The following is a 576,716-nucleotide window of genomic DNA, read 5'->3' as shown; positions in this document are numbered from 1 at the left end:
CACCCAACATGTTCTCATCCCAGGGCGCCACACATGCACGCTTGGTCACCCCTTGGCTTCACTTTTTAAAGTCCTTGGGTCAGAGATGGGAACTCGAGACTCGGACTCGAGTGTGACTTAAGTTGCACACACAGTGACTTCAGACTCAACTTCAGACTCGTCCTCAAAAGACTTCAGACGCGACTCGGACTCGAGGTGCAGGACTCGTGAACAATGTTTATTTTTAGGAAACATCTGATGAGCGTGCTGTTATCCCCTCCCTCCATTACCTATAACCTGCCTACGTAACACATAGCATCTGCTGCGCGACCGCACGTGAGAGAGGACAACAAACACCAGCAGCTGCTGTGCCATTCATCATAAACTTTGGCTTTAAAACTTCATAAAACAAGACCCAAACAAAGACGCGCTGAACGCAAATAGGTTTGTAACCTGTGATGAGTAAACATGTTTGGCTCAGCATTGGCCATCTAACGTTAGCTTGCTTCAGCTACAAGCTACGGGAGGTTAACTCTGACTGTCGTTCGTTATGAAAAGATGAACTAGCGTTTGTTTACTTGCCAAACTTGTGGTGGTTGATTAACGTAATCATTGAGGTCCCGCTGGCTGCCATCATGTTAATTATTGCCGTTGGCTGGAAAGAGGTTACAGGTTTATTGTTGATCATGTAACCTTACAGTTTTATTTAGTTATAGCCTAACATTACACTGGTTTGAGAGTGGGGGATGTGTTGGCTTACGGTAGTTTAAGCTGTCATTGATTGCATTGCACATTATAGTTGTGCTCTGTGAAAAACAGGTTACAGTTTATTGTTTTGAGAGTCTGGTGGTGTGTTGACTTACAGTAGTAAATAAGCTGTCATTAACTGCATTGCACATTACATGGTTGTGCTCTGTAAGTTAAAAACTTGTTACAGTTTTATTGTTGACCATGTAACTTTACAGTATTATTCAGTTAACTTTACACTGGGTTTGAGAGTCAACAGGGTTTGTTGCCTTACAGTAGTTTATAAGCTGTCATTAATTGGAGACGCATTGTACATTAGGCTACATGGTTGTGCTCTGTAAGTTAAAAACAGGTTACAGGTTTATTGTTGACCATGTAACTTTACAGTATTATTCAGTTAACTTTACACTGGGTTTGAGAGCCAACAGGGTTTGTTGCCTTACAGTAGTTTATAAGCTGTCATTAATTGTAGACGCATTGTACATTAGGCTACATGGTTGTGCTCTGTAAGTTAAAAACAGACAGCTGTGCAACGTCACAGTTTTATTGACTTACAGTATTTAATAAGCTCAGTCAATAATTGCATTGCACATTACATGGTTGTGCTCTGTAAATGAAAAACAGGTTAATGGTATTCCTTATAGCTATGAAGTTTTATTGGATTGAACGCAGCAGGTGATACGACATTTGTAATAACCACGAGAGACTTGAGACTTGACTTGGACTCTAGCTCAAAGACTTGAGAGCATCTCTGCCTTGGGTACACTTTAGCTTTGTTTTTGCACGTTAGGGCTCCGTGGTCAAGTTAGTAATAATAAATAGGAAACGTCTGGATAGACTTTTGAAATTAAAACTAGTGATTAATGTTTTGAAACGGCGCAATTTGGTTAGGTTAAGGTAACAAAAGTACTTGGGTAGGTTTAGGAAAAGATAATGGTTTGTGTTAAAATAACAATTTTACTTAACTAAAACCAATCAATGTTGACTTTTAGTTTCACACGGGAAACAAACACTGGTCTCTTGGGTTTAAGTCTGGTTTCCCACCTCAGCCACCTCTTCATTCTGACTTTTCTGTTATTTATTTATATATATATAGTGCATTGAACTATGACGCTAAAACACAAAGAGTAGGTATTTGACACCTGCTAATGAGAATGGGCTGGAACAATAATACAGGGAGTTAAGTATGTTGAATTTAAACACTCTCACGCATGAACACATTTACATTAATCGATTCATCACTATATAAGTAAGTAATAACTACATAAGTAATATCAATAATTGAAATAATAACCATAAGTTGCAGTCCTGAAGGAAATGCAGGTAATTAAATCTATAAAGAAATATTTTATTTACTCTTACTATTTTTACCTCCTCACTTTCTCTGCTGCATGTTGAACCCGAAGGGGCTGCAAACACAATCTCTACAAAATCACCGAAGAACAAAAATGAAAGTTTTGTTTTATTTCTTACACACACACACACACACACACACACACACACACACACCAATAAACCAAACAAACCATCAAACACAGCATTGATGACAAGTGAAGGAGGTGTGTGTGCGCTGAAAATGAGGTCAGCAGTGTTTCCAACACACTCCTCTCTGTCTCTCTCTAACCTTTAGAGAATCCTGCCGACGTTCAGATTAACTCTCACTGAGGGTAAATCCTGGACGACAGCTCTCACACACACACACGCAAAGTAATACCTCACACACACACACACACACACTCTCGATTTCTTTCTCAGTTTCTTACAGACACACACACACCCTTGAGAATGCATAAAGTAATACCTCAAACACACACACAAGCTCTCAATCTGTCTTTAACTCTCTTGTGTACACTCAAACACACACACACACACACACACTGCTGATCTTGTACCATCACTTTGCAAATGTGCATGCACAAGCTCTCTCTCTCACACACACACACGTCCTGAACTTTTGGGATCTGTGGGTAAAAAGCTGACTTGATGTGACGGGAGGTGTGCAGACTCGGCAGAACTGCGGTTCTGCAGATGGTTGATGTGAACTTGCAGCAGCTGTCAGATCTCTGTCAGAAAACGTCACCGCGCTTTTTATTCTACAAGCTCTGCCTCATCCGACCCCCCCACCCCACACCATCCATCTGAGCCACTCCAGTACTGTACCAGCTGTTTTTGGTGGCACTAAGTGGAAGAAGGCAGTAACAGCTTGAAATGTGGAGGACTTCCTGCTTTTTCTGATCTAACATAACTGCATACATTTTTAAGCTGCTATTTCTTAAAATTACTCGTGTACAGTTTAGCAAAATACTTTTAGAGTAACTGTGAAGGACCTTTATGAAACTATATGCAGGCGGTTCAACAAGTGACAACTGCAGGGTTCATCGGGTGGAGCAGTGAGTGCAGAAGAAATGATCTTTTTTCGAAAGACTGACATACACATGCCAGCTGGGGTTCGTTTCTATGTGTCCTGTCATGGACTGGCAACCTGTGCAGGGTGTACCCCGCCTCTCACTCAATGTCATCTGTTACTGGTTAACTCGCTTTGCAGCGTCTTTGTGAATTACTGTGGAACACGCATTCTCCTCGATTTAATCAGGTCAGATGGCCAGTGAAAACAAAAACAGACAACAACCAGACAGTTGAATATAGAAATGGACTGTGGTTCAGTTTTACAGGTAAAGTCCTCAGTCCTTTGACTTTGTGTCTAATTGTCAATTTACACTGAACAAAATTATAAACGCACTTTTGTTTTTGCCCCCATTCATCATGAGCTGAACTCAAAGATCTAAGACTCTCTCTATGCTCACAAAACGCCTATTTCTCTCAAATATTGTTCACAAATCTGTCCAAATTATCAGACAGCATGGGTATTGCACAGGTGTGCCTTAGGCTGGGCACAATGAAAGGCCACTCCAAAATGTACAGGCCTTTTGTGTACATAGAGAAAGTCTTAGGTCTTTGAGTTCAGCTCTTGATGAATGGGGGCAAAAAAAAGTGTTTATAATTTTGTTCAGTGGATCTTCAATGCACAATGTTACTGTTCTTACACCACAGTATAATTTACCTGTGGCTGCGCCACTATATTTGCTCATTTGTCACGCTTTTATCCAAAGCAGCTTACATTTGAGGAACAACCTACAAGCATCATCAATTGGATAGATAACTGGTAAGAGATAACAAATAGTGCAATCAATACAAGAGAATTGTAAGGAGGTAGAAGAAGAAGACCACAGAAAGTCCATATTAGAGGTTAGTGGCACGACCGAGAGACAGCAGCAACGTGGTCTAAAAAGAACAGCTAGTCATGAATCATGACACTCAAGTTTCTCACCACCCTGGTTGGAGTGAAGGTTGAGGAGTCAATTTTTAGTTTGATGTTATGATGGAGATAGATTGCGTGGCTGCAATGATCAAGAGTTCAGTTGCCCCATTGCATGGGGGCCTTGGCTCCCAAGCTTCCACGACACCTATGGCCCCAGCAACAATGATTCTGTCCCTCAAACCACCAAAATGTCAAATCAAAGTGGCTGCATGTGCCAGATTTTCCGTCCTAACTCAGCTCTGTAAAGATGTTCAGACACTCTCAGATACTTGGACATAGAGCTGGGGTCGGTAAATAAGTCTGGCATCGAGCCAAAATTTTCAGTCATTTCAAGTCATTAGATTGTTGATTGGACATTGTTGATTGATCATTTACAATCCAACAAAGGTTAAAATGAAGGGCAACTGGACTTGGTTGAAGCTACTGGAAGACGTTTCGTCCCTTGTCCAAAGGAAAAAAAAGGACGGAGGTGACTGGAGGAGCTGAGGTTAGTAAAGCTAATTAGTGATGCAAACTAGTCCTTTTAAGCTAACGAGGAGAGGTTTCTTTTTGGATTTTAATGTGCAAATAAAATGCACCTCAGAAGGGAGGAGGTTTCTCATATTGCACACAAAAGGCAAACATGAACAATCGATCACCTTTGCTATTAAAACTCCATCCTAGGGGAAACATTGTAAATGATGTCTATGAAGATTCTCAGTCATCCAGGTCATAGTTATCCAACGAAGGTTAAAATGAAGGGCAACTGGACTTGGTTGAAGCTACTGGAAGACGTTTCGTCCCTTGTCCAAAGGACTTCTTAAGTTCTGACTGACTGGCAGGGAAACTCAGCTATTTAACCTCAGTGGGGTCGTTATCCCGGGTCATCGATACCGCTGGTTCGTTAGTGTTCCTTGTTGCTGTGACGACAGTCGTTACAGTCGTTAAGACTACCTGTGGCCAAGACTGAACGACCATCGTTGGTATCTTCACCTGAGGCCAATAGGTTACGTTTGTTGAGTTTCCTGGGAAGTGATGAAAGGACAGCATTGTAAGTGGGGGATAAGTGGTGGCGTAGACCCCCTCCCCTGTTCAATGACGGCTTCTCAACCCTGGTGTAGATGGCTTCCTTGACACCTCTTTCAAACCATCCATCTTCTCTGTCTAAAATGTGCACCTGGTGGTCCTCAAACGAGTGTCCTCTGTCCTTCAGATGTAAGTAGACAGCAGAGTCTTGACCTGAGGAGTTGGCCCTTCTGTGTTGAGCCATGCGTTTGTGTAGTGGTTGTTTAGTCTCCCCAATATACAGGTCTGTGCATTCCTCACCGCATTGGACCGCATACACTAGATTGCTTTTCTTGTATTTGGGTGTGCGGTCTTTGGGGTGTACCAGCATCTGTCTTAGTGTGTTCTTGGGTTTAAAAAACACAGGGATGTTATGTTTGTTAAAAATCCTCCTGAGTTTCTCTGATACTCCAGACACGTATGGAATCACAATGTTGTTGCGTTTGACCTTCTTTTCCTCCTCCCCTGTAGTTTTGTTCTTCTTGGATTTTGTGGCTGTCTTCACAAAAGTCCATTTAGGGTATCCACAGGCTGTAAGTGCCCCCTTCAAGTGGTTCTGTTCCTTCTCTCTGGCTTGGGCGCTTGTTGGTATGTTTTCCGCTCTGTGGTGCAGTGTTCTCATGACCCCTAGCTTGTGCTCCAGTGGGTGGTGTGAATCGAAGAGTAGGTATTGGTCTGTGTGTGGGGGTTTTCTGTAAACACCAATCTGCAGGCTCCTGTCCTCTTCAATGTGTACAGCGCAGTCCAGGAAGGCCAAACTGTTGTTGTGAACATCTTCTCGTGTGAACTTGATGTTACTGTCCACAGAGTTGATGTGTTCTGTGAAGGCTTGCACTTCCTGACTTTTGATTTTGACCCAGGTGTCGTCCACATATCTGTACCAGTGGCTCGGTGCTATTCCTCTGAAGGAGTTGAGGGCTTTATTCTCCACTTCTTCCATGTAGATGTTTGTCACAATCGGGGATACCGGTGAGCCCATGGCACAGCCATGCTTCTGTCTGTAGAATCCACCGTTGTACTGGAAATAGGTGGTGTTTAGACAGAGGTCGAGTAATTTGCAGATTTGGTCAGGGCTGAGGCTAGTTCTGTTGTCCAGGGTGTTGTCTTGTGTTAGCCGTTTCCTAACGGTTTCTACTGCCTCTATGGTGGGGATGCAGGTGAACAAAGAAGTCACATCATAGGATAACATGGTTTCATCTGGATCCAGTTTTAGTCCTCGAACTTTGTTTACAAAGTCAATAGAGTTTTGGATGTGGTGAGGCGTGTTTCCCACCAATGGAGCTAAGATGGTGGAAATGTGTTTTTGGCAATGTTGTAGGTGACCGAGTTAATGCTGCTGATTATCGGCCTGAGTGGGGCTCCTTCTTTGTGTACCTTGGGTAGTCCATAAATGCATGGAATGGCTTCTCCAGGATACAAACGGTAATATTGTTCACGGGTGATGGTGTTGTCCTTCTGTAACTGTTGTAGACATTCTATGGCCTTTTTCTTGTATCCGCTGGTTGGGTCTCGTCTCAGTGTCTCATACGTGTTTGTGTCCATTAGTAGTGTGTTGACTTTGTTCTGGTAGTCAGCTGTGTTAAGTACTACCGTGCATCTTCCTTTGTCCGCAGGTAGGATAGTGATGTTTTGATCCTTGCTCAGGGATGTCACAGCCTTCCTTTCTTGGATGGTGAGGTTGGAAGGGGGGGCCTTCGCATTAGAAAGGGCTGCAGATACCTTTAGTCTGAGCTGTTCCGCTTCTGTTTCTGTTAATTTGTTTTTCCTAATGGCCGATTCTGTGGCTGTGATGAGGTCTACTATGTAATGGCAAAGTTTAATCCTTTGGCCAGAACGTCTTTCTCTGGTTGGGTGAGTTCCCTATCTGACAAGTTTTTCACCCATCTGTTGTCTGTTTCAAGCGTTGTGGGGTTATTGTCCTTTCTCCTCCAAGACAATTCTCCTGTTTTGTTAGTGCAGCTCGCTCTGGACTGTAGGTTTTGGAATTTCCGGGTCTGTCTTTCTTTGCTCTTGTTGTGCTGAGATAGCTGTGCTTTCTTGATGAAGTCCATGACCTTTCCCAGTGCTGTACTGGGCAGATATGTTTCTAGTTTGTGGTGTATGTGGTCCAATTCTTTGCTCAGGGCTTCAATTGTGAAGTGTATCTGTCTCACTCTCTCGTTCAGTAGCTGGTGTTGTGCTTTCTCCAGGATTATTCCGGCTCTGTGTCCTTTTACCGTGGAGCCTAAGTGTAGGCTGTTGGGAATAAGTTTGTGTTGTCTGCATCTCAGGTTGAATCGTAGGTGATTACTGTAGTGTGCAATTTTCCTGGCTGTCCTTTCATACTCCCGTACCAATCTGAGGGTGTTCATCCCAAAATGATTAGCAAGATGAAGATTCTCAGTCATCCAGGTCATAGTTATCCAACGAAGGTTAAAATGAAGTGCAACTGGTAGTATTAACGACTGTAACGACTGTCGTCACAGCAACAAGGAACACTAACGAACCAGCGGTATCGATGACCCGGGATAACGACCCCACTGAGGTTAAATAGCTGAGTTTCCCTGCCAGTCAGTCAGAACTTAAGAAGTCCTTTGGACAAGGGACGAAACGTCTTCCAGTAGCTTCAACCAAGTCCAGTTGCCCTTCATTTTAACCTTCGTTGGATAACTATGACCTGGATGACTGAGAATCTTCATAGACATCATTTACAATGTTTCCCCTAGGATGGAGTTTTAATAGCAAAGGTGATCGATTGTTCATGTTTGCCTTTTGTGTGCAATATGAGAAACCTCCTCCCTTCTGAGGTGCATTTTATTTGCACATTAAAATCCAAAAAGAAACCTCTCCTCGTTAGCTTAAAAGGACTAGTTTGCATCACTAATTAGCTTTACTAACCTCAGCTCCTCCAGTCACCTCCGTCCTTTTTTTTTCAGACTGAAACCTGAAAATTGAACCAGTCTGTACAGGACAGAGCTGCAGGCTACAACAGTTTACTCATAGATTGTAACTGATGTTGGACAAGTAGGCAGTAATAAAATACAGCTACCAGTTACTTTCTATTGAGCTAATGTTAAGTTACATAAAACGCCAGCCTACTGCAGAAGCTTTCCTGCTCAGCTGCGCAGTCTGAATGGGAGGGGAGATGTTAGCTAACTTAGCGCTAACAGGCTTCACTTTTCCAGCAGGTGGGAAACAACAGACTTTTCTTGGTCTTGAGAAGCTGACACGCTGCAACAGACAACGTACATTTACTGCCAGAAAATGTGAAAAAAACATTTGTAGCGCATAGTTTAATTTTCGTGGGAAATTTTAGTAGCGTCGGTCATGATTCAGGAGCGGCGGTGCACCACTGCTGAATGCATATAGAGGAAACACTGATTTATATCCCAACACCCATGTATGTGTGTGATTAGCTCAGTTGGTAGTGCTCATTACTCCTGTTCAGAGGGTTGTGTATTCAATCCTCACTTGTTGCTAGTATTGTTTTCTTCCTTTTTTTAACAGATTGATTGTGAAGAGATCGTATTACATATCATAATGAAGCATGTGCAGGAGTGTGTACATCCCGGCGATTGGTCCACATCAATCATGGACTCTTATTTTCATGTCCTCAGTATCTCCAGGCAGAGGAAAATCCTGCTTTTCTCATTCAGGGGAATCCGATCTCACGTTTGTTTTCAGAAGGCTTTTTCAAAGGTGTGCCAAGCAAGCCAGAGACTCTTGAATTTCCTTCAGAACTTATCAAAGTAAACGCTCTCAATTAAACACGACAAAGTACTGCTGCAAAAATGATCTTGCGCTTTTATTTTGTAAGCACAATCACTTAAGAGGAAGTAATTATGTGAGTAACTTTTGCTGTCATGACTGAGATCTGTTTCAGCACCAGCTGCTATTGTATTTTTGTTTTTGCCGCCATCAAAGTAATCTGGCCAGATATTATTGCTGGCGGGCCACCTTTGGGCTGTCTACTGACATAGTTTTAACCCACAACCTTCTTGCTGTGCGGCAACAGTGCTAACCACTGCATCACCACGCCGCCCCATGAAATATTGTTGTTCTACTAAAACAAGTTACCATGAAAGAAAGCTAGAAAACACCATATGAAAAGTATTTAAACTTCTGTGTATAAATCAGACCTTGTAACCAAGTAATACAAGAAGTCCTAATTTTACACACTTTCTCAGTATTGACTGCTAATTGACAAGACAAACTATTACTTTGTTTGTAACAGTCAGACCTCCTTCAGCACTCACTTCACCCCCGCACTCCTCCACCCCTTCCTGATCTGATTATTCCGGTCGGCGGTGTGTCTGCTGCCTCTCGTCATTATAAACCTGGATTTTTGTGTCGGAGCATCAGGATTTTCCAGCTCAGATTCCCACCGAGGAAGATGAGGGACGTGTTTACCAACTGCACACACACACACACACACACACACACACACACACACACACACACACACACACCCACAAACAAACCTTATGAAGTGCCTTCATGACATGTTCATACACAGAGAGGGTTAATGTGATGCTACAGCAGGGGTTTTTCTCCTCAGAATGTGCCCGTAAGAGACGTGCAGACTTCTTGCTAACACACATGCATTCAACACACATGCATTCAACACACATGTATACACACACACACACACACACACACATCATGCACATACAAAAGAGGATTATTGTTATCACACACTCACACATATGCAGAAAGCTTAAAACTGTTTTTTAAATTCACACAGTAAAGTACACATATTATGACACACATAAATACACACACACACACACACACACACACACGTATCCCCTGTGTAGTCTAATCTCAGGGAAAGGGGAGCAGGCTGAGATGCTAAAGCAGCAGCAGCAGCAGATGAGGATTTACAGCATCGTCTTCCTCTTCTTTCTCACTTCACTTCTGACTCCTTCACAACACACACACACACACACACACACAGCTGCACACACACAGCTGCACACAGAGCTTGTTCAGCAGTGGAAAAAAACCCAGAGCTTATTCTGCACATGCACAAAATGTGGTCTCTCGGTCAGGAAGACTCGTACATGTCTCCCAAAAGCAACAGTGTGATTGTTATTCCCCAGAGTCAGATAAGAAGACGGATATCTGTTTCATCTTTGTGTGACCATCCAGGACTGCGACGTTAGCCTAGCTTAACACCAAAACTTAAATCTGGGGGAAACTATTAGCCTAGCTTTATCAAAAGAGGAACACCAATAACTCAGAGTTAGACAGTTCAGGATGGAGCTCATACCTGGCAACCACACGATGACAACAGAACTTTAGAGATGAAGAATTTTAAGCTCTATGATTGGATGTTTCTTACCTACATGCACATTTGGGCTTACTGTTGACTTCTTATGTTTATGTATATATGTCTTATATGTTTATGCTTATGTCACACACACACACACACACACTTTTTCCTCAATGTATTAGCTATTCAGATTCAGACAAATATTATTATTGATCCCATCGTTTGCAGCTTACCCTGTCCATACATACGCAAACTCACAGGCAAGGTAGTTACATTTCAGAGGTACAGATCACGTACCTATATTGTGCAGTACAAGGAATTACAAACAACAATAAATAAAATAAAATAAAAATCTTTATAGTTACATAACTGAGTTTAAAAATATAAAATTAATTATAGCCTATTACCATAGCCTGATGGCAGAAGGAATAAAGCACTGGACAGAGCGGGGTCAGGTTAGCTGATAATTATATTTGTTTTCTGGACCAGCTGTTTCTCCCAGAGGGAAGTCTCTTTGCTGGGCTCTTATCATCTTGTAACAGATTTTCACAATTCAATTTTATTTATACAGCGCCAATTCAAACAGTCATCTCATTGCGCTTTTCATATAGAGCAACTGTAGACCGTACTCTGTGAGATATTACTTACAAAGACCCGACAATTCCCAATTTGGGCGGTTCTTGTCTTTCACAGACAATCCATTAAACCAGCGAAGAAATGAGAATGTTAAAAGACTTTGTATGAATGAATGAATGATAAAAATGACACAGAACAGTAGCAGAGACATGAAAAGAGTTAAGCTTCCACATTAGGTGAATTCTTTGTTGCCCATGCTTCATAACAAACTCTGTGTTGCATTGAAATTAAGTGGAGAGTTTAACACTCCCTAAATATTATTAATATGCCATGTAAGGGCCGTAGCTCTAGTGACGGCAAGGTGGGTGCATCAGCTTTGGCTCAGACATTTTAACAACAAATTCACTGGTTTGTTGAGGAGGAATCCTACTGACTTTGGTGACCCCTTGACTTTTCCTGTAGCGCCACCAGCAGATTGACATTAGTGGTTCAGGATAAAATGTTTGGACAACCTTTGGATGGATGACCAGACAATTTGGTGCAGATGTTCGAGGGTGTAGCGTAGGTTTCAATAGTGAGGTGGACACAAAAAACTCACATGATTCATTAACAACTGTAAATAAATATACCAATAATCCTGAGTAGTCTCTATAGCGTCTGTAGGTATTCCTCCACCACTGAGTTAGGGCTGTCTGTAACCTGAGAGGCAAAAACAGCTGGTAATAACTGAAAGAGACAGATGACTTTATTAACTTTTTTTCTGTGGTGGCTGGACAGACAGGAGACACTGTTGAGAAATATTGCAGTCAAAAAAACAACCTGGAACTATAAACGTGGGGGTGGGCGGAGGCAAAAACAGTAGTTTTTAGACGTTTATGTTTTTAATTTGTGACCCCTGATTTTCGATCTAGCACCATCATCTGGTCAGCGTTGGTTTATCTACCGCACGTTTCACTTTACAATCAGCAACTGTCCGCCACTTAACATTGTCCAACAAATGAAAAAGACGTTGACTTCTGGAATGAGGGCGTCCAGAATAGCTCCTCCCACTTCTTTTCAATTCTATTAAAAAGTCTTCAAACCTCAACCTGGGGGTGAAAAAACAATAGTGCTGCTAAAATCCTGCAGCTTCATTTTTCACATTTATTGTATTTTTATGTGCATCCACTCCTTTGCTGCTGCTGCCACAATGACTCAAGATTAGATGAAACTTTAATGATCCCTGCGGGGGAATTGGGTCCTGTGTCTTTTCTGAAGTTATATAATACAAAGAGCTTTTACTAAAATAACAAGGAGCCACCTCATTCTCGGCGTGCCAGTAAAAAAATAAAGTTTCAGTTATTTTATCTTATTTTAGTTCTGTTAAGATAAATAACAAGCCTCTTTAGCAGGGTTTTCATATTTCCCTGAATCTCCAACGACACATAAGCACTGTAAGTGTATGAACTCTGATAGACAATTTGGCAGCAAGTTGACATTTCTTTCTTCAAATGTACTCAGATTAAACCAGAACTGTTGATGCCTCTTAGACTGGAGACAAAGCATCTGTAAGACTAAATGAGAAGCGGACTTGCTGTTGACATACTACTGTGCATTATTCCGTTGATTTGATATAAAATGAACTGAAAACCAGCTTTTAAAAGTACCCTGTGAATCATCAAGAAGCACTGTGGACTAAAGTTTTTGTGTGGGGGGCCACATTTTGTTCCTGTGGATGCACTCATGCACACGGGTGATGTGACACACATTCCTGGTGGTTTCAGTCTACATTGGTCTTTAATTTATTAATGCTAAGTACCAACTTGTCGATAATCATAACCATTCATGCAGAACAATTACGGTAGCTTGCAGTCTTTACTCGCACACAAATCGTTTTGTGGTTCTTTTGTGTATGTGTTTGTTCGCGAACCATTATACCATAATGCACGAACCATAATTCACGAGCACAGTGTACTAGTAAAGACTACAACCTACCATAACTGTTCTCCATGAATGGTTATACATTATATGCACATTATACAATTCCAAATCAGAGTGACATCTGGGTATTCTTGGCATAGTGCAGATTTTGCTTTTGTCTGCATACATAGTACATTTAGGCCAAATCAGTACACGCTGCTAAAGTAGTAGGCGGTTTCGTATACAGCCCTAGATTCAGTGATATTGCATTTCCAACACTTCAGAAGAAAAACCTTTCCTCATAAAGTATTTCCATAATTTTGCACTTGTCTACTGCTAGCTGGAATAATAAAATATTTTTCCAGGGCAAAACCAATGTTCATTTTCCTCTGACCGCAGATGAAAACAGACCACAGCAACCCATTCTCACTCCCACATCGTCACAAATGGACGCATGTTCAGTTTGTTACACACTGTGGAGCCCCTTACCCTACGCCGCAGCATGATGTGCACCTCCTCAAAATGTAACTACACATCGAGACGACGCGGACTGTAAGCACTGTGATTGGTCGGCTGGGTAGCCTTGCAATGCCTCCAAGCCGACAGAAAGTGCCCCGTGCTTTGAAGTAACTTTTACTAGCGAACTGTTGTAACACGGTGGATCGATATATTTGACCGTACCAACCCGAGCGAAATGACTCGTTTCACTATCAGAATGTGATCCATTCGGGCGCTGAGCGTCATTTTCCGGTCGCTGAGAGTTGAAAAATGTTCAGCTTTGGGAAAAACGCTGCGCTAGTCACTGTCACTTTTTACTCAGCTGTCCAATCACAGTAGAGGAGGGGCGGGACAAATACCACACCATAGCAACAGTTACTATCCTGGAACCGGGCTTCGTCCAAGCTCAGCTCTTGGACCAAACGGTGGTACTCGCCAAGATGTTTCCTTGCCCACAAAATCTCATGAACCCGCATATGGCGAGTCCATCCTCTCTGCTTCAGCCTTTTCTTCATTCAGAGCAAGTACTCTACTCTGTGTTGACATTTTTACATTCAGTAAAGTTAGGTAGAACCCCTTGCAACCACGGATTTTATGTATCATAGCAACCAAAGACGTCAGAAGAGAGCCCCCTGCTGGGCGTTTTCAGAAGAGCAGCTGGTGTTTGGTAAAAAACGCTTTGGTGGACATGGGCCCTAAGATAATAAAAACATAACAGTTCATTATGTGAGGTCTTTACACACCACTGAAAACATAGTTATGGATATTATATTGCATTTCTGTCAATAGATCCAATAGATCTGTCAAATAAGTAACGTGTTTTTTTTTAAACCTAACCAAGTAGTTTCGGTGCCTAAACCTTACCAAACTATGAGTGCTTCACATTAACCGTGGAGCCCTACACATAACCCAGTGAACCCAGTGCATTAAAAAGCGACGCCAGAGAGTCTTGACCACAGTGGCACAGAAAGTGATTAACAAGTAGCAAATGAGACGAACGATAAAATAAATATAACTGTTCAACTTACTGTCACTTCAAAGCAAAGACACTACCTGCCGGGGCCATGTGAATGTCAACCTGCACCACCACCCAGTGCATTCTGGGATGGGTTCTAGTTTCTGGTGACCCTGAACAGGATCTGCAGGACAGACAATACATGTCCAGATGAAGTGAACCGGACTGCATGATCGCAGGAGATGTCAACTGAGATGCAGAGAGATGAGAAACACACACACACTCACTCTGGTATGCATGGCTGGACGCCACAGAGACTCTTACTCAGAGCTTTTTGAAAAATACCTGAGTCAAGAAAGATCAGCTCTACTCTCTTCTGCCATTTATATTAGTCTCCCTGGTCTCTGTAAAGATCTGTGGACTTATTTTAACATGGACAGGTGATCCAGGTGAATGATTTAGATCTGGTCAAAGGTAAAAGCTCTTGCACAGGTATTCACATTAGTACAATTTTGAGGTACTTGAGTATTTCCATTTTACGCTTCTTTATACTTCTTCACCTCAGAGGGAAATCTAATTTTACTTCATTTATTTCACCGCTTTAGTTACTGGTTATTTTTTTCTGCTTCAGATTAATAAAAAAAAAAAAATTCTACAACAATCAACTAATAAATTATGAGGCAAGTTTATTTGTGGAAAACAGGCTGAGGGGTTGAGCAAATAACTGAGTTACAATTATTCTGAAAAGAGAATAAACAGAGAAGTACACTTAATCTACTCTCTCTAGCTAGTCTGTATTCGGGTCCATAGCAATCTTTGGGTCCACTGAAACTCCAGAAACCCTCGGACACTACAGAGAAACCAGGACATGTCTGTCCACAGGCCGCTTTGATCCAGTTATACTCTGGACCCAGGTGGACAGAGGTTCCTGCAAATCACAGGCAGTATATAGTTAAAATTAGCTCCACCTTTACCAGCAACAACATTAGTGATGATTACATATTAACACATGTAATCCAATAATATATTTCTTATTCTGAAAGGAGTCATTTTTCATAAGTCATAATTTTGGTATTTTATTTTGATGCTTATGTTAAGTAAAATTTTATTTACAAGACAAAAACTAAATGACAGTGCACAAAATCTGTAAGGGAACATAGTCAAATAAAAACTAAAGATTGCTACGATCAGATGAAAAAGTTTAAAAAGTGTTTTTAGGAGAGATTTGAAAATGCGAAGTGAGTCACTGTTACGGATCTCTGCTGGACGAGTTCGAGAGGCGAGGGGCAGAGTGGCTGAAGCTCTAAACCCCATGGTGGTCAAATGGCCAGTGGGGGAGGGAGGTGAACAGAAGAAGAAGACGGGTGGGTGTGTTAATATGAAGGAGGTCAGTGCGGTACAGAGGAGCGAGGTTGGGAACAGCCTTGAAGGCAAGGAGCAGAATCTTGAAATCAATTATTTAACTGGGAGCCAATGAAGGTGCCAAATGACAGGAGTGATTAATAGAAGGGGTTCTGGTGATGATACGGGCAGCAGAGTTCTGAACTCGTTGAAGTTTATTTATGAATTTGAGAGGAAGACCAACGAGAAGAGAATTCTAATAATCAATGAGGGATGTAACCAGGGTGTGAACGAGAACGGCTGTACAGGTAGTGAGAGAGACAGACAGAGGCGATTAATGCAGACTGAAATGAAAGGATGACACCCAGACCCTTTACCTGAGGGGAGAGGGAAACTGAAGAGATCAATGGCAAGAGAAGAACTGTCAAGCTGTGTCAAAGTGGATTTGCTGCCAATGGGGAGAAGCTCGGTTTTGTCACTGTTAAGTTAAAAACAATATAGAAAAGGCAGCTAACATTTGCTTATGAATTGGCTATTCTTATTAATTAGCTCCTGGATAAGATAATATGTTCCTTTATTAATCCCTTGTAGGGGAAATTCAAGTTGGCACAGCAGCACAGAGGAATGTAGTGCCAGAGAGTAGCTGAAAGAATAAAATACAATAAAAGGATAATCAAAAACCTGAATCAAATAATATGAAATATACACAATTTATACAATTGAAAATAGAACATGGTATCCATTGTGTATATCTGTACATGTGCAAAGTTTCCGAGGTATTGTGCATGTAAAAAAAGAAGAGTAAGAGTCCATCAGTGGAGATGCTGGGTGCTGCGGCGCTCCAATGTATCTTCCATGCTAACTACATTACAGAGTTTCTTGCTATTAAACACACATCCATGACCCACCAGTGGCAGCAGAGGTACTCAGTACTTTCACTCAAGTGAAAGTAACAATATCACAGTGTAGAAATACAGAAGGATTTGACGTCAGATTTGCTTAATATTTCTCCCAACCAGCGTGATTTTGTAACATTTGGCAGATCAGTTCTGCCTTCTCTTTGTTTACAATTATACATTTATGTCAGACACACGGCTGACCTCTGATCAGTCTGTCCACAGCACCCTCTTCATCAACACACACACTGACCTTCAGCCGCTGTAATCACAAACAGACGGCTGGCGTCAAGCATCCGTGTGTGTGTGGCTCCTTTTAGATTACAGACCCTTGGATTTTACGCCGCCATCAGAGCTTTACTGACATCAGTTTCAGGGACAGAGTGTGTGTGTGGTCGGGTTTATCTTCGTCTCAGGATGCAGGAGGATGAAGGTTAGAGTGGCAGACTGACAGCAGGTGCTGCAGCTCCCCCTACAGACACACAGAGGGAAGTGACGACAGGAGGTTTGATCTTTGATCTTTCTATTTCAACAGAAACGCAGAGATTTAACTTTCCTGATTGTTTTTGTGCAAATAATACATTTGGACAAAAATTAAATTAGTTTAATGTCCTCCTCCTCTCCAGAATATGTTACTGGATGTTTGAGCTTCACTGTGCAGAATGATGTCTGAGCAGAGTTTGACACTAACACAGTTTTCACATTTATCTGCTGAAGCGGGAAACTTTCTCTGTGCTCAGGGGGTCGTTTCTGTATTTTCAAACCTGGGCCCTATTCTCACATATGTTGGTGTTGAAATGACTGGTAGTTACAGAAAGCTTTGAATCTGAAGTTGAATTTCCTACTTGTGAACTCGAAGAAAAAATATGTACCCCGATTTCACCAGTAGCAGCCGAATGATGCCACACAACAAGGGCAGCTCTCATGGAAGCACACATTGTAAATGGTAAACAATCAATTAAAAGGCAACATAAACTATATTTACATGTGTTTAAATTATAATAATTCATATGATCATATCACATGTTCTGCATGTAAACTGATGTAGAGAATGTTGCTAGGTAGCTGGTTACACTAAAGAATCTGTAAGTCATCTTCTCTGCACAAAAGTTATAAGATGCCAAAACATCTGAAAACATCTGGAAGTATAATCTGCAACATTTACTGACTTTTGAGGATTACCATTTCAGTCACTTGTTTTCATTAAAATGGTCATAATGTTAATTAACACCAAGGACAGTGCTGAGGGTGCAACTTACACTTGACAAAGAGTTCGTCACGGTCAGTCATGTTTCTGGTTTACTTTCGGCTCCATGCACCTGAAACACTTTGATGTTGGATATTTCAACTTGGAAATTTCCCAGTTCGTAGCAGTCTGGAACACGGTATTATACCAGGTGTCTGACAACATGACAGACAGGACGCCTACCAGAGACTCCCAGTGACCCCCTTTGTTTTTAACAGAAGTCTCGCCCAAGGATAATTCTCTTTCTGAAATCTCGTGAGAGGTGAGTTATTGCAGGAAGACGACAGTGGAAACGAGATAGGGAGAGACTTTATGTCCTAACGTTACTCTAACATAAACTCAAAACAGAGAAGATATTCCTGACCAACTGGCTTGAGAAGGATTATAGTCTGTTTTTCTGTTCTAGCAGTAGTAGCCTACTTCACTGTAAATAAAAAAAAACTACTAGGTTATTTTAAGAACCAATTTAAGAACTTAAAGAGATGTTATTATGCTCATTTTCAGGTTCAAAATCCTATTTAGGGGTTGTACCAGAACAGATTTACATGGTTTAATTTCAAAAAACACCATATTTTTTGTCATTCTCCACATTACTGCAGCTCCTCTTTTCATCCTGTGTTGAAGGCTTCGTTTTAGCTATGGAGTGATACATCTTGCCTCTAAATGATCTTTGTTGGGAGTTGCACATGCGCAGTTCCTAGTTAAGGACTACTAGCCAATCAGAAGCAGAGAAGGGCGGGTCATGAGAAGCCGGTAAACATCTTCGGTTCAGCTGTACATGTTGCCGACCAGCTTGGCAACATGGACTGGAGCGAGAGTTTCAGAGTGGTGAGCCGCTGGGCAAGCGTTATGACGTGCATTTTACTGTGTCGTCACAGGGATGAAAGGGAAGTAAAAGCTGGAAAAACCAGCTGTTCAGAGCAGTGCTTTCTGTGGGAGATGAGAACTCCCTTTGGGCTGGACTTTGGGCTTTTTCACTTTGCAAACCTGTTACATGCACAAAAAAGAGATATAGCTCAATAAAGGAGAGGGAAAAAGCCAAAAAGCCTAATATGACCTCTTTAAGTTTTTGAAATCTAAAAGAAGGACTCATGCTGTGTGCACCACGTCACTACCAAGTTTTTATGTTAAAACATTGATTAATTAAGATAGTTTACTTGAGAACAAAGTCTTGGACAGACAACGCCAAGCCTAAAAATTTCAGTCAGACAAATAAACTAGATGGATGACACATTTCCAAACAAACCCATTGTGACACACACACACACACACACAAGCTTCAGCAAAAGCCAGATGTTGGAAACAGACAGAAATGATTCTGAGAGCAGAAACGTTGAATCTGTGCGATGAGAAGAGACAGATGGCCAGCGAGCGACACACACTGATGTGACACAACCAAACACACACACCTTTATGCTCAGATTCATTTTCTATATTCCCTTCAAGCGAAAACACACAGACACACACACGCAACTACACGCATGATGGCTTAACCATGTGTGTGTATTCATGTAAGTAAGACAAAGCCCAATGTGACACGTTCAAGCAGACAAAGCTAAATCACAGAGAAATCAGCTGCGAGTCTGATCCTGTGTGTGTGTGTGTTATTTGTAGTATAAGCACGCGTGTGTACAACAGTAATGAACACGTTTGTGTGTATTCATGTCGTTTTGAATTACTTTGAATGTCTGCAGCTCATTATTTTCTGAAACACATTGTACCTTTAAGAGGTGCTGTAATGAAAACATTTACATCCACGTTAGTTACATTCCCACTTTTATTCTACAGATTTGTTTTGGTATCCACATTCCCAGTCTACCTGCATGGTCTACTTTTTATGTTGCTTTCATGTATTCACTGACTTGGAGGAACTTTGGCTCATAAAGTTTTTCTTTTCTCTCCATTTTCTCTTCACTTTCTTGTCACTTGTTGTCTTCACCGCCAGAGGAGTGTGTTTACTGTAAACTGTGCTGAACAGTGGAAGAAGAACAACTTTTAGATGTCTGCTAACGTGCAATTCAAATAAAAATCACTTTAAATTTTTTAAAGTTTGACTCTGTTTTAGTGAGAACGAGAAAAACCTGTAACCAGGGAACCTCAGTCATGTGTCATGTTCAGTTTAAACAGTGTGTGCGTGTGCTGCTTATGCATCTCAGTAATTACCTTTTGTGGGGAAACCTGAGTGTTATTGTTTTCGCTTGAAGGGAAGTTAGGAAATGCATGAATCTGTGTGTGTGTTTTTGTGTGTGTCCCTCTGCTGTCACACCAAGCCCCGTGATTCACCCCCTCATTACCCATCAGCCCTATCACACGGCAGACCCGGCGATGGTTACACAGCCGAGTGAGCGAGCGACTCGGCCTTGTCGAACTCAGCTTTTGAAGATGATGCAACACGATGGACAAGCGAGCTGCTGCTTAAAAAGAAGTGAATCCAATGTTTTTTTTAAAAGCTCACTCCTCACTGTGCAGCGTGAAAAATCCAGTCAGATAGAGGAGGAGGAGGAGGAGGAGGGTGTAGTAGAACATGAAGAAGACAGGACATACAATCACGTCCTATCAGCTGAACACAGCGACGGCACAGGAGTTCATCCTGGTTGTTTAACGCCGGACAGAGGCGGCTCACAATGTGCAGGTGAACACACGGACACACCTCTCCCTCTTCAGATATTAAAGGAACCCTTTTGAGATTTTACTGCAAACAGAAGTGTTGCGCTATACAGTCTAGCTTTGAAACACATCGCTGCTGTCGTTCTATCAATAGCTAACTATAGTTTAAGGTTTAAACCTGCCTGCAACTAAATCCGAAATCTCTGAAACCCCCATCCTCAGATCTGCTCCTGTAGAGATGAACTAAATGCCACTAGAGGTCACTGTATCAGAGGTTTAGCTCACCCTGAGGAGACACTGTGTGATGTTGGGTTAACTCACACCGTGTGTTTTAATTCAGCCTTTCTGTACGATGTCTGCAGTAACTCACAGCCCTTTTTTTTTGTTTTAGTCAAACAAGATCTGGACTTGCATGCACACTGGAAAACCTGGAAAACATTTGATAAATTCTCCAGTCATGGAAAAGAGAAAATATAAAATGTCATGGATTACTTTTTACATTATGTTGCGGCAGTGATGCGAAAATACCCTGGAGTCATGTTGGGATTTGTTAGTAGGCAGTGGTTACAATTTAATTCATTAGAAAAGCACTTGCAAAGCACAAAAGGCTTTCCAAAAGAAACAAAAAAGTACGATGGCAATACTATAAAAAATAAGAATTAAAACAATTTGTCATCATTTCTACACATGTAACAGATGGTTTCATAGACAAGCTGTAGCCACAGACTGCAGTCTTTAAACTCATACTTCCACAGAGAGGAACATTGTGTACCTGATCCCCATCAGTAAAAAGTCTTGGAAAATAGTAGAAAAGAGTGGGAACCCTGGGAATGTCTTCAAGAAGAAGAATGGCAGCGTTACAAAATATTATCATAAGCGGACGTGTATGCCCTGTGAATGCAGCAGTCCACAGAGGACGGAGTCTCTACCTCTGGGTTTGAGAAGGGACCAACACATCAAGACTCCTCCAAGATGGATGATTGTAACTAAATAAATTTACTCAAATACTACACTCATGTACCCATTTGAAGTACTTGTATTTTACTTGAGTGTTTTCTGCCACTTTCTACTTCTACAGCACCACATCTAAGAGGGAAATATTCTACTTTTTACTGTTTTTACTTTTTATTTGACACCTTAAAGTTACTGGTTACTTTACAAATTAAGATTTTTACACACAAAATGTTTTGTTATTGTTTAAACTACTCAACAATTTTACAGCAAAAAGTAAAGCTGACATGATTATTAGATTGACTTTGAAATTAACTGGCAACAACTTTGATCGTTCAAGACATTTTTCATATAAAAGCATTTCATGGTCCCAGCTTCACAAATGTGAATATTTGCTGTTTTTCCTTTTCAACTATTTTCAATTATTTGTATTAAGGTTTTTTTCCCACAAAGCAAGCATTATAAAGGGGTAATTTCAGGCCCTGGGTAATTGTGACAGCATTTCTCACTATTTTCAGAATTTCAGTAAATTGATTCATGGAGAAAATAGTCAACAGATTGATCCATAATAAAAATAATCATTAGCTGCAGTCTGATATAAAATAGTTCAAAATGCTCAACAGCTACAGAAGCAACATCCTGCTTTACATTAATGATGAGGAAGAATAATCTGATCAAATAATATATAATAGTTCTCTTTGGATGACTGAAGGTAAATCATTTTATTAATAAATGCAACTGTAGTTCTGTCTACTTTAAGTTTCTCCAGTCTTTTGAGTACAGGGAGTCTTCAATCTGTACAGTGTCTTAATAAACTTGCTGCACAGCTGGTTTCAGAGGTCAGCATATGTATCAGTGTATTTAAAGCTCTGAATGAAATATTCACAGCAGCACTGTATATTATGGATGCACCATTAAATTTAAATATTCTATATCTCTTGTGCATTTTTTAAAATAAATAATTCACCCTAATTCAGCCTGACATACTTTGGGAAACATTGGGATATGGGACATTAATACATGTGGAGATTCTTTGGGGCCACAGCCCAGCAGCCACAGAGGACCAGCACTCAAGATGGAGCACAAAACCTACACAAATGGTGAGGCAGGTAGTTCAAAAGCAAAAGAAATCCACAGCCCAGAAACCAGAGAAAAGCAGTTTCCAAGCGGGGGAGGCAGGTGAGAGACAAGAGACAAAAAAACACAGTAATACACATCCAGGAACAGAAAGCAGGCCGGGCCACTGAACAACAACTAATGCAAAGATGTACACAGGAGGCTTAGGTGGAAACAACAACAACAACAAGACAATCAGGACCAACATGAAGCAAGACAGGACAAGACTCAAGAGGCAGAAACCTTCAAACTAAAAGAGGAAGCACAGAACAAATGGAAAATGACCAGGAACAGACAGTGTGGAAGTATAATAAAACAGGAAATACAACAATAAAAAAAACATAAGGTACTCCTCACACTAGTAACTGCTTCTGGGTTCTTTGCCCGAAACCTAAACTCTGACTTGATGCAGCATCTTCAGCACACAGTCAGCCAGCAGCCAGAACTTTCAGCTGCTTTATTGTTATTGACAGCGCACTCAAACACATTTCCACATTCATTTGAATTTGAAAGATGCTTGTAAAAAGAAGAGCTGCAGCGCAGCTAATGTACAAGTGACCCTGAAACAAGTTTAAGATCCTGAAGTCAGAACCCCTTAGGACTGAAAGTCTGTTTCAAGGAGGCGGGGATCACGTGTCAGATGATTTCTACTTTTAGAAGGAGTACAGTAAAAACGCTGTTACTTCTCCAATCAGAATAAAAAGACATCACAAAGTGTTTTATAGGCCTATAAAAAACAAGCACTTAAGTGCCAGAACCATAAAATATTTAATGGAAAAGGGCATGAATAGATCTACTGACTTTTTCTTTGTCTCTTTAGAAACAGTAATTATCTCTGCTCATGATAACAATGGGGGCAGCTGTGGCTCAGGAGATAGAGCGGGTTGCCTGTTAATCGAAAGATCGGCGGTTAAATCCGCATCAAAGCGTCCTTGAGCAAGATACTGAACCCCAAACTGCCTCTTGTGGCTGTTCCACCAGTAATGAATGTGTATAATAGTGAATGTGATGTTACAGCGCTTTGAGTGGTCGCAAAGACTAGAAAGGTGCAAACACATTACACAGTGTTATATATCTAAACCACAGTCCAAATCTAATGTACCTAATAAAGTGGTCAGTGCATATGTCTCTCTAGAGTGAGAGAGAGATGGAAAGTCAGATTCCACAGATGTAAGTAAGAATCACACATCCGCACTTTCCAAGAAAAACAACATGAAAAGTGGTGTTTCATGTACACTGTAATACACACACACATAGGCTACACTCACACAAATAATAAAAACAAATAATAGTTCAGTCGTGGATGCAGTGCCACACTGAGCAGCAGATTTGCACTTTATATGTCATAAACACATGCTGCCCTCTGGTGGCAGCAGACGGTACTGCTGAACACCCTTTATGTTATATTCTCATTAGTTCATCAGTAATAAATATTTCTTTTTCAATGTATTATTATTATTATACTGATTATTATTATTACTAGACTCATTGATGCTCTATTACTGTAAGATAGACACTAAAGATGGTTATGATTTTTAAGAATGACAGTAACCTACAATTTCTGGAACTGAAACAATAAACATGTTATATTCTAATGATTTTTTTAATTGTGAAAGGCCAATGGGAAAATATTGATTCTGTACAAACACTACTGCAACTACTGTAGTACTGTTACTACAACCGCCACTGATGTTACAGTAGCAGGTAAAACATTTAAATGAATTATTTAAAAAAAATAAAAACAATTTGATTTAAGCTGTTTGTTTTTGACCATGTAGGGAGATATAGATAATATGTTTGTGTGTGTGTGTGTGTGTGTGTGTGTGTGTGTGTGTGTGTGTGTGTGTGTGTGCTTCAGCTTGACTGAGGCACATGCAGCACACATATTTTGACTGTTAGAGCTACCTAACTGGCCAATAGGGTTGCAGGAAGTGAATGATAAAGGCAGCCAATCACAGCGAAGACTGCATATGATCCTGCTACTGTAAACTGTGTGTGTTTGTATGAGTCCAGAAAACGTGGCAGTGTTTACAACAAGCTTCTTAAAGATGTCTGCGGGTGTGTGTGTGTGTGTGTGTGTGTGTGTGTGTGTGCTGTTGTTATTCTATGTTTGTGAGGACGGTTTAGAATTAAAGTTTTAGAGTGAGGACATTTTGTTTTATGTTATGAAAACTCAGCACTCCTCAGATTTTGTTGTCATTACATGATGGCTGCTTTTATTGGTTTTCTGTTTGACAGGTTTTATTGCTGGGTGGATGTTTTATTGATTTAATGTTTCATGAGTATTATAGGGTGGATCTGTTAGGCTGGTATCTTTGATATGATATCTGAGCACTTGATGTGTGTTTTTATGATTCTGTGTTGTTCCTGATCTTATTTAGTGAGTCAGTGTTACTGCTGATTATCTTGAAAGTCACAGGATGTTCAGACTGTAAGGAGCACTGCATTCAAAAACAAACTAAAGTAAACAGACACACAAGTGGGTGTGTTGATGTGGGTGTTATGCTTCAGGTACAGGTGAGAAGTGAAATGGATCCAGTGCTGCCACTCAGACTTAATGCCAGTTTGTCCCAGCAGCCAAAAACCCTGCGGTCCAAAAAGCATTTCCCCCTTTAGCCCTATTTGGAAAGCACTCAGAAACTGAACTCGTTATTATTGTTCACAATCTGTGAATGACAAGATATGCTCTGTAGCAGACATGGACATTCAGCAGGACAAAGATAAAAGATATGCTTCTGCGTGAGGTGAATTTGAGTCGAATCCTTTTCAGAGTCAGAACTCAGTCAAATCTAAACACAGACATGAAACACAGTTATATATATCATTTAAATGTCAACAAATCCACTTAGAAATCAAAGGAGAAAGGAACATTGCAGAACTTGTCTAAGAATCTTCAAGTTTTCTTCAGTATCATCCAGTGGTAGCTCTCTGTACATCCACAGGTACACTGCTAACCGGAGCTGCTAACAGCTAATTCAGTTTTTAAATGGGGACAATTTGCCAAAATGTAAACAAATAAAGGCTAAAAAACCTACCAGTCAGTCAGAACTGAAGAAGTCCTTTGGATGAGGGATGAAACGTCTTCTAGTATCATCAACCAAGTCCAGTTGCCCTTGACTTTAACCTTCTTCACAGACATCTTTTTCCTTCGGTGTTGACAGAGTTTCTCCCCCATTCTGTTTCCAGACCTGTCAAACTGCTGTGTTTTTATGCTTGTATTTCTTTCTGATGTCTTTATCCAGTTTATTATTACATTTCTTATGAACTTGAAACGGGTGTCTCTTCATTGTACTTAAACATTTTTAGTGGTCAAGAATGTTTTTTTATTATATTACAATCAAATTTGATGTTCATATCTACATTTTGCTCATGGATAGTGACCTTACTAAATAATGATGCCTGTAAAAACATCCAACAACTGGATGACCTTCAGGTCACTGAAACCGAACATTTTTGAAAACCCCGGCCAGGGTGAAGATTTTATGAAACGCTGTATGCTGTGTTGTCATCTGGACAGTAAAACCGGAGTTTTTGTCTTGCGACATCAGAGGCCGTTATCTGCTGTGATGTCAGATTGTGGTCACTGCCTGCTTTGTTTATGATTTTAACAGGCTCTGATTGGCCAACATGGCATTACGGTTAGGGTCACATGGCCACCTGGTGGTTTGACAGCGCTTGATAGTTAGAGTGTTTTTGTGTAGACAGAGATTTTTTTAAAGGAAGAAGGGAAAACTCAGTTTATAAAAATACCCATGTAAGTGTGGCCTTAGTTCCTTGAAAAATTGTTCCTGCAGGGTACTTTTGGTGGAAACTTTGCTCATGTTGGTGTTAGCACACAAGGACAAATACCTCATACCGCAGAAAAAACTTAGACAAGAGCAGCAGTGAGTTCAGAGAAAAGGGAGGCACCTTAAAGCCCAATAGCCCTGAACCCTCAAAGTTGTATTCACCTGGTACGTGCTTAAGTGTGGGAAAATGGTATAATGGGACAGCACTTTGAATATATCATGTTACGTTACCTTAACTACGGCAAAACAACTGTGGGTTTGGGACTTTTTAATATTACATTTTTTACTTTCTTTACGGACGAGGCCCTGAAGGGACCGTCTGCAAAGTCTACAAAGATGTGTACTTTTGGAAAAGGTGCTTAAAAGCCTCAAAAAGTCTTTCCAACAAAGACCTTAGCCATGTGAGTGTGGAGATTGGGATTCAGACGATGAGTGTCAGGTAGGTTTAGGGAGATTAGGGGTTTAGGAACAGGAGTGCAGGAGGGTGTGGGAGTCAGGTGATGGCTGAAGGCGAGGAGGAATAGTCCTGGACAGGAAAAGAAATGGCAGGCAGAGCTTGTGGCTGGAAAACAGAAGGAAAAACAGGTTATAGCCATGACAGTAACATGACGTTTAAAGTTAAGGCAGGTTCCACTTTTTTAACTAATGACCCTTCAGTTTCTTCTTGCAGCGCTGACGTCTGTCGAGTCGTTCCTCTTCCTGCTGTGTGCTGTACAGCAGACTTCCCCGTCTCACACTTACGCCCGGTGTTGGTTTCATTGTTCATCATTAACTACAAAATCCTCCTTCTCACTTACAAATCCCTTCACGCCCTCGCCCCACAGCACCTCCCCGACCTGAAACACTTGGACATGCTTAAAAAAACCCTCAGACTCCACTTGCTCACCACAGCCAACAAACTCCCCTATAGCGCTGCTTCCTCAGTTTTTGTCTCCGATTAGTTTGCTGTCATGTCATGTACAGCCTATTCTGTAACGTGTCCTTTGGTTTCAGGAAAGGCAATTTATAAATTTAAGTTATTATTATTGCTATTATTATTATCATACAATGATTAACATACTCACCTTTTTTGAGAGTAAAATGCTACAGAGGACACCTTGAAACGGCTACGGAGGGAGTTCAACTCAGTCATATGAAGGGCTTTGAGTTCATTCATATCAGCACAAAGATTAGATCAAAAAAAAACATGTGGTGTAGTACAAACTGTAACAGCCTCCAGCTTTAGATATGCACAGCAGACTCAGTGTGTGTGAAAGAGAAAGAGAAACAGAGGGGGATACATGTGATGTATGTATGTGAAGTTCTTCTACAATGTGAGTACAGCATGTACAGCGGAAGAGATCCTTAGAGTCACAGCTTAAAAGGGTCAGTTCCCCCAAAGTAACAGCGAAAACGTACTTTCTCTCTTCCCCCATACACGTTTATTGTCGAATTCAAAGTTTTGGTTTCTTTGTTCAAGTTTTGAGATATCTGTCTCTGAGATTTCTGCTTCTACGCCAACACAATGGAAGTTAAGAAATTCATCAGCAACATATTTCTACAGTGTTCCAGTCAGTCTGTATACTTCACTGACCTCACTGTGAACAGATTTTATTCACATGAATTCAGTAAGAAAGCAGTTGTAGTTGCCATTTCTCATGCTAAACAGAACAAATGCGCTATTCTGCTGTTTATTTGCTAAAAAACTACAGTGAGCAGCTGTTTTAGAAAATTACTGAGCCTTTTTAAAAACTGAAACTTTATATTTGTGAGGTGTTTTTTTTTATTATTACAGAATTACATCTTTGGTAGGAATCACTGGGCTAAAAGCTGAAAGCCAGAACCAGGAAGTCAGAAAGCATTTAGAGATGGACTGTTGCTGGGTTTGTTTTCATTTCCTGGCATTTGTGGACAAGAAAAACCAAGACTGATTTAAGAAAGCCGGACAAAGCGTCTGTATTTGATGCACAAGGTACCCTTCAGCATCTGTATGAAACATATTTTTAATATGTAGTCTTCAGCGTCCATTTGAAACACCTTTATGTTTAGGAAAAGATCTTAACAACTTTTCAACAAAACACATCTCCAACTTCACCCTTTAACTAGCTTTAGCTGGCCTGCTAACTATCAGCCTCTTAAATTCATCCTCAGCACTGCTCCATTGATTATAGTTTATTTCTGTTGACCCTTTTTTATAATTGATTCTGTATTAATTTATATTGTCTGCTATGTAACAGAAGTGTATATATATACTCAACCACTACTGGTTAATGTGAAACAGCATGTGGTTAACATTGCGAAACATGAAACAAACGCTGCAATTTGGTGAGGTTGAGGCACCAAAAGTACTTCCTTGGGTTTAGGGAAATATCCTGGTTTGGGTTAAAATAACATCAGTGCATGACTTACCTTGCGTACGTTAAGTAACATTACTTGTGTAAATTATGCAACTTACATAACCTACGTAACCTATGTAACGTGAATAAAAAAATTTTATGTTGACTTTTTGTTTCACACGGAAAACAACCTTGGTTAAAGTCCAGTGTCTGGCCCACCCATCCACCTCCTTAGACTTTTCATTTCAACATATTTTCATCTCAGAGCATCAACTGACCCTTCGCTAAGCCACGCCCCCCTTAGTTACTGTTGCTAAGTCCAACAAACTGTTGGACTTTTAGCACGGCGCTGCCACTGTTTATAACTGCACTCCCCAGAGAAATATTGTCTAATTTTTGGAAAAAGCGATCTCAGAAAGAAGCAGACAGTTTTGCAGTTGCATTGTGCATTTGAAGGTTGTATTCAGGCTGTCAAACAGACTTAAACTGACTGAAGAAAAATAATGAAGAAGCTAAAGCCGATCGATCACAGGGTAAAAGTGAACTACCGTATTACCTCACTATTGAGAAAGAGGACAATGATATTAAGGATCAATATTGTTCCTGTACAGCTGGGTGGGTCTCTGTTCATAATCATTAAAAAACAATGTTACATTCAGTTGTAAGTTAGCTAGCGTTAGCTAACTATCATTACATTAGGAACAATCCACAACCTACATTTTTCCGGATTTGTTTTAGGTTTTGGAAAGAGAATAAATTGTACTTCGGCATACGGCAAAAAAAAGCTAGAACTCTTTTTGCATTGGAGTCAACAGAGCGCAGCCATGAAAGTGTCGGACCTCAGTTAGAGCAAGGCCTATACTGCGCTGTGATTGGCCAGCCGCATGTTCGGGGCGTGGCTTAGCGAAGGGTCAATTACCGACACTTTGAGACAGCGTGACAAAGTTATTGTACTGTCAAATCTGTAGTACCTTTTGGGTAGTTGTTGTATGCAAAAGGTACCCTTCAGCATCTGTTTGCTAGTGCTTTGCCTCATGGCTGATGTGCTGGTAGGGTTAGCCGGTCGACATGCATACATTCACTGACTTAGGTTTAGGCACAAACCCCTGTGATGGTTAGGGGTTAGGGTAAGGGGGTTGGTCTGTCCTAGCCAAAAGTCTTCTCTAGATCTGGCTTTCATTCGTAAGTCAGACATTCATGAGCCCAAAACACAATTTTAAAAAGAAAGTGGTCGTCTTTTTCATTGGATGTCACACAAAAGCTGTAAAAAAAAAAAAAAAAAAACATTCAAAGGGCATAAATGTGGTGTGTACGTGTGTGTGTATGTTCCCTCAGTGTGACGGCAGCAGGTCAACTGGTTCACAGACATACCAAACATAGTGAATATTTCTGATACAGCTATACAGTAGCATCTGCACACACATAACATTACATAACACGCAGTACAGGCCAGATGAGCAATCACATTTCTTCTAAATATTCCCGTTCTTCAGGAAGGAACAAGGAACCTTTTATATTTTAATGCATGACCTCTCCCCTAGTGCCAGCCTTAAGATTTGTTGCTCCTCTACTGATAAGACTAAAAAAAGATAAACCATCAGAACTGATTAGCCTTCTGACAAGTAATGGTCCTACAGGTTCTTCATGGCAGCTCACACAGACAGAGAATCACATTTTCACCTTTTGTCATTCAAATTTGACCCGTGGGCCGTTTGTGTTAATTTGCCCCAAACCACAGACTGTATATAAGAAGTGGACGTAGTCATCATGGCGTCATGCCGTTTGTGGACTACTGTTTTGAAGCCTCCATGTGGAGCTAGCTAGCTTGCTTGGCTAGGTGCATCTGTAATTCACGTTAACTGTCATTTTAACAGGGCTGATCATTTTGTCTAGCGAATAACAGTCTTAAAACGAAATGTACTCACCACAGAAAGTGAACAACCAACTCCTAACAAGCTTTTTCAACGGCACATGTTAAATTTACACAGTGCAGAGGGTACGAGTCACTCTAGCCTGATTGACAGGTTGCCATGGTAAATACTTGTCAATCACCGATAATCCCGCCCTGAAGCCTCCCCTGCTTTCTGGTCTATGCTCCTCTAAGTGGGACCATAATTTACTAAATGAACATCATGCTGTGTTGAAGAAGACTTGAAACTAGCGACTGAGACCATAAACTCATTAGGAAAGTGTTTACTGAGGGAATAAATCAGCTGAGAAGTAGGGTCATTTTCCCATTATTTCTAATGGAGCTGGACTTCTTTTTGCAACCGGAAGAGTCGCCCCTGCTGGCCGTTCGATAGAATGCAGGTTTAAGGGACTTCCGCATTTGCCGCAGGTCTCTGACTGGAAGCTTCCCGCTTGCCCCAAAAAGACAATATACTAACTGTACGCTAGCTAGCAATGGAAGCACCGAGTGTTTTTGAGGGTTTGTGTTCAGCGCAGCCTCTGACTGTTCTTTGTGTTATTTCCCTGCAGTCGCTCCCCCTTTATTCTTTCTTCTTCACTTCAAAGTTACGTAGCTTGCAGTACTAGACAGTTCGGCAGACTGTACAAAGTTGAGTTCAGATATTCAGCTGTGTTCTTCAGCGGCCTGTTCTGCAAGTGTGGTGTCTGAACGATAATGCTGCGATGATGTGTTGAGAAGAAATCCGCTTGACACTGTTCTTGATTATAAAAGTTTATTACATCAAGGAGTTCAGCATCAATTACAAGCTCTGCAGCAGCTTGGAGAGTGACCCAGCCCGATGGCCACTCTGTCTCTCTGTACATCGAACACAGCTTATATAGGACATGTTTAGGTCTCTGCTAAAAACCATATAAGGGCACAGTCCCTTCATACACACTAACCTCTACTCCCCCTACCACTGGGTCAGAGGTCAAATTTCATAGAAGGGTTCACTCTTTGCACACCCATCAATCACTTCCCCTTAAGGGTTCACTGTGCCTCTGTCCAGCTCTGAGTCAGGGGTCAAGTTCTATAGGAGGGTTCACTGTCCCCATAAGGGTTCACTGTCCCCAGCTACAGAGCATTATGTTAAACTGTAATGGTCAAATGCACATATGTTATACACCACATAAGTAAAGGTTACCTCTCACACACCTTTCTGTCTGGAGTAAAATCTAATTGTGTAACGTTAGAGTTTTGGAAAAGCTTGACTGACAGATAGCGTTGCTTCATTGTTTTGTCGCTATGCTCTGAAACACACACTTATGCAAAGTTACCCAAAATCTCCTGAATAAAGTTAAAACTTGTCATGTCACAGGATCGACTTGCAAAAATAAAGCAGCCCCCCTACAAATGAGTGTGTTGAGAATATTGTCATTTCCCCGTGAGATTAACAGAGGCTATTTTTTATTTATAAGGAGGAGCAACACTCCAGTCCAGAAGGTGGTAATGCAACTAAAAACTTTTTCTGTTTGTATAATACAGTAAGATATCATGGCAGTTAAAACACAGTTTTGTGTGTGTTTGGGCAGTTTATGATTTTGGGCTCAAATCAGAAGTGGAAATTAAGATTTCGGCTCACCTGCCAATGGGACTGGTAGATGAAAAAATCCAACAGCCAAATATTTTTACTGTTCAAAATAATAAAATGCCTTGTTGTGTCACATATAGATTTGTTTGAGTCCTTTCATTTGAGATAATAAGGTATAATGTCAAATACAAACTTAAAGAAGAGGCCCAAGTTAAATTTGAACCAAACGAAAATATACATAAGACATAAAACAGTGAATTGTTTTCTAAACTTACAAGATGCAATTTAATCATTTATCTGAAATCTCCTCATCAGACTGCTCACTTTTTATGTTACAATCTCTCCCTTTGCACGGTCCAGGAAGTCTAGCCTCCTTTTTTATCTGTGTTTTTTCATTTTGTTGGGTTGGTTACTACACCTACTGAATGTCGCCATATTCCAGTGGAAGCTAGCTAGCTAAATGCTAGAAACACTCCAAGCTGCTTTCAGCTCGCTGTGCTAAAGTCTGTGTGAAAAGCCACAGCCGGCATGCTGGTGTTGTATTGACACGTGATGTCTTTTTCTATGTTGCTGGTTGCAGTAAATACAGTTTGTGAAAGCACACAGGGTTGCGGGATTATGCCGCAAACGTTTGTTCAGTATTCAATTCAATTTCAATTCAATTTTATTTATATAGCGCCAAATCACAACAACAGTTATCTCACAGTGCTTTTCATAAAAGAGCAGGTCTAGACCGTACTCTATGATGCTATTTACAGAAGCCCAACAGTTCCCACCAAGAGCAAGCACTAGGCGACAGAGGCAAGGAAAAACTTCCTTTTAAGAGGCAGAAACCTCGAGCAGAACCATGGCTCAGGGTGGGCGGCCATCTGCCTCGACCGGTTGGGGTGAAGGAGAGAGAGGGAGAGAGAGAGAGAGAGAGAGAAAGAGAGAGAGGGAGAGGGCAGGAGAGGAACAGAGAGAAAAAGAGAGGGATGGAAGGAGAGAAAGAGGGGAAGGAGGCAGCCTACACAATATACACACAGAGGTACAGACAGTAAAGGTGATGTTGCTATAGACTAAATGAAAAATGGTACAGATATTTATAGTAGTGTTAATGGTAACAGTCGTAATGTTAATGATTATAATAACAATAATAATAATAGGACTAGTAACAATAGTCGTTGCAGCAGAGGGTGTCGAGCAGGAACACTGGGGCAGCAGGTGACCTGCAACCACAGATCCAGACTCCACAGCTCCAGAGCCAGAAAACCTGCAGGAAGTGATAGGAGGAGAGAGGAGAGGGACGAGAAAGCACAAGACTACCAGAAAGGGGAGAAGTTGTGTTAGTAACATGCAATAATGGGATGAGGTTGCATACAGAGGGCGAGAAAGTAGAAGAGAGAGGAGCTCAGTGCATGATGGGAAATCCCCCGGCAGTCTAGGCCTATAGCAGCATAACTAAGGGATGGTTCAGGACTCACCTGAGCCAGCCCTAACTATAAGCTTTATCAACGAGGAAAGTCTTAAGCCTACTCTTAAATGTGGAGATGGTGTCTGCCAACTGAACCCAAACTGGAACCTGGTTCCACAGGAGAGGAGCTTGATAGCTGAACGCTCTGGCTCCTAGTCTACTTTTGGAGACTCTAGGAACCACAAGTAACCCTGCATTCTGGGAGCGAAGTGCTCTGGTGGGGTAGTAAGGTACTATGAGCTCTTTAAGATAAGATGGTGCCTGACCATTAAGAGCTTTGTAGGTAAGAAGAATGATTTAAAATTCTATTCTGGATTTTACTGGAAGCCAATGCAAAGAAGCTAAGACTGGAGAAATATGATCTCTTTTCCTGGTTCCTGTCAGAACACGTGCTGCAGCATTCTGGATCAGCTGAAGAGTCTTAACGGACTTTTTCGAGCAGCCTGATAATAAAGAATTGCAGTAATCCAGCCTAGAAGTAACAAATGCATGGACTAGCTTTTCTGCATCGTTTTTAGACAGGATGTTCCTGATTTTCGCAATATTACGTAGGTGAAAAAAGGCGGTCCTTAAAATTTGCTTAATGTGAGACTTAAACGACATGTCCTGATCAAAGATAACTCCAAGATTCCTCACAGTGGTGCTGGAGGCCAGGGCGATGCCATCAAGGGAAACTATATCTTTAGATAATGCATCACGGAGGTGCTTAGGCCCCAGAGCAATAACTTCAGTTTTATCTGAGTTTAACATTAGAAAATTACAGGTCATCCAGGTTTTAACATCCTGAAGGCACATTTGAAGTTTAGCTAACTGATTAGTTTCATCTGGTTTGATCAATAGATATAACTGAGTATCATCTGCATAACAATGAAAGCTTATGGAATATTTCCTGATAATACTGCCTAAAGGAAGCATATATAAAGTGAAGAGGATTGGTCCGAGGACAGATCCTTGAGGAACTTCATGACTAAATTTGGCATGCATGAAGGACTCATCGTTAACACGTACAAACTGAAATCGATATGATAAATAGGACTTAAACCAGCTTAGAGCGGTTCCTTTAATGCCAATGAAATGTTCCAGTCTCTGCAATAGGATCTGATGGTCAATGGTATCAAATGCAGCACTAAGATCTAATAAAACCAGTACAGAGACAAGTCCTTTGTCTGATGCAATAAGGAGGTCGTTAGTAATTTTCACCAGTGCTGTCTCTGTGCTATGATGAGCTCTAAATCCTGACTGAAAATCCTCAAATAAACTATTGCTCTGTAGAAAGTCACACAGCTGTTTAGCAACTGCTTTCTCCAGAACCCTAGAGAGAAATGGAAGGTTAGATATAGGTATACAGTAGGTATACAGTATGAAAGAGCAAATGCGACATATTGGTGGATATAATTCCCATGTTGATCGCTGCGATCTCTTTCTTAGCGGCTACACTCTCCCGTCTTTCCCTATGGTCGGACCCCTAACGCCCACCCCCTTACATATCTACACCAATCAAACACAAGTAATATGAAATGAACATAAACAACAACCCATGAAACCCACTAATTCACGTGTTAGGGGAGAGTGGGGTGAGTTGAGCCAGTTTTTACTTGCGGTGTCTTTAAAGTGAGGACATGACAGTAATCTCCAAATAAAATATGAAATAAAAATATATAATTTAGGATGTGGTGCATCCCTGGGAATAATCATTTTGGATCTAAAATAAACTTTTTTCAATCCAGCAGTTCAAGGCTAACGTCATTCTAACAGTATATAACAGGTTGCAGAGAAACAAGGGGTGGCTCAACTTCCCCATAGGCTCAATTCACCCCACTCTCCCCTACATGGTTTTAGGTATAGTGATGACCAATTTCAGTTCGACACACAATAAACAGGAACGTCTAACAATATTTGCCTGGACACATATTTGACAATGTTTTTGCTTCCCTTCATTATTCAAGCTTGCATTGTGTTCATGTGGGGGGTTATTTTGTCCAAACCAATCAGCAATAAATTAGGTAAATGTTCTTTAACATCTTTTTAAGCTGAATCAGAAGCTGTGGGAATGGGTGCTAGAAGCCGTTAATAATAATAAGAAGAAGAAGGAATGTGTCGAAATAGGAGTTGTTATTTCTGTTGAACTTTACATCTGCAAATTTCATTCACACTTGTCGCCATATTTCTGACTCCATCACAGGAAGCTCTGATTGGCTCAGTTATATTTCCCACCTTAAAATCAGCCGTCAATGAGCACAACGCCACACCTGTTTTAATCACTTAAAAAAGTTTGGGCAATGATTCACAGGTCTGGATCCACATAACTAAAAAAACAAGATCATGGACTTTGCACTATCATGTTGGCAATGTGGTCAGCTTCTATATTCAGCGTCCAAACAGTCAGTCAGCAGTGTGAAGTTTCAGAGGTGACGAGCTGCCATCTTCCTAGAAGGAACACAAACAGTTTGAGGGACAGAAATAGCCTCACATCACGTCTGCTGCATGGAAACGAGACGGGTCGATGGCGGCTGTCACTGTTTGCTCTGTGCAGTTTAACCTGAGTCAGATTAAGATCTTTGGTCCAGAGACAGAAGGGAATGTCAGTGGAAGCACAGCTGCAGCAGCTGTTGTACATGAACTCAACATCCAAGGCCACATAGGTATTGTCAGCAGTCCAGGCAGAGAAGTGCTGACCGAGGGTTTATTTGAGGATTTGTAGATTATAACATCAGAACAGGTGAATTTAGAAATAAAAGTTACATCTCAGACGGGTCCGTGACCAATCTAAAAAGTGTTGAGCCACCTCTGCAGACTTCTCTTTCTTAAATTAGCATCACGCTGTCCTACTTTCTTACACGTGTGTGCACTAAAGTAGCCTTTGGCTCCATCACCTGCCATAAATAATGAAATGTTGCTATCCGTCCATTGAGTCTGGGAAATGAAACGCTGTTCGTGGAAACGCAAAGATGGGATTCTGCTGAAGCATCATATTATCTTCAGCAGAATTTTGGAATTCATTTTTCACAGATTGAGGATCATGGATTTTGTCCTGAATCTTGTTAGAAAAGAATCATTTAATGACCAGTATGGACAGGCGGAGTTAGCAGCCTTGACTGCTTTAATGTGAAAAAACTGGACCTCTCTTTTAATATTTGTTGTCAACAATAAACAACCTAAAACTCCATTCGGGAGCTGCACCACAACTTCGGGGTCAGGACGAAAGTATCGGGACCTTTTCTCTGGTAACACGCAAGTTGGAGCACTTGTTATCAGTGCCATGGGGTGCTTCTCAAGTCTCTCATTTGTCGTTTCCTCGCTTCTTGAGCCTCGCTTAAACCGGAAGTTGTTCCGCTCCGCCATCTTGCAGGCTGTCCCAAAGCTCTAATTTGCACTCTGAGGAGCGAGGAGCGAGGATCGAGGCGCGATCTCTGAGGAGCTATGAGCGAAGATACACCAGTCCATCCTTCGTGGAAGTCTTTTAATGACCGACACACCCCCTTAATGGGTAGCCATTATATTGATTGGACGCTGCAGCTGATCGGACTGATCTGATACATCAGGACAGATAACATTAAACGCAAGTCTATCACTGCAAAGAGTTGGTTTGTTTTATGATTCACTTAAAATCTTACTAGTAGGTCTGAACAACAAAAGCCCCACACACAACTTTCTTCATTTAGGCCTATTAGAAAGATTTTCTTTTTCTTTTATTTCTCCCATCAACTTTTATTATGGAGACAGTTAAAGTTAGAGGGAGTCGGAGAGCCTGTCAGCAAGAAACATTTTTTACATCATTTATCTCATTTCTGTTCAGTCATAGGTGAGGCTGCTCATTGCTGTGTTTAGTCAAATAAACAAAAATAGCCTAAATAGTAAACACTTAGCCTAAGGAGTCGGACTTGTAACTAAACTGCACTGAAGTCTTTAATGAAGCAAGCAAAGGAAAATAAAGCCACTCATCCAGCTGATCTCACCCACTGCCTCTGATGGAAGCAGGCGGCGGCTCCGCGAGTATAATCAGCTGATGAAAGTATGAATGAAAGCTGCACTAAAAAAAAAAAAAAACCCTTTTTGGTTTTATATGATGGCGTGCAGTAATCGATCGGCGAGAAGTGATGTAACTTGCAAATAAATGTATTCAGCAGTGTTAAAAGATATCTGAAGAGGAAATAAACGGAAAGCCTAAAACTGAGCGTCGACTTTGAAATTTCCCAGAAACATTTAGCCTAATAAATTCCAAGACACTGTGATCATATTCTGGGTTATTTAATAATGAATTCACAATCAGAATCACTAAATATAAATGAAGATAATATTGCCCATTGTGCCTGTAGAAATTATCCTGTGCCTCTGAGCAGGACACAGGGCCTATAGTTGGCCTAACCTATAATTGTTACCGAGAGAATCATGCTGCTCTGCACTGATAACTGAGACTTTATTAGTATCAGAAAAGTGCATGTATGCAGACACAAACTTCATCCAAAGTGTGTAGGCCTACAGCTGTTAGAGCCGACTAGCAGCTAATCCAGCTGTGATCAGCTGCCGGCGTCATCACAAACGGACGTCTCTTCATATGAAGCTTCGGAGGAAAGGACGTCTCATGTCTCTAAAAATATAGAGTGCGTTACGATCGCCCTGTAGTTCCCTGCTAAGTGGACTGCACAGGGTATTCGACCATTTTAAGTGAGATTCCAAACCACAGGGAGCACAACATGTTCACTTCAAAGGGCACTGTGAACTGTGTAGGGAAGAAGGGAACAACGGTTCATCAGTTCGCAGGAAGTTGACAAGAAAGATTACCCATAAGCCTTTGCGCCTCATAGGAGCTAATGGTGCGTTCCAGTTTCAAAGGTCAAAATTTCAAAGGGAACGCCCCCTTAAGTCGGAATCCCAACTTCCCAAGTCGGGAGACTTTGTGATCCAAGATGGCTGTCGGGGTATCAACAGTTAGTGAAAGCTGTAGTTTATACTGTTTATTAGCACTTCTGTGTACTTGTGACTCATATAAATGTTCGTACACAAAGTGCTGTCCAACAGCTGTCTGTGGACGTGTTGTTACAGTGTTTACCAGGGAGTGCTGTGTATGTACACTGTGGCTCGGAACGCAGCCATATTTCCTCGTTCCTTCTCTCCTGGCTTGGTTTCCTTGCATCTCTCAATGCATCCCCCAGTGGGAGGGACTAAAACGCTAGGAAAAGATGCAAGTGAGGGAAACGTGGATGCAAATAAGAGACTTGAGAAGCACCCATGGATGTGAACCTAATGCCGCATTCCAGACAGGTCGGAATTGGGAAATATCCAAGATGAAACATCCAACCTCAAAGCGTTTCAGGTGTATGGTGGTGCATGACGCTAAATGTAAACAATAAACATGGCTGACCGTGACAAGTTTATGCACAGTTAAACTCTCAGCAGGGCACTCGGTGTTAATTGAAAGGACAGCCATTTTATTAAAAACATTAAAAACAAGTGATAAATATACGTTACTTGTTAACTGTGTATCCTTCTAGCTACATCAGTTGGGATCATCAGTTGAGAAGATGACTTCTAGCTAACGACATTGACAAAATATTTCTACATCAATTTAGATGCAGAACAATTTGTACTATTTGATTTTAGTATTTATTATTTTAATTTAATACTTTACTTTGCCTTTTAGTTTATGGTTTATTTACAATGGCTGTGTTCGAAATCACCCACTATTCACTACATAGTGGACTATATAGTGAGCTCGCCATTTTGTCGTGCTGTCCAAATGTATAGTCATAACTATTATACCCTATATAGTCCACTCAATGTATCCCAGAATGCATTTTGAAAAGTAGTGTACAACAGATGGTCACTAACCAAGCCGTATATACCATCATGCATTGCGCTGATAGAAAAAAACTGATTGTCCTACGGAAATGACGTAATTAACGGCGCCGAAATAATGATCGTGGTAGTGTCCGAAAGTTTTCTTTTAATAATGCGAGTGAGCTCACTATATAGTCCTCAACGCCCTACATAGGGGGTAGGGAGTAATGAATGAGAGGGGATTTCGGACACAGCCACTGTGTGCTTCCATGGGGTCATTCGGCTGCTACACCTGAAGTCGGGGTACATATTTTTTCTCCAAGTTCACAAGTAGAAAATCCCACTTTAAGTTTCTTTTTCTAGTTGGAGATCGGGAATTTCCCAGTTTCGAGTTGCCAGGAACGCAGCATTATCTCATGGATGTATTATAGAACATGAAACTGCTGCTAACTAGCTCAGTTAGCGGCGCTATTAGCGGACTCTGCCCTGACTGGGAGCACCAGGTGCAGTGTTGGTGTTTGTTATCACCACTAGGCTACAGGAGCTTTGGACCGCCAGGAGGAGGAGGTTTTCAGGCCCGAGATGAGGGACCCAGCAGGGGAGCGGGGCCGGAAATGACCACCAACCAGGAAACGGAACCAGGGTCAGCAGCCTCCCAGTGAACATGGACTGGAACCAAACACAACCTCTGAGATCAATGGAAACCAGTTTGACGATAGCAAATACAGAACTGATGTGATTTACACCATCTCCAACCAGCGTTAACATTGTTACTGAAAAAAATCTTTCTCAGACCCGGAACGCAAACCATTTTCTGGCTCCCCAAAAAATATAAATTTAAATAATGAAATGAACATTGTGAACGGGCAACGACTGAAACTAACGAATACTTGTTGACTTGGAAAGATTTTAGTTGTGGACAGCCCTAGTGAACACTCTATATACTTAAACCTGCTTGGAGTGTGTGTTTATTCTTGAACTTGGCCGCAGCTTTAATATGTGACAGAGACTCGCAGCAGTTGAGTAGTGAGGGGGCGAGTCAGGGCCGAAAACCAATTGGCTCATGGAGTGACAGTTTATCAAATATCAGAGGGCAGCGGGTCCAGCTCTGCTTGATTCATTCTTGTTTTGTTGTTTTAACAGAGGTGAAACCCGCATAAATGTTCACTTTTTGACACCACAGTTAAAACACAGAAGTCATGTTTGCAGTCTGTTCGAGTAATGGTTTGTATATTAAGACAATACATATAATTCACAGATATAAAACACAAAGTACACACAGTTATACTTATAACCGTACATGGCTATTGCACAAACCATTGGCCAGCTGCACCGAGTTTAACCCACCTCAGTACAAATGAGTATTTGTAGCACTTTATTCTACATGAGGGACCTTTATATCTTCTGTCAGAGGGTAAACGTTTGAACTCACGGAGGAGCTGGACTGTAGAGCATCATTAGAGATGGGATTTGTGACTGGTATGGTAATGTATAAGCAGTGTAGGTCTGCTGTGTTAGGAATCACCCACTCTCCAGTGATCTATAGCAGTGTTTTTCTCCTCCTCCACCTCGCACTCTGGGCCACGTGCTCTATCTTCCAGACTCAACAACAACAACAACATTAAGCCTTTGGGCATCATTACCAAGAGAGAGAGAGAGAGAGAGAGAGAGAGAGAGAGAGGTGGGGAGGGAGGGAGGAGGAGGTGGAGATTCTCAGAAATAGTAACTGACTGCCACCAGTGCATCGTCAGCCAGCAAGCAAACAGAGACGAAGTCCAGACCTGTAGGTCACAGACACTGAACTGAAGTCAGCTGAATAAACTCTACAAGAGTCAGTCTTCTGCATTGTTTGATTTATTTGTCCACTATATCAATCAGATTAAACTCAATAAGTAGTCACAGTACAGTAAAAAGCTTAGTGCGGAGCCCCTGTTAATGCATAGTATGTTTTATTATTATCATCACTTACATATAACTCAACAAAAAAAGAAAGTCCCTTTTTCAGGACACTGTATTTTAAAGATAATCCTGTAAAAATCCAAATAACTTTACAGGTCTTTATTGTGAAGGGTGTAAACAATGTTTTTCATGCTTGTTCATCAGTGAACCATAAACAATCAGTGAACATGCACCCATGGAACAGCTGTTAAGACACTAACAGCGTAGAGATGGTACCCAATTAAGGCCACAGTTATAAAAACTGAGTCTGAAAAACACAAAAGAAAGCTGCCCAGCATCCCTGCTCACATGCGTGAACGTGTCTTAGGCACGCTGCAAGGAGGCATGAGGACTGCCGATGTTGCCAGGGCAATACATTGCAATGTCTGCACTGTGAGACGCCCAAGAAAGCACTACAGAGAGAGAGGAAGGACAGCTGATCGTCCTCGAAGTGGCAGACTACATGTCACAGGACCACAGGGCCACACCAGATACTGATTGTTACTTTTTACTTTGTTCAGGGACACATTTTTCCCTTTCGTAGTTGTTGAATCTTTTTATGTTCATACAAATAACACATGTTAAGTGTGCTGAAAATAAAAGCAGTTGTAAGTGAGAGGACGTTTCTTGTTTTGTTGAGTATATATATAAATCAAAAACAAACCGCACACTGATCTGACTACTGCATTTATTGTGAGCAATGCGTTTACATATATCTTTGCAGTCTGTAGTTACCAAACACAGTCTAGCTAGCTACTGCTATTTAAAGTTCCCAGGGTTGCTTCCAAGTTAGGAAGTACCTTACAAATCATTCTCCAGTTAGAGGTGCCTGTACCACTTATGGACTTCAAGTCACTGGTTGCAGATGGAGGATCTATGTTTCTAGTAGTACACAGGTGTATACATAGGTGTCTTGGAAGATGTTTTAATGTATTGTATTGTAATGTGTGTATCAATGTACCTTCTAAATGCTGTTTTGCTGCCTTCCTTAGCCAGGTCTCCCTTGAAAAAGAGATTATAACAGGCTTCTTCCTAGTTAAATAAAGGTTACATACAATTTAATTAAATAAAAAATCTCCTGTTGTTTGAGGTACAAAAAAATAAATACAAAAAAACTAATCATCTCATTAACATCAGGTGAAATTGATTTACAAAATTTAATTTAAACATTACAAAAAAGGCGTAGGATTTAATTTTAATTTAAAAAACATAACCCTGCTCTTCATGGATGACTACTGTATGAAGTGGGTTCCAAATTTCCTCACAGTCAGTCATCTGTAAATATCAAAGAAGAAACATTACAAGACGAAAGAGTACCCACAGTACAATGACAGAATATCACAATAAGATATCTAATTTCTGAATAAATGAACAGTTTCATGTCTGTTAACTTCCATTTAAAAAGGTAGACTGAATCGTCTAAGTGTCTGAAACATTTCTTCGAGTCGCCTTCAATAGCATGCTGCTGAACTTTTTCTTTTAAAAAGCCACCTCAAAAGTTCAACTATATTGTCATGTGTATTCAAAATACAACACTTTTGCTATGGCTCTCCCTGCCTAACATTATACACAGTGTTCAGAACACAACAACATTACATATTTACAAAAGGAGAAGTGCATGTGGGTGCGTCAGCTGTTAAGCAACCTGACTGTATGTGGAAAGAAACCAACACTTCCTCGTACCTAAACGACAAAAAATGGCCAATTGTCAAGTCTCCCAAAACAACATGTAACCCAAAACGTTTTTCGTACCAGTCCAGTCACAGCCACACGTAAGTCAAGTGACCTAAGTCACATGACGTTTAACACAACAAAACTAGTTGGCTTGGTTTGGAAAACATGACAGTTTGGGTTAAAGAACGTAAGTTACGTGACATAAGTCATTCACAAAACTTTAATTAACTTAACTGATATGGCATACAAGCATCAACAAAGCATCAATACAAAACGAGCTCTGCAACTGACAATACATACTAGTAAGAGCACTAATAAATACTAGTAAGAGCTAAAAGCATGTATGGCGTCAATGGGGTAAATACCTAGGGAAAGAAGAAAGTGCAATCAATACAAGAGAACTGTAAGGAGATTAAAGAAGAGCACAGGAAGTGCATGGTAGAGGTTAGGGGTTAGAGGTGTTATCAGAGGAAGTGTTCTCTGAAGAGTTTTCGTCCCTGCTCTGATGGCATGTGGTTGCTCATTCCACCATCGTGGTGTCACAGATGAGAGAAAGAAACTTGCTGAGTCAAGTGGTGTGGGATCTGATGCTCTGTTTTTTTGATGGAAGGAGAGAGAACAGAACAAGAGCGGGGTGGTCTTTGCTGTTATGAAGTGTGGTAATTCTGTGCCAGTCATTTTTCCTGCTGTCTTTGCTGTCCTTTGTAGCAGTCTGCAGTCCTATGCAGCCAGAGTGATGCAGCCTTTCAGAACTCTCTCTATGGTACAGCGCTAAAGGTTCACAAGAACCTTGGTACTCACACCAAACCTCCTGAGACGCCTCAGAAAGCATAGTCTCTGCTGTGCCTTCTCGAGGATGCAGTTGACAGAACATACGACAGTGTCTGAAACAACAATCAGCTATTTCGACAGATAACCCATTGGTGGAAATAGGAATTAGATTTCTCAGATCTTCCTGAATTCAACAATGATTCCCTTTGTCTTGCAAAATACAACATCAGCCTGGACTACCAGTACTGAATGCAACACAGAGAACGAAAAACGTGAGTGTTCATGAGCTGAGTGTCACTTTATTACAGAAGGAGATCAATTCTGATACGCAGCTAAAATGCTGGTGCAGATGGAGAACCGAGTAATGTTGATGTAGCCTAAAGTGCAATTTATACTTGGTTACGGCATAGGCTACGGGGCTACGCAGAAGCTACGCCATCGCCTGACAAAATGTAACTACACGTCGAGTTGACGCGGACTGTAAGCTCTGTGATTGGTCAGCTGGGTAGCCTCGCAATGCCTCCGAACCGACTGGAATTACGCCGCGCTTTGAAGTAACATTTACTAGTGTATATTGGACCGTCACAACTCAAGCGAAATGACTCGTTTCACTAGCAGAATGTGATCCATTCGGTCGGTAACATTTGAAAAGGCTACACCAGCCGCACGTTTACAATTTTACCCCCATTTATGTTAGTGGAGCGCTAAACTGGAAATTAGCCTGCTCGGCTGGCAAAAGTCAACACAGTGGACACACAGCGCTACAGCTGACTAGCATTTGGGGGTGTAATTGCAGAATGACGGACACACTGACGTATTATACGAAGTATAAATGCATGGCTACGAGCATAGCTACACACGTAGGGCCTTAAGACAGCAGCCTGAACCGCGTCGGTCCTGAGAGCCAATTTAGACGAGTGTGTTTTACCCAGTCTCACAGTCTGCGCCCTGTCAGGAAGTCAAAAAGCCAATCACATATAAAGTCGCCCAGACTAAAACCTCTGAGTTTTAACATCAGTTTGGAAGGAACAATTGTTATGAAGCAGAGCTTTAATCAATAAACAATATTCTGACATACTTTAGAAATTAGGCAGGCAGGTACATTTATTGTCACAATATAACCAGTTTTATAATGAAATTGAGCTGTGTAACTCCCTTCTGCTACATAGCAGACAATATACATTAATAAAGAATCAATTATGAAAAATGGGGATACAAATGAGCAGTTTTAAGCTGACAAGAACTTGGCATGGCAATTTGGCCTTCTTAAGCTTCCGTAAGAAAATGAAACTATACGTTTCATTAAGTAAAAGGTTTCTGTCAGTGATTTAAGTAGGTTACTGCATTAATACTACAGCAATCAACGTAACATTTTATTTATTATTAGACTGCTTTCATTATGTAAGGCTGAAATGTAAATGCAGGAATATTCTGAACACACGAGGGCCACTAAACGGGACAGTGACAAGATAGTGGACCCTGTAGTATTAACTTATTTCTTGTAGAGTGGCCCTACTCTGGTGTTTAGTCAAATTACCACAGTAGGGGCCTAACAGCAACTCCACTGGAGCCCCCCCTAAGAAGTTAACCTCGCCATAGCCTTCAAATGCAAATCAGAGTTGTAAATCAGTGAATGTTGACCAGCTGCTCCCTCAGGACCAGGAAGATGCCTGGTGTGTAGTTTTCATATCGACACACATACACACACACAATCTTGGAATCACTCACTTGAGCCTTAAAAAACAATAACAAGAGGGAGGAGAAACACACACCCATATTTGTAGCAGCTCCTAACAGATTATGTGTGTGGAACATTCCTCCTCCTCCTCCTCCTCCTCCTCCAATCCCCTACTCCCCTTCATCCCTGGAGTATTTCCCACGATCCTTCGCTCCTGTGCTTTTATTTTGACGCTGTGGAGACTCACTGCAGCTGGGAACAAAGAAAACCAGACTTCTGAGCAGTGATTGAACTCCGTCAGGAAGCATGACATGCTGACTATGTTTTTGTTTTTGTGTTCCTTTAAATGTGATGACCGATTATAAAAATGTTAAATGATTCATGTTTTCCTGCTGAACAGATGTTTGGATGCAGATCCTCTTTCAGACTGCGTTATGTTTACAGTACATCCCACCAGTTATTATTTATCCTTTATCATTTTGTCTGTTGTTATTTAAAATGTGAAGATGAGTATTATAGATATTAAATAGGATATATCTTGTTTTATTTCCATTTGAGAGTTAATTCTAGACCTTGGAACCAGTAGACAAAAACATATAGGATTTAAAGCCCATGTATTAGCTTTTTCTGAGTTTTTAAACCACATCTTGCTGTCTTCTACAGTGGACAGGATGTCTGTATTTTCATGGACATGGCTCAGTTTCCAGAAACCATCTTTAAACAGAGGCAGGGATCACCATCTGCCCCCCCTCCCTCGATATACAAACACTAGTTCACATTCACATGACTGAAGAATGAATCTCCATCCACTGAGGACGACACTCTGGGGAAAAAGCTAGGAAGGGGACCTTGAGTCAGGATTTCAAAATACTTTATCAGTCCCACAAGATGACACAAGATGGTGTAGTACCAAAAAACTCCACATAAAATCAAAAGAAATAATTAATTAACACATAAAAACTGTGTACAGAGAATACTCAGTGTAAAGATAAAATGAAAACAACAACAACAAAAAGACACAAGGCAGCAGTGGCAGATCTATTATTAATAACCAGCTCCTCCAGGGTGGGGCAGGGTGTGGTGCTTTGTAATCAGGATGATCTAATTCAGGTCAACGGAGTAGCATGTCAGGTTTAACACTTTGTTGGCATTCCTGCAGGAAGCATTGCTCTCTCTCTCTCTTAATCTGTTTGCCTTTATTCCTCTCTCTCTAGACACACACACACACACACACACACACACACACACACACACACAGTATATATAAACAAAGACTCACATATCTGATTGGCTATGACAGGAGCTGGTTCCTGCTGGTTGATCTCCAGGCTCTCTGTTATTACATAGCAAGAAGCCACAACCTGCTGTCATCCTGATCCACCATATCACACACACAAACACACATAGCGACCAGTGGATTCTTGAAAAGCAGCATCAACACCCAGAGCTCATTTCTCTTAAATTCATCTGCAGCTTTGGCGGCACAAACACCGACAGTAAGCTGTGAAACTATCTCCACAATATTTTTCAAGGCTGCTGTGATGGTGCTGCTTCCTGTCCTTAGCTTAATTGTACTTAACAGCTACATACATGATAGCATACAAACAGACAGAAGGCTAAAGTTGGCTGGTCCGAGGGAAAAAATGCAGCCTCATCACCGGGTTATGATCCACGGAGAAGGCACCGTTCTTGTATTAGAGAATCAGAATCAGCTTTATTGCCATACAATGAATTTGCTGTGGGGACTAAATGTATAAGAATAGACATAAACTTGAAAATATGAAAATATACAGGTTGTAAATATGTGCGTGTAAATCTACAGGGTAGCTAGTTAGCGCTAGTCCAAACTAGGTTGTCAGACCCTGGACTACTGACTGAATGTCAGTCAGTAGTCAGTACATCATCAGCAGTAATAATAAGAAGTAGTATTTCAAGAAAACACTAGTGTTGATTCTGTGTGAGCTCGACCTCCTGTAGAAAATATAAGGACATGAGAAACACGTACACCAGGGACTGAACACAATACGCTCATTGTGTGTGTGTGTGTGTGTGTGTGTGTGTGTGTGTGTGTGTGTGTGTGTGTGTGTGCGTGCGTGCAGGATTATCTCCCAGGTTACTTGGCAGATTTCTGCTCAGTGTTTTGACAACAGCTCTCAGGGAAAGAAGGATGAAATATCCTGGTCGACAAAATAACAAAAACGTTTGTGTGTGCGCGTGTTCTGTCTGAGTTAGGTTATAGAACAAGAATTTTTCTGAATTGTGCAATATTTTGATTAAAACAACAACTGTTGTCAGTCAAATGATTAACAGCTTTCACTATGAGTTTTGAAAGATTATGTCCTGCCCCCTCATATGCCTCACAGTAGTATGGTCTGCTGAATGCCTTTTTCAGAACCGCAGAGACTTTATTTGTAAAATTCTACCGCTGGGAGATATTTTTATCGTATTGGAAATGTCCACCCTTGCCTCCAACTGTCCACTAACATCGTAAGTGGGGAAAATAATAACTAATTAAAATTCCCTCCACTTTGCATCTCTACTGGAGTTTTAGGCAAGGCAAGTTTATTTGTATAGCACATTCCAACAACAAGGCAATTCAAAGTGCGGCAACGTGACTGCCAGGAGTTTTCCCAATCCACTAATCACGACGGCTGATTTATACCCGGTTCATTCCTCCAGTATTCACCAGATCGTCCGTTCACCTGTGTGGTAAACCCAACTTCAGGCCCTACACTCTGTTAGCATTTTTCTCGTCTTGTATCTAACGCTTGTCTCTGATTTTTGGATTCCGCTGCCCGTCTGCCTGTCTCTCTCACCACGCGCCATTGGACCTCTACCCTCATTTTTGTTAAATAAACAAAACTGTTTTTTGCCCTAATCCCATGTCTGCTTTTTGGATCCCCCCCTTTACTCTGCTTAACAGCAATAGAAAATTAAAAAAAAACACAGGGTAAAACAGGACAGTAAAGGTTTAGCTTTTAATTAGCTGGGAAAGTATTTGAAACATGTCAACAAAGTACAGCAGTTTATGTTATTGTATTTAAAGTCCTACATTTATTATCAATTTCTTGACTCGGGTGTGGTTGTTGCTGTAGTTTAGTGTGTGTTCATCAGCTTCAATCCATCATCTCAGAGGAGCGTGTTCAAACATGGCCGACCACTAAACTGCTGATACCAGAAACTGAAAGAAAAGACATTTAACAGCTCAGCAGAACTCATTGTACCTGCCCTAATCACTTCACTGCAGTGTGTGCATGTAGCTTTTTTTCCCCCACTTACTCACAGGATTTCACTTACTTGTGGGGTCCGACTGCCTTTATGGGGCCAAAATGCTGCTCCCCAGATGTTTAAGGGGCTGTTTGAGGGTTAAGTAAAAACTGCATGGCAGATGTGGGTTTTTTTACTTCAGAATTTGAATTATTAAAAACAAATTGTCAAAAGTCATGCTGAATTCACAGGGATTGGTTGAATGTGTGTTGAAAGTTGCAATCACGTCATCAGGAAATCCTTTAGGGACCGACTTAGACTCTAGTACTGTGCATGTCGCCATATTTGCATTGCGACAACACTAGTGTTGCCACCTTAATGGTATTCTGCTCATTTTCAGGTTCAAAATCCTATTTAGGGGTTGTACCAGAACAGGTTTACATGGTTTAATTTTCAGAAAACACCATATTTTTCATATTTGTCATACTGCACATTGCTGCAGCTCCTCTTTTCACCCTGTGTTGAAGGCTTCGTTTTAGCTATGGAGTGATACATCTTGTCTCTAAATGATCTTTGTTGGGAGTCGCACATGCGCAGTTCCTAGTTAAGGACTACTAGCCAATCAGAAGCAGAGAAGGGCAGGTCAGTAAGAAGCTGGTAAACAGCATTGATTCAGCTGTAGGCTACATGTTGCCGACCAGCTTGGCAACATGGACTGGAGCTTCAGAGTGGTGAGATATTAATCTGTAACAAAACTATCTTTCATCCATAAAGTTTTAACTGAGCTCTGTCTCTACATCACAGGAACAATTTTATGTCCACTGACTGCCTGGAGGGTAGCTAGTGTTTGGAAGGAGAGGAGAGCTGTGCTGCAGCTCACTGTTTTTCCACCGGTGTTTTTGAGGATTTTGAGGACTAGTCGCTCAGCGGGTATGACAGGCAGGGTGCAATTTGCTGAGGGGGATGTGTGGGATTTCCCCTCCTTCTGATTTCTATATCCCTACCTCTGCTGAATAATTTTTATCCCCGGTGGGAACAAAATTTACCCCCCCCGAGTGATCTACTTCAATAGTGATGCAACTTGTCACAAAACGCACGGTTCAGATCGATCCGTAGTTTTGTTAGGGTTAAATTAATTAGAAAATGCGTTACTTTCGCTCTGATCCAGCTGCCTCTCTCTGTCTATGGGTCATCACCAGGCTGGAGTCTTGCTTAATGTCCCGCCCACGGCAGTGTGCCGATATCACTGAAGCTGCAATAAACTTCACAATCTGACGATATGTTTATTATTTTCATGAGGTAAAAAAAACACATAACCCCCTCTGTTTTTTACACAAATTTCTTGAGATGCTGCCGCCATTGTTTCAACTCGACTCCCTGCCAAGAGGTCCGCCTTATCTAACTCCGTTTCGTCCTGAATCTGACGGTTTATCAAACCAACAATGGCAGCAAGTATTACCCAATGAAGGGTAGACTAGGACAAGTCTTCAGAGAATGTGGGTGGGATAATTTGAAAGGGATGTTGCATTGAAGACAACTCGGAAATACGGGACAAACCACGGTGCGTATTGATTCAAAACGGGACACGCCATTTAGTTCTCAAATACGGGACAATTCCGTATTTTAAGGGAGGGGCCGCCACAGTCTTTTTGTACTCCCGTGTTAAGAGTTTCACCTCGTTGTCAGTCTGTGCAAAGAAATCTCTGCTGTGGTTATTTTACCACTGTTGTTCTTTGCCTGTTGCAGTCCTTTCTTCTTTTGCCGAATCTTCTGTCAACTGTGGAGTAGACAATCTGCTTCCCGTTTACACCGTCACGTGCATGCCCCGTATTTGTAAATGGCCACTAGTGTCGTTTTTCCATTACCAGCTCAGCTCACCTCGCCTCTACTCTGCTCGTTCTCCGCTTTCCATTGCAGATAGTACCCCTCAATGTAGCTGGTCATCATAGTGACGCCACACACACAACTGCCGCGACGTAATATTCAATGCGACACCAAGGTTATAATTGTTAACGAAGATGAACGGAATAATGAAAACTAGATGTGAAAAAACATTGTCGTTAACTGAAATAAAAACGAGTCTTTACAAAAAAAAACCCCGATAAACTAAAACTGTGTTGTAGGATTGCAAAACTGTCACCGTTTGTGTGGTGAGGCAGGTTGGTGGACTCAAATGCAGGACACAGAGCAAGCGAGTGCAGTTCAAAGAAGGTTTAATTCCAACAAACAAAAGCGAGCACACTTACAACGGAGTGGCTGAATCCGTAATCCAAAATAACAGGTGATCCAACAGAAATCCAAATCCACAGAAACAGGGTGACACAACGAGCAGGGCTGGCAAAACAATACAACACGAGACAGAGCGTCTACACAGTACAATGACTGGACAAAGACTAAACACCGTGTATATACACACACACAGGGACTAACGAGCAGGGCGGGAACAACACAGGTGACAGGGATCAAGGTTAACGAGGCAGTCAAAGAGACAGCAAAGGGGAAAAAGAGAGACTAGCAGGCAGGCAGATTACTGACGGGGGAAAAGACAAAACACAAGTTACTCAACACTAAACATCAGAGTAATATAAATAAACCAGTACAAGCAGACAGATTACAAATAAACCAACACCAACAAGGAACACAGACAGAAGCAAGGGTTAAACAGAACTCAGCAGAACAAAACAACACAGCAGACATGGGCAAAACAACACAGACCAGGAGTAAACACTTAAGACATGAACTAAAGGTACAGGACTAAGAACTAAGATACAAGACAAGACAGATACTAAGTAACTAGGTAACTAGTAACTAAGATGTGGATGAATATTAATAATGGCTACACATAGACTAGAGCAGAATGAACAAAATCAGATTAATTAATGAAACTGGCAGAGAACATAAATAGACAAGTAGACAGAACTCAAGCATGATGGTACAGAAATTAATACATGAGACTGGAACAGAACTGAAAGAAACACTAACTAAAATGAAAGTAAACGTCCTTAGTTTTCATTTATTTATTTTATAGGACCTAATAAGCCTACATTTTGAGTAGATATGAAGCTGGGGGAATTGACGTTCCGGGGCAGTTGATCTGGCTGGTCAGGTGCTGTGCCGAATTTAAAAAGCATTATTTGGAGGTGCATGCAATTCTCAGCAGGCAGGCAAAACTCGGCATAACACCGGAAGTTCAGCTGTGATTAGCTGATAGGCAGCTGTTGGTGAGCCGCGGGTGTGTTATGATTTTGTCCTCCGCGTTGTCACATCCCAGCTCATTGAATGTGACAATAAAGGGGAGACCAAGCAGGTTAAAGTGCCAAAAAAGAATGTTTTATTAAATAAACTATAAACAACATAACTATTTACAACAGAGAAAACGTGATTATCAGTAGTGAATGGAATGCATGGATGAGTGAAAATGTATGAACAAAGGTTGACGGCAACTCAGGAAACAAACCCAAACCAGGAGATGTGGAGCCTAGGAGAGAGAGACAGACAATGAGACAGGGTGATATCTGTAGCCTAGGCTGAGGCCTACACAGGTGTCAGTCCATTACTGAACGAGACCTCCCAAACTGCCAGCTCCTGCAGGAAGCAACCAATGAAGCTACAGCAGGCAGAAAGGGAGGGGTCGTAACAACCCCCTCTATAAGAATGGGGTTCTTCCAAGAACCACAATTTTTCCAACACAACCTTGACACCACAAAAATGTTTTAATTAGCAACACTACTCCTTAAGGTTACCAATTTGTTTGTACACTATGCTAGATCGATACGTTACCCATAGATGCTTAACATAACTGCTCTCCTTCTAGTTGTATTCCTCCAGGCAACACCTCCACCCCCATCAACCAGCAACCTGGGTACCACAGGAGCAATTTAAGGATTTAAGATGAAAGAAAGAGATAACCCAAGGAAAGCACACAAAAAAGGAGAACATTCATAAAACATTAGGGATCTAGATGCGCGCGAGACAGCGCATCTGCAATGACATTGTCAGTGATGGTTGCAATCTAGTCTACTTCTGGCTCAGGATGACTGGCAGCCTGGCTAGCAGCTCGGGTGACAGCACAGGCTGGAAAAATGCAGTCGGAGTCCTGTGGCCTCCCAGAGGATGCTACCCCTGAGGGAACTGCTGGCAGCTTCACTACATTAGGCACCCCGTCAGCCCACACTTTATACCCAGCCAAATCATTCCCTAGAATCATATGAACACCCTCAATAGGCAATTGAGACCGTACCCCGACTGACACCTCCCCCTGAACAAGACCACAATTAAGAACCAGTTGATGCAATGGGACAGAGAATGGAACCATACCCATACCTAGAGTGATTACACAACCACCAGTATCAGTTTCAGGTTAAAATAGTAACACTGACTCAAGAATAAACAAATCCAGTGCCCCAGTGTCTCTCAAGATCTTTATGGGGACCTGTACACCACTGCCCACCAATGAGACATCCATCTGAGATGAAAGCAGAGAAATCAGCCTGAGAATCCACTAGACCGGCCTGGGCCTGCAGCTGACCAAACCCTGCACTCTCGACTGCTGTAACTGAAACAGCCATGGCAACAGGTTTCACCTGATTGGAAGATCTCCTTCCCCTCAGCAGTCTTTTTTCCAGTGCCCCTTTACCTGACAATACCTGCAAATGTCAGAGCCAACTGGTGCACGCCCACCATGATTGAACTTCAGAGGTGGTGTGTCAATTACTTTTGACCGTCCATGCCTAAAGTAACCATCATTCTTACGGCGAAGGTGTTTTTACTTTATGCTCATTAATAAATGTAGCAACACACTCAGGAACCGAGTTTTTAAACTGCTCTAGGATAACCAGATTATAAAGATCCTCAAAAGTGTCAACCTTAGATGCTGTACTCCAGCGCTGAAACAGATATCAAGTCACGAGCAAATTCGGTGTAAGTCTAGTTGTCACACTTTGTCTTGGAGCGAAAACGCTGACAATATGCCTCTGGAACAAGTTCATAAGCTTTCAATACTGCTACCTGTGCCTTTACAGTTAGAATACATTGTAAAAGCATAGTCCTATCTGTCATGTGTCATCTATCATGTGTCCGGATCTGACTCACTGAATTTGGGAAGCAGACGAAGGTTATTAACCAAGTCCAACTGCATATTCCTGCCCCCAGTATTCTCATGGCTATCAAAAACATGCCCATCAGAAAACTTCCCCTCCTTTACTAACTGTAACTGATACTGCTTTATCTCCAGTCTTGCACACTCAGTTGTGTGTTGTATGGTCTGCAACTCTATTTCTTTATCATATTTCAACCTCTCTAACTCCACTTGCTGCTTAAGTTGCAACTGCAGTAACTCCCTGCGCTAGGAAGCATACTAGCTACAGAGCTAACAACTGGCTGCCTACACAAAACTCCTACCTCAAATAGACTCTCCTTTAAACAAGATTTTACACTCATTTAGCTTCTTGTCTACAATTTCAACTTCATAGTACTCTGCAATCTTAAATAACTGATCCTTTGTGCACTGATCCAACAAAGACGCTGATGGGTCCTGAATGAAACTCTCTACAAGGGAAGCCATTCTCACAAGCCAAACAAATCAATACAAACCTTGACTGGAACACAACTGGGAAAACCAAATCTGGAGTAACTCGTGGCCTTATCCCCAACCCTGACTAACTACAACCACTGGAACTAGCTAACTACCTCACCCCTAGTCTTTGTGCAGTTAATGGTGGGGGCTACTTATGCACACCAAACCAGTGGTGTGAAGAAGGCCACCAGGAAACTTGCAATAATCTCACGGCCACGGAGATGCTCCCGAGCTAATAGCTCAACCCACCGTCGCTGCCACCTAAAGTCAACACCACAAGTACCATAGGGGAACTCGCTGCCAAACATACCAGGGAAAAAGGTACTCCTGCTTACTACACCATAACATCCCAATCAAGTCCAAACAGCTACCCCACAAATCTACACAAAGGAAATGCACCTAGTACTTAAGACAAACTGGCTGGCATTAACAACCTGCTATACCACAACTCCTTTCTCCCCCAAATCAACCAATAGGTGCCATCTACCTCAAAGAATAACGGCACCCTAGCTCAAAAACCAGGCCAATTTACCAAAAAAGATCAGACAAGACCCCATTTGTCATGATTCTGTCTAACGGATGAGCCCCCACTTGTCACATCCCGGCTCATTGAATGTGACAATAAAGGGGAGACCAAGCAGGTTAAAGTGCCAAAAAAGAATGTTTTATTAAATAAACTATAAACAACATAACTATTTACAACAGAGAAAACGTGATTATCAGTGGTGAATGAAATGCATAGATGAGTGAAAATGTATGAACAAAGGTTGATGACAACTCAGGAAACAAACCCAAACCAGGAGATGTGGAGCCTAGGAGAGAGAGACAGACAATGAGACAGGGTGATATCTGTAGCCTAGGCTGAGGCCTACACAGGTGTCAGTCCATTACTGAACAAGCTTTCCGAAACTGCCAGCTCCTCCAGGAAGCAACCAATGAAGCTACAGCAGGCAGAAAGGGAGGGGTCGTAACAGCTTGAAGAGCAGGCCCGCTGCGTGTCCATCAAGAGAGCCCGGGGTCAGGGCGGCGTCTGGCTTAGCATCCTGCGAGTGGGATAGGCTAAACTTACCCATTGATTGTGAGCTCCCCTTGTACTGGGTTAAAGTGTCTGCTGGTCATTATATTTACTGCTAGTGTGTGTTTTATGGGGCTATGGAGCCCACCTGTCTCTTTGTGCTTCACATTGTTTTAATACCTATTTTTCAATTAATAAAGGTTTAGATTTTAATATAACTGTTTTCCAGTCCTGTTGTTTGTGGCTCCAAGGGGGGGGCTACACTATCTTCCAGTTTCTTAGTTGTCCATCAATTGTATTTCTCCTCCATTTATCGTATTTCGCCTATTTAACCAAGTATGTAAGAAAGAATGTAGGATTAGGGTAGATTGCTCTTAGGGTTTTCTGTATGTAGGTTAGAAATTATACTGTAGATTGCATGTGCTTCATTTATTTGTAGTATTTATTTCGACAATGTGTCAGTACTTCATATACTGCATATAGGTGCTGGTCATGTAATTAGAATATCATCAAAAAGTTGATTTATTTCAGTAATTCATTCAAAAAGTGAAACTTGGATATTATATTAATTCATTCATTACACACATACTGATATATTTCTAATGTTTATTTCATTTAATTGTGATGATTAAAACTGACAACTCCCAAATTCAGTATAGCCGAAAATTAGAATATTACTTAAGATCAATACAAAAAAAGGACTTTTAGAAATGTTGGCCAACTGAAAAGTATGAACATGAAAAGTATGAGCATGTACAGCACTCAATACTTAGTTGGGGCTCCTTTTGCCTGAATTACTGCAGCAATGCGGCGTGGCATGGAGTCCATCAGTCTGTGGCACTGCTCAGGTGTTATGAGAGCCCAGGTTGCTCTGATAGTGGCCTTCACCTCTTCTGCATTGTTGGGTCTGGCTTATCGCATCTTCCTCTTCACAATAGCCCATAGATTTTCTATAGGGTTAAGGTCAGGCAAGTTTGGCTGGTCCTTAAACCAGGTACTGGTAGCTTTGGCACTGTGTGCAGGTGCCAAGTCCTGCATCTCCATAAAGTTGGTCAGCAGCAGGAAGCATGAAGTGCTCTAAAACTACCTGGTTAGACGGCTGCGTTGACCTTGGACCTCAGAAAACACAGTTGACCAACACCAGCAGATGACATGGCACCCCAAACCATCACTGACTGTGGAAACTTTACACTGGACTTCAAGCAACGTGGATTCTGTGCCTCTCCTCTCTTCCTCCAGACTCTGGGACCTTGATTTCCAAAGGAAATGCAAAATTTACTTTCATCAGAGAACATAACTTTGGACCACTCAGCAGCAGTCCAGTCCTTTTTGTCTTTAGCCCAGGCGAGACGCTTCTGACGCTGTGTCTTGTTCAAGAGTGGCTTGACACAAGGAATGCTGAAACCCATGTCTTGCATATGTCTGTGCATGGTGGTTCTTGAAGCACTGACTCCAGCTGCAGTCCATTCTTTGAATCTCCCCCACATTTTTGAATGGGTTTTGTTTCACAATCCTCTCCAGGGTGCGGTTATCCCTATTGCTTGTACACTTTTTTCTACCATATCTTTTCCTTCCCTTCGCCTCTCTATTAATGTGCTTGGACACAGAGCTCTGTGAACAGCCAGCCTCTTTAGCAATGACCTTTTGTGTCTTGCCATGATTGTGTAGCCTACAGAACTAGTCTGAGAGACCATTTAAAGGCCTTTGCAGGTGTTTTGAGTTAATTAGCTGATTAGAGTGTGGCACCAGGTGTCTTCAATATTGAACCTTTTCACAATATTCTAATTTTCTGAGATGATTGATTTTTCTGATGACTGATTTTGGGGTTTTCAATTCAATTCAATTCAATTCAATTTTATTTATATAGCGCCAAATCACAACAACAGTTATCTCACAGCGCTTTTCATAAAAGAGCAGGTCTAGACCGTACTCTGTGATGTTATTTACAGAAGCCCAACAGTTCCCACCAAGAGCAAGCACTAGGCGACAGAGGCAAGGAAAAACTTCCTTTTAAGAGGCAGAAACCTCGAGCAGAACCATGGCTCAGGGTGGGCGGCCATCTGCCTCGACCGGTTGGGGTGAGAGAGAGAGAGAGAGAGAGAGAGATGTAAGGAGAGAGAGAGAGATGTAAGGAGAGAGAGAGGGGAGGGAGGCAGCCTACACAATATACACACAGAGGTACACACAGTGAAGGTAATGTTGCTATAGACTAAATGAAAAATGGTACAGATATTTATAATAGTGTTAATGGTAACCATCGTAATGTTAATGATTATAATAACAATAATAACAATAAGACTAGCAAAAATAGTCGTTGCAGCAGAGGGTGTCGAGCAGGAACACGGGGGCAGCAGGTGACCCGCAGCCACAGCTCCAGACTCCACAGCTCCAGAGCCAGAAAACCTGCAGGAAGTGATAGGAGAGAGGAGAGAGACGAGAAAGCACAAGACTACCAGAAAGGGGAGAAGTTGTGTTAGTAACATGCAATAATAGGATAAGGTTGCATACAGAGGGAGAGAAAGTAGAGGAGAGAGGAGCTCAGTGCATCATGGGAAATCCCCCGGCAGTCTAGGCCTATAGCAGCATAACTAAGGGATGGTTCAGGACTACCTGAGCCAGCCCTAACTATAAGCTTTATCAAAGAGGAAAGTCTTAAGCCTACTCTTAAATGTGGAGATGGTGTCTGCCTCCTGAACCCAAACTGGAACCTGGTTCCACAGGAGAGGAGCTTGATAGCTGAACGCTCTGGCTCCTAGTCTACTTTTGGAGACTCTAGGAACCACAAGTAACCCTGCATTCTGGGAGCGAAGTGCTCTGGTGGGGTAGTAAGGTACTATGAGCTCTTTCAGATAAGATGGTGCCTGACCATTAAGAGCTTTGTAGGTAAGAAGAATGATTTTAAATTCTATTCTGGATTTTACTGGAAGCCAATGCAGAGAAGCTAAAACAGGAGAAATGTGATCTCTTTTCCTGGTTCCTGTCAGAACACGTGCTGCAGCATTCTGGATCAGCTGAAGAGTCTTAATGGACTTTTTCGAGCAGCCTGATAATAAGGAATTGCAGTAATCCAGCCTAGAAGTAACAAATGCATGGACTAGTTTTTCTGCATCATTTTTAGACAGGATGTTCCTGATTTTCGCAATATTACGTAGGTGAAAAAAGGCGGTCCTTGAAATTTGCTTAATGTGAGACTTAAACGACATGTCCTGATCAAAGATAACTCCAAGATTCCTCACAGTGGTGCTGGAGGCCAAGGCGATGCCATCCAGGGAAACTATATCTTTAGATAATGCGTCACGGAGGTGCTTAGGCCCCAGAGTAATAACTTCAGTTTTATCTGAGTTTAACATTAGAAAATTACAGGTCATCCAGGTTTTAACATCCTGAAGGCACATTTGAAGTTTAGCTAACTGATGAGTTTCATCTGGCTTGATCGATAGATATAACTGAGTATCATCTGCATAACAATGAAAGCTTATGGAATGTTTCCTGATAATATTGCCTAAAGGAAGCATATATAAAGTGAAGAGGATTGGTCCAAGGACAGATCCTTGAGGAACTCCATGAGTAACTTTGGCGTGCATGGAGGACTCATCGTTAACATGTACAAACTGAAATCGATCTGATAAATAGGACTTAAACCAGCTTAGAGCGGTTCCTTTAATGCCAATGAAATATTCCAGTCTCTGCAATAGGATCTGATGGTCAATGGTATCAAATGCAGCACTAAGATCTAATAAAACCAGTACAGAGACAAGTCCTTTGTCTGATGCAATAAGGAGGTCATTAGTAATTTTCACCAGTGCTGTCTCTGTGCTATGATGAGCTCTAAATCCTGACTGAAAATCCTCAAATAAACTATTGCTCTGTAGAAAGTCACACAGCTGTTTAGCAACTGCTTTCTCCAGAACCTTAGAGAGAAATGGAAGGTTAGATATAGGTCTATAGTTGGCTAAAACATCCGGATCAAGTTTGGGCTTTTTCAGAAGAGGTTTAATTACAGCTACTTTAAAGTACTGTGGTATGGTGTTGATAAAGATAGATTGATCATATCTAGTATAGAGGTGCTGACTAAGGGTAGAACATCTTTAAGCAGCCTAGTCGGAGGCAGGTTGATGGTTTAGATGAAGAAATTATTGAAGTTAGTTGGTAAAGATTGAGGGAAGTTAGTTGGTAAAGATTGAGGGAAGTCAGTTTTCATTCGTTGTCAGTTATAATCATCAAAATTAAAAGGAATCAACACTTGAAATTTATCAGTCTGTGTTGAATGAATGAATGAATATAATATCCAGGTTTCACTTTTTGAATGAATTACTGAAATAAATCAACTTTTTGATGATATTCTAATTATATGATCAGCACCTGTATAAATAAGGATGTCCCATTTCACAAATATTTCTGATTGTACTTGTATTTTAATGTTTTGTGAAAAAACTCAACTGGACTGAACTAAACTGAACTGAGCTTGGCATCGTGTAGCGACAAAGACTAAAACTAACACTAAAACTAAGCATTTTCCAAAAATAGAAACTAAACTAAATGAGCAAACCCACATTAGTCGTGGGTTCAAACCCCGGCCTTTCTGTGTGGAGTTTGCATCTTCTCCCCGTGTCTGCATGGGTTCTCTCCAGGTGCTCTGGCTTCCAATAGACATGCGGTCTAAGTTGATAGGTGACCCTAAATTATCCTTAGGTGTGAGTGTGAGTGGTTGTCTGTCTATGTGTGGCCCTGCGATGGACTGGCGATACCCCACCTTTGCCCGATGTCAGCTGGGATTGGCTCCAGACCCCCGTGACCCTATACGCAGGATAAGCGGTTGACGATGGATGGATGGATGGATAATAACCTTGTGCAACAAGCACCAGCGACCCACAAACAGCTGTCTCTTGATTTAAGTTATAATATTTCAACATTACTATATGATAATATGAAAAAAAGTACCTGGTAGCAGGTACAAGTACAACTTTTGCACAAAGGAAAACCAAAGAAAGGCGAGTCAAGTCGAGGCGAGCTGGTAACATGCAGTGGAAAAGGGGCTTAGATGTGCGCTTTCAGTCGTTGTAATATAGACGGAGAACAACTCTGATACGCAGCTAAAACGCTGGTGTGGACAGAGATCCTGTTAAAGCAAAAAGACAGTAGTGTGGATGTAGCCTCAAAGCACTTTCACACTAATCGCATTCACACACTGAATGGCGGAGTCTAAGGTGCCAACTGCCATCAGAAACAAAAATACATTCATACACATCAATGGAACAGCTATTGGGGTTCAGTATCTTCAGTTACTGGGGGAGCCAGGGATCAAACCACCGACATTCTCATAAGTGGACGGCCACTCTCAACCTCTGCGCCGCAGCCGCCTCTGTTAGGTCTTAGTTTTAGGGTTCAGATTACAATTATGTTAAGGTTAGGGGTAGGGTTAGGCATGTAGTTGTAATGGTTAAGGTGATAGGGAATGCATTATGTCAAAGATAGTAACGGTGCTGATGATCAAGGCGCAGAATACATAACTGCAATACTGTCATAAAATAATGTAATAAAATGTCAGGATGTTATAAAGCTGATAAACAATGAACCCATCCTCATCTGTATGATGTGCAGCTACAGCAGCGTGTGTGTCTTTATAAGTGTGTGTTGTATAAATTATGTCCTGAATATGTTATATAACCATGTCCAACACCGGTGTTTTAAACGTGCTCAGCTCAGTAGAACAGCTGTTCATTTAATCAGTTTTGTCTGAAACAATGGAGTTCACTGACATGATAGACTTTCCCTCGAGTTCATCAAACTCTGCATGTGTACAAACACAGACATGCTGCTGAACTCAAATATTAGCATAGCTTCATAAAGAAGAATGGGATCCAGTGCTACATCATGTTGGCGTCCCCTGCTCACCCCCCGTTTTACCTTCACCTTTATTAAACTGCTATTTATAGAAGTGTTGTGTTCTAATGAACCATTGTACAACTGATGGAAAGTTACAGAGAACTGCAGAACAACAACATTTTACTACAAGTTCAGTTTATTCAATCAGGTTTTCATAACAACTTTTTATGATTGTGATGCAGCAGTGAATCAACTTTTTAACAGCATTACCAGTTAAGTCAGAGTAACCCTAACCTAATGGCTCAAGCTGAAAACACACTTTAAAGCTCTAATAGTAAAAATAGTAAAATATTAACTTTAAATTATTACCAATGGACCTCCTTCTACGGGCTGTAATAAAGCAGTTCACCCCCCCCCCCCCCCCCCCCCCCCCAAACAGGTGATTTAGGCCAAAGTCTGATTTGCAGGTCACATGATGCACGCTGGCACAAAAGCACAGTTTTAAAAGGAAGCCTCAAGTACTGAACAAATAGTGAAGTTTGGAGTTAATAGGGCGCCATCTTTGAACACAGCATCCAGTTCTCTTAAGGACGTTAATGTAGTATATACCAAAGGTTAGGTCCATATGACAGTATATATCAGTATATATTTCAGATGTGTTCACCGGCAATTAGGGTTGGGTATTGTTTAGATTTTATTGATCGATTCTACTTATTGAATCCAGTTCTTATTGAATCTTGGATCTGGTTCCAACCCCTTCACCACAGATCTTGTCAGCACTCGGTGACCTTCATCCTCTTCCTCTTCGCTCATCTTCCCCTTCATGGCTAAAGTGAAAGGAGTCTCTGTCCTAGAGGGGCGTCTCTGGGGACTCGTCTCTAAGAGAAATATCTATTGAATCATTTGTAGCCATCACTGGTTTCCCTTCAGTATAAAAGGTGTTTTGTAGCTGAGACGTTGCTACTGTTAGCGTTAGCTGGATCTGGGGCGTCACTGTAGCTGGGAGAGCGCGGCACGTTGAACACGGTGAAGCGTTCCTTCAGATTCACACCGTGTTGAAGTACCAATCGCGCATACACGCCAAGGATGATGTGTTTTCGTAACACAGCGTTACTTGGATTAGTAACTGTAATATTATTACTGTTTTGGAGATACTGATCCGTAGTTACTAGTTACTAGTCACAACATAAACACGTTTGGAACCAGTTCTTGAAACCCAACTGCCAATATTTTTCCCACCATTAGAAATATCCTCAGTGTCTCTGCTATGTATTCAGGGCAGACTATGTAGAAAATCAAGGATCTCTCAAATGCAGCTGCCTCACAAGCTAACATGATTTGGGCAGCAGAACAGCGTTCCACATTCTCAAGTGGCGTGAGAACGACAATTGGTAGTGGTAATGCACCTCTAAGCCGGTCTGCCAACCGCTGCAGAAGAAGCCCGTGACAAGAACACATGGAGGATCAGAGTGAAAACAGAGCAGGTGGAGTTTCTGTTTGTATGACAGTACAAATAAAAGAAGAAAATAATCAAATGTGATGAAGTACGGTGTGGTATGGTGATTTTAAACCATTTCTTAGTTGAATTTAAAGAATGTAATATATAAAATTATTGTGATGTAAAATTATGCACTGGTAGAAGATTTTGGCCATATTTCCCATCCCTATCAGTTGTATTGCATCGTATTTCATCTCACTGGTATTTCAAAACCTGTTCTACATCTGGTGAAAACGTTGGATCCAGGCCAGCATCCAGCCGCACCTCCGCTCTTCGGTAATCAACAACAACAAAGTCAGATAATTGAGGTTGCATCAGGTGTCACAGAAAGATGTGTGTCATTATGAATATCCTCCTCAGAGGAGGAAGGAGTTCACCGGGTTGTGTCATTGCTATGTGGTGCAACAATCAAATGTGTCCCTAGAGGGACGCCAGTGCTAGGAACCAATGGCTCCCCTGGGAAACAGACACGGCTGACAGGTCTGTTTGTGTTGGTCAGAGCTGGTATAACCTGATAACTGATGAATCAGCAGGACAGATGGTTATGCACATTAAGGGATCCTAATTTTAAATTACCTACTGTAATATAAAGAATGGTAGAAAAACAAAACTGATTCTGATGGAGCATTTTATGATGCCAGGATTGAGAGATGTGAAGAATCTTTTTTAGGTTAGACGTTTTGTGGTTACAGCTTCTGTGCAGAACATGCTTGAAGCTCAATAAAAAAGAGACATCACTAATAGATACATAAATCATAACTGCAGTCTGTTGCATTTTTGCAACAATAAACGGTACTATGGCGCTGACAGGTTATGGTTATTATAGAAACACTGTACTGAAAGGTCTGTTTTCCTTAATTTAAAGGCAAGTCATGTTTTAATCAAATTCACCACTGATACTTGTATACATATGTATAAAGGAGGGTGTCAGCCTTTCAGACAGATAAGAACCATATCGGTTAATTAAAAACAAACCTGACAAAGTGAAAAATACTCTTCACAGAAACTCCATCTTGGATCAAATTACTTGATAAATGACTCAGATTAAGAAAGCTGGTGGATCTGTGCTGGGTGGGAGTGGCACTGGGCACAAAGCTCTCCAGTCAGCACAAACATAAACACACACACACACACACACATATGAACCAGTGTTATGCAACTCCAGTCGGGGTACTGATTCCTCTGTACATTCATGAGAATCAGTAACGTACGGTGAAGCGATCAGTTCGCTGCAGGAGTTTTGCAAGATGTCATCATGTTATCTTTTTGGTAGAGCGAGGCGCGAAGGAGGAAGGAGGGGCCAGAGAAACGACTTTTTAACTCCTCATGTAGGTCTGCAGCTCTACCTACCCAGCTCATGTTCACACACATGGGAAGCACGTGGAGGGTCCAGACATGTAAGATTATGTAATTCCAAGAACATGAAGTGGTGATTGGCTCAGGGTTTGAAGCAGCTCACATGGTCAACAAGTACTTTTACATATTTCTTCTGTATAGGCCTATTTGTCTTCAGTTCAGTTTCACATAATAAAATATGCATATAGCCTAGCAAAATGCATCAGTACTAAAAACTAAAGTAAGCATATTTTAGGAGGACTATGGGGCTGTCTATTGCTTGATGCTTTCTTTATCACCGTGTGAGGTTCCTTGTATAGTAGTAGACTTACCCTTGAATGTTACATAATGACAAAGGGGTGGTCACGTTACACAGTGCATAGAATAAGTTACTTTAAACTGTAAAACAAACATCCCGATCCCCTGTGGATCTGCTCCTGTTCAGACACAAGAGTATCAGTTCGGTGTTCCAGTTCGTCCCAGAGGGGCTTGACGGGGTTGAGGTCAGGACTCTGCTCAGGCCAGTCAAGTTCTTTCATACCAAACTGGGAAAAGCATTTCTTCATGGCTGCTTTGCGCCTGCGGGACCGGACATGTTGAAACAATGAAAGGGAGAAACACAAACTGTCGCCAGTAACTCATGGGCATGTAAGTGTGCAGCATCTTTCAGGCCATGTTTATTTCTAACATCAGATTCTGGGTTTGAGGCCTTCCTGTGTGGAGTCTGCGTCGGTATCCTCTGGCAGCCTGGTATCATCAAAAGGCGTATTGATAATTTCTGATTTCTTAAGTCATTGGGCGTGGTATCCCAACGCATATTTTGCCGTTTAGACTGCATTTAGTTCTATTGGGCAGAAACGGCGTGCCATTTTACGCCTAATGTCACAACTAAAATCAGCGTGTGTGGGATTTAAATAGCTGTGAAAATCTCAACTCTAAGGTGGTGGTGGGGTGGTCGGGTGGATCCAGACCCAGGAGGTGTTTGGTTCCTGAGTAAAACAATAAATAGACATCAGTTTTTTTATTGTATTTACATTACGTTATCTACGTTAACATTCTACATTGTTGCTAACATTTGCTACATAGCATTAGCTGTGTATGTATGTTATGTTAATTTTCCTGTGACCAAGGCAATGGCTAAGAACTGGAATTGGTCCCGGGATGCTGCAAAGTGACTTCCCACTGCCCCTAATACTTAGGATGACTTCACTATAGACGTTGTACTGTCTATTATTGTGTGTCTGACAATAAACTCATATAATAAATGCTGTGTAGGAACTCAGTAATTTGGTTCACATCAGCTGTGTGACCCTCAGTAACATGTTTTCACAACACAAGAATAACGTTTCTATTCAATTTGCTTTTAATAATTAAAGCTGTGATTGTGTTTCTTCATATTTTACAAGCGCACAGGCCTCCAGGCAACAAATAAATCCTTTGATATTACTTCCTGCCATGTGCAACCTCCTCACATTCCTCTAACGAGAGAGAGGGGTGTGTCTGAGAGAGGCGATATAAAAATGGCCTCTCTCTCTCTCTCTCTCTCTCTTTGAATGGAGGAAACGAACTCTGTGAACCCTGAGCTGCTGGCAGTCCTCCAACTGCTGTCAAAGTTGATCCTCTGGCTGAAAGGCCTGTTTTCTTTTCTGCTCGCTCTCCATTCAGCTCAGCCGGCTTCAGTGGCACCACATGTACGCCTGTTGAAGAAAAGTAGGGACGGTCAAAATAATTATTATAAATGGAAAGTTTAAAAGGATTTGCAGCAACCAAGGGGGATTTAAGTATGCATAATAGCTCCCTAAACTTCATGGAGCGGGGAATAAACTTTAGAAATTGAGGTGCTGCAGTCAGGGAGCATGACCTTCACAAGACAGATAAGGCTGCATATATTAAATATTTTTCATCCAAAAAATTTCATGTGCAGAGCCAAACCAACAACATGTTGGTCCAGCTTACAATACTTTAAGACTTCAAGCCCATTGGTTCTTATATGACATGTCTTTAAATACACCTCACAAATATATAGTTTCATGTTTCAAAGTGCTCAGTAATTTCCCAAAACAGCTGCACAATGTAGTTTTTATCAAACAAAAAACCAGGTTAGTAGTAAATGTACATTTGTTGGGGACTATTTCCAGTGGCGGATGAATCCACATGTGTTGCTCTAGTGAGTATTTGGGGCAGCAGGAAGGTCTATGTGGGATTGAGTCAGAATAAACTACAGAGCGTGTGTTCATGGTGATGAAGGAACATGTGACCCAGTGCAGCAGAGAGGCTCACTGATGGGTTTTTAATTGTTTCTGGACAACAATGGAGTAGATGGTGAGACAAGAGTGTTTTTTCACTTCTGTCCGATCCCCATTTCAGATTTTTTTTTTAAATCAGAATATAGCATTTATTTCATATTAGAACTGCCTGTCCCAGTGGCTTTTTTTCCTGTCCCGTCCCAGTCCCATGATGAATAGTGAAATTGACTCCCATCCCACGGGAATCCCACAGGAATCTTGTGACTCACAGGATTCTCTGAAAAAATGTCCACCTCTACGATGGCGCTCTATGGCTGAGAGGAAGAAGAGACATCAGGCTCAATACTTTCATTTGATAAGTTTTCACGATCAGCCCCAACGGCGCTGTTTTTTTCCCCTGACAGTGTTTCGACAATTCCCGCCTCCTGTGCTCTGATTGGCTAGTACATGTCACTTTCATGTGTCCTTGTAATTGGATGCTAGTTATGAGTGCTACAAATCTTTCCTTACTGTGCTGTGATTGGCTTGTAGCCTACGGTAAACGCCAGAGCCATTGAAAGCACTCTGGTTGACATTAGTGATATAGAAGATAATGGACAATACATAAAATGAATATAAATGTTTGGTTTGATTGTTATTCACACATCCATTCCATTTGATGAAAGAACCATCAGTATACACAGTTAACTGACTGTCCCCTTTGTATGGGTTTGTACAAGTAACTATATCCTAACAACTCCTCTGCTAACGGGTTGAGGGGCGCAATATTAGTGTCCATTATTTTGGGTTTCTGCGACACACCTCCACTGTAACACACTGTCCCAGATCTCACTCCTTCTGGGTAGCTTAAGTGAGGCTTTACGTTACTGCTCTTTTTTTTCCGGCCTCCCAGCATTGTGCAACGTCTACTCACCAAGCTTCACCTTTCAGGCGAGAGACAGAGGCGGGCTCTGCAGCAATGCTCATACCCAGCCCTAGACTGTGTAGGCTACCCAGCAAGATTAGCGGCCTGCTGGAGAGCTAGCATCCAATCACAAAGAGCGAGAGCTCTAACAGCTAGCATCCAATCACAAGGACGCAGGCAAGTGATGAGTACTACCCAATCAGAGAACAGGAGGGTGGGACTTCGGAGGAAAAAAAATAACGTGCCTCAACTGGTAGCATGCTAACATGCTAACTAAGATGCTGAACACATTGTGTATACTGTGGCTTGTATTGTACCTCAGCATCTGCCAAATGATTAAAAGTTAATATAAATGTGTAAATTGTGAGCATATTAGCATGTTGATATTAGCATTTAGCTCTAAGTAGTGATGGGCAAAGCAAGGCTTTGAGAAACATTGAAACATTTGAAGAAATTGTGCCGGAATTGTGTAGAGGCTTCAAAACACTTCGACACACACCTGTTTCCACAGTAACTCCTACTTGTCACTTTTGATATCGGCACATCTTGGTAGGGGTTTCATTGAAACAATGACTGACCAGTGTTTACAATTCTAAACGTCTTATCAATACATGACCAACAGGATTTCGGAGAAATCACCATGCAACAAACAAACAAACAAACAAACAAACAAATACTTTCAGATTGTCAGAAACAGCATAAGTAATCACTCATTTAGCTGATGCTTTTCTCAAAAGTGACTCACAATTGCTATGTCAGAGGGCACAGCTTTGGAGCAACTAGGGGTTAAGTGTCTTGTTCAGGAACACATGTATCACAGTGGGAATCAAACCCAGGTCTCTCACACTAAAGGCATATGTCTTAACCACTACCCCAGAATCAGAATACATTATTGATGATATTGATGATGAAAATGGCTATCTACAGTATTAAACAGTAGCTTATTAACAGAGGTGTAATGAAAATTAGCAGGAAAGATATAGGCCCTAGTGTAATAATAATTAATAGTAATGAGTGCTGGCAGCCGTGTAATGGATTAAAAATCATTAACTGAGTAAAGTTGAAGTTTTGAAGAATTATAAAAGAAAAGTGGAACAATGTCTCACATTTGTTATATGTAAAGAATTTTATTCATATTCATCTGTTTTGGGGCTGAGTCTGGGTTTTTTTCATAATTGACCCTTCGCTAAGCCCCACCCCCCTTAGTTACTGTTGCTAAGTCCGACAAACTGTCGGCACTGCCACTTTCTATTACTGCACTACCCGGAGAAATATTGTCAAATTTGTAGGAAAAAGCGATCTCAGAAAGAAACACACACTTTTGCAGTTGCATTATACATTTGAAGGTTGTATTCAAGCTGTCAAACTGACTCAAAGTTGAAAGATAGAACCGATCACACTGTACAAGTGAACCACCGCATCCCCCGACGATTGAGACAAAAGACAGCATTATTAAGGATCAACACTGTTCCTGTAAAGCTGGGTAGGTCTCTATTCATTATTACAATCATTAAAAAGCAGAACAGTAGGGCTTTATAACTTTACGTTCAGTATGAAGTTAGCTAGCGATAACTAACTAACATTACATTAGGAACAACCCACAGCCTACATTTTTCTGGATTTATTTTAGGTTAAGGAAAGAAAATAAATCGTACTTCTCCTTTCAACCTCTCTGGGTAGCGATTGTAATTATTACAAGTGTCCCAGGAACAGTGTTTGACCATATCTTGGAAAAATACAGTGAAAAAAAAGCTAGAAAACGACTCCTTTTGCATTAGAGTGACTGGAGCATAGCCATGAAAGTGTCGGACCTCATTTAGAGCGAGTCCTATACTGCGCTGTGATTGGTCAGCTTTGTATTCGGGGCGTTACTTAGCGAAGGCTCAATTGACATCCTCAGCCTTGGAAAAATTTGGTCACATGGAACATTTGTTGCTGGCAAAGATAAGTTTTTTTTTTTCCATAATAATCCTACAGGTTCGGATAAACGTACTACAACACGTCGCTCCCGCCAATAAATCAAAGGATTGTGTGTCCTTGGAACAAATCTGTCAAATGAGTTAGAGGCTGATGTGTGGTTTGTTCCAAACACTGTGAATCAAGGGTAGAAGCGGCAGGTGTGCCACCTGTCAAAACAGGGGTGAATCACGCTTTGGAGCAGTGTTTTGAAACGTCTGTGCTTCGGGATCTCAACACAGCGTCGACCCGTCAGTATCGAGCGTCCCATCCCTAGCTCTAAGCACCACTGTGTCTAAGTAAAGCCTCACGTGGCTCAAAAGATAACCCTAATCAGTCTCAAACTAGACTTTCCTGGTTTGTATTTCAACACCAACTGGACGACTATTGATGGTCTGAATGTGCCATGAATGTGAGCTCCGCAGTTTACCTCTTTATTTATACCCGGCCTCTAAATACAGAGGACCCTCCACAGCTGTGACTTCACTGACCAACTGCATGACCCCACCCCAGATTCCCTACAGGGACCAACAGAGCCGGCACAGTGTTTTCTATGTATGTTGTTATTTGTAAGGTTTATTAATCTCCCCTTTCGTTCAGCGGTGTCCCTGTTTGTCTCACACACACTGAAGGATTACTGTAGGATGAGGTCACACACTGTGTTCCTGCTGTGGCAGTCGGTTCAGGCAGTGTGTGAGAACAGCAGCGGCTGCAGACAAACAGGAATTGTATTTGCAGCTCTGTTTACCATCGCCGCTGACTCACGTACAGGAAAACATGAAAGACTGAGGAAGTGTGTGACCCAGTTTTCTGCCAGCTCACTTCCTCTTGTTGTGGATTGACTTGTTAGTGTAAAGACAAAGAAAGGAGGAAGGGAGGAGGGCAGTTTAAAACATGACTCAACTGACTCCCAGAAAGTTCTACATCCTTGTTTACATGGACAGTGTGAAGAATTTCTTAATCACACTTTGTCTTGATTAAGTGCAGTTTTTGTGACTCTCACTGTGAGATTTATGTTGAGTTACTGTTCCCTATATCCAGTATTAAAACACAAGCAGACAAAGAGAAGCCTACAGGGTGGGGACACATTAACAGGAACACATCAATACACATTCAGACCAGTACAGCAGCTTACAGCTTGTGTTTTTCCATTTTTAAGACCCCATCTGGGAGGTTTCGATTCAACCCTAAGGTTTCTGGTGTTGATTTGTTTTCCCTCTGCAGTTAGAGAAGAAGTACCACATGTCTCTGTAGTATTTATTTTTGGACAGTGATGGCTACATGCTACAAGTACAGAATTGATATTGTGCAATCATGTAATTTGTCAGAACCTTCCAAAATAAAAATGATTTATCCCGTTCATATTGCCACGTCTATGGTTACGGTTTAGTCAAGGCATAAACACTACTTGCTTAAGATTTCCTCCACTGTTTGCACTACTCCTGCACAACCGACTCTTTTTATCCAAGTTTGTCATTTTAATGCAGTAAAACCTCAATTAAAAGCCTAGCACAAATTGGTGTTGAAAATTGGACACCAGGTTTTTATAGAGTTTTTCTGGATGTTTTAAACCTCTTGAGGCCTCCAGGTCAGTCTTTTGAGCTAGTTCAAGCTCCTTAGATCATGCTAACAAATATAAATGTTCAAACGTTTGTCAATACGAACATGCTACACATCGTTAGATCAGTTAGATTCTCCACATTTCAAATATTTAGTTCATTTTGCGGACACAATGAGCACCAAAGTATTATTCATTCAGATTTACCAGCATGGTATAGAAGGCCTGTCCCAAATAAAGGCAGAGGGGTATTATTTGAATTTTACAGTAATTATTTATTTGTATCTACTTTCTGATTTGGAAAGTTAAGAGAAACACAGGTCCAGAGCAAAAACCACTATGTTTAGAGCTGTCAAAAGTGAACTGAAATTGCCCTTTGTCTCATTTTCACAAATGGAATAAAGGGTTCACACATCTGAAACTGTGTTTTAAAGAAACTTTAAACACAGATTTGACAGCTCTAGGCATAGTGGTTCATGATCCGGACCTGGTTTAATGTGGTCTACATGTAAAAACAAACACTGACATTGCGCTTTTTTGCATTCTCACTAATGGAATAAAGGTCTCACAAATCTGAAACTGTGTTTTAAAGAAACGTTAGACTTTCTAGGGCAATCAGAAGCTGCGAATCGGAACCTAACTTCAGTGTCGCCATTCAAACTAAGTTTGATTTACCTTAGCACTTTTACAACCAGACAAATACAGATAAGAGAATACCAAACACTCTTGCTATGTGAAAAATCCTATTCACATATGAACATTTGAATTTCTCAAATGCAATATAAATGAACCATTGAAATAAGTAGTAAAGTGTATATATAGTAAATATATTTTAGTTGCATGCTATAAAGTGCTTATTATGACTTGGAGGAGGATAATAGTAATATATGTATTGTTGTTCTGTGTTTCAGGAAGTGCTGACAGTTTATCTCGGTTTCACATGTTGGTATCACTCCCAACTGCCACAACCTCACTGGATTCCAGTATGACTGGACTCCTGCTGCTGCTGCCATTGAAACACACAGGAAACCTCAGCCGGGACCCTCCGATTGGCTGACATACCACGTGGTGGCAGTGATAGTGGCTCCTTATTTGGTCATGAGGGCTCTCTCTTTGACTGGAGCATCAGGTTTAGCTCGGCTGCTGTTTCTCAGAAAGAGAAATGTACACTGTGTTCTCGCACAGGAACACACCCTCCATGCACTCTCTCCTATTGTCACTACATACACACTGCTCACGTTTACACATCACACTCACAGCCAACTATTTCACCTGCATCCATGTATTTAGACATCATTTATAGCCTATAACATTATTTTGGTATCCAGCCATAGATATGATTATATTACATTATATATGTTAAGCGCGCAGAGATGCCTCATTTATGTATCTGATTTCAATAGATGTGATTAAAAGTGATTGTATAGACAAAAGAGGCATCATTATTATTATTTGACTTATCAGATGCTGTGACTTTGAGCTACTATAGTCACTACAAACGTGTTATTTTGATAGCTGTTACCAAACAATGTGCATGCATATACTAAACACATTTTAATATCTGTGACTTTGGTATACCATAATCTGTGACCCGATTACTACATGAAAAAGACTAAAATAAAAAGGCTAAACACATATTGAAGTGGGATGTGTAAATACCATGCACTGTATAAAAAATACTGATTCTGCAGTCACCAGTTATCAAAATGTATGTCTTTATCTATGGGGTCAAATCTGTTTTCTTTACAGCTAACAAAACGTGTTCCCCTATCTTAAAACCATGTAGACACCATGTTTGGTATCAGCAGCTATCAAAATAAATGTGCAAATATGTGATATCTGGCTATGGACCGTATATTCTGATTATTTTCAGCACATATTCTGATTTCAACATATGCCTCTTCACAAAAGAGGTGATGTCTGGGCAATTGAGTTAAAAAATGAGAGACTGTTTCACCATTTTGTCTAATACAGAAATCTCTCTTTTGTTTGTTTTGCATGGACAGACAGCAGCAGACAGTTATGGAGTTATGTAACGTGGATTTGAAGGGAGCAGTCCAACTGCTGCGGGGTGCTGGGGAAATCAGATCAGTTTTAAAACCCCGTAGACGCACTTTATACTACATATTACGTTGTAAATTTGTACATATATGTATAAATATATAAAATGTTAGCTTGGTTATCTGTCGTGTTTATCGTGTATGAGTATAATTTATTTTAGTTTCCAAAAACACCCCTCCGCCCTGCTGGGATCATGGTGCAATCCACAACGCGTCACCCATTGTTTACAAATCAAGTCGGGTTGTTGGTGACTGCCGAGCGGCGTGGTGAGAGCGAGGAGCAGTCCGGGCGGCTCTCATTCACACCGACAACAAAAACACTCTGAGGAGAAAACACACCGGACAGATTATCCGCCAGAATGCCGTGTCGGAAGGAGAACTACATCTTCCTGGAGCAGTCCGTTACCGTGGGCTCCAAAGAAGTGGACGCGCTGGTGACTAAAATCGGCGAGGCGCTGCAGCTCCACAACAATAACAGCGGCCACCAGAAGAAGACGGTGTCCGTGGCTGTGTCGTGTCTGCACGGGCTCACCGGCAGCGGCACCGGCGGGGTTAAACCCGCGGGCATCATCAGCGGCTGCGGCGGCGGTGGAAGCACCGGAGCTCCGCAGAAACGCACAGGCTGCTGCATGCGGCTCCGGAACAACCGGGGACACCGGCGGGAGAGCAGCAGGGCAAGCCCGTATAGAATCCCCGGGTCCAACAGCGACCAGGACTGGGACCAATCCATCAAACCGTGGAACAAAAAAAGAATCAACGTGGAGGAGGACGACCCGCACCGGCTCCTCCAGGAGTTAATTTTATCGGGGAACCTGATTAAAGAGGCCGTGAGGAGGCTGCAGTTCTCCGCGACGGACTGTGGAGATTTCCCCAAGGCGGCGGACAATGTGCCGTGCTGATTAACGTTAACGGACGGACCGGGGGACCTGGGGGGGAGGTAGGGAGGTTCCTCTCCCCTCCGGATGGACACATGAACTATTTAGAATAAAAATGTTCACATGACTGGTAGCTATGTTTCTAATTTCATCAAATTTTGGCATTGATTGAACGTTTGTTACGCTACGTTTGGCTAGCAGTTAGCCTAGCTGGCTCGCTAGCCACCCGGCTAATGAGCCGTGTTGTTTATGTTTGAATGTCTCCTTGAGGGTCAGACGTGCGGGGCGGGGGGGGGGGGTTGAGCCACCAAAAACTTGCATATATATATATATATATATATATATATATATATATATATATATATATATATATATATATATATATATATATATATATAAAATCAGCAAGGTAAGGACATGTCTAATCTAACTAAACTGAAGGTTAACCTCCTGAAGGTGTAAAGTACAACATCACATGGGAGTTTATTTTGTGTGTAACGTTAGTTCTGTGAAGATTGAAGATTCCTGTGATTCCTGAACAATGGGTTTTTTTCTTCCTTTCTGGTTGAGTCACACTGAACAGTGGCAGGAAGTCTTTGTTATTATTTCTTATTTGTTCATGTGGTGTTGTTTTTTTGGGGGGGGTAGCCATTCCCTGCTGTGGCAGACCAGTTAAAAAGGTTTTGGGGGTGGGGGGGTGGGGGTTTAGTTGGCTGTTTTGTTTACAATCTAATGCTGGGTGTAAAGAGCTGCTGCACAGAAAAGAGAAAGGAAGTCCCCGTCCCCCTCCTCCTTTTTACTCATTTCAGATGAGGTTGTTCAGTGGGCTGTCCTTAAACTGACCTGGGAGCAGCTCATTTCTCTGGTTTACTCAACCTCAACCAGACAAAACCAGTGAAATGAGCCTCAGTGATGTTTCACCTTCTTGAAAGAAGGTGATATTGTTTCACATTACAGGACGCCATGTTGCACCTCGTCTACGGCAGCTCCACATTTCTCTTATTAACTTTGTTTTTCAAACATGTGGGGGCTCGTGGGTGGGTGGGTGGGGGTTAAGAAGAGAAAACACGCCCTTTTTTTCCCCACAGGGCTTTTGGGTGACGTGTAACTGTTTGTAATGCTTGGGTGAGAAAAGGTCGGCTGTCACGTGACAACACTCTTTTTGTGGTGCTTTCACCTTTTTTAGGAATTCCTGAATTGGGAGTTCTGTTTGTTTTGTATTAGTTTCTTCTCTGCGTAAAAGGAAAAAAAGTCACTACAATTGCTTCGTAACGAAGTATCTGATAATGTTCCTGAGTATTCAGGGTCTTTTGTTTTTGTTGTCTTAATAAACCTTTTGATTTTCCAAACTCCTGTTGAGTTTTTTTTTTCGGTTGATTAAACAGAAAGCTGTGGCTTTCTCTCACTTGTTGTTGTCAGGTTGTAAAATCATGTGTCCCTCCTGCTTCTTCTGGGTCGGTTTGTGTGGACAAGATGGTGTTGAAGGACACATGGTCATTATCAACCTATAAATACCTCCCTCCCCCTCCCCCGGGTGGGTCACAGCAGGCAGGCATGACACCAGCAGTGAAAAACATGTTTTGCTCCGGTGGACTCGCCTTCTCACTCAGGCCAAGCTGGGAGCCAGTCAAGGTCCTACACATTGTTTATGGCGGCTCCCTCTGCTGTTGGTGTTCGCTCAGTCACTGAGAGAGAGTGTGTGTGTGTGTGTGTGTGTGTGTGTGTGTGTGTGTGTCTTCATCTGTCATGGCAGCAGCAGACGGCGCTGACTGGGCCGCTGTGTTTGGGTCTCTGGGTGGATGTTTGGCCTTCAGATGATCACGACAGACAAATCATTTATACTGAGATCCCAGGTCGAGGCTGAACACACTTACCTGCTGCGTGCGCACACACACACACACAGTGGAAGTGCTCACAAACTGCTCCTTAAGAAAGTCTTACTACACTACTACACTCACTACAAGTTAGGATTTCTGTCAGTAATCTGTCTGATTTGGAGTCCTGCAGATAAAAGCAGTCATATTTATATGTAGAAGACTAACAATTGTCAATAAGCAAGGAAAGCTTCATTTATAATTGTGATAGACCGAGTAATCGGGCCGATACCTGATCTCACAAGGCTGATATACAAGTGTCTGCAGACACATCTGCAGCAGCCAAGTGTGAATTTTGGGAAGGTGATAAAAAAGTTAGTAAATGTCCTCTGTCACCGACGTCTTATCTAAACGTGAACACGTTTCTCCTGAATGACAACCGCTCTAATCTAACAGCATTACTGGTGAGAGTTAAATATATCTAGTTCTAGTTCTGTAGAGAAAAATGCAGCTGAATAACATCTGACAAACTGAACCCCGCTCTGCATCTGTTCTTTTATATTCCTTCGTGCTGGCTGCTATGCTGACCTTAATTTCCCCTACGGGGGATTAATAAAGTTATATCTTATCTTATCTTTCTGTTAAACACCAGCCACACTCTGAAATCTACAGCAGAACCCAAAGTATGTTTCTGTTACATTCATAAATAAAGCTTCTATCTGAAACAACATGTTACTGACTGAGATAACATGTCTGTTAGATTATACTCTGCATGGAATAACGGGATTATACTTGACATTTCTTTGTTTTCATATCTCCATTATTTATCGGCATCAGCTATTTAAAAAACCTGTATCGGTTGACCACTAATTTATGCAGCACATTACACAAAGAGGAGAAAGCATAATGTGCTTTAAATGAGAAGTGGAAAGTTCCCAGAGGCCAATGTGGCGTCTTCAGCTGTCTCGTTTTATAGTTTTAATAGTCATAAAAAGGAGAAAAGCAGCAGATTGTGACACTCGTGTGCTCTTTTTTTTAATAATGACTGATGTATATAGCTGCTGCTTATTTATAACTTACCATTTTCCTTATGAATCTGTTGTTCAGTTTATAAGGTGACATCTGCAAATGTCTTGTTTTTTTCTGACCAGCAGATCAAAACCGAAACATATTCACTTTACAATCATGTAAAACACAGAAAAGCAGCAAATCCTCACATTAGAGAAGCAGCAATTAACTAATGGATGATCAGAATATCTATTGACAAACTGTCGGTTGGTTGATGAATTGACCGATCATTTCAGCATCAGTGATCTTAAAAGTAGATTTTCACTCCTGATATCAATTCAAACACCTTAATTCTGCACAAACCAGTGCTCTTTTTTAAATAAAAATTAATTTATTTAGCTGCAGCTCATTATAACTTGTTATTATTTTCATTATCAATCTGTTATTTTTTTGTAGCGATGAAGTGTTTACTTTTTGTCTTGTTTTTTTTCTGACCAACAGGTCAAAACCCAAAATAAATGTAAAACACAGAAAAGCAGCACGGGAGAAGCCGGTTACGTTTTTGAGACTTAAATAATTAAGTGATTATGAAAATAGTGTGACTCATATTCCAGTAAAATCTCACAAAGACCATAAAGATCATTTGTTAAATGATCGGGTCAGTCTGGTTCCTTTTACTTTCTGTACTCATATCAGAAATTATTTTATTGTCTTGTCCTGTTATTTCATCTGTTACTAAACCTAAAATCTTTTCATAAAGTAAGTTATAAAAAATCTGCAAATAAAATGAGATTTATTTACATTTTCCCAAAAGAAATCAACAGACTTAAAATCATATAGCATCAAATTGTCTTTTTCTTTGTAGAAGCATTTAAATACCTTAATTTAATAAACAAAGTCCGCCATGTTAAGGTTTATTTTAAGTGTTCCTCCTCATGTCTGTGCTCATACACTAAGGTGTTTAACCACTTAAGGAATGTTTAAAGGAGCTGTACCCCAAGCTGGCAGTGTAAAGGAAGAGCGGGGCTTGAAATTTTTCACTTTGGGGCATTTCTAGCTTTCTCAGTGATGCTTGTAGTTAATGTATAACATGTCTGAAATAAGGGGAGCTGCACTGTGAAGTACTGGAGTCTTGCCACAGTGGCAGAGTGCTGCAGACTGAGAATGAAAGCCTTTCAGTGTGAATGAGCTTGGTTCTGTGGGCGGCAGCTTTACCCTTCAGGTTGGCCTCCCACGCAGCTCCGCCGCATCCCTGACGCAAACAGGACTCAAATGGAAGATAAAAATAGAACAGCTGCAATTGTATTGATGGCACTCTTTGTACTGGGACACAACTCTTTGTATCATCTTAACGTTTGGTCTCAGGGAGAAGAAACACAGCTGGACGTCACCGTCGTTCAATCTCCATGTGTTTGAATTATGTTTTTTTTACCATTTTGTCTGTTTAAAAAGGAAACTTCTTGACACTAAAAGTAGTTGCTTGATTCCTCTGACTGAGCAACCGACGACAGCCACCACCCAAACCTCAGGGCCCATACATGCAGCCTGCACGGGCCCCCTTCCTCTTTTAATGTAGCCATATGATAACTGTTGGGACGGCCCTCTGGCCTCTTCAGTTCTCTTGCAGGTTTATTTACTTGATAGCATCCAGTTGGTGCTCCCAGTCACACTATATTTACCACACAGCCACTCACTGACTTTACCGCCATCTCCATCCCACATTTGTGTGTTTGGCCTTTCAGTCATAGCGCTGTACATATAACTGAATGAACACGTAAACACATGCATGTGTAGTGGTTATCTGCATATTTCACGAGCAGATATACACTGAGAAAGGATGACTGCATTGAGCGATAAATTACAACAGAATAAGATTTCACTGGAATCATGTTTTGTTTTGCAGAATTTGAATTAGTTTCCAACAAGCGATGCTGTTTGATCAGCAAGCTTACTTCAGCTAGCCATGTCACACACCAATATTCTGAATCAGTGTTGTTGTCAACAGCTGCTTTCCATGTGATTGTTTTCCTTCTCGTCCTGACCTTGTTTTCTGTTTTGGGAATCTGATTTTACTTTGTTTTAAAATGTAAAAAGAGATAGGGTGAGGAGCTCAGACATCCAGAGGGAGTTTGGAGTAGAGCAGCTGCTCCTTTGCATCTAAATGAGCCAGCTTAGTAACAGGCTGGAAAGTTTATAAATCTCATCTGGGTTGGGAACTCCTCTGGATCCCCCAGGAGAAGCTGGAAGACGAGGGGGAAGAGTGAAGTCTGGACCACCTTGTTTGGCGTGCTTATAAGCAGCGGGAAACGGATCGATGATTGTTCACCTTGTTTGGAAAAACACTTTTGTCCACCATACTGCAGGAGTAGACTAAACCATGTTCCCCTTTCAGAGAGAGACAAGGGCCTGAGAGGCTCCAATATTGTTTTTAGATACATTAAATGGTCAAACTATTTATTCAGCCAACAGTGACAGTTTACTTAATTATAATAAAGTAAGATTTCATAAATGTAGATTTAAAAAAAACTTTAATTTCAGACTGTTGAAGGCCCTCCCCAGGTTGGGGCCCTAGATATTTAATTGTTACGGTCCTATTATTCCCCTCTCTACTACTCCCCTGATGATGAGTGATTAAAGTGTCCGTAGGTTGAGAATTTTGAGATTTGAGAATTTTGTATTTTTTAACAAATTTATTTGATTGTTAAGTTATTATACACATGTATGGATGTTATTCTATTCATGTGATTTAACCCGAGGTGTCTAAATGTGCTAGCTGCTGTGCTGAAGAACAAGGTCACTGGTGTTCTGCTGCACTGCAGAGTGCAAACACTAAGCTGCACATGGAGTGAAAAAGAAGCCATGTGAGTCAAAGTGAAACAAAGAAGATATGTATGTGTAAAGCCTGTATGTCTACTTTAGTTATTATGCAGTTTTCTGTCAGCTATAACCCAACCCTGACTCACTTTGAGGAGTTTCTGCTGGTGGGTTTACTCCCTGAACTGGCTGGTTCTGGTCGTGTTCAGATGAAACACTCTGCAGTGTAATGACATGAGGATCCCACCAGAGAGCAGTATGACTCCAGGACACAGAGGCCTTCCAGCTCTTGATTGGCTGTCAAAACTAAAAGATCTGATCCAAATTATAACAAACTGGAATTATCTCCCAGTTAAATAAGCACTGATGGCTGCTGATACATCAGCAATGGCCCAAAGATGGCTGACATTTGGCTTGGAGTGTCCGAGTCCTGAATATATATATATATATATATATATATATATATATATATATATATATATATATTTGTGAGCATTACTTAACCACACTGAAGAATTAGTGCCAAAAAGAGATTTTAAGAATAAAGTCATAATATTAAAAAAAAAAAGTCATAATACTATGAGAATCAAGTCATCATTTTATGAATTTACAAATAAAAATGTGTACAGGATTAATTTTTAAAATTAATAAATATTTATGAAGTAAGCTTGAAAAATGTATTTAATTTGTATATAAATAAATTAAATTTAAGTAATTTTCATAATTCAATTTCATAACAACACTTTTTAAAAATCACAATATTACAACTTTGTTTATATTTTATTTATTTTCTAATATAGCGGCAATTCATAACAGAAGCTTATTTAAAATGACTTAAAAATAAGCAATCTTGTCAAATTAATTTAATTTCTAAAGAAATAAAGAAAGTAAAAAAAGACTTAATTAATAAAAAAGAATATAATTTATTCTTATTCAAATTTTTCTTCTATTCTAATTTAGAGAAAAGTGATGTTTTACAATAAAAATTACTATATGACACTTAAATTCTAATTATAATATATAATAATACATAATTTTATTTAATTTATAGCGCAAATAGACGTTAATTTCAAAATTACTTCAAAAATAAGTGATCTTTTAAAATTCATTTCTATATAAATAAAGTAATTAGTAATAAATAAAGTATTTCTGCATAATTTTGAGAAAGTTAAAAATTAACTATAAAAATTATTGTATGAAATTTAAGTAATAATTTCATGACATTTTTTAAAAATGACATTTTTATGTTTAGTAATAATTTCAAAAATAAGTAATCTTGTAAACTTTAATTATTTAATAACTGATTTCACAAGAACCATAAAAAAAATAAATGACTAACATCACAAGATAAATTTTTAAATAAATAAATAAAATAAATAGAAATGGTCTTTTAATGCAAAATTAGATTGTTTTCTCTTGAAATTACAACTTAATTATTTAGACATTTTACCTTTTTTTTAATCAAAATATTGCACCTTAACTGTCAAATGTCATCATATTACATAAACTTTAAACATTATACTTTGTGAAATAATATTTAAGCAGCTTTTAAGTTTTTCTTCCTCAAACATCAGAAAATGTTTGTACTGTAAACTGACATCAGAATTTAAGCACAAATGAAGCAACTGTTGATTGTTGATTAGTAATCGAATTAAAAGTTAGATTATAAAAGATCACAAACAGGAGAAAAGGGGATTTGTTGAAGCTAAATTAAGACTGAAGATTCGTGCCAAAGAGGAGAGAAAAGGAGAGAGAGAGAGCCAGAGGGATGTTAAGATGTTAGTCTGTGCATTTTACCAAATCATTATGATGTTAATCTGACGACCACATGACTCAGACACATAAACACACGGTTTACTGCTGCAGGAGGTTTAAATTTTTTATTCCTGCTGGTTTTATGTGACATCGACATCAACAGACGTTAATCTGAGAGGATAAATTTACCGCCATGTCTAATGTCATTCAGTCTCAACTGTCACATAACACCATTTACTGCATTTAGCCGATGTGCAACATCGTTAGCTCGCCTGCTGCTTTTCAGTAAGTTACTTTACTATTTGTGGCTCTTTCACTGGAGGCTCAGCAATGTGAGCACAGCTATGGATGATAACGAAGCGGTTAGTGAGCTGGACTGAATATTATAATGAGCTTACAGTTAGACTGCAGTACATTACTGTAGTGAATGGTTCTTCCACTGTGGTGTTGTTCCATTTGGCGGCTAAACGTTGGAAGGCTACCCGCCACATTGGTGGGTAAATGTATTTGTTATGATGTTGCCATATAATATCTATTTGACAGTAACTAACAGCAGTTAGTTTTGTTTGTTGTGTGTCACACTTAAAGTGATCCCCACTGTACCAAGGGATCTAACACACAGATTAGGAGCGTTCATTGGTTGTTGTTTATGTTCTTTTCATGTTACTTGTGTTTGATTGGCATAGATTTGTAAGGTGATGGGCGTTGCGGGATAGGAGTCCGAAGGGAAGGAGGGGCGAGGGTAGTCGCTTTCATACAGAGATCCCGCAATAAACGCAAAAAGATTGTCCACCAATAAGCAGCATTTGCTCATTCATACTGAACAAATGTCTGCGGCATAATTCGTAGTGTGAAAGCGGCTTGTGTTAGCAGATACAAAGGTGTGCGTGGAGTGCTTTTAGCATCTTGCTATCTAGCAGAGTTGGGCAAGTTCTTATTTTACTAGTTACTTATTAGACCTTAAAAAAGTATATTATATTATTACTTATCACTGGGTGATAAAAGTAACTAGTTAGTTAGTTACTATAGGCTATTACTTTCCAGTGTTTCCCACAGAATGACGGGGCTGGGGCTTTCATATTGACAGCCCAGCTACAGAGGATATAAAAAGTCTACACACCCTGTTAAAATGCCAGGTTCTTGTGATGTAAAATAATGAGACAAAGATAAATCATGTCAGAACTTTTTCTACCTTTAATGTGACCTACAATGTGAACAATTAAATTAAAAAATAATAACCTTACAATAACTCAGTTGCATAAGTGTGCACACCCTTAAACTAATACTTTGTTGAAGTACCTTTTCATTTTATTATAGCACACAGTCTTTTTGGGTAGGAGTCTATTACCATGGCACATCTTGAAGTGCCAATATTTGCCCACTCTTCTTTGCAAAAGCGCTCTAAATCTGTCTGATTGCGAGGACATCGCCTGTGCACAGCCCTCTTCAGATCACCCAATAGATGTTCAATTGGATTCAGATCTGGGCTCTGGGTGGGTCATTCCAAAACGATAATCTTATTCTGGTGAAGCCATGCTTTTGTGGACTTGGATGTGTACTGGGCAGTTGTAGTGCTGAAAGGTGAACTTCCTCTTCAACTTCAGCCTGAAGGTTTTGTGCCAAAATTGCCTGGTATTTGGAACTGTTTAGTAATTCCCTCTGCCCTACAAAGGCCCCGGTTCCAGCTGAAGAAACAACAGCCCTAAAGCATGATGCTGCCACCACCATGCATCACTGTGGGTATGGTGTTCTTTGAGTGATGTGCAGTGTTGTTTTTTCGCCAAACATACGTTTTGGAATTATGGCCAAAAAGTTCCACCTTGGTTTCATCAGACCATAACACATTTTCCCATGTGCTTTTGAGGGACTTTTGCAAACTTCAGCCAGGCTTGGATGTTTTTCTTTGTAAGAAAAGGCTTCCATCTTGCCACCTTACCTTACCTGATAGCCCATTCATATGAAGAATATGGGATAGCTGTCACATGTGCCACACAGCCAGTACTTGCCAGAAATTCCTGCAGTTCCTTTAATGTTGCTGTAGGCCTCTTGGAAGCCTCCCTGACCAGTTTTCTTTTCGTCTTTCCATCAATTTTGAAGGGACGTCCAGTTCTTGGTAAAGTCACAGTTGTGCCATATTTTCTCCACTTGATGATGACTGTCTTCGCTGTGTTCCATCCCATCTAATGCTTTGGAAATTCTTTTGTACCCTTCTCCTGACTGATATCTTACAACAATGAGATCCCTCTGATGCTTTGGAAGCTCTCTGCGGACCATGGCTTTTGCTCTGAGATTCAACAAAAACAATGTCAGGAAAATCCTAGTAGAACAGCTGTACTTTATTTGTGATTAATCAGAGTCACTCTAAATGATGAAAGGTGTGTAATGACGTCTAGTTAACATGAGTTTGAATGTGAATGATTAATTCTGAACACTTACAGAGTTATGTAAACTGAGATTCAGGAACAGGACCACACCTCCCTTCTTCCCCCTCACTGATTAACTACCTGTGTTTCATTACACACACCTGTGAATCCAATCACCAACACATACATAAGATTGCCCAAACTCTCCTCTCACAGTCTCAGTTCTCTAACGTTCTCATGCGATGTTAGCGCTTCGACTTCACATCGACCAGCATTCACTGCATACCTCGTTGTGGACGAACTCATCCTCAGCCCCTTGGATGACGAGCTGTTCCTTTTTCGGTCCGTGGTTCCCAAATCTACCCTGTCTGTCTTATGTTGACCTTGGTCTATTTCTGCCAACCACAGGTACTGCCGCCGGGTCGAGGGAGCTCTCTTCGCTGCAAGGTTCCGCTCAGCTTGTCCAACCATTCCTTCTCGCTCTATAGAACTTACAGCCATCGAATTCGCTTTTGCTTTTTCCCCTCTGCGACATAATCTGTTGAGTTTTCCCCCATCACAGGGAGGAGCTGGACGATTATCTTTCAATCGTCTTGGACTTCGCTTTGCGGTTCGGTGGCACCGGGTTCTTTACACATCACGTCCATTTTGCTTCCCAAGCTGGCAGCCGCCTTAACCAGTTTTATCACATGGTCCCTGGCACCTTTTTTCCAGGAAAAACGCCTAAAATAACATACCCAAAATAAATCAGTAATATCTTCTCAAGCATTAGGTCTAGACGCATAATTCTGGTCTCCTTTGAAGGGTCAGAAGCTGAGGAATATAAATCACATTAAATTGAACATTAAATACATTAACATATTTACATTACAGACTAAATGGAGATGCAATACAGAAAAAATGTATTTTCATCCTTGCCTGGTAAAAGAAAGCTATATTTTAATGCAATAAACCAACAAACAAGATAGATTAAATAAAATAGATTATAATGCACCTGAATATCTTCTAATACACATGGAATACGATTGTAACTGTAAATTTGATGAAAAGAAACTGATATACAAAAGTTATTACAGAATCTTTCAAAAATATACCAGGCGAATGTCCATGTTTTGGCTGTATTAACTGTTTATATGTTCTGTTGTGGTGGCAGCCCGGCTGACAGTGAGTGTCCTGGTTTTTTTTCTCCTTTTTATCAGTTATTCTGCTTTTTTCCTTGGTTTTCTGTTTCCCGCCTGCCTCCCTGTGTTTTCTCCCCTGTGTTCTCTCTCTCTCTGCTCCTGAGCCCAGCCAACTACCTGCACCTCGTCAGCCTGCCACACCTGCCAGTAATCACCTCATCCCTGCCTGTATTTCAACCCCGGTTCTCCACACCATCCTCGCTTGATCATCGTTGCTCCATACCCGGTGCCACCTCTGTGTTCAGGCTTTCATGTTTCTTGTTTTTTCACATTTTCCCTGTGCCTTGTCGCTGTCATCCCTAACCCTGTCTCTCTGTCTGTTTCCCTCCCAGGTACACTCACCCACGTCCTCCGTTCAGTCGGCTGGGCTCATCCACCGGCCCTCTCCTCCTCGGACGTCCCTCACGGCGTCCTCCCTGTTCCCTCGCTTCCTCGGCCCCAGTGTTCCCCGGCTCCCTGGCCCCCTGTGTCCTTGGTTCCCCGTGCCTGTGCTTTCCCGACATCCACCTCTTCCTCCAGTCCCTCTACCCCTTTCTCCCTCAATAAACCTCCTTCCCTCCGAACATTGCATTTGGGTCCTCTCTGTCCCCACACCACACAATCCCATAACATGTTCACTTTTAATGGGAGTTATCTTCAAAACATTATTTCTCTCCATAGAACCACATTCCAAATAACAAAGCTTCCAAAACCTTGAAATATTGATTAAAAACAGTCAATATTCCTATGACCAAAAGCACTCCCATGCTTTACAGGCCACAGCTTGAGAACAGAACATCCTACAGGGCTCTTTCTCTTCGTATTGAGACAAATCGATTGATATCCTACATGTCTGTGTAGCTCCTAAAGGTCACCAGCAGAGGCTGATAAAGACCGCCTCCGCCAAAGCAAACTCTTTTTCTCTACTTCAATCTGTCGACAGAAACGAAACTTATCGGCTAAGCCTACCTCACTAACATGGTGGCCCGCCAGACGGTCTCTGTTGACACAAAGGACCGCTGTTTTTGGATGGAAAACAACTAGAATTACACTCACCTAAAGGATTATTAGGAACACCTGTTCAATTTCTCATTAATGCAATTATCTAATCAACCAATCACATGGCAGTTGCTTCAATGCATTTAGGGGTGTGGTCCTGGTCAAGACAATCTCCTGAACTCCAAACTGAATGTCAGAATAGGAAAGAAAGGTGATTTAAGCAATTTTGAGCGTGGCATGGTTGTTGGTGCCAGACGGGCCGGTCTGAGTATTTCACAATCTGCTCAGTTACTGGGATTTTCACACACAACCATTTCTAGGGTTTACAAAGAATGGTGTGAAAAGGGAAAAACATCCAGTATGCGGCAGTCCTGTGGGCGAAAATGGGCCGACTGATTCAAGCTGATACAAGAGCAACTTTGACTGAAATAACCACTAGTTACAACCGAGGTATACAGCAAAGCATTTGTGAAGCCACAACACGCACAACCTTGAGGCGGATGGGCTACAACAGCAGAAGACCCCACCGGGTACCACTCATCTCCACTGCAAATAGGAAAAAGAGGCTACAATTTGCAAGAGCTCACCAAAATTGGACAGTTGAAGACTGGAAAAATGTTGCCTGGTCTGATGAGTCTCGATTTCTGTTGAGACATTCAGATGGTAGAGTCAGAATTTGGCGTAAACAGAATGAGAACATGGATCCATCACGCCTTGTTACCACTGTGCAGGCTGGTGGTGGTGGTGTAATGGTGTGGGGGATGTTTTCTTGGCACACTTTAGGCCCCTTAGTGCCAATTGGGCATCGTTTAAATGCCACGGCCTACCTGAGCATTGTTTCTGACCATGTCCATCCCTTTATGGCCACCATGTACCCATCCTCTGATGGCTACTTCCAGCAGGATAATGCACCATGTCACAAAGCTCCAATCATTTCAAATTGGTTTCTTGAACATGACAATGAGTTCACTGTACTAAAATGGCCCCCACAGTCACCAGATCTCATAGAGAGATAGAGATGGAGCATCTTTGGGATGTGGTGGAACGGGAGCTTCGTGCCCTGGATGTGCATCCCACAAATCTCCATCAACTGCAAGATGCTAACCTATCAATATGGGCCAACATTTCTAAAGAATGCTTTCAGCACCTTGTGATCAATGCCACGTAGAATTAAGGCAGTTCTGAAGGCGAAAGGGGGTCAAACACAGTATTAGTATGGTGTTCCTAATAATCCTTTAGGTGAGTGTACCTGCCAATACCGGGCAGGTAATCAGTTTTCGCTCTATTGCAGGGTATTTGCGGCTCGCTCCTATCTTGTTATTACCCTGTGCGTTGCCCCATCGCTTCCGGCTGCGCCATCGCCGCTCCTTGTCCGCCCGTCTCTCCCACCCCCCGTTCCGAGGTTCAACGCTCCCCCTCCTCCCCTTATACCTAAGCTTTTCGATAACCACCGGACCAGCGGCTTGGATAAATGAGGCAGGTCCGTGCTTTTCCAGGGTGGCCGTATGGTGTGCAATAACTTCAACGACCGGGGTGGTCTCCTTTCAGGTTGCCGTTTTCTCCACACTTGTTCCTTCTGCGGTGGTGCACATGCCCGTCCTGGCTGCCGTCATAACCCCTCTAAGTCCAATTCATGACTGAGGCAGTTCCTGAAGACACCCATTAACATCCCCGCCCTCGATCTTGCAGTGGCGAACCACCCCGACCGACCATTTTGTCGACTTCCTCATCCACGGGTTGGATGCGGTTTCCATCCAGGCGTCAAGGTTTTTCCCGACCATTACTTCTCCTGCCGTAACCTCCAGTCTGCAATGGCCGAACCCGACATTGTGGATGATCTCCTAGCTAAGGAGGTGTCAGGTGGTTTCATGATCGTCCTCCGTTCACCGGATTAGCCTGATCGGTACTGCGACTCGCAAGTACTCTGGCAAGAAGAGACTCATCATCAATTTATCTTCCCCCTCACGGTACCTCCACACCATGCATTAATAGCCTTATACCCAGCCAGGATTTTTCCATTCACTACGCTACTATTGCTCAGGCCATCAACCTTATTCGCCTTGTTGGCCCCAGTGCATGGTTAGCCAAGGCTGACATAACCAGCGCTTTCAAGGTCTTGCCCATACACCCCGATTTCTGGCATTTGTTCGGGGTCTCTTGGAAAGGTTCTTTTTACTTTGCCGTCTGTCTTACTCTCGGGTGTAAAAACAGCCGCAAGATCTTTGACTCACTTTCCGAAACCTTATGTTGGATCTTGCTCAATAACTACAGACTCCAATACGTCATCCATCTCTTGGATGACTTCCTCAAGGTCACGCCCTCCTCTTTTCCTCCAGCGCACAGCCTCTCCGCACTGAAATCAGTCCCCCTTTCCCCGGAGAAAACAGTGGGATATCTCTGTTAATTTCTATCTACCTCCTCGCCACCAGATGCACAAAGCGCCAGCTCCTCTCACTTCTCGGTCACCTCAACTTTGCAAATCGCATCATTCCACAGGGTCGTTCTTTCCTCTCCCACCTGCTTTCGGTATCTGCAGCGGTGCCGTCCCTTCACGGCTTTGTCACCATTGACGACTCTTGCAAAATGGAGCTCAGACAGTGGAGGGATTTTCTGTCATCGTGGAATGGCATCTCATTTTTCACAACATCCACATTACCCACCCCAAGGACATCGACCTCTACACGGACGCTGCTCCGTCCACCGGAGATGTTTTCTCTCTCTCCCTCTTCAGCCCTCTTCGAACTGTACCCGATCCTGGTTGCGGCCATTCTTTGCGGGCAGGAGTGGTCCCAAAAAGTCATCCTGATACACTCTGATAACCACTCCACAGTCAACATAATAAACAAAGGGCTTTCCCAATCTCTCGACATCATGAAGGTCATCCGCAGATTAACCTTGGTATCAGCCCAGCACCAATTCATCATCCGTGCTGCCCACGTCCCAGGCACACAAAACTCCATCGCTGACTCTCTCTCGTTTCTCATTGCAGGAATTCAAATGCTTGGCGTCGAACTCCGACTCACATCCAATGCTGGTCCCTCAGTTTTCAGCCACAATCTTCAACTGAATCCCCAGCTTCTCCACTTCTCTGCTTCGCAACAGTCCATCGTAAACAGTCTCGCCCCCAAAACTCTCATCATACTATTCAGGATGGTGCAGTTTCGAAACTTTCCATACCTTGTGCGGTCTGCAGTTCCCCTCCATAGACATCATATCCCTTACCAGCTACATCTCCCAGGCCCATTTGGTACTCAAGATCAGTACATCCACTATCCTATACCTTAGGATATACCTTAGTGGGATCAACTTCTTCATTAAACCCCTCTCAGGAGCTCACCCCCACATCCACATGCTGATGAAAGGCTTGCGGAAAACAGAACCTCGTAACACCTGTAAACGCCTGCCTTTGACGTCAGACCCTCACCCGCTGAATCTCCCTTAACCGACTCAACCCTCGAGGCTATGTTCCTCCTTCCTTTCTTCGGCTTCTTAAGGTGCTCAGAATTCACTACCACCTCCTCTGCCTACAACCCTTTCCTGCATGCAAGCTTATCCGACATTTCCGTCCACTCAACAGACTCACTCAGATTCAATCTCAAAAGGAGCAAAACAGACCAGTTCGGCCTTTCTCATCCCATATTTCTTTTCCGTTTAAACTCCTACCTAAGCCCCTTCGAACCTATCCTAAACTACTTCAACCACAGACTACAGTTCCACGCCTCTCCTATTCACCACAGAATCAGGCTATACTCTGGTCACCCTTTCCGCATTCCAGCCAAGGCATTCCGGACCACACCATAAAGATCCTCGGCCGATGGTCCCCCTACGCATACCTCAGTTTTGTACATCAGCAACAAAATCCGCGACATCCAATGAGCCCATCACAGCCTAGTGTAATAAACTTTGGGGGGGACGATCTATCAGCTGCTCAACAAGCAAGCCTTACAAAGACGAGTCCCCACCCTGAGTCTCAACCTCCAGGTTTCTCAGTTGCACAACACGACCCTCTCCTATCCACCCTCCCTAGAACCTTCATCCCTTCCCCGTCGACCCCTTCTTTTATTAACTATTCATACATAAACTACTACAAAACCTAACATTGACATGGTCCTTGTTAGTGAACCCCAGTTATAAGAGGTTGTGCACACTTATGCAACCAGGTTATTGTAAGGTTTTTATTTTAAATTTTCCCCCTCGAAGATTTCAGTTAGTTTTTCAATTGAATTGTTCACATTATAGGTCACATTAAAGGCAGAAAAAGTTCTGACATGATTTATCTTTGTCTTATTCTTTTACATAACAAGGACCTGGCATTTTAACAGGGGTGTGTAGACTTTTTATATCCACTGTATATGCGAAGTTTGGAGAGAGAGAGAAAATATACCAGGCATATTTCCATGTTTTGCTGTTTATGTTCACTTCTAGTGGGAGTTTTCTTCAAAACACTATGTCCATACAATCACGTTCCAAATAACATAAACTTCCAAAACATTGAAATATTGATATAAACAGTGAATATTCATCAATATTAATATCTGAGCCGATCAGCTGCTATAATCGTGACAAAACAGTGCACTCAGCTGCTGAAGTCAAATTATTAGGCTGTAATATGAACCAGAGCATTCAGCACTGATCTGCTGTGTTTCATGTTTTAATAATAGTGTCCATGTAGTCTGCACAGGTCATTCCAACAGTAGAGTCCTGTGATGACAGCTGTAATTGGGGCTACATGAGATAAATGTTACTTTGTCATTTTGTAAAGGGACAATGAAAGCTCATCTCATCAAACTGAGGGCTAAACTGATCTCCTGTTTACAGGCAAAAGGCGCACCGCAGAAAAAGTAGTACTGTGTAGCCTAGTGAATGATTAGGATGCTGTAATCTGACAGTTTTCAACAGATGCTATAATGTTTATTGGAACCTGTAGCCTTTAGTGCTGACAGCTGGTCTACTCATCTGACAGAGATCACAGCTCAAACAGTGGACAGATGATGCAGCTGTGGGAGGGACTAAGATGCGCCGCGAGGAGTCGAGGATCGAGGAGTAGAGGAGGCAGAAATTTGGGAAATGAGAAAGGCCCTAAGAGCTCATTGACCTCACCAAGATGGCGGCCCAATGACGATGGTCTCTATTGACACATAATTCAGCTGTTTTTGTACTCTGAAGTCAGCGGTTGTAGCTGTAAATGTATATTGCTGCGTTTGTTGTTATTATTAGTCAGCTAATAACTGCGAGTTTTGTGAGTTGAGTGATAAGCTATACACAGCTTTCTTTAGAGTGGTCGGACGGCGGTGTGGGATGAGAGAAGAGATACAGTATGTGGAAGGCAACTTGAGCAGCCATGTGCAGTGATTACAGAACGATTTATGCTGTGATATAAGTTTATTTAGATGCTTGGTGTTTGATGTGTGTTTGGTGTGCATAAAAATGGTCAGTTTGAGACGCTAGCTGAGCCTCCTGCCTTCACGGAGGTGTGTGGTATGCATAGGGTGACAAATAATCTGATCATCCACGGATTTCCCATTTGCATTTTGAGGCGAAAATCGATCGTCCGTGCTTAAATGGTTTTAATGTGTTGACACACTACTACTGTGGAGTAGTCAGAAGTGCTCAGTAGTCGGAACAAGTAGAGGTAACAACATTTATTTTTTACAAATACTTGCACAATTCAAACAGTATCTCAATTCAAACAGTATCTCAACATTAGCTGTCTCCTTTGACCACCATACATATTTTCTCACAGGAAGGGGAGGGGCTTAGGCTCTCTATGGCTTGAAAGCAAATTCTTTATGTGGCAGGTTGAGAGTTTTTCTCCCTCCTGCCACTATATGGCACTGCGCTGGTGCCTTGACAACCGGATGCCACTGCCGTGGCCTATAAGTACAGGTGGTGATGCACCTGTGTCAGTTTCTTTCTTACCTCGACTGGGCGTTTTGGCTGTTGGTGACGGTGATCCGGCGTTGTGGTGTGCTGATGCGAATGCTGTCACAGCTGTTATGGCCTGCAGCGCAACAGTTTAGCCGGTGGTTAATACCCCTAAACCTGCAGCGTCACCAGGCGGCGTCCTGTATGCACGCGACATTGCTCTCGGTCCGTGTGGTAAGTGTGCTGTCTGCTGGCATGCTGATGGAACGGTCTGCTGTGTGCAGGTAGTGTATCGCGGTTAAACACAATGCTCCCTTGATTGTTTTAGAGCGAATCATTGCTGTGCGGGCTGTCTCGATCTGGCCTGTGGCTGATTACGTGTGTGCGCTGGGGAACCGTGGGGGTATGTATGCATGTCTCGTATTGTATTCCATTTGATTGAATATATACCATGTGAAATATAATATAATCATGCTAAATCTTCCCTTCAGTGATCTGCTGCACTGCTGCCTCGGCGGGGGTTTGAACGGCGGTTCGGTCTGTTTTTTTTCGTGCCTTGGCTTTGGGTGTCGCTCTCTCTCCCCCTGTGGGTTTGCCCTTGGCCTGGTCGGCCCAGTTCCGGCTGTGTCTTAGCTCTAAGCGGGCTGCCGCTTCTTTTTGTTGGTCGGGTCTAGTTATTGTATATTTAGTTTATACAGTTGGTGTGTGTGTGTGTGTGTGTGTGTGTGTGTGTGTGTGTGTGTGTGTGTGTGTGTGTGTGTGTGTGTGTGTGTGTGTGTTTTCAATTTTGGTTGGTTTGAATTAAATGATTTGCACGTTTTGATTCATTTTGGTGTGTTTTGCTTTATCCTTTTAGCCACTGTGTATTTTAAATAGTATATTAACTTAGGCTTAACTTATTATTTTATAATTTTATTCAGTAATGGCATGCCTTCTTAATCAGTATATGTAGTTGGTATGGTTTCTTTTTTTTAAGTTACTTTTGGTTTGGTTGTTTCTAATTAGTACTTAATAAAATTATCTGTTTAAATGTGAAACACTCTGCCCTGGCCTTATTTCATACGAACCTGTGTGACCTATCAATATTTCCTGGGGCGAAATTCCCTAGGTGGCGTTGTTGGCAACTTAAGTTATTATTACGTATTTAAATAGAATCACACCCTCGTCTTGCTACATTCACAAGTGATATTTTTTTCAGTTTGTATTCTCATGTAAAATCTCTGTGCAAGCTCACTTTCCCGAAGAGTAACACTGCAGCGTCCAGAAGCCTGATATCAGAGTTAATGTTGCTGTCACGCTAACTCAGCACTCATTGTAATCTAGACATACAGTAAAGTTTCAGTGTGAATGGGTTTCAGGTTTCGTGTTCCCAGCCTCTGCATCATTGTTCCACCAGAAGACCAACACCATCAAATATTTCCATTTTTTCGTCATCTTATCTTGATCTTATTTTTCCTGTCTATCTCATTAAGTCTCATTCATCCTCTTAGCGTCAGGCGGCTGTATGGCGTCAACAAACTGGCTGATGTTTCCAGGTTGTGAGGCTGCTATCTGATCACACAGTGAGGCTGCTGACAATGGAAGGTATTTACTTATAACAGAAACAGGAACAGAATACATGCTTCTAAAGTTTTGTTTTATTTTCATCTAAATCACAAAGCTAAATTAAACGTCTTGGTCTGCAACAACGCTACAGGTGGACCTAGAGGGAAACTGTGCCCTGACCTCATACTATTCAAAATAGTAATCCACCTCTGTTGTACTGAGGTGGTGAAAGGGGTAGAAGAAGGGGGTAAACAAAAACCTCCACATTGTGAGATCCCACAGCCCTCTTCATCGCCTGAGAAGAAGAGAAAACTACCTGGTTTGCGTTAAAATAAGTGTAATTCCGTAACATAGCTATATAGCACGTATGCGAGGTACCTAGGAACATAAAGTAAAATGACTCAACATTTACTTTTGGTTTCAAGTTAGACATGAACAACATCCTCTTGGTTTATAGTCCTGTTTGTTTATAGCTGAGGTTTTCACATGCACAACACAAGTCCTCTAAAGTAAACGACAACATAGGTTGTTTTAACCAAGCGGGAAACTTCCGGTCAGACACGCAAAGCCAATGCGGAAGTCCCTTAAACCTACATTCTATTGAACGGCCAGAAGGGGGCGACTCTTCTGGCTGCAAGAAAAAGTCCGGTTCCATTAGAAATAATGGTAAAATGAGACTACTTCTCAGCTGATTTATTCCCTCAGTAAACACTTTCCTAATGAGTTTATGGTCTCAGTCGTTAGTTTCAAGTCTTCTTCAACACAGCATGATGTTCATTTAGTAAATTATGGTCCCGTTTAGAGGAACATAGACCAGAAAGCAGGTGAGGCTTTAGAGCCGGGCTATCTATTCACAAGTCGTTACCATGGCTCATCAGGCTACAGTGACTCGTACCCCTTCACTTTCTGAGTACATTTCGTTTTAAGACTGTTGTTCGCTAGACAAAATTCAGCCCTGTTAAAATGACAGTTAACGTGAATTACAGATGCACCTAGCTAAGCAAGCTAGTTAGCTCCACTGTCTCGTCCAAATATGGTCAACATGAAACTCAACATGGTGGCGCCCTAACAGCCAACATGGTTAGCTACCTAACAGTACTTACATTTAAAAAAAAACACAAATCAATCTTGGTCTCCCAGGTGAAAAGCTGCAAACTTGCTATCCATGGACCCAACACCACCGGAGTACAACTTTATTGCTATCTATAATACTAACCGCCTTTGTCATGTGTTTGCCACAATAAATGCAAACATGAGTCATAAAGACAGGCTCTGCTAACAATATCTTGCTGTGCAACTGGGACCACGGACAGCTAAATATAGCTACATAAAATCAACCAGTTACTTGATTGTTGGATATCTAGATATTTGTCCTTTTTAACCAGATGTCTTGTATCCACTCATTTCAGCAGTAGCTCAGTCCGTGGGGGCTTGGATTGGGAACTGGCGGGTTGCTGGTTCGAGAACGCCACAGACCAGTCATTTGCAGTTTGGACTGGTAGCTGGAGAGGTGCCAGTTCATCTACTGGGCTCTGCAGAAAGTGCACTCGAGCAAGGCCGTGAACCCCTAACTGCTGAGGTGGGGTGACTAGGTGGCAGCCCCCTCACTCTGACATCTCTCCATGTGTTAATGCATGTGTAAAATGTGTATTATTATAACAGTTTAAAAACTAGAGGTATTAATAAAGCTGTATTCTTCTTATAGAGCTTGACAATAAAACAATTGTCAGTATATAATTTATTTCAATAACAATATACAATATTCACTTGAATTATACACAAATTAGGACTTAATTTTGTTAAGATGTTTATTTTGTTGAGGAAACAGGACTGAAAAAAGCTTTTACTTAATTGTACTTGTGCGTATTTGTTGACAAAGATTTTATCATAATTGTTTTGAATGTTCTGCCTCAGATTTGTGAAGTGATCCACTGTTTGGCCTTAAGTGATTGTTCTGACCATAAAGAAGAGTTTAAACCACAATTGAATATCAGGGTTCTTCAACTTTTACTCAGGAGAGAAAAAAAATCAGCCTTTAAACTTGAAAGAAATAACGATTTGATACTTATCATGATTATTATCTATATCAAAAGATATGAAACTTCTTATAGTGATAACATTTTTGGCCATATTGTCCGGCCCCATCTTCTTAACATATTATTTAAGAGGAATTTACTGCAGATAAATTACATTGACAATAAACTCCAAATGTATGAAGTAATTCAACACTGAGCTTGTTGAACCATCTGTGAAAAATGTTAAATTTAGCACCCAGCTACACATGTAAGAGGACGTTTGAGAAACTAAATGTAGGATTGTTTTCTGAAACATGGTATAAAATGTGTCTGGGCCAGCTGTTTGTGGTGTCCTGACAGGATGATGAGCGTCTCCTCTGCTCTGTCTGTAGATTGTCTGCTGCTTTTCAGTTTGACACAGTAAACAAAGCATTCAGAGCTCTGGAGAAGCTCTGCTCCATCAGCTCATCGTCACCATCACCTCATGCAGGAGGTGGAACAAACAGCCAGCACATGGTGACTACACTCATTACACACATTTTGTTGAACTCTAACAAAGATTGCACCATGTGGGCTTTGCTCATTTAACACAGTATATTTAATTATTCAGGGATGTGTACAGTATCTGTCCGAGTGAAATGGAGAGAATTTGAGGGCATCTGTATGCTGACGTGTGACCTTTTTTGCCTTTCAACAAGGATGTTTGTGTGTACCCCACTCACACTCGCGCATCAGTGTTACGTAACATGTTGGGCAGTAATAACATTACTTTTCACAGAAAAGAGTAGTATAACGGTTTACTATTGCCAAAACAGTTATATTATTACAGTTACTATTCCAAGTAACGCTGCGTTACTGCGCTACTGAACGCACCATTCCTGATGGGAATGACGTGCTGCAGGTCAGGGCCTAAACTGCTGTCTCAGAAGGTGTCTAACAGGACAGCAAGGCATCAGGTGCTGTTTGAAATGGCTCAAATGATCGTTTCCTGTCACGTAAGACGCCTTCAAACTGCCCCCGCAACGGCCAGTTTTGAAGGCAGCATCGATGGTAATGCCTTGATGCTGCCTATTAACCATAAACCAGCGCGGCTGCCGTAACTTTTGAAAACTGGTCAAGATGGCGACAAACAAGCCAAATTCATACAAAAATATACGTTTTTAAAATAATAATAATCTTTATTTGTAGAGCACTTTTCAAAAACAAGTTACAAGTGTAAATACAATAATAAAACATTGAAAAGACTAAAATACACATTTAAGATAAATATAAAATTAGTAAAATAGAATAAAATAAAAGGGATAAAATCAAATAAGATCGGGAAAGGCTCTCCTATAAAAGTGTGTTTTAAGAAGGGACTTAAGAGTTCACTGACTCAGCTGACCTGATTTCCTCAGGCAGACTGTTCCAGAGCCTCGGGGCCCTGACAGCAAACGCTCTGTCCCCTTTAGTTTTCAGTCGAGACTCTGGAACAGGCAACAGACCTCTGCCCGAGGATCTCAAGGTACGTGCTGGTGTGTATGGGACTAAAAGTTCAGAAATATAACAAGGCGAGAGGCCATGAAGAGCTTTAAAAGTGATCAATAGAATTTTCTATTCAATTCTAAAACATACTGGGAGCCAGTGTAATGAAGCTAAAATAGGGGTGATGTTGATGCTGATGATATTTCTTTGTTCTGGTTAAAAGCCTGGCAGCTGAGTTCTGGACAGTCTGGAGTTGATCAATAGATTTTTGGGTTAAACAAGTGAAAAGGCTGTTGCAATAATCCAGGCGTGATGAGATGAAGGCGTGTAAAATGGTCTCGGTGTCCTTAAAAGTTAACATAGATCGAATTTTTACTATATTTCTAAGTTGATAAAAACATGATTGAACAAGTTTTGTGGTGTGCTGTTCGAAATTTAAATTTCTATCAAACCAAACACCAAGGTTCTTTGCCACAGGCTTAATGTGATTTACTAGGGAACCAGCAGATGGCAGTATTTGTTTTGTCATCTGCTGAGACCCGATGACCAGGATTTCTGTTTTGTCTGAGTTCAGCTGGAGGAAATTATTTGACATCCATTTTTTAACTTCACAAAGGCAGTTGTTAAGTGAACTCAGCATTCCAGGGTCTGTGGATCTGACGGGCAAGTATATTTGTGTGTCATCAGCATAAATATGAAAAGAAATTCCATGTTTATGGATAATATGTCCAAGGGGAAGCAGATACAAGGAAAACAAAATGGGTCCTAAGACCAACCCCTGAGGCACACCATATTTAACTGGACAGAACGAAGAGACATAGTTGTTTACAGACACGCAAAACTTCCTATTTGACAGGTAGGATGAAAACCATTCTAGGGCAGTACCAGAGATCCCCAGCCAGTGCCTCAGTCTGTCTAACATAGTGTTGTGATCAATGGTGTCAAAAGCAGCGCTAAGGTCCAGGAGTACCAGGACTGAGCACATGCCTTCATCAGCCGACATTAAAAGGTCATTGGTGACTTTAAGCAGGGCAGTCTCGGTGCTGTGGTACTTTCTGAAACCAGATTGAAACTTTTTCATTTTGTTACTTTCTAGTACAGTGAGCAGCTGTTTGGACACAATTCTTTCTAGAATCTTTGCAATAAAAGGCAGTTTTGAAATTGGTCTAAAATTATGTGGGAGGGAGGGATCTAAACCAGGTTTCTTTAAAAGTGGGTTCATGCAAGCTGTTCTAAAATAATCAGGGACACAACCAGTAGATAGGGAGCTGTGGAAAACAGAGATCAAATGGGGCCCAACAGAATCCATTACTTTCAGTAAAAACTTTGTAGGTATTACATCAAGTGGGCTGGAGGACTCTCTCATTTGTGATTTGTTTGTTTTTTAAAGCTCAAACAAGTCGATGGGATAAAACTGGTTAAAACTCTTGTTGCTGGTGAGGGACCTCTGAGTAAAAGGCCGTGGGGGTAATAGAGGCTCTGACTGACACCACCTTATTGGTAAAAGATAAAAACAATTCACAGTCATCATTACTTCCAGCTGAGGCACAAGGAGGGGTTGGGTTTACCAGCTGATCCACAGTCTTAAACAGAAACCTGGGATTGTGTTTATGTGTAGTAATGAGTTCAGAAAAATAGTGTGTTCTCGCATCCTTAACTATGTTATTTTAGTTAATCAATAAATCCTTCAGACTGAGGTAATGGACTTGGAGACTGGATTTTTTCCATCTGCTCTCTGCTTTCCTGCATTCCCTTTTGAGGCTGCGAATGCTGTCATTTATCCAGGGTTGCTTACTAGCTTTAGATGTAGGCCTAACCTTTAGAGGAGCAGTAATATTTAGTGACGACAAGCAGATATGATTGAAGTGATCAACCAGATTGTTGGTGTTGGAATCAGACAGGTGTTGGCTTTGGCTCTGAAAGAATGCGCAAAATCTTCTTTTGTTTTCGTGCTTTGATTTTTGAAAAGCTAGCAAAATATTAGCCTGCGACTGTAACCAACAAAGTTTGTCCAGTATGATTTCTGAGGTGTCTGTTAGCCATTTGGCTAGCTTTTCAATAGCTAGTTAGCTGACGCTAAGGCTAGCGTCTCTCTTCTGACAACCAGAAGAGACACAAGACGGCGTGCTGACGTTGCTGTAAATGCTGCCCTAGAAGGATGTTCGAAACTAATGTAAACAGAGCTGCCTTCACTTGAAAGTTATGCCTTCTGAGACAGCTGTCTGTTACGGTAACGAGGCAGCGAGGCAACTGCCTTCTGTTTGGAACACAGCCCACATATTGTTTAAGTCAGCTGATAGCCAAAAAGCTAAATGAAGAATGGAGAACAAGTGAGAGAGGTGTTTTTTTCCACAGCTGTAAATAGCTACTTCCATTATTGTGTCACGGTCTAAGATGCAAAGAACATTGTCTGTTGTAAACTTTGTGCGACCAGCAAAAAGCTTTCAACCGCGAACAGTTCTAGATTGAATATATTGAAGCATCTGCTGGAGCAGCACAGCAAATTAATCATCTAGCCTAAATACATGTGCAAATAAGCGTACTTGCTTTTTTTTAGTGAACGCCAGGCACTGTATGGGTGGTGACCATGGCAACGACTTATGTGTGCTACTGGGCATGATCCCGTGAAACTGTCGGTCACTCTACACTTATTCCTACAGGGCCTTTCTCATTTCCCAAATTTCTGTCTCCTCGACTCCTCAATCCTCGAGTGTGTGACCCGGAAATCGATCTCAGCACGGCATCTTGAAGGACATCTCAATTCTTAAAACGCACATTGAGGAGCGAGAACCGAGGAGGCTTGCTGGAGGAGCTATAAGCGAGGATACATCAGTGTATCCTTTGCAGAAGCGTGACAAGCAGCTGGACCAAGCCGGAGCAGGACGCTGCAGTGTTCCTGTTGTATTCAGAAGTTGTATCAGCTAAGCCTATTAAAAAGAATCAAATGCGCGATCGAACTTTCTGCCCTTTACCATTTGTGTAGCGCCTCACATCGGTCAGGATCTGGTGTTAATTCATGTTCTGTGTTCTTCTTCACATCCCAACGGTCCAGTTTCATACAGTAAAAGTGTTTGGAGTAAAGCAGCCGTCCTCCTGATCAACCCTGAGCTCCATCAGTCTTAACGTGGATTATAGATTCTGAAAGTTTAATTCTGTTTCCTCTCTCTGTGCTGTCAAGTTTATCACTGCAGGTTTTTTCTGTTTTGTCTCATGATATTTGCTGTGACATTACTGCATGGATGGAAACGTTTAAATGACTGACAGCAGCCTCTCTAATCAGCAAAGTAAATCCTTAAAGATAACACTCATAGTAGTTACAACACACAAAGAAAGAAATCACCTGGAAAGCTACAGGGACTGGTGGAGGTGGGGATAAAACGTCCATGCAGAGGTCTCTAAATCTGATAAAATAATTAGTTGGTGGGGGGCAGGTGGATGATTTATGCATGTAGGCATATTGTACAAGCCGATCCGCACGTCAATTCAGCTGCTATAATTGTGACAGAACAGTGATGAACATGATGAAACGCTCACCTCATCAGGCTGAGGGCTGAAATGATCTCCTGTTTACAGACAAAAGGCGCATCGCAAACAAAGTAGTAGTCTACTGTGTAGCCTAGTGAATGATCAGGCTGCTGTAATCTTCTCAACAGATGCTTTAATGTTTATTGGAACCTCCAGATGTTTCTACATGTTATAATGTTAACAGACATGTTTCTGGATTGTGAAGATCTGATCTGTAGCCTTTAGTGCCAAAAGCTGCTCTGCTGCTCTGACAGAGATCACAGCTCTAACAGTGGACAGATGATGCAGCTGTGCAACAGGTCATATTAAATGGACGTCGTTTAAAATGACAGCTCCGAAGAAAGGACATCTCATTTCGTTAAATGCCCATTTCCTCGACTCCTCTCTCCTCGCGTCTCCTCCTTGTATCCTCGAGCTTGCATTTCGGGTGGGAGGGACTAAGATGCGCCGCGAGGAGTCAAGGATCGAGGAGGTGGATTTTAGGAAATGAGAAAGGCCCACAGTTTATCATAGACAGAGACTGATCAGCTGTTTGATCTGAGTTTCCTGAATAATATTAACTGTTTCTTTAACAGTCAGGCCAGTTATTGTCATGGTTGATATTATAATTATTAATTATGAATTATTAATAAATTAATATTTTTATTATAGAGATGCGGCGATGACGCAATGGATTAGACACTTGTCTTTGTTTCCCACTGCAACATAAGTTATTGTCACAGGTCCTGCTTTACCAACCATATGCTATATTGATCGTGGTGTGTGTGTGTGTGGGGGGGGGGGGGGGTCTCAGTAAATTTTCCTGCTTTTTTGTCCTTTGTCAATCACATGCCTGATTATTATAGAATCATATCATGGACATGAAGGTGAGCAGCAGAAGCACGTAGGCTGATTAGATGTCCTCTGTTTTCATACCTTTCTTTGCCATTCACTGTCTAATGTGGGGAAGAATGGACGTTCAAAAAAAGCTGCATATATTTTGTTACAAAAAACACAACAAATCAGCTGACTTAAACTACAAAAAACATTTCTTCGTTCAACAAAACAAGCTAAACTTTTGTTTTTTCAGCTTTCAGTTCTTGGCAGTTTTTGATATTTGGTGCTATGAACACAGTCTATGCGATAATTTTCAATATCTTAGCTTTCTGGCAGAATCCAAAAAGCAGACTGAGACAAGCAGGAGTGGTTAAAGTGGTTTATTTAAATGCGAGGTTGTGATGTGATTTCGGGGGGGGAGGGGGGTCTTGTATTGAGGGTAGCTGTCAGGTGAGTGAGGCAGAATCCTGAGAGAGGGGATCCAGCCTGAGTGTAGGTATGTTTGCTAATTTCTGGAGATACAGGACAGCAGAGGTCACAAAAGGATGGCAACAAAAACACCCACTGAGACCCAAACAGAAATACTGAAATACAATCCACTGGACTGGACAGATTTCTGTGAAATTCAGTTTGAATATTCATGGTCCTCTGAGGATAGATTGTAATGAATTCAGTGACTCCATGTGCTGGATGGCCATGAATTATGTGATTTTTTCTATGCTCATATCGTCCACTAGGATGAAATTAGCATTTTAATGGTACAGTTCACATACTGTAAGTGGAATCTTGAAGCTGATCCACTTTGGACTGTAACCATGAACGTCCTGAGGAGACGAGGAAGGATGTGAGCCAGGCCTCGTTTCCTCTCCTCTCACCTCCCCTTGACAGCTGTGTATACCTACAGCTTTGTCCTCAGAGCGATCTCCATCCACCTCCAACACTGAACAGAACTGGGCTAATGAGGAGCCCCAGACTGGGAATTCTGGGAAAGCAGGAATGAGCCGTACAGACGTATGTTGTTTGTTGTTTGTTCCCTCGGCCCGTCGCTCTCTGGTGTTTTTGTTATTTCTGAGCAGCTGACATATGAAAAAAAAATTTGACTGTATCCAACAGTCTGGAGCAAAGTATTATTTTTATTATTGATTCATCTGTTGTTTATCTTTTATTGATGCTGTAAACAAAAGGTTGCCATGCCGTCACAATAGTTTGTTTTGTCCAACCAAACAGTCCAAAACCCAAAGATATTCAGTTTTGGAATTTTTTGACCCAAACAATTATTTGATTTTCAGAATTGTTGTGGATTCATTTTTAGTAAATTAACAGTTTGTTTCAGTGCTAATCTAAACTTTCATAAGCTTGGAATTAATCGCAAAGGAGGAACATAGCTAAGTATGTTTACTCAAGTAGAAATCTAGGGAAGAACTTTAAGGTACGGTGCAGGTCCTTTGATACTTTTATCTGGACTTTTTACATTGATGAACGTGGAGAATTTTCTTCCTTGTAAAACATAAAACAGAGTCAATAACTATGATCAGTGGTGGACAGTAACTACGTACATTTACTCAGGTACTGCACTTAAGTACATATAATAGGGGCCTGTACTTTACTTGAGTATTGTCTTTTCATGCCACTTGCCACATTGTACTTTTTACTTCACGACAGTTACCTGTCAGCTTCAGTTACTTTATAAAGTCAGATTTTTACGCACAAAAAATTTGCTGCTTTTCCTTTTGATTATTTAAATGTATTTTTTTCTAATTCTGATGTTTAGACTGACAGCACTGTGAAGGTGTCGCTTTGGGCTTTGGGTAATTGCGATGTGACAACATTTCTTACTATTTTCGGAATTATCAAAAAATAATCAGCGGATTAATCCATACTGAAAATAATCATTAATTACAGTCTGAGACAAAACAGTTCAACCTAAACAAACTACAACATTAATGCATGAGAAATAATAATCTAATGAGGTGATATATAACAGTCATTTTCTTTTCTGCTTTGAGTACTTTACACCGGCCACTTACATGTTCTTGATTATACTTACATACTTATACTTAAGTAACATTTTCAATGCAGTACTTTGAACTGTAACAGATTTCTACAGTGAGGTACTAGTACTTTTACTTAAGTAAATGATCTGAATGATCATCCACTGCTGAATATGATGGATGAAATATTAACTGCACCTAAAATGCTTTGGTCCAAATAAATCTCCACAACTTGTGCGCCCTGAAGTCTGCTGTGAATATTCTCTCTCCCCAGATGATGAATCCTGATGATTTACCTTTTATTTCTTTATTTAACCTTTATTTAACAAGGAGTCCCTTTGAGATTAAGAACCTCTTTTGCAAGGGTGAACTGGCCAAGACAGGGAGCAGCATATAACATACAGACAAATAACACAGAAGACTAGCAAGCTAACATAAAGTCCTTTTAATTTTACAATCTAAGAGCATTTACATATTAAGGCATAGCCTTTAAGTTTTTCATTTTTATTTCCAATACATCTGTGAATCCTAATGGCATTATATGTACCTGTGCACGTTGTCATATAAAGCCTTTATTAAAACACAATACTTTGCACAAGACATCCTGCATGTCTCTGGCTCTGCCTCTAACTCTGATTTGAAGCAACAAAAAGGCCTCTGAGACCCAGAGCAAACCTCTCTGCGTGGCCTCGTTGGAGCTAAATTTATTCAGGAAACTTGCTTTAAAAGCAGAGCAGACAGACTGGAGTCCCAGCAGAGAGGACGGAGACAGGACACGCCGGCGGGCAGAAGACGTGTCATCACACAGAAACGATTGAGCTGGGAGGACGCAAGGTGACCGGAGGACGATGATTCAGAGATTCTGAACTTCTAGTTTCAACATGTCTTAAAATTATTACATATTTTACATCAAAACAAATCGTTTTATTTACCTGAGCACATTCCTGCTACCCAGAGGATGAACCATTTGAATGAGCCCATGACCTTCCCTTTTAGCATCACCCTCAGGACAAACTTTAAACTTTTAGCTCCACCAGCAGTATGGTTATTGGAATATTTAAATCATTAGTATGTTGGACGCCAACTGCTGGGCTGAAAAATAAAGCAAATGCTGACATGAAAAAACTACAGTTGTGTGAAGCGTCTAAATGTGAGCTGAGCTTCTGGTTTGAGGTCACTTGAGTTGAAGGATCTGTCTTTTGTTACGGCAGAGTTTCATCAGAGTGGCTTCATTACAGCACAGAGAGAGGAAGCGGAAGCAGCTGAAAGGTAAACTGTTATGACAAGCAGAGACTCTGATCAGCACAAGACCTAAAAAAAAAACTTTGAATGGTCAACAGCCTGTTGAAGAGTCTCTGATCACATCCAAGATTATTTCAATAAGTTTAAAATGTACCATGAAACAAAACAACTCTACTGCCTTGGTGAGTTTAACAGGACAACGTAGGTTTTATTAGATTCTCTTTCAGTCATTTAACCCTTTCATGCATGAATTATGATTTTTTTCCCCTATGTGTCTTTATTGCTCTTTAGGCATGCAAAAATAAAAATAAATTTAAACACACATTTTTACATGTCCTAAGGTGGACAGCGTGTGCGTAAGGTTTTAACTGAAGAAATATTTATTTAACAAACCAATAAAATGATAAAGGCTTCTTACTCCTCAGCCTCTCTCTTTCTCAGCATCCTCAGCTCCACTATCACTGCTGCTAGCATTTGAGGTTTCTCCTATTTCTGGCAGCCATTCATTATCACTGCCACTAGTATTATTCTTACTTGATTCTGATGGAATAAGCTCCACTGTCATGCCTTTCTATTACTTGCTGCAATACACTAAATGTTACTCACATAATGGAACTAATCTGCACAAAATATATATATTGTGCATATTTTAATTTATGTTTTTTAACCATTGTCTGTCAGGCTTTGGTCCAGAATGACTATCAGATGGACTGGCGTTAAAGTTGGCTCAGACATTTATGTTCCTTAAGGATGGATAATACTGAGTTTAGTGATCCTCTGACTTTTCCAAATATCTGCAGAACTAATGACATTCCCCTCAGCCAGTGGTGCCTCCAGAAATTTTCATAGGGAGGGCCAGATGGGGCCACTGGAAATCCTGAGGTGGCAACAATGGGAGCCGACTCCGTCTGAGAGGCGATTGCGTTCGTTTCTCATTAACTATTGTGAAAAATATAGCCTATATTATTTATTTAAATGAATAGTACCTTATGTAAAATATACTTTATACCAGTATATAGCATTTTATGCACATGCGACTCCCACTGGGTGAGCCAGCTGTTTTATGTGGGTGGCCATGATGGCGCCCCTGGACGCTGTAGCCTTTATGTAGCAAGACGAGGATGTGATTCTGTATTAATCTAAATTGCCAACAACGCCATCTAGGGGATTTCATCCCAGGAATTATTAAGAGATAGGTCACACAGGTTCACCTGAAATAAGGCCAGGGCAGAGAGGGAGTTTCACATTTAAAGAAATTATTTTATTAATTAACAGTATACTAATTAAAGGGACTATATGTAAGTTTTTCAATGAAATTTATCAAATTTTCATTGTCTTATTGTCAATGGGCTCAAAACTCACTTAGAAATAAAGCACACGCCTGTTTTCTCCGTTGTTTGCATCAGCCACTATTCTGCTTTTAATGTGGGGTCTCCAGGTCAGATTCAGCCCTGTGCGCGCTCCCGAGCCTCTCTCGTACTACAGCAACAGCACGGCAGCTAACGACATGCAGTCCACTAACACCATCAAACAACCGGCTCACAGCAAAACACAGGCTCCACGTAAGGATACAAAACAACAATAAAGGTTTATGTGCTGAAGCCCATCAGACCAAACAACTTCAGATGATTGAACAATGTCAGCATTAGTAAATCTAGAGAAACACAGAGAAAGTCACGTTAGCTCGCCAGCTAACACCGAGCAGTTGCTAACATTATCTGGTGCAGTTATCTCTGGTACTGCCCTAGAATGGTTTTCATCCTACCTGTCAAATAGGAAGTTTTGCGTGTCTGTAAACAACTATGTCTTCTTTGTTCTGTCCAGTTAAATATGGTGTGCCTCAGGGGTCGGTCTTAGGACCCATTTTGTTTTCCTTGTATCTGCTTCCCCTTAGACATATTATCCATAAACATGGCATTTCTTTTCATATTTATGCTGATGACACACAAATATACTTGCCCGTCAGATCCACAGACCCTGGAATGCTGAGTTCACTTAACAACTGCCTTTGTGAAGTTAAAAAATGGATGTCAAATAATTTCCTCCAGCTGAACTCAGACAAAACAGAAATCCTGGTCATTGGGTCCCAGCTGGTTCCCTAGTAAATCACATTAAGCCTGTAGCAAAGAACCTTGGTGTTTGGTTTGATAGAAATTTAAATTTCGAGCAGCACACCACAAAACTTGTTCAATCATGTTTTTATCAACTTAGAAATATAGCAAAAATTCGATCTATGTTAACTTTTAAGGACACCGAGACCATTTTACACGCCTTCATCTCATCACGCCTGGATTATTGCAACAGCCTTTTCACCTGTTTAACCCAAAAATCTATTGATCGATTCCTGTCCAGAACTCAGCTGCCAGGCTTTTAACCAGAACATGGCCTCTCGCCTTGTTATATTTCTGAACTTTTAGTCCCATACACACCAGCACGTACCTTGAGATCCTCGGGAAGAGGTCTGTTGTCTGTTCCAGAGTCTCGACTGAAAACTAAAGGGTACAGAGCGTTTGCTGTCAGGGCCCTGAGGCTCTGGAACAGCCTGCCCGAGGAAATCAGGTCAGCTGAGTCAGTGAACTCTTTTAAGTCCCTTCTTAAGACATACTTTTAGAGGAGAGCCTTTCCCGATCTTATTTGACTTTATTTTATCCCTTTTATTTTATTCTATTTTACTAATTTTATCCATCCATCCATCCATCTTCATCCGCTTATCCGGGATCGGGTCGCGAGGGGAGCAGCTCCAGCAGGGAACCCCAAACTTCTCTTTCCCGAGCCACATTAACCAGCTCTGAATGGGGGATCGCGAGGCATTCCCAGGCCAGTGTGGAGATATAATCTCTCCACCTAGTCCTGGGTCTACCCCAAGGCCTCCTCCCAGCTGGACGTGCCTGGAACACCTCCCTAGGGACCCTATCTCTAAGGGAGACACCAGCCACCCGCCTGAGGAAACCCATTTTGGCTGCTTGTACCCGCGATCTCGTTCTTTCGGTCATGACCCAGCCTTCATGACTATAGGTGAGGGTAGGAACGAAAATTGACCAGTAGATTGAGAGCTTTGCCTTACAGCTCAGTTCTCTTTTTGTCACAATGGTGCGGTAAAGCGAGTGCAATACCGCCCCCGCTGCTCCAATTCTTCAGGTAAGGACTCATTCCCTACCTGGAGTTGGCACTCCACCAGTTTCCTGCTGAGAACCATGGCCACAGATTTAGAGGTGCTAATCCTCATCCCAACTGTTTTGCACTCGGCTGTGAACCGATCCAGTAAGACCTGATGGTCACGGGCCGATGATGCCATCAGGACCACATCATCTGCAAAAAGCAGTGACGAGATCCCAAGCCCACCGAACTACAGCCCCTCCTTACCACGACTACGCCCCGATATCCTGTCCTTGAATATCACAAACAGGATTGGTGACAAAGCGCAGCCCTGGCTAAGGCCAACCCTCACCTGGAAAGAGTCCGACTTACTGCACAGTACTCGGACACAGCTCTTGCTTTGGATGTACAGGGATTGGATAGCCCTGAGAAGGGCCCCCCTCAGCCCACTCCAGGATCCTTGTGGGAGTAAAGAGCTGGTCAGTTGTTCCACGACCTGGACGAAAACCGCATTGTTCCTCTTCGATCTGAGGTTCGACTATCGGCCGGACCATCCATTACAGCACCTAGGAGTAGACTATACCGGGCAGGCTTTGAAGTGTGATACCCCTGTAACTGGCACACATTCTCTGGTCCCCCTTTTTGAACAGGGGAACCACCACCCCGGTCAATCAATCCTTGGGCACTGTACCCAACTTCCACACAGTGTTAAAGAGACATGTCATCCAAGACAGGCCCTCCACACCCAAAGCTTTTAGCATTTCTGGGCGGATCTCATCAATCCCTGGGGCTTTGCCACTTAGGAGTTGTTTGACTACCTCAGTGACTTCCTCCAGGGAAATTGACAAGAAACCCCCATCAGCCTCCAGCTCTGCCTCTACTAGAGAGGGCGTGTCAGTTGGAGTGTTCCTTCCACCGCCAAATTACCTCCCCAGTTGAGGTCAACAGGGTCCCCTCCTTACTGTACACAGCTTGGACGGTTCCCCACTTCCCCTTCCTAAGACCTTGAGACCACAGCCTTACCCTGTGGCTTCAGCAATAGAGGCTTTGAACGTTGCCCACTTTCAATGGATAAGACACATGCCTTTGGTGTGAGAGACCCTGGTTCAATCCCTCATTGTGACATATACACCATTGTGTCCCTGAGCAAGACACTTTACCCCTAGTTGCTCCAGAGGTGTGTGACCTCTGACTTATATAGCAATTGTAAGTCACTTTGGATAAAAGCGTCAGCTAAATGAATAAATGTAAGTGCACAATTTTTTAGTAAACACATGCCAGTTTTACTGCAGTTTGTTTCTAAAATAGGAGGTTTTATTTACAATTTGACTTTCAGATCTTAAAAGTAAAGACTTTATGTCTGTTCATTGCCTCTTAAAAGTGCTGTTTAAGGGTTCGGACTTGGTTTTAGGTTCAAATTAGCATGAGGGTAAGGGTAAGTGGCTACAGGTGAAGCAATATGTGAACTAGGGTCCTACTGAGTATTAAATCATGTGCATCTGTGTGAGTGTGTTTATGTCTGACACTTGAGTGTACTTAATTAACAACCACATTCATCATCACATTGCTTTTCTTTAAAACTATATTTAACATTAGCCATTAATTAACAGATTCTCTAGGGACTTGTGTGTGTTTTTTCACACCATACACACTCCATTTCAAGATTCACTGTTTGAGTTACACTCACATCAGGTAAGATATGAAGATTTATTGTTCTGTTTGAGGGTGTGTGAAATGATTGTGCTGTGTTGTTGATTCTGTCCTGTGCCTCTTCTGCCCTAAGACTGAAAATAAGAAGAGAACATGGAGATGGAGCGGTGAGTTGAGCTGTAACTTAGTGGGAAAATAAGGTTCTCTGGGGAACCAAAGCAGGCTTGAGGGGATAACAAGTCCGTCCAGACTGAGACAGCGTTAAGTAGGACAGAAGATTTTTTTATATGAAGCTTAAAGCAAAATAAATTGTGATTGGGGGACCTCATGACGGACAATAAATACAGAATCTGTAAAACATAAAGGCAAGGATCCTGGCAAGTTCTCATAAGCCTTTTCTGATCTGCCACCTCTGCAAAGTGTTTGGTTTGTTTTAAATTATAAACCACTTGGTTAAAGTTTGGGGAATCTCATTGTTGTGGTGTTTTGATGTATAACAGAGTCATAAGTCTCTTTATCTCTTGTTATAATAAGACAAAATCTATCTGGTTTCAGTTTAGTTTTGACTGGGAGGACCTCCAAACTACAGAATGTATAAATCTTGAGGTTCAGAGCCCCTCCTCATTTATTTCTTCTTCTGTGCTCACTACTATAAATTCTTTAAGCCCCTCTCCCCTTTTTGCACAAATTACCTGTGGGAGAGGTGGTTGTCACTTCTTTTGGCCCAATCATTTTACCTAATCCATCCCATTATTTTGAGATCAAAAACACAGATGACTGACTGCTGAAGGCCGTCCTGGTCCAAAAAAAGCTTTAATTATAATCTAATCCCTTTTTTTTTATTTCTGCAGGCAGCAGTTTCACCACAGGTACATCAAATGACTTCCTGCCTGAGTGCCTTCACAACTGACCTGAATTCTCTGTTTGATGCCTCTGGCTGCACAGCGAGAAAAAAACTGGAACATCACACATTTGCATTTTGGTAATTTAAGGGCGGGGAAACGAGTTCTTATTAGAGACCTCACAGGGAGAAACTTCAACTCTTAGATCACCAACATCGGCAGACCATCCTCCCTAAAAATACAACTGTTTAGGTCGTTTGTGCAAGCAGCTTATTACAACCCATATTCACATTTATTTTTAGGCAGCGAAGTCAGGTGAAGTGGTATAAAGAGCAACAAAGTTACACCAGACTTTCACCCAGGAGGCTGCTATTCATGTCCTCCAACAGTCGTAAATAAGGATAGCTATACATGTGCATTTATTATGATTACATTAATTATGGAAATGGTAATAGTTAATAAAAAACTAGCAAGTTGACAACTTTGCTAACAGCCAAACATCAAGCAACAACACAAGACACAGCAATATTACTGACTAGTCCAACAGAAAGAAGGCCAGCTGCAGCCTTTCAGTTCTTTTAGCTCACACCAATGAGTAAAAGCCAGTCTGATATTTACTCTTGTCCCATCTCTTGTTTGGCCACTTTCTCTTTTTTTTCATCCTTGCTTCTTTCAACGTCTTTTTCAGTCTCTCAGCAGCCTCTGCCATGGTATCCATACTGACCCATAATACCTTTTCTTATTCCAAAGAGCTCAAATTCTACTTTACTACATTATACATATACTTTCTGCTTCTTCTCATAGCTAGCTTGTTGAAGAGTTTTGTTGATGTTGTAAAGCCTTATGCTGCTTTTATATATATCGTTTTGGGAGTTACAGGCAAAGGACTGATTCTGTCATTTAGGTATGAGGATGTGAGGTAGCCAACAGTCAGGAGGTCAAAGGTCAGAGGTCACAGTACCCTGACAGTATTCCTGATATAGACAGATGATTGATCACTGTTTGGAAGCAAAGCAAGAAAAAAAGAAATCACATAAACAGAGTGTTGAAACAATGGAATAATAATAATAATTCATTCATCACAGTGTGAGCAGGAAGACACGAGAGGAGGATATGATCCACTGTCAAACAGTATTAATGTTACATGTGTACGTTAGATTGTGTGTATTGTGAAGCACTTTGAGAAAAGCACTATTTACTCAACTTTAAATATGTAAGTTATTCTCCTGCAAATTAGCGGAGAATAAGATGATACAGCTGTAGCTCTGTGTCTGTCCTCTCTGCTCCACCTGAAGCGGCTGTGAGCTGCACTTTATCAGAGGCGCTGAAATTAAGTTGTGGGATTTGTGGTGAGGTTGATCACCTGATAGGAATATAGAGCCTATAGGAATGTTTAGGGAGGAAAAAAGAAGTTGCTCGAGGCTCATGCAGCTTTTTCTTTTGTGCTGCTTTTCCTTCTAGCTGAAGGCAGCAGTGATGATGTCTGCAGCAGGGGTGGGTACATCTAATGTAGGCCTACTCTTAATTTTGCTACATTTTCCATTCATACCTTTTATAACTTAACCAGTCTGTAATCTGCATTTTGCTTCATTAACTGAAATGAGCTCATCCAGGCTGTGTGTGCAGTCACACAGTAAAGCTCTGGTTGGGCGCTTGTCACAGAGCTGGGCGGATGCAAACATTTAGAAAATCAGGCAAATATCGCTTTATGTTCTACTAATGCAACTGATATCCAGTGAGCCACACCATGGCACTGGTGACCGTGTTAGAAAGCAGCGTCGCTCTTTAAAAGGCTGGCAAAGTGAAAAACTTTCACTTTCCATTAACATTAAAACCGTCTTGAGTCTCTGCAGAGCAAATGAAGACTACACACTGTAAGATCTATGTCAGATGATCATTGCATTGATTGAGATACTGTAAATTAAAAGTGTCCTGTTGTTGATCAGAGCATCGCTTTGGACATAAGCCTGTTTCTTTTCTTTAATACACATCGGTTACTATTATTACGAATAATCAGATTGTATTGGCAGCCTGTGCTACTGCAAAGCAAGAGGTTTGGTTGGTTACATCTCCATAATAAAAGGCACAGGCAGCAAAAGTGATATTTTAAAGTGATCTTCTAAACACCTTCATGGAGATTTAAAAAGGAAATAATTGTAGAAATAACTAAATTACAGATAATCAGCTTCTTCACTGCATTTGCAGGAATATTTTAATGGGCTACTTAAAAAAATAAACTCATCAAGTTGCCTAGTCTAATGCAATAGACAGTCCATTTTTACTCAGCCTATCTTGACCTTTCCTCATGTGGACACATAGGGGCTGTGATCCTGCACAACAAAACATCCCCACACTACCATGGATAGTAGTGGTGCAACGGGTTGCAGAATCCGCGGTATGGATCCCTTCCACACGGTGCGGCAGAACTATGAACATGAGCAGAAAACCTGCTGAAACACAGGAGCTATTAAAGTCCAGGAGTTTCTAACTGAAATGATTTAATGTATTATTGATGAGGTAAAAAGGTGCCACATGCACATTTAAAGAGGTTACCTCAATCAGTCAGGCCTGCGTGTGTGTTGATTCAGCAGTGATGATATTAAAAGTTGATCTACAGGAGAAACATCTGAAAGCAACCCAGAATGCCTGAGAGCTGCAATTCCACAATAAATTGATGCAGAAAAGGCAGAAATTGGTGCAGAAAAACACCAGACTGCAGGTGTTTAACACTCACAATGTTCTGGGGGAGTACACCCAGACCCCCTGTTCATACTGCCGCAGTTTTGTTGTTATATTATTGTAATTAGACACATGACATTTCAATTTAGCAACATCAAAGTGAGACAGTTAATAGTGTTGTTGTGAGTTTTGTTGTGCCGTATAAGTAGAGGATGTTTACTGTTGCTATACTGCTTTACAGTGGGGTGGGGGGGGAGTCAATTATTATATGAAGAAATGAAGTTTTATGGGCTGGGCTAAGCCCCCAATGTTTCATGATCCTAAAAACGCCCCTGCTGTACAAAAAGCAGCTTTTATGTTGCTGTCAAAGCTGGAAGATACATTCTTTGCAGTAATTATGATAAATTAAGCAGAGAGTCCTCATTTACAAGTAGGACAGCTGGGGGCTAAATACACTAAAACATCACAACAAAAGACATTTTAAATGTGTCTTCTTTATCTTCTGAAAAGACCTACAAGTGAAACCACAAAACATTCATCGGCAAAGTTTTTTTTATATAAAGTACATTTCTTCATTTGGACATAAGACGCAAAAAAAGTAAGGCAAATCTCTATGCAAGTAAGTAATGTTTGGAGGAAGTGATGATTCCTACATTTGTGTTTTATCTATACACAGAGACATGCCAAAAGTTTGGTGAGCCCAGTATTAATGTAAAATGATGTTTGTTTTGTTTTTCTCTAGCCCTTACCTAAAGTACCTTAAGTTGCCTTTCTCACCTATAAAGCAAGGATCAGATCCTCCGAGGCTTGACCCATGAGACTGTGCCTGGGATACCACAGACACAGCGACAGATTTAACAGATATTTAATATTTTAATCTAAAGAACGCACACACCCAACAGTTCGGTCCTGTCACAAATTGTAGTGTGAGTGCGTGGATGAGCAGGTTGGTGGGCCTAAATGCAGGACATGAAGGCTGACTAGTACAGTTCAAAGATTTATTAAACAAAAGGCGAGCTCACTTACAGTCAGAGTGGCTGAGCTGAGCGTTCCTAAAATTATCACACGACATGAGACAGGGACAGAACAACAGCAAGCTACAATGACCGGACAGACACAGAACAGAAACAGCAGACATTTAACACCAGGGACTATTGAGCAGGCGGGAGCAACACAGGTGAGAGGGATCAGGACTAACTAGACAGGCAGGCAGAGGGATTACTAACCCCAGGCAATAACAGAAACCCATGTAAACAGACCAACACTGATCAACTATAAAACAGGGATCACAGGAAAAAGGACACAGAACAGACTGACCAGGAAACTAAAATGGACAGATCAGAACTAAGGAAAATACCAAACCCTACTAAACACAAGAAGACAGATAATGACCAGATAAACAAAACAACAGGTGGAGTAAGCAAACCAAGACAGCAAGCAAACTATAAACTAAGTCTAAATTAAAAAGAACAGCAACAGGGAGTCTAAACGCAAGGCGTAGCAACAAAACAAACAGGGTTTGTTAGGGCCTAACCTGGCCTGGTTAGGGTAAGGGGCTGTGTTATTAGCCCCCGAACTACCCCCGAACACAGAGTGGATAAAGTAGGCAAATAACAGAACACAGACTAACTCCACAACAAGACGCAGTGGTGGTTTCGGGGACTCGGGATCTCACAGAATCTCACGTGATCAAACATGACTTCAGACAGAAACAAACATGGAGGTAGACTTTCGTCGTCAGCTGGTTGCACTTGTGTGTGCTGTGTTTTGCACAGAAAATAGAAAAAGAGAATCAAACTCTAGGCTGAGAAGAGGGAATCAGCAGGTTTATACATTTTATAGCGCGAGCAGACACACAACACGCTGGGGACGCTTTCTGGTCAGCTCGCTCTGTTTGTGAACCCCTCACGCAACAGGATAATTTGGGCAGATAATCTGTTCTGACCAGCCTCGGCTCAGGATCGGGTGGACTGTCGATAGGGCAAATCGGACCCAAAATCAGCCCAGTTATATTCTAATGAGTGGCCAGCATCAGTTTTGCAAGTATTTGGTCATAAGCCAAAGTAATAAAAGGGAACGGTGTGAGATGAAAGATCAGAGTATCATCAAAGTTATTATAGTTCATACTGAGGGGAACATGAATGTCTGGACCACATTTCATCCCAATCCATCCAATAGTGTGACTGACTGGCAATGCCTTCCATGGAGGACAAGCACTTTACCTTCGCAGTGAACTGATCTCCCAACTATCAAAGTGCTGTGTCCTCTCACCTTTTACCTTCTGGTTGCTTTTTACATAGGTGATAAAGGAAGTAAGGGTTAATATGTCTACAAAAGACCGAAGGTACAGAGTGAAAAGCAGAAGTTAAGACAAGTTTATACTTTTCAACACCTCAGATGTGGGTCGTTTTTCGTATATTTGATATACTTGAGAATCGCTCCAGTGCAGCTCGCACTGTGTACAAGTGTAAATGATGCATTCAGTGTAAAGCGGAGAAGAAGGGAACGTGCTGCCCCAGAGCTTCATGAGAGGGCTGAAAAAGCATATAAAAAGGTTGTGTTATATAATTACCAGCGCGCACACACACACAGCTTAGTAGAGTGAAATGCCGCTGGATGGAGGCTGTCACTTTTAATTTTTTGCAACCTTTCTTCGTCAGATGATACCTGAGGATGACGTGAGAGGCTGTGAAACAAATCGATGTTAACGAAGCGTAAAACTGTGTGTGTGTGTGTGTGTGTGTGTGTGTGTGTGTGTGTGTGTGTGTGTGTGTGTGTGTGTGTGTGTTTTGTTCTCTTTTAAATCACATTGTGGGGACAAAATCTGTTGTGAGCTAAACTACAGTTACTCTACATTTAATGAAGCGTCACTTCACTGAAGCAAGTAAAGCAAAGTTTCCTCCTCACTAGAGGAAGAAGTGGTCAGGCTGGACCCTGGTTCTTCTCACAAGAGGTGTTTGTTCACGCGACACAATAGATAGAAAACTCAATCTCACGTGTCTTTATTCCCCTGCAGCAAAGTCACAGGCATCAGCCCAAGGATTGGTGCGTGATGTCACGTTGTTATTTAGGGTTTGGTGGCCAGAGCGACTACTGGAACCCTCAAGAGGGGGTCGAGACTCAGGGTTAGGGCTTGTCTCAAAAAGTGTCTTGTTTATCAACCCCCTGTGGTTCCTGTAGTAGAAAAAGAACAGTTACTTGATGCAGGGGGCGCCGCAAGAGAAGTTTCCGGCGCCGCAAGAGAAGGTTCCGACTCCGCGTGAATCAACTCAGCCCAGCTGAAGCGACACCAGCAATTTTAATCATGTGCACCTCGCACTGTGAGTCCAGACAGTATAACGGAACTGCTAGGCAACAGTTTTGCAATATAAACATCTTAAAACTGCTGTTTTGGACTGTGATCAGCACTTTATCGGAGCTGCTGAAGTTAACATCTCTGTGGACCTGTGGTGAGATTTCTGCCTGATCAGTAATGTTTTTGGTTGGTTTCAGTTTCACATGCAGCATGCTGTCCCAAACTTTGTCAGTCTAACGGTCTTAAGGGGATAGGCTATATTCCAGCGGATCAATAACGTAATGCACAGCAGAGTAGAGGCCAGGTGGAATTAAAAATACTATGAATTCTCATTAAATGATGATGTTAATCTCGTAGTATTGCAATTTTTTTCTGGACATGTCTGAGAACACTGAGAACACGGCAGAGATTCTGAATGTGCAGAAAGTTTTGAACATGAGCAGAAAACCTGCTGAAACACAAGAGCTATTAAAGTCCAAGAGATTCTAACTGAATTAAAATGAAATTAAATGAAATTAAAATTTTACTACAATGCAAGAAAATAGTATCTGGGTTGACATACAGTTTAAGGGGGAAAACAGGTTAGGTTTGGTCTCCCAGTTTAGGATATGATGTGGAGGCAGATCACACTTCTTATTGACCATGATTACTGACTTGGCTGTTTACACTAAAATTGTGAGTTTGGCTGCTGATTTTTTTTTTACAATTCCTGAGGATTGAGAAGTGATGACCCCACTTTATAGGATTGGGCATGCGGAGGGGCACAAACACTGTCAGGGCCGGACCTTACTTGTTGGAATTAATAAAATGTTAGCATGCAAGTCTTTGATGGTGGGAGGAAACAGGAACAGGGGCAGGAGGTAGAATTAGTGACAAAGAGAGGCGTGGTCCTTCTTCCTGAAGTTTAGTTATATAACATCCTATGATTTAGATTTTTAAAATATGTCTAGTAAGGATCCCCGCTGTGTGCCTCCCTAGGGAGATGTTCCAGGTACATTTAAGTGGGAGGACTGAGGACTGCGGTCCCCTGCTGGACCCGACCCCGGATAAGCCTTTGAAGATGGATGGATTTTTAAAATATGTCAAAATCAAATATAATGACGAGTTTTAGGGTCACTGTTAGGAAAACTAACATTACTTTCTTCTCAAAATCTTTAATTCTTCAAAATATAACAACAATTTTCTAATAAAATCATGACTTAATTACAAGAAGAAGAAAAAAATCTTATAAATATCTTTTTTTTTAATATTACAAAACCTTTCCTAGAATTCTGACCCATTAACAACTTTATTCTTGAAATATTATTCCAATTGCCCTGATACTAATTCCTTTAAGCTCTTGAAAATAAAATACAAATATAAATCATATTCAGATGTTCACAAAAAGACTCTGGTGTCTGACAAATCCAGTTGCAAGCAAAGGAGGATGAGCAAATTGTGCATTATGTGGACAAGAAGCTGGTCCCCACAATGGAAGCCATAAAGGTTTAGGGTTAATTGATAAAGGGTTCATGTTTTTTGGTTTGAGTGAGGGTTGGGGTTAGTAAGTCTACAAGGAGTCAATGTAAGATCCATCTAAGTGATAAAAACAAGTCAGCTACTGACTCATGCTCCCGTGCTGGCTGAGCTTTGATAAAGGAACACTTGGGTAAAATAACCTGAAATCGAATCTACACACAGCAGCTTATCTACAAAACAAGACTGTTAGAAGGCAGACAACATCCTGGCAGCAGCTCACAGGTTAATGTTTTTATTCAGGCCTTCGGGTCATCGCTGAGATTTGAAAATACCACTCTGATTCACAGGAGAATGTCCTTTATTGCATGACTGAGTCACAGAGTCATCAGAGAAACTATAGAAGAGAGTGCAAAGCACTGAGGTACTGTGACAGCCAGTAGGGGTTTTATACTGACTTCTATACAACACTTACTAATGTACTCTCTGAGAAGGTGGTGCACAGAGACAATGTCTTTTAGGGAAGAAAACAACAGGAGCACAGAAAGAGCTTTTTTCTGACTGACTCAAGATTTGTTGTGGCATCAAATCCTGTTTTCTGATAACGCACGGCAAACGGTGCATTGTGGGAAACGTCTCCAACCAAATTAGCACAACATTATGTTAATGTAGAGTGCTTTCAGACAGCAGGCTAAAGTGGCCCAAATTTGATTTTGTTTTGCTCATATGTGACTCAGATTTGATGTTTTAACAGTGTGAACAGCCCAAGTCACATGGACTCTTTTCCATTTCGGATTTGGGCCACTTTCACATGTGGTCCAAATCAGATACAGGTCAGATTTTTTTGAAATGCGGAGTCTGGACTGTCAGATTGTCAGATTATTTCAGCCCTATTTCCTTTTCCCTAAGTGGTTACCCCACTTGTCAGGCCGGCATTGTAAATAAGAGCTCGTTCTTAATGACTTGCCTGTAAAAATAAAGAATAAAAAAAAAAAAACAAACAAACAAACAAAAAAGATTGGAGTTCACATGACTCTGATGTCACTCTAGATCAGGGGTCGGCATTCGGAAACCTATGGCACGCGGACCAGCGTCGACACGCAGAGACATTTTAAGTGGCACGTGAGAAAGCAAACTCAATCCTACAATATTGACCTATGCCTCAACCTTGTTTAATATTACATTAGTAAAAAGTTAGTGAAAAAACAGATGATCAACCACCATGACGAATTAATGTTGACATTATTATTACGGTTGTAGAAATAATAGAAATATAGAAAAAATAACGCCTTAAAATTTTAACGCAGTTTAGGTTTCTCCTGGTCTTTTTCAGCAGTGGTGACTTTCTTATTCAAACCGAGGAGGCAGGTGTCATCCTAAAATTTCTTGAAGGTCTTCAGCATATGAACAGTGAAAAAAAGGTTGCATATGAACGTATGGGAAATAAAGATGTTAACTGAATAAGTTTGTTTATTATCATTAATGCACTCATTTCCCAAAATCTATTTGAATTAAAATATTTTAAATGTTTATCATGGCAAATATCAATATATGTGATTCATTTCGATTCTTTCTATTAATACATTACAAAATTACAGACAATAATTAATTTTTTTAAATGCTTGACAGCCCTATTTCTTACATGTCTATTATTATTATTATTAACATGGTCATACTTCAATTGAAATCTGACTAACAGTGCATAAATTAAAAATAAATGAGATGTGCATTAATGCTGCTGGCACACTGGATGTCTTCGTCTTTATATATTGGCACTCATCACAGAAACTGCTGCGTCACGTGCATACTACTTGTCTGGATGGAAACAGTAGAGAGAGAGTTGTGGAGCTTATATGCGCCGTACAGAGCCAGAAACTGTAATGAACGCAATGAAAAGTTATGAACATTTGTCATAAATTTGGAGAATTGTGACCCCGAGAGGAGAGAGCGATAAAATCTGTGGTTCTCCTGTGAAAATCGGGAGGGTTAGAAAGTATGCGAATGACAGCATGCTGCATGTGACGTAGTATTATTCTTCTGCACATGTGGATCTCTTTCAGGCTGTGGCCAATTCACAGTGGAGTCTGATGTGGGCCACATTTAGAAAATAATCTTCAAAAAAATGTACCTGGGAAATAAATCGGCCTGCAGAGTGAACGTAGCCATGGATTCCAGTTACTTTCAGTATTTCTCTGCATCCAATGGAATTACTCGCTTTTTCTTCCTACACACACAAAGAACGCTACAATCAGACTTCCTAAGAGTTTATTATGTTTCTGCCAAGATGCACACAAACGTCCAACTTACACAGAGAATTATAATCACAGAGGAACCAACATGTACACCTGCCAAATCGCAACTACACATTACGTGGACCTGAGCGTCAAGCAAGCCGATTGGTTTATCAGGTCAAGTTGTACATTACATTAAGTGGAAAAGAATCTGCCGAGCAAACATTTCAAATGACCCCAAACTGCACTCAGAAAGTAGAAATTGACAGGTGCGTTTCAAATGTTACTTACTAAATATAATTAATAAGTATAGTTATTACTGTTTATTTTTACTGTTATTCATTTCTATGTTTTGTATAAACAGGTCAACTCATGTTACATCATAACAGAATAATAAATTCACTTGAAATCTTTCATCTGCCAAAGCTCCACACTGAACTGTTGAGATGTGATGAAAATGCAGCCTTTTAAAACACGTTTGTGACACAAAAAGAGCAACAAGATGAATTGTTCAGAATCTTAAAATCTACCTTTTAAACCTACATTTGACCACAGACCAGGACCCCTGTAGCGGGGCCGGTTACTTATTAAAATACCTGGTAGAGCCACAAATTCAACACAGAAAAGTGTGTTTTGCTGCATTTGAGACCTGCTTCTTTTTTCCCTTGTTCAAAGCTCCTTCCATTCTTTTCATTATCGATTAATCTGCATATTATTTTCTTGTTGAATCTATTAGTTGTTCAATCTATAAAGCATCAAAACAGAAGAACACGTTCTCATTTCCAACTCGTCACATATGGACAATTGGTCAAGACCCATTGGTGTCGCTTTTTAACGCCCTGGGTAACCTTTATGGTAGTTTGTGCACGTGTTGGGCTCCACAGTCAAGTTAGCAATTAAAAAACATATGCAACGTCCAGTAGAGCTGAACAATTAATCAAAATTTTACACAATGCGGCCTACTGCAATATTTGTTAACAGTGATATCAGCTGCTCACCAGCTCTTCGAGTGACCTGGTAGCTGAACTGTTACAGTAAGTAAGTAAGTAAGTAAAATTTATTTATATAGCACTTTTCACAGATAAAATCACAAGGTGCTTCTCAATATAACAACAAAATACAGTTCTAGCTAGACACCAGAAACACATTGACAGACAACTTTAAAACCAAGCTTAATGTTTAACAAACGCCTGTTTGAATAACAGAGTCTTCAGCTGCTTTTTAAAAGAAACAACACAGTTGCATAACGAAGTGGGGAGTGCATTCCACAACCTGGGTGCAGCTGCTTGGAAAGACCGGTCTCCTCTGGTCTTAAAGTGGGTACGGGGAACTACCAACAGCCTCTGATATAATGACCTTAGGTTATGGGGGGGGGGTATGTTGCTGTAACAGGTCGAAGATGTAAGAGGTTTGACCATGTAATGCTCTAAAAGTAAGGACCAAGATTTTAAAATGGATTCTAAAATGAACTGGCAGCCAGTGAAGGGATGATAGGACTGGAGTAATGTGCGCTCTTCTGCTTGTATGTGTTAAGAGTCTAGCAGCTGAGTTATGGACAGCTTGGAGGCGAGTGAGTTCTTTATTACTCATGCATGTAAAAAGACTCTTACAATAATCTAAACGGGAGGATATGAAGGCGTGGATGATCATCTCTAATTCTATCTTTGACACCATTGATCTTAGTTTGGATAAGTTCCTTAGTTGGAAGAAACAGTTTTTAATTAGTTGGTTGAAATGATGCGCTAGGGACATCGCTGAATCAAAGACATCACCTAGGTTCCTGAGGCTCGGTTTCACAGACGAGCCCAGGTCACCCAAATACTGCTTGATCAAAGGGGTAATGCTATCAGGTGCAATAATTAATGTCTCTGTCTTATCTGTGTTCAGTTGCAAAGCGTTCTCATTCAGCCACTGCTTGATGTTGCTCAAACAGTTTGCTAGGACGGATAATTTATGGAGATCTGTGGCCTTAAATGAGCAGTACAGCTGAATATCATCTGCATAAAGGAGGTAAGATATATCGCTGAACTGTCTGATAATTTGTCCAAGAGAGAGAATGTACAGGAGAAATAAGATAGGTCCCAGGACGGACCCTTGGGGTACCCCATATCACAACACTGCTTTATCCGACAACTTCTGCCAGACAGATAAGATGAAAACCATTTTAAGACAGATCCAGACATCCCTGCCAGCTCGTGAAGTCTTTTTAGCATGATATTGAGATCAACAGTATCGAAAGCTGAGGAAAGGTCTAATAGGACCAAGACTGTGCATTTTCCAGAATCAGCGGCCATCATAATATCGCTGGAGATTTTAAGTAAAGAGGTTTCAGTAGAGTGTTTTTTGCGGAACCCAGACTGAAATTTGTCAAATAATTCATGGGTCTCAAGGAAGGTAGTCAGTTGGACTGCTACTATTTTTTCAAGAATTTTTGACACAAACGAGAGTTTTGAAATGGGCCTATAGTTCTTAGGGTCTGATGGGTCCAGGTTAGACTTTTTAAGTACTGGTTCAATGATTGCATGGTTAAAGGAGATGGGGACAATGCCAGTTTGAAGTGAGATTTTAAGCATGTTCACAATACTAGGGCCAATTGAATCAAAAGCTTGTATAAAGAGCACAGTAGGGAGGACATCCGTAGAACAGGAGGAAGGTTTCAGTTCCAGCAGGCGTTTGATGTCATGCAGTGATACTGGGTTAAAAGAGGACCAAGAATAAGAGGGGGGTGGGTCACAGAGCAGGATTGGAAGGAGTTTGGGAGACATTTGCCCTGATATCTGCAATCCTATTTACGAAAAAATTCAGAAACTCATTGCTGTCAGTTTTACAAAATACAGCAGCTTCAGGGATAGATGGGGAGACAATAGCGTGAATGGTGTCAAACAATATTTTGGGGGTTTTCTTATTTGTCGCTATTAGGTTGGCTGGGTTCTTGTGTTCTTCAGCAACTCATTTAGTGAAGCGATTTGGTCCTTGAGGTGTAGTCTATGGACCTCAAGTTTCCATTTTTCCACAGACGCTCCACCATGCGACAGCTTCTCTTCATAGATTGTATGGCTTCGTTCATCCAGGGGCACTGCTTTTTGTGAACAGTCTTGGTAGGATTGACAGGTGCCACTTTATCTAAAATTTCTGTGCATTGGTTGTTAAAAGAATAAATAAAAACATCCACATCCTGGCATCCCAACAACATACCGGATTCAAACAGAGCAGTGAACTTCTTGGTGACATCCTTATTTATGATATGTCTTTGGGCCCTGGGTCTCAGGGGCAACGGGGCCAATGGGAAGTTAAGATGAAAGAATACACTGTGGTCACTCACATGTACGTCTTCTACACAGACATTTTCTATCTGGAGGCCAAGTGAGAAAACTAGGTCCAGGGTGTGGCCCTTAATATGTGTGGGCCCTGAGACATGTTGAATAAAGTTAAAAGCATCAGTGATGGATAAAAGATCTGACATTGTCAACATGTAAATTAAAATCTCCAACTACTAGAACCTTCTCTAATTTAATTATAGTAGATAAGAAGTTGGTGAAGTCTATGAGGAATGCACCTGCGGGGCCAGGGGGACGGTAAACTAGCACACAGTAAAACATATCCTTTGAACCTATTTTAATTGTCTGTGACTCAAAAGAGGGGAAACTTTCAGAACAAATTGTTCTGCATAGGAATCTGTCCCGATACAAAGTGGCCAGACCTCCACCACGACGTGCAGGTCACATCACTCTCATCTTTTGACTTTTGACTGAACTTTTGAGTATTCTCAGGAATTCTTTTGATCCACTCGGTGCCTGACTCATGAACCCTTCAACCGCTGACTCTTGTGAGGTTGTAAATTCCCCCTCTGCAGGGCAGTCACTTCAACCATCAGGTCTGGGCCAGTCTGAGTTTCGTCTCCTGGTTCTACCACCACAGTTCTTCCCCTCCGCTGCTCCGGGTGCTCGCCCTCTCTCGCCCATGCAGCTTCAACATCTCCAGGACACTCCGGGCGTAAGCGTCCCTCAGGTTCACGCCTCCTCGCACTCCTCCCACGCCCGCCCCCCCCACCGAGCCACGGGCCAGCCTCTTCAGCATCTCGCCGTGCCGCGCCGCCGCCTCCCTCATCTTCAGGGTGAAGTAGCAGGCGGAGAAGCGCTCGTTGATGATGGCGATGGGGAGCGCCAGGATCAGGATCCCAGACAGGATGCAGAGGAAGGCCAGCACCTTCCCCACAGCTGTGTCGGGCCGGATGTCTCCGTAGCCGACCGTGGTCATGGAGGTGGTCGCCCACCACCAGGCGGCCGGCACGCTGCTGAAGGTGGTGGCAGGAGAGTCGTGCTCCAGAGTGAAGATGACCGTGGCGAAGATGGAGATGCCGACACCGAGGAAGAGGAGCAGGAGGCCAACCTCCTCGTAGCACTGAGCGATGGTCAACCCCAGAGACTTTAGGCCTGGACAGAAATGAGGACAGAGGAATGTTTTAGAAACACATCACGTACACTTTCCATCCTGGCTGAGCATTTTACAGATGATACAGTAGATTGATTTAAAAGTGTGAACTGCTTGAAATAGAGCAGACACTGGGTGGCTTTCAAAATAAGTCTGCTGTAAGATTAAGTCGACGTGGATGCACATTTAAAAATTGTAGTTGGAACGTTTTCACCAGATTCAGTATTTACCTCTTCGTTTCCAGTCTAAATATTGTGTATAATAATTTCATTTTCATTTCAGTAAACTGTATCCAAATGAAAATGTGATTCCTAAATTAAAGTTTTCATTCAAATGTCTCTATTTTCTTTTTGGAAACTACAATTATTTGTTAAGTGAAAGTCGTATGTTGACTCACGTTTTGACTCACAGCAGTAGTCTGTGTCCGCAGTTTGTCTGATTATCTAATTTAGGAAATGATCTCTTATTTCTCTCCATCTTCTGTGAGTGACAGCGTGTGATCATCTCTTCATTGGGTTCTGTTTTTTTTACTCTGAGTGAGTCTGAGGACCTAAGCTGAAAATAAGGAGTGGCAGAAAGAGGAACCAATTTATAAATACACCCACGTGTGAGCCGCTCACAGGGCCGACGTTCACACCCCAGAATGACTTGTCATCTCGCTATTCTCCTCCGAGAGAAAAAGAAATGAGCTTTGGTGTCGAGTTTAAGAAGGATTTCAAATGAGCTCATAAAGTACTGAAGACTAACGAGGATTGTTTTCTGTTGTAGAAAGCTGCTTCTGTACATTTGCAAAGATTTAAGAAAGTTTGCTTTCACTCAATACTCACAGCAGAGTTTAAACCATAAAAGTCACTGTGTTTCATGTATTTAAACAGAATAACAGTATGTCCGTTTCACTGATGGGTTAATCAGAGCTGCCTGAAGTTTGTCCCTATGGGCTCCTGTACATCTGACTAGATATCAGCCTCTTCTCTCTCTTTTATTAAGGGGTAACTTCAGTGTTTTTTTTAAGTAACCTCGACCTTATTTTCCCATGCTTTTGTGATTGGCCTTTTATTGTGGCCAGCCTAAGGCACACCTGTGCAATCCCCATGCTATCTGACCAGCATCTTGATATGCCACACCTGTGAGGTGGATACATCATTTCAGCAAAAGGAGAAGTGCTCACTAACACAGATTTTGACAGATTTGTGAACAATATTTGAGAGAAACAGGCCTTTTGTGAACATAGAGAAAGTCTTAGATCTTTGAGTTCAGCTCACGATGAATGGGGGCAAAAACAAAAGTGTTGCGTTTTTTAACGTAATTTTGTTCAGTGTACTAAATTAGTTTACTTGAATTAATAGTTCAGGTGTTCCAAATGAACACAGAACAGGAATAATCTGTTATTTCTTGAAATATGTTCCAGGGGAGTTAACAGTAACTCTGTGTTTAAAAACCATAGCCTGCAGTATATTGATGTTTTTCAGGCCAAAATGAAAATGAGAGGCTTTGGTTTGAAAAGATTAAAGCAAACTGACCCATTTAGATAATAATGCCCAATTTAAATCTTTGCAAAAGTAAATTGTCAAGGTAAAGGTCAAGCATGACGGATGGTCAAACAGCATCTGTGAATCTTAATCTGACTTATTCAAACTGCAAGAGACTCATATCTTCTGAAATTTAGTTGCACTGAACAAGGACTCTGGAGTTTGTCCCTTGTTGCATTATTATGTTAGGAAGGGATCTCAGAGGATGAATGAACAAACATACGCCATGCTAGCGCTGTATTAAGAAAGACTGGATCCTGGTGTAACCTATTTTTCCCTCTTTCCTCTCACCCTCCCTTCTCTTTTCCTCTTTTCGTCTTTCTCCCTCCCTCCTCCCAATCCCGTTCATGTTCTATTTCATTATTCATGAGTCCAGGGATGATCATCCTTCCCAGAATCACCCAGATCAAAGCACTCACACGTCCCAGTCTGACACATAAAACATAATCACGCTCAAGTCTCTCTGAGGGAATTTGCTAAAATATGAATCAATATTCCTCAGAAAACCTCCCGGCTGTAATCTCACAGCAGCAGCTTCTCACCGAGGAGAATTTCCATTCCCTTTTCTCTCTCTGGCTGTTAGCATTGTGTACTTGAAATCCCCTGACAGGCTGGAAACACATGTGTCGTCTCCTTCAGCTGCTGCTGATCATGTGCCCATGAACAAAGCACTTCACCTGCTCAAACAAAGCTGCGTCTATGAGTGTTTATCTGAATGTTTATTTTTCTGGAATCTATTTTTAAAAGTGATCCATATATCATTCTTATTTATCCTTAAAATCACAGTCTGTAAAGATGGTGGTGTTTGCACCTTCACATGATGTTTTCTTTTCTAAACCTCAATATCCCTTAAAGGGAAGACATAGGTGTTCTGCTAAAAATGCTGTTTCAGAAGCAGTGGCGGCTCCTGCCAAATCTCTCGGGGGGGGGCAGCAGTCTGGAGTAGAAAACAAGTAATGCAGTAATGTAATAATGTCACATATACTGTATATGAAGGTGGATCAAACATAGCTATTTAAATGTTTAATAAAGTACAGAAGAGCATAGTATTTATTTTCATTCTTTACACACATTACAGAAGACTAATAAGGTTAGCAAAGAGTTGTACAACCTCTTAAATGTTCTCCACTTATTATCCTGTAGTTACACAGTAACATTAGGGGTATGGGCTGTATTGAAAGTATCCGTTGTTCTCCCATGCTCTGTAATGACACATTAACAACGAGCTATTTGCTGTTCTCCCATTCTTCCTCTGTATTTACACTTCAACAACAAGGCATCTAAGGGGAAATATAAAAAGGTGTTTATTGTTTTGGTTTATTTTCTGTTACTCTCTTTTTTCTTTTTATCCTCCTCTGGCAGAGATGCCAAGTAATTTAACATAATTGCATGCCATGTAATTTATATGTAGCTTTGGCAATATTGTTATACATTCATGCCAATAAAGCTGATTTGTCATGGGTAGGCTGAGTACAGACTGAGGTGAGTACACAAACGCAGAGCAAAGGAGAGGAGGTAGAAGTTCAAAATAAAGTTTATTTAAGCAAACTAAACACGTGGAATACGTGGAAGCTCAGAGCAAAAATCCAAGCGGAGCAGAATCCAGAACAGAGATAAATCCAACAAAGAGTAACACTCAATACTGACAACAGACCTTAATGACAGATACAGAACTGACAAATAAATAAACTCACAGAGAAACTCAGGACAGGATCGTGACATGATTTGAATTTGAATTTGATGCCTGTGGTTTCTGGCAATAAAAGAAAATAAAACATCAAATAATTGTTACTGGTTAAGTGCAGTAAAGTTAACTTTAAACTGACTACACTACTACACAAAAAAAACATGGCTTGATAACAATCACATTTGACATAGCATAAAATTCTAAAAATAACTATTAAGATTTTCTTTTTATGTTCACAATTATTAGCTTAAGCCTATAACATTTTAAACTGCATAAATTAGCCTAGTGGCTAGCGGACGTTTCCTCTCCTCATAGCTTAACAACTTACGTGTATTATTTTTACTATGTTTTACTCACCGCTGGTAAAGTCGTTGCATTTCCCGACACAACACCACAGATGAATTTTCAGCCTGAACGTATGTTTTGGTGAAACAGCAGCTGATCGTAGTGACAACAACAAGCTGGAGAACTGCCCAGTTGTTTTCAGGTGGCAGAAGCGTAGCTCTGCTGCTGGGTGCATGACGTAAGCGCAAGCCCTCCTGGAAGCCATACAGATTGCATTGCAGCGCCCGCAGTTCGAAAAAACTGTCTTAACATGAAAAAACTGTCTTAACAAAAAGATTTTCAACCAGAAGCAACGTTGATTAGACAACAATATTCAGAAACTGCAAACGGCAAACTGTCTGTCAAAAACAGTCACAGCTACAGTGTGGTAGAAAGAGTGAGAAAAATCGTCTGTCTTGCCTGATGTGGTGGTGTATTGCCCGATTGCCCTAATTAACAAACCACCCCCTGCTCAGAAGGTGTCTAACAGAACAGCGAGGCATCGAGTGGTGTTTTAAACGTTTCAAATGATCTTTTCCTGTCTCCTAAGATACCTTCAAACTGCCCCCGGCCTTTCTGTGTGGAGTTTGCATGTTCTCCCGGTGTCTGCGTGGGTTCTCTCCGGCTGCTCCAGCTTCCTCCCACCATCCAAAGACATGCAGGCTAGGTTGATTGGTGTCCCTAAATTGTCCTTAGGTGTGGATGTGAGCATGAGTGGTTGTTTGTCTATGTGTGGCCCTGCGATGGACTGGCGACCTGTCCAGGGTGTACCCCGCCTTTCGCCCGATGTAAGCTGTGATTGGCTCCAGCCCCCCCGCGACCCTGTACGCAGGATAAGCGGTTGACGATGGATGGATGGGTGGATGATATTGATTTACTTGAGTATTTTCTTTTCACGTCACTTCCTATGTTTAAGTTCACTGTTTAGGTTTGTGTAAGAAAACTAATATTGCCATTAAATAATGTCTGACTATTTCACAAAGCTCTGGTATCCTGCAGTTTGTGTCAAACTGTATTGCAACGGTTACTGAAACTGGATATGGCACAGCCCCACCTAAAACATTTTTCACCAGCCGCCACTGCAACCAAGTTTGTTTAGTATGATTTCTGAGGCTTCTGAGAGCCATAAGACTTTTCAATAGCTAGCTAGCTGACACTAAGTCTAGCAACTGAAAGCCAGAAGAGACACAAGAGTGCTACATTGCTATAAATGCTGCCCTAATAGGCTGTTCGAAACCAGTGTTCTTGGAAAATGCCTTCACTCCAAAGTTATGCCTTCTGACATCTGCATATTATGGCATTGAGGCATCGAGGCAACTGCCTTCTGTTAAGAACAGAGCCATAGAATAACTAAAATGTATTTTTCGACAATACTAAAGTAGCATTTACCTGTCGAGTGTCGTCCCAGTTTCAACATTCGGAGCGACCTCAGGAGTCGGAGGACCTGCACCACGCGGCCCATGTTCTCCAGCTCTGTGCTCCCTCCATGGAGGCTCTCCACCACCAGCGTCACATAGAACGGCAGGATGGCCAGCAGGTCGATCATGTTGGGAATACTCCGACTGAAGCGGCACTTATCCCTCACGCAGAGGAACCGAAGTGCCAGCTCACCCGTGAACCAAACCACGCACACATACTCCAGCGCATCGAACAGCAGCGGTGCACCGACGCCGCTCACACCGAAGTCCTCCCCAACGTCCAGCGAGATGAGCACCATGTTGATAACCGACACCACCACAAAGAAGACAGAGAGGGAGCCAAAGGTGCGAGCAGCGCGTGATGATTCTGGTTTCTCCAGCAGGTCCCACAGGCGGCGACGGAGAGCCGGACAGGCGGCACCCACAAAATCCTCATCATCGTCGTGGGCCTCAAACTCTCGATATACGTCGAAGGTCTCCTTCTGCTCCTTGCGGCGGTAGTAACGTTCGCGGCAGCAGGGGTTGATGCAAAGCTCGTCGATGCCCCAATACTCAATCTCCTGCAGGAAGGACATCTCACATAGCTCCTCCCTCACATGCAGGTGACCCGTCCGGTAGTAGTTCATCACATACCTGTCAGGACAAATACACAAACAGGTATTCTGTCAGGAGGGACATTAAAAGGGGCATTCTGGGGGGTTTTTTCTGTTATTTCTTTCGTTACGGTACAACCCAGGGCGGTTTATTTCAATAAGTCTACAAGAAGCTCTACAGTATCTCTCCATCCTTTTTGGGGGAATGAGGAAAAAGAAAATTGGTCACACCTTCAGTTTCAATATAATCTCATAGGGTGTTGTTTTATTTTGATACTTTAATACCCAATTTGAGTACGATACAATCAGATCAGGCTTAGTAGAAATGTTTGACCTTGTTTATAATTGCATATTTTATCGGCACCACCTACTGGAAGGTCTGCGCGTTCCGATCAAAGAAGAACTCATTCTCCAGGAGGTCGGCATCGTCGCAGAGCTCCAGCGCTGAGTCTCGGCTGCAGCAGGCTAGTTTCCCCAGCCGGGTCTCCGGGTAGGACGCCAGCAGCTCCTGCGACAGCACGTAACGACTTCCCCCAACATTGATGATGAAGAAGTCAAGATGGTCTCTGGAGCAGGACGCCGTCGTCTCACTGAAGAATACACTGGAGTCGAGAGACACCGGGGAGGCACCCTCGCTGTAGAGCTCCGCCCTCGCCACTGAGCAGGAGAGCAGGCTCATGGTGGAGGAGGAGGGAGGCCGGGAGGAGCTAGGAAATGCAGAAGCCAAGTACTCCATCAGTTTTAAACTTTGTGAATACAGCAAACCTTAAAGCTGCAATAAATTATTGTTTTACCTCAAGGGGGCAGAAGAACTCTACTACAAGCCGTAACTCAAAATGTCTGGATGTATTATTACCTTATAACATTGTTGTGGCTGACATGTTAGCTGCCTTCATCCCATAGAGTTGTGTTTATGTCACCCGATGAATAATCACTCACCTCTGACTTTGTGTTGGGTCACCACTAGCTAGCATTTTATTTTGAAAGTCTAACCGGACGTTGCATATGTAATGTGTGGCGTGGCGTATTTGTTGTTGCTAAGCGTTGCTAGCTTGACCGTGAAGACTTCAACGTCAAAAATGTATGCAAAAGGGGTGCCCAGGGCGACAAAGGGCCTTGACCAGGTGCCAATATGTGATGAATCAGGAGTGAGAATGTGTTGGTGTGTCTTAGCTAGGAGGTTCCAACGCCTAAACTGACACCCTGAGCATCACAAGACAAAAATATTGTGCTCTGTTACATCTCTCCCTAAAGAATATTCCATAATCTTGCCTTTCTGTTTTTTTTAACACTTCTTGTCACTTAGATTCCACAGCTACAGTACTTTTATTTTTTTATTGTTTCCTAAATATTTGTCCCTTTAAATTTTTTTCATGTCTTCTTGTAAAGCACATGTAGATTTTAAGATGAGAAAAGTACACTGCAGTATATGAATCAGCAATAGTGTTAGTAGTAGTAGTATTGAAGTACTGCTCTTGCAAGATGTCTTTCACTTAACCTCAGTTAAAACAGCACAGAAAGAATGAATCAAAGAGAATAAAGAAGAACAGACAAAAATAGTAGGACAAGAGATAAAAGACAGATCGACAAAATGAGTGGTAGAACTGAAAGAGACGAAGCCTCTGGTTGTGTCCTACTTATAGCAGATCTCTGGCTGCAGCGATATTTAAATATTTTATTTAAATATTTTATTTAAATATTTTATCTGGCTTACCTAATTAATACAATCTAATCCTGTGATCATTCATTCCCTTTTGCTAGGTGCCTCTGTCTCACTCTGTCATCTCACAAATTCTTAACACTGAATTTTACATGAAGCCATTTCAGCTGTGAGTCTGTGTTGGGATGAGCAGCAAAGGGAAAAAAAAAAGGGTCCCTCTGCAGTGACAGGATGGAAGTGAACTGATGTTGGTATTATACATATTCATTCTCTCATGGTCCCCGAGTGAGCTGCTGTCAGGGGCCCAGAATTTGTAGCTGCTGCGTTGGAAGCCTTTGAGTCAGTTACTCCAAAACATGAAATATGCAGCAGCTGTTCTGATGTTTGAAAAATATATAGTGTGAAACTCAGACTGCAAGCCTTAATGCTCAATTCCGATTTTTTTCCCAAGATCCAATTTTTGTTTGACAGTTCACATCATTGCTTAAATGTGCCACATATCAGACTCCAGTTGGAACTGTCCACGGCCTGAAAGTGACCTGCATGCGTAGAAGAATAACACGAGGTCACACGCAGCAGAATGCTGTTGCAGGCTACAGAAGTAAACACGGCGCAACAGAGGTAAGCTCACGTTAGCTCATGGGAGACTCCCCTATTTCGTTGTCATCTCATGGGTTACATTTCTCCCAAATTATGACAAGTGTTCACAACTTTCTGTTTGTTTCACCACGGTTTCTGGAGATGGACAAAGCATCTGACCCACAATTCACTACCCCTCTCTCTCTCTCTCTCCCCACGTGCCAAAAAGCATGCACATAACTCAGGAAAGAGCTCGCAAGGTGTAAGAAAGGGAATTAGTAAGCAGATGGTAGCAAGTTAAAGGAGGAAGAGACCCCCATGTTTAATTATGGCTTTTGAAGAGCTTTTTCATTCACCGCGGCTCCGTCCACAGCAGAACAGCTGCTCTAGAGTGACTTCAAAGTCGCATCAATTCCGACCTGAGTATCCAGACCAAGCGGAAAGCCTCAGATCTGATATGTGAATCCAATAAAGTCCCTTAAACCTGCATTCTAATAAATGGCCAGCAGGGGGCAACTCTTCTGGTTGCAAAAAGAAGTCCAGCTCCACTTGAAATAATGGTAAAGTGAGGCTACTTCTCAGCTGATTTATTCCCTCAGTAAACACTTTCCTAATGAGTTTATGGTCTCAGTCACTAGTTTCAAGACTTCTTCAACACAGCATGATGTTCATTTAGTAAATTATAGTGGTCCCACTTATAGGAAAATAGACCAGAAAGCATAGTATGCTTCAGGGCGGGACTATCTATGATTGGTCGTTACAATGGTGACCTGTCAATCAGGCTAGAGTGACTCGTACCCACGGCACTCTGTAAATTTAACCAGCACCATTGAAAAAGCTTATTAGGAGTTGGCTGTTCACTTTCTCTGGTGAGTACATTTAGTTTGGACAAAATTGTCAGCCCTTGTAGCTCCACCGTCTCGTCCAAATATGGTCACGTCCGGTGCCGCTGGTTGCAAAAACTCAACATGGCGGCGCCCTATCGGCCAAACTCAAGGCTTCAAAATGGCAGTCCACAAAACAACGGGTGACGTCACGATGACTACGTCCGTTTCTTATATATAGTCTATGGTCTAGACTCAGGTCGCATTTAAAAAGATCCGATCTGTATCGGATTTTGACTACATAAAAGTGGCCCAAATCTGAACTGGAAAAGATCAGATTCCATGTGACTTGGCCTGTTCACACTGTCATAAAAAGATCAGATCTGAGTCCCATATGGGCAAATAAATTGGATTAGGGTCACTTTGTCCTGCAGTCTGAATGCAGCCTTAGAAAACGCTTTGACATGAATGATATCAACAACTAGCAGTAAACCAAACAACAACAACAACAACTACATGAGCACACAGATATCAATAAATGCCAATAAGTGTGCAAGGTGTTGCAATCAATTACTGACTGATATTGCAAATGTGATATCAGAGGGAATAATCATTTTTATATAATTAATTTCATTTTTCAATGATTAAGGTGTGCTTTTTGCAAGGATCTGTACCAAACAAAGATGTTTTCTGAAGTCTGTAGAATATCATTTTAAGGCCAGGACATCTCTGCAGCATGACAATATTTAATTTAAAATAAGATTTTGACACACATTTTGCCTTTAACAAATATTGCACCTCCTGCAATTTCAATAAGATTGTAATAAGATTTCAATTAATTGTTCAGCCCTACAATCAATGTCTACAAAAAAGGGTAACGAATCCCCAAATAAGTTAAGACGCACTTGCTGCATAACAGCTTGCGTCAACAACACTATAAGGACCTGCAGCTTATTTTTACTTTAAGTCAATTTTCCTCTCGTTTAACGCCAGTAACTACCGTGATCTTGTGTTGGGCTCTGAGCACAACCAAAAAGCAGGTGAGATACACTCACTACTGCACCTGAACACATCATGTGTAGAATTAGATAGAGCAAACAACAAAGTTGCGTTCTATATTGTTATTTAGGCACTTTTAGTGCGCTTGGGTAGAAGAAATGGTGCAACGTTAAGTTGCAGAGAAGTTACAGGACTAATTTTAAAATCTTTCTTTTAACTTTCAAATGTCTTAATGGATTGGCGATCCCTGTTGTCTCCCTGAATCAAATGTTATTACTGTACTTTTCTCTCCTTTCTTTTCTTTTCGCTCCTCTGACTCTGTTCGCTTTTTGGTTTTTTTTCTCTCTCTTGGGAAAGTTATTATCCCAGTAGATTTTTATTATCATTATATATCATATATTCTATGATATACTGTATGATTTATTGCTGTACGTTTACCTTGTAAAGCACCTTGGTTGTTTTAAGTGTGCTACATAAATAAAGTTAATATTGATATTGTAACAACCTTTAGTTAGTGTCCTTTAAGCAGGAATAGTAGATCAAGTCTGTGCTGGATAGAGCTGAGATGTGTCTTTAGATAAGAATCAGCTGCCATGATGTTGTAATTCATGTTTCTCCTGCCCCCTGGACTTGTGAGTACATTGTTAGGTTTTCTCAAGAGAGTCAGTGGAACACAAGTAAAAATTAAAATACAGAACAGGCAGATTGATGCCTCATTTTTCACTGCATGGCACGGCTCGACTCTCTTGGGATTGCTCTTTTTTGGTTTTCCATTGGTATACTTTTTTAGGTATCACCTCAGCTGAGGTTCCAAGTGAGCGGAGCTGATACTAAAAGGTGGCCTTAAAACACTTCAGACTTCTGATTGGTCAGAGACGGGACACAAACTCGTCATTTTCAAATAATCAAGCTACAATTGTTTAATTCACTCGGCCCAGATTAAAATAAATAACAGCCTTCAAAACCAAGCTGTGGTCAATGGATGAAATGCAGATGTTGCTCTGTTCGGGTGCAGGAAGAGGCGGTAAAATCAGAGATGTCCACTCAGAAACATTTTACGTGATCTAAATCAGCTTGAATTCCACTGGCAGTAAAATTAGACTTGGGATCATAAAGTCCCTGAAGTGTGTAAACTGATATGTAGCTACTGATGTCAAAACCCTTCAAAGCATCAGTGGAATCTGTGGAAATACAGTACATTTCATACTAAAATGTATTACCAACCAGTTAAGTACATGTTTTAAGATCTGACATGTAAAGAAACACTGAACAAATGACAGGAAGTACATTTTTCCTTCTTTTGCTTAAGGGAAATGACACATCTCTTGAGCTGTTTTTAACCAGTTAATCTTGTCATATTTTAACTTAAAAAAACAAATGTGTTGTGGTGATTGAAAGTGAATTATTAAAAGTGCTGCCAAACCCTTCAAGCAAAACACATGAACATGCAGAGTAGATCATATGTGACATGAATTAATGTTATGCATAAAACATTATGTGTGTATGGTTGGATGAAATGTCATAGCTAGAGGAACTGTCTCTCCAATTGTGTGATGTTTATTTGATGTAATTAAACTCATGGCAACAAACCTTTGTGTCATGAAGCTCTTTTTAATTGGTCTAAATTAACCGATATAAATGAAGTTTTAAAAGGTTAAAAAAGACCCCCCAAAATACCTTTCATATTAAAATTATTATAGAATGAATCTTCTGCTGAGATTTATCCAAAGATGTTTAATGTTTTAAAACAATTTCATTATTTAATTGCTCTGTTTTAAGAAATTATTCCTCTCTCCATCACTTTAACATCCACTGAGACATTTTTTTAGGATCTTTGTAACTGTAAAATGTTAGTTTTTCTTAAATGTGTCCTGCTGCTCAGATGTTTTCACATCCAATTAAATGACTTCTCACTGAACTTATTTCTAATCAAGGCAACAACACTAATGAATATATTTGGTCATAGTCAGTCATTTTGTTTGCATTAAGCTGACTTACATTTTGCAAACATATCTAAAACAAGGTGGATCTTACCTGATCTAACTGAAGAGGTTGTTGAACATCTCTGTTTGATGAGCACTCCAAATCTTCACGAATCCTCCTACAAAGTAAAATCCAACGCAAATATGTTTTCTAGAAATGATCACATGATGACAGAAACGGAGAAAGTTACACGTGTATCCTCAAATGCAGAGAAAAGTCTCAGAGTGACCGCGGGAGGAAGCAGCTCCGGCTCTCTGCGCGCTGATGAACAGAGCGGTGGAATGTATGAGAGGTGATTAATGACACACAGGAGGAGGGAGGGAGGGAGGGAGGGAGGTGCAAGAGGGTTCAAAATGGCATTGCAGTGAATTTCTGAATGGGCGAGTAGAGGCTACTGGCTTTAAATCGAGCATGTTTGCTACTGATCCTCTCTTTTCCACTGTTGTTTGCAAACCAATAAATCACAATCAACAGTCAAATAGCCACACAATGCTCAGGCGACACCGACAGAGTGCTGCAGCTGATCTGCAGCTCTTGTTGGCTGGAAATGTTTTAATAATCTTCCAAACTGTTTTGTGTTGCTTTCTCTGTGCTGGAGTTATTTCAAGAACTTTATGGCTTTATCCAGTTTGTTATTAAATTTGTAAAAATCTTTTTGTTGCTTTCTGCAATTGGTGTTTTCCTCTGCTGTTTCCTGTTGTCCCCACACCCCATCCCTGTTCTCTTGCAGGTGTTGTCCTTTCTCTGTGCTGTCTGTTTGTGCCCCCCATCACCATGTCTGCCCCCCTGTCCGGCCTGGTGACAAATCACTTTGAATAAATAATAAAACAGACAAAGTTATTAATACTCTCTTGTTAAAGTAAAATCTGTCTGGCACAACATAGTATCCAGCTCCTCATACTCTATAACGGGCTGCAATGTTCTTAAAAGTGGCGTGCTATGTACACGCTATTCCATAATATCACATTGGCTTTCGAGGTGACTGCAGCTGACTTGAAATTCAAACCTGAGCTGCCAGGAACTGCAGGTTTGCAGTACAAAAACACTGCTGCTGTCAAGTCGACACGTTCCATTTCCCGCACAGTGCGTGAGCTTAGAACAATGGCTGATCTTGCAGCATTTGCAAAAGCAAATTTGCCAATAAGGCAAAAGGTTGTTCCCACTTGGTGCTGCCAGAGAAAAGCAGCTACGGTCGCCAGACTTAGAAAAATGTAGCTAGTTTTGGTCCCGCGAAGTGTTAATATCATGTGATATGGTGATGTTTTGCAGCGCCAGCAAAAGTCAGACAAAATTTCTAGCCAGCATGTCTTACGTCAAGTCCAGCATGCATCATGTTAATACAGTGCTGCAAAGTGCCGCATGAGGTCAAACACACCTTTAGTCCTGTTGACACCAGGCCTTCACACAGCGCTTGTGCAGACACTTTTCTATCGGACAAGAACTGAACATGTAACAACAAAATGTACAAATATGGTCCACACACATGAGTCTTCCAGCATGAGGAACTTGTTTCTCTATTTTTCTAAAGCAAAGCTTACATCTACTCTCCAAAGGGTAATCCTCCCTCACATCTCTCAAGTTTGTTTTTCACTTCTACCAGATGCCACAGCAGTGAAGTTCTGCCTCCATCTAGTGGCTGAAATAAACACCACTGACACATTTTCTCCTGTTTTCTCTTCTCTTACTCCTCTCTGAGATTTGACTACATTGTCTCAAATGTATGATAAATCAAGAATAAATTCAGATACCAGCTCTCAGTTGAACCCAGGTCCCGGTATCCGTTTTCTCCAACTAAAATGTTACTGGTTTTGTTTTGGACATTGGACAAAATATCATTTATTGAGAATGTTCAGTTGTCTGCAAACTCAAAAGGGAGAGAAAAATATTACAGATCAAACTGGTCAGTAAGAGTCTCAGCCAATGTTGGAAAACTATTTTATTAGAGATTTGTGGTTCTTAAAAAGCCAAGAAGTTCAATACAAACCCTGGTCTGACTGTTGCTTGTGTGCCATACGGCTTCCTGAGTGTGTTTTCAGACAGAATGCAACACACATTTTAGAAGCAATGCAGTTCCATACAAAGGAAATGGAATGTTGCAAACAAAGTCAATGTAAAGGTGCAATTAGATATAAATTCACCCGGGCAAACTGACCAAAAGACAAGTCCACAAGAGTTTAAAAAGCTTAAATTCTTCATCATCTTCTGATTCCACTTTGGTGAGAAAGATACTCCATGTAACCATATCATAATTAAATAGCTTTGTTCTAAAGAACGTGTCTTCTCAAAAAACAAGTATTGGTGTTCTCAAAAGGTTCAACAAAGGTGATCCTTTCCATTGTGGTCTTTGGCCAGGTCACCATCTGTTTCGCAAACTTCCTTCAGGCGGGCTCAAGGTCACCAGGATGAAGACAAACCCCATGAAGAATAGCCATACCATCCTTTTATGGTCTTTGCATTTATATATGCGACTTTAAAGCTGCCAAGTTCAACGGTTTGCTCTAAACTGCATTTCGTTGCATTTTATAGACAATGACAATAAAGTCTCTATCTATCTTAGGAGAAGGATCTGCTTTTATCGAGAACGGGGATCGTAACTCTGCTTGGTTCTTTCTATTCATCTGACTCTGTTTGACTGCCTACACTGGAGTTAAACGGTACTACGATGGTGGATAAGATGTTGGTTAGTTGAATTAACTTAATTGGAGTTGGTGCACGTTAGCATAAAAGGGGCGTGTTCGGCCGTGCGGGCAGAGTTTTTCGCAACATTTTATGTTTTTTTGTTAGAATTACCATGGCGTCTTACCCCATGTTACCCTAATATTGTTGCTATTCAGAACTTCATTCCAACGCAGTATATAAATATATTTTATCAAGTGACAGCGGAGAGTGTGTGTGTATTAATAGTGTAATTCTCATCATTAACACTGAGTACAGATGTGGTGTGTAGTCCACGTGCAGGGTAACCTCTAGTTAACCACGAACAAAACCTGCTCGGAGCAGTTTAGAGATGCAGCGTAAATTGCCATGGCAACAGACCTCAGGTAACACCTATCCACCTTTCGTAGTATGGGTTAATCAGGTTGTTGCACCCGACGTCACAAAGTTACTCCTGAAGTTACCTGGATAAGCCAGTTACCCCGCTTCGTAGTACAGGCCACAGAACTGAGCCAGCTTCAGTTCCCTTTCTTTGCACTGTGCCGATCAAGTATTTGGTTTTTGTTCCGCTGACTGCATTTCATCATCATTTATAACGTGATGCTTGAGCAGTTTATCCAGAAGCAAGACACTCAGACACTCAGTGCTCAGTTGTCTGCCGGGACTCCCTCTTCCTCTGTGGAATTTCCCTTGTTGGACCTGGAAGAAAATCAGGGGACTTTTGTTTAATAACCAAAAATAAATTTTAAACAGAATTACTTTAAATGGCCAGGTATGTTTGCACATACAAGGAGTTTGACTCTGGTCTTGCATTGCTCTCAGTGTACGTACACACACAAAGCTCAACAAAAGCAGACACAGACTACCGCTTACAGTACACAAACACAAACACCATAAACAAAACAACAACATATGTAGACAGCAACAAAATAATGTAGTGAAGCATGGTGCAAAGTAGGGCTGCACCATATTAGAAATTTAAAAATATGTATGAAAAAATACATAAATTTCCACCAGATGACTTCAGTGGCTCTATTTGAAAAGACTTCAGCAGACTTGCGTGACATTGTATTGTTCTTTGATGTGACTATTGCACATGGGCACATTGTGATGACGATGCTGAAATGATTTATTGTGCAGCCATAGTGCAAAGGATGCTGGGATAAATATTTCTGTGCAGGTGTTATGTACATAAGGTAGAAGGATATGATCGTTACAGCTACTGAATGATGAATAAATAACATTAAATAGCATACACTTAGATGTTAGAGGCACAGGGTGACCCTGTGAGTTAATTGTTCAGAGCGATGACCTGTGTCTGTTTGTTTTGGTGTACAGTGGGGCTGGAACAGAGATCTTTTTTTAGAAAGCACATCATTTTCAAGTTCAGCTACAATTAAATGTCATGTTTTTGTCTGCTACAGGATGAATCAGCTCTATAAAACTTAATTATTCCTGGTTTGTTAATGTTGTTTAATTATTTACAGTGATACAGTGAATAGTTAACTCACCATTTGCTCTCTTAAATACAGCCCTTCAAAATCCCTCAACATTCCCAGCAGTGGACTTTTGTTCAAGCAATGGAGCAGTGGTGTTAAGTGGAAGAAATGGTATGGATTGCAAATGACAAACATAAATTTAAAAAAAGAGATGAAATGAAGTAAATGTGACGGTCCCTGAATGTGCGTATAAACTATATATCTATTCTGTCGCTGGTGTCTAAAGTCTTAACAGGTGCAGTGCTGCTACAGGACGGTGAAGCCTTTACCTGTCAGGTACACATCACGTTTCCAGACTTCTTTCCTCTCTTGGTCTTGGACCTTCAAAGTCACTTTCTGTGGGTTCGTAGTCAGGAAAACTTCGAATGTTGGGTGGAAGTTTGGTCCATACTTTGGGTAAAATGGCGCACGCTGAAAACAAGAAGCTACGCGTCATTTTGTGTTTATCTGGTACTTTCCTATTTGTGAATATATTTTGTAGTAGTAGTATATATATTAAGTATTGTATTCAACATTGTACTGATGATAATACTGTTACTGAGTTATTTATTCACTATATACAAATGTGGCAGCAGGAGGTAGTGGCACGGTGTAAAATAAATATGATTGCACAGGAAAAATAAATATTCAGCAGTTTAGTAGAAGTGACTCGCCTCACCTCAGGCTGTATTGTGAAGTCCTCAGGTTCACAGAAGACGCTGTAACTTTTACCAAACCTGAGATGACAGTCAGAGGACATCCTGATTAACTCAGCGCCTGCTTGTTGGATGGTAACCTTCAGAAACAGATATTTTTATAAGAGGGGTCAGATAGTCAAGGCAATTTCATTTAAAGAGCAATTTAAAAACAACAAGTGCTTTAAGAGAGAGTGAATTACAATCAAATAAAAACACACATCTATATATATATGACATACTGTAAGTGAATTATATAAAAATTCCCCCAACACAGAGAACAAAATAATAAAAACAGTGTGAGCAGGTATAAAGGCCACAGAAATGAGAAGATTTATAAAAATCTTGTATTTCATTGATGTTCATCGCCTGCCAGTTTTCTTTTCCCAGAGCAGTTTCAGGCTTATTATTGTCCAGTGGATGATTAGGAAAAGTTTTTGAAATTGTATTTCGAAACTGACTCAATGAAAATGTGACCGGATGAAATGTCACAACTGTAAATTTCTCTGCCAGCGTGTTGCTGGTAACAGGTAGGAATCCCTCAACTGTTGGAAAGTGAGATGACTGATGATGCATTTGCCTTTTTTGAACCCATAATTTAAAACCAAATTTTGTCTTGAACAAATTTTAACTCTTTCAAATTTAATAAAGTGGCTTTCAGTTAGCATCCAGGCGGGAGCAATTCTCATCCTCTGGGAAACCAAATAATAAAAATACATCTACAGCTGGCAGACAGAAATTCATGCTGAGACAGAATCTAAAATTCAGATATCTCTTCTGATTTTTCTTGCAACAGCGTGAAGTCTGATAAAAAAGGTATAACCTGAATAAACATTGGGGAAACTGCTGTGTAAAGCATGAGTTTAGGCTGATGCTGAGCACATGCGACAGATAGCTTTACCTCGCGCACGGGGATGTTGTTCTGCAGCAGACAAACGTCGAGGACTTGATGGCTTGTGTGCGGGGGTCGGTGGAACAGCAGAACTTGGCCATTTACTGGCGGAGAGGTGTTCAGAAACCTTTTCGCGGTGTCCCAGACCAAGCCAAACGCCGAGAGTTGGGGGACCTTCACAACCACATGAGTGTCTGTAATCTCCAGCGGCTCCAAGACGCTCATTCCATCATCAGCGATGTGGACGGCAGACAGCGGGCCGTCAACAAGCAACGCTGGGGGAGCAAAGTGCTGGTTATGGAGCTCATTTTAACAAGGTATGACACATTAACACAAATATTTGACTTAACATTCAAGACAGACATGTCTTTACCATCCTTTGTTTCGCAGTGTGGGAGGTGGAGCTGACACACAGCGTCCTCAGAACACTTGATTTTAAACAGCATCCCTGCGGCCGTCTTGCCAGCTGATTGGAGGAGGCTCTCATCCCATAGGACAGTCCTGTACAGCAGCTCCGCCTCCTGAGCCATACCAAACACCAGCCGGGTCAAAGCGCACTGGAACACACCTGGACCAGGACACCTGAACCTGCGGGACGCAGAGGGGCCGAATTAATAGAGCAAGCATTTACTGGCCAGGAGACCAATACGCTCTCTCTCAGTCGAGGCCTCAGCAAGTCAAAAATGTTGATTGGAAGCCTTGAGTTTGTCATTTTGGCCCTCGCCATCTTGTTTTTTGGAACCAGATGTGACCATATTTGGATGAGAGGGTGGAGCTAGCTAACCTTTGTTATCAAGGTGCATCCATACTTCACATAAACTTTAATAGCAGCTGGGATGCTTGGCTAGTGAATAAACAGGCTTAAAACTAAATGTACGTAAGGCCGACTCATAGCTTTTTTTAGCAGCGCTCGTCAAATTTACACAGAGCAGCGGATACGAGTCGCCTCTATCCCTCACATTGTAGCCCCGCCCTGAAGCCTCCCCTGCTTTCTGGTCTATGTTCCTCTCAATAGGACCATAATTTACTAAATGAACATCATGCTGTGTTGAAGAAGACTTGAAACCAGCGATTGAGACCATAAACTCATCAGGAAAGTGTTTACTGAACCGGGTCAAATACCGTAAAATCATGTTCTGACCTCAAACTTTGAATATTGCATGTTTGCTCGATTAAATTAGGGGATCCCTGATCATACCACTTACTGGCATGTACATTATATCACTCATTTATCCCGGAAAGCTTCAGGCCTCACAGCAGTAAACTGGCTGAACAGTGTGGGTTCACCATATTCACCAGGACCAACGAAAACGTTTTTCGTTTCATTTCAGGAGATGTCCTATTTGTTGGACTGTCTACATTAACAGCTGCTGCAGCCATCGCCTGTCACACTGTTTAAAGGACAATATGTGTATTGATATTTATAAGGGATGTGCATTTACCATTTATGGTTAATTGTGGAAGTGCACTGGATGAAATATGAGACTCTTCAATGAATATTGAAAGGGAAACCTTCGTGCGCACACGTGTTTATCGCTGGGTGTGTTTTTAATACACTGCCTACAGTGTTCAGCTTTGACTAACTCACCACAGACGACAGACTCTTGTTAAGAATCACGTCTTGATGTGTGTTTTATGTGATTACCTGTAGGAAGAATCAGTTGTCAGTTCAGGTAAGAAGGATAATGGTGCCTGGAATTAAAAGAAACAAAGTCAGTTATTTTAATAGAAATGCCAACTTGTCATGGTGTTTTATAAAGTAATGAACTGTTATACCCACACAGTAAATCTCATTGTATGGATCAGAGAAAAAAGGGCATCAAAGGATGTTTAACCTGCACCGGGCAACCACACCAAAGTACATCCATTAAAGTGCTTGTTTTTGCCACAAGATTATGGAAAGGATCCCTACAGAGATAGACCTTTTTTAAAAATCACTACAAGTCACTACATCACTCTTGTCACCAGACTAACTTGACTTAATTTTACCTCTTTGGTGCTGCCTCTGTCGGTTTGTTTGTTTGTGCTATTGTGTGTTTAACAATTTAACATTAAAGTCACACATTAACACAAAGCAACAAAAACAGCAGAGTCCCGCACTGACACAAACACACTAACCAACAGAGGCAGCGGTAGACCAGCAACTCATGTGCTCTGCAAGGTAAAATTACTGTTAATTTTAATTAAGGGCGTCCAGTGGCTTTTACAAGAGCAATTTAGCAATGTTGTTGTTTTACTATCGTAGTTTGTGTGCTTGTTGCTGTGTGTTTGTTATTGTATGGTCTTGGAGTTTTGTTGTGTTTGAGGTATTCATGTTCTGCAGAACAAGAACCTGCTGAAAATCAGTTCTATACTGAGTCAGGCCCAATTGCTCTTAATCTTTTCCTGTTTAAATAAATAAATAAAATAAAATAAATGTTTTCTGGTTAAACAAAAGGAATCTTACTCTTAACAAAAGGTCTATCTGTGTAGGGATCCTTTCCATAATGTTGTCAGACACTCAATCTGAGCTATCAGGCAAAACGTACTTTGATGAAGTGCAATTGCCCGACAGAGTACGTTGCAGCCCTGTCATGTATCATCATTCATCTTACTACATACTGTGCAATTATTATCTATGTTAATTATGTACTGTTAACCAGTGTTAGAAAAGGCTACACACAGGGCCAACATTACTAAGGAAATGGGTCTCAATAAATTTATGAATGTAATCTGCATGTATATAACTCCTGATTTACTAAAGGCAGCAGCTTCCTATGCAGCCAGGGACGAGAGCTTAAGTTTATTTTCTAAGTTTAGAAAATAAATGATAGCAGAGCGTCTTCATCCCAAACTACTGACTTCTTCTGCAGTTTTGTATAATTGAGCACTTATTAGATTGTGTTCATTTATTTGAGTGCTGCAGTCTACTGGTCATGCTGAAATAAAATAGCTGTTCAAAACCTTTTCTTCAGCTGTAATAAGAAACATTAGAGCGCAAACTAACTTCTTCTCTAGCTGCAACTGTTTTGTTTAATTGCTGCTTTGAGTAATTCCATTTTTGATTGATTAAACCATTTTAAAAGAGCTGAAATTGTGCACGACAATAATTTGAATTTACAATATGTTCCTGTTTGCAGTTGTGATACATTACATTTTTTAAAGGGGGGAAACCTCCCATAAATGTCATTCATGGTTTATACGGTTATACGGCTGCTCCTTTCTCACCTTTTTGTCATCCTCAGGCATCTTTGCTTTCAGCTCCAGTTTGACCTCAGAGTCATCTGATAGAGAGAAGAAGTGAAGAATAATGAACACTTGAATGAGGTGAGGTGGTATGTGGCTTTGGGAAATTGATTCATTACTCACATTTTTTGTGTTTCTCAGCTGTGAGCACTTTGTCATTGATCCTGCAGAGAAGAACCCAAGAGTTATGGTTTAATATAATTGTTCATTCTTTGAGTTAACTAGCTTCAGAGTCCTGACACAAGCCGAGCGAACTGAGCGAATGCTTTGCATGGCATCATATCTTCACCACAAAGACTTCAAGGGATCCTCATGTTCTGTGCCTGCATTAGCGGAAATAATTAGTCATTAGTCTAGATCCCATGAAAGGGGGGAAAGGAACACTTTTAAACTGTACTATAAAATCCCATGTCTTCTAAAAAGTAGCAAACTGACACTGTTAACTGTTACTTTACTGCGCCTCTACACTGCAACTCTTCTGTGTTTGGTCACATCCAGTGAAAATTTGGTTGTGTGAATGTGATTGTATTTGTGTTCACAGCAGTTGAATTCTGACAGTCAGATAGATGAAACAACATTATGCGGAGACGATAAACTCTCTTCTGTCTCTTCACATTCTGTTAGCAGCATCTCAAGTTAAGCCGACGCTGACTCACTTTCACAATTTAAAATGAGAGCTGTCACTGATTAATGTTCATTCTGTGAGAAACTTTATAGCACTTGTCTGGTTAAAGCACTGGTTTCTGTACTTGACTAAAGATTGTTTGTGAGGGAAGAAGCTCCACTCTGTAACATCACTGAACAATCAGAGTGGTCCTCATGCATTTCTGTAGTTCCAACAACGCACAAGAGAGTAAGACCCCTTTCTCCAACAGAAACAGTGGTGCTTTGAACACACCATTGTGTCCTGCAAGCGCACCGATTTTTACTGCCTTTTTAACACCGTTGTGTTTACGAACTTGTCGCAGCTGATTGGGTGACACCTGTGACACGCCCACCAAACAGAAGGAAGCATACCTCCAAGCCTGTTGCGAAACATAGCACGCCGTTTCAAGGAAACATGTTCAATCAGAAAACGTTGCAAACCGGTGCAAAATGTTTTTGAACTCGCCCCTGTTCTTCTTAAAGAATCATAACCATCCGCGTAGGAGCCATTATACATGAGGGGGGCATGTCCCCCCCACATTTCAAAATCTGTGTTTTGTCCCCCTCACATTTTTTTGGCGATTTTGGAGTTGGCTCATAGCCAGGAGGTTTGAGTGACTAATTAATCAATCACAGACTCCGCATCAGACATGATTAAACGGTTGAAACGCGGACAAAAATCATGTAGCCTACAGAAAACATGCGACACAACGCAAATGCAGTGCTGAAAAGTTAAGGGGGGGGGTTGCCCGAGGCAGGTGCAGCAAACTGCCTCAATATTGTGTTTATTTTGTGCTGTTCTTTTGCAAAATAAATAAAATAAAAAAGTAATTGGCACCTTTTCACGTTCCTTTTGTAAAACTTACTAAAAGCCTACTTTTACTCTTTACTCCAGTATTTTCTGTGGGCCAGTAATCTATTTTTTAATTCGCTACATTTTCCTTTCATACCTTCATAACTTCACCAGTCTGTAATCTGCAATAGGCTTCATTAACCGAATGAGCTGTCAGCCAGGCTGTGTGCGCGCAGAGACGGCCGCTTATCACAGATATGAATGAGCTGGGCAGATGCAAACATTTAGAAAATCAGGCAAATACCTTTTCAGTTTAAGGCTTTATTGTTCTACTGAAGCAACTGACATCCAGTGAGCCACACCATGGCACTGGCGGCCGTGATGGAAAGCAGCCTGCGCGGCCGGCACCTACTTTCACTTTCCATTAACGGCGCATTATAAGCGTATTTAGTCTCTGCACAGCAAATGTAGACTTCACACTGTAACATCTAAGTCTGATCATTAGATTGATTCTGATATATTAACAGTATCCTGTTGATTCTGATATAATAACAGTAGCCTATCCTGTTGTTGAAAAGAGCATCGCTTTCTTTTGATGCATATTCGCCTGTTTTGTGATGTTTTTTTGTTTGTTATTTCCATAGCCTACTGTTTAACAGCGATGTGTGTCGATAAACAGAATGTCGCCTATGAAACGAATCTTGGCTTTCACTCAGCAGCTACCAGCTGTTATTTATTCAGGAAACAATCATATTGGAGATGCACTGAGAGAGAAAATATGGTGGATAAAACAGTCCTGTTGGGTTTTACGCATGACGCACAGCTTCCTCTGTATGCAGGTTTACCTGCTTCAACAACGAGCAGCTCCGTGTTACTGCCACAATAATTATCTGCGTTGTGAAGATTATTTAGATGCTTCAGGAATAATCAGATTGTTTTGGGTGCCTGTGCTGCTGCAAAGCAAGAGGTTTGAAATAACCATGTTGCAGCTGTTTCCAACCTGATGAATAGCAGATAAAATATATTATAATATTTATACATGAGTAGGGTTGTCATTTTTTTCCTTTTCCTTTTCATGGGAGTAATTGTACTTTTTCTTGAGTAAAGTTTTGAGTACTCTACCTGACACTGGACAGCAGCACCAGTACTAGCGCTGACATGGTGAACATGAGACAGACAGCAGAGAGGAGGGCAAGAGCAGAACAGCCAGCACAGGCCAAAGCAGCAGTTTATGGTCAGATTGATGATGATATGGCTTATTTATTTATCTACTCAAGGGCTCAGCTGAAGTGATTACTTTACTTTAGGAGTGTTAGAGGGATGTTTCTAGTTTTGAAAATGTATTTTAAAGGCGATATATTATATATATTATGATATTCATTTAGTTCTTGTACTCAACTTGCATAAAATTCTCAAGAATGCAGGAATAAAAGTCTCTAAAGACCCAGAGGCCCCAACAAATGCTTTGTCTGTAGAGCGGGCTGACCAGGGACAAACTCCTGGGCCATGTGTTGGCCTCTGTCTGTGACCATGACCATCCTTGACCTTAAAAACATGTGCCATGAGGTGTGCATGTTTCTCTGCTACGTGTCCATAAACAATTGAAAAGTATTCAAAATGTTCACACAGAGACGAGCATCCTGCAGTATTTTAAGAGGAAGAGGTCAGAGGTCACAGGAGGAGAAGTAGAACAAAGTGAGGAGGACGAGCTTCTAAGTTGTATGGATAGCTAGTATTTAAAACTCACATAGTAAAAAGACTTTGTTAGGTTAATAGCATGTCATCAGAGTTTGCATTGAAGACAGTTCTGTGTTCATAAACATTTGTTGCAGGGAGAGTCAGGGCCAAGTGAGACAAAGGAAATATCACAGACAGCTCACAAGTGTATAAACTAATACATTTGTACTGTGGCTACATTAACTAGGAGCTGTTGCATGGTTTTTAAATGGTATATAGTCAGTTTTGTTCTAGTTATATTATACTCACTCTCTCTGACCCTCTTCCTCTCCGAGTTTTCATAATCTCCCCTCTCCAGTCTATTCTCCATATTCTACTACTACAAGACCCACTTTTAGCCACACTAACAAGTACAATTTGTTTTCAAAAGTCATTAGAAATTAGCATTTAAGTACTTTATTTCAAATAAAAATCGGGGGGCCATTTCAGGGACCCCCCCCCCCCCCATGTTCACAGTCGCTCCTACGCTCCAGGAAATTCTGATCATTAAACACTTTTCCTGCATTCTGGTGAAAGTTTCTGCACCAATTTATGGTGGAAATGTTTTTATTTATGTGAAAGGCAACACAAAGTTCAGGTGGCAGGTGAAATTTCAAAAGACATAAATAGAATATAAGTCAGTGCAGTGTTTCATTTATTATTTAACTGCAAGCTATATTTCAGAAAGCTTTGTAGCAAATTATGCTTTCAAAAAGTGGTGGGGACAAAATCAGCCATTTGAAAAAGTGGTGGCGACATGTCCCCAGTGTAAATGACACCTATGCAGATCCACAATTTTAAAAGGATTCTGATCAGGATCCTGGCTTAAAAAATCTGATCGAGACATCCCTAGTGTATGTAATATAACAGAACTGTGTTATAGTGTAGGTTATCAGGTATTATTTAAAACTGAATCATCCTCAGGTCAGTTACTTAGTGTCTGAGGGGCCAGGATCATCACGGAGGACTGGAGGTTTTCGTTTAGGCCGTACTGGAGACTCTGATCTGTCCTCCTCTTCCTTCAAATCACTCATCTTCTCAAATCAGAGACCTGAACAAGTAACACTGGAGACACAAAGAGAAACACAGTAAAATAAAGTCAGTACTCCACCTCTCAAGTTGGTAGCTTCTTATGTATGTTCCGTTAGGTTTATCAAAACCATGTGTTTTTACATAATGATACGTGTTGACTGGTTTAATCCAACGAATAAGTCTTCAGACAGACACTGTATAGTTCTGTAGCTCTCGTCTCTCCCCCATGTTATGTAGCTGTGAGAGAAACCGGGAAGTAACAAGGAAACAACACCTTTTAGTGCTGCGTTTCAGACAATTCAGAAACTTCCAAACACCACTCAAAGTCAGAGTTCCCACTTTTGGGGCAAATCCATCTCCCCGGACTTCATGAAGAGGAGTCACACAACAATCAAATCAACTAAAAGGCAACATAAAGTATATATTACCTGTATTTAAATTAAAACAATACCAACAGTCATATAGTAAAACCTGTTCTGTATGTAAACTGACTAAAACCTACACCATATTGCCAAAAGCATTAGGCCAACTTGCTAGTCAATAGTTACAAACCTCCAAACGTCGTGTAGCCTTTGGATTAGCTCAAGAACAGTGCACAGAGAGCTTCATTGAATGGGTTTCGATGGCCGAGCTGCTGCATCCAAGCCTTACATCATCATGTGCAACTCAAAGCATCGGATGCAGTGGTGTAAAGCACGCCGCCACTGGACACTTGAGCAGCGGAGACGTGTTCTCTGGAGTGACGAATCACGCTTCTCTGTCTGGCAATCCGATGGACGAGTCTGGGTTTGGCGGTTGCCAGGAGAATGGTACTTGCCTGACTGCTTTGTGACAAGTGTAAAGTTTGGTGTGGGGGTGTTTTTCAGGGCTTGGCCTCTTAGTTCCAGTGAAAGGAACTGTTAATGCTTCAGCATAACAAGACATTTTGGACAATTTCATGCTCCCAACTTTGTGGAAACAGTTTGGGGAAGGCCCCTTCCTGTTCCAACATGACTGCACACCAGTACACAAAGCAAGGTCCATAAAGACATGGATGAGCAAGTCTGGTGTGGAGGACTTGACTGGCCTCCACAGAGTCCTGATCCCAACCTGATACTTGGGATGAATTAATGCGAAGCCAGGACTTCTCGTCCAACATCTGTGCCTGATCTCACAAATGTGCTTCTAGAAGAGTGGTCAAAAATTCCCATGAACACAGTGCTAAACCTTGTGGACATCCTTCCCAGAAGAGTTGAAGCTGTTATAGCTGCAGAGGGCGAGCCAACTCCATATTAAACTCTACAGATCAAGAATGGGATGTCATTAACCTTCATGTAAATGTAAAGGCAGGTGTCCCAAAACTTTTGGCAATATAGTGTATGTTACCAAAGTTATCAGGTAGCTGGGTACGGTAAACGATCCAGGTAAACTCTGAAAGTCATCATCTCTGCACCAAAGTTGTTCAGGAAAATGTTAAAGATGCTGTTAAAAGCAGATGTTTTCTCCTGCGTTCTCTCCAGGTGCTAACAGGATGACCTACCTGTGCAGCCTGGCCTTGCTGCTCGTTGGTCAAACAATCATGCCCGCCCCCTCAATCCCTCTCTCTGATTATGCTGTTGCATTCTGTTTGAACACAGGTGTAAAGAAAGGTATGGGAGGTTGCACATTAGCTAAGTTTGGTTTTACATTTTCAAAGCTCACACTAGTTCACTTTCGTCTATAAATACTACATTTATTGGTTGGTGCAGCTTTTGTTGTTCTTTTTTGTTGTTTCTAGTGGTGTAGGCAATTGTTTTTTTACCTCCATTTTATTTGCCACAATCAACCCTGTCCAATCCTCCCTCCCACTTTTTATTTAAACCCTTGTTGTATATTGTATTAACTTCTGAATAAACTACCTTTTAGTTGCCACTAGGGATGTCAAATCATTATTTCTTCCAAGTTAAAAGGCTGACTTTTGGTTTTAGAAGAAACCTGATGGTTAATTGAGGTTTTAAACTCTTCTTTATGATCAGAACATGACAAAAACCTGCCATGAAAAACTACAACTTAAAATATGCCTGAGTAAAAATCTTTTTTTCAGTTCCTTTTCCTCAACAAAATAAATATCTTAATAAAAAAATGAAGTGCTATTTTGTTCATAATTCAAATGAATTAAATCAAACTTTTTTTGCAACTATACAGGCCTATAGAATATTTGTTATATTGTTATTGAGAAAAATTATATTGCAATAATTATCATTATTGATTTATTGCCCAGCCTAGTTGTCACTGCCACTTTAACTGGATTTCTTCGGTTGTCTTATTGTCTTCTCTTTCATTTCTTAAAAAGAGACGTAACAATACCAAAACATTAGAAAATATAGCTACAACAGGAACAACTTGTATTTATCTCATTGGTTTCCATTTAAAATGCTCTTTCTACTTAACACCATCCTTTACAAAGAAGCAGCACTTTCTCACGGTCAGACACGTCTGTTGTTTATGTTTGGCGTCATGCAACTGGAACGCTTTGAAGTCGGAAGATCCCACCTCAAAATGGGACTCGAACGCAGCACAGGTCGGACACTGAGGTTTCGGTTCGGCTGGTAGTTTTCTGACATGCGGTACAACAGACTACACAGAATCAGCACAGTGATCAACAGTGTAATGCAGTAACACTCACCCCGCCTTCTGCTCTGTCGAGTGTAAAATGGAGTCTGAACAGACCTTTTCTCTCTGCTTCTTCCCTGTTTGCTACTCCTCCCTTTCACCCAAAAAAATCGAAATCAGCTTTATTGGCCAGGCAGGAACGGGCCCCTGGAAGTGACATGGACTGGGTCTATTTGTTTTGTAAATCGCATGCTTTTGTTGGTACGAACAATAAAAAAATAAGGACAACGAAGCTGAACAAAGATAAAATAAACATTTTACAAACTAAAGTCTATGTGACTCCTGAGATGGTTGGTAAAAAGCAACACAACAAATGTTTACATATATACAAGGTAAACTGTTTCTGTAAATTATAAAAAGAATTCAGGATATAAGGCACGCATTACATTACACTGAGCAATGATACTGTGTAGGCTATTTATATTATATTATATTGTAATTTGTATAATTTGTGTCTTGCCGAGACAAGATTAGCCTACTAATGAGTTTTAAAACTCTCCAGTTCATGAACTGACGTGAAAAAAGCCCAAACATGTCAATTTATTTTACAAACTGAGACTTTTTCTTCCGTTTAAAGTACTCATAACTTTATACAAGTTTTTATTTGAGCCTCATCAACATTAAATGTAAAAAATCTAAACTAAATGTAAAAAATCTTTCGACCACTCAAAGCACTTTTACACAACATCTGCATCCACACACTGAGCCTAAGTGCTCAAACAGAAACTAACATTCACACACTGAGCCTAAGTGCTCAAACAGAAACTAACATTCACACACTGAGCCCAAGTGCTCAAACAGAAACTAACATTCACACACTGAGCCTAAGTGCTCAAACAGAAACTAACATTCACACACTGAGCCCAAGTGCTCAAACAGAAACTAACATTCACACACTGAGCCTAAGTGCTCAAACAGAAACTAACATTCACACACTGAGCCTAAGTGCTCAAACAGAAACTAACATTCACACACTGGGGCTCTGCGGGGTTCAGTATCTTGCCCAAGACTGATGAATAATGGTAACTAATTACTGTCGCGATATACTTCTCCAAGTTATTTGTGCCATTTCATGGTCCAAGGTAAACTGACGGCTACATTCTCACTGAATGTAATATTTTCACAGCGTCTCTATATTGTATAATGAAGTACATGTGCTCAACAACGGACTCTGTTACTTAGCCTATTCCAATTCACTCCACCTTGCATATAAGACGAAGAAAAAACATCTTATAAGGGATAAAAACCGTAAAATGTAGGTGCTTTAGTGGTTTTGCAGAGGTCCGCAGCTTTGGAATTTATTATTCTATAAAAATGTCTTTGTCTGCGTCAGCTTTAAAAATGAGCTTAAGATAGCAGTTACTACTAAAATATGTTCAAGCTTTAATCCTCTAAACGGCTGGAGAGTTTCTTTCCGCTCTGACATCCATTTAAACTGTCGGCTTATTTCCATCTGCCAAATGATTCTACTTATTATTTAACCAAAACTAGACTGATGTAATGATACGTAATGATATTTGTAGTTAGGATTAGGGAAGTTTAGCTCATCTGTATGTCTGTTAGAGATGATACTGCATGTACTTTATTTATTTGTTGTCTTAATCCAGACAATATATTAGTACTTGTAATATATGTCTACTATTTGGTAAGTGTCTGGTCCCCTATATACGAGCTTCATAAAGCTTACCAGGGTGTCCCTTTTCACATATCTGCATCATTTCTTATGATTTTACTTGTTTTGAAATGTTTTTTGAATAAACTAAATTTATTGATTGATTAAAGGCAACAGTTTCCTGACTGTGGACATGTAAAGGGCAGGTGGCACCAGAGATTTTCTCTACAGCTCTGACTGCTGCTGTCGTCTGTTTGGATCCCACAATCTCCCAGGACCATAATGTTGGGTTTAGGAGAAGGAGATGAGAAGATATTTTAACAGTGTTTTGAAAAATCTTCAGTGTTGGATAAGACTCCCCCAGAAAAGTCTTGAGCATTAAACTTCGGTAAAATTTTCTGCATCAATTTACGGGGAAATGTTTTTATTTTATGTAAAGTGAAATACAAACACACATTTCAAAACAGAATATAATGCAGTAAGACCTCCTGTCATGTTCACAGGGAGAGAACGTTTTTTCTTAACAATTTTAAAAGTTTTTCTTAACAACTCAACAATTATGTAAAAAAAAATATTTAAGCTTTCAGTATCATGTTTTTCTCATATTCCTTATTACATAATATTACATTTACACCCTGGTGTGTTTTACAACTAACCCAGACTATGGGGTAAATTGTAATGTTTTACTCCTTGTGTTTGAGACTACACCATGCATTTTCTGTCCGTGTTGTAGGGATAACAGTAACACCATTTAATAGCAGACACATGTAACTAGTTCTTATCACATTTTGAACATACAGGCTTAAAAGAGCTCGAAGATACAGACAGAAATGTCAAAACGGTCACAACCACCCCAGTCTACCCTACTCCATCAACCACTGCAGTTTATTGTTAGTATTATTATTATTATTATTATTATTATTATTATTATTAGCCTAAGCCAAAGTCTGCTAACCACTTTCTACAAGACTGCTATGTCGCCAGTAGCAACAGGAGAGGGCAGTAATGCAACGTTCACGAGTTAAACCTACCAATGACAACACGAAGAAGAATAACGTCAGCAGTCTCTGGTCCAATCAGTGGGTCGGTCGCAGCGGTAATCCCCGCCCCCCAGATAAACCGCCATCATGAAATCAAAAACAAGAAACTGACAGATGAGACGCAGTTCGCTGGTTCGCAACCAGGTAAAGTTTTATCTTCTCACCTAACGTCAGGTAACTAGCAGGATATTTGGTGACATTCACGTGGAGTTTGTTACATCGCTTCATCAGCTTGTAAATGAGTCATATCGTTATTTCTCTGTAATTACCGTACAAGTGCGAGCGAACGTCACAAACATTACGGCAACGTCAGCTACTGTTAGCAAGCAAGCGGCTATATTAGCTGTCTACTCCTATGCTCCTAGCAAACGTTAACGCCTCGGTTTGGCGTTTTAAACTCTTTATAAACAAACCGAGAAAAAACAGGGGTGGCACAGAGAAGCGAATGTGGAAGTTGTAGTTTATACCTGAGCCTGACAGCAAGCTAAGTTAACGGCGGTAGCAACAGCTAACGTGTTTGAACGGCGAGATGTTAAAGTTACCGCCAATCCGCACGGACGTTTATTGTGAAGGACCGAGCGACACATCAACAGCATCAGCCCGGACAGCATGGAGGACAGGTGATATATGGATAGGAAGCCGAGTGTTTATTAAGAAATGTTGAAAGGGCTGTCTTGCACAGACACGTTGGGAGTGAATTTGAGAGAAAAACCTTTTATTGTAAGTGGATTCACGGGAAAGTCAACCTCAGTGCTAGCTATAGTGCGTCTGTCCAAGCTGCCAGACTCCATTGACAATTCTGTCCTTTTTATGGACGAAGGCTCCTACCTGGTAAAACACAACTTCACACTGCCTAATTTTGAAACTGAATTAATTATTAGAAGCCAAATTACTGTTCGGGACTCGTCTAATACATCAATACTTTATGATGAACTTAACTAAAAGAAGATTAATATCTGCTGATGTTGTTGAAAGATCTGTAAAATGCTAGCAAGTGGATTTCTGAGTTTTGATTTTGTCAGAAAATACTAATCAAAACAAATTTTTTTTACTTGAAGCCCTCAAAGATGCATATTTAACCATAGGTCAAGATAATATAACTCTTTAAATAAAAGCATGCCCTCTTGCTTACTGCAGAATTGTGACAGTTACTACCCAGCCAACTGTGCAGATATATTTTTCCAGTTATTCAGTAATTTAATACACATTGTAAAGAATAAAAGCACTTTATTTCTGTGCATGTCATGGAGATCAGAGTTGTGGTTCTTAATTCATCTCTGAATAAAAGGCTCTATAAACACTTGTGTATGTGTGTATCCTCTTTCTCTTGTTAGGATAAATTAATACTCGGACAGGCGGAGCCAGTGCAGATATGAGTGAAGTGGCTGAGGAAGCAATGGACAGCTCTGCGGTGTCTGAGGAAGAAGTGGAGGACCAGCAGGAGACGTCACAGGAAGACCAGTCGAGTGTTAACAAAAGCTCCTCCAAGATATCCGGTAAAGGTTTACTCCCTCTGTTTATGTATTCTTCCAGCTAAAATAACACTTGTCAGTGAAGAAATCCATCTGTGGTCGTTGTTCAAGTTCAACAACTTTATTTATCCCACAAGGGGCAATTTGTTTAGTTAGGTTGGACCTGTAATGTCACTTTACCACACTTAATAAATTACTCCAGTGTTTGACAGCGCTAATTCCTTAACATTGTCCCAATCACACAGTGTGCGGTCACCTGTTAAATCTTGGTTGTCACAGTTTATAAAATACCTGTTAGGATAAAATTTAACCAGGCTTAGTATTAATATATTCTGCTGTACAGTGTTGTTGACTTCAGTTCATTATAGGTGATCAGTGCAAAGTTCTGGTGGCTCAGGAACAGGATTTTTATTGTTCAGCCACTGCTCAGTCGTCAACTTAAAGAAACCAATAATGCAGATTTATTTTTCATTCATTCTCACTCAGCTGCAGGTGAAATCATTGAGGGTAAGCGGGCGAAGAAGACAGTCGAGAGGCTCGATTTCCAAGCGCCGAAGCAAAAGGAGAAGATCAAGATTGGAGAGGGTAAATATTTACTTTTAAGCAATAGATTGTGCGATATGAATATTTTTGTCCCTTCAGGATTTCGTCGGCCTTTTCTATGATTGTTGCAGTCTAAAATTCCTGATTTTGCTTCAGATTTTCAACACAAAAAAAAGTATGAAATTGTGGGACTAAGTGAAAACTGCAGGTTTTAGATGTGATATTTCTACCTTTACAATTATAGTTGAATCATTAAACAGTCCCTCCAGGATGTGGCGGGCCTAACCCTAACCCTGCATATTTAAACCAGTTTACCGTGATTCTTTCTTGCAGCTGACCGGGATGCAGCACCCTGTGTCTTATCTGTCGTCCTCCATGTGTTTCTTGTGCCATTCTCACCGTATGTTTTGCAGCGGCAAAGTGTTTGTCAATATATGATTTCCTTTATGTTGGACCACAATACTGAATTTTCTGCAGAACAGTTTCCTCGCTTTGGTAAAGAAGATCTCGATCCTGGTCTTCACGGTCCTTTACTGTTATTTTTGTAGGCAAATGTGAGACGTTGGTATGACACATGTTTGCTGCGTCTTCTAAACAATGAAGTTAGTTTGCTGATGTATAACATTATTTTACGGGAAAAGGTGAAGATGGGTCACATATGCGGAAAAACTGCGATGATTGGTCAAAATTACAAATTGCCCTGAAATTGTCGTTGATTTGTTGAATTTGTGTTAATAGTTGCGATTGTGAAATTCCTAGAGGGACTGATATTTGTCATTTAAAGATAAATTATTTGTGCAGGTATGTGTATGAAAACTGTTGACTTGTTTGTTTTTTGCATATTTTCAGGTAGCGGAGATAAATTAGGAGACATTCCACGCACCGGCTACCAGATCACCAAGATGAAGCCCGCTGACCTGAAACCTCTGCACGTCATCCTGTTTGACAGACCAGGAAAGGTACGAACATAGACATGCAGGCAGAGACATGAAGGTTAATGATAGTCTGTATTTTCTTTTTTTATTACATGATTTATCATTGTGATTGGTCAGCATGAGCAGGCAGCATCGGGAGGTTTTACTTTGTGTTGTTTTTATGTGTGTTTAGCATAAAATGACCACAAACATACATTTTGTTTCACAACCTCGTGTTTTAAACTGGCCATTAAATCAACCCTTCAGTGAGAAACTGTTCATTTAAAAACTTGATATAAATGCGCAGTGGAATATTTGTGCTGAAGTCCAACGGCTCTTACTAAGGATGTGACAAGACCCGATACTTCGTTAGCAAGTAGATGCCAAAATTCTGAAAACATGACGGTACTCCCTTTTTTTAGTACCGTAGGTATCGGGGATCCAACAAATATCATCAATAACTTTTTGGTTTTCAACATAGAAATCTCAAACCACTGCCAGTATAGATATGACCCCCCTTAAACATTTCACACCTGAGAGTTTGTAAAAATAAAAGTTAATTAATTAAGCACAGTGCAAGGTTGTAATTTCAACAGCTTGCAATTTATGAATATACTGACATAAAACCACCTCATCTGTCCTGGACATCCTCTCACAGCTTTCACAGCTGTTAGCTGTTCTTTGTAATGTTTAAATGTTTTTATTAAAGCTGTATTTTTTTGAGAACATGGATTTTATTGTTTTGTTTTTTTACTGTGGTATCGAATTTAGTATTGAGAATCGTGGAATTTCACTGGTGTCTGTATGGAATACTACATTTCTGGTATCTTGACATTCCTAGTTGTTACACCAGGCTACTACCACCTCTGCTATAAATAAAACTAATCTATATATTTGCAGTTAACAGCAGTTAACTTTTTGTTTGCCCCTTTTAACAGATGGCCACATTAAAGAAGAACTTGCGTCTGTTTAACGGCTTTCCTTTTGACGCAGACAGCGAACAGTACACCAAAAAACGTGAAAAACTTCTCAAGTAAGTTTTTGGGCAGAGACGGAGAGAAAGAAGTGGAAGTGATTTGGGTTTTCTTTTTCAAAAAGATAAAAAACGATGAATTAATAATTTCTTTTAGAAATGTATGCTGATTCTACTGATCAAATCTCAATTCTAGTTCCAACCCCTTCACCACAGATCTTGTCAGCGCTCAGTGACCTTCATCCTCTTCCTCCTCGCTCATCTCCCCCTTCATGGCTAAAGTGAAAGGAGTCTCTGTCCTAGAGGGGCGTCTCTGGGGACTCGTCTCTAAGAGAAATATCTATTGAATCATTTGTAGCCATCACTGGTTTCCCTTCAGTATAAAAGGTGTTTTGTACCTGAGACGTTGCTACTGTTAGCGTTACCTGGATCTGGGGCGTCACTGTAGCTGGGAGAGCGTGACACGTTGAACACAGTGAAGCGTTCCTTCAGATTCACGCCGTGTTGAAGTAAAAGCTTCGTCATGTTGGAGCTGCTTCCTGCCTCGCACCAAACCTCCTTACTGCAGCTGGTGCATTTTGTTGCATCTCTGTTTTAGTGAAGCTAAGCCAAACTTTGGAGCGTTTGCTGCGGTCCGCCATGGTCCAGGACTGGAAACAGAAGGACTCTCTTCTTCATGCTTTGTTCACATAACAAATGAGTAGGGATGCAACAATTACAGATTCAGATCATAGTCAGAGGAATAATCACGGTTTTACGATTATTATGCATTAATTAATTTCACAAAACTAGTATTGACTTACATTAATTAATTAATTAATAATAATAATATTTCTATATTATCTAAGTATTATTAATATAAGAGGAATATTAACTTAATTTATCCTCCAGGGGAAATTGTTATTAAGGAGGGGAATAAACTGATCTGTTACTGTCATCAACTCTCATTCACACGTATAAGTTTTAGTGAAAATAATGGAAAGAAATTGAGAACATCTCTCATACAGTGTTATTAAAAATGTGAGTCCTGAAAGTCTATAAGCTGCTGATGTTATAAATGTTAGTGTTTTACAGCTGGCAACAGTTTCTCAACACAGACAGAAGGAGGCAGCAGGATGTAGCGTTAAATGTTCAGTGACTGAAGGTCTTGAGAGGACTACGTTCTGTCTTCCATAAAGGCCCTTTCAGAAGCTCGCCGTGCAGTGCATGTTGCTCGACACAGCAACAAACTGCCCTGGCATGGCGCAAACAATTGAAAATAATGAGCCTCATAGCGCAGCGGTGCTGTAGTTGCAGTGGGTCTGAAAGGTTACATGCTGCTTTGTTTGTTTACGTTGCACTGAAAGCTAGACTCTGGACAGTGACACGTTTATATTTAATTCCCTACCAACTTGCCACATTATTTAACTCCGTTATTATGTATTACCTTTACTTGGGTGTGCAAAGCTGGGTGGTGATCCTGCAGGTGCTGCATCAAATTTGATGTAGTTATTTGCTCTTTTAGCAGCAACCTTTTTACGGCAAGTGTTTGACGGTGTTCCGTCATCTTCCCTGGTCAGACTTTGGTGGAAATAAATCTTCACAGTTTGGCCCCTCTGCCAGAGTTTAGCCAGTGTGCAGTAGCCTCTGATAAGCATGACACTTAAGCTGGTGCACTGCTCATGTCACTTTGGTTTCGTTTTGTGCAAGTTGCCACAGTTTCGTTCCGTGCAACAGAAACACACTCTGTGTAGTGGAGCCTTTACGATTAATTAACCGTGACTTTTTAAAGTGCGGTTAACAGTGAAATCCGGTAATCGCTGCATCTCTGCAAATAAGGTGACGTTAGGTCGGCATAGCAGGTCCTGGCTGATCAGAGACACTTTGATGGAGTGTAAAATGCTCACTGCAGTTCAGTCAGGAGCTGAAATATGCAGGTACTGAGAAGCAGAATCCAAACGCACTGGTCGTAATGAATCCACAGTTCTTGGACATTTGGTACCGATTCCAACTTGATACCCAACCCTAATGAGGCTAGTGGATTTACCCCCTGATGTATAAATGTTAATACTTTGTAAATATAAGATATAGTGTGTGAAGTGAAAGGAAGCTTGTTCTCAGAGGTAGAAAGACCATCGTGATGAAGCGCTGTCACAAACTGAAGACTGAGCTTAACTTACAGTAAGTATTGTCTTTTCCTTTTCTTGTCTTCTTTTTAAATGCAGGAATTCACATTTTACCAACACCAAACTGAAAGCTGTCTGTGGTGTTTTGGATCTGGAGAAGAAAGGAACCCACTCAGACCTGGTCGACAGGATCCTGAATTTCCTCATCGCACCAAAAAACAGCGGAAAGGTGGGCTTTAGTTCATCGTTTGATAGCTAGAGAATATTTTTAATAGAGAATAGTTTGTAATCTTGGACACCTTTACTCCTACTAGAACATACTCTTAAATTTAATAGAACTGTAGAGGACTCTTAAGTAGAACGTATATGACTGCAGGACAGGAACCGAGATGAGAACACAACCTCAGAGACCTGTTCTAGAGTGATTGTACAAAATATACAGTTTTTAACAGTTAGTTTTAACCTACTATTTTGATTTTTTTGCATTCATTTGGGATACTAACAAACATCAAGCTTAAAACTGGCACAGATTTTGTTTTAAATTCACTTTCCATGCATCTGCATTGTCTACGCAACGTGGTACCAACCTCGTTTACCTCGTCCACCAACCGTTTAGCTTTCTTTTTATTTCCATTTCAGCCAAAATTTACGATGGCGTAAATGGGCTAAATTGCTGAGCCGGGGCAGGGGAGGATATATTCAGAGATTAAAGTGGTACATTTTACGAGAGGAAAAAAACCCTCTTTCAAATGTGCTTGTGTCACTCACAAACTTGATCCAAATTATTTGTCCACTGGGGAAGTTTCCTCTCCTTCAAAAAGTAGCTGCTCATCCTTTTATGTTGGCAAAACTAAAACCGCTGTTTGTCCTTTGGCAGCGTCTGCCAGTGAAGAAAAAGAGGAAATCAAAGAAGAAACTGTCCGGAGACGACTCGAAGGCCAGCACCAAGAAGAAGAGCAAACCCAAACCGAGGAGCTCGTCGTCCAGTCCCAAGAAGTCCAAATCGGGAAGCAAGTCCAAAGCCATCGTCATGGACTCGAGCAGCGACGAGGACGACGACGAGGAAGATGAGAAGGCGGGGGCTTCGGCCGAGGCTGAGGGATCAGATACAGAGGACAAACCGTCGGACAAAGAAGAGGACCAGTCTGAAAAGTCAGAGGAGTCCGCAGGCGAAGAGGAGGATGAGGATGAAGATGATGAGGTGAGGTTGTCTAGACTGAGCACCAAACTATAAACTAGTTTTTCTGTAAATCCCCAAATAATCTAACTAGAACTGAAACAATAAGTCGATAAATTAAATGGAAAAAATGAATCTGCAACTGCTGAGTGATATAAAATTAGAGGAATTTATCAAGCAAACACACCAAACATTCACTAGTTTGTTTATTTTGTTTGTTCATGTGACAGTAAGCGGAATAACTTTGTGTTTAACACTTCTGAAAGCATCGCCTTGAACTTCCAGAAATTGTGACGAGCATTTTTAGCTTCTTATTTTTGAAACTAAGTGATTAATGCATATGATTTTTATTTGCAGGTCTAATGTTAGATGTAATTATTTAGTCGTCATTTCAGTTTTTAATCCACAAACATTTTGTGTCAGTCTCCCAAATCAAAGTCAGGCAGAGGGAAGTCTGCTCCCAAGAAGTCAGCACCAGTGAAAAGACAGAGGACACCAGCGAAGAAGACTGGTCCTCCTAAAAAGAGAGCGAAGAAGGAAGTTTCAGAGGAGTCTGAATCTGAGGCCGACAGCGAAGCTGATGAAAAGGTAAAACTGAGTCTAATGCAGTGGTTCTTAACCTGGGGGTCCGGACCCCCCCGGGGGCACTGTTTAATCCAGTAGGTGGCGGTAATGCAAACAGCCGCCAAAGAAGAATCTGGCCCCGACCAGACAGAAAGCGCTTTGCAGGTTTGAAAACGCGAGGCAACAGCAAAGCTTTTTTTGGATGAGTTTAGAAAAGAGAAAGCGCTGTGTTTTTTAATGTTGCTAGGCAACCACCGAATCAGCTGTCTTGTCAGTCTGATCAAAGGTTTTAGCGCCAGCGATCTGTAATCTTTGGTTTGCCACTAAGTAATAACGGTCATATTAGCAGAAACCTGAGCACAACTCACAGGTCTGTCTTTAGTTGCTAAAAACATCTGCTTTAAAAAAAACAAACAGAGGGCGCCTGCTCTGGCACTGTTTTGAGTGTGTGAGGTGTACAAACAGCCAGGAGACAGGAGACATCTGAAAGATGGTCGGTTTAAGGCTTATCTTTGGATGAGTCTGGGACAGACGGTTGCAGTCTCTGGACAATCCAAGCAACTGTGAACTTCCATCAGCACAACTGAGGGCCCGTCTCTCCATTCATTAGATTGGACAATGGGGGGGTTACACGAATGACGTCGGGCACAAGTGGAATTTTTTTCAACTTGGTGTGCTCAGAGCGCTCATTCAAAATCACAAGGCGCAGCAGGCAGCCAAAACGCGAGGTGCCCAGGGCGCATAGAACGCTCACTGACAATAGAATATAATTTAAAAAAGGCGCCTCTCACTGCTCTAATGCAATTTAAAAAAAAAACATTTTAGTAATCTTGTCCTTCTCCCTCCTCAACACTTGGTCAAGTTTGGCTCTCGAATGTCTCGTGATGTTGTTGAGCTGACTAACCCTGTCGAATGTTTTACAGCCCAAAAAGAAGAAATCGGCTCCAGTCAAACCTGCCGCCAAAACCAAGAAGGCAGACAGTAGCAGCAACAGCAAAAACAACACAAACACAGGTGAGCTCATGCTAATCATGGCGTCACAGATCAATATTGATAATTGCAGTTTTCTGCTTACCATATTGATAATTGTTTAGTTTCAACTCACTGACAAGCCTGCAGATGTGTCCGCAGACACTTTCTGTTTATTGGCCTCAGGAGTGCAGGTATCAGATCATGAACTCAAAATGCCAGATATCAGTCTGTCGCTACTTTACTGTATGTGTGGAATAACGGGCATTAAAAATATGTGCTTCTACTCATCGTGTGGCTATAAGAACTAGAAGAAAGCTTTTAGTGAGTTGGAAACCTGTGAGAGAGTTTCAAAGAACTTCTTTATTGGATGGACAACAGGAGTTACAGGAGGCGTTTTACTACAGCCACTTCCCCTCATTGTTCTGTTTCTGCCTGCAGCGGAGGACAGTTCAGACGACGACGAGCCGCTCATCAAGATGATAAAGAAAATGCCGAGCGACGAGCAGCTGAAGGAGACTGTGCAGAGTCTGCTGAAGGAGGCCAACCTGGAGGAGATGACCATGAAACAGATCTGCCAGAGGGTGAGAATATCTGTATGACTCATCCATCCGCATGATGCTATCGTAAACCCAGTCAGGTTGCGGGGGCGATGACGATCCGAGGCTGGTCGGAACAGATTATCAGCCCAAATGATCCTGTAGTGTGAGGGCTTTAGAGACAGAATCTTAAGATCTCTGACCGGATCAGAAACCCGCAACAGCCAATAAGCAGCGTGTTGTGTATCTGTTTATAAAATGTATAAACCAGCGTCGAGTTCGTCCAGTTAAATTCTTTATTTTATTTATTCATTCTTTTCTGACCAAAACATGGCGCACACAACTAGCTGACGACAATAGTCTGCCTCCATGTTTGCCTGACTTCACATTTGATCACGAGAGTTTCTGTGAGAAGTTCCTGGAACTGCCACGCTGACATTGTTTAGTATCAACGCAGCGTGCGGTCCTGCGTTTTGACTGAATCGTCCGGTGTGTGCGTTCTTATGATTTAAAATATTAAACATCTGTTAAATCTGCCGTTGTCTGCTTGTCCCCCGTTTTTAGAATCTGTTGATATTTTAGCATGTTACAGCTGGTAGACAATAACTGGTGCACTGCTAAAATGTTCCAGGTGCTGTTTCACACGGGCAAGTAGACGACCTAAATGAACTATTTTGACAATAATTGTTTGGTCACAGGGCGTACAGGGCGGAGTGTCTCGTACTGAAAGGTTCGGGCAACCACACGTACTCTTAGACCCATAGTATATTATATTATTTTACCTAATAATTTAATTTGTCTAATGGAAAATAACTCTTCCTTCCTGTGATTTAGGTGTTTGACACCTACCCAGACCACGACCTGACCAGCAGGAAGGACTACATCAAACAGACCGTCAAATCTGTGAGTGTAAACACACACACACACACTCTCTCTCACTTATTTAGCAGTTCATATGAGCACAGACCTAAAGCAACACTGTGCTGCCTTCATGGGACGCTCGTCATTCTGGTGTTTTTATGTTTTTTACGTCATTGGATCAAGTTATTTACTGATAAAGTTTGCTATTGACCATTTACACATTTTCTTGTGCTTTAAAATGACATCAAAATGAATTCAGGAGGTGTAAAAATGTTTTTAAACTGAAAGGAAATTGGGTCAAATATTTTGTTTGTTTTGTCTGTGTGTAAAAATGTACAGTTCAATTGTGTTTGCTGTATTTACTGTCTCACTTTTACCCTCTTGTCTCAGATTTCCTTGATGCACTAAAAGCTCTTGTATTAAGGTCATTTAATTAGGCATTTAATCAACAGGTTATCAACAACCATTGTGATTGTTGAGGTCTAAACCTTTTGATTCCAGTTTCTCCAGTGTGAGAATTTACTGCTTTTTTCTCTTTTTATATCAAAGTAAACAAAATATCTTATATACTGTTGGTCAGATGAAATGACATTTTCACTGACTTTTGACATTTTATAGAATAAATAATTAGTCACTTGACATTCATAGATGAAGAAAATAAGACTTAGTTGCTGGGAAATTGTGCACCAGGTCCCTTCAGTACAGTGTGCTGAAATATTGGACAATTATGGGACTGAAATCTGCGCTACAGGAAATTAAAATGAAATGAGCAGTTACTGCTGGTCTCCAGCAGAGGTTGATAAAGGATCACGTCATGACAGTCAGAGAAAGAAACACAAAGTGAACAATCAATAGGAAGTGACTGTGGAAGGAAGGAAAGGAGCAGATAAACAACAGAGATGAACTAAGCAGCTGCAACAGACGTGTTCTTCACCTCAGCAATGCATTGAGATTTTATAACTCTGGAAGTTTTTTGTTTTGTTAAACTCTTCTCTGAATTTTCCCAGTAAAAGTTTGTAGCTGTTGAATCCTTCCAGAAGAACACTTTCTGCTGATCAAACAGAATGCATACTAAACACTGTACATTTTCTGGTGGGGGAGGAAAAAATGACAAGAAATTGTGGGTGATGGTGCAACTGCTCCACAAATATCTTTTATTTAACCCATGGTTGACCAGGTAAGACCCGTTAAGATCAGGAATCTCTTTTACAAGGGTGACCTGCCGCACCATTCATCATCAGATTTAAAGTCCGACATAGAGATCAGTTCTGTTCGTTTCGAGTCTTTTTGTAGGGCGTTCCAGGCGAGGGGAGCAGAGCACATAAAGGCTTTTTTTCCCAGTTCAGTCTCTCTGTACACCAGGAACTGAGAACAAGACCCGATCCTGTGATCTTTAAAGGTGTGTGTGTGTGTGTGTGTGTGTGTGTGTGTGTGTGAATACAAAATAAAATAATAATAATATTTTTTTATAAAAATAAAAAAAGTAAAACTGTGTGTGTGAGAGTATGTTTAGAAAATTAAAAAAAATTATTTAAATTTAATATAACTGTGTGTGTGTGTGTGTGTGTTTGAAGAAAAACAATTAAAAATTTATATAAACTGACAATGTATGTTAAAAAATTAAAATAAAATGAATAAATAAAACCGTGTGTGTGTGTGTGTGTGTGTGTGTGTGTGTGTGTATATATATATTAATAAACAATAGCTACAGTCAGATTTGTGTTCAGTAAGGGTGGAAATATAAGATAGTAGTTTACCCAGAATGGCTTTATAAATGAACAAGTACCAATCAGGGCTCACGCTAACTTTTTTCCCAGAAGGGGCACAAAGGAGGAAATTTAAGTATTTTTAAGAGTTTATTATAATCATATTATACTACCTGCCTGTGCTCCTCCTCCTTGTGCACAATCATGATTTGAAACCAGTGGAGGACTATGGAGACCCTGGTACCTGGACACTTGGCATGGGTCCAAAATATTGTCAAAGCTTTTTAAAATATTGACAGCTTTTAAAACACTGATCACTCTCTTGTTTTTGTATGAGTTGCTCAAGTGGTATTTCTCTCGGTGTTGCCGGCCGCCAGTCCGACTATGTTTTAAACGGACAGCTTCAGGGATTCCAGTGTTAACCTTTACCCACACACTGTGCCCGTAAATAATTTTTCCGGGTTGCACTTATCTATTTTTAGAGGCATTTGCATCCAAGTCTCCAAGAGGTCAGGGATGGCCAACCAATGCTGGAGTAAAGTGTACACTGATGGGTTAGAGTGGAAACCTTGCAGTGTGCAGATGCATTCGTGTACAGCAGAACACCATAGTCAATAACCAGTAAAAACATAACAGAAAGGTCTATTTCTGAAACGGGACTTGTTTCTGAAATAAAAGCCAGACTAAAGTCTCAACTTTTTGTATAGAAAGTATTTGGCTGTGTCAATCCAAAGTCATACCGACACCACACGTGATGTCCTGTTAGCATAAAATGTTGGCAGTTTTGTAACCTAACTGCTAAAATAGTAAACTATACTGTATGTAATTAGTATGGAGTTTGGAATTTACAGCCGTGCTAGCAGCTCTGTAAGGCTGTATGTAAGGCACAGCAGCGCTTTAAGCTACATGCTATCAGCACGCTAACAATGCTCACAATGAATATGCTAACATGTTGATGCTAAGCAGGTATAATGTGTCCGGTGTCATGTTCACCATCTTAGTTTAGTGTGTTAGCATGCTAGCATTTGTCAATTAGCGCTAAAAACTGAGAACAGCTGAGGCTGATGGGAAATAGTTGTGCGGTCTGGCGCTAGAGGAATTGATGACAGATGGCTGTAGGGCTCCAGTTTGAAAAATGTTTTGGTTTTCATAGTGAACTGAATATCTTTTTGTTTTGTCCAACCAACAGTCCAAAACCAAGACGTCTGAAGATGTGCCTTTGGGCTCCGGGGACTTGTGATGAGCAGCTTTACTGACCTAAAGATTAGAGAAATAAGAGAATTGTTAGTTGCACCCCTTTTTAGCAATAAAAAAATGCACAATTGACAAACTGTAACTAAAACAATATTACTGTAGTTATCAGTGTTTCCCACAGAATGACAGTGACTAGTGGGTTATTTCTTACTTTTATTCTACTTCATTCTTCACCTTATTTTAGTGGATCAGTGTTTCCTCAGTACTCGAGTCTGCTCACCTTGCTTTTCCCTTCAGTTCATTCACTCACAAACACCTCTGGTCTCTGACTGTAAACACACCTGCTTGCCCCGCCTCTTCCTGTCTCTCTTTCCCTGGATGTCTCTGCACTGCTGATTTTCTCCATCAGCAGGACGTTTTATAAAGTCACAGAAAAGACACAGAACTGGTCTTTTGGATTTAGCCTATCGGAATGATCGAATCCAGCGTGTTAGGGAATGGCATCTGCACTGGTGTGTTCACTGTTTACTGGGGATGTGACAAGATCAAAATGTGACAATTTCTCATCAAGCTTAAAGCTGTCTCACGAGACTCACGCAGTCGACAGTTTTCACAAGCTGTCACGCCACATGAATTTTCTCACCCAGTAAATAAAAAAAATGTATAACTGATAACATTGACTCGTAGAGTGGTTCAACTCCACCCAGCTGATGTGACATCGGTGTATGCTTTGATAGTGATCATGTGAACCTGCTCTCACGCTCGGAGTCCAAATAGTTGTGGCCGAGTGTTAATGTAGCTGGTAGAGTTGCAATATAAACATTGAAAAACAGAAGCGCAGCACAGCTCTGGTGGGGACTGAGCTGTGAGGCTGAAGTTACCATGTGAGGATCTGTGGTGAGATTTCTGCCTGATCACAAGTGTTCCCGTTAGTTTTGGTTTCACATGCAGCATGCAGTCCCAAACTGTGTCTGTCAGATGGTCTGATCAAAAACACAGAGGGAAGACTAAATCATGACTCAGCAGGGATGATATTACAGGAGAAAAGTTGTCACCTGCCGCCTGAATGTTTCCTTTTCCATAAATAAAAATATTCCACCATAAATTGTTGCAGAAATGTTTAATGCTCAACATTTCATATAATTCAGCATTGAAGATTTCTTTAAAATAGTGTTAAAATCTTGTCTCGATCTCATGAACCCAATCTCGTGTATCGTCTTGTCACACCCCTAATGTTCACTGTTGCTATACCTGGTCCGTGCTATATAAATATCCATTGTGCCCACGTCTTGTAACGTAATGCAAAACATCTTTGTTTCTCTGCAAAATGTTAACCCGCACAGGTGAAGTCTATATGTGGGAAACACTAGTTAGGAATATATAGAAAGATTTCATCCATCCTGAGGTCGACGTTATTCAAGTACTTTATTTGTCCACAATTATAAGACTCAGATGTTACTCTACTTTTTATTTGTTGGTGTGACTTCATTCTTCTTTAAATGTTTCCTCACAGCTCATCACATGAAGATCTGAAGAAGAATGAACACAGGAGGGGAAACTTCAGTGGACATGACTCTTTTTCTCATTAGTTTCATATCAGTTTGTTTTCAACAGTTTTGTACACGAGTATGTTTTATTTTTTATTACTGCGTGTCTTGTGTATAGATTTTCAGATTAACTCAGCAGTGTTCTTCATCATCAGCTTGTTTAATGTTCTCTGACTAAGACAAAGTCTGTACGTCGGCTTTTAGTCGTCATGTTTAGGCAGCAAAAGAAAAGAAAGCCAGTGAGTCATCTTAACGCCAAATCCTCTCTTTGCTTTTGACTCTTTCTGGATTCAAATGTGTACATATGTTTCTAATTAGGTGAAGCTATTTTTGATTAAAACACATTAACTCATTCCTTTTTGTTCAACTCTGAACAGTTTGTTTCCTTTTGGTTGTTTTTGCTGTTAGTCCGTTAATTTACTACTTCAATTCGTCAGATTAACTGTGCTTGAGTAATTTAATCACTGATTAAAATTGTACTTTTTTGAACAAAATGAGTTTTGAAATTTGTGTGTATAAACGTCAACTTTTCAAGGATCATCAGATTTGAAACATGTAAGCTGCAATTTGCAACAGGAGATACAGGTGCTTCACAAAAAATGTGAATATCCTGGAAAAGTTGATTTTTCTTCCAGAATTTTATTCAAAACGTTAAATTTTCATATGCCAGATTCATTACACATAAAGTCAAATATTTCAAGTCTTTTGTTTATTTGCAAAACTCAATGTATTATAATTTTAGAATAAAGAATTTATTATACAGAAATGTGACCTGAGAAGAGCGCTAATCAGCTGATTAACTCAAAACACCTGCAAAGGTTTCCTGAACCTTTAATCTTTGTGTTTGTGGTGTATCTATTGTTTCTACAATATTTAATTTTGCACTTGTAATTTTCCTTTAACGTATTTTGGCACAGTTTACTTGAATACAATATTGGTGATCTGCATTAGTGCGAGAGCTGTAAACATTGTATGCAACATTTTTTAGCAATAGCGCTCACAAATCGCTTTTATTAAACAGGACTCTGGTTGAGGAAATCTGAACTCTATCTAGTAATAATTGAAAACAATGTTAATGACTTTTACTTAAAATCAGTTCAGTAAATCTGTTGCCCTTTTTGATTAGCTTTAGTCGTCAGGTATTCAGTTGAGACTAGTGAAGATTATTCTATGTAAATATCCAAGGAAGGTTAAAATTAAAGGCAACCAGACTTTGTTTCACCTGAGAGGCTTCTTCAGTTCTGCCAGACTGGCAGGGAGTCCCAGCTACAGGTGAAACTCGAAAAACTAGCATATCGTGCAAAAGTTCATTTATTTCAGTAATTCAACTTAAAAAGTGAAACTAATATAGACTCATTACATGCAAAGTGAGATATTTCAAGCCTTTATTTGATATAATTTTGATGATTATTGCGTACAGTTTATGAAAACCCCAAATTCAAAATCTCAGAAAATTAGAATATTGTGAAAAGGATCAGTATTGTCGGCTCAAAGTGTCGCACTCTAATCAGCTAATTAATCCAAAACACCTGCAAAGGGTTCCTGAGCCTTTAATTGGTCTCAGTCTGGTTCAGTGGAATTCACAATCATGGGGAAGACTGCTGACCTGACAGCTGTGCAGAAAACCATCATTGACACCCTCCACAAGGAGGGAAAGCCTCAAAAGGTAATTGCAAAAGAAGTTGGATGTTCTCAAAGTGCTGTATCAAGGCACATTAATAGAAAGTTAAGTGGAAGGGGAAAGTGTGGAAGAAAAAGGTGCACAAGCAGCAGGGATGACCGTAGCCTGGAGAGGATTGTCAGGAAAAGGCCATTCAGATGTGTGGGGGAGCTTCACAAGGAGTGGACTGAGGCTGGAGTTACTGCATCAAGAGCCACCACACACAGACGGGTCCTGGACATGGGCTTCAAATGTCGTATTCCTCTTGTCAAGCCGCTCCTGAACAACAACCAGCGTCAGAAGAGTCTTACCTGGGCTAAAGGAAAAAAACATCTGGTCTGTTTCTCAGTGGTCCAAAGTCCTCTTTTCTGATTTTGCATCTTATTTGGAAACCAAGGTCCCAGAGTCTGGAGGAAGGATGGAGAGGCACACAATCCAAGATGCTTGAAGTCCAGTGTAAAGTTTCCACAGTCTGTGTTGGTTTGGGGAGCCATGTCATCTGCTGATGTTGGTCCGCTGTGCTTTATTAAGTCCAGAGTCAGCGCAGCCGTCTACCAGGACATTTTAGAGCACTTTATGCTTCCTTCAGCAGACGAGCTTCATGGAGATGCTGACTTCATTTTCCAGCAGGACTTGGTACCTGCCCACACTGCCAAAAGTACCAAAACCTGGTTCAGTGACCATGGGATTACTGTGCTTGATTGGCCAGCAAACTCGCCTGACCTGAACCCCGTAGAGAATCTAAAGGGCATTGCCAAGAGAAAGATGAAAGACATGAGAGCGAACAACGCAGAAGAGCTGAAGGCCGCTATTGAAGCATCCTGGTCTTCCATAACACCTGAGCAGTGCCACAGACTGATGGACTCCATGCCACGCCGCATTGCTGCAGTAATTCAGCCAAAAGGAGCCCCAACTAAGAATTGAGTGCTGTACATGCTCATACTTTTCATGTTCATACTTTTCAGTTGGCAAACATTTCTAAAAAGCCTTTTTTTTTTCTATTGGTCTTAAGTAATAATCTAATTTTCGTAGATACTGAATTTGGGATTTTCATTAGTTGTCAGTTTTAATCATCACAATTAAATGAAATAAACATTAGAAATATATCAGTCTGTGTGGAATGAATGAATATAATATCCAAGTTTCACTTTTTGAATGGAATTACTGAAATAAATCAACTTTTTGATGATATTCTAATTATATGACCAGCACCTGTAAATATCCAAAAGATTTTAAACTGCAGTCTCTCCACTCCAGGACTGACTGACTGACTGACCAGTGGTCTGTACTAAGCTGGGAATTCAACCTACTCAGAGTTAACTCGGGTTATCAGGCAAACTCAGGGTTGACGGTACCACGACGGTGGATCAGATGTTGGTTAGTTGAGTCCGTGTTAACTGGAGTTGGTGCATGTTCGCATAAAAGGGGCAGGCAGAGTTTTTTCGCAACGGCGCATGCTCCGTATTTCTCCAGAGGAATGCACATAACGGCCCTAGTGTCAGGAAATTATGAATGTAAAGACAAGTTCAAATCTCTAATATGTATTTTATGGGCTCTTTTTATGTGTAATAGGATTAAGATGTAAAGGGACAACTGTACATAAAGTCCACTGTAATAGAAAAAAGGAGCCAGCAGAGAGGGGGAATAATCCCAGAGAAATTTTAATTTCCAAGATTAATCTACAATTAAAAAAACCTGAATATTCTCTGACATTATAGTCACACATTTATGAGGGAAACCTCACTTTGCAAGGCTGCAACATCACACACACACTGCCGTGTAGGCAGCGGTGTAGTCTACGTGATCCGCAGGTATACGCCGTATACCCACTAGGAATGTTCAAAGATTTCCGTATACCCACTTAAAAGGCGAGATGATACGTAACAACATCGTTTTGTGACAGAACTTTCACACGTTCATTCATAAATTCACCCGTTATGCGTTGACGTGGCCTGTGACCGGGAGCTGACGTCAGCTACCAGACAACACGGCTGCGTGGCGGTCACTCGGCGCACGTTTGAAATGAACTAATGTCAATCACTGAAGGGGATGTGAAACGCGAGCAAACTCAAACTACACTCTTTCAGTGTTTCGGTAAGCCTGCAGCTAAAGCTGCTGCCGCTCCAGGTGACACGAACGTTAAAGTTACTGAAACAGAAAACGAGCCAGATGAGGCTGATGCTGGCCTAACGTTACCTGCCGAGAGACCCAGGTCAAAAAGAAGTGCTCTTAAAAGCACTGAAAACATACTAGAAATTCACATAGTATGCTTATAGTACATTCATACCCCTAACATGCTTACTACAAGTATATTAAAGATATATTCTCCTGAGCTTTAACATACTTCTCAAAAGTATACTTTGAATAAATTGGTAATAAACATATACTTAATTAAACTTTTAATAAATATGCTTAAATAAAAGTAGTTTTTAACATTTTAGTCTGTTTATTTAACTCTTAGTAAATACTATTTAGGTGTACTTTTTGGAAGTACATTGTTAAACAATTACACTTTTAGTGGGTTAAAAATATATTGCCAAATATGCTTCATTGTGTAGGCTACTGCAAAATATTGTAATTATTTATGTAATTGCCACATGTTTCAGCTTGATTTCCAGAAGTATTATTTTAGTAGTAACTGTTTTTTATTTTTCAAAAGCACATTATTTTTTCATTTATTTTCTTTCTTTTAATTTTTTTAAAATCAGGTTAATAGCTAGTCGAGATCAGAGACCTCTTTCATAAGGGTAACCTGGCCCAGAAGGAAGCAGCACATGTTGTTAACTTAACAAACAACATGTAGAAATAAGCATACTCAGTGTTGCCAGATCACATTGACAGTTTCCAGCTCAATCACAACTTCAAAGCCGCCCCCTTTAAGAAAATCCAGCCCAAATTGTAACTTTGCCAGAAGCATGTGAAAAACCCTAAAACCTTGTAAAACTAGTAGCCTACATAAATAGAAAACACACCACAAGCATACAAAGCTCCATATCTGCATCATATACTACAGTGTTTCCCACATTGACAGCGTTGTGCAGCGGTGTTCAGCGAGCGAGAGAGCGCTGCATGCAGCTCTGCAGTTTATTTGTGCAGCTGCCACAAATAAACCAATGTGTGGGAAACATTAATATAACCAGAGACAAAATGTTATATAAAGGGGCTATTGATTCACAACCCATAGAAAGTGCAGTCAGACAACCAAATATACAAATTGTGAATTTCACCTCCGGCATCGCAGCTAAACACAATAAAGTTCCATAAATACTGCCATGAAATGTATGCCACAGCAACCCACCAATATGCAACCTATTAAAAACTATAGGATAGATTGAATGCACACAAAATTGTGCAAACGCACACAGCCAAGAAAAAAGGTTTTAAACTGATCAATAAATGACTTTATTAATCGGCTACAATTAAAATTCCCTTACCTTTGCATTGATCAAGGTCCTCTTTTAATTTGAAGAATGTTTATAACTTGAAGAAGAACTTTGTACAGTCGCTGCATGCCAGCTGGAAGTATTTGTTCACAGTTCTGATTTCCTTCAACACGGGCTGGAGAAAGTGCATGTACAGACTATTTGACTTGTCATTGTACATTTCATTCAAACTCCTGGCTGAATAGCCAACTCGTCACATATGGACGCTTGGTCAAGAGCCATAATCGTCAGTTTGTGACGCACTAGGGATCCCTTTGACGTCATAGTTCGACGTATTGAGGGAAGCCCTGTTGTGTCAGTTTTTGATGGTAAAGGCAAGTATGATATTTAAGAGAAAAGACGAAGTAAGGAGGTGATTGGGGTGGATAGAGGGCCAGAACACGGACCTTGAAGAAGGAGAACAGGGTTTGTGTCCCGTGCGAAACAAAACATTAAATGTTTTTATTTAGGCGAGTGAGGTAAATTGACATTAACGTTAGTTAACTTAAGTCTTAATTGACATACATAGCTATTTTAACCCAAACCATGATCTTTTCCTAACCTTAACCAAGTAGTTTTGTTGCCTAAATGAAACTGCAACGTTTCACGACTTTAATTATGCGCGTTTCAACATGGCAATGTATCGAAACGTTACGTTTTATCTTGAAAGTGTAACCGGATATTGCAAATTTATTGTTGTTAAGCGTTGCTAACTTGACTGTGGATCCCTAAACGTCAATAATTGATGCAAAAGGGCTACCCAAGTCTTTAAAAAGCGACGACAAAGGGCCTTGACCATGCGTCAGACATTTGACGAGTAGGGAGTGAGACTGTGTTGGAATAGCAGTGTTCTGTGTCTGATACCAAATTGAAGTGTATCTTGAGTGCATCTTCTTGATCTAAAATTCGTTCAATGCAGTCTGTGATCACTAACCAACGGGTTGAGCTGGGTGATATCAATTTCAGAGGACATCCTCCGTCATTTATAGTCTGGTATATAGACTTATAATCGCTCTGGCGTTTTGCTGAGTGAGCAAACCAGGTATAAGTTTCTCAAATCATAAATTCAAGATTGCTTGGAAGAAGTTGCATAGCTTTGTTAGCAACGATATCCAGTGAGTGGCAAACACAGCGAATAAGCTGTAGACTGGGCTGCTTTTGTTCGAGTAGCGCGAAAACTGAGTGATTTTTTCCGACCATGACACTTGCCCCATCAGTAGCAATCCCCACCATGTTTTTGATGTCAAAGCCACACTCTCTCAGAAATGCAACGATTGCATCGGATATCCCATTAGCATTAGCATCCAGAAGCTCAACAAGCCCAAGATAGGTACTGACAAACCTGCCGTGTTTCTGTGATCGGTACTTTACACAAATACACAAGAGCTTGCTCGCTGAAATGTCAGTGGTTTCATCGAGGTAGAGAGAATAAGGAGACTCAACAATATCTGCCTTTAACTCCTCTCTAAAGTGTGGTGCCAGGACAGACTTTATAACCGCCGTACATTTGGTCCTGTGCATTTTGAACGGTCCCATCTCATCATTTAGTATATCAGACAAGTCTTCCACAGCATTGATGGAAGTGTGGCAGGCAACATACTGTAGGTTGCAATTCTAAGTTCACAACGTTTTTGGTGATCTTTAATTGTGCCTTGACCCGCACCAGATCCCGTTGGTACGGCAGAAGATTTGATGCTAGGCGCACAGCGGGACTTGTGTTTTTTCGTGGCGCCATGTTCTTTCAAATCGTTCAACTGTGCTCTGATGTCTGTGTTACAATACTTGCAACGAGATATCTTCTGGGACAGCAGCGATCCAGGTTTTTAGCTCAGGGTCAGTCTCCCATTCCTTCCTGTACATTTTCTTGTATTTCCCCCACTTTGGCATCATGCTAGGTAACTAGCTTACTCTTAGCTGGACAGCAGAGAAGCAGCTTGTCTACAGACGTAGTTAAACGTAGTGACACTGGTTAGTAACCAGTCAAGTCAGGGTAAATAGGTAGGTCCTCCCTTATCCCTAACAATGATTGAATACAACTTAAATCAATCAAATAATTATTCAGGAAGATTAAAGATTGTTTAGCCTATTTGTGTTTTTAACCCTAAAATGACAGCTTGTTTGGTAATTTTGTTTTCATGGTATTTCCAAAATCCCGCCAAATATTTCCTAAAGGAGCCCAAATTTTATCTACCAGCCCAAGGTTATTTTCCCCGCCCAGTGTAATCAAAAGTAGTAATGCATTGCAACCGCTGTGGAACAAATCAGAATGAAATCTAAACATATTGGGGCGGTTTCTCAGACAGAGATTAAGGCTAGTCCTAGACTGAAAAGGCCTTTTAACGCAGACTAACAGAAATCTGCTTTCTTGGTCATGTTGTAAAATAGTCCTAGACTTGGCCTAGTCCTGGATGAAGTAAGCTGATTTCCTGAAGGAAGATTACATATACTTCAGGACTAAATTGTGGCTTAAATTAAACCACCCAGGAGGCAGGTTTAACTTCAGATTAAAGTTGTTTGTTAAAGAAGACACATGGATTACTTGGAGTATGTCAATGAAGAACAACTAATACCACCAGCTAGGCAAGTTCTTGCTGACAGAAGTGACCCATTGCAATGCTTTGATGAAATTAGTTTTGGAGATCATTTTCGAATGCATAAAGTAAATGCTGTGGAGCTTATTTCACTTTTGGAACCCAGGCTTTCATCTGTTACCCAAAGAGGACGGCCTGCAGCAGTTTGTCTGCAGTTGCTCATCACATTACGATTTTTGGCATGTGGCACCTTTCACAGAGAAACTGGGGACTTATGTAGTGTCAGTGAACCTACAGTATGTAAAGTCATTCACAGAGTATGCATGGCTATTTGTGAATTGAGAAGACATTACATAAATTTCCCTGATGCTGCAACCCAGGCAAACTACGATGGAACCCATATTCCCATAAAATGTCCCTCTTCTCCAGATGCTGAGGAATACAGGAACCGGTATGTCCAAGGTGTATGCACTCCCCAGTTACAGTTTTCAAACATTGTCGCACCTTGGAAAGGTGCAACTCATGATTCCCGGATCTTCCTTAACTCATCTCTGTGTTCTCAGTTTGAAAGAGGAGATCACAAGGGAATATTGCTTGGTGACAGTGGATATACTCAGAAGAATTTTCTGTTTACACCATACTTGCACCCAACAACAACTGAGCAAAGGCGCTACAACCAGGCTTATTAGGCACTAGGGGACTAGTAGAGCGCATGTTTGGGGTTTGGAAGAGTCGCTTTCAGTGCCTTCGAAAAACACTTCGATTCCAACCAAAAAGATGCTGCACTGTTATCATTGCAACAGCCGTTCGTCACAACTACCTGAAACAGCATTGATGTCCAGATTCCCCGATGCAGGAGGATGACCATCTAGATGTACCACCATTTATAAACAGACCACACAGAAGGACTTGCCCACAGAGATGCTTTTGCATTGTGCCATTGTACATGTAATGAGCAAATTACTGTATTTTAAAAGTGTATTTGTCTGGTATATTAAACACCCAAAATGATTTAATAAAACAATTTTTATTTCAGATTCATGCATTGTTGTGATATTTGAGACAGTTGCATCTCCTTCATCTTCATTTCCAGTTCTACTTGGAGGATCTTCATTTTCATTGCTCCTCCTTAAGGTACTTCAACTTCTGTTCAGGAAATTCAATAGCCAGCTTTTCGTGGATTGTGACTCTTGTTTTGGTGACCAGTACTGGCAGACACTGCCACCCTAGCTTCTGAGGATGTGGAGGGTAAATTACCTTGCAGCGCTTCAGTTATGTCCCTTTGACTTTCTCCTTGAAACAAGAACAATTCATATACGTATAATCAAATAAATGCACATTAAATGTGAAATGTTTCACATTAAATGAAAGAATGAAACAAAGAAATAAAAGTTTGAAAGGAGTGTAAGAAATGCCAAAATATACCCATTGTAGTATGTGTGTGATCCCTCATCTGAACTATCTAGATGGTCATCATCTGGTATGTTCTCCAAACGGCAGCATGCTGTGGTCATCACTCACAGGAGGACGAAAGGACAGAAAGAAGACATATATTTGTGGACCGCTTCATTCTGGAGTTCATTGTTGAAAACTTTGATTGCTTGCTTGCTTTGATTATTTGATTACAGAGCTGCACTCAGCGTATTTTCGCTCAGCACCTCCTCTCTCTCCCCCGCAAACACATTCTTAGTGGACCAGTCTGTATTGAATGGTTAGTATCATGAACACCGCTGCACAAATCCGTCCAACACGTGCTCGCTGTCATTTTGTGGGAAACACTGCGGTAAATCAGACAGGACGGTAGAAAAACATTCTTATCTCAAATTTTTGTTCAACGGGTCTGGTAGTGTGACCTTATCACATTTCAGTTTGGTGTTCCTTTTCTTGAACATCGACTTGAAAGAAATACTGGTTAAGGTTATTTACTTGTTATGGATTGTTTGCGGAAGTCTGCCGGAAGTGAAGTTTGGGCCAGAGTAATGCACATGCGCAGTCCCGTTTGTTTATGTTGTTACTGTTGAAAGTGTCTATATCATATTGTACAAAGGATGGAGTAACTGTTTTTTGAAGTTATGCATAAAAATCAATAATAGTTGTGTTTTGAATAAGAACAATATTTCTGCAGGTTAATTTAAATTTTTACACAGTTTACACAAAAATGCATTATAATACAGACATAAGTCTATTCGATTTAATTAGCTGCATGTAGACTTCACAGAAATGTAAACAGGCAGATTTAATTGTATCATAAAATATATTGTCTTGCAAAAACAATATATAATACAATAATATACTTCTAATGAATCTTTCCTAAAATGCTTCAAACATGGGATGTGATTTACTAAATCTACAATATTATTTACCCTTTCTGTTCTGCAGACTGTTAGTAAGTCTGAGTCGAGGGGCTGTTGGAGTGATGGTTGTCTTTATAACATATGTTAGATATTTTATAGATACTTATAATGCTTTTAGTGTGCTAATAAAAAATAAAAAAAACATACCATTGAAAGAGCCCATCCCACGTGGGATTACTAATACAAGTCCTCTCACAATTGACATTCCTATTCAAATGACAGACAAATTATTACTTCGTACCACACACTGCTGAATGAAAAGTAAGGAGAAACATGTTTAACACAATAACAGAACAGAGACATACATTATAAAATCTTCCCCCATACACCTTTTCTTAGTGTCCGTGTGATGTCTTCAGAATTTGACAATCACATCACTATCCTTTTTCACCAATACCAAAATAACAACCAGCTTCTAGTAGTTTTTAGCCTATATAAGTTTACATTTTGGCAAATTAGCAACATTAAAAGAAGCTGAATAACCTATTAGCAGCTCCTGTTTGTAGTGTACCCATTGAAGTACCTACAACGTGATTACTGACACTGAAGAAAACTTAAAAACATGAAAATTCTCAGGCAAGTTCTGCAGCTAGAAGGAGCATCTTTTTTTTTCTAAAATTCCTTAGTGAATTAATGGAGGTTTATTCATGTTATCTGAGATAATGGCATCCTCAAGAAGTTTTACTGACAGTTCCAACTGTTGATCGTGTTGCTGAAATCTACTGCAATGAACACCTGCGTGCACCCGCCTTTGCTGCAGTCCCCTGGGGAGGCGCCTCCCCCCCCCCCCCCCCCCCAAAAAAAACTCATGTGTAAGCTGCACTTTGTTAGGCTTAACCCAGCTGTGCAATGAGCTGGGTGCTTACACTAAAATGCCATCTACATGCATCAGTCATCACACAGACTACAGCTGTAGCCTTTACAAACACTGAGCATCTTTAGCAAGGTAGTATTTGCTGCACGGCTGTTGTTTTGCATTGACTTTCTTTTTTCTGATAAGATCTCTTCTGTTCTGAAGTAAAAAGGAAACCACAGCATTTTTGTTTATACACAACAGTTTTCCCACTTCTCTATTTTTAACCTGCTTTCACAGCTTGCATGTATTCTCAGACCTGTTTTAGGAGAAGTGCACTGCATTTAACATTCTCAGCTGTCTTTCTCAAATGCTGCCTTTTACTCTGCATGGAAAAGGGCCTCCTGTATGTGTTACTACTACTACTGCAGTTTCTGGCCAATCCTGGTCAACACATATAAATTGGAAAATGGTTACATAACCATATCGTATTTGGTAAAGGTGTAAATGTTCAGGTGATTATTTGTTTGCACAATTTGTCATGGTAAAAGTAGATTAAACAAAATGTTTCTGTGCAGGCAAAGAGAGAAGCAAAGCCGAGGGAGCCAGACAAGATGAAACTAAAGAAGGTATATGCATCACTTTCTGTAAAGAAAAGACTTAATGAAAATAACAGAGGTTGAAACAGAAATTGAACTACTTCCACATCCAGCAGACACAGCAACATTATCATCCTATTGATTCTAGCTGATAATATCTATAATAATCTATAATAAACTAATATTCACTCTTTCTCCCTCTAGCACTAGTGTATGCACGGCTTGTGCTCGAAACAGCTGTCTACACAATGGAGGGTTTCTAAGCATATTTCACCTCATGACCTGTTATGAATATGTTACTGATAAAAATGAATTTGAAACCTCGTGCTTTTGTTAGAGATCTTAGTAAAGCTTGATGTAGTCTGCAGTTTTACTGGGTTCTATATCACAGACATACTGACGGCCTGAGGATGAGTGAATTGGAGGAAGGATTAGCGACTTCAACGGTCAGTAAGATGTCTGTGAAGAGTGACCACTCAAGAGAATATCCTCCCTTCTTCAGCAGTGAACCCAGACCTTCACAAACAAGGTAAGGTTATCAGTACCCACATGTCAAACCAGCCTTACTTTCTGGTCTGTTTCTATCCGCTGTTGTCATCATGTGACTCCAGACACCAATAGAAAGCAAATAATTCAACTGAGTGCAATAAAATAACATAATCTGTACAACAGGTCGTATATATCATGTTTTAACAGATGTTGACTCGGTACAGACCCCTCTAAAACTAAATCATTTTTACCAACGCAACTCACCGGTTCTTTGTTGAACTTGACCCAATAACATGCAGTGTGGTATTTCACATCATATTATCATTGCAGTAATATTGTAACTCCAGAATAAAATAATTTACAATATGACAACAGCATTTAACCATGTAATAAAACATTTAATGTTCTTTGTTAGGTGTTTGAATCTAAAGTCATGGCTGTTGTAAAGACATTTGTGAGAAGCCATAAGAAGGTCCTTTCTGCAAAACACAATGGATTGTTTGAGGAAGACGAGCAGGACGATGACGCTGATGAGCAGCTGGTTGAGTTTGACAATGAAACAAGTGAAGTGTTAAAAATCTTCCCTGAAGAGGAAAAATAAGTGCATATTGGAAAAGATTAGCCCTGCGATGGACTGGCGACCTGTCCAGGGTACACCCTGCCTTTCGCCCAATGTCAGCTGGGATAGACTCCAGCCCCCCTGTACGCAGGATAAGCGGTTGACGATGGATGGATGGAAAAGATACTACCCAACAGTGGCCTGTGCCTATAAAAAAGATTTATATGAAGCTCTATCTGATGGAGGGGGACAGTGGTGAGGTAAACCGGGAACATGAAGTGAGACTAATTGAGACGGCGTTCAACAGACGAAAGTCTTCAGAAACTTTGATCAAGTGTGAGGACATATTCAAGCCATTTCCCAACCAACAAGGCAAACCAATCAGAAGGGGATAGCAGGCATCAGCAAAACTGTGTTGGCACAGAAGTTCACCCTGGATTGGTCAGAGGGGAACGCCAATCAAGACATTCATCTCTTGTTCTCGCTTCCTTTTAGGGAGCTGAATTTGCTTGAAAATGAAAGAATAAGTTTAATGAAGCTCCTGTATGACTTCTCTCCAGGCCTGACAGAATCTAGAATCGAAGACCTGACAACGAGCAAACTTCTGTTTATACTGGATGGTCTGGATGAGTGCAGACTCCCTCTGGATTTCAAGGGAAATGAAATGTTGTGATGCTCCACAGCCAGCCTCACTGGATGTGCTGCTGACAAACCTCATTGCAGGTAAACTGCTACCAAGAGCTAATCAGTGGATAACCACCTGTCCTGCTGCAGCATCCCTCCACAGTATGTTGATCACGTGACTGAGATGCGAAGTTCAACAGCCTACAGAAGGAGCAGTAGAAGATTGATGATGAAAACTTAGCCAGAAGAGTAATCGCAAACATAAAGTCGACAAGAAGTCTCTACATCATGTGCCAGGTGCCAGTGTTTTGCTGGATTTCCTCTATTGTCCTGGCAAAAATATGTGCCAAAGCAGGAAGGGGGGAAATGCCAAAGACTTTGACTCAGATCCACTTTCTGGCACATCAGACCGCACAGATTCTAAGTACTTCAAAGAGCGACAACTGGACGCCCAAGGGAATGACAAGGTGATTATGTCACTTGGGAAGTTGGAACCTCCAGCAGCTCAAGAAAGGCAACCTGATCTTCTACGAGGACATTGAATGTCAAAGAAGCATCTGTCTACTCAGGAGTTTGTACTTAAGTCTTTATGGAAGAGTCCTGGATGTAGCTCCAACCTGATGATTGATGACCCTGAACGGAAGGCCCAAACCAAGCCTGTCTCAAAATTGCACAAAACTGCAGTGGACAGAGCCTTACAAAGTGACAACGGCCACCTGGATCTCTTCCTGCGTTTTCTCCTCAGACTCTGTCAGGAGTCCAGTCAGGGTCTGCTCAGAGGACTAAAGATTCAGGTAGAAACCTGCGACTCCCAAAGTCATTAGGAAACCATCAAGTACATCAAGGAAAAGATAAATCTGAGTCTTCATCCAGAGAGGTACGTCAATCTCTTCCACTGTCTGATTGAGTTAAAAGACCACTCTTTGGTGGAAGAGATCCAGAGCCACATGGACTCTGACCGAGACTTGGTGATGGACGAGTGCTCTGCAGCTCAGTGGGCAGCTCTGGTCTTTGTGTTGCTGACGTCACCGGAAAAGCCAGAGGAAATCCACCTCAAGAAATACTCCAGAAGCAAAGACGGCCTTCTGAAGCTCTTACCAGCGTCCAGATCAGTAATGTAAGTAACTTTCATATTGTAATTACTAATTTTTAACAATTATCACTGGATGTCCACCATTGACTTTTGATAACAAATTGACTTTGTCTTTCTGATTATCTGGTGGAATGATTGTAATCTCACTGCAGACAGCTGCCAGGTGCTGTCCTCTACTCTAAGCTCTAGCTCCAATGAGCGAAACCATTTAAACTTGAGTGACAACAGAATACAAGAATACAGGAATCGAGATTCTGCACCGGACTCTAAAGCCCAGACTGCAGACTGAAGGCACTGAGCTGAGTCAGTGCTGAAGGTGACAATGTGACTGACTAATGTCCCCGTTGTTTTGATTTCGCTCTGAACTATAATACAATATTCGGTCTGAACTATGCAAATATCAAAACAGATAAAAGTCCTGTATAATTCCTTATTTCATTCAGCTGCATTCTCTATAATTATAACTACATATAGTAATGCTGTTAGATTAGATCTGATGTAATTTAAGAGAAACTTTAATATTTAGATGAGTCGATGGTGACTGAGGACTTCAGATGTGTCTACAGACGCTTCGTTTGTCGACCCCATGAGTGCAAGTATCAGTCAGTGCCCATTATTTACCAATAAACCACAAGAGAGACTAAAAAGTAAAACAACTTGCAGCCGTATTTTTCTGTACAACAGTATTCCTCTATTAATAGTTAGTAGGGACGCACCGAATCCTGATACCAATACACAGGCTTTGTACCGAGTACAGTGTATAATAAGTAATATTAATAATCTGTATTCATTACAGTGAGGAAGAGACTGTGAATCATTATTTTAAGGCACTTTCAGGCTGACTTTAAACATTACTTCCTAATTTTGTAAAAGAAAATGCTCGCCGGCTCGCTGCTGATGCATAATGTAGTACGCGGGTAATTGCATGGATCATCCCTTTTGTCATCGATACCCTTTCCAGCTGTTTGGTTCAGTTCTGATATACTGATATCATGTATTAGGATCAGATGGATGCATCCCTAAAAGTTACATGTGCAATATAATACATATGGCAAATAAAAATATAAAACAATCCAATCCAACAGCCTGAACATAGGGGCAACCATTGGAAAGTTTAGATTGATATTGTTATATTTGATTTATTTAAATTGCAAAGTGTTTAATCTGTCCATGTTGTTTGTCCCTTCAGGCTGAACCGATGCAGTCTCACTCAGAGATGCTGTGAAAAGCATCTTGGAGAGCTGAACCTGAGTGACAACGAGATCAAAGACTCAGGAGTGCAGCTGCTCTTTATTGGACTGGGAAATGTGTGCTGTGTACTGGAAACCCTCGGGTATAACTTAAAGAAAATCATTTTTGCATGTTAAATAGTTCTGAAGGATATCAACAACCAGTTATGGGAAAATCTGTCTCTCTGTCACAGGTTGTTGTTCTGTGACATCACACAGAAAGGTTGTGGCTTCTTGGCCTCAGCAGTAAAGTCCAACCCATCCCAGCTGAGCAAGCTGGACCGGAGCTACTGAGAACTGAATGGTCACCATGGTGTATATCACTGTAGCAGTCAAACCGGGAGTACTTGTACTACAATGGGTGGTAGTATCTGTGCTAGTGATAATCTTACCACTGCAGTGGTATTAATAGCATTGGGACTGTAGACACCTATTTCCAGGAAAAAACATACCCAAAATGAATGTAAATGTAAAGTAAATGGAGATGCATGTAGAAAAAAATCATTTTTATCCTCGCCTAGTATAAAATCTATATTTTAATAGCAATATCACCATCAAAACAATCATCCTGAAGATTATAATGCAACTGAATATCTTCTAATACACCTGGAATACAACTGTAACTGTACATTTGATGAAAATAAACTAATATACAGTTATTACACAATTTTTCAAAAATATACCAGGCGAATGTCCATGTTTTGACCATATTTACTTTTTATATGTTCCGTTTTATTGGGGATTTTCTTCAAAGCACTATTTCTCTCCATACAACCACATTCCAAATAACATGAAGCTTCCAAAACATTGAAATATTGATAAAAACAGTGAATATTGATCAATATTCCAAAAGCACCCCCGTGTTTTACAGGCCCACAGCTTGAGAACAGAACTATCTCTTCGTCTTGAGCTGATGAATCGTTTGATATTGGATGTAAAACTCCTACAGGTCAGTCACCAGACGACCATAAAGACCGTCTGTTCCACAGCAACACTTTTCCTCTGCTGCAGTTTCTGCCGAAACCAAACTTAAAGAGAGCTCAGAGGTATCGCGCAATACCAAGATGGCATCATGGGAGCGTTTTTGTAAACAACAGGGCTATTTTTGGACAGAAAACAGCATAAGTAAGTCAGCGGTTGTAACTGTTTATGCATAGTGGTGCGTTGAGTTTTAATATTATCCGGCTAATAAGTCTGTGAGTTTGGTGATTTGAGTCACACAGCTGATCAGATCTGGAACTGGGTTTTCTTTAGAGTGTTCGGACGATGGTGTAGGATGAGATATAGATGGCAATAACTGCATGTACAGTGTTAAGCTACAGGTTATCCTGTTGCATTTCCCCTACGTTCTATTGCAGCAAGTAGTCAGGGCTTTAACTCAGTTTATCTTTACTTTTGGGACCCTACATGTAATTCTGATTGGCCAGTGTTCTAACTTGACTTCCCATTTGTTCAAACAGATCCAGCAGCAGTTGGGGGTTAAGTATAACTGTAAAGCAGCCTATCATGCACAGAACCAGGGGACGGTTGAACGATTCCATCAAACGTTGAAGTCTGTGTGCATATGGTATGGAGATGGGGAAGGACTGGGAGGAGGGACTGCCCTGGCTCTTGCTGGCAGCTAAAGAGGTGATCTGGGAGTATACGGGTTTCAACCCTGACGATTTCGAGTTTGGGCATTCAGTGCGGGGTCCCTTATCTGCCCTTTGGGATGGGTTTGACTTTGCTAAGTCCTGAGAGGAATCTGTTAAGATTAATGTGCACCTGGCTTAACCAGGTTTAGCCGGCTAGCATGCTGAAGCTGTTAGACAACAACTGGCGGTGTACCGAGCGTCTTGTACCAAATGGTTCGGCCACACATACACACCCGGTGTATTTTCCCCCCAAAATGTTTTATTTTAACTAGGGCTGGGCACGTTAACGCATTATTAATTAACGCCAACAATTATTTTATCACACATTAAAGTGTTTTTTAAAACATTATTATTAATTTGAAAGTCCTTACTCTGGGACACATTGGTGTCTCACAGTGGATTCAAACCCAGGTCTCTCACACCAAAGGCATGTGTCTTATCCGCTGCACCACTGATCAGCCTACAAAACACCCACCAAGACAGCGCTCGGAGAGTAAAGGGCAGGTGCTCTAATGAGAGTAACCATGGCAACACAGCTGTAACCTATTTAACTTAAGTTAAAATTATAGGCTACATAACTTTACCTGATAGACTGCAAAAAAGGAATTTCAAGAAAGTAAAAAAGTCTTGTATCAAGGAAATACGTCTTGTTTTTTTGTCCAAAAAGAAAATTAATCTTGTCAAGCATGTTTTCCATTGGAAAAAAAATCAAATTTTAGAAAGTACGACTAACTTTTTTAGATTTTCCAGCTAATTTTTAGCTAGAATGAACCAGGGTATAAAAATGTTTTACAATAAAAGCCAGCGGAGCAACAAGATTCTTTGCCTTATTTTAAGAGTAACACCACTTGTACAACTTCTTGATTTAAGAATGCCAAGAAACCAGAACAATTAAAGGTTGTTTATTGTCATTTGTTATGTTCTAAGGCCATCTGAAGCTGCTGCTTCATATCTAACATATTAAGATGACAGCAGGCTGGTCTATACAGCATAATACAAATAACCATGATGGACAAAAACTGCATGGCTCAAACAAAACAAAATGACCTAAATGAAATGACCCTTGACTCAACTGCATTCTCAATCACAATGTAGCAATAAATATGGTTTATGCAGTAGGATCCTACAAGCATCAGCATAACGACTGCTATTAATTAACTGATTGCTGATCTGCTGTTTTTTCATTCAGATTAAAGTTATTTTGATACATGAAAAGAAGAAACAATCATGAAACAAAAAAAACAGTCAAGATGTTTGTCTATGAGAGGCCACCAGATTAAACAGTGAGCCTTTTACAGTTCATCAGATGAGGCTCTGTGTAGCTAAAGCACATCTCCCAGATAATATTTCGTAGGAACGTATGACACATCCTTGTGAGTAATTCTTTCTTTTGTCTAATGGAAAATAACTTTTCCTTCCTGTGTTTTACCCAGACCAAAACCTGACCAGCAGGAAGGACTACATCAAACAGACCGTCAAATCTGTGAGTGTAAACACACACACACACTCTCTCTCACTTATTTAGCAGTTCATATGAGCACAGACCTAAAGTGAAACTGAAAGGAAATTGGGTCAGATATTCTGTTTGTTTTGTCTGTGTGTAAAAATGTACAGTTCCAAATGTGTGTTTGATGTATTTACTGTCTCACTTTTACCCTCTTGTCTCAGATTTCTGATTCCAGTTTCTCCAGCATGATAATTTGCTTCCTTTTCTCTTTTTATATCAAAGTAAACAAAATATCTTTGGGTTTTGGACGGTTGGTCAGATGAAACGTCATTTTGAAGATTCTCTTTGGGAAACTGATGAACATTTTTCACTGACTTTTGATATTTCATTGAATAAATAATTAGTCACTTGACATTCATAGATGAAGAAAATAAGACTTAGTAGCTGGGAAATTGTGCACCAGGTCCCTTCAGCACGCTGTCAAATTGTGTGGCTGTACATATATCTGTAATTTCACAGGAGTGGAATTATGTGATACAAAGACTGAAATCTGGAATCAGTCAGCGCTACTACAGGAATGGACTTGATACACCATGCAGTCCCGCTGCTTTCCAGCAGAGGTTGATAAATAGCAGAGATCACTCACTTAACACTTAACTGTCCCCTTTACAAGTATGTACACATCAGAATACAAATAACAAACAGACCCTGGAACATTCTCTTAAGAACAAGTGCTGCAGCCAATTGGCCAATTAGTGGCAACAATGTAAAATGTGACAGGAAACAGGAAACTGAGCAGTCTGTTGATCACTTTCATGAACCTGCTGATTCACAAATCATAAGCACTGCATCTCTAACAAAGCAGAAGACAAGCACGTTCAAAGTTATTAATAATTAACAGTTTAGTACCTCTTTAGGTCAGTGGCTGTATTTTCCTAAATGCTGGTGTCAGTAGTCACAGTACCAATATTATCCAGTTTCTAAATGTACATATACATTAGATACACACAGCAAATTAACAACCAGGTTTAAAAAAGAATTCAGTTTGAATAAATAGGACAATTTAGGGCAACCAGTCAACCTAGCCTGCATGTCTTTGGATGGAGGGAGGAAGCCGGAGCACCCGGACAGAACCCACGCAGACACGGGGAGAACATGCAAACTCCACACAGAAAGGCCGGGGAAACCGGGGTTTGAACCAGTGCTAACCACTGCACCACCGTGCCGCCTTATATATGCAACTATTTCTATAACAAATATAAATATATCAAAACATTAATAACATTTGTACCCAGTAACCTTCTCAAGTATGACTGCAGTGTTTAAACAGATAAAGCCTTCTTTTTGCAGATCCAGAAGTTTCTGGCACCACAGCTCACTGATTTCCATCCTTCTTTCTGGACAGAAATTACACACTGACTGTTGGTAGCAGGTTGTTGTATCCAGGAGCTGAGGGAAGAACATGATGTTTAGATGCAGGCTGATAGATTTTATGCTTCAAAATGTTTATGAATGTGTCTCTTACTATTCCGGAACATTTCCATTGACCCACTTCCATTTCTCATCTTCAGCTCTCAGGCCAATCCAGTATCCCTTGGTTCCTGAACTGCCCCAACTGTTTTTACTGATGAATGTCTGACAACAGAGAGACAGTTTTTAAACACTATACTTAAATTAACACATGGTGTCCTACAGACTCAGTGTGTTCAGACCCTCAGAAAATACATATTCATTTCTTACAGTCTGTCATAAAAATGTTCACAGTTTACCTTCTCCGTTTCATCAACTATAACAGCCAAATCTGAACTCTTTCCTCTGCAGTTTTCTCGAGCTTCTTCCCAGGTTTTCTGACCAGAAACATCAGGGTTATGAATCACATAGCAGCTGGACTGGGAGTGTAACCAGCCATCCTGACAAGCTTTACATGTTCTGTCTGAAACAACAGAGACAAACCAATAAACAGCATTACTGCATTGTGATATTGTTAATATTATTGTTGGTTATTTTTAATCTTATTAATGGGATCTGAACATACTTTGGTTTTTTGGTTTTGGGCAGAAAGTATCAATGCTCCACTGAGCTCGACTAACGTTGAGCTCATTCTCCATCCTCCTCTGTGTCTCCAGCTGCTGGTTTTGTGATGTCAGGTTCTGGTTTTCTGCAGACAGCTTGGTGTTTTGTGATGTCAGGTTCTGGTTTTCTGCAGTCAGCTTGGCGTTTTGTGATGTCAGGTTCTGGTTTTCTGCAGACAGCTTGGTGTTTTGTGATATCAGGTTCTGGTTTTCTGCAGACAGCTTGGTGTTTTGTGATATCAGGTTCTGGTTTTCTGCAGACAGCTTTGTGATGTTGCTTTTAAAGTCTTGTGTCAGGTTGTGATTGAGAGCCAGTAGAGCTGTTTGGTTTTCTTTCAGCTCCTTCTCACTTTGATTACTTATTGTAGCAACTGCAAATAGGAAAAAAGCTGCTTAAGTGATAGTAATAAGACAATGTTGTCAGTGTCATTTTCCCATTTTTGGAAGCTTTCTTTTACTTCAGGTTTTCTAGACTACTGTAGTTGTACGCTCTTATTATGTTCCTTAAAATTATCAGATCAACAAATCTCCTGAAAAGACTAAAACAAACAATGAATGTTTTCTGACTCAAGCCCTTTGGCTGCTACTGCCTTAAATATCTGACATAGCCAGCTAGGCACTGTCATTTTAAGTAAAAATTAATCCAATACTGAATAGTTTATTTGTTGGGTACATTTTAGCTGCTGATTTGTGGCTAGCAGGACGGTGTGTGTGGAACTGACAATATCAACACAATACACAATATCAACAGTGCCTGTGTTTGTTGTTGTAAAAGAAGTTTTAATAGTTTATAGAAAACTTTGGTGCTCCATGGCACAACAAGGAAATATGAGGCTATGACACACAGATCAACTTGTTTGTAGGATCAATTCAGTGTTGGTTTGGTCTGACAATAAGAAAAATATAGAATATGATCTGACTCATCCTTTAATTCCTTTTATGCATACATATATATTTTCCACTAATGCTGTCACCATCCTTTCTCTGCTGTGTTGTAAATAACTTGTTTAACTGTGAATGATTTGCTAATTACTGTTTGACTTTTAAATTATTGTTTTTGTCTTATATTCATCGTGGTTCATGAGAGAAACAATTTCAATCCTCTGTGAACATGTACATGGTAGAATTGAAAATAAAGTTCACTTTGACTTGTGGCTTCTGTTTTGTATATTGAAGATATGTCTAATTGATTATACCATATAAGGGTATCCTATGTTATTATGACTCTTTAAATTTTGTTTTTCAAAAGTTGTCCTTGATACTGACAAACCCAAGAGCAGACTGCTTTAGTGTTTGGCCTGACGCTTTCTGAGATGCTACACTGTACATTACAATGGGCAAAATAATATCAATGGTTGCACATTGTTGAAAATAAAAATCACATAAACAAGTGCAGTCTTAGTACTTATTTACTGTCTGCATGCATTTCTACATTGATTATTGTGTCCAGAAATTAACTTTGTTCGTAACAGATTTAGAATAGAGGCAGAAATCTAAAGGTAAAACAACCTGCTAATAGATATTCTGGTTATGGTTATATTAATGGTTATGGAGAAAATCTGTGTCATTGTTCTTCAAGGTGTGTCTCATGTCTAAGTCTGAGGTACTGCATAGACTACCTGTTTTGCATACTTACTGCAGACACAGACTGATATGAAGCCCAGCAGCAAAATGACACAAAGAATCCCCAAACAACAAGCCACCTGCTGATAGCAGCGACCTCTGCTGTCTGTGCTCTTGTCTGGCAAAAGTCCTGCTGAGACTGAACAACAGATATAATTATATGGCTTTAATTAAAGGCTCATATTCCATCCATCCATCGTCAACCGCTTATCCTGCGTACAGGTTCGCGGGGGGAAAGGCTCATATTAGCTTCAGATAAACTTGGGAATACATTCCTACACAGAACAAAGACTGTACATTTAGTCTCCCATCACTTACATTCGAAGCACATTACAAAGGACTCTCTAAATGGTCAGTACAAACCGGAGGAATGATTACAGGCAGCAAAACATATTTCAATATTCCCATGGGTACCTTGATTTATGATGGACTTTCTTTAAGAAAAGTGCTATTTGCCAAAAGTACTATGTGCTAAAAGTAGTGGTAGCATTAGAAGCAGTAATTGGTTGTAGTTGTAACAGCAGAATTTCTGTAGTTTTAGTGGTTGTAAAATAAATGTTGCAGGTAAAGCACTCGTTCAGCAGTCGTCTTGGAACAATGCAGATTAGAAAAACTTATAAATTCCCTAATATGGCTTAAACTCAAAAATACTTGATCATACACTTCCGGTAGTTCAAGATGATGGCATCTTTTCACCAGAGTTTCTCTGCCTGAGAAACGGCAACATCTTTTTAACCTCCACACCCCGAGCTTGTAAGGCTTTGTAATAAATTTACAGCCTCCAAGTTAAAACTGAAGGCATCATCAGGTTGTTGATAATGCTTCTACTGTTTTCACAGGCTGACTACTTTTTAATGGTTGTAATAACAATAAAGTAGAGGTAGTATTTGTAGAAGTAATAGTAGTATAACTAGAAATATTCTCAGTTGCAGTAATACTGAATGTTGTGTACATTTTCTTTTACAACTTACCGTTTGTGTCAGCAGTGTCTTCAGTTCTTTTGCTTGGCACCGTCACTTCATGGTACACAGGTTCCTCCTCCTCTTTAGCTGAAAGGTTGAAGAACACAATCCCATGGTTAACTACTGTAAAATGGTTAAAGGCTTTTATAGGTTTATTAGATTTTTTTTTATTATTGTGATTGTCCCAGTATCTTCTTTTAGAATGAAAAATTAGTGCTAGGCTAGGCTAAGCTCCAACGCGGTGAGTTTTAGCTACAAAATGAGTGCCCATGAGCGCAATACAAAAGTGACTGAACAAGCTTCCAAGTGGTTCAGCAATCTAAGATCTGATAAACTTCAAGTTTCTGTATGCTGCAAAATGTGTCGGAGAGTCGTGCCAACTAGCAGCGGGAACACATCAAACCTGTTCCACCATCTGAAGCATTTCCACTCAATAGAATATTCTACAGTCAGAAGATGAAGCACCATAAACGTTTAAGCCAACCTGTCCCTGAAAAATCACCCAAACCCCCAGCTGTGTCAAAAGAGAAACCCATGCAGCAAACACAGGTGGCCGCAGTCATGCCTTATGACAAGCACCCAAAACGCCATGAAGACGTTAACTGAGACCGTTACAAATTTCTTGGCTAAAGACATGGTGGAAAACGTGGGCTTCAGGAAAATGATGAGCTCCCCAACTGGAAATATTTTTCACACACAACCATACCTGCACTTTATGGTGTAGTTAGAGAAAGGGTGGAGAAGAAGTCAGTGTTGAATTCTGAAGCTCAGAAGCATACTTGAGCCTGACAGTTCACTTTATTGACCAAGATTGGAAGCTCGTCAGCTTTTGCCTCCAGACTTTCCTGAGGAGCACACGGGCGAAGCTATTGCAGCCGGACTTACGGCTGCGCTCGCGTCCTGGGGACTCAGCGAAGACCACGAGGTCTGCATCACCACAGATAGCGGGACCAATAGCGTCAAAGCCGCTGAGTTGAACACATGAACAAGACTACAATGCTTCAGGCACCAACTAAACTCCGCTATTGGTAATTTATACACAGTTAAAATACATTTGAGTGTTATGTTAACTTATTTTGTTTATGGTATGAGGATTTATCACTAAAATCATTTCAGTAACAAGTAGGCAATATGCCTCACACAACAGGCCTAACCTAAACGAAGCTTACAGCAGTGCCTGTATGTTTGATATTTTTATTATATTACATTAATTTATCTAACATGTTTAGCCAAAGCGACTATTCTTTGTATTTTTACATTTTTTTTTATATTCACAATTTTATTATGTGCAATTTATGCATTTATGCAGCTGTTAAATGCCATTTAATAAGGATGTAATTAAGCATGTGTTATACTGTGCATTTGATTTGAAGCTGTATTTACAAAAATGTGAGGGGGGTACTCACTTTTGTGAGATATTGTACCATCACTTAGTACTTAGTTGGCCTACAATTTTGATTAGGTCATTTTATAGGCTTTCATTTAGGCCTTCATAATTGCATGGATAATACATACAGCCATTCTCTCTTCTTGTGAAATCAGATGTAATCAATTAAAAATACTTAAGCAGGAGAATTGTGATTTTTCTCTAAGCATAAAATAAATCAATTATTTTTCTTGTTAAAATATAAATACAAATGAGGATTGTATATTGCAATATTTTTTCTCATGTGTTTACAGAGAAAGTTAACCAAGACAAGCGAGTAGACAGAGCAGTTGGGGTCTGTAAAAGGTGCTGGCTGCTTTCTCTTAATCTTGGAAAAAGAAACGGGACCTTGCAGCTGCTCAGGAGGAGTTTCACTTGCCAAAGCATAAGCTCATCAGTGAAACACCAACAAGATGGGGATCCCGACAATAAATGGTGAAGTGGGTTCTAGAGCAGAAAAGGGCCATCACAGAGGTCCTCTCAAAGGACAAGAAGATCAGATCACTGGTTCCTATGTGGCAAGATGTGGACGTTTTAGAGTCTATAGATGCAGCTCTAAGCCCACTCCTCGAATTCACTGATGCCTTGTCCGGTGAGTCCTGTGTCAGTGTGTCAGTGTGTCATTCTTAAAACCATTGAAGCATCTCTTCAACACCTCCATCTTGAAGGAAGCAGAGGATGACACAGAGCGAACCAGGACCAGGACAACAGTGATGGGATACCTCAACGAGAAGCACAAGGATCCCGCCATGGATGATCTACTTGACATGGCATGCCTCGTTGACCCAAGATTCAAGCTTCAGTACACTCAGGAGGAGAATAGAGAGTACATCAGAGAGAGGGCTGTGTTGGAGATGCTGAAGGGAGAGAGAGCTGTTGTGGTAAGAGAAGAAGAGTCCAGAGAAGAAGCCATTGGAGATGCTTCTGCAGCAGGGCCACCAGCCAAGAAAACAAAGAGGTCTCTGGCTAGCTTTTTTTCAAACAGGCCCACCACTTCCAACACAGAAGGCTTGAGTCCACAGCAGGCAGTTGAGAGGGAGCTCGGCAACTACCTTTTGTCTCCAGGTGCTGACAATGACACAAATCCTCTGGATTGGTGGAAAGTCTATCAAAAGAACTTGCCCAGAGTAAGCCAACTGGCAAAACATTACTTGTGCATTCAGGCCACAAGTTTTCATGCGAAAAAGAGCATCTTTGAAGCCAGAAAATGTAGATCAACTTGTATTTCTTGCCAGAAACCTCTAGAGCCTGTCATGGGGTGTCATCAACCCTCAACAATGTCCCTGCCTCAGCAACATTTGTGTTTGTTGTTGCTCACTCTGCTTTTCTGTTTATTGCAGCAATTCTGATCACTTTTGTTGTTGTTTTTTAGCCTGGCTGAAGCACCTTTGTTTAAATTGAAGTTTCTGAGGCTTTTATATTGTCGGACTAATTCTTTAGCAGTTAAAGTATGGAGTGAGTGCGTGTAAAAACAAAAAAAAAACAAAAATAACCATAAAATTCAAAATGGCTGACTTCCTGTTGGGTATACATCATATCATACATGTAGGTCAAACATGCGGCAGGGGCTGCTTCGTTGAAAGTCACTTCCTGTTGCCAGCAGGTGGCGCTATGGCTGTGGGTGAATGTCGGCATGTACATGTGTTCAGGGCGGGATTCTTAATAAACGTGTAAAATTTGGTAGAGATCTGAGCTTGTACAGTAAAGTTACAACAACTTTCTGTGTCATGGCGAAGACTTTGCCGCCACGCGGTTAACTGCAAACTCACAAGATTTACAACATGGCTTCATCAATGTGTTAAGGGTTTTCTGGGACCGTTCTGAAGTTGATATGTCCAACCTGCTAGGAGTAGTACAGTACCTGTTGCTAGCAGGTGGCGCTATGATTTTGAGTGAATATTGGCATATAGATTTGTTCAGGGCGGGACTCTTATTATACATGTAAAATCTGATGCAGATGTGAGCATACTGAAGTAATAATTGATTTTTGGTTTGTACAACTTTTAATGGTCAGTGGGTTTAGACTGCACAGCAAAAATTTGAAGTCGACGGGATTAATTCCCTAGGAGGAACTCGTTAAAGTACAAAGTGTGTAAATCGCCAAAAATTACCATTAAATGTTAGGCAATGGCTCCAAGAGGCTTTTTTGCCACGCCTGAATTTTGTGCAAAGTTTGGTGAGTTTCCGAGTATGTTTAGGCTCCCAAAATTAAGCTTACTCTGCAGAAAAAAGAAAGCAAGAAAAAACAATTCCTAAACAAAAGCAAACTAAAACCCAAATGTTTATATCCAACGTGTATATGACTAATACATGTTTTGCAGCAGCAGATTACAACAACTGAGTTTAGGGACAGTCCAGTGGATTACAGTTATTGAAAGGATTAAAATGTTAAAGCAAATTTCTCAATGCAGATGAGACAATCATTCTAAACAGTTAACATTTATAGAGAACAGTTCACCACAGTCAACCACAGCTGTTGATAAAGCTCCTACGGTTTTCACAGGCTGAGTCCTACTCATGACTCCCCTTTTAGTTCATTTTTAATGGTTGTAACAACAATAAAGTAGAGGTAGTATTTGTAGAAGTAATAGTAGTATAACTAGAAATATTCTCAGTAATACTGAATGTTGTGTACATTTTCTTTTACAACTTACCGTTTGTGTCAGCAGTGTCTTCAGTTCTTTTGCTTGGCACCCTCACTTCATTGTACACAGGTTCCTCCTCCTCTTTAGCTGAAAGGTTGAAGAACACAGTTAACTACTGTAAAATGGTTAAAGGATTTTATAGGTTTATTAGATTTTTTTTAATTATTGTGATTGTCCCAGTATCTTCTTTTAGAATAAAAAGTAATTCTGTGTTTTTCCCTGAAGTGTATCCTCACAGGGCAGCTAAAGGCCAAGATGATCCAGTTCTCTCACAGTTAGCGGATCATGAAAGGGGAAACTACATTTTATGGAAACATTTTCAAATTAAAGCTGCAAGCAGGGTGGGTGGGCCCTCGCACGTGTAGCGCGTCGAGGTGTAAGGCGCTTCGGACTCTGCACAAACATGTTAATCATCACTTCCTGTGTCCCCTTTGTGGCACTTTATTTCACTTCGCACTATACTGAACATGTAGATGTGTTCGGGTGGGACTGTTATCAAGCACGTAAAGTTTGGTGCAGATGTGAGCATGTACACTGATGTTACAACAACTTCCTGTTTCATGGCGAATCATCAATTTTGGACGCCACGCCACAGGTAAACTGGTCGACTGGTAATAACCGTTTGTACAACTTTTAATCGTCAATGTGTTTAGACTGCAAAGCAACAATTTGAAGTCCCATCCATCGTCAACCGCTTATCGCGGGGGGCTGGAGCCAATCCCAGCTGACAGGTCGCCAGTCCATCACAGGGCCACACATAGACAAACAACCACTCACGCCTAAGGACAATTTAGGGTCACCAATTAACCTAGACTGCATGTGGTGGGAGGAAGCCGGAGCACCCGGAGAGAACCCATGCAGACACGGGGAGAACATGCTAAAGGCCGGGGCAACCGGGGTTTGAACCCACAACCTTCTTGCTGTGAGGCGACAGTGCTAACCACCACACACTGTGCCGCCCAATTTGAAGTCGATTGGATTAATACATTAGGAGGAATTTGTAGTACTAAAAGCCATGGGCACCGTAGTACTAATTTGAAGTACAAAGTGTGTCAATCGCCAAAAATTACCATTAAATCCAAAATGGCCGACTTCCTGTTGGGTTTAGGCAATGGCTCCAAGAGGCTTTTTTGTGCGTCTAGAGATGATACATGTACCACAGAAATTTCGTACACGTAGGTGAAACTTAGTCTGGGGGCTGCTCTGTAGGGGGCGCTAGCGAGCCATTTTGCTACGCCCATGCGCGAAACCCATAAATTTTCGCCGTGTCTAAATTTTGTGCAAAATTGAGCTTACTCTGCAAAAAAAGGAAGAAAAAGCAAACTAAAACCCAAATGTTTATATCCAACGTGTATATGACTAATACATGTTTTGGAGCAGCAGATTACAACAACTGAGAACTGCCAGCTGGGCCGTGTGGGGGCCCAGGCAGACTGATGTGTGAATAGGATACAGTATCTGATCCATATCAATGACGTTAGGGGTTTTAAGAAATCTTTTGATTTAAAATATAATAATAATATGTAAATGTACAAAAATGGATAAAAAAAAACTGAACTTACCTTTAGGTGGGGAATGCTTCTTTTTTTTGAATACAACTGAAGCGTAGTTGACCTCTTCCGCCATCGCTACAGTCCTTCTGTTAAGTTCTAATTGACTTGTACACAGAATAACCACCGTCAAACCTCAGAGCATCGTCTGCTTGTTGAGAACTGCGTGTTTCCTCTGTTCAGCTGAGTCTTTCACTCGCTGCCTTAAAATGAGCAACTTCTGCTTTTGGTTGAGAAAGAAATTTGCATCCATTAGTGCCGGATATGAGTGTCAAACCATTTACAGTGTGTTCTTGTGTTAATAAATAAAAGACATTATTACAAAAACAATGAACATGCAGTAAGAGGTTCACTAATAAGCCAGGGCTCTACACTAACCTTTTTCCCAAGGAGCACATGAAATGAAAAAATTTAGGAGCACAGCAAAAAATGTAACAGACTGAACAAACTATTTATTATACACATATTTATACTACGTGTGTGCTCAAATATGGTATGGAACCATTGAAAGACTGGAAGGGAATACCCTTGTATCTGTACACCTCGGCATCTAACAATATTTTGTTAAAGCTTTTTAAAATATTGAAAAAGATGTTTTGAAAATTTGAGACACTTAAAACAGCTTTTAAAATACTGAGGAGTACTTGGAAAAAACTGTAAAATTGGTGTAGTTTTTGAACCAGCGACAGATTCACAATACACCAGCAGCACCCACACAACCCACACCTAATGCAAACAAGACTACTGAACAGTGTTACAGTTCTTACTCTCAGAAGGAGGCAGTGGAAATCTGCATCTTTCACACAACATGGAGGAGAGTGTATTAGTGTAATATTACAACATTAGAGAAAAAGTTCAATTTTAATCTAATAGTATACTGCTATTATGTTAATACAAAATACATGATAGTACAAAATTAATTCCAGTTGGACAAAAACAGCATTTTCATGTCCTACTTCATTTGTTAATGCTGCCATCTCATCAATAGTCAGAACCATTCATGCGGGAGTTCAACATTTGAAAGTTTACTGAAGCACGTCAAACCATTTTTATGTCAGTTGGTCAGTTGGTGAAAAGTGAAATTGTGGAGCACATCATCGATTTTATGAAAAGTTGAACACGTTTCAACAAAAGGCAGCTGATATAGCTGAATATCCAGCTAGCCGAATCCACAACCTCCTTATCTTCTCCCTGCTGTCTTCTGACTCACCGTAAATCATTTTTCCGGTTCGCACGTACCGATTTTTAGAGCCCTGCAAGCTAATACTGAACTCTGGGTGTTTGTGTGGTGCAGTGTCAGAAGACACAATTCATGCTGTCTCCACAATAACCAAATCTGCTCACCCAGTGGTGAGAAGGTGTTTTTTCTCACTTGACTGATGCAACTTCTGTGTGGCAGTGGGTGTCTACAAGATACGCTCACACAGTTGAACTAATGGAAAGTTGTTAGTATAACTTTGCATACAAGAACAAAAGGGCAGAAAACCCACCCTCCATCCTGGTCCAGGGCAAGATATCTCAGCAGCAGCTACTAAAATGGTTATCATGGTCTGCAGGAGATGATTCTTATTGATTGTGTTGACCTCTTATTTTTCATCTAGAGCATCACTTACAGGCCAGCATTTCCCCTTAATGAACGCTTTTCTTTATGATTAAGTTTCTCCCAAATGAAAGGTTGGATTTCCAGATGTAAAGTTACTGGAACACAAGTAATAATTTTAAGGTGACTTCATGAGTAAGGCTGCTTTGAAAGAGGAAGTCAAATATTCAATCCTGAACTCAGCTTTTCTCCTGAAATATTTCTTCAATATGGGTGCTGCTGACAATCTGCACTATGTCCAAGAGTTTTCAGATTGTTCAGGTTAACACTAGAACAGACACTTTGTTGATGAACAGCAGTATTACACAGCTGGTGAATATATATTCACTGCTAGCGTTGCTCTTAACTTTCTTGCCTGGTAAAATAAAAGGTTTAATTTAAAAAATAGAGTAGTTGGGTACAGTACAGCTAATGAATAATTCTGGTTTACATGGTACGTGTTATGGAAAGCTGCTGCCAATATTTTCACTCTCATTCTGCTTATAGGTTTTTATATTCATGCCAAACTGCAGTTACAATATATTTGGGGAAATCCCAAATATATTCTTAGACATGGTTTCAGAACACCGAACTTTTGGGGACAATCAAACTTTGACATACTGAATTTTGATTAAAAAAGGCATTTCGATAAGGAATAAAAGAAGAACTTCATGTCAGCTTTCATATTTCTTGTCCCTTTAATGCCTCTTTATCAGTAGTTTTTAATGTGCTTTGTCATTGAGGCCAGGCTCAGTCATTGAGCAACACTGCTGCAGCAGGGCTTCCTCGAACTTGGTCTCTGTAAATATGGTTTATAAGACTTCGAATCAGTCTGGTTGTAGGATGTTGTTTTAAATCAGTGCATTAATGCACACGTTTGTGTCTGGGCAACAGTAACTGATGCAATTCATGAAAAAAAACAAAAACAAAATACAGAATAAAGAAACTGCCATGTACTGCAAGTTACTTTGATACCTTTGTAGCTTTTATTACACATTTCTGAAGATCCAGTGCTATACCAGAGCAAGATGCAGTAAGCGTCGTCTCCTTCTGGGTAATAACAGGCTGTTGCAGTGTTGACATGCCCACTAGATGGAGATGGAGAGTTAAAGCTGAAACCTTCCCTGGCACCACTGAGTACCCACACAGCGCAAGGCCATAAAATAAAGTGAAACTGAAGTTGTTTAATATTATGATCTGTGTGGGAATTCATTCCCTTCACTCTGCAGATACTGTAGGTTGAGCCCAGTCTGCTGAGGGGTTTGGTGTTGATAAGGTTATGCTATTCTTAGGAGGAGCTCACACTTTTCAGGGATCCAGACTGCAACTATATTTTGAGACCGTACGGGCATTTCATGTGCAAACTATAAAATAATTTAAGATTAAATTAGAACAACTTTATCCCCAGTGGGGAAACTCAATTGCCACTAGCTCTAATCAGGCAGCAAAATATAAACAGAAGACAACCAAAACAAAAATCTACAACCTACCTACAACTGCATTTTCTTTATAGGCTATAGAAACATTAAAATATATTACAAATTAATGAAAAATGAGTGCTGCAGCAGCTGTGATCAGCTGCTGCCGTCATCAGAAACAGACGTTGCTTCATGTGAGGCTTCGGAGGAAAGGACGTCTCATGTCTCCAAAAACATATTTCCTCGTTCCTTCTCTCCTCGCTTGGTTTCCTTGCGTCTCTCCATGCATCGCGGTGGGCGGCACTAAGATGCAAGGAAAAGACGCGAGGGCAACGTGGATGCAACTAACTTGAGAAGCACCCTTTGTGTCTGTAGTAAAGCCAGGAAGACATTTAGAAGCTTTGGTCTGTCTCGCTCCAGAGCCATCTCCACATCGCCTGGAACACAGTCTGTGTTCTTTGCTTTTGTTGGTTTTGCCAGTAAGTCACGTTTCACTTTGTGACGTTGTTCCTTGTGAGTTTCAGTGAGCTTTACTTTCGGTTTTAGTTTGTAGTTTAGTCTGCCCTAGTGACTGTCGTCATGTTGAGACAGTTTGACTTTGGGTTTCTTTCGGGGTGCCAGTCAGGTTTCTCTCCTGACACCTAAGATTTTTATGATTTTTCAGATTATATTTTACCCATCAAGTGACACAAAGGGTACATATGCAATGTTATCCTCACGCTGAGTGAAACCAATAATAATGAAAACCACAACTCAATTATAAAAGTCAACAAAGGCAGTGTATATTAACAAAAGCGTACCACAAATCAATAAAACACAACTCAAGTTTCCCCTCAGGGTTCAGTTCAGTTCAGGTTCAGGTTAAGTCTTCAGAGCAGGAAAAAACGCCCATCAAATAAAGATTGCTCCTCAAAACAAATGTTAATCCAACGTGAGAACAAAAAAACCCCACACTGCTCCAAAAAAGCAAAGACGCTCTCCTGCTTCCCTCAGCTCTTCTCTTTGGTCAACTGCTGCTCGCTCCCAGACACACGCCAAACATTTTAGCACTTCCTGAACTGGGCGGACTGGGCGCTGACGAATAAGAAACCTCCCACAAAGAGCATCACGGCTGCATAAGCGGTGCAACAGAGAGGTGCAGGCCACAGTGTGCTTGTCCCTGATTGTCTCTCCTGTATCTAATTAGTTTCTCCCTCACCTGTGGATTTAAGTGGTTGTCTGTCTTTCACTCGGAGGCAGTTCATGTTGATTTCCTGAGTGGTTCCTCAGTGTTTCCAGTGCTTGTGTGGATTTATCCTTTGATTGGACATTTGGATTACTCACCCTTTGTGTGTTTGGATTTTCATGCCTTGTGTTTTGGACTGCTCACATCACTTTTCACACACAGTTTCCCGTTTTGCAAATAAACCTCACCTTCTCACCACTTCCATCTGCATTTGGGTCCAAAACCTGCAGTCTAATGCTTTCAGCTCTACAGCTGAACATAACAAATCTATTAACTTCCACTGAACTCATTTGAAAATTAATTAAAATGTTTAATATGCAAATGATGTATTTTCTCATTAAACATTTGCTGATTTCCATATCACACAAATCCCTTTTCCGGCACATTTATCAGACTCAGATTATTTTTTTGGTTTTATTGTGATAATATACCAAATGTTCCAGACATTTACAGAAAAGTTTATCAAAATTGTTTTTTTCATGGATTTATTGAATTAAAGAACTAAGAAACTGTGTGTAAAGTTAAAATGATCTAACTTCTTTGAAGGGCAAATGACTGTGTACAGGAAATGTGTAATTTTGAGAAAACGGCTGTTAAAGATTTACCTAACCCAAAAGAGAAACACTTGGCTTAAATGTCATATGAACACATCTCTTATGGATTTATGAACTATCTAACATTGTGCTCTAGAAAACAAGCTTTCAAACGATATATAATTTAATATCGAGGGTTTTAAAAAGACCAATTGAACTTTTACTTGGAAAACGCTAACAAAGATGAAATTTACATGATTTGAAGATGACAAACTTGGTGTAAAATAGACAATTGTATGTATTTCATTCAAGATTGTGGTGTACATGTTATGAAAGTATGGTAATAATAGTTGCAAAATAACTTTGAAATCTAAAAATTGGCAGATTGAAGCAAAATCATAATTTTTAGACTGGTGGCCCGTCATTATCCTGTGTACTTACCAACCTGTAATGTTTAAGGTTATTGACTTGTGCACTGATATTTCTTTTACATTTATTCATTTAGCTGACACTTTTATCCAAAGCAAACAATTGCTATATATGTCAGAGGTCACACGCCTCTGGAGCAACTAGGGGTTAAGTGGATGCATTGGTGGACGTGTCACAATGGGGAATTGAACCCGGGTCTCTCACAACAAAGGCATGCATCTTATCCACTGCTCCATCACTTCCCCACTTTTATATAGATTAGTTTATAATTGCTTTTATTTACACTTTTTGCATGCACAGAATATTAATTGTTTATTGACCCCGTTATAAAACATTATAAATAAAAGTAACATGAATATATCATTGGCTGGGTCTATAGTTCCTCTGAAACGTATTTTTCTTTAGTTTGTAAGCACTCCGTTTCAGTTCTTTGGGGTGTCAGATGAGTTTTTTTACTATTTCTCAAAGGTTTGTCATTTGCAGGTTTTATCAGTGTGATTTTAGGAATTTGTACGATGACCCTGTACGCAGGATAAGCGGTTGACGATGGATGGATGGAACCTATTGAAGCATCTCCTTTCCAACTATGATGCAGGTGTTTGTGCTCCTCACTATAAAGCAGCAGCACTTTCTCTTGTGGTTTGCACTGTGGTGTTTATTGAAGAATAATGCACTCCATGGTTCTGCCTCCATGATTTTTCAAAATTGTGAATTATCCCTGTTATCCGACGGACACCTGCCAGCAATGACAGGAGCTTATTGTTTTAGCTGAGTATCGGTCTGAAATACTGATGCTAAATCAATACCGTACGATTATCTGAAAATAATGCACATCATGGTATTAACTGTATTATCTTCTGCCTCTTAACAGTAACGACATCAGAATTTTATTTTTTTTTATTTTTTTTACAAACAACCCAGAACAACTGGCTCTGCACAGCACTTTATTCAGGCCACTACAGGTCAGTACAAACAAACACCGCAGGTTTGATCCCAAGTTTAAAAACAAAACAACAAATGGCTCACTTTCACTTTTCTGAATCCCCACTTGAACTAACCTTTTAGCCTCATGCAGGAATGCAAAATGTCACCAGAGGGGAAGTGCAACATCGAGGGAAAACAATATAGTTCAAATTTATCTTACAGAAATGATTGACAAAACGAAACAATAAATGACAGCAGGTTATTGATGAGTTGACCTGTGATGACTGGAATCTCTTAGGAGACGCACAATGATGAGCTTTAATGATAATTTCCCAAAAATTAGATGTATATTCTAAAACTTTTAAACTCCACTTGTAATACATGTGTAATGGCACTATATAAAAATATGTGTTCATAAGTTAAACCACGTTAACATTTTTTGAGACTTTTTCAGTTCCTGAATCTGTGTAATTGACGAGAAAATATTCTGTTGTACATCTGAAATCCACTGGCTGTAAAGAGGTCAGGAAAGCGTCCAAGCAGAGAGGAGTGCTGGGACGTCACAGGTTTGATCCTCCCACAGTTTTAACTCCTGGCTGAACTTAAACAAGAAGTAATTTCGCTGTACAGAGAGGTTAAAACAGAACGGAGCTTATGTGACTTTTTCCTAATTGAATTTCAAAAACAAACCATCAGGTAATAAACTTTCATTTAAAAACAGAAAGGAACGTTTTGTATATGTACAGAGAACTTTTATTTTCAAAAGAGCTAATGAGGAGCTGCACCCAAACTTTAAGGTTTTGTTTTGTTTTGTTTAGGTTTTTTTGCAAAGCTAGCCATCATGTGTTTTAATTTAGTGTGTTTACTAACACTACAAATTTTAAATGAGCAACAGCTCACCTGATTTACACTAAGGGCTGTGTCTGAAAATCAATTCTCTCTGCTCCGGTATAACTAAAACCAGATATGAACGTTGGCTGGTGGATAATTATTTTTTTCTATCAATGCAACCCACAATGCATGATTGTGGGTTGGTTATTCACCATCGGATGTACACTTGTTGATACTATATAGGCCAGTGGTTCTCAAAGTGGGATCCAGGGACCCCCAGCAAAAAGGGGAAACTATTATTTTCTCATAATTCTGTCCCACAATGACAAAGGATTTATTACTCTAATAAATAAATCATCTAAAAGCAAAAATCTTAACAGACAGGGATTAAGAACCCTGGGACAAAATATCGGGTATAATAATTATAACTATGCATTCGGACAGCACTACAAAATGGCGATTTTCGGACACAGCCTAAACAACGAGCTCTGTTCAGGACTGTCTCTTCCACTGAAAGCTCAGGAAGCAGCTGGGCAGAACACCCTATAGCTCTAGTTTGTATGTAAATCTAAGTAGTTTAAGTCCAGTGAAAAAGCTTAAATGGGACAAAAGTAAGCAGCAGGTTAGTTAAGCAGCAAAGTTAAAAACAACATTCAGATCTAAAATGAACAATTAAATGGAGTTTTAGTGTGTACGTTTAGATGCCACTAAAACGTACACACTGAAGCTTTCAGTTAGGGGTGAGCAATAAAACGATGATAATTATGGCAATATAAATTTCCTCAACTATATAAATGTTCACTATATTGTCAGTAAATATTTGGTTTAATTCATTTGAATCACAAACAAATTAGCACTTAATTTTTCTATTAAAATTAATTTGAGGAAAAGGGACTGAAAAGATTTACTAATCATATTTGTTAAAAATATATTGTAGTTTTTAATGTTTTACCTCAGATTTGTGAAGTGATCCACTGTTTGGCATCAAGTGTTCTGACCTTACCCATCTGGTTTCTTCAGTTTTCACTCAGGAGCAAAAATCAGCTTTTAAACTTGAAAGAAATAATGATTTGACATATCGTGATAATTATCTATCGAATGGTATGAAATGTTTTAATCGTGATAACATTTTTGGCCATATTGCCCGGCCCTACTTTAGGGTTTTTCACTGAACTTGAACTACTTATATTTACATACAAACAATGGGGGTGTTGTAAAACTTTACATTTGCCAAGTTAGTTTTAATCCTTGAAGTCGGAACCCCCCACTCCCCACCCAGGGGCTAAATCACACCTGATTCTGGGCTGGTTGAAGACACCTTTTACGTGCAGCAGTGAAGAACAACCTGACACAGGGACTTGAAAACAACTCTAAACTAACACAAATGTAGATGTTCTTTGTAAAACTGAAAGTGGCAGCGGTGCAACATTTTAAAGACAGGATCTGGATCACAGAATCTAAAGAGTCTGTTAATATTTTGGTTTGGTTTCATTTACATTATGTTCACCAGCCCTTCATTTGTCCAGTTTGATTCCCGCCTCGGCAGGTTTCTGTGCAGGTATTTCTCCATCAACATCAAGGCCTCCACCCGTCACTCTGTTCCTCCTCCTCTTTGTTTTTCTTTCTCACTCATCCTCGTTCCTCCTTTTTAATTCAGCAGTTTGATCCTTCATGTGTGAGGTGAATGTTCCAGTACTCTCTCTGTGTTGTGAAGTCTGAAACCTTCGAGGCCTTTGTTCAAAATAAAAAAACAGGAGGAGGAGACGACGACCTGAGACGTCTACGGCGACATCTCTTCATATCCCTGAACTTTTCCTCTTCCCGTCTCGTCATTAATTTGCTCCCTTATTTTCTTCTCTACTTCCCTCTTTCCTTTTCTCTTCTGTTCCCTCATTTCCTTCTCATCCCCCCTCCTCCTCTCTCTGTCCACTGTTGACGGCTGTGTTTTGTCATTGGCTGTCACTCTCCCCCAGTAGCCAATAGGTGGTCATCTTCCCTTTGCCCTTGATGTCGATCTCTCCTCTCAGCTCCAGCTGGAAGCAGTTGAACTCCATCAGGACGTCACGAGTCGCAGCCGACACGTGGATCTTCAGCGCTGCACAAAGACACACAAGTTCACATGAGGTAATTTGACTAATGTCCTACAGAGAGCTTAAGCCCCTCCCCTTCCTGTGGACCTTATTTCAGAAGAAATATGTATGGGAGCCACCGGCGAGAGACAACTAATGTTTCTGATCCCATTTGAATTGTGTCCTAAATTTCACACGTTTGCCACTTTAAAAGATTATGATATAAAAAATGTCTTAGTGACTCGGAAAATACATCAAAGAGCTTCCATGTGTAGATGATGTGATGAAAGGACCAGGAGTCATTGGATTAAACCCATCAGGTGAGATGCATCTGTGTGTGGAACATAGCTAAGTTACCTAGCTAGTATTACAGTGGTAATGGTGCATTCCATTTAGTAAGTAAGTAAAGTTTATTTTTATAGCACCTTTCACAGATAAAAATCACAAAGTGCTTCACACTTTGGAAAACAATACAAAATAGTAAAATACAATGTATAAGAAAATGTAAATACAAATGGAAAACATAGAACAAAAACCATAAAACCCCCTTGTCTAACTGAAAGCCTGCTTGAAAAGCAGCGTCTTCAGTTACTTTTTAAAAGAATCAACAGAATTAAGACAACGTAGAAAGGGAGGCAATGCATTCTAGGTGCCACTGCTTGAAATGATTGATCTCTGGTTTTAAAAGCCTCTGACCTGATGACCTCAGACTACGGGTCAGAGTATGAAGCTGTATCAACTCAGCTATGTAGGGAGGAACCTGACCGTGCAGGGTTCTAAAAGTAAGAACCAGGATTTTAAATTGAATTCTATACTGGACTGGTAACCAGTGAAGTGCTGCTAAAACAGGTGTGATGTGCGCTCTTTTGTTAATGTGAGTTAAAAGCCTTGCAGCAGAGTTCTGAACAGCCTGGTAAAGCTCCTTCTTACTCAGTAAAAAGTGTTCGTTTTCTCTGAGTTCAGAAGCAGGAAGTTGCCACATAACCACTGTTTAATACTGGTCAAGCAGTTAATTGAAGAAGACAATTTGTGGAACTCAGTTTCCTTAAACGAGCAGTACAGTTGAATGTCATCCGCATACAGATGGAAAGATATGTCACTGAATTGACTAATTATCTGTCCAAGATGAAATATATATACAAAAGGAACAGGTTGGGTCCCAAGACAGAACCCTGAGGTACCCCACACAACAACCCTGCAGTTTCAGACATGATCTGATTTACATAAACACTGAAACTTCTACCAGAAAGGTAGGATGAGAACCATTTTAAAACTGATCCACACATCCAAACCAGATCATGGAGTCTATTTATCATAATATTGTGATCATCAGTATAAAAAGCAGATGAAAGGTCCAAGGCCTACATTCATTTAACCTACAACCCTTGGAACGGGCTGTTGATGCCATCCCCTATGCCAATATATAGGGATGACATAAGTCTGCCTCATTCATGCTGCTGAACACTCGCTCACTAACTAATAAAGCGCCACTCATACGCGACATCATAACTGGATTTTCTGTGTCTGACTGAAACTTGGCAGAACCAAATGGAGTTTCTTGCGCTTAACCAAGCTACCCCCCAAGGCTATAGTTGTTATTTATTGATTTAGCTGATGCTTTTATCTAAAGCGACTTACAATTGCTATACATGTCAGAGGTCGCACGCCTCTGGCGCAACTAGGGGTTAAGTGTCTTGCTCAGGGTGGATATCTCACAGAGGGAATTGAACCTGGGTCTCCCACACCAAAGGCAAGCATCTTGTCTATGCACCATCACCACCCCCACCATTGGTAGTGGCAAATCCCATCAGCATGTTGCTGGGACAGAAGTGGTTCTCGTCCGAGGGGTAGAGACATCCAGGGGCGTTGCAGCTGGGGAGCATTTCCACCCGCATCCTGGAGGGAAACCTGCGGCAACCACCGGGTTCGTTTTCTGCAATGAGACCAGAGCACCCCTGTCCAGGAAAGTCGCCTCATCTTGACCTGAGCGCCAGCTCTGCAGCCCCTTCTCCTCGGTCTCTTCTTAGGATTACCAGAGCCCCTGGTCGTAAACAGGAGCCGGTACTCAGGTGAGGAGGGAGGACACACGAGCGGGGCCAAGAGGGGTATGGAGAGCGACAGCGATAGCAAAAAACACCAGCACAAACACTGAAAGTTGATACATATGCGACGCAGCAGCGGCCAGGCCAAACACAGGCGCCATCTTGTTTCCATCACCTTTTTGACACGAGAAGTCAAAAATTTCAAAGGGAAGTCAGATGAAACTGAGGTCTGTGACTGTAACATTGCTCTACGACGGGGGTCCAGTTTGTAGTTCAACAGGGACCAACAGAGTTATAATATAAATTTGAATCAGGACCAAACAGTTGGTGCAGGTGCTGTAGCTCTTGTTTTAATGAATAAGAATTGAACTTGAATTGAACCGCAACGTGGGCCTGAATCTATGCAAACATGTTGTGTTCACTGAGTCTTTGTGTGTCTGTAGTTCTGACCTTCTCCGGTGGACTCCATACGAGACGACGTGTTGACCGTGTCCCCGAACAGACAGTAACGAGGCATTTTCAGACCCACCACTCCTGCACACACCGGACCTGAACACAGCCAACACAGTAAGTGTGAGAGCACATCCTGAAGGAAACGAGGACCCGTCTGTGCCGTTCACAGCTTTTTATTCTGACTGCAGAGTTTGGTTCTTTTATTCTTAAACTGAATGCAGTGCCTGCTTTTTTCTTTTCTCCTACTTGCTCTTCCTCTCTTTACCCCTCTCGCTCTCTCTCTCTCCCTCTCTCTCTCTTTCACTTTCACGCTCTCTCCCTTTCACTCTCCCTCTCTTTACCCCTCTCGCTCTCTTTCATCCTCGCTCTCCTCCTCTCTCTCCCTCTCAACCATCTCGCTCTCTCTTCCACTGACCCTCTCTTTCCCCCTCTTGCTCTCTCTCTCTCTCTCTCTCTCCCTCTCGCTCTCCCCTCCTATACTTACATGGTTTTCTTTTTTGGCATCATCTTATTTTGCAGCCTGTTGTTGAATAAAAATACTATAGTAATAGAAATGTCCTGCATGTGTTTCTATCATTAAGAAACTTTACTATTTAGAAATGTTGTTGGATTTGATGATGTCAGACTTTGTGCCAAATGGAGCAAAAGGTTAAAAACTTTTTTCTTTTTTTTTTTATTAATGACAACATTTCACCTGGTGTCTAAATATATAGTATTTATGAATACCCTCCCCTCCTCTCCTCACCGCTGTGTATTCCAATCCTCAGTTTCAGCTGTTGTTCTGGTCGGTGGCGGATCTTGAAGGTTCGGACAGCGTCCAGCAGGGCGAGGGCCATGCGTGTTATCTCTCTGCCGTGCAGCTTTCCGTTCCTCACTGGCAACCCGGACACCACCATGTAGGCGTCGCCGATGGTCTCCACCTGGGGGCGCCACAGCAACACAAACATTTAATCCATCTGCGTTCATGGATTTACCTCAGCTTCACTCAAAATTCACATTTTTAAATATAGTTTAACTCTTTAGATTATAAACATTTAAATGATTTGAGTTATTCTGTTTTTACCAAACACAATATTCATGATACTGGTTCCTTTGCTCCTAAAAAGTTGAGCTTTTGTGTCCCAATACTGCAATTTTTAAGGATTTAAATCCATTACAGCTCTAATTATCAGTACTATTACTATTACCACTCTTTATTTATCACACGTCGGTCACATACTGCAGTATAACTGTACATTATTCCACACATTTCAAATGCCTTGTTACATGAGCATCTGTAACAAAACAAATTTACCCTCATGGATCAATCAAGTATTATAGGCAGTTAATATGCAGTGAACAGCAGCAAATACTTTGCGCCACGTGGATCAACAAATCCTTCTGGGTCTGAAACCTCCTCTGGATGATTTTTTTAAAAGGTGGAAATTCCCAAAATAACAACTATATTAAAAAGGTTTCTGTTGATTTTGTCACCTTGTAAACATCAAAATTGTCGATGATGGCATCGAAACAGGTGTAGAGGTCATTCAGCAGAGTCACCACCTGCAGAAGGACAGGATGAGCAGCTCAGATACAATAAAAAACTTGATATATAAAAGTGCTTTTGGGAGTTTATAGTGTGCTATACACCAATCCTCACACCAACAACACAAAATATCAACTGCTCTACGTATTATAACAAGGTGCAGCATCCTCACACCCAGAGGTTTAGAGTCAGGCTAGTTGTTGTTTCCCTCTGCTTCCAGAATTTGGTCCATCCCGCCTTGTGTGAGTGGTTCAGGCTGCTGGTGCTGTAACCAGCTGAGCTCTGAGTATTTATGTCACCAGTAACCAACATGACAGTGAGTTCTGTGAAGTCCTGCAGAGCTCCTCTGGGATGTGGTGGAACGGGCAGTATGAATGTGCAGCCGATGCTTTCATGTCAACATGAAACAGAATCTCTAAACAATGTTTCTACTTTTCTACCCAGCAATAGAAAGGTTTACCGAATAAATCTGCTCACCTCCATCGGTGTGCTCTCTGCAGAGATGGCCGTGAAACCCACGATGTCACTGAAGTAGATGGTGACGGAGTCGAAGGCCTCGGCCTGAACCGTCTCACCGCGCTTCAACTGCTCTGCCACTGAGCTGAGGGCGAGAGAGGTGCACAGAGAGAGAGTAAATGTGAAGAAAAGTAATGCAATTAAGTTTCAATGAAGCCCTACCTGTCAGGAGAAATAACCAGTGGGTCTTTGAACACACTGAGAAAAAGCTACCTCGATATAAACATGACAGCATCGGAGAGTTTTAAGCTCTAAATGCAATTAAGAGAATGTTTTATTATTATTCTATTTCCAAATTCTAACTAAAGGCTGGCTTAAAATATTTGATAGTCATCCTGCCGGTTGTACTGTAAGGTAGCAAAGAATGGGCTCTGCTCGTTCATCACAGCTTTACCTGGTGGGACAAACATCCAGCAGAATCTTTATATGCAGAATTCTGCAGATAATTTAATAATTGTAGTAATAATTACTTATCTACTTATATATATTTTATAGCAAAATTACAGGCTGGACATGTGAATGAATGTTTCTGTCGCGTTTTCGTCATCCACTATGATGCGTTTTTATAAAGCATCTGTCGTCTTTTCTGTTCAGCAAAAATTCCTTGAGCAAGTTCACTTCAAGTTCATACAGGCTGTATTAATCAGATGTTGGAAGTTGACAATCAAACGCTTAATCAGTAATTAAACATGTAGTCTTAATATCAGCAGACTAATACATCAACAGTCTCTCACGTCGTCATAACAACAGTAGATAACAGCAGACCAAAGCATGCACTTGTCACAGCGTCAGCAGATTTTGTACACCTGCAGCCTCTCCTGCAGTCATAATTTACAGTAGATAACAGTTGAACAAGGCGTGCATAGTTACAGCGTCTGCAGTCAGTACTCCCACTCAAGGATTTAACCACAGTGAGCTTGTTTCTTTGTTTATGACTACAGTTCACCACTTCAAAATAAAGACAAGGCACATGTAGTTAAAAAGATTAAAATAATTAAAATAACAAAATAAAAAAGACTTTGTGGAATAAGCTGGTGTCTTTTGTGCTGTGTGCTGGAGACAGGACATTCTTACTGTGATGGACTATATTGATGAATGAACACAATTTTGACTAATTCTGCTTCTCCATTTTCCTTAGCTGGTGTCTTGGTGCTGAGTTACTGCGCTCCCTCACTCTGCTCCCAAAGCACACATGCTTGCTTACACACACACACACACACACACACACACACACACACATGCTACTGCTGAGCCTGGGCAGTTAGATGCAAAAAGGATCACATACACTCCGAGCTATAGAGTTTTAACTCTGTGATCCTTACTATAAAATAAGACTTTAAATGATGACAATGTAGACCACCATCGCTGTAATAATTAATAATAACAATTTAGGCTATAATGCTCTAAAATTATTCACAACAAGGGAGATACTAAAGTACCAAGGAAATGTGTATAAAATGGTGCAGAAAACTGTAAACTGCAGCACTGACTGGTACTATCTGGTGCAGAAGTAAATGCAGTAATCTAATCCATTAGTTACTTGTGAAAATGTTCATGATTACAGAAATGTAAATGCTCTGTATAACACCTTTCAAGTCTTTGCGACCACTAAAAGCGCTTTTACACTACATTGCATTCACCATAGACACAAATTCACACACTGAACCTTAGTGCTCAAACATAGACTAACATTCACACACTGGTGGAACAGCCACCAGGGGCAGTTCGGGGTTCAGTATCTTGCCCAAGGACAGAAGATGTACATTGGGAGTTACATCTGAATATTTTCTTTAAAAAGCTCCGCTACAATATGTTGAACAAAACTCATTTTGTTGCTTTGCATGTTTCTCATGTGCACAATGTCTTCCTTTGCCGTTTAGTATAGTGGTAGTATCTGGTACAGCAGTATATGCAGTACTCACTGTGGTAGTATCTGTTACAGTGGTATATGCAGTACTCACTGTGGTAGTATCTGGTACAGCGGTATATGCAGTACTCACTGTGGTAGTATCTGGTACAGCGGTATATGCAGTTCTCACTGTGGTAGTATCTGGTACAGCGGTATATGCAGTACTCACTGTGGTAGTATCTGGTACAGCGGTATATGCAGTACTCACTGTGGTAGTATCTGGTACAGCGGTATATGCAGTACTCACTGTGGTAGTATCTGGTGCAGTACTCACTGTGGTAGTATCTGGTACAGCGGTATATGCAGTACTCACTGTGGTAGTATCTGGTACAGCGGTATATGCAGTACTCACTGTGGTAGTATCTGGTACAGCGGTATATGCAGTACTCACTGTGAGTGGTATATGCAGTACTCACTGTGGTAGTATCTGGTACAGCGGTATATGCAGTACTCACTGTGGTAGTATCTGGTGCAGTACTCACTGTGGTAGTATCTGGTACAGCGGTATATGCAGTACTCACTGTGGTAGTATCTGGTGCAGTACTCACTGTGGTAGTATCTGGTGCAGTACTCACTGTGGTAGTATCTGGTACAGCGGTATATGCAGTACTCACTGTGGTAGTATCTGGTACAGCGGTATATGCAGTACTCACTGTGGTAGTATCTGGTACAGCGGTATATGCAGTACTCACTGTGGTAGTATCTGGTACAGTGGTATATGCAGTACTCACTGTGGTAGTATCTGGTATAGCAGAGCTTCGGCCTTGCGTTTCTCCTCATGATAAGCTTGTGTTCGTTCCTCCACCAGCTCCTCCAGGTTGTTGGCGTACTGCTCCATACGGGACAGCAGGTTGTCCAGGATGTTGGTCCTCGACTCCCTACACACACACACACACACACACACAGTGTTAAAGGATAATGTGTGTTTTTACATCCCACTGTGTGATTTATTCTGAGGTCAGCAGCTCGTTCTGTCAGACGTCAGACAGAGCCTCCCTTGGATTTAAAACTCCATCACATTAAAAGGTGTAATCAGCACTATTTCATCAGCTATTTGCACAAAATCACCATCATTTATCAGCAGAAGCGTCACAGCCACTCCACTGTTACATCCTTGGATGGCTCTCACTCTCCCAAGTCCATGAAGTGCCCATTATCCACTCTACAAGATGAGGCTGGCATTATAAGCAGACTCAATCCAGCTGTGAGGATCTCTCCTAACAAATCCTGAGTTTCTCTCAGCCTTCTTTCTGAAACTAAACACCTGTGAGGTGTTTTTAAAGATGTACGTCTTCAGTAGGATCCAATGAGCTTAAAGTCAGACAGTACTGAGAGACACACTAACACGCTGTTTGGGTCTGCACATGGGATTTGTTGAAAACAATTAAGCCTTATCCTTTTAAAGGTTCAGTGTGTCATTTTTAGTGGCATCTAGTGGTGAAGGTTGTAAATTGGAGGGTGAGAGCTAAGCTCTCATCCATGCTGGAGACCTCGTCCCACCCCCTTCATGAGACACTAACCTCACCGAGCAGCTCCACGTTGTGTGAAGGAGAGATTCAGAAGATCTTTTCTTCCTGCAGCCGTGAGACTTTATAATCAGCACTGTTAAGCTTAAGCAGTAACCACAGCTCGGAGACTGAGGGAAAATCTATGCACAATGTCACTTTGCATTGTTTAATATTGGAATTTGTTTTTATGTGTTTTAAAGTCTCCAGGATCGTCTCTTGCATTTTATCTCTTGCGTTTTATTTGTGGTTATCTGTTATATTTGTAAAAATATAGTTTCTTTTTAATTTTAGTATTGTATCATTTATTTTTGTTAGTATTACGTTTAATGTCACTTATCACTTTACTTTATTCCATGCTATCCACTTGCTGTTGTAATGTTGAAATTTCTCACCTGTGAGACAAATAAAGGCTGATCTTATCTTATCTTACTGCTCCCCCCTCCCTTTGCAAGTGTGCAGGAGAAGCTACGGAGGCCGACACGCTCTGAGCTAAATAATACATGTGGTCCTCTTCCTCCCTCTTCTGTAAGAGGACCTGCAGTATATGTAGATAGAAATGTCTCATTCTAAGGAGATAAAAACATAACGGTTCATTATGTAAGGTCTTAACACACCACTGAAAACATAGTTATGGATATTATTTCTGTCAATAGATCGTCCTAAATATTACACACTGGACCTTTAAGAGGCGGTTTGAATAATGACAGCAGAGTTTAAATGTCCGTCCTCACTGCTACAGTTTGTGCCTGTTAGTGTTAATAAATGTTTTGCATTTTGATTTAAATACTTTTATCATCTCCAGGTCATTTCTTATTTTTGCTACTGCCATGATACAACATAATTACACGCAGATTTTTTTTTTGCAAGCACTGTGAAACACCTCCTGATTGAAGACGACTTTGTCATCTTTATGTAGCCTACAGCCCAATATTTAGAGCTTTATGTCTACTTGGTACCTCACATCAAGTTAGTGTGCAACACCAAATACTGAAAAACTTTTTGAAGTTTTGAACACCTGATATAGTGCTACGAAACCACGAAATGTAACCATGTAAACCTGTTCTGGTACAACCCCTGGATAAAATTATTATTTTAAGCAGACACACACACCAGACGGTTCAGTCCAGACGCAGGACCACACACTCAGAATTTATACTAAACACTTTCAGAGTGGCGGTTCCGGGGACTTGGGATCTTGCGTGATAAAACTGTAGATGAACTCAAGGCTGAGAAGAGGGAATCAGTAGGTTTATACATTTTATTGTGCAGATACACAACACGCTGGGGATGCTTCCTGCTCAGCTTGCTCTCATTGGCTGTTGCAGGTTTCTCATCGGAGATTTCATGATTTTAAATCGGGAAGCCTCCGATCCAGTCAGCAACTTTAAGAATCTGTCTGTAATCCCCTCGCACTACAGGCCGATAATCTGCTCCGACCAGCTTTGGATCGGTATACTTTGGAACGCCCTGGTGACTGTCAGGAGGACGAATCAGACCAATTATCTTCCAGCGTTAGCCAGACCTGTAGTGGCTGCCGCCAGATGTTACTAAAGAGCCATATGAAGCCGACATCACCTCCTGGTCTCTGAGCTAAACCTCCTCTTTCTGTCGAAGCACTTACTTGTTCTGTTTGCGCAGCAGCAGGCGGATGTGGTTGAACTCTGGTCTCTCTGTCGGCTCCTCGGCCCAGCAGCGCTGCATCAGCTGACCCAGCTCAGGACTGTGACTCTGCGGGTCGATGGTCGGTCTCAGGCAGGGCCACTCGCCCAGAACCACCCGGTCCACGATCTCTGCAGAGGGAGGGGGGTTTAGGACATTAAGAAATATGAACGCTGCTTGCTCCACAGAAAAGAGAATTTAGTTTAAAACTTGTGTATTCTCTTATTCACCCTCATATACAACAAGATTTTAACAGATTCAGTCGTGTCTTAGCTGCTGCTTCTTCAGTGAACGGAGATGGCTCAGATGTCATGTGATGTAAGTTCCACTCGATAACAAGCGGTCTTACAATATTTGGGAAAGATTGCTGCCAGCCAACATTCGACCATGAATAGAAGGATGGATGGTTGTGTGGTGACAAGCAACCAAACTGCACTGAGGAAGAGAAATGCTGCCAAAAGCAAAAATAAATCTTAATTATAGACCAGTCTGACTGTGGACAGACAGAATGAACTGCTTATCTTGTGAAGTTCCCTCTTGCTTTAATTTCCACAGATGTCTGTGTACAAAAACAGACTTCAATTAACAAGTCCAAGTCAAGTCCACTTCAGGATAAAACAATATTTATTTACAGATATGACAATCAGAAGAAAGGGCACGCAAAACTTCACATACATTCATTTTGACAAGTTTGACCAATTTAAAAGAAACCTTTTGTGTACCATTTGCTTTTAAGTAGCACCTGCTACTGGTCTGTGAAACAGGCTCCGGATGTAGAAACTATGTGTCTGAACAAAAAACCTGCATACGCCATTTACCCATGCATGAACTGGTCTTTATGACAGAAGGAGGTGTGTGCGTCAGATGTGTTTTTCTGATCAGTTTCATCATCCTTTAAGATTTTTGATATCATTTAATCCGCTTATTATTTTCCTCATTAATCGATTCTTGTTTGTTTTTAAATTCCAGGACATCTCAAATACCCGTCGCATGTCTGGAGAACCCAAATTTGCATATTTAAATATTTTGTTTTGTACGACTGACAGTCCAAAACCCTAAGATTTTAAGTTTATTATAATATAAGCACATTTGAAGAGCCGGTTCGGGTGCATTTCTTTTGTGAACCTCACTCAGCACAGGTACATAATGTATGGTGTTAAAACAGGAAATTATGTTAATTAAACTGTTGCCACAAAGTTGGAAGCACATGGTTGTCTAAAATTATTTGAAAGACCTTGAAAAATAGCTTCAGACCAAGTATATAAAGTATATGTGCACGTGTCCATGGACCTTTGACCATATAGTGTATTTACATTTGAGACATAATCTTTTCCTTTATTGTGAGGCACTCTGTAATATCTGCTTCCATAACGCTGCTGTAAACTAAATCCTTGATTATCTTGCTGATATTAAATAATGATGACAGAGATCACCATGCTGTAAATAACCACAGCTGTGGCTCCATCTGTTAAAGTGTGGGGGTTTGTTTTAATTGGTGCAGCTGGCAGAACTATTGGTATTCAAACAGGTGATTATGGGTGTGTCTAAATGTGCCCAATTCCTCAATGATTAGGATTTATAGAACAGAATCATGTGTAGTTGTGGCTTTATTATTCTGACAGAAACACAATTCTTTCTTTGTGAGTTCAATCTTGACTCTACAGAGAGTTTTATGAGATGGGAGAGGCAGTGGGATGCGGCCGGGAGGTGTAGGGTTGGGTATCCTTTCAAATGTATTGTTTCTGATTCTACTTATTGAGTCTCGGTTCTGGTCCCTTCACCACAGATCTTGTCAGCACTCGGTGACCTTCATCCTCTTCCTCCTCGCTCATCTCCCCCTTCATGGCTAAAGTGAAAGGAGTCTCTGTCCTAGAGGGGCGTCTCTGGGGACTCGTCTCTAAGAGAAATATCTATTGAATCATTTGTAGCCATCACTGCTTTCCCTTCAGTATAAAAGGTGTTTTGTACCTGAGACGTTGCTACTGTTAGCGTTAGCTGGATCTGGGGCGTCACTGTAGCTGGGAGAGCGCGACACGTTGAACACGGTGAAGCGTTCCTTCAGATTCACGCCGTGTTGAAGTAAAAGCTTCGTCATGTTGGAGCTGCTTCCTGCCTCGCACCAAACCTCCTTACTGCAGCTGCTGCATTTTGTTGCGTTCTCTGTTTTAGTGAAGCTAAGCCAAACTTTGGAGCGTTTGCTGCGGTCCGCCATGGTCCAGGACTGGAAACAGAAGGACTCTCTTCTTCATGCTTTGTACACACAACAAATGAGGTGACGTTAGGTCGGCATAGCAGCTCCTGGCAGATAAGAGACACTTTGATGGAGTGTAAAATGCTCACTGCAGTTCAGTCAGGAGCTGAAATATGCAGGAAGTTTGGAACAAAGGAGCAGAATCCAAACGCTCGGGTCTTAACGACTCCACAGTTCTAAGAAATTTGGTACTGATTCTAACTTGGAACCGATTCTCTATACCCAAATAAGGAGTTGTGCACATCCAGAACAGGTAGAAACATGCTTTTAAATTACATTTCGAAGATAACGGTGAGATAACTACTAAGGAAAATATTTTATGTCTCTGAGAAAACCTTAGAAAACAGTAGTTGACAAAACAAAGCTGTTCCAGAGCTTTCAATCATGTCCACATAATCTTCTTCAACAGATGGAGTTTGCGGAGTTGTCACACATTTGTTTCTCCGAGCAAGTTGAGATAGAAAGGTATCAGGGCGGACTGGCCATCGGGAATTTTGGGAACAATCCCTAATGGCCGGTCCATTTCAGGCCCAACCGGCCAAGAGTTTTTATTTTTCAGTTTCTTATGTTCAACTTTAAAAGATCTGCGACTGGGGTGACCGGCCCGTCAGCCGCAGTGAACGCTGTCTGTATGTCATCAGAGTGGGCCAAACCAATACTTTCAATATTGAGGGGGGATACGGGCGGCCCCTCCCAACTTGGACCGATCCTTGTTTTTGCTGAACTCAGTGCTGGGTTGTGTGACAAGCACAAGAGAGAAGCTAAATATGTCAAAAAGAAAGAGGAAAAAGAAATGTGTGGTGCTGAAAAAATAAGATTAGAAGACAAAGTCGGCACAAGAGGCACATGCGCCAAATTGACCGACTTCTTTGTTGGTGGAAAGGTGCTGTGGCAGCGCAGTTGGGGCAGGAACCAGCACAGGTACTGATAAGTAATGCATTTATTATAACCTGAGATTATTTATATATGCATTTATGTATAAGCATATAGGCTATATTATATATTTATGAATATTATAAACAACAGATGGAGGAAGAGGAAGAGGAACAGGAGGAGCTGTAGGAGAAGGACAATGGAACCAGAAACAGTGACAGGTACAGGGGCCTGTGCAGGGCTGGGTCAGCAATCATCCATAGATAAAACTAGAAAATGGATTATTGTAAGTCATATTTATTACTGATGTTCTTCTCCTGCATATGTAGCTGCACAATCAGTGCAAGCAGAGGCAGGGTCCAGCACAGGGGAAGCTGAGCCAGGGAGAGGCCTACTCAGAGCTGAAGATGAGGGATTTCATTTGTATGCACATACACAGACTGCTCTATTTTATGAGACTGCATCGTAGTTTTTGAGTATATTTAACTATTTTTGCACTCTGACTGATTGAGGCTTGTCTGACCTGATCTTGTTCAGTACAAATTGAAGAGGTGTGTCACAAAAGTTTCTTGAAGGTCTTTATCATAATGAAATTGACTGTATACAAGTACAACACTATTTATTAAAATAACTGCAAAAATCTTTGGCCCACACGGCGCTCGTATAAAAGGCCTCTCCGTCTCAAAGTCCTGGGCTAAATTTCAGTCCCAGTACACCCCTGAAAGGTATGAATCAGGATTAAAAAAGGCGGGGTACCTCCATCTGCTGAGCAAGGTCATGTGATCTGATCGAAAGCTCCGCATGGTCTGTTCAGTGGCATTATTGCTAACTTTCTGTTTCGTGAACTACAGTTTCCAAAGTTGAGGATTGATTTTAAATCTCGATATTAATGCTGAGCTTAAGTTTTTATTTTTTCAAAATTCCTAGAAAACACTTCCTCGGTGCCTCCGCTCTCCTTCTCTCCGTCCTCTGTGGTTTGGAAACAGAAACCTTTCCATGTCGACTTTAAGATTTCTCTGTGATTTCCAACTGTATACGCAACACTACAACTGAAGTTTGACCACAAGCCTATTTTGAATAAATGAGGCCTTTGAGCGGTTTGACACTTCAGCGTTGGCGGTTTGTCCTGGAAAGGGTTATTGGAAATAAAGCTGGAAAGGAAGAAAGACTGCTGAGCAATCGAAGCGTCGTCCAGCTGGCTGATCATCTCTGCTGGCAACAGGTCGGAGAAAAAGAGAGAATCCATATGTTTCTCTTTTCTTACAGTGGCTCTCTCTTCTCTCTGATTCCTCTCCTCTGTCTGGGTGTAATTGCTGGTTTCACTGGTGTCCTGCTCAGCCTCTAATTCCCCTCATTCAATCGTCGTCACGACTCAGACTAAACGCTCCAAACCTCCGCCTTGTTCTCTGCACTGACGACCGAACGCAGCAGCAGCTTTCCAATCAGGTCAATAACACATTCAGCAAAGGAGCAGACCCACAGAGCAAATATCAAATATCCATGGAGGTAAAAACAGCTAAATGTCACAGCTCTCTGCTGAAGCTGCTTGTCTGATATTCTGATCATTTCTGCTTCTTTGACGTTTTGATTTAAAACACATGTTGTTTAGATCATTTCTTGCTCTCGTGTATTCTTTTTTTCTGCTATTTACATATTTGTCTTCACTATTATCTCAAAACACGTTGATGAAACATCAGACTATTTGCTTAAGAATTTTTGATTTAAAACACTTGACACGATATTTTCTTGAATATTAGACTATTTACTTCGTATTTCCATAAGAATAATTGATTTAATTGTCCCTTGTCTTCATTAACAGGTTATGGAAATGAGACTTCCTGTGTTTTGTACAGAGTGATATGTATTTGTCTCATTTTAAGGATATTCTTCTACAATTTATTGACATGGTAATTAGTTTTCAGGTTTTGCTCTCTTTTGATTGGTTGTTGCCTTTAGCTTTAATATAAAGACCTGTTGTTTCACATTGTGTCAATGACCAAAACATTGTCCAGCAACCTCTACAGGCCCCAGAAACGCCTCTTAATCCTGGGTAAACTTCCAGAAGAAAGGACCCCCCTCCAGCTCCCCATCCGGTCATTCCTTGGGAGACTCCCAGGTAAAGGACCTCAGCTCCAGGAACCTTGCTCTCCAGCAAGAAAATTTAAGGGGAGGCTGGGGGTAGAGCGGTCGGCCACTAATCACATGGTCAGTGGTTTGATCCCCAGGTCTGCATGTCGAAGTGTCTTTGATGCTGAACCCTCATGTTGACATGATTTCATTTTCCGCACTTCGTCTACAAGCTGTCAGTCCTAATGAGAGGATCATGTACGCTCTGTGTAAAAAATCAAGGGTCAGTTTTAGGAAATGAGGAGAATTAGCCCCGGTGCTGGAACACGTTATTGATTTGACTTCTTTTCCAACTCAAACCTTCATTGCCTCAGATTCTAGGGGGAAACTCTGACTTTCTTCTTTCGTTCTTATAAATTCATACTTTGGAAATTTGTACCACAAGTTAATCCCCAAAACAAACTTTCACTCCAACAGACATCAGCCTGACCTAGCTGATCAGAGGCCTTTTTCCTCAGACAAACTAAAAAGAAAAAAGGTCCAACTGCGGTTTTGTTCAACCAATCATTTGAGAGTTTTGTTTGATTTTTCAAATCTCTCGTTTAATCCTGGGGAGAAGGTTTTCAGTGGAACAAATGTGTTGTCAACATGTGGCTTCTAAAGTGCCAACATAAACCCCAAAACATGTGTCGTGCTGGGTTCTGTCTCTGCAGCCCACTCATTTTCTTTGTTTTCTGCAGACTAATTTGTGCTCTGCATAACAGGCAGGTACTTTACTGTAGTCTTATAATTTGTTGATTGCTGTTATTAAATTGCACTCTACTCCACATTTATTCTGAAAATACTTGGTAAATAGGATTCAGCAGGTTTCTGTCGTGACCTCAGTAACAGCAAACAGCGCTGCTCGGGTTGATGCAGCTACTCAGTTCATTTGCAAATCATCTGTGGAGATAAACAACATGACCTGCGGAGGCTAGGATCTTCTTCTCTGAAGATACCTGAATACATTCACTAAATACTAAAACAAAGCAGCTACAGGAGGATGAAAAAACACCAGGGCTCCAGACTGCAACCATTGTTTGTGTGACTAATCACTTGGAGACTATGCTAGGTATATGCGCTGTGCATCTGTATTATTAACTGCTTACAGAACATAACATAGCTGTGCACTTCCTGCTGGGACATACAATTTCTACCCAACCATGGGGAGGGGGACGACGACACATATATGCATTCATATAACAAAGTCAGGCCACTGAGTAGTGGAGAAGGTTGGCATCTTGTTGCTAATTAGCATTAGCTATAACACCAGTCACTGCAGTACAGGCTAGTGCTATTGATAGGCCGCACACGCGTAGCACTGAGCTCATAAAAAATTTGGCAATAGCCTACTTTGTCTGAGTAGATGACGGTCCCAGTGATTTAAAGCATCCAAGAGCTATACAGCATTGCAGTAAACAAGCTTCTCACGCTTTTATTTTGTAGGCAAAACCACTAAAGAGGAAGTGATTATGTGAGTAACTGTTGCTGTCATGACTGAGATCTATTTCAACACCGCTATCAAAGTATTTTTGTTTTTGCTGCTATCAAAGCACCATAATCTGGCAGCGGGCCGGATATTATTGTTGGCAGGCAGTTCTGGCGAGGGTCCATAATCACAGAGAGAATGAACGTGTTTCCCTTGTCCATGTTTGTATAAACTTTATCTAATGTGTGGTTTATAATGGACTGTGGTGCAGAAACAGTAACAGCGTTTCACACTCTTGGTTTATATTTTCCATGTTATCTGTCAGTGGCCAAGTCACAATAACATATGGTTTTACTGAATAATTAAGTAAATATAACTTCTTAATAAATCTACCTAAAGAAACCTAATTTCTTGACTGGTCTCTCTGCTGTCTCAGAAGAGACACCTTTTGTGCTGCGTCAGCCACCGTAGCTGTCCTACTCTCTTTGAAAGGTTAGGGGGCAGTGGTAGACTGGACAGGTGGTTGCAATTCACAACCCTCGACACTAGATGCCACTAAATCTTACACACTGAACCTTTAAGTCAATGTGCTCGTCACTGTGATTGTTCTTCAACCAACCTACAACAACCAAATACACGTCATTCATTTGATCTAGCTCCGACAGATGGCTTATGCGCTTTTATTTTGAAGTAACATCACAACAACAACACGGTGCAGGATGAGAGAAGTTAGCAGACAGAGAGTGATGGTCTTCACATGACAGGATTCACAACTTGGATTTATTTTTATGAAAAGCTGTTTTGATTCTTTTGATCGGTGGACCCTTACAGAGTAAAGGAATATAAATAATCAAGGAGCTGACACATTTGGACTTAATGAGCGCTTCAAAGGTAACGGCAGTCATCACTTTTTTTCCTTTCCTCCCTTGTACCAGGCAGGTTACACTGGTAAATCTATAAGAATTCGACTTTGAGGCTCGTTGTTTCCCTTAAATAAATTAAATAAATAAACCACCGGCTGCGCTGGTTTAACTCACATGTATGTATGGTGTGACTGCGCCTGAACGCTCCGTTACAAAGCTTTCACTAAAGACTTCCTGTTATTTCTCACAATATTAAAGCTGTTTATCAAATGGTCCAATAAAACAAGAAAATACATAGATTTTGGTCATTAGGTAAGTCATTGTCTTTACTGTACACGTGCTGTCAAAGTCACCCCCCAAAGGCCCATTCTGAGCCAGGAAAAATCCTGTATTACACTAACAGTAAATTATTAAATGATCATTGTACTTTTATTTTATGTTGTAAAATTATACAAATTCACTCATTTAAACTAGTTTCTCATCCAGGTTGTGCATTGAGCCTCTCCTGCGCACAAATTTAGCCAGAGCCAGCATGGTGCGTTATGAGGAGGATGATCTGCTGTGTTTATATTATAGGCAACAGTCTTAGCTTGAAACTTAAAAGTTGCAACAACAGTAAGGATCGCAGGGACTGATACATCACCCCACTTATAATCAGTCATCGATTCATCTCTGTAATCTTATGTACCCCAGAAAAAATTTTTTAAAGGTGGTGCGACCAACTGACAAGTGGAAAAGTTAGTCTGGGGCCCTGGACACGCATAGAAATTGAAAAAGTGCTGAAAAAAAAAGTGGATAGTTGAACCATCCATCTCTTCATTTCCTCATATACAGTGCTGGGAAAAAGTGTTTGCCCCTTTCTTGATATCTTAGTTTTTTGCATCTTTGTCATACTGAAATGTTTCAGATCAAACAACTTCATATTAGAGAAACATAACCCGACTAAATACAAAATGCAGTTTTTAAAAGATGATTTTAATTTTAAAAGGAAAAAAGCAATCCAAACCTACCTGGCCCTATATGAAAAAGTAATTGCCCACTAAACCTAATAACTGGTTGAGCCACCCTTGGCGGCAACAACTGTAATCAAGAGTTTGCGATAACTGGCAATGAGTCTTTCACGTCACTGTTGAGGAGTTTTCCAGTCTTCTTTGTAGAATTGTTTTAATTCACCCACACTGGTTGGTTTTCGAGCATGAATGGCCTGTTTAAGGCAGAGATGGGGACTTGAGTTTGATACTCTGACTCGAGTCCGACTTAAGTTGCACACACAGAGACTTCAGACTCGACTCCAGACTCATCCTCAAAGGACTTCAGACTCTACTCGTACTCGAGTTGCGGGACTCATGAACAATGTTTATTTTTAGGAAACGTCTGATGAGCTTGCTCCTCAGGTAGGTGATACAGGTAGTATCAGCCGCACGTGCGAGAGGACAACAAACAGCGGCAGCTGCTGCGCCATTCATCATAAACTTTGGCTTTAAAACTTCATACAACTGGAACCAAACAAAGAAGCGCTGAACACAAAATAGGTTCGTAACCTGTGGTTAATAAACATGTTTAGCTCAGCATTGGCCATCAACGTTAGCTTGCTTCTTGCTTTAGCTACAACCTACGGGAGCTTAACTCCGACTGTTGTTCGTTATGAAAAGATGAATGAGCGTTTGTTTACTTGCCAAAACTTGTGGTTTGGGATTATAATTATTTATGTAATTATTTACGCCCTGCTGGCTGCCATCATGTTAATTATTACCGTTGGCTGCAAACAGGTTACAGGTTCATTCTTAATCATGTAATGTTACAGATTTATTTAGTTAACATTAGGCCTACACTGGTTTGAGAGTCTGGTGGTGTGTTGACAATAAGCTGTCATTAATTGCATTGCACATTAGATGGTCGTGCTCTGTAAGTAAAAAACAGGTTACAGTTACAGAATTCCTGATAGCTATGCAGTTTTATAAGCAGCCTGGATTGAACACAGCTGGTGATACAACATTCATTATAACCACGTGAGACTTGACTTGGACTCTTGCTCAGAGACTTGAGACTTGACTTTGACTTTAGCTCAGAGACTTGACTTGGATTCTTGCTCAAAGACTTGACCTGGACTCTTGCTCAGAGACTTGACTTGGACTCTTGTTCAGAGACTTGAGACTTGACTTTGACTCTTGCTCAGAGACTTGACTTGGACTCTTTCTCAGAGACTTGACTTGGACTCTTTCTCAGAGACTTGAGACTTGACTTGGACTCTTGCTCAGAGACTTGAGACTTGACTTTGACTCTTGCTCAGAGACTTGACTTGGACTCTTTCTCAGAGACTTGACTTGGACTCTTTCTCAGAGACTTGAGACTTGACTTGGACTCTTGCTCAGAGACTTGAGACTTGACTTGGACTCTTGCTCAGAGACTTGACTTGGACTCTTGCTCAGAGACTTGAGACTTGACTTGGACTCTTGCTCAGAGACTTGACTTTGACTCTTGCTCAGAGACTTGACTTGGACTCTAGCTCAGAGACTTGACTTGGACTCTAGCTCAGAGACTTGACTTGGACTCTAGCTCAGAGACTTGAGACTTGACTTGGACTCTTTCTCAGAGACTTGAGACTTGACTTGGACTCTTGCTCAGAGACTTGACTTGGACTCTAGCTCAGAGACTTGACTTGGACTCTAGCTCAGAGACTTGAGACTTGACTTGGACTCTTTCTCAGAGACTTGAGACTTGACTTGGACTCTTTCTCAGAGACTTGAGACTTGACTTGGACTCTTGCTCAGAGACTTGAGACTTGACTTGGACTCTTGCTCAGAGACTTGACTTTGACTCTAGCTCAGAGACTTAGGACTTGACTTGGACTCTTGCTCAGAGACTTGAGACTTTACTTTGACTTTAAGACTTGTGAGCATCTCTGGTTTAAGCTAAGGTTTAGCCTGCTTCACTTTGTCAGACAGGTTATATTTAGGTGATTTCTAGGCAGTAAGCAGGCCTGGGTGTAGTTTGTGAAAATGAACTCAGTTAATCACTGTCAATTCATGATTTAACATGGGGCCATTACTTTTTCACATAGGGCCAGGTACGTTTTGATAGCTTTTTCCCCTATTAAATGAAATCATCTTTTAAAACTGCATCTTGTATTTACTGAGGTTATGTTTGTCTAATATTAATTTTTTTTTGATGATTTCAAGCATTTCAGTGTGACAAATATGAAAAAAACTAAGAAATCAGGAAGGGGGCAAACACTTTTTCACACCACTGTACATCCTGATACTGTACATGATGTAGCTCCAGCACTCTGCTCATTGTTCACAGGAAGGACCTCTGCTGGTGAGGACGGTGTTCACAGGTCCAAAATTTCAATCCAAAGCAGACACATGAAAACCTGAATCTGATTTATATAATTTAATTTTGTGTAAAAACCTGACACCCCACCTGGGAGGGCAGACAGGACAAGGATAATCACATGGTGTGAAAGCCTTCAGATTTATAAGCGCTGTGAGATAACTGTTGTTGTGATTTGGCGCTATATAAATAAAATTTAATTGAAATTGAATTGAATTCAGAGCCTTCTCTGTGGGAACTGTATCCTACCTTTAGGGCTGAGTGGGTCTCCCTCCAGGTAAAAGGCTCCTCTGCGCAGCGCCACCTCCTGGAGGATGATGCCGAAGCTGTAGACATCTCCTTTCTGAGTTCCGTGAGGAGGAGGAGACTCCATCCGGAGCAGCTCTGGAGCCATCCACAACCTCTCTGCAGGGGAACGAGAGGACAGGAGGATTGTGGGAATCACTGGCAAGATGAAGTAAAGTTTTAGGAATGGTTTAGCTCTTTTACAGCTTCTGGCAGACCCGGTGCCGGGATGAAGTGAATGAGAGGGCACTTAAAAATGGCGAGGGGTCAAATCTTTTCATATAGTAAAACAGTAGGTTCTCATCCTGTTGTGCCAAATCTCGCATTTGTTTTCATCGTGCGGATAACAATAATGGCGTTTTGACTAGATGTGAACATTTCCCTACCTTACCTTATATTCTAAACACAATTTAAATGCTGCATAGCCTGCTGTTTAGAAAAACGACTGACTATTGCACTATTATGTAATAATAATGAAGAATAAGGTGTCTTTAGCTTGCTGTTCTGCTCCGCGGACCAGTAAACATACAAAAGTGTAAAAGTCTAAACCAAAGGATTTATTGAAGGGAAATAATTCTAATCAATTCCAAAATTCTAAGTAGACTTTTATCCAACGAAACATGTATAATAATGACATTTTTGCTAAACATTAGCCTACATATAGGTCAAAAAACAGGTCAAAAAACACACAAGGGAGCACCACGCTCTCTTGAAGGGTCAACAAATCACAACACGGAAAGACGACTTTAGACTAAAACTATTCCGGCTACATGTTTATAGGCTAGCCTACATTTGATAATATTATGCATATCGGCTTATGTTTATTATCTATCACAATAACTGCAAGCCGTAACTGTAGGTCTACAGGCAGTTAATACAACTAAGGGTGGAAAGCCCCCTGCTGTCCCTTGTGGCACCGGGCCGGCTTAGGAATATTATATTTATATTATTTATATTATATACATTTATTATTGTTTTTGTGCATTTGTATTTATTTTAACTGGAGTTGAATGATAATTGGATTAGTAATTAATACTTTTTTGGCACAACCAAAATGTCAAATGTTGAATTTTAGTCACATTGAGTCTTTACTGATTTAATTTAGCCTTTTAGAGTTTTAGATTTTATTCAGCCAAAGTTCTTGTACAGCCATTTAGTGTTTGACAACTTCGGCTTCTTTAATTAAATTAAAAAAAGAGTTTTTTAGTAAAACGCACTTAAAGCCAAGTCTACACAGTCATACATGAGGATGATGAGAACGCTGATATTTACTTTAATTTTATGGATGAATGTGCAGAATCTTGACCTAAAATCTACAACTTGTTGAAAGAAACAGGCTAGTCCCAAAGCTACACCTTTCAGAAACTGCATTAAAGCTGTCTGGATGTATAATTCTTAAGAGAAGATGTAGTAAAATAGATAAATGGCTGAAATGGCAAACTCACGGGCATAGTAGGCATGAGCGTCTTTTCCTGAGTCGCTGTAGGACCGAAAGCTGGACAAACCGTAGTCTGTGATCTTCAGGACAAAGCGGTTGTCGACAACACAGTTGGACGACTTGAGTTTACCGTGAGAGACGATGACACTGTTGTGGAGGAACACCATGCCCTGCAGACAGAGAGTTTGGACACCTACAGCTGATTATCAGGTACATACGATATTTGTTAAATATATAAATACTTTTACTACTAATTACATGATTACAGATTTGGAAGATGAAACATGAATAAATAAATGTACCTTAACGATGTCATTGATGAGAGAATATTTAAACATCCAGTCCAGAGTGATGCTGTCGTTCTCCAAGATGTCCTGAAGACACAAAATACAGACAGTTAACAAACGTCAGGCAGAGAAACAGGCAGGCAGGCAGGCAGACAGACAGACAGACGCAGGTAGGTGTACCTGCAGACTTCCTCTGGGACAGTACTCTGTGACGATACAAGTGTTGGGAGGGTCGATGCACGCTCCAATGAACCTGGTCAGATGTTCGTTCTGAACGTCTCGCATCTACACAAATACAAAATATATAAGTATATATTATGTTTTGTTACAATCACTTTACAGCAGGAACGACAGCCTAAAGCCTAATGGTAATTTCAGTGCAAATATTAGAATGACTTGTTAGTTTGATCCTTACTGAATACCAACTTTTTTTCTTAACTAATTATTTTTTTCATAATCCTCTTGAACAAAGTTCTTATGAGGAGACTGTTCAAATGGCAATGAATGAAAACAGTAACTATTACATAATCATCAGAAAATAAAACATGAAATAAATAAATAAATAATAAACGCAAATATTCATAAAAAATGAATCAATACACACTCTTGATTTCAACATGACCTTTTTATGATCAGATCTGACCTCGTTGGTGACTGCTCTTATTTTTTGGTGAATCATTTGAACAATTTCTGTCTGTATGAAGGCTGTTACTGAAGCAGACACACTCACGTGTTTGAGTTCAAACAGGACCATCCTGTCCAGCTCGATGCGTTTCCTGTTGGTGTATTTCATGGCCACGATGTTTCCCTGAAAGAGACACAGAGAGCAAGATCGCTGGGCTGCAACACACTCAACTTAATCAACCTAATCTAAATTTAAACCGTAAACTCAGATCCTAGAGATGTGAGCTGGCAGCAAAAACGTTTTCACGGTCTGAAACTTTTTTTTATTTTTCATCAGAAAGTTTCTGGCCAGCATCTGGACCTCCAGCTGCTCTCCACTCATAAAAGCTGTTATTTCCTTCTGTATTCGACTGTAAAATTGGGTTATTGTGTACAGAGTTAAACTAGCTATACTTTGCGGTGCAGCAACTGTTTCTATGGTAAAACATTTACAGCACTGATGTTTAATTTATTATGCAGGTTAATTATATTATTTGTATTCTGCAGTAAGTGTTGCTGTGTTTTGTGTTGTTTTACGGTTTATTTTAAAAGTTAGCTAACTTGGCGTTAGCAAGGAAAACCTTACTGTGGAAGATGCGAACTCTGGTGATGAACACAACATGCTCGGGAGAAAGAGGTGCTTAGATATTTGGTCCTATTTCAAATACAGTGAGGCAGACAAAAAAACAGAAGGACGGCAAGCAGTGTGGTTATAAGATTTCTGGAAAAAACACTACAAACTTGACAAGATAAGATCAGTTAATGTCCCCTTTGGAATAAAAATGAGACAAAAGCTAACATTCGAATTATATCTCTGTTTTGTTTAGAGCACATTGACCAAAATGCTAATCAAAATTATACTAATGAGTTAGAAAAGACTAACATGATGGTTAATAACTATAACTAGACTAAAATACTTTCTTTTGACTAAAATCAGACTAAAATACCCAGACAAAAAAAAAAAGTGTACGGTAGGGCTGCACGATTTGGAGAAAAAGTCATATTGCGATTAATGTGGAAAATATTGCGATTGCAATTTGATTATATTGAAAAAAATGGTTGAGTCTAAACTATAAGTCTTCTTGCTTGATTATCAAGGAAAATGCTGACATTTTGAAATGTGTTTCTGAACAAAGTTAAACGATGAACAATATTTATAAAATACTAAAACAGAACTAAGGGAGTGTGATGCTCGACGGAGGAGGCGGCTAGAAGGAGCAAATATTGGCACACTGGCATCCTGACTCTGGATGGATGCCAGGATGTCTGGATGGATAAATCTACATCTGTCCACTGCAGAGACTCCATCCACAACCTGGAGGAGGAACTAGTATACATGAGTGTATTAGTATAATATTATGTGGTGCTGGCTCATCCTGCCCGCGGTCAGAAGGACATTAAATAAAGATTATAATGTTCAATTAATAGTATACTGTTAGTATAACAATAATAGCCTATATTAATTAACAGCCTATATTCATCATAATTTCATATAATAGTATAGCCTACTCTTTTACCACTTGAATATTAAATCCATTACAGCTGTTTCATTTCTGTGGGTTTCATTTATTCATTAAATCCTTGAGCAAGCAAAAGGCTCTACATTGGTCTCTAATATGTTAATGCTAAGAAAATTTTGTCAATAATCATATATTTCATCATTTGAATGATTGCTGTAGTAAATCAAACCTTTTTTAACGTCCCGCCAGAGAGCATAGTTGGAGAGTCCAACTATGTTATGAACAATAGCGGCAGGGCAGGGAGGGAGTTACTGTAGGTTGTTGTTGTGGTGTCCGAACAATAATGCTGCGATTGTCTTAAAAGTTACTCGCACACTGCTCATACATAATTTTTATGATTGCACATAGGCCTAGAACTGGCTTGCTCCGACCATAAAGCTGCCGTTGGTGGCTTTCTGTGCAGTGAGGTAAGATCCACAGACATTGTTACTCTGCTATATGGCGATGATACCGCACTGTTGAGTCCCAACATATTACCACAGGGGAAATTACTTCACCGCGACAGCCCTACACGTGAGTCTCCTGTGGCTGTGTGTTTATGATGAAGAATTATTGTATTAACACATATTTTGAAATGTTAAGATATCAATAATGCTATATACACGTAATAAAACACAAATACCAACACGATGACCAGTCATGGCCACTAACATAGTAACACGACCAGCTGATCCCACCGCTGTGCAGGAGAGCTGAGCTAATTATGTAAACAGCGATGGATGTTTGTCAGTCCTTCAGCTGTACGTTAGATTATAAAACTGCTCAGAATATTTGCTATAATGTAGGTACACCGTAATCACAAGCAGCGGATGACAATGAGACACATTCCTGCTTCCTGTGTAGACAAAAGACTGCAGCTCTATCACCAAAGTAATGTTAAAACATGTGATTCTTCCTGTAACTGAAACACCACTTCCTTACATCAGAGGACATATTTCTTTAGTGCATCACTTCCTGGATGACAGGAAAAAGCTTTTAGACAGCGGGAAGGTTTTGAACTAATGACAAATAAAGAGGCTTTGAGAAACTGGATGTTGGTTGATCCCAGCAGTCATATGGGAGAATACAGGAAGTTATTTGGAAGTAAATGCCTGGTCCTTCATGTTCAGTCTGACTTATTATTATTAGGATAAAAAACACACCTTGTAGTATCCAGTCTTTGCAAAAACCTGCAGGTTTCCATCTCCATTCATCAGGGAGCCGTAGTTAGAGCCTCTCTGGAGACAGACACAGGATCAGAGAGACACTTTTTGAGGGTTAAGACTTGGTTTTAGGGTTCAGAGTACTGTTAGGGTTAAGCTTAGACATATAGTAGTGATGGTTAAAGTTAGGATGAGGAGCTAAGGAAAGCACTGTGTCCACGAGACATCCCCACAGGGATAGAGGAACAAACGTGTGTGGTCGTGGTCAAGAGTGCTTTGAACACAAAAGAGTAATCACGCAAAGTGCTTCAACTTACAGACAACAAAAGACACAATTACCAAATGAAAGGAGCATGAAAAGCAACAGAACAAAAACATCAAGAACTCTAGTAAAGTGTGTGGGTTTTCTGTGTGAGTGTGTGCTGACCAGTGACAGCGTGATCCTGCTGCCGCTACGCAGCACTTTGTCCAGGTTGCTCATCTGGATGTCGTCCCAGGAAATCCTCCAGAGCTGAGCCACCAGCTCCTTCTCCAGCTTCATCCTCCTGCAGAGAGGGAGGCGCAGGTTACAGGCCAACTCTGATCAATAATTACTAGGGGTGTGACGAGATTAATTTGTGACGAGATTCGCACCACGAGATCTTGCGAGATTAAATTGTGATGAGATTTCTCGTAAGGTAAAAAGCTGCCTCGCAAGACTCATGCAAGTGATATTTTTCACACGCTGTCAAGCCACACGCTAATTTTCTCACGCAATGAAATATTTTACATTTTAAGTTTTTATTCATTTAGCTGACGCTTTTATCCAAAGCGACTTACAATTGCTATATATGTCAGAGGTCGCACGCCTCTGGAGCAACTTGGGGTTAGGTGTCACAGTGGGAAATTGAACCCGGGTCTCTCACACCAAGTCCACTGCACCATCACAACCCCATACAAATGTATAACTGATAAAACAGACTCAAGGAGCGAATCAACTCCACCCAACTGATTGACACCAGCGTATGCTGTGATAGTAATAAGCTGAACGCGCTTGCACTGTGAGTCCAGACCTTTTTTATACAGTCAAGGGTCCAGACAGCTGTGACAAATGGTAATGTAGCATCTAAAACATGTAAAAACTGAAGTGCAGCCTGCTCTGTTTGGGATTGTGAGCTGCACTCTGAGCTGTTAAAGTTAACATGTGGATCTGTGGTGAGATTTCTGCTGATCACAAGTGTTTGAAGGGGATAACGTTACTACCAGCAGATCAAAAACATAATGCACCACAGAGTAGAGGGCAGGTAGACTTCTCATTAAATGATGACGGGAATATTCTGCCTCTTCTCTGGGCCTGTCAGATCACAGATCTGTGGGAGAGATTCTGAATAAGCAGAGAATCTGATGAAACAAGGAGCTATTAAAGTCCAGGAGTTTCTAACTGAATTAAAATTAAATAGCCATTGATGTGAAAAGGTGCCACAGACTCATTTAAAGAGGTTACTCCAAACAAAGACACAGGAGGGAAGACTGAATCATGACTCAGCAGGGCTGATATTAAATAAATTAGGCTATACAGTTAGAATCGTCACCTGCCGCCTGAATTTTGTGTTTCTCTTTTCACCATAAACTGGTGCAGAAATTCATCAGAATGCAGAAATGAACTGTTCAATGCTCAAAATTTTCATTCAGCATTAAGATTTCTTAAAAATAGTGTTAAAATCTCGTCTTGTCTCGATCTTGTGAACCCAATCTCGAATCTCATCTCGTCTCATCACACCACTAATAATTACCTTCAGTAAGTTTGACAAATTTGTTTAAAAGCATTTTTCTCATTATGTTGATAAAAGAACTACACCAGGCAAATTTGCATTTCCTTCAAAACATATTTGATAATGCAGGTTTGTTGCACATTAACGCGAACAATCAGTGTGTTTGAACAAAAAAATTCATGAGTATCCTGAAGGTTTTCTGCTTCATAAACATACAGCTTTTTATGCACAGTCTATGGCATACAGTGAAGAAAGAGGAGAGAAACTGGAGGGAAATAAAAGTTCTGGATAAGTTCTGAGATCAGTCAGAGGCTGTACTGAACCACAGACACAGATCTTTCAGCTAACGTACAGTCAGTATATATCTGTTTGGTCAAATAAACACAGTCACACAAATAAAAACAGTCCAGCGGTCCATTTCTTGCGTATGACACCAGATTTGCTTCACTATATCCAAAGACACCTTGAGGGAAACACGGTTGTACAAACTCAGCAGACACATCCAAATCACAAAATACCAACATTGGAAAACATCTTTCCATTTTTCCCCCACATTTGGCTACAAATACAAACACAAAACAAATCCACGAATTAAATAAGCAAAACTGCTGTCTGATGAGACATTTACAAACATTTTAAAACATGCAAATAAAACTATAGCATTTTAGATTAATCAGAGCAGACAGCTATAGCTCTCACCTGTAGATGAAGATGGTGACGGTGAGGGTCATCGTGAAGATGAAGACGATCACGATGGAAACCATCTGGTGGATGGTGATCGTCTCTGTCGGAGAGAGAGGAACTATTTAATAACCTCTGCATCCACATTCTGTATGAAGAAGAGTTTAATAACATGACAATATACCACCAACCATTATGAATATTAATGTTTACTGCATCAGATTTTAGATGGGAAGACGTAGGAAAGCTAAACAACACGTTACTCTGGAAAAGTCTTAAACTAAAGTAAACTTGATCTTGTTTGGTCCACTGACTTGCGAGGCAGAGGGGGTTATCATTCTTGAGGCCACAGAATGGAACATCAAGAGGACATACTCCACCCGGCCAGTGTAGGGATGTTCCAGGTATGGCAGTCAGCTGCTCCTCTGAGCTGTTGTACACCAAAACTATCTGCAATAAAACATTGCAAGATGATAGACACAGGTAAGATGTTTGGTTGGTAGACTAGTGTTCCTTCTTTTCACCTGTAAGCCAAGCAGCATGAGCAGGACAGGGATGTGTGCGGTGTCTCTGTGACATTCTTTTATTTGCCTTTATAAATCATTACAGTCACTGTTGGAGCATGTAGAGGTGTAAAGCCAGTTACCTGTCAATATGCAGCGCTGCAAGAATTGTTCTCAAAGAAAGTAAAAGTACCACAGGGTAAAATGACTCCACGACTAAGTGAGTAAAAGTCTCGCAGTACAAAAGAGGTTTACCGTAAAACTTTGATTAATAGCCCGGGCTTTTATTTGCTAAAAATCACTGAATTGACCCTGCCTGTATTTGGGACAGACCTTTAATTCCTCTTGCACAAAACTGAAATAGGCTACTATGAAACAGTTTATTCATTTCAAACAGTATAAAAATGATCAAATAATATCAAATATAAGTCATTCATTTGATCTAGCTCCAACAGACGGCTTAAGCACTTTTATTTTGAAGGCAGCAATGTAACGAGAACAACATGTTGCAGGGTGAGAGAAGTTAGCACACAGAGAGTGATGGACTTCACATGACAGGATTCACAACTTGGATTCATTTTTATGAAAAGCTGTTTTGATTCTTTTGATGGGTGGACCCTTACAGACTAAAGGAATATAAATAATCAAGGAGCTGACACATTCAGACTTAACGAGCGCTTCAAAGGTAACAGGAGTCAGCACTTTCCCCCCCATCTCTTGTACCTACACCGGTTAAACAAGTAAATCTATAAGAATTAGACTTTGGGGCTCATTGTTTCCGTTAAATGATCTGAACGACTGAATTGTGGAGAATCTAACCGATCTAACAATGTGTAGCATGTCCATACTGACATATTGATCATACATTTAAACATTAATATTTGTGTTAGGAGGTTTTATACATCCAGAGAACTTCTATAAGAACCAGACCAGGCGTCTAATGGAGACCTGCGTTTATTTGTCAAAATGTGTTCCCACACCAGGCCAGTAAACAGGGTGGGCGGCTATTTGGGACTCGGCTATTAATTTACGGTAAGCATAAAAATTAAAGATACTCATTGGCCAGGAGAACTCCCGTCAGGTTACAGTTATTGTAGGAGCCATTTATGTTTATTGTTGGCATGATATTTTATTATATAATAGTCAGCATCCAGTCACCATCGATGCTGCCTTCAAAACTGGCCGTTACTGGGGCAGCTTGAAGGCGTCCCAGGAGACAGAAGAGATCGTTCGAGCCGTTTCGAACAGCACTCGATGCCTCGCTGTCCTGTTAAGACATCTTCTGAGACAGCAGTTTTGCCCGTTTCGAACACAGCCACAGTTCTCACCAGACCACAGATCAGAATACACGCAACAACTGGAAACAAAGAATGAGAAACTAACCGGTATGTTCATCCATTTGTACTATTTACAACTGCAATAAGCCACAAACCTCAGTTGCAATAATGACGATGCCATAATGATGGAATGTCTTGTGTGTCTGTGTAAAACTTCCCTCCTGCCCGCGTGTGATGGTAAAGATACAGACATTGGAAATTAAGGCTAGAGGTCAAGGAAAATTTGCCATTACAGTTATGTTTTTGGATAATCATTATGAATGTTGCAGCTGGTCAAAATCAGTCTACATTTTATCCTGTTGGGGAGTTTAATTAAAATGTATCTATAATGAATTATATTTTGAAAACCGAGCAACTAAAGCTGTCAGAATAATGTAGTGCAGTAAAAAACACAATATCTGCCTCTGAGATGTAGGGGAGAAGAAGTAGCATAAAATGGGAATACCCCAGTAAAGTAGAAGTACCTCAATATTATACAAATCTACATTCATTAGAATAGATTTCAAAGCATGGAGCATATCCGGTGTAGATTCAATGCAGATGTCTAAATGGCCTTCAATTTGAAAAGTAACTCTGTTGCTGTCAAATAAAAGTAATGCAGTAAAATGTACAATATTGCTCCTGACATGTGGTAGAGTTAAAGTATAAAGTAAAGTACAACTAACCTAAAAGCTGTATAACAGTATGCTACTAATTACAGTAGTAAATGTACTTTGCTTCATTCCACCACTGGCATCATAACCCTTTACTTTCCCAGGAGGACATTTATTTGGCAGGCAGGAAGTGTTAAAGTGTAAAGATTTCCCACTTCCTGTTGTTAATGCTCTGGTAGTAATTTGCTGCAGCAAAGGAGTTCATGCATTTCACATTTTAGGGTCAAAAGAAAGAACTTGGAACCAGTGTAACAATCTCACACGCAGTGAACCCTTTGAACTCTGCATTAGAAATAGTCCGCCAGTGCCTACATTGGTAGTTTTGCAGAAATCCTTCATATCCCTAAAATCTGTACAAGCTAAGCTTAAAGGTTTTGTAAGTCAATCAACCTGAGTTCCTCTTCCTCGCCATCAAGACAAAAAAAGTGCTCCAAAATACGGCAGTTGCACCTCACATAACACAAGCCTTAGCTTTATGCTGCAAAAAGAATGAATGCTCTAGCTTTCATAGTTTTTATTTTAGATTGATTTCAACAGGATCATGCAAACAACGATTATTCAGGTCAGTTTGCCTGCACGAAGTCCATTTTCTAATGGCGTGTTCACATTCAATGCAAATTAAATTTTCACCTTGTGTTACTTGTGCGAGTTTGACCACTGGAATAGTATCAACTCCACCAAACAGTTACATCCCTTTACAATCAGTAATATCAGTGAGTGCTTCAAATCTGCTATCAGTCTATCATAATTACATTTAGCTGACGCTTTTATCCAAAGCGACTTACAATTTCTATACATGTCAGAGGTCACACGCCTCTGGAGCAACTAGGGGTTAAGTGTCTTGCTCAGGGACCCAGTGGTGGATGTATCACAGTGGGAATCGAACCCAGGTCTCCCAAACCAAAGGTACCACCATAATGTCGTACCGGAAATTATATAATGAGATTGTACATATTTAAATGTGTAGTAATGGCCTATATAATACATTTCAGTATCAGAATTTGATCCATTTAAACTAAGTTAGCAGAGGGCCAAAACCAGAAATCACTTTTATTATTACTAATATTCAAAGCCCCACAGTCTGTCTCCTACCTATCTCACTGACCTCATTTAGACCTACACTCCATCTAAATTGGCCTTTAGATTTTACATACAAAATGGCGCAGTGGATAAGACATGCCTTTGGAGTGAGAGGCCAATGTGTTACCGACCAAGACACTTAACCCCTAGTTGCTCCAGAGGCGTGTGACCTCTGACATGTACAGCAATTGTTCGCTTTAAGAGCCTTAGCTAAATGAAAAAATGTAATATTGGCTAAGAACATTTTTATATATTAAACATTTTAAAAGCAAGCAGCGTCTACTTTGGGATCTAGAATGACGCTAACTATCAGACAAGGCAGGGCACAACCCCTGCGGCGGACTTTTTAGGGTTGGACATGTGGGGCCACCAATTTAAAATCTTGCCTAGGGCTCCAGCATTGTCAGGGCCCTGAGACAAGGAGTTAAAGAGTATGAAGCCTTCATTGTGTGGTTTAAACCAGCACTACACTTCAGATGAGTGGACTTTCATCATGGTGGATGAATCCTGACCGAGTTCCTGGAGGATTTACAGAGAGACGACAGACCCAGCCTACACACTGACACAGAATAACAACCTATGAGGGAAAGTGTGAAGGAGGCTGATGAAGGGTGAGAGAGGTGTGATGGTGAACATGAAAAGGAAAGAGATAAACTAAGTGTGAAAATATACATAAAATACAGGTCGACCTATATCTCAGCTCTCTTACGACCTCCTACCTCTACCCAGCAGGGCTTCTCCTGCTATGACAAGTCACAGTATGTACTGTGAAAAGAGTCTGTTTCACATGGGAACAAGACATACTATTAACAACTATAAATGGACCAATGAGTGTGCTGACAAACGACAGGTTCATATATGCACTCTTCACACTGACCTGCACATGTAACATTAAAAACACTCCACCTCCCAGAGAGACATAAACACTGTCTGAGTAAGGCTTCATTTTAAAAGTCTCAACAACAAAAGCAATGTGCAGATATATTTAATTATTACACATTTTAGAACCTTTGTGCAATTACGCTAAATTATTTTGCATTTCCTGGACAATTAGTGGTGAATGTTTGTTGCAGCAGTAATTAAAGATTTGCTGTAATCTTGAAGCTCTTTAATTTTCCTCACCCTGATTTATTCTGTCTGTTCAGGGAATAAACCAATAAAGTCTGCGGTGTGTGTCATGTTTTTATATCCCTGAGGGGACTTTAACCTGAATGCAGAGACGCTGTTTGGAGGCTTCAGATATGGTATTAAAGGTTTTGGTTACATCAGGTCAGGGTAAGGGCTTCAAGTTAAGGCATGTAATTTTGATGGTCAAGGCGAGACACTGCAGGTGAAAAGGGTCAAACATTTAACTATTAGATATCACCATGAAACGTTCCAAGTTGATTACTTATATTAAGACAATATTTTTTTTTTTTTAAATTCAACCTGTTTTTGGTAATTAAATGTTCTATAATTGAAGCTATTAGCACAAACCCCTTAGTCAGGAATACGACTGGAAAGTGTGGTGTCTGTAAGTGCTACTGAAGTAGAGATTTCAGGCTCAGAGGATGAGGAAAAACTCATTTTGAGAAAACGGCCTGTAAAGATCAATATTGTACTATTCTACACGTTTTCATTGAAAATCAATATTTACAGACCCAATATTGAATCAAACCCTAACAACAATATAGAACATCTATACCACATCAGAACTAATAAATAAGTAGCAGCATGTCTGAACAGGCACAATTACACAGACAAAACAGCAGTGTTCTGTGGAGAGAGCTTTCCAACGGCACCGGGGTGCCGACAGCGGCAGCAGCAGGAGATGTTGCAGTAGAACGCTAAGTTTTAGAAGAAATCCACAGATGCACAGACAAACTGTAGGAAAATAAACTTCTAAATGTATATTTTGGACCCACTTGTCTGAAAGAAGACAGGTTAAGGAAGCAAAGTATCCCAGATTCTGAAATTGACCAGTGTCTCTGTTTAAGATCAGGGTAAGGAGTTAGAGGAAGTGTGTGTCTGTTCACCTGGAAGGCGCTGGAGTTGGTGTCGATCATGTCCCACAGAGCGAAGTCCGTCTCTCTGTCTCCATTCTCGTCCAGGTGGACCAGTCCTGTTACACCTGAGGAACATGAGTGAAGGTACAGAATTTAAATGTCACTGACAGTTTACTCAGTTAAAACATGTCTGAACTAGAAAAATATTAATATTGATACTTTACACACACACTATTGATACTACGTACTCCCTGATGACTGCCACTTAACGCCAAGTGTATGATACATGAGTTTTAGAGACCACTACATCATCAGTGTGATCATTTTTTGCCCCAAAAAAACAAATTCATACGATCAGATACATGCAATGCACGGATAATCCACCTTAGCTCCTTCAATCAAGACAGCCAAAGTGGAGGTTATCATTCGGTGACCTACAGGTGGTTTTGCAAGGAAACCTTTGCCAATTTTGAAGGAGTTAAGATGAGAAAAACATTCAAATAGTTTTTTTACTGGATTGAAGCAATGTAAAATTACTTGATATTTAATAACTTATTTTATAGTAAAATCGTGTTGGAAATGTGTGTATCAAATTAGATACAGCAGGTATATAAGGTCATTTATGTATACATCTGAAAATCATAGTTTTATTGCATATCCTTCATTATACATTTCATTAAGCTACAAACACTCTTAATTATTTAAGTAAACTAATTAAAGGCATAATTAAGTATATTTAGAGCAGGAATATAGAAATTTTGTAGCCTATATTGTATTTTCCTGCTGTATCAAGATGCTAAATGATTACTTTTATTTATTCCAAGAGACTTTCATTTCATAATAACCCTTTTTTTAAATTCAGGATTTATTTCAGAGGCCTATTTATTTATTTATTTAATATTGATTTAAGAGATCTTTATTGTCTTCACAGGCTGGTAAAAGAATAAAATAAAAATAATTAAATGGCATTAGATGCAGAAGTACCCCCTTGGGTACAAGTACCTCTGGTGTAGTAGTGACAACGAAGCTCACGTCAACAGTTACATAGATGGTTCAAGGAGAAAATATGTTTGTTTTGAGACATAGAAGACATCCTATCCTCAGCTGAGCCTTAAAGGCGCTGTGTTGTTTTCATTTTAAATTTTTAAGTTTAATATTTTGGAGGCAAGTTGTTGCTGGAAGTGGCCGGTAGAAACAAAGGAGAGGATTTCGTTGTGTACGCAGAGGAGCTGCTAGCAAGACTTTACAGCTGGCCTCTCACGAGTAGATTTCAGAATGAGAACTGTCCTTGAGGGAGACTTCAGGTTGTCAGACACCTGCTGTAACAGTCCGAGCCTGTCGCTGGCAAAAAGAAGCACTTTTTGTGGACGCCATTTAGATGAAGGAATACGCTGCACGAAGAGAAAGGCAGCTGCTGTGTCCAAAGGTCAGAGGAACCCGGTGGTGGCTCCTCCTGTGCTCCCTAACTGACCCCGGCAGAAGCCCGTACTCATCTGGGCAAAGTTAATAATGACGGTAACAATAATAATAAAGGCTGCGGGCTAAGGTCATCATGTTTTCATGTATTTCTAGTCTTTAACAGTCTCCTCCTACCAAAGACTTGCATTAGGATCCTTTTGTTACACCAAGCCTTTACATTATTTTATCTAATGACATTATCCGGCGTTACGTCGCCTACAGCCTTCTGCTAACGAGTGTTTGGTCATCAAACACGTGGGTAGAATCAGTTAATAACCATGTGGATTAAAGAGTTAGCAAAGACTACCTGGTGGAAAAGTAAAGTTAGGACAGCTTAACAGTTCTCCTAAACTTAGGATGCTTCTGTAATACCAAATTGGGAAAAATTCTATCTTAGACTCTTCCTACCTTAATTTAATACTTAAGATAGGAACTTTCTGTAACAGGGCCCTTGAACTCTTCCTCTACTATTTTAAAAGGACTAGCATCACACAGATTACAGAGGTGAATCTGTGGTATCTGTTTGATTTTGCCAAGACTGTGCATGAAGATGAATCTTCACAGTCACAACAAAAACTAGAAAATTACATTTTATATAATCTGACACAATCTGACATTAGAAGGAACGGGGGAAGGGGGCATGTTGAGGGGGTGGACAGAAACACTTTTTTTTGTGGATGTGAGAAATAAAAATGCCATAAATAAATAGCCATTAGAAGTTATTTACAGCCAATTAGCGGCTAGGCTGTGTGTGTGTGTGTGTGTGTGTGTGTGTGTGTGTGTGTGTGTGTGTGTGTGTGTGTGTGTGTGTGTGTGTGTGTTGGCTTTGGGGTTGGAGTGGCTATTGGGACCAAGACAACCCATCTCCATAGAAACAAGGGAATTAGGGATCAAGAGAGCGTAGGCAGAGATTGGTCAGAGAGGTCAGACCAGTAACAAAATATATAAACGTCACAGGAATTTCTGACAGATTTATTGCTCTGTCACACAATGATACAAACAAACTAACCAATGGAGGCAGCGGTAGATTAGAGAGGTTAAAATTACTGTTTTTGTCAAGGGAGTCTGATAGCTTTGAACACGGCGATAAAGCTCAGAGCGTAAGCTTTCTGTGCGCAAATATTTTTACAGGATGACAGATTTAATTTTTTTTTTTAAATAGGGCTTTAGTTTTTTAAAGGGACTTTGATCACATTAACAGACTTCCCTCCTCACTTTTGAACGTTTCCCGTGTTTCCCTAGTAGTTTTAGCAACTATATTAGGAAAGGAAGGTGATATGCCGACACTGACAGAAGACAAATATCAAATAAAGGTGAGTTTCTCGTTGTGCTTCTGTCCCTCCACTGCAGCTTCTTTTCAAACATCGTCCAAGGTAACACACAGAGGGAATTTTGTACTGAAAGTACTTTAAATTTGAAAGATACTCACTTGATTTGATTAGCTCAGACTGCTGAAGCCTCATATCATCATCAGACAAAAGGAGGCCTGATTTTACCCCCAATCACTTGCATTGAAATTGCTTCAGCAGGGGATCTCTCACTGGCCAGTTTAAACATGAAGAATGATTACAGCAAGCAAAACCTGTTTTATTGTTCATGTGGGCACCTGACGTACAGCCGTACAGAACAAATACATTCTCTAAAAACATGTTCCGCATTTAAAAATCTCCCACTACAGACTGATTCCCACTCTGAGTGTTTCCTGACTCCCGCAGTTAATTGAACAGAACTGAGCCTCCTGTCAAGAGAGACCAGCAGTGGATCTGGGGTTGTACTTTCTCTGAAGTGAAGCAGGACCGGTTCATATAGACGGATCTCAGCGAGCGAGGCGTAATAATCGAGAGCAGCTGCAAGAACATAAGAAGCCGTGATGAAAATTGGCTGCAGGCTGTGCTGGAGGGACAAACCACAGGGGCAGAATCACGGGCTCTCGAATTGCAATTCTTCACAACCGGAATATCTTTCCAAGTGCTGGTGGACTGTGGCGGTGGGTTCAGGTGTAAGGCTCAGTCAGATGCTGACACATTTTGAAGCAGTGGTGTAGTCTAGTTTTTTCTAGTGAGTGTACTGTGATTGTTCCCTCATACTCAGTCGTCTCAGCGTGACGTCCCATAAGCACCACTACACTCACTAATACATGCAGTATGCATGTACATGTAATAGAGAGCATTCTGAAGGACTGCTTAGGCTGTGTGTTATCAACACTGCAAAGACTAACAGCCAATGACAGTTACAGGTGGGACAGGGCGTTGCTTTGTGTTGAAAAGTGGCGTGGTTGTGACAAAACATTTAGCATGTGAGACGTGACAATGCAGAATATTGTGTTCACAAGAACAAGACTAGAAGATAATATTTGAAGAAATATTCATTGATGAAATTATATGATTGGGGGGTCTGTGGGTCCTCCCCCAGAAGATTTTCAGCATTAAACACTTAATTTCCTGTATTCTGGAGACATTTTCTGCACCAATTTATGGTGGAAATGCCTCTATTTATATAAAGGGGAAACAAAATTTAGGTGGCAGGTGACAATTCAGAATATAAAAATATAGTTGAATATAATCAGTAAATTGGGTTTTTTTAAGCTTACACTGTAACAAATTTTGTCGTTAAATTACAGTAAAATACTGGCAGCTACAGTTGCCAGCATGAAACTGTTATTCTACAGTGTAACTACTGTAATAAAATTAAAATAACAGTTTATTACTGTAAAATATATTACAGTAATGTGCTGTATAAAGTATAGGCATTACAGTATGTTACGGCCGCCGCTGGCTGCCTTAGAGTAATAGTTGTGTTCTGGAGTTCTCTGAATGGTATGAAAATCCCAGCTGTGAGTCCCTGTTGAGTGTTGGTTCCTCTGGACCTGGGACCGCCCACTTCCTGGTTGCTGTTTGCTGGCGTCTGTGATTGGTGTGGCCGAAGATCCGACCGAACCTGCCAACCAGTCCTGGTTACCAGCTGGCCTACAAATAGTTTGTGTTGCTGCAGTTCGAGGCGACTGTGAGCCAGTGATCAGTTGGCCTCGTTGTTGGTTGCGTACCCCTGTTAATAGTGAATTTCTTGAGTGTTGGCATTTACCTGTTTCTGTCGGTTGCCTGCCTAAGCGGCTTCCGTCAGTTAGAACCCTTGTAAATCACATAGTGTGAGTGCCACTCTTTTGGTTTGAGCATTGTCTGTTTGGTTACTTTGCATTCTTGTAAAACATGTAGGTGCTGACCTCCTTTTGTTCTTCAGTGTTTTTTGAGTAGAGAGCTGTCTTTGGACAATACCTCCTTTTGTTTCCTTTTTTTTGTCAGTACCTATATAGCCTCCTTTTGTTGTGTTTTCTTGAGACAAATCATTTAATTAAACATTTGACTTTAACCTAAATTCAGTTGTCCTTTACCACCTTCATTTCAATCCCAAATACTCGTTACTGCCTTACCCTAACGAGCTGGGTTGTAACAAGTATAATACTGTGGTTATACTGTTATTTCAGTGTTCTACATAAACAGTTTATTGCTGTACAATGTATTAAAGTACTGCAGAATTCGACACAGAATATAACACTGCAGTGTTATACTGTAAAATCACTAGAAAGAAATTCAGTTGCTAACAAATTTCAAGTAATGTCATTCTTGTAAAATACAATCCATAAGAACAATTAATCATCTCAAGCAGGTTCTCAAAAATCTTTCTACAACTTGCCTACCGTACTTACCCTACCTTCAGTATCCATGAGTTATGATCATGATGTGCGATAGAAAGCGAGTGAAAGAACAAACCTGGAACTAACACTACTCAACTCAGATACAGACCAAAACACAGTGCTGAGACATGTTCCCTTAAAAAATTACCTTTTTTTTTAAGAACAAGTGCTTATTTACAAGTGGGGTAACCACTTAGGGAAAAGGAAATAGGGCTGAAATAAATACAGTACATTAGAAATACATACAGTTTTAGCAATTACATAAAATACAATTAAAAACACAACACAGTAGACAACACAAAAATTATTATGTAGAGAAGCAAGTGCAAGTGTCCGTGAACAAAGATGATATAATAGTTTTAAAAGATGAAATTGAAATTAATGTATCCAGTTAAAGAAAACTTTGCAAAGCGTCCCAGTCGCGAGCCTCATGAACATCGAGTTGCTGTGAGATCGTTCATTTGTTTGAAAGTGAGGTCCTGAGTGGATTATGAGTGAATGATCAGTCTCTTTTGATATCAAATTCAAATTTAAATGACCTTTATTGGCAAACACGGCAGATGTGAGAGCAACCTAATATGCTCTATCTATCTATCTGGTTTATTACTCTATATATCAGCATGCAACTAGTAAATGATTGCCTTTGATGTAATGTAGTGCATGTTTACTTTTCTGAAACTTTGTATATAGACCTATGTTTTGTTTGCATGTATGCTTGCAACATGAGTTAACACAAAGTAGGCTAATGTCAAGCAGTAAGTTTCACTTTGTTATGCTTATGTCTTTTACAATTGATAAAATCAACACACAATATCATAACAGGGTAATGCTGACTTTGATAAGATTGAAATTACCTTCTTAAGTAAGCCACAAGAGCAGGATGGATAATTTTGTGCAGGCTTAGTAGGCGATGAAGAAAGCAGCAGATGGTAATCTGCTTTGTCCACTTCAGTGCTGCCAGGGTCAGAATCCGGGTGAAAATCGTCTTCAGTTCTTCATCTCTTTATTATCCTTCCTTCTATGTTGAATAAAATACTGAATGCCTATTTTAAAGGTTTTTTTAGGTTGACCATGTGCTAAATGAGGTGGTGGGACATGAAGCAACATGGCTGTGCTCAGATGAGTTAAGGGCGGACTCGAGCAACATAACAAAAAACACTGTATTATACCGTGAGATTGTACAGTAGCTTGCTGTTAATATTTTGTTCCTCAAAGGTATCAACATTTACAGTATTCACCTGTATTTATGAATAACGGTACATTACTGTGCAAAATGTCCCATTATTTTACAGTGTTTTTGGGGATTATGCAGATCTGTTTTTTCTATAGCCTATTTACATTGCATTACATGTTTACTTTCTCATAGCATGTAGAACATTTTTAACAAATGCTTTCAAAAAGTGGTGGGGACATGTGCCACCTATGCAGGTGGGGAGAATAGACTGAATTTCTAATGTTTAATGTTACTCACCATCTAACTCAGCCAGTTAGGAGCTACACATAGCCTTAGATGTTACATGAATCTGGTCCCCGAAGCACAGGTTTTATCAGCAATTTTCAGTGCACATTTAAGTGTGTAAGTTGCAACTATTATGAACAATGATGGAAAGCTGAGGCTTTTCAGAAGCAGTAATAACAATGAATACAGTATACAGGCCTATGTGCAGTTCTATCACCAAAACTCATTCATTACAGAATATGTAAACAGCGAGGACACCAAAAGTGGTCCACATCATCTCAAGCTCACTTATCTTCCAAAACCATTGTCAAACTTAGGTTATGTACAAGCTTAAATGCAAGAGCAAGCATCCAGGAACTGCTACTACTGTACACACACACACACACACACACACACACACTCCCGCATTCATTGATCCACCACATTAACGTTAGTTAACTAGTTCTACATGCAATTGAATAGACCGACCATGCTGTTAAGTTCCGTTAATGATAACATAGGTCTATTTGCTACTTTCTCTCAGCAGGTAACGTTAGGACAGCATCAGCCTCATCTGGCTGAGCCAGGGACGTGCACAGGGGGGTTGCTCTGGTTGCCCGGGCAACTGCCCGTTTGCCTTTCCTGACTCAAGTTGCCCTTCCGACTCGCCCTTCCGAGAAAATAAAATAAAATAAAAAAATAATCGCGATCGCAAAGCCTCATTCACTTCCATTCGGGCACCGAAAGTGAAAGTCAGTAGGGGAAGGGCAAACTCTGTTTAAGTGGCTGCACTGCTGCAGCGCTGCCTGCACGTCAGTCGATTCTGTTCCCTACCGGAATTCCTGTTTCCTTCCTTTATGCAATCATACTACAACAAATCATGCGTAGTTTTGCCCAGTTACCATACGTGATACGTACCAACAGAAGTGAATACGAGCTAGAAGCGCAACTGAATGTACGGGAAGCCAAAAGGTTAAAAAAGGATTGTATTTTTTTCCGAAATCTAAGCGTTTTTTTATTTAATATTTTATTAGAAGCGAGTTTTCCCCATCTGTCAATTCAATCTAGATTATTTATTTTCAAATAAAAAAAAAAGGAAAAAAAAAATAATAATAATGATTAAAAAAAACAATAAACAATAATATAAGGAACTCTTTTTCTCATATGTATTTTGGTGACATTTATATTGTTAATACATTTTGGATACTGTGTTTAGTGCCTTTTTTCAGGTCAGAGCAACTGCCCTTCAAAATTCCTGTGCACGTCCCTGTCTGGCTCGTTTTCTGTTTCAGTAACTTTAACGTTCGTGTCACCTGGAGCGGCAGCAGCTTTAGCTGCAGGCTTACCGAAACACTGAGAGTGTAGTTTGAGTTTGCTCGCGTTTCACATCCCCTTCAGTGATTGACATTAGTTCATTTCAAACGTGCGCCGAGTGACCGCCACGCAGCCGTGTTGTTGTCTGGTAGCTGACGTCAGCTCCCGGTCACAGGCCACGTAAACGCATAACGGGTGAATTTATGAATGAACGTGTGAAAGTTCTGTCACAAAACGATGTTGTTACGTATCATCTCGCCTTTTAAGTGGGTATACGGAAATCTTCGAACATTCCTAGTGGGTATACGGCGTATACCTGCGGATCACGTAGACTACACCGCTGGTTTGAAGGCTAATAAAAGGCATAAAAATAAAACATGTTGGAAAGGTTTGTAAATAAATGAGAGGCAACAACAGTCAGTTCACGTTGAGAGGGATTTACTGTACCTGCAGAAAACACTTAAGTCCTTCAAATAAAGCGACGGTGTTTTTCCGTGAACATTTACAGTGTTTTCTGATTCGATTACTGTTAGGACTGTTTCTGCCTGACATGATGTAGAGAACAAACCCGGTTTCTTTACAAAAACACTGCAGAAAACTACAATACAATGCATAATATGCTACTGAGTAATGTGTGCACAGTCTGAGTAGGCTGAAGTCAAATGTATACTGTAGTCCAAAGACAAAAAGAGCCGAATACAGCTGTGTTGAAAACAACTGGAGACCTCTGTGTGGGCTTATTAAACTTGAGTAGACTTGTTCCCAGTAATTGTTTCCTTTCTTACAATCAGTGTTGTTCAAATTAAAGATGTAGCCTATATTTGTCTTTTAAAGGAACAATAAATCGCATATTTACATCACAAATCCAGATAGATAACACATTAAAACAGGATTTTGGAACTCAAAATGTTAACTGTACCGGTATAGCTCCCTGCACATCAGATAATCAGAAGTCTGGCTCAATGGTCATTGGTCGACTATTTCAGTTGGCACTCCGCCCAGTCCGCTATCTGCTTGTTACTTTTTCCCCCGTCGCTACGAGAAACAACAACAACAACAATCTCCAGGCAACCTGATTAACCCGTACTATGAAAGGTGAACAGGTGTTACCTGAGGTCTGTTGCCCTGGCAATTTACGCCGCATCTCTAAACTGCTCCGAGAAGGTTTGGTTCGTGGTTAACTCGAAGTTACCCTGTGGCCTAAATAGGGCTGTGCAATAAAACAATAATGATAAGAATCGCAATATAATTTTACTCAATAACAATATAATAAATATCAATATATATTCAATATATCGTCTATAAATATTTGGTTTAATTCATTTGAATCACAAACAAATTAGCACCAATTTTTTTTATTAAAATATTAATTTTGCTGAAAAGAGTTTTGAATGTTCTACCTCAGATGTGTTAAGTGATCCACTGTTTGTCATCAAGTTTTCACATTCTGACCATAAAGAAAATTTTAACTACATAATTAACCAACTGGTTTCTTCAGTTTTCACTCAGGAGCAAAAATCAGCCTTTAAACTTGAAAGAAATGATGATTTGACTTTTTCGTGATAATTATCGATATCGAATGATATGAAATGTTTGTGTTGTAATAACATTTTTGGCCATATCACCCAGCCCTAAGCCTATAGGTGGGCTACACACCACATCTGTACTGAGACGTAGGATGTTAATACACACCACTTGATAAAATATTTATGTTTATATTTAGATTTCATCCTGACTTGTTTCACTGCGGCTGAAATGAAGTTCACTGAAATTAAAGTCACAAAAAACTAAATCACTCTGGTCTTTTCTTCTAAATACAAACTCTAAGGTGCATGATAATAATATGATTGTGGGCTAAGTCTAATATATCTTTCCCCTGCATGCATAATACAAAGCAGATGTGTGTGTGTGATTATTAGCTTCTCATAAATATACCACATTGATCAATTATTTTTCCCTCTCCCTGGCTCCATTTTTCATTACAATTGACATAGCCTTTTTATCTTAATCATATTACACATAAAAGTGTAAAATACGGCAGAAAGCACAAAATAGAGAATTAGCCCACAATAAGAACACTGAAGATAATTACAAATTTACTCAATGTGATGCCAACAAGCCTCCCTGGCTTTGTCGGCCACTGAAGACGATTGTGATTGGTTTAAGGAAAATGCAAACAAGAAAGAGAGTTTTTTTCACCCTGTACCAGAATTACAAAGCATTCAGCCAGACATCTCCAGCACTGGCACAGTGCTAAAACGAAGTGTGGATAAAGGTCTGGCTATTCAAGACTAGGTGATTATTCACCAAAGTATATTAGTATGTGATTCCTTAACTTTCATATTGAAGTCAGGAAGCCTGAAGTAATTACAGTGGCTGCAGAGAGACCACTTCAGCTTAGGCTGCTTGAGTTTTCTCCTAGAAGTCTATTATGCAGGTGATTACTGAGAATAAAACAACAGAAAGGAGGTTTAAGAGCAGCTTAACACCCCGTAGAAATCTTGTCACTATGTTCACCTGCTGGTCTCGAACTGTGTCTGAGGAGCTTTCTCACTAAGAACAGCTGCCTGCAATAAAGTTGCAGCTGGACAGATAAACAACGAGCTGAAACTATAAAATTCATACCATTCTAGCTGCTTTGTGTTAAAATAAACCTTTACTGATTCATATATGACTTAAAGTTACGATGGAAAATTAATGAACAGCCTTTGTTTCCTGTCTCGTTGTGTTTATAATGTCGTACAATTACCTTTTAAAAATAAAAGTCACCATTTATATATCTTACATTAGAGGAACAGCATACAAGCATCAACAGAGCATCAATACAGCACGAGAACTCCAACTGACAACACATACTAGTAAGAGCTCATTGCACATATCGCATCAATGGGGTAAATACCTGATGCAAGAAGTTAGAGTTAACAAAAAGTGCAATCAATACAAGAGAACTGTAGAGGATAGAAGAAGAAGAGAACAGGAAGTGCATATTAGAGGTTAGAGGTGTTATCAGAGGAAGTGTTCTCTGAAGAGTTTTCAAGAGCTTCTTGAAGTTAGAGGGGGACCAGAGGGGAACCAGACGCGCTGTAGGGGTTTCACCACACAAGCTGGGAGACCCGCTAGGAGGGCATTGCAAGAGGCAAGAGGTAACCATGATCATGTTGTATAGAGCAAAGCGGCATGACCGAGAGACAGCAGCAACATGGTCTGAAAAGGACAGCTGGTCAACAATCATGATACCCAAGTTTCTCACCACCCTGGTTGGAGTGATGGTTGAGGAGTCAACATGTAGTTTGATGTTATGGTGGACAGACTGTTTGGGTGGAATGACCAAGAGTTCAGTCTTAGAGAGGTTTAGTTGAAAGTGGTAAGCCTTCATCCATGCAGATATGTCCGAGAGACAATCCATGATCCGTGCTGAGACGGTCTGGTGGGAAGGATAGGTGGAGTACGTACTCTTCAACACCGCCTTCATGCAGACTTTTGACTCCTGCCATCCGGGAGGAGGCACACTTACCCTCATAGGGCCAAAAGAAAACAGATATCTGAGATAATTTGTTCCGTCAGCTGTAGGGTTTTAAAACAAACTGGAGATGCAGTTGCACATCCGCATTTTAATAAAGGACTGATTGACACTCAGTGACTTTTGTCACAGCCCGGCTATTGGACTGTAACAAAAACGGGAGACACACGGGTAAACTAAATAACAAAATGATTTATTGATCAGAAAATAAGCAAAACCAATGAATGGGAAGAATCTGTAAAGTCAGTAGTGTAGAGAGTGAAAATGTGCTGCACAAACAAAGACAAAGAAACCAAACACAACAAAGCAGGCTGTGAGAAAAGGAGGTCCAAAAAAGACTGACTGCTGCTCTGGCTTATCTGCATTGGGCACACCGGGCCCAGGTGTGCCAGGTGTGAACCCTGCAGAGGGGCCGTCACACTATCAAATCAAAATCTTCTTAATTTTCTGCCCACAACGTCACTTCTAAAGCAATATGTGTATGTAGTTTTTGTTATATTTGTCAGTGTTAATGCATCCAGACCCATAAACAGCATCTTGTCTGGCCACATGTATGGCAGCTCTTATGTTATCTAAAAAGAATCTCAGTACGATCACACCGCTTCCTCCTTTGCTTCTGAAAGACAGCGTTCATAATTCACGTGACCAGCTTGTCAGTGAAATCGAACATTTGTTGTTTTAGGCACATGAACAACATCTTTCCTCTTCGGCATCTGCATCTTTCATGTTTCTCTCGAGGACCGTCTGATTGAAATCAGCGCAGCATCGAAGCTGATGAATACAGCAACAGATCTGCTGTAATAGTCCCAATCCATCAAACACGTGAGAAGTGTCCATTAGTTAATGGAGGGGAAACAGCACAGAGGGCAAGCTGTAATCTGATTCCTATTCATGGTTTTACAGGCAGCCGGCCTCCTTCCTCCAATGTCCTGTTTGTCATGGATATTATCTCTGATGAAATCATATTACACTCCCTCCCTGCCTCCCCATCTTTCTCTCTCATTCACGCCTTTTCCTACCCTTTCACACACACACACACACACACACACTCTCTCCCTCCTTAGATATCATTTTTTCACAGAGCGTAGCCGATCTATATATAAAGTAATGAGTATTATTATTCATGAATGAGGATTAGTTCCTGTGTGAAGGCGGCATTCAGAGGATCAGACGGGGAAGAAGTAGAGAAGTTAACAGAAAGCCAGAATGATCCACCATGGGAAGTGACTAACGTGGAGCAACACCAGGGCTTTGAATAAATTAGATTTGGATGTTTATATTTTCACTATTCAGCCCAGAACAGCAAGAGGACGTCTGTAACTGAAAGTAATAAAGTTTAATAACCACAGAGCAAATACTGTTATAGGTCCAGTATATTAAATAAGAACCATAGCCGGATTAACCTGCAGGAAGATCTTTATTCTGTCTAATCGGCAGGAAAACTAAGTGTGGCGTTCCCATCTAAGACTTACTTGTATAATTTTCTTTTTCCATTTTTCAGTTTTTTAACTAACCTTGGAGGTAGTCAAATTTACAGCTATGCTCAAACCTTTCAAGAAAGGAAAAGGGTAATGAAATCAAATAAGTTAAATTAAATAAATAATACATACATTTATACACACACAAACCCATACACATACATAAATACACAAAGTATATATTTGTACATGCACATACCCATTTACACTCACACATACATGTACTATAGTTAGTAGTAATAATAAAACTAAACCATAATAGCAACAATGGAATATAAATATAGTCTCATATAGATAATAAAGTGATAGGTTCAACTGATTTGATGCCAGATGAAAAAAAATAACAAAAAATGCAATAAACAAGGCAATGACTAAATAGGTTAAATAAATCAATAAATTAAAGGATAAGATATAAAGATTTAATTAAATTTCATCAGATATAATTCTTCCCTTGGGCTGCTCTCCCAATTCTCCTCTCTGTAAAGGAGATGTGACAGAACAAACATAGAAAGTTTTATGTAAAGAACATTGCAAACCTTTCTTTTCGTTTCCATCTGCTCCTTTTATCCAGACTTCTGCAACCCATGTAACCTCCACCTACTGTCACTACACATCACTGACCTGTGCAGGTAGGAGGAGACCATATCGCCCTCATGCTTGTGTGTCAACAGAACACAAAACATGAGCATTATGACAACTCGCTCATTAAAACATTTTTCTACTACCACCACCTTTGGTCAAAACCTCCACGGAGACCCTTTTAATAGATGCATGAACAGATTCAGTTTAGTCTAGTGTGCATAGTTTATCAAACAAACCTATTTACAGATTCAGTGTGTAAGTTTTAGTGCCATCTAGTGGTGAGGTTTTCGAATTGCAACCAATGGCTTACTGTGCATTCACCTGCTCCTCAGATGAAATAAGTACTTTATAATAAATATATTAATTCTAATGGCAATTGTATATTCAGCAGTAAAAAAAACTAACTTCATACTTTTACCCCATGAGATTGTACATGACATCAATTTAATTTCTAAATCCAACAGCAAATAGGCTGAAAACTGTCAACATATGGTCCTCTTAGAAAACAATAACATTTATTGCCAATTGCACAGGTACATTGGAGTTCTTGTGCGTCTCTCAGAGTGATCTTTAAAAAGGTACAACAAATATAGCAAGGCAAGAATATCTTTACATAATATAGACTACCCCTGGCAAAGTTATTCTTATTTGTGTATTCTTACATATTTGTATACTGTTCTGTATACTTCTTTATGTCCCATGTACCCTTTATTCCTCTTTTTGCAATTCATCACCGCAGTCGAGGGCTGGCAGGGACCTGGCATTTTTTAAAGGGAGAAATACTGTAATCTGTATGGATCATAAGTGCCCAACATTTGAAGTTTGTGTCCATATCTTTGCTTTCCCTGAGTTGAGAGGTGGAAATTTAACTGCTTTTGCCGCGTCTCTACGGGGAGTCCGGTGTGAGCCTGCTCTGTTGTTCTGCCCTACAGGTCAAAACACGCTCCATCAGCTCTTAATGTGCTAAATAATACATGTGGTCCGCCATTTGTAAAAATGTCACTTCTTTTCTTACTTCTAATAAACCAGTCGACAATAACTACTACTGCTGCTACTACTACAACTTCTCCTTGTTTTTCGCATGTATGCAACGTAGTGATGAAACACCCTCTGTACAGCAGTTTGTCCGTTCTGGCTACTGTAGAAACATGGTGGCGCAGGACCCGCGGTGTATGGAGATATAAATGTCTCATTCTAAGGTAATAAAAACATAACGGTTCATTATGTAAGGTGTTTATACACCACTGAAAACATAGTTATGGATCTTATATTGCATTTCTGGTGATAGATCCTCAGAAATATTACACACTGAACCTTTAATTACGTCTTTCAGAACCAAATCTGTTCCTCGTCTTCTGACAGTTTGAGATTTATTTCATTCTCTCCCGACATCTGCAGAACCTGTTCATGCCTGCTGGCTCCATTTTATAGAATTAACTTTCAAACAGTAAAGCAGGTACGGGGGGTCTGTTTTTATGAGCCTGTTTTGGTCCTGAAAGCCGAAACCTGTTGCCTAGAAACCAGGATCAACTCAATCCAAGGTGTATATTCTGCCCACTGCTTATAAATCAAAGATTAGAAAAGGCTGACAGATCTCATTATAATGTCAGCACTCACACCGCTGTCAGGTCAGGCTCAGATCAAGAAAACAGGTGCACCGCGCAGCAGCATGAACACATAAACAACAACATGTAGAAGGCTACAGAGCATCAGTGTGTGAGAAGAAGGGGTTAATCTACGGCAGCCAGGAGGAGACATCCAGTACAGTTAATAAATTACAGTCTGTTGGTGTGACTGAAAACTGGCAGTGATCCTGGAAACAGCCAGTGGAGGATAGGAAGAGAAAACATCCACTGCAGCAGATGGTTTACACATTACATGACCAAGATTCACAAATATTAATTAAAAGAACACAACTCAGAAACGCTTGTCTGATAGAGACCTGCACCATTTTCACACCAGCCTCAGATTATTTTTATCAGTCTTTGGAAGAAGCTGAAACAAGTTTGTGTGATCTCTATCCATAATATAAGTAAATGAGTACCTTTACTGATCCTGACAGTAAAATCTGAAGGTAAAACATTTTTTGGTGAGCATCAGCAGCAACATCTAGTGGTTGAAATTACTGCTCTGATGCAAAACTTATTTGTAGACCTCTGCAGTATATTATTACTACTTCTTCTTCGTACGTACGTATTCAACACAGTGATGAGAGTCTGCACTGCCTGAATTCTACCAGAAGTAGAACAATTAGAACGTAGAGATGAAACGTGCTCAGCTACTGTAGAAAAATGACGATGCAACTTGGCGACATCCATGGAAGGGGGTGCCCGCGGTGTATGTAGACAGAAATTTCTCATTCTAAGGTAATAAAAACATAACGGTTCATTATGTAAGGTCTTTATACATCACTGAAAACATAGTTATGGATCTTAAATTGCATTTCTGTTGACAGACCCTCAGAAATATTACTCACTGAACCTTGAAGACCCCACCCATACCCTGCATGCAGTCAGTTGACATAAAGTTGTAACTGTGATGTAGAGACGGTGCTCAGTTAAAATATTACGTGTGAAAGATAAATACACATTAATAACTTATCACTCTGAAACGTCTCGCTCCACATCTAGGTTGTGAAGCTAGTTCTGGGCACATGCGTGGTGGGCCTGTGTGGTAATCCGTCCCTGCAGAGGTGTTTTTTTGCACATAGGGGCAACATGGAGGGCACTTTCCCACATCTCCTCACACAAATAAGGCACACTAGATGGCACTGCATGACCAATTTTCGATTGGAAAGGTGCCCATTTGTTTTCTCAAACGTTGGGGCACCCCAAGAGGGCACTACGTCACATTTGTTCCACTGGAAGGGCACCCAGAAAGCACTACATCACATTTTTTGCACATAGGGGCACCTTGGAGGGCACTTTACAGCGTTTCCTTACACAAAAGGGGCACGCATATTTTCTTGCACACTGGGCCACCAAAGAGGGCACATTGTCTTGTTTTATATATGAAGAAGGCATTTAAGATGGCATTTTAGCTAGTTTTTTTGGGGGGGAACCATGATTGTGTTCCCCCGATGTCCACCACTGGCCTCTGGATGCAATTAAGGTAGACCTACAACAGAGCAGAGTAATGAAACATGTGACGTAGTGATGAGCGACACATGCAAGTTGGGGTGGAACTTCATTTTTCAGGGAAAAAATGGTTAAAACGTTCTACAAATTACATTAAGCCCCTTAGCATGCTCAAATTAGCTAATCAGCACTAAACCCAAAGTACAGCTGAGGCTGACGGGAATGTCATCAGTTCTGCAGGTATGTGGTCACAGACCAAAGTGTTGGACACACCTGATGATGGCTCTAGACGAAGAGTCAGAGGATCACCAAATTTATTACAGTTCATCCTGAGAGGAAGGTGCAGGTCTGAACGAAATTTCATGCCAACGCATCTGATAGTTGAGAAATTTCAGTCTGGACCAAACACTGCCTTCAGCCTTGCTACTAGCTTGACTGAAAATTAGTGCAAAGAAAGAGACTTACAAATTCAACTAGTGACTTAATGCATAGAGGAACTGCAGCATACATTTAACAAAAACAAAAGGTTGACTAGATGAAAGTAAACATGTGTGGAATCTGCATTAATGAACAGATGTTGGACAACTTCCAGCAACTAAAATAACAGGTCTGGACCACGGGGCCTCACAGAGAATAGACTAAATTTTTGTCCTCCTGGCTCACATCCCATCATATATTTGCATCTATTCTGCATCAGTTTAAAATCTTTCCCAATCAAGTACTCTTTAATCAGAGCAGTCAGATAAATACATTTATAAACTTTGATTTTAATTGTAAAAAATGGTAAGTTAAAGGTTTGGGTAACAGCTCCAAAATGTTCATAATTAGCTTGAATTGTGACAAATGAAGCCAGACAACAGCAGTGTGACTCCAGCTGATCTCTGCAGCCTGTTTAGAAAGTAAAAATCTGGAGATGACATGTCATAATAGAGCACACCTGTTGCCAAGGCAGAGAAACAGCTAATGTGAAAGATGGAGGTGTGATATTGAGATCTGAAAATGGCAGAGGAATTGTGAATAATAAAACCTGTGTGTGTGTGTGTGTGTGTGTGTGTGTGTGTGTGTGTGTGTGTGTGTGTGTGTGAGTGTGAGTGTGAGAGAGGAAAAGAAACACGTTTGAGGATACGAGCCAGCCATGATTGCTTTTCAGACACTGCTGAATTATTCATCAGAATATCAAAAAAAATCAAAAACTGTTGTATTAACATATCCAGCTGAATTTGATTTTCGGTGGGTTCATGTAGAAATGTACACGTATTTTTAAACTCAGTGTTTCCTTTATCATTATCTCTGATGAAGTATTGTGAATAAACTTGCATAAATCTTCTTAGAAATCATAGTAAAAGAAGCTCCTTAAAGCTGCAGAACCTGCCTGGGAATCATCATGTTTTTAAGTTTTCTTTCTTCTTTTCAGTATCACAGTAATTCAGTGATAGTTGTCTGCACATCCATGGGTACACTGCTAACAGGAGCTGCTAACAGCTAATTCAGCTACTTTAATGGAGGACAATTGGAAAACAAATATAGGCTAAAAATAAAAACAAAACAGAGCTCAAGTTAGGGCTGAGCAATTAATCTAAATTTGATCAAAATCGCAATACAGCAATTTAGAAATTGCATAGAGGTGCAATATTTGTAAAAAGGTGATATATCACGACGTCCTGACCTATAGACTTTCTATTTTTTCTAAATCCCTTGCTCAAGTTGTAGCCCATGACAAACTGACTGCATGGCAAAATAATGATTACTGTTTACATCTCCCAAAGCATTATTATCCTGCAAATAATATTACATTTTTTCATTGTAAACTATCAATATGTCTTTGACATGACAGTTGAGGGTGGAGAAGTTTTAAACATTTTAAACTGCGGGTCTGGATAAAAAGTAAACCAAACTACAGACGTGAAAGTGATTTTTACATCAGACCAGTCTAAAAATGTGACCATGGGCTCTGGAGAGTTGTGATTGTTTTCTCCATCTACTGACATTTTATAGACTTAACTGTTTATTAACAGAAAATATTATTGAGAGATTGGTTATATAAATAATATAAATTGGTTAGATAAAGAAACAACTTTATTCGTACCCGTAGGTAATTTTGTTTTGCAGTAGGTGAGTCATTCTCACATTTTAAAAACAACACAGACGGTAGATAAACATGATAAAAGTGAAAGTACTCAAGGTTTGGATCATTACTGAATAAATAAAATAAGCGTTGCCTCTATATCATCTGTGCAACTTGTTCTTCTGAGTGATGGCTGCTGGAACAAAGCTATTTTTACACGGCATTGTTCTGCACTCTTGGACTACAAACCTTTGAAGAAAGAAGCTATAACTCACAGTGCAGAGGGCCGGAGTCATCATTTAAAATCCAGCCATTTATCCTTCTGTACCTGTCTGGTGTACAGGGACGCTGGGTTAACCTGTGACTCACCAATCAGCCTACTGGACCAGTTGTTTAAGGGCAGGACTCAAAACAAGGACACCAAAGAAAAAGACAAAATCAATTCAATAAAAGTACAATAAAATAAGTCATTATTTTGTTTTGGTAATGTGGAGATAGGACAGTTTCCTCAAGTAAAATAAACGCTGGTGCTCCTTTATGCAGACAGGTTCACAATTTGTTTTTACCCTCACTCAAAACAATACATAGTTGGAGCCGTATTTGTGTTTTAGAAACCTTTTGAAAAGTCTCTCAGATGGAAACTAATTATCAGCCCAGACCAGAGCCTTATTAATCCGCCTCCCTCGCAGGTGTTATGCAGACATGCTGGGGCTGCAGTGATGCTCACAGTGTAAAGGCTGCACAGTGATGGATGTCCACAGTGGAGAAAAGAGAGACAGGCAGACAGGCAGAGATAGGAGACAGAGAGGAGGAGCAGAGGGCAGCAGGGTGGAGGAGAAACAAGGACGAGTGCTCCGACTGAAATGCAGGAGGAGACAGGAGGCTCTGGTTTCACAAGATTAGATATCCAGGCTATTTTTAGTGAGGGTTCTCCTCTGCTGTCTTTACAGAGGCTCCTGACAATGAGACGAGCAGAGAAGAGAGATCAGGTCTCTTTCAAAAACAAGGGGAGACTGGTAGTGAGGACACAAAAAAAAAGAAAAAGCAAGGAGATGAGGACGTTGGCGTGATTGAATGACAGAAATAAGACAGAGAGAGAGGAGAAGATGTGAAACGATATGACAAGAAATGACAGAAGAGATGGAAAGTGAAGGACAGTAATTGAAATGTTGGCAGAGTGTGTGGACCAGGTCTTGGATAAGATTAAGACTTCACCTTCAACTGCTCACACAGAGGGTTGGCAAAGTAAAAGGAAAACATTCAAGTGAAAATGTGTGTAACTGACAAGTTGAAAGATCACTCACACAGATTTAACCCAATTAAACCAATTATCTCTAATTACACTGACTAACAGATTACATGCATTTGAATTCATGAAAATACCTTAACTGCTTAAATAGTCTCATCAAATCGGAACCCTGTCTCCTACAAATTACATTAAAATAGTGCTAAATTTGTTGATGATGAAGCAACATTTAGTTATTTTACTGGAACCTTGAGTACTTTTATTATATTTTATCAACTGTATGCTGTTAAGTGTCTGTTGTCTGTGTTTGTGTCCGAATGTGAGGATGACTTGTCCACTGAAAAGACACATTTACTTACAGGTACAAATAAAGTGAACCTGAAATTAATTTCCCAGTCAAGGTTTAATAAAAAACATAATCACAGACTTGATTGCCTTGTACAGACATCACGAGAGTACAAAGAAAAGGGGTTAAGACTCCAAAGATCATTAATTGATGTATTAATTCATGTTTGTTCTTGTACATTTTCCTTATATAACGGGGAGGATTAGCAAGCATTTCTGTAGTCTGCATGGTTGTTACCCAGCAGTCTCTGAAGTGGCAACCCTGTCTAGTAGAAATTACATTAATATTGAACTAATTAGCAACTAGTTCCAATTAGCAAACATGCATTTAAGGAAGTGGATTACATTTTCTATTAACATCATGAGCAAAAGTTGTTCAATTACTTTTTCAATTACATCAAAAAAGTGTTGATGCTAAACGTATCTGTAAAATGTTCACTGACGTGTTTCAATAATTGCAATGAAAAGCCTGATGCTGTGTCTCAATTCGCGCCCTTACACGAACTATTGTGAGGGCATAAGTGCGATCACACTGAAAGCAGTGCACAGTGAGTACCCGGATGGTGCACTCTTAACGGTCAAAACGTGTAGTGTGTAGCGCTACATAGCGGAAGGGGAGGGGCCAACAACATTGGAGAAGTGGAAAGCAGCAGAGAAAGAGGCTAACAACAGAACGTTTTATATATTGTAGCTCATCACTAAATCCAATTCTGACAAGTTTTGAGGCGAGAAATCAACAGTGTAGATATCGAATGTTGGCACTTTTAAGAAAACTGATGGCAAATCCAAAATGCGCAATCTTGCAATAATCATTTCGGTTTAGTGCACAACAGCAGTGTTTGATGTGAGACGACACTACCCTGTTGACATTAACGCACCAAGCACGTAAGTACATAGGGTACGCAGTGTACTGCATGTAGGTGTACTAAAGGAAGTACCTGAATTAAGACACTTTAATTTCCTCCCCTTACTGTGGACCACCATCGGAACTTATTTAAAAAAAACATGTACAGTATTTACTAGCGAAAGACAACAAATGTTTTGGTCCCATTTGAATTGTGCCCTGAATTACACAAATGATGTTTGTCAGTTTAAAAGATAATTTAAGTCAAAAAAACAAAGCACTACTAGAAGTCAGAAACTCTATAGGAAATTGCTTGAAAGAAAAGCTTAATGTAAACAAAAACAAACAATTCATTAGTATTTAATATTAAAAACTTTATTCTCCATATGTTAAATTGTACATTTTCAAATATCGTATCTTTGCATGTTCAGCTGATCTGCTGTGCAAGACTCTCTTACCGCCTCCATTTTCCCACCAATTTTCCAGGAAACTTCCTGGAATTTATTTGCAAATTATGGATCCTTAAAATAAAGCTCTAGACTTTGAATACACAGAAAATGTAATAGAACTCCAGACATTCATTTTGAAGACACCTCGTCATGGACTATTATTAACGCTGCCTGAAGCAATTTCTTTAACAAACTTGAGTGTTTCCCTCTCCACCACTCCACAGTGGTTTCTCTAACCCGAGATAAGCAGAGCAACGACTGCAGTGAAACTAATGCAGGATGGACGGATGGATGGAAAAACAAAGAGGTGGAGGGGGATGGTTTGAAGAGGCAGAGAGAAATGAAGAGCAGAACAAATAAGCTGCGTACACACATCTGACCCTGCAGTCACCTCCTGTGTTTTCATGAAGCCTGAAGCTTCAGACAAAAATACTTCATTTTAGAGTCTTACATTCTCAAAACAGAAATTTTTCTTCGTTTCTTATTAAGTTTTTTCTGGTCTTTACTGTGTTTGCACAGACCTCACTGCTAAATTATTCGTGATTATTGGCTTTTTTTCTCTGCACTGCATGTTATTAAAGTAATTTTTTATCACTTTAATAATAATACTGATATTTTCTTATTTATCTTATAAAGCAAAAAAATAAAAGGTATACATATTTGCAGTTGCTTAGTCGATCGATTATAAAAAAAAAAGAAAACATCATGAAAACTGATTTTAAAAAATAAACAGTGAAGATCCGCTGATCAGGAGAAGCGTGAAGAAACTCCGAACATTTGCACAACAGCAGTGGATGGAATTATTATTATTATTATTGGAACCATTATTTTGTTTTGGATGGAAATGTACCAGCCCAATAGTGATGTTGGCCCGGTACACAACAGTCATAGCTGGGCTAACAGCACAACCTGAACATCTAGATAAAGCTACCCTCAGACAGATCAGCCCACAAGCTGCTGTTCCTCTCGTGTGGTTCAGGTAAACGAGTCTGACACGACAGACGACGCAGAAGACTGCAAGTTTGTGTGTGTTTTTACGTGTGTGTGTGTGAGCCTCTCGCGTCAATCAGCCGGACGCTGTGTGGTTTGTGTGTTTTGGCGAGTTTACAGCAGAGGAAGTTGGCGGAGTTTCGTGTCATTCATCAACTGGATCTGCAGGCTGAACTCACCTCTGACGCACTGAAACCTCCCTTCTTACCCACAATTACAGCTGATATCAGCACACTGACAGAAACAAGAGCCATCTCTAAAGAAATCTAGACTGGTGTGTTTTTTCCAACACGTTCTTCCTCCCAACTCTTCATTTATGGTGAAGTTTCTGGAAGTGTAGGGCACGGTCAGCTAGCAACATATAGTTAGACTTTCAAAGTAAAACATGGGGTAAACGTCGGGAAATGGTCAATGTTTGGTATGGTTTAAAATAACAGCTGTATAGGTCGATGATGTAGCAGCTTTTTACGACCCATATTTAAGTTTGTTAGGCAGCAACCTCTAGTGGCAGAGTCAGGTGACGTAGTATAAAGAGCGACAAAGTCCCGTGTGAATCTTTTCCTAAATCTAATCAAACTACTGCCTTTTTTATATTTTTCACGTTAGACGTAATGTGACTTATGTCTTGTAATTTACTTAACATACTTAAGGTTCGGTATGCCTGTCGCTGGTCTAGGGCTGAACGATTAATCGTTTTTAAATCGAAGTTGTGAAAGAACACGATTAGCTAATCGTGAATCACATCTGACCCGTTTTAAACAGTCACGCAGTTACAAATTCATTCCGTTGTCGTCCTTGTGTGACAGACCTGCTCGCCAATCTCAAGCGCCATGTGCCTCCTGTTACGGTCCTACTCACCAATCAGAGCGGGCACAGGGTATGTACATTTTACAACAACACACGAAACTGGAGGAAAACATGGGCAAGTGGTGTCAGGCGAACCGACACAGGCGGCTGGTGCTGCATTTGTCCGGCATCAACTCACACTTAAGTGTTTCAGCAGTGGAGCGTTTAGCTGCCCTACGTTGTTGACGGGCTGTTACTTTGTCATTTTGTGTGCTTCATCTACGTATAACAGCTCTCTGTGAGCCCGTTTTGTGCCACTCTGTGCAGACTACATATCTCACATGGAGCATTTCAGAATAAGAGCGTTTTACCTTCCTGGTTTTTCTGACTTGTTCAGTTGATCTTGATTTTTGTGCTTGTACCATGGTATAGGCTATGTAGTTAAATTTTTTCTTTTGTCTGTTTTAACTGTTATATTTGTTGATATACGACTGGAAGTCTGCACAGGGTGTTTTATTTTGAAAAATGCCCGGATTCTCTATGCCTTTCTGTGTCTGACTTCCTACCCGGTTGATCTGCTTTGTGCAGGCTTCCATCAAAAATAGACTGGCAGTGAATATTGAACTTTAGCTAAACTTTTTTTGTTTTTTTTTTAATCGCAATCAGATTTTTTTCCCCAAATTGTTCAGCCGTACGTTGGACTGCTTCTTGCTTCCAACGCTCGTATATGTTGTTTTGGAAAATGGTCTTATATGTCGACCCATTTTGTCCTTTAGGCATAAGCACATGTTGGAAAAATAGTAGAAAAAAGTACAGTAGTTAGGTGAATTAAGTTAGATAAGTTAAAATGAAAGCACAGGAAACAAACAAGGGAAAGCCTGGTTATTTATATCAAGCCTACATGTAGATTTAAATAATGATGCTAAAGGGCTTCCCAGTGAGTTAAACACTGATGCCAGGGGGTCTTAACTAAGCGTCCACGTGAAATAACTTGGGATTCAGCTCATTAACTGAATATCATGTAGACTTCACATGAATCTTTACAAAGCACTTGTTTATATATTGTTGTCCTCCCTTCAAGGTAGCTATTGGCTTTCAGTCCTGGTTGATTTGCTAACACTTACTGATCGGTAAGTTTTTTGGAGTTGGAAATGATACATGTCAACAACTTGGGACAGCGAACACAGCAAAAAAAGAAGAAGAACTAGTTTTATAGAGCAACATAAACTGGATTCATTGTGAAACATTTCGTTGATGTTCCAGCAGAGTTTCCAACAGCACAGAAACCAACTTCCATGTTTATTTATTGTTTTCCTTCTGTTTTTTGACTTTGACTCACAGTTTAGATTTTTACTGGCTTGTAAGTCTTGTAAGTGTTGGCAGACAAAGGAACAACCTCTTGTGTAAGAGTCTGATGTTTTATTGCAGTATATCTGAGTAGAGCATGTAGTGAGAAGGAATAAACAATATGTAGAACAGCTGATGATTTTTGGCAGCCAACTCTCAAATCTTGGATGTTGAAGTGCTCTTAAATGCATCACCAACTGGACATTATCTATCTGCAGTAGGGCTGAAACAACAACTCTGTAATACTACAGTCCGTCCACCGTAAAATGAAACTAACGTATCCTAATGTAGGAGGAGGAGGCATGAAGGAGGAGGAGGAGAAGGAGGAGGAGGAGGAGGAGGAGGAGGCATGGAAGACACTCAGAGTTACAAAGAGCAGGGTCGAGTCCAGCGCCAACAAAACGTAGCAAAGCGTTTTTTTCAACAGAAACGGCGGTGCCTCGAACATCCTCGCAAGCGCACTGCCTTTTCCTGCCCTTTTAACACCATTGTGTTTACAAACTTGTCGCAGCTGATTGGGTAACACCTGTGAAACGCCCACCAAACGGCAGAAAACATACCTCAAAGCCCGTTGTGGAATGTCGCACAACTTTGCAAGGAAACATGTCGTTCAATCAGAAAACGTTGCAAACCAGTGCAAAACGTTTTGAGATTGAACTCGCCTCAGCTCAAACAGAGCCCCGTGCCTCCCACCTGCATCTCATTATCAGACTCTTGAAGCTAACCCAAACCCACAGCATCAGGATAAAGTGGAAACAATTCCTGTGACATCTCCTCCTGCAGCAAATGGAAGCCAGAAGGGTAGAGAGCTGATCTCAGGTTTTCTGCTGCCCGCAGGAACAAGACGAGGACGCCGAGCGCTGGCATTTTCTTTCCTTCTCTGTTTCCTCTCACCAGAAAACCCTTATGTGCAGACAGAAGCAGAGGAGGAAACATCTGCTCATCTCCAAGAAGCCAAAGAACCAAACCAAACTGATGTGTCTTTTCCAGTCTCAGAGACATGAAGCAGTCGGCTCAGGGTTTTACCACCACCATTCAAAAGCCACATTCACTTTTATTTTCATTCACTTTTTTTAACAGCTTTACCTGGAATCAATTATTGTCTTGGGGGGTCGTGGATATGTGATACATGTGAAGGCATAAACAAACAAAAGGGCTCCGATGCAAGCAGGGCTATTTTGCTAACCTGAGTCTTTCGTTTTATTCAAATTGTTGTTGATGATTGATGAAAATGAAATCCATGTTTGCTGGAGTCGGGGGGGCTTGAATTTTTTTATTCTTCTAAAGCGGGGTGTAACAGAAAAAGTTTGAGAATGATGTCAGGGAACATTTTATTGATACTTTCAGATGCATTAGATAGTTAACGAAAAACATTTCCCCACTTATTACCTTACAGTTCCTTCAAAACAAATAGTATCTCACTAAAGTGAGTACACCCCTCACATTTTAGTAAATATTTCATTCTATCTTTTCATGTGACAACACTGAAGAAATGACACTTTGCTACAGTAGTGAGCGTACAGCTTGTATAACAGTGTAAATTAGCTGTCCCCTCAAAATAACACATCACACAGCCATTAATGTCTAAACTGCTGGCAACAACAGTGAGGACACCCCTAAGTGAAAATGTCCAAATTGGGCACAATCATCCAGTCATTTTCCCTCCCCAGTGTCATATGACTTGTTAGTGTTACAAGGTCTCAAGTGTGAATAGGAAGCAGATGGGTTACATTTGGTGTTATAAATGATAATTAGTTGTATATAAATGTAATTTCTAGGCGGCAATAAAATGCTTTTCTTTAGCTAAAGTGAACTTCACACTTCAGAGACACAATCTAATCTGGCAAAAAATAGACACAGCAAGTAAAGAGAGTGGACTGGAGAAAAACACGTTCAAACATGTGTTTCTAACAGACAAATTATTGAATCACTTTTTTAAACATACATCATAATAAAACGTCATGTAATTCATGCACCCTTGTAAGACTATCTGTAAAGCACTGTAAGAAAGTGCTATAATGTACTATATAAATAACAACAAACATGTGCCAGTCAGGGTCATTTTCAAAATCCTTTAATGGTGCAGGCAGATGCATCATTCCCTGAAGTTTGAGCAACATCTGACCCATGAGAGCAGGAGTATTTATTGCCTGATAGATGGAAGAATGAACAGACAGAAGGACTGCGACAGACTCAGTCGACTTGTTTCCAGCAAAACTGTCCAAAGAAGTGTTTAAATCTTAAATATAGGCATAATGAAAGCCAGACGAGGCCTCAGATTCTATTCTTGCCATGTAAAACACGGATATTTTAATTTTTGCAGTGAGTCGTAGCGGCTCGCTGTGACTCTGCTGGCGCAAAGCGTTCTGTACAAACAGCCTGAGTCTGTTTGTGTTTCACATTTTTACATCTTAATCACTTAGCTGAGAAAACGTTCCAGAGGAACTTCGTGCTAAATCAACAGCCAAGAACATTTCACCAAAAAGATTTTATATTGAATCAGTGGTGAGGAAGTGAGGGGTCAAAAGTCACAGCAAGATGAGATGATGGAAGAGGATGAGAGTAGATCCATTTTAACATAACATGTTGCAAGATACTGCATCACTCCTCCTCCCCTACCTTTCTCATATCATGTATTGCTTTTATTGTGAAAGATGGTGCAATAAAAAGGTCAAACAAACTGAAGTAAATCATTTTTTAAATAGCAATATGGAGTGGATAAGAGCGGAGCAGTGATGTAATATGGCGGCTTTTCAAAGTGCGAAATATTGACTTTACTTCTGGTGTAACTGCTGATTTCATCTGGTTTGTGTTTTATAAATCAAATAGTGACGGATGGCGCTTTAATCCAGCTCAGCTTTCTTCTCTACGACGTCAGTATTTCCCGCTGAAAGCGAAGGGGTTTCGGTGTAGGTCAGAGGGCAGGACTGTAAAGATAAACTGATACTTCTTGAGGTAAAAATGACGCATAAATCTCTGCAAAAGTCTTTACTATAACAAGACACAGACCTCTGAATGGGAAAGAGAGGCACGCTGACAGACTTGCCAAATGATTCTGCAATGACGAAAGATTTTTCCTTACCTCAGTGCTGAAATAGATCTGTAGAACTCAAAAAAGGAAAAGATGGTGAAATATCCTGAGATTCTTGTGACTCTCAGGACTGTAAATCCTCCAATGTCCCATAATATTTTTTGGTTTGTTAGGTCTTAAAAAACTGAATTATGAGTATTTAGATGAAACTTAAGTGAGTGAGTCCTGTTCATTTTCTCTTAACTTGTGCTCTTTTTGGAAAACCAGCCTTGTGTTTTTTTTATACTTTGCCCTGTAAAATCTCATAATACCGTAAAACTTTGATTAATAGCCCGGGCTTTTATTTGCTTAAATCAATGAATTGACCCTGCCTATATTTGGGACAGGCCTTTAATTCCTTTCACACAAAACTGAAATAGGCTACTTTGAAACATTTTTTTTATTTCAGAATATTACTTGTCTAAAAATTATCCAATAATATCAAATATTCGGCATTCATTTGATCTAGCTCCGACAGACGGCTTGTGCGCTTTTATTTTGAAGGCAGCAACGTAACAACAACAACAACAACAACAACAACAGGGTGCAGAATGAGAGTGTGGCAGAAGTTAGCAGACAGAGTGTAATGGACTTCACATGACAGGATTCACAACTTGGATTAATTTTATGAAAAGCTGTTTTGATTCTTTTGATCGGTAGACCCTTACGGAGTAAAGGAATATAAATAATCAGGAGCGGACACATTCAGACTTAATAAACGCTTCAAAGGTAACAGGAGTCGGCACCGATTACTCCTGTAAATCTATAAGAATTAGACTTGCGCTTGTTGTTTCCCTTAAATGAACTGAACTATTGAATTTTGGAGAATCTAACCGATGTAACGATGTGTAGCATGTCCATATTGACATACTGATCATACGTTTAAACATTAATATTTGTATTAACGATCTAAGCAGCTTAAAAGCAGCTAAAGCAGACGACCCCGTGGGGTTTATGAGGTTTTAAACATCCAAGGAACTTCTATAAAAACCAGACCATGGAGACCTGTATGTATTTGTCAAAATGTGTTTCCACACCAGGCCAGTAAACGAGGTAGGCGGCTATATGGGTCTCGGCTATTAATTGAAGTTTTACAGTAAGTTAAATTAAATAAGCTTTTATTTTATAATTACTTCAGTATAATTCTATAAGGTTGTCAGTTTCAAGTTTAAATTATTTAATTATCACTTTCAGAATCATCAGTTCTAATTTGACTAAATGTCCAGTGGATCGTTTACTTACTCGTTTAGTACTTTTTTTCTTCGTCAAATAAGTTGTTTAGAGGCATTATTAGCTAATTAGCTTATTCCCAGTACGCCTTGCATTGCAGTTAAAATTAAAAAGTTACACGATGTCTCTTTACCATGAGTCTCAGGCATTACATGGTCTGTCTCTGATCAAAATTAAAACAATGCTGGCCTTATCATCAGCGCACTTAATGCACCCCTTTAGCAAGTGTGTATCAGACCTCACTCTGCTATGGGCTATTACCCAGAATCCTTGTAGTGTCGTGACGTTTCGAACAGCTAACCAATGGGAGAACAAAACGGCTGCTATGGTGCTGGTCGCCGGGAAAACTCAGAAGAAGAAGGAAGCCGGCAAGAGCATAAACAAATGAAGAAGTGTTAATTGTTTTTGATCAGAATATACCTAATTCTTCTGGTAAGAATGCACCTAGCCAAGCAAGCTAGCTAGCTCCGCACACGGCCGTTAGCTCCACCGTCTCGTCCAAATATGGTCACGTCTGGTGTCGTTGGTTACAAAATCTCAACATGGGGGCGCCCTATTGGCCAAACTTGAGGCTTCAAAACGGCAGTCCTCAAACCAACGCCATGATGACTACGTCAATTTCTTATATACAGTCTATGGTTGGACCGCAGAGTGAAGGCAAGGTAGCCAACAAGTGCTCAGCACCTTAAGACCTTAAGACCTTAAGAGAAAGTTGTCCTCTAGTCTAAAATATAAAAACACATTCTGGTTTGATTAACACTTTTTTGTTTACTACATAATTCCATGTGTGTTGTTTGATATAATAATAATAAAGAAAAACCACTGAATGCAAAGGTGTGTCCAAACTTTGGCTGATGTGTATATTTTAATGTGTTTTAATTTCTTTTTAACCTATGTGAAGTGTCTTTGGGTACCATGAAAAGTGCTATATAAATAAAATGTATTATTATTATTATGTTCAGGACCCCTGTCCAGCTGTGAATCATTCAGGGTCACAAACCTTTAGACTGACAGCTGCAGAGTAATGAGTCTTTATTTCCTGCTGAGCTGATATCAGAGCAGAGCAGACATTATATTCTTGAAAGGTTGCATTGAAAACTGGCGTTAGCTGAGGGTGCAGCGTTACAGATATGAGTTTTAAGAGGGAAACACAACACAATGAGACTACAAGCAGCCAAACAACAAGGGAGAGGCAGGTCTGAGGTTCAAGGTCCAGATTTATCAGAAGTTAAAGTTAGACATGAACTGGAGCTGAAAAATACTGAAGCGTCTGTTAAATACAGACCCAGATCGTTGTTGGAAAATAAAAGTTATATTTAATGAGTATTACTAACATTATTGTTTTGTTTTTTTTTGCTTTCATCCAAATTCAAATGCATTACACAACCCACTGCACCACCCCTCCTAAATCACCTCCACTCTGTGTCTGGATCACCTTGTGAACAGGAGGGCTCACATACACATTGGACTTCTGCTCATACTATTCCACCGCTCTTTATTGACCCTGGAACTTTCCCGGAGTTACTAGTTGGAGGAGTGGCAGCTCTGTTTGGGATCCTTCGGAAACGGCGCAGGGGAAAACGTGCAGGCGCGTTGGCTAAACTGAGACAGCGGGGATGTCGCACTGCGCTCCCTTCAATCCACCTGGCGAATATCCGCTCTCTGGCCAACAAAATGGACGATCTGCTGCTCCTCAACAGAACCAACTCAGACTTCTGCAGATCTGCTGCCCTATGTTTCACTGAATCCTGGCTCAACGAGCGCATCTACCTCACCTACCGAGATTTAATCTCATCCGCGCAGATCGCGAAAGGGAGCTCACGGGAAAAACACAGGGAGGCAGAGTCTGTTTCTATATAAACGAAGGTTGGTGCACAGATGCCACAGTGTTGAAGAAATCATGCAGGCCTCACCTAGAGACATTATTTATAAACTGTAAACCGTTCATTCACTGCGGGAGTTTTCCTCCTTTGTTCTGGTTGTCGTTAACATTCTACGTCAGGCCTGTGTTAGTGAGGCGTTACTACACCTGGCCGACCAGATAACTAACGTGGAGAAAAAACACCCAGACTCCCTGCTCATAGTTCTTGGGGACTTTAACAAGTAAGTAAGCAAACCTCAGTCATGAACTTCCAAAGTACACACAGCATATTAAGTGTCCCACCAGGGACACTAACACACTGGACCACTGCTACACAACATTAAAGGACGCCTATCGCTCTGTTCCCCGTGCAGCCTTGGGACTCTGTGATCACTGTCTGGTTCATCTTCTCCCGACACACAGGCAAAAACTGAAATCTGCTAAACCTGTTGTAAAGACTGTGAAAAGATGGACCAACGAGTCAAAGCTGGATTTACAGGCCTGCTTTGACTGCGCTGACTGGAGTGTTTTTGAGGCTGCAGCCACTGACCTGGACGAACTAACTGACACTGTGACATCTTAGATCAGTTTTTGTGAGGACATGTGTGTGCCGACTAAAACCTTCCGCACATACAACAACCAAAAACCCTGGTTCACAGCGAAACTCAGGCAGCTTCGTCAGACCAAGGAGGAGGCCTTCAGAAGTGGGGACAGAGTCTTCTACAACCAGGCCAGGAACACTCTGGCTAAAGTGGTCAAAGCTGCAAAGAGGAGCTACGCTGAAAAGCTAAATAACAGCTTTGCTGCCAACGACCCTGCGTCGTTGTGGAGAAGCCTACGGAAACTCACAAACTACAAGAGACCATCCCCCAACACTGCTGGTGCTCAACAACTGGCAGACGAGCTGAATGGTTTCTACTGTAGGTTTGAAAAGCCCAGAGTCACACCTCTCCCCAACTCCAACGCCATCTTCAGTCACCTTCCCCCTCTGACCTCTCACCTGCACTCAAGATCTGTGAAGAGGACGTGAGCCACCTCTTCCAAAGGCAGAAGATCAGGAAGGCTCCTGGACCTGACGGTGTCTCACCATCGTGCCTGAAAATCTGTGCGGACCAGCTGGCCCCCATCTTCACTCAGATCTTCAACAAATCACTGGAGCTGTGTGAAGTTCCCTCCTGCTTCAAACGCTCCACAGTCATCCCGGGCCCAAAAAAACCCTCCATCTCTGGACTAAATCACTACAGGCCTGTCGCCCTGACATCTGTAGTCATGGAGTCCTTTGAAAGACTGGTGTTGGCCCACCTGAAGGACATTACAGGCCCCCTGCTGGACCCCCTGCAGTTTGCCTACAGGGCTAACAGGTCAGTGGATGATGCTGTCAACTTGGGTCTGCATCACATCCTGCAACACCTCGACTCTCCAGGGACATATGCAAGGATCCTGTTCGTGGACTTCAGCTTGGCATTCAACACCATCATCCTGGACATCCTCAGCACCAAACTCACCCAGCTCACTGTGCCAGCCTCCGCCTGTCAGTGGATCACAGACTTCCTGACTGACAGGAGTCAGCAGGTGAGGCTGGACTATCAGCACTGGCGCCCCCCAGGGGTGTGTGCTCTCCCCACTGCTCTTCTCCCTCTACACCAACGACTGCACCTCAGGAGACCCATCTGTCAAACTCCTGAAGTTCACTGACGACAGAACGGTCATCGGCCTCATCCGGGACGGTGACGAGTTGGCCTACAGACGGGAGGTTGATCAGTTGGCTCTCTGGTGCGGTCAGAACAACCTGGAGCTCAACACGCTCAAAACTGTGGAGATGACCGTGGACTTCAGGAGGAGCCCCCCCACTCTGCCCCCCCATCACCATACTCAACAGCCCTGTGTCTGCTGTGGAATCCTTCAGGTTTCTGGGTTCCACTATATCCCAGGACCTGAAGTGGGACTGACACTATCATCAAGAAGGCCCAGCAGAGGATGTACTTCCTGCGTCAGCTCAGGAAGCTCAACCTGCCTAAGGAGCTGCTGATCCACTTCTACACAGCCATCATCCAGTCTGTCCTCTGCACCTCAATCACTGTCTGGTTTGGATCTGCCAGCAAAAAGGACAGGAGCAGACTACAACAGACAGTCAGGACTGCAGAAAAAATCATCGGTGCCAACCTGCCCTCCATTCAGGACTTATACATTTCCAGAGTCAGGAAACGGGCAGGAAACATTACTGCAGATCCATCTCACCCCGGACACAACCTGTTCCAGCTCCTCCCCTCTGGTAGGCGCTACAGAGCACTGTACGCCAAAACCAACAGACACAGAAGCAGTTTCTTCCCACAAGCCATCACTCTGATGAACAGCTGATTTCTGACTCACAGTGTCAGGAACAATTCCTGTGCAATAACCCAGTAACTCTGTCTCTAATCAGCACCTGTTTACTGGTTTCCACTTATTATTTATTTATTCACCATTCTCTATTTCAGTGCTGTTCATACGTCATATTGTATATACTGTATACCAATACACCTACCTCAGGTCATAAGGTCATAGGTCTTATTTATTTTTTCCAGCATCCTTTGCACTATGCTCCATCACACTGTGTACATGTACACATGTATGCATGTATGTGTATGTGTACCTGTATATCATATCCACCTTCAACATGTACATAATGAGAATAATAGTTTAATCTTGCATCCTTTGCACTCTGATCCATCATTTCATTCGAGTGGGTGTCACAATTCTCAGAGGGCGGTGATTCATTTTGGAGAGAAGCTCTTCAGAGCAGCTCCTTCACGCTTTCTAATTTTAGATTTCACGTTAAACTGTAAGCGTTATTTAACTCTGAGTGTAACTTAAAGATGGTAGATTGCAACCAGGCGTGTGCTCGTACATGTAATCGAACTCATGAGCGAGCATAATCCGACACACACAGACAGTTTACTCAGGTAAACTCCCACTGCAGCATTACAGTAATATTTTTATCAGCTGGAGGATGAACTAATCCATGCTCGTTACATGATACCGGTACATTTACTGCATTTAGCCAATGTGCTACATTGTTAGCTGCTTTTCAGTAACTAACTTTACTATTTGTGTATTTTTCACCGGGGGCTCAGCAATGTCAGCACAGCTAAATGTATTTGATGATAACAAAACGGTTAGTGAGCTGGACTGAAGATTATAAATGAGATTGTTGTCAAATTTAACAGTTACACCACAGTAAGTAACATTACTGTAGTGAATGGGTTTTCCACTGAGGTGTTGTGCTGGGCACCTATGTTGCATTATTATATATTATGCGCAAGTTATAGTGACTGAGATGGTGCAGAAGCTGTATACCTGAGTATCGGTAAAACGTCAATAAATCTAAATTGAATGTTATGATGCAAACATCACTATAGGCTAGTATAAACAAATCGCTCCACATTTGCTTTTTAACGTTACGTCATTTCTTACAGGCTAAAATCAACAATTTGACATAATTCCTGCAAGCAATACAACTCTAGCTCTAGCCGGCGAGCTAACGTTTTCAAATTTGAGGCAACTAAAGCACAAAATGACAATATATTTCACATGTTTTGCAGTAAGTTAGTTTACCTGTCCAACGGGATGAAAGCCCACTCTGCTGGTTTGGTTTTGTCGGGTTCAAAACAAAGCGGAGGTCTCTCTGTGACTCAAGCCTTTCTGATGTTGACTGTGTTTCGCCCGACACGTTCGTTTGGTCTGAAGGGCTTCAGCACATTAAACTTTGTTGTTGTATTTTAATCCTTACGTGAAATTTATGTTGGAGTCTGTGTTGTGCTGGGAGCCGTTTTTTTTATGGTGTTAGTGGACTGCATTTCATTGGTTGCTGTTTTGTCCATGTAGTCGGAGACAGGCAACCAGACCCGATTCCTTCACATTAAAAGCAGAATAATGCCTTTTCCAAGCAACAGAGAAAACACACGTGAGCTTCATTTCTAAGTGAGGCTACAGCCAGTTGACAAAAAGGCAGTGAAAAAGTGATTTACTGATAAGTAATTTCATTGAAAAACTACATCAGCCACTTTTAAACTAAATTACACCTCTCACTGAATCAATAGCACATGAGTGTGCTCACGTAGAGAGGGCAGCTATAGCAAATTAGAGACCAGCTGTTCAGATTCACACTTCTGTTTCTCTCTGCAACCTCAAAACCAACAAAACCAACGATTTCACAGCAGGTATTTTACAGCTGACGGGAAACACCAGCTGTGACATCACTTACATCCCCATGTCGTACATTTAAAATGCTGCTTTATGTGAGTTAGTGTGAATTTAACGTCTAACAGCACAGAGCTACTGCCTGGTTAACAAGCAGCACAAAACAAAACATGCTAACTATTTACTTTCTGTTTTTTTCGGCAGGATGGAGCCAAAACCTGCAGCTTGAAGATCAGAAATTCAATAATTTACCAGATTAATTTCCCTGTGTCCAACCAAACCAACCTGATAGCTCAGTCACACAAAAATCAATATATATTAAATGGAATTTGAATAGAGAATAAATATTTACAGTGTTTTCCCGTGGAGTCCGACTTTGTGAATTCATGCAAGTGATCGTTTAAAGTTAAAAAGTCTTAACGGTGTCGACCTGTCATCATGTTGCTACTGAATTCCTGGTCGTGTTAATGAAACTTCAAATGATGTTTAGATTTCTTGATAAAGCTCTCATTCTAACCCTGCTTCTAACACACCATGTCTTAGGACTTCAGCTGCTGCCTGATAGATCCCACCCACTAACAGGTGCCATGATAACCAGATAATCAAAGTTATTGTGTTCAACTATTTGTGGTCAGAATGTTATGGCAGATTGGTGTATATTGCCTTGAATTAAATTACTGGTTAGCAACAAAGCTACGTAGCCTACTAACTGGTGGCATGTCTTTCTATTGGCTGAAGTCATCACACAGTATGACTCAGTGTTTGTTTCCCAAGAGGTTAATCATGCTCATTTAAAAAGCAGCAGGCACAGAAACACAGATTTCAACACATGATAATATGACAGCAACATTCAGAGCCATGCGCACCAGAAATCCCTGTTTCATATGAACCCAAGAAAACCACATCTCTCAGACTTCCTCTTAAATTATTCTCCCAAATATATAAACACTTCCCTCACTGTTCTGAATCACTAAACAAAGAAAATGTAAAATAAATTAATGAAAAATGCTACCACAGAAGAAGCAGTTCAAATGAATTTCTCCTTTTTAAAAAGGCACTAACCGTGGAAGGTTCGATTCCACATCCTCTTGGTGACGACTTTGCCCGGAGGCCGACCGCCGGACATCGACATGGTCTCATTCAGAGCGTGAGTGTAGAGCATCAACCCGTCGTAAAATCCTCCTGCTATGATGTTCATCTGGAAGAAGGAAAGCAGAACCAAATCACTTTCATGTTTTCCTTCTGTGTTTGCATGTGCATTTGTTATCTGGCCAGAAGTGATGCCCTTAGATGGCAAATAAAATTTATTAATTAAGCTAAGTGTATTAAATGGCATTTGGATTTATTCAGGATGCGAGATACTTAAGGTTTCTCTCAAACAACATACATTTCAATGTCATCTTCCCCTCCCCCCCAAAGTAATATTGTTCACAGCTTCTTTTAGTCTAATTAGTGACACTGATTGGATCTTTGTCCAGTCCCAGTTTGGGTTCAGGAGGCAGACACCATTGTCACATTTAGGAGCAGGCTTTTAAGACTTTCCTCTTTGATAGAGCCTATAGTTAGGGCTGGCTCAGGTGATGAAACATCCCTTAGTTATGTTGCTATAGGCCTAGACCTGGGATGGAAATTAACACCCGAACAAGAAGATGGATTTTCCATTTGGCGGCCAAATGTTGGAAGGCTACCCGCCACATTGGTGGGTGAATATATTCACAATATGATTTCTATTTGACGGAAATTAGCAGCAGACCGGCGATCTTGTTGGTTTTGCGTCGCACTTAAATTGGTCCCCGATGTACCAAGGGATCTAAAATCATGAAACACAGGGAATAGGGTCGTTCATTGGTTGTTGTTTATGTTACTTGTGTTTGTTTGTCTTAGATTTGTAAGGGGTGGGCGTTTGGGGACAGGAGAGTGAAGCTGCGTTAATGTGGAGATCAGCTGGGAAAGAATATCTGCATTTATGTCGCATTCGCTTATTCATACTGAAAAAAAGTTTGCAGCTTTATCCCGTGTGAAAAGCCCTTTATCTGGCAACCATGCGTGCTTTCACATAGCGGTCCGGCTTTACAGGAACCAGCGGCTGCAGCATGTCAGCTGTGGCTTTTACCCAGAGATCGTTCCATCTTTCTGTCTTGAACCTGTCACCAACTTCCCCTGTACAGAGGCGGAAAAATTGGGCTCCATACCTTTCATAAAGTGCAGTGAGCCGGCAGATTGCCGCAAAACCCCTGTGAAACAAGGCAGCGTGAAAGCTGCTAATGTTTGGAGCTAATTACAAAAGTTGTACTAGGAGTGTTTTTAGCTTTTAGCTGGGTAGTTGGCGGTCCAGTCAATGTCTGACACACTGCCAGATCTTCTAATGGTCCTGCTGTCCTCCCCAGAGATCAAGGAGACTGATCCATAGACTGTATAAAAAATGTTGATCCCACAAAACCTGTGATGCTGTAGGACCAGGACTCTGTCAGAACCAGGAGGCCAGAAGAGGGGGATTGTAGAAAGTGAGCAGTCTGATGAGGGGGTTTAAGTTGAATGATAAAGCATGACAAGAGTGAGCAGTGATGAGATTTAAGTTGAATGATTTTTTAGAAAACCAGTTACTGTTATGTCTAAGTACATTTAGCAATAATATAATTTTGCTTCAAATTTCACTCTGGCCTCTTATTTCAGTTTGTATTTGACATAATACCTTATTATATCAATTAAAAGGAAGGAAACATATGTAGGCCTACTGTATATGTACGCGAAAGGCAGTTTATTATTTTGGCTGGTAAAAAATATGTTCCCGTAGTATTTCTCAGCCCTCTCCTCCTATCACTTTCTGCAGGTGTTTCTGGCTCTGGAGTCTGGATCTGGGGCTGCAAGTCACCTGCTGCCTTCCTGTTCCTGCACAACTTCCGGAAAGTGCAATGATTTAACTTTTGTTATGGAGTTGGGGCTATATAAATAAAATAAAACTGAATTGAGTGTAGCCTACTACAAACAACGGTGAGTGAAAGTGAGCAGATCATGTTGGAGTCGGAGCTGACTTTTACTGAAATTACTAAAACGCAGAAACGAGAGAAGGCGTCAGAGGAGATGGTATGTACGACCCTTGAATCGCCTGAGGCAGAAAAAGAAGCACAAGCCAGAACAACATACAACATAAAAAGAAAAGTCACTTAGTACGTGCACACAGGACAAGAAATAAAACACCCATTAAAAGCCTTGTGATTAGAGCTGACATTAGATGCTACAAATGGGACTAGCTGGAAACCTTAAAGAGGTGGTATAATGCTTTTTAGCTTTTCCCCTCTCCTTTATTGAGTTAAATATCTTTTTAGTGCATGTGATATGTTTGCAGTGAAAAAGCCCAAAGGGAGTTCCCATCTCCCATCTGAGCCGGTCAGCATCTTCAGTCGGCCACTAAAAGAACTATTAAGCATTTTAAAAGACACCGTGGAGTGGGTGGTCTACAAGATCCATGACATTTTATAGATTAGCACTTGTTCTTTTTCTATGATGACCTCCAGTGAATTAGTAAGAGGCTATAAATCCTTGATAAAAAGTAAAACGCAGGTTTCTGCTTACATCAAAGAAAAATAGCCCTGACTGAGTCTTCTTGAAAACAGTGTTTGTGATCTTCTTTTAGTTTAATTCAGATATAGGTATAAACAAAGTCCTTGTAGGCAACTCCCGCCACTCAGCAGCCATCTTGGTAACACCTCCAGGTGGTTATTTTGGACTAACAAGACCAGGCCCCTCTCTGAACGAATAAGCAGCAGAGAGCCATTACTGGACTTTCACTGGTCACCGGGACATAAAACGTGCATATATAGAATCAGAAGTAAAATCTGATAAAAACAATTAAACAGTTTAAGGAGTTTCCCCCAAAAAAAGTTTTAAAAAGTTTTTCCCCACAGGTTATACTTCCACTATGGGTGCGTGGTAGTAATGATGTATGCGCGTTAGATCCACGATTGGCTTAATAAGTTTCACGGCTCTGCTGTTAAAAGCAGACGATTGGCTTTCTAGCGGGAGGGGCGGGATATGTGCATACAACCGCCATCTTTGGCGTTACACTTTCCCTAAAGAATTATATTGGATTATTTAAGTGGCGCATCTCCTCTTAAAATGTCTGTCATAAGATTGACCTTGCAGCCCCAGCAGCGATTTTAACCTAATAATAACTTTAAATCAATATTTAGGAGCCCTAAGCTGTGGGTAAACAGTGTGAAGCCCTGCTTAATGATTAAAAACATAAATAAAAGGCTGGAAATTACACATTTCATGCAGGTTACATTTAATGAGGATGCTCCGGTGTGCAGGCTGAAATGGACTGAAGAAAGAAAAATTACGACGAGATAATGCTTCTTTGTGAAAAAGGAAAAATATTCATGCAGTTTTCCAAAAAGTACAAACTGATAAATGGCGACAGAACATCTGTAAGGGTGAGCAAAAACATCTGATGATCATTCAACATGCCGTGTCATCTGTAGTTTAGAAAATTACAAAACAGACATTACAAGCGTTATCTGTCAGCTGCTGGTTGTATTTTCTGCCATCTGCTAGTTTCCAAACGGTCCATGTTTCCTTTGAAATATCCTGTTTCTCCACAGGGATCACTCATAGTGTCATCTTATTATGTGTGTGTGTGTGTGTGTGTGTGCGCGCGCGTGTGTGTGTGTGGCTCTGTGACTGTTAACTACATTAGCGTCCCCTCAGCTCAGTCTGTCTGAACTGGCAGCTGCTGATTAGCTGCCAGACAACCTGCCTACTTAACACAGACTCGCACACATATGGTGCCTGATAAGGGCCAAACTAGAGGCCCGTATTACATTTTAGCAGATTACAGCATTAAGGAACGTGCAGGGTAACAAATATTCAGCAGCTGATGGCTGATTGTTGTAAAGGAGCAGTCCAAAATAGACAGATCCAGGACATGCCAAGCCAAGCTGAGCACAAAGACTGGAAGCAGGGGGACACAGCTAGCCCGTTTGATTATTGTAATGCTTTACACTGTGTGTAGGTGTTAGCCAGGTCTACCTATCTCTAACACAACTGACTCAAATGTCAAACGATTGGCTCAGAGAAACTGACAGAAACAAATTAGTAGGCGTTATATTATTGGATTTCAGTGCAGCTTTTGATATAATTGATCATAGTTTGTTATTAGAAAAGCTTAAATATTATGGATTTAATCAGACTGCAATATTTGGTTTTCTTTCATGAAGTTTTGCTGAGGAAAATACTATAATATATATTAGAAGCGGAGTTCCTCAAGGAAGCTGTCTAGGTCCATTGTTATTTGTTGTGTTTACAAATGTATAGGGCAAAGCAATTATGCTGATGATACATCAGTATATATGACGGAATCCACAATCGCTGAACTTGCAGGTGTCTTAAATAAGGAATTGCAGTCAGTAGTTGAATGGGTAACAAATAAACTGTTTTTTAATGTCTCAAAAACGGTGTTGTATTTGCATAAAATCATTGTCGTGCACCACCTAGAGGCAGCTCACCGCACTTTGGGAATCGCTGTTCTAAGCTAAGCTAACTAGCTTATCATTGTAGCTTTCAGAATCGAGTGGAAATTCTTGTGTTACAGTTGCTCACTTTGCATCTCAAGGCATTAAAGGAATATACTGTAAATAATAATAGAAAGTTGGTAAATAGAAAATGTCAAGAAAATATACAAATCTTAAAATATAAATAGGAATGTGGAAATATGTACAGTACTTTACAGTATGTGACAGAAGTTTAATTAATAAATAGTGCTAAAAGTAATGCCGTTAGTAGTAGAGTATTGATAGTGTTGAGGTGGAATGGATTAAAATCCTCTCTGTGGTGCATTTAAGAGGGGTGAGTCTGTCACTGAAAGTGCTCCTGTGTTTGACCAGACAATCACGGAGTGGGTGGGAGACATTGTCCAAGATGACATGTAGCTTAGACAGCATCCAGGATAGAACTGGGTACCACAGACTCCAAACATCCGCATAGTGGCATTTATCTACTCATTTAATTTACTGCCAGAAAGTGAATAACCTTATTTCCAAAAGTGTCTATTTGTCCATTAAATGCACTGTGTACACTGCAATAAGAGTCACACAATCAGTGAAAGTAACAACAACCTAAACAGTGTTTTAATATTCGATTATATCCATCAACTTATTTTCATGACACTTTATAAAATCATGCCAGTATCACTTCAGAAAAACAACGTGTACATTGCTCTGCAGTAGGGCAGGACAATAAAACAACAACAATTATCGCAACATGTGTTTTTTCAATATCAATATAATACATTTGCAATAAATATTCAATAAATTTGATTTTATTTACTTGAATCATACACAAATTAGGACTTCAGTTTGAGAAAATATTTTACTTTTTTTACTCATTTTTTAAGGGAGTTTGGAGTGGATTAGCAGCCGCCTCATGCGCAGACAAGAGAACTGTTCTCTCTTCTTTAGAAATTTGAAATTGTCCGGTGTTCTCTAATCTTGCGCACTCAGCAGCAACATGTTCTCCAGCTGGGAACGTCGCCATGAGCGATGCATCGTTTATGATTGTAAAGTCAGGGCACGTCTGGAATGTGAAACCGATTTATCGGCCGGACGATATTATAGTTATTATATTATATTATAGTTCACTACTTCTAAATATTCTCTAAAATTACATAACATTACAGCAGCTAACGTTAACGCTGCCTGTTGCTAAATTAGCCACAAAGCTAATGCTGTGTTTATCAGTGGAGGAGCACTAACGTCGTAATGGACATTAAACTATAGTTTCTGGTGTATTCTAAATTTATCGGTCCGCCTGTCTGCAGTTATAGTCGGCGTGTCTGAAATGATTAAACCAGAGCGGACATGTAAATAAACGTGACGCTGTAGATGTGAAACGCTGTAGTCAGAGCCGTAACAGCTCAGGTTGTAGTTATAACGTTAGTTGTGATGGTGCAGTGGATAAGACACATGCCTTTGGTGTGAGAGACATGATTCGAATCCACTGTAAGACACTATTGTGTCCCTGAAAAAGACACTTAACCCCTAGTTGCTCCAGAGGCGTGCGACATCTGACATATATAACAATTGCAAGTCGCTTTGGATAAAAGCGTCAGCTAAATGAATAAATGTAAATGTAAATGAAATCTCAAAGTTGCAGCCCTTGTTGAAGACAGTCATGTAGTATTTGATGAGAAATGGTTTTACGTAGCTTTGGTTAGAATTAAAGAGTGCTGGTAAAGGGATGTACTAGATGTGAATATGCTACATTGAAATTATGGCAGATTATGTGTAAAGTGAAATACACAGATGGCTAAAAAAGTTGCACCTTCCAGCAGCAAATATGTATTGATTGTAAATGCTCTGTACTTGTATAGCGCCTTTCTAGTCTTTTCGACCACTCAAAGCGCTTTTACACTACATCTGCATTCACCAGTCATACACATTCATACACTGAGCCTAAGTGCTCAAACAGAAACTAACATTCACACTCACTCATACACTGGCGGAACAGCCGCCAGGGGCAAATCGGGGTTCAGTATCTTGCCCAAGGACACTTCGACACGCAAGGGGGAGCCAGGGATTGAACCGCCCACCTTCCCATTAACGGCCAACCCGCTCTATCTCCTGCCACCCCGATAAATTGCAATTGCAAGTGCAATTGTTTACATATTAAGATGAGACTGTAATCTATTTTATTAACATAATCCATTTAGGAAAAAGGTTTTATAGCCCCCATGCAGAACAGCTTTCACTATCGGCTTGTTCTAAGTGTAATTTATACAGGAAAGGGGTCTACTATCCAAATCAATCTCAAAATCGAAATATCGGCTGATAAATAGGCTCTTTTTCTCTTTAATATTGGCATCAGCCCCCAAAAACCCATATTGGTCAGGCTCTAGTTAACCTACCATAGGTCGTAGCAAGAAGCAAGGTAACGTTAGATGGCCAATGCTGAGCTAAATATGTTGATTAACCTCCTTCAAATGGGCCTTGCTGTATGAAGTTTTAAAATCAAAGTTTATGATGAATGGCTCAGCAGCTGCCTCTGTCTGTTGTCCTCTCTCCCGTGTGGCCGTGCACAGCTGATACTATGTGTTGCGTAGGCAGGTTATAGGTAACGCGGGGGGGGGTAAAAGCAAGCTCATCAGACATTGCTAATAAACATTGTTCACGTGTCCCGCACCTTGAGTCCGAGTCAAGTCTGAAGTCTTTTGAGGACGAGTCTCAAGTCACTGTGTGTTTGACTTAAGTCGGACTCGAGTCCGAGTCTCTAACTTTCCATCTTCGCTGAATGATAGGACACTTGGGTCTAATCAGGTGAAGTCCTTATATGGACCCTCTTGGTCACATGTAGAGCTGGATTGATAACTTGATTAGTTGTCAGCTATTAAATTAATCACCAACTATCAATTCATCGCTTAGAGTTCCTTTTTAAAGAAATAAACATCTAAATTCTGTGATTCCAGCTTCTCAAAGTTCAATATTTTCTGGTTTCTTTACTCCTCTGTGACAATAAACTGAATATATTTGGGTTGTGAACAAAAGAGGACATTTGAGGACCTCTCCGTGGGTAATTTTGTAGACCAAACAACTAATCGATTTAACCTTTTCCTTAACAACATTGCAAACATAAATCCAGTGTGTTAAGGTATTCACCACCGTGTCTTTTTGTAACACATTAAAATGTGCAAAGCCTCAACAGGGATCACAACGGAAAACAAGTTGTCTCACCTCCTCTCTGAGGGGCAGTTATTGTTTTACACCATGTCATCTTCGTGCCAGATGATAATATCAGCAGCGGTTAGCACTGTGTTGTGCTGAGCTGATCTGGGATTTAAAGTGTGAGAACTGTCTCTTTTCTTTTCTGTCTTTTTCTCTGTGTGTGATGTTCAGCAGGATGAAGCGACAGGATAAGAATCAGCAGACTAAATATGCTTCTCTAAATTGAAGTGGTTCAGTCATCACAGCTGCTCTGACGATGCTAATTATACATTTACATAATCGTGTTTTTTTTACCTAAACACTGTTCATATTTTCCATTGCTGCGACTGTCACGTTTATTAGATCTAATAACCTAATTTCCTTTATTTTTATTTGATCATATTTGTCTTTGTCCAGCAGCACTGAGGCCTGAGGACGGTGATGTTTGTCCGTCCAACAGTTTTTTTTCCAGAGGATGAACCTGATCTTTCTTCTAGTTGTGTAATCACCTCCACTACTAACAAAACAAGAAAAAAGAATTATTTCCAGATTACTAAATATTCCAACATAGTGACACTTTGATATTATTTTTTGAGTTACAGCAGTTTCCAAAAGCAGGTTCTGTTTTTATGAATTTTGTGGAAGGTATTGCTTTGATTTTAGCAAAATAATGTTTTTTTCATTCCATAGAACCTTAATATGTATTTTATATTCATGCTCACTGTGTCCAAATTAGTGATTTGTCGGTCTTGAATGAGTCGGCTCTTTTTAGTGAACGAGAGTCTGAGAGCCGATTTTGTGCACATTCCTACCCCCACCCATGGAAAAAAAAAAAAAACATGACTTTCACTTCCATTAATTAAAAATATACGGCGTGTGTATATATATAATTTATAAACTATATACTATTTAATATTAATTAGTAGAGTGTTATTTTTATGTTATTATTGACATCTCACACTTAAAATGAATATTTCACTCTATTGCAGATGAAGAATCTTACAGAATAACACAGTAACTCAGGCTGTGACCAACAGTGGCACTAAATAAAGAGCCATTTTCCCATCAACAGTCCATAAACACACAAACACTTCTCACCAGTGAGTCCTCTACGGTGTAGTTGAACATTTCCAAGGCGTCCGTCTTCAGATTGCTGACAAACTCTCTGTACTCGTGGTTCTGAGGCTCTCGGTAGGTCAGGATCTTCACACTCTGAAAAAGGGAAGAGAAGGACTTTAAAGTAACCCTTGCTTTCCTGACGAACACGGACCGATCAGCAGGTAAATGTTTTTCCACATGTTGTAACTATTAGATTTAAAGTACCAGTCAAAAGTTTGGACACACTTAGAGATGTCCCTGTTTTTGAATGATAAACATTTTGTTAGTTTCATTAAAATAACTGATAGTTAATTTTGTAAATGTCTTGTTGCTGCAAATGGCTGATTTGTAATGGAATATCTACAGAGGCCAATTATCAGCAACCATCAGCCCTGCATCAGCCCTGTGTGCCAACGACATGTTGTGTTTATAAATCCAAGTTTATCTTTTTAAAAGGCCAACAGATCATTAGAAAACCATTTTGCAATCATGGCAGCACATCTTAAAATTGATATAAGAAGATATACACTAAACAAAATTATAAACGCAACACTTTTGTTTTTGCCCCCATTCATCATGAGCTGAACTCAAAGATCTAAGTCTTTTTCTGAGTACACAAAAGGCCTATTTCTCTCAAATATTGTTCACAAATCTGTCAAAATCTGTCAAAATCTGTGTTAGTGAGCACTTATCCTTTGCCGTGATAATCCATCCACCTTAGAGGTGTGGCATATCAAGATGTAGATCAGACAGCATGGGGATTGCACAGGTGTGCCTAAGGCTGGTCACAATAAAAGGCCACTCCAAAATGCGAAGTTCCATCACACAGCACAACGCCACAGATGTCTCAGATTTTGAGGGAGCATGCAATTGGCATGCTGACTGCATGAATGTCCACCAGAGCTGTTGCCTATGAATTGAATGTCTCCAAAGGCGTTTCAGAGAATTTGGCAGTACATCCAACCAGCCTCACAACCGCAGACCACATGTAACCACACCAGCTCAGGTCCTTCACATTTTCTAGTGGCCTTTTATTGTGGCCAGCCTAAGGCACACCTGTGCAATCCCCATGCTGTCTGATCAGCATCTTGATATGCCACACCTGTGAGGTGGGTGGATTATCTCCGCAAAGGAGAAGTGCTCACTTACACAGATTTCGACAGATTTATGAACAATATTTGAGAGAAATAGGCCTTTTGTGTACATAGAGGAAGTCTTAGATCTTTGAGTTCAGCTCATGACAAATGGGGGGAAAAACAAAAGTGCTGCATTTATAATTTGGTTCAGTGTATATCCTTCTATAGACTAGTTGAGTGTCTGGAGAATCAGCAGCTGTGGGTTCATTACAGGCCCAAAATGGCCAGAACTAGACAGAACTTTCTTCTGAAACTCGTCAGTCTGTTCTTGTTCTGAGAATTGAAGCTGCCAAGAAACTGAAGATCTTGTACAATACTGTGCGCTACTCCTTTCACAGAACAAACTGGCTCTAACCAGACCAGAAAGAGGAGTGGGAGGCTCCGGTGCACAACTGAGCAAGACGACAAACACATTAGAGGGTCTAGTTTGAGAATCTGATGCCTCACAGGTCATTAAATATTACCTGTAAAACAAACTCTGTGATGCTTCTGGCCTTCAGGGCAGAGAGGCAAAAAGTCATTTCTAAGACCAGCCAATAAAAAGAAAGGATCAGGGCTTCATCTTCTCTTTTAATGGCTTTTTCTTTGAAACTCTACCTAGAAAAAGGTTTTCTCCTGATCAATTTGCCTTTTAAAACGATTGGATTAGCAAACAGGCCATTAGAACACAGGGTTGGTCCTGATAATGGACCTCTATAGATATTCCATTACAAATCAGCAGTTTGCAGCAACAACATTATCAATATCTAAGCTGTATTTCTGATCAATCTATCAATTATTTTAATGCACTTTTCATTAAAAAAAAGGACATTTCAAAGTGTCTTTTTAAATGGTACTGTACATAAGAAAACAGTACACATGTTGAGAAATTAAACAAATAAAGTAAGTTGGATGAGTGAAAATTTATTTTCTGATGAACTTTGATTGCATTTGGAAGAGAAACAGGAAGAGGAGGAGATGTTGCTTTGTGCCGTACAAACAAGTTCAGACGGCTGGCGTGTTTCCATCAGATATCATCATATGACATTACTGACCAGTGGAAAGTGCCCATGTGGTAATGGGACCCATGAAGAAGAGGTCATCTGCAGCGGTCAAGGTGAAACCTGGAGTTTAGTTTTGGTTTCCTACCAAACAGACTTAATATGGTGGATTCAACCTTATAGGCATTATAATTGGAAAAGGTCTTTTTAGATGACCACTGCTTCAGATTAGGCAATCTTAGAGGCTTGCCGTGACTTGTCTGAGAGACATGTCAGCATCGGTCAATCATAGCTTGGCAATTTTCACGACTTGCATGACATTCAGGAGATGAGGTGTCAGGGACGGACTGAGCTGCTCCACCCGACAGCAACGACGACAAAGGATTCTGTGTGTAATGCAGGTTTTCTGAATCAAAGCGAAAGAGACGCTCTGTGTTTATTAGTTCCCAGATCCACGTCATAGAACTGAAAGGTGAGAGAGGGCAAAACAATTCTGACACTATTCTTTTTGTTGGAAAGTCGCGGGGCGTCTCAGATGCCGCATCGGTTGTGCTCAAACATGAAAAACAGGATGACGTGAGCGTCTGTCCTGTCCGACATTTGCTTGATTTGACATCTTTTAAGACTTTATTTATCAGTTTTCCTCACAACAATGCAGTTCACAATATCAACATCACAAACAGCAGTGTGTCAAAAAAAAAGGCATTTTTATATTTATGAAAGTAAAATATAATAAACTGAAAATACAAAAAAAATAAAAGATAAACCCAGACAGACATGCATCGCTGCAAGTACCAGGATGTGGTTAAATAATGAGTCACAATGACATTTTCTATAAATCTTCACTAAACAGAGACCAGATTTGCACACATTTATCGAATGAACCTCTCAAAGTGACACCTCTTGTATTCCTCATTTTGAAGATGGGGGTTTATCTGACTTCCGGTTATAGCTATAGCTATTTCCTGCATATTAGTGATATTAAAGCCAAACAGTACTACCCCAAATACAACCGGCAGGGGGTTCGGGTAATAGTTGTGTTGCATATTCAACATCATTTTAATTCGGGTCAGGACACTGTACTGATATCAGCCACCATCTTTTTTTGATTATTCTTTCAATTAATCTCTTATTCAGGAGTGAAAAAAGCCAGAAAGAATCCAAACTGATGGCAGACATTTAGCAGAGTCCAAAGTGACGACTTTAAACAGTCTGAACAGATTCATTTGATTCATTTTATATTATTTAATCTGCACCAACACATGTATGATTTGGTTCAACTTCAGTGAACTGTTCCTTTTAAAGTAAATCAGAAACTTCTGATAACAAACCCCTCCGTCTTTCAGGTCACAGTCAGTTTTGATTTTAAATATTTACTGGAGGAATTTAAACAAGCAAATTTCTCTCTGGAAATAATCAATCACGCCATCTCCCTTTAGTTTCTAGGTGTCTTTATCTGAACTCAAACTGAGCGAATTCCTTTCCTGTGAGAAACCCGGCAAACATTGCTTCATGCTGTCAACCTGTTGTCTCTCCAAACACACTCATGTTATTTGAGTGCGGCCCCATTGTTGTCTTTCGTCTTGGTGACCAGTGATCCACATCACAGCCAGGCTCGTCCTTCATCTTCTTTAATGTTTATTTACCAAGACAAGCGGTGCTCCCCCCCCCACTGCACATTCATTCACCTCATAAGAACGACCAGCAGCTAACTCTGTTAGCAGCGACGCTAACGAAACTCTGTTGCTGCTAATGTCACACAAATATTAAGTTAGTACAACACTCCCCTAACAGGTACAGTTCATCAAATAAAGTCTCTGCTGGCACCTGGAGCTCAATGGAATTTCTCCTACAGGGTTCCTTTCATTAGTCTTTCTGACAAGCCGAAACATGTTCCCGAGTATTTCTCTCCACAATCAATCAAAAAGCAACAGCAACATTTCCCAACGAGTCTTAACCAGTATGTTAAAGCATCTGGGACAAACCGTTCTCACTACCAAGTTAGTTGTAAGTCCTTTAGCATAATTTTACTAGGCATAATTATTATTATAAATAAAAGTAAGAGTAAGGAGGTGGTTGGGGTGAACAGCTGGGCCAGAAACTGGACTTTCACCCAGGAGTCTGGTGTTTGTTTCAAGTGTGAAACAAAAAGTCAGCATTGATTGTTTTTACTTGTGTTACATAAGTTACGTAGTTATTTGAACCCAAATCACTATCTTTTCCCAAATCTAACCAAATTACACCGTTTCACATCGCTAAATACTAGTTTTATTTTAAAGGTCTAACTTAACATTGATACAGTATTTATTATTGCTAACTTGTCAGCAGAGTCCTACACGTGCAAAAAATGCTAAAGAGGTACCCAGGGTGTTAAAAAGCGAAGCCATCGTGTCTTGACGTATGTGACGAGTTGGGAGTGAGAACGTGTTATCAGGTGTAGTATTTGCTGAATCCGATGATGCACTGAGCTCCTCTCTCCTCTACTTTCTCTCCCTCTGTATGCAACCTCATCCCATTATTGCATGTTACTAACACAACTTCTCCCCTTTCCGGTGGTCTTGTGCTTTCTCTTCCCTCTCCTCTCTCCTCCTATCACTTCCTGCAGGTGTTTCTGGCTCTGGAGCTGTGGAGTCTGGATCTGTGGTTGCGGGTCACCTGCTGCCCCCGTGTTCCTGCTCGACACCTTCTGCTAGAATTATTGTTACTAGTCCTATTGTTGTTATTATCATCATCATCATCATTAACATTACGGTTATTATTATAAACACTACTATAAATATCTATAAAATTATTCATTCAGTCTGTGACAATCTGTTCAGACCACGCCCTTGTGAGGACCGCCGATACCGCCCACTCGCTCTGATTCGCTTCGCACTAAAGTCACAGTGGAATCCGCCTCGTGGATAAAAGAGCAAAAGAGGAAGTGGATCAACCGGGGAAAAAAAGCAGTGAATAGAGCGCGATTGAGGCAAAGACTCTTTTTCTATTTAGTAAATGTGTTTAAAAAACAAGGTAGTATAATCCCTTGACGAATTGTTTATCATCTCCACAAGCGTCTGCCTCGATACTGTTTAGCTCATCCCACATCACTCTACAAAAAATCATCACCTCCGCTGCAGAAACAATTCAACTACTTACCGCCTTCTACAAACGCCCAAAACGCCATAACCAAATGCCCAGACCAGGATCCTTTTGCCAGTAGACCGCCAGGTTGTTTTTTCCCCCCTCTTTGTTGCCCAGCTGGTTTCTTTTTGTGTGTGTCACTCGAACCTTATTTTGTGATTAACTGAGTTATTGATTTTTGCTGGAAGATTGGAATGAATTCACGTTTTTGCTTTTGTGGATTAATGGGAAAGAGTCTATTTTGTGTTTGCTTACCCTGAGAGGACAATTTGTTTTTTGACATTGCATAATTTTGTGTTTTTTGTTTGTGTGCGTATTATTCCAATACAAGCTGTTTTTGTTGTCCTTAAAAAAACTCCTGAGTGTGGTTTTCATTATACTGTTGGGATCATTTAATGTAGGGGAGTCCATATTTTGATATATGGGTCCCTTGTGACATTTGATAAAAAATAAAAAAACCTTAGTATCTTATGTCAGGAGAAAGACCTGACTGGCACCCCAGATATAAATACATTATGAACCAAACTGTCACAAGTCGATAGCAACTACTCTGGGTGTATATTGAATTGTTGTGCATTTTCAAAGAAACCTCCATATGACTTACAGAAGCCCTGAGAACAGAGGCCTGCTAGCAACAAAAGAGGACCACGCTTTCACAGCAGTTGATTTTCTACTAGGTTTTTCTTCCACTTTTTCCCCATTAAAACAGTTCTTTTTTTGTGTGTGTTTCCTTTTCTGAAACAAGAGTCTAAGGACAGAAGGTGTTGCATGCTATAAAGATTGGAAAGCCCCCTGAGGCAGATTTGTGATTTATAAATACAATTGACATTTCTGAGTTACCTCCCACTCTGGATCTCCCCCTCCCCCCAACCTACTTCAAAGTTTGTGCGTTCACACGGAGGGTCCGCCATATTGAGTGCCACTCGAAACCAATAATCGCAGAGTGGTTGTGGGTTATAAAACCCTCCAATACCGAGTGAGCATCGGTGCTGCTTGTTGAAGGTGTGTAGCACCCTTTGTTGCACGATGGAGGGCGCTTCTCTGAAATGTGACGCCTATAAACACTTAGGATTGTTAAATTCAGAAACTACACTAACATTTTTATAACACCATACACGGGTTAACATCTGAGCCTAAAGGTTATATGCTCCTGTCTGACAGACAATAAAAATGTTTATTGAATCTTATTCATCTCATTCAAAAATGAGCCTAAACAAAGGATTATAAAACGGCAGAATAATAAAATATGACACAACTAGATACACAGGGGTATCACATAATAAGCAGCAAAGGTATTAAAGAAAAATATTTAGATCTGTACACATTTTAACTGTTTTAACTGGGACAGATAATGCTTCAGTATGTTCAAAAAAATGCCATATTTGTGGTTTCTTTTTTCCATATAAGATAAAGAGCCTAATCTTTTACAAACAATTTCAATCTTATCATAAAAGATTCATTAATTAATTAATAGCTGAACAAGTCAATCTAACCGAAATAACTTGGTACATTTACAATCATAAAATAAAGGACAAATGGTTTCAGTTTCGTTATTGTAAAACACTTTTCCTTGACATCAATCCTTCTTTCGACTGTTGTGTGTTTGATTCACCAATAAGAGCAGTGATTGATCCTGTTTACACTAGGGAGAGAGAAGTTCATCTGAAAATTGGCTGCTGTATTTAAACCTTAGGCGTTAAGGGAACACGATTTGGCTATGAGGGCGACTCCGACCAGAGTACACTGTGACGGAGTGAAAGTGGTGAAGGTCTACTTTTGGAAAGGCCCTTTGTGGAGCAGCAGAGGGTAAATGAAAACACTTCCAAGCCAGAAGACAAAGAGAAAAAAAGATAATAAGAGAGAGATGAAGAGAGGGAGATGGAGGAGAAGAACATGTCATCGCTCTGTCACCCTTCAGACAAACAGAATAGAAGCAGACAGTAATTACTCCGGGGAACCACTGCTGAGTCTGTTTGTGCATACTTGTACTTCCTGCATAGTGAGGACCGGTGCAGACGAGGGTCAGCAGAGAGTAAAGCCAATTTCGGTTGCACACAAAATGAAGATGGAGGTGAGAGAGGAACCACTTAAGAGTAGCTTGGGAAATCAAGATTCTGCGACCAACAAATGTCAAACGCAAGTTTTTTTAATTTTGGCAGCAAAATACACAAACTGAATAGGATGGAGAACAATGGAGTGATGGATCGTTCCCCCGAGGTTTTTAAATTCAATCACTCCTGTCTGAGACATTGTGTGTGTGTGTGTGTGTGTGAGATGGATGGGTGACTCATTGTGTTCCTCATTTCAATGTGGAGTGGGAGAGAAAATATATTTGCTGCGACAACCCAGATTCTTAAGTAATTAAAAGTCTGTCAGGTTGAGCTAAAGCTCGAACAGAAAGGAGCAGCATCACACACAGGCATTGCTGCTGCAGAGAGTTCACTCTCACTCTTAATATTAATCCGAAATGTACGCATACAAATCCTTAGTAGATTAGATCTACAAATCCTGGTTGTTTATCTTTTTTCACACAACTGATTCATAAAGTGATTTTCTGTCTAGGATCAAAGTTTAGTTATGTTTAGGTAACAGAAACCAAAATGTAGTGTTGGTAGAAGGTCGGGAACAATCCCATTCAGGTTACATCCACACTACTATGTTTTAGTTTTAAAAATAAAACGATCTCCATCAGACGCAGAGTTTTCTCCATCTATGTTAAAACTACTTTATGTAGGGACTGTTCATGTCCACCGGGCATGTGCGTGCTGCTAAACAGGAAGCAGATTTTCTATTTCACTGCTGCAGAAGATTCGGAGAGAGAAGAACGTTCTACTAGAGACAAAAAAAGAACAGCGATGGTGAAGAACCACAGCGACAACAAGGTGGAACTGTTCCTGAAAGTAACACGGGAGTACAAAACAGCAAAGTCGTATAAGGGTTCGGGAGACAACGGGTTAGGGTTAGGGTTAGGGTTAGGGTCTATTGTTGTCAGGGAGACAACAGACTGATTAGTTAGAGACATCAGGTTGGCAGATATCAGTGTTCTCTGGGAATCTAACAAGGTTGAGTCCTTCAAGAATGTTTACAAGAACTCACTCGCTCCGCAGATTAGAGCACAACTCATGGATAGTGAGAGATTCGAATTTGACAAAGCACTGGAGTCTAAATGTCAGATAGATAGTTGTTCTAGAAACATAAAAAGGGACCACAAGATGTTCTCCTTCAGATTTGGTGTTGGCATTTGACGTGTTCACATGTTGTATGCTGGCACTGTGTCTCTTCGGCCGGGCTCAATAAATAATGCTATGTTAAGTCTTCATCAGTCTCGGAGCCTCAGACTGGGTTTACTGTGTGTTTCTAGTGGATGTGGAGTCATTTTTAACATGACTTGCTCTAGTCGGTGATTGTATCCCGTCGTGCGTGTATGTGGGTCATCCCTTTATTTCTTAGCCACAATAGCCATTGTGGCTAGTGGTTTTCCAAAGTTACTAGCCACACAGCATTTTCACTAGCCACATTTTTGTTGTTGGAAAAGTATGTTTGATATGATTAAAGTTAACTATGGTGTAAATGCTCCGTATTTGTATAGCGCCTTTCTAGTCTTTTTGACTGCTTTCATCAGATGCTTTGCTCGCTTCATTAGATACCTTGGTGCAGTTTAGTGACTTGTCCGACTCCTTATGTGTACTTTGTTTTATCGTCATCTGTTTGGACTAAACACAGGGATGACCAACCTCACATGTGACTGAATAGAAATGAGGATAAATTATGTAAAACGTGTTTCTTGCTGACAGGCTCTCCAACTCTCTCTGACTTTAATTGTCTCCATAATAAAGGTTGATGGGAGAAATAAAAGAAAGAAATATCTTTCTAATAAATAAATAAACTTGTGTGTGCACTAACAAGACAGTGAATCATAAAAAGACTCAAATATAAGACTTTGCAGCGATACACTTTTTAGTTTAGTTTAATGTTATCTGTCCTGATGTATCAGATCAGTCCGATCAGCTGCAGCATCCAATCAATATAATAGCTACCCATTAAGGGGGCATGTCGGTCATTAAAAGACTTCCGCAAAGGATGGACTGGTGTATCTTCGCTCATAGCTCCTCCATAGCGTAAATAAAAGCTTTGGGACGGCCTGCAAGATGGCAGAGCGGAACAACTTCCAAATAAGAGACTTGAGAAGAACCCACTGACTGGTTTCCGGGGCAATTGCACCTATAAAAAAATTGTGAATCTCAGGCTGCAGTTGTCCATGTTGTTTTTAAAAGGTTTGCTCAGATATAATCTGTGTTGCGAGTTTGTATAATCCATTTAATGTGTGATATTTGATAAACCCTGACTTGACTTGAAATCTCACGTGTTTCAGAGGAACTGGAGTCAGATTTGTACAGAGTATGAATTAGTGTTTTGGGAATGAACAGTGTACCTGGAAGGCCTCCTTGGCGATGGCGTCGTCCTCGTCCCCGCGGGCCCACGGCTGTCTGTGATTAGATTTCAAACTGTCTCCGAACACGTCGATGTAGAAGAAGACGTACTGCTCGTGAGGAAGATCTGTCTTTCGAAACTGAACCATCAACTTCCTGAAGACGTCGGGTGAGCAACAGACAAACATCACTGTCAAAAAGATAGAAAAGTGCTTTCAGTCTGGGTTCAAGCAGCTTCTGGAACACATTACTGGTTAGAGATGATACGAATGAAGACATATAAATCTTTTAATACAATCACTTATATTATGATGGGACGGACAGACAGCGTCAGGTGAGCTGTAACTTCTCCAACACATGGAGCAGCATAAAACATCAGGTGACTACAGAGGGTGAAACTAAAATTCAAAAGGGCAGAGTTTACTGAAGTGAAAGGTAAAAGTCTGAGTCAATAATAGGGGTGCAACAAATAATCAACAGTCAACAAAAATCTATTTGATGGTAACAAATGTAATCATCAGCATTGAATAGTTCATGACGTCATCGGGCGACGGCAACACAGTCAGCTTACTGGAGTGAACAGTAAAGCAACTTTACTGATGATAATAACATGTTCAAGGATTGGATTCCAAGGATTGGGGGCACTCAGCAAATAATTAATATACACATGTTCCTTGGCAGATGTCCCCTAACTTTACAATCATAAACGATGCATCGCTCATGGCGACGTTTACAGCTGGAGAACGCGTTGCTGCCGAATGCACAAGGTTAGAGAACACCAGACAATTTCACACATTATAAAATACAGTTATCCTGTCTGTGTGTGAAGTGGCGGTCCAGACTGTAAAAAAATCTGGGCTTTGGTAAGTTGTTGAGTTAGAGGACACTTTACAAACTCTGTGAAACGTTGTCAACTACACAAATTGATATTTTTTGTCCCCTCTTGTAAATTCGGCAAATGGAATAAATCAAGTTATTCCTTCCTTTGTATAAAAATATAGTGTTATTTAGTCCCGGTGTGTTGCAGTACCGGCAGTAAGCTACTATGTCTTAACAGCGGATCAACTACACAGATGAGTGCAGCGTACATCGTCACACACAGTTATTTCTTACTGTATAGATCTAGTTTTGTTCATGACAGGACTTGATTACAGTGGAACTTTCTGTTGCTGCAGCAGAAAGGTTCATTATAAGATGAATTTTTGAATGCAGAATTAATTTTTTCGTCTTAATTGTTAATTAGGGTAGGGCAAAAACAACCTCAAGCTCAATTTAAAAGCTAAAGCCAACTAAATGTAGGTAAATGAAAGGCAATGTGTATTTTGCGATTCATAATCCAAATAGTTGATTCAATAATCAACAGACTAATCAGCTAATCATCAAAATAGTCGTTAGTTTGCAGCCCTAGTCAAAAACAACCTTTAAGAGAGAAAGAGAGATCTTTGCTATAAGAAACATGTCAGAGAGCTTCAGATTCTGCTGCTGCATAGTTGAGGTCGGAGGCTGAACTCAGAACTCAGTGGACAAACTCTAAGCTTTAATTTGAGGGTGTATACGTCACCTTCAGATGAACCATATGAGAATCTTTTTATAGATATTCCCCAACTTTAGGGGACCAAAAGTAGTTAACGAGAAGTTAATCGTGGAGATTGTGAAGCAGGACACAGTATCTCTAAAACCTTCAGGTTAGACAAACTTATTGGGGAAAATTATTACACGGTTTAAAACATCCATCAGTGTTCAGACCCACCACCTGCTTCACTTTTAACTGATTACTGTTTGGCTTTATGTTTAATGTTATTGTCCTGCTGCACCATTAAGCAGCATCCCCGCTGGATCTGAACATGCAAAATGTACAAAATATCTAACTTTAATATCACCAATAAAAACCGGATTGAAAGAAACTGCAAGTGAGAAACTTCCACAGGTGCAGCCAGACATGCCCGCGACCACCTCCGCCATGTTTGAGATTCACGTTCAGGTTGTATGACACGGATTACAATCTGTGTTTGTCCTTCATCACACAGGTTTATAATCTAGTGTAAAAACCTTTTGAATGTAAAACAATTAAAAAAAATTAATAAGCTACTGCCCCAAACTTATCAGAGCACCAACATATGTGCACAATATAATTAAAAACAGCTTTACATGTTTCCTCATCATATATTTATCAAAAATAGGCGCCAATAATTAATTAATATTTAACAGTTTGATCTTTGTTTCATCTGTCAACAACAGTTAATTTTTTTCCTGATGGTCATTTTCCTCGCACACTCACACTCACTACATCCTGGGAAAGTGTTCCTAATGTCTTGCACAGTTATTTTTCCTCCGTTACAACATTTCTCTTCTTCCATTATTCTCGTCTTCTGTTCCTCTTCTCTTCTCTACCAGGTGGTTCAAATTAGTGAGCTCAGTGGTGAATTCTTGCTTCTTCACAAGCCAAACAGATTGTTCAGTTTGATTTGACAGGGCAGGCAGAATGGTGGGATTATTTTTTGAAAAACTTGATGAAATTGAAGTTTTATGAAACCTTAAAGGCTCTCAACAACCTGGAGCTTCTAATCAAACAGCCAGCTCCCCATCTGATCTGCTGGTAAAATAAATTGCAAAACAAGAAAAAACCTGCACTTAAATATTGTACATTAGACACACGACACACCTGAGGGTTTGTGTTTGTGTTTTTTTTAAGTTTGAGGGTAATAAATTTTATCAAAATATTTTTAAGAAATGTTTCTTAATCTTAATTTTATGTTATGTGTTTGTCTACAGTATTTCTGTCCATTAGGGCTGGCCCGAATGCCATTATTCGAAGCTTCGGCGGCAGCAGGGACAGGGTGGTGGGTCAAGTGCAAGACTAAGAGAGGCGAGGGGTGAGATGAAAGAGGAATATCTATTGCAGGGTTGAAGGGATGGGATATTGACCCGGGGAAGAGCGAGGCAGGTGGGAAGACTAGATGCTGCAGAACCCTGGTTTGAACACTGCCTTTGTTCTTAGTCAGTTTAAAGTGCTCCCACACATCTGAGCGCTTCATTTTATTTTCCCTTTGATGTGAACGGTTTTGTTGTAGTCGAATGCCTGATATATACAAATATATGTACAAATATTTGAAAATTCGGGTAATTATGGCATATGGCAGTTGAGCATTTATAAATACATATATATTAAATCTATATTTTCAACTTATCTTATTATCATTGTGTTACAGTGCAGGCTTCAGTGTGATTGGCTGCTGGGCTCTATGTGCAGATACAAGCACACGTATGGAGAATACTCTGCAGAGGACTCAGGTGGATTACTCTTTAATTTAACAAGTTTGACAAATCAAATCTCAACCTCTCAAAGTGTGTGGAACAAGATGTGTAATTAGTGTGTACATGACAGTTCTGGATGACCTTTGTGCTACTGAATATACTTATTACTATCTACATCAGAATTTTAGCATTTCCGGGACGTTAACTTCCATCAGATTAATTAAAAATCAAGAAAAAAATCTAGTTTTTGAGCTGATTGATATTATGATACTCAGTGAAACCTCTGTCGGGTTTTGAAGAGCTGTTATATGTAAATGCTCTGTATTTGTATAGCGCCTTAGTAGTCTTTGCGACCACTCAAAGCGCTTTTACACTACACCTGCATTCACCAGTCACTCACTGAGCCTAAGTGCTCAAACAGAAACTAACATTCATACACATTCATACGCCAGAGGCAATTCAGGGTTCAGTATCTTACCCAAGGACACTTCGACCCGCTCTACCCCCTGAGCCACAGCCGCCCCACTATATAACAGTATATTTTAGTTTTAATAATCCAAAATGGAATCAATAAAAATGAAAGGAGACTGTAGATAAAATGGGTCGCTATGAAATAAGTTTTATATAAAAAGATGTTTCCCATTTGAGTGAAAAATAAAATCAGTTTCACAATAGTTTTCCTCTGAGTTCAGTCCTTTCTCAAACCCCTTTGAAAAGCAGAAGGATTGGCACCACACTCTTCACAGCAGGAGTCATTTACAAGCTGCCAGACTCCTGACTCAAAACCCTGACCCAGAACAGCAGGTCATCAAAATGTCATTTCTAAAAAAATCAAGACTTAAAAATAAAAAAAAACGATCCAGTTAGGTAGCGAATGTTTCTGTTGCTGCTTTAATTTCCTCTGCTGTGAAATGAGCCCTCAGTGTGTTTTGGTAAATGGATGATCCAAAGTACGGCGAGACAAGAGAAAACTGTAATCAATAAGGTGGCGTTGAGACTGTGGTGCAGCAGCCAAGGCCACCCGGAGTGACTCAGACAGCTGGAGGCGAGATTATAGCTGCCACCTCCGCCGCTGACTCATCTGTCAGAGGGGACATCAATGGGATTCATCACAGACGAGTGTGTGTTGCTCTGTAAGGCCTCTCTGAGAGCATCAGCTGTTCGGTTCTGTTGTTACACTCAGAAAAATCCATTAAGCCTCTGAGAGAAGAAGCCTCCAGTAGCTGATGTTTTCTATCAGGACTTAGACAACATCAATACAATGTTGATGGAATTTATTGGTAAAAAGACTCCATGAGGCTCTCAGGTTACACACTTTTGTGCTTTGACTCTCACTCAAACATGTTTTCACATTCACAGAACCCCTCTGTAAAACACTATTTGCTGTTTTTATTCTTGTGGTAATGCAGCTTTAAGTGGAGATTTATTTCTGTACTGCCTTATAATGATAACACAGTTGTGACAAAATAATTAAGGGGTGGACAAACTGGTGGCCTGTGGTTTTTAAAAACATTTTATCACAATAATATAGAAAGAGAATAAACAGTGCAACTCCTCCTATTTCGTTAATAAGTCAACGTGAAAAGGACCAGAACTAAAAGACAACAGTAAAATCATTCTCTTCTTTTGGTCCGAAGGAAGAGAGACCTTTGATTATGAACAATATTGGTTCAGAGATGCTGTAGTTCTTGTCCAACATTTGTCTTCTGCTGATGACTCTGTCTATCAAAGTGTTGCATAGTAACTAGGGGGTGTGATGAGATCTCATGCCACAATTAAAACATGATGAGATTTCTCATCAGGTTAAAAGCTGTCTGAAGAGACTCATGCAAGTAACACTTTTTACACGCTCTCACGCCACACATCAATCACAGTCACACAGTAAACAAATGTATTAATTGTATAGTAGCTGCTAGAGAATTGCAATAAACATGTAAAGACTGAAGCGCAGCCTGCTCTGTCTGGGACTGAGAGTTGCACTTTATCAGAGCCGCTGAAGTTAACGTGTATGTGGATTTGTGGTGAGATTTCTGCCTGATCACAAGTGTTTTAGTTAGTTTTGGTTTCCAAACTATCTGAAGGGGAAACTACCAGCAGAGCAGTAACGTAATGCACAGCAGAGTATAAGGCAGGTAGAAAAAAAATATGTACAATTCTCATTAAGTGATGACGTTCGTAATCTCTAGTCTCGTGATATTACTTTTCTCTAAAATGGCTAAAGTGAAAGGAGTCTCTGTCCTAGAGGGGCGTCTCTGGGAACTCGTCTGTGAGAAAAATATCTATTGAATCATTTGTAGACATCATTGGTTTCCCTTCAGTAGAAAAGGTGAACGTCAGCTCAGTTTTGTACCTGAGAGTCAGAGGACACGGATATGTGGGAGAGATTCTGAATGTAGACAGTTCTGAACATGAGCCGAAAACCTTCTGAAACGCAGGAGCTATTAAAATCCAGGAGTTTCTAACTGAATTAATTTATCATTGAGTTGAAAATGTGCCACAATCACATTTAAAGAGGTTACTTCCCCAAACAAAGACATAAAAGAGGAGAGAGGACTAAGGGGGCTTTCACACCTACCTGGGCCGGACTTTTCGCCTTTTAGTTTGATCCGAACCAAAATTACAGGTGTGAAACCTCCCCTGGACCACAGTCTGGACCAAACAGATGAAATTTGGTCAGAAGAAGAGAGGTAGTCTTGGTCCTCATCAAACTGAACCATAGTTCGGTTCATTTCTAGTGTGAAAGCATTTTTTTGGGCGGTCGGGATTTTCAGACCATTTATAGGAAGTTCGCTGAAACAACACATGCAAAAAAGAATTGCATTGATATGGGGACAGGATTATAAATCTCCCCTCATCTTTTGAGACAGACAGACTATATGGAAGCAGACTGCCTCTTTGGTCTCTCCCCAAACGGAGTTGCAGAAGGATTGCTGCTGTCTTCTCCACCTTTTTTGCCGGCGGCGGTGATGGTGCTGCAGGTAGTAATGCCATAATAACAACATGGTGGAAACAAAATGCATATTCCTCATTCATTCATTCTTGTCAAAGCTCCTCACCGAACTGTTTACAAACCAATCAATGTCAAGTAAAGGGAGACGCAGCCCACAGAGATGATGACTACAGGACGCAGGGCTGTCAGAACTAATTGAATGTATTTAAAATGATCAACACATGAACTTTGGTTTTGATCTTGGTGCAGACTTTCAGGTGTGAAAGGGCCCTAAATCCTGCCTGCTTGTGTGCTGACTCAGCAGGGATGATATTACAGGAGAAAAGCTGATCTACAGGAGAAACAGATCTGAAAGCAGCACAGAATGACTGAGAGCTGCACTGACTCCGATTCTGGTAGAGGTTTAGATTTTGAATTGTCACCTACTGCCTGAAATTTGTGTTACCTTTACATAAATAAAAACATATCCACCATAAATTGGTGCGCAAAAAATCACCAGAAAGCAAAAGAAATCCACAGTTTAATCCTCCAAATGTTCATATAATTCAGCATTGAAGATTTCCTTAAAGATCTTGTCTTGATCTCGGGAGCTAAGTGTTTCGTCACACCCCTAATAGTAACAGAGATTGATTTAGTATTAGTGCCAGAACATAACAGACGCTCTGCTCTCTGTTTCTGGGATGCTGAGAGTCCAGAGTTTCTTGGCTTCCTCCCACATCTGATCCTCTGAGTCTCAGGAAGTCTCCAGAGGCGTGATGACATTTCTTCCGGCCTGCCGTTCCTGTCCCACCGCCTCTATTGTTTCAGGCTTTAATAACCTCTGAGCAGGAAGCGAACGGTGAAACCACAGAAACCACGCAGGGCTAAAAGCTTTCTTCTGATTGATACTGAGCTCAAAGAATCCCTCGCTGCCGCCACCGAGGGAAGTTTATAGTCTGCTGAAACTGAATCGCAGCACTTTAAACGCTCCTCTGAGTGTGTTTTTTACAGATCTAAAATTAGTCAGCACTTTCTGACCTTTAAGAAACTCAGACACACACACCAGAGTTCATGAGGTTATAAAAGCCCAGTTAAGAGAAAAACTAGCGCTCTCTCTGAGTGCTGACTCAACTGACCAGAATGAATTATAATGAATGAACATTTTTTTCTACAAATGTAACGTCACACAGACAAAGAAGCCCTAAAAATACAAAAGCTGCACAGGCAGTTTACGTCACCCACACCCACATGGAAATGTGGGTGACCATTTCTGAGAGTAAAGGGTTGGACACAATGTCAAAGCAGTGAGTTTTCCAGTGAGCGGATTCCACTATTTATCGTCTTAGTGTTGTGACACAGGCCTCTGTAGGTTTTGATCTATCCGACCTACTTTGACGCCTCTCTCCTAAAGATTTGTGTGTTTTAGTGAGCAACACTGAATATAAATAGAAACTTTCTTTATGGAAAGAACTTCACAGAGCACCTATGAATATTGAAGAAGTCAAGACACATCTGTCAGATATTCAGAAAATCTGTTTAGATGTTTAATAAAGCTTTGACTATTTTTTAAGGCGTGTCCAGGTATCAGGGTCTTTACTTCCATACTACTCCACTGATTTGACATCATACTTGCACACATGAAGAAGGAGCGCACACACATAGTATAAACATGTACAGTCCCCTCCAACAGTATTGGAACAGTAAGGCAAATTCCTTTGTTTTTGTTGTTCACTGAAGACATTTGGGTTTAAGATAGAAATGAGAGCTGAAATTCTGAACTCTTGTCTCATACTCATCTTTTGATCTTAAACCCAAATGTCTTCAGTGAACAACAAAAACAAAGGAATTTGCCTTACTGTTCCAATACTTTTGGAGGGGAATGTATATAATACATTGTTTGTATTACTTGAAAGTTTCCCCTGTGTTTTATTCTTTTTCCTTGAGAATCAAGCAAGCAGACTCACAGCACTATTTGTTACCATTATATCGCAAATCCACAATAATCACAATTTTTTTTTTCTTCAAATCGTGTAGCCCTAAAAAGTAGTTTGTGCGAGGAAGTTGTTGCAGCTGATAAACTGATCAATATTATCTGACAGGATGAGCCATTAGACTGCTGCTGTGTCAGGTTGACTCAGCAGCAAAGGTCGGTGTGCAGACTCGACCCTGACACCAGGAAGTTCACACTGAGACTGAAGACCCCCCAACCTCTGACCTCTGACCCCTGCTCACTTCCCGACTCAGGCAGATGTGCTGTGATGAAATGAGACCAGCACTTTCCACTCACAGCATGACAGCTCTGAAGATGAAAGGGGTTTGTTTTGCTCTCAACAAGAACCCGAGTTGCACAGGACGGGCCGCCAGAACCACCAGAACCACCAGAACCACCAGAACCACCTGTAGCCTGAACATCACACTCTGACGATGACGATGGGTCACATGGTCACATTAGGGGAAAGTTAAACTTGAGCCCGGCCGATAAATCGGTGTGACAATATTATCAGGCGATAAGAGCTGATTGCAGATAAATGGTATCAGTGGTAACAGCTGCACTTTTGTTTGAAGTGCTATTTATAACAATAAAAAAGTTAGACATGTTATTTTGGTGACATCTCACACCTAAACATTACAAATGTTAGGGATAATCTTTGTTCATGTTATGTGTTCCTGAAAAGGAGTAAAAAAAGAATAATTTTTTAATCTTCAAATATCAAAAAAAACCTCACAATCTTAAAGATTAATGTAACTTTGCATCCACTGTCTCTGACAGCAGTTTCTCTTATTAATCCTGACATCTGACGGAGTCTTTAAATACCGTGTTGTCTAAAAATCTGAGAATTATGCTGTCATGCGGCTGCCATCCTTCAGACGAGGGGTGAAGGAGAAAAAAAGAAAAGGTCATGCAAGAAAGAGGATGTGAGGAAAAGTAATTATCTTCTAAACCTCCTTTTTGTACATTGTTCCTTTTCACTCCTATAGCTGTCTGCAGGTCTTAATGCTGAGCTGAAGCTTGTTTGGTTTCCTCACAGCCTGTCACGATCCTGGTCTGATTCTGCTTTTGTACTGAATTATGTTAGGCCCACTGTGTATTAGTTGTACTGACTCTTGTCTTGTGTTTTGTAACCGTTCTGTGTTCTGTCAGTCACCTTGCCTGCCTGTGTCTGTCTTCTGCCTTCATTTGTATCACCTCGTTACCACCTCGTTAGCCAGTGTATTAATGTTTGTCATTACAGTTCGCTGCTGGAGCCTATTGGTTTTGTTCTGATTCTTCTTTCTTTCTTTTTTTTCTCCAATAAAAGTGTTTGGGCAGCAAAAACTGCTGGATGAAAACTCACCAAAATTGGCACGTAGGTTGCAAATTCCACCCACTACTCAGGCAAAAAAAATGGCATTTCTCATTACTAACTTCAAAAAATCTAAGAAAATCCCCAGTGCGTCCTAGAGAGCTGAAATCTTTTCACCACATCCACTGATATGTGACAAACATTTGCCTCACTGCAACCTATGGTCAATTCCGAAGTCAGTCACTGTATTTTTCAGAATATGCTAATTCAATTAACATCTATATCTCCACAAGTCTTTCTTCAAACGCTACCAAAATCAACACAGACATTCTCTAGATGATATCAAGTGTTGCAAAGGATTTTTAGATCAGTCAAACGGTGAGTCTGCAGTGATATTCAGTATCTTGCCACAACTTGTACAGTATGCACAACACTTTCTTTTTTGCTCAGTGTTGGTGCAACCAAAATAATTGATAACACACCCAAAACCAGCAGAATGATGAATGATTTTTTTTCAGAATTTTCTCACCAACATCTTGACTGTTCAGTTCTGTTCTTGCTGGTCCGTTGTTCGTCAGTCCGCTGCGTGTGTGTGATTTCCTGCCTGTTTGAACTGCCATTTGGATTTATTCTTATTATTCTGCCAGACCTCTTGGATTATTCTGTTTATGGAAATTTTGTGGCCTTGTGGATAACTTTAGTTCCGTGGATTGTATGTGGATCTTTGTTGTGTTTGGACCCTGCTGTACGTTTTTTGTTCACTTTTTTGTTAATAAATACTGAGAGACGGTACATGTTCTGCCTTCGTGTCCTTCATTTTGGTCCTTAACCTGAACCTGCCTGAGCACACTGCATTATTCTTGCCACAGCCAGAATTAGCACAAATGATAATAACTTTATGACCTTTTTCAACACAAACAAGCAAACAGGACAGGAGTGTCAGTAAAAATACCAGAACACCAACATAACAGAAACCGATCACAACTGCAGACATAGAAGCCATCCAGTTTTTCCCGATGATGATAGTAATACATTCGACATTAAGGCTGGGTATCAAGAACAGGTAACAAGTTGGAGCCGTTACCAAATTTCCAAGATTCGTGGATTCATCAAGACCCGTGCGTTTGGATTCTGCTCCTCTGTTCAAAACTTCCTGCATATTTCAGCTCCTGACTGAACTGCAGTGAGCATTTTACACTCCATCAAAGTGTCTCTTATCTGCCAGGAGCTGCTACGCCGACCTAACGTCACCTCATTTGTTATGTGAACAAAGCATGAAGAAGAGAGTCCTTCTATTTCCAGTCCTGGACCATGTCGGACCGCAGCAAACGCTCCGTAACCACAATAAAAAACAGAGCAAAATAAGTTTTGCTTTCTGTTTTCATCAGATGTCTGTTATTTTCTCGTCTTAACTCAGGGTTAAGCCTTATTTGTGTTTGGGAGGATTAACAGAAAGCCTGACCCGTTCGTGCATGTGGACCTGCAAACAAATTAATGAGAAAGCCTGTGTTGTAACTTTGTCTTCCTGTGTTCCCGCCTAATTATGTTCGACAGTTACGCTAAAGGCAACAAAACATTCCGGACCACCACTGATTGCTGGGAGCCACAGCAGAGTGGTGAGTTTGACATGACTGTTGTCGTACTGATGGGATTAGTGCTGCTCTGGAAATGAACATTATGCTTAATTTATCAAGAGAAAGGGCAAACATGGTGCTGATTTTGTATCAGGGACAGAACAGGGACGCTTCTCACTAAAATATGAGCAAATATATTTCAAATAAAGGAATATCTGGGATACAATCCTGCTTCTTTAATAACCCAGCAAAATAAAGACTCTCTGCAGCTCACTTGTTTTTAGGGAATTTACAGTAGTCACCCTAAAATAATACACAAATAAATAAATCAGTATAAAATGCTACAATTACTTAATACTCTCCGACTCCAGAATCATGATTTAACTCCTAAAAAGAAAGAGAGAGAGAGATTGATTTATGTTTTTACAAACAAAGTTTTATGCATGGGAATCATTTTAAATATGCTTTAACCACAGAAATATCTTACACAGAGTGGTTTTGAGGTTTGAAGTCTCCAGACTGCTCCCACTGAATGAGGAAGCACTCACTGCTTCGTCTCGCCAAAGTAAAGGTCATGAGAAACATCACTGCCTCTAACCTTTTACACTCTCCTACTTGTGTGTTGTTATACATGACTAGCCAAGATGCTGTGATCTTTCCTACACACCTCCGCTGCTTTAATGTTGATTTCATTCACTACTCAGTTCGCTATTTGCATTGATTCAAAGGGGGCAAAAATCTAAATCTCAGGATTATTAAAGTCTTCAATGAAATGTCAGATGTCTTAAAATGGTGTTTGTCAGCAGGATCGCACACAAACACTCAACAGCTCCCTCTCAAGTGACAGCCGCCACAGTAAGAAAGTAAAACCTTATTTATATACCACCTTTTTAACCAGGTTACAAAGTGCTGTACATAAATGTAAAAACGCAAAGCACATAAAAGAGAAAACATTTAAAACTTCATACACATTAACCCACATACAGACGCAGCACACATACAGCCACAGAACTGTTGGAGTTATAGAAAAAGCTAACCGAAAGAAGTGGATTTTAAATGTTGTCTGAAACAGTCAACAGACTCAGCTCATCTAATGGGAGGGGGGAGATGGTTCCAGAGTCTGAGCGCTAGGACAGCAAAGAATGATCACCTTTGGTTTTACGTTTCCAGTGTTTTAAAACGAATACGTCCACACCAGCGTTTTAGCTGCATATCTAAAACGACTGAAAACGCAGATCTAGTGGCCGTTCAAGTACACTGGGCATGCGTGTGCCGGTCTAAACACCGTTTTTGCCCGTCTTCACAAAAGCCTATTTCACACTACAAGATTTTTAGCCCGATTTGCCGGTCGGTGAGCTCGGCGACTGGCAGGGGTACATCAGCGGTCGATTGGCGGTCACCAGTCGTTACGTGTGAACTAGAAGAGTCGGCCGACTTGACATCCACATCCAGCCAATGAGAGCAGGCAGCTGGCAGAGCAGGCAGCTACTTTTTCACTGCAAAACACTTTTTACTCACCTGCAGCTCTCTGTAGCTCAGATAATCCCTGCTACCTGCGACCTAATCCATCCTTCACCCAGATTCTGTCTTTATAATTTCTAAAACACAGATGGCAACATAAATAAGGGGTTCAATAATCCAACAAGGTAGCAACTCCACAGAGAACAACCTGAGACACTCGACATATCGATGAGGACACGACAAGGACTGGACAGCACTGAGCACATTAAAGAAGGAGCCAACAGGTGAAACAGGAAACAAAGCTCGACACAAACACCAACAATTACACAATAAAAAGGACGAATGTAACATTATAATACAAAGAACACAGACACAAATGAACCACAGAGAAAGACAAGAACGAGAACACAGAGGCGGGGAGTGAAAAACACACAAGATACGAAATGTCAAAATTTGAAAGAAACAGGAAAATAATAACACTAAAACCTAAAACCATGACAGCAAAGAACCAGTTGCAACACTCATTTCCTTCTGAAAGCTGATGAGTCTGCAGTAGAGCTGCAACGAATAGTTGATCAAAAGAAAATGAATCAACAACTATTTTGATTGACTTTCGTCATTCTTTTTTAGCAAAAATGTGAAACATTGCTGGTTTAATCTTCCTAAATGTGAGGAATTGCTGCTATTCTTTGTCATTTATGATTTGGGTTTTGGACTGTTGGTTGGACAGAAGCAGAAATCTGAAGACGTCTGCAGATTAGTTGATAATTAAAATAATCGTTAGTTGCAGCCCTAGTCTGCAGGTATGACGTGTACAGCTATTTTGTAACACACTATTTGTGGTTGCAAGTTGAAAGATGAGATGTTTTGTGCTCAGACAAAAACGTACAATTTAAAGTACAATTTACTAACCAATCAGTTAGGTTCACTTACAAAAGAAAAGACGGGAAAAGATACTCTACCATGTCCAGGTGCAGAAATAACCTCGCCTAGATATTGATGGTCTAAGGAAAGAGGATGGTTCAGCCTCTTGTGATGTGACTGGGCTACATAAATAAAAAGTACTTGACTTTTGACACCCCAACTGACTCGCTGGCTCATTCAAGGATAACAACGCCCAATTAAAGTGAAGAGCATGACTTTACCTCTGTAGGAGGCACGCGCCTGAATGGTTTGGACCGGCATCAAGTCATTGTGTTCGCGGGGATTTCTAAAGAGCGGACACAGTCGATAATAGGCTGTTTACAAAACAGGAAGTAGAGATGACGCTCCCCTACTGATACAGCTGGATAAAAGCCATTAGTGGTCAGGCTGGAAAACCAGACAGATCAGACATAAATATACAGATTAAAAAAGAGGGCAGTGAACATGCAGCTGCCTTTATACTACACATGTGAGTCTGTATATTCAGAAATTAGATTATTTGTCCTTTACTTATAGAAGAAAAGTACAAGTACCTTGAATTTGTACTTAAATTTGTACTTTGTTAAATTCCACCACTGCCAAAGGGCCACCTCACAGAACTGCTTCATAAAAAGCTTCCAGCTATTGATTAACAGAGACAGAAAGGATCACGTCCACATTTCATCACTTATTGATTGACGGAGGGAACTGGGAACTAGGGCTGCACCTAACAATTATTTTTAAAATCAACTAATATATTGATTATTCTAAAGACCTATAACTCGATTAATATATTAAATAATTTATCATTAACATAAATAAATAAATAAACATCCTGAAAAAGGGACACATTAGAAAAATTATAATAGTGGTGCATTTTAAAATTAGTGTAATTTCCCCATTACTGCTGTGTTAAGATATTAACACTATTTGCACAGATGCCTGATCAGAAAAAACTGGACTTTAAATTCAAAATTATTGCTCTGACTCAGATTAATTCAATCACTTTATGTCAAACTTTCCCTGAACTGGAGAATCTGTATTTATTATTTATATATTTGACTTAAACAGTTATGTGGTGAGGGTTGCGAATAGCAACAAATTACAAAAAACACGGGGCAGTAAAATGTTAAAGTAACCATGAAATCAAAATCAGTGTTTATTTGTTGTTATTGTATATGCCTTGCACTATATATCACCAATACACCAGCATCTGGCCCAGCAATGATAATAAATGTTGCTTTGTAGGTATCCTTGATGGTATTTTAGAGTTTGACAGTTCCTGGAAAACGATTTTAAAATGCTAATGACTCATCCTGAACAATCCTTTTTATATTTTCTGGTTCTCCCTTTTATGTTGTGCTGCCTCAACTATCTGTGATTTATGAAGTTTGCTGATGAACAGATGAACTTTACTTGTTGCTAAAGTAACAGCTAACTGCACAGTCTGAAGAGGACCGAACACAGCCTCAAAGACCAAAAGGGAATACAGGGGATTTAACGTTATAGAGCTTCAGGATGGACAGATAGCTTTAGTTTTTGCAGAACTGTTAAATGCTGCTATCTGTCTGCATCTGTAGCTAGTTAGCTCGGTTAATATTAGCCGGGCTGCTAGCGGTCCTATTAGCTGACTCCAGTCCCGGGGTTCAAAGACCCAAACCTGGAAAGAAAACCACCTCGGTACTGTATTCCCTCTCGTCAAACTGGCCTGGTTGGTCTCGGATGATGTGTTTGCTCCCAGCTACCGCGTTCACTCGGCGGGAGCTGGAACTAGTCCGCACAGAGTCTGTATAATGGAGTGGAGGCGCAACGCACATTCAGCACTATTGGCTACTGCAAACGTCAATCAATATTTGCCACAAGTTCCTCCCTAGCTTTGTGTTTTAACAGGAAACACGTAAATATCCGGGAGCAAATAGCACTCCGGTTTCCGTTTCATGGGAACTTTAAGTTTAGCTGTCTGATTGGAGCTTCTATGATGTAAGCTACGTTACCGTTTTATTGCAAATTAAGCTGATTGTCTCACAATCGTAGGCAGCACACTTATTTCAACGCAAACCCAAAACACACCTTGAAGAATAATGTTAATGAAATTACAATCCAACTAAATATTTGCTGCGTGGGGAAACACGTCACTTCTCACAGTGATTATGGCCAGCTTCCAACGTTAGCTAAAGCTATCAAACAGTTTTCATTTTCATCGCTAAAGGTAGACTAACTTAATTACCTGTTCAACAGAACACAGACAAAGTCAGTGCCACTTTGAAAACATCCATCCCAGCTCCTTCCATCTGGGAAAATCCACAACGATTATATCCTTTATTTCTGTCGTCATCTGTCTGTATCTGTCCCGACTCCTGGCTAACTTTCCTTCTTTGATGACGAAGATCCACACGCTGTTGGCTCGTGCTAAATAATAGGTGTAGTCATCCATTTTTCCAAATGTCAGTTCTGTTCTTACTATAGTTTTACTATACCAGAAGACTACTCCTACCCTTTTCTTCTTCTTTGTACGCATTCAATGTAATGAATCAATTACAAGCATAAGAACAACAACTTAAGTGACGAAACGCGCTCTGTAGCGCTGTTTGTCCGTTTTCGGCTACTGTAGAAACATGACGACGCAACATGGTGACGTCCATGTAAGGGAATTTACGCATTCTAAGGTAATAAAAACATAATGGTTTATTATGTAAGGGTTTATACACCACTGAAAACACAGTTATGGATCTTATATTGCATTTCTGTCGATAAATCCTATATTACAGACTGGACCTTTTACATTTTGACTTATTTAATCTGAGGTGTGATATGCAGTAAATTGACCACTGGCAAATGTTTTTTGGCATCAGCCTGTAACAACAGTCTGTGAGGTCTGTTTTAAGACATTTTCTCACTCTTACATGGGAAAATTAACATGGGAACGATGAAGAAACATTTAGAAAATATATTTAGTAACTAGTAGTTGGAAATAACTAGCCACATATGACATGTCTAGAGGAAAATGGACTTTGAAGCTTTTCTTGCTGGATTTAGCCACTTTAAATCTTTTAGTTGACTCTCCTTTTCTCTGCTACAGTTTGTAAGGAAGTCTTAATCTTCTCAGACCAGAGGAAACAAAACCTTAACAAGGAGTGTTTGTCTTTACGCGTCTTTAATATGGGCCTCCATGCATTTCCTGACACAACTAATTGGGTGTGATTGCTGCCGTCAGTGAAATCTGCAATGCTAATGTCCCTGTGGTATCCTGAGCACACCAACTTCTCTCTCAGCTCTTTAATTGGATACTGTAAGAGACATGAGAAGGCTTCTTCATTAAGTCCCAAACCTTTCAATTTGTCTTCTTCTTGTTCTTGTTCTTCTTCCTTCACTCAGCTTAATCAGAAGAGAGAGAAGTCGACAGTGAAGAGACGGCTCACTGAGCTGGAACGCAACACCGCCTCCATCGTCACCACAACAGATTTGGGTTTTGTCTTTGTTTAGACTGAGAGCTGAAATGTTTCGTCAATTCATTTATTAGCCGACCCATGTCAGTTTCGATTACCAGTATGTCAGTTGTTTTTAGTTTTCACCTGCAGCCTCTTCATTATCACATATTTCTCCAGACAAACAGAAGTACTCAGATGTTGTACTTAAGTACTGTATCCAGAGGTGGAAAGAGAACTAAAATACTGTATTTAAGTCAAAGTACTGTTACATTGATGAATTTTTACTTTAGTACAAGTAAAGTTACTGGTATAAAAATCTACTCGAGCAAAAGTAAAAAGTAGCTCATTTAAAATTCACTCAGAGTAAATGTTACTTAGTAACCTCCTAAAATAACTTCATTCATACTGATTTAATATCTTATTTATAGGCCTACTTATACTTATTAATTAAATCACAGCCTTTTGCGATTTGATAAGGGGACAAATCCAGATTTTACAATTTTTATTAACATAGGCCTAAGCATAATTAAGTAGTTACCAGCAGGTTGCTAGTGCCAATCAACTTTAGCGATGTCATGCACCGATGTCTTTTTGGCTAATTTGAGTGCAATTTACATTTTAGATGTAAGCCTCTTACCAAACTATGAAAACTTCTTTTACCAACTACAAGTGGTACAAACAGGGCGGAGCTCGGCTCCTCTTAACTTTGAAAACGGAACTCCCGCGGACGGCCTCAAACTGGCCGTGGGAAGTCGGCTGTTGGCATGATGGCTAGAGCATTCATTCTTTTCTGCAGCGGAAAGCTGATGTTTTTGTCTTTCGCACCATCACATTGTAAATGTAAATGCTCCATATATGTATAGCGCCTTTCTAGTCCTGGGGCGGGTGGCGGAGTGGTGGGGGAAGGGGATTACAGTAGTAATCTTTACTCATTACCATTGACGGGAACATTGCCCAGCACCATTGCTCTAAAAGTTGTTCCGTGTATCATCAGCTTTAGTGCTCAAACAGAAACTAACATTCACACACAGGTGGAACAACCACCAGGGGCAATTCGGTATCTTCAGTATCTTGTAAGTGTCCAAGGAAACTTTGACATGCAGCCATTGTCCTCTCTCGATGACGTCATCACGTTATGTTGCTTGCGGTGGAAAACGCTTGGTGGCGCTAGAGGTTTTTCCTTTTAAAATCGATCTAAAATAAAAACCGTAATAGCTATAGCATTCTTTTTGCAGCAGCAGCAGCAAAAAGCTAAGTCTTCTGTCATTCGAGTCATCGCGTTGTACGATTGTGGTGACATCATTACGTTCCGTTACGTACGGTGAAAAATCACATGATGGCCAGATGAGTGGCGCTAAAGGAGCAGCTAAGCAGGTCACAGCAGGAATGAGAGAGATTGAGAGAAACACTAAGATTCAGCAGTTTAGCATAGTTAGCATAGTTTAGTATATAGTTTAGTTCATAGAAGGCCTAGGTCTAACATACTTTAGTAGCAGTAGTAGTTGCCATGATGACTACATCAAGTGAACATACAGCACTTAGTTTTGTTTTTTTAATTTATCACACAATTTCAATACTTTCATCAATTATTATGATTAATGACTTACATAACCTTTTAGCTGAGGTTGTACAGGTTTTATGGATATGAAGCATTTGAAGATACTCCAAGAAATGACATCCCGATGTATTGCAGAGTTCAAAGGGTTAAAGGGGCATTATGTAATTTTCAGCCGCCACTAGCGGTGCAGTTCTAAGACTGCACCCAGGTGTGTGCTCGCTTGAACTCATGAGCGACACAACCACTTTCATACAGAAATACCACAATAAACACTGTAACACCAGCAGCAAGTAAATTTACCGTTAACTAGTGTTAGTGGATGGCTCTTCCTCTGTGTTGTATATTATGTGGGTCATGTTAGTTATAGCGTCTGAGAGGTGGAGAAGCTGTGTACCTGAGTATTGGTAAAAGGCATTAAAACTAAACTAAACATTACGTAGCGTTAGCTGGCTGCTCCTGGCTGCATCACTACAGGCTAATGTTAGCAAACAAATCGCTCCACATTTGCTTTTTCACATCCTTTCTTGCAGGCTAAATCAACAGTGGTACACAGAATAGTAACATGGGTGGCGTTAGTTGGTGAAGTAATATGGAAAGCGATATAACTTTGCACCGGATAACGTTAGCAACTGCTTGGCATTAGTCGGTGAGCTAACGTGACTTTCTCTGTGTTTCTCCAGCTTTACTAATGCTCACTTTGTTCTTACTCGACATCATCTGAAGCTGTTTGGTCTGATGGGCTTCAGCACATAAACCTTAATTGTTGTTTTATAGCCTGTGTTTTGCTGTGAGCTGGTTGTTTTATGGTGTTAGTGGACTGCATGTCGTTAGCTGCTGTGTTGTCGCTGTAATCTGAGAGAGGCTCGGGAGCGTGCACAGGACTGAATCCAACCCGGAGACCTCACATCAAAACAGTGTGCTTCATTTCAAGTGAGTTTTGAGCCCATTAATAAGACAATGACTATTTGAGTTATTAAAATCAAAAACTTACATATAGCCCCTTCAATAAGACATGACAGGCAATTTTTGCCATTCGTTTCTAAATCTTTCGTATCATCATGGCTCATGCGTAAAATGAGGAATGTCGGGCTTCATCCAGCCAGAGGGAATGATCACCGACTGGCCACAGCGTGTCGGGCCAGTCCGCGACCTCCTCTCCCTGGCCCTGTCTACTTGCTATTCCGCAGCAAGAGTCATAGTCAGTCATGTCTTTGAGGCATGCGCAAGCATGATTTGTTTTTACTCAGCAACTGTGATTTAAAATGTAGAACAATATTTCAAAGAAAACATACTTAACTAAAAGTAAAATCACAGATTATAAATTGACTTAAAAAACAAGTACACAAACAAACTACTCAATTACAGTAACGCGAGTAATTGTAATTCGTTACTTTCCACCTCTGACTAGATCAAATAAATGTAGTTGAGTGCAATATTTGCCTCTTCGAACCAGTAGTATAAAGTAGTAAAAAAAGGAAATAGTCAAGTACCTCAGAATTGTCCAGTACTTTAGCACATGTACATGTTACTTTCCACCACTGCTCTGAACAGAGCAGGAGGAAATCTTCTGCATGTTATTTTTAGGGCAAAGTCTGTCATAATAGAACTAAAATACAGAAATTGTTAATTAAAAGTTATTTTGTATGAAAATATGAAAAAGAAGAATGTTGTGTCTTGTGGAAATATTGGCTGGATACAAGTACTTTACTGTAGTTTACATGTGGAATGTTTGCAGTGATTACACTCAAAAGAATTTACTTTATTCAAATTAAACAGGTAAAAGAATAAAGAAATAAACTGTTGTGTTCTCCACTGATTCTCCACCTTTTCACAGCTCAAGCAACAGAGCTAGCAGAGCGATTGAAGAGTCATGTGACCCTCACCTTGCAGGTCGTACTGGTCCCTCAACAGTCCGCCCTCTGGCACAGGAGAGTGACGTCACCATTCTTAATTGCATCTACAAAGCTCTGATCCCTCTGGCAAGTTTTAAATGGAAACTCTACCTTCATTATCTGTTTGGTAGAAACAAGTCATTTTGGTCCAACAGCTCTTGGCAGGAGGGTCAGAGAGTTCATTTCGAGCTCTGGCAGCAGGCAGATGAACATGCGGCTGATTTTATAAGCAGCTCGACAGGATGTATCTGAGTGTGAATCTCTGATCTGTAAACTGCTGCACACTTCAAAACCCAGGTGATACTGGTGTTTCAGAGCTAAAGTAACGTATCAACGGATTAAACCTTTGAATACTTTAGTCTTTTTCAAAAGTGTACATTTCTGTGGGGGAGGACAAAAAACAAAAATAAATTCCATCAGGATGAAACTGGTAATGAGAACTGCTGTAAATTGTGATATTATAACTTAAATCACTTTTAGTTTCTTTAGACCTGATATTTTATGATACATAATGTCACGTTTGCATCTTTACTAAAAAGACCGCGGTTCTATCCAACTCAGTCTCATCAACCTGCACACAAATAACACGACTTTCACACATTCAAATTGCATGCAGGTGATATGCCAATCCATCTCGTTAACTCCGGTTTGCTAAACTACATGGCTGCGTTTAGCAAACCGGGAGTAAAACAAGTGATTATTTGCTCAAATTAAAGGCAGTCGGACTCAGCGGTGATCCTGACTGCTTACCAAAGAACCAGTGGTCCAGCTCTTTCCCATTTTAGATGTATTGTTTGTGTTTCAGCTGATTCAAGCTAACGCTGCTGCTCGTCCTTCTGCCACTCAGTGAGCGTAACTGTGTTCTGTGACATCATGCGCATACAAATTCAAATTCAAATTAGCTTTATTGGCATGAATGTATAGCAACAATATTGCCAAAGCTATATATAGAGTACAACCCTCTATAGGGTTGGAATGAGGGTCATCAAGCGATGTCATGATTTGTAGTGAAGGGGTTGGACTCAGAACCAAGATTCCAGAAGTAGAATCAGAATCACATTCATTAAAGTCATGTTCCAATTCAAAAGTCTGCATCTAGCCAAGTACAGTCAAATACCCGGATGTGTTCTCACTCCCCCCGTTTTACCGAGACTGCTTCGGTGGTGACTTGTGTGGACTTCGGATAGGCAAGTATCCCAGAATGCATTTCCCCGCCAAAAAGCTGAAATGTCGGCCGAGAAAATTCACAACTGTAACTTATAATACTGCTGTTCTTGTGTCACATATTGTAGTTTTATTGTAGTCGTAGTTGCCAAGTCCGAGCTTTAAAGTACATAAGTCCGAACTCTGTATTGAGAAACTGTTTTCACATGTCGTCACATTCCAAGGAAATCACTCCCTTGGAGGACAAAAAAGACGTTTTGTCTGCTGCCTGCCAACCAGGAAGCAAGTGACACACTGTTACTTTGAGTGTGTTACTTCTGCGTTGCCAAAATGCTGGATGGTAGTTGTGCTTTCGGATGCACTATTCGAGGAGGAGACCAGCCTGGGCTGTGTTAGGTGAGGGATTCCCTACAAGGTAAACGTAAACATTACCATAGTCGAGCGCTGGTTTTTAACGGCGGAAATACAGCAGCGGGTGCTGTATATGGATCGCAACACTTGCAGTTTTTTTTTTATTTGAGAGGTGATCCAAATAAAAGTTAACTGCTTTTTTGGCTTCTCTATGAGGGAGTCGTTATCTTGGTCTGTTGTTTTGCCCGCCAGGTCACCATGTATGTCATGTTCCCACGGGATTCGAACAGCGGCCTCCTGTGTGAAAGTGCTGTGTATATTTTGACAAATCCATCCACCCCACCACCCCTTTACAGTATGTGGACGTTCTTTATTCTACGTCACCTGATGTTTTTTCACTATAGCATTTGCACACTCCATGGAAACGTTGGCTTTGCACAATAAAAGTACAACCTTGTACTACATATTGTATATATGAGAGCACCATCACCAACTGTGGCCATTTAAAAAAAAAAACACTTTTAAAAGGGATATAGCTGAGTTTTTAAAAGGAATTTAAATATATTTATAACATATTTATTGCCTATATGTCATCAGGTTGTAACGCCACCTAAAAATTGAGGCATTCACCAACTTTCTCTGTTGGCTATAACAGCCTGTATAGGCCTATTGTTTTCTATGTGAAGGGCTGGTCAGATTTCCAGCAAAAAGCAAATGTCTTACATAGGTTATGGCGTTTATGTACGCAACATTACAGCAACTCATGTGAAACACAGTGTAATTTTGTGTTTTAGTTGGTTTAAACTATATAATGTGAGCTTGCCTGCAAAGATATGTGTGATAACTTTAATCGACCACTTGATCAATACAACAAAATTCAAATAGGGCAGGAGGGAACAAAGGTGAAGAGAATAAACTGAGTGATGAGTAACGTTAGTAGTGTAACTTAGTTACACTAGTGTTAACCCCATTATTGCATGTTACTAACACAACTTCTCCCCTTTCCGGTAGTCTTGTGCTTTCTCGTCGCTCTCCTCTCTCCTCCTATCACTTCCTGCAGGTTTTCTGGCTCTGGAGCTGTGGAGTCTGGATCTGTGGTTGCGGGCACCTGCTGCCCCCGTGTTCCTGCTCGACACCCTCTGCTGCAACAACTATTGTTACTAGTCCTATTGTTATTATTGTTATTATAATCATTAACATTACGATTATTATCATTAACACTACTATAAATATCTGTACCATTTTTCATTTAGTCTATAGCAACATCACCTTTACTGTCTGTACCTCTGTGTGTATATTGTGTAGGCTGCCTCCCTCCCCTCTCTCTCCTTCCATCCCTCTCTTTTTCTCTCTGTTCCTCTCCTGCCCTCTCTCTCTCTCCCCCTCTCTCTCTCTCTCTCCCTCTCTCTCCCTCTCTCTCCTTCACCCCAACCGGTCGAGGCAGATGGCCGCCCACTCTGAGCCATGGTTCTGCTCGAGGTTTCTGCCTCGTAAAGGAAGTTTTTCCTTGCCTCTGTCGCCTAGTGCTGCTCTTGGTGGGAATTGTTGGGCTTCTGTAATCACAGAGTATGGTCTAGACCTGCTCTTTTATGAAAAGAGATAACTGTATGCAGAACACTGAGTTCAACATTTATAAAGTTTGTTGCAGCACATCAAACTTTTTTCCATCCAGGCAGTGATTGATCTGTGCACAAAAAGTGACATTAACAAGAGCATCGGCTTTATGAGAAGTTCAACGTGTTTCAATAAAAGGCAGAGATTTAGCTAAATAGCCAAACGTTAGCCAAATCCACACGCTCCTTGAATTTTCCCTGTTGTCTTCTGTCTTACCGATTCCTCTGCTGGCGGCGCATATCGCTATTGTTTTTCAGGAACGGGGCTGTTCAGGTGGCCACACAGTGACCGGCCAACCGGGTTAATCCCGTTACTCCTGATCGCCACTCCGACTATGTTTTGAACAATTACCATTGCGGGTCCAGTGGGGTGGGAGATTACGGTCGGTTGTACTCGTAAATCATTTTCCGGTTCACACGGATCTATTTTTTTGAGCGTTTAAGAGTGAAATAGGCGAATATGTTCAAAATTTAATACCTTGTTAAATGGCGATTAAGACTTTTCAATGGCCTTAATTTTCGCAAAATTGATTTATTACCTTTCAAGACTTTTTAAGACAGGTGAAAAAAAAGTCAGTTATTGCACCTTTAAAGGTGTCGTAGAATGGAAATCTGTATTTCCCTTCGCACAGTTGAATGAAGAGTAGCTCCTGTTATCAGCTGGCTCTGAACCAGCAGTCCAAGGCTTCTGTAATAATGTGAGAGTTGTAAACACCAACGCACGCCTGGAGCACCAAGCTTCCTGTCCGAGCAGAATCAACAATAGGACGGCTAGCTGCACGGCTAACTCAATAGCTAACAGATCCAGTTGTGTTTTTGTACAGTAATCAGTGAGGCCAAGTCTCGTATAGCAGGCCTTGATTCAGCACGGTGCGGCTAAAAATGTGTTTTTTGAATATTATAGCAGGAAACATTTTCTAATAGAAACTCTAAATACAAGTATGAACCTGAAAATGCGCATTCTACGGCACCTTTAATTCGTTAGTCAAGCATAAAGCCTTGGGGTCTTATTTATAAACCAGTGCTGGAAACATGCGTACGCCACTTCCCAAGCAAAGGTTGTGATCTATAAAAAACAAACTTGACGGGAGAATGTGTGTCCTGTAAACTCTGAACCATGCGTAAGCACATAAAGAGGAGAAATGGGAAACGGCGCCTCACATGGCAGAAGGATGAAACAGGCCTACTATTGTGTAAAATAAATCAATATATTACCTCCGAGTATTATAGGCTTAAAGCCTTTCTGAATAAAAAACATTTGACTTTCCCTAAAGTGCGCAAAAAAACACACAATTTAACATAATTTACAGCACACACAAAAAGATCCATATTTAGGATAATAAATACAAACGGAGATTCTGTTTCTGCAAAAGAATGCTTCAAATATGTTGTACAGTTTAATCAGGAATCATATTAATTAATACTTGCATGCAGTGCAATTTATTCTTATAAATAAGGGACAAGGAACAGGAGGACAAATTACATTTAAATTAATGCCGTTTTCAGTGCGTCAGTCGAGCATATAGGTGTGCATAGTTTCATATAGCCTTTTGTTATCACGTTTGTTGCCTCATCGAGCCAACACTGTGCGCCAGCGTGTGGATGTGATGCGCTGCTTGTAAAAACACATTATGGAAATATAACACTACTTTATGTCATTTACAACAAGTCATATTTCTTTTAACTCATCAGCAGCCTCATTAAGTGAGTGGACTGTTTGTGGAGCTTTGGTGCCCCCTTTCCTCCAGTGCACAAGTGTTGCATGAAAGTGCGTTTTTTACCCACCAAACAACTAAATCTTCACCAAAAGGAACATCAGTGTCACACTGAGTTAAATTTCATTTTGTAGCTTCTCTGTCAGAATTTGCCTCCTTTTCTTCCTACAGTCAGGAAGTATTAATATTAATGAGGGGCGTTTCACTGACCATTTATAGGCAACTATGGTCGCTTCAAGGGTCAGACACAGAGCTCCGTCACATGCCCCACATTTCAAGTTCATTGTGATTTATAAAGGGAACTTGCTTACACATGTGTGTGTGCATGGTTTTGTCTGAATATTTTGTGGCATACGCCATTTTTGGCTTTTGGGCGCACCTACACTTTTAGTGAGGTCTCTACGCACTGTTTTATAAATGAGACCCCTGGTCACCACAGTCTGCTGCTGTAGTTGATAAACACCGTGTGTTAAACCACAGAAATATACCTAATATAGACAAAGTTGCTAAGCAGAGATTTTTGTATTTTCAGTTCATTAAAAGTGGTCCCTGGATATTCATTAATGTAAATTCTTGACATTCCTTTTCTTTACTTGGTCATGTTATGAAACATTAATGCAACTGAACTGTTCAATCACATTGAATTATGTCTGAGATTGAAAAGGTTTTTCTTCGGGTTTAAAAACAATTCCACAGTCACAGTATATCAATCATATGGTTATTATAGAAACCTCCTTTCAGAGCTGTGTTCAGGCTGTCGTAAAGGCCCAGAGGGATGAGAAGCAGATATAGAGAGGCAGATGAGGTTTGAAGGACGTGTGACGCAGGTCGGTTAGAAGTGGCAGCATCTCAATACGTCCATCGCATGAGGTGATTGGCTGAGGCTGAAGCTTTGGGAGACAGAAAGTGAAGTCGCACTGCGAGTTCTGATACAGCCGCGTGTTGTCATCTCGCTTTACGCTCCTTTCAGAGTCCCGGAGAGCCCTCCTGCTGTGGAAGATCATGACCCACCAGAACAATAACTCCGTATCTGGCCTCATTTTTACTTTATCTCACACAGAGAGCAAACAAAACTTTTCAATGAAGGATGCATACTATATGGGTACCAGTTCAGTCAGTTAATCATTCAGTTTTTATTCATTTAACTAGAAAGACTGACAACATTCATGTGTGGTTTGGTTTAGGGAAATATGTAGCCTGTTCTCATTCCAAGGCTAAAGGAAAATACAAAAAACAATTCATTTCATATAGTTCATCTAATAAAATAATTGGATTTTTGTATATTGGATATACGATAATATTATCTAATATCTTTAATTACTTATATTACGGCTCAGGATGGAGTTGTAGCAGCGGAGGTGAAGCTAAACTTTTGTCTGAATATAAAACCCCAACACAACATGTCTCAGCATGTCTTAGATGAATGTTTTGGTGGTGGTTGTGGTAGTCACGGTCAGTTACATTTTCCAGTGTCAAATATGTAATTTCACATCATCTTGGGCAATCATATTTACCATATCTCTGAACAAATATTTGGAAAAGCTAGAGCAGATAATAAATAACCAATACCCAAAGATCAGTCGGCTGGGGAGGAACTACAAGCATTAGATTTGTGGAAAGTAATTTGGTTGGTTCTGATGCTCTCCACAGTGCTTAGACATTTATGGCACCTCATGTTTTGGGCATCACCGCCTCAAACCCTGTTAATATGACCTCAGAATCATTATAGATACGATTGTTCATGTTTGCCTTCTGTGTCTTCATTTTACAGCTCTTGACATTTATCTGTTTAGATCTTAATAACATAAAATAGGCCGCATGAGAAACCTCCTCCCTTCTGAGGTGCTTTTTATTTGCACATTAAAATCCAAAAAGAAACGTCTCCTCATTAACTTAAAAGTTTGTTTAACCTCAGCTCCTCCGGTCTCCTCCGTCCTTTCTTTTCCTAACAACCACTTTTTCAGACTAATCAGAAAACTGAAAAATAATTTAGGATGAACCAGTCTGTACAGGACAGAGCTGTAGGCTACACCAGTTTAGTAAGTTTGTACCTGATGTTCTCAACATTGACAAGTAGGCAGTAATAAAATACAGCTTCTAGTTACTTTCTATAAATTGAGCTAATGTATAACTTCCCTGCTCAGTTTCACAGTCTGAAGGGGAGGGGAGATGTTAGCTAGCGCAAACCGGCTTCATTTTTCAGCAGGTGGGGAAACAACAGACAGACGGTGGCCCTGTGGTGAATTGGCGACCTGCCCCGGGTGTACTGCCTTTCGCCCGATGTCAGCTGTGACTGGCTCCAGCCCCCACAACTCTGTACGCAGGATAAGTGGTTGACGATGGATGTTTATGAATCCTTTGAATTTATTTTGTAGAATTTTCTGAAAAAACACAGATTTTTTTTTTTTTGTAATTTATCACACAATTTCAATACTTTCGTCAATTATTGTGGTTTATTGACTTAACCTTTTAGCTGAGGTTGTACAGGTTTTATGGAAATCCAGCATTTGAAGATGCTCCATGAAATTACATCACAATAAGCAAAAAATACCAAAGTAGGCCCTGGCGGACCATTTGTATTGCAGAGTTGTCAAAACTTCAACAAAAACGTGGTGCTCATTTGTTATTTGGCAACTAGGGCAAAATTATTTTGTTTTCCCTGCATGTGTCCCAAGGGTATGATCATTTATGCATCACAACTTTCATTTTCACAAAAAAAAAACTATTAAATCATTAAGTTCTGTAACAACATCTATACAACAAGATTTGTTGTAGCACAACAGTACTTCATTATAATGCTGTTTTGTCCCTTCATCTACTTATTTCCATTAATTGTGCAGCCCTAATATGTACCATATGACCATCTGCAAAATTTAGTTTGGTCGCTGGTGACAAATTCTCACCCTGCTCAGATGTAATGAGCAAGCGCTGTATTTACTCAGGGCTTTAACAAATGTAGCACAGGGCAGCTATCTCTGACCAGATGTTTGTTTTGGATGGGAAACACACAGGCTGGTTCTGCAACACCAAATCCCAAAATAAAAGCACCTGGGTGAACACTGGTACGACTGGTGATAACTGTTTCTGTCTGGAGTCACTTCCAGCAAGTTCCAGCCAGCTGTCATGTTTCAGTTTGATAAAGAAATACTTGTACTGCAGTTAAAGTACTCCTAATACTAAATGATAGCGGCTACTATCTAATAAACCAGGAACCAACACTAGCAGTGTAAGGTAAGTGTAAATCCATCACTGCACTGAGGTGAAGCCGCAGTAGTGAAGCAACCTGACAGTTTATTAGTCACTCAAGGTCCATTTGTGCATATCCAGGCCTCTGCAACAGCTGGGTGGGCTGGTGGTGAGGGGGGTGACTCAAGTTTCTTACTCAATACAACAAATCTAATCCAGCTTCACACTAAAACGCTTCCCTTTCCTTCTACAAAGCAGAAGAGGTTTAGTCTGTTTTTGCTGCACGCTCACATAATGTCATTAGAGACATGTTGGAACGATCGAACAACAAACGCTTCCTGATGTGGAGACAAACACAGGAGTATTGGGCACGTTACTCCCCCTTCAATCGCAAACTGTAGTTTTTACGTTTGTGTTCATGTATGTTTATGCTGCGCGCCTGCAGAGGAAGGCAAGGTCCATCAGCATGGACAAACCTCATCAAGGACATTCTTTGTTTGTCCACCTTCCATCAGGGAAGAGGCACTGCCCCATAAAAACCCAAACAAACAGGCTGAGGGACAAGACAAGAGTGTTAAATATGGTACAATATACTATGAACTCTTAAGCCTACTTAAGAAAACACACGTGAAAAGTGAAATTTCTCGTATGCCTTCCAGCAATGGTCAGACCAACAAACAGACAACTGTGATAACAACACAAACATCACCAGAGTGATGACCATAGATAGAATTCCTTAACCAGTGTTTCCCACAGGATTTTAAGAGACTGCGGTGGGTGGGCCTCGGAACCCCTCGAGGTGAGGTGAAAATTTTGTACATTTCAAAGTTAAATGCATTAATTTGGTGCAAATTAAGAGGCTATCTATGAACTACTTTGCTCTCTTGTGAACAATGATGTGCTCTAATAAACTATTTGATCATAAACCCATTGTATGGCTATAAATGGCGATGAAACAGCAACAAAAGTCAACAAATTTCTGTAATGTTTTTCCAGCAACCCTAAATTAAAGAATAGAAAATAGAATAACATTTAGTAACATTTTATTGTTTTTTTTTTACTTTTAATGGACACATGTAATATGTTTTATACTTTCTGTGAATATAATCCAATTCATCTTATTTCCATCCTGTATATAGACGCCTTATTTTGAAAACCAGGCGTTATCACATATGTGTCCTCCCACTAAATCCATCCAGTCCGACCCAGTTTGATAAATAATGTTGTATGTGGTTCTTATACGGCGTAACATGAAGACTTCACAGCCTCTCTTCAGGTAGGACTCTCATACTGCAACACTTGTCTTTGTAAACTGGATTGTGGCGGGCCGCCAAGGTCTCGTAATTATGGGAAATGGGAAACACTGCCTTAAGAGTTTAGCATCTATTATTGTTCCTAAATATTTGCAGTCATCTACCACTTCAGTACGCTCCCATCAATAGTCATTTGTCAGTGCCTGTTTAGTACATCTATTAAAACATCGGGGGGAGCGTGTGCCAAACTCAAACTGCACTGACACAAAGGAACAAGAATAATCAGGTATGAGGTGTCAGGTTAATGTCAGTAGGTGCACTGAGACATGAGACCATCCAGTCTGAACCCACTGAACTTCTGCGCTGATGTTTTCAGTCCTCTTTGATATCTCTGTTCTCACTGCAGCCCCTTGTCTCTCAGCCTGGATAAAACCACCCATCCTCTCCCACCTCCTTGGCTCTGGGATTCCAGCATATTAATCTTTAACTACTGCCAGATGGGCAGAAGTAGCGGCGAGGAAGAGCAAAAGAGGGCTTAAGCACGACCCTGTGGGTAGATTTGTTCTGAATGATCGGCTGACGACGATGGGAGATGAGGCGGCGACGTCAACCGCTCCGGTGCAGGGCGCCAGGAGCCGCAGGAAGACGATGTCACAGGCAGCGTGACGTCAGCGAATGTTTGAGCTCCAATTAGGTTTCCAAAAACTCTATTTACACTTTGAACTAAAGAGTTTGCAAATGACAGATTCAGGTTCGTAGCCAGGATTTAGATACTACGATCACACGCCCAAAATCAGTATTTCATGTTTAATTTATTCAGCTAACTGAAATTATATTTCCTGTGATTTGATTTAGGTCTAAATGCTGTCCAAATGCCAGTGCTCCGGTCTCTCTGTGACAGAGACAGAGCGATGTGGGCGGCAGCTGAAGCGGTAAGACAGAAGAAATAAGGGAGAAGATAAGGAAGGTTTGGGTGTAGCTGTATCGATGCCTTTTGTTGTTCATCTTTTCACAGAGCCGATGTGCTTGTTAGTCACTTTTCGTCAACCGACCAATCACAGCCTGGATGGGGTGAGACATTAAAAAAAGTCTGTGTGCTGCAGAATATCATTAAATGTTGAACAATATAGTTATTGGTTATTGCATTAACAAATAAGAGACCACTGTAGAGCCTTTTTTTGCACAATGTTTAAATAATAAAAACAGTACCCACAGAAAGGAAAACATCTGTAACTGAATTTAATATTCTACTAGTGGTAAAATAGTTTTAGGCTATACTGGGTGGTCCTCGTTTCAGACTACAACAAGGACCACAATGGAAATAAGTTAGCAACTTTCTTGTGTTATCCTCGACAGTTCTGATAAATGTATATTGTCACTGTGATGGCATCTTTTTTCTAATAAATCAAATCCAAAAATATTACCGGTATATGAAATCATTAGGGCTGTCCCTGACTAAAGATTTACACAGTCTAATCGGAATCGTCAAGTCCTGCCTATAGTCTAATCGTGTGTTTTTGCGCACTGCCGGGGGAGGGGCTCCGCTTTAATCTTGAGAAGCAGAAGTCTCTATTCATGCAACTTACACTGTAAAATTCCTGCTAAACTGAGGCTTTTTGAAGACTCCTTTCTCTCTCTCTCTCTCATGCAGAGTTGCATTCATTCCATGCTGCCGAGAACTGCATGCACGTCGCTGTTCCTCGTGGGTCTATTTCAAGTAGCCGGCTATTTAAAAAGAATTATCTGAAAGTCTCAACTCAGCACAACACCAGTGAAGCTGGGGCTCCGTCTCTTCAGCAAGCGTGCCTACACATGCCCTAGGGCTTCAACGATTACTCGACATAATCGACAACGTCAATTATAAAAATTTGTCATCAAGGAACATCTGGCTCATGATGTGTTATTGCCTAAAACCTATAAGCACTTTTGAAAAATAAACTACAGCAGTAGTTGCTTTATTGCTCTAAACAGACATTACATTGTTAGTGTACAGTTGTGGTTATAGTACTTGGATTTTATTTTATATAGTTCCAAAGCAAAAATCTTTGTTAAACAGCTAAAAGTTTTAAAGTTTGTGTAAATCAGTGAAATATAGGAGGAGCCTACGCTGTCTTGTCTTCTTCCCTGGTTTCCCCCTGGCGTTGATACTGGTGTTCATTCTGAATAGTAAACCTTGTTCACTTAATGGTAACGTTAGCTAGTTAGGCTGTGTGTTGGAGATCAGTAATTCACTTGAAACATATTTAATTAGTTTAAATTAGGGTTAATAATAAATAATCGTGACTAGTCGACTAATCGAATAAATTAATAAATTAATAATTAAGAGATTAGTCGACTGCGAAAATAGTTATTAGTTGCAGTTATTGTTATAAATATTGTTTAATGGTTAACTTCAAGTTGTGAGAAACACATTTCAAAATATTTTTTGTGCATTTTCCTTGATAATCAAGGAAATAGACTCATAGTACCTTTTGTTCTATTATAATGAAATTGCAAATCACAATGTGACTTCTCCAAAATCTCCAAATCACGTAGCCTTAATGACAACATCTGTCGACTTCCGAAAGTTGGTGCTAAAGATTTAATTCTTAGAAATTTATTCATAGTTGCGGCGAGCTCAGTTCCATAGGAAGGACATCAGCGGCCTGCGGAGTCCAAACACACTGACCTCAGTTTTATCTTCTTTCAGCACTCTGTATTGGCCAAGGAATTTGGGGATCAGAATCAGTATAGGGAGGTACCATTACTAAAACCCACAAATTCATAAAAGAAAAACACAGAGGACATAACCTCAGTGTCATCAACGGAGGCTTAGACCCTGGGCGGCTTCACAAAAAAGGTGACACATCTCGTCGTGTACAAATACTCAGTGGCATGAAAGTAAAAAACATCATCATTAAGACTTGTTTGCTGGGTCTTTCTACATCTCATGTTCTGAGAAATGTATTTTTCCATTCGAAATAATAAATAAATCCCTTGTATAGTAAAAAAAGAAAAACATTTCCACTCTTCATCAGTAAAAGGTTGAAGTAATTTTCCTTTCAGGTCTAGATTATGCTGTAATTTACAGACATGCCTGCAGCCAGGATGCTGTGTGACGCTCAGCTCCAGTTTTAGCTTTCCTGGCTTCGACATCCTTTAATGGTTTAATTTCCTCCGACCTCGGTGTGATGTGCTAAGACGAAAAACGTCAATTTATCTTGATAATCACTTTGACACCTCTTTGACAGCACATGAGGTAATCAAGGTGTGTTTTTTTTCTTCCTTGATGGATGAAAGGACACAAAACACACCCTTTAGTGGTTTAATGAATTAGCAATTACAAACATCTGATGATTATTCCCAGAGGCTGTTTGCATTTGGTTCTATCTTTTAACTCCCGCTGTGATTTAACGCCTCCATCAGCGCTCTCGCACACTGTGTCTTCATCAGTGATTACTGAGGAGCTGTATTCTTTATTGGCTGCCGTGATCAGCACAGATTGCAGCTTCTGTAGGGTAAACAGGTTACGATGACAACGGTGGGAGCTTCACTAAAGAACGGGCAGGCCTCTGCAGGAGAATGGATTTTAGATTTAGTACAGTAGACAATGTGATCGTCATAAATACATTGCACAAAAAATGTATACATTCTGATTGATCCGAACACCATTTAGAAAACAAACATTTTAAAAGTTGTTTGCTTCACATCTTGCAGACAGAGGGTTAGTTTGGTTACTTAACAACAATCAAACAATCAATTCCTGTTGAATCTGAGTCAATAATCCACTAATTTTGAAACAACATTCAGTCGCTGTCTCATTGTTACAAATGTGTCTGTATAGATTTGTAAAGGATCTTGGATGCTACCAAGATATTGTCTGAGATAGACAGAGAGCGATACAGAGGCCTGCTAAAGGCAGAATAATATGATAAAGTTTTGATTTGGTTTGATTAGCATTTGCGTGCTTGGGATGAGACACAGTTCACCTTAAATGTTCAGTGTGTAATATTTCTGAGGATCTATCAACAGAAATGCAATTTAAGATCCATAACTATGTTTTCACCTTACATAATGAACCGTTATGTTTTTTTAACTTTAGAATGAGACATTTCTATCTACATACACCGCAGGCACCCCCTTCCATGGACGTCGCCACGTTGCGTCGTCATTTTTCTACAGTAGCTGAAAACGGACAAACAGCACTACAGAACATGTTTCATCTCTACGTTCTTCTTGTTCTACTTCTGGTAGAATTAGGCAGTGCAGACACTCATCACTATGTTGAATACTTATGTTAGAAGAAGTTTTGCACCAGAGCAGTAATTTCAACCACTAGATGGTGTATGAGAATATAAGACGTAATAAAGACTATAGTCAAGTGCAGGACTCACACCTCGAGGGTTGCATATTCGATCCCACCGTGGGACAATTTTTTTTTTCTCTCTTCAACAAACGGATTCTGCAGCGAATGTTTCTCAGATCACGACATGTGCTGCACGTGTTTTGTTTTGGTGTTTGATCCACATCCATCAACCTACGGACGCTTTTTCATTTCCCAGTGTCTCCAGGCAGAGGACATTTAGGGGAATCATGTTTTCTGACAGCTCTTTCAGGGGTGTGTCAGGCAGGCTACAGACTCTTAATGTTGTGCAGAAAAGTAAAAGCACTAAATTCAACTCCAAATGCAGCATGACAGTAAACAAGCTTCTCACGTTTTATTTTGTAGGCAAAACCACTAAAGGAAGTGATTACGTGAGTATCTGCAGGGCTCAACGTTTAACTTTTTGCAGTGGGTTTGAAACTTACTGGCCCGAAAACTATTTTTACTGTCCCTCCTTCCAAAAGTGTTTAATCGTTTATTAAATACATCCTGGATATAAAAAAACTAAACAAAAAATGTAATCACAGTTAAAATTATCTATCTTATCTTATCTTAGATCTATTTCAGCACCGCAACCAAAGCACTTATGTATTTTTGCTGCTATCAAAGCAGTGTAATCTGGCAGCGGTTCAGATATTATCGTTGGCGGGCAGTTTTGGTGAGGGTCCATAATCACAGAGAGAATTAATGTGTTTCCCTTGTCAATGTTTGTATGAACTTTTTATTTTATTTTTTTTAGATGATGCAACACATAACAGGTGACATACATAACAGACACAACAGTACTTGGTGAAAACATACAGAAACAGAAACGAGAAACAAATGTGCACTGACATAACAGCATGTTGGATGTTTAAGGCAATTTGTGTGTGTGTGTGTGTGTGTGTGTGTGTGTGTGTGTGTATGTGTGTGTGTTTGTGTGTTTGTGTGTGTGTTTGTGTGTTTGTGTGTTTGTGTGTGTGTATGTTCATGAGGTAGAAAAATGGAGGTTCTGTGGGGGAAACTGAGTTGGGAAGTATAGAGATTAAATGCTTTGAACTTAAGAAAATATAATAAAATCAAATAACAAAAATTAAAAACAATCATAATAAAAAATAATTATAAAAAAGGAGGGGGAAATTAACTAGAAAAAGAAATTCAAAAACAACAGCAAGAAGGGGGGGAATATATATATATATACTAAAAATAATAATAATAAAAAAATGTAATTGAATAATCTCACGATTCTGTCCCGAGTTCCCTGTGTGCTATATTTTGATTCTTGTTTCTCTGTTTCTGGGTTTTGGTTTTTGATTCTAAGGTTGGTTTGGTATCTGCATTATAGTCCTGTCATCTGTTCTGTTGACTTTAGTTCTCTGAGTTTATTGTTTGGTCAGTTCAGTATCTGTTATTTAGTCTGTGTTTTGGTTTAATGTCTTTAGCCCCTTTTCCACTGCACAGTTCCAGCTCGACTCGCCTTTGTTTGGTTTTCCATTGTAGAAATGTTGCACCTGTACCTGCTTCCAGGTACTTTTTTCGTATCACCTCACCTCCGTCGAGGTTCCAAGCGAGCTGAGGGATACTAAAATGTAACATGAAAACACAGAAGACTGCTGATTGGTCAGAGAGAATATTCACTATTCACTGCATCATCATTGCTGCACCAGACAGAGGCGAGTAACAGAAAGTTTTGTATTTTACAGTTTTCATATGGAATTTCATCACTAAATCCACTTCTGAGAAGTTTTGAGGTGAGAAATCAGCTGTGTAGGGGGGGAAGCCTGCGCCAACCCACAGAGGAGCTTGTGAGGCCGGCCAGCTGCCCGCTCACAGAGCCCTCTGCTCCCGCATCACACAGACCGCTGCAGCAACAACGGCAGAGGAAAACACAGCTGGAAGTTTTTTATACCGCTTATCTGTCTTTTCATTCTGAGGAATGTTGAAACGTTTTAACTTAAAAAAGAGAAAGCTGTGTGGATCGCTGGTGTGTATGTCGCATTGAACATTACGTCGCGGCAGTTGTGTGTAACGTCGCTATGACAACCAGCTACACTGAGGGGTACTATCTCTGGGTATTATCTGCAATGGAAAATGGAGCACGGACAAACCGAGTAGAGTCGAGGCGAGTTGAACTGGTACTGGTAATGGAAAAGTGGCATTAGTTCCTAGTCCTGTGCCTTAGTTCTTGTCTTAGTATTTACTTCTAGTTCTTTGTCTGCATTATTTTAGTTTAGTCTGCTCTGTATTCTGTGTTCTAGTTCAGTGTTCTCATTTAGATTTTGTCTGTTATGGTCGGTGTTGGTCTGTTTACATGGGTTTCTGTTATTGTCTGAAGTTAGATTCTTGTCTGGTATTTTGTAACATGTGTTCTGTCTGTTCCCCAAGTAATCTGCCTGTCTCTGTTTTCCCCTGCTGTCTCTCTGCCTGCCTGCCTGCCTCGTCAGTCCTGATTCCCCTCACCTGTGTTTCTCCCCGGTGTTAAATGTTTGCTGTTTCTGTTCAGTCTCTGTCCGGTCTTTGCAGTCTATTGTAGTGTGTAACCTGCCTGGCTCTGTCTCGTCTTCTTGTTTCCCTGTGTTTTGTGGATTTTGTATTTTTTCTTGTGGATCACTTTATTTTGGATTTTGGACTCAGCCACTCTGAAGTAAGTGTGCTTGCCTGCTGTTGGTCAAATAAACCTTTGTTGAACTTGACCTGCTCAGTGTCCTGCGTTTGGACCTGTGACAAATAAAACGTCTCTTTCTGCCTCCCTTCTCCTTCCTCCTTCGTCCCCCCTGGCCCACATCAGTCACCCCCAGGCCCTAGAGATGGAGCCGGCTGCTGAAGAGCATCACCCGCTGGTCGCCCCGCACCTGGAACAACCAATTTGACCCAGTCGGAGTGGATCTGGTCCTGTGCTGAACGTTTATTTATTAGTCAATCTTATTATTTTTATTTGTAAAATTTTCATTATTATTATTATTATTATTACATATATATATATATAATCAGATCTGAGCCACAAATAAGCAAAAAATCTGACAGGCCATTTAGTGACAGTTTCATTCATCGTCCCCTGTTGTTTGAAGACTGTTGCAGGGCTGAATCTGCATTACATAACGCCACTCACAGGGACACAGGGTGGCTGAAATGAGTCACTGTTGGCATCAAGTCATCTACAGAAGAAAAAGACCTGAGAAATGGCTTGGAAAGGTTCAGCTATGGGCTGTTTACATGTAAGAAACAGGATGTGAAACATTATGCAAGACGTAAAGAAGAAATCAGAAACAGATGGAACGAGCACTGACGACCCTGACGTGAGCCTTACAGAGTTGGCAAAGATCTCTGGTGAACTTTGAGCATGTTACTGTGCTGCGCGTTAGAATAGCCCTGACCGGCTGGTTTGAAACAGGGAGTTCATGTTAAAGCTTTGTTTCTTTGTGTTCAAATGCATCACATGGTCAAATACACCCTCCATCTTAGACTAATATTGTGCCACAGATGTTTATGATATTTGATTCAATTATTCATCCATGGAATTATGATGACTCGTTCAGAGGTGATAAATTATTCATGGTTAAATATTGAAAAAAATCTTAACTTAAAGCAGGAGACAGGAAGCGACATTTAACCAAGACAGCAATCTTTCCCAAAAAGATTGTGCAGGCCTAGATTAAATATATTAACATTAGGCGTAATGTGTTGCAGGTACACTCACTAGGGATGCAACGATCTGACTTTTTCAAGCCTGATGCCAATACCTTCACTTTAGGTATTGGCCTTTCCGAGTACCGACTACAGCTCCTTGGAAGCTTTTCCATCATGTTGGAGCACACATTGCACATGTCATCGTAATGTTTTCTTTCTCTTGTTGGGCTTCTGTAAATAGCATCATAGAGTACGGTCTAGACCTGCTCTTTTATGAAAAGCGCTGTGAGATAACTGTTGTTGTGATTTGGCGCTATATAAATAAAATTGAATTGAATTGAACTGAATTTCTTATCTAAGATATGCACCTAGGCTTGTCACGATAATTATGTTATGGATATATGAACATGGCCTAAATATTGTGTGTTGTGTTTACATGCTTGTTTCTAACTCCAACATTATGGCATCATCGCCAACATAATGCCAGAATAAACAGCAGGATTTATAATACAGTGGTAGGTAGAGAACGTTTTTCAAAATCTCAGAAGTCTTTGGACATTCTTCCAGTATGTTTACTTTACAAGTGGAGCATACCGAACAAGTCCACATGTACGAATACTGATGACTAGCTCTTTAAAATTGCACATTGACAAACTTTTAGAAAAGCTCAAACAAAAAATAGGGTTTCATTTAATAATTGAGGCCTGTTTTTCTTCGACAACCAGGACGAGATTGATCGCTGCCACCCACCTGACCGATGTTTATGTTTGTTGGATACTGTCTACCACAGTTCACTGAGACTTGTGACTGAATGTTATGTGTTGGGGCGGCTGTGGCTCAGGAGGTAGAGCGGGTTGGCGGTTAATCGGGTCGGCGGTTCAATCCCTGGCTCCCCCTGGTTGCGTGTCGAAGTGTCCTTGGGCAAGATACTGAACCCCGAATTGCCCCTGGCGGCTGTTCCGCCAGTGTATGAATGAGTGTGAATGTTACTTTCTGTTTGAGCACTTAGGCTCAGTGTATGAATGTGTGTGACTGGTGAATGCAGATGTAGTGTAAAAGTGCTTTGAGTGGTCAAAAAGACTAGAAAGGCGCTATACAAGTACAGAGTATTTACAATGTAAAGCTTTTACACAACACTGTACCGTGAACAAAATGACAAATTGGCCTTCATTATCAATGAGGAGGCACATACATTGTCTTCCTTTTATTCTATCCTTCTTCTAAGTCTATCCTTGTTATGCTCCCCTCTTATCTTTGCACTTCTGTCACACAACACCCGATCCTTTATTATTTATTATTATTTTGTAAGGTAGTAATGGTATAAAGGGGTAGGAGTACGTAAGTTTTACTTCTTCCTACTTCTTTTTAAGTACTGGAAAGTAATTTATTTTGTTGTTTATTTGTTTTGTTTTTTGCCACTATTTTATTTATTTATTATTTTTATATTTATTTATTTATTTTATTTTATTTTTTACATGTTCGATATAAATCAATCAATCAGTCAATCCTATAATGTATGCTCTGGTACTGTAGGACACAAAGAAGCTTTCATCTGAGCTATAGTTTGTCATCAATAGGTCACTTTAAACCCATTCCCTTCCATGTCACAGGAGGTTTGGCCGGTGCTCAAGAGTAAAAACACATCCTGAAATCTTTCCGCTAACACACACCGATGCCGGGAAATTCACTTAAATGCATTGACTGGCTGAAACTGTCTGGATCTGAACCAGCAGGGTCCTTTAGGACAGAGAGCAGACAGAGAGCAGACCGCCAGCAGTGGGACAGTGATGGATAGATTTCTGCAGCACTGAGGCCAACACATTATACAGCATTTTAGCGGCGGCAGATAAACCTGGAGAGGGTGCCAAGCTGCTGGCTTTGGCTCTATTTCTGTTGGTTTCTGTGTGACAGGAAAGCAGACGTATGGACAAGGGTGGACTGGCATGATGAGAGAACGAACACAGAAAACATGGAACACAGAGTGCGCTGAAGTATTTGTTTTTAGGGTTTTCTAGTTATAAAAAGTGGGTTTGTTTATGTTATTTATGAGACCAGTTGTTAGATGTGTAGACATTAGGGGTGTGCATCTTCACTGGTCTCACGATTCCTCAATGCATCACCTCACAGGTAGGAATTTCTAGGCACCTCATTACGATTATGAGGCTAGATGCGACTGTAAAACTATTAGGGTAAAGCTGTATTTTTTTCACTGTTTGACTACTTGTTACTTTTAAAGCAGTATTAACAATCCAAAGTAGTAGGTAGTAATGAAATGCATGTATTTAATGTTACTTCATATAAATGTAGCTAACATTGCATAGCATTATTCCATTGTTACAGCATTATTACTGACCTCTGCTGCTGCTATTTTCATTGCTGATGCTGCTGTTATTAGTCTAGAGTCAGATGGGGGATGAACTGCTACTACACTTTACAATGCTCCAGCCCAATCACGTTCACTACTGTCATCTGTCAGTGGTCATACTGGATGCACTAGATGTGATAGTGTTTGAGAATTTCTTCATTTACTTTGGTGTGTTGGTCTTGATGAACCAACCCTCTCAAAATGTAAGTGAATGTATTGCAGGAGTATGAGACATCATGTAGCACTTCATTTCTTCATGTGGCTGTCTGTAGTCAGTTGTTTATTAATGAAAAAGTAACAATAATATTCAAAAAAACATTTGGTTTTACATAATTTATATAATTTCTTAATATAACTATAAGAAACCTCATTTCTTGAACGGCAATCTCTTTTATCTCATAGATGACATCTTTCTCCTGTCTCAGGCACCGTAGCTATACTGCTCGCTTGGGTGGGGGTGGGGGGGTACATTTCGCAACCCTCACCACTAGATGTAAATAGAACTTACACAGTGAACCTTTAAGGCTTGGAGCCCCCCCCCCAAAAAAGACGTAACCTAACCTTGACGTTAGTCTGCCTCCTAATGGAGAACCTGTAGGTTAATGTCAACAGTTAGCTATCTAGCTTTTTAATACACTTATATTTCCTACCTTCTGAGTTTTGTAATTAGCATTTCTTTAACTTCAAATGAGCCATTTAATGTTACCTGGCTGATTATCATTTCATTACCACCATTAAATGTCATATTTGTATTTGTTAGCTAACACTGGTGCTTAGGTATGAGCAGTGAAATTGAGGATTAGTTATTGTAGAAATACATTTTGACATCAATATAGAGTTTATTATTTCATTTGAAATCTTTTGTGAGTCTTTTTACAATAAGCATGGAATTTGTTTTCACTGTGGAATTCAGGAGTTTTACCTACCCAGGTAAATGTTAAAATCCAGGTTTGTATTCAGTTTTATTTATGTGGAGCCAATTCATCACAAAAGTTATCTCATTGCATTTTTTATAAAAAGCAGGTCTAAACTGTACTTATTGTTATACAATTCTCAATTCCCCTACAATGTATGACTACAGCTTTATTGAATGCAGATTACGTTACATTGCAGTCACAGTCAACATGAGCAGGAGGAAAGGGGATGCTAAAAAAAAGAGTAAGTCAGAACGGCCACCTTTTTCCAGAAACAACGCCTAAAATAACATTCCCAAAATGAATCAGGAATAACTCCTCAACCATTTGGCCTAGATTTTTAGGTCTCCTTTGAAAGGCCAGAAGCTAAGGAACATAAATCCATTGTATATTAACATATTTATTTTACCATTGCAGACTAATGGGAGATGTAATAAAAAAATAGGATATTTTCATCCTCGCCTGGTAAAAAAAAGCTATATTTTAATGCAATAAACCATCATAAGATTATAATGCTACTGAATATCTTTTAATACACCTGGAATGCAACTGTAACTGTAAATTTGATGACAAGAAACTAAAATACAACAGTTATTATACAATATTTTCAAAATATACCAGTGTGCATATTTTGGCAATATTTACTGTTTACATGTTGACTTTTATTAGGATTTCTCTTTAAAACACTATTTTTGTCCATACAACCACGTTCCAATTAACATAACATTGAAATATTGATACAAAGAGTGAATATTCACCAACATTCCTGTCACCAAAAGCACTCCCATGCTTTACGGGCCTGTAGCTCCCACAGTGATGGGGCAGTCCTTTCATTTGATACCCTGGATGTCTGTGTAGCTCCTACAGGTCGGCCACCAAATGGCGAAAAAGACCATGTTTCAAAGCGGCACTTCTCCTGCTCTGCAGAAAAAGGCGAGAGACAGCAGGCACAGCTCCCAGGTCTTGTGCAACTATCAAGATGATATGAATATGATAAGAATTAAGATTTAGAGATGATAATGCAGACTGTATTTTATGATAGTGTTTTTGGTTCTGGTTCAGCATTATATGGGTCTGTGTTTGAACGCAAATGTGGGTCTGACTTTCTGGCAGTTTTGCTCTGGAATAGTTTGTGGCCTGACTACAAAGGTTGTTGTTTGGTATGGGGCACCCATTAACTGGTGTAATGAATTTGATTCATCACTGCAGACATTAGTTAAATAAGCAAGGATATTATAAGCATTGTAAGATTTTAGTCAGCTGTACTGTGTTGTACCGGGTTTCCTTTATGACCGGGAAAAAAACTTGACCCTCACGATTGTCATTTTATAATTCACACCCTGAACTAGGGGTTAGGTGATTTGAACCCAGGTCTCCCTAGCTGCATTACGTAAGTCACATGAAGTTTAACATGTGGTAAGCGTGAAATAGTGGTAGTCTTTAGGGTTAGGAAAGCCACTTGGTCAGGTTGAGGAAAATATGTTTGTTTAGGTTAAATAGTATGTAAGCATGTGATGCAAGTCATCGACAAAAATTTATTTAACTTAAAACATGTCACCTTCGACTTCCTTCCACACAGGACCCGAACCTCTGTCTCCTGAGAGAAAGTCCTGAGTTTACTTGACTCATCCATCCACCACCTCCTTAAAAAGACATTGTCGATCTTTTTGTTACCTGACTTCTTCTGCCACTAGAGGCTTAACACAAAACTTAGATATGGGCCGTAAAAAGCTTTTCTGTTGAGGACCAGTTGGTAAAATGACATGCTGTCTCTGCACTATGTAAGTCAGTAGTGCATAAATGGCGTGAAAACACATTAGCGTGTTAGTCACACGCCATCTGGTGATACCAGGTCTGGCAGTATAAACTGACAACACTAATAGCCACCACAGATGTGTTTAGTTATTTATACATGCTTTAAAATGGATATATTAAGAGGGCCCGCTGAGACAGGGCCCCGAGGTCCTGTCCATTTATACAAGTATGCACTGAAACCATTTCCTGCCAATTAAAACGGACGGATGAAGGCACTCAAGTCTGGAAACCTAAACTTCAACTTCCTTATTCTTACAGTACAGCATGAGTATTTAAATTCCAACATTTACTGTTTAAAGATAGATAATATTTCAAGAAAATGTGTGAGATGCATATTTAATTTAAAGAAATAGATTTAAATTTAATTAATATAATGTTCCTTGAGTATAGTATTGAGTAAGTATTAAATAACACCAGCGATACAATAATGTCACTGTCTTACAATGTGGGGAAACATTTGTTATTTTATCTTAATAATAATTAGAGCTCAAATATAGCATAAAATCTCATAATTATATTTACAATTTACTTTAATTCTCCAGGAGAATCAGTGTGAATACTGATTTTCAGAGAATCTTGGGTGCATATATTTAAAAAAAAACAAAGCAGATCAAACTAATCCAAAAATTAATCCAAAACTGAATAGTTTACGTTTGCTTTTCTCTGTTTCACATCATTGTCAGAATAATTAATAAAACATTTAAAGTAGTGCTGGGCAACGATTTTTAAATTTTTAATCGCGATTAATCGCATTGTTATATGCAAAATTGAATAATGAATTCTAAAGTAGTGTAGGCCTATTTTTCCCTTTTAATTTAAATGTATTACTATATACACAAAAGTGCAATAACATGTGGTTTGCAAACTCTTTAAAGAGGTGGTATTATGATTTTTGGCTTTTCCCCTCTCCTTTATTGAGTTATATCTCTTTTTTGTGCATGTAACAGGTTTGCAAAATGAAAAAGCCAAAGTCCAGCCCAAAGGGAGTTCCCATCTCCCACAGAAAACTCTGCTCTGAACCGCTTGAAAACAGCTTGTTTGTAGTCCAGCCTTTACTTCCCTTTCTTGTGACGTCACATTGAAAATATGTGTCATAATGCTCGCTGAGCGGCTACTCTGACACGCCCTCAAAAACACCGGTGGAAAAACAGTGAGCTGCAGCACACACACCTCCTCTCCCTTCCAAACACTAGCTACCCTCCAGGCAGTCAGTGGACATAAAGTTGTTCCTGTGATGTAGAGACAGAGCTCAGTTAAAACTTTATGGATGAAAGATACTTTTGTTACAGATTAATAACTCACCACTCTGAAACTCTCGCTCCAGTCCATGTTGCCAAGCTGGTCGGCATCTTCTCACTGACCCGCCCTTCTCTGCTTCTGATTGGCTAGTAGTCCTTAATTAGGGACTGCACATGTGCAACTCCCAACAAAGATCATTTTATTTTCTTTTACCAGCTTGAAAAAACACGGCACTCCCATTGCAATGATTTGAAAAAAGACGCTGGGGTGGACACGGGGCCCTAAAGTGCAGGAGTTTCTAACTGAATTAAAATTATTTAATAGCATTGAGGTGAGTAAAGGTGCCACAGTCAAAGAGGTTACTTCCCCAAACAAAGACAAAGACATGAGAAAATATTTCAATATACATTTAATGTGTATTCAAATATTAAGCAACTACTTTGTGATTTTAAGGACGTTCCTAATCTTCCCCAATACTAACCAGCATGCAGCGTGAAGCTATCCACTTCACTGTGGCGTCTGATCGCTCGTCTTGCTTTTGTTTATCTACTTCTCCCACACGCAGCATCCAGCATAGTCTGCTGAAGCCTCCCTCCGCTGCTTGTTTGGGTGGCTAATTTGCAGGCTGATCAACATCCCGCCCCTCCCGTGACCCAGGGTTTGACTGGATGTGTATTCAGAGCCAGTGAGCAACGAACCTTCAAACTAATAATAATAAAAAAACTGCGTTACGGTGCGATAAAATAATTGCATTAATTACTGCAATAATAACGCTCCCAGCCCTAATTTAAAGCCATAACTTTGAGCTCTGGAAACTCATGACGTCCTTTTGTTTAGTTATTTTTGAAAGAATGTATCTTTGGCAAATGGTGGTATTTGACTTCCAAAACAAGCTGAGAGACATACAGCTCTGACATACTGTCCATTAATATTTTATCAAGTTCAAACAATGACCTAACATTCAATTCACTTAATAACAGTAGTAGTACTATTTTTATTTTTTTCCTTAACGATTTTCCTACGAGAATGCACAGAAAAATATAAATAAATCTATAAGGCATTAAATAAATAAAAATAGACGCTGAAGCCATAACTTATTGTGCCTACCCTTTTACCATAACATCTTGTAATAGGCAGCTCCTACAATAAACATTCATTACTGTCAGTCTCACTGAATGACAAGCACCAGTTAACTGTAAATGCTTCAGTGCTCCCATGGTCTCCAGTGAGCCTTTACACATTCATTCTGCTATCCACTCTCAATTAGCATACGTTAGCTGTGAAAAGTTAACTAAACTGCAACTTGGCTTTGGTTAATGAGGGCAGAGCCAATCAGTTTAAGAAGCAGCGCAGAGGAGAAGCTTGGAGAGATTAACTACTATCAGCTCTGGAGGAACGAGCACACTGGAATCTCTAATTAGCTTCTCTGATTCAGGTTCAAAAAGAACACTTTCAGGCTTGTATCTGTCTTTCCATGAAGCGATCAAGCGCTGAAAAGCCATGATGCCTCACTCGTCCTCTTGTCCTAATTGGTTGGACTGTTTTGACATTAAAAAAGCAGCAGGAGCTAATAGTCCTCAATCAGCTGGAGGGTTGTTCAGTCATAGAAAGAATCCCCAGAAAGTAGGCTCTGATTGTTCCACAAAAAGGCACACTAGGAAAGTTTGACTTTTTGTCTGTGTGTTTATGCACCAAACTGCAGACTGGTGGTCGTCCGATATGGATCTTTCAATGGCCGATGCAGATGTTTAGAGAGAGCTTTTGATATCAAAACAAAGAAAAGTCATGTATAATCCATTATTTCTGCAGAGTACAATCTAATCTACATGTTATCTCAGCAGTAATGTGTTGCGTCAGATAGAAGCTTTATTAATGAAAGAAACAGAAACATACTTTCTGCTGTAGATTTCAGAGCGTGCCTGGTGTTTAAGGGAGAGCGGGGTTCAGTTTGTCAGACATCATTCAGCTACTTTATTCTCTACAGTATATATATTTAAGACTAGCCAGTAATGCTCTTAGATTAGAGCTGCTGTCATTTAGGATGATATATCGGCCTTGTGAGTTTGGGTATCGTCGATGCTAATGATCTCAAAATGCCAGACATCCTTAGGTTTCAAAGCAACAAAGGTGATGCCATCTGGGAAAAATGGAACACCCATATCACAAGAAGAGGTGATAGCCTGCCTTAATGCCTTGTATATTTTGGTTAAAAAATACAGATAACGATTAATCAGCCGACCGCAGAGTGGTTGATTTCACAAACTGTCTCCTCTCACACTGCTGAATCTTATATTATATATATACAGTATATATAAAGAATCCAGTGAATCACAAACATGATTCAGGTTCCAGCATGACTTCTTTCATCCCCAGGGTGTGCCTCTCATTACTCTCACTACATTCAGGAGCTAAGCATCCGTTTTTTCAAAAAAATAAATCCCTGGTGAGCTCTCAAAGCCCTGAGGAGTGTACAGCAACACGTACAAGCTGGAACTACTTCTTGAATAACAATTATGTATGCCCCGGGTCGGGTTTTGGTTTTGGTCTCTGTACTAATGCTGACTACTGTGGAATTTTAGACAGGTACCAGTTTTGACTGAGGATTTAAAAATCTGATGTATCGCCCAGAAACACATACCCTAAGCAAAGATGATCTCTAACATGTGTTACAGCTGATTGCTGTGTTTTGTAATAATAACTCATTTAGCTGATGCTTTTATCCAAAGCGACTTACAGTTGCTATATATGTCAGGCGTCACACACCTCTGGAGCAACTAGGGTTAAGTGTCTTTCTCACTGGTGGATGTGACACAATGGGAATCAAACCCTGTTCTCCCACACCAAAAGAATCTTATCCACGGATCCATTGCCAGCCCATTTTAAGGTGGATTTGTGGTGCTCCAAACACTCGTGTTTCCTGGTGCCACCTGGTGAACAAACCATGCAACGACAAAATTCATTACATGACTAAAGAACCCGTCTCTCCGTCTCTCCGTTTCTTCTCAGTGAGAAGCCTGTAAACAGCTTCAGTTCAGTTAACCATCTGGCCCTTCAATTTTCATTCAAGGGCAAAAATTAGCCTTTAAATTTGAAAGAAATTACAATTTGACATTTACCATGATAATTATTGGTATCGAATGATATGAAATATTTTTATAGTGATAAAATATTTGGCCATATCGCCCAGCCCTAGTTCCAGCATGTAAATTCCCCTAAAAACTACAATCTGTTGTTCCCTGTTTGTGTACAGATGAAACACACCACATACAACATGTCGGTAGGTGATTTTTTGAACTTTGGCCTAGCTGTTCCCACCTGCTTCTAGTCTTTATGCTAAGCTAGGCTAACAACATCCAGACACTAAACACACGGACATGAGATTGAAATCCATCTTATACTCACTCTCAGAGAGATCGCTTGGATCTCCTATTGTTAAAACTATTCCTTTAAAGGAGCAGGGGTCTATGAACACATGAATAAACAATGACTGGATCCCGACCTGCTGACTCACCGTGCATTGGACAAGAGGATAATAATGTCCCTCACAGTGTTTACTTAATCTGATTTCATCCAGCTGGACTCTCTGTGTGGGACCACACGACATCACAAATGTTCATTTGCAAATCTGAAACCGCTTAACAGCACATCATGGAGGAGTTCAATATTAACTGCCCCAATTACTCCCCATATTCATTTGTTTGACACAAACCAGTGTGAATATGGATCAGGCCTCCTGCTGCGTTGGAAAAATACTCTCAGAACTTTTTAAAAGGTCACTGCTGATAATTGGTTGTGTGTACTTTGGCATTCACTGTTTCACCTAAGCTTCACAGTACAACCTGTCTGATTTGTCCATTTGCTTATATATCCATCCACCCAATGCAAGGGTGTCACTTTGTGTTGGAAAGTGGTGGGGACATAAGGGCTTAGATTAGGGGTATGATGAGACACAATATTTGGTTCATGAGAAGATTTTAACAGTTTTTAAGAAATCATAAATAAAAAAATGCATTTTACACTTAAATTTCTGCATTCTGGTGAAATTTCTGCACCAATTTACGGTGGAAATGGTTTTATTTATGTAAACAGATACACAAAATTCAGGTCAGAGTTTGAGGTCAGAGCACATGTCGGGAAAACCACACCTACTATATACAAAGCACCAGTGCAGTAATGACAACAGCATAATAAAGATAAATAAATCAACCTATAGTTTAATTGCATCATGTGTTTTCTTAGTGCAAATAAATATTTCACAAAGCATTTCATTTCTTATTTAACAATTCTTGTTGCAAGAACAGAATGTTTTTAACAAACAATTTAAAAAGTGACAATTTCAGCCATTTCAAAACCTGGTGGGTAAATGTAAATGATACCTATGATCCAATGACACTATGAGAGACTTGAGAGACAATTTAAAAGTTTACGGACAATGGGGAAGGAAAGACTTTCCCTTTTAGAGGAAAGCATTCAAATTCTACATTACAACTGTCGGAGACACCCCAGGACTGGGCCAGATGATGAGTCTGGACCGACAGTTGCTCAGTCTGTAAGGACTTGGCTGGAAATCAGAGGGACATCCAGCTCGGACCACAGAGAAACGGAATGTGGATTGGTAGCTGGAGAGGTGCCAGTTCACCTCCTGGGCACTGCCGAGGTGGCCTTGAGCAAGCCCCTGAATGCCAAACTGCTCGGGACACCGCACAGGAGCAGAAAGAGAGAGAAAAAAACATTGAATTTCCCCTTGCAGGATTAATAAAGAATGTCATCTTCTTCTTCTTCTTCTTCTTCTTTCTAACCAACATTTAACCATCAAAAAACTAGCTATTGGAGGCTCAAAGGCTGCGTTCAGACTGCAGGCCTTAATGCTCAGTTCACATCATTGCTTAAATGTGGCCCATATCAGACTCCAGTGAGAACTGTCCATGGCCTTAAAGTGACCCGCATGCGCAGAAGAATAACACAACGTCACACGCAGCAGCAGTAAACAGAGCCATAGAGGTTAGCTTCTACTTGCTAAGCCTCCAGATTTTCACAGGAGACTCCTGTATTTCATTGCCCTCACCTGCTTTACTCCCGAGGTCACATCTCTCCTGAATTATGACAAATGTTCACAACTTTCTGTCCTTTCCATGACATTCATTACTGTTGCTGGCTCCATACAACGCATATGCCCCACAATTCTCTCTCTCTCTCTCTCTTGCTCTACTGTTTCCACTCAGATAATTAGCATGCACGTTACATAGAGGAGAGCTCGTGACCCGATGGATTGCAGGTGCAAGAAAGATAATTTGTGAGCAGATGATGAGAGCCACATGTCATGTAATGGCCTTAGTTTCGTTCACCGTGGCTCCGTTTGGTGGTGGAACAGCTGCGCTAGAGTGTTGTCAAAGTCGGATCAATTCCGATCTGACCGTCTAGACTGAGGTCGCATTCCAAAACATCCGATCTGTATCAAATTTGGACCAGATATGAAAGTGGTCCAAACTGGAAAGTGACCGGATTAGGGTCACTTTGGCCTGCAGTCTGAACACATCCAAAGAGTTACCGGAGATGATCAGAGTTCAGTGCAATAAGAATTTATTCTTGCACCTGGTCTACACGTCCACGGAGCGGACCTGAAACAAGCTAACGGTAATGTTAGCATTTAATGAAAATCATGATTGCTAGCTGAGATGAAAGCTAACAAAGGTAAGGCACAATTCTTAGTAGGAAATGTATAAACATGCGTTTGTTGTTATTGTTCCTCGACTGGTTAGACAGCTGATCCCAGTACCGGGAGCGCCACGCAAAAGTATTTCTTACAAAAATGACTTGCAACATTAAACCTGTCAGTTATGAAGCAAAATAACGGTGATTCAAAACTGTTTGAAAAACAACTGTATTGCTTCCTACACAGTACAATAATCAATATGGGGAGTAGTGAATGAGTGAGCAGGAGAGTAAAATCAGACACAGCCTTAATTTCTTCCTGGCTTCCATATCTATCAGCGCAGGGCCTCGATAAAACTATTTACGTATTGATTTTTCCAAAACAGAGGCTTTTTCTGTTGTTGCACTCCTAAGCAAGAGAGTCACCACATGATTGATTAAGGAGACGAAAGGCAGAGACACATTAGGTAAAATTAGCCTGAGTGTGTTTGGCAGGAAATACCTACAGATCTGATAGGTTCTGTAGTTTCCATATAAGGCAGCAGGTTCCTGACCTCTGTTAATAAATGCCCTGTCAGGGAGGCTTCATGCCGCTGTGGGAAACTCATTGGGAGCTGATTGAGAGCTGGTGTGTTTGTTTGTGCTATCAACTGGTTTACAGATTGACACACCTCCGCAGAAAGAGGAAGCAGCAGCCTGTGTTATGAAATTTTATTACTAAAATTCCATCCTGCAGCGCTGAAAGCAGGAAGGAGCTGGTTCGCTTTTTCTCAAAATCAAACCGTCCTTGTTTTCCTGTCAACTAGAAAGGATTTGTGAATCCCGCAAATTGTCATCAACATCTTATTTTCCATGTTACTACAGCTTGTTTTATTTGCATGTCAAACCAAATCCTTATACCTAAATGACTAAATAGGTCGATTGTCAAGTGTCCTAAAACGACATACCCTCACTGGCCACTTTATTAGGTACACCTTGCTAGTGGGATGAAAATTTAGAGCATTAAACACTTAATTTCCTGCATTCTGGTGAATTTTATGCACCAAATTCAGCCTTTCCTGCATAAATTTACTGTGGAAATGTTTTTATTTACATAAATGGAAACTCAGGTGGCTGGAGAAAATTAAAAAATCTAACAGAATATAATGCAGTAATGCTCTCATCCTGTGTTGCTTTCAGATCTGTTTCTCCTGTAGATCATCTTTTCTCAAGTAATATCATCCCTGCTGAGAACAGAAAACTTGCCCAAAAAGGAAATTGTGTCAAGAAGTTATTAAAGGTACTGACTAGGGGTGTGACGGGACTGATTCAATTGTTACAATATTTCTCGTCAGGTAAAAAGCTGTCTCGCGAGACTCATGCAAATGACATTTTTCACACGCTGTCAAGCCACACGTTAATTTTCTCACGCATTGAAATCAGAATCAGAAGGAGCTTGACGGTGGTGACTGGAGGTGCAGCTGTTGGTGTACAGGGAGAAGAGCAGAGGGGAAAGAACGCAGCCTTGAGGAGAACCAGTGCTGATGGTCCTGGAGTCAGAGACATGTTTTCCCAGCTTCACGTGCTGCTTCCTGTCCGTCAGGAAGTCTGATCCACCTGCAGGTGGAGTCAGGCACTCTCAGCTGGGAGAGCTTGTCCAGAAGCAGGGCCGGGATGGTGGTGTTGAAAGCAGAGGTGAAATCCACAAACAGGATCCTGGCGTAGGTTCCTGGGGAGTCCAGGTGCTGGAGGATGAAGTGCTCTCTTTCACTTGGAACTCAAACCTCAGCCTCAATTCCCGATGTTATAGGACTCATCCATCCACCTCTTTACGAGGACGCTTTTTATACTACGTCAGCTGGCTTCTACTGCCACTAGGGTGCGGCCTAACTATACCCAAATACATGGGTCATAATAAGCCCAGGAGTGTCTGCCGTTCCTGCTGAAGACGGGCTGCTCAAATATGAAACCAGCGCTGAAATGTGTTTGTCTCTGTTTATTAATCTGTATATTCATTTAGACATCTTTTTAATGCAAAATGATTTCAGCAAATAATGATTATCGATTCATTGTTTAACAGAAAACAGTGTAAGATTCCTGGAGCCCAAGGGCAATGCCATTAAATGTCTTGTTTGTCCAACCAAAAAATATTCAGTTAAGCATCGCATCTGACAAAGCAACACAAACATTTCTCAAAACTGAGATCGACTAATTGATTAACTAACTGTGTCAACATTTATCCCTCGTGACTTAATGTGACAAATCTTCCAGTTAGTCAGTTTTTCATTTAGGTGATCTCTATGCGCATCTGCAGCAGCCAGTTAAAATATTTTTGATAAGATGCTTTTTCCGAGATTAAGAAAAAATCTTCAAACTCAATTTCAGCTGCTAAGATTTGCTCTTTTAATTTCATATGTTTGTGTCATACGTAATATTGTATCCTCTAAAGCTGCATTTAAATACATGATTTGTATTTCCTATTGTCTTGGTAACTTCAAAGTATGTAAGTATGTTTTAATGAGATATTTATGTTGACACCAGGCTGTGTACTGATGGCTTGAATTTGTGTCTGTCTGTTTGGGGGTGATTTGCGTCATTGCTCCTGAGCACCTTCTCCATTCTGGAAACCTGCTGCATCATTCAGCGCTGCAGACTTTCCGCTGTGTCCTCGGGGCACAGCCATTTACAGCGCCGAGCTGTTGTCTGGCCTGTGGACGCATCGATTCAGCTCATATTTCTGGCTGCTGCTGCTGCAGTGATGATGCCCTGAGGCAAGGATTAGGAGCTAATGTCTGGGTTAACAAGACGTGCTGCCCGGCGAACGGGGCACATATCACACAGGAGCGATGGCAGAGTGATAAGCAGCGGCCACGACGAGCAGACAGTCTGTTCACATGAGCTCAGAATATCTGCGGTTCCTTCGGCCTGTGCAGCTGAATCAACAAGAAAACATTCACAACACACTGCTGCGCGTTCTGCTTACAGTGATGACTTGCTTATTTAGTTTGAGTACTTGCGGCGGAGGGATAATGATGTGCAAACACAAGATAAATAGCTGGTAGAGTTAAAACAGTATATGGTTGCAATAAGATAAGATATACAGGCTGACGTGCTGTGTTATTTGGGCTATTTTTACCTCGTATCTCCTAAATGTCAGCTTTTCAGGAACTGAGCAACCTCTTATTTTATTTTTAGCTTGACAGCCATGTGCCTATCCACGTGTTTTATTCAGTGTTATTTCAGAAAGACTGAAGTATTTACATCATGTCGCCACTGTGTTTCAATTGTAGACTCATTCAAGACTAAAAAATACCATGTCAGGTTGTGTTTTGGGAAGAAGATTACAAAATGCTGCACAACACAACCACAATTCTCTCAATTGAAAAAATGGTTAAGCGTTCAAAAACTCAGAAATACAACAGAAGAAGAAAAAGTATTGTTAACTCCTTACAGTGAGGATTAATCGCCTCACTAAAGAAGGTCATCTATGCTTTTAGTTCATCTAGATTAGATTACTGTAATTGATTACATTTAGGGCTGAGCCAGAAAATTACGATGACTTCAGCTGGTACAAAATGCAGCCAAAGACAAGATCACATCATAACTCCGTACTTGTATAGCACCTTTCTAGTCTTCTTGACCACTCAAAGCGCTTTTACACTACATCTGCATTCACCAGTCACACACATTCATACACTGAGCCGAAGTGCTCAAACATTCTTAAAAATCATAACCGTCTTTAGTGTCTATCTTACAGTAATAGAGCATCAATGAAAGTCTAGTCATAATAATAATAATTAGTATAATAATAATACATTGAAAAAGAAATATTTATTACTGATGAACTACACACATTCATACACTGACGGAACAGCCACCAGGGACAATTCGGAGTTTAGTATCTTGCCCAAGGACACTTCAACATGCAACCAGGGGGAGCCGGGGATTGAACCGCCGACCTTCCAATTAACAGCCAACCCGCTCTACCTCCTGAGCCGCAACCGCCCCATCGGTCCCGTTTTAGCCTCTCTCCCTTCGTTACCTGTTAGATTTAGAATTGATCGTTTTGTCTTGCTTCTCCCCTGAGCCAGAGCGCAGCCTCACATCCTAGGGCAGGGTTCTGGTATCTGTTCCAACTAAGTCCAGACTCAGGACTAAAGGTGACCACGCCTTTGCAGTAAGCTGACCAATCAGTTTCATGTAGTTACATTTTAGGGGAGGTGCGTGTCAAGCTAAGCAGTAGATTCAATGCAGAAGTATAAATTATGAAAAAGATTGGTTTGTCAAAAATAACAATTAGTGGCAGCCCTAAAGTCAAAAGATTCCTTCAGATACAAACTGCAGGTTGGAAAAACCATTTCCGAAACAGGTCATACATCAGTTACACTAACAATGCATACATTAGAAGCACTCATGTGTTGCCAGGTTGAGGAATTTAAGGTGAAAATCCAGAGGTTAAGATGCCACTGGGGAATGGAAAGAGGAATCCTTGAATATTTTCACTTAAATGAGATATCAACCACTCTGTTCTTCCTCTTCATCTTCAGACAGTTGCTTATAAAATTGTTGATTTCTGAGGAAGGAATTTGATTTGGACATGCTTAGCACACAGAGGAAGGTTATTAGTGATGTTACAAGCTTTAAAATGAGAGCAGGGAACTTTAGAGATGCCAAGTTGAGAAATTTAAGTGGTTAGTGCTTTAAAACAGAAAGTACACAAGATATACTGAGGAACATATTCATTTATTGAAGTGTACGAGCCCTCTGCCCTTCATATCAGCGTGTTCGCCCGTGATATGCATGACAGCCTGTGATTATCCGGCAGGTAATTCAGGGGAACAGGGTGTTTATTAGACACACGGCCCTGCTGCACTTTGACCGCTCCTCTCCTGCTGTGTTCTCATTCTGTCGCTCTGCAGTTTGTTCAGTGTTGTTGTTTGTCATTTCAGCATTGCAGCCTGGACTCAGCGACTCAGAAGAAATGGTTTTTCCAGCCTGCAGTTTGTATCTGAAGGAATCTTTTTCCTTTCTAGAATTCATTTTTACAACATACAGGCGGTGAATACACACACGTTAATAAAGAGCATTCTTTAATCTGGAACCAATTACAGTGTTTATATCTGGATTATATTGATTAAACTGAATGAATAAAGGTCTAGTAAGGGCAGCTTATGGGGAAAATAGTTTGAATTCATATGTCGTTATTAAAGACGGCTGTAAACTTGACATATATATATATAATGAAGCAATCAAACATCTAATGAACACCACATGAAGATGCCTTTGTGTCAGCTGTATCAGTCAGCTGTCTCTGTATCATTGGCTCACTGCAGCATCATCTGTGCAGCAACCAGCTGACAGTAACATCCATGTGCAAAAGAATAATACGACGCCACACGCAGCACACTGTCGTACAGAAGTATACAAGGAGGTTAGCTCATACTTGCTAACTCTACTGATCCGAAGGGAGACTCTGTTTTTCGTTGACCTCTCCAGGTTTCTTTCCGGGGTCACAATTCTCAGATTTACGACAAATGTTCACAACTTTGTGTTCATTGCCTTCATGTAGCATGCACAAGATTCAGAAGAGAGCTCACAACTAGGTGGATTTCAGGTGGAAGAAAAGGATAGTGAGCAAATGATCAGATTGTATGTGACTTGGGCAGATCTGGGTCACTTTGGCCTGCAGTATTTAAAATGCCCTTTCCAACCCTACAATCCTACTTGGACAACTCGATTGCAACCCATTAGGGCTGCATAATTATGGACAAAATGATAATCACGATTGTTTTGATCTATATTGAGACACAATTATTCATTGATGTTTAGGGACAACATATTATTAATGTACTTTCAAATTTCATATCCACATCCATGATGTGCTGCATTTCTGCTAATGTACAGATCTTTGCATCAAAATAAGTCCTTAAAGTGCATCATCTATTTGCAAAATATAAATAATTTCACCCGGAAAGTCCACTGAGCGTTTTTGTCAAACCAGCTGATGGAAACACAACTATTTCACATACACTTTTCTTTTTCTGTTTTTGAAACATTTTAATTAGATGTGTCAATTAGATGGAAACATGGAGCTTCTTTTGATAATTGATTAATGATTTCATTGCAATAAATTATTTCTTGTAAATCTCAACTTAAACATTAATGTAATCAAATCCAATGTTAAACCAAAGCTGTTTGCCACTGCCAGGGCATTACCTTTTACAGTTTGTTAAAACAAGTTACCATCAGAGTCCAGTTTTCTGAACAGCATAAACACAATGTTCATGTCTATATTAAAACGGTGAGTGTAGAGGTCGTCTTATGTGCATGCGTTCACTCGCACAGACTTCACTGTGTTAAAAACTTGAAATGACATTACAAGTCGCAGTGGATATTTTACAAGCAGGACCAGGTAAAAAATATGGGAAAAAGATGACAGTGTGGTCTGCTGAAGCCTCCCTCCACTGCTTGTTTGGGTGGCTGATTTGTGGGCTGATCAACATCCCGCCCCCCCCAGTGACCCATGGTTTACTGTAGGTGTTTTCAGAGCCAGTGAGCAACGGACTTTCAAAATAATAATAATTTAAAAAACTGCGTTAACGTGCAATAAAATAATTGTTGGCGTTAATTAATTTATGCGTTAACGTGCGATAATAACGTGTTAACGTGGTCAGCACTAATGATAACATAACTAAATATCTTCTGTCTAGGCATTATGAGGGGCTTTGATCAGATTACCCGGACAATGAAAATAATCAGTTGTGGCAGCCACACAAACATCACAGTAGCATCAAAAATGTTTTACCTGGGCTAAATCAAAACCCTACTGGACCTTGGAAGCACCATTTAATTTTTAAAAAAAGGAGACCTGATTTGAGATCTGAGGACATGCAGACAAAAACAGACCCGAGGAGAATTTGACCTTAGTCAAAATGCGGTCCACCCGAACAGACCCAAACAGAAAGAACAGCAGCAGTGGCAGCAACATGATGGGCCACCAACTAACAAGCAGCCGGGGTCTACATGGGAAGTAGCTTGGTGAGCTGTTAAGACACACAGTAACAGCTCTCCATTTAGGCTTACATCTGGGGATCTTTTTTTATTGTCAGCTCCCTCAATCTCACCAAATGTTTCAGATCTACTAAATCAATCAATCAATCCAATACCTAAATGAGAAAAGCCACAATACAGGTAATTATTCCCACAGTTCACACTCCCTCCCTTTCGCCCATGGGACCTTATTTTAAAAAATATGTTTGGTAGTCAATGGCAAGAGACAACTACTCACACAATATATGTCACCAACATGTTAACGCTGTAATGCTAAGCTAACATTCAATACTTGCTTGCTACTAGCTAGGTAGCTTAGCTATGTTCCACGCACAAATAGATCTCACCTGATGTGTTTAATCCAACGACTCATGGTCTTTTTATCAGATCATCTATATATGGAAGCTCACTGACGTTAGCTTCAGTGAGAGAAAAAGTTATGATGGTACAGGTTTGTGGTCTTTGTAATTACCTATTTTCACAGTCCTCTACTTCAACAGTTTAACTACAAACTGTGACTTTCTTGACTTGCAGATTTACATTTTAAATTGACAAACATCATGTGTGTAATTCAGGGCATAACTCAAACAGGAAGAAAACATTAGTTGTCTCTCGCCGTTGACTACATTTTTCCCAAAATAATTTCCTACCGGAAGCGGAGGGACATGGGCTCTGTTTAGGCCTGAGCCCTGCTGCAGTACAGCCTGCCAGACCTAATTAGACTGAATATTGGTTGTCTAGTTTTGAACCAAGCCTAACACCCAGGTCATGTCTCAGGCACTAGGAACCGAGGGGACCTCTGAAAGCATCTAGTTCTCAGTTTGTGAGATGCAGTGGAAAAGTCCCAGTCAAGAAATTGGATATGAACTTAACAAACAAACAAAGAAAATGTGCATTTGAAAATTAACCAACATTTAGCTGCTGAAAGGCAACTCACCGCGACCGTCGTTTTTAATGTCTGTGAGGATTTGAGAGTAGTTGACCGGAGGCTTGTTCTCTTCAAACACTCTGTCGACGAGGGTGATGTTGATGCTCTTCAGCTCCGTGAACAAACCCTCCACAGCAAAGTAACACGGCCGATCATCCACCTTGTTGTCGTTGAACATGAGCATCACATGCTCCCGCCACCCAAAGTGCTCACAGATCCGCAGGGCAAACTTCCCAAGCTTCTTGTGGGTCGGGCCTGTGTTGGTGATGGACGGGTAGACGCCGCCGTAAAAGGCCACGGCCGGGGCCCCAGCCGTGACCATGGGAACATCCCAGTGGGTGGTGAAGAGGCCAACAGGCGAGGAGGTGTAGGAGCAGCCAGGGCCGATGAAAGCCCACGGGTCATGCTCAAGTTTAAGGTCCACAGCCATGAGCGGGGCGATGGACTCGGAGCAGATGCCGTTCTTGTCTTCACTGTTCTTGAAAGCGTAGGTGAGGTGGTGGTCAGGTAGCAGAGTGGGGTCCGCGTTTACGGTCTTGATCGCCCGCTGCAGGGCGGGACCAATGCGAGGCCAAGCCCAAGGGTAATCTGTGTTGTTCTGTGGTAAAATGACGGCCAGCGTGATGTTCTGTTGGGCCCGGTGTTCATGGTGCCCTCGAGTTTGGCGTCTCAAGGTGCGTTGTCGAGATGATCGCCCGGTGATTGGCTGTAGGTCGAGCAAGGCCAGCAGAACCAGCAGGAGAGCAGAGCCCTCCTTCCAAAAGGCCATCCTCTCCCCAGCAGGTAGTCCACTTCCACCACAGCTGAATAATTTATCCCTGTTTATTGTAGAAACACACAAGGGAGACATTTACCAAACATGCAACATAAATGAAGTCTTGTCCTGTTATCTTAGCTCCAACAATTAGGCTATGCATACTTCCTCCTATAAGTAAAACTAATAACACTGAGACCTGTTTTTGTTGGTCACGGTCGAATTCCCTGTAATCATTTAGTCCACGTCAGTCCTGAGTGGCCTTTGTGACTTTGGGACCATGCTGAGTCGTGAGAGAAAAACTCCCTGAAGCTGGAAAATGAATGAATGGCAATTTTCCTGCCTGCCCTGCCCACCTCATCCGAAGCAGAGTTAAATGTGTTATACAGAAAAGTGATGAGTGTTTTCTTAAGTACAAAACGGGGGGAAACACATTGTCATCCTGTAATAAAAACATTTGAAATCCACCTAAGAAATGACAGATTTAATGACACTTTCATGACAGACTGATTGTTGACCGCAAGGTTTTTGTAATGTATGTTTTCAAAATGGTGCATTCAATATGTAATAATTAAAACTGATAAAAATATAATCAACTACTCATTTAGGCATTCCAATCAGAATCAGAAATACTTTACTGATCCCAGAGGGGAAATTCCTTGTTACAATTGCTCACTTTGCATATCAAGGAATTAAGAAATAGAAATAATAGGTATTTCGGTAGTAGTAATATAATGAAATATAGAAATCTAAATAATGGAGTGTGGATATGTACAGTATTTCACAGTAACAGAAATGTAATCATAAATACAAGTAGTGAATTAACTAATAGCTAATAAGGAGTACCGGTAGAGTCAATGTGCAATGGATACAATCCTCCTAAACTACAGTATTGGGACAGAGTATTGATGCAGAGAATACTGCACATTGAGTATTTAGAACAAAAAATATTGCACATTAGTATTAAAACAGATAATATTGCACAATATGTCGGGTATTGCAATCATGTGCAATACTAGACTGTCTTTTTAGTCTAAAGTCAGAGGGGGGAATTCATAAAATCAAAGGTCACCAAGAGAAAATCTGTTATTCAAAGTTAAAGAGTTAAAATGTTTTTAAAAATTGTATTGAGAACTGTATGATACCTGAATGTGTCTGGCTCATATTACATTAAAGCACTATTTTCATGAATTGTAATATAAACTGGTTATGAATTTGAATTTCAAATTTAATTTCATGACCGTGGCAACAACTCTGCTGAAGTACTACATTATATACCACTTTCCATTCAGATTTAAGCCAACATTGCATATTTTACTCTGCTGGCTGTGGTTAATAGCCATAATATGGTTAACTGTGATTCATGATTTATGTACAATGCTTGATTAATTTGCAATATTCTTTCAATATTTCAATATTTTATTCCGTCCCATTACTGCAATTTTTAAGGATTTAAATCCATTCCAGCTCTCAACATTATCAGAAATCATTATTATTTCTACTATTATACACGTCTGTTACATACTGTAGAATCCTGTACATATTTCAACACTATATTTTTTTTATTTTCCCTTGGTGTTTTTATGATTACTTCTTTTTAATGCTTTCTTTAGCAAGGTGAGCAACTGCAACAAAACCAATTTCTCCTCACGGTTTAATGAACAGGCACTGTTCTTTATGATGTCTGGCCTGCTTTTCATTTTAAATCTTCCTGCTAATACTTCCAAGTTGATATAGTATTGACCTATAAGTTAAAAAGCAAGACTCTTATTGTGATGGAGTAGGATTGTTTTACATGACATTATTGCAACAAATTTAATACACACACCGTCACTGCTAATTATAATAACTAGATTAATGAAATATTTCTCTCATTATCATATATTTCTATCTAACGTAGACTAACCATGTCCTGTACACTTTGCGCATTTCACTGCACTCCATTGACCACCACGTTGTTGTTGAGAGCCTGACAAGCATGTTTGTATGCTCATTCCCTGGGGTGATACCTATTGGACGGTTTATTCTTTGATTGATGTCTTTTGAACCAATAGTATTTGAGATATGTGGGGAAAAGTACCTCCTCCGCATGTGTACAGATGTTCATTAGGGTTAACGGTGTTCTGTACAGGCTATCAACGGTGTTCCGTACAGACCGAATAACTTGATTTCAATGGTGAAAATGGACGTTATCCATCCATCAATCCATCCATCGTCAACCACTTATCCTGCGTAGAGGGTCGCGGGGTTGCTGGAGCCAATCCCAGCTGACATCGGGCGCAAGGCGGGGTACACCCTGGACAGGTCGCCAGTCATGGACGTTATTACATGTACCATATGTGAGTTATTAATTTATTTTAACAGAGAGGAAATTATTTAAATTATTAATAAAGGTCAGGACATTTAATTTGTTTAAAACACAAGTTAATTACTGCTTTAATAAGCTAGAAGGCACGTCAAGCATGAACCATGTAAAATGTTAGTGAACAACATTACCATATCTTTCTGAAGAACAAGAATAAGGGCAAACAATGTGCATTTGTTAAAAAATATTTAACCTTATCTTAATCTTTTATAAATATAAACATCATCACTGCACACAGGATGACATGCAAACAGCGTCTGTGTTGACAAACGTGCTGCGTCTTTGCTGCCTGTCTCAGTGTGAGAGTGGCGCCAAGCGGTCATTGCCCTGACGTTTAAAAAATCCTATTTCAAAGAAATGATTCAACAAAATGCAATATATTTAATGATTTGTGATAACATAAAAATCATTTCATAAAGACTGTAGTATTGTGAGAAGCATTAATTCAAACTAAATGTACATTTTTGCTGCTGTAGTAGTCTCCCCACCCAAGCTGCTTTTTGGACTGCAGCTTGCCCACCCTCCATTTTCAAGCGCAGTGGGTGCACCTAGCAAACTTACTGAAATCCCACTGAAACAAGGTGGGGGGTCTCTTTTTTGGTTGGGAATAAAAGAGGGGGAAATTATGATTACACACATAGGCCTATGTAGTTTATGTATAACCTGGAAGTATTTATTCAGCGATCGGCGAGAAAAGGTCATCTGTACGGAATATCGTTGTGTACGGATCATGGTTAGTCTAGTTAGTTAGTTATTTCAAGAAGATTTGTCATTATTACACTATGCCAACAATATATGTTTGTTTTCTTTTTTCTTTTCCACAGAAAGCAATGTGCATCTGTTTTTCCCTACTAAATCATTATTAATTTTGTTACCAACATTTCAAGAATAGAATATAAAAATGTCTGCATCACAGATGGTCTACAACCTCTACTGGCACTAATAAGCCTCCATACTCTAACACTACAATCTCTGCTAGCACTACGTAGCCTCCATACATTAACACCAGTCTTGTATTGCCATCATTGTATTAGATAGACGTGCTGCTTAAAAGCACCAATTCCCACCGGACAGGAGCATGCAACGGTCAAAATGTCAGTTATCCTCTCAAATGTAAATCAATACATCCTCTAAATATGATACCACTTGGTATCATTATCAAAATGGACTTTCTTCTCTGTACCTCAGCGGGTGTCTGGTTTCCTCTTCATGTTGTTTGTAAGTTTGGAGATTGTAAACGGGAGAGGTGGCAGTAGTGAACTAGCTAACCACCCATGCCCGCGAAAACATGCCCGGCGCGTGCCCTCCTCCCTGGCAGCGTGTGAGCCGCGCGCGATGGGTCCTGTCGCTATGACAGCAACCGTTAAATTAAACCGTTAAATCCGATTTTACTCCAACGGATAGAAGCAAATGTCCAAAATGTGTCCCAAGTTCACACGCGTTTTTATCGAAAAATTATTAAAATAGATTATCAGTCTTTCAGGGAAGAGACCTAGGCTGGAAAAGTCGCGTTTTTAAAATTTTAATTTGTTGTTGGAAAAATTATTATTATAATTATTCCAGTATTCACCATCTCACTTTCTGTAGCTTATCAAACTCACATTAAACGTTATCACTTGTCAGACGTGAACGACGGTCCTTCCTTCACCATGTGAAGAAAAAATTGGTTTAAAAACGTTGAAATGTTAATAATCCACATTTTCCACAGTAAGATGTAAGATGTTGCAATCCTTAGAAAAACGCCTGAATTGAATTGTCAATTCGGATTAAATAAAACGCTGGAATCCGGCAAGTAAAGTCCGTTAAAAATAATTTAGAAGACTTTACAGTTGCTTATGGTCCTACAGGTGAATATTCGGCTGCACTTCATTTGGGTTTTTATAAGAATCCATGTGTGATAAACTGTGAGTGTTGTTGGTGGTCCGCTGCTGTCGGACCGAGAGGCCGGACTGACTGCCTGGTCTGTCTGGGCGGAGAGCTGGAAGAGAGGAGGGGGGAGAAGGAGGGGAGGAAGGAAAGAGAGAGAGGAGAGGGAGGGAGACAGGAAAGGTAGCAAAGGGAAGTACAAGAGAGGGAGATGAATAGGGAAGAAAGTAAAGGAGGAAGAAGGGACAAAGAAGGGAAAGGAAATAAGGAAGTAGGACTAGTAGAAAGGATAACAAGGTTCCCTGTTGGTCCCTTGCTGCACTTTTTTTTACTTTATTGTATTAGCTTTTCTAGTACTTTTTGTCTTTTACTTTATTTTATTTTATTTTAGTTCATGTTACTTTTATTCATGTTATTTTACTTTATTTAGTCCAAGAGTATAGCCTAATGACTTAAATATGAAAGATTTTGGTGATGAACCGTCTCTGATGAGTTTAAATGTCCGTTACTTATTACGTTTTAAGACGGGAATACAATATGAGACAAATATTTCACCTCTGAAACCTGTATAATAAACTGCCCAGTAACCTTGGATTTTATTTGTCTGCACAATTAAAACGTACGTAAGACAAACGTAGCCTAATCAAGCACCAATGTGTATGTTAGATCACTTTAGCAGTGTTGATTACAGTTATTGCAGATGGGTAAAAGCTGTTTTTGAGTCTATTTGTTTTTACCCTGATGGATCTGTACCGTCTGCCTGACGATAACAGGCGGTGGCCTGGATGAGAGGTGTCCTCTAGAATGTTCAGGATTTTTTTGAGACAGCGGGAACCGTGTAGTTCTTCCAGTGTGAGGATAGGGCAGCCAACGATCTTCTGTGCGGTGTTGATGACCCTGTGGAGCGCTTTCTTGTGAGCCACTGTGCAGCTGGTGTACCACACGCACATGCAGTATGTCAACATGCTCTCTATGGAGGCTTGGTAGAAGGTCAACAGCAGCCTCTGTGTGATGTTGTTCCTCCTGAGTACTCTCAGGAAATAAAGTCTCTGCTCGGCCTTTTTTAGCAGCTCAGAGGTGTTCTTGCTCCAAGTTAAAACCTCCTCAATGTGGACTCCTAGGAAGCGGAAGTCTGCCACCCGCCCCACACAGTCCCCATTGATGATTAGTGGTTGAATGATTGTTTTCTTTTTCCAGTAGTCTACGATGAGCTCCTTGGTCTTTACGGTGTTCAGGAGCAGGTTGTTATCGCTGCACCACACTGTCAGCTGCTTCACCTCGTCCCTGCAGGCAGACTCGTTACCCCCAGAGATGAGCCTCACCACCGTGGTGTCATCAGCAAATTTGTAAATGTAAATGCTCCGTATTTGTATAGCGCCTTTCTAGTCTTTTCGACCACTCAAAGCGCTTTTACACTACATTTGCATTCATACACTGAGCCTAAGTGCTCAAACAGAAACTAACATTCACACACATTCATACACTGAGCCTAAGTGCTCAAACTGAAACTAACATTCACACACATTCATACACTGAGCCAAAGTGCTCAATCTGAAACTAACATTCACACACATTCATACACTGAGCCAAAGTGCTCAAACAGAAACTAATATTCACACACATTCATACACTGAGCCTAAGTGCTTTAACAGAAACTAACATTCACACACATTCATACACTGAGCCTAAGTGCTTTAACAGAAACTAACATTCACACACATTCATACACTGAGCCTAAGTGCTTTAACAGAAACTAACATTCACACACATTCATACACTGAGCCTAAGTGCTTTAACAGAAACTAACATTCACACACATTCATACACTGAGCCTAAGTGCTTTAACAGAAACTAACATTCACACACATTCATACACTGAGCCTAAGTGCTCAAACAGAAACTAACATTCACACACATTCATACACTGAGACTAAGTGCTCAAACAGAAACTAACATTCACACACATTCATACACTGAGCCTAAGTGCTTTAACAGAAACTAACATTCACACACATTCATACACTGAGCCTAAGTGCTCAAACAGAAACTAACATTCACACACATTCATACGCTGAGCCTAAGTGCTCAAACAGAAACTAACATTCACACACATTCATACGCTGAGCCTAAGTGCTCAAACTGAAACTAACATTCACACACATTCATACGCTGAGCCTAAGTGCTCAAACAGAAACTAACATTCACACACATTCATACACTGAGCCTAAGTGCTCAAACAGAAACTAACATTCACACACATTCATACACTGAGCCTAAGTGCTCAAACAGAAACTAACATTCACACACATTCATACGCTGAGCCTAAGTGCTCAATCAGAAACTAACATTCACACACATTCATACACTGGCAGAACAGCCGCCAGGGGCAATTCGGGGTTCACTATCTGGACACTTTGACATGCAGCCTAGGGGAGCCGGGGATTGAACTGCCGACCTTCCGATTAACAGCCAACCCACTCTACCCAGAGCATTAAATTTTTATTGTGATGTTGTTAGGTGTTTTTTCCATTGAAATTGTGGGAATAACCCTAACCCTGCATATTTAAACCAGCTGATCTTTCTTGCTGCTGACCAGGATGCAGCAGCCTGTGTCTCAGTGTCTCGTCTGACATCCTCCATGTGTTTCTGCTATTCTCTGCGTATGTTTGAGGCAAAGTGTATGTCAGTGTTCGATCAAAATACTGCACGTTAGCAGAATAGTTTCCCTCGCTTTGCTTAAGAAGATCTGGATCCTGTTCTTCACGGTCCCCTTTGCTGGTATCACATGTCTGCTACGTCTTGTAAACAAGGAAGTGAGTTTGCTGATGCGTGACAACGTTTTTGCCTGAAACGGTGATTATAGGTCAAATTTGTGGAAAAGTTGCAGCAATTGTCAAAATTGCAATTCGCTCTGAAGTCATGGGAACTTGCTGAATTTGTGTTAATAGTTTCGATCGCAACAACGTGAAATCCTGGAGGGACTGACTAGAAGTCCCTTAGCGCCATTGTTCAGCGCAAAAGTACTAGCCTACTATAAATAACAGAAAATACTTTTCCCCAGGAGAGCGTTGTTTGTTTCCCGTGAAACAAAAAGCCAGCATTGATTCCTTTTAGTGACTGTTACGTAAGTTACGTAACATAAGTAGTGTTGCCATGAAGCTTACCGAAAACCTTACAGAGTTGTTTCACAATATTAACCACAACTTTTATTTTGAAAGTCTAATTTGACGTTGCATAGTTATTCTTGCCCAGTGTGTACAAAAACGACGCTAAAAGGTACCCAGAGCGGTAAACTGCTACACCAAATGGTCTTGACCAAGCACCCATAAGTGACGCTCTGGGATGGGAACAGGTTGACCACCTCCTTACACAGCCTTTGTTGGTCTTTATGCTACGTCACCTGACTTCTTCTATATAAAACATAAATATAGCTGCTGCTTAATTGCCCCACAAGGCAGGTTTTTTTGAGGACGGGCTTGTTGCATGGTAGATTAACTCACATTTTCGCAGATCTTGGTATATTATTTTCAATCTTTAAATATTTTCTTTTTATGTGAACAATTGCATGTTCTGTACACACACTGTACGCCTCGTTTCTTTTATTTATTGTTTATTCAGTTTTATATGCATGATTCTTAACAACTTTTGCTGTACTACTACTTTACAACACACAATAAATACTTTGTCAGTCTGCATGTACTGTATTTGTCTCTCCAGCATACAGTATACATAACAGCCTGTGTAGCTGTAATATCAGTGTGTTCCAGTTAGTCTGCAGAAGCTTACTCAGTCCCTTTGCCCTCCATTATTTTTTCCTGCCATTACATTTTATAGCTGCGTTATCTTCCATCAGGTGCAGGTTGAGGATTATCATTCCCATCATGGCTGTTTACTTTTTACAAGCATTTCACAGATCAATAAAAGCAACACACAATTACAAAAGGAAGGACAACAGGGAGGACAGTGCTTCCTCTTACAACACAGTGTGTAGTCCACCATTTATTCACACTGCCTTCATAAAGAATTATTATGGTTTGATTCATGACATTTTATAACACAGTCAGTGTAACCCATTTACCTTTTCTGGTTCGACATCATATAAAAACACTGCCAGCCGTAGCTTAAACTTTACAGTACATAGTGGAATCAATCCTTTCATCTAACTCTTTGCAAGAAAGCAAATAAGATGTCTGTGAAGGTTCCCAGTCATCCAGGTAATAGTTATCCAAGGAAGGTTAAAATCAAGAGCAACTGGACTTGGTTGAAGATACTAGAAGATTTTTTCCCATCATCCAAGAGACTTTTTCAGTTCGGGCTAGTCATGTTTCCATCTAATTATCATGCGGACTTTTGAAATGTTGCAATAAAGAGGGAAAAAAAGTATATGCGAAATAGGTGCGTTTCCATTAGCTGATTTGGAGCGGATAAACCAGGCAGGCGTGGTCCATCAACTTTTCTAATGCGATAAATGCGTAAGTAACCTCAGCTATTTAACCTCTGTGGCGTTGTCAAGATGATCAATACCGCTGGTTCGTTGCTCCTGGCTGTTGTAAAAACAGGCCAAGTCTGAACGATCGTTGGCATTCTCACCTGAGGCCTACAGTTTGTTTAGTTTCTTGGGAAGTGATGGAAACCAAATAAGCATATTTCCCAAAATTTGGGACTTTGGGAAATTTGGGAAAATTTTCCTTTAAAACTCCTACAAACTCCTCAGTGACTTCCAGAAGAACCAACTCCAGGACTCCTAGAATCACCTAATGTACCAAAGAACATCCTACTATTTTCAATGGGGGATGAATCCACATGTGGTGCTCTAGTGAGTATTTTATGAAATGTAATGGGGGATGAGTTGATTGTTACAAATTACAGCGGGTTGGGAAGAATACTGTATTACGGCGCATCAAAGGGGCATAGCATAGGCTACTACTAAGTCGACAAAAATACTCAGCATAAAATGCACAACAATGTTGACTGCACAAGAAACATCATCCATCTCACCCACACCTGCAAGACCATCAAAAAGTGGTCTTCAGTGGTCTTGGTCTCATCTTGGACTCGACCGCATTTGTACTCTATCTTGTCTCGGTCTCGGACATTGAGGACATGGAATTTTATTTCAAGACCAGTCAAGACCATAACTTTGTGAATATCAATAAATTGCTTTTGCATTGTCTGATTTATTGTAACATCCTAACTTTGATTGGATGTAAAACGTATTGCTTCAAATGCAACCAATAAACCTAATTAAACGTGTTGTTTCAAATCAGATAAATTTGAGAAGTACCTATGATCTCGTTCCACATTTTATTGTGTGTCATGTAATGTGGGGAACTGGTCTTGGCCTCTACTTGGTCTCAGTCCCTAAAAGTCTTGGTCTTGTCTCAGTCTCGATGAACTCTGGTCTTGACCTTGACTTGGTCTCATTTTGGGCAGTCTTGACTAAAACACTACTGGGAGGGAACAGAAAACTTGGACAAGAACAAACTGTGTCAAGATTTTGTTAAAGTTACTGATCGGTGCATGCAGTTTTTGGGACATTTTATAATCAGTAGATTTTTTTTTAGCTTGTTACTTTTTTTGGACAATGCATGTTTGTTTCTTCTGTATTTAAACTCCATTGCATGTTGATTCGTGCATGAAGTCCACATTGTATGATGAAAAATGCCAGTTAAGGGGGTATTACCTAATTTAATTGTCCTACTTGCGCTAATGCAAATGTGTTTTCACCCATGTGACTCCCTTCAAGTTGGATAATGGAACAAGCCAACGATTTGGTGCGCTAAATTGCATTGCACGTCTTCATTCAATATGACAATAACACAGGCATAGTGCTAAAATCATTTAGGCAGCATCAGCTCTGGAAAAATGAACTCACATGGGTCAACATACATTAGTGCAAGTAGGACAATGAAATTAGGTAATACCCCCTTAACTGGCATTCATCATACAACGTGAACAACTGCAGATGAATTATATTTCACGCATGGACCCATGTTTTCATAATGAGCAAATAAACCTTTCACAAAGCATTTCGTTTGTTAGTTAACATTTCTTAGTGCAAGCGATGTTTTAAAAACATTTTAACAAATAATACTCTCAGTGTCTCTCAGTGCAACAGTGAGGCTCACTGATGTGTTTTAATAGTTTCTGGACAACAATGGATAGAGATAAAGATGTTGGACGCTTATATCACCCTAACGAAAACTCATCTGAGTTAAATTTTAGCTGTGGATGATCCATTTCCACTGTGACAGAGCTGGTTTTGATGGGATTAAATCCAAATCTAACGGAAATGTGGTGGATTCAACAGCTACAGCGGCCCTGCCATACCACTCTGCGTTTGCCTTTTGCCTCTCCCCTTCACCTGCTGTCTGCATTCGGCTGACAGTGACAGCGTTTTGTCAGGAGAAGGGGATCCGGTAGGCGTTGAGATGCCGAGGAGAGCCATTAGCTTAACAAAGAGTGGGAGTCAGCATCTCCCATACATCCTCCACTTAAACCCTTTACTGGCACTGTTCTGTTTCACATCAATACCGGTTTCTGCTTTTCTCTGTTTGATTAATAAACAGACATTTATTATTCAGTAAGGGGCTTTGGAACAGGTTTATAAATATAGAACTATCAGCATTTTTCAATACACCCTCTTGATAAATTCTGTAATTTAACAGTGGACACAAACAGGAGTGATATTGGAGAGATTCCAGTGACGTAAGCATGCAACAATGATAGTAAAATATACACTTTATTTATATATAGATATAAACCACAGTCCATTTTCTGCACTATTGACAGTCCTCAGAGAGGAGACTTGGTGATGAGAGAAAGGCGATGATGTAACATGAAGGGTCAGTCCACATCTGCTGAAGAGCACAGTACCAGGTTTCTTGAACATCACAATGAGTTCACTGCACTCCAACGGCCTCCACAGTCTCCAGATCTCAACCCACTAGAGCACCTTTGGGATGTGGTGGAACGGGAGATTTGCATCATGGATGTGCAGCCGACAAATCTGGGGTTAAGTGTCTTGCTCAGGGACACAATGGTGGATACGAACCCAGGTCTGTCACACCAAAGGCATCTTATCCACTGCTCCATCACCACCCCATTTACTCAAACACTTTATTAATTACAATTTTGATACAGTAAATGGTAATTAACATATGTTTAACACACTTTCTGTTTTCCCTCCTGAAATACTGACTGGACTTGCTGATTACTTTGCAGATTCAGTTTTGCATTCCATATAAGATCTTGTCAGATAAAAGTGATTATGTCTCTTTCCAGCTTATTGTTACAAAAACTTCAAGTCATTTTATAACATGATAAAATGATAAACGTCTGTTACTGCCCAAGGGAGCAAAGCTTCATAATACAATATAGCTTCATATTTGTGTGTGTTTACCCATTTATTCACCTTATTTAACATCAATATCTTTCGGTAATTTTCTTAGAAACAAAAATCCTTAGATGCTACTCAATAACTTTCTTTAAAAAATAATATTTTTCCATGTATCTGTCTTCACCGCTATTTTTCAGGGACATTATTAAAATGAGTGAGTGAAGCTGTCACATTTAATGGTACAAGTGTCTTACTTTATTTAAAGTGGACCTTTAACTGGTTGTGACAACAAGTGACAACAATGAGAAAGCTTTAACCAAAAGCTACGGCTCATGTCTGAGAAAGTAAGGGCGTAGCTGCAATGTAATTACATGAGCAATGTGCATTTTATTGCTCATGACTTCAGCTTCTAAGAGTAGGATTGTGTTATTTTGTAGAGTTGCTTTAAGCTGTTAACAGTGTGTCTGTGATTTGTGGGTTACAAGTTATCTAAGCATTAAACTGGGACTGGGTGATTTGGTTTAATTCAAAATCTGATGATATTAAGAATATTTATCACAAGATGACACATTTATGCAAAGTCACTTATAAAGTCATCAAAATTATGTAGCTGAGAGACTTTGTGTGTGAAACAGAACTGTATTAACAAATCTTATGTCTTGGTGGGTTATGCAGGAAAACAGGGATTGGACCCAAACACAGACAGAGGGGGGCAGTAAATTTCAAGGATTTTATTGTCCATAAATGAGCTTACATGCAGTTAAAGGCAGGCAGGCAAGCAACAAAGAGGGAGCAGGCAGGTAGGCAGGTTTAAGCAAACAGCCAATCCAACAAGTTAACTTGGAACATGGTAAAACCGGAAGGCAGACAGCAAACAGGATGAACAATGAACGACAATGAACAAGACAAGTGAATGGGTATAAATGGCGAGATGAGGGAATTAGATGCCAACACCTTCTGACTCCAAGCTTGACACATATGGACGCTTCGTCAAGACCCCTTGGCATCACTTTTTAGTGTCCTTTGCTTAGGTTTAGGCACAAAAATTACTTGGTTAATGTCATGCTGTAGGCCTCCTTTCCTTGTTTAGTTGGTTCTCAGTCTTATTATTTGTAGTCTTTTAAGTTTCTGTCTTATGGTATGTTGGGTTTTGGGTTCTGTCCTGTCTATTGTCCTGTTGTCCAGTATGTGTTATTTAGTCTGTGTCTCTGTTCATGTCTTAGTGTTTACTTATGGTCTGTGCACTTCTGTGTAATTTTTCCCTTGTCTGCTCTGTGCTCTGTTTAATCGTAGTTCGGTCTGTTTTCCCTGTTAGTTGTAGTATTTGTGATCTGTCTACTTATGTCCTGGATTAGTTATTTATATTATTCTGTTTCTTCTTGGTTATTAGTTTCCCTTGGGCTTTATTGGTGTCTGTCTGTTTCCCCCTGCTTTACTGGCATGACGTTTCAAACATGTTGCATAAGCAGAAAGTCATATTTAAACAATAAAATTTTACTAAACTAATTAATAATAAAATAATATACTGATCGTTGATTGGCCATTAGCCTTTGTTGCGACTTTACATCTAAACAAGTTGAGTTATGCACCAAGTAAGTAGTTAGTAGTAGTTCTTTTTTAACGTCAATTTCTCTGAAATGTTTTGAAATGATGACCAAATTATCACAATAATAATAATTATTATTATTATAATAATAATTCACTGAACGATGCTAAATGATTAAACTGACTCTTCACCAGCCAAAAGAAAATTAAATAATTGTGTTGGAAATAGGCTCAAATTTAAATAGAAAAAACATTCTTCTGTGTAACAACACATCTCACATGGGTACCACAGATAATCGTCACAATAGCAATCATGGCTTTATTATGTTGACATGTGCCATGAGACAGAGAGGGTAACCATGGGAACACATTAGCAGTGTGAGGGTTTGGTCTGTTCAGCTAATTGAAGATGTCAACATGTAAATGTTCTGAGGCAGCCGAGCTGATAATCGTCCTCTGTCATCATATGGATCACTGATTTCTAATACATGGAGGTCAGAGGTCAGAGTTTAAGTTGACTGAAGGGCACTTGGGCAGGTAAATGTGATCTTGACACCACATTCTTAAAAAGTTTCATCAATTTATCAGTTTGTTAAATCACATAAGGTTGGTAAGACAAACCAATTCAAGTTACAATCAAACAATTAAAAGTAAGTATTTTGTGTTAAAATAAAAAAGGAAATAATATGGAAGTGGTAATTTTCTTTTTCCAACCATTTTCCAAAACAAAACCTTAGAGATCTTTTGTTTTCTTGGTTGTTTTGGAGACGAAATATTTTAAAGCTATAAAGTTTTCATGCAACAAAATTGGCTAATTTGACAAACTGTAATTTCAATAATCAATTTGGATCCTTTGAACAAAAAACAAACGCCATCTAACACGTTTCATGTTCATCATATAAAGGCTGTAGTACCTTCATGCTACACACACATAACCTAACAGATAATTAAATGTGCATTAAAACATTTAAAATAAATAAAATAATAAATTTGTGTCACGATGATAAAATGGTTCACATTAAAAAGTCTGTGTTCAAGCACCAAGCATCATCAATGTAAAACACAGTGTCCACTGCCTCTCATCCAACCTGTTCTCACTCCCAGCTCGTCACATATGGACGCATGGTCAAGACCCATCAGTATGTAACACACTCGGGATCCCCATAGCGTCATAGTTTGACACAGTGGGGGAAGCCCTGTAGCGTTACTTTTGGACGATGAAGGTAGGTGTAGGATATTTAACAGAAAAGACATTGTAAGAAGGTGGTTGGGGTGGAATGAGGCCCAGAACCTTTTATCCAAAGCGACTTATAATTGCTATATATGTCAGAGGTCGCACGCCTCTGCAACTAGGGTTTAAGTGTCTTGCTCAGGGACACATTGGTGGACGTGTCACAGTGGGGAGTTGAACTCGGGTCTCTCACACCAAAGGCATAGTCTTATCCACTGCCCCATCACTACCCCTTTACTAAGGTAAGCGTCTTTTTTTCAATTCATTGCAATGGGAATGCCATGTTTTTGCAACCTGGTAAAAACGCCAGCAGCGTGACGAGGCGTTGAGTGTCTTTTCCACGCTGGGTGCTGAGTGGGTTTTTTTTGGTTGCCTAGAGTTGAATGTTGAATGTCACTTTTTTCTCAGCCGTCCAATCACAGTGCAGGAGGGGCGGGACAAACACCACACCAAGCCATCTCAGCTCTTGAACCGCAAAATCTCATGAACCCTCGTACGGCGAGAACGTCCCCTCGCTCTACATGTTTCAGCCTTCATGCAGAGCAAGGGCCAGTGCAAGTAGGCCTACCCTACTTTGCGGTGACATGTTTACATTCAGTAAAATATAGCTTACTTGCAGAACATCACCTCCACAGATATTATGTATTATAGCAACTAAAGTGTCTCAGCTGAAAAAAATGCCACGCCTCCAAAGTGCACCCTAGGCTTTTTCAGAAGAGCAGCTGGCGTTTTCAGCGGGTTAAAAAACCAAACTGCAACTGAACGTTAATCGGACATTGCATATTTATTGTTGCTAACTTGACAACAGAGCCCTAAACGTGAGAATGTGTTGTCTCATCAGGGACCAAGCAGTAAAGGCAGGGACACAAGGTTGAGGTTTAGTAAAGTTTAGGCTTTATTAACCATAAAGTTTCAAAACCATATAACACAAAAGAAGTATCAACAGAACTACTCAAAGTGGGGCTTAACTAAACTGAGGTCAACGTAACAATAATACAACATAAGTCTGAACATAACAAACATGACACAAAAGGAGGGGTATATATACACACAGGCTAGCCTCCCCCAAACACAAAGGGGGGAAAACTAAGTTACTACAATACTACAATTAAAAAGACCCAAAATAAACCCAACCACCAACCATAATACTAACAAAACAACACTACTGAAACCAATCTAACAGAAACAAAATGTCCACATGCTGCTGTGTTGTTAAGGATTTTGTAGTTCAGAGTCCCTCTGCCCACTGACAGGAGTTGGTTCCTTCCACTTCCTGTGGTGGAGTAAAAAAGCAGTTTCAAACTCCAGCTCCCCCTTTGGCAGATGATTCAGCAGCAGCAGCATGCAGAGAAACAAAGGACAGGCATAAATTACTAAACAATTCTACTCTACTCTTTCTGTTACTTGGCCAACATGAGTCCCATTTTGTTCAGACCGAACCTTTAGGAGCAGCCTTAAGTCAAAGCTGGGCCAACATGGCTCCTATCCCGGCTCTCTATCCTCTCCTCTGAGCGATCACCTCACCTGTTGTGGTGCCTTGTCAGGTTGATCTGGCTGGATGGATCGTGGTCTGTGTAGTCTTCATGCATGTTGCATTTGAAACACATAGGAACTTGTGACATTGTGTATTACATGTGTGACAAACAGGCACATGTTTTTGTAGCTGTTTACTCTTGTCTTGCTAAACTGTAGCATAATATATACTAATATCTTAATCGGGAACCAAACATTAAAAGGAGATTGAAAATTTAAGATTTATAAACTGCTGGGTGGCTTTGTGGTGTTGGGACATGATGGTGATGATGAGTGGAAGCAAAACATCAATAATGGATTTCCCTCCAGATGGCTGCAGCTTCTGGAAACATGATGCAGCAGCCAGGACGTCTACACACAGATTTACTGAACACATTCGTCTGGGAGCTGATTTCAAACTGCTTCTGCTGTTTTAACTGGAAACTACTTCCTGTATAACGTAGATTCATCCTGTACAGATTAATGTTGTACTTTATGTTTACTTTGTTTACTTTTATTATCTGCATCGTTTAGTAAAAGCCTTAAAATTACTTCTTACAAACCTCTTAAAAAGTAGAAATCATTTAAATGTCTCAATACTACAGTCCATTAATGATCAATTAATAAAACCTTTGGTGAGAAACCATTAAAGATACCCTTATCCATTACAATACAAAATAATTTAGCTGTTTATTTACTCAAAATCTGGGGTAAACCTATTTACACCCCTGAACAAAAATCTATTATTTGATGGCATCTGAAAATACATAAAAAAACAGCCTTAATAAAACCTTAAAAATATAATTAATGGAGTTGTCCAAAATGTCTTAATTATTTTGTAAATTCCAACACCTCTTTCAGTCTTTCTTAATTTGTTAATTGGAGTATTAAGGTGCTTTAAGGTTTTTCAGTTTTCACCTTTTCAACTAAAAGTTAAATGAATCTCTGGCTACTGAACACCTTGATTTAGATGAAGGTTTGTGGTGAATTAATGGTATTTTAAAGAAGTTATTGTGTCGTAATATTTGCTGAACTACAGTGAGTGTCTTTCTGTAGATAAATAAACATTGAAAACCTGTTGTATCAGCTGAACATGTAGACATTGAAGTCACCACCCTGACTCTAATCAGCGTCACTGCCGATCTGCTCCCATCCGAAGACTTCCACACCTCCACCATTTGACAACGGTAACCACTAGTTTTATTTTGAAAGTCTGACCGGACTTTGCATATTTGTTCTTGCTAGCTTGACCATGGAGCCGTACAGCCCTAACACGTACAGTGTGTAATGTATAAAATGCTTCTTCTAACCTGACTATAACATGACATTCGGTTTTGTACGAGAGTCACAATTTTCTGTGAGTACCAAAAGTTATTACAGGGGAATAATGTTACTGGCTTTAATAAAGCAGTAATAAATCATGAAAGATTCTCTTTGTTTTGTGGACAGTATGTGGTCTGTCTCATCATGCATCATCCATCCATCTTTAATCAGCAGAATAACTGTGTCTTTGTTGTATTTTGCTCCTCTGAGTATCGTTGCCATTTCAACAGGAAGTGGAAGTGGCGCCCTTCGGGTCCTTCTTGTCAATTATTCAACAGGAAAGGATGTAAAAATTCACAAAGCTGAGCAGGTTTGCTCACCATGTGTAGAGGAACACGCCTGCTGGTCTGACTGATTCACTTCATAAGTGAAGGCTCAGCAGGTCTGACACTTTTTCTCCAGAGCATCACTGGGAAAAGAGTTTGTTTGTTTAAACATTGACAGGTTTACAGTTCATCACAGATAGATAGATAGCAGAGCAGCAAAACCTTCTGTCCCCACGACAGACCACCGAGCCCTGCAGCTATCTTTTGCAGACAATCAGGTAAGTTGTATTAGGAACGCAAAGCTTATAAAACTGAAAAGGTTCCTCTCTCAAAAAAAAGCTGAGAGAATCGAAAGACAGGAACTCTAAAACACTACTTTACTTATCCACTGTGTGATGCCAGGCGGTTCTTCTGACACCAACAAGAGAAGGATTATCAGGAGTTTTAATTGATTTGAAGGACCTTTTGGGGGGGGATTATCTATATCAAGAATGCACCAAGAAGGAGTGCATTGTTTCCCCCAAAAGAAATTCCAAAGGGAACCCCGCTCTACAGCCTAACCAGGGAGTAAGCTCCGAAAATAGTTCACTTGTCACTCTGTATTTACCTGTTCATAATCTGATGCCATTCGTGTATCTTGCTTATATTCTCTAAGTAAGAATGTGTAACAACCAATATTATCCAGGAAGCTAGTTAAGTTCCTCTCATCTGATGTGATTCCTAGGAAATGCTAACCTTAAGGTTTAACTACTGACAATTGTTTTCCTTTTATCAAATGCTTAAAACTAAGAACGGTATACCTGTTTTGACAATTGAGGTTTGATTGTGGGAAGATATTTGATACAATATGCGCAAATAGATTTATTAAAAGTTACACGCTACTGATTGATCCTTTATACCAGCAGAGTGAGGAGGAAGCAGTAAGGGGAGGGAGGTGAGCTGCAGACTGGAGAGAGACAAATCAAACAGCTGTAATAATAAAAGACTTGCACCGCTGACTCCATTAACACCCAGAGCTCATTAACAGTAACCACACTGAACTCCCAGCAAGCACATAAACACAACACACGTCAGCTGCTAAATGTCACTTCATGAAAATGAGCTTCAGTTGTAGGTTAATGACTCAACCAAGCATCAGAGGAAAAACAGCCTCGTTAGCCTCTTTGACCCTCCTGCTCCATCACACGTGTGGCCGGGTGAAATTTAAATGACACCGGATACATTAAATATATTCAGAGTGGTCTTTATTTCTCGACCACTCTCAGAATGTGTAATGCTCTTTTTGTTAAGATTTCACCAAATCTTTTCTATACAATCGAATTTACAACTTCAAACAGTCTCCCTCTAAATCTCACTTTAAATTATATCCAAACAATCTGATGCAGTGACTTGTATCTTAGGCTAATGTTAGATAGAGAAAAATGTTTTTTTTTTAGGGCTGGGCACTTCCGCATTAACGCCAATAATTATTTTATCGCACGTTAACGCAGTTTTTATTATTATTAGTTTGAAAGTCCGTTGCTCACTGGCTCTGAATACACATCCAGTCAAATCCTGGGTCACAGGAGGGGTGGGAAATCTGCAAATCAGCCACCCTAATGAGCAGCGGAGGGAGGCTTCAGCAGACTACGCTGGAGAAGTAGATAAACAAAGCTGTGGGAGAAGTAGATAAACAAAAGCAAGACGAGCGATCAGATGCCACAGTGAAGTGGATAGCTTCACACTGCATGCTGGTTAGTATTGGGGAAGATGTCCGTCTTAGGAACGTCCTTAAAATCACAAAGTAGTCGCTTGGCCCCGCGGGGTCGCTCTGTGCTCCTCAGGTGAACAGGAGACAGCGCTCCACAAGTAACCGGCAGGCGCTCTATGGAGTAACCATGGCTGCGGCTTCTGTGCGCTACACAGCTGTAGCCTATTTAACTTAAGTTAAAATTATAGGCTACATAACTGTACCTGATAGGCCTCATCTGGTTTTGCAGTTCTGCTACTGTAGAAACACGGCGGTGAAACATGGCAATCTCCATGTGACAGGGCCTGCGGTGCATGTAGATAGAAATGAAATCATTCTAAGGAAATAAAAACATAACAGTAACGTTACCGATGTCCGAGTGTGTTAGCTAGTAAGTTTGCTAACATCAACAACAGATTAATAGCTAGCGGACACACCTCTGTCTGTGAAACTCTGGTTGATTTAGCTAACAAGAGCAACACAAGACACATCCAGCAGCTAATATGTTATTACTGACTAATCCAGCAGAAAGAACGCCAGCTCAGCAACAGTCTGATATTTCCTCTGTTCTCTTCCTTGCTTCCTTCAACAACTTAGTTTTCTGTGTCTTCGCAGCCTTTGTCATGATATCCGTACCTTATTTCCTGATTATATCAAGCTAGTTTGTCATAAAGCATTACACCGTTGTTGTGAAAGGTTTCTATGTGTGATTCTAATCCTTCATAGTGCAATACCAGGGGCCATTCTCCCTGTTTCAGTCAGTGTACCATCCAAACGTTATTTCAAGATAAAAATACCACATAATCTTGCTTTGATGCACAAGTAATAATAATCTAATGATAGAATAAATAATAGTAGAATCACAGGGGATATTTTACTGCAAAGATTACTTTTGCTTTTAATTCTTTAAATACATTTTCCTTGTTATACTTACACACCTTTACTCAGGTAACATTTTCTTTTACATGTAATGGAGTATTTCTACATTGTGGTATTGCTGCTGATCTGTGTACTTGTTCCATCACTGCACAACCTGGTTGGTCTCTTTTTCCTTTCCAGCGCCACGTTACTCACAAACAGACACCGTTGATCAGGTTTAAAAACCTTAATTTAATTTGTGTAAAGGTTAATTCAGGAGATCAGACCGCCACGACGAAGACGATGCTGCATGAGTCTGATGTTTTTTTAACCACAAGCTAAAACAGATTATTTAATACACCTTTTACATTTTTTACTCAGTCAGTCCTACGAGACTGAAACACGTACATGTATATGCATAGGTGTCATTTCCACTGGGGACGCTGGGGACATGTCCCCACCAATTTTGGAAATGGCCTTTCACCTTTTGAAAGCGTTTGTTAAAATGTTAAGAAAAAAGTTTGCAACAAACAAATGAAAATGCTTTGAGAAAAGTTTATTTGCACAATAAGAAAACATGAAATGCAATTTAAAGATAGAAGAAACAAATCTTCTCTGTGAGATGGTATAGCGTTTAAAGGCTGTTGGATTGTCAACCAGAAATACAACTGCAGGGAAGTGCAAAATATCTTACAGGAAAACATCCTTTGGCCAGACTTCCTATTGAATCAAGGGAGCCAACACCTGGAGCCTATTGAGGTAAATATAGAACAAAATCATCAACTTAAGCTTAAAAAAAATATTTTGAATATTCACCTGCCACCTGAATCTTGTGTTTCCCTTTATATAAATAAAAACATTTCGACCAGAAATTGGTGCAGAAAATGTCTCCAGAATGCAGGAAATTAAGTGTTTAATGCTGGAAATGTTCTTGGGGAAGATCCCCGACCCTCCATCCTTATATTTCAGCATTGAATATTTCTGCCAAATGTGTTAAAATAAATTCTTGTCTTGTTCTCATGATCGTAACATTGTACATCAAGTTCAAGTTTATTTATATAGCACATTTAAAAACAACACTAGTTGACCAAAGGGCTTTCCACAATAGACAACAGATATACATGACAACAGTAGAAAAAGTACAAAATAAAATTAATGTCACTACTCAACTCTGTTTGAAGGCCAATGAATAAAGAGAGGTCTTTAGCAAGGATCTGAAAGTGTCAGGAGTTTGGGCATTTCTTATTTGAACAGGTAAAGTATTCCAAAGATTAGGAGCAGCTACTGAGAAGGCTCGGTCACCTTTAGTTCCATCATTCCATCTCATTCCATCTTGTGAGCTAAGTGTATCGCCTCACCCCTAATCTGAGCCATATTTCCGTTTCTTCTTACCTTTTTTACATCATTATATTGCATTTAATGACATGATCAACACTGTTGCTCTCCTTCTCCTTGTCCGTAGAGGGCGCTCACCAACCTTTCAAGCTCTAAACTCCTGCTGTTACTTCTCTTGCTTGTTGTTGCGGTGGAAGACATACTCAGATCTTTGACTATTTTATACATTTAGGTAGATTTATCCATAAGTATACATAATCATTAAGTGAATAGTTTATATTTTGTATTCATAATCAGAATCTGTAAAATTAACTAGTAACTAAAGATGTTATAAAGTGTCTTTAAATCAATTGCTCTTGAGTAAATGTACTAAAGTTCCACCACTGCTTGTAGGAGGTGCAGATTAATTGAGCTTTCACTCTGTCTTTATTCCTCTAAGTTCTTCAGTTTTTATGTGTTTGACTCAATAATAATAAGATATAAATAATATTCAGTCTCAGGTGGCTGCCAGAATGAACTCATACTAACTAACTAGTGTGGCAGTGTCTCCACCGTGTGGTCAATGTAGGAAGAAAAAAAGAGAATAGATGTAGTTGCGACACAAAATATACAGAAAAATAAACATACAGGGGTGTACAAAATAATGGAAACACCAACCTGTAACTAATATGCTTCATCCATCAATTTTAAACTAGCTTCTGTTCTTTTTGATTATTCTTTATTTTGTTGTGTATTGTTTTCTTTGTTTATCTCTCAATCTTTTTGTGCGTGGTGATAGCCAAGCATGAGTAAATAATAAATAAACCAGACATTGTCCACTGATTGTTCATTTTTAATAAAGTAATAGTGACAAATAAAGCCTGTGAGCGGCAGCATTGACAGTGTCTAAGCTGTCGGGTAAGGAGGTGCTATAAATGAGATATAACTAGGCTTGCATGGTTTTATCATGTTATGCATTGCTGAAACTATTTATCCTTGATCCAGTAAAGGCCAAATGTTGTTTCTCGCTAAACGCAACATTAACAGCCAGCTGAACAGAGAGTTACAAGCTCAAGTCAAGACAAAGCTGCAGTTTCCTTCCTGCAACTAATGATTATTTTCATATTTGATCAATCTGTCATTTATTTTCTCAGTTTATAGATAACACAAGTTTATAAAATGCAAGAAACTGTGGAAAAATGTCAGTGTTTCCCAAAGCCTGTTGTGTCCTCAGACATCTTGTTTTGTCCACAACCCAAAGATATTCAGTTTACTGTCAGAGGAGCAAAGAAACCACAAAATATTCACATTTAAGAAGCTGGAATTAGAGAATTTTTAATTCTTAAAATATGACTCAAAATGATTAATCGATTATTAAAATATTTGCAAATTAATTCAATAGTTGCAGCTCTACTGTAACTCCAGTGGATCTAAATAAATAAATTCAAAACAGCCAGAATTAGACTCAACAAATCCCTTTAACAACATTAAGAAAAAGTCAAAGCAGAATTTCACATAACACAATCCATAACACAAAGTACTTTAACACTCTCTGTACCCTTGAGCAAAGCACCAAACACCCGAGAGTGAACGTGTCACACTGCTGTATATGAATGTAGGTAACAAAACATTACCGTGGTTCTTAGTGGTGAAAAGAGGCTGAGAAGCAGAGAGAAGGTCAGAGGTCAGCAGGTAGTCAGGCATGTTGTGTTATGGCACTGAAAAATACCAATGTTGCACCAAAAGTAGTGAAATGGCCCTTTAAAAACGCACAACAAAATCCCTTTAAAAGTAAAAAATTAACGGATCCACATGAGAATAAAAGCTGCCACCAGCTCTGTTACATCCAACAAAATCTAATCCCACTCATAAACATTAGGTCTCTTTGATAGAAACTGTACAAGCCACGTTTTAACGTTTCGGGCAACTAAATAGAAAACAAACACATCACACACACAAAGCTGCAACTAATAATTCCTTTCTACATTGATTATTTTCCCATTTTATCAGTGAAGTGCCAGTTTTCATTGCAGTTCTTTGGTTAACTTGAGTCAATATGCACACCAACAGCAGTATGAACCCTGCAGAGGGGCCGGCACAGGGTCCATTTCAGGTTGTGGCCTGTACTACGAGGCGGGGTAACTGGCTTATCCAGGTAACTTTAGGAGTAACTTTGTGACGTCGGGTGCAACAACCTGATTAACCCATACTACGAAAGATGGATAGGTGTTACCTGAGGTCTGTTGCCATGGCAATTTACGCTGCATCTCTAAACCGCTCCGAGCAGGTTTTGTTCGTGGTTAACTGGAGGTTACCCTGCACGTGGACTACACACCACATCTGTACTCAGTGTTAATGATGAGAAGCAGGCTATTAATACACACCATTTAATAAAACATGTTTAGATTTCATCCTTATTTGTTCCACTGCGGTTGCAGGTGAAATGAAGTTATTTACGTTCACACAGCGAGCACTGCAGCCTCTTTGATTGTAGAGAGGAGATCCTAATTAATTAACAGACAGTTTCTAACATGTAGCCCATCTGTAGGCTATAATTGAATTCTCCTAAGTGTTTTCACATATTTATATAGATAATTTTACTTGTCCAAAAATAAGGAGCCACGGTGGGGGTTATAAACCGAGACAAAAAATCCTAGATGAAAGTTTCAAATTTACAACAAAAAATCAGGGCAATTCCCTGAAATTAAAGTCACAAAAAAATAAAAAATAAATCACTCTGGTGTTTTCTTCTGAATACGGCCAATCCATGGCAAAGTCTCTAAGGTGCATGATAGTGATTGTGGACTAACCTCAGGAGTATTTCTTCACTACTAAATCTGATTGTGAAGTCTGATATAACTTTCCAGTGCATGCATACTACACGGCAGTGTGTGTGTGATGTTGCAGCCTTGCAAAGTGAAGTTTCCCGCATAAATGTGTGACTATAATGTCAGAGAATATTCAAGTTTTTTACTTGTTATATATATATATATATATATATATATATATAAATAAAAAATCAAGTCTCTGGTTATTACCCCTCCCCTTTTTTCTATTACAGTGCACTATCAACGTGCATTCTTCTATAAATACGGAGCCGTTGCGAAAAAACTGTCTGCACGGCCATACACACCCCTTTTATTCGAACGCGCACCAACTCCATTTAAGTTAACACAGACTCAGCAAACCAACATCTGATCCACCGTCGTAGTACCGTTAAACTCCAGTGTAGGCGATCACAGTTTGTCAACCCTGAGATTGCCTGATAACCCGAGTTAACTCTGAGTAGGTTGAACTCCCTTTGTAGTACGGGCCACTGAACAGCGACCTGGTGGTTCACAGGAATTGTCCAAAACAAACGGTTTCTCAACTATGAATCCACAGATCCTTGATGAGATTAAACTTTGCTTAGTTATTTCATTTATAAAAAGGCTGCACTATCACAAGATTGAAGGTTTAGTTACTGTAACTGCTTCTGTAGAATGTGGAAAAAGTTTGGGACTTTTTGGACCTGTGGATCTACACAACACCAAATTAAAAAAAGACTTTTCTCTTAGAAAATAATTAACATATTCTCTGGTAACCTTGTTACCTCGTTGCATGCTAAAACAGGCCCCCAGAGACCCAAAGACACCTCCTGGGTCACGCCGCTCTTAACGAGGCCACCTGGGGTCCAGGTGGAGGTAGACTCAAGCCTCCTGTGCGATAAAGACACACGAAGACGACGTCTCGAGTCCACTTAGGTGATTGTCTACGTTTTTTGTTGACAAAACGATCTCACACAAGGTCCGTGTGCTAGCGGAGTTTGCCAAGTCGTCATGTTTAAGTATAACCTTGAAAACGTACTGTTTAAAGAACTAGTTCAACATTTTGGGGAAATTCTTCTTTAACCGTATACCTTTCTGGCCAAGAGTTAGATCAGACGACTCTCGCGTCTGTTTGATAAACATGAAGATGCAGCCAGAAGACAGTTAGTGTAGCTTAGCACAAAGCCTGGAAACAGCAGGAAACTGTTTGCATAACAAAGAAATACTCCAGTTCATAACCCCTCGCTATGTTCATATTTACCAATCAGACGTGAGAGTGCTATTTAAGATTTAGAAAATTTCCTAAAATGTAATGCAATTAAAAAGATCCAGTAGGTAAAGGTTATTTTTTATTGTGGTTAAAGTTGCGGTAGGCAATGCTTTTATTGTATTTGTTGAAATTCTCTTCACATCCCGACAGCAATCAACGAATCAAATGCTCTGACACAAAAATACATTTTAAAACGGTATCTGTGGCTGTCACAGTACACTAGCATACATTCCCGTGCACTAGTGGACGCAGCCGCTGTGAACTCACTTGTTGGTTTGTGGACAAACCTTCTAAAGCCTCCAATTTGGCAGTTAATTTCTTTACAACAAGGCACCGGATGTGAACATATTTGGACGAAACGTTGACGCTAGCTAGCTTGGTTAGCAAGGTGTAGCTGTAATTCACGTTAACTGTAATACTAGCTGGGATGCTAATTTTGGCTAGCAACAAACAGGCTTACCAGAAAAATGAGCAGCTGACTCCTAATAAGCTTTTTCAGCGGCGCTGGTTAAATGTACACAGAACATCGGATACAAGTCGCCTCTATCCTGATTGACAGGTCGCCATGATAGTCACAATCATCTTGTAGCCCCGGCCTAAAGCCTCCCCTTCTTTCTGGTCTATGTTCCTCTAAGTGGGACCATAATTTACTAAATGAACATCATGCTGTGTTGAAGAAGACTTGAAACTAACGACTGAGACCATAAACTCATCAGGAAAGTGTTTACTGAGGGAATAAATCAGCTGAGAAGTAGAAACATTTTCTTCTATGCAATCACACTTCTTTCTACAGCCAGTGGAGTCGCCCCCTGCTGGCTGTTAGAGAGAATGCAGGTTTAAGGCTTCAGCACTGGCTTCACTTCTCAGACCTGGAGGTTCCTACTGGTGTGGACATGTGTTGTGAGGGAGTCCAGCTGTCTCTTGCTGGTTTCTCCAGAGTTACCTACCACAGCTTTGAGGTTTGATAGAGAATGTTGGGACTAATGTTTCTGAAGTCCATTAAAAGGACAGGCGACCACGTCTGTCACCTTTTATGATCGTTTTTCACATAAGAAAAAATTTTAAACCACCACCAATTAATCATTTGCATGCAAAAATGGGCTGATACTGTTCGGCAGCGATTATTAAGAGCGTCCATTGTTGATCATAGCATCTACTGCTCATCACAGGGTCGACTTCCTCAACCTCTAACGTGAAAACAGTCTGCCTACATCTCGTCAGCGTGTGCAGGTTTGGCGGGATCATGGCTTCCTCCTTTCCCCGCCGTGGACTTCAGACCCAAAGCCAGTGCCTCAGTCTGCCCGGCAACAGGACCTGAGCTGTTCCCTGACTGGCTCCCCTCTTGGGCCGTCCCATCAAAGCCTGTATTTTCAAAGTTTTCTATTGGCTCTTGGAGGATAGCAGCGCCTTCTGGAGGTCCTGATTGGCCGAGTTCAGAGGGCGGCGATGGTGAGTCGGACTGGACAGCCGGACTGTCGGCATCCTCTGCTGTTGGCTGGGAGGATGAGGGGTCTGTCAGGATGTTTCTGGAAATTACTAAAATGACAGAAAATATTATTTCTCTTATCTCTTGTGTTAAATATAACATCTCAGATGACTACCTGACAATTCACCACTAGCTCAAGGGTTGAATTTGGCATGAACTGGTAGATATGGGTAATTTGTTGGCATGTTGTTATATGTACAGTGGGTACGGAAAGTATTCAGACCCCTTTAAATTTTTCACTCTTTGTTTCATTGCAGCCATTTTCCAAAAATCAAAAAAGTTCATTTTATTTCTCAGTAATGTACACTCAGCACCCCATCTTGACAGAAAAAAACAGAAATGTAGAAATTTTTGCAAATTTATTAAAAAAGAAAAACTGAAATATCACATGGTCAGAAGTATTCAGACCCTTTGCCGTGACACTCATATTTAACTCAGGTGCTGTCTATTTCTTCTGATCATCCTTGAGATGGTTCTACACCTTCATTTGAGTCCAGCTGTGTTTGATTATACTGATTGGACTTGATTAGGAAAGCCACACACTTGTCTATATAAGACCTTACAGCTCACAGTGCATGTCAGAGCAAATGAGAATCATGAGGTCAAAGGAACTGCCTGAAGAGCTCAGAGACAGAATTGTGGCAAGGCACAGATCTGGCCAAGGTTACAAAAAGATTTCTGCTGCACTTAAGGTTCCTAAGAGCACAGTGGCCTCCATAATCCTCAAATGGAAGACGTTTGGGACGACCAGAACCCTTCCTAGAGCTGGCCGTCCGGCCAAACTGAGCTATCGGGGGAGAAGAGCCTTGGTGAGAGAGGTAAAGAAGAACCCAAAGGTCACTGTGGCTGAGCTCCAGAGATGCAGTCGGGAGATGGGAGAAAGTTGTAGTAAGTCAACCATCACTGCAGCAATCCACCAGTCGGGGCTTTATGGCAGAGCGGCCCGACGGAAGCCTCTCCTCAGTGCAAGACACATGAAAGCCTGCATGGAGTTTGCTAAAAAACACCTGAAGGACTCCAAGATGGTGATAAATAAGATCCTCTGGTCTGATGAGACCAAGATAGAACTTTTTGGCCTTAATTCTAAGCGGTATGTGTGCAGAAAACCAGGCACTGCTCATCACCTGTCCAATACAGTCTCAACAGTGAAGCATGGTGGTGGCAGCATCATGCTGTGGGGGGGTTTTTCAGCTGCAGGGACAGGACGACTGGTTGCAATCGAGGGAAAGATGAATGCGGCCAAGTACAGGGATATCCTGGACGAAAACCTTTTCCAGAGTGCTCTGGACCTCAGACTGGGCCGAAGGTTTACCTTCCAACAAGACAATGACCCTAAGCACACCGCTAAAATAACGAAGGAGTGGCTTCACAACAACTGCGTGGCTGTTCTTGAATGGCCCAGCCAGAGCCCTGACTTAAACCCAATTGAGCATCTCTGGAGAGACCTGAAAATGGCTGTCCACCAACGTTTACCATCCAACCTGACAGAACTGGAGAGGATCTGCAAGGAGGAATGGCAGAGGATACCCAAATCCAGATGTGAAAAACTTGTTGCATCTTTCCCAAAACGACTCATGGCTGTATTAGATCAAAAGGGTGCTTCTACTAAATACTGAGCAAAGGGTCTGAATACTTATGACCATGTGATATTTCAGTTTTTCTTTTTTAATAAATTTGCAAAAATTTCTACATTTCTGTTTTTTTCTGTCAAGATGGGGTGCTGAGTGTACATTACTGAGAAATAAAATGAACTTTTTTGATTTTTGGAAAATGGCTGCAATGAAACAAAGAGTGAAAAATTTAAAGGGGTCTGAATACTTTCCGTACCCACTGTATGTATGTGTGTGTGACCGGATCTAAACGTTTTTGGTTTACACTTTGTGCAGCACGAGTGTTTTCTTTTAGCACTTTGTAATCTATGGATTTAATAAATGCTAAATAAATACATTATTATTATTACAGTTTTGATCAACTCAAAATCACCAATGATGACGATGTAGCTCTATGAACTGAATGTCAGTCCATCGCTCCTGTTACTGTAGGAGGAGTTAGGGACCGTTTGAAAAGTGCAATACGATTCATTTCAATCATCAATAACTGTTTTGTTAAGATAATTAATTAATTAATTATGCACATTACAAGGTTGTAATTTCAACATCTTGCTCATTCATGAATATACTGACATCAACCCACCTCTCATCTGTCCTGGACATCCTCTCACTGCTGTTAGTTGTTCTTTGTAATGTATGGTGAAGTACATGATGGGATTTATTGTTTTGCTTTTGTTTTTTTACACTGGTATCGAATTGGTATCGAGAATCTTGGAATTTCACTGGTATTGGTGTCGACTACTAAATTTCTAGTACCATGACATCCCTAATTATTATCACTGCATTGTAAACGCAAGAAAAACCATTTCATTGTCATGTCAATAATCTCTTACCTCCTATAGACAGTTAATTTGAATAAGTTGCACATGTCAGGGGGGAAAAGCTATTCAAAAGAAACATTCGTGCTGTTTTAAAAGCTTTCTAAAATGTCTTGATATTTTCCAACTTCTGCAGATAGTTATTTAAATTCCCAGATTCCCCCGATTAAAGGAAGACTATGATATTTTATAAATGCAGCAACCACCTGTAACTCTGAGTAGTCACAGCTTCGATGGATTAAATACAGTTTTAAACAACAGGAAGTGACGTCGAGAGGGACCGACCTCCTGTGGGTCTGTAGTCGTCATCTGCAGACGAGTTGCGGTTGAATGGGCTGAAGCTCGGCATGATGATCAGACCCAGAGAGACCAGGATGATCTGAGGACACACAAACACTTAACATGTTCATGAAGACACTACAATTGTAAAAGATTTGAATTTATCTAATGAGCATGTATATTTAATTCCTGAAAAACTCTTTATTAGTGGATTTTGAAAGTGCTGCACATCTGTGCACATGGTTTGGTTTGATACCAGATTATAAAACAGCCTTAACATAGCAGACTTTTTCACATGTTGTAACAACGGCACCCAATTCAAACCAACGTAAAACATGGATGTGCAAAAATAAGACAAACCATAAAAAAACTGTTTAAAGAGTTTTGTTTCTCAGAATCCAATTCAAGCAAAAAATAAAACCGACATCATGCACCAAAGCCTGTTCATATTTCGCCTTTTTTTTACTAGTTTAATGAAAAAACAAGACCTGGAACCAGAACGAATTACATCTTAAATGATACCAAACCCTAATGTGAACACACACACACACACACACACACACACACACACACACACACACACACCTACCAGTAAGCAGGTGCTGGTCTGGGCCCCTTTACTGACCGTCCGTTTGATCAGAGACTGAAGCTGTCGCAGCTGAGCTAGCAGAGACCTGAACAGCAGGAACACATCAACAGGTGTTACGTTAACCTTCATTTTCTCATTTAGCAGAAATTTGAGCTCAGAAACCTCAAATAAAACATGAAACATGAAATAGTGTTGTATTTACATCAGAAATTACCCAGAACAAATAAATACCACAAATCTGAACTAAACTCAACTAATGTTGCTGCTCTTACTCTGATGTGATGCTGACATTGGTGCTCTTAGGCTTACTTCAGTTTATTATTATCTTCAAAGACTGTGAGGGGAGATTTAAAATCATGTCAGAAAGACAACTATGAATGTGAATGATCTGGTTGTGAAAAACACAAATGCAGCAACTCTCTTATGTGTTTCTTCTTCCCATTTAGCCTAAACAAAGCCGTTTTGGAAAACGTGCAGTTAATAAATGTGACTTCTTTATCAATCCTTAAAACAGTCAGTGATTAATAATAAACCTGGTCGTACATGTTGCGTTTCTCCAGCTGCTCCACTGTCCTCTGCAGCTCCTTGTTCTGCGCTGAGCAAGCTGCTGCCCTGTTAACACACACAACACAGACGTTATGTTTTGGCGGCCTTTTGGTCAACTGGTCGATCTGTCTTTTTGGTCCACAGCATTAGGAACGGGAGAGTAAGCTGCAATTAATTAATTAATCATTAATTAAGTCCATGAAGACGTATTGAAAGGTCTCGTTTTGTCCAAATAACAATAGAAAACTAGCTAAAACTATAATACATGCAATACAATAAGCCAGAACTGATGGGTTTCTGGCACTTCTGCTTAAAAAAAAACAACAAAAAAATAAAAATAAAAATTGTTTCTGGCGTCAAACAAACCTCACCCAGGGGGTAAACGCTCCAGGGTTCGGTTCAGCCGGACTAAGCAAGGTTGGTGTGAACCTCAGTCTTTGCCTTCTTCCACCTAGTTTGTCTACAACACGCTCGGTGACATAGTACAAAGTTGTTTACAATCCAGAACGTCAGATTTCAGTCAGTACACCCACCTGCTCTCCAGTCCGTCGATGTACTCCTTCCTCCTCCGCCGGCTGTCCTGAGCCGACTGCTTGTTGCGGATTTTTCTCCGAACTCTCTTCAGGATTCTTTCCTCAGCCTGCAAATAAAAAGGTTCATACAAAGTCAGTGATTTTACGAACGGCTCCTCCTTTAAGGACTAATTATCTTGTTATCACTGCATGTTCCTGATTGGCAGGTGAGAAGTTACTCACAACTGACAGGTAATTAGCAGAGGCCTGCTTTAGGGCTCGGTGACTCGCCTGCTGAGGCGAAATTCGTATTTTTTTGTGCTGAATGTGGGCAGCGCTGGACGTGAGGCACACGAAAATTTGTTTGTTGGGTTTGTAGTCTGTTTCAGTGGTTGTGTTTGTGGGTCTCCATCTTGGCTCACCTGAAAGTCCGCACAAAGGTCCAAACCAAAGTTCATGTTTAGACTGAGTTTTACATGACAGACTTCTGTCCTGTGGTCTTCATCTATGACATTGATTGGTTTGTAAACAGTTCTACAGGTAACTTTGACCAAAATGAATGAATGAGGAATAAACAGAAGGCATTATGGCATTACTACCTGCAGCACCTACTTAATTCGAGGCTAGTTCAAATTCACAAAATGAATGTCCTTGTGGTGTGAACATAGGGCCGGACAATATGGCCAAAAATGTTATCACGATAAAAAGTTTCATATTTTTCGATACTGAAAGTGATCACGATAAGTATCAAATTGTTATTTCTTTCGAGTTAAAAGGCCGATTTTTGCTTCTGAGTGAAAGTTGAAGAAACCTGATGGTTAATTGTGGTTTAAACTTTTCGTCATGAGAACAAACACTTAAAGCCAAACAGTGGATCAATTCACAAATCTGAGGCAGAACATTCAAAACAATTATGATACATCCTTTGTCAACAAATATGCACAATAAGTACAATTAAGTAAAAGCTTTTTCATCAACAAATTAAACATCATAATAAAAAATTAAGTCTACTTTGTGAACATTTATTGAACATTTATTATATTATTGAAAAAGAATTATATCGCGATAATTATTGTTATCATTTTATTGTCCAGCCCTATGTGAACATTATATCACCGCCACTGGCAGGAAAGGAGGAGAAGACCGCAACAATCCTTCTGTATCAACATTTGGGGAGAGACTAGGGGTGAGTTGCTTCCATAGTGGATAGATGAGCTGTCTGAAAGTCCAAACTATCCAAAATAATGCTTTCACAGTAGAAACAAACCAAATCATGGTTCAGTTTGGTCCGAGAATACTTCTTTTTGTTTGACCAAATTTTGTCTGTTTGGTCTAGGGGGAGGTTTCACACATGTAATTTGGATCGAACTGAGAAGTCCGGAACAAACAAGGAAGGTGTGACAGCCCTCACAGAAAGTCTACCACTCGCTCTTCTTTGCTATTAGTTGGGGCTGCAACACTGCCGGTCAGAGTTCACCAAAGCTGAACTCAAGAAGAGAAGGTGCAAATTTGCTTTGCTACCGGCGCAAATGTTTTATTCGGCCCCTCGCTCACACAGAGTGGAAGTGAACGGCATGTGTGACTGTGCTTTTATGTGGTAGCCAATTGGTTGGATAGTCCTGAATGCCAAATATGAGTGTGAATGGATTTAGGGGAACTATGACAGGTTTCCCCAGATCATGATAGGCTCAATTGCTCAGTTAAAGTAAGCCAGGGACTCTCCAAATCAGCAGGTCAGACTGTCTCTCCTCTCTGCCTGCTTGGTCGATTGACTGACGCAGCTGCCTTGATAATGATGCACTGTTGTCCATTTGTTAGGGGACCCAAGGTCGAGATTATCTTTGTTTCATTACAGACAGACTGACGGGCTCTCTGTAGAAAGTGTTGCATGTGGCTTCAGTGACACACAACGTGACTTTAGGTAAACATGGGGTCTTGATTTTAACTAATTTCCAAAAGGCTCTTCTCTCACACAGACAAAGAGTTTGGTCACTTAGTGAATCTCTGTAGATGTGGGAAGAATAAATATCCCGAGACAGGAAGCACTCTTCCGGTTGGTGTTGGTGTTGCATGTGTTCACACATTGCATGCTGGCACTGCATCTCCTCGGCCAAGTCTCGTTAAACCTATGCAAGTCCTCATCAGTCTCCGAAACTTTTTCATCACACTTGAAAGAGAGTCTCATTTTAAGACCTCTTCTGTTCCATTTATTGTCAAATGTCAGCTTAAGCCTCTGTGTTGGAATACTTGGCTCATTACTTCGTGTTGCTTTGGAAACACGGAGGACACAGACCTAAAATTGTAGACATGTACAATTTGTTCGGTTTAAGGCCGGCAGCTCCTTCAAACTTCGCTACACGCTTTTTTCTGGCTTTTTTGCCGAAACATGTGTAAACTCTGTCATTAGAAAATGAAGACCGAGTTTTGGATTAAAGAGCAGCGGACCTTGGGACTCGTGTCGGCCAAGCAACGGAATCCAGAGACTGCTGAGCCCACATCTTTACAGTGACCTGCCGAATCAACATCCCGGATCAAGCAGTTCTGAACTGTCAGAGCAAGACTCCGACAAGATGAGAGGAGGCGGACTCTGTTTTACATCGATGATGCTTTATGGACTCAAATGTCAGACTGTTTGTTGTGAAGATGAAACTTTATTATCATCTTGTTGCTGCTGTTTATATTCTCCCCAGATGCAAATTCAAAAAATTCACTGCAGAATGGTCTGGGTGTATACGTGTTTGTATATAAATTACTGATGTTCATGAGGAAAAAAAACATCCTCCCGTTTTTCACACAAATGGCACCCTGATTATACAGTATGTGGAGGTCTGTGTGTGTAGCATGAAGGGACTACAAACTTTCGTTTCATTATACAACCTTTGCTGTATAATGAAAAAATAAACCACCTTGTGCCTTAAAAACCTGCCCACCAGAGGGTCTCCATGGCCATTCCTCTTGCGTTTGTCTCTACTTCCTGTCTGTGTGTCTTCCCGCTCTGTGTTCTTGTTCACTTCCTGTTTCTGGTTTTCCTGCTTGTTTGATTATTTGCTCCTCCCTGATAAGTTTCACCTGTGCCTTTTTATCACCTGCCTGCTTGAGTGTCTTCCCATTGTCTGTTGTTGGGATCATCTTCGTTCGGTGTTTTCCTTCCCTTTATGTTGGGTTACTGTGGATTCTGTGTCTTGGTTCTCGCCAGCCGTCTCTTTTTGGATTGTTTTGGTTGTAAGTTGTTCCCATTTTTGTCAATAAACTTTGAGAACAGAACCTGCTCAGCCTGGATGCCTTGTGTTTGGGTCCATATCACAGTTTTTCACGTGTCTGCATTCGGCAAACATTGCAAAACCGCTTATTAGTTTATCTAACTGGAGCAAAAAGATTTTTAAAAACTATGTGAGCAGCTTTGAGGCCTTCTGACCTTGGTGAGAGGAAGGTTGTTAGGCAGAGAAACTCCTTCCTGGCTCAGCAGCTTCTGTTCCTCCTCGGTCAGCTGGAGATTTGGATTCAGCTGCAACAGTAGAAGAAGAGTTAGTCCTCCAGGTCAAACCTCACCGCTGACCGTCAGGGGGAATATACACAGCGCCGCCTTTTAAAAAATAAAAATAAAGACTCACCAGATCATCGTCAGGACTGGGAGGGTCCATGGCGGTCAAACTGCCATCGAGGCGAGCCGCAGGGAGCACGGGCAGCTCGTTAACGATGCACGAGTCTGAAAACAACACCTGCGAGCTCCAATCGTCTGTACAGGAGAGGAAGTGACATCACAGTTACTGCTAATTAACGAACGAGGATGAATCACACCAGGTCTCCTCCCTCTGACACCAGTTACTGCGTTTGTCACGACAGGTTCTGGTTTACAGAGTAAAAATTAACCCAATCAGCATGTAGAACAGCTCATTTTGTCCGTTGTGCCCAAGACTACGTACTTTGCTATACCTTTTATTAACCCTTTTTTTCACTAAACAACGTTCTGAAGCAGCTGTATAAGAACTTGTCATTCAGCCAGGAACTATCTAGTTAAAGAATAGATGAACAAAATGATGAAGCTTAACAGACATTCAGGCCTCTCCTCTTCCTGTTCACTAAATAAATAATTAAATTTAAAGCTTCTTTATAAAGGCACAGGTACTTTTACTGGCTTTTTACTGTATACATACCAGGTATTTTCATCTATATAATGGCTAGTTTAAAGCTGCTATTTTTTTTGGTGTATTAAATGTCAGAAAATAGTGAAAAATGTCCATCACAAAGTGCCAAGAGTCTAAAGTGACATCTTTGATTTCAGCAGCGGAAAAGTTTCACAAATAAATAGAATCTGAAGTAAAACCTATTAGTACATCAGACTTAGAATTTACTTGGATCAAAGATTAGTCTTTTTTTTTTCTTTAAGTACTGAGGGATTCATGTGTGGTGTATTTTTCTGACTTTATGTGAACAAAAAGACAAATTTGCCTGTCTTTTTGGAATTAGGAACATTTATCAATGTTCTGGTCACAAAAGCAAAGTTTGTGGGTAATAATAGCCATTGTCTATACTTTTTAAGAATAAGAAATTAGGAAATAACACACAAGAACTGTTTTACATAGTGATATCTTTGGATTTTTGCTAAAACAAGACATTTGAGGACATCACTTTGTGAAACAGTAATTGATGTTTTTGGACATTTTATAGACCAAACAACTAATTGATAAAATGACGGAAAGATTAATCGACAGTGAAAATAATCGCTAGCTCAATTTTATTTTATTATTCCCACCATGAGCAAGAACTTGGCACCAGTAGCAAAGAAAACCTGGAAACCTCAAGTAGAACCTACATCCACAGGAGCTGTACAATGGTGGCAGTGGAAGAGATATCAATGGAAATTACTACTACTACTACTACTACTACTACAACAACAACAACAGACAACACGTGCCCTCACCGAGCTCTATGGAGATGACGTTCTCTTGTCCACGTTCAGTCTTCACGCCGCCCAAGCTGCTGATGTCATAAACCAGCTGGTAGACTGTCGCCGGCGCTGGCTGGGTGGTCTCTGCCATTACCATGGTGACAGGACTCTCCACCACAGGGTCCTCAGAGATGCCGCTGTCGCTCTCAGAGGAGGGGTCTGCAGGCGGCCCGCTGAGAAACACCTCATTTGGGTCGACGCCGTGAAGGACGTCCTCCGATTCACTGTCATTCAGCGTCTGTGAAGTCAGAGGGTCAGCTCGGTTTAACTGCATCAGGTGACCTCTCCTGTACTATCAATCGTATTAGGCACACGCTGGGGCGCAGACTCACACAGTCGGGGTCTACCGCCCACTCTTGCAGGGGTTTCTCGGAGCCGCCGAAGACGAGGTCTGAGCAGGAGAAAGGAGCGTCGAGCTGCCAGCTGTCTGGCGCCATGCCGCCGTCCCCGCTGATAAACAGCTCCCCGCTCTCTGCATCCATGACCTGAAAACACATTCACACAATCCAGTCACCACACCGTGTTCACCACACCGACGGATACAGAAGAAAGGAACTCCCAGACGCAGAGACGAAGGCTCGCCTTGACTTGTGGGCGATACGGCCCGAAAATGTTATCACAATAAAAAAAAAAAGTCACATCATTCGATATCTATAATTATCAAGATAAATCTCAAATCCTTATTTCTTTAAAGTTTAAATGCTGATTTTTGCTCCTGACTGAAAGTTAATTGTGGTTTTAAACATTTTTCTTTCTGGTCAGAACAAACATTTGATGCCAAACAGTGGATCACTTCACAAATCTGAGGCAGAACATTCAGAACTATGATGAACAAATGTGCACAAGTAAAATTAAGTACAATCTTTTTTCTCCTTTTCTGTTAACAAAATAAATGTTAAAAGAAAAATTAAGTGCAGATTAATTAATTATTGTTAGTGTTTTATCGCCCCCAGCTCTCTCTTGACCACTGCAATGCACCAAAAAGTCTATAAATAAAAATCTGACCTTTGTGTGTATTGACAGCTGCTAATTAAAGTAAATTTCTAGGTTGACACCTAGGTAAACATGAGTACAGAGATACAAATGTGTTTGTGTAGTAACATACACATGCAGCAACCAGCAACACGTGAAAGTAAGACAAAAGGAAACACAAGACAAACAACAGAACAAAGAGTCTGGAGATCATGACCCAGGTGATGCAACACAGGAAGAGGATATCCTGGTAGGTACACACCCAGAAAAACACACACCTGGCCTCCAACGGCACCACTCTGACTGAATAGAAATCTGATAAGCTGCTAAACATGTTTTCCAGTTTTCCCTCTCCACTATAAAATGTCAAATCAGCAAAAACAAGGACCTTGAAGTTCTTCACTTACGTCAGTGAAACGAGACCTCCAAAAGCTCCAAAGGCCAAACTCTGGGGTCGACACATAACCCTTGTTGTCAGAATCAGAAATGTTTGTCTGTTTGGTCTAGGGGGAGGTTTCACACATGTAATTTTTGGTTCCGCTCAAACTGAAAAGTCCGGAACAAACAAGGAAGGTGTGACAGCCCCCACAGAAAGTCAACCACTCGCTCTTCTTTGCTATTAGTTGGGGCTGCAACACTGCCGGTCAGAGTTCACCAAAGCTGAACTCAAGAAGAGAAGGTGCAAATTTGCTTTGCCACCGGGCGCAAATGTTTTATTCGGCCCCTCGCTCACACAGAGTGGAAGTGAACGGCAGCCGAATATGTTAATTTTGCGCGTGTGACCGACCATCCTCTTACGTGGAAGCCAATTGGTTCGGAATTCAAGTCTGTTCTGGGTGGATAGTCCTGAATGAGTGTGAATGAATTTCGGGTAACTATACTACTATAACACAGATCATGACAATTTTTGCTCAATTGCTGAGTTAAAGGCCCCATCCACACTACTGCGTTTTTGTTTAGACCATATGCTACATTTGCACCTCCAGTCCAGACTAAAACAGCGAAAACGAAAACTGATAACTTTGGAAACGCTGCCAACCCCATTTTTTTGTTTTAAAACTAAAGGGTTTTAGTGAAGAGGGGCAAAAACGAATGATGAGGCAGACGCTCATGTTTGGCTCTCTGACTGGGTCTAATAAGTCATGCAAATCAGAAACACAATGCTGCTGACAGAGTTTTTGATTTGGTATTTTCATTCAAATATTTTGTACCGTGCAAATGATCCATGTTACCTTCAGTAACAGTCCCAGCTCGCTATTGGTCCATGCAAAATAAAACCTGCTGTAAAACCTTTATTCTTTCACCGAATCTTCTGTAACTACGGAATAGACCATCTGTTTCATGTTTACACCAGCATGTGCATGCCCAGTGTACGTGAACGGCCACTAGATGTACATTTGTCGTTTTAGTATAGACAGAGATCAACTCTGATCCACAGCTAAAACGCTGCTGTGGGTAGAGATGGTATTATATATATATATATTATAAACAGAGTAGTGTGGATGGGGCCAAAGTAAGCCAGGGACTCTCCAAATCAGCAGGTCAGACTGTCTCTCCTCTCTGCCTGCTTGGTCGATTGACTGACGCAGCTGCCTTGATAATGATGCACTGTTGTCCATTTGTTAGGGAACCCAAGGTCGAGATTATCTTTGTTTCATTACAGACAGACTGACGGGCTCTCTGTAGAAAGTGTTGCATGTGGCTTCAGTGACACACAACGTGACTTTAGGTAAACATGGGGTCTTGATTTTAAATAGTTTCCAAAAGGCTCTTCACATTTACATTACTGACACTTTTATCCAAAGCGACTTACAACTGCTATACATGTCAGAGGTCGCACGCCTCTGGCGCAACTAGGGGTTAAGTGTCTTGCTCAGGGACACAGTGGTGGATGGGTCACAGTGGGGAATTGAACCCGGGTCTCTCACAACAAAGACCGTAACAGTGATGTCGGTACAGAAATGCAGGAAAATATATCTTTCAGTTCATTTAGAAACAGAGTTTGTCCATCAGAGCTGGCTAGTTTATTTTACACTGTAAAATGTCCTCTTGATCACCACACTGTCTTTAAGAACCCAATCATTAGCAGAAATAATATTTATTAAAATGACTGAAATCAACTTGAATAATTCACTCAAGTTAGTTGACTGTTGCTGCACAATAAAAAAGAAGCTGTGACAAATACAGCGGCTGGCAGAGACGCACCTTGTTGAACAATGAAAAGGTTTGTTTTATTTTCATTATTTAATATTTGCTTACTGAATAGCAATTTTACATTTTACTTCTTTCAGACAAACAGAGAAGGAGCTGGAGATATGAATCAAATCCAAAACCTTTTTTGTTGTTGCTTTTTAATCAAGACGTTTAAAAAAAGTCTTCTGGATTTCTGGAAAAAGCTTCAAAATGGACATTCTGTTCTTTTATAATATCAACACGGATTTAAGTTTGAGATAAAACTGATGCAAGTCTCTGTGCCTTGTATATGAACGTAGTAATCGACTGATACGGGTTTTTCAATGGCTGATATATGATGCCGATATGAAAATAGGGCTGCAACAAATGATTATATTCATTGTCGATGAATCTGTCTATTTTCTTTATTTGTTGGGTCTATAAAATGTCAAAATTGTGAAAAACGATCAGTGTTTTGCAAAAGCTCGAGGTGACGTCCTCAAATGTCTGGTTGTGTCCTCAACTCAAAAGAAATTCAGTTTACTGTCACAGAGGAAGAAAGAAACCAGAAAATGTTCACATTTAAGAAGCTGGAATCAGAGAATGTGTCTTAAAAAATTACTCAAAGCGACTTCTAAATAGTTGTAAATTAATTTAATGGTTGACAACTAATCGACTGATCATTGCACCTCTATATCAAAATTTATAATGTTATGTATAATCCATTATTTCTGCAGAGTACAATCTAATCTACGTGTTATCTCAGCAGTAATGTGTTGCGTCAGATAGAAGCTTTATTAATGAATGAAACAGAAACATACTTTCTGCTGTAGATTTCAGAGCGTGCCTGGTGTTTAAGGGAGAGCGGGGTTCAGTTTGTCAGACGTCATTCAGCTGCTTTACTCTCTACAGTATAACTATATATATTCATCACTGTTAGATCAGAGCTGCTGTCATTCAGGAGGAACGTGTTCACGTTTAGAAATGACGACGGTGACCGAGCAGCTCACTGATGAGGCTGCCTGCAGATGTGTCCGCACACACTTCACTATCAAATTGTCAACCAACGGAAAATTAATCTGCAGGCATTTTAATAATTAACTACACATTAAAGCCAAAATTCTGAATATTTAACTAAAGTCAGCTTGGGTCCTGAGAAGCCTTTTCTGACACCTAATAGACTAATTAACAGATTAATCGCTCTAATGGGAATAATTGGATCTGGGAATTGATTTTTTTTCCTGACATTTTGTCGACTAATCAGTGAATAATAAGTCCTGATATTTACATATTTTGCTGATAATGCTTCTATCCTTTTGAGTAAAGGTATTTTTGTACACTGTGGTGTTGTAACGGATCAGAGTACTTCCTCCACCGCTGTGTTTAACACGCTGATGAATTAAATGCTTTAAAAGCTCCTGTTTATTTCCAGCAGGGGTGGAAGAAGTACTAAAAGAACTTTAATTTAACTCTGTTGCAAACAAAACACCTGCATTCAAAATCTAACTTAAGTAAAAGTAGACAAGTGCTATCAAGAAAATGTGTAAAAGTACTCACAAAGCAGCCAAAAGGCTTGTTGTTACATTTGTATAAATTATAAATATTAAATGTTATTAATAAACGTTATTATTGATGCAGTAGCATGTGAGACTCATTTATTTTTATAGTGTAGCTGTCTGCAGTAGTGCTTTATACTGCTGGGTGGGTCAGTTTCCTGTAGTATAACAATGTGTTTCATGTAAAAGTACTTTCAGGTACCTCATATGTATTTTCCTCTGTGATGTCATGTAATATAAAGTAGCACACAATTAAAACACTTAACTATTCACTTATCTGAATACTTATTACACGGTCTTGTTTCTCTCAATGCCAGGGGACTAAGAGAGAATATTAAGGGTCCTTTTTGTTAAAATCTAGAAAAGCGGATGTAACAAAGATAATTACCAGAATAACTGCTCCCTTCAAGACTATGCCTGAAAATATATCAGAAAATGACAGACAGGATTTAATTTTATAGCAAAATCGCCTGAATGAAATATACAGAGAAAAAGCAGAGGGAGACTTTGTGAGGTCAAGGTGTAAGTGGCTGGAGGAAGGAGAGCAAAACACTGCTTATTTCTTCCAATTCCAACAACACCGCAATAAATCCAACTCTATTCAAAAACTCAGCATTAGTGGTGTTATTTCTGATGATCCCCAAAAGATAGCTAATTACTGTTCCACTTCTTATAAAAACTTATATATAAATCTCAGTATAATATGGTAGCAGCTACCTGCATTGACACCTGCCGACCAATCTGCCTTCTTAATAAAGGATTACAGAATCCTAGCTCTAGTTTTTGCCAAAAGATTAAAAGCTGTTTTGGACCAAATTATTGATGAAAACCAAACTGAGTTTATGAGGCACAGACATATATCCAATAACATCAGACTTGTGCTGGACCTCATTGATTATGCTGATCTTAGTGATGATGATGGCTATATACTGTTTATAGATTTCTGCAAGGCTTTCGACACAGTGGAACACATCTTTCTCTTACGGGCCTTGGATAAATTTGGCTTTGGCACTTACTTTTGTGCAGCCATTAAAACTATGTATAAGTATGCAAATTGTTCAATTAAACTGTATGGAGGCACCTCACCTACATTTGACCTAAAGCGCGGCCTCAGGCAGGGATGTCCTGTCTCACCATACTTGTTTCTGAGATGTATCACAATAGCTGAAAAAGAAATAATAATTAATTAGTCAACTAGCTGATGTACACTTTATTTTTAAAGAATGCCTCTCAGGTTCAGTTGCTATTCTCTAAAGCCTGTGGTCTCTTTTTAAACATTAGTAAGTGTGAGCTGCTCGCCCTCAAAAACTGTAACGTTACAGCTCGCTCTACCATTCCAGTGAAAGAGTCCGTCACCTACGTTGGAATCGCTCTTAACAAAAACAACGACACCAGATGCTCTTCGAATTTCAACCCAGTACAGAAAAAAATGTATTCATGGCTTCAAAGAGACTTATCTCTTAAAGGAAGAATTTTGCTTACCAAAGCTGAGGGCATATCTCGTCTTACATATGCAGCCTTATCTCTAGATGTCAACAAACGGACCTCTACGGTCATCGATAACCTACTATATAACTGTTATGTAAAAATAGAACCCACAAAAATAGAACCCCCAAAATCAGTATTAATGAACTCCTACAGTATGTAAATGGTGACCTAAACTTTCTTGACTTCTCCACCTTCAACAATATCTTTAAGATAAACTGGATAAAACAGTTTTAAAAAAATCCTAACTCAATCTGGAATTTTGTTCCGAACTACCTGTTTTCAAAGCTTGGAGGTCTTGAGTTCCTTTGCAGCTACAATGTTGAAAAAAATCCCCTTAAAGCAATCAAATTTTCAAAATTGCTCCTTTACCGGTCCCCGCACAAATACTACATCTGGAACAACAGAGACATTCTATATAAACACAAATCATTGTTCTTGGAAAACTGGTTTATCCAATTCATCTGGTTATACAGCTCCTCAATTCTAGTGGTGAATTGATGTCATACTCTGAACTTCTAGACAAGTATTGTATTCCTATACCGTCAAAGGAATATGCTTTAGTTTTTGATGCAATCCCTCCTGGTGCTCTAATGCTTCTTAAAGATTATATAGTATCTGTACCAACTTTTTTGCCACTGGATCCGTGTACGATGTCTGTTGGCCAGACCTGTTTCTTCTTGAGAAACAATAACTGAGCTATTCGTACTCCGTTTCAAAAAGAAATAGTTTCTGTTCCAAATGTTGTTCCTTATTGGAATAACTGGTGCTTACCTTACAAATATATAATTTTAAGTAAGGTTAAAGAAGTGTCTTTTAAAACGTTGCATCGTTTTTATCCCTCCAAGGTATTTCTGCGAAGATATAAAAAGGACATTGATGTGAACTGCTCATCTTGTCAAATGGCTCAAGAAGACCTGCATCATTTATTTTGGACTAGTCCCCACTCTACACTTTTTGGCAAGACATTTATCTCCCAATATATTGACTCTGAATTCTCACTTTCCTATGACAATGTATTGTTGCTGTTTTTTACAAGTCCTTCTACCAAGGCAAATCATGTCTATATCATCAATTTGATGTTATTGCAGGCAAAATCACATATTCACAAATCTAAGTTCTCCAACCATAAACCTTCCTTGACTTGACAGTACGTCAAGTCAATCCTATACTCTAAGAACAGGAAAGACCTTGCATCTATTTACCCAGTTTAACATCTTTCAGTGCTGATTTGTGTTCCCCTTTGTTTTGTTTTGTTTTTTGCTCTATTTTTTTTTGTTTATCAGTCAACTATAGGCTCCCCTGGTATTGTCTGCTCCTGGATATTATATGTTCACCATATTGTTTGTGAATAAAAGCTTTTTAAAAAAAAATGTATTAATAAAAAACATTAAAAAATAAAATAAATAAAACAATACTACTCCATGTATACTTTCCACCACTGATTTTGAACAGCTTCCACGGGCCTTGTTTTTATTTTTTTATGAATTCCACAAACTTTCAAAGCTGCTCCAGGCCTACTTGAAGTCATTATCTGTGTGTTATTGAGCTGTTAGAGGCGTGTGTCAGTGTTCAGGCCTGATCCTGGTGCAGCCGGAGCCGGATCAACAGGAGCAAATATTTCATTTTAACACTCACAGAGCAAGCTGCAGACAGATTCCTCTTCTTCTTCTTCCAGGCTCAGGGCCCCCGGTTCTTCATCACACTGCGGCCCCTCCGCTGCTGTAGCAGGACCCAAAACACAAACACGCTGGAAATAAAAAAGTCCAGCTGGTAGATCTGCTCCGCGTCGGCTTCTTCTTCCTCCTCCTCCTCCTCCTCTTCCTTCTTCTTGCTCTTCTTTTTTGAGTTTTATTGGCGGCTGATAAACAACGAGTTGGTGCATTACCGCCTCTAGCTGGTGTGGAAGGGAACAGCTGACTAGTCCTTCCTTAATTTATTCATGGATTGGAGGGATAGCTCAGGGCTTGTCCCAATTTAAAAGAGAACTAAATTACAAATGTTGGACTCTCTGTAGAAGAGACAGTGGTGGATACTTGGGACACTGGAGGGTTTTAAATGAATGATGAGAAATAATACCCTCCTTTATTCCCTCTCTAGTCCTTACGGTTGGTCTGTGGTCTTCCTTTAAACCAAAGGTTCTCAAACTGGGGGGTTGGCCCCTCATAGTGCCACCTCAGGGGGGTTGACCGGACCTAAAGTTGCCTAAATGTGATTTATGAGATGATGCAAAAACAGAAAAGAGCTCTGATGCAAGCAGGGTTATTTTAGTAACCTGATTCTTTAATTATATTTCAATAGCAAAAATGAAATCCACTTTTTCTGGAGTCGGGGGGGGGGGGCTGAATGTTTTTTGGCTTCAAAAGTTTGGGAACCACTGTTAGTGTAGTTTAGTGTATGTAGTTTTTAGTCAATGGTCCTTACACTATTAAAAAAAACTCATATCCTCTCAGTCATATTCTTTACTCTTAGATCCGGAAACAGGACGTGATAACGTCTCTTGAGTTCTTTTGTTGAATATCTGTTAAATCAACTTGTCCTTTTATCTTTCGGAGGTTTTGAATCAGCAGCCTTCTTATTTCCTCATGTTTCTGACAGTGTAATTGAAATGTGTTTGCCTATATTTTGAATAACAGACTGTGTAGTTCAGTGAGTCCAAATCTGAGTCTCGATATGATTGTCTCATCTCCCATGTTCCCTCCTGCACATCTCATTTCTCCCACTTCCATTGCTTTTGCCCCCTTTCCATCAATCTCTGTTTAATAATGCTTTTTATTTCTATTTATGTCTAGCTGAACTGCCGCAACAGTGTAATCTCTTTTTGTGGCCTCCTTTACAACCTTATCTGCCATTTCATTTGACACCCACATGTGCTGGTAATCATAAATAATATGACCAGAAGACCCAGGGGCATCACTTTATAACAAATATTCAACACTGAAAAATCAGGTTGGGGGTCTGGGGCTCCAAACACTGACATTTTTAAGCATTAAACAGTTCATTTTCTGCATTCTAGAGATTTTCTGCACCAATTTATGGCGAAAAAGTCTTTATTTATATATTTGGAAACACAAAGTATTGAAAGTATAAAAACACAATAGAACATAACTCAGTAATCAGTAGTTTGTTTTTTCAGCTTAAGTTACTTTTTTTGGACATTTGTTTCTTCTGTATTTAAATTGCATTACATGTATTATTATTATTATAAACCTTTCTCAAAGCATTTTCATTACCCTTATTTCCCTATTCCCTTTAAGAAGGCTTCCACGTTGCAGTTTACCCTCCCACCAGCCTGATTCTGATTGGACACAGATATTTATAGCCAGTGGAAAATCAGCAGAAGGGTTTGGTTTCAGAGGATGTGGCATTAGTGGTGTTCAGAAATGCTCCAGATGTGTTATCTGCAACACTTATATGCTCATTGATAGATGAAGCTATAGCAATAACACCACTCACCAAAAATATGTCTTGCGAAAACAGCACTTTAGTCAAAAGTTTGTTTTTTGACAATCTTGGAAACTGGGAGAAAGATTTTGACCACACAGGACTTGTTAAATAAAGTCTTGTCCTATCCAAAAAGAAGGCTACCAGGATGATTTACATGTTTTAAAGGAAAAAATCAAAGGTTTTAGTTTGTTTTTTTAAAAACATACACACTGTAAAAATGTTTTACTGTGGCTGACATGCTGTGGATCTTGAACGCAGCTCAGGAAGTTTCAAAACGTCAGCAAGAAAGAAAAGAAACGGTGGCACCTTCTTAAAGCATATAGAGCTGGGATGCGTAGTGTTTTTGAGACTCTGAAAACAAATCACACCAAAATCCCTGCAGCTCACAGTGACTCGGGGGATCTGAAGCGGCAGCTCAGATTGTAAACTCACCGTCAGAACAGCTGGTTTAGTTAGAAACAGATTTTGGATGTCTGCAGGGCGGGAACATTGTGATGTGGTGTACAGCTTGGCGGAAGAGCAGGACTTTGAGCAGGTCACCAACGTTGATTTCTTGTTGAGAAGTTAAATTTAAGTTCTACTGCTTCACAACAGGGAGAGTAAGTGTAAATGGTTAAAGCGACAGTTATCAACAGCTGTTACTTCAAACCTACCTACAAACTTCAGTTTTAGGTAAATTAACACAACTTCAGTCTTTCATGACCCATATAACTAAATTTTAGAGACATCAGTGTTCCCAGATCAGTCTGAAGTTGGCAACAGGCCTATGTAACTTTTAAGTTTGATCAACAACCGTCACTTTTATCCGTTTACAATTATTCTCTCAGGGGCGGAGGCAGATGTTGTAAACATTTGGGGCTCAGCCCAGCGGCATGCTCCCCCAGGGAGATGTTTTTCCCATTTACTACAGCGAAATGCACATATGTGCATCATCTGGGAAAAAACAACCCCTTCTGATCCTACAAGGTACCCTTCAGCGTCAGAATGAAACGCCTTTTTAAGGTGTGGTTAACGTTGTGAAACAGTTCCAGTTTGGTTAGGTTTAGGCACCAAAAAAAAACCTTTAGGAAAAGATAATTGTTTAGGTTGAAATAAGTATGTTTCGTAACATAATTCAATTTTTACTTTACCAGGCAAGTTAATTAAGAACAGATTCTTATTTAACAGCCTGGCAGGAGACAAAGGCCTCCTGGGGGGGAAACAGCAACACATGAAGCAGCTACAGGTGTAAAGAGTTTTATTTGTTTTTTGGCGGTGCGTCCTAGCAATGTGTTTACTGAAGGGATTTGTAACTGGATGTGACTAGAAGAGCGGGTGCTGTTTGAGGAGGAGGGATCAAGTCCCAAATATGGTGGAGTGAGGCCAAGGGCGTCACTGTGTGTTGAAAAGTTCACTTAAACACTTAATTTCCTGCACTCTGGTGAAAGTTTCTGCACCAATTTATGGTGGAAATGTTTTTATTTGTGTCAAATGAAACACAAAATTCAGGTGGCACGTGTCTTTTCAAAATGCATAAATATAAGTGCAGCTCTCAGTCATTCTGTGCTGCTTTCAGATCTGTCTCTTCTGTAGATCAACTTTTCTCATGTAGTATCATCCCTGCTGAGTCAACACACATGCAGGCAGGATTTAGTCTTCCCTCCTCTTGTGTCATGTTCACAAGGAGAGAATGGAAATCTTGGCCCAAAAGAGACTGTCAAGACGTTGTTAAAGTTACTGACTGGTGCTGCACATTTTAGGTCATTTTATAATCAGTAGCTTTTTATGTTTTTTGGACAATGCACATTTGTTTCTTCTATATTTTAATTGCATTGCGGTTTAAATAAACCTTTCTAAAGGCATTTCCACTTGTTATTTAACAGCAGCCTATACTTCAGAAGGTTTTTAAAGAAATTATACTTACTAAACTAAATCATTTCAAAAAGTGGTGGGGACATGACCCCAGCGTCCCCAGTGTTAATGACACCTGTGAGTGAGACCTAAGAGGGTTTTATAAATGAGCATAAACCAGTGAATCTGACTTCAAGTATGAAGTGATGGCCAGCCTATGGAGGGGGACAGATTGTGGTGATGTGTCCTGTAAGGAGTGTTGGTGTCCTTACGTTATCTAAGTTAGTTGAAAGCCTAGGTTGCCTTATACAGATGCAGAGGGGTACCTTTTAAAACAGAAAAAGCTGCTGTGTTGACAGCTGTCAGCTTTTGTTTTCATGATGCAGGTCATGAACATCTGCAGTAGTGAAGACCACAACAGGCTGGACTACATGGCTGTTACCTTCCATCGCTGGCTGCAGGAACCTGGACGTCTCGTCTTCATCGCTAGGATGAAGAACAGAGTGGTAAGGACTGAAGACACTCACCACAAAATAAAAATAAAAGTTCTTAGAATGTACATGTTTAGCCAGGTCTATTTCCTGCATGCAAATTAACAATCATCCAGCTCACATGTGTGTGCCCACCTGTAGGTGGCGCTGGAGTCTGCACTGCTGGTTGACGGTGGTCAGACAGCCGTATTTCAGGGTCTCAGGGTGGCACCTGATTTGAGAGGCCGCGGGCTCGCTGGCACCCTCCAGAGGCACGTGACAGGCTATATCCGCCACCACTACCCAGAAGTCTCCACAGTCAGACTGAGCCGAGGAGACAAGCCTTCACCACAAACACTGGCCAAGTACCGACTCATAGCTAAGGAGGTGTGTCACATCGCATCTCGATTGTAGACAAGTAAACCATTGAAGTTTAGTGTAAAGACTTGCTTTATGATTAAAGTTACACCCCCAATATACTTGCTATTTACCAATGCGTAGGCCTAGACAGGCGTCGGCGATGCAAACAGCAAACAGCTTGCCTGCGTGTACCTGGAGGATTAACCTGAATCCACTAGGGGGCAGACCGGGGCCGGACCATCTCTCGTCGACATCTGATTATCTATCTTGACAACCTCCGAATTTGTAAACAAACTAAACATAGCGACACTCGAGCAGGTTATGATTTTAATGAGACATCATAACGATCTCGGTAAGTGTGGGCTAGCTCCAGGAGTTTTAATGTAAACATCCGGCCATAAATCTCCTTTGTTAAGTCTGCTGCTGATCTTCTTCTTCTTCTGCGTTTAATGGCGGTTAGCAATCCAATTCCATACTGCCTACACCTGGGCTGGTGTGTGGACCAGTAGTTTGATGCTGACCTGCCGGTGAGCTCGACATACTGCCCCCACGTTCATGTGCTGTATTGCATCTCGCGGACGAGTAGCGTTAATTTCTGGAGACGTACACAACCTACGCAGGAACGCAGGATTCGCATGCCAGCCATCTAGCTTACGCAAACGCGTAGTTAAAAGCAAGTATGTCCAGGGCTTTAGGGTTTAGTTAAAGACACACTGACATTAAAAACACAATTTTAGGTATAATTCTGTAATTTTGTATGTTTTCATATTAAAATCACTCTCTTGTCCTGTAAAGCGTAAATTCATTTTGATGACTTCTCTTGAACTCAGGGGTGTTTACAGTCAATCAAATGTGATGCGGGGCAACCAGTTTACCCCACATCACATTTGATTGGATAAACATGTGTAAACACAGCATATAAAACCACACTTGACCGTTAGCTCATGAGTTGCAGTGGCTAGCAGAGTGATATCAGAAGAAAAGTGATGTGATGGATTTGATTTAAATATCTCTTACAATATTAATCTTAGAAATCTCTGTTGCACGTAGGACAAAGACGCTTTAACTTTGGTTTTACTATGACTTTAAGATTAAAATCAGGAAATATCTGATCAAAGAAAAAGTAAACTGGACTAAGTATCTGACCAATCCTTCACTACCTATCCACTATCAGACCTCCTTAACTGTCGCCCTCTGCAGGCCATCTTGTCTTTGTGTTGCGAGGCACCCAATCTTGGCTTCTTTGTTGCCGAGCTTCGTTCCAGACTCCCCTGCCTGCCTGGCTCCTCCCCCCACGCCCCGGTAACCCTGAGCCAGCAGCAGGCGGAGACTCTGGTCCTCACCGACCATGTGGTTTGCAACCTGCTGCCTGGTAAAACCATCATCAATGACTGGGAGCCTCTGAAGCCCATGGAGGCAAACCTAGAGGTGCTGCGCCGTAGGGGGTTGACGTGGATTGTAGATCGTGAGTTTGAGCCCATGACCATCAGCCTGTGCACCACACCGTACGCTGTTCCCTACCGCCACGATGCACTGCACTTCAACATCAACATCTTCGGCCGCAGTTTGTCTTCAGTGTGCGCGGTGTTTCTGTCTCAGCTTGAAGCTTTGCTGCAGAGTGTCGAAGGTTACCTGATCTTCTACACCTACGTGGACCCTGCGGTTTGGCCCGGGCTTCGCCAGTTCTGCCAGAACAACAGCAATGTGTCATTCTACCAGGACTACTGTGAGGAGTACGTACTGGAGAGAGACCTCTGAGTGGCCAGATTCCAGGGGTTGTTGACGGAACCTTCAGGGAGTTCCATGTATTCTTGAATGGTTTACAGATGTATTAGTCTATAGATGTTCTTTCGGTTTTAACCTTATATATAAATAATTGAGAAATATTTTTCAAGGCAGACAACATGAGACAGAGCGTAAACATGCGACAATGACCGGACAGGGAATGAACAGAAACACCAGGTATGAACATATAATGAACATACACCAGGGACTAACGAGCAGGGTGGGAGCAACACAGCTGACAGACATGAGACTACCGAGACACAGGCAGGCAGAGAGACAACAGGGAAAACAGAGAGACTGACATGCAGAGGGATTACTGGGGTAACAGACACAAGCAGACTGATCACAACAAAACTAACACCAAGAGGGAAAACAGACTGAGGATGGGACAAAACAAAACTCATAGCAGACATGGTTAGAACACAGAAGTACACAGACTAACTATATAACAGATACTGGACACAGGGCAATAGGCAGGACAGAACACATGTAACAAAATACCAGACAAGACTCTAACTTCAGACAACAGAAACCCATGTAAACAGACAAAAACTCACCAACTATAAATCAGGGATCATAACAGACAGAACCGAAATGAGAACACAGAACAACACCGAGCACTACAGAGCAGACTAAAACTAAAAGAATGCAGACAAGTAACTAGAAGTAAATACTAAAACTAAACTAAGGCACAGGACTGGGCACAAAGACATGGAACCAAAACAGACTAAATAACAGATACTGAACCGGCAACAATAAACTCAGAGAAACTCAGGACAGGATCGTGACAATGAGGGGTTGTTCAGTGAATCTCAGCGGGGCTGCAGGGGTTCTTGAGAGACTGTCTGGGCTTTTTGAGAGATCTTTAAGGGAATTCTTGGGTTCTAAATGGTGTTTTCAGAGGTTCAGACCTTTCGGGGTCTTTGAGAAAGGTTTTGGGTCAGCTGCAAGGTGTTCCAGGGTCCTTATGGAACAATTTGTGCTTTTTTGTTTTCAGCTTTGTGACGATGGATATTATCCAGCTGATCTGAGAGGGTTTAAAGAGTTTATTTAAGTCAAGGATTGTCTCAGCCCTTAAAGGAACTCTTCATCCTGCGGTTTATCACAAAATACATTCATTATTTTAACTGGACAGGAATAAAAACTTTAGTCTGAAAAGTACAGTATTTGCAGTGTGAGCTAATCTACAGCAACGTGGCAAAAGTAGTTTACTACATCTAAGCTACTTTTAAATTTTTAAATATTTTATTTTTTGCATTGAACCAACTTCATTCCACAGTAGCAATAGAAGAAAGACTAAAAACCTGCTCCAAACAGAGTGTGTGCACAAGAGAGAGCTAAATCAGACACACAGAAACTCTCCTACTTACTGCCATATCATTGCAATAAAATGTATTTCCTCATGCAACGAACTGAGAACCATTGTTTTTTGTATAAAGTAAAATGATCAACTTCAAAATAAAAGTCTCTTCTTAGATGTCTTAGTGTGTTACATAATGTGTTACATTACAAAGTTACTTAATTATCACATTATTATCATTAATATTGTTATTTTAATAATTGTTCCTTTGAAAAATTCTACTGCTTGTCAAAAAGCAAGACATATTTTCAATGTAACATAGGCCTATAATGTGTTTGTTGTTTTTATTCCTCTTTCTTTAGTTTTTATAATGTCATTTCATTTATTAATTATATCTTTTTTATTGTTTATGTGTGAGATTGTGTTCTGGCAATATTGCAACCTAAACAACCTAATTCTAATTCATATTCATGGCAACAGCCCTGAGAGAAAGAGAGAGAGAGAAATCTCTCATCTCATCCCATGGAAACAAATTTCTGCCACTACATCTCAAAGCTTCCTCCTCACTCGAGGGAAGAGCTGTCCAGGCTGGACCCTGATCCTTCTCTGTTTATTGATGTGACCAGTGTTACAATAACTATCACAATAGAAAGTAAACTCAATTGCGCGTGTTTTTATTCTCCAGCAGCAAGTCGCAGACATCATCCCAAGGATCGGTACGTGATGTCACCGGCTGCACATACAGGTCCGTTTGTGGCGTTGGCGTCACTCACTGATCCTTCAGAAATGCTTGGGAAAATGTAGCGTATGTGGACGCTACCGCGCTACTCGGTCAATGAAAGAGCTTCACTACTAAAAAGCTATTCGATTCAGAAAACAGTGATGCTACCACCAAGCTACTGAGAAATGTTGTTAAACTAATAACAGCCATACTTGAAGAAATTAAACTGCCCAACACTGAGTAGGCCTATTTGCCTCTGAGATGTAGATATTATAAAGTAGCATTCAATGAAAACACTCAAGTAAAGTAGTCACTAATGGGCCTACCTACTAATTTTTATAGTACTTGAGAACGCAAGTATGTTGCACCACTTTTTGAAGGTTGTTTTTGTTCATTGTATTTCCATCTCTGGCAAACAGCCAATGAAGTCAAAACATCAAAAGACAGAAAGAAAAGAATTCAGTCCTTCACTGGAGACTGATGTTTTTCATTTTGATCTCTGACTTTTGTGATTAATAGCCTAAGTGATGAAAAGTGACAGGACTGTTCCAGGATCTGTGCTCAGCTGGATGGATCCTCCTCTCAGCTGCAGCTGTGTGAAGTCAGTCAGAGCCAAACACAACAAGACCGGAATCAAAAGATTTTGACATCAAAATAAAAGCATGGGCTCTCGTTCTCATTTAAAGGAAATTAGCAGTGTCCCAACGTCTCAATGCCTCCGCCCCCATCACAGGTTGAGTATCAAATAAAACAAAATGAAAATACAGAAACTAAAAGCACAATTAAAGTTTGTGTTAGCAATCAAAGACAGCTCAAAACCAGCTTTTATTTCGAAAACCGGAAGTATTTCACTGTTCTACTTGACAGCAGCTACATCATGAAGCGGGATCAGCTGATGGGAACTGACTCACCAATTCCCGGACAACATGAAACAACATCGAGCTGAGAAAAAGCACCAAACTGGACTTGTTTAAACTCTTAAGTTCTGTTGAGGGGGGTCAGTCTGAGCTGCCGGATCCGGATTCAGGTATGGATCGAGATTTATTACCGAGCTGAGAAAAAAAATGTGAGAAGTTTCATCAAAGTTCCGCAACGTGAATCACTTGCCGTGTTTCTTTCCTCTGGGTTATGATCTCCTTTAGAGACGTTTTACTGTTTATTTTAGTTTTCGCGTTATTGCAGCCTGAGGAAGAAGTTTTAATTCACACAGTTTGATCCATTCAAAGGTTAAAAATAAAGACATAAAACATTAATTAAATAAACAATTTATCAGCTCCCTCGAAGCTAAAATTAATAAACACAACATGTTTTATTTCCGTATGTAAACACACATAGTGTGTGTGCTGTGCATGTTTATTAACCCCTCACAAGTCCCTTAATCGCGTTTCCACGGAGACAAAATAGGCACATGGGGTCATGAAAGATGATATCTGACATGTATGTCAGCTTCAGTTCAGATTAAACGTTTACAATGAAAACCTTTTAACGAGTTTGAGTCAAAATGATGTTGAGGATTGAACTACCAAATAGCAACGTTTAAGTAGTTAAGGTCAAATTAAATTTCAAATAGCCTAATAGTAATAATAATGTGATAAAATAGGACTAGTGTACATGATATGCTAATGAGTACTTTTACTCTTGATACTTACAATAGGGGAGAATAGTTGGCGTGGAGAGGGCAGAGAACCGTAAGGGCAGCTTGTGAGAAACTCCGGTGCACAATAAAAAGTCCCAGTACGCCAAAGAGTAAAATATAGAAGTGTTGGTATTGCGTACTGGTGAGTACTGGCCAACTTCAAGCACTGACTGTGACTCTGATTAAGAATATACACACATTAACACACACAGACACACACCTCTTTATAGTTAGACCTAAGGATGTACAGAGATGTTCTTTAATTAATTACATTGCTGTAGTATTTATTAAGTAAACTGTTAAGTAAGTTTATTCTATAGGCTAAATAAATGTACATAAACATACATGTGCGTAAGTCATCAGACCAAGTCTGTTACAGTGAGAGAGGAACATTGTTCTTTTATATCACTACCTTTTTTTGTAGCATGTCATTTGGTGTGGCATCTATTTTTGCTTCTTTTGTCTTATTTTTACAACCTACCCCAGTATTGGGAACACAATGCATTTGACCTCAACTCCCGAGGTCTGTGATATTCTTATAGAGGATTGAACTGGTGCCATTTGTAATAAACAAATGTGGGTACTTTGTACAAATGTTTGAGAACTCTACTTTAACCTAAGGAAAATATATAAATATTTCTTCCTTCATTTATGTGGTTTGACATTTAACACATACTTCATGTGTAGAAGTGTAAAATCTTAATAAAGGGATGTTTCTCCATTTATGTCATGACTTGGACTGATGTGTTAAGTGGTGTAGTAGTGAGGTGGTAGACATATTTTTTTATTGATGCATCAATACAAGCAAACGTCTAAACATAATGATCTCCATAAAGATTTAAAGCAGAGCAGCTTGGGTTTTATTTATGTCATGGACGGTTTGCTTATTATGTCCTTAGTTTCTGCATCTTGTTAGATCTTGTAATATGTTGATGTGTAGGCCTCTCTATGTGCAAAGGCTACTATGTGTAAAGGTACTAATCATGAAGGTAAGTTACAAGGATACAAAGATAGCACATTTTCAGTATTTTTACATGCATCATTAGTACATATTACATTTATATCCAGGTTGATTATGCAGCAGCTGATTGCGACCCATATTTAGGTTGTTAGTTAGGCCGTGACCTCTAGTGGCAGAAGAAGTCAGGTGACGTAGTATAAAGAGTGACAAAGTCCGTGTAAGGAGGTGGTGGTGGGTGGATGAGTCAAGTAAACACAGAACTTTCACTCAAGTTTGAGGTTTGAGAACACAAGAGAACAAAAACATGTTGGAGTCGGAGCTGATCGATGTTGAGCAGCAGTTACTTTTAGTGAAATAACTAAAACACAGACATGAGAGAAGGCATTTGAGGAGATGGTATGTACGACCCTGGAACCAGTGTAAGCAGAAGAAGAAGGACATGCTGGAAATGCGTAGGAGGAAATGCGATGCTACCAAGCCGACCGTAACAGTTCCTGCGGTCTGTGTCGCAGCGACTTGTAGCTACATTTTTGGGAAGGAGTGCTTCAGGCTAGGGCGTAGATTTGGCGCAGAAGTATAAATTGGCCTTTAATGTATTTATTTTAACCTAAACCAGGATATTTTCCTAAACCTAACCAAACTACAACCATTTCACAACGTTTACAACATTTCACGTTTACCAATAACGTTAAGTCACAAAGTTTCGGTGTATCTGTCGCTGCACTGGTACTTGGCAGGACGTGTTGCGTAAGTAAGGTTAAGGTCCTGCAAAATGTTACTGAAGAGTGCTAAAGAGCTGGAATTTATGACTTGTAGCTCAAAACTACATTTGTAGCCAGAGGTTGATGAGAGTCTTTAGTTTTAGAGAAACACTGTCATGAACTGAACAACTGGGAAGTTTGACCACTTAGCATTGGGGTTAGTACTGGTAAAAGTAATGGAAAGATCAACAGCAGATCAAAATATCAACAAAGTAACTCTGGGAACCATGAATGTTTGTACCAAAGTCCATGATAATCCATCCAGTTGTTGTTGAGATGTTTCACTTTGGACTAAAGCGGTGGCCCAAGCTTCCATCAAAGAGGTCGAGGTCAGAGGTCACAGTATCCAGAAAGTAGAAGGAACTAAGATCTGTTGCCGTGGAAGACAGAAAGAGTCTGCAGGTCAGAGTGGATTTAACTGCACTGTATTTCTGATCTGTTTGACAGAGTCGTCTCCTGTGTGAATTCATGGCGAGTGTTTGAGAGCTCCTCCTCCTCGCTGCCTGACTCCAAAGTGAGCTGAAGGTAAACCAGACTAAAGATGTTTGTGGGGGCGGTCTCCTCCTCTGCCCTCCTGTCTCCTGGGAGGGAAACGGCAGCGCTGCAGATCAATCCGGCCAACGTTCCCACCCTGGAGATCAAACTGGGAGCGCTGGTGGTCCTGCTATCCATCACGCTGCTGTTTGGATTCGCCCCACTCTGCATCGTCCGAGGGGCGGGGCGCTGCAATGTGGATCCAGGTAAGGAGCAGGGTGTGGTGAGGACGAGATCTGGATGTTCAGCTTTATTTGTGCCTCTGATCCACACTTGTAGATGTTGTCTGCACAGTGAGTCTGAAGTAATGTAGTGGTGGGTTGATGCCAGATTTTGGTCTTGCAGATTTGCGGCGCAGACTGCTGAGTTTGATCAGCTGTTTTGCTGGTGGAGTTTTCTTGGCTACCTGTCTGCTGGACCTGCTGCCAGACTACCTGCAGGGCATCAATGAGGCCTTCAGCAACACAGGAATCATAGTAAGATCAGACTTTTGGCTATTCTTCTTAATACACATACAGCATCATAAACATGTGGGCTCACTCAGTCACATGTCAAACTGACATAAACTGACACAGTACAGAGCTGACGGAAAGAATTACAGTGTCTGCAGGAAAGGAAATAAAACTTAAACTCAAATTTAATAGAAAACTAGGACAAGCGGGCACTTTTCACATTTTATCTACCATAGAGGCGTCCAAGAGGGCACCTTATCATGTTTATCTACCATAGAGGCGTCCAAGAGGACACCTTATCATGTTTATCTACCATTGGGGCGTCCAAGAGGGCACCTTATCATGTTTATCTACCATAGAGGCGTCCAAGAGGGCACCTTATCATGTTTATCTACCATTGGGGCGTCCAAGAGGGCACCTTATCATGTTTATCTACCATTGGGGCGTCCAAGAGGGCACCTTATCATATTTATCTACCATTGGGGCGTCCAAAAGGGCACCTTATCATGTTTATCTACCATAGAGGCGTCCAAGAGGGCACCTTATCATATTTATCTACCATTGGGGCGTCCAAGAGGGCACCTTATCATGTTTATCTACCATAGAGGCGTCCAAGAGGGCACCTTATCATATTTATCTACCATTGGGGCGTCCAAGAGGGCACCTTATCATGTTTATCTACCATAGAGGCGTCCAAGAGGGCACCTTATCATGTTTATCTACCATTGGGGCGTCCAAGAGGGCACCTTATCATGTTTATCTACCATTGGGGCGTCCAAGAGGGCACCTTATCATATTTATCTACCATTGGGGCATCCAAGAGGGCACCTTATCATGTTTATCTACCATTGGGGCGTCCAAGAGGGCACCTTATCATGTTTATCTACCATTGGGGCGTCCAAGAGGGCACCTTATCATGTTTATCTACCATTGGGGCGTCCAAGAGGGCACCTTATCATATTTATCTACCATTGGGGCGTCCAAGAGGGCACCTTATCATGTTTATCTACCATTGGGGCGTCCAAGAGGGCACCTTATCATGTTTATCTACCATTGGGGCATCCAAGAGGACACCATATCATGTTTATCTACCATTGGGGCGTCCAAGAGGGCACCTTATCATATTTATCTACCATTGGGGCGTCCAAGAGGGCACCTTATCATGTTTATCTACCATAGAGGCGTCCAAGAGGGCACCTTATCATGTTTATCTACCATAGAGGCGTCCAAGAGGGCACCTTATCATGTTTATCTACCATTGGGGCGTCCAAGAGAGCACCTTATCATGTTTATCTACCATAGAGGCGTCCAAGAGGGCACCTTATCATATTTATCTACCATTGGGGCGTCCAAGAGAGCACCTTATCATATTTATCTACCATAGAGGCGTCCAAGAGGGCACCTTATCATGTTTATCTACCATTGGGGCGTCCAAGAGGGCACCTTATCATGTTTATCTACCATTGGGGCGTCCAAGAGGGCACCTTATCATGTTTATCTACCATTGGGGCGTCCAAGAGGGCACCTTATCATGTTTATCTACCATTGGGGCGTCCAAGAGAGCACCTTATCATGTTTATCTACCATAGAGGCGTCCAAGAGGACACCTTATCATATTTATCTACCATTGGGGCGTCCAAGAGGGCACCTTATCATATTTATCTACCATAGAGGCGTCCAAGAGGGCACCTTATCATGTTTATCTACCATTGGGGCGTCCAAGAGGGCACCTTATCATGTTTATCTACCATTGGGGCGTCCAAGAGGGCACCTTATCATGTTTATCTACCATTGGGGCGTCCAAGAGGGCACCTTATCATGTTTATCTACCATTGGGGCGTCCAAGAGGGCACCTTATCATGTTTATCTACCATCTACCACCCTATGGTAGATAATCATAGTATCATCTTATCATAGTATAATCTTAATTTCACCTGATGATGGCGCTCTTACTGTAATAAATTTCATGGTGGATTTTGTAATGACAGGGTTAAAGCTGCTTCAAACTGTCTGATTTTAAGGAGGAGGGCGGCTGAAGGTCAATACTAAAACAGACACTGCTGGGAAACCTGGTTTGTGTGTGTGTGGGCAGGAATTACTAACAGGACATAAATCTGTGAACACCTTCACATTGTGGGGACTCACCTTATTTATGGGGACGAAAACGTAAATCATTAACTTCTAGGGTGAAGACTGTGTTTAAGGTAAGGGTGATGTTCAGGCAAGTTGTGGTTTAGGATAAGTTTCCAGGGAATGAATGTGAGTCAATGTGATGTGTGTGTGTGTGTGAAAGGAGGGGGGTGTTTAACAGGAATCACTTTCCTCCCTCACAAAAGCTTAACACTGTAACAAGCAAACATTAAATACTGCGGTAACAGTATGTGACCCTCGCTCCCCTTTTTCTTCCCACACTTCCTGCCTTACACCACATATACTGTTTAATATTTTGTCGTTTTCAATTAATTTTTTGTTTGTTTTCATGAATCACACAGTTTCCCAGCTTGTCTTAAATTTAATATCAGTATATTTTATATTAACACTCAGTGGAGCTTTTTGAGCCTCTTTTAGCTGCTGGTTTTGGTTTTGTGGCACATCTCCTGTCTGGTCCGTTTCCAGCAGCAGCTGTTTTCTGATAAAGCCGCTGTGCACGAGCTGCTCAACAGACAGACACAGCTAGAGACCAGCTGGTGATCATACTGGAACATGAAGATCATAACTGTTTTGAGTGGACCTAAAGTTGCAGGAATATGATTCATGTGGTGACATAAACAGACAAAAGTTTGAGAACCACTGGTACAGACTATGTTTCAGCTGTCGACAGAACGCCTATCTCCCTTGTTCTCCATTCTTCCTTTAGCTTTTTGGCTTGCAGATGACTTGAACAACATTAGGTCCGGCAGTCTAGGACAAAAAACGAATTGACTCTGACTCTGACTCTGTGTTCTTTATGTTTATAGTTATTTATTTGACGGGGACAATGCACAATAAATGTATTGTACCAGACATAGCTAAAAGCTAATTCTCATCTGCAGTCCCAAAGCAGGTGCTGGATATTAAATTAAAAGATAAATAATAAATCCAAACTTTACTCAGACTCAAATATATCACATTCAGTGTCTCAAAGCTCAGACCTTCCTTCACAATATTTTAAAACTGTAAAATAAATAATGTAATAAATAATAACTTTATTTAATTTAATAACAAAAATAATTATATACTGACCTTAAGCAGGTTCTACATATTGTTACCAACTGTCATGCACGCTCTCTTTGCATTTTTCATGACGTTTACTTTGCATTTACAACCTAAAATGATGGAGAGAGCAACAAAAATGCAAAGCTTCCCAGTGAAAGTCCCAAAACAAAGTGGAAGTGACGGCAACAGAAATATTGGCAGTTCACAAAATAAAATGTCGACTACACTTCCTGTGATAGACCAAAGGGAAAATATCCAACTTTAAAACCCATTATAATCACATTTGTGGAAAAAACACAATAAGACGTATCAGCAACACTTGATGAAGAAAGAAAAGAGAAACATCTTTGCAGAAATTCTAGCCCACATATTTCAAAATAAAAGCGTGTGTTTCAGTATATACTGTATAATCCCCAAAATGTAAGCAAAACCGCATCATACTACTACACTAATGTGGTGATACTTTCACCCAACATATTTTTAGTAACACGTCGTTTAACACATCATATTAATTAATTAATTAATTCTGTGTGTGTGAGGTTTTTTATCTCTGATCTGAATCTTCTTTTCTTTCCGCTGGTTTTCGCTCTTCAGCAGTTTTGTCATCCTGTATTGACAGAGATGGTGACAGCAGATCTATATTTTGCAACTTTACTGACACGATAAGTTAGAAATTTATAAACCCGCATTATCTGATATTTCTATAAGAGGGGGAAATAAACTACTTTATTTTACTTTATTTATGTGTTTTCTATTTCATCAAGCACTTTTATAATGAAATTTAAGCAAATATGTTTTGAGTATTTTTTTTAGAAATGAAAACATTTCTGTTTGATTTCACTTCCTGCATCTTAATAACTGATATGCACACGTAGCATTTGTGTGCTGAGCCAGACACGTGTTCCAGTTTATGATTTAATTGGACCAAACTGTCTTCTCCTTCTCCTGCACGCAGCTCCAGTTCCCTCTGCCTGAGTTCATCATGGCCATGGGCTTCTTCCTGGTCCTGGTTCTGGAGCAGATCATCCTGGCCTTCAAAGACCAATCGTCCCCTCACATAGAGGAGCGCCAGGCTCTGCTGGTGGACTCCAGCATCCAGGCAAATGACAAGAACGGTCACCACCGCTCCCAGCGGCGGCGTGGGTCAGAGGACTCCGACAGCGGCCACTTCCATGTGGACTTCGGCTCCCAGTCCGCCCTGCGCGCCTTCATCCTGGTCTTTTCACTGTCTCTGCACTCAGTGTTTGAGGGTTTGGCGGTGGGGCTGCTGGAGGAGGGGAAGAAGGTGCTGGAGATCTGCCTGGCACTGATGATCCACAAGAGCATCATTTCCTTCAGCCTGGCTTTAAAGCTGTCCCAGGGCCGGCTGCGGCGCTCTGTTGTGGCCGGCTGCCTGCTGCTGTTTGCCGCCATGTCCCCGCTGGGCATCGGCGTGGGCATCAGCCTCACCGAGACCAAGGCGTCCCCACAACACCAGTTGGCGCGGTGCACGCTGGAGGGGCTGGCAACGGGAACCTTCATCTACATCACCTTCATGGAGATCCTGCCGCACGAGCTTGGCTCCGCCAGGAACCGCATCCCCAAGGTGGCCATGCTGCTGGTGGGCTTCGCCGTGGTTACCGCCGTGCTCTTCATCAAACTGTAACCACGGAAACACAGACACAAAACCAAAAGTTCTCCCACGTTTGAATCTGCTGCCATGTATCACAGCGGAATCCAAACCTTTGGTCTGTAACTTTTTGGAAAATTCTAAAAATGTATTGTACAAAAGACATATTTCTGTGCTTTTGAACCTTACTGTGCGTTCAGACCAAATGCGAATTTAAGCGCGAGGGAAGAAAAACAAACGTTGCAAATCCAAAAAACTAAAGTAATTTAATAAAAGCAGCTAACTCCGAGCTCCTCCCGAGGTAAACGGCGTTGTTTTCAGAGCATAATCCAGACCGACTACGGGTGTTTATTGGTCCAAAAGCTCCCTGCTCTGTCCTCGACTGCTCCCCCAAGTTTAGTAGCTCTCCATCGGCTAGGGGCATTTTACTGCCCCGCTCTCCCTGGTCCCCGGCCCCCACCCCAAACTTTTTAAACCTACTAGCAAGGTTACAATCATTAACTAAATAACCAAAACTAGGTGTGTAAAACAACATTTTCAGTAACTGAAAAATAATGAGGCTTTACAAAAAACAATAAGTAACGGAAGCCGTATTGTCTTTTTACAAAACAAACTAAACTAAAAATTACAGCGTAAATGTGTTTAGTTTTTGGCAGTCTATTTTACAGGGCCTACATAAGCGTGGTATTTTGGTTGGATATGAAATCCATCTTCCAGATTCTTAGCTGTGCCAGAATTAATCAACGTCCCTGACTAATACACCATGTACAAAATAAGAATAAACTAATAAAACAACTAAACTAATCTAGCAAACATTTTTTAATAACTAATTAAGACTAAACTGAACTTGAAAACAAAACGTCAAAATAAAATAAACACTAATGAAAAATATAAAATTGTAATAATTTTGCTTGACACCAAAATCAATCATTAGTATCTACACTGTCTCTCCCAATACACATGACTACTCCTGCCTGCCAACAAATCATATACAAGTCGTATTTTTACAATCTTCAGTAGTTCACATTTCCAAAAACAGCAAATATCTGCAACTAAAACCATAAAATTCAGTTTGTAGCCGTGGAAATGTGTCCTGATAGAGTTTAAATCAGATGTGACAATATGTGATTTGTCTTTTTCTTCAGGCAGAAACAGAAAACACTTGTGTTCAGCGGGGAAAAACTCCACATATCCCTCCTCCTTTCACTCGAGTTAAAAGAAGTCTCTTATTTAGAAGAAACTCCGCGCTGGACAAACACAATGGGCTGGTTGTCGTTGTTCAGTCAGAGGGAATTTACTACAGAGCCGGACACTGAGAGGGCAGAGCCGGCGGGTGGAAACCTTGTCTCTCTCCTGTTTAAGATCATTTATTTTTGCTTTAACAGGCTTTTATGAGCAGAGATGTTCTGCAGGAATCATGAAAGTGTTGATGTAACGAGAGTGATGCACTTATCGGGCACTTAGAAATTTATTTTTGTAATTATAATACCAAAGTCTTTGATCCAAAGTCATTTTAAAGACTGCAGTATTTTAGTCCTTGTGTTGAATGTGTGAAATATGTGTTATATTATGTATTTGTGACAATACATGAAAAACTGAATTTAACATAAAATAGTGCTTCAGATCATAAAGTGACCGAGAGTCTTCGTTTGTTGGTTTGAAGATTTCAAGATTTTCTAAAACTCACAGGCTTGAACTCAATTGGAAATGGTTACGAGGTGTTTGGTCTACATGTACAATAAAATTACAAACAATTAGTGTAAATAAACTAATAATTATCCTGTCATTTTTTAGGTATAAGGTATAAGAGCTATAAAGGGCCTATAAAGTCAAATCTAAATTATAGCTCTATCATGACTGATGGATAAATATGGATTTTCCCTTCCAAGCAGCGTATCAGAATCTAAACTGGAATATATTTATCCAAGAAGCTTCGAAGGGCATGTTAGCCTTATAATAGCATCAATATTTGCTTACTGAATAATTTACAGAACATGAATTCATGCAGGTGGGTGATGCAGCGGTTTCTGTGTAGAGTTTGCATGTTCTCCCCGTGTCTGCATGGGTTCTCTTCGGGTGCTCCGGCTTCCTCCCACCATCCAAAGTCATGCAGACTAGGTTGATGATGGGTGACCCTAAATTGTCTGAGCGTGAGTGGTTGTTTGTGATGGACTGGCGACCTGTTCTGGGTGTACCCCGCCTTTTGCCCATTGTCAGCTGGGATTGGCTCCAGCCCCCCGCGACCCTGTGCGGTTGGCGATGGATGGATAGAATTCATGCGGCTGGCCATCTGAAGTCTCAGCTCTGATGTTGGAGCTTTCCAGCAGCACTTGAACACACCGCACTCAGTCAGCTCCACTTAAATCAAAGCAACACTTACTGGGTTTTTCTAAAGTTTTTAACCTTAACTCCTGCACTTTATTGGTGGATGGTGTTTGCTCGGTTTACTTGTTCATATATTTGTTAACAAGGGCGTCACTTTGTGTTGAAAAGTGGTGGGGACATAGCGGCTTAGATTAGGGGTGTGAAGAGACACTTAGCTCGTGAGACATCACAACATGACAAAAACATCTTTAAACAGCGTTTTAAAGATATCCTCAATGCTGATATATATGAGTGGGAGGTCTGTGGGGGCCTCCCCCAGGAAATTTTGATCTTTTAACACTTAATTTCCTGAATTCTGGTGAAAGTTTCTGCACCAATTTATGGTGAAAATGTTTTTATTTCTATAAAAAGAAACACAAAATTAAGGTGGCACGTGACATTTCAAAATATATAATAGAATCGGAGTCAGTGCAGCTCTCAGTCATTCTGTGCTGCTTTCAGATCTGTTTCTCCTGTAGATCAACTTTTCTCATGTAATATCATCCCTGCTGAAGCAACACACATGTAGGCATGATTTAGTCTTCCCTCCTCTTTTGTCATGTTCACAGGGAGAAAACCTGGCCAAAAAGAAACTGTATCAAGAAGTTGTTAAAGTTACGGGCTGGTGCTTCACGTTTTTGGGTTATTTTATAGTCAGCAGCTTGTTTTTCTTTTAGCTTCAGTTACTTTTTTGGACAACGCACACTTGCTTCTTCTCTATTTTAATTGCATTGCATGTTTTCTTAATGTGCAAATAAACCGTTCTAAAGGCAATTTCATTTGTTGCAAGCTAAATTTTTTTTAAACAAATAATGCTTTAAAAAAGGAGGAGGTCACATGTCCCCAGCGTCCCCAGCGTTGGATGGATAAATACAATGGTAAGAAACCTCGAACATTAATTAGGGAGACCCTCCCTCAAATTACAAACTTCCACAAATGTTACATATATTTCTGTCTTCTGTTTTCACTCTCTGCCCTCCCCTGCTTTCACATTTTCTCCAGGAAACTGTCACTCACACACTCTGCCAGCACGGTAACAATCTCTGCTTGGCTCGCTTCCTCTCCTCATTCTTCAAAAGACATCTACGTGACAGGTGCTGTTATAACAGCAACGTAACTCCAAATCGGGAGGTGCGTAGCGAGTGTTTGATTGCCCCAGCGGCAGAAAGTGAAGGTGAACGCGAGCGAAGCGCAAAACATGCTGTGCCATAAATGTGAAATCACCGTGGAGAGCATCAGAACCAATTACTTTCCCCAAATCATGTAGTTCCTCCAGTAGGCTGATCTGTAGGCTGATCTGTGGGTGTTGTTTATTTCTTATCTGCTCGATAGCTTTTTTAACTGTTCAGAGATAATGGCCATGACTACCACGACAACCACCAAAACATTCATCTAAAGCCAGCATGGGAAAACACTGAAATGTTAATTATTCTAATGTGCATCGCATGCTCATGGACACACACAGAGCAATGCTGCTGAGACATGCTGTGTTGGGGTTTTACATTCAGACAGACTCTGTAGTGTATTTATTTCATTGGATACACAAAGTGAATGTTCCTTTCATATGTACAATAATTTTAATTTAATAATTTTAACTTCTAATTCTATATTTACTAATTATTAGTGTTTCATTATTTATTTTCATGGTCATGAATGAACGACCCGCGACCCTGTACGCAGGGTAAGCGGTTGACGATGGATGGATGAATGAACAAATGTGTGGATGAATGCATGAATGTTCAGCACCTTACAGGAGCACTCCAAATTTCGTTGTATGGTTTTCTATGAACAATTGAGCCAAATGACTTAATAATACTGTTTGAAATAACACCAAGTACATTAAAAAAAAGTTTTATTTATTAGTTTCTGACTCTGGGAAAACAGTAAAACTCTCTTCTTTAACCACATCACCCACATTTATGCTATTTTATTTCATAAATAATAAGTTGTGTTATGTTTTTTGCGGTCATTCATTTAGCACCCCCTGAAAAAACTTTGAAAAGCCCTGCAGGAAAGAATCGCATTTTAATCAGGACGCTGATTAATTCAGGAAGTTGACTTCTGTGGTTTCAGCGCTTCAGTGGTTGGACTCCGCCGGCAGGGGGCGCTCTGCCACTTTCTCCCAGCAGCCAAAGCTTGTCTGTGCTGTGACAGGAGGACTCACTCTGTGGTGTGAAGCAATGACCAGATCCGCCTGCTGTTTTTGACTGTGGGCGTTCACACCTCCTCCATGACCAAACCACACAGATCTGAAACACGTCTGTTCTCCCTTTAATAATTATGTATCTGACATGTGGACTGTGTGAACACATACAATATACTTATATTGCTGCTACACTGTTCTGGAATAGTCAGCACGAAAATATTTGTCCAACTAAAATTAAAATGATGCAAGTTGTGCTGATTTAAAAATCGCAAGACTTTATTAATAACTTGGGAAAATAATTATTTATATCAAATATTTTTGTGCTGTAGAAGATCTTATTAGTTATTTTAATTAAAGTTAAAATTTTAGTAAATATTTTCAGAAAGTTCTTATGGCACACTTGTGTTAAAATTTTCTGGTTTCTTTCCTCCTCTATGACAGTGGAGTGAATATCTTTGGGTTTTGGACAAAAGAAGACATTTGAGGACGTCATCTTGGGCTTTGGGAAACACTGACACTTTTCACCAGACATTTTATAGACCAAACATATTATCGATTAATCAAGACCAATGCATTAATCGATAATGAAAAAATCGTTAGCTGCAAGTCCAATTTCCGCTTTTCTATTTTTGTTTGTCAAACTCTCTGTCTCAAACCCCCCTAGTTCCTGTCTAAAGCACATATAAACTTAATAAACCAATATTGCTGCTGTTACTATGTTTGGGAAGTTCGTAGGTTGCAAAAGCTTGGAAAAAATATTATTTAGCCTGTTTTTATGAAGCATTTGTTGTTTATTTAATTTGGTTTTATTTATTTATTTTACTATTTTTCTGGTCAAGGTGTAACCTAACATTTCTTTTTAATCACAAAATCATATATAATAGATTTGTTTTATGTGATGACTTTTATAGAAGCTTTTATTTTTTCTTCTGAGTAGGCCTACATACATTCAGAATGTGGTTACAGCTATTTCAAACTTTTTATGTTTTACTCATATTATTATGAACTTCAAGGAAAGTTCCTGACACTTCAGGCCCCCAGAAGAATCTGCGGAGTGAGACCTCTTCACTTTTCTCCGCGTCTCTGGTGAAAATCGTTCCACTACGTCAAGTCGTCCCGTCCGCTCGGTGAAGATGTCTGCGACGGGTACAGGAGGCTGTGGACCCGGACCCGGACCCACGTCGGGCTCCGGGTCCGGGGCTTCCAACCCCCGAAAGTTTAGTGAGAAGATAGCGCTGCATACCCAGCGACAGGCCGAGGAGACAGCCGCCTTCCAGGAGGTTATGATGGACATCACATCGACCAGGGTGAGTCTCAAAAACCGGGGCAGGAGGAGGAGAGCTCCCCGGAGGAAGAGAGGCCTTGCCTGGGCTTGTCAAGCTCCAAGATAACGTTATCTTGTTGCCTCTACATGGCGCTCTGCTTAGAATTCGTGTATTCATAGTGAATAACAACATAACATGACACAGTCTCCAGCTTTTGTGTGATAGAAAGTGTTAGCAGAATATGTTGTTGCCTCTTTTTGTCCATTTCCGATACGTCGTTAGCGTAACTTAGTTAGCACGCATTAGCTACGAGGGCTAATTTGGCTTGTTTACTATGTTACGTGAACGTCGCTGTCACCGTGCTAGCAGCCGACGTCCCGCTGAACCCCGTTCAAAAATCTGGCAATTCAGTCTGGCGTTACTTAATTACACGTATATATTTAGCGAGAAGACCACGAATTAAGATATTTAGCAAATTATATTGTTCTTCTTGTTGGTTCGGTCATTAAGTGACACACATAGCAGCTTATTTAATGATATCATAGTTAACTTTTTAAGCTGTATCATGCCTCTTTTAGTTACGTTAACGTTAGCTAACGTTAACTGATAAACCTTTAATGAACGACTATTAATTTTTGTGGCAAATTAGAGCTATGCCGTTATGAATAACAGAACCAAATGACGCATTTGCGGACTGTAAGTCGTGTTTATCTAATAGTGTACATCCTTAACAAGAATTCTTACTTTATATATTTTTTGTTTTTTTAAATTGGATTTGACGTGATTGTCTTTACATGCAAGTTAGGACGTACTAGCTGGGCTTTTTTTTTGGCCAAGTCTGAACTTTAACTTTAAGTATTCAGCTGTTTACAGGGTGACTTTACATTGTCAGGAATGATAATGTTTATTAGAAAGCTAAAAACAGGATGTGTTGGTTTGAGTCTGTAGTTGCAAAATAATGGACATTTATGCCATGACTTACTCAGTGTTTCCTCTAGGATTTTTTCCAGCAGCGGGGGGAGGACAAACAGCACCGCCCCCCCCTGAAAAAAATAGGCAAACGGAGGTGCAGCAAAATTTTTGTCTGAATATTAAAACCCCAACACAACATGTTTCAGCAACATTGCTCTTTTGTCCGTGAGCATGCGATGCACCTTATAACAGCTTAAAACTGCAGTGTTTTCCCTATTTAATGTGAGCTTTAGATGAATGTTTTGGTGTTGGTCGGGGGGTTTGGGGGTGCCCCCCTCAAGAAAATTTTATGTTTTCCAATGAAAAATATGTAATTTCACATCATATTGGGCCATTATTTCACCATATCTCTGAACAAATAGTTGGAAAAGCTAGAGCAGATAATAAATAACAAACAGCCAAAGATCAGTCTACTGAGGTACTACAACCTTTAGATCTGGAAAAACTAATTTGGTTCGTTGTTTTGCTCCACAGTAATTTTACAGTGATGGCACAGCATGTTTTGGGCATCACCCCTAAGCCTTAACGGCAGGAAAACCCTGTTAATATGACCTCAGAATCATTATAGATACAACTGTTTATGTTTGCCTTCTGTGTCTTCATTTTACAGCTTCTGACATTTATCTGTAGACATTAATATAAAAAATAGGCAACATGAGAAACCTCCTCCCTTCTGAGGTGCATTTTATTTGCACATTAAAATTCAAAAAGAAATGTCCCCTCGTTAGCTTAAAAGGAATAGTTTGCATCACTAATTAGCTTTACTAACCTCAGCTCCTCCAGTCACCTCCGTCCTTTCTTTTCCTAAACCACTTTTTCAGACTGAAACCTGAAAAATAATTGAATCAGTCTGTACAGGACAGAGCTGCAGGCTACGTCAGTTTAGTCTAAGATTGTAACTGATGTTCTCAACATTGGACAAGTAGGCAGTAATAAAATACAGCTTCCAGTTACTTTCTATAAATTGAGCTAATGTTAAGTTACATAGCAGCTCTGTAGCTGCTGTAGAAGCTGCGCAGCCTGAAGGGGAGGGGAGATGTTAGCTAACTTAAGGGCACTTTATACTTCTGCGTCAAATCGACGGGGCTACGCAGAGGCTATGCCGTCGCCTGACGTGCACCTCCTAAAAAAATGTAACTACATGTCAAGTCGACATGGACCGTAAGCGCTGTGATTGGTCGGCTGGGTAGCCTCACAATGCCTCCGAGCCGACCTGAAGTACCCCACGCTTTAATGTAACATTTACTAGCGGTCAAAATGGCGGCTGTGACACAGTGAATCAATATATTTGACGGTCGCAACCCGAGTGAAATGACTTGTTTCGCTATCAGAATGTGATCCATTCGGCCGGTAACATTTGAAAAGGCTACGCCAGCCGCATGTTTACAATTTTACTCCATTTACATTAGCGGAGTGCTAAACCGGAAGTTAGCCTGCTCGGCCGGCAAAAGTCAACACAGTGGACACTGTAGCGCTACTGCCGACTAGCATTTGGGGGTATAATTGCAGAATGAGGGACACACCTACGCCCAAGTATAAATGCATGACCCTACGCAGGAGTATAAATCTGCCTTTAGCGCTAACCGGATTCACTTTTCCAGCAGGTGGGAAACAACAGACTTTTCTTGGTCTTGAGAAGCTGACAAGCTGCAACAGACAACGTACATTTACTGCCAGAATATTTTCCTCTGCCCGTGTTCAACGTCGCTTTCTGCCGCTCGGACAATGCATATAGAGGAAACACTGTTACTTTATCTGAAATGATTTAGGTCATCTGAAGGTAGTATCTAAGAGTAAGTTGAAACTTGACTGTCCAGGTAAAAGGTAAAGTTAGGACCAGCAGCATGGACTAAACCTCACCAGATGGGTCCAGGTCTGATATTCATCCACCAGGACTCTTTGATTAATTTATCAAGTAAAAACAAACATGTTGTTGTCAAACTTTCACCAATACACTGACTTTTGGCTTTGTCCTTTTTTGTTTATTAATATAAATGTTTAGGTTGTTGTGGATGTTTCATTGCTAAATTGGGAAATTAAAAGAGTAATTGAACTAAAGAAAGTTTAGAGTCTGGCGCTAAGTTTAAATTATCATTAAAATCTCTTTGCGATTGTTGATGTTTTGCACAATGAATTTCAAAATGACACACAAACCTGATCAGGCGTGATATTCCCGTTTTTGTCTCGCTCTGCGTGTTGACGGGTGAGCTGTTTGGCCAATTACAGCCCGTGTTTACTTAAGCTCGCTGTGATTATTGGCTTCCCAAACACAGATATGGCCTTAGGTGAGAGTGTGTTCACTACACATTGGATTATATTAATAATGAGTTCAGTGTTATTTATATTCAGCTCAGAAGACATTAGGCGATATGATGCACATGCTGTGAGAAGATTTGTCAGTGGTTTCGCCGTACCTTTTCTGCTGTGGTTTCCCTCCGTTTATACCTCAGGGTTTTCCTGGCTGAACATGAATTTGTGGTGGCATTTGCTGGGCGTGGAGGCCACAGCATATAAAACAGTTTTGCTCACTCTGATTGATGTGTGCTGGTCTGTTTGCAAGTTTACCAGAAAGGCCACCTTATCTGATCAAAGAAAAATAATAATGAAAATGGGTGCGTTGAGTGCCAACTTGGAGAGCTTGACCTGTTTTCAGTACCACAGTCAGTCCTCCAAAGTGCTGAGGTTTCACCCTCAGCAACCGTGATCTGAGTGTTGAGGAAGTGATTATTGTTTTTAGTCATATAATCGTGCCTCTGACACATTTGGACTGAAGCGCGCTTCAGTTTCAGATGACGGAAAGACTGCATGACTCGGGTGTTAATATAGCATTACGGCTTCTCCAGCACTGGTGTCGACTAGGTCTGTAAATACTATTTGATAAATACTTTTTGTTTGACGGTATATTGTGTAAGAAAAAATAGCAATAAATTATATTATTGTCATTTTAAGACCATTTTATGCCACTTATATTATGATAATATAATAACATAATAATGCAAGTACACCCTTTGAAAGAGCAACTTTATTTTTTATTCTTTAGAATATAAGGACAATAGAATTGAAATGTCCAAAAAATGTATCCTAAATAAATTAAAGATAAAAAATAAAACCACACAACCTGCACCTCTGTGCAGCTTTAAATCCTGCTGTAAACGTTTCAGGAGTTGAAAGCCTGCTTGCCTGACTTGGTCAGATTTGTTTATTTGTCCTGAATTTTTGTGATTCTACCATGGTTTAAGTTAGCGATTTACTTATATTGTCTTTGTTTTAATTGTTTAATTTGACCCTTCTCCACAAGTCCATAATGACCCCTGTCCATGAGTCTATAAAGTCTTCAGCCTCTTTCAGACATGATCTATACGAGGGATGGGCGATATGGCTAATGTCAATATCACAATACTATTAAGGAGAATTTGTGACATCAGTACTCTAAATTACCAGTTTATTAATATCACCAAGCTAATGCAGTGTAATCCAACAGCCGTGCACCAAATCCTGCCTTCATCAAGGGCATAAGCTGCTTTTTCAACGCAGGAACTTTACCCAGAAACTAGGAACTTTTGAAGGAACTCACCACGTTTCCACCGCAGGAACTTTACCCAGGAACTAGGAACTTTTGAAGGAACTCACCACGTTTCCACCGCAGGAACTTTACCCAGGAACTAGGAACTTTTGAAGGAACTCCCCACGTTTCCACCGCAGGAACTTTACCCAGGAACTAGGAACTTTTGAAGGAACTCCCCACGTTTCCACCACAGGAACTGTACCCAGGAACTAGGAACTTTTGAAAGGAACTCGACACGTTTCCACCGCAGGAACTGTACCCAGGAACTAGGAACTTTTGAAGGAACTTGCCACGTTTCCACCGCAGGAACTTTACCCAGGAACTAGGAACTTTTGAAGGAACTCCCCACGTTTCCACCGCAGGAAGTCTACCCAGGAACTAGGAACTTTTGAAGGAACTCCCCACGTTTCCACCGCAGGAACTTTACCCAGGAACTAGGAACGTTTGAAGGAACTCGCCACGTTTTCACCGCAGGAACTGTACCCAGGAACTAGAAACTTTTGAAGGAACTCGCCACGTTTCCACCGCAGGAACTTTACCCAGAAACTAGGAACTTTTGGAGGAACTCGCCACGTTTTCACCGCAGGAACTGTACCCAGGAACTAGGAACTTTTGGAGGAACTCGCTGCGTTTTCACCGCAGGAAGTCTACCCAGGGACTAGGAACCTTTTGAAGGAACTCAGCATTTCCACCGCAGGAAGTCTACCCAGGGACTAGGAACCTTTTGAAGGAACTCAGCGTTTCCACCGCAGGAAGTCTACCCAGGGACTAGGAACCTTTTGAAGGAACTCAGCGTTTCCACCGCAGGAAGTCTACCCAGGGACTAGGAAACTTCCTATTTATTTGGTACACTCTTAATACCCAACCCTAAACCTGAAGAGTAAAAACTTCTTCATGAAGGATTAATACAAATCTCTCTGTGTGATCACACAGAGATACCAGCTGTTCAGCAAATAATGACATTTGAGAAGTTTTTCCTTCAAAATGTCTTGATTGACATGATTAATCGATTATCAAACAAGCTCTAATTTAAATAATTGTCGAATGTTTTTAAAAGGCGGAGACATCTAATCTCATTTTATTTATGGATTAGATCCCAACCATTGAATTAACTGACAATAACTGGCAGCTATATTGATAACCCAATAAGTGTCTAAGTAATTTTTTAAGTAAAATAATTGGATGGTTTCATCTGAGTCTCCTAACATCTAACCAGGCTCTTCTTAACTCGTGCTCCTCTAAATGAATTACCATAAAGTGAACGTTCAACGTGATCGATCAATCATTGTTTTCTGCTGAGCTGAATCAGACACATTCTGACGCATCTCGTTTCATGATCAGTTCATTGATTAGCTGCAGGTGGCTTTTAAACACACGGCTTCTGCTTGTTTTTCCTGAAGCTTCTCATTCACAGTTGTTTCAGCAGATTAACTGACCCAAATAATTGATCGATGAATGGTAAAATGAATAAATAGGTTAATCAACAATGGAAGTGATTGTTTGTTGCAGCCCTGTTTCAGAGTCCACGTCTGAAAAGGGCTTTTGACAAGCACACACAACACCTCCTCCTCCTACTCTGTCATTTACTGACAATACCACCCTTTCGGTTCTTTCTCTTCTGGGAATTCCTTTTGCTTGTGTCCTCGGTACACACACACACACAGCAGGAGTGGGTGGTCCAATCAGCTAATAGCATCAGGGTGTGTGTGTCGGTAGCAGCAGTAGCTCCGTGTTGAAGCTGTTCAGGATTGATAGGCCGTTTCTCTCTGAAACATCAGTTTAAGTTTTTTTTCCTGGAAAGAAACAGAAATCGGAGATAGACGCAAAATAGTGCGTTTAAAACACACACACAAGTGCACTGATCTTCTGCTTAAGTGAAAGAATGAAAGTATTGCCATCAAAATATACTTTAAAATACCAAAAGTAAAAGTAAGCATTGCCTATTTCAGAATCCCTAAAAATCATATTATTGATGCATTCATGTGTTCATCACTTTAATGTTGCAGCTGTTAAAGGTGGTACCTTTAATCTATAATAATACATCAAACTCTATTGGTTGATTTTTTTCATTAATTATTAAAGCTGCAATGATTAGTCGATTTAATAAATTAGTTGTTAACTATTAAATTAATCACCTACCAAAATTGTGATAATTTATTAATTGCTTTTTTAAGAAAAAACATCCAGATTCTCTGATTCAAGCTTCACAAATGTTGTTTTACTCCTCTGTGACGGCACTTTGTGCTCGTGGATACAGTGATGGGCATTTTAACACACCAAACCATAAATCGAGAAAATAGCAAGCAGATATTAAATAATTAAAACAATAGTTTGTTGCATATCATATTTCTGTTGGTGGGAAGGTAAAAAGACAATACACAGCAGTAAATGTTTTATTGGTGACTAGGGCTGCAACTAACTTTAAATTAAACTTGAGGTTGGGTTAGGCACATGCTAAGTAACAGACAAGACAATCAAATAAATACTGGAGGAGCCGAGGATAGTAAAGCAAATTAGTGATGCAAGCTAGTCCTTTAAAGCTAATGAGGAGACGTTTCTTTTTTTGGGGGGGGGGGGGGCAAAACATTCTGTGCCATAAATGTAAAATTGTGGAGAGCATCATAACCAACCAAAGTACTTTCCCCAAATCTAATGGTTGAAGTTTCTTCCCAGTAGGCTGATTGTTAAGTGTTTATTTATTATCTGCTCTAGCTTTTCCAGCTATTTGTTCAGCGATATGGTGAAAATAATGGCCCAAAATCATGTGAAATTACATATTTGTCATTTCTTGGGGGAGGACCCCCCTGACCATGACGACCACCACCAAACACTGACATTTTAAATTATTCTAATGTGCATCGCATGCTCATAGACACAAGAGCAATGCTGCTGAGACATGTTGTGTTGGGGTTTTATAATCACTAAGCGTACAAAACTTTTTACGCTTCACCTCTGCTGCTATAACTTCATCCTAGGGGAAACACTGCTTTTATATTTGACTTCCAGTTTGAAGGTAAATATGTTTTTTTAATATTTCAGTGATTTAAAAAAAATCCTTCTCCACACTGTGTTTAGAGAGCTGCTGTCGGGTCACATGTTCTGATATTCTGTACCAAAATATTTCAAATGGAGAGACATCAAAACCTTGAAAATATGGCTTAAAGATGCTCCTTTAGTTGAGGCTAACAACCTCCAATTATGTTTATTTTAAGAAGTTTTTCTTTTGTATTTATAAATGTGTCTGCAGAACAGAGACTCCTGGAGCCTCAGGAAGGAACAGGGACTTTCAGTGGTTTCACTGGTTTCTGTAGTTAATGGACATTTAATGTGGGCTGCTGGCTTTAAATACCCCCATCCTCACTGATAAATAGGAAATTGTTTGCATGTGCATGTAAAAGCTTTATTACTTCAGGAAAAGGTAACCATTTTATTTGTGCCGTAAAGGTAACAAAGTCAAAGTGTAATTTTTAATATCCTCATTACACCAAAAAAACATAATTACATGAGATTGATTGATGATTGATTTGGCACTGGGAAATAGAACAATGTTACTCACAGTATGTTGACACCTGTGCTGGGAACATGGGGGTGGGAACCAAAAAGGGAGGACACACGCTACCTGTCATCATCAAGATGGCGTGGTGCACAACTTGAGTTGTCTCCTGAGTGAGATACATGTCATTGGACTTTTGACTGATAAAGTGCAGTTGTAGGCTCCACACACAGTAAACAGCGCTCCGTAATTTCCAACCACAAAGCAAAAATCACAACCGTGAAGCTCAGGTTACAATAACACAACAGTAAATCTGCCTCTTATCTGAGGTCACTCTTGGTGGCAATTTGGGCGTCAGGTGGGGCTGGACGATATGACTTAAAATCAAAATCATGACTATTGAACATTTTACCTTGATTACGATTAATGAACGATTATTTTGTAATTTCAGACAATCATTAATAACACTGAACGCTTGTCTATAGGGCTGCGACAAAATATATTGTTTGAGCATCGTCATCGCAGGATGTTCAATGCCAAACAAGTCCAATTAACTCAAGCACCTCAACAGAAACCTGCACGGTTCTCATTTTCCACGACTAATCTACAAGAGAAGTCTGATGGAACATCATTTACTCCAATTTAAGGGTTTTTGGATAAGCAGTGTTTGTTGCTAGTGAGTGACAAGCAGGCTTTGCATGCACAGCAAACCACCAATCCCAGTACTGATCTTGATCAGTTTATCAAACACGCCCTGTTAGTTGTCGATTGACAACTTGAAAATAAGTCAGGAACAGGAGAAAACCACTGACACAGTGGTTTTGGCTGCAAAAATAAAAGCTCAGCTCAGCTTCTCAGCTGATTTATTCCCTCAGTAAACACTTTCCTGATGAGTTTATGGTCTCACGTTGTTTTTTTATATACAGGATATATTAATAAATGAGGATTAAGAAGATAATTGAGCGTTAAGAAGAAATATAGCTTTGTTTTGGCCACCGGTCCAACCGTCAGCCTGCTCGTTATCTTCCACGTGGCCTCCTGTGTGCACCTCTCTGAAACACTGATCACTCTTCACAGTGATGAGTGAAAACACTTATTACAGAATGTTTATAACAATAATTTTAATAAAGCAGATGTTAAATAGAACTATTGGGGTGGCGATGGAACAGTGGTTAACACATCTTTGGTGTGGGAGAACTGTGTTCAATTCCCACTATGTTCCTGTGCAAAACACGAGAGGAGTGTGAATACAAAAGCTAATCTACTAAAACTACATCTGTCCACTTCAGACGCACCATCCACAACCTGAGCTAGTATAAATGAGTGTTAGGATAATATTATAACATTACATAAAAAGTATAATGTTAATTTAAACGTATACTGTTGTGTAATATGAATTATATAACATACACAATTCATATATCTTCTCAAATCCTCTTTCTAATTAAAAACCTGTTCTTGATACCCAACCCTAACTACAACCCTGATTTCAAAGGCTGTGTTAGAGCTGCACGATTATGGACAAAATGATAATCACGATTGTTTTGATCTATATTGAGATCACAATTATTCATTGATGTTTAGGGATAACATATTATTAATGTACTTTCAAATTTAAATAAAAAGGCAACTGTTTTCACATCCATGATGTGCTGCATTTCTGCTAATGTACAGATCTTGGCATCAAAATAAGACTGGTCCTTAAATTGCATCATCTAGAGGCAAAATATAAATAATTTCACCCGGAAAGTCCACTGAGCGCTTTTGTCCCGTCCTCTGCACAGTGTTAAGTTCCACTGGAAGTGAGCTGAGCAGGTTTTTGTCTTGTTTCACAAGGTTTATATATTTTCCCCTAAGTCAAAAACTCACAAAACTCCGTGATTTTTTTTTTAAGGGAGTTTGGGGTGGATTACCTGCTGCCTCATGCACAGACTGTTTTCTCTTCTTTAGAATTATGATGAAATTGTCCGGTGCTGTCTAATCTTCAGCACTCTGTAGCAACATGTTCTCCAGCTGGGAACGTCGCCATGAGCGATGCATCGTTTATGACTCTAAAGTCAGGGCACGTCTGGAATGTGAACGCGGCCATTGTGTATCATAATTATGTGCTATTCTCAGCGCCCTTATCAACCAATCAATCAAACTGACTTAGGGAAACTGTATAGAAAACGTTACTGCGCATAAAGTGAAGTAACACGGCTTTAGCGTAAAGCTTGCTCGCTAACAAGACGATTCTTCATCATCCACAGAGCAAAAACGTGTCTCCTCTTCAGATTCTCCGGTTTTGCCAGGAAAGCTCAGCTTTGCAGACGCTGCAATTAAAAACCTTTTTGGCTAAATGAAAAGTGAAATGCTCCCACACTTTGGAGGATTTAGGTCGTGAAGGTGTTGTGTTAGCAACTTTACTGTTCACATCACTTTACTCTTTTAAGCTTACAGTGTTGTGATGGCCCAATGACGTCATGAATGAATCGATTATTAAATTTGTTGGCAACGAATTTAATAATCGATTCGTTCATTAGACGTGTTTGAGAGAAGAGCGAGAATTTCGGTGAGTTTGCCATTTGTGATGGAGACAAATTCAAATGCGTAACAAAGCAGGAGTGAAACTGTCCAGTGGACAACTGTTTGTGTAAGAAATGAAAACCTTCATTGGGCTGTGTGTCACTGCGGGCGTTCTTCAGCTGCAAGCGAGGAGAGAATATTGGCAAAAAGAGAAGTAGCTTTATTTACCTCCAAGAAAGGGACAGTTTTGCAGTGATCGGACCCACCCAACATAGTCTCTCCAAATCCTGTGGGAAGCACTGAGGAAAAATCACATTCTTTAATTTAAGCAATTGGGGAAAAAAAGTGGCAAAATTATGAATGTAATTGTTCGATGTTAGGCAAATTTTTTCATTTTGTTCGGCCTCAGCCAAGAATTTTCATTTCAGTGCATCACTATAGCAATTTTCTTGATTTTTAATAATTTTTTGGGAATAAACGCAAGGGCAAAGGCAATCATTGCCAATAAAAGCCAATGGTGTGCACTCTCAAGTGGTTTTTATTTCAGCTGTCTGCTGCAGAGGCTAAGAAATAAAGGTTTAAGGTTATCAGAAACCCCCTCAGTTTTTAGGAGGTTGTTTTCAAACCTTGGCTCAGGTTTTAGAAAGCTATTGAGGAGGGCGCCACAGGTGTTAATGGGTTAAACTCCATCAGATGTTAAATGTTTATTTTAAGCTGAGAAATTATTTCAGTGATTCATTTTCACAGTGACCATCCTTTAGTGACGTTGATGGACTTCTTCAGTAAATGACTCAGCTCTTTGTGATTCATAATTTTCCTACCTTATGAAAGGTCTGAGTCGGCACTTAATACTCTTGCAGCCACTGATTGATTGATTGAAAACTAAACCTGAACCTCTTAACTCACCCACCAAGTTACTGAGGGAATGATTCTCCTCTCTGAACAGTAATTAGTTCAGTAGAGCTCAGAAACACGGAAGCTGTTATAATAGTTGTTGCATTAACATTGGTGTTGAAAAACAAAGCTGTAAATTTAAGTTTTTAACGCTTCGGTAATGCTTGCCAATGCTTTTAACACAGTTTTTTTTTTTTTTTTTTCAGAAGTGTTTTGCAAAGACCCAAGGACATGAGCAGATAGAGGACAAGGACAGGAGAGATTAAATTAGTTCATCACACATGCCAAGAAACTAGGCCTGTGTGTTCCTGATTGTCCGCATGCTGTACATATATACTTTTATAGGTTTTCTCGTTTTTTATTTTTTTCTGGCCATTTCTCGTTCTTCGAAAGGAAACTGATTCACAGAACGTTTAAAGTAAACACAGACAGTATGCGTTCATTATACCAGACCTCCAGGTCTGAAAAGAGAAGCCAGTGGTGAAGAGCCTTAAACCTGCGATCTCTCTAGCAGCCAGCAGGGGGCGACTCCACTTGCTGCAGAAAGAAGTGTGATTGCATAGAAGTCTATGAGAAAATGTTTCTACTTCTCAGCTGATTTATTCCCTCAGTAAACACTTTCCTGATGAGTTTATGGTCGCAGTCGTTAGTTTCAAGTCTTCTTCAACACAGCGTGATGTTCATTTAGTAAATTATGGTCCCACTTAGAGGAACATAGACCAGAAAGCAGGGGAGGCTTCAGGCCAGGACTACTTTGTGGTAGGGCTGGGCAGTATGGCCAAAAATGTTATCACGATAAAACATTTCATATCATCCGATATCGATAATTATCACGATAAATGTCAACAATCATGATTTTTTTTAAATTAAAAGGAGGATTTTTGCTCCTGATGGTTAATTGTGTTTTAACTTTTCTTTATGTTCAGAACAAACACTTGACGCCAAACAGTGGATCACTTCACAAATCTGAGGCAGAACATTCAAAACTATTATGATAAAATCTTTTATCATCAAATAAGCACAAGTGAAATTAAGTAAATCTTTTTTTCAGTCCCTTTCAGAAAAATTAAGTGCTAATTCGTTAATGATTCAAATGAATTAAATCAAACATTTATTGATATATTGAACATTTGTTATTTGTTGTTTGTCATATTGTTATTAGGAAATATATTGCGATAATTATCATGATTGGTTTTTGTCCAGCCCTACTTTAAATCTGATTCTGTACTGTGAGTAACCCTAGAGAGAGTGGGGGTTTGGAGGAACCGCTGCCTTAGGGAGTGGCAACCTTGTGATTGAGTTACCCACAAAGTCGCTATCACTGCGACTTGTCAGTTGCTCCAATACTTGCTAACCCCGTATTTCATTATAACCCCGTATTTCATTATCTCTCTTTTTCCTCCTGGGGCCACATTTTTTGATTTATTACAAATGTTCAGAGCTTTCTGTCCTTTTCATTATATTGCATGCACGTGACTCAGAAGATGGCTCACGACTCGGTAGAAGAAACGGCATTTGTGAGCAGATGATAGTGAGGACCTGTTGCTCTAGAGTCGCATGAACCCAGATCTAACCGTCCAGATTGAGGTCGCGTTTCTGATTTGAACCACATATGAAAGTGGATAAAATCAGAACTGGAAATGATTGTGTTCTTAATTTAATTCTTCTGACTGCATTTCTTTCTCCCTGTCTCGTGCGTGTCTTCCTCCTGTCAGCTCCAGGCCCAGAAGCTCCGTCTTGCCAGGAGTCAGGGTCCGTACTACAGCGGCTCGCTACCCAACGTCAACCAGATCGGCAGAAACCCTCAAGACTTCCAGGTGACTAACCACTGACGTCATTTCTGCATCTTCTATTTTATTTATCTTATTTTTTTTCTGAAGCTCACATTGCTTTTAACTCTTCTGTTACTGGTCCCACCACTACAACTACTGTTGTTTTTGTATTACTTGTTCTATATCTTTAACTACTACTCGTAGTATTTATACTACTACTTCTGCTACTTCTGCTCTGGGACATTTTGATGGTCTTCTGGGACATTTACGACTACTGCTTTCACAGCTTTTTCTTAGACTCCTAAAATGATTTCTGCTGCTACAACCTTTATTCCGGGAATCCACTGACTCCGCCAAAGGCATGTTATGGCAGCACCACGGTTTTGATGCGTCCTCAGCACCGGCGTCAAAGTCCACTGGAAAACGTTTAAGCAGCGGAGTGTGCAGCCAGCCCCACGTTATTGACTTGTTATTACTTTGTCCTTCTTTTGCTTCTACTACCTTCTTCACGGCTCTATGTGACCCCGTTTCGTTCCGTCAACTTCAGGCTGCATATCCTTCCTGCCTGGTTCGATCTGCTCTGTGCTGCTTCACGTGGCTTGTGGCAAAAATAGACCTGCTACCTATTCTCTGCAGAGTGTAGCAGAGAGCTGCTTCTGGGACGCACTGCGACCGCATCTGGTGGACTTAGGAGCATTGACTATAATGGGCGCGATTAGCTCCGGCAACCGCGGCACAGCCGTTATGTGCCGTAGCCGGAGTCCGTGGATGTTGGGGGTTAGTGGTCTGCTGCTACAAAAAATATTTCTGTTTACCGTCATTACCCACTACTAGCATGCCTGCAACATCCTCTGTTTCTACTACAGCTAGTACTGCAAATACTAGCTTCGCTACTAAAATAAGAGCATCTACAAATAAAGTCAAATACAATTAGAGGACAGAAGCAGTTGTGGTGAGTTGGAACTTGTGGTGTTTTGAGGACACAGTCTGCTGTGTCACCAAAATCCTGCAGCCTTCAGCTCTTCACTTCTGAGTCACCAGTCTTTCTCATCAGCTCTGCAGAGCCAAACTCATTCTGTAATGGATCTTCTCCTTCGCTGATATCACAGCTGAGACTCAGCCTCCCTCCTCTTCCTCCTCTCTCTCTGAGGTCAGACAGTGATCAAAGTAACTTGGCTGCAGGTAGTGGGATGTTTTTAGGCTTCTCAGCTCCACTGAGCTCCACCGTGGGAGTTTGGAGGAATTTTAGGAGGTCGAAGCCTCCGTAATGTGGATCTTGTTTCTTCCATGTTTTGATTGTCCAAGACATTAGTTTGTGAAGCAATGCTCTGGTTGTCTTTTTTTCACCAGCACATTAAACACAACATAATAGTTCTGATGAAAAAGAAAAGATGGGAAATTCCAGATGCTGATCTATGGACTGTCTTTTCACCACATTTTAACCAAATTTTATCAAATTCTGTGATTTTGCTGGCCTTTTTTTTGTGAAGGTTGTAGCATAAAATACCTGATTTTGCTGCAAAATTGTGACGTTCTTGGGTATTATTATCTGTTATTATAGATTATGGTTCAATCATTAAACAGGATCCTGGTCTTCACCTTCCACTTCCTTTGCTGTTATGGATGTAGGCAAATGTGAGACGTTGGTATCACACATGTCTGCTGTGTCGCGAGTTCAAAGAAGTGTTTGTTGAACTTGTGACAGAGTTTTGCAGTAAAAGGCGATGATGGGTCACATTTGCAGAAATATTGCTGACAAACAGTAAAGACAGAAACCTTTTATATAGCTTTATAGTCAATGAAAAGGCTTGAGAATGACAAACATACCTTACATGTCTCGTCAAACAAAATGTATTTGGGCTGTAACACACCTCAGCTTGCTCTATGTGAGCAGCAGTTCTGTTGTATAACTTGTCTGAATACCCTAGAATAAAAATACAAGCTAACCAATCTCTTAACATATCTGAAACACAAACCACATCTTTATTTTTAAAATTCAAACCACAATGTTTGACATGAAATGGATTTACATCCGACTGAAACCAACAGGCCTGGAAATTGATCTCTTGAAAGAGTGGGAGCTCTGGTAAGGGCGCTGTTCTCTGCATTGCTTTTGGACTGTAGAAACAATGAATCAATACACATAATTAATTCTCTCTCGCTCTCTCTCTCTCATGCTCTCTCTCTCAGGGTTCCTTCCCCTCTACTCTGGAGTCCAACAGGTCCACTCGGCATCACGGTCTGGTGGAGCGAGTCCAGAGGGACCGCCGTTTCATCTCCCCGGTCCGACCTTACCGCAACCGACAAGTATCCTTCATTTTACTGCCAGCTCTAAATATACAGGCTGTTAAATGAGCCCAAAAGACCCAAACCAACATGTCAGGCCGTCTCTCAGCAGTGTCTGACTCAGTGTCCGAACACAATGGTTCCTCTTAAAGACGAAAGTCTTTAAGAACTCCTCACAGATATGTAGTTTCATGATGTTTTTACTTAGTACTTTAACTGCTGGTGATGGGATTAGTATATTAAAAGAAAAATATAGAATAGCATTAAACTGATCCTTTATTAAACATAAAAATATTTCTACCTTCTTCAACCATCAACAGTTTTAACAGTTCAGCAGCCTGCGTGTACATTTTGCCGGCCTGTTAATTCCCCTGTCAGGGCCATCTAAATCATCAAACAATGCACTGCTGTGAAACATCACACAGAAATATTATTGTTTCTCCTGTGAGGTTTGCTTTTTGTTGTCTTGTCAATTGGACAGTTATTATCTGTTTTTAGGTCACAGCAGCAACACAACATTCTCTTTGTTCCAGTGACTCTCTGCAGGCCGATCTGCATTCAACTTACTTTCTGTATTTAATGGATTGTAAGTAGGCAGCAGTAGCCTGGGTAGTCACTAAGTGGAAGTGAATTTATGCCTTGAAAGGATAATTTTGGAATCCATGAAGTAGATGCTTCAGCCGGCAGCTGAACCTGCTGCAGTGGCTGCAACATATTCCTTCTGGGCGATTGCGGCCGTCTTAATGGCGTCCACAAAAAAGGGCTTCTTTTTGACAGCGACATGCTCAGACTGTTATACCAAATGATGTACGAGCACAGTATGCGAGTAACTACCGTAACTACAACCTACAATAATCCCCCCACCCTGCTATATAAGGAGGTTGTGGATTCGGCTAGCTGGATATTCAGCTATATCAGCTGCCTTTTGTTGAAACGTGTTCAACTTTTCATAAAATCGATGTGCTCCTCAATTTCACTTTTCATCAGCTGACCAATGGGGTGGGACATAAAAATGGTTTGACGTGCTTCAATAAACTTTCAAATGTTGAACTCCCGCATGAATGGTTCTGATTATTGATGAGATGGCAGCATTAACAAATGAAGTAGGACATGAAACGGCTGTTTTGTCCAACTGGAATTAATTTTGTACGACATTGTGCTTCTTTTGGCCATATTGTCCAACCCTACTTTCAACCTCTCTGGGTAGAGACTGTGACTAGAGCAAGTCCTATACTGTACTGTGATTGGCTTTGCGAAGTGTCAATTGCTCTAAAGGAATACATTGCAGTTGGTTCAGCTGCTGACTTAAGCCACCTACTGCTGGATTCAAAACTTGCTGTACCTACTAGTAATTTTAACACCAACATACGTGAAAACAGAGCCCAGGTTTAAAAATCCTGAAATTATCCACCTAAAAGGGCAGTGTCTGTGTTTAATTTAAGGTTTAATTTCAGTTCATGTGAATGGGATTTCTTTGTCTAAGTTGTTTTTTTGAAACAGAAGATGGTGTCTTAGACCTGTAAACCTGCAGTTGTTCAAAGTTAAGTGGCTAAACTGTTACTGGTTAGAGACACCAAACAAATTCTCACAAGATCTTTAAATTCAGGTTACATGAGGCCCAGTTACAGATTGTTTATTTCTTGCAGTGGAAAAGGTGTTAAAAAGACTGACTGCCAGTGTAATTTAATGGCATCAGTAGTCTTAATACAAACATATAAAAACATGAGAGCCAACAGATAAAGGAAGAGAAAGCATGAAAGTTGAGTAGCTCAAATCACCCTGGACATCTGAGTTAAACACCCGGTCTGTTCGTCAGAAGGTGTGAAAGAGTGGAGCTGGAAACACACCGAGTGTGAAGCTGTGCAGTCAGTGCTGAGAACTGTTTAAATCCTCTCCTTTACAAGTCTGTCATCTGATGGCCAAGCAAAGAAGTAGACTGTTCAGTCTTATTTGTGTCGTCTTATTTATCTGAGAACTGTGATTTTATACTGGATTCTCTGGCCTTTTAACTATACCTTTTTGGGTGGCAGTAACGTGCCTGGGCGTACCGGGGCGGCCGTTAATGTGCCTGGGTGTCCTTTCCAAGTATTACTTTATATTGCTGTTTCTTTAACCAGTCGTTTCCTCAGATGGACAGCTCGCCGTATAACTCCGCCTACCTGTCCCCACCTCCTGACCCCAGCTGGAGAAGGTACAGTCTGTTAACCTCCCCCTTAACCTCCCTCCTGTCTGTTTGTCTCCACAGAAACGTGGCTGTCCGCAGGGATGCCCGTTTGTTATTTGTTTGTTTGAGTCTCCTTTGCTGCCACTGCTCAGACACTTTTCTGAAGCCTTCGTGACACCTCAGTTGGTTTAAAAATAAAAAGCAAAACCACATGGATTCACGGTACATCACATGATGAGACAAAGACAGAAGAAGTGTAAAAAATGTGTTTTTGTTATGATAAGGAATAGATGACTTGTAAATCTGAGTGGGTAAGAGGAAGCACATTCCCTGAGGCTATTCACCTCTTGAATTATAGATATTTGGCACCTTAAGGTACATGTGTTTAGCTTATTGACTCCTCTCTACATTTATTACGTTGTTTTTAGTCACCAAATTATCTTTACTAAAACTCTGGGTCCTCTTACCAGCTTTTTTACACTGACTCCACTCATTTTACATCCAACGCTAATACCTTATTAAATCAAACACCCATAGACTTAGATCACTTGTTAGCTAGTTCCTTTTGCTGATAAAGGCGATAAGATGGAGGTGAAAGCTCAGAAACAGCTAATGGTATTTTAACACACATCAGCTTACACTTTTTAATAATTATAAATAAATGTACAGGTACTATAAAACCTTAAATTGTGTCTTGATGGAACTTGCCAAAGTCCTGTGTTTTTATTTAACCAGGTCCCCTTTTAAACATTGAATATAAAGAAGGCAAAAATAAATAACTAAAGCAAGGAATTTGCAGTTACTGGGCAAATGAATTCAGCTGAAGTTCATCCCCTCCCTCCTGCTGAAGTGTCCTTGAGCAAGCCATTAAGCCCCCCCTCCTCCCACCCTAAGGGCTGCTTCCTCTCGCTCTGAATGAATTAGCACAAGAAAATCAGAATCACATGAGGTGACACTGAGGCTTTATAAAGGTTTTTATGGATCCTACTGAGGCTGCTGCTTCGGTTAATTTGACTCTGCAGCAGTAACACTAACCTCTAGACAACTAACTGGAAACAATGTTGATTATAGCTGGCGTCTATCCAAACTTGAGTTGGTTTTGAAGAGCTCTCAGTTCTTTTTTTCCCCTCTCTCTTCTTTTTTTGGTTGCTCTTTCTCCTTCTGGGAATCTGTATTTTTTTCTTCAGTTTTCTGTCTCTACGTTCCAGTCATTTAATTTCCTCCTGCCTGCCTGCCTGCCTGCTTGCCTGCCTGAGTTCTTTCTGGTTTTCTTCTAACAAGACAACAATTACCCTTCAGAGAGAGACTGGCCTCGGTCCACTGCCCCAGAAGGTCCCACTGCACATAACAACACTCAGTAATACTCTCACACGAGGCTGGCAGATAACCTCCAACCGTTTCCTAAAGTCTGACAAAGGGAAAGACTGTTTAGGTTTTACTCCTCCAGCTGTAATTTTGTCAAGTCACCAACCACCAATTGGAGTCTTTCGAAACAAGTTATCTGCTGAAACAGTCATAGTTGTTGCCAATTTCGAGAGAGACCGATCCTATCTGCACTTTGTCTTCAGTTGCCTGAGAGGAGTTGTCACATTTTTGATTCTGGGTTTGCCGAGGCTGCAACGGCCTCATTTCAAGAAAGAAGCAGAGTTTATACAGTATCTCACAAAAGTGAGTACACCCCTCACATTTTAGTAAATATTTGATTATATCTCTTCATGTGACAACACTGAAGAAAAGGCTTGTATAACAGTGTAAATTAACTGTCCCCTCAAAATAACACATCACACAGCCATTAATGTCTAAACCGCTGGCAACAGAAGTGAGGACACCCCTAAGCGAAAATGTCCAAATTGGGCCCAATTAGCCATTTTCCCTCCATGGTGTCACATGACTCATGTTAGTTTTACAAGGTCTCAGTTGTGAATGAAAGATACTGTAGACAAGTTAAAAGGAGTGTGTTTATTCAGCAGAGATGTGGTAACCGCTCGAGTATCCAGTTCTGAGCGGGATGCAGTTAGTCAGTGCTCTTCTTAAGAAAGAGAATCAACTTTCATTGCCAAGTAGGTTTACAACATGCAAGGAATTTGCTTTGGTGACTTGGTGCATAACAATAAACATAAACCTATATAAATATGAAGTTGGCAAGTTATATAAATATAAAAGACTTCTGGTGTTCCTGCCATATTTTTTGTAACTATAAACAATTGCTGTGAAAAGATCAAACCCAACAGTGTGTTAATCCACTTGTTTTTATGACTTCCCAACATTATCCAAGGCAACCGGTTAACACAGAGGAAGACATTTGATTAACAGCAAATAACACAGCAACATCTCTTACTAAAATATGATAAGATATAATTATAAAACAGAGGTAATTATAAAAATAAAGGTCTGGTACTGTTTGCAGTGGATCTAAACAAAGGCCTTCACTCTTAAGATTTACAGTACAACTAATTAAGGCTTATCTAGGCTTCTGAGACCGTTTTTATAGCATGTTAACTACCCAAATGCGATCTGTGCTGCAGGGCAATAAAACTTTGGCTTTGCTTTAAAAGGATGAAAAGGAGAAGTTTGTTTTTAGCTGCTCTTGCTCCACACAGCACAGTGAGAGTAGTGTTCCCCCAATTAAAGGAAAACCAACTTCATTATGTTCAATGTGTTGTGGAGCAAGGTAGCTTTCTTCTGTCTCTGCTGCTGGCAGACTCAACAGTCCACCATGACTTCTCCAAATGTGGGGATTTACAGCTTTTCTCTGTTTTGAATCTTTGTAAATTAAATATCTTTGAAGTTTTGGACTTTTCAAAACATCAAAATGTGGTTTGTGGAATTAAATGGGACAGATATTTTACACCAAACTAAAATATTGGTGTTGTTTTTATATTTTCGAACAATCGCTGATACACAGACACACAAAGAAACTCAAAATAAAAAAAGACTTTGTGCCGCATCAGGTGAAAAGCCAGCCTCCCTCTGTCCTTCGATCACTGCCTCCATCTTTCTCCTTCCTTTCGCTTGCGTTTGTTTTCTGAGCCAATGCTCTTCTTCTTCTCTCCATTTTTTCTTAGTCCGCACTTTTTTTTTTCCCGATGCTCTTGCTCGGTGGAGAAAAATAACTTTTTGTTCTTGTCGATCATAAAAAAGGAATTGGTCCGGAAACTTCCCTGGGGATAAAAGCCAGTTGTTTCGTCTCCCCACCACTGCACTCAACAGGTGAATCCTCCTCATCCTCTTCTTCCTGTACTTCCTTCTTTTTTTTACTTCCTTCTGCTGGACATCCTCCAGCTACCACCTTGAGAGTGGAAGCATGTCTTGTACAGAATAAATAATATGTGGGTGAAAATGAGAATGTTTTAAATTTTACATTCATACATTTTTATTTCTTCTTCACAATTATCACTTTGTGAATTCTTCCTTACTTGTCTGTCTTATCCTCCTATGGTTCTCCTTTTTGTTCTTTCATCATTCTCAATCTCCCTCCATTAGCCTCTGTTTATTCTACTACTCTTTTATCTGCATTACCTGAGCTCCTGTTACATAAATACATCTGTAAAGACCAGGACACACAGAAAGTCTCACTTAAAGAGACCAAAGAGGTCATTTTCTGTGGCAGGAGCCAAGCAGAAACAGCTGTGTTCTCAGTTGCTGGGTCCTCTGTCGATTGTGTCTGTAATGCTTTAAATAGTTTTCAGTGTGCATTGGCCTCCAATTAAGAGGTTAAATATTTTCAATATCATCTTGATGTTCTGAAAACAATCTCAAGAAGATTAAATGTCCTGCTCTCGTGTGTGAGAGGAAATAAGATATGTCTTTTTACAGTTACAGTTGGTTCAACACATTTAACATTTTTAACACAGCTTTGGTTGGTATTTTCAGTTGTGAAGGGTGTGTTTCACCCTGAAATCACACTGTGATTTTATTCTCTTATGTTCTCTTTTTCCTTCTCTCTGTCTTTGCCTACATCCCTTAACACCGTGTGTCTCTCGCCCCTCAGGACCAACTCTGACTCGGCCCTCCACACCAGTGTAATGAATCCTCCCACAGGAGACCCCTTCACCACGGGAGGACCCACCCTAACCCCCCAGAGCAACAGACGCACTGGTGAGGCCAAACTCCCGATCAAAAACACTCACTCTAAAATACACAACCAAGAGAAACCGTACAGGAAATGTACCTTATGTTGTGTAATTTTTAATAACTAAAAAGACTCTGGCAATCTTGAACAACTTCATCTTCAGGTTATTTGTAGTGCAACACCATCCATGCATACTTAAGAGGTGAAGGGTGCATTCAGACCAGGTTCACTTGCTTTATTTATATTCTGGAGCGGGAAAAAGCAGGAAGCTTTTCATTCACAAACCGAACTATATCACATATAAGCTCTGGCGGAGAGAGCATGCTCTTATGTGTGCCTACCTAGGCATGCTGACAGTATCACTGGTATAAAGTCTGAATTAATAGAGAGAGGCTATGTTCATACAACCAGATGAACAGATTATTGCATCAGAAATTTTTACTGCTAATTTGTGCTGGAGTTCAGAGCCTCTAACCGACGTAACTTCCCCATTTCGGTTATTTTGGTTATTCAATCCGGTTAATATTGTGTGTGTTCATGCTACTTTCCCCTTGAAACACAGTGTGTGGGTGAAAATCATTTGTTCCACATTGATATTAAATAACTGAGTGAAAGTTCAGTAGCAGTGGTCATAATCACGAAGCGCCGAATAAAGGGGAACCATGTCTCTGTGATCTGCAAGTCAACATTACCTTATTAATTAACATTTAGATAGTGTAATGGATTTGTGAAATCTGTGAATAAATAAACCCAGCGTTAATAGTTACAGTATAAACCTTGTCAGTGAAATATGAAGGCAAAAAAACAACAACAAAAAACAACCATCAAAAACAAAATAATCGTTCAATAATCTTAATCGAGGTGAAATGTTCAATTAATCGTGATTTTGATTTTAGGTGAAATGGTCCAGTCCTACTGCTAACATTACTGCATACTCCTCGGTGTAATGCTGTCATTAATGAGTCCTGTTTAGCCATTTCATCAGCCCTAATTACATAATCAAAATCTCACTCTGCCTCTGAACACAGCGCACTTGTCTCCAGATTTGTCTCCCACATGAGGTAGTTATCAGTGTAATTAAAGATTTGCATTGACTACGAAAGCCTGTTAACTCCAAAAAAGGCGCAGTGCTTTCTGCAATTGGGTCAGATTGAAGTCGGGCCACGTTCACACCTTAAAATGAACCGTACCAGAGTTCGTTTGGAACTGTAATGAGACCACCTCTTCATCTAGGTATTGGTATGGTGGTTTGGTCCACACCCGAGTACGATTGCTGTATTCACATCTGCCCAAAAGATCCGCACCGAGTAGGGGAAACAAACTCTTGTGCGATTCAACTGAACCAAAAAAGACACCCTAAAAAAAATCCTGACAGAGCCTGCTGACCAAACCTGCAGAGTTTATTCCAAAGAAGTTTCTACACCCCAAAACACAAGTTTGTTAGATAAGTTAATTCTGGGAACAGCAAAATAACCAGCATGAAGAGAGTGCAAAGGATATAATGTAAGACCCAGGACACAAAATTAGCACCAGTCAATAGCCATATACTGGTAAAATATTCAAGCGACTGGTAGACTTGCTTCACTCACCAACGGTAATGTATTGAGTGCATGGCAAGTTCTGAACATTCCGTAGCCATTTGGATGGGGGGCAAAAACTTAATTTAGCATTTGGATATGAAAGTATTGGTAACCAATGTAAAGACGTCAGGGCAGCTGTAATGTAATCTTTAGGTGCTTTGTTTTGGACTGAGTAAAGACTTCTGTTGTCATAAACAGACCAGAAAAAAATGGTTTTATTACACCAAATTCTCAGTCCAAATTCTGGACTGTGTGGCTCTGGAAAATTGTGCAGCCAGATTAATGGCAACATCCATTGAAACTCATCCAAGTCTGGCTCGATCAACAAGCAACATTTTGCTCTCTGTTGTATTAAAGTATATATAACATTTTTACACGTCCAGTGACATAGCTCTGACTACTTGGTTTTTAAATTTTTGAAGTGACAGCATTTGTGCAAAAGAAAATATGTCAAACATAGAATAAATAAAATGTGTATAAGTAGTGATCCCTGTGCGACGCCTCAGCCAGTTTTAATCTTTCAAGCTCAGTTTTGGAACAAATCAGTGGTTGTTTTTAGGCGTTCAGTGACTCACTGTTCCTCCAAACTCACATGTTAATAACCTTTTAAAAGTAAATGTTCTATATATAAAATCTCTGTAGCTGGACTTCTCAGGTCTCCTGGAGCAAGCCGTCTGGTTATTTCCCGGGTCTCCACGAAAACTGGTGGAACGTCTTTTAAAACCAAACTAAAAACATTACTTTACCGGTCTTAACCAACAATTTATTTAAATTTATTCTTGCATATTTCATTGGTTTTAACTCACATGTCTTATTCATTTATTTAGTCTTATTTTATTCTTAATTTTAAATTAAAAATGGAGCAGTTGGTAGAAAAGCAGTTCAAAACAGTGCCAGAACAAGAGGAAATCTGAGGTTTTGCCATGTTCAACATGAACATCACACATTGTAGATAAGTAATAAAATATGGAAAAGCATAATAGGTCTCCTTTAATAACAATATAAGTATATTATTTTAAGGAAAAGGGACTGAAAATTTTACTTGTGCATATTGCACAGGCTGTTTCACACTACAAGAACTGATTTTGGTGAACAGTTTAGGAGAACATTTCACAGAAAGCAAAGACCTATAACAGCCCAACAGCTGCCTTGTTCATTCATCCAGTTAGGGACTAAAGGTTTAGATTGAAGCTTGACTGGAAGAAAGTCATCTTGTGTTGTCTGCCTCGAGCTGATTCATATGTTGCCTCTTAAAACCACAATGACAGAAGTGAAAATGGTGAGATGTCTGTCACCCAGGTTTTCTTTTTCTTTATTTTGGCTGTGAAGCACTGATGGTGACCTGCTCTTTGTTAAACTGACTCTTCTGGCCCGACTGAGCAGCTCACACATTTCCTCAGGAAAGATCTCAGTCTAAACAGGTTTTTCTCTGGCTGCCAGCAGAATGAGGATGTTCTGAATGTAAACTGAGCCCAATATTTCCACCTGGGTTAAAAAAAAAAACTTTTGTGTGTCTATGTGATCTTGCAGGTCAGAGTGATGGAGAGAGCAGAAGAAGTGAGTTATATACAAACACATTCACACACACACTGCTGTCAGGTTTCAGCTCATTGTCTGATTTTCAAAGATCTGAACTGATGGTCACATTTCTGAAACAGGAGCAGCATCACCTTTTATTTATAGAAAATACACATGACTGTCATTGTGGTAATTAGTAGCACATGTATGGGCTCAAATTTTACATTTTGAGCTACTTAAATTTTTGTTCAGAAAAAATATTAAAAGCCTGTAGTTGTACACCCCCATTTTTAAACCTGTGTCTGCTTGAGAATGTAAATAAATAAAATTAAAGTGGTCTATAAAACATCAGAAAATTGCCCATCTGCTACGCCACACATCTTTCAGATGTCTTTTTTTATTCTAACTCGTAGTCAAAACCCCAGAAATATCCAGTTCACTATAATTTAAGACGAGGGAAAGCAGAAAACCCCTGACTTTTGAGAAGCTTGAACCATCAAATATTTTGCACTTCTGCTTGGAAAAAATACTTTTACAATGAGTCACTTAACAAAATAGTTGCTGATTAATTTTTCCGTAGACCAACTTATCAATTTATAGACAAATGATTCAATGATTCACAGCAGAAAACTGTGAAACTCTCCACACTGTGACCTCATTGCCCTACATTAGGTGTGTGACTCTGAAGTTATACATGCAGTTACAGAGCAAAAACCAAAACCCTACTTGTAACCCAAGCTTGAGCTTGTGAGAGCCCTATAGGATTTTACGGGCAACCATAATATGTGAAACACGTGACTCTGCCAATTTACATGTGCGTGTAAGCTGACCTATCGTATCATTTCACAAGCTCTATATCTTTTTGACCCATATTTAAACTCATGTGTATGTGATGATGAAATGTTTTGTCCCTCAGTGTTTCCATACCCTGTTCCCCCCCATTGAAGAGAATGTGTTGGATGAGGGGAAACTTCTCAAACCCTGGGACACCAAGAAGGTAAAGAAGCAAAACAAGGATTTTCTCTTTTGTGTTTTCCTGTTTTGTTGTTCCTTAGTGTTTTAAATGTCTTTAATGGATATGGTGTTTAAACCTCAAGATTGCTTTTTAGTTTTAGTCCTTAAAATAGCTACGCTTAATAGGGTACACGAAAATCGTAAAAATTTTTATCAATTCCGATTCTACTTATGGAATACGGTTCTTATGTACTCTTGATTCGATTTCCAGCCCCTTCACCACAGATCTTGTCAGCACTCGGTGACCTTCATCCTCTTCCTCCTCGCTCATCTCCCCCCTTCATGGCTAAAGTGAAAGGAGTCTCTGTCCTAGAGGGGCGTCTCTGGGGACTCGTCTCTAAGAGAAATATCTATTGAATCTTTTGTAGCCCTCACTGCTTTCCCTTCAGTATAAAAGGTGTTTTGTACCTGAGACGTTGCTACTGTTAGCGTTAGCTGGATCTGGGGCGTCACTGTAGCTGGGAGAGCGCGGCACGTTGAACACGGTGAAGCGTTCCTTCAGATTCACGCCGTGTTGAAGTAAAAGCTTCGTCATGTTGGAGCTGCTTCCTGCCTCGCACCAAACCTCCTTACTGCAGCTGTTGCATTTTGTTGCATCTCTGTTTTAGTGAAGCTAAGCCAAACTTTGGAGCGTTTGCTGCGGTCCGCCATGGTCCAGAACTGGAAACAGAAGGACTCTCTTCTTCATGCTTTGTTCACATAACAAATGAGGTGACGTTAGGTCGGTGTAATATACTCACCGCAGTTCAATCAGGAGCTGAAATATGCAGAAAGTTTGGATTCTGCTTCTCTGTTCCTAACCAATCCACAGTTCTTGATATATAACCCTAAAACTAAAAGGAAGTTTTGGACAGGTGTGTTAAAACGGTTCAAACCTCAAACTAAAAGACAAAAACCAAATGGAATACTTTTTCCCCCCACAAAAAAACATTGGTTCACAAAATGTTTGCAGTCAATATCGTTTTAATGTTGAGTAACATTAACTACTATTATTTTGGAAACCTGCATATTGCAGTTATACAAAATGTAAATGACAAAAAGACTTGACAGCTGTGTTCTTCACGTTGAGGAAGAATTAAATTTGTTTTTTAATTTTATATTTCTCACTCCAGTTGCCTCTGTTGTCATCCCGACCCAAGTCCTGTGAAGTCCCTGGCATCAAGTAAGTTTGACACCACTACACACACACACATTACATCACACATTATGTCATAACCACTTTTGACATTTCTTTGGTGTGGCCTGAAATTTGATATGTCCGTTGAATAAGAGTCATGTCTAGGATGGGATACTTTTACTTCTGACTCCCTGCAGGCAGTAATCAGTTCCTCTGCTGCTTTTGTTTGCCCCATCTTTAACTCGAAAGTCACAAGAAAAACAAACGGTGTCACATATCAAATATTCTCTTCAGCCTTTAACCAAAGAAAATCTGAGTACTGGGAATACTTTGAGGCACAGAAAGCTAAACACTAAAGACGTTAAAGTGAGGAAGATAGATGTTTTAATTCTGAAGACAACAACATATTTTTGAAAATCTGACTTGCAGTTCATGGAGCTGTCAAGTATATTTGACTGCTCATTTTGATTTTAACAATTCAGATTCCAAATCCACCTCTGCCTTTCGATTCCGATTCTTATCAATTTACGATTCCAATTCTCGGCTAAGGTGCATGGAGTTTCATGCCAAGTCTCCGGTTTAAAAATAGCAGCAGTTAACTTTGTGTTCACCACAATTTCAGCAATTTGGTAAACAACTTGCCTGATTGCAATGAGGTACTAGTTAGCTCAGGGTTGTCCTAGGTGGACTCCTTGTTGATTTGTACCCCATGCGGGCGTAAGGTGTTTACTCATATTTGTAGTGCATCCTCCCGTGCAAGAAAAAAGCGTCTCACAGGTGTTGCACTGTGCTGACCTGGGCTTTTTCATTGTAAAATAAAGCCATACTTTTGAGCGCCACTTACTATGCTCCATGGTTGCATGGCTGCAGAGCCTGGGAGCAGGGTGGCCACTACAGAAACCAAAACTCGCATGTGTTAAATGTGGAACCGATGATTGAATTTGAAGCCAAATTCAACGGAACTTAATTTTTTAAACTGTTGGAACATCATCTTGATGCCCAGTCGGACTGCTCATTATGACATTGATGCTGCTGATTGTTTTCCAGCATGTTTTAATGTCCAGGAAGATCTAAATCTCTGCACCTCCCCTTTCAGTGTCTTTACGTCCCCGGAGCAGCCGTCCACGCCGGTTCACGGTGTCCAGTCGGCCCTCAACACTGGCGGCTCGCTGCCCGACCTGTCCAGTCTCCACTTCCCCTCCCCGCTGCCCACGCCGCTTGACCAGGATGAGCCCGGCTACCCAGGATCCTCCTCTCTGAGCGGGGGCAGCAGCACAGGGAACCTGGCTTCCACCCTCACTCAGCTGGGCATTAACGCCGCCAACGCTCAGGGAGGCAATGGCAACTTCCACCACCACACACAAAGTGCGTACAGGCTGCTGCAGCGTGTGGGTGTTGTTTGATTACTTAAGCCCTGGGCACACATTAAGATGGGTCAGTCTGTTCAGTTGATTCAGGAGCTAAAAGCGTCTTAAATCAATCCTTTTATAATAACTTAGCATCATATGACAGTGTGTCTGTTTCTATCTTAAATTATTGTGGAATTGATCGATACAAGACTTGTTGTACGTGTAAAAGCTTGTGGCAGGTTGCACAAAACTTCCTTATTTCTTCAGCTGAGGAGTTCTTTAAAGTTTATATATTCCCAAAATGTAGGAAATGGACTAAAAGGGTAGTTCTAGTTTAATACAACAAGTGTTTGCAGAGTTTTCCATAATTTCTATCTGGGATAAAAACATTGTACTCATCAAGTTAATATCTGAGAAACTTTTTTGCTATATATATATATATATATATATATATATATATATATATATATATATATATATATATATTATATATATATATAAAAAAACAGATCACCAGATGACTTCAATCCTCTATTTTAGATAAATTAAACATCACAGACTTTTTTGAGTGCAAACCATCCTTTCTTGAGCTTTAATGCAGTAAACATATTTTAAACAGTTAATTTGGCTCGCTTGATATTGCACTGTCCTGCGATGTGACTATTGTGCAAGGGGACATTGCAATGACGATGCTGAAACGATATATTGTGCAGCTCTAGTAGGTGGAGCAGCCACCGTCACGCAATTGTTGATAGGCTATTACACATGTAATGTGTAACCAGTCAGGTAGTGACGTGGGCGGGATGTTGAGCGAGACTACAGACAGAGAGGCGTCTATATCACAGCCAAATTTAAAATTAGTTTAACCCTAACTTTTTTTGTTTTGTTGATCCAAAAATGATCTGAATCATAGGTTTTGTGATCTGTTGCACCGTAAGTTACAACCCGTTCTCAAAAAGGCAATAAAAGAGCTGATTTATTTCATTGAAAAACTACATATAGCAGCTTTAACTTGGTGACTACAGTGTGGGGAAAAAACTATATAAAAAAAAGATTTATAATCTGGAATTATCCTTTGAGATCAAAACACAACGACACAGAAGGGCTTTTTGTGTTTTAATAAAAAAAATTAAATTCTATGACAGAGGAGTTGGGATTAATTCAATGTCAGTTTTGGTCTTTTCATGGAATTTGTTGATTATAAATTTAAATATAATATAAAAAAGGCTGTATTATCCTTTTTAAAATGGTCTCAGTAGACAGGCCTTGTTAAACTTTCTGTTTCTGTTGTGAGTCATATGTGCATGTTCAGACGTGCGCTTGGATTCGATAAAGAGACCTCCATCGAGGAGCTGCCCTGTAACCAAAGAGTCATAGTTCAGCTCCTGCAACAGCAGTTTTAGATCAGCCTGCTCGGTTGTTGTAAATGTGTGTGGATCAAAGCCTCAGCTAAGTGACTAATGTGAAGGTTAGCAGAGGATGTATGTGGGTGAGAGCGAATGAGATGAAACGAAGGGGGATGTACGGTGGGGCAGCGCTCTAAATTTAGTATCAGAGAGCAAAGGGAGGGGTTTTTTTCGTGGGTGGCGCAGTCGGAAAATGTAGCCGTGTTTTATCGTTTGTGAGGTGACTGTACCAACCACAGGCAGGAAGCTGTTCTCATCTCGACCTCGGCTGCAGCTCTCCGGCCCTGAATGTGGATTATCACATTGTCTTTATAAGGTTGTAAACCAGATGGACAGATATTGTCACCTGGAACCCAAAAGGGGAAGAACAAGCCATTATAAACATTTTATATTTTTACTTTTCCCAGTACCAGGGAGTGTGAGAATTTACTATTTAAATGTTAAGTTCCTGTTCTAAAAACTTTTATCATCATGTCATGTGTCACACCACAAGTTAATGCGTTAGTGAGTAAGTTTTGTGACACATAATTTCCATTGGGGCAAAATTTACACATGAAATATCAAATTCTATGACATTTACCCTTAGAACCCTGCCTTCTCCCCCGACTGGACCTCTGTCTATGTACGCCACAATCAACGACTTACACAGGACTTTCTAGATTGCGGATATCTTGTTTCCCCAGAATATGTCAGACTGTATTGATTTTGGTGACACAATTGCATCTTCTTCTGTCTTACCCTAAATTCAGGATACAGAATGTAACAAGCCACGTAAGCTTTCCGTTCAGGCCCCCGTGAATCAGACATTTGTATTGTTGTTTTTGTTTTTTTCATGAAGAAAATATAAAAAGTATGTGTGAGGGTGTGGTGTGAGAATCCTGTAAGTGGTCAGCAATAGGTGGCCCGCAGGCCAGATTGCTTTGATAGCAGAAAAGTAAAAAAGAAATAAATTGATGGCGGTTGATGCTGAAATAGATCTCAGTCATGGCAGCAACAATGACGCACAAAATCACTTCCTCTGAAGTGATTGTGCCTCCAAAATAAAAACGCGAGAATGTTTTTTGCAGCAATGCTTCATGTTGGGTTTAATGAGAGCTTTTCTGAAGGACATTCGAAGGAGACTCTGGCTTGGATGGTTGGTGTGCTTTTGCATTTACTAATCGATGAGGAGATAAACCTGGGCTGTGTGAGGTGAGGATTCCCCAGAATGTAAAAGTAAACATTACCACAGTCAAGCAGCGGCAGGGACCTGGCGGTTTTTAAAGGTAGAAATGCGGCAGCTGATGCTGCAACGTTATATGGATCAGACATGACCAACACTTGCAGTTTGTGTTCATATCTTTCTTTTTCTTAAGTTGAAAGGTGATCCAAATAAAATTTGACTACTTTTGTCTCTACGGGGGAGACGCAGTGTTGATCTGTTGTTTTGCCCTCCAGGTCACCGCGCGTGTCACGTGACTGAAAACTATGAATAGGCTAATCAGTTTGTTTAACAAGGGAGAAAAAAAGAGAGTCCCAAACTCTACCGTCTGAGCTAAATGTGCACATGAGTGTGTAAGGGTTTGAAATAATTTGACTGAAATAATGTTCTGGCCCGCCATTTAACGGCTTAAAGATTTGGCCTGATGTCAGACTTATTTGCCAACCCCTGCTGTAATGGCTCGTATGTTTAACAAAAAAACCCGGAAGACATTCATAGGAAGACATTCATAGGGCACAATAAACATCGAAAATCACCAATACATTTTGAATTTTGGTGTTCAAACATTGCATATTTAAAATCAAATAAGGCGTCCCTTTATCAACGTCTTTATGAACATCAGACATTTACTGGTCCAAATGAGGAGCATAGAGGAAGAAAACTGCATTGTTTTTGGCTCCACTAGTGTCACTCGGTCAGTCCACACTGAAATATCAGATACATTTTCATCCACTTTGTTACAGATATTGGTACACTGAGGGTAAATAATGTTTCCCACAGAATGACAGTGTAACTGTGGCAACGTTTTATAAAGTAACCGAAAGGACAGAGAACACTGGTCTTTTGGATTTTTCACAGCAGCAGGTGTGCTGCATGCGGAGGAGGCTTGTTCGTGCTTGTAAAACATCCACCATGTCTGCCTCTTCTAACCAGATAACATCTCTCTCTGTGCTTCTCTGCAAAATGCTAAAATGGGTCACCAAATATACCTGGGCAGCCCTCCAAGTTAAAGCCTATATTTAGGAAACATTGGTAACTCTTAATGACTTCTAGATATAGTTAATAAATTCAAAGATTTCTTAAGTAAATCAGAATCAGAAAGCGCTTTATTGCCAAGTATTTTTTTTACATGTACGAGGAATTTGCTTTAGTGATGAGGTGCCACATGTAGACAAACAAACAGTTGATATATAAATAAATGTAGAAAATATAAATACAGAATAAACAAAGGCAAGTTATAAAAAAGAATAAAAGAATAGAGAATAATACTACGTGAATAAGACAACATGGCAGATATTTACATTTGCATTTCTCTGGGTTTGTGCTGTGCAGACATATTGCAGTGGGAGAGGATATAGTATTTATATAAATGACAAGATCTAAAAAAGAAAAATTATTAATAAAGTAATTTATCATTAATGTGGACAAGTGTTGCCACTAGGGATGTCACGAGAACCGATACTTTGGTACCAAGTCGATACCAAAATTCTGAAAAGATGTCTGTATTCATGTTGCTAGGTACTGAAGGTACAAGAGATCCAACCTGTGGAAGGTGCAAGTGCAGCTGCAGCGACAGCTCCACCTTGACTCGACCAATAGAAAAGAGTTTGGTGTAGTTAGTTTCTCGGCTGTTTCCTTCAGTAGCTCCGTGTCAAAGCCTGGATTTCTTCCAGTTTTGGGATCTGTTGGAGAGCTACTTACGCAGACGTTTAACAGTTTGATCACTTGAAAATCACCAAAAATGACGATGCAGTTCGCAGCTCTAAGAACTGAACATCAGTCCAACGCTCCTTTTACTGTAGGAGGAGTTAGGGACCGTCTGAAAAGTGCAATATGATCCATTTCAATCATCAATAACTTCAGTTTTTCAGTATAAAAATCTCAGACAACTGCCAGTATAGATAGAGATATAGATATCTTAAACATTTCACATCTGTGAGTTTGTAAAGAAAAGTTAAGTAATTAATTAAAACATTATAATATGCACAGTACAAGGATGTTTGCTCATTTATGAATATATTGACATCAAACAACCTCTCATCTGTCCTGGACATCCTCTCACAGCTGTTAGTTCTTATATCGCAATATATATTGCTCTTTGAGTGTATGTTGAAGAGCATGATGGGATTTATTGATTTGTTTTATTTTTTTTACTGTGGTATCGAATTTGGTATCTAGAATCATGGAATTTTATTGTTATCTGTATAGACTATTACATTTCTGGTATTGTGACATCCCTGACTAACACGTAAAGCTTGTGCAGACTACACGACTTTCAGCGTCGGCCTATCGCCGTGCTGTTCACACTACACAACTTGCCGTCTTGTGACGGGAGTCTTGAAGCTGTTGTGGCGTTCACACTACGTGACTGATCGGTGACAGGGGGTCACACAATACACGAGCTGACAGAAGCCGTGTCACCCGGCGCTGGTCTCCAAACCACGTTTTGTCATGAAAACGCACATGAAACAGCTGTTGTTTGTTATTATAAAGATGGCAATTATAAAGACAAAGAATCTGGGTGAAAGGATGGATTAGCACACGCAGGTAGCAGGGATTGTCTGAGCTACAGAGAGCTGGAGGGGAGTAAAATGTTTTTTGTGGTAAAAAAGTAGCTGCCTGCTCTGCCAGCTGCCTGCTCTCATTGGCTGGATGTGGATGTCGAGTCGGCCGACTCCTCCAGATATTTGGCTTTCTAGATATCTGGCAGACGTCGGCAAAGTGTCAGTGATATGTCGGAGAGCCGTTTTGATGCGCAGTTGAGTAGTTCACACATAACGACTGGCGACCGCTGATTGATCACAGCCTGACTTTTGCCAAGCTCTCCGACCGGCAAACGTAGTGTGAACTAGGCTTTACACAGATCGCAGATAATATCAACATTTTGTGCTATGCGAGAGGGAGTTATCGGTTGTGTGACCTAAACCAGGTCAGAAAGTAGACATGAAATGCAGATTTTGGATGAAGCTGACCTACTGAGTGTTTAGAAAAAGAAGTATAGGAGGGAGGAAAGTGGTAAGGTAAAGCAGCTTGGGAACAGTTGAAGTGAGTGAAGGCAGGAGGGGAGGGAGTGTTTGGGGACAGAGCTGATGTTTTCACCTGCTGAAATCACCTGGGGAGGAGCTGATTCCCCGAGCACATGTTGAACATCAAACCCACAGCCTCTGTCCTATCCTGTAAAGCTTAGTAAAGATTCATATTCATAACAATATATATTTTTTATGATATGGAAACATAATAATGACACAAAGATATATATATTATTATAGTCACACTCTAGGTTTGTACCATTAATTGCGGTGCAGCAGCAATTAAAGGTGACTAATGGATGACTTTTACGGAACATGTTGTTGAGCAGTGTACTGCCACTGTGAGCTGCTTGAGGAAAACAAATATCAGGTGTGTTTTTCACGTAGGAGGAATTGTGGATTTATTTATTAATTCACTCTGCTACACACCTGATCGTTCAGGCGTCTGCTGTGTTGTGATGTTCTGTCTCATAATTCATCGTGTCTCTTCATTCTCCTCCTTTTTGATTAATGAAATAATCTTGCATTCTCTCAAAGGTGTCAGCTTGACTCGATTAGTGCTGAAATAATTGGTGAAGTAATTCATTAATTGATCAGTCAGAACAGCAATTGACGACAGCTTTATTAATCATTTATCTCCACTGAGAGTTGAAAAATGTTTTTATGTGTGTCGGGAGATGATTTGTCAAGTCGTTTGTCAAAAAATAACCCTAACGATGTCATAGTGATGTCATCAGGTTATCTCAGTTTGGGCTTGGAGATGATGTGGCTGTTTCCCATTGCTGGAACAAGCTCAGCTCACCTCTACTCGCTTGTACTCGGCTCGCTTTGGTGCCCCATAATAACAATTTAACAAACAAACTGGATAAAGTTATATAAGTTTGTAAAAGAACTCTAGAGAAAGGAACAAAAAAGAAAAACAAGCATAATGACGGAGCAGTTTTGCAGGTCTGAGGCTGCACCGGTTTAACAGCACTGACCTGTTGATAAATAAAACTTTAAAGTTCTGTGTGTGTTCTACCAGTTTTATACGGAGCCGCTGAAGGGTTATGAAACGAATATATTTGAGGACTACTTTTGCGTTCCCTTGCATTATTTTGCGCTCTCTAGGGATACACCGAATGTTCAGCCACCAAAATTAATCGGGCAAAAATAGCAAATAAAAAAGCACTTTCGGTGTTTGGCTTAATAAGTCAAAAGACCGGCTATATTTTACCGAACAATTACGTTGATATGTTGGCTTTGTGGAAGGATTTTAAAGTGTCTGAGAAAGACACAAAAATGGCCGTTTGTCTCCCAGCACATCCACGCCATCTGTGGCTGACTTCTTAGAAAAGAACCGCTTTGATTGTTTCTGTCACTCTGTTTGTGAGAAGGCGATTAAGTTAGCCGCACCTAAATTTGGAGTGCACATGTATTCAAACCTTTATGGTAAATCCACTGAAACTGCCCAGAGCGAGCTGACAGGCAGGTTAGTGGCTTTATCCTGACCAGTCAGCAGTCTGCAGTGATTTCACGTCACCTTTTGGAAACCAAAAAAGGCGAGTAGAGTCGAGGCGAGTTGAGCTGGTACTATCCGGTGGAAAAGGGGCTCTAGGGTCTAAACCATAACGAGTTGCGTCATGGGAAGTGTAGCATCCAGTTGTTTTTGGGGTTTCACTAATAGGCAAGTGGGAAGCTTCCTGTCTGAGATGTGAATCCAACGCAGAAGTCCCTTAAACCTGCATTCTATTGAACGGCCAGCAGGGGGCGACTCTTCTGGTTGCAAAAAGAAGTCCGGCTCCATTAGAAATAAAATTCTCAGCTGATTTATTCCCTCAGTAAACACTTTCCTAATGAGTTTATGGTCTCAGTCGCTAGTTTCAAGTCTTCTTCAACACAGCATGATGTTCATTTAGTAAATTATGGTCCTATTTAGAGGAAAATAAAGTATAAAGCAGAGTTTGCTGACAAGCCGTTACCATGGCGATCTGACTCGTACCCACGGCATTCTGTAAATTTAACCAGTGCCGTTGAAAAAGCTTATTAGGTGTCGGCTGTTCATTTTCTTTGATGAGTACATTTAGTTTTAAGACTGTTGTTCGCTAGACAAAGTTATCAGCCATGTTAAAATGACAGTTAACGTGAATTAAATATGCACCTAGCTAAACAAGCTAACAAACTCCACACACGGCCGTTAACTCCAGGGGCGTAGGAACGACTTTGAACCTAGGGGGGGCGCTGAAATGCTACGGTGGTTCAGTGGCATGCTCCCCTGTTTTTTATTTATTTAAGTAAAGCACTTAAATGCTAATTTCCAATGACTTTTGAAAACAGAATGTACTTATTAGTGTTACCTCTGACATGAATAGCAATTGTAAGTCGCTTTGGATAAAAGCATCACGTTACACGTTTGAGCTGTCTGTGATATTCCTTGTGTCTCACTTGGCCCTGACTCACCCTGTTCTGTGGTCACAAGTTTTTAAGGTCAAAGATGTTCTCATACAGAGGCAAAAAAGTGGCCCAGGACTTTGTCCCTGATCAGTCCACTCTCCAGACAAAGCATTTATTGGGGCTTCTGGGTCTTTAGAGATCTTTGTTCCTGCATTCTTGAGAATTGAGTACATCACTATAAGAATGCAAATAAGCCATTAAAATACATTATCGAAACTAGAAACCCCTCTCTAACTCTCCTAAAGTAAAGTAATCACCTCAGCTGAGCCCTTGAGTACAATAAATAAATAAATAAATAAGACAATTTTACCATAAACTGGTGCTTAGGGCTGTGCTGGCTTTGTTGTCCTCATCTCTGCTCTCTGTCTCATGTTCACTATGTCAGAGCTAGTATTGGGGCTGCTGGCCAGTGGTAGGTACAGTACTCAAAATCTTTACTCAAGAAAAAGTACAATAATTCCTATATTCAAGTAAAAGGAAAAAAAGAATAATATATTTAATAATATATTTCATCTGCTGTGCATCAAGTTTGAAACAGCCGCTTTCCAACATGGTTATTTCTATGCTTTTTGCTTTGCTGGTTGATTATCTGTAATTTAGCTATTTTTGTTTAATATAATTATTTTCCTTTTAAAATCTACATGAACTTATTGATAAGAACATTTTAAAATATCACACTTACTGCCCAGCCTATGTTTGTTGCCTGTATCTGTTATTATGGACATGTAGCCAACCGAACCACTTGCTTTGCAATAATACAGGCAGCTAATACAATCTGATAATTCCTAAAGCATCTAAATAATCTTTACAACGCAAATCATTATTGTGGCAGCAACACGGGAGTAACTCGTTGTTGAAGCAGGGTAAACCTGCATACAGAGGAAGCTGTGCGTCGTTTGGAAAGCCCAACAGGACTGTTGTATCCACCAATATTTTCCCAAAAATGATTGTTTCCTGAATAAATAACAGCTGGTAGCTGCTGAGTGAAAGCCAAGATTAGTTTCACCAGCGACATTCTTTTATGGACTCACCGTCGGACATCGCTATAAAGTAACCAGTGTGTATTAGCAAAAAGAAACGGGCTAATGTCAATCAGGAGAAAGCGATTTCTCTTTTCAACAACAGGATACTGTTAATATATCAGAATCAATCCAGTGATCATCAGACTTAGATGTTACAGTGTGAAGTGTACATTTGCTCTGTCCAGACAATACTCCGTTTATGGAAAGTGAAAGTATTTCACTAGCCGGCCTTTTAAAGAGCGATCCAGGCTGCTTTCCAACACGGCCACCAGTGCAATGGTGTGGCTCACTGTTGTATTATTACAAGAATATCCTTAAAGCCTGAAAGATTTTCTAAATGTTTACATCTGCCCAGCTCATTCATATCTGTGATATATCGCCGACACCAGGCGCTCTTCTGCGTAACTGCGTGCACACAGCCTGGATGACAGCTAAAAGCAAAATGCAGATTACAATTACAATTTTATTATTTATTTATTTTGCAAATTTGCGTTACTTGTAACAAGTTACAACCCAACTCTGCTACAGGCTTCCTCACTGCCACTGTATTATACCTGAATACAGTAGTATTCAGGTATAATTAACAGCAGCACAAAAGAAAAGTCTGTAATTTTGAGGAACTTTGCTGCACCTGTCTCCAGCAACTTTTCTCCCTCAACTTATTTTAGCTCCACCTTTGCGTTGTATCGCATGTTTTCTATCCATGATTTCTGTCTGCATTTTAACCATTTAATTAGGCCCTTATTTTTGATGTAGAGTGTGTGATTGATTGAGTAGTCACTCATAGTAAACCGCATGCGGGGGGAAAAACGTTTACACCGTGAAAGTGAGGGGGGACAAAACATAGATTTTGAAATGTAGGGGGGGCATGTCTCCAATGGCTCCTACGCGTATGGTTAGATGACATTATGTCCACTTCTTTTTTTACATTCTATGGTCATAGGACAAAAAGTCAGGATATTCTGGCGTCTGCTGCTTTGATGTTGTCTGTTACTGGTCCCCCAACTTTATAGATGTGCAATAATAACCTGCCAGACTTCCCCTTTAAGTAATTTATAATGGTTCTTTGCTTTACATTACCTTGTTTTAATAACTAAAAACTAAATCAGAAAATGTTTTGGGGATCCAATCTCTGACTATTTCCTCGGTTTCTTCACTATTTGATCTTTTGTTGTGTTTTCTCTCCCTGTCTTTGTCTCTGTGGATGTTGAGAGTACGGTTGTGTTTATAGTTTTTTGTTTTGCTTTGCCTCCTCAGGTCTCCTGGCATCTCTACAGAGCACGCTCAGTAACCCGTCCCTGCAGTCATCGCTAAGCAACCCCAACATCCAGTCATCGCTCAGCAGCCACTCCTTTTCCAACTCTTTGAGCTCCGCCTCCCTGCACTCGTCGCTCAGCAACCCCTCGCTGCAGTCGTCCCTCAGCTCCTCCCCCTCCCTGCAGTCCTCCCTCAGCAGCCAGTCACTGCACTCCTCACTCAGTAACTCCTCCCTCCAGTCGGTGTCCAGCAGTAACCCCAGCTACAGCAGCGGCGTGGGCGGATCCAGCTCCTGCTCCTCTTCCTACTCGCCGCTGCTCAGTGGACAGGGTCAGCCATCACTCAGCACGTCGCCGCGGAGGCGAGCACAGCTCTCCCCGCTCATCCTGCCCATGGGAGGGGAGTCACGGAGGCACCACTCCAAACAGTTCTCCCCGACCATCTCCCCCACCCTGTCCTCCATCACACAGGTAACAACTACACATTAATCCCCATCAGTACAAACACTGCAGGCCTGTTAAGCTCACAAAGTCACATGTCTGTTTATAAAGTTGAGAGAGACATTTTTAGCTTATCATAGAGTCAGTGTCAGAGCATCCTGTGTAAATACCACAGCGGGGGCAGGCTAGGTCATGCCAGATGTGTTTTCTCCCTTGAATCTGTCTGGAACTTTATTTAAACCTTTTAGTATATAAAATTCACTCAAGACCAGTGTTGGTCTGTACTGTAATAATATTAGTTTTTCTAGTAACGTGTAGCGTAACGGATTACTGTTTCCAAAGCAGTAATAATATTGCAGTTATTAATCCACGTAACGCTGCATTACTGCGTTACCAGAACACAACTTGTTTTGTTGTCCTTGACGTGTATGTGCGACTGTGTGGCAGGTCAGGGGCAGTGGAAGTCAAGGAGCCAGACCTTATGTTGTTCAGATCAGCTGTTAGCCAAAAAGCTAAAGGAAGAATGGAGACTGAGGGAAAGGGGCTTTCTTTCCACAGCTGGAAGTTTTACCATTACTGTGTCAGAGTCTAAGATGCAAAGAACATTGTCGTCGTTGCTGGTCTCACAAAGTTTACAACCGCGAACAATTCTACATCTAATTTATTGAAATATCTGCTAAAGGAGCACAGCAAGGAGAAACTTTTAGAGTGATACTCCGGCTGTTGCTGCCAGTGATGCTTGGACTCGTCGGGGGAGAGTGGCGTTAATGTAACGTTTTAAGTTCTGTTAAACACTGAATACTGCTCTTATAAAAGCTTGTGCAGAAAAACAAAAGTAGGCATTGACTTGCTTTCTTTTTTTATTTCAGCCAGTGACATTATATTTTTTGTAAAAACATACTTCTTGCTGCCCTTATGAATATACTAATATAATAATAATATACATAATAATATACTTGCAATGTTTTTTATTTTGTTAAATACTGCGTAGCATCATCTGGTCTGAGAGGCTGAAGTGTTTTCAGTTTGGCTGTTTGTTGACTCCTCAGGTTCATTATTGTTCCAGTAAAGTGGATTAATTTTTAAAATGAGCTGTTGAACAGGCTGTCCATCACTTTTTAGGAAGGGGCGGGGCAAAGACTCATGAAAGTAATATAGTAACGTAACTACTTACTGTTAAAAGCCAGGAATAAGTAAGTTTTTAAGGAGTAATAAGTGAAAAGTAACTGCTTAGTAACTTGCCCAACACTGAATATTTTAGTAGAAGAACTCAGTCAATAACACAGTTCTGCCAGGAGGTTCTGATCTTGTTCCTCCCGAATGCATATTTTTCACACATGGTTGCAGTGTGTCTACTTAACATTGTCATTCTGTTTCTGAGTATTGTAATTTTACTGTTATCTCTGAATACAAGATGTCTATCATATGTCTGTCCATTGTGGAAAAAGAATTCCTCTTCTGTTGCTCTCTTTTTGGAGTTTTTGCCAATCCAGACTAGCCTTTGAGGTGCTATATAAATCAATTTGGTGTGTTTCTGCCGATTCCACAGAATCAATTTCAAACTGCAGATAAGATAATTGTTAACCTCCTGTTGGGCGATATAATAAGATGCTGTAAGATGTCAGAGATTTTTCGGCTGCTGAAAATAGTCGTAGTTCTGCTAGCGGGCAGAACAATTTTGGGATTTTACATTGAATTTGTGCTTATGATGTATCTTTTTTTCTTTGTCAGGCATTTAAATGTAGATGCTCCAGAGTTTAAATTGTATTTCCCTAAATATGCAAAGTGTGAAGGCTCCCTAACTAATCCAACACAGACAAAAAGAAATCTAGTATGTAGCAGAAGAGTGGCACTAACATCTAACCCCATCCCTTCCCCCTACAGGGCGTCCCTCTGGACACCAGCAAACTCCCTCTGGACCAGAGGCTTCCTCCCTACCCACTCAGCCAGTCCCACCAACACCAGCCGGGCTCCCACCAGCCTCTTCCCGGTCTGCCCGGCTCCCAGCCCGGCCAACAGCCCGGCCAGCACCACCACCAACAACAGATGCTCCGCCTTCAGCAGCCGCGGCCCAACGCTCAGCAGCAGCAGCAACATCAGCAGCAACATCAGCAGCAGCAGCAGCAGCAACAACAACAGCAGCAGCAACAACAGCAACAACAGCAACAACAGCAGCAACAGCAACAACAGCAGCAGCAGCAGCAGCAGCAGTCGCAGTCCATGCAGCAGCTCCACCTGCAGAATCTACGCAACACACACAACCAGCACATGCAGCAGCACTTTGGAACGGTAGGCCTGCTGGGTCAAATGAAAGGAGATGAGATTGTCCAGATTAGTAGATTACATGGATTAGATAAAGATAGATGCATTTGTTCAACATACAATACATAACGCTCACCTGTGCAGTTCAGCTTACACAGCGATTACTGTGTGTGTGTTTTGTTTTTGTTTTTCAGCAGCAACAAAGGCCGATGGGGCAGCACGGTAACGTGGCGAACACGCAGCTGATAAAGAACGAGAGGGCGATGGATCAGTGCGTCCAGAGCTCCTCGTCCTCTCAGTGTCACGTCAAACCAGAAACGGAGCAGCAGAGAGCCGACGGCCTCCCTCAGCTCCAACAAATCAGCCACAACCTGGCCACCGACTTCTACAATGTAAGTCACCACAAAAACATGCACACTTGTTGACCATCCCAGCTCCACTCAGTAAAAAAACAACAGTCCTGATAGTGCTCCCTAGAGGCTACAGCATTTATTACAGCCGTAACATGAAAGAGTTGGACAGGACAAACAACACACTGATGATTTATCTAATCTAGAGTCTTTTCATGGCAACCTGCCCATTAGATTTTGATTAAAAAGTGAGAATTTTAACCTGATAGTGATTTAATAGGAAAGGTCAACGGGGTCACCAAACAAACTGAAATTCATGCTCTGTTGGGCCAGGAGCATCGACAGCAAATATCGGTGTCCATCAGGTAATTACTGCTCAGGATACCTTGTCGAGAAGCAAAGTGTTGGTCATGAGGAAGTGTGCTGTGATGGTGGAGCTGGAGGAAAGTTCAGGAGGTCACCCAAATCAGTAGGGTTCATCATCTGAGGAGCAGGAAAGTCCTTGTAAAGAAAACGCACGGTTATGTGGCCGGTTTTTATGGTTGTTCAGATTTCTTTATTAGGACTCAAGTGTTCGTCGGAAGGATAGATCATGAGCACTGTACAGCACCACATTAGGGCTGCACGATATTGGAAAAAACTGCCATTGCAATATTTTTCTTTTTCTGCGATATTTATTGCGATATGAAAAAATACAGGAATTTTCACCAGATAGAATTATTGGGGATATAGTAGTTGCTTTTTCGGTCCACTGTTTCGGTGGTTTTCTCGTCCTCTTTGGCTTATTTTCAAGTTGTTGTCAACAACTAACAGGGCCTGCTTCAAGCAACGAAAAAAGTTGAGGTGTTTGAGTTCATTTGATTTTCTTGACATCGCCTGTCCTGTGATGTGACTATTGCGCATGGGTACATTGCGATGACTATGCTGAACCAATATATTGTGCAGCCAGAGCACAAATTAACATAACAATAACACACCATTTTACTCCTCCCATATCAGGACAGGTGAAGGCAGGGCTCTTGGTCTCCTCATTGAGACACCTTGTTCAGGGCTGCTTTGGCTGCAGATACCAACCACTGCCCCTCAGGGACCTGTACCTGTGTCCAGAAGGTAGCAGGAGAGGTTGGGTGTGGGCTGACTTCTTATCTTGGCGGCATTGTTGATTTATCATCTAATAATCTAATAATGTGAGAGAATTCAACTCCCTCATTTTATGTCAGTGAGACCATAACGTTGTAAAAAAACTAGAGGATGACGGTGGGTAAAATAATTGCCGCCATGATAACTGTCCAGAGCATTAAAATGATTTCTTATATTAGAACCAGTGCTTGAAGTGGGCACTTCTCACAAGCTGCCGGTCCTCCTCCCTGCCCTCCATATCAGGGTCTCTGGGCTCTATGTGACGCTCACCTGTTTCTGTTCTCATCTGCCTGCTAATCTCTGTTGGTGGAGACACAGGAGAGAGAAGCTCAGGTGCCTGTCATGCAGCCGTGTGCAGAAAGTAGCTCTCATCAGCCTGGATTTGGCGGAACATTAAAAAAGGTTGACAGCCATCGATGCCATTTATACTGCGGGACATGTAAGAATCAGAATCTCCCCACCACTTTTTAAAGGCATTTAAATGTCCTAAAGAATAGCAACAAGAAATATTAACTAACAGAAGAAAATGCTTTGAGAAAAGGTTTATTTGCACAATAAGAACACATGCAATGCAATTTCAATATAGAAGAAACAAATGCGCATTATCCAAAAAAAGTAACTAATTCTTAATAGTTTTACAATATATGAACCCTTATTTTCTCACCACTTTTCAACACAAGCATATACACACACACCAACATGTGAATGGAATACACGTTTATTATCTTTCTGTTTACAAATGGCTGAAAAAGCTTCTTTTTCTAGCAGAAAATATTTATTGATGTGCAGTTGTTTGCATGTTAAGTTGTTGAGACAGTAATCTATTTTATTAACACAATCCATTTTTTAAGTGTCGTCTATACAGGAAATGGATCTACTATTCAAATAATTTTCAAAATCTAAATATCGGCTCATGAATCAGCTCTTTTTAAATTTAATATCGGCATCGGCCTTCATGAGTTGTATTAATCTAGTGGTTGACCAATAGGGGTTTTTCAATGGCTGATGTTGATATTTGAAGAAAAGGCTGCAGATGGCCGATATAAAATGCCGATATCAAAACCCAGAGAAGTCCTGGATAATCCCATTATTCAATGCAGAGTGTATAATCTGACAGACATGTTATCTCAGCAGTAATGTGTTGTGTCAGATAGAAGCTTTATTAATGAATGAAACAGAAACATACTTTGGGTTCTGCTGTAGATTTCAGAGCGTGCCTGGTGTTTAAGGGAGAGCGGGGTTCAGTTTGTCAGATGTCATTCAACCGCATTATATTTAAACACTAGCCAGTAATGCTGTTAGATTAGAGCTGCTGTCATTCAGGAGAAACATGTCACATTTAGAAAAGACACCAGTGACAGAGGACATTTAGGGCTCCAAACCAACTTTTTTTACCACCTTCCCAAAATTCACAATTGGGAGCACCAACATCGTTCACCAGCAGCTCACTGACAAGGCTGCTGCAGATGTGTCTGCAGAAACCTCCTGTTTATCTGCGTTGTGAGTGCAGGTATCGGCCCGATTAATCGGCCGACTGGTCTATGATTAATTTAATCGATACCCATAGGAACATGCCCACACCATCACTGCCCTCCTTTTTTTATGTAGTGCTGTCACAATACCAGAAATATAGTAGTCGAGACTGATACCAGAAAATTTAATACATTTTCATAAATTTTCTTAACATCTCTCATGTGTGAAATGTTTAATGATGTTTATATTTATACAGGCAGTGGTTTAAGATTTTTATAAATGAATTGAAATGAAATGGATCGTATTGCACTTTTCAGACGGACCCTAACTCCTCCTACAGTACATGAGCGTTCTTAGAGCTGCAAACTGCATCGTCATCTTTGGTGATTTAGAGTTGATCAAAACTATGAAACGTCTGCCTGAATTAGCTCTCCAACAGATTCCAACACTGTGAGAAATCGAGGCTTTTATACGGAGCTGTTGAAGGAAACGGTAGCAAAATTTCCCTTCACCCTGTTTCCACACACGACACTTTTCTATCTGACCAGTTGAGGTGGAGCAGTCTCTGCAGATGCACTTGTCGCTGTCTTCCAGATGTTGGATCTTTGGTACTTTATTAATATCAAACATGCAGTCTCCGTTTGGCCAACTGTGAGGGAACACAGAGGTCAGAAAACACTATCTTAACAAAGGACGCCTCATCACAGGTAAACATCAAGGTGTATGTTCTAGAGCTTCTGGGTGTTTGACTCCAGATTCAACAACAACAACCAACTAAACTTCATAACTTTAATCTGTTTTGGTCTCTTACAAAAACAAGTAATTTGCAGATGACTTTGCACTATCTTTAGTAAGTGGTAATGTCGTGTTGGGTTAGCTGATTGAATCATCTTTATTTGGCCGTGCTCAACAGACCAGTCAGACACATTCATTTCTGATTATCGGTCCTGCATTTATTGTTGATGTGTTTGTCTCAAACGTATTGATGTTGTGGTAGATGGTCATACACATGTATAGACCATTACACAATTATGTGTTTGTGGGTGCCACTTAGTAACATGAGCGCATCCTCCTGCTGGTTTAGCTTAATCTTCTCCTAGAGTTTCACTGCTTCGTATTAAAGGATTCATTTTAAAGACGGGGCGCTAATTTGAAAGTATGCACTTGTCCGATCGATGTCATGTCTCGGGATCAGAGGTGTAGGTGTCACACTGTGTGTGTGATGTAATGTTGAGGTGAAATGAAAGGGTAACAGCACCTGATGCTACATCTGCAGGTCCGCTGAGTGGAAGTTATTGTGTAGTGAGAGACTGAGATATCATCCATTCAGCCAACACTCACCAGGAGGCATCTTGGCTTCTGCAGACATCAGAGATTTACCTGGAATTAAAAAAGCATGTTGCTACACAAGTTGTTTAAACATAGAGATTAGACTGTTCTTCAGACAAAACGTGATTTATACTGCTTAGAAGTCTTCAATCTTTTGTGGGTCAACACACATTGCAGGGTGATTTGATAGAATATATTTCCCACCTCATCTGTGTGAACTCTGGAAAGGTAGTTTATGAAAGACGATATCCCTTTACAAGATGTTTGTTGGTTGACTTGTCATGACATGCATGTATTGGTTCAGGTGCAATCTAACTATCTCGGTTAATCCTCCCAAAACACCAATTAAAGCCTCAATAACTCCGTTGAAAATGAAGCCATAGGGTGAGAGAGAAGGGCTCGGCAGAGTGAAACTGAAATCACTTTACTTGGTCTTACTTACTAAATAAAACAAAATGCAGATAAAACTCAGTTAGTGGCCACACAGAGGATTTCACGTACTGCTGAATCGCCCAGAGTGAAAATATCAATCATGTTTATTGGGTTTTACAAAGGCATACAAGTCATCAGAGCATTATAAAAAGTGAGATTATATACTTGAATTTAATACAAAGAGATAACAGGGTCAGTGTACATAGTGCATAACAACTTATGACAGAGACGACCAAATGAACATAAAAATGCAAGAACAGATAGAAAAAGAAGAGAAGAGACGAGAAGAAGAAGAAACCAAAAACGGACCAGCTGACAGTAAACAGTGTCCATAACAGAAACTAAAAGATGATCAGTGCTGCAGCGAATCATTGACAACCAACCCACCTCAGCCTCTCTCAACCACTAACGCCTCAATCAGGAGTAAGTGGGAAATTTATCCTCTTTAATAAATTGAAAAAACGGACCCCATATTTTTTTAAGAAGCTCTTAATGAAAGTATACGATGGAAGTGCTGCAGATTTCCAGTTGGTCAATAGTAATGTTCTAGCCAGTAATGTGATAAAACGCATCCTTTTTGGGTGTAGAGGTGGAAGGCAACCGTTCCCCCATTTATGTCCGAGGTTTTATACATCAAAAAATATAATTATTCCGACACCATATGAATGCACCATCAGTTACCGCTCACCACTCCCTTTGCAAGTGCGCAGGAGAAGCTACAGTCTTCTTACTTTTTTAAACCAGACGACCACTACTAATACTACTACTACCTTTTTTTTTTTACAATACTACTACTACTTTTTTCTACTAGTACTACTTTTTTTTTTTACAACTACTACTACTACTTTTTCTACAACTACTAAAACTACTACTTCTGCTTTCTCTTCAACCATATTCACTGTAGTGATGAAACTCGCTCTGTAGAGCAGTTTGTCCGTTTGGGCTACTGTAGAAACATGGTGGCGCAACATGGTGGCGCAACATGGTGACGTCCATGTAAGAGGACCTGCGGTATATGTAGATAGAAATGTCTCATTCTAAGGTAATAAAAACAAAATGGTTCATTATGTAATCTTTATACACCACTGAAAACATAGTTTCCATAACTAACTAATGTTATTGCATTTCTGTCAATAGATCCTCAGAAATATTACACACTGGACCTTTAACATTGAGTAAGACCCTGTCTTACTCAATGTTAAAGTCTTCTGAGTAAAGAGTAAGTCATGTGTAAGACCATGCACAGAGGATTTGTGTAAACGTTCAAACCTCCTCTGGTATTACCTCCCCCAGATCTTCCTCCCATAGGGTCTTATAAGAATTTAACAACTCTCTATATAAAATATTTAAGTGCTCAAGTATGTTTCATCTGAAATTTAGTTGGCATTTTTGCTTCATACTAGCTACATGTTAGAGAAAACATCCTGTAAGAGGATAGAGAGACAGCACTGAAAGACCTATAAACAATAAAAGCAAAATTCCAAAAGAGAGAACAGGAGGGAAACACGTCTTATCATGGCTGTAACCAAGACTTCTTTTTGATGTTTTCCAGGACGCCTTGTTGAACTCCCTACTGGACGACCCCTATCTGAATTTCCAGCTCACAAGCAAAACCAGCCAGCAGGTAACAGAGCACCTTCACCCGATGTCATCACAAACTGTAAATAACACTGGCTGCAGGGAGCATGACGTCACCCACTGCTGTCTGAACTGATCATTTGAAACCCAGTAGCTTGTTTTTACAGCTGAGGGAAGAGCCCGGCCACCAATATCAGTTTCATTTTGTCTTTAGTTGCTGTTTTAAAATGAAACGGGGGCATCTCGTGGCCGAGGGGGTCGAGGCGCCGGCCATGAATCCCAGTCTATGCTCACACTGCAGACCCTAATGGTCAAATCCGATTTATTTCCCAGCACGCTGTCATACAAAAGTAAACGTAGTAAAGCTAACCCTCCTGTTTTTCATTGCCCTCTCCCAGTTTCCTGTATTTCTCCCTATTTATGACAGATGTTCACAACTTTTTGTCCATTTTTACAGTGCGTATAAGCCCCACAACTCTCTCTGAAGTGACATGCACGTGACGCAGAATTGTGACGACAGTAGCTGTAGAGTGACTTCAGAGTCACATGAACTCTGATCTGACTGTCCAGACTGAGGTCGCATTTCAAAAAATCCGACCTGTATCTGATTTGGACCACAAACGAAAGTGGCCGAACTAGAAAACATCTATGTGACTTGGGCTGTTTATCACTGTTAGAAACAAATCAGACCTGTTGCATGTCATTCCCATTTGTCTCTGCACCAGCATAGTTTTTTTCACATTCAAGTCACATAAAAGCAAACATTTTTATTAGCCTGGATTTTAAAAAAAAAACATGAGAAAAGATGTGTCAGTTGCCACCTAAAGGCCATTTTATACTTCTGTGTCGAGTCTACACTGTAGCCTACGTGTGTAGCCTACGCCAAGCAATCGTGATCATTTATATTTGTGCGTCGGTGTCTACGTCGCTCTGCAATTACACCGCCAAACACCAGTTGCTGGTGGGGTTTCTATGTTCCCCTGTAATAGCGTTCTGCAGCCTATCCGGCTTACTTTTGTCGTGGTTTAGACTAATAGTGAAACAAGTCATTTCGCAGGGATTTATTTACCGTTTTCTTGCAGCTTCTTCTCACAATGTAATTCAATGGGAAAATGTCTGGTTTGGCCGCTAGTAAAACTGGCTCCAGTTCACAGAGCACTTCCTGTGGGGCTTGCAGGAGATGCAAGGCTACGAAGCCGAACAATCACAGTTCACAGTGGTCTGTGTCGCTGCAACATATGGTTACACTTTGCGGGGGGTGCGCTTCAGACTATGGTGCAGATTTGAAGTATAAATCAAGTATATCAAGTATAAATTGGCCTTTAGGTAGCTTTTTGGAAGAACTCCACTACTGAAAGAAAGGTGTTGGTGAGCCTGCGAGGCGTGGCGGGGTGTTCTGGTGCGTTGCTATCAGACAGCATACTAACTGCTGGTCCCAAACAAATGGCTTTTGGGACTTGCGTGTGTTGTACTGTGATAGGAGAGTGTTTTGCTAGCTGGATGTAGTTGGATTCCCCTCGACACACAGCAGTGAAACTCCTGCATGGAAGCTGGATTTTGTTTTATGCACAGAAAGAACAAGAGCAGCACCTACTCTACTGTTTGAATTGCAGACACAAGGTCACAACAGGTTAAAGTCCTGCCTACTCACTGGTTTTTACGCTGTTTATTTTTACAAATGTTTCATCGGACATGCTGGCTTCATCTGAGCATCAGCTCCTGTGGTCCCAGAAGCAAAATGTACGATGTGGGAGGAGGAAGGGACTTTCAGTTGGAGGAGAGGCGGGGCCTAACAGGAGCTCTCACAGCTTCTTGTGTAGTTTATAGTGGTTCAGTCTGTGTTTACTTTGGTCTTTATTGGTCTTTAATTGGCTCTAGTTTGCCTCAAGTTATTTAGACCCTCTCATACCAGATAATCTATCACGCCTAATACCGGAGCCTTTTTATTCTTGTTCTTCTAAATCTAACATAAGCCCAAGGCCAACTTGGAATATGTACGGAAATTCCAAGATGAAAATCTGATTATTAGCCTCGTGTTAGGGTGATTCTTTACTTTTGTATCGCAGCACGTGTCAGACAGACTGTACGCAAGAGCTTCAGTGAAAATCCACATCATAACCACATTTATTTCCTGCCTTAACGTTGGATCTGCTCTTCTGCTCCAGTTCACAGCAGAGAACCAGGGTGACTGCATGTCTCTGAACCACAGCGGTCTGGGCAGCGGCACCACTGACAAGAACCAGTTCCCCTCCAACACACAGGGGCCCCTGGACATGCAGGACCCCGGGGACCAGCAGCTCCTCAACAACCAGAACCAGAACTACAGCTGCGGGGAGGGACGACACAACGTGCCCAACATCATCCTCACTGGTGGGTAATCAGCTTTTGTTCAGTGTGTCAGAGTTCAGACTGTTAGAAATCTTTCTTTACTAGTACTGATACGATACCTGAGCTTCAGTACCAATACCAAAACAGGACTTTTTTTCAAACCTTATTTTAACAATGATAAACATGTTAAGTTCTTAAATATTAAGCTGCTGTACAAGAAAATAGTCTAAAACTGGCAAATGTTGTCAAAGTCAACAAGATTAAGTGTGACCAGACATTTTGTTTGGTACCATAAAAAGTATGTTGTTCAATGTTCATTTTATTTTTGCAAACTTTTGAAATTAAAGGGGAAACCAAAAAGAAACACAGAGGGGCTTAATCACGGCCTTTAAAGCAATGTAAAACAGTAGGTTGAAGTGAAACCGATAAAAACATGAAAAGATAACAGTTAAAGAGGATGTTTGGGGAAGTGAAAACTAGCCGAAGCGGATCTGCGAATTCCATAGAAAGACCTGACATCATTGTAAGACAGAGTTCCCCTTCTCAACTGTGTTGTTTAATCAAAATTACATACTTAAAAATAAAAACATAATATCATGCAGTTTAAGATGAGGTCCAAAGCTTGAAATAGTTTGTGACTAGGGCTGGACATAACGATTATTTTTCAAGACTAATTTTATGTATTCTAAAGAGAAAAACGTTGCCTATTACTCGATTAACATACCAATTTATCCAAAATAAATATCAAAAACATGTCTAATCAATAAATCAATGTTTTATTCAATCATGGGCTACTTCAAACTTTAAATGTTTGTGACATGGGTTTATTTCAATATTGAGTAATGCAGTATAATAATCAAATACATCAGTGTGGGGCAAAGAAAACAACTGAAACCATTCACAGACTGTGCAGACAGTCACAGATCGTCTTTAATGTTAGATTTAACTGTTTGCTCGCCCGTACGTGGCCATTAAATAAACAGAAAACGTGAAACGGCCGAACGTTAGATGACACACGGTGTAACGTTACGTTACCATGACAGCAGCGGGGCAGAAATGACTTTTAACATGAAGGCGATGAAGAAATCCATTTTAACGGACTACGTGTCCTCGTGCTGATAATGTGCCGTGCTCGTGTGGAGACAGAAAGCGAACAGGATTTGCGGTGCTGCCGTCAGTGCACCGGGATACTTTCGCTTTCGGTTGTGAACACTTATCATTATAATTCGGGAGAAATGTGACCCGTGAGAAGACAATAAAAAAACAGGAGTCTCCCGTGAGCTAACCAAAGCTAACCTCTGTTGCTCTGTGTTTACAGCGTGCTGCTGATTGGGACGTTGTGTTATTCTTCTACGCATGCGGGTCACTTTCAGGCCGCGGACAGTTCACTGGATTCTGATATGGGCCACATTTAAGCAATGATGTGAACTGTCAAACAAAAAAAATTGGATCTCAAAAAAAAAAACTTAATTGAGCATTAAGGCTTGCAGTCTGAACGTAGTCTTTAACAGGAACATCTGACATTGTAATACTATACAAATGCCAGAAAATAGGAAAAAGCATAATAGGTCTCTAGTGAGCCACAGACATAACGTACTGTGTTAGATTGGACGTGCCCTCGAGAGTTTTTCGTATCATTTGGAATTAATCATGTTTGCGTTTTGAAAAGCAACTCTGAGAACGTCAACGCTTGTTAATGTATTCTGACGATAAACAGAAGAACGTAAAAATGAACCTCAGTTTCATCAATAACAACAGATTTCAACCCTGTTTGCATAGCCCTGAGACGTCATGCTGTTTTCCTTGTCTAACTTGTCCGCACTCCTCACCTCCCTGCAGGTGACTCCCCACCGGGTCTGTCTAAAGAGATTGCCAGCGCTCTGTCTCACGTCCCCGGCTTTGAGATGGATCCCTTCTCCCTGGACGACCCGCTCAGGATGGACCCCCTGTCTCTGGACATGCTGGACGGCGACTTGATGCTCGCTGACCCGGCCGTGGAGGACTCCTTCCGATCCGACCGTCTGAAGTGATCCCTGCTCCAGGAGCTCGGTGGGAAACGGCCACCCGGACGGAAGTGGAGAGAACCGGGATCAGCGTCGCTCCCCCAACCAGACGGTCTGCAGAGCGAGGTTTGGAAGTAACTTGGGAACCTCTTTTATGTCAGCAAGGAAGTCTTTGTGAGAAGGACCTGAGATTCCTGTCGGATTAAACTAAACGAGAGGGGGGAGTTTTCCGTCTAAGGCACTTAACTTGAAAACGCTCTTGCAATGCTTGAAGTCAAGAAAAAAACCAAGATGCTTCTTTTTTTCGGCATTAGCTTGTACGAGTCTTACCTGCATGCTAATGAAAAATGCACTTGCGCAAATGCAAACACGCAGGAATAAACCGCCCACCTGAAGTCGGCTTTGTGTAAGAAAACCGTCTGTAAAAACCAGCAACGCTTGGAAAGTCTTGAAAAAGCATTATGCATCCCAAAACATGTGGACCCTCGCTGAGCTTTCTGACTGTTTTCTGATCCATCCGGCGGCCATGTTGGTCCTCGCTCCACAGGAAAAACAACGTGTTTATTGGTTTGGAAATGTCATTAGGTTAGGAAATAACCACCAGTGAGAGGCCAACACTCCTATCATCCACTTTGACAGGAACCTAGCCATGATTTAGAGCTTTTTATATTTTTAAAAAGTGGGCAGTCACAGAGATTCTCCTCAGAAGAACTGGTCCGTACTCAGATGTATAAATCAAAAGAAATTATAGTTATTACATGAAAAGCAGGTTAAAGGTTTGGGATAAAGCCCTCTCAGGAGTGTGAACAGTGCTTAAAACCCCCCTAAATATGCTGCTTCTTTTCAAGACTTGCTTAAAAGTAATCATAATGTCAGCCCATCATTTAAAGTGTCTAATTAAAACCGCTTTAAACTGCTTAAATAATCCTGTGATCACATAGGACGCTTTCTTCAAATCGACTTACTCATTACTTTTTGGAGTCACAATAATATTAGCTAATATGGTTTTGTCTTTGAAAAGCAATTGTTTCTAAAACATTTCTGTGGAGAGACTGTAAAAAAGAAAATCCAAAGCTGCATTTGGTAAATTTTATCTGTAGGTCAGCGGTTTTAAAGGAATTGTAAGATGAAAAACAAAACATCATAGAAGAACAAACATTTTTACTTACACAAAATTGTATTTTCTTTTGACGTCTCTCACATCTTCCCAAACTTGAACCTCTCAGAACTCTCAAACTAACATTTGCAGCATTCAGCAAAATAAGCCTCCTATCTGATCACAGATAATCAGTTAATCATCTTATAGTTTCCACATCGCTGCCAGCTAGACAAGTATCACTGTTAAAACTTTCTCAGAGAGTTTATTTCAATGAGCCGCAGAGTGAAGTCTGAAACACGCTGCCAACGTATGACTGTGTGTGCAGTAAGAGGTATGCTTTTATTTTTAAGTACCTCTGACATTTTTTGGTAAACCCTCCAGGATGTGTTTAGCCTAGTTTCCCAAATCTCTCTGCGTCACAAAAACGCTAAGACAAGCGCTTGTACCTTTGCAGCCTCGTTTCTGATCCGAAACTGTGGTTCAGTGTGTTTCAGCCTTGTGTGCCTGCTGCCGTCACTTTTAGTCTCGTCCACATCCCCTCTATCAGAGAAAAGTTAACGGCCTCGGTAAAAAGACGAACGCGCCGATCGGATGCACTTGCTTGTTGTCAGATGTGGATCAGCTTTATTTTTAAATAGAAAAATTATGCATTTAATGATGAAACTGAATGTGTTGTTGTCGCGAGAGAGTGAGGAACGGATCAGTATCAGATGGGACGCAGGGTTTCTATACACCTCAGGAAACAGAAATCACACAGAGGCTTCTTTCAGTGAGTCGTCTTCAAATCCAGTCTAGATGTTGATTTGTGTAGGAACCCTGAGTTCACGATTCTGCATCTTTCCCCCACTGAAATGTTTGTACGACGGCCACAATCACCCCTCAGGCTTGAGCTTTATCGCCCTTTTCAGGTCAAGTTTTTAAAGGGCAATTCCCCCAAAAAGTCCCAAAGGCTAAATAACTTGTGTGCACAGATGTGCTATCTAGGGCTGCAACTAGTGGTTCTTATCAATTAATCTGCCAGTTATGTTCCAAAGTATTTGATTAATGATTAAAATAGAGAAAAATGTCATGTCTCAGAGTACGAGATGATGTTTTGAAACATCTGGAAGGATTGATCGAATATCAAAATAGTCGCAGAGTCATTTTCAGGTCAGTCGACTTCTTGTTTCCGCTCTAGATCTAAGAATGCTTGCACAAGAGGATTCGTTAATGAACAGAATATGAACTTGCAACTATTCTGATAATTGATTACATTTTTTTTTCTTGCACATTTATTTGTTCTTGCTTCACAAATGTTTTGCTTCTCTAAATCTTCTGATCACATAATCATTCACTTTACAAGTGAATCGTTTCGGGGCCGTAACGAAACATTTCTCACTGTTTTTGGACAATTTATCGACCGAGCATGAAATGGATAAAGTAATTGGCAGATTAATCTGTAATCTGAATAATCCTCAATTGCAGGTCACCTTGGTTGCACCAAGCAGTAACGTCACGGTGTCTTGAGGTACACCTGTGCATCACTGCAGCAAGGTGGTGTTAAGTCACTTCCTGTGTCGCCATCAGACTTTAACTTTAAGTCCTCTTTAATGAAATCTCTACAAAATAAAGAAAAAACTTTTTGTCTGTCAGCGGAATTGCCCTTTAACCCCAGTCACTGTGATTGACAGCCCTTAGCCCTGCTCCCTCTCTACCTGCACTTGCTGCACCTGTGTTTTCAACCCCCTCCCCGGGGGACCGGAGCATAGCAATGTATTTTTATGTAACAAAAAGGTAAAAAAAAATCATATTATTAATATTATTCTGACTATATAAAGAAGTTTTTATTTTTTAATCCAAAGTGGTCTAAATCTGTATGTATATAATTTCTCAGATAACAGAATATCTTTAAAACAAAATAAATAACAATATATTTAAGATGAGAGAAGAAGAAAAAACAGCGTGTAGAAGTTTGAAGCTTGAAGTCGGAGAGTTTTTGAACAAGAGCTTGTGAATAATGAAATTAGCTGCATGTGTCTTGTGTGAGCTTTTACAGTGTGTTGTTTTCAAATGTTGTCTTGTGCCCCCACCCCACCCCTCCTCTAACCCCCACTCCCCCATTTAGAAGTATTGTTGTCAATCAGGGCCACTTATTGATTGTTTTCACAGTTTAAGAGTTAATGAGAGTTTGGGATCTTGTTTTTCTGTCCCTTCAATAACCAACAATAGAAAACTGGAAAACAGAAGTCATTTTTTTATCAATGTCTTTTCTTTTTCTTTTTTTTACTGCCTTTGGACTGTTTGGGGGTAAAAGAATTAAATCATCAGTTTCCGTTTCTCCTGACGCCCACCCAGTACAGCTGGGTTCCCCAACCTGTGGGGCCGGACCCCCATTAAGGGCCTCACGATAATTAACAGGATTGAGAGGGAAAAAAAGAAAATTGTTTATTAAATATTATCATGAAACATTATATATAGAAATATATATTTAAAAATTATTCAAATAAAACAAGAAAAACTAAAAACACTTTTTGTTTTTTGGACACATGCAACCAGTGGCGAGATTATCTTTCCCAACTTTATTTATTAAATTGATTTGTTTATAACAGCAGAAGTCAGAATTGAAGTCAGAATATTTTTATTATATTTATATCAGTCATTTTAAACAGCTGTCTTATTGTCTGAAACATTTAAAATTTGGGGAGAAAATAAAATAAAAAGTCCAAAATTGTAATTTCAGAAAACTGAATTCAGGTTGCCTATTTTCTATTTCTAACAGTTAAGAAGAGAACTTTAATTGATATGTATTTTTAATGGTAAAGTAAACTGATGAATGATCCATGGCTGTTGGCGGTGCCATACGTTTTTAAAAGGCAGTTCCTGGGTTTGGGGGTTATTGCAGGTCTGGGAAGTTATGGAAATCGGTTTTGGGTTTCCAGGTTTAACGTAGCCAAGTGGATTCAGAGAGAGGGTGAAGTCTGTAAAATGAAAACCAGGAGAGGTGAACGTTTATTGGATGAAGAGACAGTAAAGGTCGTATTCTGAGGTGAATTAACAACTGAAATAATTGATGTGCGTGAAGTTTGGAAGCTTTCAGACTGAAATGAGTCGTAGTGAGTGGGAATAAAGGTTTTTTTCCTCTCTCTGAGACCTTTGAACAGAAATGTATTTTCAAAACCATCATCCTAATGCTGAAGTTCAGAAGGATGTGGGTGGAGGTCATGATGAGGGATGTAGGAATGACAGTCACAACACGGATTTAGATCCAGCAGGAAGTACCAAGAACTGCAGTTCCCAGGCATGCAAACTCGTCTCCTTTCGGCAAAATTCGCTGTTTTGAAACCAAAATGGGTCACCTACGGGATTTTTGCAGATCCGATGAGAAAATATTTGATGGAGCTGGGTCGTCGGTTGGTTGGTTATCTACCCACTCCACTCTGGCACGAGCTTTGCAATGTATGGAGACCAGAGGCAGCACAGTGGGCTACATGTAATCTAGGCTGAAGTCAACAGTATAAAAACGTGTCGGCATCGGTGTTGTTTACACTGGGGCTTCATGTCCCCACCACTTTTTAAAATGGCTGATTTTGTCCCCACCACTTTTTGAAAGTATTTATTAAAAATGTTCTCAATAGCTTACAACAAGAAATGTTAAAGGAGACCTATTATATGACATTTCCAGCCCTATATTGATAGTTTTCACGTGATGTCACATTCCAATAAATACGCTCCCTTGGAGGGCAAAAAAGACGTTATATTCCGCTGCCTGCCAACCAGGAAGCAAGTGACATACTGTTACTTTGAGTTTGTTACTTTAGCGTTGCCAAAATGCTGGATGGTAGTTGTGCTTTCAGATGCACTAATCGAGGAGGAGACAATCCTGGGCTGGGTTAGGTGAGAGATTCCCCAGAAGGTAAAAGTAAACATTACCGCAGTCAAGCCGAGCGGCGGCAGGGACCTAGCGGTTTTTAATGGCAGAAATACAGCACCGGGTGCTGTATATGGATCGTAAGTGCCCAAAAGTTGCAGTCTGTGTCCATATCTATCTTTTTCTTCAGTTGAGAGGTGATTCAAATAAACTTTAACTGCTTTTGCAGCGTCTCTACGAGCGAGTCCGGTGTGAGTCGCTATCTTGTCACAATCTCTCGTTGTTTTGTCCTCCTGGTCACCGTGCATGTCACGTCATGTCATGTTTAGTAGTTCTGTAACTCCTGTGTGGCAGCTTTGCATGATTTAAAGTTCAAAAAAATTATTTTCTGTCTTATACTGGCTCTTCATGTATGCCTTCCTTTCAGCCTCTGTCTGAAACAAGCTGTAGCTGCTCCTGTCTCAAATTCAAATTAGCTTTATTGGCATGAATGTATAGCAGCAATATTGCCAAAGCTACATATAAAGTACATAAGGACAATTAATTTCATAAGTCTCTTTAAGGCCCCCCCTCTCAAAGCCCACTGTCTTCTGATTGGCAATTGTCTTATGTATTTACTAGGTTGCCACAGGGATAAATAACAAATGAAAATGCTTTGAGAAAAGTTAATTTGACTTTATTTATTTAACTTAAGCAAAAAAAGTAAAGCTACTAATTATAAAATGACCCCAAAACGTGCACACACCAGTCAGTAACTAACAACTTCTTGTCACAGTTTCTTTTTGGCCAGGTTTTCCATTCTCTTATATTTTTAATTGTTTGCATGCCTGTGATGGGAGAATTTTTCCCTGGAGTTTGTCTCCAGGAGCTGAGATGTCCCTGTATGTCAGTGTTTTTGGTTTCCTGTTTCTGTGCTGCCACGTTAGATTCATCTCATCTAGAAGAAAGTTTAAATGTGAGGATGAAGTTCAAGCAGGACGATAGATTTTATTTAGGGGGAACAATTAGCAGATTGGTGTCTAGTTTCAGTGTCTAGAGATCAGTCCTGTCGGCGCCGGCAGCCGACGAGATTAACATTTTAGGACGAACAGGTTTACTTTTTGGTGAATTAGGAGGTGATAAAAAGAGGGGAGGTCGCTTTGTGCAGCCATGTTGGATGAAAATGTCAGTTACAGTCAAGTCGGAAGTTTTTTGTTCTGTTGTTCAAATGCAGTCAGCTGGTGAAGCACTGAGTGGTCAAACGTCAAATTTAGTAGATCAGGTTGTAGAAGTTTCTCTAGTGGACAAAAAACGTCAGACTAAATAGCTTCATCTTACATGGTTTTTAAAAATAAAATAAAATAACTAAACTCGTACAGATGGCAGACGCCTGTTGGTTTACCTTTATAATATAAATGACGACAGCCAGGATTCAGACTGAGAACTGAGAACAGGAGTTAAAGAAAGTATTGGCTCAAGAGGAACAAATCCGTTTTAGACAGAAAAAATATTTTAATTTCAGTTAAAACTCTTTTAAAATTAACTCATGTTCATTTTAAAAACACCAAAAATGTATTTTATGCTCAGTCATTTTAATTACAACAGGTGTCATTAGAAGGTCAAAAGTTATATGTTTAAATATTTGAAGAAAATATCCCATAATTCACCCATTTGTATGTTTGTAACACTGAGTGTGTGTGTGTGTGTGTGTGTGTGTGTGTGTGTGTGTGTGTGTGTGAGTGTGAGTGTGAGTGATGCAGCTTGCTGTTATGCAATAAACCTGTTGTGAGTTAACATACAGTTCCAGACTCTGCCAGTAGGGGGAGCTGTTGACCAACGAGGTTGTGTGTGTGTGCAGACTAGGGATCAGTTAAAGGCCATATTTCATATTTTTTCACATTTTTTATTGATGTATGATATTAATTGCTCTCATATTATTAATGGTGGTGTTAGTTTTTTAGGCTCCAAGAGAATAAAATAAGCGCTCTGCGTCTTTTCGCTTTGTATTTTGTTCTCTTCAGATTTTTATTTGAACCTTGTAATGAATAACCAGGGAATGTTGTTGAGTGTGTTGTACATATGAATTATGTTTTCGAACCAGAGGTGCTTCTGAAGCTAACAGGAGAGATTTTTAAAAGAAACTGTACCTTTACATTGTTTTCCAGAAAAGAAATAAAACAAATGAAACCTGGAGCTGCTGCAGTCTGAGTTCTTCCTCCACCACCGTCAGTGTGCATGAAGATTAATCCAGTAAAGTTATGTAGATATATTTTAGCTTAATGTGTTTATATATGTGTGTTTTATATAAAAATGATTATATAAATATAATACAATGTAGTAAGTTTAATATAAATAAAGTATAGTTGTTAAAAATGTACAGTGCAGCTTTGTGTTTTAATAAAAATTGTCTTTGTATAAAATACTGCAGTGTGGTTTTATATAAATACACAGTAGTATAGTGTGTTTATGAAAATGTACTTCATTATAGTGATAAGTGGTAGGGATGAAACGATTACTGTTTTAACGGTAAACCATGGTAAAATTCCTGCCGGTTATTATTACCGTACACATTTTACTTACCATGATAACCGGGTCCGGTTAACCGCGCTCTTATAATCTCACGTTAAACGCTGTCCAGCGTCTCCCAGAAGCAGGCACGCATGCGCAGCATGCAGCGTGGGTTTGTTTGGGTCAATGACAACACGCCAAGATTTTTCAGTCACTCTGAAGTCCGGTCGTATTTTAGTTTTGATGACTGAAGAAAATGACCTCACAGTGAACGCGGGGCGAGCTAACTTTTAGCTGTGGTTTGTCTCTGACTTGCTAACAGCGTGGAAACTGAAGCTCTCAGTGTTGCTGCTCTTGTAAAAACGCTACACGTTGTTCTGCTGCTGTGTGCGTCGTGTGTCTGCAGAGTCTATTCGTCCGCTGCACATGAGAACACGTTACGCTGTTCAGTCAACCAACCAGCAGATCTAGAAACGCTACAGACTGCTCTGTATTTATGTCAGTTTTTGGGCTCATTGCACTTACAGTCACTGTCTTCTAAAGACTTTTGTTTTCATGTAATTGTCCACGGGGTCATAATATAAAATATAAAATCTTAATAATTTGATTTTCATATGTTTACAAAAGGTATTCGCTGTTTTAATTTTTTATGCAAAAATATGAAAAATGGCAATTGTATTTGTAGTTTTCAATATAAAACTTGTTGAAATGGTTTCAGTGTGTATCAGTACATTTTAATCTTTTTTGGCACATTTGTACAATACTGTGATAATACTGATAACCGTGATTATTTTGGTCACTATAATCGTGATATGAAATTTTCATATCGTTTAATCCCTAGTAAGTGGTAAGCTTAATGTGTGTTGTTTACTACATACTGTATATAAAATACACTATTGTTGTAAGAATACAATTGTAAAAATACAATAGTATTATTAATCTAAATAAATATAATCCAGCACAGTGGTTATATAAATATACTACAATGTAGTAAATTTAATACTAATCTAGTATAGTAGTTATGAATATATATTGCAGCAGATTGTTTTAAATATGAATACTGTATGCTGCAGTATAGTGGTAATGTGTCTAGATATATACAGTAAATAGCGCAATCTGTGTTTATGTGAATACACTACCATAATATTTACCATATATAAATACACTACATCAATAGTATGCTTACATAAATAAATATTTTATATAAATATAATACAGTATACTGATTAAACTGATAAATATACTACAAAGTCAGTTTAATATAAATCTAGTAGTTATAAATATATATTGCAGCTTAATGAGTTTGTATAAAACACTTCAGTTTAGTCTGTTTGTACTTCATACAAGCATACAATTTACCAAATATGTATACACTGCCACAAGAGTATGCTTACATAAGTATATATTTTACATAAATAAACTACCAAGTAGTCAGTTTAATATAAATCAAGTATAATAGGTATAAATATACAATGCAGCTGAATTCTTTTATATAAGTATACTGCAGTCAGTCAATCAGTAATGTATGTAGATATATACAGTATACAGCTTAATGTCTGTTCATGTGAATATACTAGAATAATATTTACCATATATAAATGCACAGTTCTGCAATAATAGTATGATTACATAAGTATGTATTTTGTATAAATATACTCCAATGTAGTGAATGTACATTTATATAAATCAATAATTACAGTTATAAATATATAGTGCAGCTTTGTCTTTTTATATAACTATACCCCAGTATAGTGGTAATGTGAGGAGTATGTGGCTCTCGCTCTCTCCCTCTCTCTCTCTAAATATAGAGAGCGAGAGATACACTGCTCAAAAAAATAAAGGGAAGACTGAATTGAATTGCACTAAAATAACACATCCTAGATCTGAATGAATGAAATAATCTCATTAAATACTCCTTTCTTTACATAGTTGAATGTGCTGACAACAAAATCACACAAAAATTATCAATGGAAATCAAATGTATCAACCCATGGAGGTCTGGATTTGGAGTCACACTCAAAATCAAAGTGGAAAACCACACTACAGGCCGATCCAACTTTGATGTAATGTCCTCAAAACAAGTCAAAATGAGGCTCAGTAGTGTGTGTGGCCTCCACGTGCCTGTATGACCTCCCTACAACGCCTGGGCATGCTCCTGATGAGGTGGCGGATGGTCTCCTGAGGGATCTCCTCCCAGACCTGGACTAAAGCATCCGCCGACTCCTGGACAGTCTGTGGTGCAACGTGGCGTTGGTGGGTGGAGCGAGACATGATGTCCCAGATGTGCTCAGTTGGATTCAGGTCTGGGGAACGGGCGGGCCGGTCCATAGCATTAATGCCTTCCTCTTGCAGGAACTGCTGACACACTCCAGCCACATGAGGTCTAGCATTGTCTCGCATTAGGAGGAACCCAGGGCCAACCGCACCAGCATATGGTCTCACAAGGGGTCTGAGGATCTCATCTCGGTACCTAATGGCAGTCAGGCTACCTCTGGCGAGCACATGGAGGGCTGTGCGGCCCCCCAAAGAAATGCCAACCCACACCATTACTGACCCACCGCCAAACCGGTCATGCTGGAGGATGTTGCAGGCAGCAGAACGTTCTCCACGGCGTCTCCAGACTCTGTCACGTCTGTCACATGTGCTCAGTGTGAACCTGCTTTCATCTGTGAAGAGCACAGGGCGCCAGTGGCGAATTTGCCAATCTTGGTGTTCTCTGGCAAATGCCAAACGTCCTGCACGGTGTTGGGCTGTAAGCTCAACCCCCACCTGTGGACGTCAGGCCCTCGTACCACCCTCATGGAGTCTGTTTCTGACCGTTTGAGCAGACACATGCACATTTGTGGCCTGCTGGAGGTCATTTTGCAGGGCTCTGGCAGCGCTCCTCCTGCTCCACCTTGCACAAAGGCGGAGGTAGCGGTCCTGCTGCCGGGTTGTTGCCCTCCTACGGCCTCCTCCACGTCTCCTGATGTACTGGCCTGTCTCCTGGTAGCGCCTCCGTGCTCTGGACGCTACGCTGACAGACACAGCAAACCTTTTTGCCACAGCTCGCATTGATGTGCCATCCTGGATGAGCTGCACTACCTGAGCCACTTGTGTGGGTTGTAGACTCCGTCTCATGCTGCCACTAGAGTGAAAGCACCGCCAGCATTCAAAAGTGACCAAAACATCAGCCAGGAAGCATAGGAACTGAGAAGTGGTCTGTGGTCACCACCTGCAGAACCACTCCTTTACTGGGGGTGTCTTGCTAATTGCCTATAATTTCCACCTGTTGTCTATTCCATTTGCACAACAGCATGTGAAACTGATTGTCAATCAGTGTTGCTTCCTAAGTGGACAGTTTGATTTCACAGGAGTGTGATTGACTTGGAGTTACATTGTGTTGTTTAAGTGTTCCCTTTATTTTTTTACCAACTTAACAATATTTAAAAATTCTACAGTTAAAGTAAAGATTTGTACTCGAGTATAGTGGTAGCTATGCTGCAACGTACTGCGTATATATACATATATTGCAGTACATATATTACAGTCTGTGCATTTAAAAAGATGATTGAATGCAGAAGATTTCCTTTTTTTTCTGAAACTAGTTTTCGCTGGAGGCAACAGTACACTGTTAGTACAATGTTAGTACTCAGTATTTACTGCAGCACTTGAACACAGATTCACTGTTAATGTATATTGTTGTGTTAAATTCAGCTTATTGTTGTTATGATGATGATGATGATGAAGATCCTGCAGTCTGTATTTAAACATCCAGAAAGGCAATAATTCATTCAGTCAGTTCAGTTTCTCGCAACAGCTGCAGCTGCGTCACGAGACACACAATAACACCGGAAACATAGGGGCTCTGCCTTCAAAATAAAAGCATAAATTCTGTCCTCTTTCGATTAGTACTGGACAGATTATCATTATCACAGACAGAAGAAGAGAGGCTGATCCGGGGCTGGGCAATAAAACAATTATCATGACATAATTTTCCTTAATAATTATAAAACAAATGTTTAATAAGTTTAATAAATGTAATTATTTATTTAATTCATTTGATTCACGAACAAATTAGCACTTTTAAGATATCTATTTTGTTGAGGACTGAAAGGGGACTAAAAAAAAGATTTTACTTAATTTTACTAATCACATTTGCAGATAAAATATTTTATCATGGTAGTTTTGAATGTTCTCCCTCAGATTTGTGAAGTGATCCACTGTTTGGCATCAAGTATTTGTTCTGACCAGAAAGAAAAAGTTTAAAAGCACAATTAACCATCTGGATTCTTCAACTTTCACTAAGGAGCAAAAACCAGCCTTTAAACTTGAAAGAAATAATGATTTGACTTTTATCCTGATAATTATAGATATCAAATAATATTTTTAATCGTGATAAAATGTTTGACCCTGGGCTGATCCAGTTTTGTTCTGTGTTATAAAGGCCACCAGAAGGAAGAAAGTTGTCATCAGTGATTAATAATAATAATAATATTAGTGTCTCTTTCCTTTCTGCAGAGTTGTGGGCATTGTTGATTAAACCTTCATGAAAGATAACTAACTAATTGGTGGAATGTAACTATGTACATGTACTTAAGTACACAATTGAGGCACTTGTTCTTTTCATGCCACTTTCTACTTAAAATATTTAAAAAATACTGAAATTTTTACTGACCTACATTGATCTGACAGCTTTTGTTGCTATAAAAATTAATTTTTCTGCACACAAAACACACCAACATGTACAATTATAGCTGAAACAGTCTGAACAATTGTCACATTTGATAACATTGATGTTTGGACACACCAAGCGTTGTGAAGGAGTCACTTGGGCTCTGGGTAAATGTGGTGGCAGAATCTTTACAAACCAAATAAATCGATTGATGGAGTAATTAATCAGCAGATTGATCCAGAATGAAAAGAATCTGAGGAGAGGAGATATAATAGTACAACAGTGAAGTGTCCTTACAGTGTGGTATTAGTACTTTTACTGCAGTAAATGATCTGAATACTGTCCCCACCTCTGAACTAATAGCCTACAATAAATCACCTGATTGATCCCTGGTTCAGATTTTACCTTCAGACCAGATCAAAGCCTGCTGGTCACATGACGCCTCTCACACGCTTGAACACAAATTGATCCTGGGAGGCGCTGCTGACAGAGCAGAATGAACCAAAAATATTGATCAGTTTCATCTCACATTCATTAGCTTTTCTCAAGGACACCGAGGTCACTGCACAAATAATTTACAGTACACATAGTGATGGATTTCTTTTAGGATAACTGTGATATTTATGTAGTAGTGAAGTATCTTAAGACGAAGCCATGTTATTTAGGGATCCAAGCAGCAAAGCTGCTGGAGCCCAATTGTTTTTGTTCTCATTATTCTTTCTTTCTTTCTTTCTCTCCGCTAAAAGTGTTACGAAAGTGAGACGAAAACTCACCTAAATTGGCATGTAGGTTGCAAATTCCACCCACTAAGGCAAAGAAATAGCACTCATAGACCTCATGGTAACAATCAACTTCACATTTTTGCAATTATCTCGAAAACGGCTTTGTTTAGAGTTGAACTTCATTCATTATTTTAATCACTGGATTCCTTTGCATCTTTGTTCCAATGCTCTTTTGCTCTAAAAATGTCAAATTATAAGACTTTTTATCACTTTTCTCTTATCACTTATTTTTGTGAACTTGTCCTAGACGGTTTCACTAATCGACCTGAAAATTTGGCAGGATCATCTACATACACATAGTGATGGATTTCTTTTAGGATAACTGTGATATTTATGTAGTAGTAAATTATCTTAAGACGAAGCCAAGTTATTTAGATCAAAAGTTATCAAAATTATTTTGATACGTCAATCCGTTTTTTTTTTTTCATAAATGTTTAATTTTGTGTCTTTACCTACAATTTTACATAACTGCCCATAAATCAAAATTGGCTTAAGCTGTTGTAACCAAACATGACACATCCGTTCAGGTGCTCGGTGCGAGCTTTGCTGAGCAGTCCTGGATATTCTTCCACTAGGGGGCGCTACACTTGCATAAAGTTTATACGTCATAATTCACTGCATGGATTCGGAGTCTGGCACATGTGACGTACTTCAACTTGTGAGAAAGTGTGCCCAGGTGACCGACTCAGACTGTTCAGATCATAGTGAGTCTAAGTTCTCTATTTTATTTGGATCCCCTGAAACTTTCTTCTTATCTTTCTCTCCCTAAAAGTGTTTGTCTTAAACTTTAAATCATGGAAACACAAAATGTTGCAGGTGGGTTGAACATTTCACCTTTTGTATTCTTATGTAAAAACATTTTAATTGCTTTATGTTCTATGAAAGACATACTTTATTAAAACTATTGTTTGTTGTTATTGTGTTAACCAAAGTGATGTTGGTTATATTTGGTTAGGTCAGAGCTATACAATATTAAAAGATAAATCTTGCTGTACATGACATCTCAGCCTTTCTTATCAGGTGTGTAAAAATCACAGGTTATGAACTGAGGAGCAGGCAGTTATCAGCCATCGGTTTGCTGGGGAAAAAATCCATATCATGCATCACTAGCTACAAACCATTTTACTAAAACCCAACAGTGTATAAAGCACTTTAATTTATTTTAAATGCTGCTTATTAATGAATCAGTATTGTGAAAACTCTGAAGGAGAGTTTTTGCACAATTCATACATTTACTTTTAATACTTAATATGATAATAGATCTTCTGTACTTCTGAGACTGAAAGTTAACGAATAATCTCCCCTCAGGGTCATTTTAGCAGCTGTTCTGGAGCGAGTTTATTTAAGCTACGGTGTTGCCTCTAGGCAACATATCCATTTTTGGGTTAGTACACCTCCACCAAACATCCCAAAATATGCTGTATTACTTTAAAACAGCAGTGTTAAAATTTGTCACATGATTCTCTGGCAACCATTATAAATCCTTTTACTGCTGCCTTTGACACATGGTTCAGCTCCATTTTCTTTCTGGACTAAACTGCACTCAAAACATATTCTTATGCCATTTTTTGACCCAGAAAAATTATATTCACAATAATAGGTGAGTAAAGTTTCATTGTTTAATATATTTTATTTGATAATTGTATAATGGAAAATAGTTAAAATGCAAATGCTGCCTTGAAGCAACATCATACCACGATGGAATCCCGGCATGGCGTTTTTTGGTTTTGTGCATTTAGGTTTACATGAAGGAGGAGGATTTTCTCAGCCCATAAAGGAACATCTCTGGTGCATTCACATGTTCTACGATACTGAGTTCTGAAGTCCTTCTTCTAACGTCAGTGTCTTCATGTGCTTTTAAGTCAGAATGTGGAAACAACATAGACGATACTACAAACATCTGTTGGAGTGTCATGGGCATCAAAGTTTGAAGCTTTCTACACTGAACACAATTATAACACTTTTGTTTTTGCCCCCATTCATCATGAGCTGAACTCAAAGATCTAAGACTCTCTCTATGTACACAAAAGGCCTATTTCTCTCAAATATTGTTCATAAATCTGTCAAAATCTGTGTTAGTGAGCACTTCTCCTTTGCCGAGATAACCCATCCACCTCACAGGTGTGGCATATCAAGATGCTGGTCAGACAGCATGGGGATTGCACAGGTGTATGTAAAACCGTAGTCGGGGACACCCCTACACCAAACACATGAAAAGTTAAAAAAATATGATGTTTTGATATAAATTAAACAGTTTAAGTATAGTTGAATTGATTAGTTGATTGACAGACATTTAATTGGCAACTATTTTGAGGATTGTTTAAGTCATTTTGCATGTAAAAACATTTCATGTGAAGAGTAGGAGCCATATGGGTTGTTTTCCTCCAAGCCACAGGGGGTCTGCACAACACAAACCGGAGTAATGCACATGTCTGCCACATAGTTCTTTCTCTGCAATAGCTGTATTATATTTCTCTATTCTTTTATTATTCTTAGAAAACTTGCATCTGGTTATTCCAATTTTTTAGATATTTCTACATTTATTTATGTCCACTGTATGTTTGTCTACGTGTAGCACCTTATCGCCAAAGCAAATTCCTCATATGTATAAAAACTACATGTGATAAACAAGCTCATTCTGGTTCTGAGTAAACTGCAAACTGTTGGAAAAGACAGGACATTGTTTTTCTGATTACACATTAGAAACGATAATCCAAATTAGCAACCAATAGCGGTATAGGACATATTCACTACATGAAGATTTGCTGCTTTTCCTTGTAATGTATTTTTAATCATTTTGAGGTTTAGACTGACAGAAGCATTGTGAAGGAGTCACTTTGGGCTCTGTGTAACTATTTTTAGATTTCTTTTACAATCAATTAATGAGAAAATAATCAGGAGATTAATCAATCATGAAAATAATCATTAGCTGCGGTTTGATAAATAGTTCAACTTCAACAAATACAGAAAAATCCTGCTTTTACATTAATGTATAAATAATAATGATCTAATGACAAGATATAATGATATATTATATTAATGATATATTTCATTCTGCATTGAGTACTTTTACTTTCAACACTTAATGTACATTTCCCTGATTATACTTACGTACTTTTACCTAAGTAACATTTTCAAGGCAGTACTTTTACTTGTAACAGAGTACTTTTACACTGTGGTATTAGTACTTTTCTTAATTAACATTTTAATACAGTATGTTTACTTGTAACAGAGTACTTTTCATTATGGTATTAGTACTTTTACATAAGTAACATCTTTAATACAGTACTTTTACTTGAAACAGTAATTTACATTGTGGTACTTGTACTTTTAGTTTAGTAACATTTTTAATACAGTACTTTTACTTGTTATGGAGTACTTTTTCATTGTGGTAGTAGTACTTTTACTTAAGTAAAGGATTTGAATACTACCTCCACCATGGCTTTCCTTCGTTCATGCGTCATGTAAGCGACCTTTATTTTGAAGGCGGTCACCGGAAACAGCTGTTGTTTCGTTGTTTATAACTTGACTGCGGCTGCGCTGTGCAGACTGCAAACATGGACGTCACATGTGAGAGAATGACCTGAACATGATCCTCGCGGTGATCTGTGGGAAAAACCAGCAGAGACAACAAGGTAGGAGCGCCGTTATCTCTCCTTTACGGGCTCCTCTGGCCTCTTTAACGGACCCGGTGACGGTAACGGGTGAAGCTAGGCTCCCGGGACATTAGCCGACACGGGGAGAGCTAGCGACGGGGACGTCGTTTAACGGTAACATCGGTGCGCCCATTATCGGACACGCCTCTCAAACGGAGCGCTTCTTTCGTTTCTGTGCCTGAAATGTTTTAACTGCAGCGATGAAGACCAGATCCCGGAGTGTTTTAATCCGGTTTTAAATGCGTGTATGAAGATGAGTGACGTTAGCCTAGCTTTACACGCCCGCACATGTTTTTGGAATTTTTACAATAAACGTGTGTTGCGTGCGTTGCGTGATTTTAAAGTGTGCAGGCGTGTGAGGTGGTGGCGTTGGACCGCACCGCATTCGAGTCGCATTATAACCGGAAATGTACACTATTTGGACAAAACGCTAAGAATCAGCAGAACCTGGTCTGCGTCCGATAATGGAACCAGCAGACTGTGTGTGACAACGGTGTGGGTTACTGCGCGGTGCGGCGACCGTCCCTGTCACACGGTGAACTGACGCAGAGCACGTTTAACACAGCAGGCCGCTTTGACTTGTCTTCACGAGAGGTTTTGTTTTTGTTTCCGCGTGCTGTTAAAAGGCTGGACGTCGGTGGTAGGAAATTTAAAGTGAATCGAGCACAGTCGTGTCCGATAAAGGAACCCGGTGAGTTAAAGGGGAGGGGGGTTTAGCAGCTGTTCGGGCCTGTTTGTTGCAGTGCAGCCCTCTCCATCAGACCCGCCTGCAGACTCTGGTGTTCCTGTGGACTGTCTGTCTGTCTCCATCCTGCAGGTGGTCTTCAGCCAGTTTTATTAAATCTCTATTTGAAAGTAAAACCGAAAATTAAAGGTCCAGTGTGTAATATTTGGGAGGATCAAATTACAGAAATGCAATATAAAATCCATAACTGTGTTTTCAGTGATGTATAAAGACCTTACATAATGAACCGTTATGTTTTTATTACCTTAGAATGAGACATTTCTATCTACATACACCGCGGGTCCTCTTACATGGACATCATAATAGTAGCAGTAGTAGTCGTCTGGTTTGTTAGAATTAAGAAAAGAAGTGAAATTTGGACGAATGGAGGACCACACATATTATTTAGCACAAGAGCCGACAGAGCGTGTGGGCCACGTAGCTTCTCCTGCGCGCTTGCAAAGGGAGGGGGGAGCGGTGACTGAGCAGTTGGTTGCAATTCGCATCCCTCACCACTAGATGTCTCTAAAACTCAAACAGTGAAACTTTAAATTTGGGTTATTCCGACGCAGACCGACATATTGGTAAAGTGGACAAGACATAAACAAATATTATGTCCTGTAATTTCCATTCACCGTAATTTGAATTGAGAGCTCAGAGAATATATTAGAGAGAGATTTGAGTAAAAGCATTGTGTGTTTGGAGATCTTTAGTTCAGACTGACCTCAAACACCTTCCTGCAGCTCAGCGCCTTGAATGTCTTCTGCTGTGGATCAGGAGGCAGGGTGGGTCGTCTGTTAGGCTTTGTGTGGGACGGACTGCAGATAATCAGATGTGATTTGTGTGTCCAGTATTTAAGGGTCTGACTCTTCTGTGTGTTGTGGATTCTTCTCAGCTGAGCTGATGCACTTCCATCTCTCTGGATTAAACGTTTAGTGGTATGTCGGCTTGGTGACGACGTCCACTTCTTTTACACAGTCTTTGATCTGGACTGAGACCCTATCTGTAAAACATCCGATTGGAGTGACATCTCAAACCTCCTAACGTGGCTTGGATCTGATTTTCTAGACTCAATCTGGAAAAGACAGAAAATAGATTTTGGCTGGCTGTCTTTGGTGGTTTGATCCCAGGCTCATCGTGTCTTTGAGCAAGATACTGGACCCCAAGTTGCTCCAGCGCTGTTCTCTGTGGTCGTTAAGGTAGAACAGGGCTTGATCAGATCTGTGTCCAGCTACCTTAATCTCTGCGCGAATAAACATCTTCCAGTGTCTTGATGTTTAGCTCTGATGATCTTTTTTGTGGAGAGAGAGAGAGGTTCAAAGCAGTCAGTCACACAGGGAAGTGGACACGATTGAGGGACTGTCCCTGTCAGAAAGTTACATCAAATGTCGGACTCATGTGGTTCGGGAACTCCTGGATCCTGCAGGAGGAGCTGGGAGACGAGGGGATGGAGAGGGATGTCGGCACCACCTTGTTTAGGCATCAGAAAACAGATGGATTGCTTTGTAGTGGTTCATTATGAAGGGAAGCTAAGTAGAAAGAGTGAATAACTGCTTTTGTAATTAGCTGAAGTGGTTGCAGTCGTGTTGACGGTGGATTTTATTTGGATGGAACAGCCATTGATATTGACCTTGCTGTGAGACTATTTTGAGTGCAAACTATCCTTTCTTGAGCTTTAATGCAGCAAACACTTTTTAAACAAAATGATAAAAATAAATGAGCAGCTATACACCAGCCGCCCTGAGTGGTTCACAAAAGTTGTTTTTCTTTTTGCAAGCAAATCCTGTTTCAGTGGTTTTCTCCTGTTCCTCACTCATTTTGAAGTAAAATGGGGGCGTGGCCTGCTTTGGTAGTTTGATTAACTGCTCAAGCTCAGTACTGTGATTAGTGGTTTGCTGTGCATGCAGAGCCTGCTTGTTACTCACTAGCAACAAACTCCTTGTATCCAAGAACCCTTAAATTGAAGTAAATTATGCTATCAGAGTTCTCGTAGATTAGTCAACTTTTAGTTACTTTGCAGATTCAGATTAATAATACAATATATAGGCCTAATCAACAAATAAATGATGTAGTAGTATTATTATAGAATATGATAAACTTTATTGATCCTGGGGATTAGTGTAATCAAGTAATATAATATATGTATTCTGAAAGATGTAATTTTGCTTAATGAGTACTTTTACTTTTGGTTCTTTTGGTATATTTTGCTGCTAATTCTTTTACTTAAGTAACACTTTGAATGCAAGACTTTCACTCGATTAGTACTTAACTTTTCACTTAAGTATCAAGGTAGTTTATCATTACATAACACAAGGTTTATAGTCCCACACAGAACTTAGCAGATCATTAAATGTATTTTGGAATATGGTACCATATAAAATAAAACAATATGTATACATACATACAAGAAAATAGATGTGAATACTTCTTCCACCCCTGCCCTGGTGTTCACAGTGGCAGGGTAATGCCTCAGTGAATTATGGGCCGTCCGTCTTCAGAAACAGGCAGTTTATTTTCCTCTGGAGGCCTTTTAACGGCTTCACTCACAGCGTTTTAACACATCAAACAGCACGGCGAGCGTTTCACCAGCAGCACGTGCTCTCATTCACTCAGTTTGAAAGACCTATCAGAGGTCGATGCACACACTTTGTCAACTTCATACTAATACAGATTTTACCTGCAGGTTATTGTACAGTTTAAAAACAAGCCAGTGGAAAACTCACTGACTGTTTTGTTTTCTTAAATTTAATCAGTAACCTTTTTGACCAAAGCAGTCTCACCTCCTGGTCCATTTAGAATCTACAACCCGCACGACAAAGTGACCAACGCAAAGAAATGATCGAAAGCTCCTGAACAGCCATTCAGTGGCAGTGGTGGATGAAGTATTCCGATGCTTTACTTAAGTAAAAGTACTATTACCCCAAGTAAAAGTTCAGCATTAAAATGTTCCTTCAGTAAAAGTATGTGAAAATAAGCAGGAAAATGATTGTAGCTGATTCTTTTCATCCTGTATCAATCAGTAAAAATTCTGCCATCACGGTGACCCAGAGCCCAAAGTAAGTAGACCCGGGCACCCCGCTGTGGCTCCTGGGGCCCGCGGTGAATAACCGGCCAGAGTTTGAAATTAAAGGGAGTTGCGGCTACGGAGAAGTAAAATGAATGTATGTCTATGGGAGTGTTATTTGATATACGATAGCACCACCTAGAGGCGCCACCTTTAAACCGAATTGCACCAAATTTTTCAGGTGTCATCAGGGCCCCATGTGGAACAATTGACCCAAATTTGGGCTTTATACCTGGCGATTCAGCTCGATCCCCCGCACGCGTGGATAAAAGCTTTTTGATTTGAGCATCCGTATGCAGTAATGAAGTATGAAGTAACAATGATATGAAAGTGTGAAATTTTGGACCTTGCTTGTATTCCAATAGGCTTCCCAGATGCCTTGCATTCGCGGGTTCCCAAAGGCTTGGACCCCTAGTTAAAATTTGTGAAGGTTTATAGTTCCAAAGGAACTATACCCCGGAACTAGGAAGCTTTGGAGGAACTCACTGCTCACAGGAACTCCGTGTCTAAATGTAGTTCTGGGGTCTTTATTTTACCCCCCAAAAAGTCCCAAGGGGGGGGCGGGGGCTTGCCTTGCAGGGAATCTTTGGATGGGCGATAGAGGCTGCTGGCTTTAACTAGAGAATGTCGGCTGTTTTCTACGACTGCTCCTCTCTTTTCCACCGCTGTTTGTACCAATAAATCACAATCCGCAGTCAGAGAGCCACACGAGTCTCGCCGATGTTCGCCTGAAATCCAATGTCGGGATTAAATTTATTGCTCAGAAACAGCAGCCAACATGCAGCGGTGTGTTTACAGCTAACAGCTGATGAAGTTAAGCTAAATACTGGGTTTTATGAACTTGATGGCTTTATCCAGTTTGTTATTAAATGTGTAACGATCTTTACCGTGTGTCTCTTCATTATACTCCCACACAAAGAAGCTGTTTGAATGGTCAAGCAAGTCTATAGTTTTTACAGCTAGGCCTACAGCCTACGTCAGCTGCTTAATTTGCCTAATCTTCGCAGGTCTTTAGACCGTGGTGGAAACACACACAACAGTGGGCTGAAGGAACCTTTCAGTTCCTTGAAAAGAGATCCGGGGACTAAAAAGTTGAGTAAAATGTTTTTGCATGAAAACTTAAAACATCAAAATAGTTGCCAAGTAATTTTCAGTTCGCCTCAGCTGTATAAACATCTTAAAAAAAATAAATAAATAAAAGTCCTAATTTGTGTATAATTCAAGTGAATAAAGTCAAACATTTATTGAATATTTATTGAACATTTGTTATATTGTTATTGAAAAAAATTATATTGCGATTGTTATTGTTTTATTGTCCAGCCCTAAGATGTGGTGGACTCGAAGTGTTTACTCGTCCAGAGCTGCAGCTGTTGTTCTCACTGTTGATGATGTGTTTAGAAAATGTATTTGGTGGATTTGGAACAGTAACACGCTGCATGCTGCAGGGTTTTTTCCACACGCAGTACTACTTTCCTCTGCTGCTCGATACAGTATGTGCTCTTTGGTTCACAGACGCTGGTCTTGTGAGTTCATTCACAGGCCTCGGTTTGCTTGTGATTGTTCAGTGTGAAATCTTTAAAGTTTGCAGAAGTTGATCTTTTCCTGTCTGGTTGAGAGCAAAAGTTAAAGCAGCTGTTTGTTGGCAGATGCTGTGTGATACACGGCAGGACAACAGGACGTCAGACAACAAGCCGAGACCAGGTTTGTGCTGGCAGGATACCTGAGATCAAACTGCCAGGACGTGTCGCCTCTTGTAGATGATTTGTCGCTGCAGAGAGAGATAGAGGGGTACTTTGTAGTGTTGCAGTTTCAGTGGTTCACATTAAAATCACAGTTACCAAACATCCACAACTTACAGAAAACACACGAGGTAGGTTAAAAAATAAAATACAACTAACACATTTACAAATAGTCATTCAAACTACTTTACATAAAAAGAAAGAGTGTAGAGGTGCATTGTTATGCAGGAGTCTCCTCTCGCTGCCCAGAGGGAAGTCATTGTATATTTGAATTGGGGAGGAATGACTTCCTGTAGTGGAGCTGAAGCAGCCGAACAGTTCGTGCAGCGGATGTGAAGTGTTGTTTGTCATTTTGAGCAGTTTGTCCACCATCCTTCTCTCCACAACCAACTGGAGAGGCAGCAGGGCCGTCCTCAGCACACAGCCAGCCCTCCTAATCAGCTTGTGCAGCTTCTGAGGCCCCATCCACACAGCTGCATTTTGGTTTTAAAACGGAGACCTTTTGCTACGTTTGCTCCTCCCCGTCCAGACTGAAACGGTGAAAACGAAGACCTGAAACGGAGAAGTTTGAAAATGCTGCCGACCCCGTTTTTCATTTCGTCAACTTTAGAAATAATGATGCGGATGCTCACTGCTGGCTCTCTGATTGGGTATTAATATTAATTAGTTCAGCTGTATGTCATTACTAACTTACCTACTTGTCAAGTGTTGAACATCAGGTAGAAGCTTAGACTAAACTGGTGCACAGCTCTGTCCTGTACACATACTGTACATCCTGATAATTATATTTCAGTTTTCAGAGGAGTCTGACAACTGGCTGTTAAAGAAATGAGGGACCATGGAGCTGAGGTTAATGAATGCAGAGATGCAAACTAGTCCTTTTAAACTAATTAGGAGATTTTTCTTTTGGATTTTAATGCGCAAATAAAATGCTTTGTAATCATCCAAAGATTCTGTATAGGAAAAAACGATGCATCAAGATGCATCAATAATCGTTTTATAATCTCATCGCAGCCCTCTGAATCGTAATCGATTCGTGAGGTGCCCAGAGATGCCCACACCTAGTAGACGGCAGGCGGAGATGTAGCAAAAGGTCTGCATTTTAAAACAAAAATGTAGTCGTTTGGATGGAGCCTGAGAAACTATTTGGTTTGAATGTTGATACCATCAGAGGGAGGCTTGCACTCAGAGCAGACTTTATTTAGCCTCTCCTGTTTTTCAGACTTTAGTTTCCTGAAAATATAAAAAAGCAGCTTCATCCTTCAAGTTCCTTCATACAGATGATGAACAGCAACACTTCAACCCAACAAGGGTCTGCAGCGTGTCCCAGCATGCACTGGGACAGAGGCAGCATACACAGACAAACACACTTCCAGTTGATCTACCCTGCATGTCCCTGCTCCGTGGGAAGAAACACAAACTGTTAAAATCAAGTGTTACATCAACAGTCTCTCCTGCACACTCGCTCTTCGACATTCCTCCAGCGCTGCGTTCACTGAGATTATGTAACATCTGTGATCGACTCATTTGGACAAATGGGGTCTCCTGAAAGTTCACAACTCTCTGAGGACCTTGACACACCCATTAAGAATGTCTAGTATGGAACGTCATGAGTATTTTGTGGGTGTTTCACACAGTCGGTGTTCTCAGTTTTCATCACCGTTAGAAGCCTTTTTGTTTTCATACGAGTGGATATGATCTAATTTAAAGGATGAATGTCTATAAATCCCACGTGCAGTATCAAACCAACAACCTGTCAGTCAGTCTCTCAGGACTCTCTGATTTCCTGTCAGCTCCGAGCCCGTTGGTTCCTATTGAAGAATCCTTCAAATATATTATTTAAAAAGGCTCAGTATTTTTTTGTAAAACAGCTGCTCACTGTAGTATTTAATCAAACAAACAGGAGGAATTACTGCATTTGTTGGGGACTACTTTCAGTGGCGGATGAATCCACATGTGGAGCTCTAGGATTGTATATGTAGTATTTGGGTGTTTGTGGGCCAGAGTCAGAAAAACTTCAATGTGTGTTCAGGGTGATGAAGTGATGTCAGTAAGTGCAGCAGTGTGAGAAATTCAACAACAAATCGACCAATGATGTTACCACAAACTGTATAAAAGAAGTGGACGTAGCCGCCATGACGTCACCTGTCGGTTTGTGGACTACCGCCTTGCCAAGTTGGCTGTTGCCATCTTGTTTTTTTGGAACCAGACATGACCATATTTGGATCAGAGGGTGGAGCTAGCTAGCTTAGTTAGCTAAGTGCATCTGTAATTCATGTTAACTGTGATATTAGCTGGGATGCAAATTTTGGCTACAGACATGCGTAAAACAAAACGTACTTACTGAGAAATGACCAGCCGACTCCTAATAAGCTTTTTCAGTTGCGCTGATTAAATGTACACAGAGCAGCGGATACGAGTGGTCATGGTATGGTAGCGACCTGTCAATCACCTTGTAGCCCCGCCCTAAAGCCTCCCCTGCTTTCTGGTCTATGTTCCTCTAAGTGGGACCATAATTTACTAAATGAACATCATGCTGTGTTGAAGAAGACTTGAAACTAACGACTGAGACCATAAACTCATCCGGAAAGTGTTTACTGAGGGAATACAGCAGCTGAGAAGTAGAAACATTTTCTCATAGACTTCTATACAATCACACTTCTTTCTGCAGCCAGTGGAGTCGCCCCCTGCTGGCTGCTAGAGAGATCGCAGGTTTAAGGCTCTTCACCACTGGCTTCACTTTTCAGACCCGGAGGTTCCTGCTTGGTTGTAACTCGTTGTGGTGCTGTGACTTTAGGAGGAGGAGGAATCTGACTCTGTTGTTGACCTCGTCGTATCTCGCTTTGGATGAGATTATCTGCAAAATTATTGAAAGTGAAGCTTGTGTGTGTGTTTTCAGTAGCCCTCGGTCATGTTGGCCAGCAGCCGGCCTCCATCCTCAGTCGCCATCTGTGGCAGAATATTGCTCAGTGTTTTTCTTCCTGTTCTGCCAAACTGCCTACATTACAACATTATTCTGGACTTCACTCAACACACATCCTTATTACAACAACATGCAGCCAGATAACAGAAAGAACATCTGATGTTTTCAGCTTCTCCTGTTTGAAGATTTGCTGCTTTTTCTTTATGTAAATGATTGTAATAACTGTAATGTTTGTCAATAACGTTGAGCTTTGGACGGTTGGTTGGACACAACAAGAGTTGTGAAGGTGTCACTTTGGGCTCTGGGTAACTGTTACGGCAGAATCTTTTCAGACCAATGGATTCAAGGAGGCTCCAGGATGAAAAATCAGCAACATCCTGCTTTACATTAATGATGAGGAATAATAATCTGATGGAAGGAGAGATATTGGTACAACAGGGACACTTACTGCTTTTATACTTTAAAAGGTAGTTTATTTATCATTATACAACATAAGATTGTAAAACGGGAATAGGGTAACATATAGATATACATATATCTCTATACATATACACCCAGGAAATACAGTGGGGGAAAAAAGTATTTGACCCCTTGCTGATTTTGCAGGTTTGCCCACTTACAAAGAATGCAACAATCTACAATTTTAATCATATGTACATTCTAACAGTGAAAGACAGAATCCCAAAGAAAATTCCAGAAAATCACATCATATGAATTTATAAAAATTGATAGCCATCTGATGAGGAAAAACAAGTATATGACCCCCTACCAAACAGCAAGTATTCTGGCTCCTACAAGCCAGTTAGTCTTTCTTTAAGACACAGCCCCAATCCCAACCAATTATCTACATCAAATACACCTGCCTCACCTTGTTACCTGTATAAAAGACACCTGTCAACACCCAAACAACCAGCATCCAACATCACCACCATGGGCAAGACCAAAGAGCTTTCTACGGACATCAGGGACAAGATTGTTGATCTGCACAAGGCTGGGATGGGCTACAAGAGAATCGGAAAGCAACTTGGAGAGAAAAGATCAACTGTCGGTGCAGTTATCAGGAAATGGAAGAAGCACCACACCACCGCCAACCTCCCTCGGTCTGGGCCTCCACACAAGATCTCGCCTCGTGGGGTGTCCCTGATCATGCGAACGATGAGGAATCATCCCAAAACCACAAGGGGGGAACTGATGAATCAACTGAAGGCAGCTGGGACCACAGTTACAAAAGAAACGGTTGGTAACACACTACGCCGTCATGGATTGAAATCCTGCAGCGCACGCAAGGTCCCCCTGCTCAAGAAGAAACATGTACAGGCCCGCATGAAGTTCGCCATTCACCACCTGGATGACTCAGAAGAGGCCTGGAAGAAGGTGATGTGGTCAGATGAGACCAAAATAGAACTTTTTGGCCTCAACTCGTCGTGTTTGGAGGGCAAAGAACACCGAGTACAACCCAAAGAACACCATCCCCACCGTCAAGCATGGTGGTGGCAACATCATGCTTTGGGGGTGCTTTTCAGCCAAGGGGACGGGACAACTCCATCGTATTGTGGGGAGGATGGACGGGGCCATGTATCGTGGAATTCTGGACCAACATCTCCTTCCCTCAGTGAGAGAGCTGAAGATGGGTCGAGGATCGGTGTTTCAGCACGACAACGACCCTAAGCACACCGCCAAAGCAACAAAAGAGTGGCTGAAGAAGAAGCACATCAAGGTTCTGGAGTGGCCTAGCTAGTCTCCAGACCTGAATCCAATTGAAAATCTTTGGAGGGAGCTTAAAATTCGAGTTGCCAGGCGACAACCTCGGAACCTGAATGATTTGGAGGCTGTCTGCAGGGGGAGTGGGCCAACATCCCTGCCGAAATGTGCACAAACCTTGTCACCAACTGTAAAAACCGTTTGACATCTGTGCTGGCCAATAATGGCTTTTCTACAAAATATTAACATGCTGTTTGTCCAGGGGGTCAAATACTTGTTTTTCCTCATCAGATGGTTATCAATTTTTATAAATTCATATGATGTGATTTTCTGGAATTTTCTTTGGGATTCTGTCTTTCACTGTTAGAATGTACATATGATTAAAATTATAGATCGTTGCATTCTTTGTAAGTGGGCAAACCTGCAAAATCAGCAAGGGGTCAAATACTTATTTCCCCCACTGTAATTCTGCAGTGCACTTCTTGAATTTGTGTCTGGGAGAAGGTAAGCAGCAGGAAGATGATGAGAATGTTTTTCATCTTCACGTTAAAAAGCGAGTCCACTTTGAGTGCGTTTGAACACCGAGCATCACCGATGTAAAACAGAGTCCTGCTGTCATCTGGCCAGAGTCTCTCAGTCTGTCTGCTCGCCAGGTGCTTGATCGGGCTGTTAATGGAGCAGGTCTGTGTAAAGATGTGTGGCTCTGATTTCCCCGTTGATTGGCAAACGGGGTCCCCATTTTTTTTTTTTTTTTTTAACTTTTATAGTTAAATATATACTATAGAATTATAGTTAAATAATAAAACTTTTTAAACTATCAATGTTTAAACACTAGACCACCATAAACTATGTTCTTAAATCACGCGCGCACACAGTTCATTGTAATGCAAACAAGACAGTAGGCTACGCCTGTCACTCTATGATAAACTACATTAACATTTCCTCTAATGTTAATGTAGTTTCAGCACTTGCAGCTGACCGGGATGCAGCAGCCTGTGTCTCGTCTGACGTCCTCCATGTGTTTCTGTCATTCTCTCTCTGTTTCCCCACTTTGGTAAAGAAGATCTGGATACTGGTCTTGACGGTCCTTTGCTGTTATTTGTGATGGTTCAAACTGCAAGTCATGCTAAATTCACAGGGATTTGTTGAATTTGTTTTAATAGTTGCCATTGCGAAATCCTGGAGGGACTGAAATACTGACATTAAAACAAAATAAAAGACCTTGACTATCCATGCTTGTTAGCTGTGCTAGCAGCACGGCTGTATGAATAGCAGCGTCATTTGGTCCCCCTCTTTGGTCCAGACTGAAATATCTGAACAACTACTGGATGGATCGGCACAAAATCTTGTTCAGACCTTCATGCTCCCCTTCAGGACGAACTGTAATAACTTTGGTGATCTCTGGATTTTCATCTAGTGCCATCATCAGGTCAACATGTTCATGTGTTCAATCAGGGTCTGAAATTAGCACCTGCCAAATTTGGGTAAAATGTTGGCAGTGTAAAATCGTTGGGCCATCCGCCACTTTGGCTGACAGGAAAAACAAACAGAAAGACACGTGTAGTAAGGTTAGAGTATTGTTAGTGATCAGCGTATGCGTCACACACAGCCAGCAGTCAGCTCAGGGAACATCTGTGGCGGCGTTTGAGACCAAACTCACCAGTAAAAGAGGCTTGCAGGCAGCACCGGCCGGACTGCTGAGCTCTGTCGGAGAATCTCTAATCTTGTCTGCTAGACACAAGAGGTACTTGGTTTTATTTTCGTTTACCTGCTGGGATCCAGAAGAGGTTTTTGTTGAGATATGGACTCGTGTGGAGATTTTGAACTGAGATAACGTTCATTCATTGGTGGTTGAACTGTGGGTTTTGAATTGAGCGCTGACTGTATGAAACTCTGTGGTGAACTTTGTGTTTATCTTCTGTCAGTAACTTTGAAATACCTGGTTTTGAGTTATAAGTAAGGGAGGGATGCACCGAAATGAACATTCTTCACAGCCTCTCTTCAGGTAGGACTCATACTGCAACACTTGTCTTTGTAAAGAGACAAACTGACAGGATAAAGTCTCTAACCTGCCTGTCAGCTCGCTCTGGACCGTTACTGTGGATTTACCATAAAGGCTTGAACATGTGTGCACTCCAAATTTAGGTGCGGCTAGATTAATCGACTTCTCACAGATGAGTGACAGAAACACTCAAAGCGGTTCTTTTCTAAGAAGTCAGCAGAACAGCGTAGGCATGAAATTCTTCCACACTGCCGACATGCAATGTAATTGTTTTGTAAAATGTATTTGTTCTTTTGGGGTGTGTGTGTGTGTGTGTGTGTGTGTGTGTGTGCGCGCGCTCTCTCTCTCTGGGTACGGAAAGTATTCAGACCCCTTTAAATTTTTCACTCTTTGTTTCATTGCAGCCATTTTCCAAAAATCAAAAAAGTTCATTTTATTTCTCAGTAATGTACACTCAGCACCCCATCTTGACAGAAAAAAACAGAAATGTAGAAATTTTTGCAAATTTATTAAAAAAGAAAAACTGAAATATCACATGGTCATAAGTATTCAGACCCTTTGCTCAGTATTTAGTAGAAGCACCCTTTTGATCTAATACAGCCATGAGTCGTTTTGGGAAAGATGCAACAAGTTTTTCACATCTGGATTTGGGTATCCTCTGCCGTTCCTCCTTGCAGATCCTCTCCAGTTCTGTCAGGTTGGATGGTAAACGTTGGTGGACAGCCATTTTCAGGTGATTCAGAGATGCTCAATTGGGTTTAAGTCAGGGCTCTGGCTATATATATATATATATATATATAAATAATGTGTGTGCGCGCGCGCTATTTTCGGCCGATTTTAATTTCAAGTGATTGTCATGGGTCCTTTTTTATGTAATGTTTTTGATATATATTGTACATTTGAATTTACAAGTTTATGATGTCTAAAGAGCTGAATGTCATTAATTCATTGAGCTCCTACATTTCAAAGATTAATAGAGATTAATGAGCAGTTTAAAAACAGTACATATAAAAGTTTAATTATAAATGCAGGCAGGTGCTAAATGAAGTACATGAAGCTCACGTTGAACATTTAAAATTAAATATGACCACAGAATCTCTAAATATGACTCTGTCAGCGCCCTTCCTGTTCTTCAGCTTTCGTGTGTTTGTTTATTCCTCTGTTTGTTTGTCTCATCACATGTGAATTAATTTTGGAAACCGGCTGTGTGTCCTCTCTGTCCTCCTGATGCTGCTGTTCATGAAGTGAGCCGGCGCTCTGCGGACGGGCTAAATATAGTCCAGACATTTAAACCTCCTTCAGGAGTCTGCGGTCGTTTCAGCTCCTTCACTTTCAGCTGTCTCTCCGTAATACTCCGGCCTTGCTGCAGACGAGGCCCTCCTCTCGCTCCTGAATGATCATCACGCTTTACGGCTGAGGCGGTGACGTGTTGCTGCTGCTGCTAGAAATCTTTGAGTTTAGAGAGCTTCACAAAGTGTCCCAGAGGTCTGAGATCGCTGACGAGGCTTTAAATAGCTGAACCTGATGTTAGCACTTCTGAGACGGCCTGCACCGGGACCCCAGACCTCCAGACGCTCCGAGTCCAGCTAACTCAGTCCAGGACAGCAGAGGGTCGCCGCAGCCAGCAGAACCGCAGACGCCATGACACAGTATTTATCAGTGATTGATACCATACTCTGCATTTATTTGTTAAATGATATAAGGGAGAAGTAGATTAAAGTAAAGACTGTAGCAGCACCAGGTGAAACATGCAGATTAAATGTGCGTCTTGTTCAGACTCAATTTGTGTCCGGTTCAGACAAGGCGGGTGGAATTCCCCAAAGAGTTGCTTAAAATGACACCAGCTGAAGACGTGATCTGGGTTTCCTGCCGTGTTGCAGTCATAGTAACGCTTCACTAAGCAACACCAGAGGTATTGAAACTAAAAGATGTGTGATTTCGACAGGAAGTTAAGTACGCAAGGGCTCTTTTTTTGAAAGTGATGTTGGTGAATAAATCAGTCGTGTTGACTCTCATTTACTCACCTGCAGTTTCCAGGAACTAAGTAATATTGCTCATTATTTACCTTGTGGGTGTTTCTCTGATGTCCCTGACATCCTCAAGCTTCTCCAGCTTCTGCATCTTCTCCTCAGTCTCCAAATCACAGACAAACAAACATTAGTAAAACTAGTCGTTTGAAGCTTGAACATCTTGTAGTCAAAGTTTCCAAAGGTCACAAGTTACCAGAATTTATGAATTTAATAATAATCCTAATCAGTCATCTGTGGCAATCCACGAGTAACGTCCTAAATATAATGTAATATAATCAGGAACAGCCTGAGCTCTGTTCCCTCTGGTGTGTTTTCTGTTTGTTGGCAGAGGCTGCTCCAGCTGCTTTCCAACAGCAACAGATAGTGAACTTGATGTTAATCAGTGCAAGAATTGATTGACTTTAGTTTAATTAATAAATCAGTGAGGACACGTGCCCTCACTGAAATACAGCCTGATGATAAATTAGGGCTGCAGCTATCGTTTTATTTAGTAATCCAGTATTTTGCCTATTATTCCATTGATTCATGAAGTAATGGGATAAGAAAAGCTTGGCGCCCCCAGTACCGGGATCAGCTGTGTATCTCATATCACTGTAACGTTACAGCCCAAACTTGACTTGAAGCAGCCAGCTTCCTGTCCCCAGGCCAAGTCCTTATGGACTGAGCTACTGCCGCCACAAATCTGTAGACAATTAACACTGAGTTGTTAATGATGATGTGCTGTTACTTTCTGATTGGACAGAGCCAATCCAGAGCTGCAACGTACGCAGGTCTGCGTCAGGTAGATCCCTCTGGGACGTCCTGTCACCTGCAGGCTGCTGCGTGGTCAGTCTCAGGTTTATTCCTGCAGCGCTGCACAGCTGCTTCCCTCAGACGTGCCCACGCTTAGATAAGAATAAATATAATAATATGATATGAAATAGGGCTGAACAATTAATCATTTTCGAATCGACATTGCGATTTGAAAGAACAAGATTAGCTGATCGTGAAGCCGGCAATTAAAATGTAGGTTAATAAACTCATCTGACGAGTTTTAAACAGTCGTGCAGTTACAAATTAATTCTGTTGTTGTCCTTGTGTGACAGACTTGCAAACCAATCACAAGCGCCATGCATGTCCTGTTACGGTCCTACTCACCAATCAGAGCGGGCACAGGGCGTGTACATTTTATACAACAAACAAAACTGGAGGCAAATGTGGGAGAATGGCGCCAGGCTACGGATAACCTCTCTCTGTGAGCCCATTTCTCTGTACAGGCTACTTCTACATGGAGCATTTCAGAATAAGAGCTTTCTGCCTGCCTGATTTTGCTGACTTGTTCAGAATTTGTTGGTTTGTTTGGTTGTCCTTGATTTATGTACGGTTAAGTTTGTCTGTTTTTAACTGTGTGAATATATATTTTTTAAATTTCAAATCGAATCGTAATCGCAATTAGATTTTAATTTAATTTTTTTCCCCCAAATCATTCAGCCCTAATATGAAACAAAAAGACGAAAAGCAGAATATTAGAGACACTTTAACCTGCAGATATTTGGGATTTTTACTTTTTTACTTTTAATTCACTAAAGTCAATTTATAAATTTGCTAAATAATAATGAATGAATGAATTACGTGTTGATTGACTAATTTATTTACTTCTGCTTTAATGTTTGGGTGTGCCCACATGGTCTTGAGCGTGCAGCCACAGTTTCTGCTTAGTTAGTATTCGTGTCAGGGCAGCAGGAAGCGATCATGTGACTCTGCCAGCGGTGATGTAATTTGCAGTGTGCTCATTGAACGTGTTGAGACAATGTCAGTCGCCGGGGTGTGAGGTGCTGACGTGTTGCTGTGGCACCCAGAGGAGACAAAGAGCTGTTGTAACCCCCCCCCCCCCCCCCCCCACCAGCAGCACCAGTACCGTACCAGCTCACACACAGCTCTGACACACATAAACACCCCCCTGCTGTGTTTCTGTGGTGGAGCTGTCACCTCCACATCTTTGTAAAAAACACACCTTCCTCTGCTGCATCGCACTTTGCTCTCGCTTAGGAACTGCATCACTGACTTCCTGTGGCAGCTTTTCAATACTAACTTGTCAAAACTAGACCTAAAGACTGTGACAGCTTCTCAGGTAGGCCTGCACACAAACCTAATGACTAAAAACTTTGTAGTAGGAAGAACACAGCTTCTTTAGCTTGCTGATCTTCCGGTTATCTGTGAAAACTACAAACATTAGGCGCTAATTAGGATCTTTTTATTAACACTGACGAGAGCAACGAGTTTTGCTCAGTGCTTCATCTGATCACCATATTTTCTGAGTATCAAACACTCACGTCACGTGTGGAAGGATGAGACTTTGGTAATTAATACTGCTGACTCGGCTAGTTGTTGAATTGATCAGTGATAGAAAATTAACAGATAGCAATTTTAATAATTGAAAAAATTCATTGGAGGATGTAAATTGGTGCTTTTGAATTATTGAAAGGTGAATTTAATGTCTAAACCTCCATGCGTAGGTTTCAGTAGTTGACACCCTAGCTAAATATCAGTAGTGGCTTCCTTTTTTTTGCTGTACCTCTTTATTTGTTTAGTCCAGGCACTTAGGCGGATCATGATCACCTGAGAGGTGAAGTGAAGAACACTGATTACCTGGTTACCATGTCACCTGTCAGTGGGTGGGATCTATCAGGCAACAGGTGAACATTGCGTCCTCAGAGTTGGTGTGTTAGAAGCAGGAAAAATCTGCTGCGTGAGGATTGGATAGACTTTGACGAGGGCCAAACTGTGATGGCTGACGGATCATCTATAGACCGGTCTGCAGGGGTCGGTACCTATCAGAAGTGGACCAAGTAATGAGAAGCGACTGTGAACCGACGACAGGGTCATGGACGGCCAAGGCTCAGTGTCGCACGTGGGGAGTGAAGGCTGGACCGTGTGATCTGATCCAACAGACGAGCTACTGTAGGTCCAACAGCTTAAAGAGCTGATGCTTGTTCTGATAGAAAGGTGTCAGAACACACAGAGCATCACAGCTGACCCCTGTCCTGTGCCAGAAGTGCCTACAATGAGCATCAGAACCGGACCATGGAGCAATGGAGAAGGTGGCCTGGCCTGATGGATAACGTTTTCTTTTCCATCACGTGGATTTCCAGGTGCGTATGCGTCGCTTACCTGAGGAACACATGGCACCAGGTTGCACTATGGGAGGAAGGCGAGCCGACGGAGGCAGTGTGATGCTTTGGGAAATCTTGTGCTGGGGTCCTGCCGTTCATGTGGATGTTACTTTGACATGTACCACCTTTCTAAGCATTGCTACAGACCATATACTGTACAGGCTGTAATGGAAACAGTATTCCCTGATGGCAGTGGCCTCTTTCAGCAGGATAATGCGCCCTGCCACAAAGCAAAACTGGTTCAGGAATGGTTTGAGGAACACAATGAGTTCAAGGTGTTGATCTCAATCCAATCCAGCATCTGTGCAACTCGTTCTCACTGCCATAGTCAAGATCGTTTGTAATGCCCTGAGGAGAATAAACACAACTCGCCATTACTAGCTTTATGAACCCAAAGTAAACGTTTTGCTGTGATTAAATAGCAATAAACGGATCAAACTGATGCCATAATAACTACAATATGATGCAGATTTGTTAAACATATGAATTCATGCTTTGTCAGCAAGTCAGCAGGACAACAACTTGTTTGTTTCTTCTCTGAATGGAGTTTGGATCGATCAGGGCTATGCTAACTTGTTCACAGTAAAATGATAAATGATAGCTGGAATAAAGATACAGACACATTTTCTTAAATCACCTGGTAGTTCAACCTCCTCGCTTTCTTTTCTCCAAGTAATGTCCAGTTTTGTCCGTTTTTTTTATATGAAGTAGTAGTCCAGCAGAGCTGTGGGTGCCAACTAGAGCCCGACCGATATGGGATTTGTAAGTCGGATACCGATTTCGATATTTGAGATTTTTTTTTTTTAATCCGGCAGCCCATTTATCGGCTTGTTTTAAGAAACGCATGACCTAAACAAAGATTATCCATAAGATGTTGCTATGTTGAGACAATACCAAGATACCATGACATAATGCAGCATAAAATAAACTTTTTTTTATTGTTTATAAATAGTACTTTTAACAAAAGTACAACAAAATATATCAAGGTTTTGATGAATAAGACTCTAATAAAACTACAGAAGTTTTCTTAAATATGTGATTTGTTAAATTATGGAGTACTACTACTAATGAATATTAAAGTAAATGGTGTAGTAATTGTGGGCATAAGATAGTTATTACCTTACATATAATCTGCCACAATGACTTTCTAAAACATATCGTCTATGATACAGTGACACAGGAAACGCTGCTGTTTAATTCATCTAATACTACATGACGGTCTACAAAGAGGACCTGCAACTTTGAGATTTCACACTCGCTGCTCCCGGCTCCCGCTCTGCCTGGCCATCTCCACACATACGGACAATCTCAACGCTAATAGGCTATCGCGACTCGGCGTCATGCGACTTTCTAGCTGGAGTTCAAATAAATATTCAACTCACGCGAAGGCCTGGCAGCGTCCCCTTCGCACTGCCTGACAGAAAATCGCAGCTCTACGCATCTTTGTATTGACTTTGTATGTAAACACACCGCCCCCAACGCTCACTTCGCTTTTGGTCTGAAAGCACCTTTAGCGTCATAGTTCTGCGCAGTGGGGGAAACCCTGTTCCGTCATGTATGAATGCTAAAGGTAGCTGTTGGATATTTACATTTATTCATATATTCGATTTTTTCCAAAGTGACTTACAATTGCTATATATGTCTGTGGTCGCACGCTGCTGGAGCAACTAGGGGTTAAGTGTCCTGCTCAGGGACACATTGGTGGGGAATTGGACCAGGGTCTCTCACACCAAAGGCATCCTTTTTATCCACTGCACCATCACCACCCGGACAAAATTCAGAGTAAGAAGGTGGTTTGGGTGTAATGTAGTTATTTAAACCCAAACCATGATATTTTCATAAACCTAACAAAGTATTTTTGGTGCCCAAACTTAACAATTAAAAATTAACCACAAGACTTTGCATATTTATTGCTAACTTGACCACGGAGCTCACGTCCAAAAACTACGCTAAAGTGCTATCCAGGGCATTTAAAAAACGATGCCAAGAAGTCTTGACCAAGTATCCATATGTGACGACTTGGGAGTGAAAATGTGTTGATCTGTGGGATGTGCTGGACAAACAAGTCCGATCCGTGGAAGCCCCACCTCGCAATTTAAAGGACTTAAAGGATCTGCTGCTAACGTCTTGGTGCCACATAAACACCTTCAGAGGTCTGTTGAGTCCATGTCTCGACCGGTCAGGGCTGTTTTGATGGCAAAAGGTGGACCTTAACAATATTAGGCAGGTGGTCATAATGTTATGGCTGATCAGTGCACTGTTTTTATAGCTGTAGTTCCAAACCTTTGTGACCACATCTTCTACTGCGGCATCTCTTCACAGGTTGTGGCCTAAATGTGATTAACCAAAGAGATGAAGTTCTTCTTCTCACATTGTTTCATATAAAGGGTTGTAGAAGCCTGAAGACGTGAGAGAGCCCAGTAAAATAACTAAATATACTGCGAGCCACATTTAGTAAGTAAATAAGATGACCCAGTAGATGGCCCTCGTCACATCCGGGCTCTTAGACTAGGACAAAAACGGTAGACACATGGGTTTAATAAATAGTTTAGAAACGGAGAATTAAAACAAATACGATCTCCGTCCACACCAGTGTTTTAGCTGCGTATCAGAGTAGATCTCAGTCTACATTAAAACGACTGAAAACACACATCTAGTGGCCGTTCACGTACACTGGACATGCGCGTGCCAGCGTAAACATGAAGCAGATGGTCTATTCCTTAGTTACAGAAGATTTGGCGAAAGAATAAAGTAATGAACCACACCAGATTTTATTTTGCATGGACCAATAACGAGCTGGGACTGTTACTGAGTGTAACACGGGAGCTAAAAGCGGCTGTGGCGGCGCAAAACAGACTGGGAGTCGTCGCAAAGCAAACGCCGACATGCACAGTACAAGTGTAGTCAGTACTCTGTCAGTAGCAACGTGGGTCTGCTTTGCATGACTTATGAGAACCAATCAGGGAGCCAACGTCATCGTTTCTAAAGTCCTCAACTTTTGCCCGTCTGCACTAAAGCGCGAATTTCAAAATAAAAAACGGGGTCGGCAGCGTTTCCAAACTTCTCCGTTTTAGGTCTTCGTTTTTGCTGTTTGTCTTGATGGGAGGTGCAAAAGTAGCAAAAGGTCTCCGTTTTAAAACCAAAACGCAGCAGTGACTTTGCTGCATTTAGCACGCTGAGGGTTTTTCTCTGTTTGTCTTCAGTGTAAGTCAGGGCAATGATTCGATTACACATTCAGCTGGACTATGTTTTAAAACCAGGAAATGCACATGAGCCAAATGCAAATGAATGTATGAAATGTTTACTGTTTCACTTTTGAAATATGCAAACAGAGGGAAACACAGCTCCTTATCATAAGATGCAATCAACCTTTAGCGTCCTTCCGCTGTGATCCTTCTGGAAAGTTTGTCTGGATAGTTAGGCGTTTCTCAGTGTGGTGCCTCCGAATATTATATTCTTTAAAACTGCAAATGAAACACATTGGTTTGGTATTTTGAGATGGCGTTTAAATTAACAGGCACTTGCTTGTCCAGGCGGAGTTAAACTCTGTTCAAGGGTCGTCAGACATGTTTTCTGTTGAGCACTTCCATTCTTGTGACCGTTGATAGCCTGTTGTTTTGAAAAACCATGAAGCGTAGTCAGAACCACCTTAAGAAAATGTTGATTTGTAAAAGATATGTTGGCGGTGTTGCTACTTCTAAAACATCCTGCCTAACCGGTACTCTGCTTGTACAAATCTCAACTGACATGACAAGGAAGCGACCTGGCTCATAGCTAGTAATATGAAGTTTACTAGTTTTTTCATATATCAGATTCCTGTATGCCTCTCGGAGGTGGCCCACAGGCCACTAACTCAAGAGGCCGGGTGTAAGTAAAACTAAGTTTGGCCAAGTTGTGAAGCGAGCTAGCTTTGTTTCAGTCTTTGCATCTGAGGAGACTCTTTAAGACCAGTGTGATGTATAAAGCCGTGTTTCCAATGAAAGTATCCAGAACTTTTAGACCCAGTAACAACTTTTCAAGGAGCTAAAAGGTTTCTTCTGCCCAGTGTGTGTGTGTGTGTGTGTTTTCTACCGCGATCTAAAGTAGGAGTGGGAATCGCAGGGAATTCCCACCCCTACTGGGAATATAGGGTTTGTGTTTTGACCCTTTTGGGGCTGCTGTAGCTGGTCTGTATGGAGTGCAGAAGCAGCAGAGTAACAGACCAAGCCAGTGAAGGTAGTCTAAGGACAGGTCTGTGAAGATTAGACAAATTAGTCCGCTTGCATGTTCTTTCTCTGACGGATGAGTGGTACGGCGTACAAAGCAACAGAAAGGCACATTCTGTGAAGACTTGCCCTCCTCTACCTCTGATTGGGCAATATTTGCTGCCATTGTTAATTTCATTAATACAGTCAGGTTCAGCGCCAATCAGAGTCAGATAAGGCGGATCTCTTGGCAGGGAGTCAAGTTGAAACGGTGGCGGCAGCTCCAGAAACCCCCTGCGTCCCCTCTGAAACTAAAGCGGATGCAAAAGTACAGATGATGAGAGTAGGAGAAATCAAATAGCCTACTTGTCTGGAAAGTGTCAGTGGAAATGAGTATCAAGCCAAACGTCACAATTTGTCGGGCAGTGTTCTGCGTGGTGCACGTCGGCCTGTCAGACTTGTGACAGCATGCCGAGGCAGTTTAATGACTTAATAAAACTAATTTTCTTAGTGGTTACTCTGGATTTCACATGCTGCCTATTTGTTAGGAAATACTGTTACAATGTAAATGAATCACATGCCTACAATATGGTATGATTTGTTTTTAAGGTCGAGGTATACAGTCAGACGCATGGACATTAATTTAACAGATCAGAGAGAGATAAGCTATTTAATACACATTTAATTATCTAAATATAGTGCCTATAGTGAAGAATTTAAACAACTATGTGTTATGCTTAACCAATCTATAGAAAAGCATCCTTCAGTACTATAGAATTTAACAATAGGCAAAAACTGATAAAATGATCAAATAAAACTGATAAAATAATAAATACATTATTTATGTGTGGTTTCATTGTTTGGATAGTATTTCTGTAAACAATGACAAATATTTAGCCAAAATCTGTGTTCACACCACCCTTTACGGGAACTCAAGTTCATTAGCAATTCCTCACCCTGTCCAACAACAGCCCCATCAGAAGCATCGCAGCATCCGCTGGTTATGTGGAAAAGATATTTTCCAGAAAGACCAACAAAGTCACAGAAAGAACAGGAGCTCTGTGGAGCTCATTAGGAGTGAGCTTTTTCTGTTCCTAGTTTTACTGTAGCAGTTTAAAACAGCTACTCAGTGCTGCACGAGTACTGTACTTCTGACCAGAAAACATTTATAAAAGGAAGTAGTCCTAACATGCTCCAGTACTGCACACAAGGCCTTCTGGTCCACTGATGTTCATGGAAAATCCTTTGGCAAAGTTTTTCCAATCGAGTCATATCAAAGCATTTGTTTTAGCCTATTTATAGTTCATAAGTTATGGACGTGTTGATTTAATAAGTTAATAAAGTTCACAGTTCAAATCCACATTGTTGGCCTATGTTTATTATTGTTTTAGCTGTGTATTCAGCTCTGACAATATGACCACTAGTCTGTTGTTGTGATAGAGAGAGACTCTGAGTGAATCTGTTTTCAGTAGCAGATAGCTTATTATAATGTCCATTCAATCTTAATACTTTACTGAAAACATATTTTAAGTTATGATATACCACCACTGGCACAGCATCGGGCCTGTGGTAGCCGGGCCCCCGAGAGGTGTGGGGGTGTTTTTGAAAGGGGGCCAAAATAGCTGATTTTAGATAAAACTCTACAATAATGCAGCTCTCGACATCTGGCCAGAAAGCAGCAGATGCGGCGAATGCAAACAAGAGAGTTATTCGGGTTTCAGAAAGAGAAGTGGTTTAAGGGAAACCACAGCTGATGGCGGATGAATGCTGCAGGTTTCAGCAGCTGCTGTCAGTATTAATAAACGCTTCACCAGTCGAAAGAGTTCCTCTCAGGCTTTCACTTCTTCTTTACTACAACTCCGACCAAAGAGTTTGATATAGAATGATTTCTGTTCTTCTGCTTCGGCTGTAGGTGTCGATTAAATAAACTACAACCTGTCAACTTCCTGTCAACAAAACATATTAATACAGCTGTTTATGTGGAAACTCACATGATGCTGGTACAGTATGATGCTCAGCACATAAACAGTAATACTTTACCCCATCAAACCACGGCAGAAATGTGTCCCAGTCTCACCAATAAAAACACAATAAACAAACAACAAAATAATAAACATAACACACATCATTAGCAGTATACGTGCAGAAGGACTGAAGTGTGATACATCTTCATGAAGTCTCCCGGGATGGAGTTTAGTGTTTGTTCGTTATATTAATAACACTTGTTACAAAGGATCCTTAAAGGATCCTTAAATATCTTTTTGTAAGTCAGACATGTAATAATAATCCTAGCCAATTTGCCTTTTTTTGCTACAGTTAGGTTACTTGAGGCTGCTCAGAGTGTAATTCACCCCTGTCGGAAAAAAGGATGGCTGTAAACGTGCATTTGTTATGAGTACGTTATGACGAAGACAACAACTTTGCAAACACAGCTAGGGCTGCAGCTAACGATGATTTAAATAATCAAGTATTCCATAGCTTATAGATGAGAGAAATCTTGATTGTTTCAATGTATTATAATTTTAGAATAAAAAATGTATAATATAAATTTCGACCTGAGAAGAGCTCTGATCAGCTGATGAACTCAACACCTGCAAAGGTTTTAATCTCCGTCTGGCTCAGTGAAGTTCAAACAAACTCTTCCATGATGATCTTATGTTTTTGGAGATCCACCTCTAATGTTTGCCACATTCATCGTCAGGAACATGAACGTGTGAAGCACATTTCATCATAATCCATGTTGTGGTTATTGTGCGGCGGCACGGTGACTCAGTTTTAGTTTTGTTCTATTTCCAGAATCTAGTTTTTTCAAAGTGTGTTTTAGGGCCCTGAAGCTGCAGACCTGACAGATGTGTCGAGTCAGATTGTGTAATATTATCTAAAACAATCCGCTTCACGCCTCCTTTGAGTCTGACATCAAGAGTGGCAGTTGAACAAATCTACAAACTGCAGAAACTCGAACATTACATCACATCAGGTGATGACATGCTCAGCCGTGGGAGACCGCATCATGTTATGTCATGCTAACACCACAAGGGCATGTTTATGCTGGGGGTTTAAAAATGTGCCACACTGAGTCTGTGTTTTATACGGAAGTATTTGGATATATCTGGTTTGAGAAGAACGGGCCGCTCCCTTACTGTAGTGCTGAAGCAAGCCATTGATTAATCGATGTAGAATAGGAGGTAGGTTTATTTGAAGTTTGTGACTCTCTTCTGCTACGTACCGGACAATATACAGTAATATAAAACAACATAACACAAATAAACTATCATCAGTGGAGCAGTGCTGAAGATGAATTAGAGTTTAAAAGTTTGATAGCTTGGGGGAAAAATGCTGCTCTATAGTCTGGTGGTGCAGCAGCAGAAACTTCTATCTCTCTTCCCATAAGGCAGCAGGGTGAACAGGCTGTGGCTGGGTCAATATTATATAGCTTATATAGTTTCAGGAACCCCGCAGTCCTGGAACTGCAGTTCTTGGACTGTAGTTCTTTTGCAGCAGCGCCATCTAGTAGATTGGTGGTGGTAATGCACAGCAACACAAAGGAGGTTAACCCTGTCTGCCACACGGCCGATGTGCGCAGCTGTCTGGTTAACCTGTCGACGTGCATATAATCAATAACTTAGTTTAGGCACACACCCTGTGATGGTTAGGCTAAGGGTAATGTGCTTCGGGAGGGCTGTTGAGAGAAACATAGCTAGCTAGCTGGCAGTATCAAAGAAAACAAGGATCCTACAAATGCTATTGCTTAAGCTTCCTCAAGTCACTTTTAACTATGTTTAAAGTCTTTATTTTTAGTTGTCAAACTGTTCCAGCTTGTCAGATTTGCTGCTTTTCTCAGTTAACTGAGTATCTTTACACTGATGTTTGGGCTAAATGTTACATTTAAAGTTATCATCATGGACGGTTGAGTCAAATATAATCAACAGATAAAACCCACAGTGAACAGAGTCATTAGTTTCTCTTCTGTACTGACACAGTGTAAACTGATGTTCTGTAGTGCACTATGTCAGTGAGGAAATCTGGTGCATTTCCCCGGCCTTTCCTGTATTCTGAGGGGTGTGTGTGTGTGGCTGTACATGTGCAAGGTTTCCATTGTTGCACATGGGCCATTTAAAAAGGGAAGTGATTGTGATGAAATCAGCTGTTTCAGGTTGTATTGCCTTTTCAGCAGACAACTCCCTTTTTATCAAACTTGAGTGTTAGCGACGGCAGACGTTTGCTGCAGTAAATCGGTGAAGTTAAGATGCATTCAGAGGGGGAGGATGGAGGTTACTCTGACAGTGAAATACAGGGGGAACTTTACTGGTATGTATTTGTTCTTAACTACAGAAAGCAGATAGACCGTGTGTTTGAGAAAAGAGCTAACAGACTTTCTCCTGGACCCAGTGTCACTTTAAACATGTATGTCGGCTAAACTACAATCAGAGCGTACATTTACTCTAACACTGTACTTAAGTACCGTTTTGAGGTACTTGTATTTTTGGGAGGGGCTGTTTTTTCATGGTGTGGTCTTTATTGAAGGAAGTCTTAATGCTGCCGTGTACAATTTTAGACATTAGTTCTTGTTGTGTTTGATCTTTTCCTGTTTCAATATGACGATGACCGCGTGCACAGAGCCAGCTTCATAAAGAAATGGTTTTCCCAGTTTGGTGTGGAAGAAAAATCCACACACAGCCCTGACCTCAACTCTATCCAACACATTTGGGGATGAATGGCAAAAAAAGCTGTTTGGCTTATTGCAGAATCAGACATGTGATTGGCAAAGGGCAAGAAAGCAGGAAAATATACTGAGACCCCCCACACCCCGATAAAACTGCCCACGGCTCTATTATCACATGGATGGTAAAGTAGGACCCATGCGTTGCAGTCGGAATCAGACAAGTGTCTAATCCACTGTTCCATTGCAACCTCTTTATAATTATTATTAGGGCTGCAGCTAACGTTGATTTTAGTATTCAAAGCTTCTATAGATTTTTTTTTCAACGATTCATCGATGCTTCGTTTGGGAAGTATAGTTACTTGTGCTTGGCGACGGCACACACTACAGGAGCTGACAACAGCTATGGCACCCAACGCTGGTTTCCAAACCACTTTTATCAAGAAAACACATGTGAAATGTGAAACAGGAAATGAGCGATCCTGCACAGGAAACAGCTGTTTGTTATAATAAAGATGGCGACTATAAAGACAAAGAATCTGGGTGAAAGGATGGATCAGCACACGCAGGTAGCAGGGGTTGTCTGAGCTACAGAGAGCTGGAGGGGAGTTAAAAGGTGCAGCTCCCGACACCCAGTTAACTCCTGACTGTGAGGTTACAACTCATGGCCCAAAAAGGAGAACAACAAACGCACGTGTGCACATTTTCAGCTGAGGATTGCAGCTTACTTTGGCTTCAACTGTCAATCATGATTTCAGTTAACGTTAAATGCTAAAGTTACTGTTACCTTGTCTGTGGTCTGCTGGCAGAACACCGGCTGCGACATAAGTTTGGTTTTACGGTGGACGGACTGTAACATTACAGAGTTGTTATTTTCTTTAGAAATAATCCCATACTTTGGACACTTTTTTTTTGTCCCTTGCTGTTTTCTCTCTCTTCCTCCACTTTGCAAACAGCTCCATTATAATCACGTTGTGTTCACAGCGTAAACGAGGTGTACGACAGTAATAAATGTCCCTGCGAAACACTGTGCTGTAAAGTTACATGGATTAAATGAAGCATCGATGCAAAGAATTTGTCGAAGCATTTTATGAACCGATTTTATCGATTTTGTATTGAATTTTTTAAACTTCAACCACTAAATGTGCAACAGGCAACATGAAATAATTGAGTCTATAATTAAATAATATAACTAAAAACTTTCAAATTAGTTCAGTATAAGTTAATAGATTAATTTTAATGAATGAGAGACAGCAGCATTGGTTGTCGCCTGTTTAAGACCTGGTGGCCTGATTGTTAAAGAAACAGTTATGTTATTCAGGAAACTCAGATCAGTCTCTGTTGATAAACTATAGGAAAAAGTTTGACATTTCAACTCTGGTGGCGGGCGGACGAGAACGACACTGCACGGTCGCGCATTCACGTCAGGGATGGTGCGTTCAATAGCGCAGCGTTACTTGGATTATTAACTGTAAAATAACTGTTTTGGAGGTACTAATCTGTTACATTACTCTTTACTGGGAAAAGTAATATTGCAGTATTACTGCCCAACATGTTGCGTACCACTGATGCTCGAGAGCGACTGTGATACACACTGCGCAGGTGTGGAAATTGGCAGCTGAACGCAAACGAACATCCTTGTTGATACTTGGAAAGGAAGAAAACTTTACACACGTCAGCCTGTAGATGTCCTCAAATCCTTTCCATTTTACACCGGCCAGCTCTTGTACCCCCCCCCCCCCCACACACACACACACACAAATGTGGCTCCATTTCAAGAGGAACATAAACAGGCTTTCCAGTGATATAAGATGTATAGCCAAGAAGCATTGTTACAACAAAAAAACACAAATTTCCTTATTTTCTTTTGTACAGAAATATAAATAATAAATATAAGTAAAAGTAATAAATAAAGGCAAATAATAAAAATGTATAAAAACAGATGAGGAAAAATACAAATTAAACAGGAATATAAAAACTGTAAATGAAAATAAAAGCAGAAATATAAAAAACTGATAAGAGATTAAAGCATACACATAAACAGGTGGAACATAAAATAAAGTCAATTAAAGTAAGAGGGTTTTACAATACATTTATTCATTTAGCTGACGCTTTTATCCAAAGCGACTTAGAATTGCTATACATGTCAGAGGTCGCACGCCTCTGGAGAAACTAGGGGTTAAGTGTGGGAATTGAACCCAGGTCTCCCACACTAAAGGCAAGCATCTTATTAACTGACAATTAAAAAAGAAACTGAGAGATGAAGACGGATCATCCATACGAGTGTTGTTGTTGCATAGTTTTTCCACCAGAGGGTGCTCTGCAGCTCCCCTGTTGGCTGATCAGCTGACATGATCGTACTTTTATTTTTAATCTGCATTAAGTCATGTCATCTAGGTGAGGTATCATAACTAAACACAACACATGTTAGGGATAATCTAAAATAATAAATAAATCGGAATATCGGATTTTAAAATCCTCCAATATGAGAATCTGTACAGTGAATTTGTGTGTTGCTGAAGAGAAAACGTGGAACTGTGGCGTTACATGTGCTGCTGTGTCACCAGGAAGTCATCGATGAACAGGAAGCAGGCTGCTACTCACCTTTAACCCCATGTTCCTTAATCCCTCTGTCCTTTTTTTTAACGTTCCTCTTTCACTTTCCCCTGCTGATGACAGTGCTGAATGGTCCTTCCCCTAGCAGGGCCAACTATATAAATAAAACATTTTATCTATCAGACACTTCTGCTGTCCGAGCCTAAACACTGCAAGCTACTGGCTGCTTATTATTAAAAACACCTTTTAAAAATGAGTCTTAAAACAGTTGCAACCTGAGTAATTTAACAAACACAGCTGCCTGATTTTAGCATTAGATCACCAGTTGTTGCTGGTCTGTTTCTTTAACGCAGTTCAGTATGAGCTGTTTTATAAATGCATGCATCGATTGTTTAGACGACTGTTGATAAGCAGGCTGTCATATCACCAGCTGCAGCTATATATTTAGTAGATATGATCATAGATAGATCGGAGCAGAAGAAGGATGAATACCTAACAACATGTTCAAGAAGTGCACAGCGGGAGGAGGTCAAGCTGGACACATGGATCAATAAGACGTCTCTTACTGAAAGTCAGTGTTGGATTCTTTTAACCGCGACCATGTGGATCCTCTAACCTTACCAAAGTTGTATATTTAACCCAAATCCCGACGCTGCTAAAACCCAGACCAAGTCATGGCTGTGCCCAAATGTAACTAGACCTAAACCATCTCTGTGTGAGATTGTAAAACACATTTATTTGGTTTTGTTATAGTGATTTTAATGTAAAAATATAGATATATTGTATGAAAGTCCCTACACATGAAGTCAGATGAACGCAATGACCTTATTACAGTTTATTCAACTGTTTATTTTAGTTTTTGCTTAATGATGCTGTTTAGACAGTAGTGCACTGGTTATTGACAAATTGGATTGACATTTACCTCTCGTCCACTCTGTAGGGCAAAAATCAGGCAAAAACAAAGTAAAAAGTGACGTCAGTTAAGTCTGTGAGGGTTCAGGGCTTAGGGTCAGGGGGGAGAGACATTGGCATCGGTGTCGCTAGCTCATTTTTCCGGGGCTTTAGTCCCAGATGTTTTGACTTTAGCCCTGAATGTAACTAAAATTATTTTCTGTATTATGTAATAATCTTCATGACGCAGCCTGTCTCGCAGGTCTTCAAAGAACGGAGGCTACTCGCAATAATATTGTTCTCATAACGTGACCCCCATCGTTACTCAGCCTGCCTGCGTTTAGTGTGAGCGCGGGCGCGAGAGAGAGAGAGAGAGAGAGACTGGTTCATTGGTTACAGCTTCAGGGCTTGTCAGCGACTGCTGAATTGTCATCTGTCAGAGGACACCTGATCGACACACCTGTCACTCTGTGTGTCTGTCCTCTTCGCTCAGAGACACTTCGCTCTGTTTGACTCTCTCTGCTCCAGGTTGCTTCATTCCCTCTGAAGCGGCTGTGAGCTGCACTTTATCAGAGGCGCTGAAGTGAACGTGTGTGTGGATGTGTGCTGATATTTCGGTTTTCAGTTTCGGTTTTCTACCTCTGATGAAGAGCAGTGAGTTCGTCTCATCCAGTACATTCCCAGACGGCACTCTGTCTGTCAGACGGTCTAAAGGGCGTAGCAGCCTACGACCATATCAGCAGAGCACTAAGGCTGGGTAATGCACAGCAGTGGGGCGAGGTTTACGATTACGATTTTGTTCTCGTAATAAATGTGTAGAAAGTTGTGCGGAACGTTTTGAACACGTTTTGAACTGTTGAAGTCCGTGAGTTTATAACTGAATTAAAATGAATTAATTTCTCATTGAGGTGAAAAGATGCCACATGCACATTTAAAGATTTCAGTCATGCCTGCATGTTGACTCAGCAGGGATTAAATTAAATGACAATATTTTCATCTGTACCTACGGTCCATACAGAGCTGGTAAGAAGGCCTTTAGTTATGCTGCCTCATCCACCTGGAACACATTGCAGACTGATTTGTAGTTGCGTATTCTGATCTCTTTTGGTGAATTTAAACACAGCATGAAAGACTTGGAAGTAGACGCTATAAATTGTTGTCACTGCTTTTAAAATAACTAAATCTTTAAACCTACGGTATGTATAAATTGTACTTTTAGGTAGTCTAAAGTCGTTTATGTATCTTAAGAGTCTAAATGTTCTTTGTTGTTTTGCGTGTGCTTGGTGTTCATATTTGTAACTGTGCTCTGTCAATATGGTGATATTTTGGCCAGGTCTCTCTTGAAAAAGAGGTTTAAAATCTCAATGAGATCAGCTGGTTAAATAAAAAATAAATAAATAAAAAAATTCACCAGAATGGAGGAAATGAAGTGTTTAAAGCCCAAATTTTGCCCTCATAATTAATATTATCAATGTAAACTTATCATTAGTAATTATTAATCATAATAGATGTATTGATATGGCCTATGATATTTAATAATTAAAATGTAGCTCAATAATTTATAGGTAGGTATAAGGCTGAAAGATTTCTGGGCTGGGCTAAGCCCCCAGTGTTTCAAGAGCCTGGCAACGCCCCTGGACATTGGGATTGGACCTACCTCTTATAACACCTCTAACCTTGAACATGCACTTCTTTCTTCCTTACAGTTCTCTTGTATTAATTACACAAGTTAACTCTTACTACTTCCTCGAGGTATTTACCCCATTGTTGCAGTACATGCTATCAGCTCTTACTAGTATCTGTTGTCACTTGTAGATCTCTTACTGTATTGATGCTTTACTGATTCTTGTATGTTCCTCAAATCTCTTTGGATAAAAGCCAAATGAGTAAATGTTTATAAATCTAACATATATGGTTCCTAAATTCCTTCATTACAGTCCGCTCCTCTCTGTCTTTTTCCTCCTCAGTTTCTGCCCTCTCTCACCCTGCAGCCTCATCAGAGATGAGGCTGCAGGGTGAGAGAGGGCAGGGGACAGTTGGTTACATAAGAGTGCTTTCAGCATCTCGTAGCATCGCCGCACATCCTTTTTTTTTTTTTTTTTTTTTTTTTTATATCACACTGCAGACACACACCCCTCCCTTCCCTCTGCACATCAGTTTGTTTAAGGTTTGCAGCAATTATTTAGACGTTTTTAATAAAAGTTTAAAAAATTAGTTATTACTATGTGAGTGTACTTAAATGACAGATGGACGTAAAGATGTGTGTGTGTGTGCATGCTTACAAAGTACAGGACAGCTCAACACCAATTACTCAATAGAAGGGGGACATTGTTGAAACATTAAGATGAAAAATGATAATCCTAGAGACAAACTATTTGACAGACTGTGATTAAATGTGTCTCGGTGGTTTAATGTTTCTGTGAGACAGATTTGATGATGCATCTGTAAAAGGTGTGTATGTGAATTATCTGCAGATGGCTCAGTTTAAAAGATCAAGTTGTGTTAAAGCTTATAGCTCCTCCAGCTAGTTGCTTTTTCTCTTGTTCTTGCTGACAAATGATTGATTAACGACACTGAGGTTCTGAACTGAGAGACCACTGTAGTTTTTAAGTATTCGATGGTTATCGGTCAGTTGTGCTTGAAAGATTGAAGCGTTAGGGGTTGAAGTGATGTACAATTACAAGACTCTGTTGTTAGCGGAGACTCGGACAGCTATGACCTGCAAAGTGAGGTACATGTTCACTGCTGGCTGTCCACCATTGGCAAAATGTCTGTGCACGTTGTTGAGTCATTATTGAGACTTTGGTTAATAAATGTTACAGCGGACCCCTTCTGCTGGAATGGATTATTGAAAGTGATGTTTGTTGTCTTTTATACTACAGTGGCACTGAGCTGTGTCTTCGTTATCTGATATTTGTTCAGATTATCTGTAATGTAGAAATAGGAGGGTTAAGTATTTAAAAGGCATGGTTTGTGTGAATATTCATATCATGGAGAAGTTTGGCTCGTTAAAAGTCTTAAGTTTATTACTTTTATCATTTCATAATTATAACATTATAATCACAAGTGACCCTGCGCTAAGCCACGCCACAACTACGCAGCTGGCCAATCACAGCGCAGTATAGGTCCGTCACTTGGCTGTGCTCCATTGACTCGTGTGGAAAATCCGTTGTTTTCTAGCTTTCTTTTGACACATTTTTCCAGGATCTGGTCAAACGTTTTCCTAGAGCACTTGTAATAGTTATAATCACTACCCAGAGAGGCTGAAAGGAGAAGTACAATTTATTCCTTTTCCAAAACTTAAAACAAATCCAATGCTAACGCTAGCTAACTTACTAAAAACCCTTTTTGCTTTTTAATGATGTAAGTAATGTACTAGTGAACAGAGACCTACCCAGCAGTACAGGAACAGTGTTGATAGTATCGTTGTCCTCTTTCTCAATAATCATGTTATACGGTGGTTCACTGTGATTGGTAGGCTTTAGCTTCTTTAGTCTTATTTTTTTTCTGATCACATCAGTTCGACAGCCTGAATACGACCTTCAAATGCACAATTTCAATTCAATTTTATTTATATAGCGCCAAATCACAACAACAGTTATCTCACAGCGCTTTTCATAAAAGAGCAGGTCTAGACCGTACTCTATGATGTTATTTACAGAAGCCCAACAATTCCCACCAAGAGCAGCACTAGGCGACAGAGGCAACTGCAAAACTGTCTGCTTCTTTCTGAGATCGTTTTTTCCAAAAATTAGACATGGGGAGGGGGGCGTGGCTCAGTGAAGGGTCAATTGGAGATAAAACGGTATGAATCATGATTACAGTGACAAAAATTATTACGGTGATCAGTACTATCGCTGTGTGAAACTTTTCAAAAAGTACTGATAAAAAAGTTTTACAAATAAGCAGTGTACACATTTTGTTATAAAATACTATTGATATAAAAACAGCCAATACCTTCTGTAAACAAATAAAAACCATATAAAATGTGCATTATTAAATGTTTTTAAGGATGACCTCATGCACAATTTGCATTAATACAAACAAGTCTTAAGAAGACAGTGATTGTAACTGCAGTGAGCACAGCACAAAAATACTGTACAAGAGGCTTGTGAAGGAGTCTACAGTGTTTCTCCTGTTCGTGCACTTTTAAAAGTAACGTGTTTCATGTGTAGTGAGCGAATACAGTCTGCAGACGCACGACGCATACAGCAGCACAACATGTAGTGTTTTTACGAGATGAGCAGGAAACCGTGAGAGCTTCTGTTTACAAGCTGTCCCCACATCATGAACTGAGCGTAAAGTTCATTTATCTTGCATTTGCTATAAAGTAGTGGGCGGCAGTACGAAGATGACTCATGAGATTTGAAGTGTTGCCCCCTTTCGCACTTTCAAGAATCCTCCAGCACTATAAAATCAAAATATGACCAAAATACGTCAGACTTAAGACCAGTATTTCTGCTGGGTTTTGTCCCATTTAACTGGATTTAAATGGCGTTCAGGTGGAGAGATCTTACTGAATGTTTGTAAATCTCGCTGGTTTTCAAACCTACTCTCTGTATCTCTGTATAAATAAATCTGGTTTGACCTTTAGATAGATAATGAATCCAGACTATCTCTCTGTTTGTCTCTGCAGTGGAGGGCAGACAGGCGGCATGACAGAGGAGAAATGTCCCCAGCTGGTGGACTACTTTGTAGTGGCAGGTCTCGACCCTGCGGGGCCCTGGAGGCCCCTGGACGAGGATGGAAAGACCTCCACCAACTCCTCCTCGACGCCCTCCTCCTCTTCCTTGTCTTCGTCGGGCCGGGCAGTGGAGTCGGTGACAGACCTGGCCGTGATCGCCCGGGGTCTCGGGGAGGAAGTGCCGGAGGGCTTCACCTGCATTGAGAAGACCCTCGGCGGACACTCGGCCGAGCTGAGCGCCGGCCTCATCAACAACCCACACCTATTCCTGTGCTACCGCCGAGGTCGGGACAAACCGCCCATCCTGGACCTGGGGTGAGACGCTTTGTTTTGTTTTCCAGCGGCTGTTTCCACCATTCAGTCTGATTCTTTCTGAGCAGTTTGGGAGGAGAAAGCCTTGATGCTGACCCGGCTGGCTGTAGGGTTAATGATTCAGTCCAAACACCTGCATCTGTTTCGTGCTCCAGAGAGACTGCTGAATCCATTTGTTGGTCCCTGACTTTTCATTTAACCGCCACAAACGGGTTTAAATGTCCTCTTGTCTGAAGCTGTGTTCAGACAAATAACAGTACTGTGGATGAAAACGCAGCCCCCCCTCTTTGTTGATACAGTGGTGGTGCCAACGTCGAGGACGCAGGGTCGTACCCGGCCTAGAAAAATCCAATACATGCACGCACACTGTCCTGGTGAATTACTTTGTAACATGAACTTTCAGGAGCAGTAAAATCCCTCGTCACAACATTATAAACCACTGTGCAGAGCAGACTTCCCACTAAAAGAACACCTGATAAGCAAACATATACAGATGTCTCCCGTCATTAAATTTAACCTAAATTTAATTGATTTAATTAATATTGCCAGTCTGCAATCATCCAAATAAAACCGTCCAGCCATCAGTTGTGTGATGATGGGATCGCTAGAGAATCTTTACCAACTCTCCCATCCATCCAATGTGACGTAAACACTAAGGCAGAAAACTCATTTTTTCATTCATTTTTCTCGAAATAGCAATATGGCAGGAGGCGCAATATTAGTTAAAGGTTGCATGTGTGTGAAAATACCATTTTAAATTAAATATTGTTGTGCTGCGGAGATGTCCTGGCCTACCTATTATATTGTAGAGGTATAAGGAAAAATATCTTTGTTTGGTACTGATCCCTGCAAAAATGACACCAGAATTTTATTTTATTATGTTTGTGTACAAGTATAGCCACAGACTTTTTTTTTTTTTTTACCCCCCTCCCCTCTGGCAGGAGGTACAGCCGTTCATAATTATTTATCACTCTACGTGCTCCGCACACCCATATAAGCATTTTTTAAATATATCTTGTATTCCCAGAGTGTTTTCAATTATTTCTGTGCTGTTTTTCACTCTGTGAACTTTGCACGGAATTTCGTTCTACAGTGTTTTGTGGAATGATAATAAAGAAATCTTTAAGTTTCAATGAAAATTAGAAGAATAATGAAAAAATTATCATTATCTCTAATACTGCAAATCATATTGCAATATCAGTCAAAATTATCGCAATTCTAAAATTTTTTCAATATCGTTCAGCCCTAATGTCGATCTTCTCATCTCGCCCTCAGAACAGAAGTGAATAAGCAAATTTCATTAAAGGCTTTATTCACTCGAGTAGGACCGAAACGATTCATTGGTTGAATCGATTATTTTGGTTACTGAAAAGCATCAATACAAATTCTTTGCATCGATGCTTCGTTTAATCCATATAACTAATACAGCACAGTGTTTTGCACGGACATTTATTACTGTCGCACATCGCGCTTACGCTGTGAACACAACGTGATTATGATGCTGCTGTTTGCAAAGTGGAGGAAGAGAGAAAAAATAGCAGGGACGAAGAAGAAAGTGTCCAAAGTCTGGGATTATTTCAAGCTAAAGTAAACAACAACTCTGTAATGTTACAGTCCGTCCACCGTAAAACAAACTTTTGTCGCCTCGGCAACAGCACGACGGCACCTTATCAGAAAGCAGCCGGTCTAGCATCAAGTCCACAGAGCGGACCACAGACAAGTTAACTGTAACAGCAGCTTTAGCATTTAACTGAAATCATGATTGATTGTTGAGTTGAAGGCTAGCCAAAGTACTTCTTAAACGATGAATTGATGAAATTATCTGTAGAATACTCGATAACTAAAATCATCGTTAGCTGCAGCCCTACTTGAGCATGTGAAAAGCATGAGAAATCTCATTCAATCAAATTTGGGTGAAAATTACCTTCAGCCCCTGTCACATACAAATGTTTTGGGCCATTTTTAACTTAATCTAGGCAACAAAACACCAGTAAACTGTTTTAAATATGACCATTACAGCCCAAATCAGTATTATCAAATGTCTTGTTTTGCCCGACCTAATGGTCTAAATCTCAAATATATTCAATTTACTACTATGTAGGACTGAAACTAGGGCTGCACAATATGGCCAAAAATGCTTCATATCTTGATAATTATCACGATTAGTATCAAATCGTTATTTATTTCGAGTTTAAAGGCTGATTTTTGCTCCTGAGTAAAAGTGAAACTCTGCCTTATGGTCAGAACAAACACTTGAGGCAGAATATTCAAAACAATTATGATAAAATCTTTCTCAACAAATATGCACGAGTAAAATTAAGTAAAAGCTTTTTTCAGTCCTTTTTCAATCAAAGTCAAATATTTATTGAATAGTTATTGAACATTTGTTATATTGTTGTTAAATATATATTGTGATAATTGTTTTTATTGTCCAGCCCTAGCTGCAACTAACGATTTATTTCATTATCGACTAATCTGCTTACTATTTTCACGATTAATCGACTAATTGTCTACTTTGTAAAGATTTCAAGAAATTGTGAAAAATGCTTATCACAATTGTCCAACCAACAGTCCAAAACCCAAAGACTCTTCATTTACTGCCATAAATGACAAAGAATATCAGCAATTCCTCACATTTAGGAAGATTAAACCTGCAATGTTTCACATTTTTGTTTTAAAAAATAACTGAAAAGATTAATCGATAAAAATAGTTGATTAATTTTCTTTGGATCGACTGATCGATTAATCGTTGCATCTGTACTACGATGGAAAAACAGAAGCTGATCGATAACGCTAAACAAAACTTCTGCTGATTCATTTTCTGATGTCATAGTTGCAGCTCTTGTTATTTTGACATTTAAACAAACGATAAAGATAAGCTGGAGACAGAGGTGGGGGACTCGAGTCACATGACTTGACTCGAGTCGCAAACTTGAAGACTTGAGACTTGCTTGACTAAACCAGACAAAAGACTCGACTTTACCTTGACTTGGTGTTCATGACTTGAGACTTGACTTAGACTTGAGACAGATGACGTGAAAATGACTTGATTTTTTTAAAATTAAGTTTACGTTCGCTCATTCCAACGTTTGCAGTATAATCCTGCAACCATGTGTGCTTTCACATCTCCGTAACAGGGGCGTAGAAAAAGAACGTTTACGTTACGTATACAACACAGACATTCAAGGATTATGTTGTCGATGACGGTAGGAAGAAAAGGAGGTCTGCAGCTCAAAAATCTGTGACACGACCACCACCACATCCAACTTCATCCGTCAATATAGAACCTATAAAGAAAGGTACGTTACGTGACTGCAACTTTTTAGTTAACTTATAGGCTGATCGAACACACAGAGAGCTAGCGTTAAGAGGTTTTCACATAAAGTTACAAACTGCAGCCAAACAACTGGGTGTAGCTTTAACTTAACATTCCTGGTGGTCTGGATGACTTCGTTATGTGCACACAGCTGCTATATTAACTTCATAACGTTACTCATGATCCACCGTTTGAAAGCTAAATCCTCGTGATTCGACCAATGCAAACCATTTCAAGACAGAATCAGCGCCTCTGTCAGACCAACAAGTACAATCAAAATTGACGCGACTCACCTATGAAGCATCATAGTAATCCACCGATCGATTATATTCCAACAAAAATGGTCTTGTTAAGTTGTCAAAAGTCCAGATGATCCAAACCAGTAAAAACATTTATTCCAAAACACATTATTCCATCAATAAATCCCCAGGGACGGCTGCCACATAGTTTCATATTTGCCGGCAAACGTGGCTAATATGTCATTATAACCGTAATAACTCAAATTTGAAACCAATGCTATATCTTGTATTCAAATTAGCCGCTGAACTCTGACCTTTCGAGTGACAGCTAATTCATTAATTGCGAGCCCGCGCTGTAAGGAAGGGCCATCCCCTGTTATTTTGTGGGTGGGCCGAGCCCATAGCAACCAGTAGTGCAGATGACTGGCACTTCGTGTAGTCAATAAAATTCTGAAAATAACGATATCCAGCTTTAAGTAGGAAGTTCATGATCTACCAGCAAAAAAACACGTCTGCGTCAATCTACCGGCTGATACGGCGTGATGCAGCAGCCACGTGCCGCCAAGGGGCGGTGCTGTTTTAGAAAAAATACGCTGAGACATAACCTCAGAAAAACCTGTGTAAAATCATTTTTTATGGTATTGGTATAAAATTTAAACTTGGACTAGGTGAGGCTTTATGCCGTGGCCCCACAGTGTTTTCCAGCTAATAAGTCCCAGCTGTAGTTGTCGCCATCATGCATTTGTAACTTTTTTCAAGGGTAAACAAAAAATATATTAAATATAGTTTAAAACGAATTTTACAGGAATGGTAAGAAAGAGGTTACTGTTACTGAACCTTGTTTCTATCATTCTATTTTTCTACCCCATTTCAATAATCAGTGAATCTAATAGTAGACTAAATAATACGCCTTTTATATTTCAATATAGTTAGGACAGAAACACTGATCATACAGTTGAATTGCCACCTCTCTTAAAGTGCTTAAATTAACTGAATTCCTAAGAATTTCATATGACTTGTGACTTGCTTGAGGACTAAACATAGACTACAGCCTCATTTGTCACTGACATTAGGGCTTTAACTGTGTCGTATGTTGTAGTGATGATGATGTGATGCTCTGAGAATCTGCCCGTCACTTGGCTGCAAAGTCACGACTCACGTTTTTCAGATCTCCATCAGATGGTTTCCCTCCAGTAACACTGCTCTAAGTGACGGCTGCACTGAAGCACATGGACTGCATGGCGTCCTGTAAATTATTCTGCTGTTTTAAATTAAAATGAGTAGAAGCCAGCATTTACACAGCACTACTCCCCAACAGGAATCAGACGTAGTGCATTTAGTTCATGTTACGCATGTTAAAGCCTGAGCTTATATAATAGAGAGGGTTACATAACGCAGTGGTGGGCAGACAGTGTCGTGCTCTGGACTCATCACCATCACATGGACTCTGTATTGTTTCTTTCGTGTTCAGCTGTCTAATTACTCCAGATTACACTGTGTCAGGGGATAATGAGACAAAATCCAGTCACATTAAACATCAGATTACATGTTTCCTGTTGCTGACAGGCAGTGAGCAGGTACTTTCTCAAGCACAGTTTGACAGGACTGATGTCTGGAGGTTTTCCACATTTAAATCTCATCACAAAAAACGTAGCTCATCTGATGGAATCTGATTTTGTGAGGCTAATTTTCGAGGGTGATGAAATGATTTTGATCAGACACTAGGAGAGAGACGTGAGGCAAAGAGACTGGGACAGGTACATCTGACAACAGACATCGTAGTTTAGCTGCTGATTTGTGCCGCTTCTCAAATTTCAGCATTGACTCCGACAAACTCTTGGGTTCAAACCTTGGTCGTCCCACGCCTTTCTGTTAGGGCTGCACAATTAATCGAATATCGATCGCGGTTACGATTTTAGCTTCCCACAATTAAATGAACACGTTCGACAGCGATATCACCATTTAAAATGCGTGCTCCACACATGGAAAACTGCATATCAAATGGAGCACTTCCTAAATATACAGCCAAGGGGCCGATTTGGCTGCGGGCGCACCCTGCTGCTGCTACATTCCAGAGTAGAAGCAAAGTCCACGAGTCCGCATGTGTCCGCTGGTCCACGGCTGCCGGAGCTGGTCGCGGCCCTTCTAGTCAATGCTTGGGAGTCCATCAGAAGTCTATTTTTGACGGAAGCCGTGTCAAGGTGTACAGAGCAGATCGAACTGGGCAGGAAGTCAGACACAGAACAGGATTGAGAATCCAGTGAATTTTCAAAATAAAACGCCCTGTGCATACTCCCGATCATAAATCAACAGAAAACACAGTTAAAACAGATTAAAAAAAAGAACCATTTAGCTACATAGCCTACTTAATCATAGAAGAAGCACAAAAAGCAAGCACCGATTACAAAATCTAAACATGTCAGCAAAATCAGGCAGGCCAAACGCTTTGATTCCGAAATGCTCCCTGATGCAGCCCTGCAGACAACCGAACAAAACCGGGTCGCAGAGAGCCGTTGCTGGTAAGCAGAGTAGAAGCTACAGGTAGAAGCACACAAAGGCCAAAATAACAGCAAGACAAAAACCTGCTCAGCTCCTGAAATGAGTCTGAGACGCTTCTGGATGGATGGATGGACTCACAGCTTATGGATATTAGGGCACTTTAAAACCCTTCACACCCGATTGCTGCAAAAAAAAATGTAATAACCCAGTTAAATCTGAACACACAGATTTTAGATTCAGTGTGACTTACACTTTGCAAGTACGAAAAGAAAAATACTAATACCTCATTGTAAAAATACTCTGTTACAAGTAAAAGTACTGCATTGAAAATGTTAAGTAAAGGTATATATATGTAATAAGAAAAAGTACTCAATGCAGAAAAATGTCCGACTGTATTATTATATCATTAGATTATTATTCCTCATGCATTAATCTAAAAGCAGGATTTTACTTCTGTAGTTGGTTGAGGTTGAACTATTTTGTATCAGACTGCAATTAGTTTTCTCCATTAATCGATTGTAAAGAAATTTAAAAATGGTGAGAAATGTTGTCAGTTACCCAAAGTGTCGCCTTCACAACGCTTGTTTTCAGTCCAAACCTCTGGACGATTAAAAATAAATAAAAACGATCAAAAAGAAAAGCAGAGAATTACAAATAATCATCAAAATAGTTGCTAATTAAATTTCTGTCAGTTACCTAATATACTAGCTGTACTGATATAAACTGTTGGGTAGTTTAATTTATAACAAAATATCATATTTTATAAAAATCTTAATTTGTAAAGTACCTGAAGCTGTCCGATAAATGTAGTGAAGTAAAAAGTACAATACATCCCTCTGAGATGTGGTGGAGTAGAAATGGAAAGTGGCATGAAAAAAATATACTCAAAGCACAAATACTTGACTGCAGTATTTGTTTGAAACATTTTTTTCAATATCAAATAGAGCTGCACAATATATCATTTCAGCAACGGCATCGCAATGTGCAATAGTCACATCGCAGAACTATGCGATGTTAAGCAAGTCAAATTAACTCCACCTCAACTTCTTTTGCTGCTTGATATAAAAGTAAAACTAGCGGAGTTCCCATTTTCCATGAGTAGTCTACAAGAAAAGTCTGATGTAACATAAGTTTATTTGAGTGCAAAGGATAGATTGCACTCAGTCTTCATGCTAAAAAGAAATATTTTCTGTGCATTTTCCCTACAAAATGTATAATTATTGCAGAAAAGAAAAATATTGCAATGTCAGTTTTTTCCAATATTGTGCAGCCATAGTATCAAAGTAATCCAGTGGTAGTTGTCAAGTCAAATTCGCAAATGTCACTCCGCACCCAAACATGAACAATCTCAGCAAAACCACCTGAACACTTCCTGTCCTGCAGGAGTGATCTACCAGACAGCGATTGCAAAAGGAAAAGCTTTTATAACGGAGCATAAAGAAAAGTTTTTAAAAAGTCTCATGAACTGTCCCCGTAGGGTTCTGTATGAGGGGAAGGAGCCGCTGAAGCAGGGCTGGTACGTCATCGAGACGACGCCCTACAGCCGCTCGGCCAATCTGAGCTCGGGCGGCGCCCCGACGGCTCACCGGGTGTTCCTGATGTACCGACGGGCTCTGGACTCACAGGGCCTCCACATGCTGGGCGTCACTGACATTGCCCTGCTGCTGCCCAGCAAGGGAGAGGTGGCCCCGCACACCTTCTGCCGGGTCGACAAGAACCTCAACACCGGCATGGTGAGTACCGAGTCGTATTTGGGAAGTGTTTCAGCTGTGGATAACATGCTAAATTCTCAAATAATTAAAGCAAGGGGAAGTTATTGGCACCTGTAATCTAAGGATTACATCTAAGATGATAAAACATAATAATATGACTAATATATAAGAAAAATGTAACAAACATTTTTCCTTTGCTGCAGCAACAGTTGTGTCAAACTCAGTTTACCAGTTTACTCGTTCTGCCGTTTGTGAAGCTGCTGTAAGTGAAACTCAACGCTTTCTAAATTAAAACCATTTCTGGTTGCTCTAACAGCAATTTCAAGTGACTAAAAGGGAAAAAAATGAGAAAAATAATAATAAAAGCTTCGATTCAAACATCTCGTCAGAAGGCTGCAATTGAAATGAGCAAACACATTTAGAGAAATTTACAGAAATAAAAATTACTTGTAGCCTCTCTTACAATAACTTCCAGGGACCATATTACAGAAAGTTTCTCGCTTAAGTTAAGGTAGGAAGAGTCTAAGATAGGATTTTACCCAATTTGGTATTACAGAAGCAAATCCTAGCTAACTTTAGGAATCCTGTCTTATCTCAGGTTATAAAATCCTAAATACTCAATCCAACATCGGTGATCAACTTTTCTGCCTGTTACCTAGCAACTGATCCCACTTTTCTCATCCCGCCGAGCTAAACGGCTTTTAATCGCTGTTTTTTGGTCGTTTTTTAAATGAAATAAGCTGAAAATGGAGGAAATCCACGTAACGCTCGTCTGGTTAGATGAAAGAGAGAGAGTGGGCTAAAATAGCGGACACAGTCACCGCCACATATCAAAAAGAAAATAACCTACTGACCAGTGATACGAAGAGAAAGGCAGCTGCTGTGTCCAAAGGTCAGAGGAACCCGGTGGTGGCTCCTCCTGTGCTCCCTAACTGACCCCGGCAGAAGCCCGTACTCATCTGGGCAAAGTTAATAATGACGGTAACAATAATAATAAAGGCTGCGGGCTAAGGTCATCATGTTTTCATGTATTTCTAGTCTTTAACAGTCTCCTCCTACCAAAGACTTGCATTAGGATCCTTTTGTTACACCAAGCCTTTACATTATTTTATCTAATGACATTATCCGGCGTTACGTCGCCTACAGCCTTCTGCTAACGAGTGTTTGGTCATCAAACACGTGGGTAGAATCAGTTAATAACCATGTGGATTAAAGAGTTAGCAAAGACTACCTGGTGGAAAAGTAAAGTTAGGACAGCTTAACAGTTCTCCTAAACTTAGGATGCTTCTGTAATACACTTTTCTTATCTAAAGTTAGGAAAGGAACATTGACTTAGGAACTGTTAATCTGCAACGGCCTTTTTCCTAAATCAGTTCCTAACACTTGTTACCATGGTAACCAAGCAGTTAGGATAGGATATGCTGGTTAGGAAGTTTCTGTAATACGGCCCCCGGTTCTCCAGTCCAACCTAACTTGAAAATGCCTATTCTATGAATTCTATCTGTGAAATATTATTAACGCTGTTTTGTTTTAATAAAAAATATATAATTGAATATTTTGTGTGTTTGTCTGCAGTGGGGTCCAGCCCTGTATGTGTGCTACAAGAGAGCTGTGGCCAAAGCCAACGCCCTGGTCTACAAGGCCAGTGAGTATCTGTCACTTTCTGAACAACAAAGCCAGAACAAAACTAAGAAAATCTTGATCAGTCTCATAATTGTGCCCTACAACCAATGGAGTACAAAACTAACATAACCCGGGTCAGAATGGCATCAATTATGATTATGTTGTAAAATCCTGGAATTTTCCTTTAAGGAAGTTTATTTAAAGGATAATTTGGGTGTTTTTCAACGTGGTTTATTTTATCCCCTATTTTGGTGTTCAAATGACGAGTAGATACAAAAAGCTTTCGAATCCATGCAGATTGGGCTTCAGTCTACAGCTGCTAATGCTCCGGGAAAACGAGGGAGTTTGTTGTGTACCTAAAGGAACTGCCAGCAAGATGATCTCTTCTCTCGCGTTCCCACCGGCATCTCCCTGCAACAACTCGCCTCTCATGACATTTCAGAGAAAGAACTACCGTTGAGTGAGACTTCAGTTTAGTTAAAAAACAAAGGGGGTCACCAGGAGTAGGGATCCTTTCCATGATGTTGTCAGGTTCAGCACGGTTCAGCTGCCGGCTTCAACATCTACTGCACAGATACAAATCTTTTTGTACCTACTAGTCATTTCAACCAACACTTGTAAAAAAAATCTATCTTAATTTTTCTCAGTTGAATAGTTTGTTCAATTAAACCTTTATTTTTGGTTTAGTAAAATTTAGAATAAAGATTCTAAATATTTTATGTCAGTGTCTTAAGAAAGCAGTCAAGTTATTCACATGACCTTCTAGACAATCTGTCAAGTGAAATGTTTGAAACGATCAGCTGAAGGTTTTGATTTTAGTCAATCATACTTTAAAAGTTGTGTTTTATTAAGGATTTCTTAAATACTTCCATAGTTCTTGTACATATTAGGATCCAAGAGTAAACAGATTACTTGCTGTGTGCTGCAGGTCTTATCAGCCGGTACCCAGAGGAGGACCTGGAGGCGTTTCCTCTGCCGGAGTCGGTGCCGGTCTTCTGTCTGCCGATGGGTGTCACTGTGGAGAGCTGGCCTCTAAACACCAAGTACCAGCTGCCTGTCTTCTCCACCTTTGTCCTCACCTCCGCCTCCGGGGACAAGGTTGGAGCAGCAACGACACACACACTCTTTTCTGCTTAAGAATAACCACAAGCAAGAAATACTTTATTGATCCCAGAGGGGGAATTTGTTTCATTACAGTTGCTCATATAACAAGACATGAAAGAAATGGAGATAGTTAGTTAGAAATGTAAAAATGTGTGTTGAATTATGTACATTATAAAATACTGATAAACAAAAATCCAACAAGTGAGATGAAAGAAAATAAGCTAGAAAGTTGTAAAAAAGTACAAGCGGGAGCAAATTCGACAGGCTGAATGCATGGTCAGCCCATGGGACATATATGGGACAATATTATCAATTTGATTAATTTTGTAATTATGTACTATTTGTATTTACTTCACAAATGATAAAAACAGTTTACATATAAATTCTTTTTTATGCATTTCGTCCAAACATCAGTCACTGTCCCACAGAATGCAGTGGTAAATCCTGCTGGTTTGGTTTTGAACTGCAGTCCACGCAAGTTTCTGAACACAGTCATCGTGGTGTGTGGACTACAGTTTTGAAGCCTTGAGTTTGGCAGTTTAGCGGTCGTCATCTTGATGATTTTTTTTTCTGGAATCCAGGCACCGGACGTGACAATATTTAGACGAGAGGGTGGAGCTAGCGACTTGTCAATCACCTCCTAGCCCCACCCTGAAGCCTCCCCTGCTTTCTGGTCTATGTTCCTTTAAATTGGGCCATAATTTACTAAATGAACATCATGCTGTGTTGAAGAAGACTTGAAACTAACGACTGAGACCATAAACTCATCAGGAAAGTGTTTACTGAGGGAATAAATCAGCTGAGAAGTAGAAACATTTTCTCATAGACTTCTATACAATCGCACTTCTTTCTGTAGCCAGTGGAGTTGCCCCCTTCTGGCTGCTAGAGAGATCGCAGGTTTAAGGCTCTTCCCCACTGGCTCCACTCATGAGAGCATGAAGTTGCTGCTTGTGGAGAACAGAAGCTTGTACACTAATATGCAGGGAGCACTATATGGAGCTAGAATTGTGTCTTTATTACATGCGAGAAAATAAATGATCTGAGTAGTTGTTATTGGTTAGAATGAACACATGCTTAATGTAGACGGAGGAGGTTGGTTTTGTGTTCATTAACCCATAAACTGAAGCAGACAGAAAAAAATGTTAACTTCCACGAGAACTGGACAAGAGATTGTTTTGTCAATGGCTGTTTGACTGATCATATTATGTTCAGTCTGTAAAATGTTAGAAAGTACTGAAAGATGTCATGAGAGGTGAAGTCTTTAAGTTGTCCAAAACTGAAAGATAAGGAGAGTTTGCAGCGAAATAAAATAGTTTAATCTGTTTTATTTTGCTGCAAACTCTCCTTATCCTGGAAGTTAGACATTTAGGTTTCCTTCTGTGTACTCCCTTTGTGAAACCTCTTCCGCTCTCCCTGCAGGTTTACGGCGCAGCCATCCAGTTCTACGAGTCGTTCTCCAGGGAGCTGCTGTCGGAGCGGCAGAGCGTGCTGCTCGGGCTGCTCAGCGTGGTCGACCGGCGGCCGATCACCAGCCGCAGCCTGCAGGTGAAGAAGAGCATCTGCGTCCTCTCCCACTGGCCCTTCTTCACCGTCTTCCAGAAGTTCCTCACCTTCGTCTACAGATACTCCATCTCCGGGCCCCACGTCCTGCCGCTTGAAAAGTCAGTGCACGGTTCAGCTTCCAATTCATGTTTCAGATTTAGATTGAATCAGATCTGCTGCTGGCATAATATCAATATTATATGATAAAGGGAAGACCCCAATATGAACTCGTTCTAATGAGACATTTTGACTGAATCTGCATGAATTTTTCATCAGTGTTTAGTGAAAGCAGTATCTTCATTTGAGTCTCCAGATTGGGTCAAATGATATGTAGAGATAAATAATACATTCTGTGATAAAAGTGTGAACACTAGTCAGATAATTATCAGAATCAGAAATACTTTATTGATCCCAGAGAGGAAATTCGTCTTGTTTGAATTGCTCACTTTCAGCTCCTGACTGATAACAATTACGGATCCCCATTTGCATTGGCTGTTGTGACTGGGATCAATTCAACTGTATGTTCATTATAAAACACTGACGGTCAGAGTGCTGGACAGAGTTTTTTGTATGAATAAAATCTAACTGAAAATAAACTGCAGTTTAACACGGCTCAGTGTTTCCCACAGAATGACAGTGCAGTTGTAGTGGTGGGGGTGTATATTTGTATTTTTTGTTTGAAAGAATACATTATTTTTTTTATCTCACCATTTTAATTCTACTTAATTCTCCACCTTACACCTTACTACAGTAATCTCCTCACCTTATTATTATTATTATTATTATTATTATTATACCTTATTAAATCCACAAAGTGCATTTAGAAAACCGTGTACACCATGAAGACGCCGTCTGGAGGTTGGACCAGATCTGACGGATGCAGCCGCCTTGTAATTCTCTGTGCAGGAAAAACCCTGCATGCTCTTTTGAATTGTGGAAAGAAGTGTGATTGATATTTGTATTGATATTTAATGATGTGTGTGCTTTTTTTCCCCTCTCTCTCTGCAGACACATCTCAAGCTTCATGCACAACGTCCCGTTTCCATCCCCCCAGCGGCCCCGCATCCTCGTTCAGGTAGGGACCGCAACTCAAACCTGCAGTATGTGATGTCTGGTGCTCGTTGGGACCATGCATTTCCACATAGAGGAAGTCTGAAAGTGTTTTTAACATGAACGGCCTGACAAAAAGAGAACCGTCCATAAACGCAAGAAAAAACAAAACCCGAGTCTTTACAAGTTAGGAGAAAACAGCTTCATCAGCCATATTTGGGAGTTGGTGTGCGATTTTAAGACGCATCACCCACCCCTAATGAATACTGTTACGCAGAGTAAGTGTTTGGTCATTAGTATGATGAGCTGATGTTTGTCTTCAAAACCAACAATGTGTTTGTCAACACCTCCTGACTTCCTGTCTGTGGCTCTCAGCTCCAAGCCCACTGGTTCCTACTGAAGACCTAAATCTTTAAAAATAACACCTCCTAAATATACAGTTTTCAGAAATTGACTTTATGGGTTGAAGAAAGGGGCAATAAGATTTTGTGTTTTCATATTGAGAAATGTGGTTGTATATTTAAGGTGATCTTAAACCTGTGGGGGTGAAAAACTAACTCATGAATGAGGAATTCAAATAAAACTTCACAAAACTCTCTGTAACTGCCATAGCATGCGTTTTCTAAAACTACAAATCTATTCTACACATGAAATTTGGGTGTCGTCTGTATGATTATTCATGTTGATCTTATTGTCTCGTGTAATTTCGGGCCTCATGAAAACAAATCAAAGAGGACCCGGGATTGAGCCATGTGGAACTCCACACTTCATGTTGGTCTGCTCGGATGCATACTATAGTTATCAAGTCGGACTGAATAACTCCACTTATGGACTGTCTGAGAGCCAAACCAGTTCTCCAGTATGTCTGGTAGTATTGTGATATTAACCATATCAAAGGCAGCCCTACAATCCAATAAGACTGAAATCCTGACCCGAGTCAGTTTCTTAGCAAATGTCATTCAGAACCACAAGGTTAAAAAGTTCTCTAGTTTCTGGTAAACTACTTTCTAAATTAATTTACTTACAAAGGAAAGTTTTGAAAGGTCTGTAGTTGCTAATAACATATGTTTGTTGGAGACCCCTCTTTAAGAAACTTGATGGCTGCAGTTTTCAAGGCGTTAGGAAAATGTCTTGATGACAGACTTTTTGACTATTTGCTGCTCAACACAGGAAAGAAGAAAATAAATATATTTGAAGTAAAACAACACATGTTTATAAAAACAGGATCAGAGGAAGCCGGCACAGAGATTGTATTATTTCTGACTTTAATCCTTCACATTCCTCCTTCAACAGGATGTAGGTGGTGATCTGGCCGCAGCCTGAACAGGGTAATTGCGCCCAATCAGAAACCCATTTATTGATAGTTTCCAGTTCGCGGACACATTTCTTGACATCATTCTTTCAATGAGAAATAATTCACTGATGATCTTATCGTGGTTCAGATGTGATTTCACTCAGCTGCATGCACGTGGATAATCATCAACATGGGCGACAATTGAGTTGGTAGTTTTGTGTTTGTGTGTCGAGGTTGGGATTTACTTGGCTATAATTTTCCCTCTAAATGTTGTTGTAATAAAATTTCCTGCTTGAGCCAAACAATCCTATAGAAGACCAATTTTTGGTTATAAGAACATTTTACTCACCAGCTGAGTCCATCAGTGAAACAGCACAAGGAGGAGGGGGCAGTTTACTCAGGTTTCAGTTGTTTTGGAGGTGAAAACACAGGTGGTCATGTGACCCAACCTACCTGTTAAACCTTAGACGTTCAGTAGATCTTCCTGCTTCAGCTAAACAGATAACGGACATTTGAGGGGGCTTTTATATCTGCCATCAAAATGCATGTCGCATCAGGATATGATTTTAACCTGATTTAAATTTACACCTGAGGTTCTGTGTCTCAATTCAGATAGTTGGTACACTACCATGTAGTACACTATGTACCTACTTGCGTTGTGGGTTGGGTGCCAGAAATGGAAACTTAAGTTCTGCCTGGCAACTTTCTTTATAGTTTGTACTCCTTTCTGTTGTTTTTAGTATTTTATATTGAGTTTAACTGATCAGCGCGTGAGCTCACGTTCAAAATTGTATACGTTCGGTTCACCAAAAACATGAGCACGGTCATAAACAACACTGTATGGACACGCTGCCTGGATCAGTGCGTTTTGGTGCATTTACAGCTGTATTTTCACGAGGTCAAGCAACATTAGACGCCAGATTAATTAATGCCAGGTGTTTCTCTTCAGTTTAGATAAACTGTAGATTTGTTTAAAACCTGTCCGACAGCTCGCAGAGCTCTCTCTCACCCTGTGGGATATATTTGATTAATATTCAGCTTCCAGGGATGAAGTTGGTGAGTGAAATCTTCTCAAAACTGAAGGAGCGATGAAACTGTTGTAAATTAAATAGCTAATTACTCAAAATCAAATCACAAACAAATATCCCATCCTCGCGTCTGTGTTTATTCTGTATAACATTGAATTGCCTGTATCTTCCAGCTCTCTCCGTACGACAACCTGCTGCTCTGCCAGCCGGTCTCCTCTCCACTCCCACTCAGGTCAGTTTACTGTTGCAGCGCTGCAGTGGGAATCACGATAAGTCGTTGGGAACAGAAGCTAGAATTCATCTATAATAGGAAGTTACTTACAGGGACTTTTGGCGGTAAAATAAAGTCCTCAGAGCTTAATTTAGACCCTTGTCCCTTCGGTGGTGCTATTTCCTGTATAAAGTTCCTCTTGTCAACAATGGTCTTATTAAGTCTTGCATGTGCACACACCAACCTTAATAATGTCACAGACAGTTTTGAAAGTTACCCTGAACGCACAGCTAGCCGATGTCCTGTTATTTAACTATTATTTGTGCGTGTGACAGCGGTGCAAGCTTCCTGAAGCTGCTGCAGAACCTCGGCCCAGAAAACGCCTGCACGCTGCTGCTCGCCGTCCTCACTGAACACAAGCTGCTTCTGCACTCGCTCCGCCCTGACGTCCTCACCTCCGTCAGCGAGGCCCTCGTCTCCGTAAGACTTAAGCACACACAGACAGAAACATGCTGAGTGTATTTAATGAGGTCTAAAATAATGTGTGTCTCTCCAGATGAGCTTCCCTCTACGCTGGCTCTGTCCCTACATCCCTCTGTGTCCGCTGCAGATGGCTGATGTGCTTCTGGCGCCGATGCCCTTCATCGTGGGCGTCCACTCCAGCTACTTTGACCTATATGACCCCCCCACTGATGTGGTGTGTGTTGATCTGGACACCAATACCATATTCCAGTAAGTCCATCACGCTTTGTGCTTGATAGTTGAGCTGATGTTGCTTTTTAATTGTACGTAACCACATATGTATACAGATGTAGAGCAGGGGTAGCCAACACAAAAATAACTAGTTTAACATTGCATATAACATTTTTAAAAATCAGTTTATTATGTATGAGTAATTTATAACTTTGACCCTTCTTTGACTCCGTAAAATATGCATAAGTGGGTTCTTGTGATGTGCAGAGTTATATCTGCAGATTGGTGGGTCTTTATCATAAAAATGTATATTTGGATAAATAGCGGGAGGGTTGTGGATTAGATGAATCTTCTCCTCAGTACAAAGACGCAGCAGCATAACTTTATTGATTATCTCCCAACACTCCGACAAGACTGGTCAGGACCATGGACTGTATAAAAGAAGTGGACGTAATTGTGACATCACCCGTTGGTTTGTGGACTACCGTTCTGAAGCCTCAAGTTTGGCCAATAGGGCGCCACAATGTTGAGTTTTTGCAACCAGCGACACCGGACGTGACCATGGCTGCGTCCGAAAGGTCTTTTTTGCTTAGGAAGATTCCTAACTGAGTGAAGTGACCCGGAAGTATTTCAGTGGCAGCCATGATAAGAGCTGGTTGAATTCTCCAATAGCTAAGGAAAGGTGACTCAATGCTTCCTTTCATATCTCCTTTAGCATAGGGTACACCGGACCATCCTTTACGAAAGGAAAGGAAGAGAATGCCGTCCCACAATTCCTTGCGGCAGCAACATTTAAAGCGGCTCACTTTCTCATACTCAAACGATAAAATCCATTGACCACATTTAGCAAAATCCTTGCAACACAGACGCACATTATGATAGCTGAATAAGACTCACAATTTCCTTCTTTCTTTTTGCTGTGCTGTAATCTGAAGCTGTTTCAACACCATTTTATGATTTGGATTGTTGAAATAAGCTATGAAGTGTTTTCTACAATAATAAAAAAGAGAAATCACGCACCATGACCGATAAAAGATGTTAAAAATGACCATTTTCTCTTATGCTATGCTAATATGCATAGCCTATGACTTGAACTGTCAACAATAACTGAGACCCATGCGAGCTGTGTTACTAGTCTTGTAACGTGATCAAAGTGATAATGTTGCGGCATGTAGGTTCACGTTACGCATTTCCAGCTTTCAGCAATTGCATTAATTGATTTTACTTCAGTCACAGATGCTGACACCCTCGCCTTAATAAAAGCAATGATCAAGCTGGATGACCTCTACAGTAAATGTAATGTATTACTTCAGTGTTGCCCACACGCTGATTTCTTTGTGGTGGCCTGCCACATTATTAAACGCTGAGTGCGTTTTCTTACTTAAATGGGCAGCGCTCAGCACCCCCCCCCCCCATTACGCTGTCATACTGTACGTGTTTACAAACAATAATTGGGATAAATGTTGATAAATGTGGGTGGGCAGGAGGGTGAGCAAGTATTCTCAATGTGTCAACCCTTTCCAGTATTTGGTGACTGTTACCTTACAGGCCTTTTTGCTATCTTGATTATGAAGTACTTATAAATTCCACCATGTAATTACGTCGCCTAGAAAAGAGCAGTCGGATTCTTTCCTAAGTCCTTATGTATTCTCCTTCACATCTTTCTGAAGAGTCGCCCCCTGCTGGCTGTTCGATAGAATGCAGATTTCAGGGACCGCATTCATCAGTTTGCTGACAGGAAGCTTCCCGCTTGGTCAAAATGAACTGACACAGCAGCCTCTCATAAAAGGATTGTAAAAGGAAATTGTTAAACACAGATTGAATTCTATTTACGCATGATTCATGACGATAAGGATACAGAAAAATAGAAACGCATGGCAAAAAATATTGTCAATATTTTAGAGACTCCCCAAAATTTCACAGATCATGTTTCCAGGAGAGCTCCCGTCTTAAGAGGAGCAGAGCTCCCCCTTAGTTTACACCCTGTCTACAATCTCAACCATCAAATCCAGCAACAGGAAATCACATGACTCTTTTACTCAGATTTGTGTTTCTGCTGCTGAAATGTTTCACGATGTTGGTGAATTATTAAAAAAACAAAACGCCACATAAAACACGTTGGAAAGTGCTGAGATTGTAACGGGATCTCCCTTCCTTCTCGTGTGTCAGGCTGGAGGACAAGAAGCCTTTGTCGTGGCGATCGTTACCCAGGAAGCCCGGCAAGACCCTGTTCAACACCCTCACCAACCTCAACAAGACCCTGGAGAAGAGTGAGTAACAGCTCACATCACATTGACTGATAAGACAGCTTTTCAAAATAAAGTAACGAGAGTGGTTCAGAGACAGCAGACGTGCTGTAACAGGCTGTTTAACAAGCTCTTCCTACTTAGTTCCTTTTTTGTTTGCGGTGTCCGTGCATTTTAAAACATTGAATATATCACACATCAATATAGATAGTTGAATACTTTATTGGCTCACCTCCTCTAAGCGGAGAATTTTATTTATTTTTTTAATTGTAAGCTCTGCAGTATTTTCCCTTTTTTCTCTCCTCGTTGCTGCAGTTTGCAGTCCCGGTCAGGAGGAGGCGACGCTGGAGTTCCTGTTGACCGACTACGATCAGATCTACAGGAGTCAGAAGCAGCTGGAGCTGGAGATCCAGGAGGCGTTCCTTCGCTTCATGAGCTGCCTGCTGCGAGGATACCGAACCTTCCTGCTGCCCATCACCCAGGCGCCGTCGGACACCACCACCGACTGCAGCTCCCTGTTCAACTTGCAGGGTGAGGAGCTGATGGTCAAGATATAGGGACTATAAAATCTTTATTGTTTAACACTCTTCATATGGTATAATGATGATGTGAGATCTTGTGTTATTTTGCAGCAATTGTCTATTGAAACGATTCAGAGAAACCTGTAAAGACTTTCAAGGGTTTGGTGTCGGATTCAACCGGATGGCCCAGCCCTGATTTATAATTTTGATAATTATTACATTTTGCCAGTTATTAAGTAAAAATGCAAAATATTTGTTGGTCGTAGCTTAAACAAATCTTTTTGGCTGGTGATCTGACTGATAACAAAGTTAGTCTAAATTCTCACTAATAGAAGCAGTGTTATTAAACCCAATTATGGTTGGAAGAAACTAGGGTTGGGCGACGTCTACAAAATTTCCATCAGACGATGTCTGCAATGAGACACCGGGATGGATGTTGTCATCAGGTGCGCGGGGGGCAGCAGTCGTCTTATGTGCATTTGTTCTCGCACAGACTTCACTAGGTAAAAGAAAATTGTTAGACTTACATTACAAGTCTTGGTAGGTTGTCAAGGACAGCTGGGACAAGGAATATGATGCGGTAGATATCTACCTGCCAAAAGACCTCAAACAGGAGTGGAGCTAAAAATTTAAAGTTTGGGTTTTGAAAGGGTTGTTTGCAGAGGATGTGAAGAGTCTTTGTTTTGAATGTCTACAGGAAATTGCATGGAAAAACAAAAAATACAGTGGGCCAGATGTTGGGCAGACAAACGGACAAACTGTGGCACCAACAGTCCTGGAGGAAATTGGTTTCAGAATGAGCTTTTTTGGCAAGTCTGTTCTAGGCAGTCAGGGAATTTGCTTTGGTGCATAACAGTAAACATAAATCTCATATAAAAGAAAAATGAATCCTTTGTGCCATATGGCAGTTATTTACATGTGCATCATATTTGTATGTACAAACATTTACCGTTTGTACTGTGAAAGGGTGATGAGGCCAGCTGCAGATGAAAAGAAGCTGTTTGTGTGGCCTGCCCGAGGGGAGAGTCTTAAACAGTGGCGTGAGGAGTCGGCCACAATCTTGCCTTACAGTGCTGGAGGCGTACAGGTCCTGAAGGGAATATAGATTGCAGCCAATCACCTTCTCTGCAGCGTGAATGATACGCTGCAGCCTGCCCTTGTCCCTGGCAGTGGCAGCAGCTAACCAGATGGTGATGGAGGAGGTGAGGATGGACTCAATGATGGCGGTGTAGACGTGCACCATCATTGTCTTTGGCAGGCTGAACTTCTTCAGCTGTCGCAGGAAGTACATCCTCTGCTGGGCCTTCTTGGTGAGGGAGGTGATGTTTAACAGTCAGGGATTTAAAAGCACTAAATTGTAAAGTGGATATAGAAGAATAAATAAAATGGATTATTAGACTCACTGCAGGTAAGGCAGAAAACTTTGCTGGCTCTGCTGACAAATCTTTCTTTACAGTACGAGGAACAGGACAGTCACAGTCATGTTGTTCTATCATAAAAAATGTCATCACATCTCAAACCTAAACGTCTGTGTCTGGCTCTGATTGATTTTATCCTCTCCTCCTCCGTCCTGCAGGTTTCCTGAAGTCTCGGGATCGAACGCAGCAGAAGTTCTACACTCAGCTGACGAGGACTCAGATGTTCACTCAGTTCATCGAGGAGTGCTCCTTCGTCAGCGACCGACACGCCTGCCTTGAGTTCTTTGACGAGTGCGTCCAAAAGGTCAAAGCCACGATTTGTCAGAGAAACATGTCACTGATTTATCATTTACAGCTTCCTGCTGTATCTGTACAGTAGGGCTGAACGATTAATCGTTTTCAAAGCGAAACTGGGATTTGAAAAAGCGTGATTAGCTAATCGTGAAGACGCCGATTTAAAATGTGGGTTAATTATACATCTGACCCGTTTTAAACAGTCACGCAGTTACAAATTCAATCTGTTGTCGTCCTTGTGTGACAGACTTGCCAACCAATCACAAGTGCCATGCTTGTCCTGTTACGGTCCTACTCACCAATCAGAGCGGGCACAGGGCGTGTACATTTTATACAACAAACCAAACTGAGGAAAACTTTGGATAATGGCGTCAGCCGAACAGACACAGGCAGTGGCTGTGCCGCGGTTTTCTCTCACATGGAGCATTTCAGAATAACAGCTTTTTGCTGACTTATTCAGATTTCGTTAATTTGTTCAGCTGTCCTTCTATCATGATTAGGTAGGCAACATAGTTTAATTGTTTCTTTTTTGTCAGTTTGGTTGATATACGATAAGGAGTCTGCCCAGGGTGTTTTTTGAAAATTGACCTGATTCTCTGTGCCGTTCTGTGTGGGACTTCCTGCCCAGTTCATCTGCTCTGTGCTGCTTGACGTGGCTTCTGTCAAAAATGGACTGGCAGTAAATATTGAACTTTAGCTGAACTTTTTTTTTTTCTTCAATTGCAAATTGAATCGTAATCACAATATCTGGCAGAAAAGATGCATTTAGATTTTTTCCCCCAAATCGTTCAGCCCTACTGTACAGCGAACATCTGTTTTACTGTGAAGCAGTAACATCACAAACATGCTGGCATCTGTATCTCTCATATCAGCCGTCACAGGACCAAGGGAGGCACACAGGTGGTATCCTTACCAGATGCCCAAACACCTTAACTGGCTCCTTTCAATGCAAAGGAGCGGCAGCTCTACTCAGAGTTCCTCGTGGATGACTTGGCTTCTCTTCCTATCTCTAAGGGAGAGGCCAATGAAAACACATGAAAACAAGACAAAAATATGATAAAGATGACAAAAACGTGACAAATATGACAAATATGATAACATGATGAAAAGATGACAAAAACGTGACAAATATGACAAAAATATGATAACATGATGAAAAGATGACAAAAACGTGACAAATATGACAAAAATATGATGAAAAGATGACAAAAACGTGACAAATATGACAAAAATATGATGAAAAGATGACAAAAACGTGACAAATATGACAAAAATATGATAACATGATGAAACGTGACGAAACAAACGTGACGAAAACTTTCCAGCGGTTTCCTGCTGAAAAACAGTGACTTGTTTTTATTTTTGTAAAACTACAGTTCTCAAGGTCCAGACTTTGGGTTCTGTAGAAATGAACAAATGTCTTTGTCCATTCAGTCAGGCCCAAGCCAAGAAGAGAAGAATCTGAATGATTTTTAACATAATCAAAAAATGTATAATCATTAAATGTTCATTGTTGGAGTGTTGTTTGTCACCAGGTGGACGTGGAGAAGCCGGAGGAGGTGAGGCTGATCGATCTGGATGAGACTCACAGCGGAGAACACACAGTTTTCATCATGCCTCCTGAAGAACCTCAGGAACCTGACGGGTCGGAGTGTCCCGCCCTCTACAGGTACAAAGTCACTGAGTCTGAAGTAGAAATGTGTTGAACTGCATCACATGTGATTTAAGATGTTTTTCCATGTTTCATGTTTCCAGTTATGAAACCTTCCCCATACTGAAGCCAGAGCTCTTTGACCGGCCCCAGGACCAGCTCCGGGTCCCGGCTAAAGGCAGCGCCCCCAGTAGCCCCGCTCCCAGACGCACAAAACAGGTACATAACGTTTAAAAGCATTCATAGCAGAGGTTATCTCTGCTGATATGATTAGATTAGTTTAATCCACAACTAATAACGAAGTCTGTGAAATAAGTCTGTAAGCAGGTCTGTATGTTTTGGTGTTGGATCATATTAAATGCTGGGACTTTAACCGGCAGATGCTTTTTTACTTTTCTGTTCTTAAAGCATTTAACATAAACATACCTGTCAACCCTCCCATCCTGTCCCGGTATCCTCCCGATTAAATATTTTTCTGTAAATCTCCCGTATTTTTAACCTTTCTAAAAATTAAAAATTACCTTTCTAAAAATTTTCAATTTAAAATAACCATTTGAAATGTTTGCTACGCTCCCCTCCGGTGGCAGTATGTAGAACATCAGCTGTAACAGTGTCGGAAAGTCAACGGCTCCCTCCGATGAAACGCAAGTATTTCACTCGCCCTACAGGTAGATAAGTGCAAACCGGAAAAATGACTCACAACGTGCGAGTAAAGACTACAACCTGCAGTAATTCTTCTGGATGAATGATTATTGACAAGTTAATACTTAACATTAATAAATTAGAGACAATTGCAGACTGTTTTACTTGCACAAGGATTTAATGACTAAAAACAACCCACATAATTTTTAGGTATATACTAGTGGTAAACTATATATTAAATTTAAATGAATATTGTACCTATAAGAAATACATTAACATTATACTAACAGTATACTATGGAATCAACATTGTACTCAAATCTGAACTGGAAAAGATCAGATTCCCATGTGAGTTGGGCTTAGTCACATACGAGCAAAAACTGTGGCCTTCAGTCTGAACAAGGAGGGAGTCAGCTGGACCAGACCACATGAAATACAGTTTCCTCATATTTGAGCTATCTGATGTATGGATCAGTACTTGGAACCAACATTTGAATCAGGAGAGAGGGAGTCAGGTCTGTGCATCCCGATGCTCTGGTTTTACGTTCTGACCCAGTTTTCCCTGAATGAAGACCGGAGGAGGAACCTTGGCAATAGTCTAAACTGTGTACCATTTTATTTTTATTAATCATGATCAATATTTCACTGCTCATCCAATATTCAGAAGAAACGGACTGTGTGAATGAGAGCGGGTTTGAAAACGTCAACTACAGTTATTTTCAGATGACCAGGTTATTTGAGCCACTTATTCCAAAGTGGGAACTTAGTTTTACCTTTTTCATCTTTTGTTTTATAGGTAACAACGAATCCTCATCTCATTCTGCTTAATTTAAACACATTACATCTGATTATGTCGGCACATGTTGGGTCTTTACCCACATCTTTATGTGTGATGTGATGTGTAACGTATTTTACCTTCCCAGGAAATCAAGTTGGCCCAGAAGCGAGCTCAGAAGTACTCTTCGGTGCCGGACATGTGGTCCAAGTGCCTGCTGGGTCACTGTTACGGCCTCTGGTTCATCTACCTGCCCACTTTTGTTCGGGCGGAGATTGCTAAGGTGCGCGCGTTGCACACGGCCTACGACGTGCTCAAACACATGGAGAACCGCAAGGTGGTGCTGCCGGACGAGGTGAGTGTTGTTGTTTTGGTCTGGACAACTTCAGAGTTGCCTTTATTGCCTTTTAGGACCAGATTGATCTGAAAGACTGTTTCTGAGTGTTTGTCTTCTGCGTCGCCCGGTAACAAAGGGTGATCATGCTTTATATGCTTTAAAATGGGAATAAACTTCCCATTTTCATTAGATCATCCCCAACCACTGAGACTTAAAATGTATTTTTATTCTTTGGCATTCGAGTCAGTTTGGGGACATTCATCATTAACTGTCCTGGTTGCTTCATATTTCTATTTATTGCCGCATGCTTCATCACTATTTTATTATCTTATGTTCCCTTTTTCATCCCTTTTTTCTTCTTATCTTTTTTTCTTCTTGTTTTAATTGCATAACTTTGTACAGCAAATGTTCAACAGTGGTTATTTTTAAATGTGCTTTATAAATAAATTGACTTGACTATAACTTAATGATATAACTAACTTTCAAATTAGTTCAGTTTTAAAGTTAACAAGTGAGTTCAGCTCAGTTTTACTGGTCCTAGGACATCGGGCCTTGCTTACGTCGAACCCTGAACCGGTAACCTGAACTTTTCCTTGTGTTTTTACTGTATTTAGCAAACAGATATGTTTCAGATTTATGCCATTCAAAAAAGGAGACAGTGACGCTGCTGCAGTGTTGCGATTCTTTAGAATTTAACTTTTTTATCTTTTAAACTTTTTGCAGCACCGCTTCTCTGTCTGATTCCAGCGCCCGGACATGTTGGTTTGTGTTGTCCCGCTCCATACAGATGCAGTAGTAAAATGGCGGTTGCTGTTGTTGTGTTTGTTGTAGTCAACCTTGTTGTTGTGTGAAGACTTTGGATTCAGTTCCAGGAACCCTGTCCCTAAAGCAGGACCAGAGATGTTGTATACACATTACTCCTGAAAAGCTAAAGTGTGTGACAATTCTTTTTATGTGTGTCTTTCAGGTGTGTTACAGGATCTTGATGCAGCTGTGCGGTCAGTATGGTCAGCCGGTCCTCGCCGTTCGAGTCCTGCTGGAGATGAAGAAGGCTGGAATCACACCCAACACCATCACCTACGGATACTACAACAAGGTCCAACACACAACCACATATGTCCAGGATAGGGTTGGGTATTGTTTCAACTTTTTCCATTCCGATTCTACTTATTGAGTCTCGGTTCTGGTCCCTTCACCACAGATCTAGTCAGCGCTCGGTGACCTTCATCCTCTTCCTCCTCGCTCATCTTCCCCTTCATGGCTAAAGTGAAAGGAGTCTCTGTCCTAGAGGGGCGTCTCTGGGGACTCGTCTCTAAGAGAAATATCTATTGAATCATTTGTAGCCATCACTGCTTTCCCTTCAGTATAAAAGGTGTTTTGTACCTGAGACATTGCTACTGTTAGCGTTAGCTGGATCTGGGGCGTCACTGTAGCTGGGAGAGCGCGACACGTTGAACACGGTGAAGCGTTCCTTCAGATTCACGCCGTGTTGAAGTAAAAGCTTCGTCATGTTGGAGCTGCTTCCTGCCTCGCACCAAACCTCCTTACTGCAGCTGGTGCATTTTGTTGTGTTCTCTGTTTTAGTGAAGCTAAGCCAAACTTTGGAGCGTTTGCTGCGGTCCGCCATGGTCCAGGACTGGAAACAGAAGAACTCTCTTCTTCATGCTTTGTTCACATAACAAATGAGGTGACGTTAGGTCGACGTAGCAGCTCCTGGCAGATAAGAGACACTTTGATGGAGTGTAAAATGCTCACTGCAGTTCAGTCAGGAGCTGAAATATGCAGGAAGTTTGGAACAGAGGAGCAGAATCCAAACGCACGGGTCTTAATGTATCCAATCCATGGTTCCTGGAAAGGTTCTTGATACCCAACCCTAGCCCTGGACACACATTCAGTTATCATAAACGCATGAGGTTTTACATTTCAGAATAAAACAAACACTGAAGTCAGGAGTGCCAGAGATAAAAACAGATGGATGGATGTTTGTATTAATACAGAGCGTTGCGATTGAATCAGATGTCCTCTGCCCTCAGGCGGTGCTGGAGAGTAAGTGGCCCTCCACCAGTCAGGGTGGACGTCTCCGCTGGGCCAAGCTGAGGAATGTCCTGCTGGCTGTGGCCCACTTCAGACAGCCAATCAAACAACGGCAGAAGAGCGGCTCGGTGGGGTCACGGGGAGGTTAGAAAATATTTGATAAATATCCATTGAGGGAATGAGCATCACTTTTAGTGAATTTCAGCAGTTGTGACTTGTTTTAAATGACGCTGCGTAGTATGAAGGAAATATTTTGCAGTGGTAACAAAGTAAATGTACTCAAGTTCTGCATTAAGAACAAATTCAATTCATTTATTATGTGACTTTATTCTTCTATTTCACCACAGCTCTGAGATAAATGCTGTACATTTTACTTCACTACATTAAGGCTGCAATTTACGATTTATTGTTTATTATGAATTAATCTGCCGATTATTTTCACGATTATTTGTTTAAGTCGGTAAAATGTCAGTTTTTAAAAAATGGTCATCACAATTTCCCAGAGCACAAAGTGACGTCTTCAAATTCTTTTGTCCGACCAACAGTCCAAAACTTAATAAATGAAAGAAAAGCAGCAAGTCCTCACATTTAAAAAGATTAAACCAGCAACGTTTCACAGTTTTGCTTAATTAATCGTTGCAGCTCTTCACTAAATTTGTCTGGCAGCTTTAATTACTTTACTGTTTTTTTTTAACATCCACATTAATGCAGCAGGAATATTAATCCATAAACATCAGATATACTAGTGAAACACTGGCAGGAACATTTTACTGCAATATGACTACTTCTACTTTAATACCTAAAGTAAAATTTACTCATAAAACATACATGAATACAGGACTTTTACTTGTAATGGAGTATTTTCCTAGTATAGTACCACCACGGAGCATTTGTTGATTAACTTGATTATAAAGAAAAATGTCAGTGGAGGAAAAAAAAAACAATTTTCAAGAGTTATACTGTAAAAAAGAAAGTTGTATAATAATTTCTTCTGCTTTCTTTTTTTTAAGAAGCGATGTTGTACCCTGACCAGAGGCCCCGTCCCCACTCCACTCTGTTTCGTCAGTCCAGTTGGAGCGCTCTGTCTGAAAGCTCCAGTCACGAGTCTCTGACGGGTTCACTGGTGAAGAGCAACAGTCTGAGCAGCATGAAGACGCCCGCTGACAGTAAGACCATCCACGGGTCCATGTCTCATTTAGGTGCAGCACACAAAAACATTACATGCATGCACAAAGGACCCACGTTTCTGCACGAGTCACTTCACCTTTCTTAACAACCGGGTATTTCAAAAGGTATCTACAGATCATAACAGGGAGTTCACCACAGAGTATTATACGGTCAGCGCTTAATACTAAACCCACACTTCAACCACCAGTGAATGAGTCCTTATCTCAGTCCAACTCTCCACAAGAGTCCATCTCTCAATGAAAACCTCCTCTCCAGGATCCAGGCAAACAAAAATACTAAATTTCAATACAAAAATTGGCCAAAGAAAGTAAAACAGTGACAGCTCTTGTGTCTAATAGACAAGCTTAGAGATTCTCCGACAGCACCGGAGTTACCTCCCGTTGTCCGGTTGGTGCTGCAGGTCAGATAACTCAGGTCTTCTTCATGTCGTAGTTTTGAGGTAAACACACAGACTGATAGTTTCAGTCCTGTCATCTTTTACTGCAGCTATCTCCAACACCTTCAAGTCATATTTTCTATTAATCCTGTGCCAAACGTTTGTCCTTAGATTCTGTCCTGGTATAATGTAACTACAGAAAAAACCACTTCTATTGCAAATATTTCATTCTCTCAAAGTATGAAAATAATCAGCTGAGTTTTACCTCCACATTGAGAACTCTTTAGTCTACATCTCAAATATGGAGAATTTGTTCTTCCAAAAGAACTTTCCACTGGACTTTATATTCTTGCTTTTCCATAAACAGCTTGTTCTTTATGAGTCGCAGTGTTAACTCCCCTATCTCCGTTCTGTCCCACAGAGGGGAAGCAATGCAAGACCGTCCTCCAAAATGCAGGCACCAACGGCTGCGGGGACGCCGTCTCCGGTAAACCTCCAATGGGACGCAGAGACACCTCCACCCCGCCTCCAGCGCCACCCGGCGGTGTCCTGGTTCAGCGGAGTCAGGTCTGCCTCTCCACCTTCTACAAAGAGTGCGCGGAGTCGGCCGACTCCGAGCCGGACTGCAGCTGCCAGCCGGCAGAGAGAGACAGCAGGTCAGTCAGGACAGAGAAGGAGCTCAAAACTGGACTGATCGGTTTAAAGACATCTTCTAGCAACTCGCTTCTTGGATAATAGTCTTGTAATAATAGTTTATTAACATATCTTAAAGGTTCAGTGTGTAAGATTTAGTGGCATCTAGTGTCGAGGGTTGTGAATTGCAACCACCAGTCCAGTCTACCACTGCCCCGTAACCTTTCAAAGAGAGTAGGACAGCTACGGTGGCTGACGCAGCACAAATGGTGTCTCTTCTGAGACAGCAGAGAGACCAGTCAAGAAATTAGGTTTCTTTAGGTAGATTTATTAAGAAGTTATATTTACTTAATTATTCAGTAAAAACATATGTTATTGTGACTTGGCCACTGACAGATAACATGGAAAATGTAAACCAAGAGTGTGAAACGCTGTTACTGTTTCTGCACCACAGTCCATTATGAACGACACATTAGATAAAGTTTATACAAACATTGAAAAGTGAAACATGTTCATTCTCTCTGTGATTATGGACCCTGGGCAAAACTACCCGCCAACAATAATATCTGGCTCGCTGCCAGATTATGGTGCTTTGATAGCAGCAAAAAATAAATAAATAAATACTTTGGTCATGACAGCAACAGTTACTCACATAATCACTTCCTCTTGAAAATGACGATGCAACGTGGCGACGTCCATGGAAGGGGGTGCCTGCGGTGTATGTAGACAGAAATTTCTCATTCTAAGGTAACAAAAACATAACGGTTCATTATGTAAGGTCTTTACACATCACTGAAAACATAGTTATGGATCTTAAATTGCATTTCTGTTGACAGACCCTCAGAAATATTACACACTGAACCTGTAACTCACCTTATGCTTATTTTAGTAATATTTCTTACTTTGCATTACCTAATTTCTCCGTCTTTGGATTGGAGTTTTAGATGTTTTAATTTTTTTTCTCTTCTAATCTTTGGTATTGTGCTTTGGGTTTGCCTTTAAAGGGCAATAGCCTCATAAAACATAATTCCATTCAAGAAAGCGGCCTCTCCTGATAGAGGAAAGTGTGCAGAATAAAAGTCTTTGATTTGAAATGACAGGGAATTCCCACTTGAGTCATAGACTCATGTTAAAACAGGGTGTCTTCATTTCCAAGCAGGAAAAATGACATTGGGCCTCATTCACCAATATCATCCTAAATTCTTAAATTTCCTCTGATTCATGTTGTGTTCTTAAACTGCAGAATTGTTCGCAGCTGTGTTCTTAGAATAATTAATCCCATTGTCTTCGTAAATTGAAAGCGCATGCCCGTTGTTTCTATTTAGCACAGGTAAACACCCCGTTAACCTCAAAAGGAAGAATAACTTCTGTAGTTTGGAAATGGAGGTCCAGCTGCAAGAAGCGAGCGACAAATGAGCCGTTATGTTTAGCAGCGTCAGCAGTGGATATAAAGCAGCAAACAAAACCACTGCATGGAGTGAAATTACTCCTGAGAATGTTCCAAGCACTTACAGAAACCCCCGTCTCCGACACACTTTTTAATAAATGAAAATTTAACAAAAATAAATACAAGCGCTGAAACCTGTTTGAGTGATTTATTTCTTGAAATTTGTGGTAAGCTATAAATAATTACTTGTCAGCAGCGTACGCTCCACCGGGAGCAAAGAGGACTAAACTTGGAACAAAATAAATAACACGGTGAAAGCTTTAAAATTATTAGAACTAAAAGAATTGCTTTAAAAATTATAACTGAGAGAAATATTTTAATTTAAATTGGAACGGAAGAAAACGGAATAACATGTCAGCATTTTAATGTGTGTAGATTCTGTTCTTACCTGAGAACAAAACCCAAATAAGTCAGAGTCGTGAGAATAAATTTGTTCTTAAGAACGGTTGGTGAATGAGGCCCATTGTGACAGTTTAACATTATCTACACAGGCACTGTATCCTCTGACCCTGGCACTGTTATTTACCTGTAGGGCTCACCACAGTTCTGTAAACCTGACGTTGTTCCTCCTTTGACCTGCAGGCCTGTAGCAACGCGCGACTCGGCCAGCAAAAATAAGGTCGTAGACGAGAACTACAACAACGTCTCCTCCCCGAGCCGAGGAGGTCTGGCAGGGAAACTCCAGCAGCTCCTCACTCCGACCAGACACAGAGTGTCTGTTCGACGAGCCGCCAGCGTGGACGACCGGCGACCAGGAGGAGGAGGAGGGATAGGACGAAGGGTGTCGGAACAGAGGCAGTCCAGGAAATCCCAAGTGGCTGAATCACTGCTGAAAGCTAAGGACAGGCTGGTCAACGCTAACTCAGAGGTGCGACTGTTTAAAGCAGCTTTATTCTGAAGTGTTTACTCTCGATTAACCTCAACTATTTCAATCACAATTCAATCAGATTTCAATGAATGTTAAAGGGCCAATATTTAGGCTCCGGTCTTTAGTCAGCTGAATTGCAATAAGAAAAACATATCTGGTAGTTCAGCGAATAGGTCCTGGTGATAAAGGTCACAAAATAAAGCAGAGAACTTTTTACTGTTAGTTTTAGGGGTGGGGCAGTTTCACCATTACTGTACAGTTTGACAGTGAAGAAGAGGACAGGAAACATAGGACAGAAAGGACAGCAATGACTTGCAACAAAGGTCGGCAGCCGGAATCGAACTGGCAGTTGCAGACGTTAACTTAAATTCACATCCATATAGAACTTGGTAACATTAAGATAATTAGAAAAACCATTTGCACGCAAACAACCTGGACTTAATTGATTTTACCATAGTTTTAAAGTCGGTAGGGTTATATTTGTTGTGAAGTTTAAGATCAGTTTGTTTGTTTGTTCCATGCAGCAGGTGCAGAAATCCTAAAAGCTTTAGTTCCTAGTTCTCTTTGGACTTTAGCAACAATAAATTGCAAAGTGTCCTGACAATGGAGATTGCATTTTCCATATTTCAAGTTTAAAATACGAGATAAATAATTCGGAATTTTGCCAAGAAAGAATTTCAAGACGTCGGGCAAAACTCAGATGGTTTAGAAATTGTAATTAATAAATGTGGTGGAAATGGCGTTCAATTATAGTCGGCAGGTAAAAGGAAAACAAACCCCTCCAAATACTTACATACTGCAGTACTTTGATGTACTGTTGACGCAGTTTTTTAGCTCTCACAAGACTCTGCTCAACAGTTGGCTGTTGAATCCCTTCTCCATTCCATTGCTGAATAATTTGAACACCTCAGACTTGTTGTGCAGCTTCTCTAATAACTGAGAAACGTTCTCTTCAGCCCAAATATTCAGAAGGCGGCTCACTTCGTCCTGAGTCCAGGTTTGTCCCCATCTAGTCAACATTTTGGTAGCAAAGTCACCAAAACAGGAAGAGGAAAAGTTTTAACCAATGAAATTACACATACAAGTAGAGCATGACTAAAATAGATTTTGGGGGGCCGTGAAAAAGAGCCAATTTATGAGCCGATATCTTGATTTAGAAAATGATTTGGATAGTAGACCCCTTTCTTGTGTAGCATGTCTACTTATGATTTTTAATAAACGTATGAGAATTAATACAAAAGAGCCTTCGCTGCGCCGGGTCGAACTTCTTAGGGCGTTGCTGGGAGAGGGAGCACACTGAGCGCGTGCCAAAGTGCAAAGAGCGCAAGAGGACAAAGAGGGAAGAGGACAAGAGGGCTAGCAAGCGTGTGTCGCTGTTTTTGTTTGTTGGGGCGTGGTTCCCAGAGGGCAGTCCTTTGTTCCCCTGAGGGAGGGCTATGTTTCCGGTTTCCTGAGAGACCGTCTTTTTTAACTTGTCTATTCAAAAATCTATTTGCGCATATTGTAATCAAATATCTTCCCACAATCAAACCTCAATTGTCAAAACAGTTATACCGTTCTTAGTTTTAAGCATTTGATAAAAGGAAAACAATTGTCAGTAGTTAAACCTTAAGGTTAGCATTTCCTAGGAATCACATCAGATGAGAGGAACTTAACTAGCTTCCTGGATAATATTGGTTGTTACACATTCTTACTTAGAGAATATAAGCAAGATACACGAATGGCATCATCCTTGCTGAAAATTAAAACACTGCAAAATTAACTTACTTAGATTCTTTTCAACAACAATATCAACAACAACATGGTAACATAACTACTCAAATGGAGTGGAGAGACCTGTTAAGTAACTTATTAATTATTTAATTAAACAAGGTAATGCTTTTTGAGGAAACAGTACTCCTTGTTTACACAAAGGAATTCTGGGCTGTCCTCCTCTGGTGTCCTGGAGTTTCTCATGAATTCACATCTGGGCATGAAGAGGAGAATATCCTTTGATGTGAGGTAATTAAACAAAGAGGAAGGTCAATTGCCATGGTTACGTGGGGAGCATTATCTCGCTGCTGCCAAAGGTGCCGAACTGCCCTGAAACAGCACTTAGGGAAAGCAAACCTTTCACCTCCTCCTTTGGTCGCTTCAGCTGTCTGTTGAGGGTTGATATCTCAAAACCCTTCCTTTTCTTTCGCTCAGGGAGAGAGAGAAAGACTTTGGGATCTCCAAATTTATTTGATATAAAATTAACAAATCCACACTGGTTTGGACACTTGTCCAAACTACACTTAGAACAGGCCGATAGTGAAAGCTGTCCTGTCCTGTACTGGGCTATAAAACCTTTTCCTAAATGGATTGTGTTAATAAAATAATTACTGTCTCAACAACTGAACATATTTGCTGCTGGAAGGTGCAACTTTTTCAGCCATCTGTAAACAGAGAGAGTGAAAGAGAATAAGCATGTGTATTTTACCTTACACATAATCTGCCGTAATTTCAACGTAGCATATTCACATCTAAGGTTAGCAAGTCATGAATGTTTTCAGGAGAGGAGAAGTGATTGGGTCTGTTGTTGTTATAATTATTCAAGTCATGTAATTAACGTGACAAGGACCAACTCGCCACTAACACAGCCCTCTGCTGTTTCTACATGCTGCGCAGACTCCGGTTGGCTCTTTTGTGGTTTTTGTGGCGCTGCAGTGTTGTTTACAGAGGAGCTGCAGAGCTCCCTCTGTTGGGCAAATTATGCAACACTCATGACATGAGTGAAGGATCTGATTCTCTGTATTTTATTTTATTTTTTTTTATAGTTTAAAGGGTGGTGATGGCGCAATGGATAAGATGCCTGCCTTTGGTACCCGGGTTCATTCCCCCACTGTGACCCATCCACCATTGTGTCCCTGACCAAGACACTTAACCCCTAGTTTCTCCAGAGGCGTGCGACCTCTGACATGTATAGCAATTGTAAGTCGCTTTGGATAAAAGCGTCAGGTAAATGAATAAATGTAATGTAATAAGCCATATCTGCTGTTATCGGCCTATAATAGCGGTTGGACTATACACACAATAGTAGGGTTCCTGTTGGTTTGAATGGTGTTTACACCAGAATTGAACGGCTCCAGAGTTCACTTGACAGTGATCCGAAAGTCTCAATCCAACCCAACAACCGCACCAAGGGGGGTAAACGCCCCAGGGTTCAGTTCTACTAGATTGAACAAGGCTGGTGTGAACCCGCCCCAAGGCTTTATGAAGCACAGACATTTGATTTGAGAAATTTAACTGCACTATTAGGAAACATGTCACCGTCTTTCTGTTTGGGAATAATGAAATGATGAGTTATAATGAAAACACTGGAACTCAAAGATAATACTGCAGCTCTGGTAAGGTTGTTGCATACAAAATAAGTGGCATCTCTTTTTAATACAATTTCACAGGAATAAAAACAAAACGCAGACTGCCACAGCTCCTGCAGCTTCTGAGTCTTGTCAAGTTCCTTCTTCCTCTGGAGATTATTGGATCTGCAGTGCTAAACTGTCAGCAGCCCTCATAGCATAGTTCTGCCTTTTTTAGTCCAGTAACAGAATTTCTGAAGCTGTGAATCCAGAAGAGTTTTGATTCATCCGATAATATTTGTCAAACAGAATTATGTTTTCAGGTACTTTTGCTCTGTGGTGATGTATGCACAGTTGTTTGCTAAATAATCTGGTTCCGTGTTGTCTTTTCTCAGAGTTCGTTGTCTGTAGGAAGTGACCTCGACTTGACGGACATGCCCAGTCCAGCCTATCCTCTGCGTAGGTCCTGGGACGCCAATCAAGAAGGGACAGGGCTCGAGGTAAATGCTTGTCAGCTACAGTGCAGTACAGTACAGTTGTGTCCTTGACAGGTCTGTTGTTCTTGTTAACTCCTCCCTTCCCTCAGCGTTGACATCACCACTGACTGCTCTCTCCCCTCTCTGTGTGTCCAGGTGTTGATGTCCAGCTGCTCTCTGTGTCGCAGCTGTAACTCGCTGGTTTATGACGAAGAGATCATGGCTGGCTGGACGTCAGACGACTCCAACCTGAACTCGTCCTGCCCGTTCTGTTGCGCCTCCTTCGTCCCCTTCCTAAACGCAGAGATCTGCGACATCGGACCCCTCAGCAGGTATGGACTTTCATCAGGGAACCAGATCTGTCTTTACGTTATGCAACTCCTTGATGGTTTCCTGTGACACGTAAAGACGTACTGGTACAGACCCACCCACCCCCCAGGACTAACACTGGGCTGTGAGGTGATTTTGTGTTGTGGCCACACTCTGCAGGATCACGTAATGCAGACTGGCCCCAAAATTGTTCAGAAAATTCAATTCAATTTTATTTATATAGCGCCAATTCACAACAACAGTTATCTCACAGCGCTTTTCATAAAAGAGCAGGTCTAGACCGTACTCTGTGATGATATTTACAGGAGCCCAACAGTTCCCACCAAGAGCAAGCACTAGGCGACAGAGGCAAGGAAAAACTTCCTTTTAAGAGGCAGAAACCTCGAGCAAAACCATGGCTCAGGGTGGGCGGCCATCTGCCTCGACCGGTTGGGGTGAGAGAGAGAGAGAGAGGGAGAGGGAGGGGGGGGAGAGAGAGAGAGAGAGGGAGGTAAGGGGAGGGGGGGGAGAGGGAGGGGGGGGGGGGGGGGGGGGGGAGAGAGAGAGAGAGAGAGAGGGAGGTAAGGGGAGGGAGAGAGAGAGAGAGAGAGGGTAAGGGGAGGGAGAGAGAGAGAGAGGGAGGTAAGGGGAGGGAGAGAGAGAGGAGAGAGAGAGAGGGAGGTAAGGAGAGAGAGGGGAGGGAGGCAGCCTACATAATATACACACAGAGGTACAGACAGCGAAGGTAATGTTGCTATAAACTAAATGAAAAATGGTACAGATATTTATAATAGTGTTAATGGTAACCATCGTAATGTTAATGATTATAATAACAATAGGAGAGAGGGAGGTAAGGGGAGGGAGAGAGAGAGGGAGGTAAGGAGAGAGAGAGAGAGAGGGAGGGAGAGAGGTAAGGAGAGAGAGAGAGAGAGGTAAGGAGAGAGAGGGGAGGGAGGCAGCCTACATAATATACACACAGAGGTACAAACAGGGAAGGTAATGTTGCTATAAACTAAATGAAAAATGGTACAGATATTTATAATAGTGTTAATGGTAACCATCGTAATGTTAATGATTATAATAACAATAGTAACAATAAGACTAGCAACAATAGTCGTTGCAGCAGAGGGTGTCGAGCAGGAACACGGGGGCAGCAGGCGACCCGCAGCCACAGATCCAGACTCCACAGCTCCAGAGCCAGAAAACCTGCAGGAAGTGATAGGAGGAGAGAGGAGAGGGACGAGAAAGCACAAGACTACCAGAAAGGGGAGAAGTTGTGTTAGTAACATGCAATAATGGGATAAGGTTGCATACAGAGGGAGAGAAAGTAGAGGAGAGAGGAGCTCAGTGCATCATGGGAAATCCCCCGGTAGTCTAGGCCTATAGCAGCATAACTAAGGGATGGTTCAGGACTACCTGAGCCAGCCCTAACTATAAGCTTTATCAAAGAGGAAAGTCTTAAGCTTACTCTTAAATGTGGAGATGGTGTCTGCCTCCTGAACCCAAACTGGAACCTGGTTCCACAGGAGAGGAGCTTGATAGCTGAACGCTCTGGCTCCTAGTCTACTTTTGGAGACTCTAGGAACCACAAGTAACCCTGCATTCTGGGAGCGCAGTGCTCTGGTGGGGTAGTAAGGTACTATGAGCTCTTTAAGATAAGATGGTGCCTGACCATTAAGAGCTTTGTAGGTAAGAAGAATGATTTTAAATTCTATTCTGGATTTTACTGGAAGCCAATGCAAAGAAGCTAAAACAGGAGAAATGTGATCTCTTTTCCTGGTTCCTGTCAGAACACGTGCTGCAGCATTCTGGATCAGCTGAAGAGTCTTAATGGACTTTTTCGAGCAGCCTGATAATAAGGAATTGCAGTAATCCAGCCTAGAAGTAACAAATGCATGGACTAGTTTTGTGCATCATTTTTAGACAGGATGTTCCTGATTTTCGCAATATTACGTAGGTGAAAAAAGGCGGTCATTGAAATTTGCTTAATGTGGGACTTAAACGACATGTCCTGATCAAAGATAACTCCAAGATTCCTCACAGTGGTGCTGGAGGCCAAGGCGATGCCATCCAGGGAAACTATATCTTTAGATAATGCGTCACGGAGGTGCTTAGGCCCCAGAGCAATAACTTCAGTTTTATCTGAGTTTAACATAAGAAAATTACAGCTCATCCAGGTTTTAACATCCTGAAGGCACATTTGAAGTTTAGCTAACTGATGAGTTTCATCTGGCTTGATCGATAGATATAACTGAGTATCATCTGCATAACAATGAAAGCTTATGGAATGTTTCCTGATAATATTGCCTAAAGGAAGCATATATAAAGTGAAGAGGATTGGTCCAAGGACAGATCCTTGAGGAACTCCATGAGTAACTTTGGCGTGCATGGAGGACTCATCGTTAACATGTACAAACTGAAATCGATCTGATAAATAGGACTTAAACCAGCTTAGAGCGGTTCCTTTAATGCCAATGAAATATTCCAGTCTCTGCAATAGGATCTGATGGTCAATGGTATCAAATGCAGCACTAAGATCTAATAAAACCAGTACAGAGACAAGTCCTTTGTCTGATGCAATAAGGAGGTCATTAGTAATTTTCACCAGTGCTGTCTCTGTGCTATGATGAGCTCTAAATCCTGACTGAAAATCCTCAAATAAACTATTGCTCTGTAGAAAGTCACACAGCTGTTTAGCAACTGCTTTCTCCAGAACCTTAGAGAGAAATGGAAGGTTAGATATAGGTCTATAGTTTGATAAAACATCCGGATCAAGTTTGGGCTTTTTCAAAAGAGGTTTAATTACAGCTACTTTAAAGTACTGTGGTACATAGCCTGTTGATAGAGATAGATTGATCATATCTAGTATAGAGGTGCTGACTAAGGGTAAAACATCTTTAAGCAGCCTAGTCGGGATGGGGTCTAAGAGGCAGGTTGATGGTTTAGATGAAGAAATTATTGAAGTTAGTTGGTAAAGATCGAGGGAAGCAAAACAGTCTAAACATGTATCTGGTTCTACAGCTGTTTCTAAGGTTCCTGAGTTAAGAGATAAGTCGGTGCCAATTGAGGGCAGGTCTTGGTGAATTTTGTCTCTAATAGCTAGAATTTTATCATTAAAGAAGCTCATGAAATCGTAACTACTGAGAGCTATGGGAATACTTGGCTCAATAGAGCTAAGACTATCTTGCCAAATTAAACGAGAATTTTCCACTTTGGTGGAACGCCAATTCCTCTCAAGTTTCCGTGATATTTGCTTTAATTTGCGAGTTTCAGTATTATACCATGGAGCTAACCGTCTTTGTTTTAGTATTTTCTTTTTTAGAGGGGCTACAGAGTCGAGTGTCATTCGCAGCGAGCCAGCAGCACTATCAACAAGATGATCGATTTGGGAGGGACTGAAATTAGCATAGGAGTCCTCCGTTACTTTGTGACTTGATAATAAATTTAGAGCTGATGGAATCGCATCCTTAAATTTAGCTACAGCACTATCAGACAGACATCTTGTATAGAAATTTTTGCCCAATGGCGAGTAGTTCAGCAATACAAACTCAAAAGTTATCAAACAGTGGTCGGATAAAGAGGGGTTCTGTGGGAACACCACTAAATGTTCAATTTCAATACCATACACCAAAACAAGGTCGAGGGTGTGGTTAAAACAGTGAGTCGGTTCATGAACACTCTGAGAGAAGCCGATGGAATCTAACAAAGAGATAAACGCAGTACTGAAGCTGTCATTCTCAACATCCACATGAATATTAAAATCCCCTACAATAATAACTTTGTCCGTTTTAAGGACTAAAGTTGACAAAAACTCTGCAAATTCAGATAAGAATTCAGAATACGGGCCAGGTGCTCGGTACACTATAGCAAAAAGAATTGGTTGCAGTGATTTCCAACTTGGGTGCGAAAGACTAAGAACAAGACTTTCAAATGAGTTATAGTTTGGAGAAAAGCAGCGTTTGTAAAATAATGAATACGTTACTCTTAGTGTCACAAATAGCAAAATCATTTTCAAGAGCCAACAGCTGCCGCATTATTCTTTTTCTTAACCTTTTATTTATTCAGGGAGCTTCAGTGAGAGCAACCTCTCATTTGCAGGAAGGCCCTGATCAATACTCACAAGTCCCCAGCTGAGCGCCGCTACGTTGGAGTTTACTCCCTACGCCTTCGGGTAGTGGTGGTGGGGGGGGGGGACTCTGACTGTTGTTTGTGCATATGCACCAAACAGCAGTTTAGAGTACTCAGCCTTCTTGGAGACCCTGAATGGAGTTCTGTATGGGGCTCCAGTAGGGGGACTCCATAGTTCTGCTGGGAGACTTCAACGCGCATATGGGCAATGGTGGAGATACCTGGAAAGGCGTGATCGGGAGGAACGGCCCCCCTGATCTGAACCCGAGTGGGTGTTTGTTGTTAGACTTCTGTGCTAGTCATGGATTGTCTATAACGAACACTATGTTCAAGCATAAGGATGCTCATAAGTGTATATGGTACCATATACAGCACCCTAGGCCGAAGATCGATGATCGATTTTGTAATAGTTTCATCTGATTTGAGGGCGCATGTTTTGGACACTCGGGTGAAGAGAGGGGCGGAGCTGTCAACTGATCACCATCTGGTGGTGAGTTGGGTCAGGGGGTGGGGGAAGACTCTGGACAGACCTGCCCAAACGGGTAGTGTGGGTAAACTGGGAACGTCTGGAGGAGGCCCCTGTCTGTGAGATCTTAAACTCAAACCTCCGGCGGAGTTTTTCTGGCATCCCTGTGGAGGTTGGGGACATTGAACATGAGTGGGAAATGTTCAAAGCCTCTATTGCTGAAGCCGAAGCGGAAGGCTGTGGTCTTAAGGTCTTAGGTGCCTCAAGGGGCGGTAACCCTCGAACACCATGGTGGACACCGGTGGTCAGGGAAGCCGTCCGACTGAAGAAGGAGGCCTTCCGGGATTTGTTGTCTCGGAGGACTCTGGAGGCAGTTGCAAGACACCGACGGGCCTGAAGGGCTGCAGCCTCTGCTGTGGCAGATGCAAAGCAGCGGGTGTGGGAGAAGTTCGGAGAAGACATGGAGAGTGAGTGAGAAAGTGTTTCTGGAGAACGGTCCGCCATCTCAGAAGGGGGAAGCGGGGAAGCGTCCAAGGTGTGTACAGTAAGGATGGGACCCTGTTGACCTCAGCTGAGGAGGTAATTGGGCGGTGGAAGGAACACTTGGAGGAACTCTCCGACTGACTCAGCTGGAGGCTGATAGGGTTTTCTCGTCAATTTCCCTGGAGGAAGTCACTGAGGTAGTCAAACAACTCCACAGTGGCAAAGCCCCAGGGATTGATGAGATCCGCCCAGAAATGCTAAAACCTTTGGGTATGGAGGGGCTGTCTTGGATGACACGCCTCTTTTAACATTGCGTGGAAGTCGGATACAGTGGCCAAGGAGTGGCAGACTGGGGCGGTGGTTCCCCTGTTCAAAAAGGGGGACCAGAGAGTGTGTGCCAATTACAGGGGTATCACACTTCTCAGCCTTCCCAGTAAAGTGTACTCCAAGGTGCTGGAACGGAGGGTTCAGCCAGTAGTCGAACCTCAGATCGAAGAGGAACAATGCGGTTTTCGTCCTGGTCATGGAACAACTGACCAGCTCTTTACTCTCACAAGGATCCTGGAGTGGGCTTGGGTACGTATGCCCATCCAGTCTACATGTGCTTTGTAGATCTGGAGAAGGCGTATGACTGGGTCCCCCAGGATGATACTGTGGGAGGTGCTGCGGGAGTATGGGGTGAGGGGGGCCCTTCTCAGGGCTATCCAATCCCTGTACATCCCTCATGACCGCCTTGGGATCCCTCAGTCAGAGCTGATTAATGTGGCTCGGGAAAGAGAAGTTTGGGGTCCCCTGCTGGAGCTGCTGCCCCCACAACCCGACCCCGGATAAGCGGAGAAATGGATGGATGGATTGTTAGTGCTCCTGGTTGTGGTAACAACAGTCGTCATGGTCGTTAGAGCCACCTGTGGCCAAGTCTGAACAACCATCATTGGTATCTTTACCTGAGGCCAAGAGGAAATGCTTGTTCAGTTTCCTGGGAAGTGATGGGGCCTTCAGATTTAGACATGGCTTTCCTTTTTGTGTCACCCTCATGACAAACTTTTGTTCCCACATAGTTGGTAAGGATCTAACACTCAGCCCCTTTTCTTCAGACAGTAATATTGAAATAATAACAATCAGCTGACGTCACTTCCATTTTAAATGTTCCTCTGTTTCCCTCAGTGCGGAACGCAGCAACTGGAACACAGAGGACGAGGTGGAGAGCGCGATTCGTCCCCCCAGCAGTCAGGAGGCATCCCTGCAACACCAATGTAATGGTCTGAGCGAAGACTCCAGCTCCGAGACCAGCAGCTACTCCGAGAACAGCAGAACTACCACGGTAACTCACAGTCCATTAATACTTTGTCTTTGTTTTTATTAGCGTTCCGCTGACAGTCTCCCCCCCCCCGCCCCTTTAGGGTTCGTCAGTAGGCGGGGCTCCCCAGGTGACCGTGGCCTACCTGAGCCCTCTGGTTCTGAGGAAGGAGCTGGAGAGTCTGCTGGAGAATGAGGGCGAGGCGGTCCTGGCCCAGCCTCAGTTCCTGGAGAACCACTCCATCATCTTCTGGAACCTGGTCTGGTATTTCCAGCGCCTCGGTCTGCCTAGTAACCTGCTGCAGCTGGTCAGAGCCTCACCGCTGGTCAGCCAGTTCACACAGGTAAACACACAGTCTGATGCTGCAGCACAGACACAAGTTCCATTTTCCAACACTTTCGCAACTTGGATGTTTTCAGCTTAAAAGTCAACAAGAATTTGCCATATTTTAAGATAGATAACCATCTATCTTAAAATATGTCAAATTCTTCAATGAAATAAATTAAAAGGTACACACAGTCAGCTTTTGTTGTTGAACTTGTTCATTTGCTCTAAGACTAAAGAGGTCCACATTTTAGCTTCATTACACTGGCTCCCAGTACGTTTTAGAATAGACTTTAAAATTTTATTGATTATTTTTAAAGCTCTTCATGGCCTCTCTCCCTGTTATTTCTCTGACCTTCTAGTCCCATACACACCAGCACATAGCTTGAGATCCCCGGGCAGAGGTCCGTTGTCTGTTCCAGAGTCTCGACTGAAAACTAAAGGGGACAAAGCGTTTGCTCTGGAACAGCCTGCCCTTAGAAATCAGGGTGGCTGAGGCAGTGAACCCTTCTTAAAACATATTTTTATAGAAGAGGCTTTCCTGATTTTAGTTTATTTTAATTATATTATTATTTTATTATATTATTATATGCTATTTTTCTTCTAACTGTATTTCAGTTTCATAACGTTCTTCCTGCTTTACCGTGTATCTTATTTTGTTTGCTGTGTTTTCTGTTCTTTGCTCTTGTGAAAACACTTTGTAACATAGTTTTGAAAAGTACTCATTAAATGAAGATTATTATTTTGACTGTGAAACAGATTGGCTGTAGTACTGAAGTATATCAATGCCAAAACCTTGAGCTCATTTCAAGTTGAGGTGTGTGTGGACAGCTGCAGAAAAAAAGGCAGAGAGATTTTATTTGAAAGAGCTCGAAACATATTAAAACAGCTGGAAAAAAGCACTCATATTCTCAAAAGAATGCTTAGTGGACTAACAGACGATGTATTACATCACTTCTACAATAAATAATAACAGATTTCTTTCTGGAAGTCTTCCAAAAAAAGAGCTACAGCTTCAACATTTCTGTTACAGCTTGTCCAAAATACAAACAACTAAACTTGATAAACCAGGATGACCAAAAATAGCAAAAGCAGAAACCCTATTTTTTGGACAATATTTGGCAGAAATAAAATACAGAAAGGTGTAGGGTTGGGTATGGTTTAAATTTTATTGATTCTGATTACGATTCTACTTACTGAATCTCCGTTCTGGTTCCTTCACCACAGATGTAGTCAGCGCTCGGTGACCTTCCTCCTCTTCCTCCTCGCTCATCTCCCCCTTCATGGCTGAAGTGAAAGGAGTCTCAGTCCTAGAGTGCCATCTCTGGGGACTCGTCTCTAAGAGAAATATCTATTGAATCATTTGTAGCCATCACCGGTTTCCCTTCAGTATAAAGGTGTTTTGTACCTGAGACGTTGCTACTGTTAGCGTTAGCTGGATCTGGGGCGTCACTGTAGCTGGGAGAGCACGACACGTTGAACACGGTGAAGCGTTCCTTCAGATTCACGCCGTGTTGAAGTAAAAGCTTCGTCATGTTGGAGCTGCTTCCTGCCTCGCACCAACCCTCCTTACTGCAGCTGGTGCATTTTTCAGAATCCAAACGCACGGGTCTTAACAAATCCACTGTTCTTAGAAATTTGCTAACACTTAGAACCAGTTCTTGATGCCCCAAACCTTGGAAAGGTGGGATGAGATAAAAGACACCAACACACTTCTCTCATCTTGTGCGTTTCCTAGTTGGAGAGCTCAGCAGTGAGAGTGAGGCTCCTCTGGGACACCCTGACCCCTGACACAGACCAGTGGCCCCCCCTCTACATCCTCTGGAGGATCCACAGTAAGACAAACACGAAGCTTAAACTGATACACAGGAACAATGCTAGTGTTTTGAGGAAGTTCTTATTAAGATTTAACCTCTGTAAACAATAATATTTAGTTTTCCCTTCTTCCACCAGGTGGCGTCCCAATGCGAAGCTTCAGCTGGCGGAGACACAGCCACCCGTTCACCCTGTCCTTCCTGGAGGAGGTGCTGCGGTGGGTCGGAATGAACGAGGTGCACAAAGCAATCACCCTCTTTCTGGACACGCTGGCCAAACATCCGGGTTCCCCCTGGACACAGAGGTGGGAGCTGAATGCTTATTTATGGAAATGTTTACTCCGTTGTCAAGTACCCAAGAAATAGTTGTCCTTCTACAAGATTTTAATAGGTAAAATGTAAATGTGTTCATTAAAGTATAATTTTAATAACTGGGCGGGGTAACTGGGCTGAACAATTGATACTAAATTATATCAAAATCGCAATATTTGTTAATGGTGATATGGATGTCAAACTACCATTTTAAATTAAATATTGTCAGACTGCAGAAATGTCCTGACCTACAGATCATAATCTACAGACTTAAGAAAACGCCTTTGTTTGGTACAGATCCTTTCAAAAATCACACCGTAATTCTTTTAATGTATTTTTCAATGAAAATGAAAATAATGATTTAAAAATGGTAATTCTCTCTAATATCACAAATCAGATCACAATTGCAAGATCAATTAAAATTTGACCTTCAAGGGCTGTTGTATAGGTAAAACATTTTTTACAGTAACGGGTGTTATATTCAGAGAATAAACTCGTAAAAGTTGTAAATCTATTTTAAAAAATTGACAAATTTAAGAGAAACAAACTGGAATATTCTGATATTATAAAATCCAAAATGTACGAGGGAAAAAGAATACTATAAATACTTCTCTTAAGATGTGCTTGTTTTATTAAAGGCTCTGTTCTTCAGTGGTTCTCAAACTTTTTCAAATCAAGGATTCCTAAACTGACGCAAATTAGACCACGGACCCCCAAAACATCTTTTATTGAAGCTAACCAAATTAGTTTTGGTGCCTAAACCTAACCAAAATGCATAAATACCACATTTTAAAAAGGCACCTCATTTGGACTCTGAAGGTACCTCGGGCGTAAAATACCTACATTTTGTCAGACAAAACACAAAAACATGGAAAATTGTTTGAACTCCAGTCGGATAAGATTGTGTCTCAGGTGGCGTCAAACGTCTGGTCAGATTAATAATTCTCTTTACTTCTGATCTTATAGCTTCTCCTATACATCCATCGTCAACCGCTTATCCTGCATACAGGGTCGCGGGGGGCTGGAGCCTATCCCAGCTGACATTGGGCGAAAGGCGGGGTACACCCTGGACAAGTCGCCAGTCCATCGCAGGGCTCTTATAGCTTCTGATTTAATTAAAAATTACACCATTTCATTTAGAAGTCTCAAAGTAATAAAAAAAAACATATGGAATCCTGTCCTACAGCAACTACTCATTTGATACGATTTTGGATCGATGTTTTATTCTAGTGTGTATGGAACCCACGACCAATATAGTTACACGTTCAGTCATTGATAATTATGAATGGAATAAAATAAATGATTCCCTATTTTATTGTGGACATACTGCCCTGTAATAAAAAATGTACGTTTGCTTACGATTAATAATGATGTTGTAGTTCTGTTTGTCTGTGAATCACAGTTTGTGTGGGTTTTGTGTTTGACAGGAGTTTGTACAGAGAGTTCCTCTTCCTCACGCTGGCAGCTATGGGCAAAGACCACGTCGGTAAGGATGCAATAGATTTATGTTTAGGATATATTATAATATATATAAAATACAAACATGTTACTTTATAAAAACAGAGTAACGTTTACTGGGTAGTTTAAGGGTAGTGACACCAATTGTCATTGGAAAAATCACTACACTATAGTGATCAAAACATAGGGTCACAAGCTGGCTCAGGTTTGGATCAATACAGTTCTGTGAAGAGAAACACAGTCAGACAACATGACTATAGCTCATATTGACTGTTGGACTGGGATATTTGGGAGAATTAGATATTCAGATTCACGTCACTCATGTCTGTATGGTAAATATGAAGCTGCAGCTGGTTTGCTTAGCTTAGCATGAAGACTGGAAACTGGGAGCGGGTGGGAACTGCTAGCCTGGCTCTGTCCTCCAGAGGTAACAAAATCCACCTACCAGCACATGTAAAAACAGTAATTGACATCAGACTATTAATCACTTCTAAGCTGTAGACAGAAAGTTAAGGTGCCAAGTAAAGAAATTGTCCGCCATATAAGCTGCCGTAAAATGGCAAATTACTGTTTTTAGAAGATGGGAGAGTTGTATGTTGGTGTGTGTGGGTCTGTATGAGTTGTTTGTTGATTTGAGTTGTATAACTCAATAAAATATTTGAATAATAAAGTAATTGGAAGAAATGCTGCAGCATTCATTTTGCAGCGCAGAGCTATGACTTCAGTCTTTCGTGTCACGAAATGGGGTGAAAACGAGAGGACTGTCCCTAAAGCATCGTGCAGACTACACGATTTTCAGCGTCGACCGATGGCTGTGCTGTTCACACTACAAAACTTGCCATCTTGTGAAAGTAGTCTTGAAGTCGTTGTGGCTGGATGTGGATGTCGAGTCGGCCGACTCCGGCAGATATTTGGCATGCTAGATATCTGGCTGGCGTTGGCGATGTGTCAGAAATGTGTTGGGGAGCCATTTTGATATGTCATTGAGTAGTTCACACATAACGACTGGCGACCGCCGATCAACCGCTGATTTACCCCCGATCACAGCCTGACGGTCGCCGAGCGGCAAATCGGGCTAAAAATCGTGTAGTGTGAATTAGGCTTAACTGGCCGTGGGAGCTTTAGCATAATTAGCATACTGACTAACTTTAATTAAAAGCCTAGTCCCAGGTAGACACGTCTCTTTTACTGGCCTGGTGTGGTTTCACTTTTTGACAAATAAAAGCAGGTCTCAATTAGAGGCCTGGTAAGGTTTATGTAAGTTCTTTGGCTGTAGTAGTAGTAGTAGTAGTTGCTCTCTGCTCATAAAAATGAGCAAAACTGAAAAATGTACATAGTTCAAATAACTCGTTGAGGGTTGAGAAATATTTTGTTCATGTTTCTACATTAAGAAATCATTTGCATCAATATGTTTTGAGTGTTTATTTAGTCATATTTGATGGAACAACATGTCCAATTTTTGTATTACTTTAAATTCATGACACAATTTTAATACTATGATCAATTATTTTGGTTTATTGATTTACATAACCTTTAGCTTAGGTGGGACAGATGTAAACAACTATAGGCACTGGTGGACCATTTTCAAAGGGTTAAAAACCAAGCCGTAGTGGCTGCTGTGTGATCAACATTTATGATACAGAACAACAGGAACAAATGCAGCGTGTAAAGACGGAAATAAATGTAATAATAATTCTCTCTCTCTCTCTCTCTCTCTCTCTCTCTCTCTCTCTCTCTCTCTCTCTCTCTCTCTCTCTCTCTCTCTCTGCAGCTGCATTTGATAAAAAGTACAAGGCGGCGTACTCACGGCTCAGCAGCACACTGGGTCGAGAGGAGCTCCGTAAGAAGCGAGCTCAGCCTCCCAGCCCCAAAGCCATCGACTGCAGACGCAGCTTCCACCCGTCGCTCGAATGCTGATCATCCAGGAGACGAACGTCCCTGATGACTCATGCAGCGTTCGTCCCTGTGAGGGGAAGAGGAGGAACAGCAAACCTATGATCCCTGCTGCCTTCACCTGCTTGTATTCTTCACCTCGCCGCTGCTCCCCAAGTGGATGTCGGAGTGACACGCTCCTCCCTGTCCTCCTTACCTCTGTTTGCCTCGTCGATGTGAATCCAGCAGCTATTTGTCTCCATTAAAGATCCTGAACGTTGATCCGGCTGCGGCAGATGGAGTTGCTCGTACAGAAACGCACATAAAGCGATAACACTCTGAGCTGAGATCAGTCCGTCAGGTGGAGTCCTGCATCGTCTGAAGGCAAAGATAACTGGCCTGAGCTCGGGTTCGTGCATGTCCAGAGGGATCAGCTGTGTCGGTGCAAAGTTTTGGTTTTAACCTGTTTTTGGAAAAAATTCCCAACAAGATGATTCAAACCAGGACCTGAAAGTCCGTGCAAGCGCAGAGGGAATCTTCTGGACGATTGAAAGGGGGGGAAATTTTAACCACAACATTGTAGGACATTAGATTAAATGATCAAGGAAGAGGTTTAGGATTTTAATAGAAGATTAAAAAGGCATGAAACACTCCAAATGCAACCCAAAAAGAAGCTGCAGACTTCAAACTCCAGGAAACTTTTCTTTGTGTAGCAGAGTGGTTTCTCTTTCTACAAGGGAATAAAGTCTGAAATCAATGTTCATTTTCAAGAAAGTCGAGGAAATAACCAAACAAGAAGCTGAGATTAACTAGACAAACTCCCTGAAACTTATGATCATTTGTTGGGAATCTAGAAGGCCGACAGCTCAATGTGAAGCTACTGAGAGTTGATCTCTCCCAGCATAATTAAAGAAGCGTTTTTTTAAAGTCAGAAGACATCAGTCATTCAACACCTGAGAAAACAAGAAGTCAAGACTTTTACACTCCCGGAAACTACAGATCTTTTTGTTGGGAGCCTTCCCGAGGTTCAAAGACTGTCAGACAGTTTTTAATATGAAGCTACAAGATATTTTAAAGGAGCTTTTTCCAGTGTGATCATGATGGCCCCCTTATGCTTTTGGACATTGGGACTGAAAAAGACGGCGCCAACGTCTCAACATTTGTAGGACACATCAGCTTTGGTTGGAAAATAAGTTCAGCTTTGGACGGTCAGGTCAGAACTTGTTGTCCATCCATCCAAACACAGGAGGAAACTCTTAGTATCTCTGCATCTACAAGTTAATTATCGTCTTAGCTAGGTTCTTGATCACTGCCCACATCTCCCCAGTTTTTCCGGTACTTCAAACAGGTTGTTGTGGACCGCTGTTTCCCCGGTTAGAGCCAATCAGAGCTTTGTAGGCGTCATATTTCTGTGCCAGACTATTATATATACAGTCTATGGCCAGAACCAGAAAGTCTTCCTCAGAAATGGTGGCAGGTGTGGATGAGATCTTTGCAGCTGTACAGGTTGTCATGAACCAGCTTCAAGTAACGACTCGTAAGTTAACATAATCCTTTTGATCGACATGACATTTGCTCTCTACCACCGCCTCTGTCCAGTGGAAATGACGGTGATGGGATGGATACGTAACCCTCCAGCTGATTAGTTAGAGCTAATATGTGAAAACAAATTGACAATAGAGAGCCTCGCCCTTCCGGTTGACCAATTCAGGAAAAAAATGTACGGTAGTCACGTGATGTTTGTCAGTTTAAAAGAAAATTTAAGTCAATAAAGTCGTAGATTTTTGTAACCGTCGAAGTACAAGACTGTGAAAATATATAATTACAAAGATATCAAAATCAAAAGATGCTTATGTGACGTCAAAACTTTCTCTCAATGAAGGAAGCTAACGTCACTGAAATTACTAAATCTCACATTACTGATGCTACTGATGTTACTAATGCAAATGTCAGTGAAGGTAACGTTATTAATGCTAACGTCACTGAAGCTAACATTGCTGAATCTCACGTTACTGAAGCTCACTTTACTTAAGCTATTGAGGTTTATGTTAATATTACTGAAGCTAACGTTACTGAAGCCAACATTACTAATGCTAATGTCACTGAAGCTAGCATTACTAATGCTAATATCACTTAAGCTAAAATCGCTGAAGCTCACATTACTTAAGCTACTGAAGCTAACATTACTGTCACTCATATATTGTGCGAGACGAGAGATGTAGTTTGTTGAGAGGTTTCACACAAAATTAAATGTTGTTTTACAGTTTTCCAACAATCGACTTTGTTGACATAAATTATCTTTTAACCTGACAAACGTCATGTGTGCAATTAAGGACATAATTCAAATGGGATAAAAAGATGAGTTGTCTCTCGTCGTTTAATACCTTACCTTTTTTACAAAATAAGGTCCCATGAGGCAGAAGGTAGAGACTTGGGCTCTTTATTCATCTATCAGTATAAATCACCAGAAAAACACAAAGATTGGACATGTTTGTGAAGCAATGCAATGTTTGTTTTTATTCATATTTCCCGCCCCATTCACTCATGCAACCCCTTAGATTTACCTTCATACCTCATGGCGGGGTCCCAACCCCTAGGTTGGGAAACCACTGCGTTAAGGAAGTGATTTCTTTAATAAAAGATTTAGCAGCTCAGAGAGTCGTTGAAAATTTCCAGCAGGATTGAGACAGCTTAGTTGAAGATGTGGTCTGGTTTCAAAGGGGAAACACCTGTTTTCCCATCTGCATCAACCATACATGAAAAAGGAAGTCAACACCACCGTCTCGGATTGGATCTGGTTCTTCTTCGGGACCAGGTAGAGGCTCACCTGCAAGACGCAGCAGTATAAAGCTGTACTTGTGTCGAAGTGTTGTTTGACATCAGCTTCTAGTTTTACCTTTCAATTTTCCACCTGGATGTTTTCTCAGAGTGGTTTTATGTGTGGAATTGAACAGTGCCGCCATCTTGGCTTATTTTGGACATAAGGATGACAGACAGAAATATGGGGGGAGTCAAAACTGTCTCACTGGTAACATACCGTATAAAAGCTTTTAGCAGCTGGAGACGTTCTAACTTCTGATTAATGTAAATTACTGCTGATGATGACTTCTGTTTCATAATGTAAAATCTGTATTATAGAAATTGTAGAGTTATTTATGACTTTGTGAGAGCTCATGTAATAATGGGAGTCTTCCAATTAAAGGACATTTTTCATCAGCAGGTTATCAAGAAAGTCTGTCTCCCTCTTCTGCCCCATGGGACTAATTTTGGAAGAAATATGTAGGGTAGTCGACGGCGAGGGACAACTGTTTTGATCGCATTTTGAATTGAGTCCTGAATTACAAACATGTTTGTTAGTTTAAAAGATAATTTATGTAAAGAAAGTCGCAGTTTTTCGTAAAACTGAAGTATAGGACTGTGAAAATACGTAATTACAAAGACTACAAACCCAAAAGTCACGTATGTGACGTCATAACTTTTTCTCACAATAAATGATGCAAACGTCACCGAAGCTAATGCTACTGAAGCAAAGAGCTTCTATGTGAAGATGTGATATATAACCTAGTGGTGGTGATGGAGCAGTGGATAAGACACATGCCTTTGGTGTGAGAGACCCGGGTTCAAACACCCACCAATGTGTCCTTGAGCAAGACGCTTAACCCCTAGTTGCTCCAGAGGCATGCGAACTCTATCTTAGATCGGTAACGTTAACTCCGGCAACTGTGCTGTGAACCTAACCTCCTCGGGAGGACCTATCGGAACGCATTTAAAATGCATGAAAAATTTTAAAATCGCACTTAGATGGCCTATTAGTTTTTTACCCAAACATGATCTTGAACATGACCACGTTATGATAATCTATTATCAATGTAAGGACAGATCTCCGCACATCGTGGATTTATGCTCGTCCCAGCATAAAAATCTATTTCCATCTTTAGGTAACGTTGGCCTATAACGCTGCGACTCTGTGGACCATTTCACTGAAACACTCACTGTGGGCTACATTAGGCTACTGCAGTAATCAGTGTTTAATATGTAACCTATAAAACTGATCAATGAACAGTAATCTTTCATATTGAAGGCTAGTCACACTGATTGGAACATTCGTAGAACTGGAGATAATGTGACTATTTGAGTGAGGATGACTGTGGTGCCGCTGAAACAAACAGGCCTTAATAAGGTTAAAAAGTGAGTTTTTCTTTATTAGCTGCTGATAGTCTGTGTTTTGTCAGCATTAATAAAATACGAAATGAGCAAGATTTTATTAATGTAAAATAGATGTCTAAAACTTTAACCTATAGACACATTTTCCACTGCAAAAAAATAATTAATAGGCTAACCTGCGTGCGACTGTGACTTTACAATCACAGGTTCATGAGTAAACTGTGTCTTATATTTGATCTATGGCCTACCGACATTTTGTCCCGTCGGGTTACAGCTTAATAAATATACCCTTCCAATTTAAAATTTAATGTAATGGGCTGCAGCACTTTATCATTCATTAAGGCAGTTTCCCACCTCAGGCTCAATCAACCCAGAGCTCAGGGAGAAGCTGCTTTCTGAAACAGGACCCAGGAGGCTTTGGATTAACCTAGCTAACATTAGTAGCAAGCATTACAGCGCTAACATGTTGGTGGCAGTTAATTGTTTAATCCAACGACTCCTGCTACTTTTATTACATCTACAAATGGAAGCTCTTTGAAGATTTAGTGACGTTAGCTTCAGTAACTGAGAGAAACAGTGACGTCACACACGCGGCTTTTGGGTTTGTGGTCTTACATATTTTCACAGTCTTGTACTTCAACAGTTTTATGAAAAACTGAAACTTTTTTGACTTTGATTATATTTTAAATAGACAAACAGTGTGTATTTCAGGACACAATTCAAACGGGATAAAAACATTAGTTATCTCTCGCTGTTAAATACTGTAAATGTTTTTCTACGAAATGAGGTCCCATGGTGGTCCACCAGAAAGGATGAGGGACGTATCTCCTTTTATCTATTCAATTGTGCAGGAGTTATAACATGCCCAGCTGCTAAAACGTTAGGAGTAATATAGAAAAAGTATTATGTTTGTTTTTCTTTTTGAATTAAAGTGAGTTAAGAAAATGTCTCAACTTCAGGGAGGGAACGGACACTGTGTATGTAGATGCTTAAGAAACCACGTGTTGTTTTCAGCTGTCTGGTTTGGGCTGAGAGATTTTTTAAATACACTGATTTTCTTATGGAAATGTAAACAAAACGTCACAGTCAAGTTGTTAAATGTTATAACTTAAGACCCTTTTTATCATAAAAACATAGAACAGCTGCGGGTTTCTTAGAAGAGACTGAAGGAAAAAGTAGAACCTATAGAAAATGGATTTCAAATTCTAAATATACAGTTTAAGCTGCATCTCAGTCTTAATCAGCAAAGAAAGTTGCGAACTTCCACACTTACTGCAGGTCACGTGATGAAAGGTCCACTGGCTTTAGAAGACAAAGAGATGCGGCTAAAAAACAAAATTTAAGTGGACTTTTGAGCTTAGATTATTTTGCCCTAACACCAAGAATATCACAAAACACACACATTTTATTTTGGTCTTTCATGCAAAGCTACAAAACCTATACCTCAGCTGCGTTATGATTTGGATTTGGTGATGCCTCGAATGTTATGGTGCCATTTGAGATTTATATATGTACACCTTACATTTCTATTCACTGTAATGTCAATAATTCAGTTTAATGTGTCAGGGTACTGAAATTAGGTCATTCTAATGGTTTCTGTTCCCGACATTGTAGCCCAGGCTATTAATTGGATGTGTTGTTACCAGCAACTCAATGTTGAGTAATTTTTGTCGTGTTTCCAAAACCAGACACTCTGTAGAAAGCGACTCACGGTGTCTGAGCGTCCTGTGGAGCATGCTCAATTTGTAGTCGGTCTGATTTGATTTACCTGTCTACTTGACCAGTATGTCAGCTGACCCTTACAGCCTCCTGCTGTCCATCACTGAGCAGCAACCCCACCAATAACCGTATTGCTGCAGAGCATCTCGGCAGCAGGGATTTGAATCTTCAACTTTACAACCACCCCTGAAATACATTTGAATTAATAACTTTATTTATTCTGTAAAGCACCTTTCAAAAGAGTCAGTAACAGGAAATCAAATCCAGAATCTAAAATAACGTCTAATCAATACTTGCATCACTGCATCAATTTAAGAAGATGTTCAGCTGCTGTTTTTAAGTTGCTCTGTGAAGGAATAATGCAATTTCAGTAACTCAGATTTGACACCTCACTCTGACTCTGTTTCATCTCTCTGTGCGCGGTATAGATCAGAGAAATCTTCCTGAAATTGATCAGTGAGTTCAGGTTTAATAAGGGGAATTTATGCCTGGTTTAAACTTGATTTTTAAATCACCAATAAACCTAATAAAAACAGGAAGTGTCAGTTGAGATGTACACTACCTGTCAAAAGATTTAGAACACCCCATTTTTCTGTATGTAAATATAGATTGTTTAAGTCCAGTAAAAGAACACTTAAAACTTACAAAAGTAAGCAGCAAACTGCCCAAGTTAAAAACAATGTTTACATCACCAAAACAGACATTTTCATATATATATATATATATATATATATATATATATATATATATATATATATATAATTTATGAAGGAAGACAGAGCAGCTGGTCATCTGTTGATCCTACAGTGAAGTAATGAACAAAACTCCACCAATGTCTGTTTTGGTGACATAAAACGTTGTTAACTTTGAAAAGTTTTTCTAGTCTTTCCAGTGAAAAACCTTAGATGTGACAAAAGCAAGCAGCAAACTACCAAAGAAAAATGGGGGTGTTGTAAAGCCATTGATTGGTAGTGTGTATTAAGCGGTACAGTGATTGATTATCTCCGTTCCTTCCCTGCTGCAGCCAGATGCCCAGCAGCAAAACCGATCTGTATCTGCAAACTAATTTTGCGTGGAAATATTGACTGTTTACTGTTTAAATAATATATTTTTTACATGTGACAGTTGAGTTTTTTTTGTCTGCTGATGAGTGAATATTGTGTGTGAGTGACGGATGTTTTTTTTTCCCCCTCCCCTCAGTATCGCACTGTTTTTAATGCACCAGACTGCAGTTCACTCAGTTTCAATTTAAGGGAATTTGACTTGAATTTGGTTGTTTTATTCATTAGGTGGTTATTGTCAGAGCCGAG

General features: G+C 40.6%; 11 protein-coding genes and 2 long non-coding RNA genes across 25 annotated transcripts; 7 read left to right on the top strand and 6 right to left on the bottom strand.

The window, feature by feature from the left end:
* The first annotated feature begins 72,717 nt into the window (after positions 1 to 72,717).
* On the top strand, positions 72,718 to 73,665 carry LOC119896933 (glycogen synthase kinase binding protein). Its single transcript, XM_038710373.1, has one exon. It carries the CDS (start codon positions 72,842 to 72,844, stop codon positions 73,379 to 73,381), a length of 540 nt encoding a protein of 179 aa, XP_038566301.1. The 5' UTR covers positions 72,718 to 72,841; the 3' UTR covers positions 73,382 to 73,665.
* Positions 73,666 to 91,166: 17,501 nt separating this feature from the next.
* On the top strand, positions 91,167 to 92,172 carry LOC119896932. The gene is made up of 3 exons (XR_005443321.1): positions 91,167 to 91,369; positions 91,464 to 91,538; positions 91,627 to 92,172. It is a non-coding gene; the product is annotated as an uncharacterized LOC119896932 (long non-coding RNA).
* A 26,838-nt stretch (positions 92,173 to 119,010) lies between these two features.
* On the bottom strand, positions 119,011 to 135,249 carry kcnv1 (potassium voltage-gated channel modifier subfamily V member 1). Its single transcript, XM_038710372.1, has 4 exons — positions 135,060 to 135,249; positions 129,335 to 129,670; positions 128,342 to 129,003; positions 119,011 to 123,414 (listed from the first exon to the last, which is right to left on the bottom strand). The coding sequence occupies exons 2-4, from the start codon at positions 129,640 to 129,642 to the stop codon at positions 122,888 to 122,890; spliced, it is 1,497 nt and encodes a 498-aa protein (XP_038566300.1). The 5' UTR covers positions 129,643 to 129,670; positions 135,060 to 135,249; the 3' UTR covers positions 119,011 to 122,887.
* A 1,677-nt stretch (positions 135,250 to 136,926) lies between these two features.
* Positions 136,927 to 150,923, bottom strand: LOC119896930. 3 transcript variants are annotated; one of them, XM_038710370.1, is made up of 11 exons: positions 150,784 to 150,879; positions 149,659 to 149,741; positions 148,041 to 148,172; positions 144,077 to 144,117; positions 143,936 to 143,991; positions 142,374 to 142,420; positions 141,102 to 141,316; positions 140,738 to 141,003; positions 139,821 to 139,937; positions 139,432 to 139,573; positions 136,927 to 138,362 (listed from the first exon to the last, which is right to left on the bottom strand). In XM_038710370.1, exons 3-11 carry the CDS (start codon positions 148,139 to 148,141, stop codon positions 138,304 to 138,306), a joined length of 1,044 nt encoding a protein of 347 aa, XP_038566298.1. In that variant the 5' UTR covers positions 148,142 to 148,172; positions 149,659 to 149,741; positions 150,784 to 150,879; the 3' UTR covers positions 136,927 to 138,303. The 3 variants fall into 3 exon arrangements, with proteins under 3 accessions (XP_038566298.1, XP_038566297.1, XP_038566299.1); XM_038710369.1 differs by lacking the exon at positions 149,659 to 149,741 and having other exon boundaries at positions 150,784 to 150,923; XM_038710371.1 differs by lacking the exons at positions 149,659 to 149,741; positions 150,784 to 150,879 and adding an exon at positions 148,281 to 148,879.
* Positions 150,924 to 153,478: 2,555 nt separating this feature from the next.
* dek (DEK proto-oncogene) lies at positions 153,479 to 168,480 on the top strand. 4 transcript variants are annotated; one of them, XM_038710364.1, is made up of 13 exons: positions 153,479 to 153,566; positions 154,757 to 154,918; positions 155,381 to 155,479; positions 156,287 to 156,396; positions 157,290 to 157,384; positions 159,529 to 159,658; positions 160,307 to 160,630; positions 161,030 to 161,194; positions 162,094 to 162,184; positions 162,581 to 162,723; positions 163,513 to 163,581; positions 166,435 to 166,528; positions 167,953 to 168,480. In XM_038710364.1, the coding sequence occupies exons 2-12, from the start codon at positions 154,795 to 154,797 to the stop codon at positions 166,483 to 166,485; spliced, it is 1,401 nt and encodes a 466-aa protein (XP_038566292.1). In that variant the 5' UTR covers positions 153,479 to 153,566; positions 154,757 to 154,794; the 3' UTR covers positions 166,486 to 166,528; positions 167,953 to 168,480. The 4 variants fall into 4 exon arrangements, with proteins under 4 accessions (XP_038566292.1, XP_038566295.1, XP_038566293.1 ...); XM_038710365.1 differs by lacking the exon at positions 153,479 to 153,566 and adding an exon at positions 153,727 to 154,042; XM_038710366.1 differs by lacking the exon at positions 153,479 to 153,566 and adding an exon at positions 154,233 to 154,253.
* An 8,130-nt stretch (positions 168,481 to 176,610) lies between these two features.
* LOC119896927 lies at positions 176,611 to 177,131 on the bottom strand. Its single transcript, XR_005443320.1, has 2 exons — positions 177,025 to 177,131; positions 176,611 to 176,892 (listed from the first exon to the last, which is right to left on the bottom strand). It is a non-coding gene; the product is annotated as an uncharacterized LOC119896927 (long non-coding RNA).
* An 8,720-nt stretch (positions 177,132 to 185,851) lies between these two features.
* LOC119896926 (C-type lectin domain family 4 member G-like) lies at positions 185,852 to 196,876 on the bottom strand. Of its 3 annotated transcripts, none has more exons than XM_038710361.1 (8): positions 196,711 to 196,876; positions 195,158 to 195,235; positions 191,087 to 191,164; positions 190,129 to 190,254; positions 188,456 to 188,863; positions 188,190 to 188,353; positions 187,946 to 188,055; positions 185,852 to 187,869 (listed from the first exon to the last, which is right to left on the bottom strand). In XM_038710361.1, exons 1-8 carry the CDS (start codon positions 196,772 to 196,774, stop codon positions 187,743 to 187,745), a joined length of 1,155 nt encoding a protein of 384 aa, XP_038566289.1. In that variant the 5' UTR covers positions 196,775 to 196,876; the 3' UTR covers positions 185,852 to 187,742. The 3 variants fall into 3 exon arrangements, with proteins under 3 accessions (XP_038566289.1, XP_038566290.1, XP_038566291.1); XM_038710362.1 differs by having other exon boundaries at positions 187,973 to 188,055; XM_038710363.1 differs by lacking the exon at positions 191,087 to 191,164.
* A 7,781-nt stretch (positions 196,877 to 204,657) lies between these two features.
* LOC119896925 (atrial natriuretic peptide receptor 1-like) lies at positions 204,658 to 356,470 on the bottom strand. Of its 2 annotated transcripts, none has more exons than XM_038710358.1 (22): positions 356,126 to 356,470; positions 351,415 to 352,223; positions 293,931 to 294,118; positions 284,260 to 284,373; positions 275,531 to 275,666; positions 239,529 to 239,623; positions 234,255 to 234,390; positions 233,959 to 234,043; positions 231,936 to 232,053; positions 231,509 to 231,583; positions 228,914 to 228,991; positions 228,364 to 228,468; positions 228,199 to 228,270; positions 227,904 to 228,066; positions 226,423 to 226,578; positions 215,281 to 215,449; positions 212,883 to 213,029; positions 210,204 to 210,327; positions 209,675 to 209,743; positions 208,947 to 209,121; positions 208,199 to 208,297; positions 204,658 to 205,732 (listed from the first exon to the last, which is right to left on the bottom strand). In XM_038710358.1, coding segments are annotated over exons 1-22 (3,261 nt in total). In that variant the 5' UTR covers positions 356,128 to 356,470; the 3' UTR covers positions 204,658 to 205,586. The 2 variants fall into 2 exon arrangements, with proteins under 2 accessions (XP_038566286.1, XP_038566288.1); XM_038710360.1 differs by having other exon boundaries at positions 205,587 to 205,732; positions 355,708 to 356,470.
* A 21,868-nt stretch (positions 356,471 to 378,338) lies between these two features.
* On the bottom strand, positions 378,339 to 396,384 carry creb3l4 (cAMP responsive element binding protein 3-like 4). Of its 3 annotated transcripts, none has more exons than XM_038710356.1 (11): positions 396,196 to 396,384; positions 394,159 to 394,236; positions 388,705 to 388,857; positions 388,346 to 388,610; positions 387,036 to 387,160; positions 386,840 to 386,929; positions 383,446 to 383,552; positions 382,910 to 382,978; positions 382,367 to 382,451; positions 381,784 to 381,877; positions 378,339 to 379,120 (listed from the first exon to the last, which is right to left on the bottom strand). In XM_038710356.1, exons 3-11 carry the CDS (start codon positions 388,852 to 388,854, stop codon positions 378,792 to 378,794), a joined length of 1,314 nt encoding a protein of 437 aa, XP_038566284.1. In that variant the 5' UTR covers positions 388,855 to 388,857; positions 394,159 to 394,236; positions 396,196 to 396,384; the 3' UTR covers positions 378,339 to 378,791. The 3 variants fall into 3 exon arrangements, with proteins under 3 accessions (XP_038566284.1, XP_038566285.1, XP_038566283.1); XM_038710357.1 differs by having other exon boundaries at positions 394,163 to 394,236; XM_038710355.1 differs by lacking the exon at positions 394,159 to 394,236.
* A 1,904-nt stretch (positions 396,385 to 398,288) lies between these two features.
* LOC119896922 (histidine N-acetyltransferase-like) lies at positions 398,289 to 402,715 on the top strand. Its single transcript, XM_038710354.1, has 4 exons — positions 398,289 to 398,539; positions 400,221 to 400,340; positions 400,467 to 400,691; positions 401,865 to 402,715. Exons 1-4 carry the CDS (start codon positions 398,474 to 398,476, stop codon positions 402,420 to 402,422), a joined length of 969 nt encoding a protein of 322 aa, XP_038566282.1. The 5' UTR covers positions 398,289 to 398,473; the 3' UTR covers positions 402,423 to 402,715.
* A 2,637-nt stretch (positions 402,716 to 405,352) lies between these two features.
* LOC119896921 (zinc transporter ZIP1-like) lies at positions 405,353 to 415,253 on the top strand. Its single transcript, XM_038710353.1, has 4 exons — positions 405,353 to 405,497; positions 408,276 to 408,568; positions 408,708 to 408,838; positions 412,965 to 415,253. The coding sequence occupies exons 2-4, from the start codon at positions 408,370 to 408,372 to the stop codon at positions 413,652 to 413,654; spliced, it is 1,020 nt and encodes a 339-aa protein (XP_038566281.1). The 5' UTR covers positions 405,353 to 405,497; positions 408,276 to 408,369; the 3' UTR covers positions 413,655 to 415,253.
* A 3,958-nt stretch (positions 415,254 to 419,211) lies between these two features.
* Positions 419,212 to 471,503, top strand: LOC119896920 (CREB-regulated transcription coactivator 2). The gene is given in 17 exon segments (XM_038710352.1): positions 419,212 to 419,435; positions 432,538 to 432,639; positions 434,785 to 434,901; positions 437,010 to 437,071; positions 440,186 to 440,254; positions 441,036 to 441,142; positions 444,227 to 444,253; positions 445,131 to 445,147; positions 445,149 to 445,211; positions 446,341 to 446,390; positions 447,442 to 447,710; positions 458,043 to 458,512; positions 460,367 to 460,771; positions 460,939 to 461,136; positions 467,021 to 467,092; positions 469,212 to 469,416; positions 471,214 to 471,503. Coding segments are annotated over 17 exon segments (2,598 nt in total). The 5' UTR covers positions 419,212 to 419,261; the 3' UTR covers positions 471,405 to 471,503.
* A 16,180-nt stretch (positions 471,504 to 487,683) lies between these two features.
* LOC119896919 (DENN domain-containing protein 4B-like) lies at positions 487,684 to 573,781 on the top strand. 3 transcript variants are annotated; one of them, XM_038710351.1, is made up of 29 exons: positions 487,684 to 487,881; positions 522,165 to 522,527; positions 530,056 to 530,311; positions 531,866 to 531,935; positions 532,842 to 533,011; positions 534,437 to 534,678; positions 535,568 to 535,634; positions 538,105 to 538,163; positions 538,478 to 538,622; positions 538,699 to 538,874; positions 541,005 to 541,105; positions 541,397 to 541,612; positions 543,179 to 543,324; positions 544,850 to 544,983; positions 545,070 to 545,184; positions 546,530 to 546,736; positions 547,686 to 547,814; positions 548,752 to 548,896; positions 549,763 to 549,918; positions 550,738 to 550,972; positions 552,979 to 553,264; positions 556,980 to 557,084; positions 557,217 to 557,392; positions 563,611 to 563,767; positions 563,847 to 564,086; positions 565,806 to 565,902; positions 566,021 to 566,186; positions 567,621 to 567,679; positions 569,423 to 573,781. In XM_038710351.1, the coding sequence occupies exons 2-29, from the start codon at positions 522,184 to 522,186 to the stop codon at positions 569,566 to 569,568; spliced, it is 4,545 nt and encodes a 1,514-aa protein (XP_038566279.1). In that variant the 5' UTR covers positions 487,684 to 487,881; positions 522,165 to 522,183; the 3' UTR covers positions 569,569 to 573,781. The 3 variants fall into 3 exon arrangements, with proteins under 3 accessions (XP_038566279.1, XP_038566278.1, XP_038566277.1); XM_038710350.1 differs by lacking the exon at positions 487,684 to 487,881 and adding an exon at positions 513,593 to 513,729 and having other exon boundaries at positions 549,766 to 549,918; positions 569,423 to 569,568; XM_038710349.1 differs by lacking the exon at positions 487,684 to 487,881 and adding an exon at positions 513,594 to 513,729.
* The last annotated feature ends 2,935 nt before the right edge of the window (positions 573,782 to 576,716 follow it).

The sequence above is a fragment of the Micropterus salmoides genome, unplaced genomic scaffold (assembly GCF_014851395.1).
Source record: "Micropterus salmoides isolate LMB-PRFRI ecotype aquatic unplaced genomic scaffold, ASM1485139v1 Ms_hic_scaffold_11, whole genome shotgun sequence".
Taxonomy (NCBI): domain Eukaryota; kingdom Metazoa; phylum Chordata; class Actinopteri; order Centrarchiformes; family Centrarchidae; genus Micropterus; species Micropterus salmoides.
Note: the sequence above shows the minus strand (reverse complement) of the source record. Positions and strands in the feature narration are given on the sequence as shown.

What these genes read in the sequence shown, in the direction of transcription:
- LOC119896933 (XM_038710373.1), top strand. Translation starts at nt 72,842, where the DNA reads ATGCCGTGTCGGAAGGAGAACTACATCTTCCTGGAGCAGTCCGTTACC.
- kcnv1 (XM_038710372.1), bottom strand. Translation starts at nt 129,642, where the DNA reads ATGAGCCTGCTCTCCTGCTCAGTGGCGAGGGCGGAGCTCTACAGCGAG. An exon ending in CGGAACGCGCAGACCTTCCA is followed by an intron (nt 129,004 to 129,334) that starts GTAGGTGGTGCC and finishes TTGTCCTGACAG; the next exon opens with GTATGTGATGAACTACTACC. An exon ending in ACTGGGACGACACTCGACAG is followed by an intron (nt 123,415 to 128,341) that starts GTAAATGCTACT and finishes ATTTCTGTCCAG; the next exon opens with GCCTAAAGTCTCTGGGGTTG.
- LOC119896930 (XM_038710369.1), bottom strand. Translation starts at nt 148,141, where the DNA reads ATGAGTGATTTGAAGGAAGAGGAGGACAGATCAGAGTCTCCAGTACGG. An exon ending in AGCTGAGAAACACAAAAAAT is followed by an intron (nt 143,992 to 144,076) that starts GTGAGTAATGAA and finishes TCTCTCTATCAG; the next exon opens with ATGACTCTGAGGTCAAACTG. An exon ending in ACACTGCGAAACAAAGGATG is followed by an intron (nt 141,004 to 141,101) that starts GTAAAGACATGT and finishes TTGCTCCCCCAG; the next exon opens with CGTTGCTTGTTGACGGCCCG.
- dek (XM_038710364.1), top strand. Translation starts at nt 154,795, where the DNA reads ATGAGTGAAGTGGCTGAGGAAGCAATGGACAGCTCTGCGGTGTCTGAG. An exon ending in TGAAACAGATCTGCCAGAGG is followed by an intron (nt 162,724 to 163,512) that starts GTGAGAATATCT and finishes CCTGTGATTTAG; the next exon opens with GTGTTTGACACCTACCCAGA. An exon ending in TCAAACAGACCGTCAAATCT is followed by an intron (nt 163,582 to 166,434) that starts GTGAGTGTAAAC and finishes TCCAACCAACAG; the next exon opens with TCCAAAACCAAGACGTCTGA.
- LOC119896926 (XM_038710361.1), bottom strand. Translation starts at nt 196,774, where the DNA reads ATGGCGGAAGAGGTCAACTACGCTTCAGTTGTATTCAAAAAAAAGAAG. An exon ending in TAGTTGATGAAACGGAGAAG is followed by an intron (nt 188,056 to 188,189) that starts GTAAACTGTGAA and finishes CTCTGTTGTCAG; the next exon opens with ACATTCATCAGTAAAAACAG. An exon ending in AATGGAAATGTTCCGGAATA is followed by an intron (nt 187,870 to 187,945) that starts GTAAGAGACACA and finishes TTCTTCCCTCAG; the next exon opens with CTCCTGGATACAACAACCTG.
- LOC119896925 (XM_038710358.1), bottom strand. An exon ending in CATTAAAAACGACGGTCGCG is followed by an intron (nt 294,119 to 351,414) that starts GTGAGTTGCCTT and finishes TCTTTTTGACAG; the next exon opens with TGATGTTTGTCTGTTGCTCA. An exon ending in CAGAGAGCACACCGATGGAG is followed by an intron (nt 209,744 to 210,203) that starts GTGAGCAGATTT and finishes GTCCTTCTGCAG; the next exon opens with GTGGTGACTCTGCTGAATGA.
- creb3l4 (XM_038710356.1), bottom strand. Translation starts at nt 388,854, where the DNA reads ATGGATGCAGAGAGCGGGGAGCTGTTTATCAGCGGGGACGGCGGCATG. An exon ending in CCAGTCCTGACGATGATCTG is followed by an intron (nt 386,930 to 387,035) that starts GTGAGTCTTTAT and finishes CTACTGTTGCAG; the next exon opens with CTGAATCCAAATCTCCAGCT. An exon ending in AGACCAGCACCTGCTTACTG is followed by an intron (nt 381,878 to 382,366) that starts GTAGGTGTGTGT and finishes GTGTGTCCTCAG; the next exon opens with ATCATCCTGGTCTCTCTGGG.
- LOC119896922 (XM_038710354.1), top strand. Translation starts at nt 398,474, where the DNA reads ATGTCTGCAGGGCGGGAACATTGTGATGTGGTGTACAGCTTGGCGGAA. An exon ending in CTAGGATGAAGAACAGAGTG is followed by an intron (nt 400,341 to 400,466) that starts GTAAGGACTGAA and finishes GCCCACCTGTAG; the next exon opens with GTGGCGCTGGAGTCTGCACT. An exon ending in ACCGACTCATAGCTAAGGAG is followed by an intron (nt 400,692 to 401,864) that starts GTGTGTCACATC and finishes CGCCCTCTGCAG; the next exon opens with GCCATCTTGTCTTTGTGTTG.
- LOC119896921 (XM_038710353.1), top strand. Translation starts at nt 408,370, where the DNA reads ATGTTTGTGGGGGCGGTCTCCTCCTCTGCCCTCCTGTCTCCTGGGAGG. An exon ending in GCGCTGCAATGTGGATCCAG is followed by an intron (nt 408,569 to 408,707) that starts GTAAGGAGCAGG and finishes TTGGTCTTGCAG; the next exon opens with ATTTGCGGCGCAGACTGCTG. An exon ending in TCAGCAACACAGGAATCATA is followed by an intron (nt 408,839 to 412,964) that starts GTAAGATCAGAC and finishes TCCTGCACGCAG; the next exon opens with CTCCAGTTCCCTCTGCCTGA.
- LOC119896919 (XM_038710349.1), top strand. Translation starts at nt 513,668, where the DNA reads ATGCATTCAGAGGGGGAGGATGGAGGTTACTCTGACAGTGAAATACAG. An exon ending in TTGACGAGTGCGTCCAAAAG is followed by an intron (nt 543,325 to 544,849) that starts GTCAAAGCCACG and finishes GTTTGTCACCAG; the next exon opens with GTGGACGTGGAGAAGCCGGA. An exon ending in CTCGGTGGGGTCACGGGGAG is followed by an intron (nt 548,897 to 549,762) that starts GTTAGAAAATAT and finishes CTTTTTTTTAAG; the next exon opens with AAGCGATGTTGTACCCTGAC.